The sequence below is a fragment of the Camelus bactrianus genome, chromosome 16 (assembly GCF_048773025.1).
Source record: "Camelus bactrianus isolate YW-2024 breed Bactrian camel chromosome 16, ASM4877302v1, whole genome shotgun sequence".
In the NCBI taxonomy this organism is placed as follows: domain Eukaryota; kingdom Metazoa; phylum Chordata; class Mammalia; order Artiodactyla; family Camelidae; genus Camelus; species Camelus bactrianus.
In genome coordinates, this window is record NC_133554.1 from 3,926,246 (window position 1) to 4,468,385 (window position 542,140).

At 45.2% G+C, this 542,140-nt stretch overlaps 3 protein-coding genes and 1 long non-coding RNA gene across 13 annotated transcripts; 2 read left to right on the forward strand and 2 right to left on the reverse strand.

The window, feature by feature from the left end:
- The first annotated feature begins 9,970 nt into the window (after positions 1–9,970).
- ELAC2 (elaC ribonuclease Z 2) lies at positions 9,971–36,504 on the forward strand. The gene is made up of 24 exons (XM_074342138.1): positions 9,971–10,280; positions 10,837–10,887; positions 11,009–11,079; positions 11,812–11,876; positions 13,928–13,985; positions 15,084–15,152; positions 16,010–16,087; positions 17,249–17,307; positions 26,046–26,104; positions 26,191–26,263; positions 26,865–26,977; positions 28,388–28,483; positions 29,299–29,437; positions 29,522–29,607; positions 30,656–30,774; positions 31,752–31,848; positions 33,054–33,192; positions 33,439–33,477; positions 33,610–33,719; positions 34,167–34,266; positions 34,343–34,463; positions 34,563–34,641; positions 35,131–35,275; positions 35,646–36,504. The coding sequence occupies exons 1-24, from the start codon at positions 10,048–10,050 to the stop codon at positions 35,865–35,867; spliced, it is 2,421 nt and encodes an 806-aa protein (XP_074198239.1). The 5' UTR covers positions 9,971–10,047; the 3' UTR covers positions 35,868–36,504.
- ARHGAP44 (Rho GTPase activating protein 44) lies at positions 36,473–138,895 on the reverse strand. Of its 3 annotated transcripts, XM_074342136.1 has the most exons (21): positions 138,474–138,895; positions 86,435–86,474; positions 85,976–86,080; positions 78,403–78,479; positions 74,053–74,164; positions 72,227–72,303; positions 69,117–69,234; positions 64,792–64,860; positions 62,635–62,716; positions 62,089–62,216; positions 59,168–59,279; positions 58,703–58,784; positions 56,914–56,994; positions 54,037–54,150; positions 53,333–53,424; positions 51,731–51,911; positions 44,558–44,779; positions 43,208–43,365; positions 41,426–41,806; positions 39,937–39,986; positions 37,678–37,816 (listed from the first exon to the last, which is right to left on the reverse strand). In XM_074342136.1, the coding sequence occupies exons 1-20, from the start codon at positions 138,524–138,526 to the stop codon at positions 39,979–39,981; spliced, it is 2,292 nt and encodes a 763-aa protein (XP_074198237.1). In that variant the 5' UTR covers positions 138,527–138,895; the 3' UTR covers positions 37,678–37,816; positions 39,937–39,978. The 3 variants fall into 3 exon arrangements, with proteins under 3 accessions (XP_074198236.1, XP_074198238.1, XP_074198237.1); XM_074342135.1 differs by lacking the exon at positions 39,937–39,986 and having other exon boundaries at positions 36,473–37,816; XM_074342137.1 differs by lacking the exons at positions 39,937–39,986; positions 69,117–69,234; positions 74,053–74,164; ... (2 more) ...; positions 86,435–86,474; positions 138,474–138,895 and having other exon boundaries at positions 36,473–37,816.
- Positions 138,896–152,154: 13,259 nt separating this feature from the next.
- Positions 152,155–316,738, reverse strand: MYOCD (myocardin). Of its 8 annotated transcripts, XM_045524802.2 has the most exons (15): positions 239,437–239,633; positions 203,917–203,982; positions 199,271–199,314; positions 194,617–194,672; positions 193,392–193,467; positions 190,208–190,369; positions 181,251–181,426; positions 178,125–178,250; positions 174,138–174,382; positions 172,209–172,362; positions 165,100–166,041; positions 163,156–163,299; positions 162,017–162,145; positions 159,847–159,904; positions 152,155–157,793 (listed from the first exon to the last, which is right to left on the reverse strand). In XM_045524802.2, exons 5-15 carry the CDS (start codon positions 193,405–193,407, stop codon positions 157,225–157,227), a joined length of 2,721 nt encoding a protein of 906 aa, XP_045380758.2. In that variant the 5' UTR covers positions 193,408–193,467; positions 194,617–194,672; positions 199,271–199,314; positions 203,917–203,982; positions 239,437–239,633; the 3' UTR covers positions 152,155–157,224. The 8 variants fall into 8 exon arrangements, with proteins under 8 accessions (XP_045380758.2, XP_074198242.1, XP_045380756.2 ...); XM_074342141.1 differs by lacking the exons at positions 199,271–199,314; positions 239,437–239,633 and adding an exon at positions 316,721–316,738; XM_045524800.2 differs by lacking the exon at positions 199,271–199,314 and having other exon boundaries at positions 159,847–159,901; positions 239,437–239,794.
- LOC141573552 (uncharacterized) lies at positions 239,910–240,719 on the forward strand. Its single transcript, XR_012499358.1, has 2 exons — positions 239,910–240,051; positions 240,277–240,719. It is a non-coding gene; the product is annotated as an uncharacterized LOC141573552 (long non-coding RNA).
- Positions 316,739–542,140: the final 225,402 nt, after the last annotated feature.

Genomic DNA, 542,140 nt, shown 5'->3' on the forward strand with positions numbered 1-542,140 from the left:
GTCTGCCACCCCTAGGCCCCCAAACCACCTAAGAGGGTGTCTGGTGAGGTACATGGAGTTTTTTAGACAGTCACTGATTCAGAGCAGCAGGATGGAAGTTGGGGACTGCCTGCAGACACTCTCCTGCTCTCACATTTTACTCCTTACTCCGGTCTTACTGTCTTACCCCCGTCACTTCTCCCGCCCAGGCTGGGTGGGGTGCCTCTAAGACATGCCCCACGGCGCACACTGGCTTCCTCATCAGAGAGCTTACCGTGGTATCACACACTCAGATTTTTACTGTCTCTCCATTAATTTGTGAATTCTCTGAGGGCAGGGACCAAGAGAACCATGTACCTGGGTTCTGATTCCGGAGGTCTGGGTGGGGCCTGAGATTCTGCATTTGTCACAAGCTCTTGGACGATGCTGATGCTACTGGTCCGGGGTCCTCATTTCGAGAACTTCCGCTCTTGGTGACTCTTTCTTAAAAGACTAGCTTCTGTAAATAGTTTCTAGATTTTTAATAATTCTCTCACCTTGCCTTTTTATTTTGGAATTTAGCTGGTACTCAGTCAGCAGTGGTTACATGACACATGCATGCATGACTTTTGCTCCCTGCAGTGCTCCGGAGGAAAAGGGCTGACAGTGATTTCCTCCCACCGGAAGCAGAAGAGAGGCTTCCTGTGTGCAGCGAGGAAGACCCACTGCCCTTCTGCCTCGAGCAGCAACTTTCTGGACACAAAAATTATCAAAAATGAGGGAGGAAAGGAGTAGAAACTGTTCTTCAGGGATCCAGATCAGAGTAGGCTGACATCCTGTATCAGGCGTCTCCCACTGCGCTCCCCAGATCACACGGTGGAGTGACGGTGGGGCAAAAAGCAGACCGCGCCCACCAAGCATGACATTCCGAGACCTCAGAGTCCTTCTTAACCCAGCACTCTGCGCAGCTGCGCTCAACCGGTCTGCGTTGGCACAGCAGATGCGACTGCTTTCCGCCTGACATCTTGGGAAGAAGCTGCTTGAGAAGAGATTCCAGTAAAGAAACCACTGCCCTTCTTGAATCCTGGACCCAAACGTACCAGGGGAGACAGAAATCCACGGTGCGCTGGCGGGAACCAACTCTTCAGCAAACAGAGCCCCATGTCACCAACAGCCTGGATTAACTTCAGGTGATTGTGGAGTTGCAAAGGTATTTTGTGGGGAACTAAGTAATGGATGTCAAGTGAAGCTCCCTGAGAACAAAGTCCAGACTGGTAGGAACTCTTCCCTTCCCGGGTGGCTCAGCTGCAAACCAGATGGAGGAGGATGGGTCCAGCATTTTTCCTCCCCAACCTCAGCCCGTGGGGAAACCGTGTGTACGCTGCCCCCAAGTGGTCACAGCTGGTAACACGCCAGGGCTGAGGAAGTCACGAAAACCAACAAACGTCTGAAGAATGGATGCCTGAGAGGATAAAAACTATACTTTTAGTCTTTCTCAGTGAGCTGAAACACACATTCCCACTTTTTCATATAAAACACTGGGAGAAAGTAGAATCCAAGGAGGAGAGTCAAACTCTTTAAAGACCCCAGACCAGGTATAGCTGACCGAGAAAGAACGGATGGATTTAGAATTCAGTTCAGGCCCCTTGGGTCCCATCCAGATGTCCAACCAGCTGGTCACGCCGAGTCCCCTCCAGTCAATTACTTTTCTTGATGTTTCCAATCAGCAGTATTATATATGTGATGCTATAAACTTTTATATTTAATATTAGCTCATAACTCAGGATCCGAAACCAGATGTTTGGGGTGAGAAAGAAATTGATGACTTATCAGTAGATTGAACCCAGGCCCCTGGCTGCTCTCCAAGCGTTTCACCAGCTGAGCCACAAAGCGGAGTGGTGGCTACCAGCTCCCATCAAGTTATGGGGAGAGAAAAAAAGAGAGAGACAGAGAATGAAAATGGATGTGAACATAAAGCAGCATTCAAGAAGATCTTTTATGATGTCTTTTTCTCTTATAAAATAGGAGCTTGTGGTGTTAGGTCAGTCATAGGTACTTGCAATCCTGGGAACACATCCTCCTCCCCTTTATAACTCTGTGAAGACTGGGTGCTGGGGATGGGGGAGAGGAAAGTAAAGCACGTGGCCAAGAGAGGGGGACACCACTGACTGTCGTGAGCCAGGTGGGGCAATGCCTTTAAATTTTTGTTCACTGTTCCTCTCAGGGAGTCCCGTCTGCCTTTCCCCTGTCCAAACAGCCAGACCACTCACGGGAGGAATCAGGCAGAATGGAGAGCCGAGAATCAAGAAGCCTTCTGGGCTGTGGTTTCAGGCCGCTGAAGGAGAGGAGGGGGTCCTGCCCCTCCGTCCCTCTTGGAAAGTACCCCCCAGTCTGTGGAGCAAGGAGCAGAGTTCCTGGTGGGCATCAGGAAGAGAGCTCCTGTGGCTGACTTCCTGGGTGAGAGTCCCGGCGGCTTCGCAGACCCCAGCCAGGGCGTGGCTGCGTGCGGCATCTGGCCAGACGGGGCCAGAGGGATTCCAAAAGAGATAATCCATGAAAAGCTCTTGGCAGGGGGCCTGGGGCAGAGCATGTGCTCAGCAAACTGCAGCTGTACAGCTTTTATGAGGGTGCTCAAGCTTCAGGTGCCTTAAAACCAACAAGGCTAGTTCCCTGGGGGATGCTTCCCCAGCGAGGGACAGCCAGCATAGGCCCCCCTCCCCCTCTCCACCTTTCCCCCTAACCTCAGACAAGGCTGCTTTTAACTCAGTTTCCCAAAGGAGCGCATCAAAGTCAATATGCGGCGGTTAATTTTAGGTGTCAACGCAGCTAGGCCATGGTACCCAGATATGTGGTCAAACAACATCTTAGATGTTTCTGTGTATTTTTCAGATGAGATGAACACTTAAATCAGTAGACTTTGAGTAAAGTAGGTTACCCCCAATCATGTGGGTGGGCCTCATATAATCAGTTGAAGGCACAGAAGACTGACCATCCCAGAGGAAGGAGGACTTCTGCCAGCAGACGGCCTTTGGACTTGACTACAACTTTCCTGGGTCTCCAGCCTGCTGACTCACTCTGCAGACTTTGAACTTGCCAGTTTCCACAACCACGTGAGCCAATTCCTTAAATCCTTTTCACACACACACACACACACACACACACACAGTCGACTGAAAAAAAAAAGTTCAACCTAAAAGTTGAGAATTATGTTTTATTTGATAGACTTGCTGAGGACTTAAGCCTGGGACACAGCCTCTCAGGTCGCTCTGAGGGACTGCTCCAAAGACACAGGGGAGGAGGCAGGATATATAGGAGTGTTTGCAACAAAAACCTGGTAGTCGGAACATCAGAAGATTACTGTTAATAAGAGAAAACCAGATATCTCAAGTTAATGGATTTAGCCCTTTTCTATGTATGGGAAGATTGAAGTCATACTTTTGATGCGCACCTAGCTGTCCAGGGCCAGTATCCTGCTCTTTCCCATCCTGAGTTCCTTCAGGCTTCAACCAACTGGGCAGCCATCCTGTCTTGATGGCTGCAGCATTCTTTGTTTACTGATATGGCAGGCAACATTTTTCACTCATCACACGCACATGGACACACACACATCCTATTGGTTCTCTGGAGAATGCTGACTAATAATAGCCAGTGATTCCACAAAAAAATAGAATCTGCATAAATCTGGCCCCACCACCACACTGGTGGACTGGAAGGCAAAATATTGGATGCCTACTGGTGAAAAATTGGGAGAGTCAGTCTCTCCATTACTTATGAGCTTTGTAATCTTGGGCAAATGAATCCCTTTCTGCTTCAGTTTTCTCATCTATGAAATGGGATAATAATAGGCTATGTTTGGCAGGACTGTCGTGAGGCCTGGGTGCTTTACAGATTTAAATTCATGGAAGTGCGCCCATCATGGGGTTGGCACTCAGTGAACTACTGCGTGTAGTTCTTTGTTGTTGTTGTCGTTTGAAGAGGGTAATTAGGCTTACCTATGTGTTTTTTAACGGAGGTACTGGGGATTGAACCCAGGACTTAATGCATGCTAGGCATACACTGCACCACTGAGTTACACCCACCCACCTTACTGCGTGTGGTTCTTTGGAAAGACCCCCATCTTTTGACTCTCCTTGCTGTTCCCTCTGGCTAGAATAACTTTCCTCATCTTGCCATTCTAGAAACTGATTAAGTTTTCAAAATCCCAAGCACACCTTACGTTCCAGGAGAAGGATTTTCTGATACCATTCTCTGTACCCAGAAAATAACCATCACTAAAACACATACTCATAGCAGTTGTGTGGGGTGATACGACTCTCAACAACAACAAAATCAGCTGTGCAAAAAAACATGTATTTCTTATATCTTCACATATTTATATTCTACGTCGTTATGCTGGGTTGGCAGAAAACTCAGACCTCAGGGTTTCTGAGCCCCCGGCCTCCAGGGGCCATGTCAGCTTCCTGCAGGTGGAGCATATCCACTTGCTGGGCTGTCATACCAAATGCCACAGACCAGGGGGCTGAGACAACAGAAGCTTATTTTCTCACTGCTCTGGAGGCTGGAAGAGTGAGATCGAGGTTTGGTCCCTTGAGAAGCCTCCCTCCTTGGCTTGCGGACAGTCCTGGGGCACCCCTGGTGTTTCCTTTGTGTCCCAGTCTCCTCTTCCTACGAGGACACCAGTCAGATTGGATCAGGGCACACCCTAATGGCTCGTTTTGATTTAATTACCGGTTTCAAGACCCTATCTTGGAATACGATCACATTCTGTGGTCCTGGGAGTTAAGGCTTCAACACATTAATTTTGGATGGACCCAGGTATGTCCATGACGTGGGGTTGAGAGGAAGCCCACACACTGTCAAGGAGAACAGGGGCGCCCATCTGGCTCTCAGTCATCAGCATGCAGGGCTCTGTGACGCTCATCATCTTGGTCAAGATGCCCAGAGGCCGCCCCCTGGCTGTCCCGCGGCCTTCAGGGGCTCTGCCCAGGGAACGGAGCACATTTGCCTTTGCTCTCAGCCCAAGAGACTCCCCCTAATTCACAGAGAATCCTTTGTGCCTTCACCTTTTTGCCAGAGACATCGTGTCTCCCCAGCAAATCCTCTCTTCCCGGAAGCAAGGAAGACCCCGGGCTGCTGTTTCCTGCATCCTGGCCACACCCCTCCGCCGGGGCCTTAAAGGTAGCTGCCTGAAGTGGGGAAGGGGCGACCCCCCCCCCGCAAAAGAAAATTAGTCAAAAGAACATGGCTCGCTGCGTTTAAATGCGTAAGAAACAGCACAGACCGTTGGTGGCTGGAGGGCTGGACAGACGATAGCCGTGCCCATGACGCATGCACAGCGAACGTGACGGGTAGGCTCGAGGCCGGGAGTGTTTAATGAGCGTTGGACGTTTTCAAGGTAAATTGATGCGTGAGGGGGAAAGCAGGACGGTTCACATTTGCCAGCCTCCCGCCAGTCTGGAAGCGCCTTGGTGAAATATGGTGCCTTTTTCTTTTTGGCGACAGAGTGCTTAGCACTTGGCAGTGCTAGAAACACGCTCTCAACAGCGGGCACTGAAGGCGGGGCCGCTCCTTCGCGGCCCGCGCTCCCCTCTTGACTGCGGCGCCTCGGGGCCCTCTAGTGGCGAAGGCGCGCATCGCCCTCCGCGGGGACGTTTCCCGCTGAGCCGACCCTGCGCGGGGACCAGTCTGGGAGGGACCAGTCCCCACTCTGCCCCAGGGACCTGGAGGGAGGGCCGCAGGGCAGACAGGTTGTAGGAGCCATCCAGAAAATGCTTGACGGAGGATATGGGATGGATCTAAACGTGCGCTGAGAAGCTAGAAGACTTAACGCTCCGGCCTGGTGTCCCATGAGAGCACCTGCGGGATGAGGGAGGGGCTGGTCCCCCTGCATCTGAGAATATTCCAATCAGGTGGAGAGGTAGTTGCCTCACAGCCTCTCCGTCTCTGGGCAAAAGTCTCTGAGGAAACCAACGCCCTCATTCCAGACTCTCTGGTTCAGAGTTACTTGCTGGGAGTATAGAAAAAGAGGAACAAAGTTCTCCCTTTGAGGGTGGAGGGCACCAGACAGGGAAAGCTGAGGGTGTCCTGATGTGCAGAGAAACAGCAGGGATCCACAGAGGAGAAGGTACGTGAGGACACAGGGAGAAGGTGGCCAAGGAGAGACCTCAGAAGAAACCAGCCCCGCTGACCCCGAGATCCCGGCCTTCCAGTCTGCAGAAGTGTGAGGAAATGAATTTCTGTTGTTTAAGCCTCCAGTCCGTGGTGTTACGTTTCGACAGCATGAGCAGACTGACGCTAGGTGGTCCTCTATGCCATCAGCAAACACTTACCGAGCCGCCACCAAGCCTCCGGGCGTGTGGACCTAAAGGTGAGTAAAGCTGGGAGGCGTTAACTGTAGCAGAGTTGCAGCCTCTCAGAGTCTGAGACAGTCTTACCCACTTAAGAAAATTTTTTTTACACTCCTGGTATCTGAAAAAATAAACCAGAGTTGTTTTTTTTTTTTAACTATAGTATCTGGGTAGGTGTTGACGGTGCCTTGCATTGACTTCCAAGCCTAACCCCTCAGAAGCACTGAGTTGCACTTAATTGCCACCTTGGAAGCTGGCCACCACGGAAGGAGGCTCTGCCCGAGTGAGACCAGTGGAGGGAGAGGCCTCGTGGACCCAGCCCACAGCCCAAATGCGCAAGTGAGGCCCTTCTGGGTACCCCACCCACCACAGAGCGGCCCAGCGGCCACTGTGAGGAAGGGATGAGCCGTCCCCAGGGAGCAAAACTGTGGCCAGTACGATGATTGAAATGGTTTTCAAGCCACTGGGTTTGGGGGTAGTTTGTATCCACAGCAATCGAGCAGGAGGAAGTGGCTGGAGTCTATTAATTGCTGGTGTCCCTGATCTCTGGAACCCACTGCTGCCACCACCGCTTTCCCTGCTGTCCTGGTGTCAGCTCCCTCTGCTCCAAGTCTGGAGTCACTTTTCTGCCTCTGACTCTCCGACCTACCCTTTTAAAGGTACCACTCAGACCCCTCCCTCTGACAACACCTTCATTGGCATCTTGATTGAATTTGGCACCTGTTTAATTGCAAGGCCACAATCTCATATGAGCTGCTGAGTTCTTCCTAATTTCCTAATATAATCGCCAGGCCCTTTCCTGGGAGCTAATGATATGGGAGAGAACCTGACCAACAAAGCCCTGCACTCATGGAACTTAGATTCCAGTAATGACCTCAGAATGGGGAAGCCCCAGCTGCTGTCTTCATACACCAGGTGTGAAATGTGACCCAGAGCATCAGTGCAGAAAGGCCCACTGTGCCCTGGAAACACCCTGATGACCACCCAGGCCTTCCCTAATTTCTTCACCCAGCTCTCAGAGTTGAGTATATGACCAAAAGTGATTCTTCCTGTATTTAAAGGTATAAACCGTTGGGATTATCTGACAGATATGAGCCTAGGGAACCAGTGAAATAGAAGAATGAAAATTTATTTTCTGCATGGAATTTAATATTTTTTTAAAAGGATCAAAGTAGTCACCAAGGGGGGGGGGGAATCAATATTTTATTGCACTTCTGAACTTCTTTTAAAGTTTATGATTATTTTTGGTTTCTTCCCCAGCTTTATTGAGATATAACTGATATATAACATTGTGTAAGGTTACAGTTTACAATGTAGTGATTTAATGTAAGTATATATTGTAAACTGATCACCACCACAAGGTTAATGTATCTATCACCACACATAGCTACCCTTTTTTGTGTTTGTGTGTGTGTGTGTGTGGTGAGAACTTTTAAAGTCTACTCTCTTAGTAACTTTCAAGTACACAATACAGTATTATTAACTATAGTCACCATACTGTACGTTACAGCCCCAGAGCTTAGCTATAACTGAAAGTTTGTTCAATTCGACCACCTTTACCTATTTCTCCTACCCCCAGCCCCTGGTAATCACTAATTTACTCTGTTTTTATGAGGTTTTTTTTTTTTAGAATCTCTATATAAGTGAGATCGTGTGTCTTTCTCTGACTCATTTCACTTAGCATAATGCCATCAGGTTTCATCCATGATGTTGCAAATCTTTATTTGTTATGGCTGAGTAATATTGCATTTTGTGTGTGTGTGTGTGTGTGTGTGTGTGTGTGTGTGTGTGTGTGTGTATACGTATATATAAAACATGTTCTTTATCCATTCATCCATTAATAGACACTTGGGTCGTTTCCATGTCTTGACTATTGTAAATAATGCAGGGGTGCAGATATCTTTTTGACATAGTGATTTAATTTCCTTTGGCTATATACCCAGAAGTGGAATTTCTGGATCATATGGTAGTTCTGTTTTTAAATTTTTTTTTTTTTTGAGGAAACTCTATAGTATTTTCCATGATGGCTGCATCAATTCACATTCCCACCAATAGTACACTAGGGCTCTCTTTTCTCCACATCCTGGCCAACATTTGTTCTCTCTTCTCTTTTTGATAAAAACCATGCTGACAGGTGTGAAGTGATATCATATTGTGGTTCTGATTTGTATTTCCCTAACCATCAGTGATGGTGAGCATCTTTTCAAATAGCTGTTGGCCATTTGTATACCTTCTTTTGAAATATGTCTATTCAGGTCTGTCACATTTTTTAAAATTTATTTATCTTTCCTTTAATATATTTTTATTGCAGTGTAGTCAGTTTACAATGTTATGACAATTTCTGGTGTACAGCACAATGCTTCAGTCGTATATTCATTTTCATACTCTTTTTCACCATAAGTTACTACAAGATATTGACTATGGTTCCCTGTCACTCGTTTTTAAATCAGATCTTTTTTTTTTTTTTTTTTTTGCTATTAAGTTGTATGAGTCCTTACGTATACTGGATATTAACCCCTTATCAGATGATTTGCACATGTCTTCTCCCATTCTGTAGACTGCCCTTTCATTGTATCCAATAATTATTTTGAATACTCATGGGAATGGTAATGTCATCATCTTCTCAGGGTTTAAGCCCTGGAAAGGAAAGGTGTAAGCAGATCTGCAGTTCTTCTGATCCTTTTGGGGACGGCTACTTCAAGGACAAAATGTGTTTACCCAGTTGAGTGGTAATCTTCGACAGAACCAGCTTCAGATTTGACTGGAACTTTCAGGTGAAGGATCCTGCCCATTTAAAGAAGCTCCTTGTATTTCTAGTGGATTAACTGAGCTCTCTCTCAGGGACAGTTCGTCATTAGCTTTGTCAGGGGGCAGTAGGTCATTTTTTGCTTTTCAAAAGGCCTGTATTGAGCCACATACCCCATGACGTCCCTGCTCAACATTTCTTTAACCAACATAATTTAAATATACTTTATGCAGATTAGAACATTTTATTTCCCTCTTAATTTGCTACCGTTTATTGAATGCCTGTCAGTGCCACGCAAAGCGCTGTCAATAGTTAACTGATTTAATTCTAAAAACCTTATGACGTAATACTGTTACTGTCCCCACTTTACAGGCTCAGAGGGGCCAAGGTCACTCAACTAATAAAAGACCCAAGACTCTCTTGCCCCAGAGCTTGTTCTCTTAGTCCCTGATTATTGCTTTTCTTTCAAAAAGCACTAAAAACATTCGAAACGCGTATTCATACGAATTACAATGGAAATAAAATAAGCAAAACTCCTGTGCTAACGCTCTTATATAGTTTATCTCCTCCCATTTAATACTAACAGCACCCACAAGAGAGGCTCAGAATCGGTGGGGAGAGGTTTCGGAACCCTAAGCCACACTCCACTCCCGACACCAGCTCCTTGGCTAGTATCGCCTTTTCCGGGTCTGCACTCCCGGAAGTCCCGCCCAGGTGAGGGACGGTTTCCGGAAAGAGTTGACCCGCGGAAAGCCGGAAAAAGACCCGGGACTGGGCCGCTCTAGCGTTCCTCCTCTCCATGGTCGCGCCAATTGACCAGTCGGGAGCGGCAAGGGTCCTCCCCATTGGACGCGCGGCCTCGCTTAGGCGGGCGGCTCGGCTCGCGGCGCGCTGATTGGCCGCGGCCGCCACGCGGGCGGAGGGGCGGAGGGGCGGTGCACGCGGCGCACACAGACGGAGGCGGCCGGCTGCGCTCGGGCCGCGAGGAGGCGGCGCATGTGGGCTCTCCGCTCGTTGCTGCTGCTGCGGGCCGCGGCCGGGCGCACCATGTCGCAGGGGCCCGCCCGCCGCCCGCGGCCGCCCAAGGACCCGCTGCGGCACCTGCGCACGCGGGAGAAACGCGGCCCGTCGTGGGAGCCCGGGGGCCCGAACACCGTGTACCTGCAGGTGGTGGCGGCCGGCGGCCGGGACGCGGGCGCCGCGCTCTACGTTTTCTCCGAGTACAACCGGTCAGTGCGCCGCGCCGGGGGCGGCCGGCCCCGCGGGTCCCCTTGCCGAGCCGGGCCCCGCCGGCCTGCGTGCAGCACCGGGGCGCCTCCCTGCGCCTCGTTCCCCCGCTTCACGGTGTGGGTGCCGGGTCCTCGACTCCCTGCATCCTGCGTCTGTGTGGTTCTCGGAGGCCCCGGGGCACTCCACACTTGTGTATGAGCGTTCCCTCCCCAGCCCGGGGCCGAGTGCCCACCTGGAGCTCTCTAGCCGCACCCCGTCCCGTGCTTCCCGACACTCGGGCCCCATAGTTGGCGTGCGGGTTGGGCAGGTCCGCTGGGGCGGTGATGGGGACAGGACCCACCTCGCCCCAGCACTAGCTGTACAGGCCCCAGCTCCCTCCCCGCCTCTGCTGAGGAGGGTTCAGACCCAGCGTCCCGGTAGCAGAGATGCAGCCGGTAGCCCAACATGGGTATTTGGTGGTTTCCCCCCTCGGCGTGCGACAAGGCATCTAGACGGTGGCAGAGGTTTTACAGACTCGAATCTCCTGACTGTCTCCTCCAATGCTCGTTCTCCCAGGTATCTGTTCAACTGTGGGGAAGGCGTCCAGCGACTGATGCAGGAGCACAAGTGAGTCAACATTTTCTTGTGGGGTGGACGTGATTATGCGGCTTGAGGCAGGAGGGTTTTTAGAGAGGAAGAGAAGGTCCCTGGTCTGTTCCGTCCTCCTTAAATGTTTTCTTTTTCTTAGGCTGAAGGTGTCACGTTTGGACAACATATTCCTGACCCGAATGCACTGGTATAATGTTGGCGGGTTGTGTGGTGAGTGTATTCTTTTTGAGGTCAGAGGTTGGAGGGGAATCTCTAGGATTTTAACCTGCCTCCCCCCCCCCCCATTCTTTTATTTGCCAGTCTTTGGAGTCCAGGGGGAGCTGGAGTCATTTATACCAGCCCAGTCCTCTGGGGCAGGGAGCATTGAAAGTGTGACTCAGAGGAGTAGACTTTTAACGGGGACGCTGCTTTTAGGCGGTACCAGCCGCCTCCTTTACTGAGTCGCTGGACCCGCTCTGGGACGTCACCTGGAGAGTGTAGTGGTAGTGATTACAGGAAGTATAATTACCATTGGGACCATCAGCTGCACACAGATGCCCACTCTCCAGGTCACCCCATTTATGCCCATCAGTTAGGAAGGTCAAGATTGTTTTGCCATCATATTCTGTACGATGTGTGCAGTGGGTAGGAACCAGTCTCACTCATGGAGCTGAGAGGTGAGCAAGGAGGCGCCCAGAGTGCAGAATTTTTCTGGCCTTCCTTTGACTTGCTGTGGTTGTGCAGCCTCCGTCCCTCACCTTGGTATCAAGTCCTGCCCGTTTCAGGGGCATTTGAGTGGTGGTTGGTGTCCCTCCAGCCTCTGGCCAGCACCACTTTGCTCTGCACGTGGTCCCTAATGACTAGAAGCTGGAATGAGGAGAAAAAGAGCCTGTTAAGTCAGGAGCATGCTTTCTGGCGGCAGTGGCAGGTGATGAGAGATTTGATTTTATTCGTCCTTTTTAGGAATGATTCTGACTCTAAAGGAAACCGGGCTTCCAAAGTGTGTGCTCTCTGGGCCTCCACAACTGGTGAGTCTCTCCTGACTCAGCTGTCAAAGCTGACCCCCCCCCCCTGTTTTAATGTGAATAGCAAGCATTTCCATCTTTCCACATCAGTCCTCTGCCCTCCAGAGATAACTGGTGGTGGAGTAAACATTTCACCTTTTTTTTTTTTTAAACATTTTTTATTGATTTATAATCATTTTACAATGTTGTGTCAAATTCCAGTGTTAAGCACAATTTTTCAGTCATTCATGGACATATACACACTCATTGTCACATTTTTTTCTCTGTGAGTTATCATAACATTTTGTGTATATTTCCTGTGCTATACAGTGTAATCTTGTTTATCTGTTCTACAATTTTGAAATCCCAATCTATCCCTTCCCGCCCTCCACCCCCCTGGCAACCACAAGTCTGTATTCTCTGTGAGTCTATTTCTGTCCTGTATTTACGCTTTGTTTTTGTTCGTTTGTTTGTTTTTGTTTTTTAGATTCCACATATGAGCGATCTCATATGGTATTTTTCTTTCTCTTTCTGGCTTTCTTCACTTAGAATCATTGCACCTTTCAAGTGAAAGACGCCTGAGTCCAAAACCTCATTAACCATGTGATGTTGAACAAATTCCTTCCCTTGCTCTCAGAGCTGCTTCACCTGTGAAATGGCTCACAGGTGTTAAGGCTCAAATGAGTGCCCGCTCGAGGGAGGGTATAGCTCAAGTGGTAGAGCGCATGCTCAGCACACAAGGGGTCCTGGGTTCAATCCCCAGTACCGCCTCCAAACAAATAAATGAATAAACCTGTTTAAAAAGATATCAGCTGCAAAGCACCGAATCACTTTAGGTATTTCACACCAGGTGGACACAGTATGTGTTAGCTTTTATTTATTTTTTTTACTTGAAGTACAGTGTGTCCATTTCTGATGTACAACACAGTGTCCCAGTCTTGCATATACATACATATATTTTCATATTTTTTCCATTAAAGGTTATTACAAGATATTGAGTGTAGTTCCCCGTGCTATACAAAGGAAATTTTTTTAAAACTATTTTCATGTATAGTGGTTAATATTTGTAAATCTCAAACTCCCAAATTTATCCCCTCCCACCCTCTTTCCCTGGTAACCGTAAGATTGTTTTCTAAGTCTGAGAGTCTGTTTCTGTTTTATAGATGAGTTCATAGTGTCTTATTATTTATTTATTAAGCTTCAGACATCTTCCCACCTTCCAAACCTGCTTACTGCACTATTGAGAAGTTGTGTGCACATTGTTAAAACCACTAAATGTAAGGGTTCATTTCCCAGTTCCTGAGATAAAAGGCACCCAGTCTCCAAGCCCTGTAAATTCTGTTTCCAGAGTAATGCCTCACACCCCTCCCCGTGTCTCCTCCTCCTGCGATCGCTTCTCACGCCCGCGCTGGCCTCCCTGGGATCATCCACCAGAGTGGCCAAGTGGCCTTGGTCAAGCATAACTGCAGGCAGGTCCCTTCCATCCTAAAACCCTTGAGGGTCTCCACTGCAGTACAGTCCAGACACCTCAGTGTGGCCCCCAGCTCCTGCGGGCCTGGCCCCCGCCTCCCAGGCGTATGTGTCCCCATCACCCCGCGGGCTGCATGGCTGACTCAGCTCTTCCTGAAGGCCCTTCCCATATTAGGGCTTCGTCCATACGCCTCCCCCCTCTCACCCGGCCTGTGTCCTTCTGAACTCAGGGCTCGGCTAACAGGTGTCTGCTCAGGAGCCGCCCCAACTCCCTAGACAGGCTGGAGCCCAGCCTGGTGACCAGTGACTGTCCGTTTGCAGCACACGGGGTGAGGCTGCTGCTAGTTGCCGTTTGTCACCCCTTGTTTGATCTTTGTCTCCTGCCCTGGATTCCAAGTTTCATGAGGGCAGGGACCCCATGCACTGCTGACTCCTTGGCGTCTGACGTGGTGGACACCCCTGAGATACTTGTACGGAGGATGTTCAGGACACCTTCTGAGCTGTGTTTGATGTTGGTGCCTTTGCTTCCTCTCATGTTCTTGAATGTGTGGCTGTGGCCTCCATTTGTAACCCTGACTGCTCACTTTTTTATTTCTCTTTCGTAGGAGAAGTATCTAGAAGCTATCAAAACATTCTCGGGGCCATTGAAAGGAATAGACCTGGGTATGTGCTTGATTATGCTGAATCGTCTGCTGTTTTTTTATGTGTCCCAGTCTCTTACATTAGAATCCGTAAGGGGAGGGCACAGCTCAGTGGTGAAATGCATGCTTGGCATGCACAAGGTCCTGGGTTTGAACCTCCATTTAAAAAAAAAAACCTAATTGCACCCCCCCCCAAAAGTTAAAAAAAAGTCCATATCCATAAAAGTAACTAAACCTTAGAATCAAGTGCTTCATCCATTTGTTTCCACACGCACACCAGCTCTGAGGCTTGAGGGGATGGGCTCGCCGGCCTCCCAGTGCTGCATGTGAGCTTGTGTCTCTTTAAGTATCAGTTTCTTTTTCAGCGGGGAGTCACCAGCGATCAGAGCAGGTCTTCTCATTTGGCTGTCGTGAATTTTTTTTTATTATATTTTTATTGAAGTATAGTTAGTTTACAATGTGTCAGTTTCTGGTGTGCAGCACAGTACTTCAGTTCTGTAGAAACATACATATATTCGTTTTCATGTTCTTTTTAACCATAAGTTACTACAACGTATTGAGTATAGTTCCCTGTGCTCTACAGTATGAACTTGTTGTGTATCTATTTTATATACAGTAGTTAGTATCTGCAAATCTTGAACTCCCAATTTATCCCTTCCCACCTGCTCCCCCCCCACCTCGTAACCATAAGATTGTTTTCTTTGTGACTCTGTTTCTGTTTAAGTTTGTTTTTGTTTTTGTTTTTAGATTCCATATATAAGTGATACCATATGCTACTTTTCTTTCTCTTTCTGGCTTACTTCACTTGGAATGATGATCTCCAGGGCCATTCATGTTGCTGCAAATGGCATTATTATTTTTTATGGCTGAGTAGTATTTCATTGTATAAATATACCACAGCTTCTTTAGCCAGTCGTCTGTCGATGGACTGTCTTAAATATTAATGGCTGATGAAAAACACATTTTTTCTTCTTTTCTAAATCTTTTAATTTACTCAGAACTTCTGATTTTCAGTGCAGATTCCCATCAAAGTTCCAGAGCATTTCAGTTGCTTGTGGGTGGTGATCTGGAGGGTGGATTGTCACACAGCACAGTCACTGTCCTGTGGTCTCTCCTGCAGCCGTGCGGCCCCACTCTGCACCAGAGTACAAGGACGACACAATGACCGTGTTCCAGATCCCCATTCACAGTGAGTGTGAGCTGTGGGCCCAGGGCAGGAGGGGCGTGGGTGGAAAGAGAAGCTGCACTAGCACTGGCCCTGTGCGCCTGATCCTGTGTTCTGAGCAGGATGAGTCCATTTAGCTGGGGAATTAAGCATGGTCCCTGCCCTTGAGGCCCTGGTAACAGTGGGAATGGCCACGTTGAACATGCAGGTGGTGACTGAGTGCACTACAGCCGGCTCTCAGGTCTGCCGGTTTCTGCTGGGGTTTATTTGCCTCTGATGCTAGGGCTTGGGAGAGGTTTGCACAGATAAACCATGTTATAAATACCAATGGCAGCCTCGTGGAAGCATTGTTAGGGGGTCAGAAGGGCTCACGAACCTTCTCAGATCCCAGGGCCAGGTGGTGTGGTCTGGACTTGGAGATGCAGTCTGCAAAGAGGTGACTGCCGTGGCTGTGAGAGGCCATGGATTGTCCTCTGGTCTGGGTTTTCCCCACTGAGAGAGGAGGGTTGGGTGGTCAGGATGTTTCCTGGGCAGCTCACTGGTCTGATGCTTGCCACGTGCAGGAGGGGTGCAGGTGGGGGCCCCCAACCAAGGCCAGAGGGGCCCGGGACCAGGTGTCTTCCACCAGGCCCCTTGTGTGACAGGTCTGTGTGTGGCGGGTGATGTTAGCCAGTAAGCCGGCCAGCCCCACACTCCCTGTCCACACGCACGGTCAGTCCCTGCCAGTCAGGCTGGGGGCTGAGTGGGGCTTGCAGACGGGGATGATCGAGGCCAGGTGGGGCAGTGACTAGGGCCTTGGCTCCCCCCCCCCCCAGAGCTCGGGCTGTGGCTGTGACTGTCCTGGTGTGGACTGTAACTCGCTTGTTTACCCTGCCACCCAGGTGAACGGATCAGTGGGACGCACCAGAGCCCAGAGCGGCTGAGCCCAGAGCGCTCTCCGGACGCTGGATCTGCTAAAGGTGGGTGGCCCGTCCAGGGGTCGTGGTGCCAGGAGTCTCGCCCTGCCTCCTGCTGCTCTGCGTTCCTGTCTTCACCACAGGAAAGCTCTGCTTGCAGGACAGACACTCTTTTCTTGTCCGTTAGGACTCGGCTGTGGGGCGGGTGAGGCTGGTTGTTGTGAAGGTGGCTGGCCCGGGGCTTTAGGGGCCACCTGCAGCCCTGGGTGGCCCCAGACTTTGGGCTCAGTTTACCCAGAGGAGGGCGTGGCCTGCAGATTGGTTGCCGCAGAGGCTTCTGTGTTTCTCTCTCTATTTGGTACAAAATTACTGTTTCTTTCATTGTGAGATACAAACCGTTAGATCTTTACAATTAATTAGAGTCTTTGGATTTTTTTTTGCGCTCCCATTTCACGTGTAGCAAGTCAGTATCATCCCCAAGTCAAGATCACTTCTTTGTATGTGAACCCACCCAGTTTACGGAACTGCACACCCAGAGAGGAAGCTCCCTCGCAGTTAGCGTCAGCACCCCAAGGAAGGTGCGGTAAATTTTTTTGGTTTCTCATGAAGGCAACAGGAATGCAAGTTAATTTTTCATTAGTGCAGAAACTAACTGCCAAGCTGATGAGTCACCTCAGTGAATGGATTTGCCCCTTCCCTTCAAGGACAGCCTACTAGGAATCTGAACTGAGGTTCCAAGAGGAGCTGTATCCGCACAGCTTGAGGCTGCAGGGGTCAGGGCTGAGCACGGCTGATAAGTTCCTCTCTGTGCCCCAGGGCCGTGTCCACCTGATGGCTGAGAAGGGGCCGGCCCTGTGGGCCCCCCCCCACCACGTCGCCTCTGCAGCCCTGTAGTTTTTGTGTTTTTCCCACATTATGCTTGTTTGTAAAGCACACCGCAGCATTCTTTTTTCCCCCTCTCTTCTCCACTTCTAGATAAAATGTGTCATTTTTTAAATGTTTCACTTGCCGTTCTGAAGTTTTTCTGGTTGGAGTTGTGCAGTTATGTTTACTCAGATCTCGACAGGAGCAGGAAAGAGAGCAGCCCTGCCTGAGGAGGAACAGGGGCGCGCCTCCGGCCTCGCCCCAGGGCGCTTGTGTCCAGCTGTGTGCAGTCAGCCGAGGTGTCAGACACCTGGGCACCTGCGCCTTCCCCGTGTCATGACTTGCTTTGTTTTTCCTCAGGTGTTGGCCAGAGGACACTTGGCAGGGACCCCTCCTTGGTGGTAGCCTTCGTCTGCAAGGTAAGTGCCTGGCGGTGGCCCCGTGTGTGACGTGACTGGCTTCCGGTGAGTTGAAGGCGGCAGCTCCGAGTCACGTGTGCTCGGAAGAGGTAGATGCCCTGTTTCCCAGGAACCACCTGTGCTTGAGCCTTCCAGCCAGAGCTGCTCTGGCGACACGGCTTTGATGTTTGGCTATAATCCTCCGTCTGGGACTTGAGAAGTCATTAAAGGCTATTTTTCTGACCTCTTCAGCTCTGTTTTAGTTTATATCATCTCACTGTAGTTGCTAAGCTGCTAACATTGGACTAATTTTAATATTGGCTAGCATTCACAAAGGCCTAGATTGGTAAATTTGAAGTTGGTCAAATTCTATGTAAATGTTATTATTACAGTAAGATATTTTTCAGATCTAATGGTCTGGTTTTAGTGGGGCTTCCTGTTTAAATTTTGTTACAACAGAATCTCCAACAAACACTTTTGATAAGTCTTGGGTAAGTTTGGTAGGACTACATTGGGTTTTTTTGTGGGTGTTAATTTTTTTTAAAGAAATATATTTTATTTAAAACTGACGTGATAAAGTTGATTTTTAAATATATGTGTAATTTTTATTCAAATTTTAACACCAAGTGAAAACAATTACAAAGGTCAGTAGTAATATTAGTTATTAGTTGCAAGATCATTGCCAGTATCACTCCCAACAACTTAATTAGATCATAAGGTTTATAAAAATTAAGCACTGTTAAAAAAAAAAATGTTAAACACCGTTGCCAATAGACTTGTTACTTTGTGGGTCTGAATTTTTAGGCAGCAAAATAATCTCTTAAAGCCGTTTCCGTGGTGATCTTGAGTCGCAGTAGGTCCTTGCTCAGTCGAGGGCGCAGCCTGACTGGACCCGCGGTGCCACCACTATCCTGGGAGCCGCAGGCCGTGTCCCCTCCCTGCTGTTGCTGCTGGCACTGCGGCCCCTTTCCCGCTTCTGTGAATCTGCTGCTCCTCAGCTGAGGGCTGGGAAGGCGGGAGAACGAAGCTGGCTCGAGCTCTGGGAGGTGTGGAACGTCGGCTCCTCGCGCGGGCCTGGGCTTCGGGGCCTCCTGCCCGCCGCATCCCCGGAGCAGCCCCCTCCAGGGGCTGAGCTCGGCCCGTGGTGCGGGTGCTGCCTGCCTTGGGCCCGGAGGTGCTGTTCCACGGTGGAGACGATCCGCTCTCCCCCAACCCCCGTTTCACGGCGTGGGTCTGTGGGCACCGCCGTTCGTCAGTGTTGCCGTCGAAAGGCGTCGTCTCGGTTCTGCCACCTGGCGTCAGGGGCACACGCTTAAGCTCTTATTGTTCCTCGAGGATAGAGTTTTCCAAGACGGGAAATTCTAGAATCGTAATAAGGCTTTAGGACCCAAACTGGAGACTTCACCCTGAGAGCAGTTCTGTTTTTAAGTGCAGAATGACAACTGTGAGGTTTTGTGATATGGCTGTTGTTTTCCCTTTTGGCATAGCGAGAGGACACTGGACGTTTTCAGTTGTAACTTTTCTCTGGTATAAAAGCAACAGCACAGCTTTGCGAAATCTGTGAGAAGTAGAGGAGAAAGGGCATCTGCACTCACCGCCCTGGCCCTGGAATGCCGTGTGGCTTCTGGGATCTTTTTGTGTGTGTGTGCCCTTATTTTTAAAACATTTTTTTACATTCCACCTATAAGTGATACAGCATTTTTCTTTCTCTTTCTGGCTCACTTCACTTAGAATGACCATCTCCAGGTCCATCCATGTTGCTGCAGATGGCATTATTTTATTCTTTTTTATGGCTGAGTAGTGTTCCATTGTATATATGTACCACATCATTATCCAGTCATCTGTTGATGGACATTTGGGTTGTTTCTATGTCTTGGCTATTGTAAATAGTGCTGCTGTGAACATTGGGGTGTATGTGTCTCTTTGAATTTTATTATTCTCTGGGTATATGCCCAGAAGTGGGATTGCTGGATCACATGGTAAGTCTGTTTTTAGTTTTTTAAGGAACCTCCATACTGTCCTCCATAGTGGCTGCATCAGTCTACACTCCCACCAACAGTGTAGGAGGGTTCCCTTTCTCCACACCCTCTCTAGCATTTATCGTTTGTAGACTTTTTAACGATGGCCATTCTGGCTGGTGTGAGGTGATAACCTCATTGTAGTTTTGATCTGCATTTCTCTGACAATTAGCGATGCTGAGCACTTTTTCATGTGCCTTTTGGCCATTTGTATGTCTTCATTGGAGAATTGCTTGTTTTGGTCTTCTGCCCGTTTTTGGGTTGGGTTGCTTGTTTTTTTGATATTAAGGTATATGAGCTGTTTGTATATTTTGGAAATTAGACCCCTGTCAGTCGCGTCAATTGCAAATATTTTCTTCCATTCTGTAGGTTGTCTTTTTGTTTTGTTGATGGTATCCTTAGCTGTGCAAAAGCTTTTAAGTTTAATTTGGTCCCATTTGTTTATTTTTGCTTTTACTTCTGTTACTCTAGGAGCTGGTTCAAAGAAAAACATTGGTGTGATTTATGTCAGAGTGTTCTGCCTGTGTTTTCCTCTAGAAGTTTTATAGTATCTCATCTTACGTTTAGGTCTTTAATCCATTCTGAGTTTATTTTTGTATGTAGCGTGAGGGAATGTTCTAATCTCATTGTTTTACAAGCAGCTGTCCAGCTTTCCCAGCACTATTTATTGAAGAGACTGTCTTTTCTCCATTGTGTGTATTCTTGCCTCCTTTGTCATAGATTAATTGACCATAAGTGTGGGTTTATTTCTGGACTTTCTATCCTGTTCCATTGATCTATGTGTCTATTTTTGTGCCAGTACCATCCTGTTTTGATTACTGTAGCTTTGTAGTATAATCTGAAGTCAGGGAGCATGATTCTCCAGCTTCATTCTTCTTTTTCAAGATTGTTTTGGCTGTTTGGGGTCGGTCTTTTGTGTTTCCATACGAATTTTAACATTTTTTGTCCCAGCTCTGTGAAGAATGTATTGGTAATTTGATAGGGACTGCACTGAATCTGTAAATTTTAACAATATTGATTCTTCCAATCAAAAAACACAGTGTATCTTTCCGTTTGTTTATGTTGTCTTCAGTTCCCTTCATCAGTGTCTTACAATTTTCGGCACCCAGGTCTTTTGCCTCCTTGGGTAGGTGTATTCCGAGGTGTTCTGTTCTTTTTGGTGCAGTGGTAAATGGTGGTGTTTGCTTAATCTCCCTTTCTGCCATTTTGTTGGTTAGTGTATAGAAATGCAACTGATTTCTGTATATTAATTTTGTACCCTGCAACTTTGCCAAATTCATTGATGAGTCCTAGTAGTTTTCTGGTCACTTCTTTAGTGTTTTCTGTGTATAGTATCATGTCATCTGCAAACAGTGAGTTTTACTTCTTCGTTTCCAATTGAGATTCCTTTTATTTCTTACTCTTCTCTGAGTGCTGTGGCTAGGGCTTCCAAAACTATGTTGAATAAAAATGGTGAGAGTGGGCATCCTTGTCTTGTTCCTGATCTCAGAGAGGATGCTTTCAGCCTTTCCCCATTAAGTACGACGTTAGCTGCAGGTTTGTCACATGTGGCCTTTATTATGTTGAGGTATGTCAGTCTGTGCCCTCTTTCTGGAGAGTTTTGATCATAAATGGATGTTGAATTTTATCAGAAGCTTTTTCTGCATCTATTGAGATGATCATATGGTTTTTATTCAGTTTACTAATGTGGTGGATCATGCTGATTGATATGCGTATATTGAAAACTCCCTGCTTCCCGGGGACAAATCCCACTTGATCAGGGTGTATGATCCTTTTAACGCATTGTTGGAGTCGATTCGCTAGTATTTTGTTGAGGATTTTTGCATCTATATTCATAAGTGATACTGGGCTGTAATTTTCCCTTTTTGTGATATCTTTGGTTTTGGTATCAGAGTGAAGGTGGCCTTATAGAATGAGTTTGGAGGTGTTCCTTCCTCTGCAGTTCTTTTGAATAGTTTCAGAAGGATAGGTGTTAACTCTTCTCTAAATATTTGGTAGAATTCACCTGTGAAGCCATCTGATCCTGGACTTGGGTTTGTTGGGAGGTTTTCAGTCACTGATTCAGTTTCAGTGCTGGTGATTGGTCTGTTCACATTGTCTTCCTGGTTCAGTCTTGGCAAATTGTACCTTTCTAAGAAATTGTCCATTTCTTCAATGTTGTTCTTTTTGTTGGCATATAGTTGCTCATCCTCTTGTGATCCCTTGTATGTCTGTGGTGTCGACTGTAACTTCTTTCACTTCTGATTTTATTAATTTGGGCCCTCCCTCTTTTTTTCTTGAAAAGTCTGACTAAAGGTTTATCAATTTTGTTTATCTTTTCAGAGTTATCTTTTAGTTTCATTGATCTCTTCTGGTTTTTTAGTCTCTATTTCAGTTGTTTCTGCTCTGCTCTCTATGATTTCTTTTCTTGTACTAACTTCGGGGTTTGTTCTTTCTCCAGCTGCTTTGGGTGTAAGGTTAGGCTGTTTATTTGGCATTTTTCTTGTTTCCTGAGGTAGGCTTGTACCGCTATAGACTTCCCTCAGAACTGCCTTTCATGTGTCCCAGAGGTTTTGGATTGTTGTGTTTTCATCTCAGTATTTTTTGATTTCCTCTTTGATTTCTTCTGAGATCCATTGGTGGTTTAGTGGCGTATTGTTTAGCTTCCACGTGTTTGCAGTTTTTGCAGTTTTTTCTCATAGGTGATTTCTAACCTTATAGCATTGTGATTGGAAAAGATGCCTGGTATGATTTCAATTTTCTTAAATTTGCTGGGGCTGGCTTTGTGGGCCAGCATGTGGTTGATTCTCGAGAGTGTTCCATGTGCACCTGAGAAGAACGTGTATTCTGTTGTTTTTGGGTTGAATGCTCTAGAGATACGTTAGATCCATCTGGTCTAATGTGTTATTTAGGGCCTGTATTTCCTTATTGGTCTTCTGTCTGGATGATTGATGCAGGAAAAATGGACATGGGGCATGGGGAGGGCCATGTCCCAGGCCTCGGTTGAGTCCCTGGGATGCCCCTTGCCAGGTGTGGGTCCTTGGCTTCACGCAGGAAAGAATTCAAGAGCGAGCCACAGTTGAGTAAAGGTTGATTTACTTAGAGAGTCACATACTGCATAGGGTGTAGGCTGTTTGAAAAGGCAAGACAAAGGCCATGAGGTGTGGGGTTAGGTGCTAAGGTTAAAGTAAAAGTAGATACACACTCCATAGACAGTGCCAGAGGAGGGAGCGAGAGAGCGGCGTGGTGGTGCCAGCTCTTATGGGCTTGGTAGCTTCGCACCCTGCGAGTGGGAGGACTATTCCAACTGCCCTGGGGAGGGGGCTGCGGTTCCCCTCTTTGACCTCTTGTGGTCAACCTTGGGACTGGCAGGTGCCTGTGGGCGTCTTACTTATCATGCTAATGTGTTATGAGCATATAATGAAGCCCAAGGTCTACTGGACGTCAAACCTCCTACCATCTTAATCTTCAAGGCCACCTGGGAATTGAATCTTCCACCATTTTGGTGCTAATGCTGTCATTCCTTGAACGGCTGTGCCTGCCCCCTCCCCTCCTGTCCCATGTCCGTTGGTGTAAGTGGGGTGTTGAGGTCCCCCACTGTTACGGTGCTGCTGTCAATTTCTCTTTCACGTCTGTTAACAGTTGTCTTGCACGGAGGTGCTGCTGTGTTGGGTGCGTGTGTGTTTGCAGTTGGTGTGGGGCACTACTCAGTGTCCTTCTTTGTCTCTTGTAACAGTCTTTATTTTAAAATCTGTTTTGTCTGATACAAGTATTGCTCCTCCAGCTTTCTTCTGGTTTCCGTTTGCATGGAATATCTTTCTCCATCCCCGTACTTGCAGCCCTTACGTGTCTCTAGCTCTGAAGTGGGTCTCTTGTAGACAGCATATATGTGGGTCTTGTTTTTGTATCCATTCAGCCAGGCTGTGTCTTTTGGTTGGAGCATTTAATCCATTTACGTTTAAGGTAATTATTGATAGATGTGTTCTTACTGCCATTTTGTTCATTGTTTTGACTTTGTTTTTGTAGGACTTTTTTTTTTTTTTTCCTTTCTTTTCTCTTTTCTTGTGCTTTGATGACTATACAAGTTCCTTTAGCATTTGTTGTAATGCTGGTCTGGTGGTGCAGAATTCATTTAGCTTTTGTTTATCTGTGAAGCTTTTGATTTCTCTGTCAAATCTGAATGCGAGCCTTGCTGGAGAGAGGATTCTTGGTTGTAAGTTTTTCCCTTTCATCACTTTAAATATATCGTGCCACTCCCTTCTGGCCTGAAGGGTTTCTGCTGAAAAATCAGCTTATAGCCTTATGGAAGCTCCCTTGTGTGTTATTTGTTGCTTTTCTCTTGCTGATTTTAATATTTTCTCCATATCGTTAATCTCTGTCAGTTTGATGACTGTGTGCCTTGCTGTGCTCCTCTTTGGGTTGATCCCGCGTGGAACTCTCTGCGCTTCCTGGACTTGGGTGACTTTTTCTTTCCCAAGTTAGGGAAGTTTTCAGTTATTCTCTTTCCAAAAATTTTCTCAGGTTCTCTCTCTCTTCTCTTTCTGGGACCCATATAATGTGAGCATTAGTGCACTTCACATTGTCCCAGAGTTCTCTTAAACTATCCTCATTTCTTTTCATTCTTTTTTCTGTTCTGCAGTAGTGATTTCCACTAATCTTCTAGCTCACTGATCCATTCTTCTGTCTCATTTAGTCTATTCTTGGTTCCTTCTAGTGTGCTACTCATTTCAGTGATTTTATTCTTCAACTCTGTTTGGCTGTTCTTTTTATTTTCCAACTCTTTGCTACAGAGTTCATTCTGTGCACCTACACTTCTCTTGAGTTCTCTGAGCATCTTCACCATCATCATTCTAAACTCTTTTCTCAGGTAAATTACCTATCATCTCATCATTTACTTCTTCTGAGATTTTACCTTATACCTTGTCCTAGAAGATAATCCTCTGCCACCTCAACTTGTCTGTCTTTCTGTTTGTATTTTTAGGTAGGTTAGTTATGTTTCTCAACCTTGGAGAAGTGGCCTTCTGTGGGAGGCGTCCTATGTGTCCCAGCAGTACAGTCCTCTTGTCACCCAGGAGCCAGGGGCCAGCCGGTCCTGGTCCCAGTGCCTGTGTTTGTGGACTCCTTCCACAGGCTTTGGGATTGTTGTTTTCTTATTTCTGGTATCTGCCCACTCATGGATGAGGCTGGACTAGAGGCTTACGTAGGTTTCTGGCAGGAGGAAGCTGGTGCCTGCCCACTGCTGGGTGAAGCTCGGTCCTGGACCTCTGGTGGGTAGGGTCCTGTCTAGAGGCCTTTGTGGCTCAGGAAGTCTGCTGATGGGTGGGGCTATGTTCCCACCCTGTATGTTGTTGGGCCTGAGGCTTCCCTGCAGGCTGTTGGGCGGGGCTGGGTCTTGGTGCTAATGATTCGATCAAGATGTCAGCCTCCGGGAAAGCCCCTGTCGATGAACACTCCCGGAATGTCTGCCACCGATTTTTTTTGTCCCCTGGGTGAGCCACAGCCGTCCCCTACCTCCCCATGAGACCTTTCAAGACCAGCAGGCAGGTCTGGCCCAGGTTCCTGTGAAATCACTGCCTCTTTTCCCTTGGACCTGGCACACATGAGATTCTGTGTACGCTTCCTAAGAGAAGGACGTCTCTGTCTCCCCCCATCCCTGGGGCTCCTGGAGTTAAGCCCCCCTGTCCTTCACAGCCAGATGTCCTGGGCTCTCCTCCCAACGCCGGGACCCGGGCTGGGGAGCCTGACGTGGGGCTCAGGGCTCTCACTCCTATGGGAGGGCCTCTGTGACTTAATTATTCTTCAGCTTGTGGGTTGCCCACCAGAGGGATGGGGCCCAATTATATCGTGAGCCCACCCCTCCTACTGTCCTGCTGTGGTTCCCCCTCTGTATTTCCAGTTGAAGCAGATCCTTTTTGCCAGGCTCTAGGCTTTTTTCTTGATGGCTGTTTAGCGATCGGTTGTGGTTCTGTTGTGGCGAGGAGAGGCGAGCTTTTCTTTTAGACCGCGTGTTCTGGTGAGGTTCCTCGAGCGGTTACCCCACCAGTGCAGGATGATAAAACAATAGTTTGTCTCCTCCAGGTGCCTGAAGGCTACTTTTTATTTGTTATGGAAATGGATTACGTTTTATTAAACGTGTATGGAGTTAATGTTGGGAAATAAAACAGCATGATTTGAAATCATTCAGCTTTTAGCACTAAACTAATTTCAAAACTAATGATTAAAACCAAGCTTTGTGCTCCTTTCACATTGAAGAAGGACGAGTTATTCAAACAAGCGAGCATCAGACTAATCCTGAGGATTTCCTGTACTGTTAATAACTTTGGTTACTAAGCTATGTAGGTAATTGGATCTTCAAGCTCCTCCAAAAGACACTTGATTGAATGTTTATTTTAAATCATTTAAAAACATTGTTGGTTGGATATAACGTAAGAGAAGAAATTCTTAGCGTTGCTTGTAGGGTTATTCCTGTCATTAGAGTCTACTTTACATTTCGTAATGTTAAAAGGGATGTGTTTTCCATACATGTTTTCAAAGAACTGCTGAGTTGTGGGCCCGAAAAGGTTATAGTGTAAGAGAAATATTTTAATACCTTTAATAAAATGTGCTCTGAAGAATTTTTTATTAAATTGTAAGGTAAAGAAGAATGTATTCTTAAAAACCTGTGAGAAATTAAAATAGGTTACTCTGCAGAAAACCAAAACAGAACAAAAACAAAGTTTTGTCATTAGTCCCTAAAGTAACATTTAGTTCTCCTTGTTGCAGCTCCACTTGAGGAAGGGAAGCTTCTTGGTCCTCAGAGCAAAGGAGCTGGGCCTCCCAGTGTGAGTGGTGGGACAAGTGGGGCCTCGCTGGGCACGCCCTGTTCACAGAGCCCCGCCCCTCACCGAGGCCCCGCCTCTTGTTTCAGCGGAACAGCTGCCATCGCGCCCATCATCGCTGCTGTCAAGGATGGGAAGAGTGTCACTTACGAAGGAAGAGAGGTGAGCTGCCCTGCTGTCATTGTGTCCGCAGTGCCAGGCGGGGCCTGGCCACTTGGACAGAGTCACTGTTGGCTTTGGGCCCTGCAGACAGCGCTCCTGAGAGCCGTGCACAGCTTGGACTTCATCCCTTAGCTCAGTGATAAAATAGGGTCTCTTGTCTAGACTTGTCCTGCATCAGCACTGATGTGGTGGGGCATTTCTGTAAGTTGTCTCTTCAGGATTTGGGGGCCTCCTAATAGAATGGATGCTTTGCCTTGTCCTGGAGCTCAGGGTAGACCCTGCAAGGATGGACTGGAGGTGCATGGCCCAAAGAAATGACACCACATTGTTTCCAAGATGTAAGGATGTTCAGACCAGTGGCTGCAGGCCTGGGAGAGCCATGCACGCCCACAGGGCTGTCGGCTGCTCCAGGTGTGAGATGCTCCCTGCAGGTTAGCCGCCTGCGTGGGGAGCAGAGAGAGCGGGGGAGCGGGAGGTGATCGTCACGCTGGTGCTTCTCAGGAGACTTACGCAGTGTTGACAGTGGACTGGAGGGCCTTGCCCTGTGTCCTCTGAGCTGTGACTGCTCTGGGAGCACACAGCGACCCCAGTGGTTTCACAGATCTTGCCTGAAGAGATCTGCACGCCTCCGGATCCCGGGATCGCTTTTGTCGTGGTGGAGTGTCCAGACGAGGGGTTCATTCAGCCCCTCTGTGAGAATGCCACCTTCAGGAGGTAAGAGGGTCTCCGGGCTGAGAGGTGGGCGCCAGCACTGCCCAGGAGCCCAGCCCGCACCGACTCGGTCCCTCGCCTGGTCTGCGGCCACCTGGGCTGGGGAGCCCACCGGGCGGGCCGTGCCGAGGACAGCTCCGTCCTGCCAGCAGGACGTCCTTAGTGATGGTGGTTGGTGGGCTTCTTGCTGTCCACAGCCATGAAGTGGAATCAGAAGGGATTGAAAACCAGAGAGACTAGAAATTACTGGCCAGTCAGAGTTCTAAGTCCTGGACAAGCTCCAGAATTTTCTTGAGTTCTCACTAATGCCCCAGATCATTATTTGGGTTGTTTTTACCTTTTAAAGGAGTTTCCTCCATTTAAACTGTTTTGCATCTACTGAGGTGGGAGGAGGCGTTTAGGACAGTCTTGGCCGAGGGTGGGGTCAGGGGACACTCTCAGCCTGGGGACATCTCAGGACTGGGTCCTGAGGTCGTTCGTCTTCCCTGAGAGGTGGCCCGACCTGCATCTCGGCTTATGCCTTAGCGGGGTATCTGACCCACACGGTGGAATGTTTTAATTTCTCTCCCACTTTTTTTTTTTTTTTGGGGGGGGGAGGTAATTATCTCTCCCATTCTTAATGGTCTGTTCTGGCCATGTTTTTCCTGTCCCGAGTTTTGTGTATCTGCACTTTTTCGCATTTTGTTTTATTCTACTTAGCGCAACAGTCCCTTTGGGCAGCTACAGCTCTTTTAAGTTAGTGTTAGAAGTTCTTCGCGAGAGCCACCCTGTTCCCTTCTGGGGCGCCTGGTGGCGCAGGCTCTGCACTGTAATCCCGCGTGTGATGGCACGTCATGGCACTGTGACACACGAGCTGATGGCCACGGGCACTGCTGCGTCACCGGCAGGTTCACATCAGGTTTCCATCACAGCCCGCAAACCTGCATACCTGCCCGTGCTCTTGTTGGGGGAGGGGCGGTAAATTTTTTTAAATGGAAAGGAAGGAAACAATGTCAGTAAGGGACTATCTCGAAACAGTTGAAATTACATGTGATTTTAATTTTTGTACTTGTGTCTCGGCCTTCCTCTGGAAGGGGGTCACCAGGGTGGAGTCAGGTACAGGGATTTGTTGGAAGAGAGGCCTTGAAAGACGAGGGAGGGTCAGGGAGAGCGAGTGTCCTGCTGGCAGGTCTGAGCCCTGTGACGGGAGTGGGGATGGGAGGAGCCGACTGTGCTGCAGGGCCCCAAGAGAGGCGGGGCCCGTGGGAAGCCCCAGAGCTGGCCCGGACAGGGGGCGACCTGGACAGCCTGGCGGGGTGGTGGGTGCAGCCGTGGGCTCACACAGTCCTGCCCCTCGCCCCTAGTCCCTGATCTGCATGATGCCCTGAGTTTGTATCACTTCACACAGCAGAGCCCCTGCTTCCTTCCTCCCAGCTACCAAGGAAAGGCTGAAGCCCCCGTGGCCCTGGTGGTTCACATGACTCCGGAGCATGTGCTGCTGGACAGCAGATACCAGCAGTGGATGGAGAGGTAGGGAGCTCGGCCTGAGGACAGAGACCCCTGCACTCCCCCTACTCCGTTCAGCGCTGCCTGCCGCCTCCTCTGCCTGAACTCTTGGGGGCCACACCCTCGTAAAGACAGGCACCACTCAGGGGGCCGTGGACACACGTTCTGCTGGCCTGGTGCTGGCTCCCTGTCAGCTCCCACCCTCCATGCTCCCTGCCTCTGCTGGTGATGCTGTGTGCATCCTAACAGGAGTCGCGAGTGTGGAGCAGAAGCTGCCCATCAGGCGGCTATTAACACTCCTCACTGTCTCCCATCTTCCAGTGACCCACACCAGTGACAGGGAGGGTGGGTCCCACTCCTGGCTTTGTTGGCCAAGGCCAGCCGGGGGTGGGGGAGGGAGTCTCTGGGGTTGGACACAGGGCGCGAGGTGACAGCGAGGGGCGCTCCCTTCACCCCTCCCGTGGCGGCTCCCTTTTACTGACCTCGGTCTCTTCCTTTGGGGTCTGAATCCTCACGTCCGTCACCTGTTTTCGTCTGATTCTGCCTTTCCTTCCATCCGTGCTCCTGTGTCTCCAAGTCCCCACCTGTGGGCTCCTAATACCGAAACTGTCCTTGTCTTTACCCATATTCTTTCCAACAGGCCCCAAGGCGTTTGGGTCTGGAGAGACTCCGGACTTTGAGACGGGGAGTGGGGCTGAGCTTGGCCACGCAGGGCCGTCTCCGGATGGGTCACCTATTCTCTTGAATGCTTCCAGCTGCCTGATGGCCCCGGTCCCGGTGCTGCCCCTTCTGCAGGAGTGCCCCCAGAAGGATGCTATGCTGACTGTCTGTTGTCTTAGATTTGGGCCTGACACCCAGCACCTGGTCCTGAACGAGAACTGCACGTCGGTCCACAACCTCCGCAGCCACCGGATCCAGGCGCAGCTCAACCTCATCCACCCTGACATCTTCCCTGCGCTCGCCAGCTTCCGCCCGCAGGTAGCATCTGCGGCCACGGCTCCGGCCCCACCGGCAGCATTGCCCTCCGCCTCCCACCCACGAGCGTGGCTCTGTCTCTTGCAGGAAGGGAGCACCGCGGCCGGTGTGCCCATGGTCCGGGGCGAGTGTCTGCTCAAGTACCAGCTGCGGCCCCGGCGGGAGTGGCAGAGGTCTGTGTGGTGCGGGCTTTGGGCGAAGGGCCGGGGGTCTGTGTCTTGGGCTCTGCCAGCCTTGTGGTCCCTGTCGCAGCTCCTCAGCTGCATCGGAGCAGTAGAGCCACAGACGATACGTAGTGAACAGAGTGGCCGTGTCGCGGGGGAGACGGTCCCCTGGGCAGGCCGATTCCCGTCTGGGCGGGGGAGATGGGGCAGCTTCTGTCCTTTCTAAAGGAGTTTTCCCTGAGGACGGCCACACGCACTCGTTGTTTTACAACATGGAAAGTAAGTGTAGGATGAGGACCACCCACGGTCCCGTCACCCTGCAGCAAGGGCTGCTGACGTGTGTGCTTTTTAACTTGGAGCACGTGGGGTGTCCCCCCTGCATCGTGTTGAGGTGTCCTCGGCATTCCCGATAGGGGTGTTTGCTCATTTTCAACTTCTTGCTATTAATGAGAAGGTAAGTATCTCACATGTAAACCTGTGAGTAGAATTCTGTTCCCTTGTGCTGATGCTTAGCTGTGGGGGTCCCAGGTCAGAGCGGCACTGCTTCAGGGACCTGATAAACTAAGTTGCTGCTTGGACAGGTGCTTACTGCCTGCATCTTTGGTTTTTTAAATCTGAATAATTACAAGCGTCTTTTCCGCCCCGTAGTGTCTGTGTTACAATAGACCATGTTCTAGACTGTGGCTGGCTGCCTTGTGCTGTTGTGTTTCCCCCTCCCCCGGCCCCAGGGGATGCTGGAGGCTACTGGTGTCCAGTGAGAGGTCAGGGAGGCTGTGTAGGCCCTGCCCCCAGCCCCAGCAGTGCCAGGTCGTCCCACTCTGAGCTGAGAGGTTCCGAGTTGCTGGAACTGTTCTGAACTGGCGCTGAGACCCACTGAGCTGGGGAAGGCTCTGCGAGGTGGGAGAACAGAGCTGCCCCAGGTCAGGCTCCTAGTCTTCAGTCTTGATTTGAAAGCACTTTCTGCAGACGGTCCCCAGGGGTTGATTCTGGAGAACTGAGGTGCTTGCTGGAGGCCACCTGCTCCCTCGCGTCACCTGAGATGCCTTCCTCCCTGCAGGGATGCTGTTATGACGTGCAATCCCGAGGAATTCATAGCCGAGGCCCTGGAGCTGCCCAACTTCCAGGACAGCGTGCGGGAGTACCGGAGGGCGGCGCAGGACGGCCCGGCCCCGGCAGGTGAGCCGGCCAGCACTGCCTCTCCCCTGGCCGGCGTCCTCCCGCAGGCCTGGGCACAGCACTGCGTGGAGTGTTGGCCTGGCCCCCTCCAACGCGCTGTAATTGTTTAAGGGGCTTCTCTGTTCGTTGCTTAATCACCAGGGCTTGCCCCCACCTAGACAGTTAGGTTGGAACATGAGGTGACAGGGCCTAGCTCTCTTATGAGAGACAAGCTGAGCTGAGCGCGGCGGTGCTGGGACCTCCTGCGAGACTCTGGACACAACTCGGGGTGCGGACACTTGGGGTCTAGTCCTGGCTTTGCTGTTAAGGATCCTGGCCACGTCACTCACCTGTGGGGCCTTCACTGCCCCATCAGGAAGAGCAGCTCGGGAACTTCGTGACCTCTTTCCCAGTGTTATTTTCAGCTAACGATTGATGTAGAGGTGGGTTTCAGGTTTAATCCTGTCAGCACCAGGCACCACCTGTGTTCCCGCAAGGTGCCTTCCCTGGCTGTACTTGCCTCGGTTTGCATGTTGAAGGTCCACTTAGGTCATACCTGCACAGTCACACCTTGGGCCGCGGGAGGGGCCTAGGCCTCAGAACCACCACGTCTCCCTGAGTGAATCCCAGCTCTGCCTCTTCCCCTCCGGAGAGCTGACCCTCTGTGCCCGCTTTGTCCCCTGTGAAGTAGGGCGTCTCCTCCCCACGGGGCTGTGTGGGCCTGGGGTTAAGGCCAGTGCAGGGTGGACGCCAGCCTCTGCTCTCCTCCCTGGGCAGCCAGCCACTCTCCCTGGCCCTTAGGCGAGGACCTTGGCCAGGTTGGGCCACCAGCCCCCTGGGAAGCTGCACTTCCTCGTCTCGTGGCCAGATGCTGGCTCCTGGAAGACACGAGCTCTTTGATGTGGCTTTTTATTTTGAGAATAGAGGAGTGTATTAGGCTGCGCTGCTGTAGACAGCTGCGGGCCACAGACATGAGGTGCCCGTGTGTTTTTCCACAGAGGAAAGAAGCCAGTATCCAGAAGTCGTCTTCCTGGGAACAGGGTCCGCGATCCCCATGAAGATCCGGAATGTCAGCTCCACGCTTGTCAACATCAGGTGTGGCTCCTCAGCAGGAGGCCTTCGGCCCAGGAACGGCCAGTTCTCTAAATGCGCCTGGGGCCCCGCGCCACCAGGTTGCCAGCCGGTACCGCAGGCGAGAGCCTGGAGGCTGCTCTTGGCCAGAGCGCCCGGGCGAGGGGGCGGGCGATACGCTGTCTTCTGGCTGAGCTCACTTGGACTTGGGGGAGTTGCTGGAGCTGGTGACCCATTCTGTCTCGTCTCTGCATAAATTAGTGACCTGCTGTGTGCCCCGCCTCTTGCGGAGAAAAGATCTTAGTTCTCACATTAACCCTGTGAGGGAGTGGCTGACCAGCCCCCATCTCCCGCCCGCTGGTGCAATGGGTCCTGGGCCCCCGCAGCCGGGGGGTGGTGAGCTCTGTGTCGCACGGCCCCCTTCACACACGGTACCGCCGTGTGTGAAGCGGCTTCTGGGTTTCTGCACTTGTTCTGTGCTCAGCCCCAGGACTGGACAGTTTTCAGTTGGGTTTGCTGGGTGTCATTTGTCCACGGGAGATGGACCGAGGGTGCTGGGAAACGGGTCTGCAAAGGAAGCCAAGCCACCAAGTTCCAGGCTCGATTTTAAGTTTTGCTTTGTCCCCTTGATGCTGGTGGTGGATGGTAACAACCAAATAATGCACTGAACATGCACAGCAATTACCCCCGCCTGGTAGCAGAAACCATGGGTGTGGGGGGTGTTTCTCTTGTGACGGAGGAATGTGGCTAAAGTGGCTCCAGCCTTTCCTAGAGCGCAGATCTCAGTGAAGACAGCCCCCGGGGGCGGGGTGGCCCTGGGCTGCCCTCCCTGCTCAGGTTCCCTCTCGAGTCGGCTTCTCCCAGGGGAGGGATTGGAAGGCCCGAGGGAGCCGAGCTCTTACCAGCCAGAGCCCCGAGTGGCCTGTGCCCTGGGCGAGTGAACGCGGGGCCGTCCGGCAGCAGCAGAGGTGGCGGCCACGTTCAGTCCAGCGGAACAGTCCTAAGTTCTGAGCGTTCGCGCCCTCTCAAGCATCTTTTAGGCCCCCAGCATCTGTGCAGCTCTGGGCCCTCCCCACGTGCCCCCCAGCGCTGGGGTCCCATGGGCCGGCTGCGGTCGCCCTCAGTTCCTGCACGCTCCTCAGGGAAGAGCCCGAGAGGTCACAGGAGGCGGTGCCCAGCGGCACCCGCTTCCCTGAGGTGAGACCACCTCGCCCCCTCGCCCCCTGCAGCCCCGACACGTCTCTGCTGCTGGACTGCGGCGAAGGCACGTTCGGGCAGCTGTGCCGCCACTACGGGGAGGACGTGGACCGCATCCTGGGCACCCTCGCTGCTGTGTTCGTGTCCCACCTGCATGCGGATCACCACACGGTGAGGACCCCCTGTCCCCACGCCCACCTGAGCCTGGCTGTGCCGCCTGGCCGGGCGCTGGTCTCTTAGAAAGCCCAGGCGAGCGAGTGTCTTGTGGCACAGGGCCCCTCGGGCTGCTCCAAGCAGACCCCACCCCGAGGGGCCACTGGGTGGTTGGTGTTGGAGGGATGGTGGTCGATCGAGAGCCGGGGACCCAGCGCAGGAGTCGGGTGGGGACGTGGCTGACCGTGCCCCGCTCCTTCCCAGGGCTTGTTAAACATCTTGCTGCAGAGGGAGCGAGCTTTGGTGAGTCGGGCCTTGATTTTATTGCCGTCTTGAGTTTCCTCGGGTGACACACAGCCACATGCTTCTCGCTCCAAACTGTGTCCTTACGGAGCTTCCTGCCGTGGACTCGGCCCTCTGACTTCACCGTTTCAGACATCCCTGGGAAAGCCGCTCTGCCCTCTGCTTGTGGTCGCCCCCACCCAGCTCAGGGCCTGGCTCCAGCAGTACCACAGCCAGTGCCAGGAGTTCCTGCATCATGTCAGGTGAGCGTCTGTGTGGCCCGACCTGCAGGGCTGCAGTCCTCCGCGGGCGCCAGCTCCAGGCAGGTGCCTGGGCGGCTCGTGACGCCCCCTGGAGACCTTTCCCTCAGCGTGGCCACGGATGGTAGAGGAGCCTCGGGTCAAAACCTGTCAGACGGTTCCTGCTTTTAAGTGTTCCTTTTCTTTGACACACTTCTCAGCCCCCTTTTCAGTTCCATTCCTGAACGGTGGCTGCTCAAGGACCATCCACACCATGAGCCGGCTGCCGGGTCCTCCCTGTGGCTTTGGGTTTCGGTTTGGCTCTTAGCAGACTACTCTTTGCTGTCTCAGTGACTGATTTAAATTGCGTTTTTTAATAACGATGATTTTCAGTCTCTCCAGCTAGACTTGAACTTCAAATTTAAACATTTGGGGTTTTTCTTTTTTTAACTTCTGAATGTTTTTTCTTAGTGTTATTCCTGCCAAATGCCTTCAGAAAGGAGCCGAGGTCTCCAGCCCCGAAGTTGAAAGGTTGATTAGCTCGCTGCTGGGAGCATGTGACTTGGCAGAGGTAGGGGTGGACCCAGGGCGGGAGGGCAGGTGGGGCGCGGGGAACAGGCCTCAGAGCCGCGCACCTGCTCCTCCAGTTTCAGACCTGCCTCGTCCGGCACTGCAAGCACGCGTTCGGCTGCGCTCTGGTCCACTCGTCTGGCTGGAAAGTGGTCTACTCAGGGGACACCATGCCCTGTGAGGCTCTGGTCCGGATGGGTGAGTAGGGGCAGCCGCCTCTGGCTGTCACCCTGACATGCAAGTGCGTCATGGGGCCCTGGGTGGGGAGCTCTCTGGACACCTGTGCGTTTTCTCCAGGGAAGGACGCCACCCTCCTGATCCACGAGGCCACGCTGGAAGACGGTCTGGAAGAGGAAGCCGCGGAAAAGACACACAGGTAGCAGAGCCCATGTCACCCGCTCGGTCCCTCTCCATGGTGACACTGAGCAGCCTGAGGCCTCCAGGGACACGGGGCTGGCCTGCTTCTCACCAAAGGCCGTGGGGGCTTCTGTCCCAGGCAGTGCTCTCCTGGGCCTCCGTCTGCTTCTACAGAGCTCTCTGGGCAAGGCTCTGTAGGAGGCAGGCTCCTGAAAGAACGGGAAATCCACCCCAACAAGCTGGGAGCCTGGCGGGGGGCGGGATCCTGGGCTTTTCAAGGAGAGTGTCATCCCAGGTGAAAAGCCCTCACCGGTGGGAGGTCTGATGGCCGGCACTGAGCCTGGGCTTCATGGGGGAGGGTGGGAGGAATCTGGCTCTTAGGTGGGTTTGTGGCAGTGACGTAGACACCTCCAGCCCCCTGGCTGCCCGAGTGGGGTCCGTGCAATGCCCTCCTTGGGGGTCCCGCCCTCTGCTGAGCTTCAGCCTTGGTCTGACCCTTTCTTTGCAGCACGACCTCCCAGGCGATCGGCGTGGGGATGCGCATGAAGGCGGAGTTCATCATGCTGAATCACTTCAGCCAGCGCTACGCCAAGGTCCCGGTCTTCAGCCCCGACTTCAATGAGAAAGTTGGAATTGCCTTTGACCACATGAAGGCAGGTTCCGGCAGGGTGGGGCGGGGACGCCCTCCATCCACATGCAGGCAGCCAGGCTCTGGCCAGCACAGGGCCTTCTGGACAGACGTTGGTGTCTGGCCTCTGGAGATAGTCCACTGAGCGCTTCTGAGGCCCAGTCCGTCCCCACGGTGAGGTCGTCTGAACCCCTCCTCTGCAGTAAAGCTGGTCCCGGCCCCTCAGAATGAAGGAGGGGCAGGTGGGGGAGCCTCAGGAGCCTGGTGGTCTGCCTGGGGTGCATCACCTCTCCTGAGCCCAGGCCTGGGAGGGCATCTCCGCCCCTCTGGTGCGATTGCGCGGTTTCCTCCCTCCAGCCTCTCTGAGGCGTGTCCTCGTCTGTCTTGCCTCGTAGGTCAGCCTGGGAGACTTCCCAACGGTGCCCAAGCTGATGGCACCGCTCAAGGCCCTGTTCGCTGGCGACATCGAGGAGATGGAGGGGCGCAGGGAGAAGCGGGAGCTGCGGCTGGTGCGGGCGGCCCTCCTGGCCCAGCAGCCGGACGGGGGGCCCCGGCAGAAGCGGGCCCCTGTAGAGCAGCCCCAGAGCCCCCTGAGCAAGAAGGTCAAGGTGCAGTAGCGATGCAGGTGGCCTGAAGATGGGCTGAGGCTCCAGGCGGGGACTGATCGGTGGAGAACGGCCACGCTGGCTTTGCAGACGTCGCCTGGAGAACCGGGGAGCACTCACAGCTGCCCAGCCCGCCCCCGGGGGCGCTGGGCCATGGGTGTGAAGGCGCCGAAGTGAAGAGTCCATCTGGAACCTGAGCACTTGGCTTCGTCCTGGTGCCACCGCTGAGCCAGAGTCGCTGCATCACGCTGCCAGGTACCCAGTGTCCCCACAGAGCTGCCACCCCTCAGCAGCGGCTCCGGGAACTTGAGCCTTCCTGTTGCTCGGGGCTGTAACGAGACAAGACTCACTCACCGGCGTCCGGCGTGTCGGGACCGCGTGGGCGGGCTGCTTCGTCCTCCCTGGATTCAACAACAGAGGTGAGGGGCTGAAACTTGAGTTTTCAGAGATGCAGCTCACATTTGCGTAGTCTTCCCTCCTGCCACCCGGAGAATGTAAGCTGTAACATCTCAGGCGGTGAGAGACACGGACCGAGGACGGGACCGGCCGTGACCTCGAGTTTCCTCAAGTCCCGCGTCCCCGAGAGCTTGTTAGTAAAACAGGAAGCTAGGCCACGCTCAGGGATAATAAATCTATTTTAATAACATTACTTTTGACAACTATTTGTACATGTATTTAAAGGTAACTTCCAACCCCCAGGCTCCATGACAAATTGGGTGTGGAACTGCCCTGCCAGGAAGTGAGCACAGCCCTTCACAACAGGTTGCAAATCCCACAGTCGGAGGAGGGTTATTTTTACACTCTGTTGGGAAAAATAACGAAGCATTTAAATTTCTCATTGTACACCTGTACATTGATTGAGATTGAATGGCTCAAATTAAACAAATATAGATTTCATATATACAAATATTATATCACGTATAGGTCTGTCATATCTATGGTAGAGGGTGGGATCGTAAGGTTGGACTCTGCATGCAAGACCCGAATCTGCTTCTCGCTCCCTTAGTCCCCAGGGTGACCAGGCTCCCCAGTGCCCTCTCGGCCCCCCTCTCTGAGAGTGGATGGGACTTCTGGAATGGGGGAGTGAAGCCCTCCACGCCTCAGGGCGCTGGCCTGGTTTCACCTTCCCCGTGCTTTGGGTAACAGAATTATTGCTATTCACTTGTGACCTCCAGAAAGAAGAGGCCACTCCTGGACCCCCTGCACTCAGGGCCCTGGGTGCCTGCCCCTGGGATCTTAGGGTGGGGGTGATTACTGAGTGACAGCTAATGCTCGGGGGAGGCATGGGCGCTACCTTCGGACCCTCCAGACACTCAAGATCATTTTTCAAATTCACAAATATAAAACAATAAGATAGTAAAGGGAGCGCCAACCCAGTGTGGAGAAGCAAGACAAATTTCATTTTAGCCATTTACCGTAGAGCCCACAGGTTAAGGTTCACCCTGGCCGGCCTCCTCGCTCTACACCACCAGGCTGACCACGCGGGACTCAACCCTGGCCATCAGTGCAGGTGGCAGGCAGCCCCCGGTCTGGACCCTCCACACCCCACCCTGCAGAGGACGTCACTGACCAGCAAAGCCTTGGACAGAGAAGGTGGTCGCTTGGCGTGGAGGCCGAAAGTGGATCAAAAGAGGCACAAAGTCAAAGGCAAAGATCAAACAAAAGGCCAGTTACCACCCAGAGGGAACGAGGAGGACCTGCACCAGCGACACGTGCCACACGGGTTTCTGCAGAAGTCCGACCTCGCGCTGGCAGTGACGGCGAGGAGCCAACGGAGGCGGGGCGGGCGGGCGGCCGGGCTGTATGTACACGCGCGTCGGGTCAGAGGGCTGTGCTCTCAGACTCCTCCTCCGAGTCCCTCTTCTCGGCCGCCGAGTGTCGCCGCACGTGCTCCAGGGGACTCAGGTGCAGTGTCGAGCCCAGCTCTACGTGGATGGAGGGGACGTCAAAGTGGACGAGATCTGGAAGGTGGCAGAGAGGTGGCTGAAAGGGGTTCCGGCCTGGGGTGGCATGGTCACTGAAGGGCCAGCCGTGTGGGGGCCTACTGCAGGGGCAGCGTAGCGCCGTCCACTGGGCTTCTGCCTTCCAAGCCTTGGACCCAGCCTGGTGGGTGGTTCAAGCCAGGGGCCAGCTCCCCCAGCCACGCCGCGTGATACTCTCAATTCCATAAAAAGGATGCCTTCCAGGCAGGGCTCAGTGACATCTCTTGAAGGCTGCATTTAGTTCCTCTCGTCTGCAGGGACAGGGTTCCAAGACTGGGAAAACACTGATTCAAGTCCGAGAATGAAGGGACGGGGGTCCTGAGACGGTGGCCTCACTCCAGGACCACAAATGGTACACGTGGGGTGGCTGGTGAAGGCAGGATGGGGTGGGGGGGTCTCCCTCAGGACCCCAATGATGATGGGAGCAGACTGTTGGCTCCCTGACTGGGGGAACCCCCCACCCCAGCACTAGGGAAGCCGTCTCCTCCAGTTACACCCCTCCTGGGGGCCCCAAAGGGTCACTTCCTGGGAGATAGCAGGAAGAAGGGACCTGAGGTCACAGGGCTCTGCTCCGTGCAGGCAAGGCCAAGGCAGGCACTGGACTGCAGCCCCCTGACTCCTTGGGGCTGAGCGGGCCCTGGTGCCCTTCACTCAGTCACACACCCTCCTGGGCCTGCTGGGTCACTGCCTCCACTGAGCCTCGCTGCCCCAGGCCCGGAGCAGCACTGGGGAGGATGTGCAGCAGCCCTGGGCCAGGTCAGGGTGGGGGCCTCCCTTGTCCTTGTAAAACAGACATTTGCCCAAAAGATACCATAGCAAGTGGACGGACAGAGACATTTGGACACCGTCCTAAAAGACAAACAAACATAGACGCTCTGGGACAAAGGTCCTTCTCTCTCACCCTCTCCTCTACCTGCAAACAGCCCTCAAGATGCTGATCCTGCCTGTCTTGGTTCCCCTGCTTGACCGAGCAGAGCTGGGGGGCTGAGGGGCCTTGCTCCTGTCTCAGAGGACGTCTGCCAGCCCAGCCCGTCCCCGCCTGGCCCCGTGCGCCTGGGCCCTGCCAGCCACCGTGGGGCATCCTGCAGCTTGGATTCAAAGTCCCATCTCGCTGGGAGGACAGTAACCTTGGGCAGTTTCTTACCTTCCCGGGGCCTCAGCAGTCATGGGGGACAATGCAGGTGGGAGCATGTCTGCAGGTGTTGGAGGAAAAGGATGCACAGCCAGGAGGGGAGCTGCTCAGCTGTCATCCTGGCTGCACCCGTAGACCCCGATCAAGGGAGAAGCCCCTCTGACACTGCTAGGGGACGGGGGTCTCCCTGTTTCAGATGCTCCAGGAGAGCCTCAGATGGGGCCCGTGCTGGATGTCCTGGGCCTGTGCCCGGCTTGAGTCTGCAGGACCACGGCTCAGCAGCATTCACGGGAGCACAGGAGGGACCCCCCAAGGACACCCCCCCCCACCCCGCCTCACTCTGGCCGCCCCGTCTCACTGAGGGAGGAACACCTGATTCCTGGCTTCCTTCAGGCTCTTGCCTCTGTTTTACTTTTGAGCACCTACTCTTTACAGGAGGCGGAGCCCAGGCAGAAAGAGGAGTAAATGCTCCAGGGACCTGGCCGGCCCTGTCCACTGGGGAAAATTACCTCACGATGGAATTCTAGTATCAACACTATGGATTCTTCAGTGTCTGCCAGCCGCGTGGGCCCAGAGGAAGGCAGATGAGGATTTACGCCTTAAAGTGGAGCCCCCCTAGAGCCATGAGACGAGGATGGGACAGGGACCACGCCCGGTATCACAGTCAGATGGCCAGGGTCACTGCTGGGGGTGGAGGGTGTGCCCATGACCCTGGCCAGGGCCGCTCCTGGGGCCCTTCCCTAAACCGGGGGTGCGGGAGCACACTGAGAGAAGGTGAGCGGGGCCCACTGCACCCCTGTCTCCTAAAAAAAGAAAGGCAGCGGCCAGTGATTCCCAAAGCCAGCGAGCTCAGGGGTCCAGTCACCCGCCGGGGCTGCGGGCGGCAGCCGTGCAGGTCCCAGGCACATGCAGAGCGCAGAGCGGCGGCCTGGCTGCGAGCGGAGGGGGCGAGGCCGGGGCCGCTTACCCTGAACTCCCCCTCACACGTATCCAAAACCGCGTCACCGCGTCACACAGCTGCCAGAACACAGCGACAGGATTCGGAGAAAGGAAGAAACACATGAGACGAGGACGGGACAGGGACCACGCCCGGCATCACAGTCAGACGGGCCACAGCGACAACGCTGCCCGGAGCCCTGTCCAGAGGGGCCACAGGCCGGGCTGCTGCAGCCAGAGGACATCAGGACCAGACAGGGCGGGGCAAGAGGACCACGCAAGGGCAGCAGCCCTGAAACCTCCCCCGCCACCCCCCCCCAGGGGGTGCGGGAGGAGCGGCCCCTCTAGAGATCACCAGCCCAAGGGCAGCAGCCTGGGCCTCCTCCCATCAAGGGCTCTTCCAGAAACACAGCGTCACCCCCAGAACTATCCGCGGGGAGGAATTTCCTTCGTTTTCATAAACCTCCGGGTGGCCGAGGCAGTGGTGCCTTCATTAATCACATCCAGAGATACAGCAGCCAGACCACCGGCCACTCCCAGCCGTATGTACCACTCCTGCCCCACCACACGCACACACGCACACACAAACTGGACTAGCCTGTTCACAAGCAGAGAGGCGTACTGGAGCCCCCAGGCTCACCTTCCACCGAATCAAGGGGAAAACTGCACTCCTGGAGAGGGATGTCAGGGTAAGAGGTCCCAGGGCACCTGGGACCAGGCCAACCTGCTCTCTGCAGTGTCTGTGTGTCTGTGTGTGGCTCGGAGGCAGCTTGTACGTGTATGTGTGTGTACATGTTTGTGATGTGAGTGTGGGGATGTGGGTGCTGCATGCATGGTGTGTGTATCTGGTATTCATGTGTAGTATCTGTGCATGGTGTGCATCTATCTGTGTGTGCACGCACAGAGATCTGTGTGGTGTGTGTCATGCTTACATATTTTCCTGGAGAAAAACAGCTCTGTCTTTGGTTTTAAGTTTAAAGCAAAACTAAATTTCATAGCTGTGGATTTGTACAGTCAGCTCCTCAAAGAACCAGGGGAACATGCAGCCTTCCTGATACTGGCTGCTTTCTCAATGTATATTGCTAGAAAAACATTTTTCTAATAAGGCTTCTTAAATAAACAGGGAAAAATGTCTTTGGTTCTTAGCCTCTGTTCTCAAGACGAGGACTGGCGTGAATGCCTGGGCTGCAGGCCACACCCCTGACCTGTGCGTTGATGCCGTCAGCACCCAGCCTCTCTGGATGCACCCTCTCCCAGGGACTCAGGTGCTCACCCCCCAAATTTAGAGCAGAATCAGAATCCCAGGCCGGGGGACACTCAATGGGGAGACATTCCCTAGGGAGCCCCTGCCCTCCCCCTGCAGGACCACTGGCCCCCAGGGCTTCCCACAACCTCACGGAACTTCTAAGGAGACCACCCCGGATGCCATGTGTGGCTCCAGCAGGCACCCCTGGCACACGGGGGTCCCTCCGCAGGGCCACTGCTAAGGATCAGGAGATGCTGCAGCGCGGCTCACTTACCTGTAGACATGCTCTCCCCAGGGGACACGCCGTCCAGCACGGGATGCTCGGCGGATTGTGGGCTGGAGGCCGCGAGGCTGACGGTGGGAGGCTGCGGCGGCGGCAGGGTGGGCCTCTGCCGGGGCTTCGGCGTGGGCCGCGATTTACTTAAAGTGCTCGTGAAGCCAGATGGGGAGGCCAGAGGAGGGGCCGCGGCTGCCGGGGAAAGCTGGCCCGAGGCCAGGGCGTACCCTGGGGGGTAGCTCAGTCCGTAGGGGGACGGGGTGCTGGGAGGCGTGGGAGACAGGCTGAGTGGGGACGGCTGGCCGGCGGGCGGCTCAGGCACGGGCCCCGGCTGGCCGAAGGGGACCTTGGGTGGGATTGGTGCCAGCTTCTTGGAAACTGGAGGAGGAAACACGATACAACACACAGGGCTGTGAAAGGATGCCCGGCGTCCATGTGGTTGTCAGCACACCCCTCCCTGCTGCCTACCCCTTCCTCCACCCCCGACTCTGAGAGCAGCCAACACTGCTTTCAAAAATCCACCTAGACATGCAAAGTTTCATATCTGCCCATCTGTTCACTAATTTCTCCTCCTCTTCTCTGGATTCCTGCCACGATCAGCACACACACTACACACCCGGCCAAACAGGAGAACAAATTTCCCATCCCCAGGCAGAGGCTGAGTTCCCAGGGTCCTCTCATCACTTCAGTGTGCAGAAAGTGTCAGCGGCCACTCCGAGGAAGGGTGAGTCAGGGCTGCAGTGTCCAGGAAGGGACCACGAGAGGTCAGCTGTGACAGTGGACCCCCTGGACAGGGCGGCCGTCCTCAGGGCAGAAAGCTCTGACTCGGCTGAAGTGCGCAGTGGCTCTGGGAGCCCCTAACAGCGACCTAGGACCAAGTCCTCTGGCCACAGAAGCCCAGTGCCTGTTAGCGCCTACCACCCCGCACGTGGCAGGGGCTCAGCAGACACCTGGAGGGCACGTAAGGAATGCATGGGGACGGACTGGACGGGAGGGGACCTGCGTGGACGAGGTGAGCCTGCCTGTTCCCAAATGCTGGAGCCAAAGCCACATCCAGAAGCCGGAAAGGCCTGAATTGAGAACAGATTCAAACAAGGTGCTGTTTCAAGCACCTCAAAGACTGTGTGAAGAGATGACAAACGATGGAAACCGACCCAGGTGGTTCTGATGAGCACACGTTCTGTGCGGCCCCCATCTGTGAAACCACCATGGAGTGTGCCTCCGCTTTTGGGAATCATTTCGGGGAGAATAAGGAGGCCTTCGGCAGTGGGTTCTGGCAGTAGCAAAAATCTGGGGAGGGCGGCTCACAGGCCAGTGGAGAAATTCTCCGGCCCCCACAAGAGAAACATCATCGCGGGGCAGGTCTGCCTCCTGCAGAAACAAGACTGGATCCCACCTCTGTGTCCCCTTCTGCAGACGGTCCCGGGGAAGGCAGCCATGCTGGGCCCTGCTGGGGCAGGGGCTCCCGCCGAAGGCGCCACACAGAGTTTTAAAGGACGGTGGATGGCCTGGCAGGGTCCATGAAGACACTTGTCATCCCGGGGGATGTCTGCACAATGGTCTCAGGGAATGGGAAAGAGGGCCCCGCGGAGCCCCTGCGGAGGCCCAGTGAGTAGACTGAGAGATGATAATGAAACTGTCCCTTGTGGGGTTGGTTACTTTCCAAAAGCTCTCATGCCCAGACCAGGAATGTTTCAATAAACCAGTTTCTAAGCATCTGTGCAGGTGGAGGGAGAGGAGCTTCCAGGCCGCAGGACGTGGTGGGTAGCGGCGACCTACCTTTCCGAAGAGTGTGAGGGCTCTGGTCAGCGGACGGCTGGCTGGGGCTGGTGCCCAGCTGTGGCCCTGGTTGCGTCCCTGGACAGGGTGTCCCCTGGCTGGAACCTGGACTTCCTTTCTGCCCAGATCCTGGAGAAGGTTCCTTGCTTTTGGAAGTGCTGAAACACAGGACAAAAGGGAGTCCCTGACCTCAGGCAGCTTCTGCACCAGCATGAAGTACGTGCTCTTCTGGGCAGGTGTGTGTGGTTGTCTCAGCCCTCCTTAAAGCCTCCACCGAGGCCCTGTGAGGTGGCCATCCCCTCTGGGGCCCTGAGGGCCTGGGTTCCACTCCCATCTCCGTGTGGCGCCCGCCGCCAGCTCCCTCTCCTCACCTCCACCCTCTCTCCGCCAGGGGACCACAAGCAAAGGAGATGCGGGGCCCCAAGCATCCCCACAGTGCCCTGTGACCGAAACGGGATCCTCGGACACCCTGACAGGGGGACACCCTCCTATATCCTCAGCACCAGAGCCCAGAGGACTTCTGAGGGTCAGAGTGCCGAGAGACAGATGACCTGGGCTCACACGGCGAAGCCTTACGGCCATGGCTCTCTGGATGCTTTCCCTGAGCCTCCACCATTCCCCCAACCAGGGGAGGAATTCTGAGACCCTCAAACTCAGCGATAGATCCAGCAAGTGGTAGGGCTGACACAGACGTTGGCTGTGAATGACCGCGGGCGTGGTTCCTCCCTGGAAGGCGGACCTGTGATGCTCAGACCACACTTTCCGTCTTTAGATGGACAGGGGCCCCCACTGCGAGTGTTCCCCGGGCTGGTGATGGGAGGAGCCGCTTCCCCCTCTCTTTTCTTCCTCTACAAGAGTGTAATGCAGTCGTGCCGCTGGCTGCAAAGGTCAGCAGGCCGGCACGACCACTCACCTCTACTCTTTCCCTGAGCTGCACCCGCGTTAGTAGTAAAAATGGGCCCCTACAAATCTCAAGGGAGAGGAGAGGGAGAAATACTGAAATTCTAAATTTCAAAAGAAGCAATCTGTCACAGGACGGCAGGGAGGGGAAAAGGGCACCTGGGAACTTAGACTCCTCGTGACTTCAGCAAGGGGGCGCTTTGCACAGGTGCCCGGGATGCTATTCTTGGAAAACCCGGGCTTCATCTGAGAATCTGGGGAGCTGTGGGGTGACGTACTGGGCGCCAGCAGGACCCAGAGAGCGAAACAGAGATCCAGGCTCTGAGTGGGCGTGGCAAACCCAGCCACCCCCTCCCACCCCTCCCCCTCCCCCAGCCACCCCCTTCACCACCCCGTCCCCGCCTCGCGGGACCGCAGGCCAGCCCGCCCCCGGGGCAGCGCCCCGCTTACCTGGTCCGCTCAGCCCCGGGCTGGAGGCCCAAGCCGGACGGGGAGAGCGCGGGCGGCGCGGGGCCGTCGGGGGGCTGCTCCGGGAGCGGCGACGGCAGCGGGGCGGCGAGCTCGGCGGGCGGGGCGGGGGGCTGCGTGGGCGGCGGGGCGCAGGACGCCTTCCGGCCGGCCGAGGAGCCTCTTCGGGCCACCCACGACGTGTCCATGACCCTCACGCCCATGCTGGCGAGGGACACAAAGACACCCGGGTGACCCCCGCGTGCCGGGCGGCGGGCTCCCTCCCCCGCGAAGCGGCCCAGCAGCGAAGCCTGAGCAACGTCCCCGCCGGGCCGGGGAAGCAGGCAGCGGCCCCGAGGTGCTGGAGCATCCCTGGCAGGTCCGCGCAGGCCAGGCACGGCTGACCTTAGGACAGCAGCCCGCCCGCCAAGCTTCCCTCCGAGCAGAGTGCGGCCTCCCTGGGGCGCCCACTCCTCCCCAGTGGGAGATGGAGGGGGCAGCACAGCGAGGGGCAGCATCAGACTAGAACGGGGCACCGACCAGCAGGAGCCATCTATACATCCACCCTTCTTCTCGTCACTTGCGGGGGGGCCCGGGACCGGACTCGCGGTTCCCGTGCCAGCCCCAGGACGCTGGCTGCACCACGACCCTGCAGGGTCTACACAGCAGGGGAGGAGCCCGTCAGGCCCCGGCTCCGGGGACGGGGACCACAGTCAGCTCCCAGTAAGTCGACCAAGCAGCCACACACAGCCAGCCCCTCGCACAGCTCCCTAAGGCCCGGCTTGCTTAGTTTTCAGAGACTGAACGTGGCCTCGTGGCCACCCGAGGATACTGTACCTTTGGATTTTCCTAAGGCTGCAGGGACAGAAACATACAGACATTAGTGTCAGTGAAACTGCCTTCCTCTGGACAGTCAGGTTGTCTCCGTCAACGTCAGTGTCTAATTACTGCGCCATGAAGTTATTTCAATTTAGTTGGTCCCTCTAGTTAAAGTGACTTTTCTCTTTGTATGAGTGAAAAATCACCCGCCAAAGCTCACAGGTGAGTAAGGAGAGGGGAGGGAAAAGGGTGTGGGAAGGTGAGATGTACAAAAGCCCCCACGCTGCAGGAAAGGCAGGGGCGGTCCTGTTTCCAAGTTGGTAACCCGGCAGGCCACACAGGGAAAGGATAAGATCCAGATCTTAAAAATTAGAAGGCAAAAAGCCTTGCCCCTGGGAAATTAAAAAGCCAAAATTCCAGTTCCAAGAGCAGGTACGTAGAGAGAGGGCACAGCAGTCACTGAGAACAGAGGTTCGCTGAGGACCATTCTCAGTGCTAAGTTGTCAGGGGTTAGCGGTTCTTTTTGTTTTCCTTTTGCCCCTCTTGAGTAGACATCTGTCTGTCATACTGTTGTTTTTTTTCTCCCAGAGCCTTTTAACGGAGGCACTGGGTACCCAGGGGCTCATGCACGCCGAGCACGCACTCTGCCACTGAGCAACCCCCCCCCCACCTGCTGTCGCGCTGTTTTTGAATCCTGGCCAGGGACAGTCTGAGCCAGAGACGGCAGCCAGTGTCTGGCTGTGAGGTACTCACGTCTATACTGATCTGGAACGTTGTAATTTTCATTCTAGAGCTCAGTTACGTTTCGCAAAGTCCTCCCCCCAAGAGAAAAGAAACAAGAGAACCTGGCAGCACCCCCAAAGACCCACAGAAGCTGTGGGGGTCCCGGGACCATTTAAGATGAACTCGGAGGCCAGGCGGCCGTGGCAGGGGCCCGTGGGTGTCAAGGTAAACGGTGAATAAGGAGCTTAGCAATCGTGGCTCAGCCTTGAGTGTGCTCCCCAAGGGAGGCCGGGGTCAGGTATTTCCAGCTCCTCTGGGAATCACTCCTCTCTTAAAGACCTAACAATAAAGTTTCTTAAGCTCCCCAGTACAAATAAAGCCTGGAATCCGGCAACATTTCAGAGACTTGATCTCAGCATCCACAAATGTGTGAATCCTGGAAATGTGGAAGTGGAGGCAGGGCCTGGGCCAAGAATACACCCCTCAAAGATCCAGTTGACCAATCCAAACCCAAAACAGGAGTCCAAGCTCCCGTCGGTACCCAGAATGACTCTGGAGGTAAGCTTGTCTTATCCCAGGTCAGGCTGTAACCAAAGCAAAACTCCTGCACCATCCACTCGTGACGTAGTCCCTTTCAGGGTGGCCGCCTTATGTGGGCTGTCCTCCCACTGCAGCCCCGCGGAGCACCCACAATCCCAAACACAAGTCCCCTGGAAGCCGAGTTCTGACTGTCTCGTGACAACAGGCTTTGGGACCTAATACATTAAGGAAAGGATGCCACCGCCCCCTCGTGGAGATGCACGGTGCGTAACAGTGTGGAAAAGATCCTAAGAAGTGAGACACTCAAAGTGGTTTCAACGTGCTGAGTCATGGGGTTCAGGAATTCACAAGACCCCAGATTTCCATCTCCTCCCCTCCAACCCCGACATAACCAACAATCGGTGGAACCGCGTTCCCCAGAGCACCGTTCAGACTGCTCTCAAACTTCTCAATTAAACGTGCTTGTTCCAAATTATAGAACGTCCAGGGCTAAGGTCCGGGTGGGGGTGGAGGGGTGGAACCAGACACTCCTGCAGAGCGGCTTCCAGCGGGGCCGAGTCAGAGTCATGCGCTAAACTGAGCTCCAAGGAAGACTGCTAGCCCCAGTGTAGACACCCTCGTGGGTTTAGGGGCTGCTGTCACCTGGCTCTGGTGGAGACCCCCTGGGGATCTGAACACTGGAGCAAGTGAAATGACCACAGGCACGTCAGGTTTCAAGACTTAAAGAGGGGCTGCACGTTGGACTTCTGCGTATAAAAGGCCAAGGTCACTGGGATTTCTGTGGACACACCACCTCCCCGCTGGGATCCCAGGGTCCACGGGCTGCTTCACAGAGGCTGCTGGGGTCTTGCCACCAGTGGGTTTAGGGGTCCAGAGAACAGAACTATGCAGGGGCAGTGGGACAGCCCTGTGCCAGCCGGCAGGACGAGTGGGGACCACAGGCAGGAGGCGGCGGACAAGCCACAGGGACACTGAAGCTATGAAGGAGGCTTCGTGACTGAGGCCAGTTTCTTCTTGCCTCTGGGCTTCTCTGTGGTCCCTCAACAACCCTCTGCTGACTGCGTTCAGACTCTGCTGGGAACATGACCGACACCTGCTCACGGTCCCTGGCTTCGTCCTGACACACAGGCCACACAGTGCAGACCCTGGCCAACTCCTGCAGGCAGCAGGTCTCACGTAAAAGATATCTGATGTGACCAGAGACAACCCTTATGATGCCACCGTCAGAAAAACAGGGATTTACACGATTCCTTTATCATCTGGGACAAATGATCCAGGAGACAAGCGTCACCTTTCTATAGCACACACACAACCAACACGAGCCAGGCGTGACGGTTACATCACAGGCCGTATCCTAAAACTTCCAGGTGGGAGCTCTGCAAGGGGCAGAGAGCAGCAGCGTGGCCTTCTCTGCTCTCTGTCACTCAGAGCATCAGCAAAGCTGGGGTGGCCCCTATGTCGCACCAGCATTATGGCTGAAGTAGGAAAGTTGTGATAAATTTTTTTTAATGGCATCATTGCCAAATTCTTTACTCAGAGTGGCAAAATGTTCCTCTGACTCCATTCTCGGCCCAAAATGCACATCAAAATATTCTGGAACACTTCGGAACCAGACCAACGCCTGATCCCAGCCCAGACCGATGAAATCAGATTGCAGGAAGAAGATTGGGGGGCAGACAGGACATCAGTATTCCCCCCCCCCTTTTTAAGCTTGTTCTGATTATCTTTTGTTGCAAAAACCATCCTCAAAATGTAGTAGCTTATTTATCCAGGCCAGAAATCCACAGTTTTGGGGCAGTTGGCCAGGGACCATCTGACTGTGTACACAGCCCTGGCTGAGGTGTCTGACTTGGCCTGGACGGCTCAGGATGACTCACTCACTAAGCTGCTAAGTTGGTGCTTGGCTGGGGAGCAAGGCTGGGGTTTCAATTTCTCCCCTGGGGGCTGCTCGGACCCCCACACATCATGGCAGCTGGGTTCCAAGAGCGAGTGTTCCCAGAGACCCAGGCATCATCTATAAGGCATTTTGCGACCCAGCTTCAGGAGACCCAGAACATCACTTCTGCCACATTCTGTGAGCTCAGTAAGTCACCAAGGCGAACTTGGAGTCAAAGGAAAGACCGTGAGATTTCAGCGTCCGTCAGTGGGAGGAGAATCAAGGCACCTGCTGCCACGTTCGCCGCAGAGCTCCTGGCGTGCCCCGAGGTGCAGGTTTCCCACAGCTGCGGCAATGAGGGCCACCAAGTAGGTACACACAGAAATTCATTCTCTTCCGGTTCTGGAGGCCAGAAGTCCAAAATCAGTATCACTGGACCGAAATCAAGGCCACCGAGCTGTGCTCCCTCCAGAGGCCCCGGGGAGAATCTGTCCCTGCGTCTTCCAGCTTCTGGAGGCTGCTGACTTTCCTTGGCTCTCGGCCACATCTTCAAATGTCCCTCTGCTCTGTCTTCACATTTCTCCCTCTCTGTGTGCCTATGTTGAAGCTGCCTCTGCATTTTACGATACACGCAGCTGCATGGAGGGCCCACCCTGATCGACCAGAATAATCTATTTCAAGATCCCTCTTTCAGTCACACCTGCGAAGTCCCTTTGCCGAAGCCAGGTAACATTTACAAGGTTCTAGGGCTTAGTTCCCGCTGTCTTCAGAGGACCATTATCCTGCCTGCACAAGAAAATGTATCTGTGAGTTCTGAAATCCAACCAGGACTTGCTAAAGAAATTCGGTTTCCTGGGTCACCGTGAACTGGGAAGGTAGGGGCTGGGAGGGGAGCGAACCACTCTGTATAATGTCCAGGACACCGCAGCCCTCGGCCCAGCAAAATGACACGGGCACTGATGGGGAACTTACCATTTCTTTCAAATGTTATCCAATTTTTCTGTTTTAAAAAGTAACAAGACATTTCAATAAAGTGAGCTCTGTCAGTGTTTTAAGGGGGGCAGTTTGAAAGCTTTGAGATGCATCTCATCTTGATTTTAAAAGGTCAGAAATTTCCCCTCCTATTGCTGACATAACAGACACTCAGCTGGGGCAGACCCCTTTCCTCTCCCCACAGACACCCAGCACTTCTGGTTTCTGTTTCCCTTAGAACCAGTTAAGACTTGATCACCTTCAAGCTCACTGCACTTCAAAACATAGACACCAACACCCCAGACACCTCAGAGAGGGTCACCCCAAGCCAGTAAGCCCTCCACTTAGTGTAACGTTTAGTTCACATTTTAAAGCACCTTCATTTCGTGTGCACCAGTAATGGACGACATATATCTCGCAAGCCCTTGAAGTATCTGGTGGCAGTTTCAGCTTTAAAGTCAGAACAGGACGGAGAATGGCCGTGACATTTACAGAGCTCTTGAGCGAGAGAATGGTGTCAGAGAGGAGGCAACGGCTTGAAATACCATCCTTCATGCTTCGGTATCTGCCTGCATCCTTTGGGGCCAGCAGACTTTGAATGCCTGGAGGTTCCACAGTGATGACTTTCTCACAGAGGTCACTAGGATTGCTTTCCAGAGGGGACTGGGAACCAGACGAGGTCTGGCAGGGAGGGCAGGGGACACCACTTCTAACACAGGAACACTTGGGACCAAAGGACCAGAACACACCCTCCAGGGCATCCTCTTGGCCAGAGACACTTCACAAAGGAACCAAGTCCCTTAAACTGAGTTTTAAAAACAAATTCCAATGCATTTGTAGCACGTGCTCTCTGTCTCTCTCACGATGCAAAGATCAGATTCTAAGCACACTCTTTTCTCGAGGTTTAAGAAATCTCACCCTACTCCCTTCAAATTGTAAGAATTTCCAGTTTTTCTTCCCCCACCAGATAGAGAACAAGGAACAGCACAGAGCAGATAAACACCCCCGCCTGCCTCTCAGGGGAAGGGTCTCTGGCGGGTAAGGCGACGAGCAGGGACGCTGGCCCTTCTGAGCCCTCCCCATCACCCCAGGACATACAGGGCTCCAGTGCCGCCTCCCACCCGGAGGAGAAGAGGGTGGAAAGAGGGGCTCGCACATCTACGTTCTTGGTTTTCCACCTTCCCTCTGAAGCCCTTTAGACCGCATGCCTTTCAAACAAACAGATCTTTCTGGTGGCCTCGCGGTCTGACAGGAAGCAGAAGGCTGTAGCTGCTGCCCTTCCTTGGTCTGAATTTCTCACGTTCCCATTGGTGCCTGTGCTCCTATTTCAAAGGAGTTGTTACATCTTATTTTAGAGAGTAATTTTTCACTCCTAACCAACGTGTACTCAACTGACTTGCCTGACCAAGGAATGTAACCATGCCTCCGTGGGACACACCAGCCGATGCCTCAGCTTGCGGAACACACGTGCAAGCCCACGTTTTTGGGTGCGATGGCTGAGCGGACACTTACCATGAATCAGCTGTGCTCCTTACGAAGCCTGTTTATGCCCATTATACTTGTTACGGGAATCACATTACGCAAGTACCTATTATGTAAACTGATCTAATGTGAGTGCCAGAGGGTCATTCCTGTGCAAGTTAAGTTGGATACATTTATGAGTCTCGTCACAACTGCATCAAACAAGGTGGGGGTGTTGCTCATAAAAGATGAGAAAGCAAAATCTTAAAAACTTACAAGGATTTTACACTCAGATTGTTCTAAGGTTTCGGTTTCTCTCTGTTTTAAAGAGAACTGGGGATGGAAAACTATGCAGAATAGGTGTTACTGATGGAAGAGTGTTGTTGGGGGTGCAAATGAGCAGACCCACCTTCGAAGTAAAACCACTGAGGATTTGAGAATTGACTGACATACATTTGTAAATTTGGAGTCAAAATAAAGTGTTTAAATATGTTTTTTTTTTTAATTTCCCTGTTGACCGATTTTTTTTTTTCTTTTGATGAGAAGTAATCGACGCTGATCACAACTGTCAGCTCAGAAGGCTGCACTTACCTCTGGCCCAGAGGGTGGGAAGCAAGCCTAGAGACTCATGCAGAATAGCACAGAGGGCAGCATCAAGAACAAGGTGACAAGCTTACTGCCACAAGTCACTTAAACCGCTGCTGGTAAGTGCAGCCTTCCTGTCAATCCATCTGAACTCCTCCCTCCCCAACCCCCAATGCTGAGAAAGGGACACTAGTTCATACCCATCCTTTTTGTAAAACTCCAGCATCATGTTATCCGTGGCAACGCTGAGGGGCCGGCGGGCCTGCTCGGGCTGGCGCCGGTCGGCGGGGTCCATGTCTGGGGAGGGCATTGAGCTGTAGTTGGCGTTGTGGTTCACGTGCACTGGACTCCCGTAATTCCCCGTGATGTTGAACTCTATCTCTGCGGGGAGGAAAGAATGGGTGTGCATGGTCTGTTGGTCTGGGCAGGGGAGAGATGAGCAGAGATGGCCACTCCTGTAGGGGGTCACCTCAGGAAATCTTGTTTCACGGTTCAGTGTGAGATCATCTATTAATACTAATTCATCTTAATATAATTCATCCTATTAACAGGCAGACCCATGTGCTCACCTAACCTATAATATCATGGGCATTTGATAAAGCATTTCTCACTTGTGATTAACAAATTCAGTCAAACAGGAACAGATGGGTACTTTCCGAAAAAGGCAACATCATCTCTCTGACGCCTCATGTTTAAGAGTGAAACACCAGGGCAGTCTAAATCAGATCAGGGATGAGAGCAACGTTCACTTTCAACACTTATTTGACGCTCCCGAGGAAGTGCTAGCCAATGGAATTAGTTAAGAAAATAAAATTAGTTAAGAAAATAAAATAACAGGCAACATTATCATCTGTAGATGATGATACTGTCCCTGGAAAACCTAAGAGAATTATGCCTTCACCTCCTACCTCCATTACTTCTTTATCCTGACTTCCTACCCTCACCTGACTTTGTGTCACGAATTGAACTCTTATTTCACAGCTGTCACCGTCAAAACACAGGAGGCAAAAAGACAACCAAAATTCTTTGATGTTAGATCAGCATGAGTTAATTACCTCTGATGGACAGAGCACAGAATGATTAATATTTTACCCTCACAGGAGTTAACAATTTCCTGCACCACTGCTGAAAGCACACCCGTAATATTCACTAAACATAAAGGCCCAGGACCGCTGCTTTAAAGAGCAAACGCTGAATTTAGCGTAACGACGGCGATCTCTTCAAAGCTGTCACCACCGAGTCTTACCCTTATCCCATGGGGCTTCCGTGGCTAAGAACATTTATGAAGCTCCACCTTGGGGACGTGCCTTTACTGACTAATTTGGAACCAGGTATGAAAAAGAATCTCCTCGCCTCTGAGCCCCACCTTTACACACTGAGGGCAACTCGAAGGACACACAGTAACAGAAGGATGGCAGCCAAGTGAACCCTGAGCACCAAATAAAAGTCCGCGCTCATCTCCAGTCCAGGTTCATCCTCTGCCTCTTTCCCTTCTACTCCAGCATTTCATGATTCATAAAGAAGCCACGGTGAGGACCAGTAAAATCCACGCTCACGGTCAGTACAGGCAGTGCACAGGTTCAAGCCGGAACTCTCCTCAGACAGAAATTAGGAAGTAAGAAGTTGCCAGGACTCTTCGTGTGTGTGTGTGTGTCCGTGTGTGTGCGTGTGTATTCCAAACAACCAACCAAAACACCAAACACACACCTGTGGCCAGCAGTACCTGGTCTCAAAGGGTCAGGACTCAGTGACGCTGGCGCCCGTCCCCAGAAGCCCGCCCAGCCCGGGACGCCTCCACGTACCGCCGGGGAAGAACCAGTCCGCGTGCTGGATGATGGGCTCGACGATCCCCACGATCTGCAGTGAGACCGTGGTCATCATCTCCGTGATGTTCCTGCGGACACAGGGCAGAGGAGGGCAGGCCGGGTCAGCGGCCGTGGCAGCTCCCGGAGCCTGTGGGCCCGGGGCTGGGAGGTCGCTATCTCAGGAAGGACACTGCAGCTCTCTGAAACTCTCTCCCCACCCACAGAATGGAGGTGCCCAGAAGCCCTCCTCACGGGGGACGAGTCACTGAGCAACAGACAAAATCGCCAAGGCCGAGGTGCCCGGCACTGCGCGGTGTGATTCTCAAAACTGCCAGACTCTTCCTTTTCCCACCTCTGTTCTCTTTGGGGACAGCCTTCTGTCCGTCCGGCTCCAGAGGCTGGGATGTGTGCCCTTCAGAGGTGGCAGGCAGGCCTGGAGGGGCTCGCCTCGCCCGTGCTGACTTAGGTGAGCTCGGGGAAGGCCCTCTGCGCAGGCCTGGGGCTCCAAGACGACCCTGACGACGAGCTGCGAGGCTCCAGGCCTCCGGGCCTCCCCCTGAGCCCACAACGGAGCAGGCCGGGCCGAAATGCAGCCTGGCCAACGAAGAGGCCGGCGCTTGTCGGGGGCCCTGGCCGGCCGGCCCACCCAGGCCCTGACGGCCCCACACGTGACCCCCACACACCCTCCTCCCTGTGCTCACCCTTCCGCTTGTGGCCAAAGCAAGTTGGGTCCTAACACAATTGCCATGTTAGTGGGAGTCATCTTGTTCACATCTTGATATTCTGAGAGCTTGGATAAAAACTTGATCAAGTATCTGAAAGGAAGGCAGAAGGGCCAGGTTTAACTAGGGCTCAATCCCAGCCACGCTCCCCCAGCACCGGGCAGAAACTTCTCCCCCGGAGCACATCTTACTGACAAGACGACTCACATGTCCTGCAATGCACTCAAGACGTGCTGTGTGTCAGACACAAGAACGCTCCAAAGACACACCGACTCAGCTCTCACTCAGCTGGGATCAACATCTGCTCCAGTTAACCCTGGCCAGAAACATTCTCCACCCGCCCTTCTGACTCAGGAATGCAACGCCCTCCTTCTCACACCTGTCGCCCGCCATCCTCCCCGTGTGCAGAGGTGAGAGGTGGTGTGCAGGAGTCATCGGCGGGGACATCCACAGCACGGGGGGTGGTGTCCCCAGGGGTTAACCTCGGTGGGGCTCTGAGAGCCAGTGAAGAAGGTAAACCCAGACTCAGCGCCTGGCCCAGCACTACAGAGACACCTGGAGAAGTGTGTCCACACACGAAGGTGCACACCAGCGTTCACGGCAGCACGATTCATCCCAGCCGGAGGAGGGAGACCACACAAACGTCCATTCAGGGATGAATAGATGAGTAAAATGGGGTCCAGCCAACACTGGAGTACGACTCAGCCATCAAAAGGAACGAACTACTGACATGTGCTACCACATGGGTGACCCTCTTAAACACGATGCAAAGTGAAGGAAGCCAGACCCAGGGACGCTGTGTTGTCCGATTCCATCGTATGAAATGCCTGGCGGAGGCAAGTCACCCGAGGCTGAACGCAGAGGCGTGTCTGCCAGGGCCGGGGGTGGGGCAGAAACGGGGAGTGACTGCCAGTGGGAGCAGGATTTCTTTCTGGGGGGTGACAAAAATGTTCTAAAGGTAGACAGTGGTGACAGCTGCACAACTGTGCAAATACTCCAAACTCCACTCAACCGCGCACTTCAAAAGGGACAATGATGTATGAGTTGTATCTTAATAAAGCTATTATTTAAAAAATAGACAATGCGTGAGCTATGCCCAAATAAAGCTCAAAAAGAGCTCCCCCACAGCACCCCAAAACCCACCAGGCTCGGCAGAGGCCCGGACCCTCAGTCACACAGGCGGTGGGTTTAGCTCCGTTCTGGCCGGATCACAGTCCAGCGGCTCCTTCAGGACCACATGGTCCCTACGCTGTCACTGCGCCACCTCCACCCGCAGCCTCTTGGACCAGGTCACACTGTCTGTCCGAGAGGCCACACCCGCCTGGACCGGGACATGGGGCCTGAGCTGAGACGCCCAATCCAGGGCTGGCCAGGGGCCGAGGGCTGCAGTCAGCAACACGGGACAAGCTGTGCTGGTCTGGCTTTCACCCTTGGGATTTTTTTTTTAAGCTGTGGTTTTTAAATATAGATATATATAATTTGCCATTCTAACCATTTTTAAGTGTGAAGTTCAGTAGCATTAAGTACTTTCACACTTAGGCAACCATCACCACTGTCTGTCTCCTGAATTTTGTCGTCACTCCAAACCCAACTCTGTCCTGGCTGATGACCCCACCCCCAGCACCACTACCCTCCCCCAGCCGCGGGCCGCCATCACTCCGCTTCCCGTCTCTGGGGGCTGGACCCCTCCCAGGAGCTCATGCACATGGAATCACACAGGGTTTCTCCTTCTGTGTTTGGCTCCCTTCACTTAGCGTAACGTCTTCAAGGTTCACCCACACTGAGGCAAGGCTCAGATGTCCTTCCATTTCAAGGCTGAATATTGCAACTTATGTGTGTTTTCTCCACCCTTGAAATTGCTGGACATCTGGGCTGTTTCCAGCTCTTGGCTACTGTGAATAATGCTGCCACGAGTGTAGGTGTAGAAAACCCAGCCCCTACTTTCAAATCTTGTGGGTGTGCGTCCATAAGTGGGATTTCTGGATCTACAGTAATTCTATGTTTACGTTTTTGAGGCCTTTGGGATTTTTTTTTTTTTTATGATTTCTTTTTCTGTGGAGGGTCAGGTAATTAGGTTTATTTATTTTTGTTTTTTTTTTTAATGGAGGTGCTGGAATTGAACCCAGGACCTCATGCATGCTAAGCTGGCACTCTACCACTGAGCTCTACCCTCCCTCCACTCCTGGGATTTTTCAACAGGAAAACAAAGAATCAGGCAGACAGCCAGAGGAGCTGATGCTGAAAATCTGCATCTAAAGAAGCTCCAAGGAGGTGGGGGCGGGGAGAGGCAGGGCCAGGAGCAGCTCAGGCTGGACAAAGTGATGAGGAGGCAGGAAGTGGGAAGGAGAGGAACCTGGGAAGGCGGAAGATCCCCAGAGCAGCAGCAAGCGATGAGACGGGCACGCAGAAAACCGCCGGTGATGAGGGGAGCCCCAGACGCCTGTCCCGGGCCCTCTCCGTGCAGACCAGCTCCAGGACACACCTGCCAAGTCCCGCTCGGGGCTAGCTCAGCCTCTCCCAGGCGCCCACGAGCTCCTATCTTTACAACAAACCCCTGATATCTGAAAAGACCTTGCGTTCATCTTTGCTCCTCAAAAACCCAAGACCTGAACTGCATCAGCCACGCAGGTCGGGTGGCCTGTGAAGTCGCACAGCCCCTTTCTGTCTGTTTCCTCATCTGTGAAGCGGTCATTCACGACCTCCCGGGGTGGCTTGAGGTGGACAGGAGACCGCGCGTGGTAACAACGCTTCGGGCACCGCAAAATGCCACGCCTGCCACTCACCCACGCCCTCGGGCCTGGACCGTGTGTCTGAGGCTTAAATGCCCCTGCCCCCGAGCGTCCAGTGTCCACTCACCGGATGTTGCTATGATTGGCCGTGGGCAACTTCTCGCACGCGTTCCACAGAGCCTGCAGCCTCTTGTCCTGCTCCGGGATGCTGGGAAGTTAACAGGAAAAGCCACCGGGTGAGTGTGAACCAGTGGCGTCTCCCCGTCTTTCACACCAACCAGCCCTCGTGACATTCACGAAAAGGGAGTCAGCCGTCATCAGTGGCCACACCAGCAAGCGGTGACAGTTCAAATGTCTGGTTATTACTAATCGTCCTGCTACGTTCTCTTTCTGTCTTGCCTGTGCTATTTTAACAAAACTCCCCGCACCCGCTCCAGGTCCCGGGTGAATGTGTGCCAGCCCCGCAGGTGAGGCCAGGAGGGCAATTCTGTCCAGAAACAAGACACGGGACGCCAGTCAGGAGTTCAACCCCGCGTCCGCACCACGGCGGCAGCTGATCGCCCAGCTCCACAGGCATATTTAATGCACATTAAGTTTCTTGGCATCTAGCACATAACAGAAGCTCAATAAACACCTTCTAAGTAAACATATGAACTCATAGAGAAATAAGGAAATCTGACCCTTCAAGACATCACTCAGAGACGGAGAATTTCCACGACCAAAAGATTCTCTAATCTACAAAAAACAAACAAAAAAGCAGTGGATGTGAACAGCTAAAAAAAATTTTGCTCTAAGGAGTTCTTTATTTATAAACTGTCTAAGAATTAAAAGAAATTACTCATAGAACAATACTTTTTAATACACTTCTCATGAAAATCTACACCAAGGCTTACATGGTAGGAAGGCCTTAAGCTCAAAAGAACCTTTTTCTGGAGAAAAACTGAAAAGCACATGCCAGCAGGAGAGGCCCAGCTCTGATCGCTTGATCCGGGGCCCAAGGCGGGGCAGTGGTCACTGCCGGGTGCCCCGAAGTCCTTCCTCCAATCCTGGCCCAGGCGAGAAAAACTCCCTTTTCCCTGGGTTCTGCCTGGAGGAAGAGGTGAGCATCCTGCAACACACGCGTTTACCGGGACCCTGAACTGAGCACCCAAGGTCTCATGTAGAAACAGAAGGTGACAAATCTTATTCAATCGTCATCTGGCCAAAGCTTGACAAAAAGGGTTTGTCTTGGGAGAACCAGCTCCAACCTGCCTGTGGCCTTGGGTCAGCTACTGAGTCTCCAGGTACCTCTTCCCTTACCTGTAAAAGGGCGTTAATAAAAGGGCTTCCCTCGTGGCGTCGGCACAAGCTGTTTACAGGAGGGTCTGTACAAAGCACCAGTTATATTTCTAACTATTACAGACGAGGGTCAAGACCTCTGTGACCACTCCCTTGTCCTGCTCTTTCCTCCAGAAGGAACTGCTGCCATCTGCCTGCGGGGGCCCTTCCAGAACCTTCTTTCATGCGTTCACACAGGTATAGAGGCCTCTTATAATTGTATTGTTTAGAGCGTGCTGGGTGTTTTCCTTTTAAAACAAGAGACTCTCCTGGGTGTCCCCGTTCGCTTGTTTTATTTCACTCAAAAATAAATCTACCTTTGCATGTTAGCATGAAGAGCGGTGCCAATTTTTTGAACATGTCACGATGTGGATACACCGCATTTTATTTAACCACTCTTCCCTCTGCCATTCAAAGTAACAGCGCAGCCAACATCCATGCACAAGGACGTCTCTCTGGGCACATGGACAAGCGGGTCCCACGACAAGTACCAAGCAAGGGACTTGCTGCGTCACAGGCTGCATGCTGCATAATCTCAGTGAATACTTCCGAGCAGACCCCACCCCACGAGGTGCTCCCCAAAAGGCGGTGTGACTCACTTGGAAGCCTGAATCCACTCGTCATAGAGTTCAAAGGTCATCAGAGGCTCTGGCAACTCCCGGAGGTAAGATTTCAAAGCCCCTGGGCGGGAAACACCACGCGAGCCGTGAGCCACTCTGACGTGGCAGAGACAGGCTCTCGCAGCCAGCGTCCCCTGTGGGGACGGTTCTCCAAACCACGTGACAAGGCCAATTGGCGGCTCCCATGCGTGGATCGGGAGCTCTGGCGTGGTGGTGGGACCAGGGCTGGCAATCGCCCTGCCCTCCCCCCACAATGTATCTCCCAACATCAACCCTTTGTCCTTCCAGGGCCAGAGTGACCAGGTCGAAAAAGGGGCCCCGAGTGGACACATCTGGAGCTTGGAGAGGGGCCCCCTCTTAAGTGTCCCTGACATATGGCCGCACACCCTCCACGCTCGCCCCTTCCCCGGGAGCCCCCCACCAGCACAAGGGCCATGGGCGCACCTGCGATGGCATGGGGGTCGGCCGAGTACTCCTGCACATCCACCACGCAGCAGTCCAGGGCGGCTTTCAGCTTCTTCAGCTTGGAGGCCGACGGGGCCACTCGGAAGAGGCCCTGCGACAGAGCAGAGGGTCCCTGGACGACGGCCTGCAGCTCAGAGGCGCAGAAGCAAACCTGACCAACCAACCGTCTGCCCAGCCCTGTCTTCCGAGGCCTCCAGCTGCGCCCTCCCCATCGCCCTGTGTCGGTGCCGCAGCTGCTGGTTTCTGCACGTCTCCTCCTTCAGACGCGAGCAACCGGACGGCAGGGCCGGGCCTAGCCCGCCACTGCGCCCCCTGTGCCCTGAAGGGGTGGCTCGTCCTTCCGGCTCAGTATGTATTTGTCAGATAATGAACCCTGGACACTTCGACTTCCTGTCCTCTTGTATTTAAGATACATTGTGGAAAAACAAAAACACTAATTCGGAAAGATACATGCACCCCAGTGTTCACAGCAGCGTTATTTACAACAGCCAAGATATGGAAGCAACCTAAGTGTCCATTGACAGATGGATAAAGATGTGGTATCTGTATACAATGGAATACTACTCAGCCACAAAAAAGAATGAATTTTCACCATTTGTAGCAACACAGGTGGACTTGGAGAGCATTATAATAAGTGAAGTAAGTCAGACAGAGGAAAACAAATACCACATGGTATCACTTGTATGTGAAATCTAACAAATACAACAAACTAGTGAAGGTAACGAAAAGAAGCGGACTCACAGAGCAAACCAGCGGCTCCCGGCGGGGAGAGGAGATGGGGGCTGGGGAGTAAGAAGCTAGGTATAAAATAAGCTACAAGGAGGAACTGCACATCACGGGGAAAGAGCCAGTATTTTATAAAAAACTACAAATGGACTATAACCTTTAAAAATTGTGAATCGCAATACTGCACACCTGTAATATATAATATTGCAGAGAAATTATACTTCAATAAAAAAGGATTTCAGAGAAGAATCTGACAAGACTTGGACAGATGTGGAGGTCTAGGAGTGGATGCACGCAGGCACGTCTACAAGGCGTGTGTGTGTGTGTGTGTGTGTGCACGCGCGTGCCTGCGTGCGCTCATGGCTATGTGTGTGTGTGCGTGTTTGTGCGTGTGTCTGTGTGTGTCAGGAGGCAAGGAAGACTTTGTTAGTAACTCCACTGGCAGCGACAGCCGAGGAGGCTGGACTCAGCCGTGGGAGTTGGCGGTGGGGGTCCCCAGGGACCACAGAGGGCAGCTTCAGCCCGGTGAGGGGTCGGGCAGGAGGGACCGAAGCAACAGGAGGAGGAACGGCGGTGAGGAGGCAGAAGCCGCTAATGAGAGTCATGCTAAGACAGCGGGGAGCACAAAACACAAACACAGAGCGAGGGGCAGGGTGAGGCCTTGGTTGGGTTGAAAGATACTTTTCTAGACTTGGAGCAACCTGAGTTTATATATTATTAAAGAAGACAGGACGCAAAGCAGGGAAAACGCAGGTAAGAGTGAGGTCTGGGGAGAGGTGGACGCCCAGAAAGGGCCTGGAAAGAGTGAAGACACAAGACGGGAGAAGCCGGAGAATCTGTTCTCCAAGATCTGCTCCTGCCGATCAGACATCTGCAGACGCAAGACGCTGTTTTCACTTTTTTGTATAATAACACTGTAGTTACATTTAGAAACATTATCTTTCAGAGACACACACGGAAGCAGTCCAGGTGAAGTGACAGAATCTCTGGGATTGGCTTCAAAATATCGGAGGCAGGGTTGGGGGGGCCGTGGAGGCAGAGGTGGCACAGACGGACCACAAGCCAGAGAGGAGGCTCGTTACCTTTACGTCTTTCAGCGTTTGCACGATTACAAACAAGTGACGGGGAAAGAAACGGCCCAGTTCACCTCCCTCCACGAAACTGTCCCTCAGGGACTGGAAAGACCCTCTTTTCTTTTAATTGATAGTATACATGAAAAGGCCTGGCACTTAAAACATGGTTCGAAAAAAGCATTTATTCCCATTCCTTCTGCATCTAAAACAGGCCTGGCTGATGGGGGGTGGCCGACAGACAGGTGAAGGTTCACCGTCTTCCTCCTCTGCTGCACCCCTCCAACCACGTCCCCCACGACCTAGTGAGACTCGACCTGCTGGGAGACTGGTTTGAATCAGGTTTATCTGACATATGCCAGGCTCACCTCCCTCCCCAATAAGTTCCTAAGTCCCCATCTCACTCTTTTGTACTTTGCTCAGTAATAAAGGCCTTAATAAATACCGACTGGCTGATCAGATCACAGGAAGGTAGAGTAGAGATTTGTATATGGCCTCTTCACTTTTTTTTTTTTTAATGCAGGTACTGGGGATTGAACCCAGGACCTCGTGCATGCTAGGCATGTGCTCAACCACTGAGCTATACCCTCCCCTTTCACATTGCCTCTGTAGGAACCCAAAGAGGAAGTCTGTCTCCCAGGAAACAGTTTGCACAGCAGTAAAAACAAGCCGCCAATTTCTCATAGACATTTTTCACATGCGGCCCTCAAGACTTTCTAATGTCTGCCTCAATCATATTTTCAGGATCTCAATAGAAAAGTTATGATCAGAAAGGTTAAAAGGCGTATTTTTTAAATCAAGGAAGGAAGAGGAGGAGAGGAGTGCCGCGATCGTGTTAAATACGCAGAAAGCACGGCCGGAGTGGGGCTGTGAGGTCCTCAGGGCCAGCGGTACCCGTGTCCCAGTCCTCCGCTCTCCCTGCAGCATGAAGGCTCACGGGAGGGAGCGGGACTGGTCCGAGCTCTGGGAGACAGGGGGCTGTTCCGTGTCCTCACCGTCTGGATTTGTGGGGCTGGGCGGGGACGGTAACAGAGGAGGAGGCCTGCAGGCTACATCGCATGGGTGACGAGACCTGCTCGAGGCTGCGCTTGCGCCCAGACCTACCTCCTCCTGCATCCCACATTCCAGGAGCATCGTCACACAGGCCTCGATGGGGAAGGCGATCTCCCGGCCACTGATCATCAGGTGCTCCTCCAGGGGCTTCCCGAAGGAGGGCTTCTCCACCCAGGCCTCTGCGGGGCAGAGCGAGAGAGGGGTCAGCGGGGCTCACTCCTGCGGGATCTCTCTCCCCCTGGTCACGCTGACTCTCTTAAATCACCCAAAGACATGGAAGGCCAGTGGAGTCTCCATCCTTGTGGTTCTGGGGGACGACAGGGAGGAGCAGGTTGTGGGGGACGGCCAGCCCGCTGCAGGCGGAGCTGCGGCGCTTCACGTCACACACGCACCTCCACGCACACCCGACTCATCCCCCACGGGGCGGCGTGTGTGCACGTGCTTTGCCGCCACTGGCTCGAGGCACCAGCTGCAGAAGGTCCAGCAGCTCATCTAAATGTGACCCTAGTCCAGCGGAAGGCGGACAAGGCACGGGGCACGGGACTCCCCTGGGAAGCAGGCTCCCCGCTGCCCGCCCCAAGCCAGGTGGACACTCACCCTGCTGTGCTTTGATCAGTGGCAGCACAGCCTGCAGGAGGGTCAGCGACTTCCTGTGGTACTCGGCCTGCACTTCTATGAGCTGAGGGAACACAAGGACGAGTGTGACCCTCGGCCAGGGCTGGCGAGCAGGGCTGCCGGGCCATCGGGGTCCCCCCACAACCTCGGCAGCCGAGAAGTGACCACCGCGGAAGTTTGGGCGGCAGGAGGATCAGGGAGGGAGGGGGGGCACCCCAGAGCTGAGCCTGCCTGCCCTGCCACCCACCGGGCGAGCACCCAGCCCGCAGTTCTCACAGCAAAAGGGGCCGGAGAGAGACGCAGCGATAAAAGACTCGCAGTGGAGAACGCATTCAGAAAACCACCTGTTACAAAGCTAAAGGTCTGAACTGTTCTTACAAACGATGAACAGTACAGGTATGTCAATTAAAAAAAATATGTGCAGTATACTGTGTATATGTATTTACATGCAATACATTGCATATGTGCAGTCAAACTGTAACAGTTCTACCTAACAAAACTGAAAAGTGAAGGAAAAAAAACCATTTGCCTATGAGATAGAGCTGATGCCATGAGCATCTGTATCTTGATTTCTGCAAGATGATCTCAAGATGTAACTGGTCGGAAAACATGTGACTTGACCCACAATCCTTTTCAAGGACCTTGGGAGGCAAAACTGCTTTGGCTGGAGTGATGCAGTCCCAAGAACAAACTCCTTCCAGATGTTCAGTTTTGACCACCCCACTACTAAAAACGGCTGCTGAAATGCTGGTAAGAGCAGAGGAGAACTAGTGAACGACAGTAACTTCATTTGTTTCCTGGATCTCTAACCCCTCCCATAACAAAACACACCAAACTGGGCACACGTGAGGGAAGAAGGAGGGGGTCACTCTGCTGAGACGTCTGGTGAGGTGAGCAGGTACGATGACCCCCGAGCAAAACTAAAAGGGAATTCTGAAACCCAGGGTGCTGAAACACATGGTACCCAAGCGGTGGCGAGGCAGCCTCGTACGGATGCCAATGACATCACCCGTTTCAGAAACTCTAAAAGTGAGTATTATCTTCACAAATAGAACCAGTGGAATATACCTGAAAAAAAATACTACTTTTTTAAAATAAACTTTCTAAGTTGGAAGGAACGCACATCAGCTCTCCCTCGGGGCGGAAGGAACCCTGGGCTTCTCGGCCTCTGGTGCACATGCAGGCAGAGTGCCGGCAGCCCCGGCTCTGCGCCCGCTTCTCCGAGCAGCCAAACTTCTCAGGGTTCCTCCTCCTCTTTCCTCCCTTCACCACCCTTCCTTATCATCCTGTCACTGCCTTGACCATCAAGAAGAGTTTTTAGATTTGAATTTAGCCCCAACTTTAAAAGCAGGTGAACCTAACTGGATTTTTAATTTGTATTTTTTCTCGCACGGGCTCCTCCCCCGCCCCCCCGCTTGGTATTTTCCCTGGTAAACAGCCCGGGTCCTAATTATTGGACCAGATCATTCCAGTATGGATGACTCAGGTCCTGTTTTTCTGCTCTCTAAATCTACTCTCTAAGCTGAGAGACAGGCAGACAGGCTACTTCATTCCTCGTTCACCTACTTGTCATTGTCTTGGGCAAAAATCTAGATTTAAAGCAAATAACATGCTGGGCTAGGGTTATCTTCTTGGTCCCAAGCTCCTTACTGATCACAGGCTAAGGTTCCTCAGCCTTGGCCCTACTGACATTTTGGGCTGGATGACCCTCTGTTGTGGGAGGCGTCCTGTGCACTGTAGGATATTTAGCAGCAAACTTGACCGCCATCCCCCAGAGGCCTGAAGCATCTCCCCACAGTGATGACAGTCAAAAATGTCTCCAGACACAGCCAAACGTCTCCTGGAAGAGGAGACAGAATGCCCCCTGGTTGAGAACCACTGCCAGAGATCACTGAGTTGCAATCATCTTTGCACATGAGGCTGAATTTTATTCTGAGGGTTCTGGAGAAATCCTTACAAGGAGAAACAGAAGGCAGGAATTATTCACAGGTGGATATTCACAGGTGGAACAGCCAAAGCCCCGCCCACTTTGGGGATGTGCCCAACAGAGAGGTGCTCGGTTCCAGGCCCGTTCCTTCCTGTCCACACCCAGACAGCTGCAGACAGACTGCAAGCAGCCCCACCTCCCTGGACCCTTACCGTTTGAAAGTAGTTTGCATAGTCGATTTCTTTGGCCACAAAACTGTACATGTCAGCCGAGAGCTGGTCCTGCGGGGGTAAAACACAGCAAGGTAGAGAGCAGCTAACGCAGGAGTCTAGACATCACAGAATAAACAGCCTGTACCATGGTTTCATCTCATTTTCCAGAATGCTCGACAGATCACAAACGTTGCCCATGGACATGCCCACGCTTCCCAACCACGGCTCTAGAGGATGAATGAGCATAAGGAGGATCTATGCCAGCATCGTCTCAGGGCTTTTAACACGTGGACCATGAGCAGAGCTGGGAAAGCAGGTGTGGGGGAGTCGTGTGCAAATTCCTTCCCTCCGTCTCTGCGGCGGGCGCGCCGTCTGCAGCAGCCCCGCCAGGTACAAGCTGCTTCTGCTCTCCTCATTCTGCTACCTCTTCCCTTTGATGATTCTAAGGCTTTGCTCTCCTTCACTCTCAGTACTGACTGGCTCATCACCAGCACATGGGAGAGACGGAAACACACCAAGCCGGGAGAAGCTGGGTAACACAGGTGGGCAGGGGAAGGATGGCTGATTTGAAGCTCTTTCAAACAACCTGGCCTCCCCCAGCATCACATATGAATCTCACAGTGTGAACAGCCCTTCACCACTCAGCTCTTCACGGGACTGGGGGCAACGGCTGAACGCTACATCTGAATCTGGAAAGCGTTTCCCCCCCTTGAGGACAGATTCCAGTTTCGCAGAAACACCCCAGCAAGGTACGAGAAAAGAGCACTTTGAGTGGCTGTAGACTGTGTCCCTAACCCCACCTTTGAGCATGTTGACTTTGCACAAATCACGTGATCTCTCACATTGCTCCCAGTGTGGTAGCTTTAAGGTAGATCTTCAGACGAGATGCTTAGTTGAGGAGAGAAGAGTCTATAATGTTTGGGGTTGAGGTAAATATAAAAACAGCCTCCCAGTGTTCTTTGCAGCACTATTTACAATAGCCAAGATGTGGAAGCAACCCAAGTGTCCAACGCTAGACGAATGCATAAAGAAGATGTGGTTTATATACGCAAAGGAATACTACTCAGCCATAAAAAGAATGAAATCTTGCCACTTGTAACAACATGGATGGACCCAGACGGTATTATGCTAAGTGAAGTAGGTCAGAAAGAGGAAAACAAATACCACATGATCTCTTATGTGGAATTAAAACAAAAACAGAGTCATAGATACAGAGAACAAACCATGGTTGCCAGAAAGGAAGGGGATAGGTAGGTGGGCGAAATTGGTGGGGGGGATTAAGAGGTACAAACCTCCAGTCATATAATAAATAAGCCCTGGGGGTGTAACATACAGCATAAAGCAGACGGTCAGTAATACCGTAGTAACTTTGTGTGGGGAGGGATGGTCACTAAATTTGGGGTGATCATTTCATAACGTATGCAAATGTCAAATCATTACGTAGCATGCCTGAAACTAACATGATATTGTATGTCAACTACTTTTCAATAAAAAAGGGAAAAGAAGAAACCAAAACAGCACAAGAAAGCTGACCCAGACGCTGAAGGAATTAAAGCAGGCAACGATATGATTCAGGAAGAGGCTGCTTCAGGGGCCCTCGAGCATCCTGCACCAACCCCAACACCCTCAGCAGCCCCACCGGCTGGTGATTAAGCTGCTCTCAGTGAGCAAGGGTAGGAGGGGTCATCTGTTTCCTTTTCCGGGATCCTTGACAGGCAAACATCCTTAAAGAGTTCTTGCACACGAGGCAACAGAACCAAGACACCGAGTCACAGGGGAAATCTGCTCTCTGGAGAGCGTCAAGCACAGATTAGTCAATGCTGCGGCGGGTTCTGCTTCCGAAAGTGAAGAAAAGGAAACATGAACGAACATTCGCTGAGCACGGGTTGGGTGCCAGACACAACATCACACGGAATTGGCATCTAACTCTCTTAGGTAAGTGTTGAATTTCCAATCCTGGTCCAATCACTAATACAAATAGACAATTTGACAAACTGAGAATGCCTATAAATATATGAAGGATGTCCAACAAGTACACACGGATACACTTAGGACCACTGATATCCTGGGAAGTTAAAGTCACAACAGCACAAGAAGAAGGGCAGGGCAGACGTAGAGCTCAGTGGCAGAGTGTGTGCTAAGCATGCACGAGGTCCTGGGTTCAACCCCCCGCCCCTCCACCAAAAAAACAAACAAAAACCCATAAAAAACAACACACTCACGTAAGAATAGCTTTCTTCCCCTCGCCAGACTGGCAAAAGCTGAAAACAGGAGCAACATACACAACAGGGAAAGATGAGGTGAAGTGTACAGTTCTGTGTAGTACCGGCGAGAATGTGAACTGCGGCTTCCTTCTTAGAGAAGTAAACTGTCAGTACGTACTGAAAAGCACACGTAGCCTTCCACCTAAAACTATCACTTTTGGGAACCTACCCTACAGGGACAAAAATTACCTGCGTGTAAGAATATACATGTAACGATGCTGAGCGAATCATTTTTGTGATGGCAAAGAACAAGACAAAGAAACCGAACACGTGAGTTTGAAGATCACTAGGAAAACAGCTAAATAAGTCACGGTAGGTACACCCCTCCTATGAATACCATGCACATTATTAAGGAGACTAAGTTAGGTCTGTCGCTACTAACCTGGACAGGCGTCCAGGATGCGCCGTAACTGAATAGTGACAGATCAGTATAAGGAACGCGCCGGTCCTATCAGCACACGCACACGCGCACACACACAGAAGCAGTCACTAGGACAGTGCCATGTATGCGTGCGCGTCTGTGTGGTTACAAACAAGTGGGGGGAGGCTATGTAACAGCCCCAACACCGACGCCCTTCTTCGTATAACTTCCATAGACACACAGCCTGTCACCAAGTGCACTGCTCACAGCACATCTTTATAAATATTGCTGAGAAAGGTCAACTGGTCACCTTCTTTGCAAACAGAGGCAGGAAAGAAAAAAAAAATCATTGTTTTCTTAATACACTTTCACATTTTTTCACTGGATATGATGAACATGTAATACTTGTGAAATCTCTGAAGAGGAATTTAATATATATTTTTGATAAAAACAGCAAATGCAGGAAGCCACCGGAGGTTGAAGCTGTTAAGTTTTCACTCTGATGCACTTGGATACTCACTCAGCAGTGCTTCCTGACACCGCGCTCCTGGGTGTAGAGTGGAAGTAATTTTGTAAGAAACAAGATTCAACTGAAGGACACACCCCCACGGTAAGTGGGTAGAGCAGACACAGAGTAAAAGGGAAATCGGCACGAGAGAGGAGTGGTTCTTTACGAACAGAAAACAACTAGATGTTTGCCACCAACACGGGAGTCAAACGACCAGTCAGCCTTGCTCCTGAAGAGTCGTGGGTCTGAAGCAGGGGTCTTATTTTGCTTGGCTCCGTGGTACTGGAGGCTGAGAGGTAATGAATCCCTTCAAGATTTTTCGATGTTTCTCATTCCAGAGAGAAAATCTGACCCTGGAATGCAAGGTCAGAGTCCCCTGCCCGGGGTGCTTGTAAAAGCAGAAGCCGAGGACAAGGTAAGACGCAACAGAGCCTCCAAGAACAGCAACGCCTGCGTGCAAAGAGGCTGCTCTCTGGTAAACCTGTACATTAGTAAGAACAGGTACCAGCAGAGTTCTAGAAACAGGCTACTTAGAGCCTTGGCTCCAAACCCAAACCGGCACATCTGCACGCATACAGACAGACGGATACACAGAGAACCACGGATGGCGTGTTTCTAACAAAGCCCCCGAAACCTCTGTGGGGAAAGCAGATGAGAGACGTTTGAACAAGGATGACGAAGGGCATCTGTCACTCCCGAAGGCAGAGGACGCGCCGGGGAACGACGCCCTCCTCTCTGAACAAGCGGGAGCTTTTCTTTCCTGTGACCCTCTCCTTGGCTAGCACTTCAGCGTCAGGGCTCTGCGTCTCCCAGGAAGCAAAGGATCCATAAAGTGACTCAGGAAATGGTAAAAGGCAAATGAGAAAGTAATACCAACGGTGAGCCGAGGTTCAGCAACGGTCTAGACTCTCAGCCGTTCCGCGCGGCCGGCACCTACGACCCGGGGCGCAGACGACACACAGAGCTTCACGCAGAAGCCGAGCTCACAGGTAACCCGCCGCTGTCCCCCGTCCAGGTCACTGGCAAGGCCCCAGCTCCCAGGGCTTTTTGGAGAGGCCAGCCAGCAAGCTCGGGGCACTGATTCAACCAGAGGCTCAGTATTCGGGTTTTAACAGACCCTCAGTGAACAAAAAGGGACCCCCATTCGGGCCTCCCTGTCTTTCCTGGTTGAGAGGAGTAAAGAGAGGGGTACCCTGCAAATCTCCACTCTGTTGGCAGCCTCCTCCATCTCTTCCCTGAGGGCATCAGCTTTGGCGCCTGCAGGCTGTGAGCTGCTGGACAAACCCAAAGACTTGGAAGTCTGCTGCCACCTGACAGGAAACAGGAGAAAAAGGGGAGAGGTGTGAGACAGGTAGAGAGCACCCCGGGGACCCTGCGGGAGGCAGAGAAACAGCTGGTTACGGGGATCACCCAGGAACCACACGCCCTCACTCCGAAGGAGAGGTGCCCGGTGCTAGGCCAGGGGAAAGGGGGCCCGAGTGTCCATGCGGCAGGACAGGTGGGGGCTGAGGACAGCGGCCCCACAGCACACAGCAAGTGGTCCTCAGTTTGCCAGCGTCTTCCCTGCTGTCTTCTGAATGCCAAATGACCTGATCTTCACTTTCTCTGAAGCATGGCTACTTCCATTCCTTTACTTCCCTGTCTATCCTGTGGGCATCTGAGGATGCCATTCACCTACTTGGCTAAAGCCAATCACAGATGCCTAGTGGGTGAGATTAAAACCAATCTGAAAGCAAAAGTCTCCACTGGTGAGCACACAGCAGCCTCAGATCAACATGTAGATACCTCGTTTATATTTTCTGAAACATTTATCTTTGTGCAGAGAATATTGGCCCCTGGGGAAAGGAAGCCCCTTGGGGAACATTTATGGGGAGGCACAAATATTTCTGGCTGCAAAGTCATTATCAGGGAATTACCAAACGCAGGCCCTGAAAGAAGGTTCTAATTCCACTGAGAGGCTAGTAGCTTTCATAGGAAACAGCAGTGGGATCCTCTCCCACTGAGTCTGTAAACTCAACAGCTTATGGGGCCCAGCAAGGAAGAAGAATAAGTCAAATGGGTCAGTATCTTAAAAACTAGTCTGCCCAATCCTTTATTTCATACCTGTAATAGGGACAGGAGATAGAAAATGATTTCCCACCTCTACGAAAAACAGCCGTGTCATCAGGACGACAAAGGCAGCTGATGCCTGGCTACGGTCTCAGGAAATCAGGGGGCGCAGAGAAGGGAGGGGGACCTGGTGGGGGTTCACTGGGGCGGTCGGAGCCGATAAGCTCCAGGCAGGAGTGAGGGCCATGCGTTGCCAGATGTTTCAGTGGACAAGCTGGAAACTGTCAAGTGAACTCATCAAATGAAATGTGGCAACAGATTGAATAGTGTCCTCTAAACACTACGCAGGCCAGCAGCGTTCTGACCAAACCAGACAGCTCTGCGGGCTCCAGCTGGTTCTTGGACCAGCCAACTTGTAAAGGCATAAAGGGTGATGTTATCCTCATTTTGAGAAACAAGAATCAAATGACTGTTTTCTCTGAATAATTCTTCCGTTCTCTTTTGTTATGTGCAGGAGAAACATAAGAGGATGGGGCATTGTAATACCAAAAATGGAGAAATTAAAGTTCTCTTTGCTATTAGCAAAAAGCAGTAGCATAATGAAGGTTTAGCTGTCACTTAAAAAGTGCACCCATGGGAAAACTAATTAAAAAGACTTCAGAACCTCAAGGTGGCTTAAAGCTCTAGAGACGGACACATGTCTGACTGAGGCTCCTCATCCAAGGTGAGAATTCAGCGCAAACTAGAAAGGAAATATTCTGTCCCAAGATGTAAAAAGTCTAAGCTAACAGGTAAGGATTAGTTAAAAAAAAAAAAAAATCCCTGGGCAATTCTTTTTTATAATGGTTTGCCCTACACAAATGATACATTTAATTAATACCTCCCAGGCTTAGTCAAATAAGATACGAAATGCCACAGCTGTAATTTAGATCTCAGATAATGAACACACTCCCATGGTAGATTATGGAATGGAGTTGTCACCACCATCTGACTCAGGCTATCTGAAGAAAAAAAAAAAAAACTAACCAATATATAAGTGTAAAAAATAAAGGTGACTTTTAGGGTTTTACAGATCTGGATTAGACTTAAAAAAACCCCACAAAAACCCAAATTACCCTTAATATGTATATTAAAACGAAGACATCTTCCAAAGTTTTCTCTTTCTTTTCTCCCTATCCCCCTTAATTTTTTCCCCTAAATTCTGTCCTTTAATCAATACCCTGGTAGTCTAAAACATACACCTTTCATCTCTCTTTATAAGGAATTTTACTTGTAATGGATAAGGGATCTAGTTTTATATTGTAAAATGGTGATAAAATGACCCCAAATTGCCCCTTTGTGGAAACTGAACAGCAAAATATCAAGAGAAACCTGGAAACATTTGTGTAGGTGGGAATCTGTTGGGAAAAGTGACATTAATCATGAATTTTGAGGTTTGAAGGTCTTCTCAGCCAGATGTACCACATGTAAACTCAACAACTGTCCTGCTCTGTTAAGAGAAGAAATAAGGCTTCTTGTCTAAGAGCCTGACCTTTGACGTCTAAAGAGGAGAAAGTTCATTTTTTCCCACTAAGATACCTGATAATGACCCCATCATTCTCTGGGAAAAATGCTATCACTCTAGGATTTGGGGGAGATGAAGGCAGAATACGAGCTTTAAGGAAGGCTGGTGGAAAGAAAAAGACTGGAAATAAGGGTAAGACATTTCAGAGAAGACGCACACACCATCCAACCTGCCTCTCTGCTCCTCCTCTCTCTCCTTTGCTCCTTCCACCCCCGCCACACTGGCCTTCATTCTGTATCCTGAATACGTCAACCTTATTCGCGCCACAGGGCCTTTGCACCTGCTGTTCCCACCTTTGTGGACAGTTTTGCACCAGATATTTGCATGGCTGCCTCCTTCTCACCACTTATGTCTCAGATCAAGTGTCACCTCCTCAAAAAAAGCCTTCTCTTTCGCTCTGTCTAATCCTGCTGCCCCCTTCTCCACATCCCCTCTCCAAAATCCATACGACTTATAGCTGCTGAAGTGGCCTCATGCGTTTGTTCTCTTGCCTAGCATCTCACCCCCAAAACAGCCTCCCTGAGAGCGGGGCCCTGTACCCCCAGCCACTCTCCTGACCTTCAGCACTTGGAACAAATGGGCGTAAGAAACCCTGATGAATGAAAACGTTCACACACAAACCTCTACCCACCCAATACGATCACCACCCCCTCAAAGCAGCAGAAATGCAAACAGCCGCCCGCCCGCACCTTGTCCGTGAAGCGTCCATGTCCAGCACCAGCTTTGCGAGGTGCTTCCTCTGCTTCTGGATGTTGGGGATTTCCACCTGCAGGCACAGGGGAAAAGACGCAGCTGAATTGAAGCCCAAGACAGATTCCTAAAGAACTGCTGATGGCGCCCCAGTGAGTCTGCTGGAGTTCCCCCAAGCCTCATTTTCAGAGGAAATTCTTGGTTCCTTTGCCTGAGCTGCACCCTGGTCCTTCCTCGCTGGACATCCGCCAGGCCCTGCCTGCCTTATCCTCACTCTCACCCGGCCGGCAAAAGCAGGGACTCGGTCACCTGGCTCAGCTGCGTGAGGGCCCAAGGTGGGGAGAAGGCAGGCAGAGCGAACATGCAGACCTAGTTCAACACGGACAGCAGGATGGGGAACTGGCCTCAGGAGACCTGAGGTGCTGAGGGGAATGCAATTAGGGCATATTCTTACAGAAAGAGGTTTTTTCTTTTCCCCCTAAAGAATGAATACACATCGTCATGGCATCTCTCAGCAATAGGAAGTTCTTCCACAGTGGTTGTACGTGGATGCTCTGAGTCCTAAAAATGGCTTTAGTGAACATTCCAGTGTAGGATTTTGGTTCCAGATTCCAGCAAAAGTGGGGCAGGACGTGAGAACTTAAAAGGAGAAAATGTGAGGGAGTTGCCCTGCTGTAGGAAGCGCTCTGTGGACACTCTCCCAGGTGGGGATGCTTTGGGCACTGAGCGCACTGACTTCCGACAGAAGACGGATGTGTCACAGAGCCCAGGGGCAGGGCCTGGGGTGCGCGCACGTCTCAGCCCTGGGCCGGACCTGCCCGAGGGCTTGGGCTGAGACCCCAGAGCTCGTCTCTAAGGAGCAAGGGTCTCTAGGGGACGTTCCAGGCTGGGGGAAGACCTGTGCCAGGCTGGCATCCGAGAGCTGGTCCGTATCAAAGCAGCATACCTAGAATGTTCTCCCTGAATCCTTCTAAACCCTTCAGTAACTAATCACCCACTCGTCTATCCCAGAAATTGCCTCAGGGCACACAGAGGGGCTGGGGGCAGTCCAGAAAGGCAGCCAGACAGGGTCTAGGGCAGGGCTGTCCCCTACCGCCGCCTTCGGCCACCTGCGACAATGCCGCTGTGAATTCAAATGAACCAAAACTCAACAGAATTTAGAAGTTTAGTTCCTCAGCTGCACTGGGCACATTTCAAGAGCTCAAGAGTCCCAGGTGGGCGGAGCACCTCTGTCAGCGCAGGCGGCCCTGGGGGCCACGCCCCATGGGTCTGCCCAAGTTACAGGGGACTGACTGGGAGGTGGCCCGGGTTCAGGGCAGATAGAGACCCCCAAGGATTTTCCTTCTTACTTGAAAAAATTTCACTGGTTGAAGCTACCAGAGCTGTCACATTAAGGCTTCTTTTTAAGAAAACAGTTTTCTTTGGAGTCCTTTAAAGTACCAAGAGAAGGGCCCTATATAAACAGAAGCTGGGAGAGGGCCTCCCAGAGTCTCCTGGACACGGGTCCCCAGCACGAGCTGGTTTCACGAAGATCTGAGACGCGTGGAGGGCAGGGGTGGTGATGGTGGCAGAGACCCCGGGGGGAAGCGGTGACACTGACAGTTTTGCACCTTCACCCACAGAAAGGCCAGCAGAGGAGAGCGTGGGTGGGCAAAGGAGGGGTGCACACAGCTCCAAGGGCTCCCACGCTGGGGAGTCCTGTCCATGCGGTCAGCGGTAACAATCCCCGGTGAAAAATGGCGCCACAGGGTAGGGTGAGGGGTAGAAACTACAATTCGGCCAGAGGAGGAGGGCCCAAGGGCCCAGGCTCGCTCCCGCTCCTGACCTCGGCCAGCAGAAACAGGGGCTCGATCACATCTCTCTCGACTTGCAATTCAAAATGGATCAGCTCCTGAGCCAGCTTGTCCTCCGTCTCGCCACAGAGCTTCAGCATCTTCCTGCAACAGAAGGGAGAAAAAAACCGTCCTGAGCACCTACAGGGTGAGAGGGGACCTGTGTCATTACGCCATCACCTCCCGGCCAGGCAAACGTCCACGAGACAGGGCGAAGGAAGTAGCTGATGTCCACGCCATCCACTCACGGACTTGCTGCATTCGTGTTCTCTTCTCAAGTGAGCTGTTTCCACACGAGGCTGAGAGCCGACTCCACTCAGCCTCCCCCCGACCCGTGTCCCTCTGGACTGACGCTGCCTTCTCCCCCGGGGCACGGCTGCCTCCCCGCAACCTCCCGTCTCCGCTTCCTGATTCTCTCTCTCCGTCCTGGGTTGGACACCCTGTTTGTTTCCTAAACCCCTATTCCCACCTGTCTTGGTCACTGCCTCATTATGTGGCCCATCACACTGAGCTTTCTAAGAAACAGGGTGTGGGGGAGGCGATTTTTTGACCCCCTGGGTGCCCCAGTGTTCCCCTGCACCCTTGTGTTGACGGGAGGCTGGACGGGAAGTTATTTCCTACTGTTCACCTTCCTCCAGGGCTTTGGAGGCACTGTTCCATCACCTTTCAGCTTCCTTTATCGCTCTTGGTAAGGCTGCGAGAACTCAGACTTCTGATCCCTCAGATGTGACCATTTCTTCTCTAGAAGGTGTAGAAGCTTTTATCCGTCACATCACTCACGAGTGCTGAGCCTGGCACAGGTTTAATTTCTCCTGCTGCTTTAGGAGCTCAAGGGGCCCTTTCCACATAGAAACTCACAGCCTTCAGCCTGGGGAGCACTTCTGGATCATCATTTCAACTGTGACCATGATTTCTTCCTCTCTCGTTTTCTCAGAACCCCTGTTATTCAGCCCTAACACTCCCTGGGGTGGTCCTCTAATTTTCCAACTTTCCTATTTCCTGTGTCCGTGTCTTTCACTCTCTTTTTGGGATGACTTCTTCCCCTTCTGCTACTGAGAATGCTGTGTTTTTCATTTCTGTGAGTTCGCTTTTGATCTCTGAATATTTCTTCCCTGTATTTAATTAACATCCTTTTTTTTTAATTATTATGAATGCATGATTTTCTCTTATCTTCTGAAGATGCAATACCTTAATGACTGGTACCCCTACACCCCACTGTGGCCAGTGCTCCAGTCGAGAAACGCTGTTTCACCCTCTCCTGAGGATACAGCTCCAGGCTTCTGCTGGGGATTGGGGCACAGGGATGACCGTGTCTCCGGGGCGCAGATAAGGGCTGGGTCTGAGTTTTCCAAATGGCACCTGAGTAGCTTCCCACCCATGTTCATGATTTTAATCGCCACCCCATCCCCGAACACCCCCCAATCCTGAGATCCCTGGTGCAGCCAGTTCCCCAGCCTGGTCAGCATTTCACGGTCGAAGCGTCTCAGCTCTCTGCAAATCCTGCTTCTGGCCTGGGAGTCAGCCTTCCGGGACTCGCTAAGTCAGTTCCCAGTCATGCACTTTACAGCGCACGTAAGGTTCCTGCTCTCGTCTTTTCCCGTTTTTCCTGCCTTGTGGGTTTCTGTCTTTTAAGAGAAAAAAAAAAATCCCTTGACTGTAGTGGGTTTGGGAGGTAACAAAATTAGATGTGCGTTCAGTCTGTGTCCTCCATCCTTCACTCTCCACCTCACTCCATCACTACGTTTCAAGCACATCTCTTACAAAGAACGTACAGCGGGATTCCACGTTTCTCCACCCGAGAGTCTCTGTACTACAGACACCGGAATGTATTCCATTTACTCGTGCACGGCTACAGACACACATGCGGCAATTACGGTCACCTTCACTTCCTGTTTTCTATTTATTACACTTTTCTTTGCTTACTTTATTCTCTTTTAGTCCCTTCTCTGGGTTTTTTTCCTTTCCATTTCCCCTTCCATCCCTTCACTAACTTTGAAGTTACATATTCTATTTCTATTCTCTTCTTGGTTACTCTTACTGTTCTAACACGCACACTTCACTTTAACTTTAAATGTGATTTCTTTTTCCTCCTTTCATACAAGAGCTTGAAACACTCATGCCCTTTCCAAAGCTTTGTATTATTATTTTCTAGTATTTTAGTTTCACGATACTTTAACCTCCCCCCCAAATTAATGATTATCATATTGCTATTTCTTAATTCAATGTTTAATTATATTTCTTTACACTGAAGGGTAGCAGAACACACCTCTTGGCATAAGATTATTTTGAGTTGAAGGCAACTGAGAAGAAGCAGATACCAACAAAGCTCTCTGCCTTCCCACTATTTGCCTAAAAGCAAGACATCAGTTTGTGAAGGTGTCCCCTCCCTCTCCACCAGGGAAGATGGACAGTAATCACTAGGAACAGCTCGAGACCCTGATCAGCCTGGAGACAGCACCAGAGGGCTCTGCAGACCTTACCAACTCACCCTTATCTTCCATTAGTTCCTCTGTGTATTTGCCTCCCCACACTGTGTTGCCTTGGAAACACACATCTTTTGCTCTGTTGTGTCACTTCTCTAAAAATTATTGTTCTTCAGCCCAAGTTCCAGCCACCCCTTCAAGTTACTCATCACTGAGCACTCCCATGGGTTTGCGCTGCACGTGAATTAAATGTGTATGCTTGTTAATCTGTCTATGGTCAATTTAATTTGCAGGGCCCTGGCACAGAACCTAAGATGGGAAGAGGGGGAAAAAGAATATTTTCACCCCCTACACCACCTTCATTATTATTATTTTTTTTAATGCTATCTTGCTACTGCATTTCATTCTTTTCTTCTGGACATAACCTATTTCATGTAACCTTACCGAGTTTTTCAGTGTGAACATGCAAGTAGCAATTTCTCTAAATCTTTGCCTGAAAATATTTTTATATTCCTTTTTTTGTTCTTTTTAGGGTGGAGAGGTATTTGGTTTATTTTTAGTGGAGGTACTGGGGATTGAACCCAGGACCCTGTGCATGCTAAGCACGTGCTCTACCATTGAGCTATGTACCCTCCCTACTTCTTTTTTTAATTGAAGTATAGTTTCTATTTCCTTTTATGCTATCCTATTAGCTTAGGTTTACAATGTTGTGTTAGTTTCTGGTGTACAGCAGAGTGATTCAGTTATACACATACATGTTCATTTTCACATTCTTTTCCATCATAGGCTATTAAAAGGTACTCCCCCCACTTCAGCTTATCACTGAAACCAGATATCTGATATTTTCCCTCACCACTTGAAGATATTCCTCCAGTATTATCTCCTGGCATTCATTTTGGCTCACAAATCGTCTGTTTTCAGTCTAACCGCTCTTTTATAAGTAATTATCATTTTCTCTGGTCGACTTTAAATTTTCTCCTTCTTGTTAATAATGTGTAATTTTATGGCAATGTGTCCAGGTTTCTTTTTGCTGGTCTCAATCAGGACTTAAATCTTAAGACTCACACTTTTCCTCAAATCTAGAAAAGGCAAATTCACCCACAACCCTCCCCTACATCCTTCTTCAGGAGCGGCTACCGCGCGCAACACCGCATCCCCGCGTCCCGCCGTCCGGATCTCCACCTCATGCTGCCGACACCCGCACCTCTTCTACTGTGTTCTGTTCTCTCCAGTGGCGACTCCAGGTCTGTTTTCACGTTCACCAATTTCCACATTTGTGTACCACTTCCAGTGTCTCTCAATTAACTTTTTAAATGATAATAAATACAATCTGAATTTTTAAAAGCTCTATTTGGTTTCTCTTCAATTGTGCCTCTTCTTTATTCCCCCTAATATTGTTTGATTCTTTTATGAAGAACTTTTTGTCTTTATTAAATCTTTAAATTTCATTTTCTTTATAGTTATTCTCTGTTTCCTTTCATGTTGTCCTATTATTTTTCGTTCTCAGGGTCTGATTCTCCCACTGACTCTGCCTGCTGGTTCCCTCTCAGGATGGTTCTATTTTTAATTTGTTTTTATTGGGAGCTCAAAAATCAGCAAGGGTTGTTCCTCTGGGAACCCCGTAAGTTCTGACATGTGACACTGAGAGACTTCTTAGCCGCTTCTGCTGGAGCCCGAGGGATTTCAACTGTCCCTCAGCAGGTCCATGTACATTTCTCCCTCTGGGAGCCGCCTCCTCACAGACAATAGGACTCCGGGACCTGGGGGCTCAAGTTCTCACTGGCAACCTTTCCTTCTTCCCCATCCAGTACCAGCCAGACTGCAGGTGTCCTCACTGCTTCCCTGAGGTGTTCTAGTCCCCTCTTTACGGAAGGGGACTTACCTAGACTCGGCACAAACCCATGCATGGTATCACCTTACCCAAGAAGTGTGTCATCTCCCAGGATAGCTGACCCTTCCATCAAACACTGAGCCAGTGTTGTCAAAGGCAACTTTTTCTGAAAAGGAAAAAAAAATGTGGTCATGAAAACTACTTTAACAGTCACCCACTGACTCTACAAATAGCAAAAAGTCAATTACTTGCCTAGATGTCATATTAGCTAAGAAACAAATTGACTTTAAAAGATGTATAAAACCTAAAAATTCATAAGACACAAAGTTTGACTCAGATGTCAAAATTCAGAAAATTAAAACAATTAAATTTGCCAATTTGAAAAACAACCCTAAGGGATGCATGCTGCATTTTAAAATAAACTGGGACAGGGGCAAGGAAAAAAAGATTTCAAAATTATATTAACAAAGATTTGAGCAATTATTTAATATCTAAAAATCAATCTCTCTCCTGAGAAGCGTATTAGCTCCATCTTATAAACAAGGCAACTTATGGTCAAGAAAGAGAGAGAAACGTTCACAAAGAATTACAGTGCAAGAAAAGCAAGCATTCAAATAAAGTCATACTGCAAAGGAGATGTGCAACGGCCAATAAGCCCAAGAAAAGGTGCTTCATCAGGGAAACCCAAACCAAAGCTGCAGCGAGAGACCACCTCACACCCACTGTAATAAAATCAGCAATATATTTTACAAATACGGAAAATAAGTATTGGTGAGCACGTGGAGAAGCCTGAATTTTCATGCTTTGCAGGTATAAATGTAAAATGCTGCAGCATCATGGAAAAGTTTGTCAGTATTTCAGTAAGTTAAACAAAATTACTATATGGCCCAGCAATTCCACTCTTGGGTGGGCACTCAGAATAATTTAAAACAGATGGTCAAACAGAAACACGTGTGTGATGTGAACAGCAGCACAATTCACAATAGCCAAAAGGCGGAAATAGCTCAAATGTCCGTCAGTGGGTGAGTGAGCAAACTGTGGTCTAGCCACACAATGGAACATTATGCAGCCATCAAAACAGAATGAAGTCCTGACCCCCGCGACAGCATGGGTGAACCCTGAAAGCAGCAGGCTAAGTGAAGTAAGCCAAGCACAGATGGGCATATATCGTATGATTCTATTTATAAACAACATCCAGGGTGAACAAATCCAGAGACACAGAAAGCAGGTTCGTGGCTGCCAAGGGCTGGGGGCAGGGGGTGAGGGGAAAGACCGTTTAACGAGTGGGGGGTTCTTTCTCGGGTGACGGAAATGTTCTGGAACTAGACAGTGGTGGTCGTTGCACAGCACTGTCAGTGTGCTAAATGTCACCGAATTGTACACTTTAAAATAGTTAAAATGGTAAGTTTCATGTTACGTGGGGAGGGAGGGAGGGAGAGGGGCCAGAAGACAGAAGCAGGCTGCCCCCAGGACTGCAGCACGATCCATTTTCCCTCCTAAGTGTCGACAAGCTCTCTCCTCTCTGAGCCGAATCCGTCCAGCACACACTGGAAACAACAAGATAGGGACAGCTAGCCATGCTCCAGTCTTCCGGTCCACACTGCCTCGCATACAGGTCTTCAAACAGGGGGCGACTGAACTCCTCCCAGCCCAGAGCAGAGCCTCCTGCCTTGTGACCCAGACAGCTGTGGCTGTAACCGGCTTACCACCCACAGCGAGTGAGGGGAAGGGCGGGAGATGGTGGAGGCGAGGCTGTGCAGGGCCTCTTCCGGCAGGGGCAGGCGCTGGGGGACCACCGGAGGGCTTGTTTAAGAGCAGCATGATCAGATTATAATGACTCTGTCCCAGGGGAGGGTTTAGCTCAGTGATAGAGCATGTGCTTAGCATGCACAGGGTCCTGGGTTCAATCCCCAGTACCTCCACTAAAAGATAAAGTAAAAAACTAATTAAAAAATACATAAAGAAACCTAATCCCCCCCCCCCGCCAGCAAAAGCAATAAAGTAACTCAGTCCTGAGAGAGAGGCAACTGGATGGCCTGAGAGAGGGACCAAGCTGGAGATGGATGTTTACAGCTCTAGTCTGAACATCCCCAGGAGACCTCAGGCTCTGGGTGTCTCCAGGGAAGACCACGGCGGTAACCCCAGAGTAATATGGAAGGCCCTGGGGCCCCTGGGGCAAGGCCAGGTGGAAGGAGCCCAGGACACCTGCTGGGTAAGGCCCTCGACGGGTCTAAACTAGACCCCCCTCCCTGCTCTGAGACACGTCCACTTCACAGCCGTCAGATGCCTGCACTCGAGGGATAATTTTATTTCCCCATCATTTCACATGAACTAGGACACTCTTCTTGGTAAAAAACTAGACCAGGCAACTAAGTATTAAATGTATCCAATTTCAACACCACTTTCTAGCTGTCCTACAAAGCCATTAGGTCCAAGTTTCCAAAGACTTAATTAAAGGCACAGGAGCCGTATCTTAGGAGAGCAACTACCTCCATCCTCACCTTTAAAAAAAAAAAAGTTACCTAAAGTACATGTTAGAACACTGTCTAAAATGGTTGAAGAAGAAAAGACAGAAAGAGTTAAGCAGGTATTTGCTATGCTCAGAGAGAAAGCACAGATTAAGGTATTAGAGTTCTTAACCAGGAGTAATTTTTGTCCCCCTGGGACGTGTGACAGTGTCTAGAGACATACATGATTGTCACACAATGTGGGGAAGGTCACCGGCGTCTGGTGGGGGGAGGTCAGGGGGCTGCTACACAGCGTACAATACATAGGACAGTGCCCCGAAATAAACAATTACCTGGCCCCAAAACATCAAGAGTGCCAAGGTTTTGGTTTAACAGATCTCTTCAATGTGCAAGTTCCTAAAATATCTCAGTAACCAGCCAGTGAAGATGCTCCTCCCAGAACGTCAGCCACAGAGTTGGTCAGCTCACACGGGAGGACCACTTCGGTCTACGCCGAGCACTCAGGATCCCACGACCCTCCTGCCTCCAGGGCAGGACTGAAGCCTTTCTGAGTCCTTGAGAATTTGACCAGGAAGCAAGGCGAGAGAGGAGATTGCCCAGAGCGGACTACGGGCAACTTCTTTTGGAGAAATATATCTACCCGTAAGTGGAGTTCTTCCAAATGCAGGACAAAATTAGTCTAATCAGTCCTGTCAGACCTAACAGACTGAAGGTCAAGATGGACAGACCAAGAGCGGCACTGAGGACATGAGCCAGCAGTCTGGAGGGAGGTGCTGACGGGCAGCCAGGCGTCTGTGCTCCAACATTCACGCCGAAAAAACCAGCTTGAAGTGGTCTGCCCGGAGGAGCCCTGCTTCTGAGCTGGGGTGGGGGTACTTTGTTTTCCAGTCATTTCTAGTCACTTAACACTCACTGATGATTTTGAGACACTTTAAGGTGGACAAGAGAGTAGGTTAATTGAGAAATGAGAGAAACACGAGACAGCTATTCCTGTTTCAGTTGCCTGTTAATTTTAAGATTGTAACATAGAGAATAATCATTCTCTGTCTCCAATGGGAAGCAAATATATGCATATGGCACAAAATACAGAAGGTGCTGGAGGGTTTACAGCAAAAAGTCTCCTCCCATCCTTAACCCCCAGCCACCCGGTTCCCCTCACCAGAAACCATGACAGTGACCAGCTTTCTGTGTATCTTTCTGTAAATATTCCAGGAAGGTCCAATTATGTGTGTGTGGGTTCTTAATGGATATGTTTTCCCTCACAACTGTCAGCACACGAACCACCCCACTCTGCTCTCTGCCTTCCTCCACGCAGAGATACTGTTCGTGCCATTTCCTACCAAGACATACAGAGCTGCCTCGTCCTTTCTTCTAAAGGCTACGAAGACCACTGAATGAAGATGACGTTTACTGAAGCAAGTCCTGCACTGACAGTGTAACTGTCGCAAGCCAGGCCCTGTCCCTGTGGCTCCGAAACAAGAACTCACTCCGGGAGGGACACTGAGGGCAATGTCTGTGCCCGGGTGCCCAGGGGCACAGGCGTTAACCGGGTGACCCCTCCACTAGGGATGCGTTTTGACTCACGCAGATGCTTTAAGAATTCAGAAATTTGAAGGAAGCCACCGGGAGACAAGGGGAAGGAAGAAATGGACCTTAAGGTGACACACCTTCATGTCCACACAGGGGCAGTGACAGTCAAAGGCGGGAAACACGGAAGATGCTGGACTGTAACCCATGACACTACCAATTACGTCTATTTCCAAAGAAATTCTCTGAGACGCGAGGAAAGCTCAGGGCTCGCGAGACGTGGGCCGGTTGCTGATCTTACTGAAGCGAACGCCCAGCTGTAGCCGAGATGCTGTTTGCTCCCTTCCCGAACTCCGCTCACCCCGACTCCACGCGTGAGGGTACTGTCTCTGAAGCATTAAACTGCCCACAGGCCCAGAAAAGCTGCCACGATGTGTTTCTTTCTCTGACAAGGACCGGGGCTGAGAGTCACCTGACACCCAGGGGCTGTCAGCGCCCAGGGAGAGAGAGCTCCGCCCTGACCCCTGGTTTTCCAGGTCCCTGAGGAGCTCCTGGAATACACCCTCCCCTGGTTCTGGAGGGCCGACAGACCCTGAGGAGCTCAGGGAAGGGAAGACAGAACGTTCCAGGGTTTGGAAGTAGTCGATCTGACTCGTCTGAGATGACTGTTCTAAAATTATCTGAGGCATCGGCAGCAGAGTTTGTAGGATGACTCAGAGACAACATTTTTATTCTAATATCCACTCTGTTTCCCAAATACACACACACACACACACTCCACGCCCTCCATCTCTGAGAACTGCCGTCTGCCATCCTCTAATCCAGGCGGACTTGCTGCTCCCGGCTCAGCGGTTCTCGGCGGCGGTTTTGGGCTGGCGGGGCGGTGGGGGCGAGGGGGACAGACCCTCAGCAGCAGGATGCACTCCTTTACCGTGCGCACATGTCAAGCACTGTGTAGTTTGCATGCGTTACCTCGCTGAACTCTCAAACAAACCCCTAGGTAAGAATTCATCGTTCTTATTACCATTTTCCAAATGAAGAAACCAAGGCATGCGGAGGTAAATGCCTTGTCCAAGGTCAGGCAAAATTAAAAGCCGGAGAGCTGGGATTTACCCTTGGAGAGTCAGATCCCAGCACTGAACCTCAGCACCATCATGCTAGACTGCTTCTGTGAAGAACGGGGAAGATTCAGACTGGCCTGGTGTTTTGGGCAGTCTGTGCCTAAAATACTCATGGGCCATCCCAGAGTGACCCATCTGTTTTTAGCACTGCCTACATGTGGCAGGCCCTACTGCAGCACGAAGAGTGTAGCCACAATGGAGAGACAAGATCTCTGCTCCCAGGAAGCTCACAAAACAATGATGAGGAACAGACACGGGGCAAACGATGCACATGATGAGTTTAGAGAATGACACGTGCTATGATGAAAATGAAATGGGGGGAGGCGACCGAGGGAAGGAGGGAGCAAACGCATTAGGTGGTAAAAGAAACTGTCCTAGCAGGTGAATCCTGGCCAGTCATGGCAAACCCATTTCTCTCTGACACACATTCACCTCAACCTCCTTTTGCAGCTAAGGAGACGTTAAAAAAAATCTGGACAAGACTTTTTTCCCTGCCTGGTAAAAACAAAAAGAGCATGCAAGGATAGTTCATCCTCTCACCACATTCACACTTCTTGCCTTTGATGTGGCTATGTGAAGATGTGATGCCTGGAGCTGCAGCAGCCACATTATGACTATAAAGAGAGGACTGAGCGTTGCAAAAATTCTGAACAAAAGGTGATGAATAAATCTTGGGACCAACTACTTCAGACATCTTGTTAGGTGAGGCAGCTAGTGCCTTTTTTGCTGAAGTCACGATTAATCAGTGTATCAATTATGTCTTTTTTTTCTGAATTCTGAGTCTTTGTTTGTCATCTGAGGCCTTGCTGATCCCAGAAGGTCTGCCCCTCCCAGGATTAGCCAGTTCCAGGGGACAGTATACAACTCACTCAGGAGTCTGCCTCTCAAATGTAACCAGCCAATCCAGAGCCCACACCCCAACCACCTCCTGTACCAAGATCTCACATTCCAGGCACTGTTCGCCTGCCCTAATCACCCCGGAGCCAGGCACAAACAACTAGAGACAGCCCTTACGCCCCAGACCCTGAGGAAATGAATGAAACCAGCCAATCCTAAGCCTGATTACCCTGCTTCCTCCTTCACTTCCCGTGGACGCCATATAAAGGCTCTGGATCCACATTTTCCTCCCTCCGCCTCCTGACGGACCCTGGTGCTTCCCCTGGTGGCCCTGCACGGCCCACGTGCCCCCTCCTCTGGGGAACACTGGGTAACCAACTGCCTTTTCAACACCAGTCATCCCCTGCCCGATTCCAAATTTTGTATTAATTCATGATGCTTCAGGAGACCCGAATGCTTCCGAACTGATACAATTTGCAAGACCCTCGCTCCAATTAAAGTCTTGTGACTTGAGGTAACTCTCCCTTATCCCAGAAGGGTAACACAAGCAGTAATCAGCCTACCGACCCCAAAGGTCAGCTTCTCGGCTCCGCACCAACAAGCAGGTGCCACCCAGGGCACCAAAACACACTGGACTGTTGACCAGTTCTTTTTCTAAAACTGCTTTTTGGAACAAAAGGAAGAAACTGGGTCAGAAGCTGGCCTGGCTGCAGGCCCCCACCCAGAACAGCTTCTGGAGTCCCACATACATGAGGTTTCATGGCAAACCCTGCCTTTAGACTGCCAGGGTCCCCTTGCTGAAATCCCTAGTACACAGCAAATTATCTCCACAGACGCGTTCCAAAGCTCTAAACGTTTTATTTCTACCACACATATGTGATTCCTGCTGGAATGTTTAAGAAGAAACCAGGACTGGGAAGAGAAGGTGGGGTGACTGATAAAGCTGGTCCTGCAGCATGAGATGGGATGAAGCATCGGGGTGCGCTCTGGGGCCCCCAGGGGAAGTGAGGCCAACAGAAGCTGGGAGGCTCGGGGCGCACACCAGGGAGCAGAAGTCAACCAGCTTGGGTCAGAGAAAATGGAACAGACACCGAACACGTCGATCAGCAACGCAACGAGGAGAGAAACCTCCTGGATTGCACCTCCCCTGTAGCAGCACCAAGAGAACATCTAAGAATATCTTCCCGTCTCTCGCGGAGTTGAGGGGGGTGCGAGTCAAGAGGGAAGGGCGCCTGCACGACTGCTCACCCCAGGACCGTGCGACGCAGTCACACGATGTGACTAACGCCCGCGCCTGCGAACGCAGGTTATGTACAAGGACATCGGGGCACATCCACCGGGTTCCCTCCACTGCTTCGTTATAGCGAAAACAACTGACAGGTGACTGTAACCCCCAAAACCACAGCATGATTCCCCCCCAACACGCTCTGAAGATGCTCCGGAGGCAAACGGAATCTGTGAGTGAACCGCAGTAAGGGTAAGAGACGGAAGGCTTGCCTGACGGCAGGATCTCAGCGGCGGCGGGGGGGGGGGGGGTGCCCCCACCTGGGGAGGGCAGGGACAGGGGCAGTGACCACATCCGCCTTGGTGGGGGGGGGGGGGCTTCAGGCAGGGAGGAAGGGCAGGGAGAGCAGGAGGGGCTGCCACGCCGCAGGACAGTCCTCGCACATCTGCCCGGTCGGGGACAGGCAAGGTTCAGCCACACTTACGGAGCGCTTGTCGGCCTCCGCGCCTTGCTGGCCCTGCAGACATGCCGTGAGCTTCTTGTGTGTGCTGTGGGAAACCTGCTTCACCAGCTCCAGGCGCTTCTCCACCTGCGGACAGAGTGGTGGGCAGTGCCCCGCGTGAGACGAGCTCCGGAGTGGGGTCGCGGGTCTGGACGGTCACCGCAAAAGACTGACTCTTGTTTCTGCAGAGACCACATCCAGTGCTGGAGAACCGGGGTGGGGGCGGTGTCATCACAGACTCAGGGACCCTCTGCTAACCGTCCGCCGAAATGCCTCCTGAAAAATCTTACCCAAACCGGTGTTTACAATACAAGGAACTATTGCACAGGATAAAAAGTTGTGTCTCTAAACTGACTGGATGGAAGAGCGCTGGGAACGGCCTGGTTGCAAAAGGGAAAATGCCTCTGGCATCTCTGAGTTATAGGCCAGTGACAGCCTTACCTGGAGAAGATCTTCGCTCAGAACTTCAGTCTTTTCTGCCCTAGAAAGAAAAATCAAGAGACATATCAGACTCAAAACAAAAAACCAAAAACCAAATCCTAGGACTATAATCCCCACTCTCTCCACTTACAGAAAAATTAGAAAAACAGAGACATTAATAGCAGATATTTCTAACAAGAGAAAATACAGACAGCACTGGAATGTACTGGGAGCCTTAAGTAACCAGCATCTCAGAAAAAACACAGTAAACAAGATATTCGGAAGAGCCTCCTGCTACAGACTGGAACCTGGACGAAGCACACGAAACACACGCCTTCTGCCTCCAGATGTTTTTTTCAAGTAGTGGACTTAAGTAGGTTTCCCCCCACCCACCTTGGTCTTCCCCAAACAAACAAGCGAAAGGAGTGGAAATCTGAGCTGCGACCAGTAAACAGCAAACATGGAGGCAGCACGGAGTCCTGGCGACCAACACCCACGCCACGGCCGAGGGCCGCTCCCAGCGCGAGGCCCACCGGAAAGCGGGGGCTCGCACTGGGGATCAGCACACTCAGGGCGAGAACCCAGACGCCAGCTGAAGTGTCCCCTCCTGTTAGCAGCCCAGCTCACGTGGGCGGAGAGTGCAAATCTTCTTGGAGCAAAGCAGCCCCAGCTCACTGCCTCCGGTTCTCAGGGGTGAGGCTCAGTCGATTTTTCTCACACACACACACACACACGTGCGCACGCGCAAATTCACATGAAAACAAATCATCTGGGCTAAGAGTACACAGAAAGGAGAAACAACGCAGAGAGAGCCTGAAGGACTTCAATGTAACACACACACGAAATATTGAAGAAAAGTGATACATTAAAAAAATACACAAGAGGACTTCTGCTTCTGGGAAGATGGAGTGAACACATCCTACCTATTCCTCTAAGTACAAACAAAACCCTAGGACACGATGCTTCAAACAAGAAAACTCAGCAAGGTGGAGAGAAGACGGACTGGCCAGGTACCTCCAGACCTAAGAAATGACAGGTGGAGATTTTTTGTTCCATACAGTCCAGACTTGCAGTTTAAGAAGCTGGTGACCTGAAATGCCCATAGGTCCAGACACAGCAAGCCCAACAATAGCCCGGTCTCTGTAAAAAGGACCAAGAAAGGGACAACCTAGAAAGACAGAAAATTTGTGGACAGTAACTGCTCACTCCAAACACCACAGAAAAACTGAGGCTCCCACCCACACACGCCAGCAAAGGCTGAGTACGGTGCCTAGACCCCCGCCCCTGCCAGCCTTGACACGGCGCCCAGCCCACCCCCACTGTCCTCGGCCAGCACGGGAGCTTCAGAGCAGGGTGAGTGTGGAGCTGGGACATGTATCACTCCTGGGCAGTGCCAGTGGAAACCACATGGGCAGCCCGGACATCCACCCTCACCTGGTGGCAACAACGCATCCTTCTGCTTCCCCATGGAGAGGGCGCCACAGGTGGCCCAGCGGAGAGTCCAGACTTCCACCACCACCAAGTGGTAGCAAGCCCACCATCTGCCAGGGTAATCAACAGAAGCCAAGTGAGGAGCAACAGGGAGGCACTCCTAGCCCTCCCAGCCGTGGAGGTGCCAGGGAAGACCTGACGGGGAGCCAGAGTCCCCACTGCCACCCAGGACTAATGAGGAACACCCCTCCTTGGTGGGGGAGGGGCACGGAGGTCAAGCGGGGAAGCGGGACTTCTACCCACAATTGGGAATAGCAAAGCAGAATTTTACCTTTCCTGGCTGGCTTTAGAGAAAGCCAGCTGCAGAAGAAGCTTAAAGAAGATCTGGAGCCTCATAAAAATACTCTCAGCATCTAGGTTTCAATAAAAAATTACTCATATCATGAACCAGAAAAATCTCAAGGTGAATGAGAAAAGACAATCAACAGATGTCAGTCCCGGGATGTTTGAATTATGTGACAAAAGATTTTAAAGCATTCCTTATGAAAATGCTTCAATAAGCAGTTATGAATATGCCTGAAATAAAAGAAAAAAAGATCAAGTCTCATAAAAGAAACAGAAGATAGAAAGAACCAAATGAAAATCTTAGAGCTGAAAAATGCAATAATTTAAATTAAAAAATCTCAGTGGATGGCTTCAACTGCAGAATGGAGGGGGCAGAGGAAAGACTCAGAAGAACTGGCAGAAAACACAAGAGAAATTCCCCAGTCCGAACAGCAGAGCTAAAGCAGACCAAATAAACAAAAACAAGGTCTCAGGTACGTGTGGGGCTATAACAAAAGTTTAAATATTTATGTCATCAGAGTCCCAAAAGAAGAGGATAAAAAGGTAGGGCTAAAAAAAAAAAAAACAAAAAAACAAAAAACTCAAAGAAATAATGACTGAAAACTCTCCAAATATGGCAAAAGACATAAACCTACACATTGAAGAAGCTGAGAAAAATCCCAAACAGGATAAACACCAAGAAATCCTCACCAAGGCTCACAGTCAAACTTCTGAAAACTAAAGACAAAGTCTTGACAGCAGCAAGAGAGAAATGATACCTTACTAATAGGAGAAAACAAGTGTAATGACAGCAGATTTCCTATGAGGAACCACGGAGATTAGGGGGAAGTGACACCTTTCTCAAGTACTGAAAAGAACCGTCAACCTAGCATCCTATGTTCAGGGAAAGCATCCTTCTGGGGTGACGGAGGAGGTCAAGATATTCTCAGAAAGAGGAAAACTAACCAAACGTGTCTTCAGCAGGTTCTACCTTAAAGAACTGCTCAAAGAAGTCTCTAAATAAGAAAAAAAGAAAAAAGATGAAAGAAAGAACCTGGAGCTATTAGGAAGAAAGGAAGGAAAAGGTGAGCAAAATCGGTAAATATGATAGACTTTCTTCTCCTCTTGAGTTTTCTAAATCATGTTTGATGTTTGAAGCAAAATGTATAACACTGTGTGATGTGGTTCTTGATGTATGTCAATTAAATATTTAATACAATTATATTAAAAATAGGGAAGAGTAAGGGGACATAAAGAGAAGTGAAATTTGGAGATTTCATTCAAACTGGTAAAACAGTAACAACTAGAACACAGGAAAGACTTCAGGAAATAAACTCTGTTAGAAGTTCCTGGGGGGGGGGGGTGGCGGGAAGATGGAGAAAACAGAGTGGGGAAATTATTTCGAGAGAGAGAGAGAGAGGGAAATTTTCCAAAAGCTGAAAAGATACGAGTCTTCAGGCCGGTAGGGCCTGCGAGAAACACAGTGAAAGTAAAGAAACCCTAAAAGGCTGTCAGAAAGGAGGAGGCTATCAGGCTGCAACAATCAGACCAGCAGCGAATTTATCAGCAACAACTGATGCTAGAACGTAACAGAGCAATTCCAAAGTTCCAAGCGAAAATTCATTTCAATCTAAAAAAAAAAAAAAATTTATTATGGTAACTTATCAGTCAAGTACGGAGGCAAAATCAAAACATGTTTAGAAACAAAAAAGGAGGTTACTGCTCTTTCTGAGAAAACCCCTCAAGGATGCACTCCAGAAAAAATAAGGATGAAACTTTAGCCCAGTAAGAAATGACAGAACCAAACCTGAGACCAGCAAGAGGAAATTCCAGGATGTCAGACCCGCAGGAAGCTCAGAGAGCAGTAAATCCAAATCAGAACTCAGGGGCCTCTGAGATGAAGAGTAAACAAAATAGATGAAATGAGTAAGCTGGTAGATATGAAGGCATACGATTCTCCCAATAGGGAAAAAGATGAGAAAATCCCAAAAATTCTAGAGAAGTGCCCAAGAAAGATACAATTCAAATATGAATCCAAGTAAAGTAATGCATGGTTGAACAACCCACAGAATTTAAGAAAAGAGAATCCACTTAGCCTTGGCACTAGGCAAAGTGCCAAGTCTCCTTCATCTGAGCAAGTATCTTTATGTTGGAACCACAGAGAAAAAAGCATTAGTGACCTATTACTTGGCGGTGCAATGAACAACATTTAAGTAGCTATAAAAGAAGTACTCAGTTGATTTTTGAACTTTTACAATCAACCTGTGAACAAAGCACAGAAGGCATAATTATGTTAATCACAGGAGAGAATGAATGCAAATTTCATCAGTCTTCAAGATGTGAAAAAGAGAAAGAAAGAAAGAGGAAGGGAAGGAGGGAAAGAAACAAAGAGGGAGAAGAAAAGAAAACAGTTGACAGAGAGAGGTGAATAATGCTCACGGAAGCCATCCAGGAGAAACTGCACCATCTGTGGCAACTGCGGAGAGGTTTACACGTAAGTAAACTGCTGTTTGTTACAACAACTGAAAAAAATGGGTATTGGGTGGGAGGGAAGGCAGGTGGTGTAATAGAATCAAAACCCCATCTCCCCAACAGGAAGTAAATTGTATGTTTGCGTGTGTACAACAGAGAACTAACAGGATAAGCATGTTATTTAGAAATGTGGAGGCAAACCACGGAGGAATCACATACAGAAGCCATGAAAAGTAACTGTCTGCAGGGAGCAGGACTGTGAGCTGGATCAGGGTGAGAGAACTGTGATCTTGTCTTTTCTCTTTTTTAAACTTTTTTCCTTTTTTTTTAATTTTTAGTGGAGGTACTGGGGATTGAAGCCAGGACCCTGTGTGTGCTAAGCACACACTCTACCACTTAGCTATACCCTGCCCACCCCCATACCTTTTCATTCTAAGTCCTTCTTTACAACTTGATTTTTAAAAACCACATCCACCTATTATTTTGATTTTTTTAAAGGGAAAACAGGTGTATTCATCATCGTTGTTGGGAGTATTCAATGGTACAATCTTCCTTGAAGGCAATTAGACAATATATTTTAAAAGCCTGAAAATACAGAAAACCTTTCTCAAAGTAACTTACAAGTTTTTGGAGGAACTCATCCTGAAGGTGTAGACAAAGATTTAACTGTAAGAAAGGTCATCAGAGCACTGCCCTACGGAAGTCTACATTTGTACTTAATCTTTTGTCTCCAGCCTTTCAGTATAAGGATATACTGGGGAAAAAAATCCAAAGATTTCCCCCAGATCCACAGGGGATTGTTTATATGGATGGACATTCACATAAGTATTAAAATGACAACCTATTTGAATGCAAAGGTACTGAAGATATACTAAGTAAGAAGGGGCAAGCTATGAACCAGGATGTTCAGTTAAAAAGTTACATTTATAGACACTCAGAGGCAAAAAAAATACATTAAAGTCTATGTCAAAGTGTCACTAGTCAGCCCTCTGTTCTTCCCTGTTGTGCTAAATGTTCTAATTCTTCTACAACGGACACTAAGTATTGTGAAATGTATTGCTAAGGTGGTTGCCAGGGGCTGGGGCCAGTTACTGTATCACAAGGACAGAGTTTCAGTTTTGCAGGATGAGGAATTCCGTGCATGGATGGTGATGGTTGCACAAAAATGTGAATGTGATTAATGCCACTGAATTGCACACTTAAAAATGGCTAAGGTGGGAAATTTATATTGTGTGTATTTTACTACGTTTAACAAATAAAAAAAAAATATTTAAGGTGGTGAAATAAGTTGTGTGATACTACAATGATGGATACGTTCATATGAACATTTGTCCAAATCCATAGACTGTCCAGAGCCAAGGTGAACCCGAGGTAAACTGTGGACTTTGGGTGATGATTATGAGTCAGTGCAGGTTCATTCTTGGTAACAAACGTACCATCTGGTGGGAGGTGTTGATAACTGGGGAGGGTATGCATGTGTGGAGCTGGGGTACCTGGGAAATCTCTGTACCTTCCTCTCAATTTTGTTGTAAATCTAAAACCGTTCTAAAAAATAAAGTCTTTAAAAAAAAAAATAAAATAATATTACAAAAAATGTAAATTAGAGTATTTTATGTCACGTGTGATAAATGTATGAATACAGCAAGTTATAAATAACATTTCAATATTGCTGAGGCTAACCAAATGAGTCCATCTGTAAGAGGAGTATTGTAGAATCTCTCCATATGTTTTCCCTCATCCCAAGACAGGAATTTCCCTGCTGGTTCCAAAATATCCAGGCATTATTTCTTAATCTCTAATCCAAATCCTACTAATTCCTCATTGCTTCCTTTGAGTCTTTCCAATAATACCAATCTTTTTCAAGGGCGTTTTCAAGCTCCAAGGTTAATATTTTCTTCTCAAAACTAAGATGTTTAAATCTCAAATGTCTTGCTATTATAATAAATCTTTAAATATGTATTTCTTGCATCCTCTAAATTTTATGCTGGTTTAGGGTAAGATTATATACTTTTAAAATAATACATATATATGCAGAGGAGTAGACATAATATTAATGTGATTAATATGATAAAACAATTCATATTATTAAATTAATAATATTAATTATATACTATATTGTTGTGCATTTTTGTGTATTATTTTAAAAGTCTTTTTTTTTTTTTTTTTTTTGATTTCTCACAGCTTACCGTACATGGACCAGGGTTGTAATGAGCAGCTTTCCCCACGATTTTGGAAGTGGTTTTAGGATGCAAACACAATGGTCCTGGTGATGTCTGATCTCTGGAGTTGTCATGGGATAAACCTGTGCCCCCCCCACCCCCAATTCATACACTGAAGTCCTAACGTCCCTTACCTCGGAATGTGACCGTGCTTACAGACAGAGCTGTTACAGAGGCAGCAAAGTTAAAATGAGGTCATCACTAGGGTGGGCCCCTGGCCAGCATGCCTGACGTCCCAGGAAGAGACCAGGACACACACACACACACACACACACACACAGAGGGGAGACCGTGTGAAGACACAGGGAGAAGACGGCTGTCTGCAAGCCAGAGAGAGACCTCAGAAGGAACCAACCCTGTAGGCTCCCTGACCTCGGACTTCTGGCCTCTGAGATTGCAAGAAAGTCAGTTTCCATCCTTAAGTCCCCGGCTGTGGCACTTTGTGGTGGCGGCCCCGGCACACACACGGAAGCACGTTCTTACATCTCAACCTGCTCTCGACCACCACGAATTCTGAGCGCTAAGGGACCTTTGTGGTTTCAAGGGTGGATTATAACATGATCTCGGCGCCACGGAACAGGGCAAGAGGCACTGCCTGGCGACCACACTCCCCCTCTGTTCGTGGTTTGGTTTGGGCTCTGTGTTTATCAGAGACCACGGTCTGGCGGCTGATAGAACAGGGCCTGCTGTGTTTCCTAAGAGTGAAGGGAGTGAACGTCTCAGGATGAACAGGTTCCAAGCCGTCCTGTGCGGCAGTTTTCATGATCCCTGTCATTGCAGGAAGGTCCTCTGGGGTGGAGTTTAAGTGCGATTCTCTCTGAAGTTAAGGATGTACTCAATGACTTGCCAAGGTCTTTTTCTGGTCTATGGTTCTGGGTACAGTTTTAAAAATAAACCTGTAATCGCGTCCAACGGAAAGTGGCTTGTAAGTATAGGTCTCCGAGGTGCACGCCTGATGCTGAAATGACAGAGCACTCTAGACAGCTCTGGTATGACTTGCAGATTTTACAGGGGAGGCCAGCCCCAGGGTCCCACAATCAGGACTTTGGACACATCCGCTAAGGGGAGAGGACCAGGGCCACAAACATGGGCTGACTCGTCACTGGCCTCCTGCCCTTGGCATTTCTGGCAGGGCTCAGAGAGACCAAGAAATGCCATTTTGCTAAGAAGGATGCTGTTCCCTGAAGACCTCCGTCCCCATCAAGGAGAAGCGTCCCCATTCAGACAAAACGTTGCTGATGTCACTGCTTGTGGCGTCTCTTTGGGGAAACTTCCCTTCCCCCAGACACCCCCTGACAACTGCTCCATCAGTTTTCTCTTAGAACCGTTACCCGTCACGTTCCCTAGCCGGCGACAGGAGCACATTCTGGACCACTCGCCCCACATTCTTTTGTCCAAGTGGGACTCAGTCTCCCGGCCGCACCATGAGGGCTTCTGGTTGGAGGTGTGGCCTCAAGTGAAGCTAGGCAGACTGTGGTCCAGGCAGGTGCTGTGGGGTACTCTCAAGGGTAGGGTTTCAGGGGGAAACTTCTCCAAGCAAAGCAATCCAAACCTTGGTTTGTCTGGGGTCAGAAACAGCATGGCAGACAATGACACGTAGGTGAACAAGACACGTGCTAAAAATCTGCTTTCTCCCGACGGTAGGGCAGTCGCCCAGGAGAGGAGAACCCCAGCTGGATTCATAAAGGAACTCCCTCCCCCGAAACCATAAAGGAACCTATTCTCCCCGACTAACCTGTCAGTAGAAGCTAATTATGTGCCACCCACCCCCACCAAACGAACTTTTACTTCCTCACTCTTCTCCCTGAGAACAAGTAATATCGGTGTCATGAGGACAAATGGGGTAGGGGGCAGCTACCCCCGACCCGCCAGCAGCGGCCACTGCGTCCCGCTCACAGGACCCTGGACCCCAGAGGAGACCAGCCCCAAATCAGACACACTCTTCCCGGCTGGAAGGACCACCAGCAGCCAAGGCTTCCGCACCGTGTCTGGCTTTTTGCCAAAATACTCCTTTCTAACTTTCTAATCTGAATATTAATAATATTTAATCTGTCCTGAACATGGCAGGTTCTCCAAATCCTTCTCAAGCCGTCAGCAGTTAATGAACCCAAGGGGTCTGTTTCGGGTCTGACCAATGCAAAATCTAGTAAAAGGATAAACCTCCCCTTTCAGCTGGGGCTGGATTCACACTGAATGAAGGTCCTGAGTCCCACGTGGGGTGACTGCTCGTAGCTCAAGGCGGTTCATTCCCTTCATCTTCCAAATGCCGGGGAGCGATGCCTGCGACACCACAGTGAAAGCTCAGATCCCCTGGGGACTCGAGACACTGCCCTCTGGGAGGCGCCATCAGTCCCCGAAGGTCTCCTCAGGGAGGATCGAAGCCTGCGCTTGCACAGAACGAGCTCCCCAGGAAGGAGCAGGGGGCGAGGACAGAGGTCCGCCTAGGGCTCAGCTGTCTCTGCCGCCAGGTAGTACCACGGCCGTGAGGCCCGGAGCAGCGAGGCACCTTTTTTTTTTTTTTAAACAAAGTCCAGCAAGATGTGGGGGGGAGGAGATTTTGGGGGAAAAGTACTGTCATTATACTAGTGATATGTTATTTTCAGAATACAAATTACAGAAAGTAAATCTCCCAATCTAGGGAGGCCACAGGGGCATGCAGACAAGGCAGAGAGAACGCGCCGCCACGGCAGTGTCTGTAGTCACTAAAAACCACCCAAACAAACGCACAGCTGTAAAGCCCGCCCCGGCACCCTGCAGTGTCCGAAACCTGACATTCCTTTAACTTTCCCAACAACCCCGAGGTCGCGACTATTAATAACATCATTTTATTGATGGGGAAATTGAGGTTTAGCGAGTTTACAGAACCTGCCCAAGGTCACCAAGCTTGGAGGAGCAGACTATGAACCAGGCCCACTTTTCGTAGCCTCTGTATTATCACAGCTTCCTAAAAAGTCGAGAAATCCTGGCCATCCCTAGAGTCCCTTCCAAATACAAACCTCTATCATGGAAGGGAGGGGAAAAATAAGCTTCACCTACTTCCCAAGTGCTTAGGGCGAGTTTTCGATTTGGTTCTATACACAACCTTACAGATTTTAAAACACAGCAGAAAAGCATCGCTCTCAGGCCACCTACAGGGAAGCAGAGAGGAAGGACACTTCCCTGCCAGGCCCAGACTTCCAGTTTCACCTGCCCCAACACATCCAGACGCAGCCATCCCGCAGACAGCATGACAACTCCCACCCCTGCAGCCGAAACTGACTGGGGGAGGAGGGGGGACGATTACAGCAAATTAGTCTCTTGGGATTTTAACAGGAGCGGACAGTCAGCTGAGGCTGGACCTGTCAGGGCCAGCGGCTCCGGCGGGCTGTCTGAAGGGAAACTGGCAGGAACAAAGTGCTGAGGGCAGAGAAAGACAAGACAGCCTGCGGGAGGTGGCCCCTTGGCTCCCAGCGCAGATCATCTCTCACTGCCGTGACACCAGGTACCCCAGGGGTCAGCATCCCCGAGTGTGTCCGCTACTGGGTGTTTACAATCAAGTGCCCCTTTCTTAATGCAGCTTGGGTTTTCGTTTTTGTCTTTTTCTGCTGCAGTTTACAATCCAGAGCTTTGCCGGAGCTCAAACAAAAATCAGTAGGGCTTTTTCACACCCTCAGCCCCACCCCAGGCATCTCAGAGCCCTACGGCCACGCTCTTCCTGTCACCACGCTTCTGCACTCAGTGCCAGGGCCCCACTGGATGCCCCCCCGTCACCTGGGGTCTCCCAAGTCTTCGACACCAATGGACCACTTAACTTTTGTAGACAAAGAGCCCTCCGATTTTAGACAAATTTTAGTAAGCAGTCCAAGCATGTGTGGGAATTTACAAGACACAAAATCAGATCAGCTGGTTGCACAATAAATAGTGTGAGGGCGGGGGGAGGGTATAGCTCAAGCAGTAGAGCGCATGCTTAGCAAGCACGAGGTCCTAGGTTCAATCCCCAGTACCTCCTCTGAAAAGAAAAATAAATAAAACCTAATTACCTCCTCCCACCAAAAAAAAAAAAGATTAAAATAATAATAATAATTAATAATAATAATAAGGCAATGGTCTTGGATCTTGAAAAAAGAATTCACAGACAGGTACAGACACATAATAAAGCATTTCAATAAAATATCAAGTATTAAAATAGTGTGTGGGAAACTGGAGACGCATTTGGACATGTTCAATTCCATGGACCACCCAGAAAAGCACACAGAAAAATGGATTCCATCGTTAGATGTCAAAAAGCAAGATGATGAAAAAAACCAAGGGAGGGGTGGAATGAAGACACTGTATAATCTTAAGGTGAGAAAGGTCTTCCTAGGCAGGATTCCAGAGTTAGAAATCACAGTGTAAAAGATTCTGTGACACAAGTTCCTGAAACCACTACAGGAGAAAAGACATAATAACAAAAGACAAATGACAGCCTAGAAGGAAACTCCTGCAATAAACGTTAACAGAGGACCAATGGCTCTTTGCAGACCCTCCGGGGCATTTAGAAAGCCTGGGGTGACACGTGAAGCCTTTCTCCATCTACCTGCAGCCCGAACCTCTCCCCCAGAGGAACCCCTGAAATATGCCCTTCCTGCTCTTTTCCTGTACAGTCAGCATTCCACACTGTGGATTCAAAATAATCGGGAAAAATAAATTCCAGAACGTTTCAGAAAGTAAACTTGAACTGGCTATTTACGTAACGTTTATACTGTATTTACGTAGCATTTGCACTGTATTAGGTATTACAAGCAATCTAGAGGTGATTTAAAGTATACTGAGTGTGTGAGTAGCTTATACGCAAATACCACGCCACTTTATAAAAAGGAGGTTGAGCATCTTGGAGTCCGGTATACGCAGGGGTCCAGGAACCAATCCCCCCCGGAAACCGAGGGACAATTGTACATCTATATACATACACACACATGTAAATCCACAGACGCACTTGTTTTCTTTTTTACATAATTGGGTTCATGTTGTCTGCACTGTGTGCGATTTGATGTTTTCCACATAACACGTCTTAGACACCTTTCTAAGTACCTGCATAGAGGCCACCTAACTTTACCAGCTGTGTTAGGGACCACTGATCACATCGTCATTTACTTAAACCTTCTCTAACGGAGATATTTTGTTATAAACGATGTGCCAGTCAACATTTTGTACATCCATCTCCGTGTATGTGTGTCATAATACTGTCAAATGGAAAAAGGTTTACGAAACTATATACAATATTATCCTAACTTGTTTTTTTTTAAAAAACAACTACACACACATGTACAGAGAAGACAAATTAGGACGAACGCACCACAAGTGTCACTAGCGGATATGACTTGACAACTGGACTGAGTGACACATTTTGGTGAGACTCTCCCGTGGCTGGTAATTTTTCTACAGCGAACACAGAACTTTAGTCAAGGCTTCACTCTCAGTTTCTAACAAGGATTTCAATCACTCAGACGCCTTTCCCCACTCCTGGGTTTTCAGCTGTGCTCTGGAGGGTGGCTGTTCATTCCCTTACGCATGTTCTAAATGACATTATTGCGTTAGCTGTGCGTAATGGGAAGAGGGTCCTGAATAAGTCATTTAAGTGAAGCCATCAGGTTTTTCCTTAAAGCACTTTTCTCTCCACTTAAAAACTAAACAGACTCAGGAAACAGCATGTGAAACTGTTTTCTTATGCTCTCAAATAGTGGTATTGGGAGGGAACAGGCTGGCTTCAAATATATCAGAAAGGCTATGTTTAAAAACAATAGAATCGCTTTGATTATAGGTTAATCAATTTAGGTTTTCAATTCAAACCTGTCTTATAAGAAATAAAATTAAAACAAGGCATTTAAATATATTGTAATGCAAGTAACAGCCTACCTAGCGGTATTGTCAATAATGGTAAATATAATATAGTGTCAGTAATTACAGATAAGACAATACACACTCTTCTAAAGCCAGACTTCGGTGTACAATATGTTTGTGATGGTACATTTCTGGAGGTCTACAAAAATCATTTGGAAGGAATAAATTCAAAATAATGAAAACTTTGTGGTGCATGCAATACAAATATCATTTATTCCTAACACTACAAGATTTCTAGACTTGCAAATTTAAAATTGTATGATTCAATAAAGGTATCCATATTAAAACCAAAACCAAAAACGGTCGCTGGGTGAGAAAAGAATTCTTGTGAACATTTGCACATCTCGTGAAAGTGAAGAACAGAAGAGCTCTGTCGGCTCGCCCTGCGTTAGGGCATCTGTTCTCACGGGAAGTCCAAACACAGAACACAGGAAGCGAGGCTGCTTTTTCAAGAGGGGATGAGGAGGCCGTGGTCTCTGGGTAAAGTCAGTGATGGAAGCTGAGGGCCCCGGGGGGCCAGAATGGAGGTCCACGAGTTAGCCTGCAATTCCTGCAGAGGGGGTGAGTGACTCTGTGCGGCCGCTTCAGCACAGAAGCCAGACAGCTGAGAGGGGCCCTACAGGTTGCCACATCCAACCCCCTCACTTTACTGATGAGCAGAGTGGAATGACTCACAAAAGCTGATACACTGAAACAATTCTGATTCCACTCCCACCTGTGTGGGGGCTCCCCCCACCCCAGGACATCTTCTGCTGCGCCAGCTGGGCTTCCTACAGTTCAGCTCAATTCTGACACTACCTGGAGATGTCATCAGACCCCACAGGTTAAGGGCTCAGTCCTACAAGGCTGCACCACCTACCCCAGCCACCCCGCTTCAGATGCTAGTCACAAGTCCAGGTTGCCACCCGTGCTTCTGACCGACCTGCAACAGATTTGAGATTCCCATGCTCCCCTCCCCAGGTCTGATTAATCGGCTAGAGTGGCTCGCAGAATCCAGAGAACCATTTGACAGCTGGCCCTTGGACAATGCACAGGACTGGTTCCAGGACCTGTTGCCATACCACCACCTGAGGATGCTCAAGTCCCACAGGTGGCACCTGCCGATCCAACCAATCACAGACGCCGATCGTGTGGCACTACGGCAGCTACTGAAAAATGGCCACATGTAAGTGGACCCACATAGTTCAAATTTGTGTTGTTCAAAGGGTCAACTGTACTTACTAGGTTACTGGTTTAAAGTATATAACTCGGGAACAGCAGAATGGAAGAGGTGCTTGGGGAAAGTGTGGGGAAAGGGCCATGATCTCTCCAAGGGCACCATGTTCCCAGCACCTCCATGTGTTCACCAACCTAGAAGCCTCCAGACCTAGTCTTTCTGGGGTTTTGTGGTGACTTCATTACACAGTCATGACTGATTAAATCGCTGGCCATAGGCAAATGATTCAACCTCCAGCCCCTCTCCCCTCCCTGGAGGTCAACGGGATGGGACTGAAAGTTCTAACCTGCCAGTCACATGACTGGTTCCGCTGCCAACCAGCCCCCATCCTCTGGGGCTTCCCAGAAGTCTTCTCACTGACATAAGCTCAGAGTGGTTGAAAGGGGTCTGCTAGGAGTATCAAGACACCTTTACTGCTCTCATCACTGGGGGAATTCCAGGGCTCTTAGGAGCTCTGTGCTAGCAATGGGGACAAAGACTAAATGCGTATTTCCTATTACAAATCAAAACATCACAACTGTTCAAAGAGCACGTGGGAAGCCAAGTCCAGATCTTCTGATTTTCATGCAGGTCCCAGGCGGTCTGTCTGTTATACGCATGATTCTCAATGGTCAGAAGAAGCTTCTATCTTTAGCCAAATATTCATTCACGCACCAAATACTCATTGAGCAAATGCTATGTACCGGGAACTGGCTTAAGCCCTAGGTCTCCAGGCAGACACCAGGTGGAGGTGAGGCCGGGTGTGCTAATGCGATTAAGGCAGGTAAATGAGGGGAGACATTCTAGAATCCCCAGGCCCTCTGGCCACTCGCAGCTATGGCGATGTGGGAGCCAGCAGAGGGGTGACCTTCAGTGCGCAAGAAAGCCCCTCATGTTCTTGGACCCCTGCCCACAGACGTGTGGGCTCAGAGAAAGGTGGTCTTACCCACCACACAAGAGACGGCAAAGGACCCCTAACAGGTCAATGAAACCGAGCAAGGCAACTGCAATTTCCAACAAATGGGACGCTACTCCTTGTCCCTGGCTTATTTTAAAGTCAGACCCACATGTTACACAGGCAGTGAAAAGCAACAGGGTGCATATGATTCTGTCACCATGAAAGCCCCACTCGGGCCAGGCTCCTTATCCACCGGCTCAGGGTGGGGTCTTGGGCAACCCACTTCACCCACCTAAGCCTTCATGTCCCTGACCGCTAAACGAAGCTGGCTGGAACATGCTCTGTTAACTTCTCTTGCCTCCGAAACTGGATCATCTTATATCTATATTTGACTTATCCCTTGACAAGTCTTCATTTGTCAGTGACATTCCACTTTGGCAATGCTCACCAACTTCTACCCCAGCAGGCAGAAGTGAATCTGGTGACTTCATGCAGCATACGGACAATCTGAATGCTCTTTTATGGGCAATTTTTTTTTTTTTTTTTGGTCTTGGATAAAACAAACATTTCAGTGGCAGACAAACTGCGTCATCACAGAGTCATTTACTCGCACCAACACTTGGTGGACAAGCATGTCATTCTCGGGCGAGAAGCATCAGAGGGATCAGTGAGAAAATGCTACCTATCTTTAATACTAAGTGCCCCCATGTTGTTGGACAGCGCAGGAACCCGTATTTTGGAAAGCCAATAATTAGCAAACACTGTTCAACATGATCAGATCTTTTTAGGGTCCCAGTTTGAGCAACTTTTAATTATCAAACGCAGGGTTAAGTGGGGTCAGACTCATCCAAGGTGAAACCAAAGAGCCTAAAAACAAAAAAAGAACAAAAAGCAGGAAGAATGACTAGGTTACTTGACTAAACTCTGAAGCCAGAGAGATCAGGTTCCAGGAAGCAAGCATGATCCATACCAGAAACAGAAAATCAGACTCAGGCTAACAAGCCAAGCCCGATTAGAAACCGTAGAGAGTGTCAAGGATCATGAACACCGAGCACAGACCCACAGACTGCTGCGGGGTCGGGCTGGGAAGGCAGGTGACGGCGGGGCAGAGAGGAAGGCGCTGGGCGGAGCAACTGCCCGGTGACACGGCTCTGTCCACCCAGGTGCTGCTGAACGGACGCCGAGGGCGCGTCAGACAGACTGTGAAAAGTCCACACAGAAACCTCAGGGAAAGCTCTCGGGCATGTGGTGCTAACGAGCACCCTAGAAACAACTCACTCTCATGACAACATAAAAGATACAATTTTGGGGGTGGGGAGGGTAGAGCTCAGTGGCAGAGCACATGCTTAGCAGGCACGAGGTTCTGGGTTCAATCTCCAGCATCTCCACTAAAAATTAAAAGATCTATTTTTAATGTTCTCTGTACCTAGACTCTGAATGTTCTTTTATGGGCTAGAATCTGAATGCCGGAATCTGGTCAACATTTATTTTGATAAACAAACATGCATTTTGTGTTCCAAGAACACAGACACTGCCCAGCGAGAACGGCCTCAGCCCCCCTGGACCGGAGAATCCGGCCAAGGTGAGGAAGCAAAGCAGGGGCTTCAGGGGCGTCTCAGCGCCCTGCTCTAGGCTTAACGAACATTCCCGGAGATCCTGCAGTCAATTTCCAGAAGTAGCTTCTTCTGACTTGAAAAGAAAACAACAACAACAACAACAAAAAAATGACAGGCTTTGGCATGAATCACAGGAAAAAATGTATTAGCAAGAATACTCGACGGATACTCGTGTTTCATACCCAATCAACAGATTTAATAAAAAGTGAGAAATGAGTGGGTTGATGCCGGCAACGCGACTGAAGCAGCACACAGCGTTTCCATGCAGAAATAACAAATCATCTCAAAGGCTAGAAGTCTGCAGGAAAAAAGGGGGCAGTACAGGAAGTCTCAGGGAAGATGGTAAGTTGAAAAATGGCATGTCTACCCTGTGATTCAGAGTTATTATTAACACAATATTTAACAGAAAGATTCTAGGCTATACTTTGTAAGAACATAAATGAGTTCCTCCACTTTTCGTTCTATTCTCACTGCAAACAGCAGGTAACCAGAAGCAGGCTGCTAGTTGACTTTATTCCAGATCATCTTCTAAGTGATATCCAGATGGTTGTGTTTGATCACCTCAATGTTATTCACAGCTGTATGATAAAAAACATTTGCATCTTATTGCGATGTATTTTCCTGAAAACTACGCAGTATACAACGCAGCCCGCTCAAAGGCAAAACACGCTTATAAGAAAAGTAGGGCTGGGGCAAGCCTGTCACCAGAGCATTGACACAAGCAACAGAAACCCTCATAAAGACACCAGTGCAGCTGCAAAGCCATATTAAACCCAAATTATTTTTTCGAAAAATATAGTTAAATTAGGTCTTCACTTTAAAAAGAAAAGAAAAGATAACTCATGTACCAGAAATGGGGAGCGAAAGACTTGGGCAGCTGAGAGATGAAGAGCAAAACGCACAAAGATCAAGGAGAAACCAGCCCTCCCCCACTCCTCCCGCCCACGCGCTTCCGGGACAGCGCGCTTGGCCAAGCTCAGTCACAAGAAAGAACGGGCATCGTGAACGGCTGCTCATCCCTCCGCACCCAGACGTGTTCAGCTGTCTCAGTGTCTTTTGGGTTCAGCTCCCACGGCTTGGTACAAGAAAATGTTCACAATTGGGAAAATTACCTTTGAAACAGGGTAACTTCCACTTTCCACTGACGCCATTCCTCCACTCACCACGTGTGATCTAATTCACATTCTCTCTCAAGTGGGTCCAAACTCCAAACATTCTTTGGAGCAAGTCAGTCTGTCCTGTCATCCCTCAGTATTATTTTCAAGAACTTTATGTATCCAGGGAGATAGATCAAGCTGTGCTAAAGCCAGGTCAGACGTAACTCAGAACGGGTCAAAGCCCAGGGGACACAGCGCGCCTTCAGCCCGGTGTTACTGAGTGGGCTGACCTGCAACCACCTAAAGGCCAGGACAGAGCAGCCTCAGCCTCACGGTAACACCGTAACGGTTTCCCCCGCGGGACAGAAGACCGTGTAACTACTCAGCAGCGTGAGCAACGCTGATGGTTGCCTTTCACCCGCCTAGCTAAAGGAACCAAGGAAGCCAACCACGCAAGTGCTCCCCAGCTGAAGTCATCTAAAGCAGCCTACTCTCCAGTCTTCTCACTAATTCCAACTGTCTCTTTTACTCACATATTTACCTCCAGGAATGGCACTAGGAGAGATGCCACGGCATTTGAAGGTGTCTCAGGTTGTCAAGGTAACCAGAAACACTGCAAAAACAGGAATTGTCATTACTATGTCTTTGATAGGCCTTTTCTAGTCTCAAATTATTTTGTTTTCAGTATAAAATGTTCTTCCACAGGAGACTGAATAAATGCACTATTATGTATCCGTGTAAGAAAATACTACACCGTCATAAAAAGCACAATGCATTGATTTGGGCTGATGTATGTAAGCATGTACAGACATAAATGTGTACAGCATGTATCCATATGGTTCCCAAAAAACTGGTGGGGACACATACATACATGTGGCAAACTGAGCACCATTAAGGGTTGTTGCCTCTGGCAAGGAGCCATAGAGTTGAGAAAATGTTTACTTTTTTTTTGCATTGTTAAAAAAAAAGTTATGTTTATGTGTATTTCCCAGTTTAAAAATACTGAGTAAAAAAGAAGTCAAGATTTTCATGCCTAGCTAGGTGGATCTAAGTTTGCATGCTTTTAATTAAGCCTCCACGTGTCCTAAAATTCATCCATCCTCTTGGCTGAAGGTTTTCCCTAGAAATAACCCTTCTCCCTCCATTATGACTCTGAAAATAGAGTTTGGAAACAAGGTCAAAAGTGTTCACTCATCTATTTTTAGGTATGTTTTTGTAAATAGACTTTTAATCTAGGAACCTTGTCTTCATTTATTTTCTGCCATCCTCTGAACCTCAGATCTTGCACACTATCCAGGGACTGGCTTTCTCCCTTGCACAGAGTAAACACTCCACACACCTCTGCTGCACTGAAAGGAGAGGAGGGTCCATGGAATTGAGTTAAATTGTGTGTATGTGTCTGGCAATGGCAGCTGTTAATACACTTAAAATAGGAATAAAGGCATCACAAATGGAGTGATAACCAATTCCAGCCTTCCCAGGGATGGAGAAATACCCTGTAACTCAGTAGGACAGTTCTATGAAGCACTAACCAACTTAATTCATCAACACTTGTGAAGTCAATCATATCTCAATAAACTGAGAAAAATACTTCTTGAGAGCCTATAATGTGCAAAGATTAAGAGGTACAGAGCACAAAGGGAGGAACAGGATAAACCCCTGAGAAGGAGGACACTGGTTACGTTCTGGCAAGGAGAGAAAGAAGACAGAAAAGCAAATACACGGCATGCCATGAAGTGACAAGTGCCGTGAGGGTGCGACCACCGGGTAATGGAATAAACTCAGGAAGGGAGGGGTTGTTAGGGAGGATTTTTTTTTAAGCTGACAATCTTCCATAGACCCTACAAGATTCAGAGCTGAACAGAAGCTCTCAGTTCTGAGGACAGAGGGAACTCAGATTAGAATGAAGAACTGAATCTGAGTCCAGCTCGCAGCAAAGATGGCATTCAACTTAGTTTTGTTTGATTCTTGAAAAATCTTACAGAAGTACTTGTCAGTCCTGCTTCTGGTAACGGCGGAGTATCTCCTGTTGGACCCACCCTCCCACAGATAACTATAAACTCTGAACAAAGCAAGCAGACAGACACAAAAGACTACTTGAAGACACTGGAGGGTAACTGAAACTGCAGAAACTGCAGGAAAGTTCAACATTTGAAAGAAAAGAAATTGAACTGCATGAGCTTCTCATTGTTTAACTTTTTGCCTAAGGACAGGTCTCAATTCACACCATGAAGGGGAAGCTGAAATTTTATACAAATTGTCAGTGTTACCGTCTTGAAGAATCAGAGGACAGAGTTCAAGGGCTACTCCAGAGGCTGAAAGGTGAGGGAGAAAACGGGCGACACAGCAGAGCAGCCCCAAATCTGTATATAAACTGTCCAAATTTCTGGCTGACTCAAGCTATGAGCGCAAAGAGCAGACGCCAAAGAGCCCAACTAAGACTAAATAAGCTAAAAAGAAATTTCAGCTGCTACCCACTGAGGGAAGACAGAGTTTTGATTTTGAGCTTAGTCAAGATTGCCTACAAAAATAAAGAGTAACCAACACTCTCTGGAAGACCATAATGGCGGACACAGTTCCTAGAATGTGTCATTCACAGCATCCAGGATATAAGTCAAAATTACTAGACACAAGGAAACAGGAAAACAGGACTCAACTCAAGAGAAAAGTTAAACGCTTGAGATCAGCTCAGAGATGAACTAGATGCTGGAATTAGCAGGCTCGGATTTTAAGCGGCTATTACAGCCATGCTGAAAGATGCGAAAGGAAAAATGCTTATAATGACTGAACAGATAGCAAATCTCAATAGAAAACCAAGAGCTATGGCAGATGACATAGGTCTGAAGAGAAGCAGTGAAAAGATGTGATACTGTGATTTATAGTAAGAAATATAAGAATGTATAATAAGAAATATATATTCGGCCTTTATCCTAAAATCCTTGGAATTTCCTAAGTGGTAAGAGTTACAAAGGTGTCTTTGTTATGTTAATGAGGTAACTTTTGGACCCACCCCAGGTTGGAGGCTGGTTGCCAGGGAAACCACCCATGTGATTAGAGGATTGGAACTTTCAGTCCCAATTCCCCAACCTCTAGGAAGGGGAGAGGGGCTGAAAGCTGAATCGGTCACCAATGGTCAATGATTTCATCAACTATGCTAAGGTAATGAAGCATCCATAAAAATCCAAAAGTACAGAGTTCAGAGAGATCTGGGTTGGTGAACACGTGGAGATTTGAGGAGAACGGTGTCCCCAGAGAGCACAGAAGCGCTCCGCCCTTTCCCATATACTTTGCCTTATGTATCTCTTCCACCTGGCTGTTCCTGAGATATACCTTTTTATAATAAACTGGTAATCTAGCAAGTAAAATATGTCCTGAGTTCTGCGAGCTGCTCAAGAAATTAATGGAACCTGAGGAGGGGTCATGAGAACATCCAATCTTTAGCCAGTCGTCCAGAAACATAGGTAAAAATCTGGACTTGGGATTGGCGTCAGGGTCAGGGAGGAGGAGTCTTGTGTGACGGAGCCCTTAACCTGTGGGATCTGTAACTAACTCCAGAGGGACAGTGTCAGAACTGAGCTGTAGGACACCCAGCTGGTGTCAGGTGTGTTGTGAGTGTGACAAGGAGAAATGGGAGCAAAGGAGAAATACGCATCAGAGAAGCCCAGGGAGATGAACCAAGGCAGCAAGGAGCAAACAGCTCCCTGAGATCGGGGGCTCCCAGCGAGGCACAGGGAGCGGAAGAGGTCAGGAGACCGCAAAGCCAGCCACGCGCAGTACAGCCTCCCTTACCCAGTAGCAATGACTGGGCAGAAGGCACATTCGGATGTTCTCTGTCGCAGACACAGCAGTTACTCACACAAGTAGTTAAACTCACAGAGACGGAAAGCAGAATGGTGGTTACCAAGGGCTGGGGGACAGGGGAACGCAGAGGGGTTTAATAGTCACAGAGCTTCAGTTCTGCAAGATCTCTTGCACAATCATGTAAATATACTTCACACTATTGAACTGTACGCTCAAAAACGGTTGAGATGATATATTGTTTTGTTCTTTTTTTAACAATTTAAAAAGTTTACCAGTCAGTTTGGCAACTGGACGAGGCCAGGTGGCAATAATAAAAAAAGAAGTCATGTTCTCTTGCACTATCTGAGGCTCTGACTCCCAATCTCTCAGGCTCATTTTACCCTTTTAAATCAAGAGTATCACTCTTTTCAGCAGACAGAAGACAAAAAGTAATTGAGAAGTCTAGTTTTCTCCTTTTTATTCACCAACTTATATTATCAAGTCCAAAGAGTTGCCTTATCGTTTCTGTTCTTTATTATAAAGCCCAGAAACTCTTATTTCTTATTCTTCATCTTGTTTAAATGACCAAAAATATCCCATGCATGCATACACCTCCCTTCTTATTCTTAAAGGTTTTGGTAAGCCTCTACTCCACTGGGCCTTTTTTTTTCCGTTCCAGTTTTATTTAGATATAATTGACATACAGTATGGTATAAGTTCAAGGTGTACAACATAATGATTTGACTGAGTTATATCATGAAATGACCACAACAAGTAACTATTACTCATACAGATACAAAATAAAAGATGTTTTCCTTATGATGAGAACTCTTAGGATTCACTCTCTTGACAATTTTCACATGCAACATACAGCAGTGTTACTTGTATTTATCATTTGCTACATATCCCTAGTAATCGTGTATCTTATAACTGGAAGTTTGTACCTTTTGACCATCTTCATCCAATTCCTCCTCCCTCCACGCCCCTACCTCTGGTAACCACAAATCTGATCTCTTTTTCTATAAATCTGTTTGTTTGTTTTTGAAGTTAAATGACCTACAGCCTACAACCTGACCTACGTTAGTTCCTGCAGCACAACATAGTGACGCGGTATTTCTATGCATTACAAAGCGATCACCCCTCAATTGGGCTTTTCCAATTTTTTCACGTTGATTGACACTATTTGGTCATCTACACATTAGCTGAAAACCTTTTCCCTGCTTTGGTAAGTCCTTTCTAAATTAAACTTGTCAAAAGACTTGACCCTGAAGCCACAAGGGTTTCTATGGGACATTCTCTATTCTCTGGATCACAATGAGTCTCTCTCTCTCTCACACAGGATTATCTGGGAGGAAGAAAAAAACATTTAATTTTTCAGACCTCTCCAACCCTCTTAGCAAGCATGTCTTTCAGTCTCCTTAGCAACTAAAAACTTGAAATAATTAAAGGGCAATAAAACCTTCAACAATTAGAATAAACTATACTTATAAAACCTAATATACTAAATATTATGATAGGAAAAAACAAAACTGTACATCATGTATTTATGATTATTAAGAAAGAATACTAGCATGATAAAAGAAACTAACAAAGACTGTATTTGAAGTTCCCCCAAACGTCTCTCTCCCATTGATTCCACCTTGTTCTCCAACACCCAAATATTATACCTCTTCTGAGAAAAATCACTTTTACTAGAAAATAAACTCCATGAGGGAAAAGACAATATTTATATTGTATCCTCAACGCCAACCCAGCACTGGAGGCAGCAGACATTTCACTAGCTGAATAAGTGAAACTCACAATCCGGGGCAGAATTTTAGTTTCACACGACTGGCCCTCCAGTGCTGCAGAATTCCACGGCAGCTCCATTCCTCGTGCAGAGAATGTGAACCTCGTCCCTACGTTTGGTATGGTTTGCAGGAGCGTCCTGTCAGACATTTGGAAGAACAGGGAAGGGAGAGATGAAGGTCAAGAAGCGGGTGTCCGGGCAGCTGGAGCGGGAAGAGCAGGCAGTGGGGAGGGGCTGTTCAGCAAGTGCTTCAAAATTTTAAAAAGGAGGTTGGGAGGATGAGAATGTGAAGAAGACGATCAACAGAACCAGGTGATGACGCGAGGGCCCTGGGGTGGGACCTGGCCCGCGCTTTGCAAAAATAACCCTCTTCAAGGTGACCAGGTCTGCAACACCATCCAAGGAAAACGTCTCTCCTGTAAGGTGGAAAAGGAGAAAATGAGAATAAAACATGCAGAAAAGAGTCAAGCTGGGTGGGCATCAGCTTCCCAAAGGTAAAACGGGAGCTGTTATTAAGCCCGCATATCATCACGTGCCCAGATTACGAAGAATATACATGCAGACTTTTTTTTTTTCTTAATGGAGGTGCTGGGGACTGAACCCAGGACCTCGTGCATGCTAAGCACGCGCTCTACCACTGAGCTACACCCTCCCCCCTCGGTTCTTTTTTTCCTCCCCTATCCTTGTTCAAATGGCAATTCTTAAGATCTCCGAATAAAGCCCTCTGTTCTCTGCAACCTCAATACTGATTATTGTTTGACTTTACATTACTGATTAAAATCTGTCCTTGCCGCTTTCCTTTGGTGAAACTAAGGAATATATGGCAGCAGGAGTGAACAGGCAGCCCAGGCTGACCGCTGGGCTTGGTCACTGACTGGCTGTGACCTCAAGATGTTTTCCTGAATCTGTGAAACAAGACACCAGCCCCTACCTCTCAAGAGTTGTTGAAGAGCGAAATAAACATGGCATGAGTTTAGGACCATGTCTGGAATGTTAGAAGTGCTGAAGAAATAATTCCTAAGGAAGCAAACAGAATGAAACCTCTGGAGGGATTCATTAAAACCGTACAAAGGGGCAGGAAACCAAAGATGGGACTGTAACACATTTAAAGAAAAAAAAACTGCAAAGTCAGAAGATGTTTCGCTGCAGGAAAGCAACCTCATCCTCACTTCTCTATTGCTCTGCTGTCTGGGATAATGTCCCTTTAAACAATCGGACCAAGCCACTTGCCTGAAGCAGGCGGTTGCTAAGTGTTGCCAAGGGAGGCAGGCTAAGCTTGTGTGTAACTTAATCATTGTGTGTAAATTAAGCAAAACACCAGATGAGAGCTGTCTGGAATAGCTCCCTATCCAAGGGGGAGAAAACATATTTCATAGATTTTTGTTGTTGTTGTTTAGCTGCATTGGGGTGGGGGGAGGGAATTCACAGGGCATCTTATCCGATTCCTGCATTTTCCAGGAGGAGGGAAGTCTTAAGCCTCCTGAGATGAAATAACTTGCCCAAGGACCCAAGGCAATTAGTAACTAGACTGGACCTAGAAGCTAATCTAACCATACCTTATGGATTCCTCATAGTAACAGTATACAGGGAAACACAACATAGACCCAGGAAATAGACCCTATAAGGACAACGAGTTACAAGACATTAAATTTATGGAAAATATGAAAAGTGAAGATTTTTAAGAATCCGTGTGAGAAATCAATCCTCTCGCACCCGCCCCAGCCCCCAGCGGAATCTAAGAGGCACACAGCTAGGCTGAGCCCCGCGCCGTCGGGGAACAGGGGAATTAGCACCAGACAGCACATACGATGATCTTCTCAGCAGAACATCAAGAAAGAAAATGAGTTCCTTGCCCTAAGAGAATTTAGCAATCAAAGCAAAAAGATTCATAGGTCTTTCAAGCAAAGAAAGCAAGTACTGGAATAAATACTTCAGAAGAAACTTTAAGCCCCTTGAAATCCCAAAACCCCAGAGTTTACACAACCAGTGTGTCTTTGCTGCCACATAGTGGCCGGAAGCCTAAATTGCAGGGCAAATTCTTAATCAAAGGCTGGCATATTTGATGTTATTCATTTACTCTAGTATTTACTGAGTGCAAACTCTGTTACAGGAACTCTTCCAGACACCCAGATAATCAGTGAACAAGCAGACCAAAATCTCTCCCTTTAAAGACCTTTCATCACAGAAGAAGGAGAAAGGAAATAAATCTATATGCAGAATAAGCAGGTGATTAAGTGCTGCGGGAAGGGTCACGAATGCCAAGGCAGCGGGAATGCAATTTCAAGCGCAGTGGTCAAGAGAGGCTCTATCAAGGAAGTGGCATTTGGGCAAAGAGTGACTAAAGGTAAGGGACATGCTTGCAGGGTGCAAAAGAACATTCCAGGGAGAGGAAAGTACAGTGCAAAAGCCTTAAGGTGAGGATGCATTGGGTGTGATTATAACATGAAAAGGCCAGTTGGACCAAAGGTTGAGCGTGACATAATCAATGGTCACCATCACAATTAGAGTTTATAATAAAAATCTAGGCACTACGTCTGAGGCTTAAAATCCAGGTTTGGGAGAGGTGACATGGAGGGGTCCCAGACACACGTATCTGCGTGCGGAGAAATAGTTACACAGTGGAACTTGTGCTAAGGGTCAAGTGAGTGAGACAGATAATACATGCTATAGAAAGCCAGAAGCAGGAGCGGGGCCGGGCGGCCGGAGCATCAGAAAGGATCTGGGGAGCGATGTGGCGTGTACTGCGGGCCTTGGAGGACGAGGCTTAGACACACAGAGGGAGAGAAATCGGTAGGTCAGGAAGCACAGGAGGAAACATGCCAAGAGGCTAACAGGAACAAGGGGCCGAACACAGTCAAGGCAGCTTGGACCCCAGGAACCAACGGTTTTCACGTGAGTTCTGCCTTTCAAGGAGCAGTGAACACCTACCCTATACAAACTGCCCCAGGAAATAGGTATGGAAGTTGCCTAACATATTTAATGAGACTAAATGTTGCCAACTGAATCCCTAAGCCACATAGGAACTCCAAGAAAACAGAGCTATAGGCCAATTTCCTTAGGAATATGATACAAAAATCCAAAATAAAAAAATAAAAGTTCAAAATAAAATCCTAGCTAAACAAATTCAACTGTGTATTTTGAAAATACATAATTAAGTGGTGCTGATCCCGGTAATGCCAAGAGGACTCAACATAATTTACTGATTTCATGTACTGCTTTTGTATAAGTAAGGGAGAAAATTTATGATTACCTCAATGCACGCAGAAAGAGCCTTTGATACAATTCAACTTCTATTTGTGATTAAAAAAAATAAAAATGCCTCATTGCAAACTAGGATAAAAAGGAACCTGATTTAAGCATCTATACCTGAACCAAAAACCTAGGACAAAATGACAGGTAAACAGGAAAACTGTATGATACTCACTGTTGGCGCTGTCTAACATGATCGGGAATTTCTGAACAGCCAGGGAAAGAAAAAATACGAAGTACAAAAAAAACTGTCATTATTTGTAGATAATATGATCATCTATTAAGTTGAACTGTTTGAGATTAGTTATTATAGCAAAAGTGGTCCAGCATCAGCAATGTCATGGGGTTTGACTAAAGTTTAGTAACTTGGTCCAAAGTAAGGTTGGTGGGCAACCAACTGCAAGAATTAATTTCATCGAGGTTGCTGATATAGGATAAATTGCCAAAAAATAAAAGAATCAATCTTATTACTCGACAGCAGCAAAACCCAACTATAAAATACAGCGTAATAATATATCAATCACAAGAGCAATCTAAACCATGAACTACATAGAAATTAACCAAAACATCCTTGACAGTGAAAAGCATTAAACTTTCATAAATACAGGTTCTCATGTGATTAACAGATAAACAGTGCTTAGAAGCCATCGCCTACATGTTCACAATGCATCAGCATCAAGATGAAAAGTGGTGATACATACAGAACAAAATAAAACGAGATCTACATTACAATTCATGTAAATTAAAATACCCGAAATTACAATACATTTTATGAGCATGTGCACAGATGAAAGACAACATGGTCAAGTTGTTTCCACGGGGAAAGAGAAAAAGAAGGTTAAAAGGAAAACAGGCTTACACAGACCAGAGAGGATGCGTGCCGTCATGTGAGAACCAAGGCTGACTCAGCCCTCCACACAGAAGGGCCAACGGAGGAAGGAAATAAAGTCTGGATTATGCAGCACGCGAGGAGCACTCTCAAACAAGGTTCAAGGGAGTGACTGGGTGCTGACAGTTGGGAGGAGAGAGTGTGGCACTCAAGGTAACACTTAGCAAGGCTCGTCTGGCATTGCTGGTTACAATGGGTTGAAACTGGGGGAGAACAGTGGTAGAAACACCAATGATAAATCTACCACCATGGCACGAGTCCCGGCAGGGAGAAATGGAAAAACAGAAGGGCCAATGTTGAGGGACCATATCAAGGAAGAATCAAGAGAATCCTGTAACGAAATGGGGATGGTGGGGGTGGAAAAGACAAGGATGGCTCCAAGTCTTCTCGTCTCGGTGTCCGGCACCAATGACAGAACCAGAAAACTCTGGAGACGGGGCCAGGATGAGAAGTCTGATTTTAGAAATAGAAAACTTCAGCACAGTGTCCTGCTATTGCCAAAATGGCCAATAAAATTAAAAAGCACTGGGAAATGTACATGCAATTACCTCCTTAAATAAAGTCATGGTCCAATTACACTGGGAGCAAGGCTGGCTCTGGTCACTGTACCCAGGAAAACAGCAAAAAGACACAAAGAGGGAGACCAGAGAAGAGGAAATCAAATGATCAAGCCCAATGCTTAAGGCTGAGACGGCTTCCTTAGGAGGCTCCGGAGAAGAGCTGGTGAAGAAACAATCTAGCAGGGATCATAAATGAATTAGAAAGAAGCAAGTCTGTCAAACGTAAGCAAGAGTGGCTGCACCAAAAGAGTGTTTATCAATAATCCACTTCGGGGTGCACACTAGGATCGATGCTACAGAGCAGTGCACTCCTCCCAAGGGCATCGGCTGCAGGCAGAAAATCAAGAACTCTAACTCTCCCAAAGCCACACGGTCAGCATTTGTGGAGGGTCTTCTCCGCGTCATGTGCCATGGCAGGCAATGAGATACAGTCCTGGGCTCAGACAGGCATGGTCCCTGTGATGGTTAACTTCATGTGTCAACTTCACTAGGCTATGTGTCCAGTTTGGGGGGGGTCAGACATCAGTTGAGATGTCGCTGTGAAGGCATTTAGGTGTGAATTACACTTAAATCAGTAGACCTGAAGTAAAGCAAATCACACCCTTTGTCCACTTGGGCTGCTGTAACAGAACACCGTAGACTGGGCGCCTTGCAAACACTTATTTCTCACAGTTTTGGACACTGGGAAGTCCAAGATCCAGGGGCTGGTACAGTCCGTGTCTGGGGAGGGCCCACTTCCTGGTTGTGAGACAGCTGTCTTTTTGCTGTGGCCTCACACGGCAGAAGGGAAGAGGGGGCTCTCTGGGTCTCTTTTACAAGGGCATTTACCCCATTCCTGAGGGTGCCACCCTCAAGACCCAATCACCTCAAGAGGCCCCCATTTCAAATACCACCACAACAAGGAATAGGTTTCAACACACAGGTCTTGGGGAGGCCACAAACATTAGGTCTACAGCACCGTCCGTAATGTGAGCGGGCCACCTCAGATCAGTTGAAGCCTTTACAGAAAAGGTCCTCTGAAGAGGAGGGAAGCCTGCCCCCAGACTGTCTTCAGACTCCAGGCTGCAACACCTACTTTTCCCTGGGTCTCCAGCCTCTGGATTTCAGACTGACCAGATCCCACCATCACATGAGTCAATTATTTAAAACAAATCTCTCTCATCTACATACACACATTCTATTGATTTTGGTTTTGCTTCCTTGGAGAATTCTGATGAACGCAGTCCCTCATGTCACACACACACACACACACACACAATAATCAGATTACTCTATAAATGTATATTTGGACAGCAAGATTTACCTACAAAAAGGAAAGAAACCCAATAATACAGGAGCATAAAATAAGAGAATCTGGCCTAAACTGGGGGCAAGTGTTCCGGGAAATCTTCACAAGCGATACTTTCAGCCAAGATTCTGGAAGAAGAGAAGATGCCACCGTAGGCAGTGGGGGTCAGGGTGGCAGAGAGTGACTCAAACAGAAGGCAGAGCAGCGCAGAAGCCAAAGGAGGGAGGGAGGGAGGGCGGGACAAAGGCTGGAGAGGTGCATCAAGGCCAGACGGCTTAGCAGCTGATGCGGACGTGCCAGGGGCTTCAGTCACCGTCCTCGGGGCGCTGGGCAAGGACGGGAAGGAGCCAGCCTGGGGCTGACGTCAGCCTCGCACCTGAGGCTCACCCCGGCTACGGTGCAGGAGCAGAGCGCAGGGCCGAGGGCGCGGTGGTGGGCTGGCAGGGGGGGAGGCTGCCGCGGGCTGCAGGCCGAGTCGCCGCACGTTCTGCGGTGACACCCTGACCGTCAAAGCCTCCGCTGCTGGGAGGCGGAGCCTCTGGAAGGACACGCGGTCACAGGGGCAGAGCCTCCATGAACGAGACAAATGTTCTTATGAAAGGGGCTCCTGGGAGCCCCCGGCCCACTCCAGCAGCTCCTCCCCGCGCGAGGGCAGAGGGGGTGCCCGCTCCGAACCGGGACGGGGGGCCGCCAGCAGGACGGACCACGCCGCTCCCCTGGCCGTGGGCTTCCGGCCTCCCGAACTGGGGGGCACGAGTGTCTCTGCTGGCAAGACCCGCCACGACGGGCGCGGGCGGCGCGGGCGGCGGACGCGACCGCAGGGAGGCCGGCGCGCGAGGCCGCGAACCGGGCCTCGGCGACGCCGCGTGTGACGTGCGTCCGGACACCCGACCAGAGGCGTCCGCTACACGCAGCCCCCCGACCTCTCCGGAAGTCAGCCTCCTGAGAGGCCCCCCCTGCGTCTGCCGCGGCCTCTGCACCCTGAATTCCGCACGCAGCTGCAAGAGTCCTCTTTTCAGAACGTCAGCAAAACCACATTCGTCCTTCGCAGAAAACTCAGACTCTTCTCCATGGTGTATAGAGGACGTGCGGATCGACCGTCTGCAGCTCAGAGAGGACGCACGAGAAGTAAGTGTGTGAGTCATCTGCACAGAGTGGGCACTGAAGCCAAGAGAATGAAGGACATCGCACAGGGAGAGACTGTAGAGTGATCCATGAGGAAACCCATTATTTCCTGCAATGGAGACAGATAAGGAACGGCCAGGAAAACAGGAAGAGTCCCAGCAGAGTCTAGTATCGTTGAAGCCAAAGGAAAGGGGAGAAAAAACAAAAACTTCCAAAAAAAAAAGGTGGTCAGCCAATGCTGCTGAAAGGTTAGCTAGCAAAGACTCAAAGATGTCCCCTGGATTTAGCAATATGGAGTTCAGTACCTCTTTGGTGACCTCCTGAGTTCAGGCAGAGAGGTTTGGGTAAGGAATAGGGCCAGGAGCCAGATGGGGTGGGGTGGGGGGGATACAGAGTGAATAGGAGGCACAGAAACAGAGACAGTGAATACAGACATCTTTCCAAAAAATCTGACTGTAAAAGAGGAGAGGTGAGTCAGGGTTGGGAAGTGCCAAGGGAGGTTTTGTTGTAGAGATGGAAGAGATTGAGTGTATTCAAATGCTAATGGAACGAACTATCTGAAAGAGTCCGAAGAAAGAATGGGTGCCTGATAACACAATAAGGTTGAGGAGATAAGACCCAGATGGAAGGATAGAAAGAAGAGAAAAAGGATCCCTGCTCTACTGGGACAGGCGGGAAGTTAGAGAGACACGGTTATGGACAGAGGTGGAAAGTTAAGGCCACCCCATCCACCTGGTGGAGCTTCAGTTGTCTACAGGGTTAGAAGGTGAGGTTAGAAGGTGGGAGAAAGGGCTGGCAGGTGGAAGTTTGAGGAAAGTAGAAAAGAGAAGCGCTGTTGTTTCGGAGAAGGAAAGCACAGCTGATCTGATAAACAGGACTCAGAGCCAACAGTGGGGGCCCATGTGAGCCGGGTGGTAAACACTTCATATGGGTGCCAACCTGCCTCACTGAGTCACTGCCTGCAGTGGGTTTACCTCCCTGGACACAGGCACAAAGCTCACGGGAAGTACTTCAAGATAGTTCACTGGTTTGCAAGTTGACTAGAAGTATTAAGGGAACCTGGGATTCTGAAGATTCATATTGTCATAAAGACAATCCTGCTCTCCCAAGACACCAGCTACTGGCGATCTTCACCTTGGAACGAGAATGCCAGGCAGAATATTACATCACAGAGTCTACACTAAGTTGGGTATTTAACCACAGCAGATTTCTGAGTTGTGAGACGATGTGGATGAAAGAAGCTAGAAGGCAGAATCTATGTGCGCAGCATAGCAGAAGAAAGGTCTACCCAGTACCGCCACCATCTTGATACTTTAAGAAAACGCGACCCAGCCAACACTTCTTGTTGGCTCTGACATCCATCAGCTTGTGCAGAACAGCCGCCTCTTTCAAAGACTTAACATGTAATCACCCAAGTCTAGCCTCAGAGTCAGGCATGTGCCTTGGGAAGAGGACAACGGGGGAGTCACCAGACAAGGAGGGCGGCCAGCGGAACCAGTATTTCATTATTCAAGGTCTCTTCTTCCTGGCTCTATTGCTGTGCGCAGTGGTCTCTGTTCAGCTCTCATCACTCCCACTCAGGGCCTAAGGTGATGAGAGGATTCTATCCTAGTCTGCACGTGGCTGGCATTCTAGACTTTGGTTTCTTCCCATGAATAATTAACAGTAGTAGTTTACTAAATAGAGAATGGCCTTATTTGTGCTCCATAGACCTGCTGGCACTTAACTCCCTGGGGCACAGAAGTTTTAACGCAGGCCCCTGAAGGAATGCCACCACTCTCGCTCCCAAGCCAAGGCAAGGCAGTGACAATGTACTGCAGGGTCAGCAAACTATGGCCAACAGGCCAATCCAGCTCATCGCCTGTTTTTGTACAGCCCACAATCTAAGAATGTTTTTTAAGTTTTAAATGGATTTTCGAAAAAAATTTTTTTTAAATATATTTCACAAATGGTGAAAATTACATGAAATTTAAATGTCAGTGTCCACAATTAATTTTACTCCAACACCACCATGCTCACTCATTTACGTGTTGTCTACAACCGTTTTCATAAAACAGCAGCAGAGCTGAGGAGTTTCCCATGGAGCCTGAGATATTTGCTACCTGGCCTTACACTCCTTTGGCCCTCCTTGACCAAATCCGACTCTCAATCCTTTGAGAGGCAGTGCCCAGCAAACTAGCGATCAATTGGAACTGGCACCAACAGTGAATGAAATCCTGGGCCATCCGGCACCGAGACCCCAGTTAAGATGGGCGTGTAATTTATCAAGCTACTGGCACTGGCAGCGTGATTCTGGAAGCTGACAAGCAAAAGAAAAGCAAAAACTAGACTGAATTCACCTTTTCCTAACTCAAGTCAGCTGATGCATAAAACAGTCAAAGTGGAGAATTTGTCTTTGTTGTGTGTGTGTGTGTGTGGTTTTTTTTTTTTACCATGTAACACTGAAAGTGAAATAAAAAAAGTGGTGATTCATTTTGCTCAGAAAACATCCTAAAGGAAAGAGAAATAACACTTTGCTTCCTATCTTTTGTTTTCTGTCTTCTCTGGGTGGTGCTGGGCTCAGTTTGAGATCAGTCGCCAGGTCGCCATGCAATGGCCCTCAACTTCATGGGAAGCCGGGGAAAGCCATTTGCCCACCTGTCTGTAGCTCATTACACAGTAAGGAGACTGGTTTTCTAACAATGGATAATAGACAATGAAATGAATTTCGTTGGCCTTGAGGATATTGAAACTAAGATGGCTGCACGTATGTAGCCGTGAACATTTCTAGGATCAAGGTACATTTGGAGCTCTCTGCAAACAGCCCTTTGATTTTGTGAGCAAGAACCATCCAACCAGAAGAATCCAAACAGCTCATACACCTTAATATATATATATATATATATATAAAAAGGCAGCCCAATCAAAAAATGGGGAGAAGACGTAAATAGACATCTCTCCAAAGACGACACACAGATAGCCAACAAGCACATGAATAGATGCTTCAAATTGTTCGAGAAATGCAAGTCAAAACTACGAGGTATCACCTCACACCAGTCAGAATGGCCATCGTTAAGAAGTCTACAGACAAGAAATGCTAGAGAGGGTGTGGAGAAAAGGGAGCCCTTCTACACTGTTGGTGGGAGTGCAGACTGGTGCAGCCACTATGGAGGACAGTATGGAGGTTCCTTAAAAAACTAAGAACAGACTTACCATGTGATCCAGCAATCCTACTCCTGGGCATATATCTGGAGAACAACAGAATTCAAAGATACATACACCCCAGTGTTCACAGCAGCACTAGTCACAACAGCCAAGACAGGGAAACAACCCAAATGTCCATCGACATATGACTGGATAAAGAAGATGTGGTGTATATATATATATAATGGAACACTACTAAGCCATAAAAAATAAAATAATGCCATTTGCAGCAACATGGATGGACCTGGAGATCATCATTCTAAGTGAAATAAGCCAGAAAGGGAAAGAAAAATGCCATATGATATTGTTCATATGTGGAATCCAAAAAAATAAGGACACATATGAACTTGTCTACAAAACAGAAACAGACTCACAGACACAGAGAACAAACTTATGGTTACCAGGGGGTAAAGAGGAGGGGAAGGGATAAACTGAATTTGAAAATTGCACCTCTTGAGGGGTGATGGAAATGTCAGCTTGATTGTGGTGGTGGTTTCATGGGTGTATACCTCTATCAAAATTCATCAAATTATACACCTGAAATGTGTAGTTTACTGTACAGGAACCATATCACAAAAAAAGTTGTTTAAAAAAAAAATCCAGTCTCAGAATCTCAGTGGCACTGTGGATGGTGTCCTTTATCACAGACACCCAGGTAAATGGAAACACCTGAAGGCATCGCAGCCCTACTCATCACCGCGCCTATATTTTTGTTTCTTGCTTTTAATCCTTGTTGAGTTGCATTACTTTCCTGTTTTGATTTGGGTCAGATTTGACCAGTGTCGTCTTCTATTAGTCCACAATGTTACTGCTTCTAACTTGTCTGTCTGTTCACCTACATCCCCAGTTCTCCCAATCGGTGAAATTGTTGCCAAGGCCAAACATCTTCCCAACTAAAATATAATGGGTACATGTGGAAAGTGCACAAAGATGAGGACAGTGAACCACACGGACACAAAAGAGCACACACTATGAGATTTATGTGAAGCCCAGTCATTCCAAGGCCATTTGTTGAAAAGGCAACCCTGTCTTCACTGAACTCTCTCTGCATCTTATGCTCAATTGACCATATTTGTGTGAGTCTTTTTCTGGACTCTCTATTCTGTCAAAGTGACTTAAGTACATGTGTCTTTGTCATTACCATTCTGTCTTGATCACAGATGATTTATAATAATTAACAGTAGGTAGTGTGGTCCCACCCACAGTAGCCTTCTTTTTCAAAATTGTTTTTGATACTCTAGTTCCTTTGCCCTTCCACGTAAAGTTTAGTGTCAGCGTGTCTGGAAGTACAAAAATATCTTGCTGAAATTTTTACTGGAATTGCATTAAACCTATAGATTAACATAAGGAGAACTGACATCATAATTAGAGTGAGTCTTGCAGTCGTGAATATGATCTATCTCCCACTTATTTAGGTCTTCTTTATTTCATCATCATTTTGTGGTTTTCAGCATACTGATCCTGCACATCTTTTGTTAGATTTATTCTTATTTCTTAACTTTATTACCAGTTGTTCACTCCAAGTTCTTAAAAACACAATTGACTTTGTAAATGTCCATTTTGCATCTTGAGCCTTTGATAAGTTCATTTGTTAGTTCTAGTAGCTTTTTCATGGACTCCTTAGTATTCTATCCACAGGCAATTGTATTATCTACATATAGAGCAGTTTTATTTATTCATTTCCAATCTGTATATCTTTTATGTATTTGTCTTGCCTGACTACACTGATGACTCTCCAGCACAAGGCTGAAGAGAAGTAAAGACTATTCCTGCCTTGGTTCTAGTCTTAAGGGAAAAGTATCCAGTCTTTCACCGTTAAATGTGATGTTAGCTGTAGAGTCTTCTTAGATACCTTCATCAAAGTTCCTAATTTTTCTAGTTTGATATTTTATCATGAATAGACTTTAAATTCTGTCATATGGTTTTGCTACACCAGTTAATATGAGCATTTGGTTTTTCTTCTTCAGTCATTTAATATGGGAGTTACATTGATTGATTTGTGAATGTTGAACCAACCATACGTTCCTGGGATAAACCCCACTTGGTCATAGTGCATTATTCTTTTTATATATTGCTATATTTGATTTGCTGATATTTTGAGGATTTTTGCATATATGTTCATGAAGGCTGTTGGTCTGCAGTTTCCTTCTCTTGGAATGTCTATGCTGGCTTTGTTACCAGGGTAAGGCTGGTCTCACAGACTAGGTGGGAAGTGTTCTCTTTCCTTTTCTGAAAGAAATGGTATAGAATTGCTGTTATTTCTTTAAATGTTTTGTAGAATTTGCCAGTGAAACCATCTGGACCTGGAGTTTTGTTTTTGGAAAGAACTCAGTTTTTTTTTATAGATATAAAACTACTCCAGTTATCTGTCTCTCCTTTGGTAAGTTTTGGTAATTGTGGCTTTCAAGGAATTGGTACATTTTATCTAAGTGGTCCATTTTATGTGCATAGTTGTTTGTAGTATTTTTTAATCTTTTTAATAACTTGTCAGGGCTGTAGTGATAGCCTCTCTTATTCCTGATTTTAGTCCTCTGTCTTTTTTCCTTGGTCAGTGTGGCTAGATCAACTTTCTGCATCTTTTCAGAACATCAGCTTTTGGCTTCATTTATCCTTCGTTTTGCTGTTTTGTTTTCAATGATTCCCACTCATCTCTTTAGTACTTCTTTTTGTTTGATTTGGGTTTATTTTATCTATTTTCTTAAGGTGAGAGCTTAGATCATTGACTTGAGGTTGTTCTTTTCTAATGAAGCACTTAATACTATTACTGTCCGTCTAAGCTTTAGCTGCATCTCACAAATTTCAGTGTTGTATTTTCATTGTCATTAAAAATATTCTTAATTCCCCATGATATTTCCATTTTGGCCTATGGATAACATACAAGTATATTGTTTAACACTGGGATTTTCTGCTTACCTTTCTGTTACTGGCTTCCAGTTGAATTCCATTATGGTCAGAGAACACACTTTGCATGATTTCAAATTTTTTAAGATTTATGACCCAGGATATGGTCAACTTTGGTAAATGTTTCAAGGGCACTAGAAAAGAATATGTGTCCTCTTGCTGCTGGGGGCAGTGTTCTGCAAGTGCCAATCAGACAGTTTACACTGTTACTGACCTCTTCTACATTCTTGTTGATTTTCTGTCTACTAATTCTATCAATACCAGACAAGAACATTTAAGTCCCCACCTGTAACTGTAGATTTGTCTATTTCTTCCTTTGATCTATCACTTTTTAAACCCCTGTTCCCAGGCACATACACATTTAGGATTGTTGTCGTTCTGATTAATTAAACTTATTATGTAATGTCTTTCTTTTGAGGGGATTAGGTTCATTTATTTATTTAAATTTTTTTTTTATTGTTTGGGGGGAGAATTAGGTTTATCTATTTATTTATTTTAATGGAGGTACTGGGGATTGAACCCAGGACTTCATGCATGCTAGGCACATGCTCTACCACCCTCCCCAGAATGTCTGTCTTTATCTTTGTTAATTTTCCTTGATCTAAAGTTTACTGTATTTGATATTAGTATGTTCATCCCTTCCTTTTGAATGGAGCAAACTTGACAAATTCTAATTCTAATGATTTATTTGGGTGTTTTTGTTTTTACATAGACAGTCATATCTGAAAATGACCGGTTAGAGCTTCTTTCCAATTTTCATACATTTTTATCGCATTCACAACTTCTTCTGACTTATTCTCCTGACGATGGCAGGGGTGGGCCTGTGCCTTTGCTACCCTGACATACAATCCCTCATCACTTTCTACTGAAATTAATTTAAAACCTCCTTCTATTTCAGTCTAAAAGCTTATGCGGCAGTTTTGGCAAAGGGCAGAGCAGTGACTGTCATGCCTCCTCCATTAGGGAAGGCTGTCTTGCTTTGTTTATGCAGTAAGTTTCCATGCCGTACACACGCCTCTTAGCAGACAGGACTACGCAATGACATGGGTACGGCTTGTGGACGGAGAATCACACTTCCGAATTAAACACTATATACTTGGGACTAATTCTAAAGCCCAATGTCATACCTTTTTTGCTCGCAAAGTAAAATCTGGGCGATCGTGAAGGCATGATCATAAGCCTACAGCTAACTATTCCGTGTGGAAAACCTCAATTTAGTGGTGATTTAAAAAACTCACTCTGACCCCTGTTACCTACGGCCTCATTTCCACCTGGCTGACGAGGACCTGCTCCTGCTGTCTGCACAGCACTGCGGACAACTCAGACAGGACACGGAGGAGGAAGCCCTGATCCCTGCAAACACACATAGCTCCCAGTCTAGCACGGAAAACAGAACCAGCAGCAACTGGAAATCAAAGCAGGATGAAATAAGTGGTATCAGAGACCCAGCAGAGAGCTGTGGGAGCCCAAAGGAAGAAGCGCTTGATCACGGGGAGGTGGGGAGAGACAGGATCGGGTGGCACCTGGATTGAGCTCGGAGAATGGATCTGACAACAGTTCCTGAGCCCCTTCCACATTCCAGACGCTGCGCTGGGGACCCGCAGACACCAAGCAGAACTAGAATGACAGTGCAACACACCGTGTTTTACACGTCAGTGTGAGCCAGGGCTCTGGAAGGCAGGGGAGTGGTTCTCGCAAGCAGGAAGGAGAGACAGCGACTTGCTCAAAGGTGGAGACACCGCCAAAGTAAGACGTGAACTCCGCCGACTGGCACCCCCCCGGATACAGTCTGAAAGCTCTTAGTCTGAAGAATGGGGGGCCCTTGAGAAACGGTTTTCACGCTCGAGATGCTGGGCTCAAGCAAGCGGCAGTGGACACTGCGGGCTGTGTCCCAGAGGCATGCTCCTCTGCCCTTCCGAGCACAGCTCTGGTTTTGCCCAGGTAGCCGTCCCTCCCCCGCGGAGGTGTCAGGACTTAGAAGCAGCTTCCCCACCTCAATCCAGAGGGGTTCCGACTGGGACTTGCCGTCAGAATCCCGCCTCCCGTGCCCGGTTCCCCGGGTCGAAGGTGCGGGCTCGAGCCCCGCAGCCCTGCACCTGCCCGCTCTGGCCCATGTTACTGGTGGACAGTACACATGGAAACAAGCTGCCCGAGACTAGAGGGAAGGACTCTTGCCCGTGACTGGGACCCTCTGGGCTGTAACAGAACACCTTGGGTACTCAAGTGGCTTCTAATCAGCCGGAATGTCTCCCAGGTCCAGAACCTGGGAAGTCCAAGAGCAAGGTGGCAGCGGATCTGGTTTAGGACACAGCGCCTTTCCGCTGCATCCTCAGGCGGTGCGTGAGGCAGGGGGCCTTTCCAGGGGAGCTTTTACAAGGGCCCCACTCCCACGCGGGAGGAGTCTGCCCTCGTGACGTGAGTAACTCCTGAAGGCTCGCCCTCCCAACGCCAGCCACTGCGGGGGTTCGGACTTCAGCACGAAGTGGCTGAGTGCGCTCACTCAAACCGCCTCTCCCCCTTGTCCTCCCCGGGGCTTATGAGCATGGAAGCAAGCTACTTGGGGTCTGCTAGCAGCTGCACTGTGACCATGAAAAAAGCCAGTCTGAGGAAAAGGCCAAAACACAGAGGAAGGCCAAGCAAGAGAAACGGGAAGGAAGATAGCAGGGGCCCTCATCACAGGGCATCTGGACTCTCCCTACCTCTGGTGGCCCTGTCACTCGAAACAACGTTCCCCTGCTGTTTAAGCCTCTAAACACCGACATCTGTCACTGTAGCTAAAAGCATACGAGGTGATACAAATGATCAACAGTTTGCTGCAGAACTTCTTGGAGCCTGAAGTAGAAAGACACGTTGTAAGTTTTGAGAAGGATGTCCAGTGTGCCACATTCCCCACAGTCCTAGGATTTTTTTCCCACAGAGCAAAACTTGATAAAGAAGGAAAAAGACATTCTTCTGTCTGTGTTTTCAAAGCTATCATCTGCCCTGTGCTGCAGGAAGCCAGAGAGAAGAGATCCAAGGCATGAGTACAAATAAAGAGGGCACTTACAGCCAAGGGTGGGGACAGGCGACAACTGGGAATCAGGAATGAAATGGATGCATCATAATTCAGAGACAGAGTCGTAGGAACTGACTAGGTATGACAGGGTGAGGACGGACCTCTGAACACCAGGGACCATGCTCGCCAGGTCCACTGCTAAGGTCACAGATCCCTGGCAGAATGACCAAGGTAGAGGCTTTGAGGTCACTGATTAGGGTCTAGTCAACATCAGAGCGGACTGAACAGCCACCATCCCTTCTTGGTCCTTTGGGCAAAAGCCTCTGTTTTTCCCTTTTGGGAACCGCTTCTCCCCACTGCAGTCTGCGTGGACATGCAATCGGTCGGTCAGGTCACGTGACCCAAACTAATTCAATCAGACTCTGATGCAACGGAATCATCCAAGTGGCCCAATGACAGAAAACTGGGGAGCAACTTTTTTTTTTTTTAAAGTCTAGTTGATTCACAATGTTGTGTTAGTTCCAGGTGCACAGCAAAGTGATTCAGTTAGACACAAATATATATTCTTTTTTAGTTTCTTTTCCATTATAGTTTATTATAAGATATTGAATATAGTTCCCTGTGCTGTACAGTAGGACCTTGTTGTTAATCTATTTGGGGGTGGGCGGGCTTAGGTTTTATTTATTTATTTTAAATGGGGGTCCTGGGGCTAGAACCCAGGACCCTGCATGTTAGGCACGCGCTCTACCACTGCGCTATACTCTCCCCCTGCTGTTTATCTATTTTATATGTAGTAGTTTGTATCTGTTAATTGCAAACTCCTAGTTCGTCTCTCTCCCCCTCCCCCTTTGGAAAACATGTTTGTTTTCTGCCTGTGAGTCTGTTTCTGTTTTGTAAGTAAGTTCATTTGTAGGGAAGTAACCCTTCTGAAGATGGCCTCAGAGGGGCTGTCCCGTCGCCCTGCAGGAGGGGCACCACCTGGTCACTCCTTTGCTTTTATGAGCCACCCCCATGGTTCCCAAATCTCTTTTTTGGCTTAAATTAGCCATTTCTACTGCTGCAACCAGAGATCCCTAACAGGTCACGGCGAACAGCTAGTCCTCAGCTCCAAGTCACGCAGACCAACTTTCAAAATGTTATGTGTCTTTAAGATTAGCCACCCCCAAAGGCTATCAGCATACCACTTCCTAAGGGCAGATGATTTTATTCTGCAAAATGAGTTCTGACATTACGCCCTTTCCAGAGCACGAAGATAACAAGCTTCCCGTGTTTGAGACCAGGGCTCGGGGGAGCTCTGAACATATTTCCACTTAGACCTTTCAGGGCCCCAGACGTAAAGCATGATTATGAGACATTCCAGCTATGCTTTACACGTGCCCGCTTTGTTCTGAGTCCTGGAGGGGTTTGCTTTTACTTATTTATTTATTAATTTTTATTTTCAAGAATCTGCAAATTTTTAGAAAAGTATCAGCAGCAAGAAACAAATCACTCATGATCCTCCTCCAAGACAAACACCACACATGGGACCTTCCCGTCCTTCCTGCTCTCCTTCCAATCTGTTCTATGTGAGGTTTTAAAAACACTGTGCAAATCTCAATTCTGTGTGCACCTCTGTATCCTGTTTCCTTATCTTAAACATTTCTCCCCAGCCCTTAAATTTCTGTAAATGTTAGGAAAACACTAAGATTGTTACAACTGCACAGATGTGCCAGAATTTACTTAATCGCCCCCCTAACGTTAGACATTTAAAGTTTTCCACTGTCCCCTCCCACAGACCCAGGGCAGTAGAGCAACAAAGAACATGAGCATTCCAGCCAGCGGATCCGGGAGCAAATCTCAACCACGGCACTTCCGTTTATCGATGCACCGGCAGCAACTCGCACTCACCTGCTCTGAGATTTGCGCAGACAGTGGGGGACAAATCAGAACCTACTCTGAAGAGTCACTGTGAGGATGAAACAGGGACGTCTGTGAGGTACGCACAGGTGTCACAGGACACGTTCAAGAGAGCGCAGCTATGAAGACGATGCTGTGTCTGCAATCCCAAAGGTGCACACAAGGAAACAGCTGAAAGCTCTGTCCGCCTTTCACAGGCTTTACTTTGCAAAAGCTCCCTGTTCAGTTTAACGGCCCCCATTCGTCATGCAGGAGTCTGCAGGGGCTTTAGTACATATAGAAACTGCTTTTCTTTTAGCATAGAGCACAGAGCTAAAATTAAAAAGAAAGTACTTTCAAAGGGCACCTTCTTACCCTTTCTGGTGAGGCTGCAGTCAGGAAACAAAGTGGAGAACTTCCTATCGACACAAATTTCATTGGATGCTCTTTGTGGTCACAGCTACAGACAAGATGTTCAGTTACCTTAAATGACTGTGACATTTTTATTTTTATTCACGTCAATAGCAGTTAATTAGAATTTAGAGCCACCTAAACTGAAGCAACACGGGGGGCCCCGAGGCTGGTGAGACCCAGCCTCAGGGGAGAGCGGCCAGGGGAAGCGCGGCCGGGTCTGACCCAGTTAGGATGCGGCCCCTTCCTCAGGCTGCTCCTCCCACACCCTCTCTTCCCCGCCCGTGAAGAGGAGCTACAAAGGGCACCCAACTCCTGTCCACGTCTCCATGAGTCAACAAAAATAATGCCCACAAAGGACACAGCCCAGCTCGCAGCTGCAGGAGGCAGAGCTGTGGCTTTTGTGGTTCTCCTCTTCCCTGGTCCACGATGGACTGACGGCCTTTCCCTGTCCCCAGCTGAAGCGGGGTGTGGCCAGGGACTTGCTCTGGCCAATGAAATGTGAGCAGAAGTGACTGATGTGTGTCACTTGCAGGAGGCGGCTTAGGAGCCAGTGTACGACCCACCACATTCTCACTGGCTGCTTCTAACATCACAGAGGTGCACGTGGAACAGAGCCAAGGTCCCTGAAGGGCTACCCCCAGTCCCCACGGCCAGTGCCGTAAGCCACCGAGATCTTGAGGGGTTCTGTACAGCAGCACAACCTGGACCATCCCAAGGAATACAGTAACTATCAGTCACAATGAGCTTTAAGTGAGCGAGGCCATCAGTATTATCAATATCTCAAGATGTTTCATGCTTGTGACTAACCACAGAAAAACTCGGTTTGGTTTGGGAAAACAACACAAATGGGTATCCGTTTCAAGCTGTAACTTTCAGGTACTTAAGAATAGAAACTAGGCCCCCAAATGCACATCATGTCAGGGACTTTCAGCACAGCAAGGGACAGTGGTGACAACTGTATTTTACTGAGTGTTTCTTATTTCCCAAAGGTTATGTTAAGGATATTCTATTTATCATCTTATTTGATCCTGGCAATAAGTCCATATAGCAGGTGCCATTCCAGGGGGACAGGATGAGAATTTGTTCTCATTATTCCTCTCCCCAGTGTAGAAAGGGCTTTAAAAATTTACACACACACACACACACACACACACACACTCATTTGGACATGAGAGAGCAGCTGTCAGCAAGAGGAGTCTGTCATCCTAGAGATGCTCTTCTCTGCAGGACCTGACAGGTTCTGGACACTGAGAATCCACAGACACCACCCCCCCATGATGGGGACACAGAATGACCTTTCTCATAGCTGAACACTGGAGGAGAGGGCAGCCAGAGGGGACCAGAGTGAGCAGGGGTACGAGAAGGATTTCGAAGACAGGCAGCCGGAGAGGAGAAAGAATGCTCTTGGTTTTTCAGCAGTGGCAGAGGCTCCTTATATCCAGTCATCTCCAAGGGAGCTTTGTGGTTTGAGCCAATGAGCTATGAACAAAGGTGACATCTGTAAATGCCAGTTCAAGGCATGTAAAAGTTAGTATGCTATTTCTCCATCCTCTCTTCATCTTTAGTAGTGACTGAAAGCCACATATTGAAGTGGGGAGAGAAGGGGGATGCAGACTGGATCGCTGGACCATGCATGGAGAACTGTCCTTGGGAGTCTCCTGACTCCCATCACATTTCACATGAGCTTAAAATAACTTTTGCTATGTTAAGCCACGGAGGTTCCAAAGCTCATGTGTTACCATGGCAGGGCTGAATTTATCCTAATACAACATGGAAGACCAAAGACTAGAAAAAGAACAAAATGAACCCAAGGAAACCAGGAGGAAGGAATCTAAATTTTTTTTTAAGTAGAATTTACTACAAATAGGAAAAAAAAAAAAAGCACAGATAATAGCTAATGAGAAAGAAATTTGGGGAAAAAAATAGACTCTAAGAGCTGATTCTACTGGGCTGTGAGAAGGAAACTCCAGCAAAGCTAGTCTAGATGAAAGACAGAAATGCAAATTGGGCTGATAAAGGAGACACAACTATATACTCAAAAAAAGAGTCTATTACATTTTAAAATCATAACAAAATGAATGCTTTTTCTATAAAATAATTTACTAAAAGTGACCCAGGAAAAGATAGAAAACATAACTAGTCCAATGACCAGTGAGGAAACTGGGAAAGGTGTCAAAGAACTGCCTCCAAACAAATGTCCTAGAAAGGTCGTTTTGAATCTTCAAAGAACAAATAATTCCTTCTTCACCATTGCAAAGAAAAAGAAAGTGGACAGTTTGTTTTACAATGTTACCAAAATCCAATAGGTTTAGCCAAAAAAAAAAAAAAAAAAAAAAAAAAATCAGGTGCTCTCATATATGAAGACTGAAAGCCAAAATCCTAAAAAAACAATTAAATCTAGCATTATATAAAAATAATTAGCAAACCATTGTCAAATAAGGTCGACTGCAGGAAGGCAAGGACAGCTCAACGTTAGAAAACCTACCGAGGTTCCAGAACATAAAACACAAGGTCATGAGTAGGAATGGCAGGAACTCTTTATCACTGTTGAATCCCCAGCATAGAAAACAATGCTTCGAACATAGTGAGAGCATAATAAATATTTATGGTATAAATTATTGAGTGAATTATAGTAATAAATTAAAGGAAAAAAACATGATTAGCTTTAAAGACTATGATAATATAGTTAATCAAATTTAATTTTAGTGCCAAAGAAAAACTCAAAATAAAATAATAAGTTGATGCAACATGTAACATGATTAAAAAAACAAAAGCTCTCAGATCAATTATCATGCATTTCCACAGAGGATTAAGACAGGGAAGCCCACGTTTATCCACACATCCACCAATATTGTAACACTTTCCATAAGTCCTAGACAATGCAGTTAGACAAGAAAACAAGAATAATACTGGAGAGGAAGAAACAAAATTACCATTTGTGGAAAATAAGCTTGCGACCTGGAAAACTCAATAGACTCAATTTTTTTTTTTAAAGTTCTAAAAAGTAATGAGACAGTTTAGGAAGGTGGTTAAGATAATTATACAAAAATCAGTAACTTTCTTACATTCCAGTAATAAAAAGTAAGAAAACATCACAAATGATTTCAATCAGTAAGGCCACAGCAATCATGATGACAGACTACCTAAACACAAAAGCAAAATCATGCAGGACCTAGATGGACAAAAACAACTTTCTAGGATCTTAAACAGACTGGAATGAACATACCCTCTTCCCAGATGGGAAGACTTCTCATCATACTAAATGCTGCAAAATTGTCAATTTTCCCCAACTTAATAGATACATTTTTTTCAGGTGCTGAGGTAGAATAAACCAATGAGCAAAGCCAAAAGAATATAATCCATGCTCTTTTAGAAGGAAGTGGCGTGTGGATTAGCTGTGATTAAGGCACAAGATCTTTAGGCAAAGCTGTTGAGTTCTAACTGCCAAGCCAAGGAGTTGCCCCGGACGAAGCCGTGATGAGAGGTCCAGGCTAACTCCACCGCACCTCCCGCCCAGAAAAGCACAGGATGCAGCAACCCACCACTGCTCACCTCGGCAGCTGAGCCCACCTCAAATCCCTGCCAACTGACAGGTCAAGAGAACAAACTAGAAATCCTAGCATAACAGTCAAAGCCCAAACCATAAATTGATAGACTTGAGATCACAAAATCTTATAAAAGACATAAAACAAAATATAAAAGGCAGGAAAACTATAGAGGTGGTCAGAGCATAAGACAAGGCATATATATGCTTAATATATTAACAACTACGTAAAAATCAATAAGAAAACAGTTATGAACATGAGTTTGGAGAAATGGGGCAGAGGCATATACAGGCAATTCAGAAAAGTCCACACATGTCCAGTAGACATAAAAAATGCTCAACTTCACTAGAAACTGGAGAGGAGAAAAGAGGAGTTTTTGGTTTTATTCATGTAATTAACAAAGTTGTAAGATTAGTTGCTGACAGAGCTGGGGAGAAGAAATTAACAACCGTATTGAGGATGGAAATAGAAAATGTGTGTGTTCATATAAACAAAATATACCCTCACATAGTCTTAAAAACACATATATTCTTTGTTCCAGCAATTCTAAGACTTCATCCTAGGAAAGCAAACCCATTAAAAAAAATTTGCTACATGAATAACAAAAGGAAATCGGTGGACTCTGATGGAATATTACGTAGCTCTGAAAAATTATGCTGTAGATATAGTTACTGCAATGGGATGATATTCAAAATATACCATGAAGGGGAAAAAAAAACCAAGTTGCAAAATAGCACACACTGAATGGTCTCCATCTCTTTTTCGAGAACAGATACACTCCTATTAAAAGCTTAGAAGACTATATCCAAAATATTAACTGCGGTCTCCAGGTAGTGAGATTATTGATGATTTTTTTTTTTTGCCTTTTTGCCCACCCGTAAGTTTAGAACTTTTCTACAATAAACATCACTTATGTAACCAAAAAGAAAGTTAAAAAAAGTAAATTGAATTCTGTGGGAAAATAAACATTTATCCTAAAAATAAACTCCAAGTTGGAAAACGAAAGCAAAAACATCTGCTTCCTGGACAGAAAGGATGGCTTTAAATTGCTAGACGGTCACACACTTCCCAAAGGCAGTGGCGCGCCCGGTGCCGGCTCGCTGGGATCCCTGCGACCAACGGGAGAGCCTGAACTCTCCCGTGCTCTCCCCTCAACCTCTCCTCCAACCTACAGCTCATTCCACACAGAGCTGAAGCCTAATTGTATTATGTGTTGTCATTATCAATATAGCATTTGAAATAACCTGTTCTTCATTATTCATAAGAGATCCTTCCTTCCTAATCCTCTCTAAAAGGAACAAGCATAAATTACTGTTTTACTTACATGGCTACTAATTCACTTTTTCTAGGGAAAAAAAGATCGCCCTTACCACCCATCATGAAAAGTACTAATGAAATGAATATGGGTAGAGCTCTCCGCTGGACGGACAACGGGAGGGGAAGTCATTCATTGCTGTTGAAAAGAACGGCTCCCTCACCATGACTTGCAGGTCTGGGAACAGGATTCTGCAGGAAATCCTGCTCACCGCGAGCAGCCCAGCCAAAGGCTGCAAGCCTGCAGGTCTGCACAGCAACCAGCTCAGAAGACACGGACAAAGAACACGCTCTCCGACGTTCATCCATTCGCGGGTACACTCTGTCCTCTCTCACATACACACACCGCAGCAGGTGGCAAGACATGGTCCTCCATAACACTAATGAAAACTTCGCTCTGAGACCTCATGAACATGCACGCTGCTCCCTGGAGGAGAGGGCTGGGTCCGCCCAGCCCTGCCAGGCTAAGAGGAAGATACAGCAGGGCTTGTGTTGGTCTGAAAGGTCCAACTCACAGGGAAAAATAGGTGGGCAACAAGGCAGCCTGATAACATTTTGGGAACTGGATCTGACTTTGCTATGATGTCCTATCGATTGGGTCATGGCTCTTAGGAGGCCCGCTGATGGGCAAGACAGTGCCTCAGAGAACCTTCAAGGAAAAGCTCCTGGCTGATGTGGTCTGAGCAAAAATGCCCGCAGCCCCAGCGCTCCGAGAGGCTGCTGCACCCTCAGCCTGTGTCTCATGCCGCCCGAGGCCGCGGCCACGTCCTGAGAGCTGCACAGCCGCAAAGACGCCCAAGCCCGCTTTGCACCAGCAACCGCGCGCGTGCACGGCGGGGGGGTGAGCAGCCTAGGAGTGGGAAACCGGGCTGTGCAGACAAAACTCCACCTTCCGCTCCCCAGTTCACAGCCTCCAAAAGCAGAGAAGCCAGCCCGGTCAGCCTCACCACCGCCCTGCTTCCACGCCTCCCTCCCACACTTCTGGGACTCCTTGCCGACTCGCAGTCCCTTTGAACCTCATCTGTTTTTGCCAAGGAGATAGTTTAGGAAGGTGGTTAACATAATTATACAAAAATCAGTAACTTTCTTACATTCCAGCAATAAAAAGTAAGAAAACATCACAAATGATTTCAATCAGTAAGGCCACAGCAATCACGACGACAGACTACCTAAACACAAAAGCAAAATCATGCAGGACCTAGATGGACAAAAACAACTTTCTAGGATCTTAAACAGACTGGAATGAACATACCCTCTTCCCAGATGGGAAGACTTCTCATCATACTAAATGCTGCAAAATTGTCAATTTTCCCCAACTTAATAGACACATTTTTTTCAGGTGCTGAGGTAGAATAAACCAATGAGCAAAGCTAAAAGAATATAATCCACGCTCTTTTAGAAGGAAGTGGCGTGTGGATTAGCTGTGATTAAGGCACAAGATCTTTAGGCAAAGCTGTTGAGTTCTAACTGCCAAGCCAAGGAGTTGCCCCGGACGAAGCCGTGATGAGAGGTCCAGGCTAACTCCACCGCACCTCCCGCCCCCCCACCCCCAAGAAACACAGGATGCACCTTGAACAGTCCTTGAAGGCGGCGGTCGCTGTGACCCCGACTGCGCAGACTGCAAAGATATCGTCCTCACCAGGGCAAGGTGCCAGATTTACTTCCATTTGCTCATTGACTTCGCAGGTTTCTGAATTTCAGCTCAGGTCTATCCCACCCAACACAAGCCAAACGCTACTTCGAAGAAAAACACTCTATGCTTTTCAGGCTGCCTCTCACCCCAGCAACCAACAGATTCTCCTGAATTAAAAAAAAAAAGTCATCACAAGTCAGGCATGAACTAATTCCTGCCGTAAATCTCACTCTGTCCTTCCAAAGCCCAGCAGTGCGGCCCCTGTGTACCCATGCACCCATTTCCATCACAAAATGAAAGAGGCGAGTGGCAGGAGCCCCCCTCATCTTTGAACAACTTTGCACAACTTCCCGGTCTATGGTACAAGGATCTCTTGCTCACTTATGCATTCAGTTGCCAAAGAACTTCAGAGAACCTACTCTACGCCTGCCCACAAGGGACTTCAAGTCTAGTGGGAAAGATAAACGAGCCAAGACAAAGTTCCGATACAGTATAACCTAGCACGCCTTCAGAACACAGATTCCAAGAGAACAGGGATTTCGTTTACTCTGCACTGCAACAGCCCCTGAACCAGCGCGGAGCCTGGCACACAGCAGGCATCCAATGAGCATTTACCGAATGAATGAAAGAATGAATGAGCACCATGTGCATACAATCCAGTAACAGAGCATTCACCTCAAGATACTTGTAGCATGTCCCAGTGCTGAGCACAGTATTAGGCACTTTTCAGGAGTAGTTGCATGTCCTCATTGTCACGATTACCACGTGACCACAGTGACCGTTGTACAGCCTTTATTATGCCCATTTTGCAGATGAGGAAACTAGTGTGCAGAGCTCAGCTCAAGATCCCATAGTCGGTAACCAACAAACCAGATCAGTCCCATTTGAAAGCTGTTGCTACCTAGAACCATTAGGCACACAATGGTGCACTTCCTTTTTCTTATTCTGTTCTTTTTTATTTGATTTGATTTTTTAATTTTTAATTTTGTAATGGAGAAACTGAGGATTAAACCCAGGACCCTGTGCATGTTAAGCACGCGCTCTACCACTGAGCTACACCCACACTCCCCCACTTCTGTGGTCCTCTTCAGGGGCCAGGGATGCTTCCCAAAGGATGGGCTACAGTGAAAGGGCAGAGCGGAGAGAGTCCAAAGAAGATGGAATGCGTGCAAAGATGGGAGAAGCAGACGAAGGAGAGGAGGAGACTTTTCCCAGTTAAGTGCAGTGGGTTTAAAACTCTTCTCCCAGTCGCCGACACCCTCTCTATGCTGAGGTGAGCACTTCAAGAGAAAATACTGCTAACTCCACAGATTACATGTAAGCTCGACAATTCCTGCATCGTTAAACGGACTAGATCTGACCCCTGGCAGATTCCCGTTCAGAAGAACTCCAGCACCTGCACATTACGGAAGGCGAGCTAGGTGAGCGTCTGTGAGGACGGGCAACCCTCCAGCCCATCTCAGTCTTCCTTCAAAGACAGGAAAGTCATCCCTTCAAAGGCATGCAAGGACAAGAAGCCAGTGGCCTGCCAAAGCAATTAATCCCACCCCTGAATTCCCAGAGTCCCATCCTATTGTTTCTAGATTTAAGAAGTCATGAAGCAACGCTGAGCTCATGCCTCGCTACATCCTGCACAAGAGAAAGTAAATGCTGCCCCTTTCATTTACCAGCATGGACCCCACAGTAAACTGTTTTAACCTTGTCGATAAACGTGAAACATGAGCATCAACTGCCTACAAGGCGCTGCGCTACACACACTGAGCACGCAACAGCGATCCTGACAGTCTGTGGTATTGTATCTGTAAGACGTCAAACATGAAAACTACGAGCATTTCAAAGAGTGATGAGCGCTGGGACAAAAGTGAACAGGATGATGGACCAGACAGCGAAGCAGGGAGGGAGGCCTCTTGAAGGTCTTTGAGCTCAGGCCCAGATGAGGGATGGCGAGGAAGAGGGCATACAGGAAGAGCAGACCCTCGGCCAGGCAGGGAAGGTGGGAAACAGCTTAAACAAGGCCCCCAGGTAGGAGAGAGCTTGGTGTGTTTGGGGCAAGGAAGGCCAACGTGGCTGGAGCAGCGTGGGGAAGGGTGGGTGGGTGGAACAGAATGAGTAAGGAAAGACAAAGGCAGGGTCAAGTCAGGCATGGTCTTCCGGGGCCACTGGACAGATTTGGGACACTGAGTGCAGTGAGATGCCACTGGAGACTTCTGAGCAGCAAAGTAACATGAACTGATTTTTGCTCTAAAAGGTTCACTCCAAATGTCATCAAAATGGATACATATCAGTGACGCACAATAGCAAACTGGCCCTCACTCTACCTGGTGCATGACACAGCCGATGCATCTGACAGGCAGGATCCGGCCACACACCAGCGTCTCAACAGAACAGGTGGAAAGCACCTCTTGGTGACCAGCTGCTCGGACTTCCCAGAATGTGCTTTCAAATGAGTAAGACCACCTACTATCTATTCTGAAACCCAACTTGACTTCCCCATTTGTCATCCCATCCACGGATGAGGCTGAAAATAAGGTTTTATGCCCAAGGCTCTTACCACTTCAAAACAAGTCCTGGAAAGAGACAGAGTGGTGCTCCTGGGACGCCAGGGAGGAAACATTGACACCTTGCTGACGTTTCAATTTGGGCACTGAAGTAGAACCCCAAGACCAAGCGAGAAGAGCGATCCAAGTCTACCGTCAGGGGCCTCCCGGTCCCTTGGTCAGTCTGCTGTGATGGCTGATGCCAGCCTACAGGGCGAAGCAGAAGTCAAGATACTGGGGGATGGGGTACAGAGCGCATGCTTAGCAAGCACGAGGTCCTGGATTCAATCCCGAGTATGCCCATTTAAACAAACAAAAAAGTCAAGACATTAAAGATAGGTCAACTTGACTGTCATCTGCTCAATAACCAATACAGGAAAACACCATCTCTGCATCCAGCATATCAAAAGGCAGCCCACGTGAAGCTATATCTGTGGCAATTCCATGCCAGAAATCTGGGCTAATCTGACTCTGCTATTCATAAGTTCTCCCTCATGTGAAAGCACATGTGTTCGGGAAAGGAAAATGCTTCCAAGTCAATTTTAGACACTGCTACTTGGAAACCATCTGGAGTCCCTGGGAGCACAAGAAGCCACTGCATCCCCTGCCCCCAAATGCCCACGGCAATTAGGGCAGTGTGCTTGCAGGGGAGTTTCGTGTCACCAGGGAGGCCCCCACCCCCGCCCTACCAGATGCCAGTTCAGGCTCCATTTCCCACCCAAGAAAGGTATTTGGTTTCTAGGTAAACCTAGTGGAGGGCCCTCCATGTCTGGAGCTCACATTTGAACTGCATCCAACGCTGGGTTCTCTGCTCTCCGCCTGCCTGAGAACTGCACACCTGAATTCCTTGGCCACTGCAGCCACGGAAGTCCCTTCCCAGGGACAGAAGTTCCATGCACAATCCCCTCTACCGACCCGGCCTGCGTTCAGAGCGCCTCGAGCTCTGGAAGAGACCCACCGGAACCCTTATGTAACACTGATAGATGTTGGCACCCCGCAGAGCCGCTCCTGGAGACACCAGCCCAGATGTAGCCCATTTTCCCTGTGATGACAGCGGGCTGAGTCTTGCAGCTTCCAAGGGCCTGGCTCCTCCTGACTGTGGGCCCTCGTCCCCCTCCCCTACCTGGCTGTGATCTTTTGCTTATCTCATCTTCCAGGGGGAATTGGGCCTCCCTTTCTGCGGCCTCCCGCCCTCCCTCCACTGAAATCAGTCTCAGGACCAAGCCGACAGCAGCGCCATTCCACCAGCACCTTCCCTGCCCCCGCTCCCCCCACCCCGACAGAGCCGCTCTCCACCAAACGCCTCAACAAACCGGGCCAGGCAAGAGACCCAGAATCTCGTACAGTCATAGCCCCAGAAAACAAACACGGCAGGAGGGGCAGCCTCAACTCTGCCAAGCCGACCAGGCCCAGTACTTCCCCCGGACCCCCGAGGAGCCCTGAACTCGGCGCAGGGGAGGGCATCTTCGGAGAGCGACTGCGGCTCGGCTGCCTCCAGCACAACCAGAGCGAACACCTGTTTCCAGGAAGCTACGGGGCCAGAGGGAGAAGGGAGTCCCGGGGAAAGGCAGGGAGGACGAGGTGAAGGGGCAGCTGGGGACGCAGGTAAAGGATGCGTCACACTTCGCGCTTGGCAACCGGAGCCCCGGAGCGGCCGGCGGGGCGTCAGAAGGGGCTCCGGGGTCCGGGAAGTTCAGCGAGGAGGGGTCGCGCCCGCGAGCGGCGCCCCGAGGAGGTCCGCGCAGGGGAGGGCCGGCGGGGAGCGAAGGGAGGGGAGGACGGGAGGCCGGCGCGCTCGCTCCATCACCTGCGCGCCCCGGCGGATGCAGCCCGCGGCGCGCACCGGCCCGCGGCGGCCCGCGGGTGACCTACCTGCCCACCGTCTGGTTGGCCAGCTGGCGCATGCGGTTGAACTGCTTCTTCATCGTGGCCCCGCTGCCGCGCTAGCCCGGGGGCTGGGGAAGGACGGAGCAGCGCGGAGCCCGCCGCAGGGTTACATGGCTCCCGCGCGGAGCCTCCCGGGCGACGGCGGCGGCACTGCGGAGCCTCCGGGAGCCGTCTGGCCCGCGCGCGGCTCCCTCCCGGGGGCTCCACCGCCTACTCCTCCTCCCGCCGCGGCGCCGGCTGCCGCATCCTCCTCACGCGCGCCGCGGCGCCTTCATCGTTACGCCCGGGCCGCCCTGGGCGCCGGCCGGGTCCGCCCCGGCTGCCTGCCCCCAGCCCCGCTCCGGCGCGGGACGCGGGTCTCCGCAGGCTGGCTGGCCGGCTGGCCGGGGGTCCCCGCTGCGCCTGTGCGGAGGGCGCCGTGCATTCTGGGACTTGTAGTTTCGGCCCCGCGCCCACCTTTTCTCTGTCCAAAGTTTGCAAGTGCGGCGGGAGCCGAGGGGGAGAAGGCGGAGTCGCCTCCGGCTTTGCACTTCAGCATTCTAGCAAGGGAAAGGGTTTCCTGCTTTAAAAATAACAAGGTGGAACCAAGAATAAAACAGCAAATAAAGAAGGTGCGCATCTGACTTCCATTGTACCGTTTTTAAATGAGACACAGATGATGTACATTAACATGTTAGCTCCAGGTGTACTACATAATGATCTGATATTTGCATACATTACAAAATGATCACCACCGTAAGTCTACTAACCACAGGTCCCCATACAAAGTTATTGCAATACTACTGCCCATATTCCTTTTGCAGTATATCACATGCCCTTGACTTATGATATAACTGGGGTTTGTACCTCTCAATCTCCATCTATTCCGTCCACTGCCTGCCACCCTCCTCCTTTCTGGCAACCACCTGTTTGTATTTTAAGTGAATGTGCGGCATCGCTGCCTTGAATCCACAGGAGGAAGATGCGTGCCAGTAGGAACATGGTTCACAACGTTGCATAAGGCCCCCTGATTAACGTGGAGGGGCGGGGTTAAGCTTGGGGCACGGGGTTAAGAGGCATATTTTGACCCATGCATAGCGTGCATTCCAGACACCTGATCCTCAATCATCCCCAAACTTAGTGGATAACCAGAAGCCAATATAATGATATTGGCACCGGGATCACGGGCCCAATTTGCCTAGGACAACTTTCTTGGGTGGTTAGATTCCAGCCTCACAGCTGTTCTCATTCCTCTTCCACCCAGGAGACTAAGGGGCATCAGCTGTGGCAGGTCGGCAGCGTGTAACCCAGCTGCAGCCCTGTGGCATTAGCTGGCTCTTGAAAAGGGGTTGTGAAAAGGGGTTGAAAAGGTGACTGAAGTTAGGTTTCATCATCATCTACCAAGTAAGAGCCACGTTGTTGGGTGGTCGGGTCTTTCGATCAAACTGATAGGAGTTTAGATTAGAATTCCAAATACCAATTACATAGCCTTAGGGAAAAAGCACATAGTCTTTCTAAGCCGTCAGCTTTCTCATCTCTAATAGAGAATTAATACTGCCTGATAGACAGCAAAGTTAGGGAACTATTTGTTAAATTACCAACAGTCCAACAACACACAAACTTCTCTGTAGTAGCTGATGTCACATCCGTGTGCCACAAATGGGATTACAGTTAGTGTAACAGCAAAAATGCTATTCCTACAACAGCATTACCAATCTGATAAAGGAAAGAACTTCTTTGAAATGGGATATCCTGCATATGTTGACAACAGTTGCAAGATGGCCTAAATACGGTTCTAAGACTCTGGCTGGCCAGCTGAACAAAAGATGGTTTGAGGCATGTCTTGGCTGAATGAACATGAAATCTTTAATTAATTGTGAATTTAGCCTCAGCTTTATTAAGTCAGCAGCTCTAGCCAATTAATAAGTGAAGGCATTATTTGCTTTTAACCGACAGTGTTATGCCTACAATATCAAAATAATTTTTATAGAAACTGAAATTATTTCCATTTTGAAATTTTTTTAAACTGAGATACAGCACATTTATATGTGTGTATATATATATATACATATATATATGTAATACTGAGACATTAAGGGCACTGTATGACTTTTGGTAACATCTAGAACTTCACTGCCAATTTAGTAGCCACCACATGTGGCTATTGAAATTCAAATTAACTTAAATTAAAAATTTAGTTTCTCAGTCACCCTAGCCACATTCCAAAGGCTTCATATTCACAGCCCCTTGAAGTCAGGGGCCACTGTGCTGGACAGCACAGACACAGATCATCCCTCTATCTCAGAAAGCTCTATTAGACGGCACTAGTCTTTCAGAACTCTGGAAGACAACCCCAATATCACGTCAGCCTCCAGTCCTGAGATGTTTTAGTTCTGCTTCTCCGCAAAAGGCAGCCTGCCCTGCTGGAGTGTGGTCCAGTACTGTTCTTACTAACTGATAGGTTCTTCACAAATTTCCTGTTTTCCTATGATCTTTTCTTCCATCCAGGAAGCAGCCAGTGCATTTTCGCTTCCTACCCCAGGGAAGGGATGACAGTACAGAAAAAAGTGAAAGGAGTGTCCCGTTTACTCTTCTGATCTTTCAAAGCAGGCTTCAGAAGCACATGTGGGAGAATAGAGGTTTTTTTAAAGAAAGGGGTTTTGAGTTCTAAGACGATGGGCTTTGGAGCGTTAATAGTCTATGCCATGAATGGTAGAATCTGAAGAATATCCTGTCCTGCCTATTCTAGATAAAGAACCCACAGGCTGTGGGCTGTGGAAGATGATGACAGGGGGTGGGAGGGGAGTGAGGGAGAGGAAAAGTGCACAATGAATGTGCAGGTTTTATTATTGTTCAAAAATGTCACTGTCTACTTCTATAGGGATGGGTTATGCTTCCTGTCTTCTCATTGGGGTCAAGACCAGTCGTGATTTTCTTTGGCCGTAGACTATGTACAGAAGTGATTTATGCCACTTTGGAGCAGAAATTTTAGGAATTATTTTGTGACCCTACCCCTTTCTTTCTCCACTCTGCCATGAGACCAGGAATGAGTCAGAGGATCAGAGTCACAGCAACTCATCCGGAGTGAAAAATAATACCTCTGTGGTCGTAAGTCAGGTGTGTGTGGGGACTGTTTGTTACCACAGCATTGTTGAGTCTCAGCTGACTACTCCAGAGGGAAGCTCCGAGAAAGGGACTTCCTCCTGCCCCTCCCCAGGGTCAGAACTTGAGTTGGGTACAGGGAGGTTGGAGGCAGATCTATCATGTAACTTTGGGTCATATAGCAAAGGTCACAGAAACCCTGTGTCTTCTAGGGCACAGGAGAAGTAAAGATGTCCACATGGAAGGCTGGAAGTGCCCCCTAGTTCAGTCCTGTGGTGGCTCCAGACTTCCCTGCACCAAGCCACGTGCAGTGAACATGTGTCTACCTTGAGGGTTTATGAGAGTACCATGAAGAACTGCCCATGATGCTGCTGGCATCAAAGATGAGAAAGCAGCAATGGCTGAGGTGCGGAATGAAGCAGCCCCAAGTTACCTGAAATTTCATTTCTACAACCAGAAGAATGGACTGGAAGTTCCAGTTAAGTACATTTGAAGAAGATGATGAAAAGGAGGAAGAGAGAGGAGGCAGAGAAGGAGGAGAAGGAAAGGGGAGAGGGAGGCAGGGGAGGGGAAGAGGTGGGAGGGGGCAGGAAGGAAGAAAGGAAGACAATATTCCACTCCGGAGCCCCTGAATTGGAGCAGTTTTAGCATCTTCATTCTGCGTCCCAGCATGGGCTGGAGCTGCCCTGCACAACTCAGGAGTCACTAGAGACATGCCCAACCCAGGAGTCACTAGAGACATTTTAAATTAAGTCAAATAAAAGGAGAACTTTAGTTCAACTAGACTAGCCACATTTCAAGTACCCCCAAACCACACGTAGCTGGTGGCTGCCATGTTAGACAGTGTAAAACAGGACATCTGTGCCATCACAGAGAGCTCTCTTGGACAGTGCTGGTCTGCAGAACGGACTTCAGGATGCAGGGTCCAGCAGAAGAGAGAGAACTGGACAGGAGGTGACAAGCTCAGTGTAACTACAGGTGGTCACTGTACGTGACCTCTCCAGGCTACACTTTACTTATCTGGGGCTTACCCCTCATATGGGGGTTTACAGTACAAGATCTCTAAGTCTTAAGTTTTGCAGCCAACAGATTGAGTAGTCTATTTGCTCAATAAATTGCTGTTGGCCTGGGAGGGCAGGGGCATAGCTGACTGGTAGAGTGCATGCCTAGCACGCACAAGGTCCTGGGTTTAATCCCCAGTATCTCCATCAAAATAAATAAATAAACCTAATTACTCCTTCAAAACAAAAAACAACCCAACATTGAATTTAAACTATTTCTTTCAAAGATTCAAAAATGGGTCATTCGCCTGCTATTTAAAGTGTTCCAGAGCACAGAAATAAAATAAAAGCCACTCAGTTCATTCCATAAAACTGGCCTAACCATGCTACTAAACGTGATGAAGATACCATAGACACGAAACAACAAACCAGAAGCTCAAAAATAGATACAAAAATCATGCATCAAATAAATTCACTAATAAAAGGTTAGTGAATAAAATCTAACAGTATATATATTTACATATAAATGCACATACATTTTAATAGTATTTATTGAAGAATGAATAGTTCAGATAAATTAAAAAATAAAAACCACATGTATTCTTACTAACCAGACAACATTATGAGTTTATAAATATATTTCAAACATAGGATCACACTTGTTAGGTCACTATGTCATTTCTCATCTTCTGTTATTCAGAATTTCTCTGTGATCAACATGTTGGTGGCTGAAACATTACATATAAACTTATTCCCTGAAGATCAAAATTAAAGAATTAGATTTTCTGCATCAAGGTACAAACCACTATAAATAAAACAGGTAAACAACAAGAATGTACTGTACAGCACAGGGAATTATATTCAGTATCTTGCAGTAACCTATAATGGAAAAGAATCTATATTATATATCTATAATATATATGTGTTATATATATCACATACATAACAATCTATCATATATATATAACCACTTTGCTGTACCACTGAAACTAGCACAGTATTGTCAATCAACTATAGTTCAACTTAAAAAAAAGAATTTCTGCATCAAAGTGTGTCCATTTTTCGAGCCTCTTATGGCATCACCAAATTATCCTCTAGAAAAAAAAAATGGAAACATTTTGCAGGTCCACCTACCATGCACAAATGCTCTATTTTCCCCACGCCCTGACCTACACGGAATATTACCACTTTTAATAATCTTGCCAGATGAATAGCTGAGAAATAGCACTGTAGTGCTGTTTTATTTTGTGGGTATTTTTAAAATCTCGTTAAATGTTTTTTGCACGTGTTTCGTGGTTGTTAGTATTTCTTCCGTGGTTAATTGCTTGCTTGTTTATATCCTTAGCCTGGTTTTGTCTATGGGGTCCCATACGCCCTCACTGATTTTAAAAAGCTCTTTAGTTATATTAAATATACTAATGCTATTGTATCTTTTGGCAAATGTTTCCTCTAGTTTGGTCTTTCCCTTTAAAAATCTCTAATGTTGATTTTTGTCTTCCAGGAATTTTACATTTTTAATGTGGTCAAATCCATCAATCTTTATGTTTTATGCCTTTAGTTTAATGCTCAGAAAGCCTACTCTATCCCCGAAGGGTGGAAATATTCAATTGTATTTTTCGTCTAAGCCCTTTTCTGTGTTAATTCTCTTTATTTAGAGTAAATTTTAAATTCAGCTTTAGGGACCAAAAAGTTAACTAGAGCCAGTCGTTTTAACTCTTTTCCTCCTCCAATATCATTTTGAAATAACTCAAATATATATACATAGATACACATATGCATACATATATATAATAGAGAAATTCTGTGTCACTCATGGAAATTAGAGAAAGATCCTACATGCAATCTTGGCAGAAAATGGTACCGGTGATTTCTGAGCGAGGGGAGCACTGGCCAGGCAACTCTGTGTGGGAACCTTTTGGGGGAAGTTAAGTGGAGACCTACACCATCTCTGGTAGACCACTGCCCCCACCATCTCAGCCACCAAATGCTGAGTAACCAGATCTCTCTATGTGAGAATGGACAAATAGAAAAAAAAAGACTCAGCAGTTCAATATAATAGTAAAGATGATGAGGATTGTGGTGGCAAGTGATGATGAAGGTAATTAACAATAAACCATAGAGCTAAGCACTACTGTAAGTATTACATTATTTAATCCTTAGAAGAACCCTGGTTGGGGCAGGGTGTAGCTCAAGTGGCAGAGCGCATGCTTAGCATGCATGAGATCCTGGGTTCAATCCCCAGTATCTTCTCCAAGAATAAATAAATAAACCTAATTACCTCCCCCTACTAAAAATCCTGGAAAGAGGGTTTTATTACACCCGTCAAATATATCAAAGCTCAGAAGGTTCAAGCGTCACAACTGAGATTCAAACCCAGGTTTTCCTAGTTCAGATGCCTGTGCTTTTATTACAGGCTGTTACTTCCATAAAACAGGGAAGCTAATCTGAGAATTCAGAGAAATGTCCTCCCATGAAAAAGTTAAGCAGGACGTCAGGGAAATATATTTTTACAGTCTAATTTGTATTCTTGGTGAGAGCGGAGAGAACATTGCTTTAATATGACAGGAGCTGGTTGCCATAAGAAAGAGCCACATTGAACAAGAAAGAGCTCTTGGATAAGAAACATATGACTCCTAAACTAATGAAACTCAATAGGAGCAGGAAATAGCAGATTTGGCACTGCCCAAAGCGAAATCGGCACATTCAAAGACGGGCTGGAAGAAAGCTCCCGAAATTCAGAGGAAAAAAGTAGGTAATTCAATGAAATGAAGGGAGAAGGAAGAGAGACATGGAATCTTTTGCAGAACATTAAATATATATATAAATAAATATAATAGAATATTATTGTAATAGAATCGAATATATATGTAATAGAATTTCCAGAGCAGACGATGAAGAAAATAGCATAAAAATTCTTGAAAAATATCTTGCCCAGCTGAAGAAAGCCCCAAATCAAAATCTAAATAATTCATCGTGTCAGAAAATATTACCACGGAGGGTAGGCGTGGGGGCCCTAGATGTATCTTGGTAAAATTTCTAAATTTCAAAGATAGGTACACACTGTATCACACGTTTGAAAGTTGCTAACAGCGTAGATCTTAAAATTTCTCAGCCTAGGAAAAACGTTTGTCATTTGTGTGGCATGGATGTTCACTAGACTTATACTGTGATCATTTTGCAATATATAGAATCATTACGTCGCACACCTGAAGCTAATATAGTGTCATCTGTCAATTATACTTCAATTGAAAACAAGCACCATAACAACCCAAAAAACACAGACAGATACATATGCATGTAAGTGCTACTCAGAGAATAGAGGTTTGTCGCTGAAGAAAAGAAAAGCTGATTCCTTCATGCTTCCTACTTGCAACACTCAATGCCAATAAAATTTGGAGCCATGTTTACAAAGCTCCAGCGGAAACAGGTTGTAACTCAAGTGCAACTCAAAAATCCTACATCTGGTCTCACATTCACAACCAAGGGCAAAAGAAAAACCACTTTTAAACGTGCAAAAAAAACGTGGAAAGGTTTATCAGCTACCCACTCGCTAAAAATATTACTGAAAAATTATTCTTCCCGCAAGAACTAAAACTCAAAATACAGAACAAGAAAAAACATTTTCCGCATGACCTCAGGGTAGAGAATGATTTCTTTCTTTGGCGGCAGGGAAGAGGTAATTACGTTTATTTCTCTACTTTAACTTTTTTTAATAGAGGTACTGGGACTTGAACCCAGGACCTCATGCATGCTAAGCAGGTACTCTACCACTGAGCTACATATACCCTCCCCCTGGAGAATCATTTCTTAAACACGACACCCAAAATTCTCACCCTAAAGGAAATATTGATAAATTAGGTTACTTAACAATGAAAGACTTGGTTTATCAGATAATATCATTAAGGAAATGAAAAAGCAATCCTCAGAGTGGGAGAAGTTACTTGCAATATGTATAACAAAGGACTCAATCCAGAATATAGAAAGAATTTCACAATACAATAGGAAAAGGGCCGAAAACCTAAAAGAAAAATGGATGAGAGACTTGAACATTTACCTTACCACGGAGATGAATTCAAAAGGCCAAAGGACATAGGGAAAGTGGCTTACCCTCATTAGTCATCCAATATCTGTCAATTGATTTTACAACGGGTACCTCCACACGCACACAGAATGGCTAAAATTGAAAAAGGCTGGCAAAACCAATGCTGCTGACACTGTAGATTAGCTGAAACTCATATATTTTGATGATCTGGAAATCAGGGAAAGCACCTCAAAAAGCTCTTCTGCATTATCAGCGGAGGCTTAGCAGTAAGCAAACCCCATGACCCAACAAGGTCACGTGTTCAACAAAAAACATGTCTATATCTCTGCCAAAAGACATGTGCTGGACTATTTGTATCAGCAACATTTTCAATAGTCAAAAACTGGAATCAATTAAAGTCCACCAACAGCAGACTGGATAAATAAAAGGTGACACTTGCATGCAATGGAATACTATACAGCAAGAAAAAATGAATTACTGCTGCATCCAGCAACAGGTGAAAACACGGATAAATCTCACAAACAAGGCTGAGCAGAAAAAGCCAGACTCAGAAACACTGGATGATTTCATTTATGTAAAGTTCAAAAACAGGTGAAACCAAGTGAATGGGGTGAATGAAAGCAGATGGGGGTTCTAGGCTCCTCGGGTGGCTTACATTTAGGGTGACCATAGTCCTGGTTTGTCTCGGATTGTTCTGGATGTTGTCTTGGCTTCCTATTGGAGTCAGCATTCATCCTGAAAAACAGTGTTCTGATCTAGAGAACAAATCATATGGTCACCCCCACTGGCCCCTGTCCTTGCCAGATCTGCTCCCCCGGGAAAGGGGCAGTGTGAACCCTTGCCAATTGGCTGCAGCAGAAACATCAAGGGCTTGAATCTTACCTTGGGCTTGGGAGAGTAGCAAGAATGCAGGACTCCACATGCCTTCTAGGCATCCACATGGCCCAAAGAGTGACAGTTCCCCATCCCACAGCAGTCCGCGCTGACTCTGGCCTGGAGGTCCCTGGCTGGACCATAATACCAATGGAGTGAGATCACGCCTTCTAAGGAGCCCCTTCAGCTGGAAGTGGTAATAAGTGGGAAGTCCAGGGACTTCCCTCTCATCAGCTGTGGCATCAGCTTCCTGCCCTGTAGGCTAGGAGGCACCTGGGCCCATCTCAAGACAACCCATCTTAGGTGATAGCAAATTCTCAAGTCTCCAATAATATACATTTGTGTTCCAATTTTACAACCAAAGGCAGGAACAGTGCACCCTTCTTTCCATACTTGACACTTGGAGGTGATCCGGACTTTGGAGTAATAAAGTGGACTTCCAATTTCCACTTTGAGCCCTTCCTGGGGGACCATTATTCATCTCCACTAAACAGTAAACACAGATATTTATTTACATTATTCTGATGACAATATAATTACATTATTAGTAATATTTGTGATAGTTAACGTGACGTGCCCACAGAGCTGGCAAAACGTTACCTCTGGGCATGTGTGTGTGGGTGCTTCCAGGAGAGGCTGCTTTAGAATCAGTAGACTGAGTAGAGAAGGTCCCTCCTCGCCAGTGTGTGTGGGCACCACCCAATCCATTAAGTGACTGGAGAGGACAAAAAGGCGGAGGAAGGGAGAATTCTGTCTTCTTCAGCTGGGACATCTATCTTCTTTTGCCCTCCTGGGTCAAAGTTCCTGGTTCTAGAACTTCTAAACTCCAGGATTTCCACCACTGGCTTTGCTGGTTCTCCAGCTCGCGGACGGCAGACTGGGGTCTGTCTCACCCTCCATAATCATATGAGCCATTTTCCATAATAAATTTCTGTATTTCTGCATCTATATAGACTCCACAGAGAGAGACACACGGATGGCATCTTTGTATCTTTACATGTCTCCTTATGTACATCTTCATAGATTTACCTACATATAGAGATGTAGGTATCACTACAGATACCTCATTCTGTACGTCCCTGTATCTTAATCTTTACCTATTAGTATGTACATGTATCAATACTCAGTCCCCTTCCAGCCTCTTGATGCCACTGCTCTATGTCTCCAATTGTCACGTATTTTCCTAGAACAATACATTGCCCACCACATCGTTCACTATGTCACCTCCTCTTTAGTTACAGCCTCAATGACCTGGTTCTGTTTACTTACTTCCATACCTGTTCCTGCAGCAGCCTCAACTTGGCTCAACCTGCCTCTCTGGCTTCTCTGCCTCTCCCGTGTTAACGGCAAGTCCCACCACGGTGCGGAGGGGGTGTCTCCAGCCAAGCCATCAGCTTGGCCTAGGCATCCTACTGATTCCTGATCCGCTCTTGCTTCTATTTTCCGGCTGCTCTTAAGTCAACCTTCCTCCATTTTTATTAAAACTCCTACCCGACTCTTCTTCTCCCCAGTAGGTGAAGGTCATCTCTCCCTCTTGTTTCAAGTATAAAGTGGAAGCCACCATATGACAACGTCCTCAGTCTCCTCCCACCACACCTGTTAACGTATCCACATCTCCCCCAACCCTCCTCTTCCCGAAGGCAACTCAACCTCAGTACCATTCCCTCTCCCCTCCTCTCTTGTGCGTACTACCTAATTCTCATTCGCCTTTAAGTTAGCTCCACTATCTCTCCTCTTGAAAAATCAGCCCTTTAAATTTGTGACTCTCTGCTCCGCCCTTGTGTGTCATCTTCCTCACACAGCCGTACTTCTTGGAAGGCATGCCTGGACTCACTGTCTCCATTTCCTCCCCTCCCTTCAATTTCTTGGTCCACACCCACCCAAGACGCTCTCATGGTTACCAGCCGCCTCCTTGTCATCAAATTAAACAACACTCTTCACTCCTTACCTTACGGAGCTCAGCAGCACTAAGCAGGACTAAGGGCGCCCTCTTGCTTGACATTTTCTCCCATCTCAGTGCCTGGGTACCATCTCCTCCTGATCTTCCTCCTGGCTTTGTAGCCACACCCTCTCTTCTCCTTCACCAGCATCTCATGTGTTGGTTTCTTCAGCATCCTTTTTTCTTGCTCAACACTGTTGTGTGGATCATAGCCATTCCATGATTTCAGTTATCTTCTGTACGCTGACTTCTCCCATCTCTAAATCTCTCCGCAAGGTGGTCTGACCTCCCCAGTGAATGCTTCTGACTTGCGTGTCCTACAGGCAATGGACACTCAAAAATCAAATTCACAGTTTTTCCTATCAAGTCACCCATTCTGGCCTTTTGCCCCTGTGAATGGAGCTAACACACACTGGACGTCCCACTGTCCTTCCCAGATTCAAGTCCTCTCTCTCCTCTGTCACCCGCATCCAGCGATCAAGTCCCATACATTCCATGCTATTCACACGTTTCAAATCGACCTTAGCCTCTCTCTTCCTACCACCGTGTTCTTGGTCGAGTTACACCTGCTTGTTTGCTGGTTTAATCCAGGATCTTAAGCCACTACCATCACTCTTCCCCCCACCCTCACCCCATCATTCCTTGGGGACTAAATTCAGCGTGTGGAGTTTCCCTTTAAGTTCTCCTGCCTGTGGAGCAAGGAGGGCACCAGTCATTTTCACAAACTAGTTCACAACCTACTGGGCTGCCCTCCCGTACCCTTGTCCCTCCAGTCCATCTCCACGTCTGAGCCAGTTGTCTTCCCAAGATGTAAAGCTCATTATAGCCCCTCCTCGCTTAAACCCTTCAACGAGGCCCTCTCGTTTTAAAGGTAAGCTCCCTCCCTCAGTGTGTCTTATGAAGCCCTTCATGACCCGGCCCCTGCTTGCTTTCTATTATGGGCTGCCCTGTGTCCCCCCCGACCCCCAAATTCATGTGTTGAAGTCCTTATCCCCCCAGTACCTCAGAATGTGACTTTATCTGGAGATAGGATCTTTACAGAGGTGGTCAAGTGAAAACGAGGTCATTAGAGTGGACCCCAATCCAGAACGACCAAGGTCCTTATGAAAAGGGCAAGTGTGCTCACAGACGCAGACCTACAGAGAGGGAACTCACGTGAAGGTACAGGGAGGGCGCCGTGGGGACGTGAAGATGGCCATCCACAAGCCAAGGAGAGAGGTTCAGAATAAATCCTTCCATCACAGCCCTCAGAAGAGCTCCTGCCAACACCTCGACTCTGCACTTCTACCCCAAGACAACACATTTCTACCACCCAGGCTGCGGCACTTTGCTTCCGCAGCTCCAGCGAGCAGGTGCAGCTCCCCGTTTTTCTCTCCCTCTTCCTACACCCCCACCCCCACTCCCCTGCCTGCTCGCTCCAGTCTCTAGCCATCCTGAGTTTCCTGCATCCCCACAACGTGGGAGACTCTCATGTCTCGCCAGACCTTGGCACAGGCGGCTCCCTCTGCTTGCAAGGCCCTCCTCCCGGGCTTCTCCCTGGCCACCTCCACTGTCACCACTAGCGTGGCTTGGTGGTCTCCTGGGGAGGGTCTTTCTTGACCATCCTCCCCGCCCAAGATTCCGTGCCAAGCCCTTTCCCTGGCACACAGCACAGGGGAGGGACTGGAATGTACTTACTGCCACGCAAGCACTTGTCGGACTAGGCTGTCACTCCTTCGTTGTCTGTCTCCTCTTCTAGGTGACCGACTCCTCTCGAGCAGGGGTTGCGTAAAGCCGTCGACAGTTTGCTGCCTCTTGGTAACAGCACCCCAGCCTTCTCGTAGAAGATCTCACTCACCTTCAGCACTGTCTTCCATGAGATGCAGCTGATCCTGTGTCACAGCCAACGGCTGCACAGGGGACCCCAGCTCCGGGAATGAAGGTGTAGCTCATCCTCATGACACAGAGGCGGGTTCAGGGATGAGACCACTGAGAGACAGCTGTCAGATTTCTGCTGTGACTCTCAGGAAAGAGAAACTCTGTTTGCTGGAATTGCTAATCTGGCAGGATGGACACCTGGGGCTTCCGGTAACCTGTGACCTTCTGGCTTCCACGTGGGGAGAGCCCCCCAGAAAGTACAGCCAGAGCAAGGGAGGCAGGGCCCCGGCGTGGACTAGAGCTGACGCCCCCCATTCGGGGGCTCTCGTGGTATCTCAGCCCCTCCACGTGGTTTACACATTCACTGGTGAGCTAATGACGGGCAGGAATTAATTTAGGAGAGAAGAGGAGATAAAACCACAGGCTTCCTCGGGCAGTCTGTGCATATCTGATAGCTCACCTTGATGCCCGATTTATTTTACATCACCGTTCAGTTGGCTCAGTTGCTAAACCACTGAAAACACTGGGGTGGCTAAGTTGTGCGTGCACGTATTTTAATAGCATATTTGTAACTACAGAATTGATTTTTCACCAAAGTCCTCATTTCTGAGTGTCACTGGTGGGGGCTGCAGGCGACAGGTGCAGCATGTGGGGTCAGGGACACTGGAGGTGAGTAAAGTGTGACTCCTGGTGATGCCAATTTTTAGGTGTGCCACCTCAAGCAATTTACTGAGCCTCCCAGAGCTCGGTCTGGCCACACGTACACTGGGGATAATGGCAGTTGGCTTCACGGTGCCTTTGGGAGGGTCCAGTGAAATAACACACAGCACGATGCCTGGTACATCATGTAGTCAAGAAAAAAGCTTCCACCTCTTTCTAAAATAAACCTTTTATTTAAAAATATATATATATTTAAAAAAGAACACATGCCAACTTTGGTACTTAGCCATTGCTTCTCGTCTTTTCCTGGTAACCCCCATTTCTCTTCAGTATGTACAGTTGAGCAAAGGAGACCACCCCAAGGGGTCCCTGCAGAGAACGGCGCTGGCTATTTTGATGTGTTTGCAAAGTGCCTCTTTGTGTTTCACTAGGGGAGGGTTTCAAGAACCCAGCAATGCATTGCCCCCTTCCTCACTGCAGGTGCACTGGAGAGGAACCCTGGGGAACCCCTTCCTTTGGAAAACATCAGGACAGCCTCCAGGACACACAGTTACCATGAGACATTCAGGAGTCTGTCTTAACCCGGAGAATTCTAGAACCCTAGAATCTACCGACTCCCACAATCAGAAGGGAATGTATTCCTGTGTTATCAAACCCCATGAGTCCTGTTACAATTTCCCTGGAAGGTGAAAAAGGAATCTTTCTCAGATCTCTTCCTGTCTTAAAACCATCTCCTCACATGTAGTCTCAACCTGGCCAGGGCTCCTCTGAAAATGTGGATCCGAGAATCAAACCCAGCTCCTTAACCCACACTGAGCGGCTCTCAGAACCAAAGGGCTGCCTCGTTCTAGGCCCTGGACTCCGTGCGTCTAGTAACACCGTCTAATAAAGCATTGGCACTCTCAGCATCTGAACCATCGGCTGGTTCCTACCGGATTTACAGGAAAACGAGGACCCAAATTCTTTCACTCCGAGTTCTCTCACAGCTGGCAGCAGACTGTGCACTTGTGGGCTTCCCCCGGGAGGACGGCAGCGGAGCCCTGAACGAGGGCCAAGCTGCCCTCACAACCCTGGGCCTCTTCTCCTAAAAGATGGGGACTCCCCAGCGACATGCCACCCTTCCCTCCCATAAGTGCCCCTTTTGTCTGGAGAGCTTGCAGTGAAGGTCGAAACTTAGGGGCGGGGCAAAAGATGTTTTCTCTGCCCCTCCCTGATTTTCAAGAGGCTTTTGTCTGGCAATGAAAACCACCCTAGAGCTCTCACAAAGGTTCCCAGTGCTATGGGAAGACCTCTAAGTGATAATTTGCTATTGTTTGATCATAGAGAGAAGGTAAAAAAAAAAAAAATGTCAGCCTGGGTGCAGCTTTTTGCTAAAAAGGGGCCCTCCCCCTCCCTTAGGGGAACACGAAGACCCTTTTGTCTTCAGAGGCAATGGGTTTTTGACTCAAAAAACTGGGAGATTCCCAGTGTTCCTGCTTATAGGAACTGCAACTGCCCCGCCCCTCAAATTCTGAACCATCTGCAGAAGCAGTGTGGTTTTGGCCATTTGGGGAGTTGTGGGCTTTGCACAGGTGAGGAATCACCCACTGGATGGGTAAATATGATGCAACTTTCAGCCTGGCCAGCACTGCTCTCTAGAAGAGCTGATGGAGTTTAAATATGTTTTTGAAAAGGACTATCTTGAATGCTGGCGGTAGGTTTTTGATTTTTTTTTTCCAGATTGGAAATAAATATTTCTGAATGGCAAAGGCCACCACTTCCTAGGCCCTCGACTATCCAGGTGGAGACTCTCTTGCCTTCCTCATTTACTGGTGCAATCATTTCATAGGAAAGCATGGCGTCTTATCTAAAATTCTGTGATTTGCTTTTCATAATGCAATGTCTTGGTCAAACATAGAACCTTCCCTCCCTCCCTTCCCCCTCCCCTCTCTCCATTTGTAACAGAACATGTCATCCCAGTAACACTGCTAGAAGCGGGGCTGCTGATGAGCACTGGCTTAATGGAAGCATCCACGCAAAGGTACTTTCTGACTCCACTGGGTACAGGTGAGCCCACGCACTGCACCCCCGCTGGGAGCGGCCACCGGTGTCTGCGGGTCTGCTTTGCCACGGGGGACTTGCAGGGCTCCTGAGACAACTACGTGTGGTCAGTTTCAGGCTCTAAGAACATTAAGAAACTTGACCACGGCCATCTCATAAGTCTCTGTACATCTTTTAGTCATGCCCAATTTGTCACCAGAGAGAAGACAAAACCAAGAGTTTAAAAGAACTTAAAAAAAAAAAAAGGCCCCTATAGGAGATGGATAAATTAACATGGATGATCTGATCCACCAGGGGCAGCCAACTTTGTCCACCTTCTCCCAAGCATCCTCAGCTTTAGCTCACAAATCTCACATCGGATGCAGGAGGAGAGAGCGCGTGGCGGGTGCAGGCTGAAAGCCCCGTTCCAGGAGCCAGCTCTGGGGTGGGCGTTCCCTGGGAGGCGTGTGTGCTGGTGCCGGCTAATAGCCTAAAAACACCCCAAAGACGACGCGCAGTCTCACAGGTACAGAGGCCCCCCACCCAAGTCTAGCCCTTCTGGCAGAAATGCCTGGAGGAGGAATAACTGACACTCAGACCAGAGTCTCAGAGACTGCTGTGAGGCTGTTTTCCAAAGGAAGGCAAGGGGGGCAAAAATCACATAAAAAAAAAAATCGCACAACGTGGCACAGGGGCGACGTCCTGACCAGCGAGCTGTGTCAAGACTCGAGGGAAATGCCAGCATCCGAGGAAGACACGAGCGTGAGGAACGCGTCCCGGGGGCTTTCTTCCCCATCGCTTCGTCGTCGAAGGAACGACCGGCGATGTTCCTTCCCAGATTTTTGGTTCTGATGACGGACATTAAAGCCAAGTGACAGAATCACCGAGTGGATCTTCTAAAGCACAATGCGGATCAAGGAATGTGAATGGCCTGTCGTGTTCCTCTGGGGCTCTCCCGTGAGAGGCTGTGCCACCCTTTGCAGCTGCCGGCGCTGGCGCTGTTCTGTCTCTGCACATAACACTCATGGCCAAGATGAGCTTGGTCATGGTGAGCGACGGGTGGGCTGCGAGTCATCGGGCTGGAGCCGTGAGTCATACACAGAGGCAACATGTAGCCCGGGTGATTAATCAGGAAGTCGCAGCGAGAAAGGCCAAGATCATTTCACAGCAGATTGAGGCTTAAAGGCTTTTGGTGTAGAACTCTGCAACACTGCCTTTAAGACACACACACAGCCCCCTCTGTGTATGTATGTGCACACGTGTATGTGTCTGCACATGCAAGCACACACATACACACACACCCACATGCACACATACATATACATATGTATGTCTCTACACACATACGCACGTGGTGTGTGCATGTTTTAATATATATATATCTCTCTCTCTCTATACCCCCTCCCCTCCCCACCCCCCAGTAAGATCTGGCAGCTTTCAGAGTAGCAGACACCAAAAACACTCTGTGTTCACACACGTTTACAAGTGAACAATGGAATGACTTCAAATCTTTGGGTTTTTTTTTTCCAAAATGAGAACTGCTAAGATCACAACATTTTTGGTTATTTTCTCCATAAGTGCACAGTGAACATTTTTTTTTTTACAAAAGAAAAAAACAGTGCCTTGGTGATTTAAATTAAAAAAACCAGCAACAGCTACTTTCTACAGCATGCAACACTACAAAACAGGGATGGGAGCCAGTGAGCCTCAGAGAGACGGTCCTGCAATCTGAGCTCTTCAGCTCCCAGCGGAAGGGCGAGAGGCGGCGGGAACCGCACGAGGCCGGGGTCTTCCCTTCTTCCATCCTTTTCAACGTGCAATTCTGTTTTCTTTCAGAAACCCTGACCTAACGTACTCTCTCCTTGTAAACAGAACTCAGATTTATCTTTACACCATCCATATTTCCAATTTCCCCAGAGCAACCCAAATCGGTGATGGCTGTAAATCAAACGAGGGTAGAAAGAGCTTTGTGACTGAGGGGCCGAGTCACCAGTTTCTTCGCGAGGGCGCTCTTTTGACTTCCTTTGCGGCGAATTACGCGTAGGGAGAAAGAGTTCTCCAGGAGAACCTGGGTTTTTAGCTTTTTAAACTATGGCTTGATGAGGAGTATGGCAGCTGGTAAGATCTGAGAAGTCCTCTTCTCCCAATGTTGGGGCAGAAAGAAAAATTTCAAAAGAGGAGCAAGAAAGGACGGGTACCTTGAAAGAAAAGTAGAATGGGACAAAGATAAACTGAGGAGGACCCCCCCCCCTCCGCCCACCAACAAGGAAACAAAGAAAGAAGTCGGATTTCCATCCCGTGGTAGTAACCCATGGCACTGAGTCCCACGACACGCAGAGCCGTTTTCTCTAGTCCTGTCTGAACTGTCCCTGGCGGGGCTTCCTGAGGCTAGAGAGACCCTCTGATCTGCCTACACGGTCCTGTCTAGTCCGCACATCTCCAGGGGGCTGTGCTGGGAACCTCCGAGGGCAGGAGGTACGGTTTCTCCCTCTTGCTTGAAGGCTCCTGCCTGTTCCACACGTATCGTCACAGACACAGTGGCGGTGATTCAGTACCTGGCTGAGAAAGAGGGACATTCTCGGTGGGTCCTTGCGACCAAATGTAGGTCAGCTGTCCTCAGAGACCACACAGAGTCCTGGGGGTGGGAGAGGGGCCACTCCGATGGGCAGGTTTGTGGCTGAGGGACCCTGAGTTCACTTCACTTCCCCGGGAACGGACTGGTCCTGTCCCTCTCTTCTGCCTGAAGAACTTGGCTGACGCTGGCCCGACCTCTATGTTGAGAGACAGGTAACGGACAGACAGAGGCAGCCCCCATCACGGGTCCGTCTTCCCTAACCTTTGATGAACTGGCTTCCCTGGGTCCCCCAAAGCGTTAACATTTTTCTCTCCACGTATTTGTAATAAATTCATGAGAAAAGCTTACGATGTAATGCCTGAGAAACAGTACGGGCTAGAAAAAATACTGGTGTTTGAAAAGGCAGGAAAAGAATTTTTTGGTGGGGGGGCATTCTTGATCTGAAAAAGCACAATTTTGAATGCATCGCTGAAATCGTGACCAGTTACCGACTGTTGGTGACCATTACATTTTATACGTATACGAGACTCCTGTGTGTCCCTGCTGGTTGTCACAAAAGTCCCCGTTGCTTCTTTTTAAATCTCTCCTCCTCCTCCTCCTCCTCCTTTTGGGCCGTGTGAGGATTCACGGTTTTGTACTCCCCCCGTGGAGTTCCTACTGGTCTTTCTGGGCACGTCCGGCCAGGCGTTCTACCACTGCTGCAAGTGGAGGTCCATGGGGGAATTCAAATTGAGATCGGTGACATCCAGGAAATCGATGTTGAAGATGCTGGGGCCGCCGGCGAGGGAGCTGAAGCTCGGGGTGGAGCTGGGCGGCGTGAGGTCCAGCCACTCCATGCTCTCCCAAGGGGACTCCGTGAAGCTTAACGGCAGCCCACTGCTGTCCACGGACGAGGGTGAGAACTGAGTCTGCATCGGGGAGAGGGGGCCCGGCAGGATCTCGTGTGCGCTGAAGAGCTCCTCCGCAGCCTTCCCGGAGAAGCCGTCCATCAGCCCGTCGAAAGGAGGCTCCTCGCCCCCAGTTTTCAGAAGGGCGACGTCGCTCACCTTCCCCAGGGGGCTCTGGGAATTGAGTAAGACTTCAAGATGCTCGTCGCTGTCTGCGCCGTAGTGATCGAAGGAGAGCTGGCCCCCCGAAGACACTTGTTCAAAGGAAGCCGAGGGCTTGGGGAGGGCAGCCGTGGGGCTTCGAGAAGACCCGGGTATCTTGGGGACTTTCCGGAGACAGGAATGATCCTCCCGGGCATCAGCTGGCATTTCTGTTGGAAAACACAATGGGAATTGTTCAATCGCTTCCGACGGAGCTTGACACAGTATGGATCTTTGGAATGAATGACTTACATGCAGACACGGGAGGTGGTCATGCTTCTCCGGTCACTGCTCATCCCCCAGGCTCGTCCCTAAACCGCGCTGGATGTTGCCAATTCTTCTCCCCTCCGGTCTCTCCCCAAGCCTTCACTTTCTGGAAGTTCCACTCTGATTATCAAACGCTCAGAGCAAATTCTTCTGCCTGCTCCTTCCCTGACACCTGGCTGTCCCCTGAGGACACTGCAGCCTCCGTTATTACCCTCTCCGGGGCTCATTTACTTCGGAGCCAGATGAGTCACCAGTGCTGTCCCACTGCTGCATTCTGACTGTCACTCCCCCTCCTTCTTATCACTCCTCAGTGGTTTTGAGAGTCACACCGCTCTCCTCAGCCCCCAGTCTCCTGGCCCCCCCTCCCCCCACTGAAAACTCTACTCCCCAGGTCACTGCTTCTTCCCCACTTCAACTCCTGTCCTGCGACTTCAGCATCCCCAGAAGTGACCTGCTGTCCATCTGGCCTCTCAGTTCCTTGACAGCCCATCACCCAAGTCATTCCTCCACCCCACCCTGTTGGACACACGCTGGACCTTGCTGTCCCCCTAAACTGCATCCGTCTGAAAGCACGATTCCAACCAACGCCTCCGGTCTCTGTCCACCTCCTCCCGTTCCTCTACTCACTCCCTAAGGTCCTCACGACAACAGCATCTCAGCCCCTTGGAGTCTCTCCAATCCACCGACGCTGCTACTTTGTCCCCACCCATCAGCCCCTTTGGTCTTCACCTTGCTCCTCGCCCAGCCTCTGCTCTCAGCTCCACCACCACAGCTCCCCTCTCGCGCTTCCTCCATCCCTTGCTCTCTTCTCCTGTCTTCATACTCCCTTGGCAAGACCCACATCTGGATGAGTCTTATCACTGGTCTTCTCCGAGCCGGCCCTGGATCAGCTGGGCTTCCAACAGAAAAGTTACGCAACGAAGCTGACTGGCTCTCCTTGAAATTCATGATGTCCGACCTACAGCTGGCACTTAACACTGCGGAGCGATTCTCCCGTGCTTCTCCAGGAAACTCAGCGCACCTTCGATCGCGTCATCACCGTTCTTCCTTCCTCAAATCTTCTGTGCTCCCCGCTCCAGCTCCCTCACTCTTTTCTGACCTTGCCATACACTTCATTAAAAATACGAGGGTGTCGGATAGGAACCCGCTCATCCTTCCATCATGAAACTGACAACGATACATACACCTGCGCCCATCCTTTCCTTCTTCTTTCTTGTTACAATGGAGTTGCCTGTTCACTGCTCGTTGCCCTCCTCCCTACCGGACCGCAGACCCCACAACGGTGGGGACTCCGCCCGAGGCAGCACTGAGCCGGCCGTGACGCCCAGTCACTTTCTCTCTGAAACTTTAAACGTTGTTACATGAGGGCTCAGATCTCTTCTATCCACACGTGCTCCTGACACGATCTTATTCATTTGTGTGGTTTCAAATTGGAGGCACTTACTAGGGATTTTTTTTAAATAAATAAATGAATGACTTGAAAGGAGGCAAAAAAAGGACAGGTTGATCATTTTTTATTGGTAGCCTGAACGACATTTAAATATGAGTGGGCTGTCAGTGGGAGATGACTAATTAAATTTCCCTTTGAGTAGAGAGCACAAAACTTGCTTTATCTACTTTCTTCGTCTTCTTATAATTAAGAAAACAGGGACACTGGGATGAGTATGGTAGGGAGAAGCGGTGTCACAAGAGAAAAATGGGGAAACAGCGACTGAGCTGAAAGATGAACAGTTTGAAATTATTGGGGGAAAACGTCCCTAGGACAACGGGACAAAGGCAGGGGGAGTCGTCAACCCTGCCTTCCTGTACTGGCTCCACGTGTGGACAGGAAGCTCAGAAGAAGTGCCACTCTACCCAGGGATGGCTTTTTGGTCCAACTTACAGTGAGCATGTGACCTTGGTCCTAAGGGCTCATGCCCAGAGTGCATGCAGGTGCAGAGCGTCTCGCCGCCTTACCTCCGCTTTCAATGAGGACGTCCAGGAGCTCGTCCATCTGCTGACTCCGAGTCATCTGCTGTGGCACGTTAACCAAAAGAGAACAGAGACGTTAAAAGGTGGCTACCGCTTCCACAAGAAATCATCAGAAGCAGCATGGCAGGGTTTTGAACTTGGTTTGGTTAGGGCTTTATTTTTAAATTGTGGTAAAATACATACAACATAAAATTTACTGTCTTCACCATTTGAGAGTGTACAGTTCAAATGCATTAAGTTCATTCACACTGTTGTGCAACCATCACCACGGTCCATCTCCAGAATTTTTGCCACCCTGCAAAACTGAAACTGTCCCTACTAAACACTAACTCCCCGCTCTGCCTCCTGCCCTCAGCCCCTGGCAAGCACCATTCTGTCTTCTGTCCCCATGACTCTGATGACGCCAGGCACCTCATGTAAGTGGATTCAAACGGTACTTTTCCCTTTGCGACTGGCTTATTTCACTTAGCATAATGCCTTCAAGGTTCGCCCATGCTGTAGCAGGTGCCAGAATCTCCTTCCTTGTTAAGGCTGAGTAACACTCGTTACAGGTACAGACCGCGTCTTGTTCCTCCACCCAGCCAGGGACGGGCACTTGGGCTGCTTCCGCCTGCCGGGCTTCGTGAACAGCACTGCTGTGAATATGGGGGTCACGGGCTAAGGCGTCTTGAACCACGTGCAATGCAAGCTCAGTATTAACTGTGGACAGGAAACCACTGAGGAAAACAATCTGCTGCAACAAGGGAAGGGGAAGGAGGCAGAAGGCTTCTGCCCCGAGCCTTCCAGAGCGAGCTCAGCTGACAGGGAGGTTCCCCTCCTGGGAGCAGGGAGCCCTGATCCCTAGGTGACACAGCCGTTTTTCTCATGTTGAAGTGACTTGGCTCTGCCTCCCGCTCGGGTCTGTGGATGCAGCCCAAGAACGTGGCTCATGTTTCCCTGGTCCCTCATTGTAACAGCCCGCGGAGCCTGGTGACACTTGTGGGGCTCGTAGGGAATCCACCTTCCCCTCTGCTCATCTGAGTTGTTTAGTAGACTCAGTGGTGGAAGTCCACTTTGCCTGGTCCTTTTCTTTAAAACCAAGAAGGATAAGCTGATGTTTACAGATACCAGGGGACGGGGATGGGGAAAAGAGGGGCACAGACTGATCTCACTCTTCGGGGAGCCCAGTCCCCAGAATGCAGGCATCAGCAATCCACAGGGATGAGCACACTGCTTAGAGAATGGGTCATCTGCGTGAGACGCCTACAAGGTCCGGCAGGAGCCACACACAGGACAGGGAGGAAGAGCTGCGTGCAGAGGGATGCGCTCCTCCCAGGACGGAGAGGGCGCTTTGTTTCAGGCAACGGTTGTCTCGCAGAAACGTGCCTCCGGGGCTGCCAGATCTCTGATTTCTCAGAAATGAAAAAGCCTACCTTTTGCATAAAAATATCCTGATATTGAAAACACCCTCTCAGCCAAATGAAACCCGACTGTGGGCTGGGAGGTGGGTACCACGATGCAGTAACTGAGGAAGACCTTCTTCTCCGGGCTGAGTACATGCAAAGGGCCAACTGATGCTTTATCCAAGTTCAGACCATTTGAGATATGGGATCATGCTTTTTTTTTTTTTTTTTAACTTTTTATTTGAAAAATTTCCAAACATAAATGGACGTGGAGGAGACAATGAACTTCTATTATTACCCCATCAAGAACCATTAACATTTTGCTAGGATCACTGAATTCTGAAGCTCAGAAGAACCTTCAAAACTATGACGCCAACAATTACTCTCAGATATTTGGGAGCCCATCCTGGGCTTGGACAACGTGGTGAGCGCTACGTCATCTAGAATCCTTGCAGAGTAGACACTGCCCCCATTTTATGTAAGAGAGGTCAAGGATTTGCCCAGCCTTCTGGTAGTGGCAGCTGGCTGGTGGCTGAGCTCTGGCATGAAGTCCAGGCATCTGGGTGCCCAGCCAACCTCCTCTCTCTGCCTCGCACAGCGTCTGCACACACACAACGCCCTCCACAAGCAGCATCCAGACACTCTGCTCATTCCGGTGGGGAGAAGGCAGACGCACTCAGTGACGGCATCTACCCGCGTGCAGCCGAACCACGTGGGACAGCGCCCGCTCAGTCAGTTGACTCCTATAAAGGCTGCATCGCGTGTAAGCTTACCTGCTTCACTGCATCTTCATAGGACGGAGGCTGTGTTATGTCTGGAACTGCTGAAGGGGACTTAGAAAAAGTCGGGGATGGAAGTGGAAACTTTGGCCCTGTCTTATCAGAAGCATGTAAACCGGCGATCTGTGTGGGTAAAACGCAGAAGAAGACCATCAGTCCGTGCATCAGAAACGGTACAGCTTCGGCTTTAGAAATGACGGGATCAATTTTGGAAAAGTTGATTTAAGGGGAAAAAAGAGCCAGGGCTTAAATACATATTACATGTGGATTATAAATATATATTAACAATAGCACATATCACTAGGGACTCATCGCTGGGGGCATCTCTGGATGGGAACCTCAACAATTCACTCCCCCCCCCCAAGGTGTACCCTGGCTGTTAGGAGAAAGAAAATAAAGCAAAGGGTCCAGTCCAACACAAAGAGGTCCATCAACCCAGGGATCTCCAGAGCCATTTCCCTCTCAGCCCGTTTCATTCCTAAGTGGGTGCAGGTGCAGACAGCTGGAGCATGCCCGGGGTGTCTCTTCACGAGCCAGCCTCGTGTATCGTGGGTGCGTTCTGCGGAGGGTCCAGGCCATGTCAGGTCTCCATCCTCGGAGGACGCCCTGCCCAGTGGCAGGCAGCACCTCTGCGTCACGGCCGTCCGCTGTTCCCTTCCTTCTTCCCCCACTCCCGTGCTCCCTGCACCCTGATGTCCTGCGTCCTTCACATCCCTGATTCTCCCACCTGCGGAGATGGCTCTTTGCTTCCTTCTCGCACTGTGACTCCAGCCCTCTGCCCTCTCTAGTCCTTTCCAGGGATCCAGTACTTCCCGCTTTCTCCACATTATTTTCCCACGTCCCCTGACACCCATCTTCCACTTCACTGAAACTGGTTTGTCCACCATCCTGTTTTTGCAAACATACCCTGGTCATTTCAGTCACCCTGATTTCTGGGATGAACCCAGGAAATGAGTCCGTGGAACACTCTGACTCACATCTGGACCTCTGTTTCTGTCCTTTGCAAGTGGACTTGTTTCTATCGAAAATGTCATTTGTTTCTGCCTTGGGACCTCAACGTTTGGAGGACAGGGGACACAGAGAGAGAAGAGGCAAAGTCAACCCCCAGTTTAAACCTTTTCCCAGCTGCCTACCTTGTGCTGGACGCCCGGGCTTTTGGGACAAGGGTTGCCCCCAGCACCATGACCACTGTCTGGCTGGGTTCCGGAGAAGGAGGGGTGGAGGCTGGAAGGCTGGGGAGAGAAGCTTGGAGGGTGGCCCTCATGTGCCCCCGAGTTCTGCAGAAAGGAAAGAGTGACCAATTAAACAGCCACCAGCAGCACACTTGAGAGCAGTCTTGGCTGAGACCACTGGTCCCTGCCCTGGGGTCTTATCTTTCCAACCCCCTCAATTCCATGACAAAGGAGATCATCACCAAGTCAGATCTGGCTTTGGATATACCTGTTCAAAAATTTTCCACGCCTTCTGCACATCCTCAACAGAGGGTGTCCACATCTCAGTGGGTTAAGTCTTCAAGACACTCCCCAGTCCAGCACTATCTCCTTTTGCAAGCTTCATTCTACGAATCCCTCCGAGAGCTTCCCTCAGCACTCTGTGCTGTCTCCCTCCCTGTGTTTTTTCATGTGGAACGAACTTTTCCTGACCCTCCTTTTTCAGCTCCACACTTCTCAAGTCCAACTCCTTTGCAAAGCTGTCCAGACCTTTCAGGTCCTTCACGATCAATACCCACCCCGTGCCAATGCTTTGTGCAGCATTTAATGTCGTAAGTGTAGACCAGCAGTTATCTCACGTTGCTCTGTATCTTTTTCGTTTTTTATCACGTCATCATTTATGGCTTCAAAGACCGCTTTGGAAACCATCGATTACTGTACAAATGGTAGTTCTTCTTGAGAGTAGAGATACCATTAAATCGAGCATCTTCTGGTCCAAAGCTATGTATTTCAAGAGCTATTTTTACCTTTGTTTCCTAGGACACTATGCACTCAGTACCTGCTGTCAGCGATGATGATAATCCAGTGAGTCCCACTCCTCCCAGAGCGCTGACTCAGGAGTGAACATCGTCTGTGTGAATGTGTTCTGGCAGGTTCATAGAAGTGTATTCTCACTACCTATGGCCACACTTCATACGCCAGGGTAGAGAATATTCAGAGTAAAAAGGGCACGCACTTTAGAATCAGATAATCCCATGCTCCTGTGGCCCTAAGCAACTGGCTTAACCTCCCTAGGCCTTATTTTCCTCAATAGCAAAGAAAAACAAATTGGAACTTATGATGCATGCTGCTACCACAGGGCCTTTGCACTTGTTCTTTCTTTGCCTGCAATGCCTTCACCCTACCTATTCACGTGGCTTTCTCCTTTACCTCCTTCAAATGTCCCTGGCCTTTCTATTTAAAGTTGCAATTTTCCAACCTCCTCATCTCCCTTTTCTTTTTTTTTTTCCTGTAAGATGTTTCATTTTTCTAATATAAACACTTTACTTATATGTTTTGTTTACTGTCTGTCTCCCCAGGAGAACAGGGATTTTTGCTTGGCTAGTTTGACACTAACCCCCAGACACTAGAACAGGGCCTGGCACACAGTAGGTACATACTTACACGGTGAGAACAGGAAGGTCTGGTAACTTCCCCATTGGCCCTCTTGCTGAGCCAGTTTGGTCTTTGGTAAAACTTGATACCAAGGGGTCCTAGGAACAGCCCTATAAGCCAAATCTGGCCCCTTGCTTGCTTTTGTAAATAAACATTTATTGGAACACAGCCACGTGCATTCAATTACAAGTTGTCTGTGGCTGCTTTTCTGATATGAAGGTAGAGTTGAGTAGTTGTGACAGGGATCGTGTGGCCTGCAAAGCCAGAACTATTTATTACCTGGCCCTTTACAGAACAAGCTTGCCACCCTGGTCTCAGAAGTGAGTTTGTTCTGCCATAAAGGCTTGTGGCTCACGGCATCTGGGAGTTGATGCTGGACTTCTGGTAAACCCTCCCCATGAAAAGTTCCAACCTCAGCTCTGCAGCAGCTGCAAAGCCACACCCCACTTCCAGGAAGAGGGGCGCACCGGGCATGGGGCCGGGAGTCCTCACCTGTGCCGGACACAGCTGGCCGCTGACAGGGGAGGAGGCCCTGCGCTCTTCTCCTGGGGCGCCTGAAGAGGAAGGCAGGAAGTAATGGTTGTTGGGTGACGGGGGCAAACTGATGTGCTGCGGGCTTTTCACTGCCCCGAGCGGCGAATGCTGGGGCGAGCACTGCGGGCTGAGAAACGTGGACGATAGGACGCTGGTCTGACCCGAGGGCTCGGCGCAGGGAGCGTTCCCAAGGGGCAGGAGCTGAGTGGCTTCGCAGGCTGGCGGCAGGCCCTCCAAGCTGCTGCTCTGTCTTTTCACAGACAGCGGTGGGGATGCGAAAGGACAGCTGGAGACAGCGTCCTCCTGCTTGATGGGGGTGGCGGCCAGGAAAGGCAGCGGCTTCTTCTCAGAGCCATGGCTCCTCTTCTGCTTCTGCAGCTGCATCCTCAGCTCCTCCACCTGCCGCTGCTCCTGCTGGAGTTTCCAGGTCAGCTCGTTGATCACCTTCTGCTTCTCCACCAGCATCTTGTCCTTCTCGGAGTCCAGCCCGTCCAGCTCGGGAGGGATGGAGCCCCCGTTCAGGCTGCTCATGAGGCTTTCCTCGGCACACGCGTGAACCGGGGACGGGTGGAGGCCGAAGGATGGGGACGCATCGTTGAAGGTATCGGGCAGGGACCCCGCCACCGACAGGTCGGACGAGGCAGGTGAGATCGGGGGGCTGGAGCTGGTGCTGCCGAAGTGGTAGAAGCCGTTGGATAAGGCGCTGGTGGACGGGGAGGACTGGTACCCGGGCAGTGCACTGGTGGGCGTCACGGGAAAGGTGACAGTCGTTATATCCCCGAAGTTGGGCACCGTGTTCCCGGAACAGTCCTGGAAGGGCCGTAGCCGGTCCATGAGGGCCGTCTTGGTGCCGGACACGGGCAGACCTCGTATTCGAAGCTGTTGTCTTAATTCAGAGACCTAAAGAAACCAGGCGGGGTTAGTGTTCGGGCTGCTTCCTGACAATCTTTTTAAAAATGTATTTTTATTGCAGTAGCTTTTTGTGTTAACACATTACAGACTGAATTTTATAATGTCCACTTACTTGTTTCTGATTTCCTCCTTGACACCCGAAATACACTGGCTTTGCACAATTTTAATGATCTCAACAAATTGTCCTACATCATGTTTTCATGGTCCCAGATCACAGGAATGTCCAGCTCGAAGGAAGCACAGGGGCTGGCTAGTCTACTGTCCTCCAGCCCCCATCCCGGTCTGCATCCCTCTCTTTACAGCTGAGAAAACTGCCTCTAAATTCTTAGTGCAGTGTCAGGGTTTGCTGTTATTATTACGCTGATTCACATGTAATTATTTCAATCCTGCATTTTTTTGTGTATTCATAAATGATAAATTAAAGATATCTAAAAATATGAGAGACATGATGGGACACTATAGATCCATTAAAACTGATGCTATAAATATCTGTGGACATAAAATAATGAATAATTGCTTATGGTATGTGATTAAGGGGGGGAAGTTTGAACTGTCTGATTCTATTTCTCTAAGAATTATATAAATATGTCTATATATATATGTTTAAACCCATGCTTGCAGATGGAAATACCTGCATAAAGACATGCTAAAATGTTAAGAATGGTTCTCCTGATCTGTTTCTGAAATAGCCCATATTAGCACGTTCCTTTTGTAATTAAAACAGGAAAGCTGTTAAATACCTAGATGTCAATAATCCCACAGAACAGCTAGAAATCTATAGGGAAATATTCTACTGATATTTTGTAGAGAAAGATCTTTTGAGCATCAAAGCAAAGAAAGTAATCATAAAAATATTGACCACAAAAATGGAAAACGCCTATAAGACAAAAATTTATTTTTGACTATCTTTATTTTTAGAATCTGCTCTGGCACTGGAAGAAAATGCAAGTGCAAACAGCAATCTCATTAAAAAGACAATTGCAGGGCAAATGATACAGTGTTAGTAAGCTCAGTGTATCAAGTTGAACAACCCTAAAGAAAAAGATCGACACCCAGTATAAAGCCAGGTCAGGACATGATCCAACTCCTCACAAACACAAGATAAAATTAGAACAGAAAAGTGGCTGGCAGGGAAGGCGTAGCTCAGTGGTAGAGCATGTGCTTAGCATGCATGAGGTCCTGGGTTCAATCCCCAGCACCTCCATTAACAAATAAATAAATAAACCTAATTACTTCATCTTCAACAAAATTAAAAAAAAAAATTTAATTTAGAAAAATGGCCAATAACATAGTGTACCATCATTAGTATTCTAAGAAGTGCAAATAAAATAAATATGTACATAGTTTAATATTCATTAAATTGACAAAGAAATGAATAATAAGACTTTGTGTTAGTGAAGTAGCAGCAAAAATAAGTGAATAAAAAATTAAAAAAGAAAAAAAAAGCTCTTTAATACCTCGTTAGTCCAAGCGTGGCCTTCAGGCCAGCAGCACGGGACAGCAACTGGGAGCTAAAGTTAGAAAAGCAGGCTCTCAGGCCCCTCCCACACCTACTGAATCAGAAGCTGCATTTCAGCAAGAGCCCCGGGCACATCTGGGCTTGGGGAGAGCTGCCCTAGCACACTGCTTCCGGGGAACAGATCAGCCCGGACGTTCAGGGCGGAATGTGGTAAAACAGATGAAGAGCTTTTAAAAATATTCATGTGTTTTGGTTCAGGAGTTCCACTCCCATATATTTAGCCTGGGAAGACAATAAGAGATGATAATAAACGTGTGTGCAAGTTCTATTTTCAATAGCAAAAATTCAGAAGCAAGTTAAAAGTCCAATAGATGGATGCTAACTGGGTGGTGAAATGACAGGCCAGTATGACAACTGAAAATGCCACTGAATATTAAACATGAAAAAAGTTCATGACACATAAAATAGAAAAGCATGCTGGAAATGACTGCTCATGTAATTATTTTAAAACAATTATTATTACTATTTTTAAATTGAAGTGTACTCGGTCCATAATGTGTTAGTTCCTGGTGTGGAGCACAGTGATTCAGTTACATATATGTATGTATTCCTTGTCATCTCCTTTTCCATTACAGGCTCTTGCGGGGTATTGAGTACAGTTCCCTGCGCTCTACAGCACGACCCTGCTGTTTATCTATTGCACATAGAGTAGTTATCTGCAAACCCCGGGCTCCTCATTTATCCCCCCGCCCCTCGGCAACCATGAGTTTGTCTTCTACGTCAGTGAGTCTGTAGAACAATTATTTCAAAAGAAAGCATGCCGATATGTATTTTAAGTCTGGAAGGAAATACAGTCTGCAATGCTCGCCGTGAGTCAGCTGTCCTTTAGAATACCTTCTACGTTTCTCTCTGCTGTCATATTTCAACAGTGAATACACGCTACCTTATGAGTTATTTAACAAGCCATCTTAGAAGGACTGCAACAACGTACTGCACCGCCAGCAACAACACATGCTCCCTCCCCCGAGACCAGCGAGCCTTGTTTCACCCTTTTCTCTTAGATTTGCTGGTTTGAAAAAGTGCAAAATGGCAACTCATTATTGTTTTAATTTTGAATTACTTAAAATTAATGAGTTCTACATCTATTTTTAGAATCTGCTCTGGCACTGAATAATTTAAACTACATTATTAAATAATACAGTTCATAGTCTAAAATAAAATGTTGAGTCCAGTTTAAATTTCAGAATATTACGCTGTGGAGGCTTGCTTGGGACACAGATTTGTATACAGCTCTTTCCTACAGTGACCGGTGTTTTCATCATTGATACATTTTAAGCCATTTATTATGAAAAATTTCAAACATACACAAAAGTAGATAGAAAAGTACAGTGACCCCATAAACCCATTAACCAGCTTCAGCAATTCTCAGCTCATGCTTGTTTCATTTATACCCTGATCTTGTTTGATTTATACCCCAAACTACTTCTTCCCTTACATTTCCTGAATTATGTAGAAGGAAATTGCATATTTAAATCTGTAAATATTTTGGTATCTTTCTCTAAAAGGCAAGTACTTAAAAAAAACATAGATACAAGATCATTATCACACCTAAAAATATGAACAATTATTTCTGAATATCCATCAAATATTTCCCCAGCTTTAATCGTCTCATTTACTCCCCCACCCCAACCCCTCTCTTTCTCTGTCTCTGTCTGTCTGTCCGCCTCTCTCATGCTTTCTCTATCAGTATCTCTCTGGCTCTCTGACTCTCCAGATTCTTAGAAACAGGGTACAAAACAATCCGTCTACTGCAAAATTACCACTTAAAACTTTTAAATGAGGAATCAAGCTTTTTTCTCAGTGCTTTCCCCCGTTCACCTCTATGTAGCAAAGCATGAGCATTTCTGGAAAACGTCATCTTTGCTCCCTTTTTCTGATTACTTCTTTTGAGGGTCACCTTCATTAGTTTCTCTTACCTCTTCCTTTTCCCCGAATGTGGTTTCATCATTCACTTCCTTCATTCCGTCTTCTCCCCCCACCCCACCCTGACCCTTTCCATTTCGACCGCCTCCTATCTCCTTCACTTCTCCAGGCCCAGCCCCCCCCCCCCCCACTATGCAAAGGATTCGGAGATTCCTGTTTATCTCCCTGATGACGCAGGTGAGCGGAACGAGGCTGGTGTATTTCTAGCTGGTGGAAACTGGCAGGACTTTTTCTCTTGATCATCCTGCTGGTCCCTGCGACTCGACTTTCCTAAGCTGAATGAACGTGCCAACATCCTTCCAATCAGCTCCTCTCTCTGCCCTCCCAGTTTCTGCCCCTGCAGAGACTCTCCCAGGTGACACCTCTCCCTGCACACCCAGTGGTCAAACCCAGTCAAAGGTCCGCCTTCTCCACTCTCATCTCAAGAACAATAGCAAAGCTTTCCACATCTGTCACTTGAGTTCAAGCCCCAGGTTCATCATTTAGAAGCTGTTTAACTTGCATATCATTTAACCCCTATCCGATTTTTTATGTTCACATTTAAAACTTATCTTCAAACAACAAGGTCCTACTGTACGGCACAGGGAACTATAGTCAATAACTTGTAATATCTATAATGAAAAAGAATATGAAAAAGAATATATATATATATATGCATGCATAACTGAACCACTGTGTTGTACACCTGAAACTAATGCAGTATTATAAATCCACTAAGCTTCAGTAAGAACAAAACAAAAACAAATGATCTTACAGGGTAAAAATTAAAGCACACTTATGTAGGGTGTGGACTGATGGTTTATACTCAAAAAATGGTAGCAGCCACTGTCATCACCATCATCTCCTCAGACCCGTGCTAATTATGAGAACCATAACCAGCCAGTGATTCTGAGCACGTGTGGGTCAGGGAAGCCACCTCTGGGGGCTCTCACAGGTGGCACAGCACATGTGGACAATGTTTTCTTTGGGGCCAAGACATCTCCAGTTCTGTGTGACCTGGGCTCCCATCCAGAGATAGACTGCTTAAAAAAAAAAAAACTTTTCAAAAGGCATGTAACATAAAATGTACCATTTAATAATTTTGAAGTGTACAGTTCAGCGGCATTAAGGGCAATCACAATGCTGTGCAAATATCACCACTATCCATCTCCAGAAAGTTTTCGTCATCTCAGATTGAACCTCTGTCCCCATTAAACACTCAGTCTCCATTCTCCTGTCCCCTGGCAGTAACCAAAATTCTGCTTTCTGCCTCTGTGAACTTGAAGGCTCCAGGTACCTCCAGGTATGAATGCAGTATTTGTCCCTTTGTGTCTGGTTTACTTCACTTGGCACACAGTTTTCAAGGTAACAGCGCCTACTTTTATCTCTATAGACTTACGATCTGGGGAGTGAAGGGCAGTGACCACCGCTCTGGAGAGTGTCATCGTGATCCTGGCTTCCTCTTCTGCGTGTACAGTTGCCAAATTGAAACAAGCTCAACGAAACCCAAACGTTTTTATTCCAAGTGTAAGGAATAGAGACACCTTTGATATCAGGGCCCGCGATACATTTTATTTACCGGTATTGGCACTTGGTAGGCATAGAATTTCCTCTGACTTCAAAGAGTCCCAGGCCTGCCTTTCTGGCAAAGAAGATAATAACTGAAGACTGAGCACGGGAAGGCAGGTGACCAATGAGGACTGAGGACTGGGGGAGGTCATAAGGTCGGCCCAGGGAAGACCACGGGGACCTTAAGAAATTTAGTCTTTTGGGGAAAATGATACAGTCCCCTTGAGGGGGAAGAGTAATTGGTGGGGTGGAAACCAGGTAAACGGGGTGATCACTGAAGACGGAGCAGGCACTAGGGGAAGGTGTGCTCCGGCATTAGCGGCACAGAAGGGCACCGCCCTCCCCCTTCTGTCCTTTTGTAATCACTGGAAGGACGAGTCTGCCAGCCCCGAGGACTGCTCTGAAACACCCCAGGTTCAACTCAAAGCTCAGCATCCTTTCAGTGAACTGTGGTTCACGTGGCCTGCGGTCGGAGGGAACTGTCAGCACCGACAGGGCCGCTAACGAGCTGTTGCTACGCTTCAGGTCAGGGATTCCCAGGCTGGGGGATTTCACAGAACAGCACCTTGTTTAAAGCTGTGTGATGGACGTAGGGTTACCAACACTTTACCTGGTTAAGTAAGGGCTGTGCATCTTATTGAATGATACCCTGGTTTAATAAAAAGAAACAAAACTCCACCAGAAACTCTCAATTTCCATCCACCCCAGTCATTCCCTGATGGAAGGAAGGGACCTTTTAACGTTCAAAACATTGGTGGGAAATAAATACTTTGGATGAAGATTAGTCAGATATGTTGAATGCACTCAGATTTAGGAAAAGGTTTTTACATGGTTCTTGTTTTTTTATTTCGAGAGACCGGTAAAAGTTCATCGTGCAGTCGGCCACTGGGAGCTTGATCAATCTCACAGCTGCTCCCAGTGCTAAGCCCTCTCAAGTCTATGACTCGATTTGATATTTACAATAACTCATTCATGCAAAGGAGGAATCTGAGATGCAGAAACACTACGAAACTGACTTAAGGTTGCATGGCGAGTGGAAGAGCTGAGCTGGGAGCCAAGTCTTTTGTTCTATCCGGTCGTCCAACCACGGCGGATAGAACATTTTTTGTAAAAAAAATGTATTTGTTAAAAAAAGAAAGAAAGAAAATCATGCCAAACCCCCTACCTTCAGATCATCTAGGTTTGATGGGAGTGGGCCCGGTTTGAGAGAAGAGACACCAGTTTGTCCAGAAAAACTGTTTTTGGCAGGAGACAAGGGGGTGTTGCTCAGTGGTGTTGAAGAAGAGTTTGGATTCCTGACCATCTGTTCATTTGGTTCTCTGGAAAACAAACAGAAGCGGGGCACTTAAACCACAGTGAGACACACACATGGGGTGTGATATTGAGGTTTATAATAAGAAACACACATTCAGTCTTCATCCCGGTTTCTGGCACAGCTCCTAAAACCCTGGGATTTCCTGAGTCACGAGAGCACGAAACTCTTTTGTCATCCTAATGAGGTGGCTTTTGGGAGGGACCTAAGGATGGTGGCTGGTGGCCCGGAGAACCAGCCCTGGGATTAGAGGATTGGACCTTTCAGTCCTACCTTGACCTCTGAGGAGGAGAAAGTGCTGGAAGTTGAACTGACTGTCAACAGTTAATGATCTAATGAATCACGCCTATGTAATGAAGCCTCTATACAAACTGAAAAGGATGGGGTTTCGAGAGCTTCCAGGTTGGTGAACACATGGCGATTTGGGGACAGTGGTGTACCTGGAGGGGGCGTAGAAGCCCTGCCTGCCTCCCGCATACTTGCCCTAAGCATCTCTTCCATCAGGCTGTTCCTAAGGCGAGTTATGCCCTTTTTATAATAAACCAGTCATCTAGTAAATAAAATGTTTCTCTGAGTTCTGTGAACCACTCTAGCAAATTAATCAAACCCAAGGAGGGGGCTGCCGGAACCTCCAATCTACAGTCAGCCGGTCAGAAGCACGGGTGACAACTTGGACCTGTGGCTGGTGTCTAAAGGGGGAGGGGGCAGTCTTGTAGGACTGAGTCCTTAACCTGTGGGATCTGACACTACCTCTGGGTAGACAGCTTGAGAACGGAACTGAATCATAGGATACCCAGCTGGTGTCACCGAGACTTGCTTATTGGTGGGGAAAACCCAGAGACCAGAACCCTGAGGGGAAGACTTGCATTTGGATCAGATCACAAGCTAATTGCCTTGAAAGATCAGGATGTGATAGTAATTAATCAGTAATAATAAGAACAAATGCAATGTAATCCACGTAACAATAGATCCACAGAAGTGGCAGGGCGGGGAGCAGCGCAGGCCAGGTGGCAACTGGCAAGGGACCCTCAAGCTAGTCTGGGGAGACGGGAGGGAGCGGTGGAGACGGAGGCATTTGGGAGAATGCACGCCCATCTGTGATTTTGCACGTGTGCGTCCTGCAGAGGAAGGAGCAGGCGTGTGAAGCCTGATCGTGTTCAGCACTGGCTGTAACTGCCAGCACAACCCGAGGCTGAACAGAGACAGGGGAGGGGACCCACATTCAACATCACGGTCGAGGAGACAGACCGTTTAAAAGGTGACCTAACTCTGAGGTCACACATGGGGCTCAGGAGTCCAACTTCAAGGCTGTCACTCAGTCACTCACCTCTGTTGCTTCCTAAAGAGTAAACTGGGGAGGCAGCTCATGAAACACAGCAGGTACTGGCTCTCTTGGACGGCTTCTCCTCTGTCGCACCCATGTCTGAATCGGAAAGTACTACTGCTTCTCCCACAGAGCCCTCCTCCTCTCAGGAGCCCTGATTCACCTGCTTCCTCCCAGCCGCATGTTCCCGAAAAAGTGCGCCTGGTTTCTGAACAGTCACATGCCTGCTCCTTCCTCTGCAGGACAGCACCCCTGTGAAGTCATGGATGGACGTGCACTCTACCACATGCCACAGTCTCCACCGCTCCCTCCTGTCTCCCCGAAACTAGTTTGAGGGCTAAACAGACTGGAAGAAGGCGTGGTTCAGTGCAGGACTCGCTGGGTCCCGAGGTGGTGCTCAGACAGAGGAGCCACCCCAGCTTCCGCCCTGGCCGGCACCCCAGCCTTGCCTGACGTACTTGAGCGGAGCCGGGTGGAGCCCGGGGTGGCTGAAGCGGTGCTGCTGCTGCTGGCTGAGGATCTGGAGCTGCAGGAACAGCTGCTGCTGCTGGAGCAGCCGCGCGTACGCCGAGTCCATGGGCGGAGGGGACCTCTCTGCCTTCTGGTCCGGGGGGATGTACTGGTGATACTTGAGCTTCTTCACCTTTGGCTTGGGGTCCTTGGGCTTTTTGTGGCGGTTCTTACTGTCACTCAAGGACTTGGACTGCAAAGAGGAAGAAGAAACAGCACGTGCTTTAGGTGATGGATGGGAGTGGCTTGGTGTCACGGACACACCGCAAGGACATCTTGTCTGAAGGAGTTTCGCGAATCCCGGACGCACAGTACAGCGGAGGCAGGAGGCACAAAGAGATCCTGGGATGTTAAGGCGCCCGGTGAACAAACCCACCGCAAATGCGTCACAACGGAAGGACACCCCCAGGCAGGAGGCTCTGGGAGATTCTCCCTCCCGGAGTACAGTCAGATGCAAGCCTGTGCTTCACCGAGGACACTTCCTTAACCTAAACCCAACTGCCGGCCAAATGAAGGAGACCTTCTGCTCTTGTGATGGGTTCCTAAGAAAGCTCTTCCATCTGTATACATGCAATCACCTTTAGTTAAGCCCCTAGTAAGCTGATTTATTAATGACATAAACTCAGACGAAATTAGCATGTCTTTGAAAATCCAGAATGTGGATTTTTGTTGCTTCAAAAGCGAGATCAATTCGTCTTCCCATGAAATCCTGATATAAGATCTGGAAGTGATACCCTCTGAACTAAAGATACTTTACTTACTCCGGGAAGGGTCAGCCACCAACTCGGACCTTCCCAGAAGTTACCCGTCATGAAGCACGATTTGGAGCCTTGAAAAAAGTGAAGGGTACAGGCTCGGAAGTGGAGACACATTTCTGAATGTGGTGCCACTGTTCAACTTTATGACATCTCAACTATCTCACCTGCAAGTTGGGGGAAATATTCTCCACTTGTTATCTCAGTCATCAATTGAAGGATGATAAAAGCTACTGTTGAAATAATAACAAATTTCAAATGACACTATGATTATATTTATAACCTGCTCCTAAAATCAAAAGGTTTCTATATATCGGAAAGTAATATGTCCATATTGCAATTAGTTAAAAAACAGACATTTCCAAACTCTTACTTTATTACTGAAGATTGAAAGGAACATACTTATCATGACGTTAGAGTTCTGATCTTAAGGATCTGGAGAAGTTGGAGGGAAGGTGTGGTACCAGCAGTGTCCAGAAGAGGGGGCTCCTGAACAGCTGGCAGCTACGTTGTGATCCGGCAGCTTCCCCACTGTAACCACAAACACACATCTGACCTATTTGACTCGCTTTTCTCTGACTCAGCACGTCCCACCAGCGAAGGCTCTTTGGTGTTTTCTCAAGGAGGCTCTTCCTGGAGGCCAATGAACAGGGAGCTCAAGTGTCCCCGTGGGCTTGGTGGCTCTCCTTCCCCCTGCTCATTCACTGACGAGCACTCCAGTTAATTAACTGGCCTTCTGCACTGGGGGGACTTCCTGCAGGAAGCTCTGCTCTGGCTCAGTCTCTGCTCCCACTCATCCTAGGACCTGCCTTCCCTGCGGGAGCGGCAGCCCTGGGTCTAGCAGCCAACTCAGGGGCTGAGGAATTTTCTCTGTGTGCTGTCTGAACACCAGAACTTCTAGGAGGTACTAAAATGGGACCATTTTCTCAGGATAGTGAGAGGCAAAGGCCGCTGAGCCCACGGATCTCTGAGTCCACAGAACTGTAAAGTCCCATCCTCTTTTTGACACCAGAGGAGACGAAAGTTGTGGGTTTGTTTTGGTTTGCTCTCTAGAACATGCCTGGTCAATTGAAGGGAAGCACATGCATCTTTCTAAAGCAGATCTGGATCCCAAATCCAGTGGTTTAAGATCCTGGCATGAAGGTGTGAAGCAAGTTAGTGAGCTGCAGGAGGGAACGGTGCCGCCTGCGGCGAGAGGAATGACGTCCTGATTCCGATTCGCTCGCACACTGGGCCAGCCGCACAGCGCGCCACCCCGGCAGCCAGTACACCGTCTGTCCATCCTGCCCTGCAAGCTGAAGTCCAAACTCCAGTCTGCAAGGGAGGCCACCACCAAGCTGCTTAAACATCCCCTCTCCGAGGGCTCACCCCGCTCCTGCCTCTTTCCCCTGTGTCTCCTGTCATCTGTGACTCCCTCCTCTGCCCGCTGTCTGGCTCTGGCTCAGCCTTTGAGGTTGGCTCATCTGGCAGGCCTTTCCTAACCCACAGGGATGTCTCTTGTATCTGCATGTCCCCTGTGGTCCTTGAGGCCGCCCCACAGTGGTCACACCGTGGCAGACCCTGCCGAGGGGTTGAGGGAAGCTGACGCCCAGCCCCCCCACCCCCCCAATCCTGCTTCCGAGGCTACTGGCCCTTATGGGGGTGTTGTGGCCGCCGGGGGAAAGGGACCTTCTTTTTGTATTTCGGTAAAATACAAGGAACATAAAAATCCCCATAGTAACCATTTCCAAGTCTACAATTCAGTGGTGCTTAGATTTTCCTTCCTTGCTCAAAACACCATATAGACTGATGGTAGCTACGGTATCAAACTAGACTGCAGCCTCCTTGAGGGCAGGAGTCGTGTTTTATTCGACTTGGCAAGCACCTCTCAGAGCCTACACTGCAAGCACCTTCCCCTTACCGTTTCGACAGAGTATTCTTAGGCATTCTCTCAACAGCCTCAGATAAATCTTACACAGTCAACAGGGCAGAGATACTCTTCCCTAGCTCAGCTGCCTCCTCCTCTGAGAAGTCCGCCAGTATCCCCTGGGCTTAGAGACGATGAATATTCACCAACTGAGAATTCACAGGCGCTGACCAATCAGAAGGACTGCTGGCTCTCACTTAAACCATCAGCCCAGCTGCATCAGCTGGGTGCCAACCCTGCTCCTCTTTGAAACTGACTGTCCTTCCTCGGGGCAACTCTCACACTCCCTGAATATAGGGCTTTGCTCATTTGCATGAGGCAAAACTTAAATACTTCGAAAGAAATATTAATAACATCTCTCTTTGCTCACAACATCAGAAATCATTGAGTTATCCCCTCCTCGCTCCACCGACGATGAACAAAATTCATCAACAGTCACATAATCTCAAAGCTGTTGAGCTGAGTGAATTGTCTGCTGCGTTTAAGCCACTGCAGTTTGGGGACTTTTACTGGGAAAATGAAACACACCTTTGTGCAGATGCGTTGGAGGAGGCAATGGGGCTGTTACTTTAACATTGATTCTTACTTAATTTACAGTCTTTTAAAAACATATTTCTTAAGAGCCACCTCAGTATTAAGTGGGGGCCCTAGAGCAGAGAAAACATGCCCCAAATCAACGAGCTGTTATTTGGGATAAAATGTCACGAAGAAGTCAAACGAAGGCCAGGCAGTCAATTAAGGAGGAGGCGTGAACCACGACGAGATGCGACACCAAGGAAGTTAACCCCGGACGCGCCATCCTGCCTGTAGCTTTGTTGCGGTGGCTGTAACCATGCCCTTCATCTTTCTTTCTACAGGGAGACTGGCTTGAATGAGAAAGGTTTGACCTTCGCGTTTGCTTCCCTTGCATAAAAGCCAACCGGCCTACACCTGCTTTGCGGCACGTACAAATCCTGCGTGCCTGCAGCCAGCAAGCTGAGCCCAAGAGCTCTGAGTCAGGGCTGTGCTGGTGGAGCTGTGACCCCAAGGAAGTACCCGGCACAGGAGCTCCTCCTCTGCAGGGGGGACCCCCGTGGTGCCGTGCGGACAACAGAGTCCTGGTCCGCAACCAGGGACGGCCCGCATCTCAACTCCTGTCTTGCGATGTTCCTGCGGATGGAACTCATCCGCGCGGCCGCGGGGCTCTTCCGTCGTCAGACCTGACCCAGAACGCCCCGCCCCGCGCTGGCCCTGGGAGCTGGGCGCCCAGACAGGCGCGTGCAGGCCGGCCCTACCTTCACAGCGGCGTGCGCAGGGAGGGGTGGGCTCAGGGAGCCGAGCCCCTGCTTCCCCGTGTCTGACTGGTTGCCGGGCTGTGGGGCCGAGTCATGCCTCTCGTTTTCTGAGCCAGAAGTAAGATCCTAAAAATCAAAATTTTAGCATTATTAGGAAACAGGAGTAAAAACTGTGGGACATGGAAATGTTAGAGCAGAGCTCCCCCACCCACCACAGCTCCACTGTGTTCCTCCAGCTTCTTACCCGACCAGTATCAGACCACGTCTCCCAGGGGAAGGGGCCACGTATATAATTTTTCCGCCAATGGAGGACACTTTTGAGAGGGAGAAAGCAGGCATTGTGAATAATTATTCCAGCAGACAGGTACAGAACCAGCCCTTTCTAGGTGAACCAGGACATCTGGTCACCTGCGGGAGGGGTTCCCTCCATCTGAAGCCAGGCCTACCTGCTGGACAGTGAGATTGAAAAAGAAAGGAGGAGGGAGGAGAGGGTGGGGAGCTTGGGGGAAAGCAGGACAACAAAAAAGTTAGATACAAGGGGGGTTAGCAGATGGAGGGGACGTGCGTGCTGATGTGTGTCCCTGTGAATACGAGTGGATGTCTCTGTGCGTCTGTGTGTGTGTAGTGCACATGCGCATACATGTACGTGCATCTCTGTTTGTGTACTGTGTGTATGTGTGGGTCTGTGGCCTATGTCTGCCTGTGTATGTCTGTGTATATGCGTGTGCATGTGTGTATATGTAAGTCTGTGTGTGTGTGCAGCCTCAGGGGAAACCTCTGTAAGAGGCATGTTTCCATGTGCAGAGGACTCTGTAAAGGATCGACCACCCGCTCTGTGTCCTACATCCCTGTGCTGTGACTCTGAAGAAAGGGGCAGGGCTGCTCACGATCTCCCCCTGAGCTGCTCATCCTTCCCGGAGCCCTGGCACCTGTCACGGGTCTGTAGGGTCCTTTTCTCGCAGAGCCTCAGCGTCCTCACCTGTCACACGGGCTTGCCGGATGAACCGACATACAACGACCCTGGCGTGCGGCCTGGCGCTGCTCAGCGCCCGTTCCCTTCTTCCCTGCTCCGAGGGTTAAGGAGAGAAGGACGTGTCTTCTCCCCAAGCCATCTTTAAATCCGGAGCTGAGGAATTTACTGTCAGAGTAATAAGGCACAAATGGTCTGATGTACTGTTTGATGTTATCAAAGAAGCTGGGCTGCCAAGACCAGCTGCGGCACGCCGGGGAAGGAAAAATGCTTTGATTATGAACTCTTGCACAATAAACAGACGACTGCTTCGGCTCTGCGTTCTCTGTCTCCCGTCTGCCTCCCTCCCGTCCCACATTTCATCCTCGGCAGCCTTGGGTTTGATCCAGTGGAGGGAAGAAGGGCCTGACAATGACCCAATGGTAGATAATTCTCAAGACTGTCCCTGATCCCTGTGCACTTTACATGGTAAAAACGTTTTCAAATACAACATCTGATGGGTGTTAAATTGTACACATGTCCAGCGATAAAGTAAGTAAGGCCTGGGGGTGCTGTGTAGAGCATGGTGACCGGGGTTAACGCTACTGCATTATCGATCTGAAAGTTCCTGAAACAGTAGATCGCAAAGGCTCTCATCGTAAGAAAACAAATTTGTAACTGTGTGGAGACACATGTGAACTAGACTTATCGTGGTGAGCATTTCACAATATATACAACCATACACAATGACTGTAATAGACGCAAGGTTTAACGGTGTATGTACACAACAGATACAAAATGTAATTGTGTATTTATAGAATATATTCAATGTATCATCATATATATTGTGCAATGATCAGCACAGTGAGTCTAGTTAACATTTGTCACCATACAGTTACAATTTTTTTTGCATCTATATATGCAATGTGTGACAGACACAGTGTATACAGCAGACAGAATATCAATGATGCTGTACACCTGATATTGTAACGGTTGTATACTTCGCGTATTTCACAATCCATACAACTGAACGGTTACCTTGTACGCCTGCAACTAACATAATGTTATGTCAATTATGCCTCAATTAAAAAAGTAAAACGTATATGAAGATATTAAATATCCACATATAATAAAAATATATAATATATACTAGCAAACAATATAAAATATATATAAAATATCTGATTTCAGTTCATCAAACGATTCCTCGGAGGCCAAGAGGAGTAGACTCTTCCTGAAGGGAAGGGGCTGAAGGCTGGAGGGGTCTCTCCAGAGCCGGACGTGGTGGAAGATTGATGCTTCGCTGCCAACGAGTGCGACCCTCTCCCCACCATGTGTAGACGCCCACACTCATCTTCTCTGGGGGCCCCGGGAAGACCACCCTGCCAGGCTGAGAAGGGCTCCCATGAAGACTGGGTGTGGCTTCCGAGGGGGCGCTCCGGGGTGGGGGGGGATCTGCGGTGCTCCTGGGACCACACAGCTACTCAGCCTCATGGGGTCTTAGCTGCTTCTCCGTAACATCTAAGACAAAATGCCTGGAAGGTGCCTGGCCCTGGCCCTGGTAGCTATCATGGCAGTAGCTATGGTTAACCATCACCACTGCTCCTTATAAATGTCTTTCAACAGTATTTGCCATACACATTTCTCATGTCTCAACAGTTCATGAGTTTGTCCAGAAAGAGGGGAGTGCTGTGCACGGGTCGGGGCTAGAGGAGGCCCCTGCAGTGGCTCGGCAGCTAGAAGCCAGCGACAGAACCATCCCAGGGCTCCTGCTGTGCAGCCAGTCAGCGCCTCCTGCTCCCCACGCCCCGGGGTCCTACAGTGACGACTCAGTGCCTGGAAAGACTGCGGGCTCTGAAACCAGTCCTGCTCTGGCCTTTTCTCTTCAGGAGACTGCCGGCTGGTCACCTAATCTTGGGGAGCCTCATGTCTACCTTCTCAGTAAAAATGGAGATAAAAGGGATCTGCATGGCAGACTGGATGCTGAAAACCTAAGTCAAAGGGCGTATTCCTGGGGACTCTCTTCCGGTGCTCTCTGGGGGCCTTCGGCCCTGAGCACAGAACCCTGGGCTGAGTAGGCTGAGAGGAGAGACATCTCTGGGGTCTCCAAGCAAAACCAGCTGTGGCCACGCTGATGTCAACGAGAGAGGTGACAGGCAGAGACGTGGTTTGTTTACCTGGATTGTGCCCAGAGGACCTGCCAAAGGGGTCTCCACAGCTTTCGTGTCTGGAGGGGAGCCTGCTGAGCCCTGGAGGTCTTCACTTCGCGTCTGATCAGGGGAGAGGCCATCGCTGCTGCTGTCCTCCTCAAAGGCAAATGCGTCTGTCGACTTGGAGAAGCTCACCTGGCTGCCTGTGGAGTGAAACCCGAGCACTGGGTCAGTGGCCGAGGCATATCTTTCTGGAAATGCTTCAAGTGTCATCCCTGTAAGGAGCACTTGTCTGCCTCCTTGGATGTTTTCAATTCAAGGTAAGAGTGAAGATGCACTTAAAATTAAATTTACTCCATATAAAGGAACGAAGACTGAGTAACATATTAAAGGTCCGTCCTCATTTGTTAAATTTTATTTTCAGGTTGATTGATGCCTGCACATTTAGTATGTGGACCCCTATCTTTCTGAAATGAACTCAGAGAAGACGAAGGAAAGAAAAGGGGTCATCAGATGAGGGAAGAGAAAAACCCTGTCTCCTTTGGGCTTTATGGCAAGAGAGGCAGCTGAGGTGACAGCGTGCCGTTCACATCACGTTCAGGTACCGATCAGGGCGCCCAGCACAAAATGTTTCGCAAACTTTGCTCTTACGGATAAGCCAGGAGAGCAACTGGGTTTAAATGCCAATGTCAGAATAGCTAAGGTCACTAGAGTGTCCCAAAGCCCCACTCAAATAAGGCATATCTGTTTATAAAAGCCATAAATGTGTCTCAGAAACTGAAGCGTGATCTTTGCTTTTTTATTATTTGGATTTTGCCGTTATTCCTCCCATCTCTGTGTCTCTGCTGGAGACCCCCACCGATGCACACGTGGTCCAGCTCTCCCTCGGTGGCCTACATGGTCTCCGGGGGGAAACCGAGACATCGGCTTGGGGACGGGGTTATCCGACCAGGTGGGGCCCCCACCACAGTCTTCTATGTCCCCTCTGTTTTTTTAATCACCAAACTCCTTCTGGGTTCTCATCCAACTGCACAGTACACGATGTACTGAGGCCACATAGCTCTCCTGACCCTATTCCAGGCACAGCTCTTGTAAAGGAATTTAGGTACTATCAGCGAGTTTTCCAGCCCGGGGCTCTGCAATCGCCCTGACAAGAACGTTTGACTCAGGCTCTGTGCAGATAAGAGAGAGGCGCTCTCACCGTAGGGACGAGAACAGGCAACGAGGAGCTGGAAGTAATGGAACAAACGTGGTTTGCGGCTCGTCATCACCGCCGCCACTGGCATCTGTCACAGACCCTCACTCAGACACGCAAGTGTCAGGTCAGGAGAGAGGCCGGACCCTGGGCAGCCTGCTGACTGGCAAAGGCTTGGGAACCAGCACTGCTGGCCCACGGCTTCAGGAGTGTTTATAAAAGTCACGATGTCTTTTCTATGATTATAAAAGTAATACCTACTTGTAAAACTTCATACCACGTGAGGTGTCCGTGATAAGGCACGCAGTCACCCCACATCCGTGCGTGGCTGATTTCCTCCTCTAGATTGAATTCTGTACGTACAGCGAGATCCACACATACTTAAAAAGCATTTCACACAGGCCTGGGTGAAATCTACGGCTCTGAAACTTGCTTTTTTTCACTCAACAGTGTTTCTTGAAGAGCTTCACATGTGAGCACACAGAGATCCTCCTCAATCTTTCGGTAACAGCTACACAGTATTCCACTGTATTAATGGGAACTTTTGTTTTTCAACTTTTCTTTTCCAAGGGGCCCTTATTTTTAACTCTACGGATTTTGAAATCATAGAAAAGTACAGAGAATAATATTAAACATCAGTTTACGTATCACCTGAAGTGAATATATGCCAACATTTCCTTGTATCTGCATCAGAAACCTATTTGTTTTCTAACAGGAGGGTTTCACTGGGTATTTGACAAATGTCAGCTTTTTCTCTGAGGTCAGTGGCCACCCTTTCCTCCCATCTGGTCTCAGATACCACCCCCTATTTTTAGAATCCATAGCTAGCTCGCACCTTCCCTTCTTCTCTTACAGCAAACGCTGGGCTCTGCACATAAGCCTTTATTTGCCATTTTCATGCAACATGAAAGAAATTATATACCCTGTTCCCTGTCCCCAGGGGATCATGTGCCTGAGATCTTTCTGGGAAGGTCCTTCTAGGTTCCGCCATGAATATGCCTCCATCGTAAACTCAACTCATTAACTTCTCTGCTTTAGAAACTACATTTTCATTGAAATTTCGAGTCCTACTTCCATTTGTGGAATTAAAGGCTTTGTGCCTGATTAAAAGACGATGTGTTATTATTCAGGACAAGGGGGGCTGGGAATTGGGGGTGCAGGGGTGTTAAGCCTTCCCCACCCCAGACATCACGCACTTTGTTGGGATTTACTTGGCACAGACTCTGAGGCACCACCATCCTGGTGCTCAGAGAGCCCTACCTGTGACCGATCCAGTCCCCGGGGGCAGCCAGCCTTCTCTGCCCCACAGGACCCTCCCGCGACAGCGTCACCATCTTCTGATTCCCTCCCCGCTCCCTGCAGTCTGAACAGCTCTGGGCCTCCTCCGTGTGGTCTGACACATCATGTGACAAAGAACACACCCCACCCCCTGCCACCTGCCACCTCCACCTACACAGGGTATCACATCCCAAGTGTGTACAAATGAGAGGGAACTGACCCAGCTGCAAAGCTGTCTGAGTGTTCTGTCATGTGGGCAGAAACGTGACAGGAAGGGCGGGGTGGGAGGGAGAATGGATTCTCTTATCCCCCCGACCACCCCACTGCAACGGTTTCCAGCAGGGAAGGCGAATGAAACAGACAGTCGTTTGTACCAGCAGTTCACTTAGTAGTGGTGGCGATAACACAAATGATCACTGTGTCAGGCCTCATAACGACCTAGCAAATCCGACTGCCCGGTTCTCGCGCCTCTGCGGCCGATAGGGCATCACAAGGTCCAGGCTCCCCAGTTCTTTAGAGATGGAGCCAAGACTACAGGTCCAGCCTTTGGATGCTGAAAACCACCAGCGGGGGGGAGGCAAAATCAAGTTCCCTCCTGGGAGGTCATCAGATGACGCGTTGTTTAGGGAACATTGTCAGACCTGCTGGGGTGGGTGCGGGTGGGGGTGGAGGCGGGTAGCAGAGAAACTGGGCAACGTCCCCCCCTTTTCTGCACACATGTACTCAGGACAGCTCCATCCTGCACGTCTTTTACTTGAGCTTCTGAGATTTGAGGGGCCGAATGTGTCGTCTTGACAGTGAGAACAAAGGAGGCAGGAAGTCACCATGGTCTCATCCGTATCATCTCAGAAAAGCGTGGGGAGGATGGTGAAGCCTTGCTGCTGTGGCCGTAAACCGCCATGCCCTTTTCACTTTGACACCTGGCATTTAGTGACCTCAGATCGAGGCACTGGAACGATATGGAAAAGTCTAGAAGCAGCGTGTCTGGAATAAAGGAGTCAGTCACCAGTCCCATTCTCCCCAGTCCTGGATGGAACATTCCTCAACCCTTTTGCTCACTTCCAAACTTTCCCAGTTAGAGTGAGGTAGGGAGGAGCAGAAGCATAACGAGACGCAAGGCGGGGAAGACGTGGAAACCACAGGAAGGAGGCGCGGTCTGTCTGCAACGGGCAGAGTGCGAGAGCCTGGCAGGGACTGGGCTGCAGGGTGAGCCCCGCAGGGGGTCAGATAAAGGAGGCGGTGACGTGGAGCCGTCCAGGCAGACTCAGTCCTGGAGGAGGCAGGATGGAGCTGAGCCTGAAAGGCCAGTCAGCGGTGGACAAGAGACAGGAGGATGGGGGGCCTTGGCAGCAGGTCGGGGGTAGAGGGAAGTCACAGAAGGTGATCAGCAGAGCTGGGTGGGAGGGGCGGAGAAGAAGCTCTCCTGGCCAGGGGACAGGACTATTTTAGGAGCCAGTCCTGGAGAGACAGCGTCTAGGAGTCGACTTTATCAAGTGACATCAATCATTGAAAGAGGCCCCTCTGCTTAAGTCCATGAAGAAGCCACAAGTACATGCAACTGTGCAGACAGAAGTCTGAGCACATGTAACCACGTGCACAAAGAAGCCGTGAGTACATACAACCCCATACAGGGGGCTGTTTACACCCAAAGGAACAAACACAGTGACGGCCAAAGCCCCAAATAAATGACTCCTGTCCGGTATCCAGCAAGCATGTTGCACCAGGCCAGAGTAACCAACAGACACACAGAAGACCATGCAGAAGCTGTCCAGGCCCAAAGAGCTGGCGTGGGGGCCCTGCCAGTCACTCACCACTCCCTCTGCCCCACAAGGGGTTTGGATCTGTGTCTACGAGGGCGGAGGGTGAGGGAAGCTCAGCCCCTGCTCACAAGACCAGTAACATGTGTGGCCAGTGGCTTCCTGCCGAGATGCTGTGTTCAGCGCGGTCAGTAAGAATCGGACAGACTTGGTTTGTTCCTTGGTTCTACCCCTTTGGCGGCAGAGTGACTGCTGGCAAGTTATTTCGCTTCTTGGAGCCCGTTCCCGTCTATAAAACGGAAGTAACGCTCGCAGTTACGGCTCCGGGGTTGGAGGGTTAAACCCGCGCTGCTCGCACAGGCCCCGCTGCAGACGCTCGGTCACCTCCGGCCGCTGCTGCGGTTCTGTCGTTCTATCAGGAGTGTCTGCTTGTCTCAAGCTCACCACGATCAAGAATTTAAAAAGACCACCCGGGAGGCGGCTTACCCTGTGGCCAGCTCTGCGACGGTCAGCGCAATTCCCAAGCCGGGAAGACGGGTCCGTCCTGAGAGGTTCACTCTGGGAAAGCAAAGCCCGACTCCCCCAGAGCAGCAGTGCTGTCGCAGGAGGGCTGTGTGTCCGCCCTCTCCGGCCCGGTTCAGGCCGGCTCCGCGGAGTGGAGGGGGACAAAGGTCATCTTATCTGGCTGCCTCCGGAACAACCAAAGTCTATCAGCTCCCGGCGCTGTGACCGGGGCCTCCGCTCCAATCTCGTGGGGCTCGGGCCTCCCGGGAGCTGTCGGAGTGCAGGCCGCTGGCTATTGTCCCCGTAGACACGGCGGGCGGTGTGATGACAAGGACCTGCTTCGGGAAGCCCTGACATCATCCCCCGGCTATGCCCGCGGGCTGTCTCTGGGCACTGGCCCCTGGGAGCTCGGCCTGGTGACCCCGGGCTTGTGCCCTCCCTCTGGGGAGTGATTAGCTGAATGAGTCAGTTGGACTGTCCTCTGCAAACACACGTAAAATTCCAAGACTGAAGTGAGATCACTGAGGTCCTAGCTACCTTCCTGCTATGACCCACACAAGGGGCTGGAAGCCACCAAGTGGAACATGAAAATGACCCTCACTTGCTTATTTATTTGCGAGCTGGAGCAGCCCAAGCCTGGTGGCTACTTTAGTTCACGGTCAGACCACCTTCTGACATCCTCCTGGAAGAGGCTGAAGCAAGATCCATTTCCTGAGGGAGGAGGTGGCCATGTAAAGGAGCTCTAGTTGAAATGTGGCTCTTGCCTAAAGAGACTGCAGTATACCAGAGATACCGTAGTCTGTAGAAGACGGATTATTTTGTCCAACAGAGACCAAGCCCACTGCTCTGGAAGGGGGTCATATAACTTTATGATGGAAATAGATGTCAGTGGAATTTCAGAGGAACAAGGATTCCTTTTCCCCAGATCCCTGGCACCTTAGAAATTTCAAGTCTCTAGATGTACCCTTATTACAGCATTGGGAGGTGAGCTGGGAGACTCAGCTCAGCACGTAAATACCCGTCCTGCATCAGCTCTCGAGGCTCATCTTCCAGGAACAAAGAAGATCACTAGGTGCGTAAAGACAGCTTAGCACTGTCTCCCTCAGGGCTGCCTAACTTTCCTTCTTGGCACTCCCATGGCCCCCCACAGTTGGAAAAGTGGGGAAAGCCAGCTGGGGTTCTCATTTACTCAAGCAGAAGCCAGGCTCTGGACAATAAACAGCTTCCTCCTTCCTTGGGAAGGGATGTTCCTGACAAGTGAAGAGGACACGCGCATGACCAGAGAGAGAACTCACAAGCTTGGGGCAGGGCTCTCAAAACTGAGGGCCGCGAAGGGACAGCGCCTCAAGCACAAGCAGGGCAAAGCCATGCTCAGCTCCAGTGTGTACTTTCTGTTCTCACAAACCATCACTCCCACAGAATGTCACCTTTGTTGTATTCAGTGTTCTGGCCTGAGAGAACGTGGCTGGTAGCGGTTTTCTAAGCAGGAGAAATGGGGAGACAGGTGCACGCTCTGAGATGTGGCCGCAGTGCCCCCCACCTCCTCCTCGGGAGGTCAGGTCAGAAGGCCTCCTCTTGCCCCACATCGGCTCACCCTAGTCATACAAGTCCACGTTTCCTCTAGCTGCAATCGGTAATACTCCACCTGAGCCAGGAACTGAACTTGCAGGTTGGGAGAGGGATTGCTCGCTGGCACTGTGAAGGAGAGGACACTCTGGGGGAAATGATTTGCTACAGTCATTCAGCTGAGGGCAAGAGAGGGGATGTCTGGGGATGAGGAGAAAAATGCCATTGTGGGGCTGGTTCTCTGCCAGCAGCATCCTTCCCCGTGCTGGGTGAGGGTCTAGATTATTTCACCCTAGGGTTGGAGAAGAGCTGGTCTTTAATCAGACCTGCAGGGTGGAAGACAATGAGCATCTCGCTCCGAGCTTGGCAGAAACATAGAAACACAACTGCAGAGAGAGCCATAAAAGGTAAACACATCTGGAAAGGCCCGTGGACGGAGGAGGGAAGCACACAGAGGCCAGGGGAGTGATACACAGCAGAGCACAGCCCTGAGTCACCACTTCTCAGAGTGGGGGACGGTCTGATCACAAGTGATAGATGAGGGGGGTGGTTTGGAAAAACTGTAAACTGAGAAACTATTGGAACTATTAAGAAAAACCTTCAAAGATGTCCACTTACAAATGTGCAAAATTAACCAGTTTCCTACATGTCAGCAATAACTAATGTGAATTCACTTAAAAAAAAAAAACCTTACCGAGGGAAATAAAAGACTTGTGTAGGTGAAAGAGATACTATATTTCTACCTCAGAAGAATGAATATATTTTATGCATATAAATTCATCATAAATTAACCTATAAATTCACTACAATCATTTACTGCAATCCCAAACAAAATTCTAACAGTATTGAAGTTGGTAACAATAAAAAGATTCTAAATTTCACCCACCATTTACTTGTGAGAATAACGAAAAAACGCTAGAAAAATCAGAGCACTGTAAAGAGACTTGTGAAGACAGATATTAAGACAAGTTGTAAAGTACATCAATAAAATTGTAGAAAAAACAAAATGAGACCTTTCTCTTCAACTCAAATAATTTCATATGTACTAAGAATTGAAATGCAAGAATGATGTATATACATGTTCAAACACGTATAGGTGAATAACTATTCTTGAGGTGGGAAATGTTTTCAATAAATGATAACAAGTTCAGAAACCACAAAGAAAAAGATTAAAAAACTGAACTACATAGAAATTTAAAAGTGCTACAGGTGAAACACACTACCCACAAACCCAAAAGGCACAGGACGTGTTGGTAAAAGGATGTGCAACACTTGTGACAGATGGAGGACTAGCCTTTTTCCCTCTATATAAGTAGCTTTTACAAGGCAGTTAGGAGGGAAAATGCCCCATAGAAAAGTGGAATGGCCACCAATTGCCAATGACACAAAATCCACATTGAAAAATATAATCTCACCATAAACCAAAGAATGCAAATTAAACAAGATTGTTTGCCTATCATACGAAAACCAAAAATAAATGTGTATGCATGGAAGAGAATGTGTTAAGAAATGATAAGAGATACCTGACAGAGACAGTTTCTATCCTAGACCTTAGAGTAGAGATGCGGACAGCACACTGTTGAGGGGGTGAGCCCAAGTTCAAAGGCACAGGGTAGTCAGTGTGGAGAGAGGGAGTGAGGGAGAGGGAATATCACGCTGGGATGTTCAGTGGGTGCTGATGAGGACACTGCATCTCCTAGAGCCAATATTTTCACGTTTATAGGTCCCAGGTACAAAATTCACGCAGCCTCTGACGGGCTGGGTGTGGGCAAGATTTTACAATGTGGGTAAGTTTAATCATGAACCTAGCGTTTCATAAAACATCTTTAGCTGTCATTTTTGACAATGTATCAAAAACATTTAAATGTGCTTTGCTCATTATGTAGCAATAATTCTGAGAGCTTTTGTAGGCGGAATGGGAAGAGCACAAGTTTGCCAGCGGGAATGACAGGCCTCCCTTTCCTCCGTCTACCACAGTCTTCCCAGGCTCCACCTCGGTGGACGCCTCTATGGACGAATTCAGCATCCTCATGCTGCTGGGATCCACGTCGTCTAAACTGTGCAAAAGGTCTACGACATGATTTTACACAGCTGATGACAGAGTGAACATTTGTGTCTCCTCCTTAAGTATTTGCACTGCAACCCTGCAGCACGCAGGCCTGTTGTCAAAGGGTTTTCACACGCTTACACAACTGGACCTCACCCTCCAGAGCCTGTGGGTTGTACCAGGTGGGTCTTATCTCCCTCCTGGAGAAGTGAAAGGACTTGGGGAGGCCCCAGCCCAGCACCTCAACTGGGCTTAGAGTCCAGGTCTTCTCATTCTGGTCCAGCAATTTTTCCACTCTACCCATCTACTCCCCTTTAGAAGAGGAAGATCAAAGAGGCGATGGCTCTGAAGCGATGGAACCCTGTAGGGGAGATGTTCTGAGGTTTACATCAAGTCAGGTTCCCACCCTGCTCGACCAGAACCAAACTGGCCAAGGCCAACCTGACCCTGGAGGGTGGGTGGATGGAGTTCCTTCCTCACTCGCAAGACATCTGCTTATGGGGAACCTTCTGGAACAGTGACCCACGGATTGACTCTTGTCTTGTGAGAAGCCCTCGCCCCCAGGGCCCCAGCCCCTCAGAGCCGTGGCTGCCCTCAGATCCCAGCACAGAGGGACGCATGCCATTTGTGCGAATACCTTTTATAGCCTCTTTCACAGCAGAATCGACGGGGAGTATGTTCTTCTCCACCAGCTCCAGTGGCCCCGGCCGGAGAGCAATTTTTTCATTGAGATCATCAGCAAGTCGGGCTCTTTTCAGTTTCATCTGAGCAGTTGGAACGGATCTCTCTGCAGTGGACGCTAAGGGGTTGAAATCAGAAGGGTCAGCTCTAGAAGTTGATGTCATTTCTGTTTGGTTTTTTTTTTTGGTTTTGTAACCAAAACACTGTGACCCATTGTGCTCCACCATCCTGATAATTTTTCAATGCAATCATCTTCATTTCACATGGATTAGCAGCAAAGACCAGGCACTTCCAAATAAAGGCAAACAGAGATGCACAAAAGAGTTAGAGAAACTTGCTTTGCAAGGATTTTGGGGAAACAAATGTGCAATTTGGTGATTCTGTAAGTAAGTGGTCCACAGGACCCATGATGCTTACTGACCCTGAGCTGTAGCATTTGGGTGCACATCCTGTCTGTGTGCCGCTTAGCCCAGGCTGAGCCTGCAGTAAATATTATCTGTTATTACAATTAGTTGCATTAGCATGACTTCTTAAGAGTTTTAGACTTGTTCAGGTTGTTGATACTAATGTCCAGGTTAGTTATAAAAGAAAAAAACAATCTTGGGGGAAACAGTTATTTAATTACACAGGGATTTTAAAAACTGAATTTATCCAACAGGCAGCTCCTCATCATTTGGAGAGTGGAAAAGGTCACTAATAAGCCCTGAACCGTCCCTCCCCTCCTCTTCGGGTGAGACCCTGACTTACTTCTGCACGAAGACTGAGAGGAGGATGTGGGGAACCAGTTGCTGCTAAGATGCAGAACCATAAGTGAGGATTCCGCAGGAGTCTGCAGCATCGCTCTCAACTTTGTGAATTTAGGTGAGACATTTACAGACCTCCTAGCCCATCTGTTCTATTATTATCAACCTGCTAGCCCAGGCTTAGCACCTAGCAATACCCACACCGGAGAGGTCTAGGGAAGTCTAATTTTTTGCAACAGGTTAGACTTGTGTAGAAGCTGCATCTGTAAAGCACTCAGTGTGAGATGGAGAAAATGTCAGTGTTCCAAACCAAAGGACGGGAGTGCCCAAGCCCACAGCCTCTCCCGATCGCCCCTCAGGCCAGTGCAAGGGCGCCCCCTGCACCCCCCGCCTCAGGGAGCTTTCTCATCTGTCCTGCTCACCAGCACAGGACTCAGCTTCAGAAGATGCTCCTTTCTTGTGCCCCTTGGCAGCTGTCCCTCTCTGTCATTAGTCTGGTTTTGCAAGCTCGTCACAAACTGAATCCATGCCCTTCATGACCTCACCACTCCAGGGAGCCTGGCATTCTTCCTCCTGCCCCACGTCTTACTGAGTTCACCTGTGTACCTCTGCTTACTGTGCTTCTCCAGCCTAATAAAGTCTTCCTAACGCCAGTCCCTATAGACTCCCCCTGCTCTGACTACTGCTGGAAGGTACAAGCCCTGGCTCTTCATCTATATTGCTGCCTCCAAAATTAGACAATTTACACCCAGTATAGGAGCACCTAAATACATAAACCAAATGCCAACAGACACAAAGGGAGAAGTTGACGGGAATACAGTAATAGTGGGAGACTTTAAGACCCCACTAATATCAATGGACAGATCTTTCAGACAGAAAATCGATAAGGCAACAGAGATCCCAAATGTCACAATGGAACACTTAGACTTAATTGACATTTTCAGGACATTACATCCAAAAGAACCCCAGAATATCCTTTTTTTTTTCAAGTGTACATAGAAGACTCCCTAGGATAGATTGCATACTCAGACACAAAGCAAGCCTCAACAAATTTAAGAGGATAGAAATTATTTCAAGCATCTTTCTGACCACAATAGCATGAAACAAGAAATCAACCACAGAAATAGAAATGAGAAAAAAAAAAAACGATTGCATGGAAACTAAACATGCTGCTAAAAAACCAACAGGTCAAACAGGAAATCAAAGAGGAAATTAAAAAAACACCTTGAGACAAATAACAATGAAAACACAGCCACACAAAATCTACGGGATGCAGAAAAAGCGGTCCTGAGAGGGATGTTCATAGTGATACAGGCCTTCCTCAAAAAAGAGGAAAAATCTAAAGTAAACAACCTAATCAAAATTAGATGATGAAAATCCGGAAGGTAGGGCTCACTGTGAGCCCAGCAGATCCTTAGTGTTCTAGAGGACTCATGCCGATTTCTGCTGGGGAGAAGAGAGGACTGCACAGGAACAGCCGGAGACTGAACTGGGGGCTGCTGCGGTTCACAGCCCAATATTTTAATTTGAGACTGTAATGATATGACAGATAACATTTCTTATGCTTTTTTTTTTGATTATAGGATTACTACATACTCATTGCTGTAAGTGTGAAAAATGCTATAAAAAAAGTATAAAAAAGAAAATGAAAGCATTGGGAAACTCCCCAGTTACAGCCAACTGTTTATAACAGTTGGGCATCTTTCTTAATTACTTGTACAATATTCATTGTTAGGTCTATATTTTTTCATCACAGAATCTGACTGTAAATAAAGTTAATGTATACGCTTTTTCTTTCTTGAATTTGACTGTAAGTATGGTTTTTACACATCTTGCCTTCTCGTGAAACATCATTTTGTAAGCTTGTTCTCATTAAATCACAATTCTTTTAAAGCCTTATTAGTACTGGCTGCGAAGTATTCAATTACACGGATGGTGCATAATTCATTCGGCCAGCCACCGGTTGTTGGACATTCCACTGATTTCAATGTTTCACTATCTAAGGAGATTACATGATAAACATCATTGTACATAAGTCTTTGTATGTCTGATTTTCTTTGATAAGATACTAGAAATTTATTACTGATATAAAGGATGGACATTTTGAAGGAGTGCGATATATGCTGGACATTCCATATACGCTCAGAGAAAGCTGGGAAGCGGCACAGCTCAAACTGGATGCCAGGTCTGGTACTTTCTTAGCCATTTCCTAGCTTCCCAACTGGACCATCCCCATGGCCTCGGATGACTAGATGACAGCTCAAAGCCACCACTCTGTAATGACGGGGGCCACCTTTAAGAGTACCTAGCAACTGCTCAAAGACCAAGAACACTGGAAAATGGCCTATTTCCCATTTCCACCGACCGGCATCAGTTTCTGATTTCGGGCAGCCTTACCCTGGAGTATGTGCATTTTAACCACGTCTGCACGGTCGGACCTGTTTCTGACCTTACGCTTCAGGGTGTCTTCAGCCTGTAGAACACAAACACAGAATAAATTCTGCTATCAATCTCGTTATACTTGAATTCTCTAGTTTTAACTTTAAAAGAAACCTTATTTCTCTCAAAGGAGAAAAGTGTTTTATGACAAATCAAATGTGCAAATATCCCTGCTCGCCTACGTTTTGATGAAGGGGGACTCACAAAAGACCTCTCTAGTAATTTTGGGATGGAAAAATAAGACAAAGAGGTAAAAAGCTCAGGTCCACATTAGACCTCCAAACTTAAAGGCCAGGCAGGTAACTCTTTGTAAAATATTAATAAAACTGGTGATACAAGCTGCTTGTATTATAGTCAATTCTATTCCATTGTCCCTTAGGACAGTCACAAATTAACTAGAGTCAGAGATGAGACGTAACCTAAACCCATCCAGTATAACGTGATAATATATGCCCTCTGCCTGCTTTTCCCTTGATTTTTCTCTTAGGACGTGTGAAAATAAAACTCCAGAGTCACAGACATCTGGTCCTTTCTCTCCCTGCTCACTAGCTGCCAGGCTAGGACTCTGGCAGAGAGACCCCAGGAGAAGGACACCTCCTGCCTTCCCTTCTCACGCACAGCGCCGATGCTTGTTAAGTAGGACTTACGAAATCGATCAATTCAGGTTGCAGGGACTTGCTATGAAGGTACAGAATGTTTACGCCTATTTCCCCCCTCAAAGGCTACAAGAGAAATAAGTATGACTCCTCTTGCCTTTAAATAGCAGCAAGTAAGTTCCACAACCACAGGCCCTACCCTACCACTGAAGTGGATTTAAAATGATCTGACTGTTGCTGAGAAAAGACTGTCATGAAAGATAAGGCAGCTGTCAACCCACCTCACCTCCCTCGTTTCATGCCTCTTTGGCCCCATTCTTAGTGATTTCCCCCCTGACAGTCAGAAAGACTGGGGACTTCTTTTTTTTTTAAGTTTACAAATAGCAGTTTCAAAGCTAACAGAATTGATCTCATTTCCACAGTTTTCAGTTCACAGGAGTAAGAACCCAGGTGGTGTGGGGGCAGGGATCCGGCCAATTGGTTGAGTTTGGAAGAGAAATTCTACCTGCTTTCACCCAAGCTTACGCATCTGGAGATCCCTAGCCTGGAGTCTAAGTTCAGGATGAGGGCAGTTTGCAGGGCGTTACCTTGTCACTATCCAAACGTTTTCTTTGCTCATGGAATTCAGGTGGGCTTTTCAGGGCTGAAACGGAAAGATACAGACGTGAGCAGAGGGGGCCTGGGGCACGGAGCAGCGCCGTGGTGCTGGCCTGTGTGCTTGCAGAGCGGTGCACAGTACAGATGTGATCGCCTTCATCAGGCCACAAGCAATGGAAGAGGGAAGGCCCAGAGGACACCACAGGAGACAAAGGAAGGTGGTCGTGAAGCCTGAAATAGGAGGCGCATCAGAGGCAGAATACGCGACAGGGAGAGAGGTGGCAGAGACAGGGCATTCCAAGATCTGGAGGAGGTACAGGCCGGGGGCAGGGGGCCGAGGCAAGGCTCTAGTTTTAGGGAGAGGGGGAGACTGGGGTGCCTGACGCCCCCTTTGGCTTTGCTCTGCCCTTGGGTGCAAAAGTCTGGGCGGAAGGCTGCGGTCCGTGTCCCATATGCAGGAGGGAGCTCGTACTTTGGATCAGGTAGGTGGCTGGCCGGTCAGGAACATGCAGCAGAAGAGTGCTGAGTGATTAGCACAGAATCAGACTTTGAGGGCTGGATGAGACCTTGGAGAGGATGGGCGCCAGCTCCAACCCTGAGCAGAAGGGGGAAACGAGACCCACAGAACGGGACTGACTTGCCCAGGCAGGGTCACATAGGTAGGGCTAGGAGCCTAGGGCCTCTGGCAACCTAACTTCTTTCAAAGTGTGACGTTCAAAATACGAACAACCGGCAGACACCAGCACTGGTCAGTCGTGGCCACAGCCGCCGTGCACACCCTGGACTGCACGCCAGCCTCCCTTCTCTCCACGATGCTCTGCTCCTCCTCTTCCTGTCTCAGCAACCACTCACGATGACACAGTCAACTTGTGCCTTAGCAGAGCGGTAGAACGTCATCCTGTACAAGTCCACTTTTTTATTGGTTTTCCTGATCCCCTGGGACAATCACAACCCGGAACCATCAACAATTGCTTTTCATTAGAAGTGATGAGGTTGATCAGAGGTGACAGAATCACATCAAATACTTTTCCGGACTGTAGGTCTGGACAAGCTGGTGAATCACGTGATCCAGAATTATAATATTACTCTAACAGATATCTACTCTCAAGCGGCAGGCAAGGAAATAGTCTTCCAAATTTTGGCTGGTAGAAAAACAAACAAAAACTGGGTTTCTAGCCAGACAGGCACTTGGGGCTGTACGTGTGAATGTGAGTGTGTGCATGTGTGTGAGGGTGTGTCTCCCTCATTCAGCCCTTGGGATCACGCTAAACCTGAGCCCAGCTTTCAGATGGGCTTACTGCATATGGGACAGACGCCACTGTAGTCCTGGCATCTCGTTGACCACATTATCCTCTACTGAGGATGCTGCTGGGGAAACCGCTAAGGCATCTCTCTAAATCTCCCTCCCTCGCTCCTACATTTGCAAAGCTGACCATAGGAATGTGCAGAAGAGGCTGTCTTGTGCCAAGGATAGTCACCAGCCCTGTCCTCCTCAATCTGACCACAGACTAAGAGGCTTCCTTTCCCATAGAAAAAAAAAAAGAATTGATCATGTTGCTAGAATATCACATTTCCCATCAACCTAACACCACCAGTTTCTCTTTGTTGCTTTTCACTCTTAAAATGAACCTCTCTGCAAACCTGCAAGGCCTTCTAAATGGCCTCCTCCCCCATCCATTTCTCCCCACTCAGCGGCTCTGAATCGTCTGGAGAAACGTGCAGGTCTATGGCATCACTTGTGCATTTTCTCTGACTTGGGCCTGGCCACCTTCCTGAGGAAGGAGCTTGCCTTCTGCTGCATTTGATCACAGCTGCAATTTATACTGACGCAGTTTTGAAACCACCTCCCATTTCCCCAGGCAACCAGATCCCACAAATTTGCCTGAAGTCCCGTGGGCTCTGGTGAATCTATACAATCTGAACCCCGAGGTCTTCGCTTCTGTCCGACAGTCTGGCGGTCACCTAAGGAGGTGTTACATACTGGGGAGGCTTAATGACTTTGGTAATCCAGGAAAGCACTGATTTTAGCGTGGCCTTCTTCGGTGGGTCAAAAGAGTAAGGCATCCTTCCCCTTAAGAAGCAACCTTGGCAGTGCAGCAAGAATCCATCCTAAGAAAGTGCTTATATTCCAGACTCAACTGGTTTTAACTGGGCTTCGGACTTAGGAGGAATTTGTCTGGTTCTCTTGTCCCAGACACTCTTCAATTCCTATCAGCAGGCTTATTAAGTTTTCTAAGAAATGCTGCACTTCCTGTATCTCAGCTTGTAGAGCCGTAATTCGTCAGTTCTCGGTGTTAGCAAGTCCCTTGGGACGAGATCGTCCAGCCTAGTTCTCTGACGCCAGGGGCACAAAGGTCTTCTGGGACGGGTGGGAGAGGCTCTGCCCATCTAACAAGGACTTGGGAAGGACGCCGAGAAGGGCCACATGCTGCCTTTTACCAAACGCTCTTCTTTTTGGGGCGTTATTAGGGCTTGGGCTTGGCCTGCCACAGCCCCCGTGACTGGCATTTGCCTTTTCTGTGACTCCAGAGAATGTGGGTTGGTCACCTCCCCTGAGGGGCAGCCAAGGCCGTAACGCATCACCCCTCCCCTCCCTCCTCTGAAGTTGACTTTCTGGAAAATACACGCAGGCCCTCCTCTGCGGCCAGCCCTGGGAAGATAAAGGACAAAATACTGTACTTAAGAGACACTGACATTTAGGATCGAAAAGAAATGTGGATTTCCAAATTAAAAAAAAAAGCCAATGTGACTTCAAGTAAAAATACGGTTGTAAATTCAGCCAGCCACACATCGAACTCCTTCTCCCTGGAGGAAGATAACTTACTTCTCATGAGGGAATTTGTGTTTAGATACAGGCTAGTCCTATTTCTGTCCCCGCAGGCCCAGCTAATTTGGGGTCAGCTGTGTGTATAAACATTTGCTTACTTAGAGCTCAAAAAAGATTCCAAGATAAGGACAGACCTGCTGTCCCCTGCTTCTAAACTCTTGCTTCCAGCAGGAGCCCAGGAAAAGGAGAAGACAGGTGGTGGGGCCGCCATCCATCGGTTAAGGAGAAGGGCTGACTCTCCAGCACGGGGGAGGGGCCCTGGGGCTGGTGGCAGCTCTCATGGAAGAGGCAGGCCTGTGCCAGAGCCAACCTTCTCTCATGGAGTCGCTTACCACCAAGCCTGGACGGGGAGAACCTGACCCCTCTGGGATATGGACAAGGACCAAGAGGGAGCATCAAAGAGCCAGTGTCCTGGGGCAGCGGCTGGAGCAGTGTTCCTCAAAGTGCGGGCTCCTGGACCAGCATCTTCAGCATCAGCTGGAAAATTATCAAAAATACCAACTCTTGGGCCTCACCCCAGACCAACAGAATCCCAAACTCTGGGAGGGAGTGGGGGCACCCAGGGGAGCCTGTGTTTTCACAAGCCTTCCAGGCGATTCTGATGCCCAAGTTTGAGGAGCGCGGCTCTGGTGTTTCCCAGGCCAGCAGGTCCTGATCTGGAGTCTTGGGGAACCTGGGAGTCCAAAAAGGGAGCAATGATGTCTAGCATTGATTTCTCAGTATTTCAGAAAGCTGAAGAAGGGGGTGTTTGCCCAGAGAAAGGCTGCTTGGGCTAATGGAACTGTCACTTTGCACGGTTGCTGCCTAGAATCATAACAACTTGGTTGAGAACTGCTTGTTCCCATCAAAAAGCATTGGCTGGTAAGGTTATAAGCCATGAATTAATCAAAGACAGATAGATGGATTAATAATTCACGTATGGAAGGCTGTTTGGGAGGAAAACAAAATTAATTCAAACATAAGCTCTAGGGCAGTGATGGGTATAATTAAAGAAGTTTTGGGTGACTAAAATTTTGGGATCCGTCCCTTTGGCCTCTGTCCTTGCTTTGCCATCTATTTTTGGCACAGCCTTGCACAAGTCTGAGAGTCTTCCTGCGCTCTCAGGTTCCCACTTATAGAATGGGTTTAGTCTGCTTTCTCTCTGCCTCGCTTGTAAAGACAAACTGGATCATGGGTATTTTTCTTCAAAGCAAACAGGACCCATGAAGGCTTTGGAAATTGTTTGATCTCTTTGGGTTGGAAATAGGTTGCCTACTCAGTACCCAAATGATAGTCTTCGGGGTCTAAAAAGAGAGTATTTTCCCAGTGGAGTCTTGTAATGTTTAGAACCTGGCTTGCACCCTTGGAGAATTTAAGGCATCGTACATGAATACTTTGGAATTTCTCAGAAGGGTCCAAAGACAAATTCAAAGGATCAGCGTAATTACTGATTTACCAGTTTCTAAAGAACAAGGAACTAGAAAATCAAAGGAAAGAGGAGGTGGGGGTAGGGGAGAAGGAAGTGAAGGATTTTTTGACCCAAATGGGCTTGGCGTGAAAATCCAGGGCGCCTTTTCCTATCTCTGAATTGGAGACGTTAGAAGGAAGGGCAGAGGACAGATTGATCCCTTGTGCCGTGTTCTGCTCAAACAGCCAAGAGTGTGTGGTAGGTGCTGGGGGGAGAAGCCAAGTCAGACGGATGCACTGAGGAGAGGAAGGCAGGCTTTGCCCAGTCAACGTCCCAGAGCTATCAGGAAGCTGCGTGTGGTGTGGGGACAGAGCAGCCCCACCATTCCTCTTGCTATTCAGGAGAAGGATCACAGAGTTCAGGGGTTTACCAAGGCTTTGCAGTAAGTATGTGGCTGCTGAGGCTTGGATTAGTCTGCAAAACAAATAAAGGCAGCACCATTCATAGACAGCTCATCGCATCCTGCAATTCATTGACATCGATCAGGTCAGGGAACCCGGCTGCCCAGACATTTCACTCTGGCCCGCGGTGCGCTCTCTGAGGCTCTGCGGAGAAGTCCCAGCCTCTCGGGGGCCCTGGTCCTCTGTAATCCACTTCGGTTCTCTCATCTCGTTTTCTCCACTCCAGGAGAACAAACTGGACGTTCCCTCCTCTCTCCCCTGGGCGCATACAGATCAGCCCCGCTGCTCCAGCAGAGGGAGAGCGAGGGAAAGTCAGTTCTTTCCTTCAGTCCTGCCATATACTCACTCCAGTGTGGTAACTAAGCAGGGGCGATCTGGGGGACCCTTCTAGACTGCAGGCTCTTTGAAACAGAGTTCACACCTGACTCCTCTGGGTTCCACAGGGCTTTCCTCACAGCAGATGGTCAACGTATTTAGGCTCAGAATGGCTCAATGACTTTTTTTTTAAGGAGAGTGATGCCCAAAGAAAAGAAAGTAGAGGAGGAAATTTGCATGAGAATGACCAACAGATTTGAGCCCCACAGGTCTACAGGGGAGGAGGCTGGACAATGAGAAAACAAAGAACCCTAACATCCTCTTGCAGTCTTGAGCATGGCAGGGAGGAGCGGGAGCAGGCGGTGAAGCCATCCCTCTGAATTCTACTTGATGGTGACAAAGGAAGCAACTCGAAATCTGCATTTTGAGATGCAGAGGTAGGATTTTGGAGAGGAGTCTAAACAATACATTCTTAAAGGAATATGTCAAGAGGCTATTTCACCGAGCTTTCATGACTATTTTGAAAAGGTGACCACCACAACTCACCCTATAAACATGAAAACAACCTTAGAACCCACCCTTGGGCCCATGCTTCTGGCTGGAGAATCCTTTCCCATTGTTTAAAGTTGTCTGAGAGGCTCTGTGCTGGCCTCAGGACCCTGCCCTCCTTGACTAAATTCAAGGAATGATGCCTTTAAATGCATTCAAAGCACCGGAAGGGGAAAATCCTAAACCTATAATGTGTACAAGTAAGAAGTGAGTAAATGATTCAGAGGGGTGAGTCTGGGGGTTTGTAAAAGAGAACTTGATTCTCTGATGGCTGCGACTGCTGGCTGCTCACTAGCAACTTGGAAACCTGCAGGATGCATGCCCAAGGAGGAGGGAGACAGGACATTCAGTCCATGTGGACTGGTCTCACTGGTCACTGAAAACCACACCTGGTTCTGCCCATTGGAATAAGTGGGGCAGAAACCTCATACTGAATTATCAGTTTGGTGTGCAGTTGAAGTAAGATGGGGTCACACGGCTAACTCAATGGGATTTTTCATTCACTCTTGGTCATAGGGAGGTGCAGATTATCATGTAGAACCCGAAGTTATTCCATTAAAACCATTTGGCATGTTTATATATATACATATATATCCCCCCACCCCCCCAAATTCCAACTGAATGTTTTTGACCACAAAATACTTGATGACAGAAACTTCTAAGAATGTACTTTTAAAGTTTAAGTGATTCCTGTTGAATATTTGAGACAAGAGCCCTATGTCAGGATCAGGAGACCTATGGTCTGGCCTCAATTCTACTGCAACAGGAGGGGGCTGCATTTTTTTTTTTTTTTTTTGCAATGGACAATGCCCTTGGGATTGAACCTAATGCACAACTCAAGACTCATCCTGCCCAAAGAGAGCAGGCGTTTCTGTCGACCAGCTAAGAACAGCAGCGCGGTACAATAATAACATAAGGACAGTGAACAATTCACTTGGCCATCAGCTTTCAATGTACGCAACTGATGACAAGTTTGAAAATTCAAGGGGAAGAGCAGGGTGATTTCAGACTTTATGGGTAACAGGAGACGGTGTTAATAATTTTACCGCACGTGCATTTCAATTCTCACAGTGCAAGTTTGTACGGAGGATCACACTGAGCCCTAGCTTTGGGATGTTTGAAAAGTCTCCTAGGCCTTGCCAATCTCAGTTCTATGAGCATTAAAGATAATGGGTCTTGGACTTTGGACCAGGGGTTTTCAAACTCTGTTTGAAGAGGACCAGCACCCTGGGGAGGACAATGAGGGGTGTCAAGGAGGGATGAGGGGGGCCGAGTGAGTGGGGGAGAGGCTCCCAACACGTGTGTGTGTGTATATATACTTATACACACAGATACAACATAGAGTATCTTTAACTATTAAAAAATTGAAAATCATGAAATTAGATGATCTCTCCTGACTATTTATTGGCTTGCTTCCTTCCATTTCACCCCCTGCCTTTCTCCTTTCCTCTTTCCTTCTGCTTCAAAATTCAAATAATAGAATGAAGAAATCAAAAGCCCTCTTGCGGAACGTGAGTTTATACTACGTGTTTCTTCTCACCCTTTCCTCTCAAATCTCGTCTCTCCAAAGGACTGTCTTGCTCATTGTTGTCCCTACACACTATCCTGCATATATGGTCTGGTTCACAACGAAACATGTTGAATTTGATTGAATTGAAAGGGCCCTGAGACCATGGTCACCTTTACAGAGGTACCCGCGGGGGGGCTGACCAAACAGACTGCAGGGTAATTAATCTCCAATTGGGCTGAGAGGCTAACCTTCTCCGCCCTAATCTCTCAGCAGGTGCTGAGGCTCGCAGAGTCCGGCTTCCCCAAAAGAGCTAAGTCATCAGCCAGGGCTGGGGCTGCAGTGGGCACCTGCTGTGACTCTGACATCTTTCCACAGCAGAATGACACCTTTGGGAAGCCTCGTTGAGAGGAAGTGGCTGACGACTACAGAAAACTGGTGATGCTTAATTAACCACTCTCGTTTTGCTGAATTAAAAAGAAAACATTATTGCTTTTCTCAGAGGACTTTTCTCCTAGCAATGATCTTCATGATACAATGGACTATGGATGCAAAATTTCTCTCAAGCAGTACTTCATTAATATGTACATTATTTGAGTCTGAAAATTCTGGAAAACAAAATATTATATCTTTGTTGGTCCCTACTCCACAAATGGACGTTTCATTTGCAGTTTATATTGGGGTGTTATTTAAAAACATATCATAGGGTTCATTTCTATCTTTATGAGGTGTTTTTACTGATTCCCTGAGATTTAACCCCAGAAGCCTCAAAAAGAGGTTTATTCTCATCCAAATGCCAGCTGCAAGGCAAGACCCAGGCTCAGAGATTCACAGTCCAGCACACGGGCTGAACTTTAGATGAGGCGCGAACAGCTTGAGCAGACTGAAGGGCACTGGGTCTCTCTACTCCAGTTTCCTTTCCAGAACCAAAGGAAAGAAACGCCCACGAGGGAATCGATTATTTTAACCCACTGAAGTTGACGTGCGTATCCCATATTCCAGGGCGTGTGGTAGTCTGCGATCTGTTGTGAGGATCCCAGTGGGTGGAGCTACACTGGTCTACAATCCACTCTCAGCGAACCATTCTTTCAGGCAGTAGTTAAACAAGTTAGCATCCACACACCTGCAGCAGGGCTCAGAGAAAGGCTGGCCCGGTCAGCCTGGAGTGAACACGTACTCAGCGGCCCTGAAGTCTGCAGCCCCTCTCGTGTTTCAGCGCCTGCCCTGCTGGGCTAAGATGGAACAGGCCGCACAGACTTGCTCTGTTGGTTTCTCATCTTACTTGTACATACTTCTGCAACAGCCTCTCAGTTGCAGGGGTGAGCTGTTTCTTCTGTGCTAAGCAAACCTCTAAAAAATTTTTTCTGCTATAAGGGGCACCTGCCGTTTAGTGGCTATAGGGCTCAGCCATGAACGAAGAGCTACATGGGAATTACCAAAGGAAAGGGGCTGAAAAATTCTTAGTTCTGTTCTGGCTCTGAAGCGCAGGCTGTATTTAAAGTGTTTAGACCTTGGGTCACTAGGCACCAAGGTTACGAATTGCAGGACACTTCTCAAGGGCAAATGCTTGCTGCCTACTTAACGCTGATGGAACCCAGGTTTCTGCAAGAGTCATTACGGATCTTGACTTTTAAACTGACCTATGACTTAAGGAGCTTCAACTGACTTCATTCATATGCAGTGTTTCCCCTATTTCTATGGATAACCAAAAGTTAGCCTCGATTGCTCAGTTGGTAGGAAATTTCAAACGTATCTTCTAAAAGACATGATACTGCCTCTTCTTTGACCCAAATTATGGCCAGGAATTCAACGTTATACCATTTGTGCTTGAATGGCATCGCTGCTCACTACTCTATAAAGGAAGCACTTGACAAATATTCAGTTAGTTGTGGACTCAAGTACCCAAACAGAAGTGAAACGGAGGGGGTGAGGAAAAGATGATGTGATTAATGCTTCCAGAAAGAATAGTGACCGTATCCAATTCTAAAAGAAGGAGAGGGGGAAGGGATGTCCATAGTGAATTGTGTTCACTGTATAAACACACCCACCATTTTGGGATTTTAGGTACAACCGATATGATTAAAGGGGAGTAGCATTTGGGGAAAAGCCTCCAAGATCTGGGATTTCTCAGACACAGTCTGAGGATCTTAGGAGACCAATCTTTGGAATTAGACTGTGCTTTCCAGTTCCCCAACTGCACGGTCCCACAGCCGGTATCAGTCAACGAGAGACGCAGGTACTCACGTGGTATTATGCCTTGGTTAGCCAGCTGCTCCTGGGTCCTTCTCTGTTGAAGTCGTAACTGTAAAACTTAGAAAAGCAAGTGTTAGGTTGTGAGTTGGGCTAACACTGACTACAGTCACTCACATCTGCTTCGTACGTTTTTGGCATCACGCTTCTCACTTTATTTCTAGAAGAGTTCTGGAAATTTGTGTGGGGGACATTGGCGTTTTTGTCATAGACCTGGAGAAAGGAGGATGGGAGAAGCTGAGGGGGTCGTAGGGCTTTGTAGCAAGTGGGTAACAACCAGAAATCAGAAGACTTGTCTCCTCTTTGGAGAGAATGCTATTCTCTCAGCACCAGGCTTCTGCTCTCCCCACTAGCCCTCCTGGGAGCTGAACCCCATCAAATAATGCAGAGACTCTGGCCATGATTTCAAAGGAAGAGATGCAGTAGAGAAAGCTTGGTCTCTCCAGTCTCACCTGGGTTCAAATCCCATCTCTAGCCCCTTCAAAGGTGGGTCAATCTGGGCAAGTTGCCCAACCTCTATGACCCCCAGTCATGTGTAAATGGGGACACCTTGCAGGATTGCTATGAAGTCTGGTGAGACAAGGCAAGCAGGTTGCTTAGCAGAGCGCCTGGCACGGAAGTCATCAGTAAGTGGTAGTACTATGAGAATCTGCAATCCACCTGGAAATTCAGAGAAGGGCTACTGGAGTCATGCTTTGCTCAGAAAAACATTGTAAAACGTCCAAACTGTCAGTTATAAAACTTCATGTTACTACCCCTATGCACAAATAGATAATATACCGTATATACATTTATATGTCTAAGTAATTATATACATGATACACACATTACGAGTGCAGTGCTTATGATTTTCTCCTCCTCACTCCTCTCCCCTTAAAACATCCATCTTTGGACATGTACATTTTGTCAGGGAGATTCTGAGTTTGCCATCTTGGTTCCTGGGTTTACGCTACCCAGGATAAGGAAAGAGAGAGCAGAAATTTTCAAAGAGAGGGATTGGCTTAATCACTTCATAATGAAAAGAGAGAACAAAAATTGCTTTTATGAAGATAAAATTAGAATGGAGGTAAGAGAAGCAAAAATGAAAAGGATATGTAGCCTGGCTTTTAAGTTGATCATTTCAGAGTGAGGCTTCAGAGCACATGCAACCCTAAGATACACTGAAAGAACAATGGAGGAATAATTTTAAAAAGCATCTCTATGGGTTTTGAATTGGACTCTCACCAACCTTCTTTGGGAGAGACCAATGTTGCTGAATTGCTTGTAATTACTTTTGGGGGCTAGACTGTGCTTTATTGGAGAGCCTCATATAACTCCATCTGGGGACCGGATAACAAAGAGGGCTAAATCATTTCACTTTGTGGACAGAGGAAAATGACAGGAGAGCCACAATTTACGCCCTCCTTCAGACCGACCCTCTCACTAACAAAAACTGTAAAATGTGAAAAACAACTACCCGAGGAGTCTGAATAATAACAAAATCAGGCAGATTGTGGGGAGGAGTTGAAACCTGGAGAAGTGACTTACGTGGGGGTGAGTTTCCCATTTTGGGGTGGGGGCTTTGCCTTGAGGGTGGCCTGGAGTCATGAAGTGGCAAGTCATAGGTAGTTAAAACTTCACTAGAAAACCTGCTCATCTTTCCAGCCAGAGGAACCAGGGAAAGGGGCCCAGGCAACTGGGGTAACCTGCAGGGGAGGGAGCTGGAGAAGGAGGGGATTCCCTGGCTCCGCGTCTGAATCTCTCCGCAAGTTTCCGGTTGATCCCTTGATGATGTTTCCATGGGGCAGATTCAAAGCAGCACAGCAAAGGTTTAAAACTAAACTGAAATCTGAACCTCTGTGCACATAGGTACGAGAGAGCTAAAAGTGTGACTCTCCCTGGGTTCGCTGAGGGCTAAAACAAAAACACCAGCATTCTCCTGAGGATTATAAAAGAACTCAGAGTCTATGTAACGTAAGACTCACAATGTCCAGGATGCAATCCACAATCACTCGACACACAAAGAATTGGGAAAATGCGACCCATTTCAAGTGGGGAAGACAGTAACAGATGCAACTTAAAATGACCCAGATATTACAATTGTCAGACAAGGACTTTAGATACTTTCAACTACGCTCAATGAAGTAAATCGAAACGTATTTGAAATGAATGTGAAGATAGGAAATGACACCAGCAAACTAGAATACGTAAAAAGAAATCAAATGGAAACATTAAACTTAACAGTCGAATATCTGAAAAAATTCACTGAAAGGGGTGAAAAGAAGAATGAGTATCAGAGGAATGAATCAGTACCTTTGCACATAGGTCAAAGTGAGAAAGAACGGGAAGAATAATGGAAAACGTGGACAGTCTCAGGTATCTGTGTCACAGTATCAGAAAATCTAATATTAGACAATTAGAATCCCAGAAAAAGAGCAGAAAAATAAGTAATGGCCAAAACATCCCAAATTTGGTGAAAAACAGAAATGTACAGATTTAGAAAGTTCAACAAGCCCCAAACTAGACATATTCACAAAAAATCACACTTAGAAGCATCATAATCCAATGGCCGAAAACCAAAGAGGAGAAAAGTCTCAAAAGCAGCCAGGAAAAACAACACATGGCCAAAATGGAAACCTTGATTTAAACTACTACAGACTTCTTATCAGAAATCATGTAGTCTAGAAAACAAAACAAAATGAAAACAAAATTAAAAACTGCCAACCTAGAATAGAAAATGTCCTTGAGGAATGAAGACAAAACTAAGGTATGTTCAGGTAAAGGAGAAGTAGGGTAATTTGCTGCCAGCAGACTTTTACTACAATACATGCTTAAGGAAATGCTTCAGGCTGAAGGGAAATGATCTCAGAAGGAAACCTAGATATTCAAGAATGACTAAAGCACCATCAGAAATGGTAAACAGCTTGGTAAATTTTAAAGACTTTTTTCTCTCTAAGTTTACACATATATAGATATATAACTATGTAGAGAAAAATTATATCATTGTCTTGTGATGTTCTTAAGGCAGGTAGACGTAAGACAGGTAATAACTAGAACATAGAGGGCCCTTCATTACAGCAAGGTTTCTACACTTTGCATGCAGCGGTATAATATTAACAATAAGTAGACTGTGAAAGATTAATTATGTATATTGTAACCCCTAGAGCAACTAATAAATGAAAACAGAAATCATTTAAAAAATCAATAAATTAAAACAGAATGTTAAAAAATATTCAGGTAATCCAAAATAAGGCAAGAAATGGGGAATATAGAAACAAAAAGTAGAGGGACAAGCAGAAGACAAGTAAAATGGTAAACCTAAATCCAAAAACATCAACAATTACATTAAATATGAATGGTCTAATCCACACTCAAAAGGCAGATTATCAGAAGGGATAAAAAAGAGCAACATTCAATTATATGTTGTTTACAAGAGACACATTTTACACATAAAGACTTAGATTGGTTAAAAATAAATAGATGGAAAAAAGATACACCATATGAACAGTAATCACAAGTTGGAATGCCTACATCTGTATCAGTTAAAATAAACTTCAAGTCAAAGAGTATTATCAGAGATAAAGAAGGGACATTTCATAATTATAAGAAAGATCATTCATCAGGAAGATCTAGCAATTATAAATTGATAGGTATTTAATAAGAGCCTCAAAATACATGAAGCAAAATCTGACAGAATTAAAGAGGTAAACTGACAATTTCAAAATCATAGTAGGAGACTTTAAGGTCTCTCTCAATGTTAGATAGAACTAGATAAACATGACATAGAGGATTTGAACAACAATATCAACCATCTTGATTTAACTGGTATTTTTAGAGCTCCACACCCAATAACTACAGAATTAATATTCTTCTCAAGTTCTCATAGTAATTTGCCAAGATATAGTAGGCCATAAACCAAGTTTCAACAAACTCACAGAAAACTGAAGTTATATAAAGTCTTTCTCTGATCACATTGGAATTAATTAGAAATCAGAAACAATACGCTATTTAGAAAAATACTAGACAACAACTTCTAAATAATGCATAGGTCAAAAAAGAAATCATGAGGGAAAGTAGAGATATTTTGAACTAAATGATAATGAATACACAACATATTACAGTTTATGGGATACAGCTAAAGCAATGTTTAGAGGGAAACAGAGTTTTAAGGAGAATGATTTAAATAACCAATGACCTAAGTTTCTACCTTAATAAGCTGAAGAAGAAATATACCCAAAGTAAGTAGAAGGAAGAGAATAATAAAGATTAAGGGCAGAAATCTTCAAAATAGAAAGCAGACCAGTACCAGCAAAAATGAACAAAACCAAAGGCTGGTTCTCTGCAAAGACCAACAGAGCTGAAAACCCCCCAGCTAAAGTGATCCAGAAAAACAAAAAACTTAAAACAAAGAAAAAGAGAAAGAATAATTTTACCAATATCAAGAATTTAAAAATGAATTATTACTATGATCCCTAGACATTAAAAAGGATAACAGAAAAATATCATTAACAAATTTGAGCCAATACATTTGACAATTTAGATAAAATTTCTTGAAAATTACAATTTACCAAAATTAATACAAGAAACATAAATCTGAATAGTGCTATATTTAATAAATTACACTGATTACCAAAAACTTGCCCCTCCCCTCAAAAAACCCTCCAAGCCCAGATGGTTTTACTAGTGAATTCTGTTAAAATATTGTGATTAAGATATTACTTTCCAAGTTCTCCATCAAATAGCTTCCATATTCTACATATTATACCAACAGTAAGAATCCTCAATTATTTTATATTTCAAAATCATAGATCTTAATTTAATAAAGGGAAGAGTTTAGAGCTATCCCATTATTAGAGTCAATCATTTTGAAGCCTGTTTCAGTTCTCTAGATATTAAGCTATTTTGACTTAGACTGAGTGTATTAAGGTAACAAAAGTACAAATGGAAGAGAAAAATATAAAAACATTTTTGAACAAAAAATTGGAAGAACTTGGTGACATGAGGGAAGAGAGAAATAAATATCCTCATATGTGGAATCAGATGTATGGTTTGAGGCTAGACTATAACTTTAACTTATCCCAAATAGTTGGCAAACTACATATACCTCTGCCATTTACTAAGGAATTTTCCTTTGCTCACTGATTTGTAATGTCACCTTCATCATTTAGTAAAGTTCTAATATAAGCCATGATTTGTTTCTAGGTGCCAAGTTCTAATTTATACCTCTTATCCTTTTCTCTCTTCTTAGCAGCAAAAGAAGTAAATGTTTTCTGTTTTAAGATAGGAGACAGAGTACACAACTGATTCCTATAACAGAAATGAGAGTTTAAAAAATCTGTACCTTCACAGGAAAACGGGATTTCTTAGTGGATTGGAATTGTATGTAATCTCTGAGACACAACATGCGTATGGAATTGACTGGATTGGAAAACCACATCCCAAGACATATGCAAGTGAGTGACTGAAAGCCATGCCAAGAATCCTCCTTGCCTTGGAGCAGCAGACAGTACAAGGTTCAATGTATCAGGACTGTTAGTTGGGGTAACAAAGCAAGAGGTCAGCCTTTATCATGTCCTGCACCTCTCCACGCATTGGACTAGGCATTGATTACATGGGATGGGACTGTCCCCAAGTAAGAGCAGTAAACATGGCATCTTGGGAGACAGATGGGTGGGCTCCAGGATGTTGGTAATAACCAAGGGGGTCAAGAATTCTTCACTCTGTGACTAGCTACTGGTCATCCTGTGCCTCTCTTCCAATCCCTGAAATCAGATCAAAGCACACATGTCAGCAACACGTCTTTTCCCCACAGACTGCGCTCACCTGCGCATCAGACAGTCTAACAGGTATCCACAGGGGACGTGTGAGGGTGCGATCGAGAATCACCTAACCCGGGAGGAATGTCAGCACCACGAAAGAAAGACTCCAAACTTACAACAAAACAGTGTGAACAAATGGAGCAGGTCTTTCTCAGAGACAAGCAAGAGAATTTTCATTAATTACCAATATAATAAAACAACCACCCCCTACACATTAGGATGGCTACTTTAAAAAAAAAAGGAAAATACACAAGTGTTGACAAAGATGTGGAGAAACTGGAACTCAGTGCACCGCTGGTGGAATGTAGAACAGTTCAGCTGCTATGGAAACCAGTATAGTGGCTCCTCCAAAACGTAAAATATGGAGTAGCATATGATCTAGTAATCCCACTTCTGAGTACACAGCCAAAAGAAAAGAAAGCGGAGAGACACTCATACACCCATGTTCAAAGCTGCATTATTCACCTTAACCAAAAGGTGGAAATAACCCAGGTGTCCATCAATGGATGAATGGACAAACAAAATGTTGTATAGACATACAGTAGGATATTATTCAGCCTTAACAAGGAAAGAAATTTGGACACATGCTACAGCATGGATGAACTTTGAGGACATTATGCTCAGTGAAATAAAGTAGTCACTAAAGGACAAATATTGTATGATTCCACCTACATGAGGTATCCAGAGCCATCAGTCATAGGGACAAAGAACGGTGATCGCCAGGGGATGACAAGAAGCGGGGGCGGGGAGTTACTGCTTTACTGAGCATCAAGTTTCAGTTCTGCACGATGAGGAAGATCTGAAGATGGATGGTGGTGATGGTGGTACAACCGTGTGAATGTGTTCAATGTCCCTGACCGTACACTTAAAAATGATTAAAATGGTCAATTCTACGTGTGTTTTAAAACACATAAAAAAATAAAATGGAAAAAAATACACCAAAAGTCAAAGCAAAACCTAATTCACCAAAATAAACAAACTCAAGTGGATGGCTGAATATGAGAATGAAGACAGTTAAAGATGAATTAGTAAGCTGGAAGGCCGGGCTGAGTCAGTCTCTCAGAACGTAACATGAAGCGGTAAAGGGTAGTAAGCGAAAGCAATACGAAGTCAATGTGGAAACACTGCAAGATACAGAAAAGCTTCCGGGAAAAAAAAATACTCATCCCTGAACTAGAGGTAACTCTCAACAACATTAATTCAGGGACTTGAGGTCCTTTTTCTTTGTGTTCATGTGGCCTCACATTTAAGTTTTCCTTCGTTAGCTGCTTTGTAAAGGAACAGATCACAGATACATTCCGATGCCATTGAATATCCTTCAAAAGATGCGATTTTAGAAGCTGCATGGTATCTCATTTTTTGGTTATCCCACAAATGATTGAATATGCCTATTACTAAATAATTCATTTGTTTCCATTATTTTACCATGAAAACCCACAGTGGACATTCCTGGTAGTTGATGTGACTTTAGGACACGCTCTTAGAAGTGGGCTTGTCTGAAGGCTTTCGGTCCATAAAGCAAATGGCTGTCCTGAAAGGCCATTCTGCTCTCCTCACTAGCGAAGTGTGGCTGGGTTGCCCAGCGCCCTTGGCCTTGCTGCTCGCGTCTCTAGGAAGCTGCTGCAATCCTTCCCTGCAGAGAAGGTGGTGGCCTGGCTGCCAGTTCAGTGCTCCAAGCCTACAGGGAGAGGCCGGAGAGCCAAGGACAGGATGACCTTGGCAGTGGCACATGACCCTGGGAGGCGGAAACCCTACCTATGCGGCTCTGGCGAAGCAGCCTTTCCCTCTGGGCACAGCTGCCCTCGGCAGCTGCCCTCGGCTACTGCCCGGCCTCCGTCCCCGAGTGTCCCTTCCTGCTTTACTGCGCAGTACCGCCCTCTCTGCTTTTAGCTTGCTGTGGCCATGTGTGTCCCCAGAGCTCTTGGCAAACTTCCACTGATCCACCGTAGCTAAAAATACTCTGAGCAGAGGACTGCTTTTTGGCCCAAGTCTCCCCCTAACCCCCAGTTCCAACCACCTCCAAACTACAGGCGTCCGTGGAGTCTTCTCCTCCCTTCCTTTGAGACCATATGGTTATCTTCGGGAGGCAGGTGGGTTCTTGGTGTCTCTTCCATGTCATCCCAACACATTCTCATGGTCTGGCATTTGGGTGTCAGTCTTTTTTAGCTTTCAGAAAGAAATCAATTTTTTCCTCTATTTTTGCATTCCTTTTGTCATTGCCTTCAGAACTGGGAGTCATGTTTGCATTCAAGTTGCTTCTTGACACAGAAGTTCTGGGCTCTCAACTCAGATTTTCTCATCTGTCTGGCTTCTTGTCCCAGGATTACACTATCTGAATTATTCTGGATTTATGATAGATTTTCATGCCTGGTAGGGAGAATCTTATATCACCCTTCTTGACTACTCAAGCCTCCTCACCCCCACCCCACCAAATGAATTTCAGGATGTGAGTAGCGAGTTCCACCATCACCCAGGAACTTACCTCTCCAGAAGCAGAGGGCATATGTCCCTTTAATATTCTATCATTGTAAGTGTGGACACTATCCAGCCAGGGAGGCATCACCCTGTTTAATTATTATTAAAGAATATATGGAAACCTCTGGATCAAGTATAGTGCAGGACCAGGAACAGGTTCCCTGCACGCGACTGGGGCTGAGACTGGGTCCCCAACTCAAGAATGGGAACTAGAATATCTCTACGCGACCAGACCCTGTCCCTTGCCTGTGCCCAGCAGAGGAACCAAAGCCATCCAGGATGGAAAGGACCAGGTGCAACTGTGAATGTCTCTTCAGAGTTTCAGGCTGAAGAGGAGGGAAATGCCAGGATTGATGGACATCACGATACTTCTCTTCTCACACAGGCAACCACCTCTGCCACATGCCCAGAGCTGGTCGGTAGATGTTTCCCAATGCAGAAGGCAGACAGCATGATGGAGCAGGGTGTGAAGGGAAAACAGAGACTCAACTCTGTCTCCACCAAGTTGTGTGGCCTTGGGCAAGTCACTGTGTCCATGTGTCCTGGCCTTCTCAGCTACTGTCAACAATAAATCATAGTAACTCATTGCACAGGATTATTGGGATGGAGTTAATGAGTTAACCACTTTCTAAACAAGGCTCTCTGGACGAGGCTGCCAAGCGCCCTTCTGCTTTGTATCGCTAATGGGCGCTTCCAGAGAAAGCCTGCCTGTTTGGTTCCGGTTACAGAATTACACGAAAAGGCAGCTTTAAGGTGTACAAGGAGAACTAATGTACAAGTTAAAGAGTGTCGTTGCTGCCTTTAAGTATTGGCCATGCCCAGGGCTGCCAGCTGCTGAGGGGAGGTGATGAAAACTGGGAAGAAAGGATCTGTCAGAATCTTGTAGGAAGAGGGGACTGCAGACACAGGAGTCACTCAGCACACAGAGCGACGTGGGAAAGGCAGAGGGCAGAAAAAGGAGAGGAGAAAAGCAGCTCAGTATGGTGCTCAGTAACTCACCACGGAGCAATTCTTCCTGTTCGCTTAGTCCTTCTCCCTGGCGCTCTGGCACTGGCTGAACTGAAAAGTACCAGTCTCTGAGACAGAAGTTCTTACATAAATCATCTCATTGAAACCTGTCCCACTAATCCCACAGCTGTATGAATTCTGATATCTCTGTCACAACTCACGAGGCCCAGAGGGTGTAAACAGCTCATCCACGGCCATGGAGTTACAAAGTGAGGAAAGTGAATTTCCATCCCATGTTTTTGGACTCTAAGGTTTTGCATCCCGGGTGCAAATTCCAAATGAAGTCCTATTTGGATGATAAAATTGTCACTTCTACCATGTGAAATCTTATGTTTTAATGTATTTCTTCCATTTGAGGGGTTCCTTTCAAATGAAGAATCAGGAGCCACTAGAACATGAGGCATGTTTCACGCTTCCTGCCTCCTCGGTAACTCAGCATAAGGAACCCTCAGCTCAGCATCACTAGCCATGGTGTCTCCATAGCAACAGTCATGTAGGGTACCATTCTCTTTCTGGAGCCAAAAGGCAGCTATTCTAACTGATGTAGGTGATGGGCTCCCCAAGACTCAGGTTAGGATAAGGCTCTGAATGATCCCAGGCTCTGACGGCATCACACAGAGTTGTTGCCATGGTTTTGGTGAGAAGTATTGCTTTTCTGAGTATTGCAAAACACTTTATGTTCCAACCCCGTGTTCGCTCATTCCTGACAGAGTGGAAAATGTGTCTCCTTGGCTGAAATGTTCCTCTTGAGTCCAGCCCAAAGATGACATTTTTAGGAAAGTTTGAGAAGAATCTCGTGGCTGTTACTGAGTCACGATAGAGTAGAAATGGATCTTTTCTATTTAAAGAGTTTTGTGCTACTGTTTGAAAATGTCACATTGCTAGGGAACGGGGGAAACGGAAAACTTTCCGTTTACCATCAACAAAGAAAGATCGTTAGAGAATGTGAAGCAGCAGAGTTTAAGGGAAGCTCTGTTACCTGTCGGACTGAAATGGAAGGAGGCTGATGGAAGTTTGAGTTAATAGCGTTGGTCTGAATAAACTTGCTGCTCTAGAAAGGATCACGCATCTGGAATATAGCACATAGAATTCTAGACCCTCCTCTGCTCCTACACAGAATCTCTCTGGATCTCAGCTGCACTATGAACCAACGGAAGACATTAGCTTAGATCAGGATTTCCCCAATTTACCTGATATTAAAAGTAATTTGAAAAAACCCACATTTCTTTGGGATCTTTCCTGGAGACCATAGTCCAATAGTTCTGGGGTTTATTGGAAATATATTTTAACAAACATTCTAGGAAATTCTAAGGGGAAAAGTAGGTTTGAGAAATAGACATAAGAAATTCTATTAAGTGCAAAAATGAGACCATGTTTTTATACTATTTTGTGTATTGCCTTTTCACTGGCAATATATTGTTACTTTTTGTGTATGTGTGTATATGTAGACCCTCATTTCTAGTGACTGCATAGTATTTTGTCATGTTTTAATATCTGTTAAACAAATTCCCTTTTATCATTTTTACTGCACACAATTTTTTTCCTCCAGAAATGACGTATCACTTTGCGCTCCTACTGGGACTACTGGAGGGTTCCCATTTCACTACGAACTTATTAACAATGGTTGTTGCTATTTTAAAAAAAATAAGCTTTGCTAATTTAGTAAGTAATAATAGTTTCTCAATGTCCTTTCTAATTAGCCAGACATGTTTTCATGGGTTTGTTGATTATTCATATCTTTTCTTTTGTGAATAGCCTGATAACGTGCTTCACAGATTTTTCCATTGGGATTATATTTTCTAATAGGTTTGGGAGAGCTACTTATAACTGAGGCACACTAAACACAGTCATACATGTTGTAAATGTCCCCTGGTTTTTAGTTTCCATTCAATTTTGTTTGTGGTGATTTTTGGCATTTAACATTTCTATATGCAATCCTTTAAAAAAAAAAAAACTCTTGTGATTTCCATCTTTGGTATATATTTAGAAAAATCTTCATCTCCAGATTATATACTCTAATGTTCTTAGATTTTTATGGTTTTGATTCTTGCATCTGACTTTGCAATGCATCTGGAATTAATTTTAGAAATTAAGAATAAAATTAGAATAGGCCTTAATTATTTTTTCAAATTGTTAACTAATTATCCTAACAATTAATTTCTAATCAAATGAATTTTAGGTGTCAGTTTTGTCACATAATAGATACTTCTATACCCTTGAATCAGATTTTGCTCTTTCTTTATATTCTGACCTTGATATTTTGTTTTGTAGGCTGGGTTTATCCTTGACTTAAATATTCATTTTGTATGGTGTGGGAGTCTAATTTGGGATGCCCTCAGCTCCTCAGTTATAAAATCCTTGTTTAGATTACTCAAATCAAGCCTTTAGAATGATTTCCAAGTAATCACAAGGTTTCAAGAGACCACATAGTAGAAAGTAATGTCTATGCACGGCAGCAATGGAGGTGACACAGCAAATTAAGACAGAGCTATGTATTCATGGAAATGCTTCCATACAACAGGTAGGGAAAGTTTAATCCCATAACATCGGAGCCTGAATCAGTTCTGAATGCGCTGAGTTTAGGGAAAAGGGAACAGACAAAAAAAAAAGAGAAAGCAAGGATGGGGGAAAGGTAGAAAGAAGAAGTAAAAAAGAGAATGAGTAGAAAAAAGGCTTAATATTTTTTGTATTGTAAGAAGAATACTTGTGTGTGTACAAATATCTATTCCAATGGGAGCTATGAATTCATACGTATTTAGTAGAGAATAAAAGATACATTAAATCAGGGCCATACGAGGTCCTGCCTTGGGAAGGAAATGAGAGGTAGGCCAAGGGTCTTGGCAAAACTCTGGATTTTTAAGGCTGTGCTTTCCCCCACATCATGAGCTGGTCTCCCTGGGCCCAATATGGAGGTGATTTTAATTCTGAAGGAGGGAAAGGGGGAGGCAGAAGGGAAGACAAGAGGAAAGAAGGAAGGAAGGAAGGAAGAAAAAAAAGAAACCTACTTTTATCCTTACACATTGTAACAATTTCACAGTTAATCTGGCTATTTGCTCAACTGCTTAGATAATTTGGAAGCAGCAAAATGGTGGCCAGAATTATTCATTCGAGCCATCCATCCCGCTCCAATGAACTAGGTAATCAGCCAACCATACTTGAGTCTGCACTATCCTGACAAAGCCAGTAGGTCCAACTGAAACCCAGAAGTCTCTCCTACTGCCACTGAAAGTGGAGAAGAGAGGCCTTTTCCTTGGTTTGGTATAGGAGACTTCTCAGTGCTTCCTGCAATATTATTGTCCCCAAACAGTAACACTAGGTGTCTTCGTGTTTCCCAACTCTTCAGCCATTGTTAATTCTTGTTTATTATTTTCTATCTAGAGTATTTCATGGGCCTGTGAAGCTGAATCACCCAAAGAATCACAAAGAAGTTGCTGGGATCTGTGTGTTAAGTTTCTATTTGGTCCATCTAAATAAACCACCACTGTGAACAGCATCCTCCTTCCCCACCACTTCTCCCATGTTGCCATGGATACACTGCCTTCCTAAGACCATCATATTATTCACATGTGACTGATTTTCTGTCCTACCCTTCTACCACTCAACTGTTTTTCCTTTTCCTACAAAATCCTCCATTTTTTTTGTAAGCAAATTTCTCTTAAGCCTCGCTTTGCCTGTGGTCTCTGGGCAGCCTACTTGGCCACAACCTTTACAGCCTCTAAGAATGGTCTCATTTTCTAAAGGAACACCAGAACGCATGGTCTAACAAGATTTTTTTTTCTGAATTACAATTTGTATGTAAATGTTACCAAAACCACAACATAATTTGTATTTATTTTACATTTAGTAAGTCATCTTTTGGGGGGAGAAATAAATGAAAAAAATACCCCCCAAAAGGTGAATGATAATAGAAGACATGTCCTCACTGAATCAACTATATACTCATCATTCAGAGAGAATCATCTTCCTCTCCTTCTAATGCTCCAAAATTCCAGTCCAACAACAGCTCTGCCTTGATTATGAGGGAAGGTGAAAATAACACCAATTCTGTGACATGAACTGAAAAGTCTTCTTCCAACAGCACCTCGAAGTAATAATACAAAGCAGTCATCCCTCTGGGCTCCAGCCTCCTCACCAATGAAGGACAGGATGGACTAAGTTAAAAATCAGATACTCTCAAACTTCACAAAACACTGGAAACATTTTTTAAGCTGAAATTCTACATGCAAGGGAAAAAAATAGCACTAGGGTGCACAGCAAACGCAGAACCTCCCATGAAATGTGAGAGCTCCGTGGAGCAGAGTTTGAAAAATCGTTGGGTTAGATTGTCCCTAAACCCCTTCCAACTTAGATACGTTATTTTTGTGATTTCGATCTAAAAAATCTCAAACTTCCTCCGAGACGTTACTTAGGAACAGATGGAGGGTTTTCATCCAGGAGCGAGGGGGGAGGGGTGGGTGACGGTGTCGTCGCACCAACAGAACCCTGTTTCCCCAGCCCATCTTGGTCCTTTACACTCTCCTTGCTGGAGACCGAAGCCTCGGGACGTGCAGGAAAGCTCCCGTTTTCCGTGGAGGACCACGCCCAGGTCTCTTAGCAACAGCAGAGAGGGAAGCAGCTGCCGTCAACAGATGGCGGTGGGCTCTCAGTGCTTCTGCAGCACCTTCTCGCAACGGGCTCTTGGCTCCTCATAGAATCCTCTGTATCCTGCCTAGCAACCATCACCCCTTGGCAACCACAAGAGCAATCATTCCATCAAACCCATAATGCTGCTTGGAGTCTCACTGCTCTGTACTTTCTCCATGTCCTGCATTTACAGTTTGCCCTATGTCTAAACGTGAAGTCTTTTAATCATTTGACGATTGGATGACAGATGCTAATCCCCGGAATCTCATAGAAAACCAAAGTGAATTATATTAAAAAAAAAAAAAAGTTGTGGTATATTTATACAATGGAATAATACTCGGCCATAAAAAATAATAAAATAATTTGCAGCAACATGGATGGACCTGAAGACTGTCACTCTAAGTGAAGTAAGCCAGAAAGAGAAAGAGGAATACCGTACGGTATCACTTACACGTGGATTCTAAAAAAAAAAAAGACACACTTATTTACAAAAGAGAAATGGACTCACAGACGTAGAAAACAAATTTATGGTTACTGGTGGGGGAAGCTGGGGGGGGAGGGATAAATTGGCAGTTCTAGATTTGCAGATACTAACTACTACACATAAAATAGATAAGCAGCAAGTTTACACTGTATAGCACAGGGAACTATATTCCATACCTTGCAGTAACTTATGGTTAAAAAAAAATGAAAATGAATGTATGTATGTTCCTATATGACTGTGTATTGTGCTGTACACCAGAAACTGACACAACATTGTAAACTGGCTATACTTCAATAAAAATATATTTTAAAAAGTAACTTGCGTCTATACTTAATTTCTGCTTTGCGCACAGGCAAAATACCGAGGAGAAGTGGTTAAAAGATCACCCAAAACTCTGCCTGCTGAAATACATCAGCAGATGTCCCCTGCAAGTCACACAAGAGTTCAGGGGACCAGGACCTGTTCTTCTCACAAAACAGCTGTGTCAAAAAGATCTCTCTCCAGGCCTCAGCTTCCTCCTATTAAAACAAGAAAGATGAGTTGATGATCCTGGAGGCCCCTCAGAGGGCTAACATTTCACAACCCCTGACTTCATCTTTGACCAGGGGCTTTCTTTGTCTGTAAATTCAAACCTCCGAGATGTTTCTTCATCTCAAGAGTGTTCCCCATGAGATCACAATGTGTCTTGTAATAGTTCTCAGCATGGTGTTCAAAGTGCAGGAAAAGGGCAGGAAAACAGCAGAGCAGCGCTCCACCAAATGGTCTAAGAAGCCAGATGTGAGATGCAGGGTCTTAAAGTGGACCCCTAGAGGGAGATGTAATCCAAAATAGCTATGACTTTTATAAACGCCCCAGAAATCTTCAGGCTCCCCAGGCTGATCTGGTGATCACGCTCTTATGCATTTATCCACCCATTCAATCTCTCAAAAAGCATTTTAACAGTTCCTTGCCATGTTCTGGGGCATCTGGAGAGACTGAGGATGACACCAAGTAATTTAAGGCATGAATAATCTCATGGGGAAGAGAGGACAGACACACACGAGTTAGACAGGTAAGCGTCAGGCAACATGTGATTACAGTGCATCCTCGTGGATGGTTACCAAGGGAAGGAGGACGGGACCTTTACATCTTCCAGGGGGAATCTTACGGGTAAGATGGTTGATAAAAGGAATTCTTGATCAAGGAAGAGTGGCGTACACACAGGAACGTGGAATAGGTGTGGTACATCCTGGCCAGGGCCAACTCCACAAGCACGTGACCTGGGCCATCAGCATCCCACGCTCGGAAGGGCCTGGTGTGGTTTGATCCTGTGCTGTTACCATTTGAAATGTTCATGATTTTGAACAAAGGGCCCCACATTATAATTGTGCATTGGGCTCCCCAAAATATATAGCATACCCCAGATTATCACTTTGTTCAAGGAGAGGGATCCTATTGGGGAGATAATACTGGAAAAGGAAGCAGGGGTTCAGGATAGAGGGCCTTGAATGCCACACTGAGGTGCATCAGACTTTATCCTGTAGAAAGAGGGCGGTGCCGGCATCTTTTTGAGCAGCAGAGTTTCACGGGAATATTGAGATTTTAGGATCTCTCATCTCGTGGGAACACGAACTGGGGAGACAGGGCTGGTGTGAAGACTCTTTTTGTGATCCAAGGGTAAAGCAATAAAGTCTCCTCAGACAGGCTGAGAACAGAGAAGAAAGATTCGTGAAACAAGAGGAAAAGAAGAATCACTGTCTCGGTAATAAATTAAAGATGGAGAGAGAGAGAGAAAGGGGGAGAGACAGAGAGTCGGAGACAGGTGAAACAAACTTACATGACAATTTCTTTAATCAGACTTTTTGCAAAAAAAATTAAAAAAAGACAACGCCAAAACCACAAAAACTAAACCAACTATAATTATTGGTGACAAAACTGGTTGGGCCACCAGGAGCCTTGGAGGCAAATGACTTTATCGTGGCAGAATTCACCCTTCATCTCATTCATTCAATATTTATTGATGTCCTGTGGAACGTCTAGATACCATTTTAGACACTAAAGATCTAGCTGCAAATAAGATCCAGCCGGTCACAGGCCCTGCCTATGAAGATTTTACAGCCTAGGAGGGAAAAGATGTTAAACAAATAATTACAATTGTGGGAACGCTGTGCCCGTAGTTTGGGAATGAGAGAGGATTTCCTGGTCTTTACTCCCAGGAAACTTCAACAAATAAATAAATGGAGTTGTTAAGCCCCCGACACTTAATTTGCTTCCTCTCAGTTGTACTCAACTACAGTCCATGTGTGTGCGTGCGCGTGCGTCTGTGTGTGCGTGCGGGGTAATTTCCACTTTTGAAAGACTCGGCTTGCCTGACCGCGGGGGTGGGGCGGGTACTGACAATAAAGTTACTGGCAGAGGGAGCAATCAAAGAGAAAAAATGAGAAGCCATTCTCATTTGAAAGGTTTTCCACTGGACTTGAAAAGAAATGCCTTTTTTATCTGCTATGGACTTGGTTGTCGTGTAGCTAAGATGTTCCCGCTGGACGGTCTCCCTCCCTAATCTTAGCTCTTCCCCAAGGACCAAGGACGGGCATCCACTCAGACGGGGCTTCTCCCTAGGAAGTCTGGAAATGGGACTGGGAGAGAGTTCACTGGGGAGCTGCTGGGAATGGTCATTCCAACCACGAGAACTGGGAAAATGGGAACGGCAGCTGATTGAGAGAGAAGGACAGAGCTTGAATGAGAGCCAGGGAGAACGGCCTGAAGGTGTTCAGCTCTCCAGTTCGGCTTACTCCTGTCGCAGAGCCCCAGGAGACACCCCATTGTCTTCATAAGAAGTGCTCTTTCTTTGCTTACATGTGTTCCAGATTTCTATTTAATTCTCTGCTATTTGCAAACAGAGAGGCTCCCTACTGACGAGTGGTGGAGGAAAGCCATCGGCACAACCAAGCAAGGCTTGGGGATCTATATCTAAGTCCTGGCCTACTGGTTAATGCTCCTAGGGGCATGGACCTGGAGCCCGGAAAAGTGGCCAAAATGCACACACCGGAGCATGACGCTGGCAGACCCAGGAAGCCGGGTGAAGCACTCCGTGGGAAGCATCTCCGGATGGCTGTCACTGTTGCATCCTCTCCATATGTGCAGACCACACGCCCTGGACACAATGGATGGTCAGAAAGTGCAGTAGCACTTGGCCATGATTTGGGCCTAACACTGCTTTTTGTTGACTCCCACCCTGAGTTTAACTGGATTGACCTTCACGAACCACCCTTGACTATGACATTGTTGCCTTCAAGGACACTGTCAGGCACAGGCCGGTGGATGATTCCCCGGAGGGCGACAAGCAGGACCACCGGGGGTGTCAGAGGCTTCCAGAGCTGGAAGCGGGTGCCGTCAGACACAGGTTGCAGAGAGAACTCTCCTTGCCCGGTGGGTGCCCCGTTCCCAGAATCCTTTCCTCTACCTGGCATTATCCGGCTTCAGGACAAACCCCCTGCCCGTGAGCAGCTCTGACATCCTCTTCCCCAGGGTACGCAAGCATCGACCTGCCTGGTGGAGAGGAGACAGGGTGATGGGAGCTGAGAGAGCCAGGCCTTTCCAACCAGGTTGTCCACACTGTTCCTGCCCCACTCCCGGCCACGTTGCCCAAACAAGGCTGAAAGCCAGGAATTATCTTTGTGTGTCATGCTGACGCCTGAGCACATTCTGCTCCTCGCCTTCTGAGTCCAGGTACCAACAATAACCGTTCCCTGGCCAAGCATCGCCCTGTGTGCTGAGGTGCGGCCAAGTGGTCGCAGTGACCAAGAACAACGGAAGCTGACTGTCTACCCATCTGTGGAGGGGGACATCCAGAGAAGAGGTGGAGAAAAGGATGATCAGGTGATGGATGTAGCCCTCAGTGGCTGGAGGGAGATGGGGAACCTGGGCGGCGGATGTTGGACTGGCCTTACTGGCCCCACAGATAAGCAGGCCTACAGGGAAGAGCCGGGACCAGGCACCACTGTTCTTTCTCGATCTTACAAGACGTCCTGACTCTGCTTCCTTAGAGGAGACTGAGAGACATGAATTCAGGCCAGCTTCTAGCATTGCGCATTCGTTGGGTAAAAACCACAGAATATTCCAGTCCAAAGAGCCCAAACTCAGGCTGACCAGGCACTTCCTTCAGTGACCAAGACTCACGCAGTTTAAAGTCGTTTTAGAAAGATGTCTGGTCACACAAACACCGCGAAGCTATTCTTTCCCTAAGCACCCCACTCTCGGTTTGTCAAAACATTTGAAGAAGACTAATTCATGCCTCAAAAGGAATTCTCTCTCACTCCCTCAGCTGCCAGGTTTGTGAGACTAAGGCTTTAATGTTACAATATCTGAAGACACCAGAGGCTGGAGGAACACAGGCCTCAAGTGGACGTGCCGGGGTAGGGGGATGTTAAAGCAGGCAGGACGCACAGTCCGTGTGCCCTCTGGGAGGGCTGGATGAGAAAGCCTGCTCTGGCCGGTCTCGGTGTCTGTGAGCAGCAGTACAGGGTAGGAGCTGAATACATGGACTCTGATTTGTAGCAACACGGATGGACCTGGAGATCGTCATTCTAAGTGAAGTAAGCCAGAAAGAGAAAGACAAATGCCATATGATATCACTTATATGTGAACTCTAAAAAAAAAAAAAAAAATGACACAAATGAACTTATTTACAAAACAGAAGCAGGCTCACATAGAAAACAAAATTATGGTTAAGGGGAAGGGGAAGTGGGGTGGGGATAAATTCAGAGTTTGGGATTAACATATATATACTACTATATATAAAACAGATAAACAACAAGGACCTACAGTACAGCACAGGGAACTATATTCAATTTCTTGTAATAGCCTATTATGAAAAAGAAGATGAAAAGGAATACATATGTATGTATATGTATAACTGAATGCTGTACACCAGAAGTTAACTACAACATTGCAAATCAACTAGACTTCAATTTTAAAAAGACAAAAGAAGGAAAGAAAACAGGGGCTCTGAAGCCAGGGGTATGTGAGTTCACATCCCAGCTTTCCCATTAACGAGTTGTAGAGTCTTATGAAATGTCCTTAAAGGCTGGGCCCTTCAGTTTCTTCGCCCGTGAATTTGGGGGGTGGAGGGGCCCACAGCACCTCCCTATGGGACTGTTGTGAGGAGTCAGTCAGTTGGTATAGTGATGTGCTGGGAGTGGGGCCCAGCACACAGCGAGCACCCGACAATCCTGGGGCGCTCTACTGGGGCCGCAGTGCATCTCCCCCAAGTCCCCCCTCTGTCAGGGGGAGGAGCCAGCCTCAGGCCACGCTGTCACCAGTACTGCCGATGAGGACAGCCGCTGAGCTGTGGGGAATTTTTTTCTTCCATCCCAAACAGGTCCCCAAAGTTCAGAACAGAAACTCGTGGCAACTGACATAAACAATTTCAAACAATAATTTCAGAAGACAAATGGCTCCATTTGGACATGAAGACTCCTCTCAGAGGCTTTCCCCGCTTGTTTATGTATTCCATGGCCCAGAGCCACGAGTGAATTAGGCAGACCGCGCGCACACGCCCGGGGCGCAGGAGGGCCTGCGGGGAGCAGCACCTGCTGCGTGACCTGCTTTCCTTGAAAGCTGCTGCTGGGGGAGGTCCTTGAGGAAAGGGACTCTGATTTACACCTCCCAGTCTCCACTGGCTCATGGACAGAGGTCACACTGTTGAGCAGGTCATTAATTAACCCTTTTGAACCTCGGTTTCCCACCCCCATAAAGTTGGTGTCATTATACCCATTTCAGGGTCACAGCAGTGATAGAAGTCAGACTCCGTCAGCCGGGACAAACTACTACACAAATATTCACGAGGTTAACGCAGGCACCCAGGGAACAACTGGGGAAAACCTGGTAATTAAGGCGAATGAGAACCTGGAGCATAGGGTGTGCTTTATGAGGGCAGGGAAAAGGAATTCTCTCCAAACTAAGAGGAAAGTTTCCGTTCAACGTTGCTGTAGTCCTTGAATATAGATTTAAGTTCTTCTGAGATCCTAAGCGAAGCCTGTGGTACACGGTGCTGGCATTTCAAGCATATGTTTCTTTTCTGATTATAAAACAAGTGCATGTTTATGATAGAAAATTCAGAAACTGTACAGTATCTCAGGATGCAAAGTGAAACTAACGGTAATTCAGGTTTGTAGGGATAACTAATACCTGCTAAGACTTTGCCTTCTTTCTTCCAACTCATATGTATATGCATATAAAAAAATCTACTGTTTCTAAAGAATCAGGATGGTCACTCCTGGGCATATAATCAAAGAAAACTAATTTGAAAAGACATGTGCACCGCAATGCTCACAGCAGCACTATTTGCAATAGCCAAGACACAGAAGCAACCTAAATGTCCATCGGCAGATGACTGGATAAAGATGTGGTATATTTATACAATGGAATACTACTCAGCCATTAAAAAAGAATGAAATAATGCCATTTGCAGCAATATGGATGGAACTAGAGATCATCATACTAAGTCCAGTAAGACAGAGAAAGACAAATATTATATCACTTATATATAGAATCTTAAAAAAATGACACAATGAACTTATTTACAAAACAGAAACAGATGCACAGACACAGAAAACAAACTTTTGGTTACCAAAGGGGAAAGAGCAGGGGAGATAAATTAGGAGTTTGGGATTAGCAGATACACACTACTATACATATACTACTATCCTACCGTATAGCACAAGGAACTATATTAAATTGTTTGTAATAATCTATAATAAAAAATATAAAAAGCAATATATATGTGTATAACTGGATCACTATGCTGTACCTCAGAAACTAACACAATATTGTAAATCAACTATACTTCAATTACAGAAAGAATTGGGATTGTATAACGTGTGCAATTTTGAAACCTCCTGGCATTATAAACATATTTCCATTTCATTAGATATTCTTTGAAAGTACCCCACTTAACATGTACATTATATTCCATTTCAAAGGATTCAAACATTCTCCTTTTGTTGAGAATTTCAAGTTTTCCCTTCACTTTTTCTGTAACACATATAATACTACAAAGACCATAAATCTTGACCCTTCATATGATATATATAGCATACACATAATACACAATAGACATACATAAGTATATTTATTATACACTCACACTATTGTATGTAAAATCATGATATATATAATCACTATTATATATAAAATCATTACACATATAATAGTGTATTACTTTTGGGAAAGTAGCAAAGGTAGGTAGAGTAAAAATTTTTTAAACTTTAGAAAATAATCTTGGCTCTACTGTTTTCCCAAGGTTTTGAAGCAACCAAACATTTAAGAACATTTTCTGGTTTGTAAATAAGTTCCTTTGTATCATTTTTTCCCTAGATTCCACATATAAGTGATATCATATGATATTTGTCTTTTTCCGTCTGACTTACTTCACTTAACATGATAATATCTAGGTCCATCCATACATTAGGAGTTTGGGACTGACATAAACACACTATTGTGTATAAAATAAACAACAAGGACCTACAGTATAGCACAGGAAACCGTATTCAATAGCTTGTAATACCCTATAATGGAGAAGAATCTGAAAAAGAACATATATATGTACAACTGAATCACTGTGCTGTACACCTGAAACTAACACAACATTGTAAATCAACTATACTTCAATTAAAAAAAAAAAAAGAACATTTTCTCTCTCTGGGACATTCCATGGTGTCAGTTTCTAGTCTGTGTGTTAAGACCAGAACCTTCTGCAGAGGCTGGTGTTCTGCTAAATCTAAAGGCTCCTTTGCAAGTTCTATGTCTCATTCTGTTCTCTCCCTGATCATTTTGTGTTGAACTCACTGGATTTCACCTCTCCCTCTAAACTAGTTCTCACAGTCTTGAAGCCAGGGGACATGGCTGCTAGGTGCAAAGAAGGCTTTAAGCAGAGGGACCAATGACCTTGCTGAGGGAGTCACTGGTTTCGAAGTCAGGTGTCTGCCAACCTTTGGACCATCGGGGTTTCCCCTGGATTCTCGTTTCTCAGAGGATCATGTGATGAACTTGGTTCTGGGAGCCCAGAGTTTCGGCTCTAAGTCTCCTGAGTGACCTCAGGCAAATGTCTTAACATCCCTGACTCTCAATCCGCTCACCTGCAAAATCAGTTTTGTAATTACACAGAGTTGTCATGAAAATATAAGCATATCGACTGATGTGATTTCGCTGTTGTTGTCGGGAAGAGCTGAACACACATAAAAATAAAAGGTATTACAGTTTAGCAGACTGCTGTCTGATTCCCCAAACACTGTTTCCTCTGGAGAGAGCTCTTCGCCTCGGTTTCAGTTTTAGATGGAACAACATTTTCAATTACCAGGGTGTAGGATTTGGGCTCTCAGTCGAGCCTGAAGAATAGCTGTGAACCATGTTAACCCTTATAGCCAACCAGTAACATCGAAAAGGTCCCAGACAAGACCTGGGGCTCTCGTCGGAAACACATAAAGACCTGAGTCTGCAGAATTAAAATGCTAATAATGCCTTCCTCAAAAAAATGTTTGAGAGGGAGGGAGTAAGTAATAATAGGTATATACATCACTTTACAGAATACAGTGTAACCTCCATAATGACAATGACTATCTTCACCACTCAGACACAAGCTGGCATAATAAGAAACCAAAAGAACCAGCAGCAAATCTTACAAGGTAATCACAAGAGGCTGGCTGTTATAAATTTAGAGACAGCATGATATTTTGTAATAATATTTAAGTCATTTAAAAATATTGTAAATAACATCCTACAGTATATTGATATAAATGATGATATAATAATTAATATTAACCTGTGAATAAAATTGCTACCACTGACAGAGGACATCAGCACGTCCCTGCACTAGGTCAAATACTTTTTATTTGCCCTTTCACTAAAGCCTCACAAAATCTCCACAGGGCAGGCATTTTTGTCTCCACATTTACAGATGGAGAAGTGGAGGCCGGAGAGCTTGCAGGACATGCTCAAGTTCATATGACCAGGAAAGGGGGAAACAGGACTTGACCCCAGGTCATCGAGACGGTACAGCCCAGGTCACAATATACACATTCAGATTTTCCAGCATAAAGGAATCTGAGAGGTTGCCGGGGTTCAGCCTCATCTGGGGACCACGTTTTCTCGGTTGTCGTTTGAATGTGAGCATGCTCTCGGACTGGTGGATATTTAGAACAACGGAAACCTCTCGGGCGAGGGGGGGTCAGCTCACTCCTGGTTCATGGCTCCTCAGACCAGGAATCTTTACTCTCCCACTGACTCCATGGCTTACAGATAAACAAGCAAGCAAAGCCCACCACTACTTCATCTATTACAAAAGTTATTCCTGTTTCCTATAGAAGCTATGGGAGACACTGAGTAGATTATCAAAATAAGGAATACAGGAGCACAAGAAATAGTTTAAGAAAAATTAAAAATCACTCACTTTCTCACCACCCAGAGATACCACTTTGAGAATGGGTCTTCCTGGGCTTCTGTCTACACTCTTCTAATGCTTTTGGTATGTTTGTAGTGTCCTTTGATCCACAACTTGTTGAGCTTAAAATATGTCAGCTTTAAAAGTTTTTTCTTTTTTTTCCCACTCCCTTTAGATGAACAAACAAGCATGATATTTAGAATCTGATATTTCTGTGTGTGTGTGTGTACACTTTTGTGTGTTTGGGGAGAGCCCTAAATTAAAAATTGTCTCCTAATATTTTATGTCATGTAACTTATAACTGAAATTTTGTGCCCTCTTACCAACCTATCCTTATTTCCCCCACCTTCCAGCCTTTGGCAACCACCATTCTACTTTCTGTTACTAGAAATTTCTTAGATGTTTAGTGTCTTAGGGCACATCTATTCCTGTTGCTGGTTTTCAAATATTTCTTGAATTATTTTTTTCTTAGCTAAACTGAGATTTTAAATACTCAAGTTTCATGAAAAGTCCTCGGATCTGGGAGAGACAGCATGTACCATCTGTAGGTTAATTCAAACTAGAAACCAGTGGCTTAATAAATCACTGTTTGGGAAATCCAGGACAATGATGGCAACACGGTATATGTCTGGAGCTGTAGTCCAGAACTCCACTGGGATTGAGAACTGAACCCACTGGGCCAGGTTTGTGTGTATCTGCGATGGGGGCCGGAGGGGGGGCAGGAGGAGCGAAGTTTAGGTTGTAATAGAGACAGTTATCATGGCACAGTGGGATCAGACCTGCCCTCTGCCATTTATGTTATATGACTCTGGCCAATTTGTTTAACATCTTGAGCCTCAGCTTCTTCATCTATAAAATGGGAATAATCATACCCATCTCATAGCATTTTTGTAAAGATTAAACAAGATAATGAAAGTACCACAGAGAACAGGTTCTCAGTAACTCTTAGTCCTCTTCTCCTTTGATGAAACACCCACTGCATTTGGTAATATGGTCACATTTGATCCCCGAACAGCAGATCACACAAGTGCATCTAAAAGTTTCCAAAAGTATCAGGGACTTGTGGCTCCTTTTTTTTTTTTTTTTTTTTAATTCCTGACTGACAAGATGCAAAAAGCTCACTGAAGCCCAGGCACTACTGGATAAGTACTCAAGATGACTGAGTTAGTTCTATCACAGGAAGGGTTCACTGTCATATGGAAAAAAGACTAAGGTTGAGTTTGGAACATGGTAAGTGCCAGAAACACCAGCTACCACAGTGGACCAAAGAGATTCACACCCATGATTCCCATACTTGGATTTTACTCTAAAGGCTGAGTATCCTAAAAACAACCCAGAGGAAGAGAAAGTCTCTGTGCACAAAGATTTTCATAGTAGTGCTGTATACACTATAAAAATGATAACTGGCTTAATTTTCCAATACATGTGGGGATGGTTTAGTAAATTATCAGGTACTCACTTGGTGGAATATGATACAGTCTTTAAAACAAAAATTATGCTGCTATATAGGAGCCTGAAAAACTACTTATGATATTATACTGACGGATAAAAAGGCTGAGTGTAACTCAGGCATACTCTGTGACTATAACTTTGTAAAATCCTTTACGTATCTGGACAAGAACAGGAAGGGAACAAGAGACAGTAAAGACGTTTAAAGTACTGAGGAAATAAATTATTGTTCAATGAATGTTGAATAGCATTTCCTGGATCTAGCCTGCTTTGGAGTCTCAATGCCTTGTCTGGAGTTTGAGTATCCAAAAGTTCCACATGGAACTTTACCTCCGACCAAGAAACCAGCCCAGCCAGTCACAAGGAGAACAAAGCCGAACAGCTTCCTGAAGGGAGAGCCTTTCCGGAAACAGGAAAGTCAAAACAGCGTACGGGGTATTTTCCAGGCATTGACTGTGAAATTGGGATATTCCCTGGGGCTATGTGACCATGTTTTACGACAAACAACTGATGCCTCTGTACCACTGAAGAGTCCGAGGGGAAAGAGATGAAGATTGAAGGATGGATAACTTACTTAAGTGGTACTTCAAATAGTTCAAACTGAGGTGTTAGGCAAGACATACTAAGGATTTGAGAGGCTGTGTATTCGCTGATCACTGCTACAGACACCAAGTGATGGTTCAGGTCCCATACATGAGGGAACCCAAGAAAAACGTTCGACAATATGACAGTGGCTCAATCCACTACTTTTACTGCTGGAATTCTACTGCTTCTCTAAAGATCTCAGGTGGCTGAATACAATAAATGTCAACTGGAGTGACTGAAACGTAAGAGAACCACCCTACTAGTGTCTATAGGCAAACAGGAGAATCAATCTTCCCTCAACAAAGAGGAGAAAGTTGTATGAGTCTTATTGAGTACATACGACTTAATAAGAAGAAAATAACCCAATCCAAAAATGGGCAAAAGACCTAAACAAGCAATTCTCCAAGGAAGATATACAAATGATCAATAGACACATGAAAAAATGCTCAATATCACTAATTATCAGAGAAACGCAAATCAAAACTACAATGAGGTATCATCTCACACCAGTCAGAATGGGCATCATTCAAAAGTCCACAAATGACAAATGCTGGAGAGGCTGTGGAGAAAAGGGAACCCTCCTACACTGCTGGTGGGAATGCAGTTTGGTACAGCCACTGTGGAAAACAGTATGGAGATTCCTCAAAAGACTAGGAATAAATTTACCATACGACACAGGAATCCTGCTCCTGGGCTTATATCCAGAAGGAACTCTACTTCAGGATGACACCTGCACCCCAGTGTTCATAGCAGCACTATTTACAATAGCCAAGACATGGAAACAGCCTAAATGTCCATCAACAGGTGACTGGATAAAGAAGATGTGGTATATTTATACAATGGAATACTACTCAGCCATAAAAACCGACAACATAATGCCATTTGCAGCAATATGGATGCTCCTGGAGAATGTCATTCTAGTGAAGTAAGCCAGAAAGAGAAATAAAAAAGAAAGATCACTCATATGTGGAATCTAAAAAATAAACCAGAAAAAACAAACAAACAAAGCATAAATACAGAACAGAAATAGACTCATAGACACAGAATACAGACTTGTGGTTGCCAAGGGGGTGGGGGGTGGGAAGAGATAGACTGGGATTTCAAAATTGTAGAATAGATAAACAAGATTATACTGTATAGCACAGGGAAATATATACAAGATCTTATGGTAGCTCACAGAGAAAGGAATGTGACAATGAATATATATATGTTCATGTATAATTGAAAAAACTGTGCTCTACAGTGGAATTTGACACATTGTAAAATGATTATAAATTAATAAAAAAAGTTAAAAAAAAAAAAAAGAGGAGAAAGGAAAGAAATTTCCTCCTCCAGTGGTTCCAGAGGGCACTTTGCTGCGCTCTGTGAAAATAAAAGTCAGGGATCCACTTCACTGATTCTAAATTTCTGGGAAAATGATACATCTTATTTTAACAATCTGGAGACCCTGTATCTAAAAATACTAATTCAAATCTGGTTAAGTAAAGCTTGACTTACCAGCTATTCTGGATAATATGAGAATAAAAATTAGTAAAGATGACTGACTTAAAACAAACACTTCCTGATGAATAAAGTTGAAATCCTAAGTACAAAAATCATAAGGCTGCAAAAAATGATTATTTGGCTAACGGTGGTGGTGGTTGTTTTTAAATCCTACCGATGCCACTAAAACCACCCCTGTGTGCTTCTCTCCTGTGCAATCCACATACCACCAGGTTAAGTAACCCCTTCCTTCCCACATGGGGATGAGGGACTGACTTCCGCTGAAGAAAGCCTCAGTAATTCTACCAAAGTCTTTCCATCACAAATGGCCTGACTCATTTAACCAATGTGGAAACAGATGCCCAGGGAGCTGCACTGATGTTCCCAAGTTCAAGGAGTCACAGGACCGGTGTGATGGGCTGTTCCCCATAGTTCTGACCACAAGAGAGCAGGCATGAGACTGGACAGGCTGAGACCTGGGAAATGCACCTGCTGCCTTCTCCTTCCTGGTCTGTGCAGAGACACAAGATAGCTGGTCATCATCTGCTAGACAACCAGTGAGTTCATGCTAAGAAGATGGAAATATCTCCAACATCTCCCATTTAGGCCTGGCTTTTTTGAAATATCTAAAATCCTAACCCGGTAGCCGAGCATTTTAACTTCCATCGGGCATTTCCGTTAGTCTCCAGTGGAACCCAGTTAGATCAGAATCCATTCAATTTGGTTCAACCCAATGTGATAAAATCTTACTGATATGTCTGTTGTGTACTGTTGCAGATAAAAGTTGAATGCCATTATTTATGGTCTTAAAAAGCCTGTGTTTTCATTTCTTTAAAGACACAAAATGGGATTAATCATAATCCTTGGTCCATGTCACATGACCATCATCGGCCCATGAATGAAGATCATTTAATTTGCTCAGTAATAAACATGCCTACCACTGCTACCCACCTAAGAACATGGCCAACAACCTTTCTTCCACCTTGGGCTACATCCCTATTTCCTCACCTTGCCTCTCCTACCCCAGAGGTGACTACTACTTTGAATTTTGTATTTATAGTCATTCATTCTCTTTGCTCTAGTTTTAAGCCCCACTCCCCACACAAATATGCCTAAAGTATATAAAAATATACATTATTTTCTTTTATTGTTTCCGAATCAGCTTTGGGGGAAAAATAAAATGTATTCATTCAATGCATTTTTAATGGTGCCCGCTCTACACCAATCACTATTCTAGATACCAGGGAATAAATAAATCAGTGAAAATAAAAAAACAATAAGTCTTGCCCCTGCAGACAAATAAACAAATAATCAAGTAAAAGGGGGGAGGGTACAGCTCAGTGGTAGAGTGCTTACCTAGCATGCAAGAGGTCTTGAGTTCAATCCCCAGTACCTCCATTAAATAAATAAATGAACCTAATTACCTCCCCTACAAATAAATAATTTAAAAAAATCAAAATGTCTAGTGTTCTCAACAGCGATGAGAGCTGCACGTAATAATGGGGCAGGTTAGATGCAAGGGGAAGGTTGGGGCTCTTGCCGTGGTAATTCAGATGGTTGGGGAAAGCCACCTGATAAATGAGAAAATCGAATCCAGTCGGGTCTGAGGGGAGAGCAAGGTCTCAGGCAGGTGGACTGAGCCAAAACCAGAATGTTCCTTCGGCTTTTAAAAGAGATTTTTGGTTCCCACTTAGGACTGAGAATACCCTCATCTTCTAAGATCCAGCCAACTGTGTTGTCATGTGGACTTCCGAAGGCACAGGTCACGGGAACCAGACACAGGGCATCAGAGGGTCGGACCTCATATCCCGCATAGGGCGTGGGATGGATCTTTTCGGGTCTCCAATCAGATCCCCAGTTCCTAAGTCTCCATCACAATGGAAACATGCAAGAAACATTAACTCGCATGTGTTGAATGAATGAATAAATATGTAACTCTCATACAGCGTCTTTTCAGCATTTCTCAGGTTGCCCCTGAGCTCCTTGAGGACAGGGACTGTGTATAACCCTCCAGTGGATATTCCTGGGGTGGAGCCCCGGGGCCTGACACCAATAAAGGACAGAGGTTTGAGGAGTCAAAGGCTGAGGCAGCCTATGAGGAAGCAGCCAGGAAGGAAAACCACCAGGTTCTCATCTGGCTGGGCGGGGAGGGCTCGCAGCAACCTGATTAACCCCATTAGAGAGGTCACTGTTGGAAACGGCGAGCTTCTCTGACCAGAAAGAAATTTCCACAATATGCTTGTTCAGGCAAACGTTCCCTTTGAGATGCTATGTAAATAAAGGTGAAAGACATCTGGGAATCACTGCCTTTGAGAAGTTCATAATATATATGAGAAATAGCAAAGTCTTCAGAAATCCTACAATTAAAAATCCAATTCAATTTCTCAGGATACTCTGCCTCCCTCTTTTTTTTCATTTCCTACTGAACAACTTTAACATCTATGGAATCAGTTTTCTGTGGACCGCCCTGGGGAAGACACTGGGATGATGGCTGGATGATACATATTAAGGGAAAAGTGCTATAGAACAAAGTCTGCAGGACAGAGGCATGTGGAGGGGTGGCGGGTAGGAATGCCACATTGAAAGATGCTGTCAGGATCATGCCCCCTCCCCAAAGACGTCCACATCCTAATCCCTGGAACCTATGAAATGCTACCTTACAGGGTCCTACAGACTGAACCGTGCCCCTCCCCCAGCACACACACACCAGATTCTTATGTTGAATCCCTAAACCTCAATGGGATGGTATTTGGGGATGGGGCCTTTGGAAAATAGTTAGATTTAGATGAGGTCTCAATGGTGGGGCCCTCATGATGGTATTGGTGCCCTTGTGAGGAGAGATAACAGGCAGTGCTGTGTGTGTGTGTGTGTGTATGCCTTGTGAGGACACAGTGAGAAGGTGGCTGTCTGCACGCCAGGAAGAGAGCTCTCCCCAGAACCTCACCATGCTGGCACCCTGATCCTGGACTTCTAGCCTCCAGAACTGTGAGAAAATAAACTTCTACTGCTTTTCTACCCAGTCTACAGTATTTTGTGATAGCAGCCCACACTAAGACACATGGCACAGCTGAGTTAAGGATGCCAATCAACCGACCTTTTAAAATAGGGGGGTTAACCTGGATGAACTCAATGGAATCCCAAGATTCCTCACACGTGGAAGACAGAAGGAGAAGAGCTGAAGTCAGAGGGAGTTTGGGAGATGCTACCTGGCTGCCTTTTGAAGATGGTGGAAGGGGCCAAGGGCAGCAGGAAGGACGAGGGGACAGGTTCTCCTACAGAGACTCCAGAAGGAATGCAGCCTTGCCAACAGCTGGGTTTTCGCCCAGTGGCCCCTTTTCAGACTTCCAACCTCTGTAACTCTGAGACAATAAATCTGTGCTGTTTTAAGACACTAAGTTTGTGGGAATTCTCTCTGGCATCAATAAGAAATGAACTCTGTGGCTGAGGAAGGGATTAGTGGCTGTCAGCAAAGGAAGGAAGAATAAATTCAGCTAGGAACACCTTGTACTGATGCCCAGAGTGAGACTGAGCCCTTTGCTGCCTCCTATTCTGATTACACCCGGGAGAAATTCCCGAGAAGATTTTGATGGAACAAGTTTCCCCACCTTTTAAAACAGTCTACAGAGTCTTTCAATAGCAACATGGAATTAGGGAATAGTTAAGATATTTGTGCTCTAGTAAACGTCACACCCAAAGGTTGTCTAAGTTTTGAAAAGAAGGTTGAACCTATGAAGCCACTGAAATCTTAGAACAGACTCTGTTAATTATGAAGACGGTAGGTGTGAATTATGCATCCAGCCACACAAGAAAAATGTATTGAGCTTCTTCTGTATGTCCAGCTCCCTGTGAATACAACGGTCAAAAGATGTCACAGTAATGTTTTTATGAAGCTTATAGCCTTCAAAACTTTATGAAAGTGCTCAGGGCTATTCCTTTGGGAAAATATCAAATCTTAGGGCTGGAAGCCACTGCAGAGGTGAACCAGTCAGATCCTCTATTGTGTAGATGACAAAAATGATGTATCAAGAGGTCAATTAAATGAGGAAAACAGATAGTTTTATAGCCCAGGACAAAGAGTTTAACCTAGAACTTCTCCCATCATACGTAATAAGGCACTCTTCTAGCTTTAATCATTTGTCCTAGGTTGTAAAATGAATTAATAGTGAAGGTGGGGCCAGAGCCCAGGCTTCTCTTGAGCTCATGGTGGAAATTTCTTTGACAATGTCCATTTTGGTAAAAATCTTTGGGACCAACCTCTTAGTCCAATCTCCCCAATTCACAAGAGAGAAAAATCCAGTCTCAGAGGAGTCAAGGATCTGCTTCGAGAAGGAAGCGGTGGCCCCTTTACGTTACCTGAAGGGTGGGGAAGAGAGAAAGTACAGAGGGCTGACCTGCAGAGTCCTGCCGAGATGCCCCTCGCTTTCTCCGGGAGGACAAGCAGCCAAAGGCAGACACTGGAGGCCAGTCCCGGGATGCCCCTGGGGGTGGGGAACGAGGGGCAGGTGCATCGGCTACCCAGCAGGCAGCTGAGTTCAGCCACTGCCTCTCCAGTGCCTGCTCTGCCCGTGGCCTGGCTCCTTCCAGCCGCGGCCCCCAGTCCTGGAGCCCCACTGCCCAAGCACCAGCCCCTGTGCTGGGTGATCCACCTCCCCTCCCCCACATGATGGGAGAGAGGCTCCCACGTTCTTTCTCCACTGATGCCTTGACTCTACCCCAGGGGACCCAGAGTTCATGCTCCCGGTACCCTCTCCTCACTCTGAGTCTCCTGCTTTCATGTCTAAAATGCGAGTTTTGCATTTGGGGGCATCTTTGGGCCCCAGACTCTCAAAAGTCTGGTGGGATTCTGGACCAGGCAGCAGAGAGTGCTGATCAAAGACCGCTCAGATTGTAGGTAGGGTGGCCACCTAAAAGGCAGCATGCCTAGTTTGGGTGAAAGTAGGTTCTCACTATGGCAACAGGCTAAAAATCAAATCACTGCTTATCTGAAATTCAAGTGTAACTGGGTGCCCTGTATTTTAACTTGCTAAATCTGATCACCCTACATTTCTGGCAGATGGAGGCAAGGCTAAGGCAGGAATCAGAGTCTGCCTTTGTAGGAGCTGTTTGGAAAGAAGAGAAAATAAGAAGCAAGGGAAACACACTAATCCTTTAGAAGAGAAAACTCTTTTTGATCCTTTGTGCATGGCGTGTGCGTGTGCGTACACACATGGTTCTTTGTGTTCTACTGACACAAGGATTATGGTTTTGAGGAAAATTGTTGACAGTGATACTGATCACAGATATTGACATAACAACAGTGGGAAGACTAAAAAAAAAACGTGGTTAGTTTAAAAGTAACACTAATTACTGCATTTAAGTGACCATACTGCCTGTGATTTACGCCCCAATGCCACACAGCCCAATCACAATTTTGCTTGTTGCCAGTCTTTGTGTTTTCTGAGAAACACAAAAGGTTTCCAAAGGGGCCGAGAAATCACCGAGTCCAACCTTGACATTAACAGATTAAGTAACCGAGACTCAGAGAGGGGACCAGGCTGCCTAAGAAAATAAATAATATAACAGTATTTTTTGACGGTTTATTAAGTACCAGGCATTTTTCTAAGTGCCCTACTGGTATTATCACAATAATTTCCACCACAACCTTATAATCATTCTCATTCTTCAAATGAAGCAAAGTGAGGCAGAGAAAATTATGTAATTTATCTAAGGTTTAAGATTATACAGCTGATAGGTAAAGGTACCTGTTAGAACCACAGCGAGTTTCCCACTAGACCCACATGCTCAATGGTGAAACTATGCAGCCACGTAAGTCAGCTGAGTTTATACCACGAAACACATTTGTCCATGCAAACGTTCATGTTTACTGCTCCTGCAGCAGGACTTGATAGTGAATAGCACGGTCACGCAGATACAGCTGATACAAAGTCCCTTGTAAGCTGCTGCCACCCATGTCAGTTTCAGAGCTGAAGCAGTTATCTGCTCCCGATAAACCAGCCCTATCACAAGGGAGTCTTGCCACCATCAGATAACAACTTATTTCTTATTTGAAATATTTTAAATGAAATGCACGAGTGTCTATCTCACAGCAGACATTAGCAGTGAGACAGTTTTATGAGTTTACATTTTGAGTAGCTTGTGAAAGAAAAAAAGAAGAAAACGAAAGAGAGAAATCAAAGGCGAGAAGAGGCCTTCCTTATCCATGGCTAGCCACCAAATAAATCGAGGACTCTTGGGAAGGAGCCCCCTCATCCACATGCTGCCAGCTGGGCCCCTGTGCTGCTGCAGGCATAGCTGTAACCGCGTCCAGGAGGAATGCTCACCGCCTCACCATGACTTCTACATAGTTTCACCTTCAGCTTGTTTTTGTCTCTGTCTTTCAGGAGTTTATCAGCCCCTTGCATCTCAGATAACCAAATCGCTTTGTCCATTTCCAGACCACAGCTTCCTTCCGTTTTATCAAAGGTAGAGGATTAAGCCTGCCTACATCTGCTTTGATACCATGTTTTCCCAAAGCAACCCTTCCTGGGACACAGAAATCTGTTCAAATTTTAAAATAAAAAACAAAAGTGAGGCTGCAATTGGAATTCTCTGAAGCTCCAGGGTCCAGGTCTGCAGGATGTACGGGAGACACAAGGACTCCGCCAACCCACTAAAACAGGAATTGGGAGCAGTGTCAACACTGGCTTCCCCTCCTCTGCACTGCAGACCAAGAAAACATTCGTTTGATAAGCCTGTTTCACAATTCTGCTATCAAGAACATCACCAAATCCTTCTAGAGACGAACCAGCCCCTTCCCTGCCCCTACAGGAAACTGGCCAAGTGTGCATTTGAAATGAGTGTGGCTTCTTGCAAAACAAATCTACATCCTCTCTCCTTCAGAAAGGTGGCAGTGTTGCCCTGCAGTTTTGACCAAATTACAAAGCAGTGGCAATGTCTCTAGTGGATTAACAGACCAACCACCTCACCTCACCACGGAAAGGAAAGGAAGGATTAATCCACTGCAAAACCTAGTGCCTGGCAGACTTGCCTCAGGTTTTCAGGGTGCTGAGTCTTGTGGCTGCCTAAGTTCTCAAGCTTTCACCTCATTTCAACAGCACAGAGCCTAAGGAAATCTCCAGTGGACTCCAAAGAGATCTAAAAGCCCAGAGCATCTCTCCTTAGAGATGGTGTCCCAGATGACCCTACTTTCCAGCATCCACTCTTCTCATTTTTTGTAACATCCGCCCAAGTGAAACACGGAGTGGTCCCATTTGGAAGGACTCTGGAAAACTCCGCAAACTTGGCAGGCATCCTTCTAACACCTGTCATGGGAAACGTTCACAACAGAGTTCACATAATGTAACCCATCTTCTAAGCAGAAGTACCATTCACTGAGTGGTCTGCTACCACTTTTACAAAAACCAACATACACAGAGCTACTGAGAAAGAACTGAAGACATCTATCTCCCTGTCTAAATGTGGAGACCCACATATCAACACCTTCCAGGCGCCAGGATACCAACCCTACGTGCGGGGCAGTTAAAGCCCCATCTTCTCTCCGCTCACCTTCACTCAGTGTCCTCTGAGAAGTTTCCCTATGCACCACTAACACAGAAATTTGGGGGGAAAGTCTCCATTTATAAACATTAGATGGTTTGGGAAAAAATACTTGTGGCACTGGACATTTTTTTTCCCTATAGTGATGTCATTTTAAATACTTGGTGTGCTCCAAATTTGCTATTTTTACTTCCCCCAAGTGACTTTTTTGGGAAATATATTTGTTTGGAGTAGCTACATTTTAAGTGACCCCTGTATCTAACACATGACATCAGGTTCATCCTCTCAGCAATTATAGCTGATAACCACGCAGCTCTCAGACTAGAAATCCCCTCCGTGTTCATGTTCAAGGTTGTTCCTTTTTGATGTATCCCTCCAAAATGTCTATTCACAGATACAAGAGACAAAAAATAAAAGAAAGGGTTAGCCTTCTCACAAACAGAAACCACATTCTACAACTCAAAGCGTTTACTGCACAAGACGTGAACGGCCCTCCCTCAAGGCAAATAAAATTCTTCACTTCCAAAATTTGCTTTTGGGGAACAGAGTTGAAGTAGCCATGGAAGGCTGTGAAACATTTACTGGAAAGCAGTCTGGAGTCCAGAAGCGCAGAAGAGGAAGAGTTGAAGAAGTAATGCTAAGCGCCTTCGCCCTACCTGATCTGAACTTGCTCCTAATCAGCAAAGAGTGCTCGGACCCCAGGAGTGTCATGTTGAGTCTCAGCGAGCCGCTGGTCCCTTGGCCGGATGCCCCCTGATTTCCACCAGGAACAGGCTCCTGGGAGCCCAGGTGACCGCAGTTAACAACCCAGAATTCATCCAACTCTCCGCGAGCTCCCCCAGGTAGGAGCACAGTGGTAGCAAGTGACTGCAAACAGTGTCCCCAGAAAAGTGGCGGCTCCCCCCTCGCCGTGCGGGGCTACTCCAGTCTCAGCCGGCGGGACCCTGCGCGTCCTCCGAGTCTGGCCGGTCGCCGCGGCATCCCAGGCGTGCTCGGCTGATGTCATAGGCTGCCCGCGCTCGTCCAGCATCACCACCACGCCTTTAAGAAGGTCCCAAGTTTGCTATCTGATCCTTTTTTACTACTGACAGGAGCTCAGCCAATCAGGAGCGGCGAACGGGGCCCGGGACTCGGAGCCGCCGGAGGAGTCCCGAGGGCCGGTCTTAACTCTTTGCGGCGGGGGCGGAAGCGGGGACGCGGCGTGCGCCCGCGCGGGGGAGAGTCGGGCGCCGCGGGAAGGGGAGGAGCGCCGCGCCGCGCCCGGCGTGCAGGTGGGCGTGCAGGTGGGTGGGGCCAGGTGGGTGGGGACCCCAGAGGGACTGGGCTCCCTTCCCTGCAGCCCGGGAGGCAGGCGGTGGGCGTCGGGCGTCTCCCACGCCGGGAAGGGACTCGGGGCGCGCCGCGCTCTGCAGGCAGACTGGACCCCCTAGAAAATAAACAAGGCTTCCAATCCACCAGTGTCCTCACATTCTCTGTCCGTTTCCACCATCTCGCAGCTCCGGTATCAAACCTGGCTACACGTCCTCGGAGAAAACGGAACGCCTTTCTCTTTTTCCAGGATAGGCGCTTTTTCGGACCGACCTGACTCAGGGTGTCTGAAGATCCAGCCAGGACACAGTGCTCTCCCTCCGAGGGAAGATACAAGAGTTGGAAGCCCTTTGGGGCCCTCAGTAGGGTGGGACTCAAGGAGGGAGGGGTCTCTGGAGCAGAGGGATGTCAGAGCTGGTGTTGGGCTCAGCACGGAAAGGCTTAAAGGCTTTTTCCACGAGTGAGTCCCTTCTTACTTAGAGGAGAATCCATTCTGAAACCAACACTGAGTGATTGCGCATCCGGCACGTGCCAGGTGTTATGGTCTCATCGACAAATGAAACAGACCTGCTCTCAAGAAGCTTGCTCAATCTTTGGCGGCACAGAAAATTAAAACCAAACTATATAGGTACATTGTGTTGGGCTGAATTTATTTGCAACCATCTATGCACGCGGGCCTCCAGGCATCATCTCTCACATCCATGCCTGCTTAGGTCTGAGAGTGCTAAACCCTTAAAAGATCAGTCTGTGACAGATGAAGACCTGATATGACAATAGCTCATGGGACTAACTTCTAATGCTCTGAGTTCCGGCCTGGCACAAATCCTGCAATCCTTGTGTTCTCTCTGGATCTGACGTGTCATTCATGTAAACGAGGTCTTCCAGGACAGACTGTTTGACTCCTGATGTGTCAGAAGGGAGGCAAAGCAATTCCACCCATGTTCCTCTTGGGGATGGAGTCCTGTCCCTGGATGTCTGTTCACAAGAGGGTGAGATGTACATTATCTCAGTCATTACATAACCTGCTCCTGTAGAAGGCATTTCTCTCCTAGTCCTGCTGGAGTAAATGACCACAACTTCAATGGTTTGGAACAACACAAATGTATTGCCTTGCAGCTCTGGAGGTTGGAGGTCTGAAGTGGGTCTCACTCGGCTAACATCACTGTATTATCAAGGCTGCCTTCCCTTGGGGAGGATTTAGGGGAGGGTGGTTCCTTGCTTCTTGAGGGGGCCCACATTTTTGGTTTCATGGCCCCTTCCTTTCAAAGCCAGCATGACGGGGCAAATTCTTATCATGTGACATAGCTCTGCCCTCTCCCCTCTGTCTCCCTCTCCCACATTTAAGGGCCCTTGTGATGATACTGGGTCCACCTGGATAAACCCTGTTGCAAGGTCAGCTGATTTTCAACATTAATTCCACCTGCATCTTTACCTCCTCTTTGCCATGTAACACACAGATTCCTGGGGTAAAATGTGAATGAACATAGGGAGAAGGGGCATCATGTTACCTGTGACACAGAGGGACCCCTTTTTCTACCAGCATGTTTTTGTCCTCTGCCCAGCCCCAGGCTCCTGACCTTCGATGACAAGAGGTCATGTGAAGGGAGGTTTCGGAATAGAGATGCCCAGGATGCTGGAAGAGCCCAGCCGAGCGTTAAAATGCCTGCGGCAGGGAGGTACTCTGCAGGCAAGAGACTGGTGGGATAAGAAATATTGCTCAATTATCTGAGTAGAGAAAAAATGATTCTGATCCACATTAGCAAAAAAAAAAAAAGAAAAAAAGAAAGCCAAACAGATTTTTATCCTGAGGGCTGTGGAGCTGAGAAGTGTTACAGGGCAACTTGCCGGAGGATTCTTTCAGTGAAAGTTGTGATGAGAACAGCTGAAGCCAGCATTGACCGTAAGGGTCTGCATGACCCAGATGAGTTGGAAGAGAGTGGATTGTTTTCCCTCTGCGGGCCTGCAAGCTTGTGCGTGTGCGTGTGCATGTGTGTGTGTGTGTGTGTAGGAGCATAGTTTCCTTTTTGAGTGAGTTTGGGAAATGCTGGTAACCATAAGCCCGCCTCAGTTTTCCCATGGGAGAGTGACTACCCTTGGGGACGTATACCCCCTATGGAGTGGAATATCTATGGATAGAAGTATGTTCCTATAGAAGCTCATCCTTTTCACTCTCTATGCAAGCATTTGTTGTGAAAAAAAAATTTTTTTTGTTGGTGGAATTTGGAGAGGATGTTCCCGAGGGAAACAGATCTCCCAAGCGGCTGTACTTTGGAAGCAGTCTGCTAACGGAGCAACGGCTGGCCACCAGGCTCTGTCCTGCAATTCGATCACGTGGGCAGCACTTCTAGGCCTCCCTACCCTATGACCTTCTCTCCCGAGTCGAGAGTGAGCCCAGGATACGACGTGATGCAGGGGAGAGACATGGGCTTCCAGCATCAGGAAATCTTCCTTTGAATCTAAGCTACCCCTGTGACCGGGAGTGAGTGATTACAGCCCTTGGAGACACTCAGCATCTTCATGTAAAATGGAGTTGGAACTGCTCACTTTCCAGACGTGCTGGAGTGTTTAAGCGAAATAATACACTTGGAGTGCCCAGAAACAAAACAAGTCTTCCTGTGTGTTTTAGGTCCCTCTTTACCCTCCCCCAGCCTCCAGCGATCCTTTTTTTTTTTTTTTTTTTTTTTTTTTCGGAAGTATAGTTGATGTACAATGTTAGTTTCTGGCGTGTAGCACAGTGAATCAGTTATACATGTATATATTTTCTTTTTCATTGTAGACTATTACAAGGTACTGAATACAGTTCCCTGTGCTCTACAGTAGGACCTTGTTGTTTATCTATTTTATATACAGTAGTGTGTATCTGCTAATCCCAAACTCCTGATTTATCCCTCCCCCACCTTCCCCTTTGGTAACCAGAAGTTTGTTTTCTATGTCTGTGATGTTTCTGTTTTGTAAATAAGTTCATTTGTATGATTTTTTAAACTCCACATAGAAGTGATATCATATAATATTTGACCACCCCGTTTTGCAACCTCCCACCATGAAATCTGTGCTCTGACCTCAAGGGGGCTCCATCCCAGGAGGGAGGTGCAACCTGGACCACTCAGTTACCTGTTTAAGGAACGCAGCCTCAACCTATCCAGTGGTTACAATTCCAGAAATATTTATCAAGCACGAATTGTGTTCTAGCACCGTAGGGTTTATAGAGATAAAGCAGATATCCTGGACCTCTAGGGGACAGGAATACAGTGGCAGGGCAGCCACAAACTCCCAATAAACCAGCAATCCAGTGACCCTATTACACTAGTGATGTAATGAAATCTCAGATGGAACGCATGTGAGACACCCTATTAATATAGCCTGTTTTCTTTCATGAAAGCGAGCACGAAAGGACTTTGCCTCACGTAAACAAAGACTTTCAGTTAAACAAATGTAAAGAAAGGCGTTTCAGTTGAAAGGATCTGTCCCAGCTCCTGCTTCCCCTGTTTGCCAGCAGTGCTTTGCACCTGTCTCCTCCTTCTCTCTTTTCCCTCCCTATCCTAGCTCCTGCCCAGGAAAAGGAATCCGATTGGATGATTCAGATGTAGCGCCACTGGGCTGGGCCACGTTTCCTGGGGGACAGGGACACTGTGTTAAGAAGTCAGGCATCTGCACAGTGCCACTTTTTCCTTGCTGCTCTAGCTTTAAGAGGGTGGGGAGGGAGTGTGTTTCCCCCAAAAAGATGAGCAATCTGACAGTGTTTGAATCAATCTACACCAGTCGCCCCAGCTCCATGATAAGTATTGCTTAAGCTGGTTTGCACTGAATTTATGCAATGATGGTGACTTTGGGGCCCAGGGTGTATCCAAGAGCCTGTCACACTGCTGTGACTTGCTTGCCATGGAGAACACGGAGGATGGAGGTGCGTGTCACACACAGCTGGACTCATGGTTGGCACTGAGTATTGGATTGGTGCCGTGTGCAAGGCAAAAATTCTTCAACCCTTCTTTGTTTCTTCTGTTCTGTGAGGGAACCAAGATGACAAATAATTACTTCCTTGTCCAAGAGACACTTGTCAGTGTTTGCCTTCCAGATCCTCTCCAGGATTGGGTATCGTTAGTCCTTTCTCATATATCCAAACGCCTTCTCCCCTAGGGCTTCCCCAAAGCTCTTCGAAAACAGCAGGTACGAAACCTAACTCACACGTCCTCCCGCTGTTTCCCTACAAACCTACTCCTTTCCCTGCAGCTCCTGCTGAGTTAGTGGGAAGGCATCCCCCATGTTTCTGGCATGGGAGATGGCCCACCACCTGCACCCCTGCATTCTCCCACCCCCAGCCTGGCGCCACACCTTCTCCGTTCTCCTCCTAAACACCTCTTGAGCCTACCCCCTAATCTGCTCGTAATGCCTCTTCCTTATTTCAAGTCCCACCTTGGTTTTTTCCTGGTTTATTACAAGTGTCTCTTGAACGATCTCGCTCCTCCTAGTCTTTCCCTGCCCCAATCCATGTTGCCATTGAAGGGATAGTTCTAAATCAAAGCAGGATCTTTCTGCTTCCTGCCTACAACCTTCTTTGGCTCCCTAGTGCCGAAGGATAAAGTCCACACTCCTAAGTTTGACACAGAAAGCCCTGTGTAGTTCAGTCCCATTTACTCCTACTTTATTCCCTGCTTGTCTTCCCCATTCATTCTCTGTGTGCTAGCAATAACAAAGGGTCTTTAAAAACACTACAGTTTCTCTTTCTTCCTATGCTGGTTCTTTTACCTAGAATGCCTTCTTCCTTTCTCTGTCTAGAGACTTCCTACTTATATGTCAAAGCCCAATTCAGACTTTACCTTCTTCAGAAAACCTTCTTTGACAGCCCCAGGCAGAGTTAATTACACCCTCCTTGCCTTGCTGCTTTCATATCTTGCATAGGCTTCTGTTTTTGCATTGTCAAGGAATATTATCAATTACTTTTTAACGAGAAAGTCCTTCCACTACTTTCTAGGCTACTAGGGGACAGAAATGCCATTTTCATTTATCTGTAACTCAGGATCTATTTTTCCTTTAGTTCTTTTTCACGAATTTCCTTTATTAACTCATCTCATAATAAACTGCCCTTTGGCATAATTTGTATTTGAATTATGGTATACAAAATAGTGGTTCTGGTTTTTGATCTCTTCTGCAAATACATTCTAAATTTCTTGATGACTTTGACTACATCCTATATTCTTTATATCTACCAAGGCATCTTAAATGGTGGTTTTGTAAACAGTGGGTTGGTTGGATGACACCTGGGGTGTAGGGACGATTTTGTTCTGGTTCACTCCATTCAGGGCCCTATACAACTTTATACACTTTCCAGAGATGATGAAACCACTTCTGGTTCATAAAGTGTGATCTGATGTGGGAGTTTGCTTTTTCTTCCAAAACTTTTTTTTTTTTTTTTTTTTTTTTTACAACTGGTCACATTCTGTTTCCTAACTCTTCCCTTTGCTTCACTCATTGGCTACCTCCCCCGCTCTCCCCAGAAAACAGAATGGAGGCCCATAAATCCCTGACCTGCCTCAGGTGACCTTACAAATCATGCATGCCTAGTCTCATTAACCCAGGACATCTATTATGACTAAGGAATGGTGGAGCGCCGCCCCAGGAGGGAGGGGTGGGGGAGAGCCAGCAGAGCTACTCTGTGGACCACAATCCAAACCCCATCTTTATCTCTCCCCGAGTTTCCAGGGCTGTGAGTCAGGGAGGACAGCGTTCAGTTCTAGGGCACATGGTCTAGGAAGGCTACACCTCTCCCCTTGGAAACACCATGGCCCACTCAAGGAGTTAGAAGAGGTTAACTAAAACTGACATCTGACTATTATGTTGGTACATTCCAAGTGGGAATGTCTGAAAAGGGAAAATTCCAAGTGCTGTTAAAACCAGCTATGATAACAGTAAAGAAAATTCACGGCAGGAGGCTTGTTAACCAACAATAACCTCACCTCGTCTCAGGAATCCAGTTAAATGAAACTTAAAAAAAAAAAAATCACTCAATTCAGCAAATAGCCAAGGGACATTCAAATCCATTAAATTCTTCTACAGCAAAATTCCTCTTTGTGAATATGATTTGAACAGATATGCTAGCTTTGTAGAAATGGACTCCTGCAAACTCTCCAACTGAAGCCTACATGATCAGGCAGGGGTTGCAACCCTTAGTCTACCTGTTTTTGTAAGATTTGTTTTTACTAAGACTTCATTTTTTTAAGAGTAGTTTTAGGTTGAGAATCGAGAGGAAGGCACAGAGGTTTCCCATACACCCCCTGCCCTCACGCGTGCACAGCCTCCCATATTAGCAGCATCCCACCGGAGTGCTAAGTTTGATGAACCTGTACTAACACATCACAATCACCCAAGGTCCACAGTTCACATTACAGCTCACTCTTGGTGTTCTACATTCTATGGGTTTGAAAAAAATGTATCATGACATGGGTCCACCATTACCATATTATACAGAGTAGTCTCATTGCCCTAAAAAAATCCTCCATGGGCCACCTCCTCACCCCTCCTCTAAGATTTTCTGGCCTTATAATTGCAGTTTTCATGCTGCTTTTCCCCAGCATCACATGCACTTTTAACTTTTTAAAACCCTTGAATGTGTATTCTCCCTTGTAGCAGTTCTGTGTGTTGAGACCCTTTTTGACAGCTGAAGTAATTGACGCAGGAGAGAGGACCCCTGACTCATCGGAAGTTGTCCCTCTAGGTAGAGACAAGACCAGGTCTTGGGTCTCAAGGCTTCTATGGGGCTATTCTTTTCAGGAGCTCAAGCAGCCTCTAATTTGACAGGTGACTCAGAAGCCTGATCCAGTTTCCCTCTCTGGGTATATTTGTGCCCAGCCTCCAACAGGTGTTTTCTTTAGTCCCTGGGTGGTCAGTATTCGTGTCAGGGAAAATTTAAACATCTCTTCGTTGCTTCCTGGCTCATGCAGTGTTTTCTTATGGTGTGTTGCCAATTTCTGTTTTTCTTCTGGAAAATTCTTTATTACGAACTGACCTTGGTACTGACCCATTCCACAAAATAAAAAAAAAAAAAAACCATAAAACCCAGGATTTTGTTACATTATCGTTGAAAGCTAAACGGTAACTGTGTGTCGAAGCCTTTCAAGACATGAAGCTGGGGTATCTTCCAGTGTGTTTGAAAGAAAAGTTATTAAAAATGACCAAAGAAGAATCCTAGAAAATCCAGTACAATTTTCATGTCTGCAGAGGGTTGGGTTTGGAGTGGTTACTGAGACACGGAGCCGTTGGTGGTGTAACTCCTCCTCCTGTTTTCAGGGGTGTTAGTGGCAGGGGGGCTAGTTATGGCAAAAGATGTGGGTTCTGAAGCCAGATGCCTGAGTGTAATTTTTTGACCCCATCTTTTACTACCTGTGTGACCTTGGGCAAATTCCTTAAGCTCTTTGTTCTCTGTGCCTTGGTTTCCTCATCTCTAAGATGGGGAGATCTAGTCCAAAAAAGTCATGGAGAGGATCCAGTAGGTAAGTAGATACATATAAAGCACTCAGGACAGAGCCTGGCACATGAGAAATCCCCCAGAAAGGAGAGCCAAGATGATGGCTATGATGAGGTGGTGATGCTGACAATCACATCGATCCCTGGACCAACCTATTTACAGGCAAAACTAAGTTGCAGAGAAGCACCTCATATGCTTTCAAGTGCTCTACAAATGCTACATTTTGGAGTCTGTGAATGATGATCATTTGGGAAGTAACTGTTTTCAATGGTGGAAATAGCCAGAGCCATTCCAAAGCAGGGAGAAAGTTAGCATCCTTTAAACATCCTCCAGGTTCCTCAGGCCAGGCTGTCCCTGCATGAAGTCAGTGCCTCGTGGCTGGATGTGGCCCTACAGGTCACTGGGGACAGGTGGGCCATTGCCAGGGACGCCGCAGTCAGACCTCTGAGTTGCAGGTTTCTATTGGCTGGCATCTGAGGTTTTCCTAAAGATTCCACTGGAAATATAAACATGGAATGATCTATGCTTAAATGAATTATAATAATAAAAACAATATTCAGTTTTGAGGCATTTAGACTGTGGGAGTTTTATTCTTGTTTTATTTGAAAAGATAAAACCCGTGCAAAGTAATATCTGCTTGAGTAGAAATCCGTGAAGCTAAAACTAATAATTCTGAAGGTTTCATGTCCTTTTTTGTTGTTGCTGTTGCTCTATCTGGGTTTGCTGATTTGTAATTTGAAGCAAGACCCACCACTACACCTGCCAGAGAACAGAGCCAAGTATTCAATGCCGACAGACATCTGTCATCAAAAATCATTTTGAGTCTGGGCTACAACATACTTATGTGTAAGTACACGCTTATATGTCCATACACACGTATGCAGCATCAGCCAATATGCAGTCAATGCTTATTCTGTGCTAGGGATCCGAATGGCTTCAGTATCTTAATACTCACAATAGCCTTAGGAAGTAGGTACATTTTAATTCCCATCTTACTGATAGGCAAATTGGGGTTCAGTGGGAGTACCATCCTTCAACCAGGGGCTTTACCCCAGATGCCACATCTCAGGGATGTCCCTGTGCTTTGGATTGCCTCCCTTGAAATTTTCTAAGTCTTCCGGAAAGTGTGGAGGCCAGCAGTGCCATCTGGGCTAGGTCCTCTGAACTCAAGTCAGACAGGGTGGGCCCCACTCCCTGTATCTGTTTCTACCCTTTGGAGTATTCTCTAACCCTCTAGCCTGGGGTAGGGTTGACCAGGTGCCTAGTGACCCCAGCATGGCAGCCTAATGGGTTATCCCAGAGCCTGCTGACCAGCACTGGTCCCCGGAGGGCAGCCTGGTGAGCCGACAACGTCCTCTAACTTATGTGTTATTAGGCAGCCGGAATGGTGCTGACATGCTGATTTTGAGTTACTCAAATTGTTTATATAGACAGGAGCCCTGCAAACAATATTTTCCCCAAGGCCCCCACTCTAAGCAGCCTTGCTTAGAGAAGTGAAGTAATTTGACCAAGGTCGCCCAGCTGGTTAGCGGCAGGGCTGTGACTTGGCCTCAAGTATGTCTGAAGTGCTCACCTATTTGTTCTTTATTTTTAATGATACTGGGAGTTGTGATCCTTCTACATAAATTTTGCAAAAAAGATGAATTCCCTCAACTATACTAAGTCATTTATTTGCAGAATGATCGGGAAAAAAAAAAAAACAAAACCTGTCCATAGTTTTCTTTGATCTGTGACCACCTTCCGGGCTAGGCCTACCTTATGAATTTAATAGCCTACCCAGGTTCATTTATGAGACATCAGAACTTCCCAACAGTGAATAATGGTTTGGAATTGATATTATGACACCAGCCTTAAAGCTGCTCATCACTAGTGTACCCTGATCCTTGAAGAGATGTTGATGGGTTTTTAGAAACAGCCTTACAAGTCTTTAGTTGGAAATGACACTACATCTGGGAACACAGCAAAAGCATTTCTGATATCTGACAGAAGTATCACCAAAGAGAGAGAGAGAGAGAGAAAACCCTACAAACATTCATGACTCTGGAATTTAAAAATTACTGACGTTATTTGTTTGGTAAAGATTATAACTCACTTCAGCATCACAGAGAATGGAACCCCTTTAACCGGTTAATAAGCACAGCCTGTTCTTCATGATAATGCCAACGATAAAACTAGCAGACTTTACTGTTTGTTATTTATCGGGCCAACTGGACAAATCATTTTTCTACGTGCCAGGCTGGAAAAATTCTTATTTTCTCTCTCCTTTTTATAAGTAAAGATAGCGTTGAGCTGACGAATTTATCCCAACGCACGCTGCACGGTGATAGCAGCCTTAGCTGGCACAGGGGTCCCAGAGTCTGCAGCTCTGAGGGTGGACAGATGTTCTTATTCCCCACTGGGCTTGGAGAGGGTCTCTTAGCTCATGACAAGGGCAGAATGTGCTTTTTAGAATTTTTTCCAGCATATTTCCTAAATCCATTTATTTTTCTTTATTTGCAGCCACCGTGCTAGACCACCCCAACATGCACTTTTTATTTAGATGGTGTAATAACCTCCTAAATATTCTCCTGCCTTCCAGTCTTGGCCCCCAAAAGCCCATTCTCTACGCAGAAGCCAGACGGATCTTTTTAACGTAAATCACGTTAAAGAACCCCTTTTGCTTAAATCCCCCAGCGGCTTCCCAACACCCTCAGAGTTAAACCACCCACCTACCACGGCCAATCTGGGTATCTTCTGATAGCTATTTCTTTTTATCTCTGGGTCTTCCTCCGTCTCCCTCCATCCTACCCTCCACTCTGGGGTGGGGGCAGTGACGGGGAGGTTGACCAATATGGCCAGCATAAGTAGCCCCCTTTGCCCTCTGACTTCAAGGTGTGTACAGCCAATGGGGAGCTCTGGTGTGGATGAGAGAGTGAGGTCAGGGCGTTTGTTTCCCAGGGTCCCCGGCCCTCTGCAACATCCTTGTGCAGACCGCAGCTCTCACCAGGCAGTCTCATCCACTCAGCTGCCTCCCTGCGGGCTGTGCTGACTTGCCCTCCTCCTCCATCAGCAGTGGGAGTGGCAAGGTGTCCTGCAGTCCCTAGCCCTGGGGGTACTGTACTGCGCATCTCACCCACATATTTGTAAAGATTCCTTTTATTAAAATCTCCTCAATTGGCCCAATTTTCATGCCTTAAGAGTTTGGATACTTGGAAAAAGCCACACCAGTCCCGGAGAGGAACTGGGGAAAATCAAGACCTGAGAGACCTTGGAGGCAGTCAGCCTGTCGGCACCACACACAGCGATGATAATAGTTATCATACGAATAGTTACTGACAGCTACGCAATTGATAAGCACTCACTCTGGACCAAACATAGTATAAGGCACTTTACATAGCATCCATATAAGTTCTTATATAATCCTCGTAGCAATCCAACGACCCACGTATCATCTTCTTATTTTAGGGATAGGAGCTGAAGTTCAAGGAGGTTAGGAGACAGCCTAAGGCTACTGGGAGGGCAGCATCAACGCCAACACAAGTCGTGCTCACCCTAAATCCTGCCCACTACCTCCTCCAAAGCTAATGAGACTCCTGGGAAGTCAGTCCAAGGAGCTGCACGTGCCCCAGCCTTTGAAGAGAGGGGTGAGACAGAAGGAAGGCCTTGATTGGAAGTTCAGCCAGAGCTCGGGAAAATCAGACATGATGGAGGAAGGAGGCCCAAGGAGTGGAGAGCACACGGAGAAGACGTAAGGCTAGGCGCAGAAATTAGATCTCGAGCTCTAAGTTAGAGACTGGAGTCCAAGGCTCATCAGAGAGATGGTGCTTTCTGGGCCTTTGACATTCTGATGACTTTTTTGCCTCTTGAAGGGTATTCTTTGGAAAAGACACGGGGTAAAAAAACCCACTGATGTTCAAAAGGAGGGTCCTTTTTGCTGACTCAGCAGTAAGATGAGACAGTGGCTGGACTCTCTCTGGGGTGGAGACAAGCTGCCCCTGAAACATGGCGACTAGCTTTGAGGCCTCATAAAGCAGCAACAAGGACAGAGTTAGGGAGAAGTATTCAGAAGTTGGGAGCGTCTGACAAAAAAGGAGGAGGTCTGGCTGAAGGCAGCGTGGCCTTCCACTGCCAAACAGAAGACTTCAGACCGCCAAGTGTTGACTCTTACTTGCAGCCCAAGGTCCAGTATTAAATGTATCTCCTTGGTAGCAGTCACCTGCAAATGCCCACTCTCTACCCGAGAAGAGTTTCTCTCCATTTCAAAACAGGAGTGAATGGACAGAAAGAATGGTGAGGCTGTTCTACCAAAGAGGCCAAAGGGAGTTAGAGGCAGTGTCTTACCATGAACTAGACATCTCTATGCTCCAAGCATGCCAAAGAAATTTCCTAATTTATTACCATGCAAGGGCTGTTGTGCAATTGACACTAACAAAAAATACTTCTGCACTTTCCTAAGTCGACTTTTCAGCTGCCTAATGTTTTCATCCTAATATTTACTTCTGGGTAAATATGCTAAATTCTCCAATTCTGATACAAAACAGAAAGATCAGAGAATGAAAATAAATAGATGACATAGCTGTTTAAAGATAACGTAAAATGTTTTCTAGCAGCATAAATATTTGATTGTAAAACTTTCAATATGTTGTGTCTATTAACTAGTAATGTACAATATTTAAATAATTCAGCCAGCCAAAGTAGGCTGGGGTCACGCAGGAGGACAGAGTGGAAGCCCCAACATGGCAAGATGCCAACTAGCAGTCATAACACAGCCCCAGGACTGGCCCTGGACACTATCCATCCCATCTGGAGCAATCTGGTCAGGACGGTCAGGACCAAGCCACCGACAAGAGCAGAGGGTTGAATGAAACACTCAGGGACACTGACAATTTCCCTGTCACTTTCCATTGCTAATTCGGTTTGCACAGAAGCTTCTGTGTGTCATTTATATTTGGGCCTTCGAGGGTTCAATTCAGTTAGTACTCTTTGGCATGATCCTTTGATTTTTGTGCTTGGAGGTCCAGGACGGGGGTGATGTTTCTAGAACACCAGAAATACCTCATTGTATGTGCTTCACCCTCTAACACTGAACTAGCACACTGTCAGTCTCTTTACACGTCTGTAGATGGAGTGAGTGAGCACTGTGGGCAGCCGCCGTCGTCCTCTCCTCGCTCAGTTCTGCAAGGAGTGTCCTCAGTCAGAGAGCATGAACTTCCAAGAATGAGGAGCCCCAGCCTATCAAGATTACATGGGCCCTTGGTGTTCTCAAGGGATACATCCTACGATCTTGAGAATCCTCAGATTCCTGAGTAGAGTTGAAGAGGAGAGGACAAAGCTGCTGTGAGATGCTGAGATGCTGGGTGGCCGCCTGCGCTCACTCCTGTCTGGGCAACTCTCTGATGCATATCAACCTCCCAGGTGATTGAATTCCCAGAAAAAAGGCAAAGTTCTAGACATCATGGACTCTAGGGTGGCTCACAAATGGTAAAACCCGGAAATCTCAAATCAACAAATGACAAAGATCTGCTGATTTGTTATTTTAAAGAATTAGGAAGAAAGTAATTTCCTAAAGCAATGTGAATATGGCATCAGTTCTAAATCTCTGTGTCCTTTGCTTCCGTCAGAGAATCCCTGAGTGGGCCTTCGGGCACATCAACATAACAGGACTTCTTTGTCCGTCCCACACACCTCAAAACTTTCCCCCTGACTTATGAAGTCATGTAAAGGCCACATTGAGAGGCCTATAATGCAACTAGTTTAGCAGTATCTTGTGTGTGAATTTAAAACAGACTTTATTATACTGTGCATACTTTTTTATTCATTACCTCACACTAAATATTTAGAGTGCCAACTATGTGCCAAGCCATGTGAAGCACTACCTGCTGGGGAAGTGAAGTACAAGATGTTAATTTCTACCTTTGAAGACCTTACTGTCCTACCGGGGGGGGGGGGGGGGACAGTAAAATGCGTGTGTACAACAGAGTCTAAGCTTGAATGTGGGTGTCTGTCGACACGTTCTCTATGTAGCCCTCAGCATTTGGTAGGTAATCAGTAAATATTTATTGAATAAGTGAATGTACCTGTGTATGAATCACCTGCTATATTTTACTGAATCCAAGATGCAAGTTTTTCTCTTTTCCTATCATCAAGAAGTAATGCCTCTTAAAAATCAATTTGTCACACTGTACTTGCAAGTTTTTTCTCTTCTTTAGTAGTACATACAATATTTTATCTTACAATCAACACTTTCAAATTTGATGCTCTAGGGTAAATAATGGTACAAGGGAGGAGTTCTTTAATTATAGAATACAGCACCCAATTCCTTGGACATCATAAGAGGAAAGTTTCTTTGTAGTAGAACTAGACTATATTTAAAGAGGAGAAAGGAAGATATAATTGGGGCTGGGGTAGGACCAGGGCAGGCTGATGAGGAAGATTGCAAGTGTAAACAAAGAAAGACACACAGAGAGAAGTGATTAAAATATGTTTCAGGGCTACGGAGAAGGTAGACATTCCTGGAACAGAGAGTTCATGCAGAGACGTGGGACAGCATAAGCTTGTAAATAAAGGTAGGATCATGGCAGATTTTAAAGGGCTTTGAAAAACAAGCTGGAAAGTTTGGATTTTTATCTTGTATATAAATTTTGAGCCAAAGAGTGATATACTAAAAATAGTGTTCTAACAGGATTAATCTGTGCAGGGTGGATTGAAGTTTGTAAAATTGGAGGCAGGGAGAGCAGTTAGGGGATTATCTTAGTAATTCAGCAGAAATGTACAGAGAGACTTGCTAGGGTCATAGAAATGAGAATGGAGAACAAAGGTGAGAGATGAGAGAAACTTCAAAGGAATTGGTCAATGATGTCTCCTAAGGTTTACATAATCATCTTTTATTTAATTCTGTGTGCCAGGCAGCATTGTGCTAAGTACTTTTCAGCATCATCTCACTTAATATGCAACCAGAACTTATTACTTTCTCCATTATTTTCTTATTATCACTTACTATTTTCTCTATTTTTATAGCAGAGGAAACTGTAACTGGTGCATAGCTTTGTGTCATGAAATGCTTCTTGCCTTGAATTCTTTGTTTAATGGTAGTATTACTACGTCTGCATTTTTTCTTTTCCTCTGCAATTTACATTCTTCCACATATTTTTATTTTAATTTTTAAATGTCATTTTAGTTTAGGCATTTCTTAATAAAGAAAGCACAATCTGAATTTTCAGTGTGATTCAGTTTCAGAGTCTCTGTCTTTCAATAGGGGAGAGGTTTAATCCATTAACATTTATTGTGAAAAATTATTTATTAACATTACTTCTTTCATCTTGTTTTATGTTTTCTGCTTGCCATGTTTCCATCACAGTTCTTAATTTTCTCTTTCTATTTTTCTTTACTATAGTGATTTTCAAGTTCTATATCTTATTCTTAGTCTCTTATTATTAACTTATCTCTTTAAAAAACATTTGAACGTATGTTTTTCTATGAATGCCCTGTGCTTTTATTTACATGTTCCCTCTGTTAGCAAGCATATTTCCTTTCTTATCACCTAGGCATTCTCCAGACATTAGTTAAGTGGCACTTCATCTGGGAACCCCTCTGATTCTTTCAAACTAGAGTATAATTTAACCACTGTTACTTTCAGTAATAACTCTCAATAAATAATCAACAATATTAAATCTAGAGGAAAACAATCAGACTTCAATAATTTTTTCCATTATACAATATTTTTGGCAAGAATTGGTCTTACTTTTGAATACAGTTTCAAAATCACTTAAACAAAAAAATGTAAAATTTAACTCCAATCTAAATATTACTGTTCTTATTACTTTCCACCATTTATTTGTACTTCTCTGTCTTCAATCTAGCATTATAACACTGGACTTTATTTACTTACTTGTTTTTGTCAAATCACTTTCTCTGATTTATTTTACAGGAGTGGGTGTACTGGTATAGTTTTAAGATGTGCACGTCAAAGAATATTTCCCTTTGTCACAATATTTTCTGAAATCTGTAGGGTGGACTTCGGATTTTTAATGTTGCAAAGGAGAAGCTTTATGCAAAGATACTGACCTCTCCCTTCCCCTCTGCCTTCCTACACTTGCCCCTAGAGTTTCTGTCTACCTAGAGAGTCAGCCAGGGAGTGAACAGAACAGAGAGAAGCATCACATGCGGGTGAGGATGCAATCAAAGGTCAAGGGTGATGGGTTCAAAGATGCTGAAGGACAGAGTTATCTCAACGTAAGAAACAAAGAACTTAAAAATTTTTTTTCTTTCAAAATACACTGTCTTAGAGAACTACGAACTGGTGGACTTAGGACTATTCATAGTTGAAATCCTGAAATTGGCATCTTTAATTCCACTGATGTGCCCAGTTGACTCAGCTCCTTATCTTATTTCCCCCTAAATTTGTGTCACTCAGCAAAAAAGACCTTTGGGTAATGCTATTTCAATGTCTCATAAAGAATTACAATTCAGGCCTCTTGCTTATATTTAGAAAGTGGGAAAACAATTGAATTTTTAAATGATTGATGAGTTATGATTATATAAAAACATTTACAGTAAAAGACTCTTTGACATGGCTAAATGAATATTTGTTTCATTAACTTAGATTTGGTTCACTTTGTGATCTCGGGGATTTTCTGGAGTCACATAATGTTTGGGCTGGCAAGGCATGGTGATTCCTAACCCTGAACTTCTTCAAATATATGCATAGTAGCATAATATGTAGGAAAGTCATATTTTCAATAAATCCTTACCAAAGAAGCTCTGTTGTCTGCTAGGCACCAAGGACATAAAGGTGAATGAGATACAGCTTCTGTCCTCAGGTAGTTACAAGGCATATGAACACACCCTCTAAATACAATAGGTTGGAATAGAAGCACTATTCTTACATGCTATGTGTGCTTGGAAAAACCATATAATTTCCCTGAGTCCCAATTTTCTTATCTATAAAATGGGGTTATTGAATCCTGTTTGACCATTCCTGAGTTATTCTTGAGTATCAGCTAAGATCAAGTAAGTGAGAATTAAAGACTGTGTTAATGGTAAACTCCAGGCCTTGTCAGGTCTCATCTTAAAGACAGAAACATGGGTGCCCATTGGTTTGGCTCCTCCAGCCAGAATGGTCCTCCTGTGTGCACTGGACAATTTCAGTTAACCTTGGTCTGCTGGAGCCTGTTCTCTCAGAAGTGGATGGTCTAGGGTTGCTTCATTTTCTGTCTCTTACCCTTCCTATGTTCCCTGCCCAGCTATGTCATAACTTCTGCCCTTAACGTCTAACTGTGGGACAGAAGAGCGTGGGTTTTGAGTCCTAAGGGCAGGGAAGATAGATCTTGCTTGCTTTGCACGGTGATTTATTAATTTCTCTTTCATCAACAGATATGCTATCGGAAGAAAGAAAAGAGACCCACCAGTAAATCACAAGATCAATAACTTTAACAATAAACCATCCAACAGAAGCCAGAGTCACGCATAAGGACTACAGCAGGAGGATCCTTCACCCTCAACAAGATCACTCATTGGCTTTAATCAAGTCTTTTCCATATGCAGGGTGCCCCTGTGTGTTTCTACCATAATTGAACTTTTCACTTAAGGAAAAGCCAAGAGAGGTTCAATAAGATGCTTCAAATCATACGGATCTGCCTGACTCCAAGCTTCAGCTCCATCCACTTGACTCAAATTGCCTCAAATTGCCATAAGCTCCTCATGAATTTTCAGAAATAGAGGAAGCCCAGGTTCTGGATCTAAATAGAACACTGCTCACCCATCATTTTCTGTCCCTCATATTTGGGGTCCATTCTTTGAGTCATATGCAAATATCTCTTTATCTCAATTCCTGGCTATTCCTGACTCTGGAGTCCAAACTTGGAATCAGCCAGGGGAGGGTTACTGTTGAAAAGAGATGACGACTGATTCCAGTTCTCTGCCGACTTGCCTTGGGACCGTGACTAAGATACTTCCTAATCAGATCTTACTTTCCTAAGAAATGTGTCTGTGAAATGAGAAAGGTTGAATTGGGTTTCAAGTTCAGAAGTGGCAGAGACTCAGCCTGAGCCCAGATGACCCACCACCACCCTGTACCCTTTCGCTGACAGCCCTGTATTCTGTACACAGTCCTTCTGCTGGTGGGCAGGAGAAAGGTCAGGCTGGCACACTTCTTAGTTCCCTTCTGCCCGTCAGCTGGCAAATCCTCATAGAATAAAAACGCCTTTTCGTGTAACTCTAATCAAAACACACTTTGAAAGGGGTGTCCATTGCCAAAAATTTATATTTATCCCAAGAAAAGTTAGAAACTATTTTTGGATTATCTGCACATGACTCGCCTGCCTTACTGCAGATAAACAGGAATTACTTGCATGCAAACCCCTGTGCTGCTCAGAACATGTGTCACACTCCTTCCCAGGATTCTGCCCTTGGAAACGGAGTTTCTGGGCTCCTGCTCCTCCCGGGCAGCTCCAAGCTGCAATACAAGGAAGGGTGTGGGGCACACAGACTTAGGTCTGAATTCTGGCCTGGATACTTCCCCACTCTGTAGCTTCGGACAAGTTATTTAACCTTTCTGGGCCTTTAGTTTGCTCATATATAAAATGGAGATCAGTAACACCTACTTTCAAGGTGGTTGTGGGGATTAAATGTAATAAAACCTTGATCTATGGTGGGTACTTAGTAATGATTTTGTCCCTTTGAGTCAGGAGGAAAGGGGACAGGATATAACCATTAAAAGAAAGACACAGCAATTGAGGATAAGACATAAACTGGCTGGAATCAACTCAGCCCAAGATGGCAGAAGACTTGACTTCCAATAGATCCTCATTATACACTGATTGTAATACATTAGCTGCTAAACGACACACCCCCAGGTGCCATGACAGTTCCCAGGCTGACTATAAAAGGCCAAAAGGTGGATGGGGCCCAATTTCTGGAAATTCCCACCCCTTCCCCCCAAATAGAGTATTCCTCCCACTTGTTAGCATATGAAATTACCCAGCCCATAAAAACTAACAACCCTCACACCCCAGGGCCTCTAGCCTTTTGAGAATACCCGCATTCTGCCTATGGAGTGTGTATCTAGAATTCTTTCCTGCATCAAGCCAAGGACCCTCACTTGGCAGGGCGTGTCCCAGGGACTCACCCGAGACCTGGGACACGACCATCCTCTAGTGCCCCATTTTCCTGCAATACCTCCTCTTCCCAGATCTGAATTTAGTCTTGAAAGAAGAGATCTTAACCTACATCTAAGGAGATGGCTGAGAAACTAGGGAAGATACACATTTACCTTAATTCTCCCTGTGTTTTGGCCAGGAAGACCTAACTCTAGAGAGAGAAGCAACTAGGGACAGGCTGCTTCAGAGCAGGAGACAAACTCCTATGGCCTTAGGAGGCAGGCATGTACCATGGATGCAGAGAGCAGAGAGGAAGTGATGGAAAATGCAGCTCAGCCGGGATGCACACGCAAACCACAGGCGTTCAGAATGCACAATTTCACAACGCGACGCCAGCTCTGGAAACACGTGGGTGGGCTGAATGTGGCCCTTTGAGCCCCAGTGTCTGACTCCTACTCCAGAGGAACACGTTGTTCCATTCCTTCAAAATCTGTTGTACAACCACTCCCGCCCCCTCTGAAGCCTGCTCTCCCTTGAATTGTGGCTCTTGGCCTTTTCTAGCACAGCCATGCACTTGTTAGCATTTACTGGGCACCTGTTTTGCACAAAATGTTGTAGAAGAGATCAAAAAAAAAAAAAAAAACAAAAACCCACAACAGTGGATACAATCATCCAAATTTAGAGCAAAGCATCTAAAGTGAGAATTGTATTTCACATGCTATTACATGTATGCTACTGTGTAAGTTAACATGCTACGGTAATAGCACTGCAATATGCCATGAAAACAGAGAGTAAAGAAACCGCTTCTGTCCTGGGTGGGTGAGGGGACCGGCGCAGGAGAGAGGAACGCTTAATGGTGGAGGTGTCACGTGAACCCTAATGGGTTTTGACAGCATGCAGGGAGGTGGCACTTCCATCATAAGTCCGTGGTCATGGGTTTTGCTTGTCTCCCACGGGCATGTTTATTCCCTCTTCCCTGTTGGAATGTTGGAAGCTCCTTCAAGGAGGGGATTGTATCCCCTATGTGGTTTCCCCAATTTCCTTGAAATCCTATAATCCCTATCTTAGTGTCTTGCTATTGAAGAATCTTACTGAAGAGTCACTGAGAAAAGGAGATGCTGGATTCCTCTATCAGGGAAGCAAATAGCCTGAGGCATCCGGAGGGCACAGATAAAGCTGGCGAGACTGGTGCTGGGTCTGAACGAGCCTCGGATTCCTGAGCCTGGGGCTGACAGACGATGTCTCACCCCTGATAATGACGCATCAGGGCTTCCTCCTCAGCTGAAGGGAGAAGAAAGGCAGGCACACTAGTCCCTAACTGTCCCCACTCACAGACGTTTAGAGACAACCAAGAGGGAAGACCTCCCACATTTCTGATCTGACCCGGAAGCGGTGGGTCGTGCTATCAGCAGCCAAAGGACAGAGTGCTGATTTGGCTGCAGGGGGATGGACCAGGCTGACCCGGCAAAACCAGTGACACAGGGCCTCAGCCCTCTGTCCGAGGCACCCAGTCTTGTGACACACACCACTTCAGCCTCTTTCAGGGCTTCAGGAAGGACGGAGACGAAACAGGGAGGAATAAGAACATCCCCAACACCTGTGTTTCGCTAGACTGCACTCTTTCCCCACGTTAGCTCATCTACCCTTCACAGTGACCCACGATTAAATCAGTGATGGGCTTGTGGCTCTTACTTCACTCTGGAGGAAAACGGAGCTGCAGGGGGACTTGACTTTCCCAGGATCACGCTTTGAGAGAGTTACGGGGTTGAGCTTCGGTCTCAAGTTTGCCCACCGTGTAAGCTTTCTGTGCTGCCCAGCTGTCCCTGTGTCCTGGGTCAGGATCCCCAGGAAACAGACTCCGACAGCGTTAGGTTTGGGCATAAGAGGCTTACTGGGACTAATTTCTACAGGAGAGTGAGGAAAGCAGGCAGCCTGAGCAAGGGAAAAATTAAAAACTGTGATGGAAGCCTCCATAGGACCCTGTAGAGTGGGGACCAGGGCGAAGCAAGCCTTGCCTTGGGGCAGAATTCAAGGGGTGCTGAGAAACGCAGTAGTCATGATACATAACGTTTTAATTCAACATTAAAAAAATTAAAGTTAAAAAACATCCATCATGAACATAATATCCAAATTTTAAATAAAGTCAAAATCCAACCCTGCTCTTGTGTGACTTACATTACTCTCCTCACCCCTGTTAAGGTCAGTCTTTGTTTAAAAATTGGATATTTCTCCTGTCTTGTTTACTGAGACTTGGGGTGTCCCTCACATTTTGCACCTGAGCTGAGCGCCTCCTCACCCCATCCCCATCCCCATCCCGGCTCTGAATCCCGGGAGCTCTGGGGCTGGGATGGTCATTCAGAGTCTTTCTGTCTGGAGGCAATGAGGCTGGGCTCCCATCCCCATCTCTGTGGACCAGTCATTGGGTGTATGTGCTTCCAGGAAAGGATATAACCTCGGGTAAGAGCAGCTCCCTAAGTGGGATTCAGCAGAGAGCCATCATCCCCCAACACTCCGTGCAGCTGGGGACTCTGGGTATCCCATCACTGTATCCACCACACCCTCAGAGCAACTTATCTCAAATCCAGGGCTTTCCCTACGGTGTTCTCTGAACTAGAGGCAAAGCTTGTGATTAGAACTCATAGGGAAGGAAAGTTATTTGGAGTGCATTGTCTACAAAATAAAATTTTCCAATATAGGATGGTCTTGTCAAAGAAGATGTTCAGGGTTGGAAATATTTACACATCTATTCAAGGAGTTCTTGTGTGCTGCTGTTGCCAACTGCAAAGATCACCACTGCTGAGGCTAGAACACCCCACAGTTTACTGGCTTAACTGAAGCTTCTTCAGCGGTGATGAGATCAGGAGTATCTGACGCTATTTGGCATCCACCTTCAACCCCACCATACACATCCCCACTGATAACTAACCCAGTTTCACTAGATTTTCTCCACATTCTCTCTCAAAGGTAGGTTTCTGTTGGACTCCTGGGTGTTGAACTCAAAGTTCAGACACGCTCATTTTGCTACACCCTTTCTGGGACTCCATCAGCTTAGAACAAACATGTGGAGATAAGCTGGTCAGTAACCGGTCAGGTGTGCTCAGAGCAGGAGGCGTGGTCAGTAGAATGGAGAACTCCTTGGCTGGGTCACAGAGATTGTCTCATCACGGAGTCAGACCCCGTGGGGACAGGACGCAAGGTCACAGAGGTCAGGGGTTTCAGGCAGGGCTCCTGGCTGGGTGAGCGGTGACTGGCTGAGCTGGGCATTCAGAAATGCTTTATCAATAGCCCACGGTGTGAGCAGAGGTGTGGAAAGTACAGATCAGGGATGCGGGCACCTGGACTCTGAACAGAATGTGGGACAGGAGTTGTTGCATGGTGTCTGTTCATGCGCACGGCTGTAACAGGATGCCACAGGCTGGGTGGCTTATAAGCAACAGAAATGTATTTCTCCCAGTTCTGGAGACTGGGAGGTCCAAGAGGAAGTTGCCAGCAGATCTGATGTTTGGCCCTCTTTCTGGTTCATGAACAACTGTCCTCACATGGGGGATGGGGTGAAGGAGCTCCCTGGGGTCTCTTTTATAAGGGCACTAACCCCGTTCCTGAGGGCCCCGTCCTCACAGCCTAATCTCCTCCCCAAGGCCCGGCCTCCAAATAGCATCGCACTGGGGGAGAGGTGTCCACACATGAATTTCAAGGGAACATAAACAGTCAGCCTATAGCAAGGGGTCAGGAGAGCTCAGCTTCCCAACTCTGCCGCTGCACTTACAGTCACATTGTCCTGCAGGCGCAGACCCTGCCCTCTGACTCCTCTGGTTCAAGTCCCACTTCCTCTACCTTCCAGCTGTGTTGACTGAGCAAGTTCCTCAACCTCTCTGCGCATCGCTTCTGCAGAGAGGATAACAACACGGGCCTTGTGGGTTTACAATGCTTAAGACACTCGCTATGAGTGAGGCAGGTAAAGCAGGACCTGGCACAGAAGAAGTGCTGATTAGTTTTCCCCAGACACCTGTTCTCTCTCCTTCATTCTCACTCCTCTGTTTACCGCCTTCCCTTTCTGTCTTTCCTTCCTTCTCTTTCCCTTACCTGATTCTCATGTGAAGCTGACATAAATGTGTTTTGACTTATTATTCAAAACATGGTATTCTTCATGCTCAGTTTAAAATCAGGTAAGGGAAAGATCCCATGTTCTTCTCCTCTCATTGTTTCTTTTTGGTCCTCAGTTGAGATTTTCCCATGGCCATGTGGCTCCAAATAGAAAACCTGTTTGCCACCCTTGACCTCTGTCCTCATTCCCTCATCATTAAGCCTCTATTAGCTTTTCCTGGACCCCAACATTGCTTAGATTAGACTTAGTGTGGCACAGCCAAGTACACATGGAGCCACTCGGGCCATGATAAAGGTTTCTCCGTTTCATGAGAAATCCTGAGTTCATTTTGAGATGACTTCAGGAGGGGACAGAGATGTTCTTTTTATAAAAAGTTATTTTTGCCTATGGGACACACCATTTCCGCAAATAAGGAGCCTCATCGAGACACCACGCTGGACAGGCAGACTCACAGCCTGTGAGACGGTAACTCTTTCCTCTCCCAGTCCTGCACCCTGTCACGGCTTACTGACATGGGAGAGAACGCCCATCAGCTCTTGGGAGTAAGCTTACAGATAAGCACGGCTAAAACATGCAAGCCAGCATCTCAAAGTCTAAAAATGAATAAAACTTCAGGAAGGAGCCAAGCGGGCAGTTTTAAACATCTGGTTACTGTTGAGAGTGGGGATTGGCAATTGACAGAGAGCCGAGTAAGGTCACTGAGGCAAAAATAACGTGTGAAAAATGGTGTTAGGTTCAGATAAGCCTGAGGCTGGAAGTTGTTTTCTTTCTCCAAAAAGGCAGAAGCATGAAACAGCCCCCATCAACGGGAAGACACCATCTTGTTGTTCAGGAACCGAATGAGGCCCATTTACAGAACATAGCGGCAGCTCTAGAATTCGTCCAGAACAAACAGAAATGAATGGATCAAAGTTCGTTTCATCAGGATTGTACATTTGAAAGCCTAAATGTTCAGCAGTGTTAGGCACCACAGTTAGTATTAGCCCTGGGTTAAGGAAATGACGAATCTGTTAGGGAACAGCAGTGGATCTGTGGATAATGCAAAATAGACAGTGAAAGGAGAAGCCCCATCCATCCATCCGTCCATCCGTCCATCTGCCCTCCCATTCATCCAGCCAGCCAGCCACCCACCTACCCAGCCACTAGGAACTCACCGGAACACGCTCGTTGTGGTATTAGCTTATACATACGTGAAAAGTCAATCCAAGCCTCAGAGAATTCACAGACAAGTGAAAGAAAAACAGACAAAAACAATTATAACCAGATATGATGAAGTCAGGTGCCGGCAGCACAACATGGGCAAAGAAAGCCTGCGTCTGCGTAGAGGCCTCAGAAAGTTTCACAGAGAAGACAGGTTTTGTTCTGGAATATCGAGGCTGAGCAAATGCTTGCCAGGCAGTCGATGCGGCTCCCTCTAGCTGGGGCGCCTCTCTCCTTGCCCCCCGCACACTGCAAGGCAGGAGCAGCCTTGTGTGTGTGGCCTTGGGGGGGTCTGCATTGCTGAAGTATAAAATATGCTAAGTGAAGCAAGTCAGGCAGAGAAAGACCTATACTGTATGATACTTCTGATATGTGGAATCTACAAAATACAATAAACTAATGAATATAACAAAATAGAAGCAGATTTACAGATAGAGACAACAGACTAGTGGTTACCAGTGGGAAGGCGGGGGGGGGGCACGCAGGGGTAGGGGAGTGAGAGGCACACACACTACTGGGTGTGAGGTAGGCTACAAGGACAGATTGTGCAACACGGGAATATAGCCAATATTTTGTAATGACTGTAAGTGGAGTTACACTATATACATTAAAATATACATTAAATATACATTAAAATTGTATAAAAATTAAAAAAATAAAATTATAATAAAAATAGGACCAGAGACCTCTTTGAGAATCTGATGTGTATCCTGCTCCCAATGCAAATACCCAAATACACGCAACTGGACATGCACTTTTGGGGGTACCTGAGCCTATCTGCGTGTATCAGGCTGTGGGCCTCTAGGCACAGGGGTGAAGAGAAGGCAGAAAGGGCAAGATGGAGACACTTTCCTGTCAATTACATCAATAATTTGCCTACTGAAGTGAGTGTGGTATTTGTGGACCCTAAAAACAAACATAAAACAAAAAACTTGAACTCCGAAACAGAGAATAGAAAAGTGGTTGCCAGGGGCTGGCGGGTGGGGAAACAGGAGAGGCTGGTAAAAAGGAACAAATTTTCAGTTATAAGATGAATAAGGTCTGAGGATCTAATGTATTACATGGTGACTACAGTTGATAGCACTGTACTGTATAATTGAAATTTGCTAGGAGACTAAAACTGCAATGTATTCCACCCTCCACAAAAAAAGATAAATATGTAAGATGAGGGATGTGTTAATTAATTCAGTGCCGGTGAGGGTGGGGGAAGGGGGTGGTTCCGCTCACAATATACACGAATATTAAATTACCACATTGTACACGTTGAGGTGTTTTGTCAGTTACACCTCAACAAAGCTGGGAAACTACCTTTTAAAAATCCCGTGTCATTGGAGTTTGTTGTAGACAATGGTTTCAGTCAATGGTTTCATGACCAACACGTTTTTTTTTTCCATCGTGTAAAAATAATGGACACAGTTATTCTCAAATAAGTCCTTAATTTTCGTCATTATGTATTTTGATGTGTAGGAACCCTTGCAAGTATCATGTGTTAAAAAGGAAAGGAATAGTTAAAGCCAAAAGACCCACTGAGTATTTTCAGTCAAGGTCTGAGAACCCAGAGCAGGTATCCAGGGAAGCAGTCCCCATGGAAAGGTGTCTGAATACAACCTGAACATGCCTGCTGTGTAGACATCTGTTGTGTAGGAACACTGAGAAAGCTTCCAACACAGGACTGCCTCCCGTGGCAAAGTTGCCTCATCCTGGGAGTGGGGATGACAAAACTTGCAATTGACAGATTTTGAACAAATTATGGGCATCATGCTTGCTATGGAAATGCACCTTCAAGATGAGTTTTACCACCTCCATGTCCCTCTTAACTGCCACCCTTCTGACTAGAAGGCACCACTTAAGCCCTCCTGAGTAGAATTATGGAGACCCGGGGACCTGGGTGTGAACACTACCAACACGGGAGGGTAGGTTCTCTAGAAGCTAATGGTCTTGTTTTCCTTCAAGAGCAAATCTAGGACATCTTTATTAGACTAAACCATGGGCCATCTTTTCATATTTATTTCTGGAGAAAGCCCAGGAGATACTCTTATCTACTATTTAAAGGATTAAACATTTACCATTTATCATAGATCATGGAAAACAGCATTCTTTTCAAATTTCTGGAATATTTTTTATGTCCAATGATAAACCAACATTCATAAAGGCTTTTGTACTCTAAAATGCTGAGTGTAGGCAAGTTGGTGCCTCTGGAAGACATGAAAAGATTCACTGCAGTCTCTGTTTGTGGAAGAGACTTCTGGGTACCGTTCCAAGATAGAAACTCTCAGGTTGCTTTGTGCCTAGTAATCACCATCTGACCAAACTGGCCAATGAGATATAATGGAAGGGTCATGCGGGATTCCTGGGATATCTCCTAAAAGAGGGGCCCGCGCTTTTCCCCCTTTCCTCTCTTCTCCTACTTGGAATGCAGTCAAGATGGATAGGGACTTGGCAGCTATCTGGAACCATGAGGTAACCTGGAGAATAGAAGCCATGTGTTCAAGGTGGCAGAGGAAACAGTAAAGAGCCTGGGACCCTGATGACACTGTGGTCTCACCATATTAGCCCTAAACCTCCTCTACGACTCTTTTTATGATTAGGCTACTATTATGAAGGTTTTTTAGTTTTGGCAGCAAAACCCAATTTTCACCGATATGCCATTCATCTCGCTCTGCCAGCAGAGGTCTGCTTCCACACTGAAGAGAACAATCATCTCAACTCTGTTTTGTTGAAGTAATCATCCACGGCTTATCTGCCTGATTGGCAGCTGCCCAAGCGTATCAAGCATTCCATCAGGCCACAGCATCAGAAGATCGTGGGTCATCAGCCTGATGGAAAGTTACAGTTGGCATAGATCTGTGATGGTTCTGACGCCGTTCCTGTAAGATCTAAGAGAATCTCCAAAGCTCTGCCTTTGATCCACCATTTGTCAAAATCTTCTCTTTCTACCTGGCCTATTGATTAATGGGCCCAGATGGGCTTGACTCCTCCCTCTGTTGTAAATATTCTAGACACGAGAAGAACAACCATTTTTCTTTCAATTATTATCTGACTCATAAGACTATTCAACTTTTCTGCATCAAAAACCAAACACAGAACATTAGAATGAAGCCAGGTCTGCCACAGATGCAAGGAAAGAAAAAATCCTTCTCTTACCCTGAATGTTTTCCTAGTGACTCTTTTTGGAATGTTATTTTGAACTTACAAAGGTTCCTTTAAAAAAAAAAAAAAACTTTGTATATTTCTTTTAAGCATCCCTTGAGAAAGTCAGATTTAAACTTAGCCAACGCGTTGGCTTTTTAAAAGCACTTTCTTAAAATAGTCCATGTAAATCTTGGTGGGAAATCTTTAGGTGCCCCAAATGGACGGAAATAGAAATGTTAATGGAAATGCCATTTGTGAAGACACTGGTGACGGCTCCATTCAGATGGACCCAATCAGAACAGACTGGAGTTTTGCGAACTATTCCAGTGTGAGTTGGAGTCTGACTTTTGGAGCCCAGGGAGGGAGTGTGGGGGGGATAGGAAGACAGGGGAAGAAATAAGGGCGGGGGCCGTTATAAAACTGTTTGCACGGGAGGGACTCGACATGGTTATTTTCTAACTCTCTTATGAAGCAATCGCATCTTTCAAAGATTACAAATATTATTAAATGAATCACCTTGGTAGGTCTGCAGGGCTCGCATGACATCAGCTATTTTGCTATAGGTCCAGAGGAGAGTGAAGTCACAGAGGGCCAAGCCAGATGGAAACGGGGGGCAAAGACCTCTGTGCTGGGCTTCACAGATGCGGACCTGAGGTTGGGATGTTTACATTCTACACTGCCTGGAACCTCCTTCCTATTCTAATCCCAGAAGTGCCTTCAGGGTCTCATTTTCTAAAACCTTATGCTCCTCCCTGAGACACACGTTTCCTGTTTTCTGTATTTTTTCTCCTGTCCTGTAGTTTGGGCAATGACTTCTCACATGATACTGGCCCTTCAATATTCAACACATATTTTCTGAGTGTCCCTTCTGTGTGAGGTTTTGTGGCTACTTGGTGAACCAGACAGACACACTCCCACCCTCATGGGGTTTTAATTCAGGGGAGGGGCTGGAGTTGAGCCTGGGTAAATCATCTTTTGGTCCATCCTCATCACCGCTGACAGAGCTGAAGGACCGGACAGGACTAACCTTAAATAAAAAATAACAAGATTTTTTGTTTTGCAACTTTTCCCCCCAAGCTTACTGAGATATAACTGATGAGGAACATTGTGTTAGTTTAAGGTATACAATGTATCAATTTGATAGTTACATGTTGCAAAATGATTACCCATGGAGCATTACCTAACACCTCCCTTGTGTCATGTGGTTGCCATTGCTTTTTTGTGGTGAGAACATTTAAGATCTACTCTCTCAGCAACTTTCAAGTATGTAACACAGAATTATTTACTATATTCATCATGCTGCACATTAGATCCCCAGAACTTACTACTCTTGTAACAGAAGTTTGCACCTTTTATCCAGCATCTCTTTTCCCCATCTTCCTCAGCCCCAGGCAACCACCACTTTACTCTCTGTTTCTACAAGTTTGTTTTTTTTTTACCTGATTCTATGTATAAGAGACATCATACAGTATTTGTCTTTTTCAGTCTAACTTATTTTACTTAGCAGAATACTCTCCAGGTCCATCCGTGTTGTTGCAAATGGCAGGATTTCCTTCTTCTTATGGCTGAACAATATTTCACTGTGTGTAGTGTACCACTTTTTCTTTATCCGCTTATCCATTAATAGACACTTAGGTTGTTTCCATGTCTTGGCTATTGTGAATAACATTGCAATAAACATGGGACTGCAGATATCTCTTTGAGATAGTGACTTTATCTCCTTTGGATATATGCCCAGAGGTGGGATTGGGGATCATATCTCATTTGGTTTTGATTTTCAGTTCCCTGATGATTAGTGGCATTGAGCATGTTTTCACTGGTTTTCAACTTTTAATTAATGCTAATTGTTAAAGACAATTTTGATAAAAGAAAAAAAAAAGCTTTCAACCAATCACCCTAACAAAATCTGTTTGGTATCTTGAACCCTTCCATCTTTCCAGTTCATTTCAGCAATACTGTGCATACACTTAAATATTTTGCTTTTTGCACAGGGAAAGCAAAGTGTGCACAGAGAAAAAAATGTGGTCCCCAACTTCTCTCCTACATTCCATGTGCTCCCTGCCCTGGAGCTCAGGGGCCACTTGAGAGGTCTTTCAGCTCTTGGTTTTTTGGTTCCTCTAGACTTTTTGTCCCTGGTTGAGATTATTCAGCAGCTTACACACCTCTGTCTAACTTGCCAGAGAAAAAGCAAAGATAAGGAGAGCTTTAATCCATTCGCTGCGATCTGAGTGGACTGTGGATAGTGCTGTTTGGAAACCTACTTCTGATATCGCTGTCAAAGGTGTCAGCTGTCCAGAAAACTGCCGAGAGAAAATAACACTGAGATTAGCTAAATGCAGGCGGCCGCCATGAACCCTTCTCAAGGACAGAGGTGAGCTGAGAGCAAGCAGCCCCTCGTTGCCAGGTGTGATCCAGAAATATTGTTCTTTGAATTTCTCTCTCGTTTTGCACTCCACAAAGCCAGAGGGAGACATCTGACTCGGTCCTGAGACCAGACCCAGAGCCTCAAACACCTTTCACTTCTTTCTCATGATGCAGGCGAAGCTCATGTTTTGTTCTAATGAACAGCAGAAAGGGGGAAGCAACGCATATGTGAGGCACTTTGTGCTCTCAACCCCAAAGAGATATTGTACCATGACAGCATCCTTAGAACAAGTAGATAGACTCCCAAGGTCATGTCTTTGGAGGTTATACTTGCATTCGGATTTACAATCTCATTTTCAATTTCAATTTTTACTTGTCTCTTCCTGGAATGCTGTTCTCTCTCATCTTGGCAGACTCCATCTCTCCTTCCGTTCATCTCTCTGCTCGAGTGTCATCTCCGCACAAGATCTTCCTGATTTCTTTGTCTGAAATGGCCCCCACGTCCACCCCATAACTCCTTCTGCTTTCCTGTCTCACGTGTTAGTCACCAGCCACACATGGCCACTGAGCACTTGGTATGCGGCTAGTGAAACTGAATTCTGATTTGTCTTGAACTTACTTCTAAAAACTGATGGAGTGTGAAAGACTTTTCTGTTAAACTACTTTATTGTTTGATAGGACTAATTTCACTTTAACCATTGGAATTTTAGGATCCAAACTGACACGTGCTGAAAGAGAAGCATATACTTGAGTTCTGAAGACTTTTTAAGATGGATTTTAGAGATTTAGTATAAAAAACAATAATGTAAAATATCTCAGTGTTTATTACCTGCGGACCATATTTTGGGTATATTTGGTTTTATAAAATATATTATTAAAATTAATTTCACCACTTTCTTTTTACTTTTTAAGGGTGGCTAGTAGAGATGAAAAACTTCTGTTGGACAGCACTGCTTTGTATCTTTACCTTTTTAATACCTGACATTATATATTTTAATAAATTTAATAAAATTAATCAACAATAACAACTCTATTATATAACATGTATTAGGCATTATTTGTTTACTGTCTGTTTTCTTTCCTAGAAGCCTTACTAGGGTCTTATATCTTCTTAAGTACCAACATTGGAATGCCTTCCTGAGACGATGTAGGAGAAAGACAGTGCTTCTTAGAAGCCCAAATGGGTAACACTGGATTTGGTCCCAAGTAGTGAACAAACGATGACGGGAATTGGGCATCAGTGTGGGTGAGTGATAGGTAATAAGAAGTTTAGAAGGAACCAGAAAATTCCGTGAACATTTTGTCCAAATCTTTCATTTTATGTAGGGCGATCTGAGGTCAAGTATTTGACTTTCTTCAGAACCCAACCCTTGGGAGGATGTTTCTTTCCCAAATTAAAATTACAGAAGCACAGTGAAATTCCTGGTAGGTTGTAATGGAGAGGAATTGCTCCTAAAAGAAATGGCAGTGGCCCTGCAGTTACCCAAAGTCAAGCGCAGCTGTGTGTGTGCAAACCTGACCTTGTATTTCATAGGAAATGGTCTGGTCTTGTTTTATCTCTAGACTGATACATATCATGTTTTAAAAATATTTGGAATGATCACTTAGCTAAAAGTGAGAGCAAAGATACCATAATCTATCAATGGAGGCTGTTCTGAAGACTGGCTGGAGAGAGGCTGTGCGGTCCACTTGCTCAGTGCTCACCATGATATACTGCACCCTGGGAACGGCCAGTGTCTTGGGTATGAGCACAGTTACAGGACGCACAAAAATCCGTGCCACACTTTCATCCCACCCATTTGTTTAGTAGTTGTATTCTGAGTGCCTTCCATCACAAGGCAGTGTTCCATCCACTGGGAATACTACAGTGACAAAGCAAGAGCGTCATCCACTGACCCCCCACCCCCACCCCGTGACTACAAGCCAAAGTAAAGACAGACACCGAGGGAGAGTAGGTGACAGCCATCCTTTTAGCATCAGAGCCCTGGATTTTGGTCCTTCCAGAGACAGACTCTGCCCAGAAGTCCTTGCACCTGGCTTCCACGAGCCTCGGTGGATTAGGGTCTGAGTGTCTGTTACTTGCCTATAAAAGAGTGTTGACAAATACATGAGGAAGGATCACCTATCTTACAAGTTTATGGAAAGGATTAAATAAAAGAATGAATTTGAAGCAACTAGCACAAGGACATCCCAACAAAGGCTCTCCAGAAATGGTAATGCGCACGATGGCTCAAACATCTCTCTGGATTCTCCAAATCTTTCTCAGTCTAAAGACCCTAAAACACACAGCTCTGTGCAAAAATATATGGCTGGTGCTAAGCACCTCAGAGGAACCCATGTTGATTTGGGCTGCAAAAGAGCCTGGTTTCTCTAAGAAAACAGAATGAAACATTCTGAGGAAGTGTGAGTCTCCCACCTGAAGGTAGCCAGGTTCATAAGAACAACAACCGTCAGGTCTGTCCATCAGGCCCGTCCATCAGGCCCGCCTGTGCCTGCATCATAAAATGTGTCCCAGAAGCTTGGTTTGTTCAGTTTTTTTTCCTAAGAAGCAGATTTTTTTTTTTTTTAACCATTGCAAAATCTTTGGCAAAACTTCAGTTGTAAAGCAGATAAAAGAGGTGTGGCTCCATGCTGTGGGGTCTTTCGGTTTTCCCTGCCCCTCCCATTCCTGGGAAGTCTCACAGGAGCTCTAGGACCACTCAGGATGCTTTTGGAGACCTCTGACAGGAGAGACTGACACAGAGGCTTTAGCTTGGCCACAGTGACCTGAATTAGCATCAGAGGGCTGGAGGGCAGGCGGAGGCATCGCGGTGGAGACTGGTGGGGACGCAGTAGGACATTAGCCCCTGCACTTGACCTGCTCTGAACTCTCAGAGACTAAGCTGGGGTGGAGGCGGTAGAGCCCTTCCAAGCTAGTTTATTAATGGGATAAACAAGAGTGAAGGTTAGACACTGAGCTTTATTATACTGAAACGGCAGAACGTAGTCTTGTATTTAGATGTCTCTTGTCTTCCCCTTTTCACTTCCTAAAATGACGTGGAAGTTTCTAGATTACCTTACAATTTATAAAGCCCACACTCACTCACTACCTTTCGCTTTTGCAGATTTGTATATATTAACTTTACTTGGCCCTGGATCATTTATACTTAACGTGAAATTCAATTCATTCTACTTCTAAATAATTATATTTCTTTATGTAATACACTCAATGATTTTTTAATGCCCAGAGAAAAGCTACACTTGGGTCTCTGCTTTGCTATCCTCTCTCTTGCTCTTTCTTTTAAAAATAAAACCTTTTGGTTATGGGAAATTTCAAATATATACAAAAGCTGAGAGCATACTGCAATGAACCCTAATATTCCCATCACACACCTTCTGCAAGTTACTCACGGCCAACCCATTTCATTTAAATTCCTACTTCCAGTCCTCTAGATGGTTTGGGGGCAAATTTCAGACACACATCACTTCATCTGTGTTGACAGCTGATTCTTGTTATTCATGCTAGGGATGGTCTTTAAAGTCTCATGAACACTGAAATAGCAAATACTGAAACATCACTCTTGGAAATCTACAGGGTTAGGTTCCCGAGAGCCTCTGGTCACAAATTTTTGTCAACCAGTTAATACATACCCTTGTTTTATGTGTATGTGTGTTTAAAGACACCTTTTTAATATATATTGTGGATTCATTAACATTGAACTCATGGCCAACAGTGCTGTAACTCATGCCTGAACGAAGTTGTCTAACATACACTGCACCTAGGCTGGGGCAGGGACAATGGACCACTTTTCTTGGAGTGACACTCTGGTCTCACCAGTGGGGTGCTGGGTAGAGGAGGTACCCTTTGGTCTTACCAGCTTGTCTCTTCCTGCATGGAAACTCTACCCTATAAGTGAGCTGGGCAAGAAAATTGGTGCCCATGGATTCTTGGATGGTCATACTCAGCACAGAAATTCTGCCCTAGTCGGGGACTGCATGGGGAAAGAGGTCCCCATGCCTCTCAACTCCACCATCTTGGAATTTAGTCTTTGATACATGAAACAGCACTTTTTTTTTTTTTTTTTCTGTAAGGCACATCATAGACTCCCTGTGCTTCGGAGCATCAGCATATGCTTGGGGACCCCTTTTAAACAATAAAGTCACCAGCAAAAGGCATGCAAATGCAAAACCTGTGGCACTATATGAACTGCGAAAAGGACACCTGTTTGCAGTATGAGCTGAGACAAAAGGACAGGGTGTCCGTTGCCTTGTTGACCTCAGGTGGGAACATGCGTGTTGAGTGACTCAGTTTTCACCCCTCTGCATGTGTCCTTCGATAATAGCAAAAGCACCAAAATACTGATTTAAAGGACACAAATACATTTCAGCCAGCAGGTGAATTTGCAAAGATGGAATCCACAGACCATGTGGATCAACTCTATTTCAGGATGTGTCTCTGAAAAATATAAACTCTTTCTGAAAAGCAAAGTCACATTATTATACCTAAATATTTTAACAGGAATTGCTTGAAATCATTCACTATCCAGTCTGTGTTCAAATTTCCCTGACTGTCTCATAATTTTTTTTTTCTCATGGAGAGTGCATTTATTTGAACTGCCTTTTAAAGACACTGTCAGCTTTGTCACCTGGCCTCAACCTACCCACTTATCCCAGCATTTACTGCCCTTCACACACTGGTTCACTGAACCCTTGACCCTGGGTGTGGGTCATCTCAGGGATGCTTTTCCCATTACTGCTCAGGTGGGGGCTGAACTGAAGGTCTGAAATGGTGGGTGGGTCCACTGAACTTCTTCTATCTGCACCACAGAAATCCCCCAGAGTTTTCTTTCCATGCAGATTATGTCCTTTCCTATTTTGCAAAGCAGGTGCAGATTTTTTGCTAATTTTCCTTTGTGGGAGAATGGCTATTCTATGCAGTTCTATGGACAGTTGGAGGGGGGGATTAAAAACACATGCTTAACCAGTTATCCTAACTGAAAATATTTTGTTTTAAAAGACCTACAGTGCTCTTCATTTTACAACCAGTAAATAGGCTCATACATTAAAAACACACAGAAGATGCAGCCACCGTACAGAGGACTGTTCAGTTCCCTCATTTCCCAGATGCAACTGAGAATTCATTCATTAAAAAAATTTTTTTTTCTATAAAGATTTCTTGAGCATCTACCATGTGCCAGGCTCTATGATAGATGCCAGAATTATAAAAAGGAATAGGCATAGTCCCTGTCCTCGGGCTCCTCACTGTCCTCACAGCAGGAGAGCCACACCCATGGCTTGTGAGGGACAGTGAGGTCCAGGCTGGGCCAACCACGGGAGCAGAGCATTCTGGGACCAGAGGAAGGGGATTCTTTCTGCCCGGGGCTCCTGTGTTTGGAAAACCTCACAAACAAGTGTGTATTGAGGGTAAATGAATGGACGGTAGGAAGAAGGTAAATGATGTGCTTGGCCATTAGTGGGTAACCTGGTGCTTCTGGATCATAAAGACATGAGACTGAAAAGTAAGATGGTGAGAGGCAATGAAAGTCTTTAATGTGAAGAGTTTGGGCTTTCTCTCTTAGGCAGCAGAAATCTGTGGATATTCCTTTAAAAAAACTAAAAACAGTAACCATAAGGTCCAGCAATCCTACTCCTGGGCATATATCCAGAGGAAACTCTAATTCAGGAAGATACATGAACCCCAATGTTAACAGCAGCTCTATGTACAATAGCCAAGACATGGAAGCAACCTGAGTGCCCATCGACAGATAAATGCATAAAGAAGATGTGGTGTACACACACACACTGGAATATTACTCAGCCATAAAAAAGAATGAATTAATGCCATTTGCTGCAACATGGATGGACCTAGAGATTTTCATACTAAGTGAAGTAAATCAGAGACTGACTTACAAATATCATATGATGTCACTTATATGTGGAATCTAAGGAAAATGATACAAATGAACTTATTTACAAACCAGAAACAGACTCACAGACATAGAGAACAAACTCATGGTTACAAAGGGGAAAGAGGGAAGGGATAAATTGGGAGTTTGGAATTAGCAGATACAAACTACTATATATAAAATAGATAAACAGCAAGGTCCTACTGTACAGCACAGGGAACTATATTTAATATCTTGTAATAGCCTATAACAAAAAAGAGGATGAAAAAGAATATATATATTCACTCTACCCCTGAGCTACACCCTTCCCCCTCTGTACTTTAAATAAGGTCATTATCTGTAAGGCTCATCCATCCTGGGAAGGCGGCCTGGAATTAAAGCCATGCTTAACACAGGAAACAGGGAAAATGGTTGCTCTGTAGCTGATGATTTTGTCCGCAGTTCTAGGAGGAAAGGGTATTGAGGTGTCGCTCCATCTTTGGGGTGTTATAGGAAAAGTCAACTTGCTAATGTGTGGCTTGGGCCAACAGCATCACCTGGAAGTATAAAATCGGGGGCCCACTTCAGACCTTCTGAATCAGAATCTGCATGTTAACAACGCCCTCCCTGCCGACAGCCTGTGTGCACGTTGCAGTTGAGAAGCACAAGCCTGCCGGCTGAAGAGTTGTAGAAGAATCTTGCTATGAACGGGCTTCTGATGGTCAGCCTTGCCCCAGCTCCACAGCTGATTCGTAGGAACTGCATGCAGAATCTTGGTTCGCTCAATAAAGTCTCCTGGCTGCTTTTCAGACAGCTTATCTGCACGTGACAGTGTGGTGAGAAAAGAGAGCAGGTGCATGCTGAGTGTTGCACATCCATCTACGTAGACTGTGTTTTTGAGCATTAATTTTACCTTGTGGATTTTTCGTCTCCCTGTAGACTGGGTAGAGTTGTGCCATCTCTCACATCACCAAAGACTTCTGTGCCTGAGCTAATTTCTCATTTGTGCTGAAACTGTACTGAACACAAACAAAACAGTAAAAGGACTTGAAATGGCCCCTCTGGCTTTATAATCAAATCTGATCAGAGCTGGGAGAAATCACTTCCAACCTCTTCTCCCATTCGAGTCCAGCCTCTCCTTTGGTGTCACCTTCCCTTCACCAGGACATGGTTGGATGACTAATTATGGATTTCCCCCTGCTTCCAGACTGGATTTTACAACTTGCTTAAGGATTGCTGACTTCTTGGTCATGGCTGACTAGTTCCCTTTCCTTCTGCCAAAGGACTAAAGCTTCCTGCTTTCCTATAATCTCTTGCATATGAATTTTTTGCTCTTGATGGAATTACTAAGCTGAACAAACTGTCATCTTAAGTCAAACATCAACATAAATGATTATTTCGTGATACAAGTATTCTTTTCCAAAAAGCAGACAATCTTACCCCAGGTTCCCAGAAGGATTTGAATACATGTTTACTTATCTCTTGTTGCCCAAATGTTTCTGGACCTCACCCGCCTGGGGTTGGGAATACGGTTTCCTTTCTATCTGGGCCCAAATTCTGATACTTTGAGCTTAAGCAAGAACAAAGCTTCCTCTTCTTTGTCCATCAGTTACTTTCAGGTGGTCCCAAAGAGGTCCCACCCCGGCATGTCCAAACCAGGCAGTCAGCTGTGGTTGCCATGTGGCCTCTCTGTCCTAGCCTGTCCTGTTGCAAAGCTTAATTACTGACCCCATCTTCCCTGACAACTAGACAAAAGAATTCAAGCTGATTAATAAATTAAAGAAAGATATTTGGGGAACATGTGGTAGCTAGCACTACTTCAGCTCAGATAATGCCAAATGTAGAGCATCATCCTTGGTGACATTACGGTCAGTACTCGATTTTGTGTGACAGCTGGGGGGAGGGGCAGTGCATCTTTTCCAGATCCACTTGTATTCTTTCTTCCCCTCTTACTTTTTTTTAATTGAAGTATCATCGAGTGACAACGTTGTGTAAGTTTCTGGTGTACAGTGTAGTGATTCAGTTATACATATTTATTGGGGGGGGTAGGTAATTAGGGTTATTTATTTATGTATGTTTTTAATGGAGCTACTGGGGATTGAATCGAGGACCTCGTGCATGCTGACCTAAGCATGTGCTCTACCATTGAGCTGTACCCTCCCCCCTCCAGTTATACATATTTATATATATCTATTCTTTTCCAGATTCTTTTCCATTACAGTTTATTACAAGATACTGAATACAGTTCCCTCTGCTGCACAGTAGGACCTTGCTGTCTATCAGTCTTCATGTATTCTTGAAGCGAGTTCAGCCATGCATTCAGCAAAGGCAGCCTCGCTCTTCTGTGCTGTCACTGGAAGGACAAGTCCAGGGGCCCCTGCAACTGGCCAAGCAGCCAGATTGTTCTGAGAATGGGGAGCAATATGACGGAGTCTGCTGACCCCGGAAGCTTAGGCACGCAGTGTTTGCTGAGGGAGTAAGGAAATCCACGCGCGTGCTCTCTGGACCCAGGGCGCCCTGGAGCCTCAAGGAGATGCAGGCAAGGAGGTGAGTGGCTGCGCCTGGAACCGGGGGTGGCAGAAGAGGGGGAGGAAATGAGTGCCACCGCTCCTCTCACTTTGCTGCCTCCTTCCTGTAATGAGCCTCCGACTTAGGAGTTTGGATGATCAAAACCGTGCTTATTTTTACTTCTCTTGGGCTGTTTTCTTTCTTTGCACATCATTCCTTTTGTTCTTTCCAACCACCGTGGTTTAAAAGAGTGGGCTTTCTGTCTGCTGTGAGAGTCCATATCTTCATACGTCTGATTCCCTATTGAAAATCTCCACTTGCACAACCTTCGTTTCATTCCTCAAACTGGAAGCGAAAACAGACTGAACCATCCTCTCCTACCCAGCTCGTCCTCCTCGGTTTCTTATGTTGTTGGCAGCACCCTCTGGTGTCCCCCGCCCCGTTTCCCGAGATGGGAAACAGCTTTATCCTTTTCTTCATCTCTTTCACTAGGGGCATCCAACCAATCTTCAAAAATCACTGAGTCTAGTTTCTAAGTCTGTCTCAAATCTGCCCACTTCTTTCCAATTCCTTTACCTGTTCACTGTCATCCTCCTCGTAGAGGTGTGTGGTTGCGAAGCGTGATCCTACAACCTGTGGACACATGCTGTCAGCTGTTTAAAGGTGCCCCTCCTGGTGGGCTAAGCTCAGCTGGCACCGACGCAGCAGTGCCTCCATTCATCCCTTCCGTCCATCAGTCAGAGTGACTTTTCAGAAACATGGGTCTAAGCATCCCCCTCCGCCCTGCTTAAAACACTTCATCGCCGTGAGTGTGAGTTTCCTTGGCTGTCACAACCAAGCACCACAGAGCAGGGGGCTTCAAAAACAGAAATCCACTTTCTCACAGTTCTGGAGGCTGGAAGTCCAAGGTCAAGGTGTCAGCGGGTTCAGTTTCCCCTGAGAAATCTCTCTTTGGCTGGTGGATGGCTGTCTTCATCTGTGTCTTCACGTGGTCTTCCTGCTGTGTGCCTTCATCTCCTTTTATAAGGATGGTGGACATACTGGATTAGGGTCCACCCTAACAACTTCAATTTAACTTAAGTACCTCTTTAGGGACCCTATCTCTCCTTAGAAACTAAAAACAGACTTATCCTATGATCCATCAATCCCACTTCTGGGCATGTATCTGGAGGAAACTCTAATTTGAAAAGACATATGCACCCAGTGTTCATAACAGCATTATTTACAACAGCCAAGACATGGAAGCAACCTAAACGTCCATCGACAGATGACTGGTTAAAGAAGATGTAAGATAGATAGATAGATAAATCAATCAATCAATCTATCTATCAATCTATCTATCTATCTATCTATCTGTAATGGAATACTACTCAGCCATAAAAAGAATAAGATAATGCCATTCGCGGCCTCTTAATGGACCTGAAGATTATCATACTAAGTGAATTAAGCCAGAAAGAGAAAGAAAAGACCATATGATATCACTTAAATGTGGAATTTAAAAAAATAATTTACACAAATGAACTTATTTATAAAACAGAAACAGATTCACAGACATAGAAAACAAACTAAGGGTAACTAGGGGGAAAAGGGGTGAGAAGGAGTAAATTGGGAGTCTGAAGTTTGCAGATACTAATTACTATACATAAAATAGATAAATGACAAGGTCCTACTGTAGAGCACAGGGAACTATATTCAATACCTTGTAATAGCCTATAATGAAAAAGAATAGGAAAAGGAATGTGTGTATGTGTGTATATATATATATATATATATTATATATATATGTAAAATATATATATATATATAAAACTGAATCACTATACTGTACCCCAGAAATTAACACATTGTAAACCAACTATACTGCAATAAAAAAAACATAAAAAAGAAATGAAATTAAAACATAACAAAATGGAAAAATAAAAACACCCTGTCTCCAAACGCAGCCACAATTTGAGGTACTGGAGATTAGGGCTTCAATATATGAATTTGGGGGAGGCGGGCAGGGACACAGCTCAGCCCCAAACACCCCTGGGATAAAATCCAATCTCTTCAATGTTGTTTTCAAGGCCCCTCATGACAGGACCACTCCTCCCTGGCTGGCCCCAGCTCTCACCCCTCCCTCTAGCCCCCTCTTCTCCGGTGCTCTGTGCCCACCGCCCGCGGGTCCCCGTGCCCTCCCCCATCTCCTGCCTGGCTTGTACAGGTGCAGCTACCTCTGCCGGGGACACTGATCTCCCCATTCCCTGAGAAATAGCTAGTCATCCTTCAAGCCTTAGATGCAGCACTTACGTTGGCAAGCCTCATGTGCCCAGGTATCTAGGTTCCAAGGTGCCGCCTCTTTGACTTCCTGTGAAATCTTGTATTTTCACCAATTACAGCACAGTATGCACTCTTCTATAACTACCAGTTGACTTGTCTGTGAGCAGGCACAAGTCATGGTGTTTGTGAGGAAGGCCCTCAAAAGCCGTAAAATCTCTGAGACTCACAGAAATGAATTTTGAAATACGGCCCATGAGAGTGGGAGGCCCGTGGGGGTAGGGATGTGGGGAGATGGCTCTCCAGGGCTTCTGAACACACTTTCATCTGCTGTTGCTTGATTTCCTTGAGCTTAAAAGCTACTGGGAACTCAATTATCGTGTGGTATTTACATTCTTATAAATCCAAATTACAGCTTGGAAATCATCCAGCAAATTCATTTCTTGGTAAGACAAGCATATGAAGATTGCATTATGCGGATACATGTCCAAAATACTATAATAAATATCAGTCACATTTGCATTCAAATGTGAGGCTATTTATTCCAAATAAGGCAGTGCTGTGATTATGTGATAAACACGAAATAGGCAAAATGGTTATTTACATTTTGTCTTCAGTTTTCCAATAACACTGTTTAAGTTTAGTGACCTTGTTTTTTATTCTCTCATTCAGCCGGCTGTCATTTTCTCTGAAAATCAGATAAATAACCAACCCAGCAGGAAATAATGTCTAATGCTGTTAAATTATTCTCTCTCTCCTTTTTTTAACTGAAGTATAGTCAGTTACAATGTGTCAATTTCTGGTATACAGCATAATGTCCCAGTCATGCATATATATATACATACATATATTCATTAAAGGTTATTGCAAGATATTGTATATAGTTCCCTGTGCTATGCAGAAGAAATTTGTTTTTTATTTATTTTTATATATAGTGGTTAACTTTTGCAAATTTCAAACTCCCAAATTTATCCCTTCCTGCCCTCTTTCCCCCAGTTACTATGTCTGCGAGTCAGTTTTGGTTTTGTAGATGAGTTCAATTAATGTCCTCTTTTTTCCTTTTTTTTTTTTCCATATATGAGTGATATCATATAGTATTTTTTTTTAATCTTTCTGGCTTACTACACTTAGAATGACTATCTCTGGGTCCATCCACATTGCTGCGAGTGGCGTTATTTTATCCTTTTTATGGCTGAGTAGTATTCCATTGAATAAATATACCACAACTTCTTTACCCAGTCATCTGTTGATGAACGTTTAGGTTGTTTCCACGTCTTGGCCACTGTATATAGTGGTGCAATGAAAACTGGGGTGTGAGTATCTTTTCGAATTAGAGTTCCCCCCCAATTTATGCCAAGGAGTGGGATTGCTGGATCATATGGTAAGTCTATTTTTAATTGTTTGAGGAATCGCCATACTATTTTCCATAATGGCTGCACCAAACTACATTCCTACCAGCAGTGTAGGAAGGTATCCTTTTCTTCACACCCTTTCCAGCATTTATCATTTGTGGACTTTTTAATGATGGTCATTCTAACTGGTGTGACGTGATTCCTCATTATAGTTTTGATTTGCATTTCTCTGATAACTAGTGATATTGAGCATTTTTTCATGTACCTATTGGCTGTTTGTATGTATTCGCTGGAGAATTGCTTGTTTAGGTCTTCTGCCCATTGTTGGACTGGCTTTTGTTTTGTTTTGTTTTGTTTTGTTATTAAGTTATATGAGCTGTTTACATATTCTGGAAATTAAGCCTTTGTCAGTTGCATCATTTGCAAATATTTTCTCCCATTCTGTATGTTGTCTTTCTTTTTATTTATATCAAGACTCTCATCTTTACCTTTCTGTCTTGAAGGGACTGACTTAAGCAAAGACAGGATATGTTGGCTCACAATTAGAGTAAAGGAATATATATTTAAATCTATCACAGAAGAAAGGGACAAACTTTCTGTGGCCCCAGAGTTTCAAAGGTGAGGCACAAGACCAGGAAACTCCTGATTCCAACTCATGAGACCAGAGATTTGAGAACTGCTCCTACCCCATGATCATCTTCAAATTCATTGATTTATCTGAAGAATTAAATCTACCTCGCTGATAATAACTATCTAGAGACCAGTCATTGTACTAAAAACTTTTAAATTTCACCCAATTCTAAGGAGTGGGTGCCATTATTGTCTGCCATTTTACAGGTGAGAAATGGAGGCACAGAGAGGTTAAGTACCTTGCTGAATGTCACACAGCTATAAGTGGTGGAGGAAGAATTCCAACTTCATCACAGCCTATGCTGACAGCCATCACCTTCATCCAAACCTGAAGGTTGATAAGTTCCCATGGTAGCAACGTAGGGTTCCCTGTATGGCCTCTGATTCCCAGACTGAGAGATTTTAGTAACTACCAGGGACAACTTCCTGATCATTGTGATTTGTTTCAATTTGGGGGATATGTGTGTGTGTGTTTTTTTTTTTTCTTTAGTTTGTGAAATGAAAACTGCAAGGACTCCAAGTCTAAAGTTGGAGTGTGGGCTTAATATTGCATCGCTCAGCCATTTCTTCAATCACACAGAAATAAGTCGATGGAGTTTTATTCTTCTGAAGCTTTATGTCTGCTCTGTTTCCCCAGTGGATTGTACCATGGACCGTGAATAGTGGCAACCAACCCAGAGCCAACGACTCCTCACATCTCTGTTTCTCCAGATCTCTCTGCGTCCCCTCCTGTCCACTCAGAGTGAGAGGTTTAGTGTGATTCATTACCTTTGTGGTTATTCATTTTCAGAAGACATCAGTTATAACAGGATATAGCCATCTTGTGCTCAAAGTGCTTAAGCGGCCTCTTCTGTACACCCCCTGATCTTACAGACTGGGAGACTGAAGTTGCTCAGAGTAACTCATGTGTACAAGGGCCCACAGCTGTTTAGTAGCTGAGTGTGATGGAACCCCCGGATCTCCTGACCCCCAGACTTTACTCTTTGTCCAACAGCTTGCTGCCTTCAGTTGAATGACCAATCTGGCTTTTTGATGGGTTTTTCTTTCTTTTTTTTGCAGTAACTGGATGGTTGACTCAGGTTTCATGTAACCAAACCCAGCTTGAAAGCCCTCTTCCCTGTCGCATACAACAAAGTGCCCATGGAAGAGTTTATGAGGGAGATACGTCTGCCCGACATTAACCTTCTAATCTTTTCCTAGCATAAAGACATGCAATATATAGTGTCACACACTTGCCACGGAGGGATCAGAGCCTAGAGAGGTTGTTAGTACATCTCCTCACTCCTTTTAATGGTCAGATGTCACAAATGCTCTCTCCAGGGCCTGCAAAACACAGTCCTTGCATTTTTGGTTGTCACTACGTGCAATCAGTGCACTCCACAAAATATGCTTTTAATTTTCTACATAAAAATACTATGTGAAAACTGGTTCACTTGGCACCCACTCCTAGCCCTGTCTTTCTTGCCATCCTTTGCTCTGGAGTCTGGAAAATTGAATGCTTATTGAATACTCGGCTCCCTTTGTTGGCCATGTGAGATGTAAGCAAGTCTGTTCAAGGGGTTTCTGGGAAACAGTTCTGATGAGAAGGAGGCAGAGACACAGATGGTAGGTCCTCTTCCTTCTTCTTTCTATTGGGAGTGTTAGCGTGATGTCCGTAGGTACCACTGCCATCTTGTAACTATGAAGCAACAAGCATAAAAATAAAAGCCAAAATGTTAAGGAAGGCAGAGTGAACAGCTAAAAAGGGCTTGCATCTCAGATGACATCACTAAGCATCTCAAAGAAACAGAGATCCCTAACCTACATTTATTATTTTATTTTAAATATAAACGTATGCTTTTAAACCTGTATTTCTATATACCTAATGTTGAAGTGCAGATTTTTTCTTAATATGCCATTTCTCTGAACATTTTTAACCTATTAAAATAGCATTAGCGTCTAAACTGCTTTGTAACCTGCTGTTTTGAGTTTTATTTAGTGGTGAATTATGAGCATTTCCCCATAGTATTAAATATTCTTATACAATATGGTTTGTAATAGCCCCTGGTATTCTAGTCTGTGAAATGCCAGTATTTATTTAACCAATCCTTCATCATTGGGCTCTTTAGTTTTTTAACTACTTTTAGTTTTTTTTTTTTAATTTTTAAATTTTGTTTTTGATGGGGGGGTGGGTAGTAATTAGGTTTATTTGTTTGTCTGTCTGTTTTAATGGAGGTACTGGGGATTGAACCCAGGATGTTGTGAATGCTAAGCCCACACTCTACGACTGAGCTATACCTTCCCCCTTTACTACTTTTTTCCATTATTAACATTTACATTACAAGCGCTCTTGTCCATGAATCTTTGTGTTAATCTTCTTTTCCTTAGGATCAATTCCCCAAATTGGAATCATTTGGTCAAATCATTTGACACCTATAGGGAAAATTTATGCCAAAACGTGTATTAATGTGGTTCCTACCACAACTATAAGTTAGAACATAGCTCAGAACACACTAACATCTCAAGTTTTGTCACTTTTCTTTTATTTAAAGGGCTAATTACTAGGGTTCCCATTTCTCCACATCCTCTCCAACATTTGTTATTTGTATACTTTTTGATGCTAGCCATTCTGACCAGTGTGAGGTGATGCCTCATTGTGGTTTTGATTTGCATTTCTCTAATAGTTAGCAATGCTGAACATATTTTCATGTGCCTGTTGGTCATCTGTATGTCTTTTTTGGAAAAATGTCTATTCATGTCTTCTGCCCAGTTTTTGACTGGGTTGTTTGTGGTTTTTTTGATATTGTGTTATACTAACTATTTGTGTATTTTGGATATCAGCTCCTTGTTGGTTGCGTCATTTGCAAATATTTTCTCCCATTCAGTAGGCTGTCTTTTTGTTTTGTTGACAGTTTCTTTTGCTGTGCAAAACTTTTAAGTTTAATTCAGTCACATTTGTTTATTTTTACTTTTATTTCTTTTGGCTTAGGCAACTGATCCAAGAAAACTTGCTGCAATTTATATCAAAGAGTATTCCACCTGTGTTCTCTTCAAGGAGTTTTAAGCTTTCAGGTCTTACACTTGTATCATTAATCCATTTGGAGTTTATTTTTATATATGGTGTGAGGGAAAGGTCTCATCTCATTGATGTACAAGTAGCCGCCCAGCGTTCCCAGCACCACTTATTGAAGAGACTGTCTTTTCTCCATTGTATGTTCTTGCCTCCTTTGTCATAGATTAATTGACCATAGGTGCCTGCATTTATTTCTAAGCCTTTTATTCTGTTCCATTGATCTGTGTGTCTGTTTTCATGCCAGTATCATTCTGTTTTGATTACTGTAGCTTTGTAGTATAGTATGAAGATGAGGAAGGTTATACCTCCAGTTTTGTTCTCTTTTCTCAGGAGTGCTTTGGCAATTTTGAGTCTTTTGTGGTTCCATATAAATGTTAGGATTATTTGTTCTAGTTCTGTGAAAAATGTAGTTGGTATTTTGATAGGGATTGCATTAAATCTGCAGATTGCTTTGGGTAGTATGGCCATTTTAATAATATTAATTCTTCCAAACCTAGAGAATGGGATATCTGGTGGGAATATAAATTGGTGCAGTCACTATGGAAAACAGTATGGAGGATACTCAAAAAACTAAAAATAGAGCTACTATATGATCCAGCAATCCTACTCCTAGGTATATGTCCAGAAAAAACAAAAGCATTAATTCAAAAGACACATGCAGCCCATATTCATAGCAGCACTATTTACAATAGCCAAGACATGGAAGCAACTCATCTGTCCACCAACAGGTGATTGGATTAAGAAGATGTGGTATATATAGACAATGGAATAATATTCAGCAATAAAAAAGAATGAAATATTGCCATTTGCAGCAATGTGGATGGATCTAGACAATATTATATTTAGCAAAGTAAGTCAGAAAAAGACAAATACTATATGATATCACTTATATGTGGATCTAAAAAATAATACAAATGAATATATATGCAAAATAGAAAGAGATTCAAGGATATAGAAAACAAGCTTTAGGTTCTCAAAGGGGAGAGGGAAGAAGAGAGGGACAAATTAAGGGTATGGGATTAACAGATACAAACTACTATACATAAAAGAGATAAGCAAAAAGGATATACTGTACAGCACAGAGAATTATAGCACTACCTTGTAATAACCTAAAGTAGAATATAATCTACAAAAACACTGAGTCACTATGCTCTACACCTGAAACTAACAAAATATTATAAATCAACTATACTTCAATTAAAAAATATTTTAAAAACATACCTAGAGATTTGAAGAGTTTGAATTCCAAATCCTTCTTTGATTTTGGGAATGTTGCCAATAAGAAAAATCAATGATAAAACAACAAAAAAAAAGTAAAGGGCTAATTAATAGGCCAAAAAGGAAACAATTCAAACCAAAACCCAAAAGAATGATTTGTCTAATTTTCATTTCCCTTATTACTTGAAGGGAAGCATTTTTTCCTATTTGTTAGCTACTTGTATTCTTTATGCAAATAACCTCCTTGGGTCCTCTCCTATTTATTTTTCACTTATACTACTCATATTTCTCTTAATGATCTATAATAACTCCTTATATTTTTTAAGACAGCCACCATTTGTGTATAGAATATTACAAGCTTATTCCTATTCTGATTATATATATCACATACTTACTCTCTTTTATATATACATGGTTTTGCTTTTTAAATTAATTAATTAATTATATAATCAATCTATCTGGAGTTAGTCTTGGAGTATTCCACGAGCAGAGGGCTAATTCTGCTTTTTCCAATTAGCTAAGTAATTTCTCAACATTTGTTGAAGAATCCTTGCTGATTTCTTAAGGTGGCTTTTCTTTATTTGACTGTCCGTTCCTATCGCAACATTTAACACTTCACATTTTACACTTTTAAATGGTTAAAGCCTGACATCTGTTTTCCGGAAGATGAAGTTGACATGCATTTTCCTGTTCTTCCTGCTGAGTACAACTAAAAGTCCTGGATATTCTATACAAAAGAAACATAAGAAGACTCTCAAAGATGGACAGAAAGTGGACTGGCTAGTGACCTCAAGGCTCAAAGAAGGACATGGTGGTGAATCCTCTGGGTTTTCTTTTTCCCTCATATATCCCACACTTGGAACTGAAAAAAACCAGTCAGCCAGAAACACCAACAGCTACAGACCAAAAAGACCCCAACAGAAGCCTGTTCTCTCCAGCCAAGGACCAGGAAAGAGGCCATCTTGCAAGGCAGAAAACTTTCAGACCAAAATGGCTCAATCTAGCCAAACACCACAGAAAAAACTGTGGCTACTTCTGGTACTTTCCAGTAAAGACCAAGTGGAGAGGCCAGACTTCCATCATTACCAGGTTATAACAAGATGCCCTGATACCCCTGCCAGGTGGAGTCAGAAGAGGCCTGGTGAAGAGTCAGGACTTTATCACCACTTGGTGGTAACAAGCCACCCACCCCCTCCCACGGCATCAGCCATATGGGGAGCAGTCATGAAGCACTCTAGCCCCTTTTTGCTGGGATAGTGTTGGGAGGTCTAATAAGAGCCTTATCTCCCACCTCCACTGAGAGGTAACAAGAAGTCCCTCCCGTGCCCACCCCTACCAGGTGTCCACAGAGGCTGCGTGGAGAAGCCACTTCTAAGCCCACCATCCGGAAGAAATGAGGTGCCTCCTTCACTCACCAGGATGGTGTCGCAGAAGGGTTTAAGTAAGACCCAGTGGTACAGCCTGATACTCAGAATGTCCTGGTTTCAATTAAAAACTCACTCATCATATCAACAACATAGAAAGTTCCAACAAACAATAGGCTACTTCAGCAAATAAATATAAGATATAAAGGAGAACCAAATGGAAATTTTAGAACTAAAATATGCAACAGCCGAAACAGAAACTAAACAGATGGGCTGGACAGCAGAACTGAGAGGAAAGAAGAAAGAACTGGAGAACCTGAAGAAGAAAATAGAACTTATCCAGTCTGAATAGGGAGAAAATAGACTCTGAAAAAAGACACAGCCTCAGGGACATACAGGACTATAATAATAGATGTAAGTCTCAGGAGGAGAGGACGAAGGTGGAGCTGAAAAGTGTCTGAAGATATAATGGCTGAAAATGTCCCTAATCAGTAAACAAAACAAACAAACAAAAAGAATAAATGTGTAGATGTAAGAAATCTATAAGACAAATCATAGTCAAACTTCTGGAAACTAAAGACAAAGAAAACTTCTTAAAAGCAGCCAGAAAGAAATGACACATTAGCTATAGGGGAAAAACAATTTGGATGGCAATAGATTTCTCATCAGAAACCACTGTGGTCAGAAGGAAGTGCCACGTATTTCTGAAGTCTTGAAAGAAAAAGGGAAAAAAACCTGTCAACCCAGAATTCTACATCCAGAAAAAATATCCTTCAGGAATAAACAAACAAACAAACAAAAAATCAAGATATTACGAGATGAAGGAGAACTAAGATTTTTCACCAGCCGATTTATCCTAAAATACTGACTCAAGAAAGTTGTCTAAACAGAAAGGAATAAATAAAAGGACTCTGAGCACATTAGAAAGGAAGAAAGAATACAAGGGCAAGAATAAAGGTAAGGTTCTCCTCTTAAGTCTTCTAAATTATGTTTGACAGTGGAAGCCAAAAGCTATAACACTGTTTAAAGTGGTTCTCCATGTATGTAGAGGAAATATTCAAGATAATTATATTATAAATGGTGGAGAATAAAGGGCGGTAGAGAGAGGTAAAGTTTCCACACTTCACTAGAACTGGTAAAGACAATACAGTAAGCTACATAAGTTATCTATATCTTATTTAATATCCAGAGAAACCACTATAAAAGCAGTATTAAAAGATACATTTAAAAATGCTATAGATAGCACAGGGAAATATATACAAGATCTTATGGTAGCTCACAGAGAAAAAAATGTGACAATGAATATACGTATGTTCAGGTATAACTGAAAAATTGTGCTCTACACTGGAATTTGATACAACATTGTAAAATGATTATAAATCAATAAAAAATGTTAAAAAAATAATAAAGAGAAAAAAATGCTATAGATAAATCAAGATGAAATTCTGAAAAAATTGTTCAAGTACCCCATAGGAAAGCAGGAAAAAGAAAACAAAAAAATGAAAAAAACATAAGCAGAAGACAAAATAAAAATAAAATAGGTTTATTTTATTTACTTTATTACTGAAGCCTTAATGTATTTATAATTAAATTTACATTAAATATAAATGATCTAAATACACAATTAAAGGCAGAGCAGATTAGAAACAAAACAAAAACCAAAACAAAAAACACGACCCAACTCTATGCTGTCTACAAGAAACTCATTTCAAATCTAGTGATATGTACAGGTTGAAAGTAAAAGGATGGGAAAAGATGCCTCATGCAACATTAATCTTAAAAAGCAAGAGTAGCTTTGTTAATATCAGATGAAGTAGATTTCAGAGCGAGCAAAATTTACAGAAAGGACAGAATTATATAACGATAAAAGGGGCAATCTAGGAAGAAGGTAGAGCAATCCTAAATGTGGAGGCGGCAAACACTAGAAACGGAAAATAAGTGAAGCAAAAACAGAAATGAAAGAAGAAAGAAATGAACACACATACACACTTTAATATCTTTCTACCAAAAATTGAACAATAGGCAGAATATCAACAAGGATATGGAAGAACTTAACTACACTATCTACCAGCAGGATCTAGCTAAGTTTACAGAACACTTAACAACAGCAGAAAACACATTCTTTCCAAGTGCCCACAGAACATATAACAAGGCAGCCTATTTCCTGGGCAATAATACAAATCTCAACAAGTTGAAAACTGAAAATTGAAATTATTCAGAATCTCTTCACCAACTACAATGAGTTCAAATTAGAAGCCAATGATAGAAAGAGAACAGGAGAACCTCCAAACCCTTGGAGCCTAACCAACACATTTCTAACTAATCCTTGGGTCAAAGAAGTCGTCTCAGGGACAACAAAAAACTGCACTGAACTAAACCAAAATACATTATATCAGAATTGTGGGACACAGCTCACGCAGTGCCAAGAGAGAAACTTACAGCACTAAATGCACAGAAAAGAGGAAAAGTCTCAAATCAGTAACAGACACTTGCATTTAAAGAACCTAGAAAAAGAAAAGCAAAATAAACCCGAGGTTAGCAGAAAGAAGAAAATAAAAGAGCGAAAGTTAGTGGTTTTGAAAACAGAAAAACAATAGAGAAACAAAAACTAGTTCTTCGAAAAGATCAATAAAATTGAAAAACTTCTACGAAGACTGAAAAAAGAAAAAAACAGAGAAGACACAAATTACTGGTATCAGGAATGAAAGGGGATATTGCCACAGAGGCAGACGTGAGAAGGATAACCAGGTACCACTATGAACAACTCTGCACACCTAAATGAAATGCACCAATTCCTTGAAAAATACAAGCTACCACAACTCACCCAACATAAAAACAGATAATTTAAAAAGCCCTGTAACTATTAAGGAAATTGAATTTGTAATTTAAAACTTCCTGAAAAATAAATCTCCAGTCAGAAGGCTCAGTTGAAAATTCTACCATTTAAAGAAGAATTAACACAGATTCTACCCAATCTTTTTCAGAGAAGAGAACAGAAGGGAACCCTTCCCAACTCATTATATAAAGTCAGTATTACTGTGATACCAAAACCAAAACCAGTACAAAAAAAAAAATGCACATGAATATCCCTCATAAGTATAGATATAAACGTTCTCAATGAAATAGTAAAAATAGAATTCAGCAATATGTGAAAACAACTGTACACAATGACCAAGTAGAGACTGTCCCATGGATGCAAGGCTGACTCATACTCAAAAACCAGTCAAGGAGACCCACCATATTAATAGTCTGAAGAAGCAATATGACAACATCCATTAATACAGTAAAAACATTTGACAAAATCCAAGCCCATTCATGACAAAAACTCTCAGAAAATTAGTAATATAGAGGAACTTTCTCAATATGAAAATTAATATCAATTTTTAAAAAACCCTATACCTAACATCAAACTTTGTGATTTAAGGCTGAATACCTCCCCCTGAGACTGTGAACAAGACAAGGATGTCTACTCTCACTGCTGCTGCTGAATAGAGCAAAAAATGGAAATTTCTGCCAATCTAACAAGTCAAGAAAATAAAAGACATACAGATTGGAAAGGAATAAAATATGGCTGTACCTATTTTTAGATGTCACAATGATCTATGTAGAAAATTCTAAGAAATTTTAAAAAAAACCTCTTAGAACTAACGAGTTCAACAAGGTTAAATGACAGAAGGCCAACATACTAAATATAGAGTTATTATATATAAATATATAATACATATAAATAATATATATACATAAATAATACATAGATATATAAACATACATTAATAGAAATATATAAACAAAAAATATATATATATATAAAATAAAGGCATAGAAACTAAAACTAAAAATACAATTTGTAATAATAAAAACTACTTGGTGGTAAACCTAGTAAAACACACACAGGACTTGTATGCTGAGAACAACAAAACGCTGATAAAATAACTTTTAAAACCTCTAAACCAACGAAGGGATCGTTTGTGTTCACAGATTGGAAGACTCAACATAGCAAAGATGGCAATTTTCCCCAAATTTATATACAGTTCTAATGTAATTCCTATCAAAATCCCAGTAAATATCTGCACAGATAGAGAAAAATATTCTAAAATTTATATGTAAAGGCAAAGGATTTAGAGTGCTAAAATAATTCTGAAAAAGGTTAAACGAGGAGAAGTCACATCAGCCACTTAAATTTTGGAGGCTTTTTCTTTTTTCTTGCATCTTTCAGTAGCTACGCTATACCAATAGTGCTTACACTAAAATTTTAAACTTGCTACTGAAAATCTAGCATCTTTATTCTTCACCTTTTTTACATAATCAGGATTTTCTTACATGTTATTTGAGAACAATCAGATGTTTATTAAAACTGTTTTAATAGCTCATCTTTGTTTATGTTTAGGAACTTAGACCCCACCTTGGCTATTTTCTATTTCTCTTTGAATGAGTTTCATCTGTATCTTGCAGTTGTATAATTAGAGAGGAGTTTTTGTTTGTTTGTTTGTTTTTTACTCCTCTTGTATGTTAAATAGATTCTTTTTGAATTCTGCAATTCAGGAGCCTGAGGCGGTGTGGAGGGGGCTGTAGGTCAAGAGCCTTGATCTGCCCCATTTCTCATCTGCTGTGTGAGCAGCTGTCATGGTCCTCGCTCACTCCTTCCCGAAACCCTTTCTTCCCTTGGTTTCTGGACTCACACTCCCCTGATTGCCTTCTATCTTCATGCCTATTTTTCTCGATGTTGCTTTTCCTCTATCCAAGTTGTCTTCCTCAAGAATCTCTCGTAGTGTTCCTTTTATTCACATGCTCGCTCTCATCAGGGGACCAGCTGTCACAGTTTGTCCAGACCTGAGGAGGTTCCCACGACATGGGACTTTCGGCGCTAAAATTGAGAATATCCCAATGTGGGATCAGTTGCTGACTCTGCTCTGCAAATCTTGTCTGTTCCTCTAGTTACAGGTACCATCTAGACGTCAATGACATCTCTGGCTGTTTCCTCCTCCTCCAATCAGTATCTTCCATGTTCATAGCTTGGGATGTGTCACCACCATCTACCCGTCACCCTTTCCATTATACAGGATTGATACCTGATATTTTTCCCTCTCTCTCAGCCCCCACATCCAGTTAACCGACACGTTTTAGTAAATCTAATTTAAAATACATTTTTAACTGCTCATCCATTTGTTGTTGCATCAAGGTTGTTGTTGCATCTTTTCTGTTGTTGTTGAAGTATAGCTGATTTACATTGTTGCATTAGTTTCTGGTGTACAGCGTAGTGATTCAGTTATACATATATATATTCTTTTTCATTATAGGTTATTACAAGCTACTGAATAAAATCCCTGTGCTATACAATAGGACCTTGGCATTTATCTATTTTGTATATAGTAGTTTGTCTCTGCTAATCTCAAACTCCTAATTTATCTTTCCTCCCCACCCCTTTGGTACATAAGTTCATTTTCTATGTCTGTGAGTCTGTTTCCGTCTTGTAAGTAAGTTCATTTGTATCATTTTTCTAGATTCCATGGATAAGTGATGTCATATGATATTGTCTTTCTCTGTCTGACTTACTTCACTAAATGTGATCATCTCTAGTTCCATCTATGTTGCTGCAAATGGCATCATTTCATTCTTTTTTATGGCCAAGTAATATTCCAGTGTGTGTGTGTGTGTGTGTGTGTGTGTGTGTGTGTGTGTCCAGTCATCTGTTGATGGACATTTAGGTTGTTTCCATGTCTTGGCTACTGTAAATAGTGCTGCTATGAACTGTTGCATCTTCTTTTTTTAATTTATTTTTTATATTTATATTTTTATATAATTTATTATGTTAATATTTATATTATTTTTATATTATATTCAGTTTACATTGTATCAATTTCTGGTATAAAGCATAATGTTTCAGTCATCTACATACATTCATATATTCCTTTTCATATACTTTTTCATCAAAGCTGTTTTTATAAAACAATGATCTGTCATCAAAACATGTGTATACACATGCTCATTTATGAGGTTTTCATAAACAGATCTTTGGATGTAAGCTTTCTCTGAAATGCTACAAAATACGCCCCTAAAAACAGACAAGTCTACCTGGCACAGCAATCTGTGTGCCTTATTGATTCTGAATACAAACTAGAATCTTTGTGCATTTTTTTTTTGCCAGAGTTAAAGTTAATATTATTTATAAACTTACTTCCATCTACTTATATAGCTAAAGACTTAATTTTTAAAAATAAGAAATATGTCATATTCTGTTCAAAGGGCTCTGGTTTCTGGAACACTTTCCCACCAGGAAAAACAAGGATGCCCCCAACCCACCAATTTGAGACTGGAAGCACACAAAGGAGGATCAGGGCAAGCAAAAAGAAGGTGGAGTCATCATCCATAAATTCGATGTCTGATCTGGAGCTGTGATATTTATAATCTACAGGATTAACCTCCTGGAGACTTCTGAAATTCCCAACCTGTCCCTGTGTGGTCAGCATCAATGGCCTTCACCAGACAGAGAGGCCCCATCTCTCCGGCAGGCAGCCAGACAGGGGGAGATGCCGATCATGGCTGGTGATGATGCTGAGGTCCTCATCTTCCTCAACACATCCACAGGCTTCAAGGACCCGGGCCATGTCCGAAGGAGATGGGACAAAGCACAGCCATAGCCACCAGCCTGCCCAGCTCGCAGTCATGGGGCAGCTGCAGGGTCCTGAGGATGAGGAATGTGAGAGCCTTGGGAGAACAGGGCTCTCCGTTTGCTGGTGGAGAGTCTGGGTGCTTGGGTCACTTCCTCCTGGCAGGATATGCCTGTGCTTAAAGCTCTCCTTCTTGCTTTTTCCCCTCTTTCTTCATTTAACTCATTGGTTCTTCCACCAAACCTGGTGCCTGGGCTGCCACATCTGCCCCACTAGTCACCCATTTCTTTGTAGGGGTGCCATCTGCCTCCTGTGTTCTCTGGAGAAGACGATTCCCACTGCGGTGCCTGAAGGGTTCAGTGGAGACCAGTGGGCTGATGGGGTGGCTGCATCTTGGATCCCCAGAGCCTGGGAAGTCCCGGTACCAGATATTAGAACAGGTCCCACAGTGTGGTCCATCCATCCTCCTGTGTCAAAGCAGCCGTGATCAGCACTGAAGAAGGCTTGAAATCCTGACACAGGGAGAATCCCTGGCTGCCTCTACTTGGGCTCTGAGGTACCCCTGTGCATCTATTTTTGGTGCATCTAATTTTGTAGGGATCTAAGGCAGATTTAGACCTTACACAGGGATGCAAACAGTTCTAAGTTAGGAAGGAGGAAAAGAGGGAAAAGGATCATCACAGGGCTCAGAAGAGAGGAGAGGGAAAGGCAAGAGGGAGAGAGAAGGAGGGAGAGAGAGATACGAAGGAAACGGAAGTGGGTCAGAGTCAGAGGTGGGGAAGAGGGGAGACGGCGGGGGTAGAGGTGAGCATGGGGGGAGCCGTGGAGCAAAGGCAGGAGGGAAAGAACGCAGGGACCGCTCAGTGGTCGGGAGCAGCTGCTCCCGTGTGGTGAAGAAGTTGTCAGGTTTCATCGTGGCTCTGGGAAAGCTATCACCTCCGGAGCCATTTTGAACAATTTTCTGTTTTGAGAAACAGTAAGTGTGCTTTTCCAACCTTGGAGTAGAAATTTTGAAGTGCCAGTTTATTTTCTCAAGAAAGTTCGAAGGTCTGACCATCCAAGGAAGAACAGAGAGGGTTTTTTGTTTTGTTTTGTTTTCTGTTTTTTGGGTTTTGTGGGGGGACCTCAATGTTGACAGTTATTATACAAACTGCGGTCAAAAAAAATTCCCTTGACTCTCAAGAGCTGTCAAGGTGCCTCACATTTATTCTTTGCGAGGGGGGGTCTGACTCATCCTGTAATGCCTGCAGGCTACCTTCATAATTTAGCATTTTATTTTAGGTGTTCAAGCCCTTTAGATACAAATTACATTCAAAATTTGGGAAACAACTAGGTCTCCATTGCATGAAAACATTGGAGGTGGGCAGAGCAGTAAGGAGACTTTGGGGCATAAACCTGTTGATAGCACATGCCCTTAATTCTCAGAAGCCCCCTGAGCGGCGCAGGGGCTACTAGGAGCCCAGAGGTGCCACCTGTCCCACGGGTGGGGGCATGAATTCTCACAGTGAACCGCCAAGTCAGCCTTTTCAAATCATGTACAGAATTATCGCTCAGAAAGAAAGAAATCCTAGCACTTGAGAGCACTTTTTCCTCTATGCAAGAAATGCAGGTGCTGGGGTGGAAACTCGTGGAGTTGGGAAAATCTGCTTTGTTTTTCTCTCAGGTTGTAGGGCATCTCCGTGTGCAAAACAGGAATAAATATAGCAGAGAACGCTTTCTGCTAATTCCATTCAACTCTTGGAAGTATCTTGACAACACTGACATTTGTCAAACGTGAGGATAGTTTTTGGTTTTAGAAGCCAATGCTCAGTTTTAATTAAATCTTTCCTTTCTAGATATGCAATGATGTAATTGCCATAAATAACATCATATTTCTTCTCAAATGCAATTGTTGGTTTTGGTTTTTTTATTTGAAGAGAGTCTGCCTGTTTTTAAAAATAAAACAAATGGGGGCTTGGCATCTGTAGCCCAGCCTTGGTAAAGTACAACTGATAACACTGATGTGGGTCAGGTACTAGTTAGCATTTACTGTTTCTGTATGTATTGTTAAAACACAACTGTATTCCTAAGGTTGGAAAGAAACATGGAAACAAAGCAAAAGAATCTGCAAGAGCCTGAAATCAAATTGAAAAGACTGGATAAAGCAGTAATTAATGAATTGGTTAATGAATCAATTCTTTTATTTATTCTTCACATGTTTACTGCCAGACCCTGTTTTAAACAAGGCAGATATTAGAAGGAGTCTACTGTCTCAAAGAATTGGCTAATCCTGGGAGCAGCAGTCCATCCAGTTAGCAAGACCCCAGATGTCAAAGCATCAAAACTACAGAAAATAAAAGGAGATGTTTTTGGTTGTTACACCTGGAATACTATTCAGCCATGAAAAGGAATGAAATAATGCCATTGGCAGCAACATGGATGGACCTAGAGATGATCAAACTAAGTGAAGTAAGTCTTAAAAGACAACATGTCTCAACTGAAATTACTCAGGATGGCTAAAAGTAAAGTCAATAGTTGAAAATTTAATCATAACTGACAAAGAAAGATGAGTGCAAATATTTATATTGAAGTAAAATGAAAGATGTAATATTCACACACAAAAAAGGGAATCCATGTATTATGTCATATAATGTTTCAAAAGATACACTCCACCATGACAAACACAACTGAAAACATCACATCAAAGTACACAAAGAATACTAACTAAAAATACCAGGAGAAAGGAACAGAAATAAGATAATATACTTTAATATATGATTCTTGGTTGTTGATAGATATAGGAAGTCACAATTAAGGTTATAATGAATTTAAGTATGAAAGCTAAAAATATAATATACATATGCCAAATCTGAGCCCTGAAAATGGAATCCTCTTTATTTTAAAATGTCCATGACACATTAATCCAAAGCAATCAAATGTTTATTTACAAAGTCAACCTCAATATGTCTATTCTCTAAAGCAGAAATTTTACAACAGCATAATCCGAACATACTATGGTATAAAAAAAAAAAGCCCTATAAATTACTAATGCCAGTTTAAATAAAACAAACTCAATCTCACAAAATTAAGATAAAATACTACATAAATAGCTTTTGTACCTTTGAGGGGAAAAACTATAATTCTCAACTACAATCAGAACTACAGTTTACAGAGCATATGAACTCCTACTTCATCCCTTGGTATCCATGGGGGACTGGATCCAAGGTCCTCTGTGGATACCAAAATCCACAGATGCTCAGGTCCCCTAATCAGCCCTTGGTATCTGAATCCATTGTTCACAGCCCTGGATTCAGCCAACTGTGGACCATGTAGAACTGCAGTATTTATTGACTGTGTAAGTGGAATCATGCAGCTCACACTTGGGTTTGTTCAACGGTCAACTGTACTCTGAAAATATTGACGGGGAGGCTGCCAAGGAAGAACTACGAAATGCTGCCCCAGTTACATTCGGGGAACAACTGCACAGTGGAATATTTTCAGTGTTATCAAGAAAAGATGAAAACAAAACAATGAGGCATTCAACAACGTACGTAAAAGGAACAGCTTTAGGAAATAAGCTCTAGGAAAGCAGAAAGGAGAAAACAATGAGGAAAGAAGCAGACATTCATTAGGAAAGAGGACAAAATTAGAATTTATTTTATTTTTGCAGGGGAGGAAATTAGGTTTATTTATTTATTTAATTAATCAATGGAGGTGCTAGGGATTGAACTCAGGACCTCATGCATGCTGGGCATTCACTCTACCACTGAGCTATACCCTCCCTACTAGAATTTATTTTGAAAGCCTGATATTTAGACCTTATTAGTATTGTAACTGAATGATAATATAAACAAACTCTACGCATCGAATTAAAAAAAAGAGAGAAAACGTGAATGTACAAAATTAGTTACAAAGGAATGATGCTGTGGACAAGAGAGAGTTGAAAAGCATCATAAGAGAATACTATGTACTGCTCTATGCTAATCGGTTTGAAAATCTCAATGAAATGGATGACTTTTCTAGGAAAATACAAATGACCATAGTGGACTGAGGATGAAACAGACAACCTAAATATACAAAATAACGAAGGAAGAAATTAAAAGTGTTGTCAAAGGCTTACCTCCAAAAAAAGGCTCCAACTCAAATGTTTTTATGAACAATTTTTTCCATCTTTTAAGAACAGATAATTCTTGTGCTCTGTAAACTGTTTGAAAGGACAGAAGAAGATCCAAAGATTCCTAATGAGTTTTATAAAGCTATCTTCACCCTGGTTCTAAAACTTGACAACTGCAGCACAAGAGAAGAATAAAAACTAGGTTCCCATTGTACAGAGAGAAAATATTAGGAATTTGAATCTGATATTACATCAAAAACATTATGTTTCGTGGCCAAGTTGCATTTTTTCTAAAGAATGAAAGGATGTGTTAATATTAGGAAAGATACTATTAAAAATATATTACGTAAGTAAGCCAGAGGGGTAAAAACTCATCTGAGCATCTTAAGAAAAAAATGTATTAGATAAAATCAAATACCGATATTAGCAAATAAAAAAAAAGATAACTTTTGACATAAGAGAAAAGGACATATTTTAAGCCAGTGATGATGACATGCAGTGATGAAACACCAGAGGAGTTTTCACTGGAATCTGGAACACATCTACTGTCACCACAATTATACAATATTTTTTTGAAGTTCTATCCAAAGCAATAAAACAAATGACTGAAACAAGAGAGACAGCTAATAGCAGTGAGGCCAAATTGTCACTTTCAGGTGATGAGTGATTTTTCTTCTCAGAAAATCAAGAGAACCTACTAAAAATCTATTCAAATTATTAAGTTCCAAAGAACATCAGCTAAGACAAAATGAATAATTACTGACTACCACTATAGCAAAAGCCCCAACGACTCTTTTGGGCATTTCAAAAAGCCAAAAAGCGTTTAAAATAAAATAGATTTATTCAAACAAATAAAAAAATCAGAGTCTATGTAAAAAAACTGAAAATTTTATCAAGATGTATTAAAAAAAGGAAAAAAGTGAAATAAATGTTATTCCTAGAATGAAAGATATTATTTTATAAATGTAGTTCTTCCCCCAATAATGGGTAAGTTTAAAGTATTTCCAATAAAGGTCACAATGGTATTATTTTGTAACATGAAAAATTAATTCTGAAGATTATCCAAAAACATAAAGGAATGGGGACAATTTTTTTTTAAAGAGGAGCAACACAGAGACATTGCTAACTGTTTATAAAAGTACAATAATCAGAACAACATGGTAATGTCATAGCACAGATAAAGAGAGCTGTGGAAGAGAACAGAATGTAACAAAATCATGTATGATACATGCGTGACTGGGACATGATGCTACACACCAGAAATTGACACATTATAACTGACTCTACTTCAACAACAACAACAAAAACAAAGCCCTGTATGATAGAAGTAACTTTTCAAGTAACCGGAGAAATGATGAGTTAACTAGTAAACATTACTGGGAAACGTGGTTATTAGTTTTCAAAATCAGTTATGTCTCTAATAGCAAAATAACGCTAATCAAAAATTCCAGATGGATCAGATATTTGAATAAAAAGTAAAGTCCTAACAGAGCTAAAAGCAAATGTGAATATTTAAGACAGAAGCAATTCTTAAGGAAAAATATTGAAAGTAAGGAACAATAAAAAAATTAATTTAGGTATATAAAAATTAAAGACATCCAAACCACTATAAAAGTAAATGGCAACACTACACTGGGAATACAATATTTACAACAGGCAAAGGGTTAATAGTCTTAACATATACATCCCTCCTCTCTCCATATATATATACACACACCCCTCTATATATATATATTCCTGTGGAGGAAGGGAGAGAGAGAGAAATACATACATACACACACATATATGGGTACTTATATATATATATAGGCATATAAGGAGGGAGGGAAAGAGAAAGAAACATATATACACACACATATTTATACACACTTACATACAGCAAACAGTAAAAGACAATCACCCTAAACACAAAAATTATCAGTTCACTAAAGAGAAAAAAGTACATCTTTAATAAATATGGAAAATTTTTATTATGAAAAATTTCAATAAATATGAAAAATATTCAGCCTACATAGCAATCAAAAGTACAAATGAAACAACCTGTCAGTTATCACAATATCAAAGATAAACATGTAACATTTCTCTGTGTCTCCCAACATGAGAGATGAGAATTTCAAAGCTACCAGTGGAAAACTGGTGGAACAGCCGTGAGGAGCAGTTAGACAGCTGGGCTGGAGACCGTCCAGGTTGTCACAAATCCCCTCTCCTTCCCTTTCTAGGTGTGAAGCCTTGCCCTGTAGCTTTTCTGTGCTACAGTGTCCTCCTCTGAAACACGAGGGAAACGACTGCAGTGACCTTTCATACTATGGGGATAAAATATTTAGCACATCTTAAGTGCTTAGAGTAGTTAGGACGTATCATAAGTACTGAATAAACAGAAATACTTTAAAAGATAACTTCTTTATGTGTATAATTTTACTCCAATGCCCTGAGGAAATAATCAGAGATGTGTATATAGGTTTGAATGATGGAATGATTGTAACAGCTTTATTTATAATACCAAAGAAGTAAAAAAAAAAACAAAAAACTTAAATTTTGAACGTTTAGAGACTAAAGTAATACATTATGGCCCATTCAAAGGTTGGTAAATTGGAATTATGCACTCAAAGGATGTTTAAGGACATGAGATAATGCTCACAATAAAATAATTTCATAAAGCTGGATAAAGTATTATATATGAAGTATAATACAGGTTTTATTGTCTCCATATACATACATACTTGTATATGTATATGCTTATCAGAAAAACTATGAGTGTAGAATCAAATACTAAGAGTGGTTGTCTCTGGGTTGTGAGGTTATGAATGAATTCAAACAATATTTTTCAGTATTTTTTTCAATTTTCAAATGCCCATAAACGATTTTTACAATCTGGGGAAAACACCCCATCAGTAATGTTGTCACACTGTCACTTAACCACGGAGTCTATCACGGGCTTCCCCCCACACCTCTGCTCTGACAACTCGCAGATTCCACTTTGCTGCTGTTACTGATTTCTTTCCAACCCGGGAGGCCTCGCTGAGAACAGCCAGGAGCAGCCCCCTTGGGCTGCATTTGCTGCAGATTCTTTGTAGTCTTTTTTTAGCCACCTTTCCCATCAGTTACTTTACTAAAAATGCCACCTATCATTTAATCATTGAACCCAACTCAGTGTATACTGTTCAGGTACTACTGTCCATCTGCTGGGCACGGGGGACCGTGGAGTCACAATTCAGCAAGACACAGCTGCTGCCTCCAGTCATGGAAAACACGTGGGAAGGACTGGCTAAAGTTCTGCTCAACCTTACATCACTGTTTACAAAGCTCACCCATATCATCTACCTCTGAACTGATACCCTCAAAGTCCACAGCACCAGGGTGGCCAGATTTAGCAACTGAAAAAATACCACAGGAGACACATTGTTGCATGGGGGCACACTTAAACAATTATTCACATTTATTTGAAATTCAAGTTGAACTGGGCGTCCTGCATTTTTATCTGGCAACTTGCTCTCTTCTCCTATCTAATCAGCAGAGTCTAAATTCGAACCTAATCTCTTGCTTTCAGTCTAATGGCCCTCAGACACAGCCTCCTATGGGGAAGTCTCCTTTGCTTTTGCATTTGCGTGTGTCTGAATATTTTAACGAGCTTGATGTGGTTGAGTTCTTGTTTTGCTTCTGGAGTGGTGCCAGGTGTCACCTCCGGTTAATGGTCCTCCAGGAACTGGTTGAGTAACAGTAGAGGCTGAGAGCTTTCAGATGTGGATGCAGGTCAGAGGGAGCTCTGCGCAGACTTGGGTCCCAGGTAGATGGAGCCCGCCTTCCTGCTTCTCCTGCAAGAACTCTTCCCCCTCTGTGGCCACACTGTGAGCCCCATGGAATGCTGTGCATCACCTGCAAAGACGCCTTTCAGTCTACGTCCAACTCAACCGTGGGCTGCCTGGAGAGACGCTCGGGGCTGCCACGAGCCGCACCGCCCCACCGTGTGCACACCACCTGCTCCAGAGCTTGTGGGTGGAATGAATAAATAATGCTTCCCACTGAGTCAGTGACTGGTTCCTGCAACAGGAATCCTGCAGCGCTCCTGGTTGGCCTGTGGCAGAGGGGAGACCCTTCTCCCTGTGTTCTAGGACGAACCGCTTTGGGATGGAAGGGCCTGAGATGCCGTGGGGGTACCCATCTTCCAGGAAGCCCCCATTGGAGCTGCATATTCAATTCTAAGGACTGGCAATTCAGGCCTTGGTTGAGTTCACACTGCTTGGTAGATACCAGTCCAGCTTGCCGGGATGCAGAGTAAGACACACACACACAGCTCTGCCCTCACTCAGCCTATGGCCAGCAGGAACGTCATCGAGAACAATTAGATTTAACTGGTCCCAGGGTATTGGCAGAAATTACCCTTCCTTCACATTGTTCAGGGAGCATGAGGTCCCTTACGCAGCAGAAGACCTCAATATTCATAGAGGTCTGGAGATAGTGGAGGAAAAGCCACACCTCTTGCATCACTTTGGCTCTGTGCCTAGAACATGGATACGCAGGGCACTGAGGTGGCGGGAGCCATTTCATCACTCCTTGCGTGTTTCTCATCATCCGTCCTGTACACTGAAATCTGCCAGAGAGGAGATGTCACCTCCTGCCCTACTCTTCTCCACAATCCTGGGGTTGGGCACAGACACACGGATACAGGTGTGTCTGATCCAGGTGGGAGGCGGATGGTCTTTGTTGCACCTTTTCAGGTCCTCTGCCAGTGACAGCCTTGGTATCTGTTTGCCAGCCAGGAAAGCTGCATTTCAGGGTCACCCGAGGGGGCTGTGGGTAGAGGTGGTGGACTGGTGCCAAGCTGGCGTGTGGGTTCAGTGCCTGGCCACCCGCCCTCCAGTCTCCCCGGCCCTGCCCACTCCTTCCTGCAGGGGAGGGCGTGTTCAAGTGTCCACTGCACTTTGGGAGATGGGGGATGGGGGTCTCCAGGCTCTGTTCTGCCTCAGCTGCTGTCATCACCTCTGCATTCAAGTCCTATCAGGCAGGGACTGTGCCTTTGAGACTTGCGTGTTATTTCCAGGGAGCGGGCGCTGGTCCAGGACACCTCTGCTGCTGGAATACAAAGCAAGTGAGGCTCCTGGTCAGCACAGTCCCACCTGTCTGTCTGTCTGTCTGTCTGTCTGTCTGAGGTAGGCACTGGCGAGCAGCAAGATGAAGGGGTGTCCAGGCTGAGGAGGGCGGTAGATGGAGTCTTGCTAAATTTCATAATATGAGCTTTGAGAGATTCAGAAAACAGCTGAGTACAACCCCTGAATCTGTGGAGCACTCTGTGTTCATTAAAAGAGGGTTGATCTGCTCCTACAAAAACAAACAGCTCCTCCAAGTTGGGGCTCTTTTGGGTTACTGTTAAGCGCCAGGATACCGTGACTCTTTCTGGGAGAAGAATTATTTTAAGACCAGCCCAAGGAGGTGTGGCTGACTTCAGCTGCAGGCATAAATTTAAAATGACAGAGACCTTAGAAGATTTATTGTTTGGCTTTTTACAGTTCTTTCAGCTGCTGCGTGTAACAAGTAATAGGGTCAGATCAGAGGTGTATGTACCTCAAAGCTAAGTTCACTGACCTGACTTGATCTCATAGGAAACAAACAGTAACACCTTTTCATTCGTGTGGCTCAAAAAAAAAAGTTCATGTCTTGGAGGTTAACACCTATTAAGTCATTGCTCTCACTCTCTCACTCATTCTACGATTTTATGAGCATCTTCCGTGCATTGTATTAGGCACTGGGATACAAAGAGAAAGAACTCATGCTACCCATCAGTCCCAGCGAAGCTTGAGAAGGGAGACTCACAAACTACTGTGAGGAGGGAAGAATTAAAACTCCGAGGCTGAACCACATCTGGGGAACAGTGGCACCTCTCGTGACTTAGTGCTCCAGACAGATATGAAGGCCTTTTAATATAAGCAATAGAATGATGCATAAAATATTTTTTAAATGTTAATACATAGAAAAACTGATAAGAAAGAAAAAGAAAACAAAGAAAAAAATTAAAATCCAAGTGGTAATAGTAACCGGAAATCCCAGGTCCACATGGAGACCTTAGGGGCCAGGGACTGAATGCCCAGCTGGGAAAAGGGGACACAGCTGCCCACACAGAGGCGGCCAGAGAGGCAGAACTGGAGCCCTGAAGGAAGTGCAGAGCCTCTGGGCGCTCCCTGTGGGACAGGTTGTGCTCGCCAGCCCAGGCCGGCGGGGAGTGGGCTTGCCTTCTGTGGGATGCCCTGGTTGGAAAAACTAGTTTCTCCTCTAAGAAACTGGATGCCCTGCCCCACACACTAGTATAGGTGCCATGCTCAAATTTACAAAACGTGTGCAGAAAATAAAAAAGATAAAACCTGCAACCTGAAAACTGAATGCAGAAACTGCTTCAGTACCCGTGAATGACTTAGGAGCTGTTGCCTGAGGAGGGAAATGAGGGCAAAGGGTTAGTAATAAGATGATTTAGTCATTAGGAAGGTTCCTCTGGGTGGAGTGAGGAAGCATGGAGAGAGGAATTAGGGAGACTGTTAAGGAGTCTGAAGTAAAGGCAGGCGATAGCTCAGCTGGACACTTGAAAGGACCAGCACGGTCTCCTGCTCTTGGCTTCCATCTTCTCTTGAGCATCAGACATCCTCACGTCTACTCGCAAACTGCTGCAGTTCAGATAAATATGACTGGGGGATTACACTGCTGCCAGCAATTGAAGCCAGACCTGGGCAGGTACTTTGTGTAGACTCATGTATACGTACATGTATATACATGATATGTACTTTGTATATAATGTCTGTGTATCAGTTTCCTGTGGCTGCTATAACAAATTGCCACAAATGTGGTGGCTTAAAACAGAAATTTATTCTCTTCCAGTTCTGGAAGCCCAAAGTCTGAAGTTAGTATCACTGATCTGAAATGAAGGTGTCAGCCGGGCCACTGTCCCTCCAGAGGCTCCCAAGATGACTGTTCCTTGCCCCTCCTAGAGTCTAGCAGCTGCCGATACTCCTTGGCTTGTGGCTGCATCCTTCCAGCATCTGCCTGTCTTCACATTGCCATCTCATCTGCTGTGGTGTAGACCTCCCTCTGCCCTCCACTCATAGGGACACACGTGAAGACGTGTAGGGTCCAACTAGAAAATCCAGGATCCCTTCCCATCTGAAAATCCTTAAGTCAATCACAACTTCAGAGTCCTTTTTTTGCCACATAAGGAAACATTCTCAGATTCCAGGGATTAGGACGTGGAAATCTTTGGCAGGAGCCATTATTCAGCCTACTGCTCCCTATCATAGGAAATATTTCAAGATACTGAAACCAAAGTCCACTTAAACATAGGTAACTTGTCCCAAGTCATACAAACTACTCTTAGCACAATAGGATTCCAAAACCTAACTCCATTTTCTACACACACAAAAGCATCAAGTCACAAGGAAAAACTTAAATAATGGAATAAATGCTGCTGTTGTTTTTATTTTGCCATCACTCTTTATGTTTATTACAAATATTTCAGTTGCCTTGAAAAATAAATGAAGGGTTTCATGTGAGGCACATTCAGAAATGCCTTCAGCAGCCTGCACACACAGGCCTGGCCCTCTTGTCAAACGAAGTGGCCACTCCCCAGATGAGTTATAGTAAATCTGAATTATCAAAGGAAACATCAAATTGCTGGAAGTACTTACACCATAAAATTTCCCTTTAAGGTTTAATAAATTATGAGATCAATGTCATGCAGACTTAAAAAGATGGGAAGAAGAGGGAAGAATTTCATTTTTCCTGGTAGGAAGGTTTTTAGCATACACTACAATTATCAAAGTGAAGTACTTTTGTTTCTCTCGTCTTTAAAATTACCAGGTAGGAGTATCAATTTTGTAAGTGATTTCTGCCTCCCACTCGGTGGACATGTGTCTCTGTAGTTGTTAATGAACTGCAGCTACGGGGGTCTTCAGAAGCCTCTACTGGAAACATATAAGCAAACTGTGCTCTGATGATGACGATGATACAGCTTATTTGAATGCTCAGTATGTACCACGGATTGTTCCACGTGTTTTATAACCATTTAACCATGAGTAGCTATCATTATTTCCATTTTGTGATTAAGAAAACCGATGAGAGGTCAAGTAACTCACCCAAGGTCACACAACTGGCAAGTGACAGAGTTGATTTTTCATTCAAGACTGTCTGACTCCAGGGAACTCTCTGTTCACTATACACTATCGAATGTAGCATACAACACAGCATACTATAAAGCATGATGCGTACATTGTGACAGGTAATTATTAGTCTCATTTGTCCAAGAGTCTGATGGCTACAGCTGTCCATATGCCAGCAGGTCTACACAGGTAGAAAGCTTCCAACTTCTTTGATGAAGTTAGGTGAGGAAAAGGAAACGACACCCGACCACATCTTTACAGATCATGAGCTCTCTTTCACCCCATTTTCCTTTTCTCACTTCCTAAGCCGTGATACTCAGCTGTGCAGTAGATGCGTCACAGCTTACTGGGGTCTCCATTCCTCCGTCAGTGACTCCCTTCAGACAGCTGTGTCTATGTCTTCCCACACTCGTGTAGCTCAAAGCACCCCTCACCCGAGACCTTGGCAGACTTCGGTGGAGAAACTGGCCTCAGAAGGTGGCACAGCTTTATAATAAGAACTATTTTTGTTGGAAGGCCCTTGACTAGTACTCAGATCTCTTGCTTAGATGCTTAATCCAAGTTGTTAGGCATTTTGGCTGGGGTTCCAATCTGACCTTCCGGGCTTTGCCCTCTAGACTGGAAGTCACTTCCAACACCAGCCTCCTCTTGGGGTAACCAGCTTCAGTTTGTCTCCCCCCTCTTCATGAACAACTCTACTGATTGTCCGTGTTCAATATTCGATACTTGTTGATTATAACAATTTTCTCTACAAGGGGAATTCTAACGTGATACAGAATCTAAATCCAAATGCCTTGGTTTCAAGCTGGCGTTTCTCTGTTGGCTACGGATGCTAAACATCTTTTCATGTGCTTATTTCTCTTATTATATCCACTTTGGTGAAGTGTCTATTCAAATATTTTGACCATTTTTTTACTTGGCTTGTAGGTTTTCTTACTACAGAGTACTGAGTGTTCTTTACATAGTGGGACACAAATTTTGTCAGAATATGTTTTAAAATCCCAGCCTATAGTGCATTTTTAAAATTCTTTTCAACAGTTTCTTTCTCAGAGCAAAAGTTTAAATTTTGATATATTTTAATATATATTTTTTGTTTGTTTTATGGATTATGATTTTGGTGTCACATCTAAGAGCTCTTCGCCTAACCAAAGGTCATAAAGATTTTTAATACATTTTCATCTAAAATTGTAATAGTTTTACATTTAAATTTAGCATACATTTCAGTTAATTTTTTCTAAGGTGTGAATTTAGAAAGGAGTTTATAGTCTTGTATGTGAGTGCCAAATTATTTCAATACCATTTGTTGAAAAGACCATAAATCACCCGAAATCACTCAAAATGTAATAGAAAACTTGAATAGCCTCCTAACTTTTACGGAAATCAAATTTGTATTTAAAAAATTTTTTTCTAAGAAAATTCTCCTGGCCCAGATGATTTCACTGGAAAATTTTATCAAACATGTTTAAAAGGAATAACAGCAATTCTACAATATCTATTCCCAAAGCAGCAGAGGAAGAAGCACTTTCTGACTCAATTATGAGGCCATCATTACTGATTCTAACACCAGACAGAAAAAGCACAAAAAGAAAGAAGGAAAAAACTGGAGACTAAAATTCCTCATGAACATAGATGCAAAATTCTAAATACATTTTTTTAAAAGCACATTGTATCCAATAATGTATAAAAAGAAGAATGTATCACAACTGTGTGGAGTTTATCTTGGGAATGCATATGTCTAGTTCAATATTCAAAAATCAATCAGCACAATCCACCAAATTAGCAGTCTACAGTAGCGATCACATCAATTCACGCAGGAAAAACTTCCAACATAACTCAATGTCCATTCATGAGCTACACTCCCAGCAAACCAGGAATAGAAGAAAATTTCCTCAATCTGGTAAAGAGCATGTAAACAAAACCCCTGCAACTACAATCATAATTAATGATGAAACACTGGGTGCTTTCTCCCAGATTTGGAGGAATGCAAGTGATGTCTTTGTCACTGCGATTTAACATCACACTGCAGGTCTCAGCCAGTGCAAGAAAAAACAGCAAATAGGAAACACGGAAGCTTTACATCTCAAATGACATAGACATATGATGAAAGTCAAAGTAACTGGCACTTTGGAGGAAATGATTCCAAATGGAAAGGACAAATAACAAGGATTCCTAAGGCATACCAATGTGCTCTGGTTATCTTTTTCTTGTGAAAGGAAACAGTATCCCATATTTAAGAGGATATTGATGGAAATGAAGGAAGTAAATCATTTTCTGAGATTTTCAGAAATGCAACATGGTAAGTTTCCACACGGGAAAAGGAAGTCTGAAGCTCAAAGGGATTAAAAAGTATCACTGGAAAAAAAAGTTTCATTGATGAGAATGCGAATACACGGTTCTTGTTTCCAATTAGTGCGAAGTTCAGAAGGGAAGGGTTAAGATCTCTCGTCGTTCAGATGAATGGAAAAGGTGCTCATTTGTATCTAACAACTTGTATTTTTATATCTTTGCTTTAAATCTTTTAAAATGTGATGCCATGGTAACAGTAGTGTCGTGTTTTGCTGTTTAAATAAACTGAAAAGTTCTATTTTTGATAGAAAAAAACAACTATTGAGTACAAAACCATGCGCATCTGCACTTCTCACTCAAAGACCCTTCGGGGATGTGCAGCTCTTGGCCCCAGAGCTGTTGGCCATGGTGGTTAACACTGTGCTTGTCTTGGTGGGAATTCTGGCTCCAGTCGCAGTTGGGCAAACTTGGCCAAGCTACCTAACCTCTTTGTTTCAGTTTCCAAAACTGTAAAATGCAGAAAATAATAATAAGACATGCTGCACAAGTTGTTGGAGGACCTAAGAGGTGACAGTCGTAAGATGCTTAGAGCGGTGCTGGACACGGAGTAAGGAGAGATGTCAGGTGTCACTCACTTCCACCCTTATCTACCACCTGGTGGTAAATTATCTGAATCGAAGACACTCTCCCCGGCGGAGAAACAGTAACAAAATTAAAATTCATACCTTGAAAACCCATCTTTTTCATGTGACAGTAAATATGCCATGGGTAATATATTTTTTTCTGCTTCTAGGAACTGTGCCTGAGGAGCTCAGGGGAGACAGATTTAGAAATAGGGAGAAATTTGGATGAGAATACAGAGTTTGAGGGACACAGGCATTGTCTGCTAGTTGAATTCAGAACTTTCCCTGCCTCATACCCACAACCTCCAAGTTCTGTTTCTCTTCTTCTCAGTTGGAAACCTGAGCTAAGAATGCAGACCCAGGACACCGATGGACCACCTTTCCTGGGAACTAGCAGCCCAGGGCTTTCCTGAAATAGCCTTCTTTGCCCCCACCCACCTTTTCTTCCCACTGTCCTTGGCTGCCTAAAGGGGTTAGACCAGCTAAGCCGCGAGGTTTTGAGGACAGGTGCTTGCTCTCTGTATGGAGACTGACTAGGGGTTTACCTTTTCTCTCTCCTGGGCACACAGCTAGCTGACTTGCTCATAATTAAGGATTGCCCAGTGGCTAGGTATTTGAACGTGGGCCCAAGGGATCTATACTCTTCTTAAAACTAAAAACTGCCCCATGATATCTCTTCTCATCCATCAAGGGGAGAACTCAGGAGCCCTGGAAGAGGGAGAAGCCATCAGATGGGAGAATTCTAGGTCCCTGAGCACCTGTGCGGAGCAAACCAGCCCTCCCCAGTCAACTTACTTCATTTTAGCTGTGTTCAGCCACTGAGATAGCAAAGGTCTTTTTAGAGAGTTGCTCTATCCTGTCTAACAGATACTCTTCTTCTCTGCCTTTCTGAGCACGTTAGTGCCACAGAATGTAATTTTCTAGAGTATGAGTCCTGACACCCAGGATTGTGTTCTGGGGACAAGAGGTATGGGAACTGAGGATGGGTAAGCCTTCTAGAAGGTCCAGCTCAACTTCTGGAAACTATACACTGACCCTTTGGGCCAGAGATCCAGCTAAAAACAGTGACTTGGGTTTTCCTTGCCACTCTTACCTACACATCCTTTCCCTCTGAGAGATGCACCTCTGGGATTTAGTTATTTCAAGGACCCCTGGAGTAGGTGCCATCTTAAAGGACTAGGTGCCCTTAGAGCAATTTTTTTAATTATTATTAATTATTATTATTATATTATTATTAATAATATTTTAACAATGAGCATGTAGAGAAGTAGACAAGGAATAGTCAAATGACTAGACAGGTATCTTCAAAAGAGAGGACTTTAAATTAAGACACTTTGCAACTAAATACAACTGGTTTATCAATCTTCTCACAGATACATTAGTAAGAAGTGTTTCTATGTTAGACACTGAAGTAGGTACAATGAATGATGTGATTTGATTTCCTTGCCCTAAGGGTTAATTGTAGGGATTGGGAAAAGTCACAAAAATTACACAGGAAACAGGAAATACATAAATCATAAACAGGAAATAATTAAAATATGTGTTACTGACTGTAAGGAGTTTGAGAACCATTAAAATAATCAAACACAGAGAAGAGCTGATGAAAGGCTATGCCGTTGGACGTCCAAGAATGGAAAAATGGTGGTGCGAAGCGTTAGCAGGACACAAGTCCCTACTGGACAATGAGATTCGTTTCCACTGTCCCTTTAATGTCACAACCCCCTGACTCTTTCCTTCTTTGGGGTGCCCCAGTCAGAACGTGGTGATTAGCATTTCGTAGAAGCTTTCTTGTTTCTCATCCCCAGGGGAATCACAGAAATGACTCATGGGTTAGATTTACAGCCACTGAGTTTATTGAGTGAAATTCAAGTGCTTGTTCTAAGTTAAAGTCTTTTCCCACCTAAAAGAGTGTAAAATGGAAATAATGGCTACAAGCTGGGAGTGGTTTGGATTTGGTCACAAGCCTACCAGTCCCACAAACAGTGATACCATCTCCTTGTCAGATCACAGACCAGACACCTAGCCTCAGCTCTACCACAGAGTCCGCTGACTCGGCCCCCTGACATTATCTTCAAGCAGAATGCTCCGTTGTGTGAATTCATTTTGGACAGCGTAAGTTGCTTCTCCTATGTGAGACATCTCCATATTCTATAAAAGATACGCTTTATAAACTCAAGAAATCGTAACGTTAAAGGTCAGTTAACATTTCTGTTATTTAAGACAGAGATTTTGTTTTTGTTTTTGTTTTTTCAAACATTGAACAGAGCTTGGTGGAAGCCATTCAAGGGCCAACAGGCGAGTTTGGTGGGAAGAAGAAGATACGCAGCTGATCATGGGCCAAAACAGCTTTTTCATCTGTTGACACAGTGGTCCTCTACGTGAGGTCAAATTGGGGAGAAGAGCTTAGGTAATTATTTTTCCAAGTCTTTTTTTTTTTTCTAATGTATTTGAACCATTGCTTAAAAGGAAGGAAAATCTTCCAAGATTAAGGACCAGCTGTGTGGCAGCTACTTTATACCCCTTATTTTAGATAACCATTACCACACCCCTTACCAGTGGCAACGACCTGTTCTACAGATGAGGAAACTGAGGCTTGGCGATGAAATATTTTGCCGAACAGAACGCTTTTATCAGGCAGAGCCTGAATCAGAATCCGTGATTTATGTATTCTTGACTCCAAAACCACTGAGGGTTAAGTTTATTAATGCTTTTGTGTATGTTTAATAAAGCTAAGCTTGTTTGTTTAAAAGAATTCGCCATGATTATGATGATAAAAATGGTGTAATACAAATAACTACTCTTTGTTGAACTTTTAGTAGTGTTTCCTGAATCTCCCTGGAAGTAAGAAATTCTGTGCTTGGTAAATACATAGATTCTCAGGCACCCATATTGCATGTCCATGCTGTCAAAATTCTCAGGGGATAAATGTGGGGAGTTTGGGAACCAGGGCTATTATTTAGCCCGTCATGCAGATGAGATGCCTAAGACAAGGAGACGTTAAGAGAATTGCTCGTGCTGAGAGCTGGGAACGGGGTTATCTCAGGTGCATCCACTAGAATTCCAGGTCTGGTGTTGTACCCCAAATAGAACGGGCTATCTGGTTTCCGAGGAGGCTGAGATGAAATTCCCCACTGCACAGTGTCTGGTGCAGAAGAGACCACTCCCACTTGGCCCTCTTCCCAGTCCTTCCTGGTTCCTGAAGGATCCCCTCTCAGTCTCTCCTCCCTCGCTAGCATCTCAAGTTGCCCTCTTTCCACTGGCTTCTTCCTCTCCATCTTGAGTTGTAAGGCCAAGACTTCAAAGAGCTCGCCCTTGAGGAGGGGAGAAAGGACTTGTAAATATGGAAGACTGTCATGGGTGGCACGGAATGCTGGGAGAGAGACATAAGGGTGAGGCCTGCTGTGGAATATTCGAGAAGGGGTGACATGGGCTCATTCCCACAGGCTGGTTGTGGGAGTCTGCTAGGTTTTCCACTGGCAGGGGTTGGGTGAGGTCACCAAGGAAACATTTTGCCCCTTCTCTCTACTCTGAAGACTGGGTTTGTGTAACTTAGACCAAGTAGGGGAAAATAAATCTTTGCCCTAGTGATGGGTTAGCCGTCTATGTCATCTGTTTCAAAATAGGACAGAATTACAACCAGCTGGTGGTGAGTCTCAAATCCTGACCTCTGCAGAAGGGGGTGAAAATTTATCCAAAAGTCCATTGCTTGTCCAGGGCACCAGCCTGCATGTCCCTCTTGGGGGGACGTGGCTGCTATGGGCTTTTTGCCTTTATTTTTAATTTCATTAGTAACCACAAGCCTCATTGTTCCGGTATTTTGAATCCAGCATTTCTAAGTTGAAAATAGAAGGAGAGTACAGAATGTGCAACATTTTCTAGTTCACTGTTCCATGTCCATAAAAAAAACCACTCTAAAAAGGAAGATTCTGTGTTCTCCAAGGTAGCAGCTGTAACAGTACTGTTCTCTCTGATTTGCAATACAGGGTGAAAATTAAGCTTCTTAGGCACCTTGTCTCTGACACACCCCAGGGCAGCCCTGACTGTACTCACCATGGCTAACATTTCACAGTTCTTAGATATGAATGGGCCACCATGTGCTGTCTGCCACCTGTTGTGCAGTGATATGTGTCCCCCCAAAAGATATGTTGAACTCCTAACCCCTGGTACCCAAGAACATGAGCTTCTTTGGAAAGAGGGTCTTTGCAGATCTGATCAAGTGAAGATGAGGTTATTCAAGTAAGCCCTAATCCAACAGGAAAACAGCTGTGTGAAGACCAGGACACAGGAGAATGCCATGTGGAGATGGAGGCAGAGATGAAAGTCATGTATCTACAAGTCAAAGAGAACCAAGGATTACCAGCCATCACCAGAAGCCAGGAGAAAGGCCTGGACCAGATTCTTCCCCAAGACCCCTCAAAAGGAATCAGCGTGGCCAACATTCTAATTTTGGACTACTGGCCCCCAGAACTCTGAGAGAATAAATTTCTATTGTTTAAGCCACCCACCCTAGGGAAGGAACACACCATCTCTATGAGACCCGCTCACAAAAGAACTCTGTGTAATATAACACTTAAAATTTAACAAGAACACTGAATGTGACAACTGTTATCAATAAGAAAAAGATTACCACCTAAAAGGTAGTATGAGATCTTACAGGGTGGGTGGCTCAGCTACCTTGATGGAGAAAATTAAGGTTTATCAGAGAGAAGTTTGGTTCATCTTCAGAAGAAATGTAAGAGACGGTCTCATCCACGGAGAGGATGCTATGGCCCTCGGGCCAAAACCAGCCCACGGCCTATCACTGTACAGAATGGTTTGCATATTTTTAAATCGCTCTGGAATGTGGGCTCATCTCTCTTTCCCTTCCATCCAGAGGAGGCCTCCAGATGGTCGGAAAAGCCACCAGATGGAAGGATTCTTGGTCCCTAAAAGACTTTCTGGTGTAGACTTCCCAACCCCCAACTCACATTTTACTGAGATGTGAGAAATAAATCTTACCTGTGATCAGCCACTGAGATGTTATGGTTAACAGTTCTGTGTTGTGACTGTTACCCCATCGCAACAAATGCTCTTATTCTCCATCTGAGCCTGACCCTAGTTCTAACCCTAACCCTAACTCTAATAAAAGAATATGCAATGGAGGTCACACAGATGGCCTGCAAAGTTTCAGACACTTACTGTCTGGCCCTTTCCAGAAAAAGTCTGCCAACCCTTGGTCTAGTACAGTGATTTATAACATTATTTTTTAGGGTGGATCATTTATATTTATTAAAAAAGAACATAAAACAGATAGAAAAACAAAGATGCTATGGACGAGGCAAGACTGGATTCTCCCACCCCTGAGCTGACGGGCTCCACTCCCCAGGGCTCCAGGGAATAATCCCTGGAGTGCTGGGAGCAACAATTAACCAAATCTTCGCAGCGTTTCAGCAGCACGGAACCTGACATTCCACGTACCCTCTTGAATTTAATCCTCAAAATAATCACAGAAGAAGTGTTCTATTAGTAGCTCCATTTTTATACAGGAGGGAAATGGAGCTTAGAAAGATTAAACAAGTGAACTGCCCTATATTTACATCTAGTAAACAGTGAAGTCGGGGGTTACAGGGATGTCTCTCTGGCTCCAGAACGCACACTTCTAACTATGCCCCATCGTTCTTCCCAAATGAAGCTGCCTTTATTTGCTCTCACCTCCTCATGGGAGGCTGAGGTCCAGGGAGGTGAAGGGGTGTGTCCGAGGCCACAGGCTAACTGGTCATATGATTGGATCTCGAGTCCAGGTCTCCTGACTCCTGATGGGATGTTCTCTCCACCAGCCCTGCAGGCTTCTTGTCCTGCCTGAGTGTGGGTTGACAGCGACCTTGATAAGACTGGCTCTGGGACAGAAGGGGTGGGCAGGTGGAAGGGTCGAGGTCCCCACATTCTCATTGTCACACGCAGCAATGGGATGCACTGCAGAATGAGATTTGCATAGATGGTGACTGGTGGACCACTGTCTCTCCCTCAGTCTCCCCATCTGGTCCCTGCTCACAGAAGCAGCACCTCCTTCAGCAAAAGCCCATGGGATGTACTGGGTGTGTTGATGGCATTGACACACGATCACCAGTGTCTTTAGAGACAGAAGTTTGTCGTCGTCGTAATAACAATAAGAACGTAATTAAATCACTGAGCACGTTACATACACAGGATCCTGGGAGGCAGGTACTATTATAATCTCCGTTTTGTAGGTGTGGAGACTGAGGCGCAGAAAGGTTCGGTAACTTGTTCACGGACACAGAGCCAGGAAGCCGTAGAGTCAGACACTGAACTTCTGCAGCCTGGCTACCGAGCCTGTGTTCGTAATCACTTCTCCAATCTACCTCCAATCTAGAGATGGTGGTCATCTTTGCTGACTGCCTGCTGTATGCCAGGTCTTCCTCTTGGTGCTTTACAACTAGGGTGGGAAATTACTGGGAGATACTTGCCCACAGGTGGTCCATGGTACTCCCTGCATTTTCTCCCCATTCGGCAGCTGGGCTGTCTCTCTTTAGTGCTTTGGGAAAGGGAAACCCAGCACCATGGAGGTAACACAGGAGTCATATTTTTCACACTTTTGAGGTTCACATCCCAGGCTCCAGGCATCAACCAAAGATTTGGGAGATTAGATGTAAAGCTGGGAAACTCTTTCTCCAGACCTGATAAGACTATTCACAACTGGGGAGGAGGGGAGCTGGGAAATCCGAGAAAGCTGATCTGATGGCAGCGTTCCTGGGAAGGAGCCCTGAGCACTTCCCACCTGCCCTGCAGCCGCAAGTCCCCCTGGAATGGGGGGGGGGGGCAATGATGCAGCCACCAGACGCCTGGAGATGGAAGATCCCTCAGATGCAGAAGAAGGCAGCCTGATCTGACTGAGACTATGTCTCCATAACTAAGAAGTATCAGGGCTCAGAAGAGAAATTAAGCAGATTTGTAGAAAAATAAGGACAACTGCACTTCTTACACAGCCGAACCTGGGTCCACAGGGACCACCGCACATTCATGATCTCGCTCTGCTCAGTGATAATACAGAGTCCCTTTGTATAATCCCCAGAGTAAAGCACTTGTTTCCAGAGTAGAAAAGTTACTTCTCAGGAGACACAGCTAACAAACGGAGGAAAAAGTACAGCAGGGGAAAAGTGGAAAACAAACACCGAAGGAAAAAGAAAATCAAAGAAACAGTGAGGGGCAGGTAGAGTCCGCCTAGCAGAGCCCTTGAGTTACAACCCTCCCGGAAAGAACACTTCCCTTTCCCCCCCAGTCAAAGCGAGCATTTTGTCAAGATACACTTACATTGTATTTGGCGGACTTGCCATTTCCTTGATCCTTTTTCCCCGAAGCTCTAGCTTGGGGCCGGACATTGTGAAAATGCAAGCCAGCCTCCATGAAGGGGTTATTTCAAATGTGTCGTGGCTGGGAAAAAGTTGCATATGGATCAGAGCTCTATCTTGGAAATTATGCTTCATGACAAATACGTTATGAATGACTACTCATAAAGCCGTGCCAGTGTGTATGCTATCACCACGTTCAATTATTTTAACCTGCTGTGAACTCGCCTGTGATAAATCATGGGAAACTAAAGAGAACTATCTTCAGTCACTGCGCTGTTTCACTCGCTCAAGTCATTCACGGCTCTAAAAATACAATTTATATCATCGGATTCCTAAAATTCCTTCAGTGCTTACATTCTGATTTAAGTGGCATTAGAACAAGGGCGATTAAGCTGAGAAGTCCAAGGCTACCCACCAGTGTCCCCTGACTGGGGTATTAGCCGTCTATCGGATTGAGCACAGTGTTTAGCTGACTTGCAGCAAAGTGTGCAGTCAGAGCGTGGCCTCAGGGTTTGGGAAAAGGTTTGGGACTCTCAGCCTGAAAAATGATCTTTCAGTGAAAGCATGGACAGGACTTTGGGGAGACTCATCTAGAATAGGGTGATCAGATCATGTAATGTCTAATTTGGAATATTTTTTAAAGTGATGGGGGGGTGGCTATTAATATTTATGCCCAGACTCAGGCATAATCGATGGCTGCTTTCTTCAAACAGGCAAGGATTCTAATAACAACTAATAATGGAGAATGAGGTTGCATCTACACCATGTTTAAGACTCCCTTCTCCACGCATCATCTAGAGAAGTAAGTGGGTCCTTTTTTCCTGTGGTCCTGACACTCCCACCCTGATTCTGTGGCCCCACTGTCCCTTGCAGAATTCTGGGGCACATGTGAGTGCCTGCTGCTGATTTAATTTACAGCACATCTATTTGTGTGTAAGGAAAGAGGGGAGTGGGATAGGTTTGGCAGCATTACTTTCATAAATGAAGGGTTATGAAATGTGGAGCATGAAGTTCAGTACTGCTGTAGTGAGTGAATGCCTTGCTGGAAAAGAACCGCCAAGGTACTGTGAATCCCTTGGTTTGGAGAGTAACCTCTCTGGGCTCAATTTCCTCGACCAGTAAAATTAGGTAGCTGGATTAGATCTGCAGTTCTCAACCCAAACTACATATTAGAATCACCTGGAGAACTTTAAAAGCATATCAATGTCCTTGTCCACCCCAAGATTTTATTTCATTAGTCTGGGGTGGGGGTCCCCAAGAGAGTCTCATGAGCCTGAACTGAGAGCTGTGGTACTAGAACAGGTCTGAGGTCTCCACCAACTTTTACACAGCAGTCTCTGTGATGACCTGAGCTTTGGGGGAAAAGGAACAAGAGTAAATCATGACCCTTGGCACTGGCCTATGACAGTTGGGTTTCTGATACAGTGTTTCCTAGGATGCTTTGTGGACGTTTTCTACCCTCTTGACACAAGGCTTGGGGCAAACCTAGTAAAATACATGATTTTGACTCATTCCTTTCTGGGAGTAGAGTGTATGGCTCAGGATAAGGCAGGGGTTGAGTCTTGGGCACTCATCTGCCTAGCTGATGTCCCCAGTGCTGTGATGTGGTTATTTTACACATCTATTTTGTTCTATACATACATACATAGAAAGCGCTTCCTAGGGCTCCACTTTAATGCCCTGCATTGACCATGGCCAGATCGTGAAGTGGGTATGAGCCTTTCTGGGTCAAAAACTCACTCCACTATGGTTCCACATCTCACATGATGCTTTGGGGTACTGTCTGCGGCAGAAGTGTCTTGAGAAACAACTGCGGATATAAAAACACTATTAATGAGAAAAATCCTTCCCACCAGCCATGCTCCAGGGATTTTTGGATTTGATTGCCCACTTTTCAAAGCTTGACAATTTGACTGGTATTTAACGTTTTCTCATTTTTCCTGATAGGGGCCGCTAAGCACGTTATGTTCTTTCTCCCAGTTGGCAACACCACAAAGGCCAGCAATAAAAACCCCCACTTGTGTAATAAACTGTTGTACAACCTACTGCTCATGAGCAAGGTCCCTGAGAGTGTCCAACCTTTCTGCACGTTAAACACAAAACAGATCGAGGGTTCAAAATAACTTTCCTCTTCAGGGGAGGGGAAAGTCGAAGAAGAGAGGGCAATACTCAGAGTCAGAGACCTAAGTTACTAAACCGGAGGCTGAACTCTCTGTTCCAGGCTGTCAGGGGTAGGTGCATTCTTTCTGTGATGCTGCAGACCTCGGGGACCTGCCAGCTGGGGGAGGGGGTGCTCGGGCTCCAGGGAAATGGTGTGTTTGGAGGTGGCGAGGCAAGCAGGCCCACCGGCCACTTGCTAGCCGGGCAACCTAGGCAAGTCACTGATTCTTCAGAGCTTGTTTTATAAACCTCACGGCTAAAGTGATGACCTTGAACCCTATTCCCTAAGCACACCAGAAAATGGAGTAGCTGGAAATAGAAATACTCTTGTTTTGTTGTTATGGCTGTTTTTAATTGGCTTTTATTTGTTGGTTTTGTATGTGTCTCTATACACACAATGATAATAATTAATATACATTTATATGTATTATATGAAATTTGTGAGAGAGAAGTGATGAGTCAAGAACTTATAAATGACTTATGTACATATGCATCATGTTTGTATTAGTCTGTATTCATTTTCCTTTACTCTGCCATGTTTTAGGGGTAAGAGTGGCAGTTTATAATACACAGTTATCACCTACTGCTTCATAGTGTATGATTTTATTTGTGGAAGAGACTGAGATTGGGTTATAAGTAGAGCTGAAACTTCACTTCAGAGTAATAAAATAGCCACCTTCCATTTGTACCCTGCCCCCCCCCCCCGGAGGCAGAAAACACGCTTACCCTGTGGGAAAGTGTGGGGTCCAAATATAAGGCATTTAAAGTGTTTTATAAAATGAACTGAAATTCAAAGGTTTTCCTTAGAAGATAGACTCCTTCGAAGTGCTGATGAGGCATCTTCTAAAGGAATGAGATTTGCGGGAGAGTGGACTTATAACCAGTTTTATCGGTCAGGACCCGGCCAGTAAAAGAGAGACCAGGCTAGGAATTGCACGCAGGTGGGACTGAATACAGAAATCGATAACTCAGGTGAAGAGGCAGCCGTGACACCTGAGCTGAGGCAACCACAGGAAAAGAAGCAAAAGGCCGAGGAAAAGATGCTCAGGTCTCTGGGGAAGGGGCACAGCCCAGGCTGACAGACTGTGAAGAGGCAGAGGGTGGTTCTGCCCAAGCCACGCTGACCAGGGAAAGCCGGAAGCTCCCGTCTCTCCTTCTGCAACCTTCCTCTCTCTAGCGCCACCTGTCGGCAGCATCGGCAAGAGGCCCGTTCCCCAGGAAAGTGGATCGAGGGAGGAGAGGTTTGGAGGTTAGTTAGGGACTCCCATGAAAGGTGGGCAAAATCTACGAAAAATGACTGACAGGAGGAAAAAGGGAGAGAATTCAGCTCTGTGGCCAGATGCCCCCAGCAGGGAGAAAAGAGCCAGCAAGAAGCCAGACTGAATCCAGAAAATCAGATCATGTCCATTCCCAGGGAGATCTCATTCTCGTCCGATTCTTGACAGTCCTTCAGTAAGTGGGAGAGAATTTTTCTTCTCTGCTGCTCTTAGCTGCCCCACATGGAGCCGTCAGAGTCCCAGAGCCAGCAAGCGGACTTCGTATGTGTATTAAACATGTGCTATTTCCCCCATGAAGTTATCAGTTTTATTTAATCCTCCTGGAACCCAATGGGGGAAAACCAGACCATTTTTATTTGTTTGTTGATTTATCTTATTGAAGTATAGTTGCTGTACGATATTCTGTAAGTTGCAGGTGTACAATATAGTGACTCACAATTTTAAAGGTTATGCTCCATTTGTAGTTATGTTTTATAAAATATGGTTCTCTTCCCTGTGTTGTACAATATATCCTTGCAGCTTACTTTATACTTAGTAGTTTGTACCTCTTACTTCCCGACCCCTATATTTCCCTTCCTTCCTTCCTTCCTTCCCCAAAGCCCACAATCCCTGTCTAACTGTGGAAAAAGAAAAACCAGACAAGCCCAAGTAGGGGAAGATCTTACAAATTACCTGACCGATACTCCTTAAAACTATCTCGGTCACTGAAAAAAACAAGAAAAGACTAAGAAACTTTCAGAGGCAAGAGGACATCGAGGCGACACCATGACTAAATGAAATGTGGCATCTTAGAGCAGAAAAAGGCATTAATGGAAAATGAATGAAATCTAGATAAAGTCTGGAGTTCAGTTCCCAGTAATGTCCCAATATTGGTTTCTTGGTTGTCACAAATGTACACTGGCGATGTAAGATGTTAACAATAAGGAAAACCAGGTGAGGGGTACATGGGAACTCTCTGCATCCTCCTTATGACTTTCCTGTAAATCTAAGACCATCCTGAGTAAAAGAATGTATTAGACTATTTACAAAATATCCCAACACGTAGAATGTCTAGAGATAAATTTAACAAAAGATGCGTTAGATCTCCACCTGGAAAACTATAAAAGATTGCTAAGAGGTTTTAAAAATAATCTAAATAACCAGAAAGATATTATGTGCTTAGATTGAAAGCTTCAATATTGTTAACATGGAAATCTCCCCAAACCTGATTGATAGATCTGAAAAGGCTTTTTTTTTTTTTTTTTGGAGGAGGCTAGAAATTGAGGAGATAATTCTAAAATGTATATGGGCACAGGTAGACCCACAAATACAGTCAAATAATTTTTTACAAAAATGCTAAAGCAATTCAATGAGAAAAAGAAAGTCTCTTCAACAAATGGGGCTGGAACAACTACAATTTTATAGGGTGAAAAAGAACCTCAATCCCTACCTTACATCACAAATTAACAGGAGATTAATCAGAGATCTAAATGTAAAAACTGAAACTCGAGAGCTTCTAGAAAGAAAAAAAAACAAGGAAAAACAATCTTTTCAACCTAGAGATAGAAAGATTTCTTAGAGGGAACACAGAAAACACTAACCATTAAAAAAATGATGAATTGGACTTCATCAAAATTTAAAGCTTCAACTCATCAAAGAAACCATTAAGAAAATTAACGAACAAGCCACAGATTGCAAAAAACATATTCACAACACATATATTTCATGAAGGGCCTGTGTCCACAATATATAAAAACTTTTACAACTCAAATAATAAAAGACAAATGACCTAATAAAAATGGGAAAAATATCTGAGCAGATACTGAACAAAAGAAGACATCGCATGGAAAAAAAGTACACGAAAAAGTTCTCTCATTACCTTTAGCGATCTGGAAAAGGCAAATTAAAACCACAGCAAGATAATACTACACACCCACTAGAATGACTAACATGAAAATGATCACACCACACACTGGGGAGGATGTGGAGCAACTGGAATTCTCATACGTTGCTGGTGGGAGAGTAAAATTGTACAATCACTGAAAACCGTTCAGAAGTTTTGTAAAAAACATACCTCCATCTTAGGACCTGGAAATCTCATTTCTAGATATTTACCATAAGAAATGAAAAGATACATCCATGAAAAGGCTTGTACAAGGATATTCAAAGCAACTTTATTCATAGGAGCCCGAGACTAAAGATGCGTCTCCATCATCAGCCAAAGAATGGCTGCATCATTACTCACTAGTTACTCACCAGTTACTCACTAGTTACTCAGCAGTAAGGAACAAACCATTGACAATATGTGTGACAATCTGTATGAATCTTAGAAACATTACGCTGAGTGAAAAGCCAGTTAAGTCATTGTTTCCTGGGAAGAATGACTGGGAAGCAGTACTAGGGATTTTCTGGAATAAAATAAACAAACAATACCTTGATAAGAGAAACGGTCACTCAGCTGTATACATTTGTCAAAAGAGATTGAACTTATATGCCCTTTCCTGTATGTGAATTATACTTCATTTTTTAAAAAAATTGACACAAATTATAGGCGCCCTAGAAGAATGCAAGGAGAACATAAATTTGATGACATAACATAAAAGAGGACAGAGTGAAAAAAAAGAATAAAATGAAAAAGGGAATTTCTGGGGATACACTGAGTGCCAAAACAGCACAAATACAAAAACAACACATTCAGTAGAAAGAGCTGAAATTGACACATCCAAATATTTAATCACTAACACAGAGGAAAGGACTGAAATAATGACTATGAAAGCAGAGAGGGGAAAGGCAAAGATAATAAAGCAATTAGCAAGATAATGATATGTATGAATTCACATACCCCAGCAGCCCATAAACTAGACTTTGTCACCAATAACTACAAACCTTCCTTACTCCAATCTGTCTTTTCAGGGCAACTGATATCCTGACCTCTACAATTTTTCAGCCTCACGAGGACCTCCACTTCATGTTTCTCATCCCTTTGATGTTCTGCTTCCTTCTTGCCCAGCTGAAATTCTGTGGTGAATAATTATCATTATCCCTTTGTACACACCTTCCATTCCCTTGCCCTTCTTTATCTACCATTCTCATTTAGCAAAAGCAGAACCTTAGTGAAATTCAGCATTCTCTCCTGCTGCTGCACACCAGCTGAATACAGGTGGGAAGACGGATACCAACACGCTGGCCTCAGTTTAAATTCATGATCATTGCAGACCTCAATGCTGCCTGCAGTCACATACACCTCCCTAGACGATTCTCGTCTGGCGTTCTGGATGACGTTCACACCTTATCCTCTCTACTCTGGCCTTCAGCACCTCCTGACCCATCCTTATTCTTGGCAAGTTAGAGCCCTTGCTTCATACTTCAGTGAGATCATCAAAGAGATTGAAAGAGAACCCCCGTCGGTCCCCACCACAACTTCTACTCACCTACCAGTGCCTGCACCCACAGGCCCTGCTTTCGCATCTGGTCCTGCACGACATCCCTGCGCGCTCCCATCTAAAGCCAATGGCTGTACTTAGGCACTCGGGTCACATTCCCTCTTGCCCATCAGGGAACCTCATTCCAGCAGTTCACGCTTCTCTTGTCTTCAGCCCTGTGCTCCACCGTTGCTATCAGTGTGTGAATATGCTGCTATTTCTTAAAAAGAAAAAACAAAACCAGAAAAGCATTTTCCCTTGACCCCACTTCACCCATCAGCTGCGGCCCAATTTTCTTGTTCCCACGTGCAGCAAACTCTTAAAAAGCTGTATATTCCCTGGGTCTGCAGTGTGTCTCCTCCTGTTTGCTCCGAACCCATTCTCGTCAGACTTTGCTCCATCAAGGTCACCCAGGAGCTCCCACTGCGAAAACCAACGGTCGATGATCAGCTTTCGCATTTTTGCCAATATTTTCAACTATTGGCTGCTCCCTCCTTCTTTGACACATTTTCTTCACTTGGTTGCCAAGACACTACACCAAGTTTTCCTTTCATCTCACTGATCGTTTGTCCTCAGTGTCCCTTGAAGCTCTAACTCTTCTGCCTCCCCTTTAAATTTCAGCACATCCCTGGGCTCAATTCATGCTCCTCTTCTCTACTTGATGACCAGGTCTTGATCTGCAGGCAGATCACTTTCTCGAAGGGCACACTTGCCTATCCAGCTATCTATTCACTGACTTCATGGGAATGCCTGATAAACAGCTCACATCTGATACGTCCAAAATTCCTATTCGCTCCACTCTCCTGGTTGCTCAAGCTGAAAGCCTCTCATCATCCTTGACTCTCCTGTTTCTCTCCAATTCTGTGTACAGTCCAGTGCTACCTCTACTTTCAAAATATGTTCAGAAGCTGGCTCACCATATTCCTGGCTGTCATCCTTGTCTGAACACCAGCTTTTGCCTGGAATACTTTAATAGCCTCCTAACAGATTTTTATCTTCAACCTTGGCCTTGTACCCTCCCTTGCCCTCAAATGTATTCAAAAAACAATAGCCAACATGAATTGTCTACAATTAAAGCTCAGATCTGGTTTCTCTTCTGTGCAATCCCAGCAGTGGCTTCCCACTTCAGAGTAAAAGCCAAAGTCTGAAAAAAAGCCTTCAAAGCCCCACATGTTCGGGCCCCTTTCACTTCTCTGATCCCACCCCCTCATGCTCTCTCCCTTCCTCACTCTGGTCCAGCCACTACAGCATCTGTGCTGTTTCTGGAACACACTGGCGCATTCTGCATGAACACCTTGCTCTGTGCCTTCCCTCTGCCTGTGTGTCTCCTGCCTCCACATTCACCTGGCTGCGTCCTGCACGTTTTTAGGGGTCTGTGTTCCAGTTCTCTGTTCACTGTGAAGCAGGCGGTGAGTCTGACCTCACCAGAAACGACCACTGCACATGTGCCTACGATCAGGGGAGGAGCCAGGCAAAGGGAGACGAGACCCCAGAAGCATCGGCTACATTCCCAAAACTTTTCATTTGAGGATCTGTAGTTCTTTTAACTTCTATTGCCATCACTCTATTAAAACAAAGGGCATGTAGAAGTCATAATATAATACCATTTACAATTTCATACCAATACATTTTGAAAACTTAGGAGAAACTCAAAATTTTCAAATATAAATGATCAAAATCAGCCCAAGAATGAGTAAAAAAAAAAAAAATTAAATAGGCCAAACTCACAGATAAGGAAAAAATATACAAATATAGTAAAAAACAAAATCTATCCTTTAAATAGGTCTTGGGCTTAGGTAATCTTGTAGGGAGGTTTTACCAAAACTTCAAGGGCCAGATAATCCCAATGTTACATAAACCATTCTTGAACAACAACAAAATGTTGAAAAGTGACTTAGCTTATTTTACAAAGCTGACATAACTAAAAGTAGGCATGGAAACTACAAGAAAAACATAGACTAATATCTCTTATGAACATGGTTGTAAAAATCCTAAAGAAATGAGAGCAAGTAGACACCAACAGAATATTGAAAATAATATAGCATGGCCAAGTAATATTCTTCCCCGGAATGCAGGAGCATTCCCACAAGGAAAATCTAGTCATATAACTAAGAATATTAACTGATAAAAGGAGAAAAATCATTTGATTATCTCAAAAGATGCTTAAAAAAAGAATGTGATAAAATTTGACACCAATTCACAGTTTTATAAAAACTCTTAGAAAAATAAAGAAAAAAGAAAATTTTCTTGATTAGATTATGAATTTACTAAAAATCTATAGCAACATATTTCTTATGGTGCAAAATTGAAGCCAAGTTAGAATTCATTAGCTTACACATGTTGTTATTATTTAGAATTTTATTGAAGACCCTAGTTGATGCAATAAGAAAAGAAAAATAAATCAGAACTATAAATATTGGAATGAAAGACACAAGCAGTTTTAATTGGAGATCACTTCCTCCCAAAAGTCGTAATTTCAGAACAAATGAAAGTCTTCAGCAAGTTTACAAGATACAAGATCAACATTCAAAAAGCAACAGGCTTTCTAAACCCTGGGATTAACTCATTAGAAGATGTAATAGAAAGTAAACAAAAATAAAAGTGTGAAAACCATATGCAAAAAGCTCTCACAGTTCCCTAATTAAGCTGTGTGTGAGGGCTCTATTTAGTCATCCTGCTCAAAGTTGAGCTTAATTCTCTGCCCACGAGGGCAAGGTAGCTGGGCTAGTGGACAGTGTGAAGACTTTAGAAAAATTAAAACAAAACAAAACAAAACAGTTTCTAACAGGCTCTATCACAAGTCTAATGTCTGACTTCAGACAATTCATTTATACTCATTTTGTCTGTATTTCTGTATTTTAAAGTGCTAACGAAGAATTTGTTCCCTAACCACAGTGCTTATAGTCTTAAAAATTTGGTGGTAACAGAATTCAGAGTTTTCTTATGGCAAAAAAAAAAAAGTGTATCAAGGATTGAAGTGATTCTCTGTAAACCCATATAGATATTTTTTTATACTGATGAACAAACAAATAAAGCAAATGTTAAATAAGAGAATAACTGACATTTCACAGATTTCAAGTTAATGACAATGATGATTATAAACTGAGTTGTTCATCCTTTGCTTCATACTACAAAAAATTTCCACCCACACAATTTTAACAAAACCATATGAATAATTTTTCTCCTTTGTTTCAGATGACATAGCTACCTAAAGGCATTTTATTGTCTCCTTCGAGACCTCTATCTAAATGTTCTGTATCTTTGTGGTTTCATGATTCATTAATGGCTCCGTCCTGATTCTCAACCCCATGTTTGTCCCACAGCAAAACAAACTGGCCGCCGTGAAGGTAAATTGTAGGTGACCTCTGTGTACGCACCTCAGCGGGCTACAGCCGAGTATGTTTCTTTCAAAGTATCTCCTTCTCCTGCCCTGTTCCACCTCCGGCTCCACTCCCAGGCTACACAGCTTTAGAGCTGAAGAATTTTAGGGTATGACAAACCTTTTGCAGCTTTAGAAATAGATGAGTGAAAGTTCAAATGATTTGACTCCAAAGTTGTTGCTGCTGCCACATGTACCAGACCCAGGGTGCGGTCTCAGAGTCCTGTTTCTTTTTCTCCGTCTCCTTCCTCTCCCTCATGGCTACAAATGCGATCCAGCTTTCATATCCGCTTCACCTCCCTGCTCTCTTCCCTGACTCTCTCCCCTTCTTCCTGTATTATCCTCAGCGAATGAGACTTAACATTCAGGTCCACGCGCACCAAGACTGACAGGGTGGGAAGCTAGACGGATGAAAGCAGGGGTTCAGGGGAAGGAGTGACTGTGAGTACAGAGTGATGGGGGCAATGCCAACAGGGGAGATGAGTCTTGGAAGTGAAGTCGAATTTCAAAAGGTCGAGAGAAGGTGGCATTTCAGGAAGAGGAAACGGCTTGAACCCAGGGAGTAGGAACCCAGCAATAAAAAGTACGAGATGTGGGGGGAGGGATAAATTAGGAGGTTGGGATTAACATATACACACTGATGTATATAAAATAAGCAGCAAGGATCTACTGTAGAGGACAGGGAACTATATTCAATATCCTGTAATAACCTATAATGGAAAAGAATCTGAGAAAGACTGTATGTATACGTACAATTGACTCACTTTGCTGCACACCTGAAACTAATGCAACATTGTAAATCAACTATACTTCAACTTAAAAAAAAAAAGGACAAGATGTATTACAGACAAAGCAAGTAGACTGATCCAGCAACCACCGTTGCACTTAGTAATAATAATCCTCCTAATCACGACTGCAACCGATTAAACGCTCGTAGTCCACCCGGCACAGTGTCCAACGTCGCTTTCCACATGGCTCGCCAGCTACTCTCTCTCCTCCTCCCTCCCTTTCTCTCTCTCTCTTTCACTCTGATCTCAGACATCTAGCCTCCAGCACTGGGAGAAATCTCTGTTGTGTCTGTAAGGTACCTGGTCTGGGGTATGCTGTTACAGCAGCCTGAATGGACTGAGACACTTGGACGAGCCATTGCATCTTTCACCTTCAGTGGAGGACGGCTTGCTTGCACATCTCACAGGGTTGTATTGGGTATCAACTGAGATAGTGGCTGTAAACACTCATTAGAACTAGTAAAAGTTCTACTCAAGTATAATTCAACAAATCTCCACAGCCAGTTTACCTTGGCGAATAAACACTCTTCATCCTAGCCTGGTAAAATTTCTTTGCGGCATGCTTGAGTCTTAACAAATGCTTAAGGAGGGAGAGACCATAAATTAATGTATTAACCCCATGTGGAGAAACAGAAAGTGGCATTGCTCTGCCTCTGCCCTGTCACACCAAAAGGGGGTTTAATTTCTTGCTCAATTTCTTCCCTCTTACTAACATACTTTAACAATGCATTAGTTATTGGTTTTTTTTTTATTGAAGTATAGTCAGTTTACAATGTTGTATCAATTTCTAGTGTACAGCACAATATTTCTGTCATACAGGTATGTACATATATTACTTTTCATACTCTTTTTCATTATAGTTACTATAAGATATTGAATATACTTCCCTGTGCTCCAAAGAAGAAACTTGTGGTTTATCTATTTTATCTAGTATTTAGTATCTGCAAATCCTGAACTCCCAATGTATCACTTTCTACCCTCTTTCCCCCCTGGTAACCATAAGTTTGTTTTCTGTGTCTGTGAGTCTGTTTCTGTTTTGTAAATAAGTTTATTTGTTTCTTTCTTTTTTAGATTCCACATATGAGTGATACCATATGATATCTGTCTTTCTCTGTCTGACTTACTTCACTTAGTATGATCATCTCTAAGTTCATCTATGTTGCTGCAAATGGCATTATTTTATTCCTTTTTATGGCTGAGTAGTATTCCATTGTATAAATATACCACAACTTCTTTATCCAGTCATCTGTCAGTGGACATTTAGGTTGCTTTCATGCCTTGACTATTGTAAATAGTGCTGCTGTGAACATTGGGGTGCATGTATCTTTTCAAATTAGAATTCCCTCCAGATATATGCCCAGGAGTAGGACTGGATCATATGGTAAATCTGTTTTTAGTTTTTTGGGGAATCTCTGTAACACTGCATTAGTTTTTCTTTGCTGCAAAGCACATCGCCACTCAGGGGCTTCAAATAACACATGTTTATTTCATGGTGTCTGTGCAGCATGAATCTGGGCACAGTCTCGCTATGCCCTTGGCTCAGGTGCACAAGGCAGTAATCAGAGTGTTGGTTGGGCTAATTCTCATCTCATCTCATCTTGTCTACCAGCTTAACTAGGGAAGAATCTGTTTCCAAACTCACTGTAGATGTGGCAGATTTCATTTTCTGTGACCGTACGACTGAGGACCACGGCTTTTTGCTGGCTGGTGACTGGAGGTGTTACTTTTAGGTTCTCGAGGCTGAATGCAGTTCCTAGAGTCTTACCTACATTTTCCAGCCAAAAAAGGTCTCTCTAATTTGGCCACTGACTTCCTGAAGTCTTCAAGGAGAGGCTTTAGTTTCAACCCGTAAAGACAGAGTTTTCTAGAAAGTAATGCAAATGCAGCGATGGCCACGATGACATCTTAGCACTTTTGTCATCTAATACAACCTAATCATGAGCACGGCATCCCATGACCTTTGTTGTGTTGGTCGGAAGCAAGTCACAGGTCTTGCCTGCACTCAAGGGGAGAGGATTGTATAGGGGTCTGGACACTGAGAGGCAGGGATCAGACGGTTATGCTGAAGTTCATCCATCACAAGCAGCAACCATATATTTTACAGAAAATCAAGGACTTGATGAGTCAGAGTGAAGGGCTGGACTTCTATGTACTTCATATAAGAATGGTGGTTTTCCCAAAAGAAAGGTTTTCCTGGGTCACACTCCCTTCTTCCCATGTATTTATAAAGGTATCTTTTTTCCTATAAGAGTAGCTTTTGAATTAGGCCAGCAAATTGAGGTACTTTAACCTTAAACAAGGTAGAAACGAGAGGTAGCCAATGAACAGTCCTTTACAAATCAAAATGACTATGACCTACTGTCCAGGCATAACCACATCTTTTTTGGGAAGTAAAAATTGGCAAAACAAAACAAAAAAGTCTACTGGATGTTGAGGGGGTGACCACTCATCTTTAAGATCTTTAATACATCTTTAATGTATTAAATGGAATACGTTCCATTTATTGAAAAATCTACATAGCTTTTCTTCTTTATCCATTTCTTCTTATAATCCCCATTTTAAAATTGGGGAAACTGGACCTTAAAAAAAGTAACTGACAGACTTGCAGATGTAGTAAACAATCTTACGGTTATCGGGGGAAAGGGGGTGGGAAGGGATAAATTTGGGAACTCAAGATTTGCAAATATTTACTATATATAAAAATAGATTAAAAAACAAATTTCTTCTGTATACCACAGAGAACTATATTCATTCAATATCTTATTGAATATAGATATTGATATAGATATTTCATATCCTTTAAGGAAAAAGGATACGAAAACGAATATATGTACATATATGTATGACGGGGATATTATGCTGCACACCAGAAATTGACACATTGTAACTGACTATACTTCAATTAAAAAAAAATGTAATTGGCCTAAGGTTACATAGGATGGTAAAGCTGGAGTTTGTCTCAAATGATAAATCACCTCCCAGCTTTTTCTACTCCGTGTGTTCCATATACAGTAAGTACTTAACTGAAATGGATTAAATGGTGAAACAAATGTCTCCCCTCTTCCTCAAGACTCCAATCTTTCCTGGGTGTGAAGGAGAGAATTAAGCCACTATCTCTCTTCTTTTCCTCCCAACTACTCTTCCACCTCTACAGACAATAGTGTTAAGGGCCAGAAGATGGAGTGAAAACGTGTCGAGACTCTGGGAAATCCATTAAGAGCAAGTACTTGCTTATTAAGGAGAAGCATTTGCGTAAGACATCCAACGGAATGAGCAGGAGCACGAGCACCACACAACAGGATTTGGGGGAGAAATTTTACACTTATATTAGCATTTTGCAGCTATTTCTTCCCACATGTGCACCTCTGTCCTCTTTTTTTGTTTGTTTATTTGTTTTTCTTCTGATTTAATTACGTGAGCATCTGCCTCAGCCTTAGGTGTAAACAATTCCACTGGGAGAGCCCAGCTACCAGTTAGGATGCCCTGCACTGGGGATAGATGATTAAAAATGATGGGTCTGGTCCCAGAGATATGCAGGTATGCAGACAAGGACCCAACCCCCATCGTTTGTAACTTCCAGGAATCCCCTCCCTTCTTCCGGCAGGGCCCCAGAGCAGGCCAGTGAGCTGTTCTAAGGATTGCACCAAATCCCACGGCTGGAAAGGAAACCACAAATATCAGAGCTGCACTCTTCAAATAGATGCCTCTCCATCACATTTTGATCCCGGGATCCTGACACTGCCGGCCTTCCTGCCAGAGCCCCGGCGTCTGGCCTTAGGAACACTCCCCTCCTCCCCCCGGGGCCTCTGAATGACAACATTTTTGTTACAGTACTTTCATGCTCCAACAAATTCCTTAGTTGCGGTTAGTACCCCAGACTATTTAGACATAGTCCACAAACTGTTTGGACTGCAGGGGGAGGTGCTGGCGTTCGCCTTTTCAACTGGCTTCAGATGGTTTCAGACGGGAGGGGACCTGACGTCCGCAGGAAGATCTGGAAATGGGCTTCACTGATAAAACATCACCCACAAAGGGGACTGCAAAACTGAGACACTCACACTGCACGGACGGCGCTAGCCCACTGGGTGGTTTTCAAGTAAAATTATATTGTCTGATTTTGCCACGGGGTGGGGGTCGGCGCGGTGGACTGACTCGTGGGAGATTTGCTGTGGCAGCAAAGGGATTGAGGAATTGATATGAAAAGTTGCAGGGAATCAGTACACTCTGTTGATCCCAGGCCCTAGGGGGACATCACTGTTCATACATTTGTTTTATTTGGTTAAGAGGATTTTGGAAGATGCTTCAAAGACTGTCCAGGCCTGTATGAGGCTATTCGAGTACTTGAAATGTGGCTGGTAGAGAATGAAGAGTTTAATTTAAAAATTTAATTCAATGTTGATTAATTTAAATGTAAAAAACTATACTCAATTCAGCTCCTGGAAAACTCTTAAGTCTGTTTTGATATAACGTGGGTATGCGCGTCTAGTTTTCCAACTGCGAATTTTGTGAAGTACAAGTCAGTTATTTCTAGTGAAATCTAGCAGTCAGGATGAGATATGTGATAAATGTATGATACACACTGGATTTTGAAGACAGTAGGAAAAATGTCAAATATTTCATCAAAATGTCTCTATATTAACTCCAGGTTGAAATGACAATATTTTGGATAAACTGAGTTGAATGAAATATGTAATTAAAATTGACTCTAATCATCTGTCAATGATTAGATAAAGAAGTTGTGGAATATACATACACACACACACACATACATATACACACAACGGAATACTACTGAGCCATAAAAAAGGATGGAGTAATGCCATTTGCAGCAACATGGATGAACCTGGAGATCATCATACTAAGTGAAGTATGATATTACTTATATGTGGAATCTAAAAGAATGACACAAATGAACTTATTTACAAAACAAAAACAGATTTGCAGACATAGAAAACAAACTTGTGGTTACCAGCTGGGAGAAAGAGGATGGAAGAATAAATTGGGAGTTTGGGATTTGCAGATACTACTATATATAAAACAGATAAACAACAAAGTCCTAAGGTACAGCACAGGGAACTATATTCAATACCTTGTAATAGCCTATAATGAAGAATAATATAAAAAGGAATATATATATAATATATATATATATAATTGAATCACTATGCTGTACACCAGAAACTAACACAGCATTTTAAACTGACTAGACTTCAATAAAAAATTTTGATTCCATTTCTTTTTCACTTTTAAATGCGGCTACTAGAAAATTTTAAATTCTATATAAGGCTCACATTATATTTTGTCCGACCACACCGAGCTAAGCCACGTGGCTACTTCCACTGGATTAAAGGGACAGGCAATGTGTACAGCACCATTTCTGGAGTCAGATACCTAGAGGTATCTTAGATCCTTTAAGCTGGGTCCTCTCATACTCTTGACAACTTCAGGCCTGCTGTCTAGAGTGATATGAAGGAGCTCATGGCAAACTGAATTAAACTGACATTAACTCTGTTATACTAAAAGTTCAGCCCTGAATCAGGTACTCTAAGGGACTAGAGGTAATTCCCAAGAGTTCACAGTCTTGTAAAGCAAGACATATGGCATACAACGGAGAGTGAGGAATTTAAAGGCAGTGCAATAAGACACCAAAATAAAGTGTGGTGTGGTTACTAGATAAAATACAGGAAGCCCAGTTAAGTGTGAATTTCAGATACATGACAAATAGTGTTTTAGTATAAGTATGCTCTATACAGTAAAAGGGTGTTCTGTGCTTTTATCTGCTAACCCTGGCAATTCTAAGCAGCAACGCTGTAGAGTATCAGAGAGGAGAGAAATACCTTCTCTCGGAAGAATGCAGCGCAGTCCCACAAGAATCTGAGGATGTGCACAGAACTGTCTATTTTCCCCAGTAGATAAACAATACGTGTCTTGCCTTTGTACTGCTGTCTCTACTCCTGGATAAGATCTGAGTTCTGCTCAGTCCCTGTGCAGTTTGGAGATGAAAGGGAATCGAGGAGGCAGTCCAGCTTCTACCTCCGCAATTCTGACTCTCCTCTTAGACCCCAGGCTGTCCTGGATAGATGGCATGTCTCACCAAGCAAATGAGTTTTTAGTAGCGGCCAGTCTGTAGGATCTGGTGGATCATACCCACAGGCAGACCCAAACTCTCAAAGAACCTATTCTGAAACGAGGAGGAAAAGAAATTCACAAGTACTGAAAAATACCCTGCTCCTCTCCTGACCAAGGCCAGCAGATCTGGACCGACCCACCCCCACCCTGTGCTCTGGGCAGCCCTCAACTTCAGTGATGCCTGGGAAGGAGACGGGTGTGAAATCCAGAACTGAGTGATTTATACTGAAAGGGGTTTTTCTGAGAATTGACTAAGTTCTGTTTCCTGCCAGCAAAAGAGATGGAGTATTGAGATGGAAGCTACGTTAAATTACAGAAAAAATTAAGTTGCACATCTCCAGTTGAGTTTCGGGAATGTGCAGTTTTTTCCCAGCTTCAGAGCAGCTCAGGATGGAAGGGACTTCGCATGTCACCAAGTTCCACTCCACCATCACAAAGACTAGAAATCTAAGGCATGTGGACTCCGCGAGAAGCACTGATGGACCAGTCCAAGGTCACTGCTGTGTTAGGATAAGGACCCTCCTTTGAGAAACACACTCTGGGGTCGTGGTTCTGTAAGTGTGGCTTCAGAACTGTGCTCCTTGAAGACTCAAGCCTTCCCTCCACGTCTTTGTTGACTTTGCCCTGATTTCTGCTCAGGAAATACTTGTTAAGTTTTCCTCCATAATTGTCATTGTGCCTTTCTAATTACTTTTTCAGTTCACAATTTTCATAGCTACTTTCTCATTTTCTTCCCAAAGAAATTTAGGTTCCCCCTAAATCTCATTCCTTTTTTTTTTTTTTTTGAAACTGCATTGAATTTATAGGTTATTGAAGAAAGAACTGATGTCTTCCCACTTTTAGGACCTACTGTCCTCCAAGTGGGATCTGCTTCTCCATGTACTTAAATCTCGTTCTAAACTCTTCCATGAACTTTTATGATTTTTCTTCATCTGCACTTTTATTTTGAGGCCTATTCCCAGGCAGTTTATATTTGCAGACTGTTTTCGTGATTAGGATCTTTTCCCACTGTATTTTCTAAATGCTTCTTGGTGGTAAATTGGGAAAGCTGTTGCCCTTTTTTTTTCTGTATTTATTTTATTTCTGTGTTTTGAAACTTGAGATTTTATTTGTGGCTTAATATAAAATACATTTAAAAAGCTCCCTGTACCCTGGAAAAGGGCATACTCTCTGTAGGATTTGGATCTCGAAATGTACCCTTGAAATACAACTTTTTTATTAATATTTTTTCTAAATCATTGCTCATTCTTTAGTAACTTTGAGATAGGCATGTTTCTACGAATTTCTCCTTGTATTTTTAAGAGGGTCAGCTTTACATATATTTCACCAACTGATTTTGGAACATAAAGGTTAATTGGTGCTCTCTCACCTTTTGGCTTTTACAATAAACATGGTGGTCTTTGTCTCACAGTCTCATTTGATACTATCTTAAATTCTAAAGAGCTTGCTATTAATACCACAACTCATTTTGTTCTTTTTGCTTTCATGTGCCTGGTGTACTTTTTATATGGATTAGTTTTAGGTATGTCTTTAGGCAACAGAAACTCACTGGACTTTGCTTCATTACGCATCAGCCTGAGGACATCTTCTTTAGGAAGTGGGCTGATCTCATTTACAGTCACTCTTACAAGCGCTGTACTTGGTCTACATCTACATTCCTCTGTTTTCACTTCGTGAATTCTCCTTTTCCTCTCTTTTCCTCCTAACCAGACCACTCTTTTCTTTTTTCCACTTTGCTTTTCTCTGGTGGATTACCTTTGAGTTTTTCAAATATTTTCTTTAACCTACATTTTGAAATGACTAGAATTGAAAAACATGTAACTTTTCAGTCACTCCAATTTAAAAAAATGTTTAACACATTTGCGTTTCCTTTCCCCTATTCAGATTATGGCCTTTGCTACTGAACATGGCTTGATAGATCTACATTATTCATATCACTTTGCATTAAGATATTTTGTGCAGGGCAATTCTCGTGACACTTTCACCACAGGTTTACAGTTATTCGGGTCCCTCTTAATTTTGTTCCTGTGCACATTCTCAATGTTTTTAAAAATTACTTTCCCAGCTTCAGACATTTAATTTTGACTCTTCATTGGTTGTAACACTTCAAGGAACATTTTCCATGAAGCAGACGTGGCTAGTATTTCCTAAGGCCTTCCATTAGAGGATGCATTTGCGTTACCTTCACACATATAAGGCAGCCTGGCAAGGCAGAAAATTCCTAGATCTCAACCTTTTCTCTCAAAATTGCTTTGAGGTCTTCATTGCTGTCTGGCATTTAGGGTTAAAGGAAGTTAGACGCTGATCTAATTCTTCTTTATTCAAGGATTACTTTGTACCTATTATTTCCTTAGACAGAAGCTGGTACATTCTCTTCATCTGTGGAGTTGAAGAGTTTTCTAGACTATGTCTCAATGTGAATTTGAGTGAAATACAGTAAGAGCCTTAGTCTGTACAGACAACTCTTTCTCGGACTTAAGAAATGTCCTTCTATAATAGTTTTAATTTGAACTTTCATACCATTTTCTGTGTCTTTTGGCTGCAGAATAGATAATGACAAACACAAAAAGCAACATCTTTGTTTTCCTGGAGCGAGTTATTAGTCTTGTGAAGAAGGCAGTTATTTCAGGAGGAAACATCTACCAGTCCAGTCCCAGGGCGATGGCCACCTCATGTGTATGGTACACTTACTACCTACTGGGATCTGTGTTAAGCTCTTCAGATTTAATTCTCATATAATTTGCATGACAGCAATGGAAAGAAGATGCTGTTATTAATCAGATTTACAGATGAGGAGACCGAGTCTCTAAGAGGCCCAGTCAATTGCCTGGGATCTGAAGATGGCCAAGTGATGAGTAGGGAAGGATGCCGTCTGGCCAGAAGAAACAGCTGGCTCTGGGAAAGGGAGGAGGTAGGTGGATTTGAGGAAAACCTGTGACCAAAGAAGTGAGGGATGAGTGGTAAAAAGTAGGCATAAAGAGAAAGGTAGGCATCCAAGCACGTCCTTTCTGGGAAATTCACAAACTTGGCTGCCCTGTCCTTGTTTTGCTCTTGACTGCCTTTGAGGCTAATTTTAATTCCACCACTACGTCTTTAATTTCTTGCAGACCTTCTGTATCCCAGCTTCTACATCTTGAAAGCAATTCCATCTTCTCTTTCTTGAATTTCATGGCTCAAGCTCAAGTCCCCTTTTATCTCAGCCTCTCCTCTCTTTATGATACTTTGTAGAGATTATGGCATCTTTAAGCAAGTTAAGAAATCCAAACAGTTGTCGGCATTTTTCACATGGATTCTACATGAGCTAATTTTCAGACTTCTCCCCCGAGTCATCCGAACGCTGTCCTTGTATACTGTCCCGGAGTATTTTGTAAATCCACCCTATTTTCAGACTTCTGGAGGAGGTATTTCTCCCTTCATATCCTTGAACGAGATGACACCTGTCCAGACTCAATTCTCACCTGAAGATGAGGGGAGCGTACGGAGCTAGGTCTCCTCTCACTGTGTAATGGGAAACCCACTTCCAAGCCCTGGAGCGTGCAGTGTATTTTGATGCTCTAGTCTCATCCTACTTCCAGAAGTGTTCACCCATTTTTTTTTTTTCCTGTCCTTCACAAGGGGCGTCGTTTTCCATTCCTGATGGTTCTGGGATTTTTTAAACTGATGCAGGACTTGCAAACAACGGCTCCCCAAAAGTGCAGTCCTTGAGCTTCCTTCTGGTTTCACTCCGACTTGGAACCCTTTCCTTTACAAGATGGCACCTCTCTACAGGCCACAACGTACAGCGTGGATGAACAACACAGCCCTACTGTATAGCACGGGGAACTGTATTCACTATCTTGTAATGACCTATAATGAAAAGGAATATATGCATATGTATAACTGAATCACTGTAAATCAAACAGATTTCAATTAAAATTAAAAAGATCGTACCCAAGTGTTTTGGAGGGTCATGCATAACTTCTAATTCTTTGTATTATTAAAAGGAGAGACGAAGGAAGCAAGCAAGAAAGGAAGGGAGGGAGGGAGGGAGGAGCCTTTACAGTGCAAGTTAAACTCTCATCAGTGCAACCTGGCGTGGCAGCCTGTCTTGACTGTTACCTGGTCAAAGGCAGCATCAACAGAGTATTCTGTCAGCCTAAATTTGTCAATTGGTGGAGAAAATGTAGACATATGATTTCTTAATTTTTACAAATGTGATTTATTCCTCCATTTGTTAGTGCTTATCTTCCTGATTCAAGTAGTCAATTTGGGGTGACCCCCTCACCCTAACTCTCTGTGGCCAGTGGTGATCTCTAATGATGTCTGAATCTCTTATTTTATGTGTAACATTTCATAACATTTTGTAGGTAAACTGCTTTTCCTGTACCTGCAGTTTTCTGCCTTAACTTTCCTTTTTTACCCACCCCACCCTGGCTCCCTGGTGTAGTTGCTTTCTCGATCCTGAACGTCCATTTTGCAACTCCCAACTTTCTCCAAGACTTTTCAGTTGAAATCTGAAAGACTTAAGCAAGTGAGTCAGAAATCACTTCTTGTCAAACAGACTGCCAGAAAATAAGCAGTTTTGTGCTCAGTGGGAAAGCATTTACCCTTTCTTCACTTTTCGCAACTTGAAAGGAAATCCATCTCTCTCTCCTCTTTGAATTTAATTCCCCAATCTCCATTCCAAAACAGAAAAAGATCGGGAAGAACATACAAATGTTGGCCCTCCAACCTCAGCAACATATCATATTTATCACCTTTAATGTCCCTTCATGTCTTGGTGTCTTGTCTTTCTGACTGAGCTATGACTCCACTAGTAAAAATTACATGACTCATGTCCAGTTCCACATTTAGCAAAATTTCTAAAGCTTTGTGAGTGTGCAAAGCAATGAATATGAAATGAGGTCTGCATTCTTTATTTGGATTAAGTTTAAAGCTTTTCAAATAACACCATCCGAAAATGTCATAGCATGACAGAGCCGCCATCCTTTACGGGAGGGAACAAACCCAGGGAGCTCAGGACCGAGGGGAGAGATACACTGTTTACCCAGCTATCCTGGAACCCTTGTCCACCCCCAGGAACATGCATCTGTCCCCTGCACTTTTATATGTGAATAAGGCTAAAAAAATAAAGATCCAGGGGAATTTTCAGGTGGAAAACAATCTAGAAAAGGCTAAAATGTGGTGATAAATGTGAGATAGTGTGGGTCAAGTTCAAGAAACTACTGCCCAAGGGACAAATCTAGCCTCTTTGTGTAAATAAAGTTTTATTGGAACACAGCCACACCCATTCATTTACATCCTGTCTACGGCTGCCTTCCTATTACAATGGCAGGGTTGAGAAGCCATGTCAGAGACCTTACACCCCAGGGAGTTTCAAGTATTTACTCTCTGTCTCTTTACAGAAAGTTTGCCAACTCCTGAGTAGGTGGTTGTTGGCTTCTACCCAGAATCCATTCCTCTCTTTCTCCTTCCTAACAGGCTTTTGATTTGCCTACATTCCTACCCCTCCCCCCAACAGCTCAGGCATTCCAAGGGATGCTCACTGCCCCCCATCTCTGACCGGTCTAAAGGTGGCCACATCCAGCTCGCCACAACCATGGGTACAGGAGCCCAGGTCTATGCCAGTCAGTACGTGGAACTCCCTAAGCACAGAGATTGTTTCAAAAGCGGGTATAGAATCCAGTTGGAACCACCTGAGGAAAAGTCAGTGTTGTCCTGGATGGTATGTGGTACTGCAGCCATTTTGCCACCAGGAGGAAAGCCAGGAGGAAACAGAGCCAGTACAGAGAAAGGGGGTGGGGGGGCAGCTAAGAGAAATGCAGAGAAATAGAGCTGGCATCCACAGACAGACAGATAATTTTAGAGACTGCCTTATTTCTGGGCTTCCAGTTACTTGAGCCAATTAATTTAATTATTTTTAAGTCAATCTGAGTACTATGTTTTCTGTTATCTGCAACATGGAGACTTCTAACCAGTAGAAATATTCCATTTATCTGTAAAGAGTGTCATAGGATTTCATGCTAATCTTATTTCTTTGCAGGCCTAAAAATGTCTCTCCATCCGGACAGGACCTCCTCCACCTCTTTCTATCAGTATTTCTTGGGAGCTGCCTCTGAGTCACTGCCCAGCAACTTGTTTAAAGAAGACTACCCTGCCCCAGCCCTTCGAACCTCAGGGCCTAAGGTGGTCACACTCTTTGGGACACCCTTGGTATCACAGTTTTTGTCATGACGGCTCCTTGACTAGAGATCAGGAGATCTGTGCGTGAGCTCCACTGGTTTCCTAGTCTTTGCCTCAGAAAAGTCCAATATTCTCAATATGGTTTACAAGTTCCCCTGTGTTCTGTTCTCCGTCCACCTCCCCAGCCTCCCTGAACCATTTCCCGAACCCACTCTACTTTCTAGTCACGCTCTTTTTCTGTTACTTCCTCTAAGGAGCCACACTCTTGGGTCTCCAAACATTTCAGTAATACTGTTCTATTTGCTTGAGTTCCTCTTTCCAGTTTTCACCCACACCACTCCTGTTCATCCTTCAAATTTCAGCCCAGTGGTTGCTTCCTTCAAGATGACTTACCTGACCCCATGACCAGTTATAACAGGCTCCCATCCACCTCTTCCTTTTCCATAGCATTTCTCTTACCTGTAGCTACTAACTCAAACCCTACATTCCCAAGGACACCGGAAGCTCCAGGAAGGCTCAGTCCCAGTCTCTTTTGCTCACTCCCAGATCTCTAGTCTACAGCACAGTTTCAGGCACAGAGCTGGCCCTCAATGTGTGTGGCTCATGACTATATTAGTAGTTTCGGCAGTTTTTAAAATTGAAGTTATGGATGCTACCCATGTTTAAATGCAGAGTACATTTTCAATGACTCACATCTAGTGACTTACAGTGAATGCTGTGTAAACACTGCTAAATTCTTATTCTCTGACTCTGTTTTTCTAGAAAACAAGCAGAACATCAGACCACGACAACCATTTATATCTTATATCAGGCGCCCAATGAGGCCCGCAGCACGCACTGTCTCCAACTTCTCAAGTTCTTCAAAGTGCATTTTATTAATCTCACTCTTAACTTGCTAGATAGGTGTGAGTTGGTCCACCCCCAACAGACTGCCATGTTGATTTTTAAACCTAGAAAACAACTTCCCTTGAGTCGACAAGAGTGAAGAGTCTGTGGTTACCTGGATTACCCTGACTCCAGATCTGGACTCGTGTGTGTGTGTGTGTGTGTGTGGACTGAATCGTGCCCTTTCACAATTCCTATAGGGAAACCCTGCATCTCAGTGTGATGGCATGTGGAGGTGGGGCTTTGTGAGGTAATAAGGTTTAGATGAGGTCACGAAGATCGGACCCTCATGATAGGATTAATGTCCTTATGAGAAGAAACCAGAGAGCTTGTCTGCCTGCCTGCCTGCCTGTCTCTGCCGCGTGAGGACACAGGGAGAAAGTAGCCATCTGTAAGCCAGGCAGAGAGCTCTTCCCGGAGCTCTGACCACACTGCCACCCTGATTTTGGAACTTCCGGTCTCCAGAACTATGAGAAGACAAATGCCAGTTCTTGAAGCCACCCAGTCTACGGCACTCTGTGCTGGCAGCTGAACTAAGACACGTGCACACAGGAAGTCTACTTCAAGTCACCAGAATAGCTCTGAAATTTCTTAGGTCTTTCCTCCACTTCCACTGTCACCACTCTTGCCAAGCTTTCGTCACCGGTCTCAGACAACAGCAGATGCCTTCTAACTGACCACTCCCCACCCTCCCTGCCCTTCACCTGTCTCCTCTCCTGTCTCACACAGCAGCTAGAGAGATCATTACAAATTATCAATCTGATATTGTCAACCCCATGCCTAAAACATTTCAAAGACTTCCTACCACTTTCAGGAAAAAAAAAATCCTGAGATCTCACCCAATAAAATGATCAAATATCTATACTAAAATTCTGGAATGAACTTAAATCCTCAAACTTTAAAAAATGGTTCAATGCATTCAGAAAATAGAAAATCATTCACCTTTATGTCAGCATAATTTCATAATATGTTTGAATTGAAAATTCACAGAGTTTAAAAGTTTCATTGATCCAATGGTCCAGCGACTGCCTCAGCTTCAGCCTCAGCTTTATGGACTCCCAAGGTTCACATGTGTTAGAACATTCTCTCATGGGTCAACCAGATGTCAATTTGCCTGAGGAAAAAGAGGAGCCCCTTCAGTGAGGGTTTATTCTAAGGAAAAGAAAATCTAGAGAAATGGGTTCCTTTGAATAAGTCTGGTAAATGTCCAAGTCATTCTTGGAGAAGGACCATTCTGAGTCTGGCAGAATCTCTTATTCTGTCAAACCAAAGGTACCATTAGTCCCATGTCTGAGTCCTTTGTTAAAGAGAAAACAATAAATGAAAACAGAATCAACCAGTCCAATAAAACCTTTTAAGAGAATGGGGCGCACATGGTACTAGGTCGGGTCTTTTCCAGCAGACTACGATACATAGTCTACTTCATTACACACCCTGGGAGGTGCTGGCACCTGGAAGACGGAGAAAGTGTTGCTTGGCAGGAGATGCCTGTGCATGGTGCTAGGGCGGGGACTGGTTGTACTCAGCAGACAGCGACACTCAGCAGATGACAGGCCATAAGATGGTGGAACCCAACAGGAGACAGAAGTACCTGGTAGCCGGGACAGGCAGAGATGGGGCTGGGAAGGAGAATGAGAGGGAAAGGCAAGCTGCAGTGGTGCCTAGCAAGATGGTTGGCTAATTGATGAAAACATGTGAGAGACACCACCGTAACATACTTGGGCTGGGTTTTCTGGGATCTGTAGTCTGTGTGGATAAAAGGATGGCAGTAAGGAAGAGCTGAATAGGAGTTAGCCCTAAAAGTCCATCAGCAGATGAATGGATAAAGATGTGAGATATATATGTAATACATACAACAGAATGCTACTCAGCCATGAAAAAAAATAAAATAATGCCATTTGCAGCAATGTGGATGGACACAGAGGTGATCATACTAAGTGAAGTAAGTCAGACAAAGAAAGACAAACTTCATATGGTATCACTTATATGTGGCATCTAAAAAATGATACAAATGAACTTCTTTATAGAGCAGAGATTCACAGACATAGAAAAAAAAACACTTATGGTTACCACAGAGGAAAGGGGGAGAGATAAATTAGGAGTTAAGGTTTAGCAGATACACACTACTATGTATAAAATAGATAAAAAACACGGTCCTACTGTATAGCAGGGAGCTATATTCAATATCTTGTAACAGCCTATAATGAAAAAGAATGTGAAAAACAGTATTTATCTATATGTACAACTGAATCACTATGCTATACAACAGACACTAACACAACATTATAAATCAACTACAGTTAAAAACAAAAACAAGAGAGGGACTCAAAGAAAGAAAAAGAAAGGTCCTTCCTGCTAGTCAGGACGCTGAAGGAGTGGTTGGGGGGGAGGGGTCATGGGTAGAGGTCCAAAAAAGGTAGAGCCGGAGCACTGGAAAACTTCTTAACTGCCTTTAAATTAGAATACTGCCACCCTTATTGTGCAGTGTCTTAGTAAAATAATTTTAATGATATAATTGATTTTTAAATAAAATAGCTCAGAGAATCCAGGGACTTGGGACTGGTAATTGGAGCAAGGGGAGAGGGAAATCAGTACAGTCAGAAGGATGGACCTGAGGCGATCTCACCACATCCCGAGGGAAGCAGGGAGAATCTGGGTTTCCAGGGAGAAGCCCGGGAGAGCAGCCCACAAACGGAAGTAGAGGGGTGGATGGCGCCTGCTCTGGACTGAAACTCAAGATATCAAATGCAACCAACGTGGAACAGGTCCACCCTCCTTTCGGAGGGTTTGTGAGAAAGGAGTTTTTACAGCGACGTCCAATATTGTCCGGTGGCCTACACAGTCTACGAAGTATTAGTCACGCTGAACTCTGTTCAACATTCCTGGACAATTTTCATTCACATAATAAAAAGACAAGCTGCCACACGGGAGATATGACAACCCAGGGAAGCCCATTGGCTCGGGGAGCCTAGACCTCCTTCGGGCAGAGTATAATCTTTGAAAAATGAGTCAGGGATTTGGTGATGCACAAATTCAACCCAAGTGACAGATTTATGTGGCTTATAATGATTCTGGTTTTGAAACGTAGCATGAAATGCCAGACAGTGAGTGTGCAGAGACCACCAGCATCGGGGAAGCCACTCGACCAGGCGGCCGCCTTATTTATGTTCAGCCCGCTTTGCACACTGAGCCGTTTTAGTTTTCAGAGTGAAGACCAGGGTCCTGGATTCCTCAACAGGGATGCTACGCTGACCTCAGAGACATTTGCTTTCCCGACACACCCGGCCGTCAGTGTTTCTGTGGTTGAATTTGGGCAGGAGACACACCACACACTGTTTGCTTGTAATTGTTTGACTCTGTTTTATTTACAAATCATAAGCACTGTTGGGCCGCTGAGCACATCTCTCACTAAGGCTCTTGCCAGCCCAGAGCAGATGGAGACATAAATCAGGCCCCAATTCTCCCCTCCTCTGCACAGTCACATGAGAGGGTTTTGTGTCCTGTAGAGTGACTCTCTCCCCATCTGTCCACAGGGCCTCCCCAGCATCCTCCGACTTTGGGGCTGGAAACAGTGCAAGTCATGGCCACAAAGGAATTTATGCCAGACGTACCGCAGGTTACCTTCCTCTCAGCTCCTTAACGACTTCCAGAACAGCAGGTCATTTTTGTTTTCGGGTCATTTCCAGTTGTACCCCTTGATATTTGTCCTCACTTTTCTTGGGAGGTTTAAGTATATTTTCCTCTTCGTGGAGATGCCAGGACTTTGAGTTGTTTTAACTACATCATCCAGAATAGAAAATCTTACATGGTGGCTTTTACTTATGTCTTATTTTTTTAACATCTACTCAATCAGGGTGCCATTTACATGCAAGAAAATGTACACATTGATAGTTAACAGTCTGATGAATTTTGACCAATGTATGTACCCATGAGACTGCTACCACAATCAATATAAGGAACATTTCCATCACCCCCAGAAAGTTCCCTTTATCTCTTTGTGGGTAACCACTGGTCTCTTTGTTGTCACTTACAGAGGACATTTATTTTTCTAGAGTGTCTTATAGACAGAATTTACCACGTTTAATCCTTATGTCTAGCTTCTTTCACTGAACATAGTGTTTTTGAGATTATCCCATGTTGGTGTATTTGTGACTAATTCTTTTTTATCACTAAGTAGTATTCCATTGGATAAATACTGCATCATTTGTTTTTTTTAACCAGTGGATGGATGTTCAGATTACTTCCAGTTTTTGATGATTATGGGCAAAGCTGTTAAGGATATCCATGTGCAAGTTTTTAAATGGACCTTTTCCGTCCTTCAGGTAAACTCCTAGGAGTGGAACTGCTGGGTCATAAGGTGATTGTATATTTAACTTGTAAGAAACTGCCAAGCAGAGCTCCAAAGCGTTCATGTCGTTCTGCACTCCCTCCAGCCAGACACGCATTTTAGTTGCTCCATGTGCTCACCAACATCTCCTGTTTAGTAGGTTTGAGGCAAGATACTTGGAGATGCCAAAACTAGGATATCAATTAATGCCCCCTCTTTCATGTCTAATTGCCATCCATTTCTCCCCCTACATTTGCTCGTAATAAATATTGTGGCTACATTTAAAAAGGTAAGTGCCTTGGTAACCGTGTTTGGTACATCCTCAATCTTCTCCTGTTACTGGAAGATCCCTAAAGTACACATGCACACTCGTCTCGGAAACTTCTAGCTGTGGTCTGCTGAGGGCCTTGGAGCAGCCTCACTTGTTCTCTGGTGCAGCCACATGCCTGGGGAACAGTGGCTGGAACGTGGTAGGCTCTCAGTAATATTTTGTTAAACAAGTAAATGACTGAATCTTCTGTAGATTTAGACTTTGAACTGTGTCACACTGTTGTCATGCACAAGAATGATATAACAGTTATCTGAAATGCCCTGTCTGATGAGTTCAACTATTTGGAACATAGCTAAGAACAAGTATAAATAAACAGACAAAAAAAGACCCAGAAATTTTTTAAAAAGTTGAAAACAGCATCAGACACAGGGAGGAGGGGAGGGGGAGGAGGAAGAAGGAAGGGGGGAGGAGGAGAAATGGAAGGAGGGGTTGGGGGAAAAATACATATGTTGACATAAAGGTGATTATAAGATGGTTTAGCCGCTTTGGCAGTTTGTCAGTTCCTTCGAAACTGAAATATAGAACTGCCATATGACCTAGCAACTCCACTCCTAGGTACATGTAGCCCCAAACTAAAAACAGGCCCTCAAAAAAATATATACATATGTACTATTCACAATATCTGAAATGTGGCAACAACTCAAATGTTCAGCAGTGGATGAATGGATACCTTTTGGTGCACAAATAGAAAGGAGTATTATTCACTCATAAAAAAGGAATTAAGTACTGACACCTGGTACAATGTGGAAGAACCCTGAAAACACACTAAGGAAAAGAAGCCAGTCACAAAAAGAAGCCAGCCATTTTATGATACTATTTATAGGAAATATTCAGAATAGCTATATTCATGGAAACAAAAAGCCAGTTAGTGGTGGCTGGAGACTCTGAGGAGGGGGAATTGGGAGAAACTGTTTAATGGATACCAGGTTTGATTTTAAACTTTTCTTAAAAATTGAAGTATAGTTAGTTTACAATGTTGTGTTCCAAGGTTTGATTTTGATGATGTAATGTTTTGGAATAAGAAAGAAGTGGTGGTTGCAAGACACTGGACATGTGCTAAATGTCACTTATTCATTTTTAAATAGTAAATTTTATGTTATGTGAACTTCATCTCAAAAATTTTTTTTAAATCATTGAGATTGCCAACACTGCAGATGGAGGAAAATCTGTCCATAACTATAGCCTGTATCTGCTTTTCTGTGTCCTGTAGTGAAAGACAAAAAAAGCAAAATGCTTCACAGGACACTGAACTGTTCTCCTTCAACTGGAGAGAGGAGGAGAGAGGCAGGGAAAGAGGGAAGGAGGACCAGGGGAGGGAGGGTTGGGCAGGAGGAGGGGGGGAGATGGCTCACGTCAGCAAGTGTTCATTTCAAGGTGGTTAAAGTTACACAGATGGCTCTAATTTAAATAAAATTACACCTTTCTTAATGAGTACTCAGAAACAGGTGTGCGTAACTATGGTGATGTGGTCGAACAGAGCTAGAACTCTTGTCGCTAGAACGCATGTAGTCTGAGATTTTAGCTCAGCATTTCTCCTGCACCACAGGATTTCCCAAACTCAGCCAAAGTGAAGTCTGGAACCTTCATTGAAGTTCCCAGTTACATGACCTGTTCTTTTTCAGATATTTAAAGCACAGAAGTGAAACACTCACTCGTTATTTGACGTCTGTCCCGATCTGCCAAGATACATGGCATCTATTTTTAAAAAGACTGGGCAAGTTTGCTGGGGAGCCCTTGATGGTTTGTGATGGAGAGCCAAAAGATTAAATATTTATCTTCCAAAAGGTTCCGACTTCAGGTATTGGTTAAACAATGAGATTCCTGAACTGGAAAGCTGGTGACGAGGTTTTGCATTATGGAAAATCCATTCACTTCCACCTGGTAAAAGCTGCCAGGCTGGTGGTGGCATCTGTGTGAATAGGTCCAGATACTGGTTTCCAATAAACAGGGACACCGTCCATAGAACACTAGGCACACAGCCATAGCAGAGGGGCTATGAGGGACGGTCTGGGGCTGTGCCTCCCCGCCAGGGGCTTAGAGGAAACTTTCACATAAATTCTGTGTATTGGGTCTATGGGGGATGTTTATTAAAAGAAGCTGCATGTTGTCAACCACTTGGAAAAGTGATTTCTGAAGATGCCATGAGGATGAGGACTGAGACTAATATTTCATAATTTCTCAAGCTTTAAACTGAAATGTGAATAAAACTGTGATTTAACCAGCCTTGTTTCTTGAATCTGAACACACTGTGAAACAGAATTAATGAATTTATTACAGTATCTCTAATCATGGGATTATCAAATTACCAGGGTAATTTCAAATTATTGACACAGAAACCCGGGTTTACTCATAAAGGCAGTTACAGAAAGGACTGTCGCACAGCGCAGGTGTATACGCCGTGTTGGTGAGAAGCGACGCTCAGATGAGCCTGAACCCCCGCCGACCACACTGACCAGTGAGGATGTTACAGTGCTTGGCTGAGAAGCGCAGTGACTGCCCTGAGCCTTTATTTCATGCTGTGCCCCAAGGAATCCTCACTTGGGACACTTTAGCTGCCTAACCTTTCTGATGTAACTGGGACAGCTTCACACGTAACACAATTCACTGTAAACAGTTTTAGAGAAGCACAGTGCTTCATTTTATTCTCATTTTTCTTCGGTGACCTCTTCTCCATCATTTTTCACAGAATCACCCAAGAGTCCTATTGCTGGATTGCCCAGTAAATGCACGTTAGATTTTTAGAAATGGCGAACTGATTTTCAGATTGGTTGGGCCATGTTGCATTCCTACCAGCAACGTGCTGTTAATGATTGTACTGTGATCGTCAGCGCCACCCGCGATACTCGCTTTACTCCACGTGACACACGGCATAGTCTGCGATACCATTTCCAGGTGGTAGAGCTGCACTTGGCCCTGCTGATCAAGCTGCTGTTTTTCTTCTTTTTAATATTTTTTGTCATGTAAGCATTTTCTGAAAGTTGAATCCACAGATATGTCAAAGCGCGGTTTTGTATTCCTTCTTTCTCAGATACTTAGGTCTTACAGTCAGATTGCAGCAGGACCCACCCTAAGGGCCTCATTTTAACTTAACTACCTATTTAAAGACCCTTCCTCCAATTACAGTCACATTCGGAGGTGCTAGGGGTCAGAGCTTCAATTTTTCAGTTTTGTAGAGGGACACAATTCAACCCAAACAATGCCTTTATCTTATTTTCTAATTCAATTGTTTGTTTTACTGTTGAGTTCTTTATCTATTTGAGGTAAAAGTCCTTTCTTGGCCTGAGTGTGCAAATATCTTCTCCTAGCCTTTCACTTACCTACTCACTTTCTTATCAGGGTCTTTCTCAGAGCAAAAAGTTTTAATTTTGATAAAGTCCAGTTTATCAAATTTTTCCTTTAAGAATTGCGCTTTTGGTGTGATGTCTAAGAACTCTTTGACTTAGGGTTAGCTTTATTATTACATACTTTATTATTCCAAAAACTGCTACAAGAAATAGATATAATTCAGTTATTTTCTATATTTGTTGTTAAAAAAAATCCGGTAGCTGCATTGCCTGCTGTATCACTCAGGATCTCTTATATGAAATCCCAAGTGAAGGATGTCTTTTAGAACAAGGCTCCTCAAATTTTAATGTACACACGAATCGCCTGGGATCTTGTTAGAATGTAAATTCTGCTCTAGTAGGTCCGGAGGTGATTTGATTTTTCTATTTCTAGCAATCTTCCCTTTGACGCTATTGCTGGTGGTCCAAGGATCACATTTTGAGCAACAGAGTTTTAAGATTTAATGTTTTTCTGATATCCAATAATAGAAACTAGGTAACAAATTGTGTTTTTTAAAAAAAAGAAACAGGGAAAAGAATACCTAAATTCTAAATGTACCTATAACACATGGGTTAACTTACGTTTGGTATTTTTGTGTCCCTATTTCCATGGTTCTAATTTTCTATTTTTATTTCTCATCTTTATTTCCGTACATGTATTCTTGTAAATTTTCTCAAAACCTTTCTAGAACAAGGTGAACTATAAATAAAAATAAATGAGTAAATGTTAAAGAGAGATTTTCCTTGCACTGTGTACCCAGGAATGAATTCTGTCCATTTCCCCCCTCTTTTGAAATCAAACGTTCCCTACGATATATGGTAAATGAAGAAATGCAATATTTTGTACAACATTAGGACTTTTGACTACAAATGGTCTCTTTTTCCTAAATTAACTGTGACTTTCATACTGAGAATTACTTTCTCCTTGTTAAAAATTGGGTTCTGTCAACTAGTGGTTACCAGTGGGGGAAAAGGGAAGGGGAGAGGGGCAACATAGGGGTAGCGGGTAAAAAAAAAGGGTTATTATGAGATTATATGAAATCATGTATGTGAAGCTTCTGAAAATTGTAAAGCACTAAAGAATGTAAAGAATCTTGCATTCAATAAAAATAAATAGGTTCTGGGTGCTAGGCTATACTTAGGACAGATTCTGAAATGTGATATTGTTTAATAAAGATTTATTTACTGAATTACTTTTTATGAATTTCATATCCTTATTGTCAGCTACACAGTTCGAAATGTACTAGGTTGGAGCCCTTGTGCACGGTTGCGAGAAATATAAAACGGCACAGCCACTGTGGAAAACATTGTGCAGGTTTCTCAAATAATTAAAAATAGATTCACCATATGACCCAGAAATTCCACTTCTAGATATACACTCAAAAGAACTGAAAGCAGGTTCTCAAAGAGACATTTACACACCCATGTTCACAGCAGCATCATTCATAGTAGCTAAAACATGGAAACCACCCAAGTGTCCATTGACAGATAAATGGATAAACAGATGTGGTTTATACATGCAATGGAGTATTATTCAGCCTCAAAAAGGAAAGACATTCTGACACAGGCTACCACATGGATGAACCCTGAGGACATTATGCTACGTGAAATAAGCCAGCCACAAAAAGGAAAATACTGTATTATTCCACTTGTATACGAAACAGACTGTTCAAATTCATAGAGAACATAGAATGGTGGATCCCCAGAGTTTGGGGAGTGGGGAAGGAATGGAATTACTGTTTAACGGGTTCAGAATTTCAGTTTTGCAAGATGAAAGGCATTCTGGAGCTGGATGGTAGTGATGGCTGCACAAAAATAGAAATCTATTTAATACCACTGAAGTGTACACTTGAAAATGGCTAAGATGGTAAATTTTATGTTCTGCATTCTTTACCACAATAAAAAAAAAGGGAAAAATGTATTAGGTATTCAGCTTTTTGACTAAATACAATGTTCATCAGTTGCGCAGAGGTGCCTCCCTCGTGATGATACTCTGTGCCCATTTTGCAAATTGTGTTTCCATCGCCTTGATCTGGCCACACAATTCGCGGTATATTTCAACAATGATTTTATTGCTCTCTTTATTCTTTTGCCATATGACTTCCCATTAGAAAGCTCAACTTATGTGAATCTCTTCCATTTGATTTTGAGTTGTTTAGGGGCAAAAGCCAATGTTTTCTCGTATGTTAATCCCAGCATTTGGCAGAGTGAGAAGATCTTGGTTGCTGCTTAGTATTTTTTTTAAAGAAGCAAAGGAATGAGGATGCCTTTTAAAACCATAGAATGTAGCTCATTTTGCCCTTCTGTTTGATCTGATTCTTATAAAAAGCATTATACTTTTTTCAGTATTTTTTTAATTATTTATTTTTTATTGTAGTCAGTTCATAATGTTGTGTTAATTTCTGGTGTACAGCACAATGTTTCAGTCATACATATAAATATATATATATTCCTTTTCATAATCTTTTTCATTATGGGTTACTACAGGATATTGAACGTAGTTCCCTGTGCTATACAGTAGGACCTTGTTGTTTATTTATTTTATATATATTAGTTTGTATCTGCAAGTCTCGAACTCCCGATTAACCCCTTCCCATCCTCTTTACTCACTGGTAACCATAAGTTTGTTTTCTATGTCTGTGAGTCGGTTTCTGTTTTGTAAATAAGTTCATTTGTGTCTTTTTAAAAAATGTCCACAAATAAGTGATATCATATGGTATTTTTATTTCTCTTACTGGCTTACTTCATGTGGCCTTAAATTTTTTAATTTATTCTTTTAAATTGAAGTATAGTCTGTTTACAATTTTTTTTCCCAAATAAATTTTATTACAAGTTTATACACACACACATACACAAAAGCCATGAGGATTCCAGCTTTGATATTAATTTCCAATTGGTTGTATTGAGAAAGGCAGATATTTATTTTTTTTTATTGAAGTATAACCAGTTTACAATGTGTCAGTTTCTGGTGTACAGCATAATGCTTCAGTCATACATACACATACGTATATTTGTTTTCAGATTCTTTTTCATTATAGGTTACTACAAGATATTGAATATAGTTCTCTGTGCTATACAGAAGAAACCTGTTGTTTATCTATTTTATATATAGTAGGTAGTATCTGCAAATCTCAACTCCCAATTTATCCCTTCCCACCCCCTTTTCCCACTGGTAACCATAAGTTTGTTTTCTATGTTTATGAGTCTGTTTCTATTTTATAAGTAAGTTCATTTGTCTTTTTTTTTTTTTTTAGATTCATATGGTATTCTTTCTCTTTCTGGCTTACTTTACTTACAGTGACGATCTCCAGGTCCATCCATGTTGCTGCAAATAGCATTATTTTATTACTTTTAATGGCTGAGTAGTATTCCATTATATATATATATATATATATATATATATATATATATATATATATATATATATATATATATACACACTACAACTTCTTTATCAAGTCATCTGTCAACGGACATTTAGGTTGTTTCTATATCTTGGCTATTGTAAACAGTGCTGCTGTAAACATTGGGGTGCATATATCTTTTTGAATTAAAGTTCCCTTTGGATATATGCCCAGGAGTGGGATTGCTGGATTATATGGTAAGTCTAAATTTTTAATAGCCCTTTTTTTTTTTAACATTTTTTATTGATTTATAATCATTTTACAATGTTGTGTCAAATTCCAGTGTTCAGCACAATTTTTCAGTCATTCATGGACATATACACACTCATTGTCACATTTTTTTCTCTGTGAGTTATCATAACATTTTGTGTATATTTCCCTGTGCTATACAGTGTAATCTTGTTTATCTATTCTACAATTTTGAAATCCCAGTCTATCCCTTCCCACCCTCCACCCCCCTGGTAACCACAAGTCTGTATTCTCTGTCTGTGAGTCTATTTCTGTCCTATATTTACGCTTTGTTTTTGTTTGTTTGTTTTTGTTTTTGTTTTTTAGATTCCACATATGAGCGATCTCATATGGTATTTTTCTTTCTCTTTCTGGCTTACTTCACTTAGAATGACATTCTCCAGGAGCATCCATGTTGCTGCAAATGGCATTATGTTGTCGGTTTTTATGGCTGAGTAGTATTCCATTGTATAAATATACCACCTCTTCTTTATCCAGTCACCTGTTGATGGACATTTAGGCTGTTTCCATGTTTTGGCTATTGTAAACAGTGCTGCTATGAACACTGGGGTGCAGGTGTCATCCTGAAGTAGATTTCCTTCTGGATACAAGCCCAGGAGTGGGATTCCTGGGTCATATGGTAAGTCTATTCCTAGTCTTTTGAGGAATCTCCACACTGTTTTCCATAGTGGCTGCACCAAACTGCATTCCCACCAGCAGTGTAGGAGGGTTCCCCTTTCCCCACAGCCTCTCCAGCATTTGTCATTTGTGGATTTTTGAATGACGGCCATTCTGACTGGTGTGAGGTGATACCTCATTGTAGTTTTGATTTGCATTTCTCTGATAATTAGTGATATTGAGCATTTTTTCATGTGCTTTTTGATCATTTGTATGTCTTCCTTGGAGAATTGCTTGTTTAGGTCTTCTGCCCATTTTTGGATTGGGTTGTTTATTTTTTTCTTATTGAGTCGTATGAGCTGCTTATATATTCTGGAGATCAAGCCTTTGTTGGTTTCACTTGCAAAAATTTTCTCCCATTCCGTAGGTTTTCTTCTTGTTTTACTTCTGGTTTCCTTTGCTGTGCAGAAGCTTGTAAGTTTCATTAGGTCCCATTTGTTTATTCTTGCTTTTATTTCTTCTAGGAGAAAATTTTTGAAATGTATGTCAGATAATGTTTTGCCTATGTTTTCCTCTAGGAGGTTTATTGTATCTTGTCTTATGTTTAAGTCTTTAATCCATTTTGAGTTGATTTTTGTATATGGTGTAAGGGAGTGTTCTAGCTTCACTGATTTACATGCAGCTGTCCAGTTTTCCCAACACCATTTGCTGAAGAGACTGTCTTTATTCCATTGTATATTCTTGCCTCCTTTGTCAAAGATGAGTTGACCAAAAGTTTGTGGGTTCATTTCTGGGCTCTCTATTCTGTTCCATTGGTCTATATGTCTGTTTTGGTACCAATACCATGCTGTCTTGATGACTGTGGCTCTATAGTATTGTCTGAATTCTGGGAGAGTTATTCCTCCAGCCTCTTTCTTTCTCTTCAGTAATGCTTTGGCAATTCTAGGTCTTTGATGGTTCCATATAAATTTTATTATGATTTGTTCTAGTTCTGTGAAATATGCCCTGGGTAATTGGATAGGGATTGCATTAAATCTGTAGATTGCCTTGGGCAGTGTGACCATTTTAACAATATTGATTCTTCCAATCCAAGAGCATGGAATATCTTTCCATTTTTTAAAGTCTTCTTTAATTTCCTTCATCAGTGGTTTATAGTCTTCTGTGTATAATTCTTTCACCTCCTTGGTTAGATTTATTCCCAGATATTTTATTACTTTGGGTGCTATTTTAAAGGGGATTGTTTCTTTACTTTCTTTTTCTGTTGATTTATCATTAGTGTAAAGAAATGCAACTGATTTTTGAACGTTAATTTTGTAACCTGCTACCTTGCTGAATTCTTCAATCAGCTCTAGTAGCTTTTGTGTGGACCTTTTAGGGTTTTCTATATATAGTAACATGTCATCAGCATATAATGACATATAGTAACATGTCATCAGCATATAATGACACTTCTTCTTTTCCAATTTGGATCCCTTTTATTTCTTTCTCTTGCCTGACTGTTTACAATTTTTTTAACTGAAGTATAGTCAGTTTACAATGCATTATACTTTTAAATGAAATGAATCTTACCATGTATTTTTAAATGTCTTTCGGATTGCAAATATATGCCTGTGACATACTTCTGAGTCTGCTGCAATTATGGTGCTTTCACACGCTGGACGCCTTAAGAGAGAGAGAGATGGGAGCCCACAGGTACCACCCCCGGTACACTGACATGCGGCACGCTGTGCACACTGCCACCCTAAGTTACTGACTCCATGTTTTTACAGAAGCGCTTTTACTTCTTTTTTTATAAGAAAGCTCAGTCTTGAGTGATTTAGAAAGTGGTCTGTGAATAAGCCTTTTGAGATACTGTGAATGTTGGCAAAGACTGATCTTTGCTTTTACTTAGACTACTTTACAGCTTCTAAATATCCAAGGCCTTTAGTGGCAAGTCACTTCTTCGTATTGGAAGTGTCACCTGTGCACAGATGACCTTTCATTCTTCTACCTTGAGGTTCATCATAACAAGAAACATCTTTCAGGTTCCTTTTAGACATGGCATTGGTTCATTTACCTCCGACTCTGCAGCTGCAACCAAGGGACAGGTGAGTCCTGGAATGTGCCGTTCTTCTTGCCGGCTGAGAGATACGGGCCCCTTCTCACCCTGCCCAGAGGGTTCATACACAGCTCTCTCTCAACAGGAGTCTGATCCACCACAACTGTTCCCTCAGGTACTGGACCAAGGTTCCATTTTTCTGCATGTGACCCAGAGAGCATGCAGTGCTATCTGGCCATCACAGGTCCTGGAGCTGCAGAGAATAGCAAAGTCCTTGATGTATCGCATAGCTTCAAGGACGTGGAGTTCCTTTTCACATGTCCCAAGCCAGCTTCTGTAGATTCGTGCCCTTGCATGAATGCAGGTACATTTCTTTTATTCCAGGTACTTTCACTTTCATAGCAAGTAGGTGGCATCTAACTCTGCCGATCTTCAGTGATTATGACAAAAAGTACTTCCTCACAATAGCTGCCACATTTCCCCAGAGTCCCACTTACCTTGAAGCTCTAAATGGGCAATAGATTTTATGACACTCCCCTCTTCTGATAGCCCTAAACTGAATTAACTGAGGTCTCTTGGTAGCAAAGGGCACTGAGAGTCTCACTGATGACCAAGGGTGTCTCATTCTATTCTAGCATGAAGCTCCTATGGAACCAGACACCTTGGTAATGACATCAGGGCATTGGGAACAAAGACTGGATTGTACACAATAAATTAAAAGAAACTATAACCTTGGGAACTTACACAAGGGGGGGGGAAACATTTCAGCTGGCATAGGAATATAAACCAGTAAGCTATCATTCCAAAGGGGACAGAGATCCTTCAAATTATGCAGAACCAGTTTCCAATGTAGTTTCCCTAGTAGGATGAAAAGCAATTATAGACAACAATTGTCAGGAAGTTCTAGAATTCTCTACTCTTCTTGTTTGGGAGCAGAAGTTACTCCTTTGAATGGAGGCTCTCGGACACTTCAAACATAAAGGAGAAGCCTCAAAGGGGATTCTCAGGAATGGGTGAAATTCTTAAGTTCAGGTTGTCATGCATTAATTTTGTCTCAGCACCCTGTTCAAATGGATTACAAAAGACTGAAATTTCAAGCTCCCCCAAAAATGCACTTGTACATATGGATCAAGTTGATGAGTTAATCATACAGGTAATGGTGAATATTGTAAATTTTATATTAAGACAGTTTACAAACAGTGTTCTATAAATAACATTCATGCTAAGTAAGCATCAGTATAATAAGAAAAACCCTCAACGGTTTTCAGTTCCAGGGTAGTTTCTTTGTGAGGAGCTCAGTCCAAGGTCGCGGTACCAGGAAGGTCAAAATCAATGTAGGTGATTCTAGACGGATTCCAACTACCCACACTTATCTCTAAGCACTGACTCAACTGGAAAAAAGAAAAAACTTATGTATGGAAGTAAATTATACTAAAGTGGCAATTCTTGAATACAGGTTGGTAGAGCAGAGGGCAGAGGGCATATGAGAAGTGGCCAAGGGTATTTCTTCCAAAAGAGACACATATTTCAGAATGTTCTGGTATAGTTTTCAGGTAGTTGTAACAGAAACAACTCAAAGCAACCTCAGAAATAAAAACAGATGAAGATAAAGAAAGAGAGAGAAAGATATAGACGGCACAAGTACGGATATAATCTCTTGTGCCTGGGAAGGGATTTCTCATTATTCATAAATCAGAGGAAAGTCTGAGGGACCAGCGACTGGATACTGCAACTCTGGGCTCTAAACAGGCAGAAAAGAGAAGCACTGATAAAGTGTACAGATCCTGGGGCCAGAGTAGCTGGTCCTGTTACTTATTAACTGTGACCTCGGGCAGTGACCTCACCTTCCTGTGCCCAGTTTCCTCACCTTTAAAATGAAGATGAGTAACAAGAGGAGTTACCTCAAGGGCTATTAAGAGAACTAACTGTATGCCCGACATGGAATTGTCATATTATTAACAGCATCTCTGCTTCTCACTTCTGCTTTGTTTTTGCTGCAGGTTGACCTCGTTCTCTCCTGCAGACATGGCTTCTCCACGTGGCAGATTCCTGAGGAGCTCCAGTTCAGAATTTCCAAAAGGGAAAGGTCATCTTTCACTCACAGTTAATATGTAGGTCCAAGAGGGCGCGGATTGGCTCTGCTTGAGTCATGTGCTCACCTCTTGAGCCAATCATGGCCACGAGAAGGATGGGATATGGACTAGGTCACATGGCACAGGTCGGGAGAGACTATGATTAGAAGGAAAGCGATGGCAAAGCTTCCTGGACACACAAAGCAATAGCTACCCCACGTCTTTGAAGGTCCCTTCAGGGACGTGCACTCCTCCCCACCCCTAAGCGAGAATGACCACTGTGTGGCCAATTACCCAATGCAATGGGCTATTTACCAGATGCTTACAGCATCACTGGGAAGGAAATAGTCACACTTAACTCATGCAAAAGCCAAAGCATGAAGAGTTTAAAAACTGTATGAGTTTCTATTTAACGGCCCACCTTCCCTATAGAATTTCAGATCTACAGTAAGCAGGGACTTTGTTTTGCACACCTCTGAATCTGCAGCGGCTAGGACAGAGACTCAGATTTAGTTCACACTCAGAAATCCGCTGCAGAGTCAATGAACGGCCAGATGCAGCTGCCCAGGGTCCCAGAGCTGGTGAGGGGTGGAGGCACTGGAGTGGCACCTGCAGTCCTCAGTCCCTGGGTCAGGCCTTAAACCATGATTCAACGTTGGACTGCTCAGGGGAACTGAGATCAATAAATGATTCCGTTTGTTTTCTATGGAAAGTCACTGTTAGCAGACACACCTCCCCAGGACGGTGGCGCCCTGAGAACCTCAACAAGCCACTGTCCTCTCCGCACAGCACAAGCCCATCTCTGAATGAAGATCATCCCAGTGAAGAGACAGGACACAGAACAGAGAGGCTGAGATGGGGAGGTTGGGGGTGGTGTATCAGGGTGGGAAGGGTTCTTAGAAAAGACTGGTAAATTCTTCAACACAGAGAGGAGTCTGCTGAGAGGTCAGGAGAGGGGAGGGAGGACAGGAGGAGGAAGGACCCTGAAAAGCTGGAAGGAAGGGTGAAGGTGGGAAGCGGGGAAAGGCAGGTACCCCCAGCTCAGCGGTCACTCCTCACACAGCCGGGGCCCCAGCACCTCCCTCTCCGCCTGTAACAGTGCTGAAAGGACTAGATGATCTTGTTGGGCGGCACATTTTGAGGGCAGTTTAGCTGGAAGGAGGCATCTGTTTTATGCCAAGTAACACATTCTCTTGGCTTAGAGGAGTCGTTATTGTCAGGGTGCCTCGGGGGAGGGGTGCGTGCGTCTTCCTGGCAGCTTCTCTGTGGTGGGTTAAGGGTCCTGGGAGGAGGGTGCAGAGACACAGGCAGATGGTAAGGTAGAAAGCAGGTGGACTGTCCCCCAGAGAACCACCCTAACCTTTCTCACCCATGCAAGAAATATGAATCCTGGAGTCACAACCAAAGTTGTGATGAAGTCGAGCTGGGTTTAAATGAACAGATATATACATTTCCCCTTAATCAGAGGAAAAATGTATATATCTCTCATTATATACAATAAGAATGTATATATTCTTTTTTTTTTAGTTATCAATCTCTACTTTGTTTTATTCACAGAGCCAAAAAAGAAATATTGCCTTTTCTGCACAGTTATTCAGCTTAGAATGGATTAGTCTAAGGGGCGGGAGATCGTATGCCAAAGGGAAGAACTACAGAAGAGGTAAAATTCAAATGATAACTGACTTAGGGCAGTTCACAGGGGTGAATCGTTAGCACGTCGTTCCTGAGTGGTTGACCGTTACCTCTGTATTACTGTGTCCGTGTACACACACACGCACGCTATGTCTACCTGTTCTCCTGCATACACACGTGTTCTCTCTGTATATACACATATGCGTGCATATTAGAATGTACATACCTATTTTCATTATAGATAATGAAAATGTATATATATTCCTCCTACATGAGGTTTCTAATAATAAATAATACATCCCTCATTTATAAATACTGTATCATACTACATAATAGTTCATGATACATTTAATATTTATTATTTATTAAATCAGTGTATCTGTGCATTTATTCTATTATCTAAACACTGTATCTAGACACACAAACACACACGCACACAGATTCATCTCTGGACTCTCTCCGAGTCACTCCCAGGAGACCTTTCTGCCGCTCCTTGAACATTCCAGATGTGTTCTTCCTTCTGCTTTGTGCTGGAGGTTCCCTCTACCTGGAGCCCTTCTTCCCGAGGTCAATCCATGGCTTGTTGCCTTAATTGATGGTGATCTCGATTCTCAGGCCTCCTCAAGAAGATTCCCTTTCTGCTCCATCTAAAACACCCGTGGCCTTCATCCCCCTCACTACGGCTCTCCATTGTCAGACTCTTCTTTCCTTTGCTTTATGGCAGCTGTCACCACCTGACATCTTACTACCAAATGTCATTAGCTCCAAAACATCATTAAATGGGAGGCACCATTAATTTACATACCACTAATAAACATTTTTAAAATCCACAGGCAGTAAAATGATGGCTTTTCCTCTCTCTGTGGGAGTCACGAAGTACATAAGACTCCATTATACCAGCCTCACATTGCCTGTAAATTGTTCATCTGTATTGGAGGATTTGGCAATTTCTCCTGCATTCAGTTGCATTGTTTGGCTTACGACAGGCATCCTCTACTTGTGGACGTGTTCTTTCCTTAGTTTCCTTAAGGCCTGACTGTTGTCTTGCAAGAAAAGACGGAATCCATTTCTCCAACAACAAATGTTTGCTTCTCTCATACCAAACTTGTGCCCTGCCACCATGCCTTTGGGTCTATAAAATAATTTTCAGTTTCAAAGCCAGATCATAGTGTAGTCTTTCTAAAGATGTTTTAAAAGATAATTACATTTGACGTGCAGAGCATTGGCAAACACTTACTGATAACTCGTAACTCAACTGAACAGTTGACAGCATAGTAGTTTTGGCCAAGTTGGTGCACATGTAGGCTGTGAGGGCTGCATTGTGACTGCCGCCTGCCTGACAACAGTTATATGATGTCATCTATGGTAAAGTACATTCCAATTTCAGAGATGCTATAAAATGTGAAGATATCTTAGAATGAACAAATACAATAAACACTTATTGCTTATCTGTTGTCTCTTTCCTCCATGTGTGAAAGGCAATGACTTGTATTTTCCCTCTATTTTATATCTGCATCCTGAGCATCTTAATTTACCTAGGCCAGAGGCTGGTGCATAGTAGGTGCTCAATTAAAGCTTGTCCGATGAATGAAGAACGAGTCAGTGAATGAGCATGGGAATCCAAGGAAATTTCAATGCATGCCAGAAACTTGGAGGAAGTGCCATCAGAAGGTTGAGGAGTCTCTCTTGAAACAAAAGCCAATCTGACATATAAACTCCAGCTGCATTTGTGAAGGAAAAGGGGAGAGACCATAGTAGAGCTGCTGAAAGCATCATGTCTCGGAGGGAGCGTGCTGAAGGTGAGGGTACCTGGGGTAAACCAAGGGCACATCCAGGATACATCGCCGGGTCCTTGCGGCTGAAGATGGCCCTGAATGGGAATGATGCTACTTGTTCTCTCCTTACTCTTAACCCCACTGACATGCAGGAAAGACAAAGAGGACCCCTGCACCGTCAGGCTCCCCGTGAGAGACTCTGCCTAGCAAAGATGAGGGTCTATCCTTGGTGACTGCTAACGCCCGCAGCAAACACAGCACAGCAACTCCTTGGATGAGAGCTGAAGTTTCCTGGGAAGCTTCCTCCAGCGTCAGCAACCTTCATTTTCTTCTCCGGGTTTCTAGGTCTCTGAATTTGTCAACTCAAATCTATTGTAACCCCAAACTGTCATAAACTTAAACTCTTCCTTTCTTTTTCTAGCTGGACCACAACTGTTTCACCGGAATTCACACCCATCTCTGGAAGGATCCATTTTGAAGTCCAATATGGGATAAACATGCATTCCTTTCCAGCTCTGAGGCTTCAACAGGTGGACAAGAAAGAAATCCACCAGACATAGGAAAAGGATACCAACATCAAATTAAAAGAACAAATCTATCAGAACACATGTCTTCCTATGAGCCACTGTTACAGCCAGACACAGGACACAATGTTGGAAGATGTCTGTACATGTTCCATCTAAGGGTTGAGCTTGTTGAAACTTCCGGTTTCAAAGGTATCTAAGTCACATCCTCCTGTGAGTTATTTATCAGCCTCTTGCATTAAAATTGCAGCAAGACTCAAACAAGAGAAAACTTCACAGTACTACTGACAAATAAAACAACTAGGGAATTTAATGCCAAGATACAGGAAGAACTGGGTTTATTGTAAGACAGATGGAACTAGTTTGAGAAAAACTGGTGCAGGCTGTACTGGATGGTATAGCTTAGCTTTGCTTTAGAAAGTTAAGTCTACTCAAACAGGATATCAGACTCTCGGACATCCCATAAAATATGGCCCCTGACTCAGAGATGGAAGAACTCAACTGGCTAGACAGGAGCGGGGCTAGATTTTCTCGGGACTGGAACTTGTATAATGTTCGGAGCCTCTTTGGGTAAAATAAGACAAAGCCAGATACAAACAGGATTTTGTTTAGAATGAGAAAATAAATCACAAGTTCCAAAACTTAAAAACCAAGACACACAATAAACATCACAAAAATCCAAAGTTGGCATGGTATGCTAACAATTAATGGCCTAATGTGATTCTGTAGTACTGTCTATATTTTCTTTGATCACCTCTCCAAATAATGACAGTTGGAAGTTCCTTTTAGCTTCCTGGGGACATTTGGGAATTTCATGTAAACTGTTAGGTTTATTGTGAATGTGGAAAATCTATGTGTTTTTCCCCCCACATTGTAAGACTTAGAACTACCATAGACCAAGCTTTGGTTCTAAACGTTAAAATCTTCAGGTTCTAGGTGACATGTCGAGGTATGAAGTGATCTCTGGCACTGAGCCCCACTGTCTGAATCAAGGGCAGGTTGGCCCAGGGGCCAACAGGAGTTTCCCTAGAAGCCACTCTGACACCTGGACCCTAGCAGTGACTTAACTCACAGAGAGGCACCCAACACATAAATACATGCTGTGAAGTTAAAATTACATGAACTCCGTTTAGAACTATATTCAGTATCTCATAGGAACCTATAATGACAAAGAACATGAAAAAGAATGTATGTATGTATATGTATGAATGAAACATGCTGTCCACCAGAAAGTGACACACCGCAATTGACTATACTTCAATTAAAAAAAAAAAAAACCTCCCTTTAGCCAGATCTCCAGAGTCCTGTGGCTACACCTTGTCACCCTACATGAGGTGACGTATGATGGAAAAGTCAGAGTGGAAAGAGATACTGAGTCTTAGCTACTGTCATCAAAATACCATACTCATGCGAATTTTATAAAAACATGTGAGAATGGGAAACATTATTCCAGGGTGGCAGGAAGGGCCCCCACAAGTGAGGGCCTGGGAGCCTAAGCTCCCTAAGGTAAATCTGTCTCTGCGGCTGGAAAACTGGACAGCCTTTCTGCAGCCCCAGGTCAGGAGGCCAGTGAGGCAGGAAGAAGGTTGATCCGTCCACCACCAACATTCCAACCCCCCAGCTCAACAGACAACAAGGAAAACTGGCTTCTACGTAGGGGTCAAGGTCAACAGTCAGAAGGAGAAAATAGAGTGAGGTGAAAATATAAAAACAAGAGACGAGAAACGATATGCATAATTAAAGAGGGGCTGTACAAAAAGCAGACAGAAGAAGAAAAAAAGACACAACCAAGAAGACCAAATTAAAATCCATCCGCTCAACTACACCCTCCCATTTTCAGCTGAGGCCCTGAGCAGGAAACGCAGGAAAGCACAGATGGGTCTAGTGATCAGCGTGTGAGGGGATTTAATCATGACCAGGTCACCCACAGGTATCAAGGAAGCAGGCAAGTCAAAGAAGCATGTCTCATCTCTGAAGCCGTCCAAGTGGCCTTTTCTGTTCCAAGGCTGAGGACAGGCTTGATGTCTCTGATTTGTATTTCTCACTCCCATTCACTGCTTGATATCTGATAGTCAAGACCCCCGGGCCAGACAGCAGGCCCCCTGGGCAGTGGACCTGGGTGGCGGGGAGATGGCCTCGGAGCAGAAACCCCGCCTCCCACGTTCACACCTCACCTTCCTGACTTGGAAAACACCTCCAGTTAATGAGCAAATCTGGCGTCTGTCAGCTTTTTGTAAGCAAGCATTTCACAAGGTTTACAGAAAAGTAAAGTAAACAGAGTTCTGAGTAACAAAAGAGTGGCGTTTATGCATTCTTTGATTCACTTTAAAGGATGGTATAAACTGACTTTTTAACCAAGCATTAGGCAAGACCTGGGCCCAAGCCATTCTATAATAAACAGTGACATGGCTATATTAAAATATTTACTTAGTGTGTTAAAGTGACTTATAGGAAGAGAGGCTACTACATAGAAGTCCTGAGTATTAAGGCGTCAGGTGCCACGGGCGGCATAAATATTCCATGTGCACTTGTTTATAGGAAAACCCCATCTGGATTTGGCTAAAACAGCAGGCACCCTGGTGACCCCAGTTTTGCTATTGGAAAATATAACACAAGTGTTCACTCATCTAGAGTAACTACAGTGCTAAGTGCCAAATGACAGATGGGAGGGGATTGGCTTTTCTCAATAAAATCCAGGCACTCCATTGTGAAGGGCTTCATTGTGAGGGCTCCCCGGCATTTATAGGCTCTCAGAGCAGATAACGTGGCAGCTCGACGAGGCAAGGTGCTGGGTCAGATTGACCACAGCCTGCCTGTCCGGGATCGCGGCGCCTGCGGACATCCGTGCAAGCTGGACGGGCTTCAGAAGACTTGGCCTGGGATAGTCCGTGAGCATCAATGTCACCAGTCCCTGCCCCACTCCCACTCTCCCTTCAACTCAGCCATGTTGAGTAGTGCTCAGGCATACTGGGTACCAAGCCTGAGGGGATGAAAAGAACACAGTAAAGAGAGAAAATCTGGATTCGGCCCACTGCTCTTCCACTTACTGGAGAATAATCCTTTGGGCGAAAATGGGGGAGAGAGAATGCAATGCACATTGACAGGTGTCATACTGGATGGTGTCTCTGTCATCTCACTGATGTCCTCATGTTCATACTATGGCGCATGGATTTCTTTCCCATTTTACAGATTCACTTAAAGCTGAGAATGATTTCAGAGGATGAAGGATCTGCCTGGGCCAGGCCTTGGTCATCCCTTCAGATGAACACATCAACCCTTCCCTGAAGGTTGACTCAAGGGTAGTGGGAGTGATAAAAACAGTAAGAGTAGAGCTATCCTCTGGGATGGATAATATGATGGGGGAGAAAATGCCTCTGTCCGACAGTATGCCTGTCCAACAGCACAGAGCTCAAAAATACAACCTCTCAAATGGAAACTAAACTGCTACCTGAAAACTGAACTCTCTACATGACCAGATGAAGCAGCCCCCTTCTCCTGCCCTTCCATGCTACTGCAAGCCTCCCCCAGCTGAGTCTGACTAACAGATTTCTTTCACTTATCTGCTCAGTCAGCAGCCTTGCGATGGGTACCTATCACGCCCAGAGGCCTTTCTACACAGTGAAGACACAGTGACAAGCAAACTCCCTGCTTCTGTGGAGCTGGCCTCCTAGCGGAAGAACAGATAAATGTACGATTGCATAAACATTTAATATAATTTCACGTAGTGATAAGGAAAGAAACATTAAGTAGGACACAGAAACAAGGAATGACCAGGATTGCCATTTTATGTAGGGTGATCAGGTTAACCAAAGGTATTAGTTTAAAAGGTGTAGGAATTGTGGGGGGAAGATCAATCTAATTAACCATCTTTGGCGTCACAGCTCAAAGTTTAAACTATTTAATCACATGTAACGTGTAGGAAACCACACTGAGAATTACTTAAGGCTCTTCCAAGCTTTAACGCTAACTTGTTTTGTAGTCCTAAGAAAGCTGTATCATTTCACAGATAGGGAAACCAAGACCCAGAGAGGTAATATAACACGCTCAAGGCAGCACAGTTGGTGTGAGCCTCTACAGTTCCTTTCACTCCATATTTCGAGAATTGCGCTGTCCAATATGGAAGCCACTAGCCACAGATGAGTATTTACGTTCAAACAAATTCAACTTAACCAACAATTCAAGTTCAGTTCCTCAGCCACACTAGCCAAACTTTGAGTGCTCAGTCACTGCAAGAGGCTGGTGGCTGCCACGCTGGACAGAGCAGACAATAAACCTTTCCTCCACTCTAGAAAGTTCTACTGGGGATCCCTGCCCTGGAGTTCTATGGATTCTGTTAGCTCTTGAGGAGAAAAAAAAAAGCAACTGTTTGCTTAATACGTTTTCTATTCCTACCAGATGATTTGGCAACTAAGAGACCAATTATGTTGGGTAGTTCTAACCCAAGACTTTGATGCCCAGTCAAGGTGTCTTTTATGCGTGGAAACAAGAAAATGCTTAAGAAACAATACCAGTTATAAAATCTTCTTGGGAAAAAAAGAATCGAAGACATCATCTAACTGCTTAAATGACAAAGACATTAAAGAACCCAAGAGTGGTAAATCATAAATCAGAGTTCAAAAAATTGTATGGCATGCACCAAAAGCAATTAATTCAAAGATTCATCTAAAGAAATGTGATTGCAAATTAAATACAACCTCCTCTAGAAAACTCAAAACATATAAAAATGATTTAACATAGAGTCTGGATTTTAAAATAAAACAAATTAATGAAGGTGTCTGATGGTACTCTAGGTTGACCTTGACAGTGAAGGGATTCCACTAACACAGTCACGGTGAGGGTGGAAATAGGTGCAACTCTTCAATATGTATTAGTAACCTCGAAATTATTAAACTCCTCCCACCTGTTATTTCACTTATAGGAAGCAACCCTAAGAACCTCATAAACAGTATCACCAAAGAAATATTTGTCTATTAAGATTTTCATTGTGGCATAAATTACAGAACTCAAAACACTGAAAATATATTCAATAAGAGCAGAATAATCAAATGCTACTATATCCATAAAATACAAGTTCATGCAGCCATTAAAATCACGAATGCGAAAAAATGTACTACCATGGACAAGTGTTCATGATGTGAGGGAGACAGCTAATGAGAGCTAGCAGTTATTCAGTGTTTAGTAAGCATCGGGCGCTTCTCTCAAGGTCTTAGGTCTTTGTATCATTTACCCCTCAAAGTACCTAAAAACAGTCAGTGCGAATACTGTCCCCAATGTACTAATGAGAAAACAGAGCCTTATAGCTCATTTGCCCTATGCCCCACCAATTGCGAAGTGACAAGGCCAGGTCGTGACTGCAAGCCCAGCTGACGCAAAGTCTGTGCTCCTGACAGCTTCCTCCCCAAGAGACTCTCCAAGCTGCATGCTCTTAGTGGTGTTAAAAACAAGTATAAGTATATTTAGAAAAAAAATCCTGGCTAGAAATACGCCAAAACCTTAACAGTGATTGCCTCTGAATGATGGGGTTATAGACCACTTTCATTTTCTTCTTCAAATCAGTCTTTATTTTTAAATCACGCTGGCAAGTGAACATTATTCAAGAATCAAGAAGAAAAATTTTAATGAAAAAGAGAGGCCATCTCCCTGCACAGATTTGTACACCCAAGGGAAAAAAATAATAATTCAAGAGGCAAAGCTAAAAATGGAATTCCAAAGTGTTGCCTGGAAATTAGTGGGAGTTCAAAGGAGTTAAATGAAAGATGGAAAATTGGAGAAGGGCCATTGCTAAATCTTTAAGCTCTTCCAAAAGGTTTCTGTTTGCGGTTGTTGGTTTCTATCGCTCAGCCCTCAACTTAACTGATGGGCGTTTACACAGTTCCTGAGAAGTTAGAACCACTCAGAGGCTCCAGACTTATGAGCCTGCTCGTTGCTGTTGTTAGTTTGTTTTAATGGATTTGTTTATTGGCCTGACTAATTTACTATCAGCAGGCTCTTTTTCCCTCTTTCAGTTTTATTATTATAATTTTTTTTTTAATCAGGCAACACTTTGTTGAGCAAACCTGAACTTGAAGAATGCTTGCTGGCACACTGTCCAAGAAGTCTAGCAGAAGTGGGTATGATTATCTTTATGAGTGAGGACAGTTTAGTCTAGTTCCTTTTTGTGTTGAATAACACCGTCACACACAGTCCCCCAACAAATAGGAGAGTTGGTCTTACCTTTGACTGGGTGTTCACCAGCGCTCACGGTGCAGAGAGGTCACAGACAATAACTTACCACAGCGCAGCAAAGCCACCGTCAAGTTACATGCGTATTTGTCAAGCTCATTATCATACTTCAGGTTTGCCAGTAGTTTCTCCGCAGTATCTGGAGGTCTGTTCCACCACTGTCATCCATGCTTGGCATTCAGTCCCAGGGAGGCAAATTCTAGTATCACAACAGTGCCCTGGCAAGTGAATATTAATTATTCAAATGTTAAGGAATTAATTTCTCTGGGGCCTAAGATCTAAATTTCCATTTCAGGCTCTTCACTTCTTAGACCTGACCCAACAACTCGTGGGGGAGGAGGGATGGGATAACGCAAAAAGTTCAGGAATCAGAGTCGCCCAGACTTGGGTTTGAATCCTGCTCCATCATTTAGTAGATAAAACCTTTAACAAGGGTTTAAACGCTTTGAGGCTCATTTTCCTACGAGTTGGAGCACTAGGATTAAGATTCAAGAGCTAACACATATACATATATACACACGCATCCATGCACGTGTGTGTGTGTGTGTGTGTGTGTGTGTGTGTGTGTGTATAAATGCCTAGTATGATGCCTGCCATAGAACAAGTGCTTAATAAATCTGCTCTCTTCCCATCCTCATTACTCTCAGAAATGCACCTGCCCAACAATGAACTTCTTGGCACCTGAAGCACAGGAAGGGTGGTTTCAGGCCACTCTCTGTTTTTACTTAATCAGGCTTGAGAGAGCCTCTCTGAGATGAAAAACATTCCATTCTAAAGATGGAAGAAAGTAGAACTTCCACTAACCTTTCTTCTCGGCTCGTTCATTTCCATGCTATGTCATGCCCTCAACAATTAGACTGTCAACCTCACATGGAAATAAGCGTTATCCATATCCTGAGACGGCGCACCACCACTGCCCGGAGACAGTACCCCCAGAGGACGCTGGTCCCACTCCTCTCCCTTTTGCTCCTCATCCTGTGTCAAGAGTGGGAGATGCTGCAGATCCTCAGTCTTGTTGGTCAGGCCAAGATGGGCCACCTTGGGAACTCAGTCTCACTCCCTCCTTTCACAGTATGTGATGTGTTCTGAAGTTATCATCATACCTTTCTGATCTTTGTAGCTGACTGGTTGGTTGGGTCATGCTGCGGTAACAAACATCCTGAAATTCTCAGTGGCCTAAAGTAACAAAAGTTGACTTCTTGGTCATGTGATGTATCCACTGAACATGAGCCAGAGTCTCTGTTCCAAGATCTTGCTCACTCCAGGACCCAGGCTAATGCAGCACCCACTCTACCAACAATGCCAGCACCTGTAACAAAGAGAAAATAGAATTCAGGTTGGTCCTGGACAGTTATACCTGGAAGGCAACACATTCTATTTTAGTAACTAAAATAAGACATATAGTCATGGTAGAATTTGAGAGGGCAGAAACACCAACCACTACCACATGCCTTAAAGAAGACGACACTTTTCTTTTTTATACCCATCGCACACCTACAAGACACATGGATCAGTAACACTAGCCCCAACTTAAAAAAATAAATATATGTCCCTGAAAGAAAGAATTGGTAAGCTGGACTTCATTAAAATTAAAAATTTCAGCTCTGCAAAAGACACTGTCAAGAGGATGAAAAGACAAACCACAGACTAAGAGATAATATTTGCAAAAGACATCTGTACCACAGTTGTTTATCCATTCACCTACTGAAGGACATCATAGTTGATGTCTATGGGCTGTGACCCAAAATATAAAAAGAACTCTTAAAACTCACCAATAAGAAAACAAACATGATTTAAAAATGGGCCAAAGACCTTCAAAGACATCTCACCAAAGAAGATATACAGATGGCAAAAAAGCATATGAAAAGATGCTCGTCGTCAAGTGTCATTAGGGAAATGCAAGTTAAAGCATGCAATGCCACTGCACACCTATTAGAATGGCCAAAATCCAAAACGCTGACAACACCAAATGCTGATGAGGGTGTGGAGCAACAGGAACTCTCATTCCTTGCTACTGGGAACACAAAATGAAACCGCTGCTTTGGAAGACAGTTTCGCAGCTTTTTAAAATAAAACTAAACATACTCTTAATATACAATCCAGCAGTCACACTCCTTGGTGTCTACCCAAATGAGCTGAAAACATGTTGACACAAAAACCGGCACGTGGATGTTTATAGCAGCTTTACTGATATTTTCCAAAACTTGGAAGCAACTATGATGTCCTTCAGTGGGTGAATGGATAAACAAACTGTGGTCCATCCAGACACTGGAATGTTATTCAGCATTAAAAAGAAATGAACTATCAAGCCATGAAAAGATATGAAGGAACCTTAAGTATCTATTACTAAGTGAAAGAAGTCAGTATGAAAAGGTTCATATTGTACGATTCCAACTATATGACATCCTAGAAAGATAAGACGGAGCATAGAGAATTTTTAGGGCAGTGAAACTATTCTGTGTGACACTATAATGATGGACACATGTCATTATAAATTCTTCCAAAGCCATAGAATGTATAACACGATGAGTGAACCCTAAGGTACACTATAGGCTTTGGGTGATAATGGCGTATCAGTGTCGGTTCATCAACTGTAACAAATACATCACTCTGAAGGGGGACACTGATAAGGGGGGGGGGGGTCTGTGCATGTGTGAGGGCAATGGGTGTATGGAAAATCTCTGTCTTCCACTGATTTTTGCTTTGGAAGATGCTGTGAACCGAAAACTGCTCTAAGAAACCAAGTCTATTTTTAAAAAAGTGAATGCACGTCATAAAGGTTAAGTGGCTTGAGTAAGGTCGTGCAAAAGAGTGCCTCGCACACGGTAGATAATAAATATTTGTTGAACGAGTGAGTGAAGGCATATGTGAACTAATAAAAAAGTAAAATGATGGAAGCCAGGGTGCAGATACGGGTGACCTGGTTCTTGATACACGGTTCTTTCTGTTTACAGCTTACTACCACCCGCCTCCTCTCCCACCTCCCGCCCCACTCAGGCCATTGGCAATTAAGTTCCACCTCAGGAAGCTTTCTGGGTTTGACTTTTCTGTGTTTGTATAATAACTGGGATTCCTGAGTTCGAGAATGGCAAATAGTAAACAATGACCATCGTAATAAAACACGAGCATGTGGACATACACTCACAGACACACAAAAACACTCCGCTTATAATTAGAACAGCCAGGGCACAGAATAAAGGAAATATTAATCCACACAATTCAGACTAAAACCTGCTACCCACTAGCAATGTCTGAGTCTACAGACTCATTATTTCTAATTTCGCTCCACTTTGGCAGTGACACCAAGTTTCCAGAGGTGGTACTCTCCTGGAGAGATAACTGTAGTGTCAGGGTTAAACTTAGGAACCTGAAGACTAAAGAAATGAGAAAAGAGACAGAGTATTTAAGTGAAAACGCCTCTAGGATCAGGCGGGACAGAGAGAATAAAAAATTCCTCATCCATGAGAATCAAGAGCTGCACGTGAGCCAAATACATCTGCTGAATGTTGAAAGTGACGAAACGCAGCTCAGAGAGAGAATGTACTGAATCATTAAAAAAAATTCCTAAGAAACTTCATGAGTACATCGAGACACTGCTGAAGTATGCGCTTTGATGGCTCATGGAAATATCCCGGGGAAATGACTCAAACGGTTTGGAAGACGCAGCCTCCTCGCTTGGGTGATTCACGAATCGAGGTGACAAGAGAAAGTCAACGTAACCGTAATTGGGAGTTTCATGGGATCAGGTAGAATCCTGTGAGTGGTGCCTCACAAAGGCATCCAGACATTTAGGAATGGTGTGCAACGGGGATGGATGGAAGAAGAAAAGGTGGATTATTTCCTTCTAGGCTTTTTATTTTGGATAGATAAAACAGTTATGATTCAAACATTTCAGAGTACAAAGCAGGACACAGTGAAAAGTCCCCCCACCCCAACTCCCCTCCCAGCCACTCAATTCTCCTGCTCAGAATCAATGACCATTTCCTAGTATCTTCTTCCACACACATTATTATGCAAATCCAGACAAATCAATGTTCTAAATTGTCCTTTTCATTCAAATACTAACCTATTGTTCAAACTATCAGGCACCTAAAATAGAGCTTAGAGGCAAATCTTAAAGTTAAACACATAGAGAGAGAAAGAAAAAAAAGAAGGAATTCACGAACATATGAACCCAGTATAGTCTGACTCTACACCCTTAGGGAGATGTATTTTAAGAATAAAAGGAATTCTGAAGAAATCTGAATGTTACTTATTTATTTGTTGTTTGGTAGTGATGTAGGGGAGTTATTCTGAAACTATTTTGAGCATATGGTAGAAAAGAGAAAAACAAACAAATTGATGTAATTGGGGAGGGTGGGTTCTCACATGAGAGAGGGAGATAGAAATATGAAAAAAGACCCCTGTGTGGCTAGATTAAAATGATCTCATGAACTGTGTCTCCCCTACCCCCAAAATTATATATTGAAGCCCTGACACTCAATGAGATGGTATTTGGGGATGGGGTCTTTGGGAGGTAACTGGGTTTAAATGAGGTCACGAGAGTGGGGCCTTCATGATGAGGTTAGTGTCCTCATAAGAAGAGGAAGAAAGAACAGAGCTTTCTCTTCCTCCACCCAGTGAAGACGCATGAGAAGATGGAACCCTTGCTGGGGTGCTGGGGAACTGAACGGGCCAGCACCTTGATCTTGGACTTTCCACCCTTCAGAACTGTGCAAAATAAACGTCTGCAGTTTAAGCCAGCAGGCTATGGTATTTTGTTATGGCAGCCTGGGCAGACTCAGACAGATGAGAACTATTAATACCAACTAGTTCCAATCACTGAAAAGGTCTAAAACCGTGGTCATTCCACAAGCAAGGAGTACATCTTGTAAGTGCCCAGATCTCAGTTTCTAAATTCTGTTTCCCATTAGGAAACAAAACAGAACAAAACAAAACCTCAGGGAGTCTTGGGAAGTGGCTCTTTCTGGGTCAAAAGCAAAGAAAATACAAAGTGGCCCTGGAATATTTTACCACTGTGTCAGAAAGTGAGGAATTGCTCAAAGACTGATCCAGACATGTCAACGAACCAGGAGCCGGTGCGAGGGGGCTTCCAATGGTCAGGTTTGGAGTAGTTTGAGCATTAAAAAAAAATAATGATAGTGGATGATAACACTGAATTTAAAAAAATCAGTTAATGTACAATATAGTAAAAAGGAGAAGGAGGAGGGGAAGTGGGGGGAAGAGGAGGGTGAGGGGGGAAGAGGAGGGGAAGTGGGGGGAAGAGGAGGGTGAGGGGGGAAGAGGAGGGTGAGGGGGGAAGAGGAGGGACCCTTCTTTTCAAAGAACACAGACAATAAAATAAGATCAGTGGATTCAGAAAATAACTGTTTTGCCACCTCCAATGTACTAATTGGTTCAGACAAGACTCCACAGAGACTGGAGCCAATAAAGTCTAAAGGCTTGTCCAAATCTAAGATTATATAACTCAAGTAAGTTTGACAAGTCTCCGTGAAGGAGTCATCAGACTACGTGGAGTGAAGTTCTGTCCGCACACCCACGGGATCTCACAGCACCGCCCCTCGGACGCTGAACCGGTCTGCTCTGTGGCCGTAACTGGGTACCACAGGCTGGGCGGCTTTAACAACTCAAATGTATTTTCTCATAGTTCCGGGGGCTGGAATTCCACGATCCAGGTGCCAGCAGATTCGGTTTTTCGTGAAGCCTCTCTCCCTGGCTTGCAGATAGCGGCCCCTCCTGCTGCCCCTTCACGTGGGCTCCCCTGTGTGCCCATAGGCCCCCGATGTCTCTGAATGTGTTCAGATTTCCTCTTCTTACCAGGATACCAGTCATGTTGGATTAGAGGTCTCCAGACAACCTCATTTAACTTTAGTCACCTTTTAAAACCCTATCCATAAATACACTCACATTCTCAGGTGCTGGGGTTTAGGGCTTCAGCATACGAATTTGAGGAGAACACAGTTCAGCCCATCTCAGACATGCTGTGGACAACATACCATGTGCGACAGGAGTTACCGTGGAGCAATCAGGCAGCCGCCACCTTCACCCAATGAGCAAACTCCACATCATCAAGAGCATTGCTCTAATATTCTTGGCAAAAATGTTTTGCTCGAACCTCATTGTGAGGAAACAACCAGATAAATCCAGATTATGAAAATTTTTACCAGACAGCTGGCTGGTTTTCTCCAAAAAGATCGTCATGAATTACAGAAAGTAGGTAGATGAGAGGAACAGAAGCTGGAGAGACCTGACAACCAAATTCTAAACACTAGACCTTCAAAAACAAAATCTATAAAATCTTTTTGTGATAACCAAGAAGATGTGAATAGTGTGTTAGATGACACTGTTGTCTCAGTGCTAAATTTCTTAGGAGTGTGGGGGTGTGACTTTGTACTTAGGTATGAATGTTATGGTTTCTACAGTTTATTTTCAAATGGTTTCCCCCAAAATACCTGCAATTAACAATTAGCGAGTTTACCTGAAAATCACATATTTATCCTAATATTCTTACAACTCTTCTATAAAAATTTTCAAGATGTAAAGTTAGAGGGAGTAAGAGATGGACAGATAATATCTACATCTTTTGGAGTTAACTCCCTATCACAGATAAAGAATATACTGGTTCTGTGTCACATCCATATATTTTCCACATGTATCATTATTTAACCAGTTCTCTATTACTGAATATTATCTTTAATATTTTTAAATTAAAAACAATAGTGCAAAAATAATCCTGTGCATACATGTTTTTGGACATGTGCAAGTGTATCTTTAGGATAAACTCCTAGAAGAGGAACTGCTAGCTTCAAGTTTTTTCTTGATGACCATAAGCAGGCACTGAATTTCCAGGCAAACAGTTATTTTGTTCAGGTCGCTGGATTTCTGAACCAAAGTACAACCAGCCAGTCTCAAAAGCAAGCCTCTTCAATTCATGGTGAAGAACTGATTTCTTTACCTTAATGGTTTAATTTAAGGCTTGAATTATTCAACTTTAAATGCAAAACATCTAACACAGTGTGTTGTACATGGGCATTCATCAAATGTGTTTGAATGAATGAGTGAATGAATGAATGGAAGCTTCTAGACACCAGAAGCATTAACTGTGGAATTATAAAATAAACACGTCCTCCCTCCCCACATTCCAAAGAGGCTGGGAGAATCTTAATGGCATCTCACTGTAACACACTCACAAATTAGATGTCAAGGCACATCTCCTATGGACGTCATCCAAGTCACCAAAATGACTTCCTTATAATGGCCTCCCAAGACAGAATTACAGTGTAGCCGCTGGGAATTTAAAGTTTATAAAACACTGTGAATTCTCTAGGTCCTTGCGCACTCCCTGCGGCTGCTGTTTTTATCTCTGCTGGTCTGGTTCCTCCATCGCTTTGCTCCATATCAGGGCTATTTAGATCTCACCAGGGCCCAAGCCCATGGAGGAGACAGGATTAAGGGACCTCGAGCCAAGTCACTTTATCCCTCAAGGGTTCTATTTTATCATGTATAAAATAAAGGTGTTGAAGCACTAAGATTTCTTCCCACATTCTACAGTTCTTTGAAGAAATCATGGTTATCAATCCACAACATGAGTGGTAATAATATCAACCACATATGACAAGGGAACAAAATTTGCATTAAAATATCGACCAGCACAGTGTAGCAGGATTATTCTACACATCAGAGGAAGAAGGTTTTCATAAATCGGTTTCCCAAATGAGCTTCTCCTTGGCCAGCTTTATTCATTTGGGTTCTTGGAGGTAAGTAAGTAGCATCAAAGTCTTGAGTATAAACCTGCTTCCACACTCAGAGGTCCAGTATCTATCGCAACATGCCACCAATAGCTTGTACAAATCATTCACTGCTGAGGACATGCTATCTACAGAGTACTCGAAGTGCAGATGCAGACTAGAAAACTTTCTGAGTTCCACCTCCAACCATTAGCACATGATCCTCTCCCAGTGAGCCAGCTATAAAATAAAAGCTAATGATGCTTTGCCCACATGTTCCTCAAAGTTCATTCCCTTCGTAAGAACCATTTACTATCCAGCAACTCGTAGACAGGTATTCCTAACTCTGAAGTTACCCTCTCAGGCCAAGACAGGTTCTCTCAAGGAATCACACGATTGCTTTCCTATTTTAAAAGAAAAGTTACATATGGTTTCTAGCACAGAAGAACCAACATGATAAAGAGGATGGAAAGCCATCTCTTCGCAGGAATATTTCAAGGTAATGGCACCCTCTGGAGAGCAAAATTTCAAGAGGTGGAATTTTCAGAGTGGCAGATCTTGGCTCAGTTTGACGGAGACCTCAAAAAGTAGAGGTATCCAATAATGGAATACATTTTCTGTGACTTTTTGAGTTCTGAAGAATGTGAAGAATTCAAGAAAATGTAATTCTCAGGTATGGCATGGGGTGAGCTATAGAAGCCAGTCAATTATAAGGACTGGCCCATACATAAAATCCTATAATACAAGTAATATTACAAGACAAAGCTCTTTCATGAAATAATAATCAGACTTCAGTAATATTTTCCATCTTCACAAAAGGGAGAATAAGAAATAGAATTTATTATAAGATTGTTCAGATTATGAAAAAAGAAAGCAGAAGGCAGTGATCCAAGTAGAGAATTAAAAGTAATAAAATATGACTACAAAATTTATGGCCATACAGAAGCATAAAACTGAAGACAAAGTGGAAGGGTACATCAAAGACTACAAAGATCCAGTGCTTGCAAAAACTATATATAAATCTTGCATGGTCAACTGCAAAATTATGACTCACTGAAAACTGAAGGGTAGTTTTTCCATGAATTAGAAGTACAAATTTTACTATAAAAGAATTAAAATGAATGCAAATCACAAAACAACATAAACAAAATTAAAAGGAAAGTATTAATGCAATAAGATAAGGAAATAAGATGTACACAGATTGGAAAGGAAGAAACAAAACTGTCTTTGTTCACTGATAACATAATTTGCTATGCAGAAAATCCAAAAGAACTGACAAAAAGCCTTCTGGAACTAACAAGTAACTATAGCGAAGTTGTAGAATCAAGTTTAATATATAAAAGTCAATCACTTTTCTGTATACCAGCAATAAATACATGGAATTTGAAATTCAAAACACAATACCATTTACATTAGCACCCTCCAAAGTGAAATACTCAGTTATAAATCTAACGATATGTATATAAGATCTGTATGAGGAACACTACAAATCTCAGATGAAAAAAATCAAAGAAGAAATGAACAAATGGACAAATGTCCCATGTTCATGGATAGGACAGTTATGTTAATATGACAGTTCTGCACAACTTGATCTATTGATTCAACACAACCTCAATTAAAACCCAGAAAGTTATTTTGTGGATATCAACAAGCTAATTCTAAAATGTACATGGAGACACAAAAGACCCAGAATAACCAACACAGCATGGAAGGAAAAGAACAAAGTCAGAGGACTAACATCAATCTGATTTCAAGACTTACTATGGAGCAACGTATTGAGGACAGATGAGTACTGGCAAGAGTAGCGACAAATAGATCAATGGAACATAATAGGGAGCCTAGAAATAGACCCATATAAATACAATTGACAGATCTTTGACAAAGAAATAAAGGCAATACAATGATGAAAAGATAATCTTTTCAACAAATTGTGCTGAAACAACTAGACATATACAGGCAAAAATATATGTGTCTAGATACAGACCTTATACCTTTCATAAAAATAAATTCAAAATGGAGCACAGACTTAAATGTAAAATGCAAAACTATAAAACTCCCAGAAGATAACACAGGGCAAAATCTAGATGAGCTTGAGTTTGGTGATGACTTTTTAGATACGACACCAAAGGGACCCATGAGACAAACAATTGATTAGCTGGATTTAATTAAAATTAAAAATTTGTACTCTGTGGCAATGTCAAGAGAATGAAAAGTCAAGTCTCAGACTGGAAGGAAATATTTGCAAAAGACATATCTGAAATAGGACTATTTATACAAAATATACAAACACCTGTTGAATATAAAGCTCAACAATAAGAAAATGAGCAACATGACTAGAAAATGGTGCAAAGAAGATACACAGATGGAAAACTGGTACGTGAAAAAATAGACAGCAATACAGTAATAGTAAAGGGCTTTAATACTCCACTTACATCAACGGATAGATCATCCAGACAGAAAATCAATAAGGAAACAGTGGCCCTAAATCACATGTTAGAGCAGATAGACTTAACACTTGTATATAGAACATTCTACCCAAAAGCAACAGAAAGTACATTCTTCTCAAGTGAACATGGAACATTCTCCAAAAAAGATCATATATCAGGCCACAAAACAAGATGCAATAAATTTTAAAAGATTGAAATTATATCCAACATCTTTTCTAACCACAATGGTACGACACTAGAAATAAATTACAGGAAGAAAACTGGAAAAGTCACAAATATGTAGAGATTAAACAACATGCTACTGAACAACCAATGGGTCAAAACACCTTGAGACAAATGAAAATGTTAATATATCACATCAAAAGTTATGGGATGCGGCAAATGCAGTTCTAAGAGAAAAGTTCACAGTTGAGAATGCCTACATCAAGAAACAAAACAAGACAAAATCTCAAATCAGCAATCCAACTTTACACCTCAAGCCAACCAGAAAAGGCAGAACAATAGGAGCCCAAAGATAGAAGAAAGGAAATAATTAAGAACAGAGTGGAAATGAATGGGAGACTAAAATGAAAACAACATGGCTAGACCGAGAGAATATTATGCTTAGTGAAATGTCAGACAGAGAAAGTTTCACAAATACTGTATGATATCACTTATATGTGTAATCTAAAAACAACACAAGCAAATGTATGTGCAAAACAGAAACAGACTCACATATATAGAAAACAAACTTGTGGTTATTAAAGTGGAGAAGGGAGGAGGGAAGAACAAATTAGGGGTATGGGATTAACAGATACAGACTACTATACATGAAATAGGTAAGCAACAACAATACACTGTATAGCACAGGGAATTAAATAATTCTCTTGTAATAACCTATACTGAAGTATAATCTGCCAAAATACTGAATCACTATGCTGTACATCTGAAACTAACATAACTTTAATTAGGAAAAAATTTTAAATAAGTAAATAAATAACAATTAAAAATTTTAAGACAATAGAAAAGATCAATGAAACTAAGAGCTGCTTCTTCGAAAAGATTAACAAAATTGATAAACCTCCAGCTAGACTTACCAAGAAAAAAGAGAGGACCCAAATAAATAAAATCAGAAAAGAAAGAGGAAATATTGCAACTAATATCACAGAAATACAAAAAATCATGAGAATATTATAAAACAATTACACACAAAAAAATTGAGCAGCCTAGAAGAAATGGATAAATTTCTAGAAACATATATCCCACCAAGGTTGAATCATGAAGAAACAGAAAATCTGGACAGACAGATTACTAGTAAGGAGATTGAATCTGTAACAACTAAAAAAAAAAAAAAACTCTCAACAAACGAAAGTCCAGGATGAGAGAGCTTCACTGGTGAATTCTACCAAACATTAAAAAAAAATTTTTTTTGAAGTACAGTCAGTTTACAATGTTGTGTCAGTTTCTAGTGTACAGCATAATGTTTCAGTCATACATGAACATACACATGTAACAACTTGCTCTTATTTCCTCTCCCTGGTTATGGGAATGTCCCACGTCCACCAGTGATACCCTTATGTCTGGGAATTTTGCTCCAATTTGGAAATTGCCCTCAAGCCTTCACCTCTGATAGAAAAAGTTCTAACCACATCCTCTCCCAGTCCACCACCTCTTCTCAAAACCAAAGCCACTTCCACTCCCCTGCCAGCTCAATGGCAGAGAATATGGGTGAATTGTTCTGATGCTGACCTGTACCATCAATCAACAGTTTAACTCACAGGAGACTGTATGTCTTTTCCCACATACACCCACTCTTTTTGTGATGCTTGAATTTTCTCTTGTCTTTCCATTCTTGTAACCAAGCAGGACCCTATGGGGTCTTCCCAGGACAGACCCACCCTTCCCCATATCCTCTGCTATAGGCTTCTCTCTGGAGTACTCAGATAATAGTATCTGATGCGCATTTCCTGAGTTCTTCTACAGATGCTAAAACCCCCACCAAAGGCAAGAAATGAACTCCTTGATGATCATGAGCACTTCTGGTGCTAAAATTGATAATGTTAACCCCTGTGACACCTTCCTGTTACCTCATTATCAACCAATCGGAGAATTGTGCATGAGCTGATCACAGACCCTGCAACATCACTCCCTTACCCAGCCTTCAAAAACGCTTTGCTGAAACCCTTCAGAGAGTTTGGAGTTCTAGAGCATAAGCCACCAGTTCTCCGGACATTGGCACCTTTACAGTAAACGTTGCACTTTCTTTCACCACAACCCAGCGTCAGTAGATTGGCTGTACTGTGCGTGGGTGAGCTGACCCAAGTCTGCTTCCATAACATTCTGATAGATTTCAGTTTATTGCTAGAGATCATTAGCTCTTGGGAAATTTGCTTGCTCTGCTCCCATCCAGGTACACACAGCTCAGTAAATTCTAGCAGTTTGATTTCTTTCATCTCTCTTGAGTCACAGTTTAGCCATACTGGTTGGGAAGAACTTCCATTCTGAAGAGACTTCTGTTTTTGCTGTTTTGTGTTAAGTTAACCGAATTATTTTTTTTCACCTAGATCACCTCTTCACTCTTCCTCCTCCACTTCCCCTGGTTTTGGGTAGAACAGTGAGATGTTTCTGTAATTTTTTCTATTATTTTCTCTCCTCTGTGTGGCTTCTGCTGTGGTTAAGGTACTTATGTCATGTGTTAATTTCTATAGTAATCCATTTTTCTGTTTCTAGATGACACGTTCCAAGATTATGGATATGAGACTGTATCCATGCTTTGATTTGAATGCTATTGGGATATTTAAAAAAATATTTTCAAAAATTGGGGGTTCAAAATTTGCACCTCTTGGGGAGTGATAGACTTGTTAGGTATCTTCATTGTGGTGGTGGTTTCCTAGGTGTACACACCTATCAAAATCCATTAAATTGTACATCTGAAATATGTGTAGTTTACTGTACAGAAATTACGACACAATAAAGTTGTTTTAAAAATGTACATTTTGCTTTCTGTTGGATTGGAAAAATTTGCAAACACTTTATAAGCAGCCACCTTTTCCAAGTAGTTCTCAGAATTCGTTTAAATAAAGCAGCTTAAAGGACTTTTACCCACTGACTTACATCATTTCCAATAAATAGATGACTTCTTAGAAACTCACTCAATCAGACTAAGTAATGTGATGAATATGTGTTAACTAATTTAATGGTGAAAAAATAGTTTCATGGAGAAGTATTGTGAGACTCAAGGACCATTGAAAAAATTAAACCAGAAGCTTCCAAAGAAAGCCACCCTTGGTGAATCACTGATAGGAAAGAAAATAGTGTTTAAGAGAGCAAAAATGAAGGCCAGGAAAATTTGCTGGCCTCAAAGATGATATGCAAATTAGTACTTCAATGATTCCAACCCTGTGTGATGCTGGGAAAGTCCCTTACCATCACTAAGCCTCAGCTTTCTCATCTAAAGGGTGGAGATTTAAAAAAAAAAGCCTGCCTACATCATAGCCTTTTTCAGGGTCGAATGAGATAGTATACGCAGGTTTACCATGGTGCCCGGCACAGACAGAGCCCAACAGAGGTCAGCTAATTAGCACTGTCATTCCAATTACGGTTTTGAAAAATCAAAAGGAAGAGACCAGAGCCACCAACTGTGACACCTCTGTTCTTCTATCCTGCAATATTTGCTCAGGCTCTCCAGTTGTGTACAGTATTCCTGTGTCAATCGGATTTTAAGTTTGTACCTTAACCCTCTGGTTTGGCTAATACACAAAGGACACACCTTGATTTCACCTACTGAGTCAATAAACAAATGGGTTTAGGATCACAAGACACAGAAGAGGAGACATTTATCCAGGACTTAATGGAGAAAACTGATTTGACACCCTGATTTCTGCATTAATTCTGAGACCAGAGAGAAATGACCCTTCCCTTGGGCTCTAAGAGGAGAGAGATTTAGGGCACTTGAAATAGTTCAACAATTTAGATGTGAACAGCAGCCCCGATGTCAGACCTCCCTCGGGGCAAATGGACTGCTGAGACCCACATGCAGAAGTTTACAAACAGTCCCCATAAAACGGGGAGTCCTAATACCATGTCCAGACTTGGCATTCAAGATATACAGACACTAACTACTAGATAAATAGGTAAACAATAAGGTCCTCCTGTGTAGCATAGTATCTTATAGTAACCTACAATGAAAAAGAAGATGAAAAGAAATATACGCATATATATGTATAACTGAAACATTATGCTGCACACTAGAAATTGACACAACATTGCAAACTGACTATACGTCAATTTTTTAAAACAAACTGAAAAAAATAAGTTAGTCTGGAAGCAGGAAAAAGAAAAAAATGATAAAATACTGTTTCCTTTCCCCATCAACAGGTAATAAGAAACAATATGCAAAAAAAAAATGCTTAAAAGATGGAAAGAAATTATCTTATTCTTTTTGTTCCTAATGATATGAGCTTACCTCATTCACCCTCCACACAGTCAATATAGTATTATGCAGCAAATTAAGATGAGACACAGAAGCTCTGGACCAGGAGCTAAAGGGTAAGAGGCCACAGTGCATAGACCCAGGGTCCCTACAGGAAACAGTGGGGTCCACTGGCAGGATTAAGGGAATGAGAGGGTGAGTTACCCAGTGGTCAGTGACAGAGGGAAGCTGTTAGCCTTTACATTGGCCAAAAAAGGACAGGAGGAGGGAGCTGTGTGGGAGCGCCTGGAGGGAGCTGGAGGCGTGGAAGGGGAGCCGCTCTGGGGATTAGTACCTGACCTCTCTCTCCCCCTGCCCTCCCATCTCCTGCGTTGGCTCCCATTGGCCAAATCCACCTGAGAGTCAAAGGTAAGAGGAGCCCAGGTAACAGAGTCCACTGGGGTCAGTCTTCAAGGGCGCAGAGCAAAGCAGAGTAGGACCGAGAATGAACTGGGGGCAGAGGTCAGGGGTGAGTGGGAAGCAGTCAGCACAGCCTGACACATAGACCCAGAAGACGTGGCTGACGTCCTAAGCCGAGTCTCGTTACTCTTCTCAAACCAGGTAAGAACAGCAGCCCAAGGGCTGCACTTGGGTGGCCAATCGGATACCTGAAAAGAACGTGTGTTTTTTTTTTCAATTTTCCAAAGAAATTAAGCTATTTCCATCATCTTCCCCAAGGCTGTGATGTCAGACTGTTTTCGTCTCAGCTAAGCTACTTCAAACACTGTCATGTATTTCTATAAACTTGAGCTATGGGGTTCTGCTTTCACGGTTTCAATATACAATCTAGAGGCAAAGACTCTGTCGCTGTGTCAGGGATGTTCTGGTCACAAGACACATGGCCCCACAGCACGGAAGACAAGCCAACTGGCCCTGCTAGACCCAGCCGACCTCTGTCTGCAATGCTGGCTTGGGGGATTTTATTTTAAAACCTGAGTATTTGTACAGTTTGCATTCTTGGGGAGGTGATAGAGTCTATTAACCTCCAAGCACTCTCATTTGCTTTATCTTTTTGCTAAGAGAAGCCAGGCGGCCTGGCTGAGAGGACCTATCTGCCTTGGCTTAGTTGAGACCTACCTGTTGTTATTAAACACAGAGCAGAATTATTTTTAAGTTCCATTTTTACATTAAACATAATAATTTTGCTGTGTTTGGATTCCCGAGGGCTCTCTGGACACTGTAATTTACTTCATTGTTCTGACGCTGCCCCTTCTCCCACTCCTGTGAATTCCACACTCTACGTGAAGGGAGTGGTGGGGAAGGGGTGAGGGAGGGGACAGGATGAGAAGAAGACATGAGAACAGTCACCAAGACTCCTGGCCCTCCCTGGAGGGGCTGGAGTTGCAGGGGATTGGCCTGACCAGTTTGTAGAATCCAGAGAGTCAGATTCAGGAAAATGAGAGGTTATCCTTCTTTCCAGTCTCCTTCCATGGATAATTCATTGGACATCCAGTAGCTTTGGCATAATTCCTTTCACAGCCTTTTTTCCAGTTTCTGTAGGTGAACCAGAGGTGCTGGAGTTATCCTGACCTGAAGGAGACTTTGAGATTTGACTGGCTGTGTGACCACAGGCAGGTTGCTTACCTCCTCTGACCATCGTGCACACAGCTTCTTGCTCAAAGGAGAGTGCAGAATGAAGAAACCCCTGGTCTTCCCCTGGAGAAAGTCTGAGAAGTGAGGGCCAGCAGGGTGAGATCTCCACCTCTCAGACACTGTACAGGATACAAGGCTGCAGAGCCCAGCGTCTGGTAGGGGCTCACGAAATAGCAGTTCCTTCCATTCTTCTGTCCTGAAGAAGACTTACAGGACCTTACAGTCAATCCTTGAGACCCACGAACCCTGACCTCGCTCCAAGAGAAAACACAGGGCAGAGTGTTGCCAGAATGCCGTGTTAGAAGACTTTGTTGGGGAGGAAAGATGTGCTTGTGAATCCTTGTCCCCAAACTTAACTGAGAACACAGTGGGGTCCAGAGAAGCAGCTCTCTCACCTCTCCATCCAGGAGGAGCCCCCCCACGGGAGCTACAGACAACATTAGTTTCAAATCAAGCTTCAGTTTATATGACGTGGTCATTTCCAAGGGGCTGAGAATTTTTCCCAACTGACTCCTGGATTCTCACTGTAGGTAGTTCATTCATTCACCTTGAAGAAGCCCTTCCAGGCCGTCTTTAAAAAAGGGACTGCCTAGCAGAGAGGAAACAAGGGCTCAGAGGGGCCACCGAAGCCCTCTTACCACAACAGTGGCCCTCGCATGTATTTTTTTTTTAAGATTTTACTTTTTTAGAGCAATTGTAGGTGCACAGCAAAATTGTGTGGAAGGTACAGAGATATCCTGTAACCCCCAAGCCACACACATGCATAGAATCATACAGAGCTTTGGGATTTTCTTACCTTGGGCTCCGACATAGCTCCGTTTCAAGATGTCAGAGCTACAGGCAAATGGCCTATCTAATGCAGCACAAAGTATCCCCCAGATCGTGCCTAACCCTGTGCAGAGAATAAAACATTTAAATCCTATGACAAATCTTCTGGTGAAGGGTAAGCTCGTTTTCTTTTTTAAACATTTTTTTATTGAGTTATAGTCATTTTACTAATGTTGTATCAACTTCCAGTGTAGAGCACAATTTTTCAGTTATACATGAACATACATATATTCATTGTCACATTTTTTTCTCTGTGAGCTACCACAAGATCTTGTATATATTTCCCTGTGCTATACAGTATAATCTTGTTTATCTAGTCTACATTTTGAAATCTTGAACGTGTTGGGTTCGCTGGTGTATCAGAACTGCCTCACACATACGGCACAGCAAGCATTAAGACAGAAAGGACCTGTCCTGTACAGCACAGGGAACTATATTCAGTACTCTGTAATAGCCTATCATGAAAAAGAATATGAAAAGGAACATATATATATATATATATATATATATATATATATATATACATACACATATATAACTGAATCACTATGCTCTACACCAGAAATTGACACCACATTGTAAATCAGCTCTACTTCAATAAAAAAATAAAAATAGGAAAGTTAGTATTGGACTAAACAATAAGATGATTAAAAAAAAAGATATTATAGGGACCATTGTCAAAACCTGAATGGAGGCTGAGGCTTAGATGGTAGTAATGCAACAATTTTAATTTCCTGATTTGGATGGCTGTCCCATGACAATCCAGGAGACGCCCCTATGGACAGGAAATACGAAAGCATTTGGAAGTGATCAGACATCAAGTCTGCAACTTCTTCTCAAATGGTTCAGAAAATAAATAGTTCTTTATACAATTAAAAAAAAAAAAAGACAGAAAGGACCTGGAAATTTTTGGAAAGCTGTAAAGTTCATGAGGCCCTGGCCAGTGTATTTGTTAAAGCTGCTTTCCAATGACTGCTTGTGTACACCACTTCAGAGGGGAATAAATGAGCATGAAATTGAATTATACAGGCACCCGCTTAACCCTCTCAACCAGAATTGTGTCCCTAATCTTTGATTTTGAAGATAAAGTGAAAATCTAAAGCTACCCTCCCGAGCGTGGCATTTTATTCCCTTTGTGACTCAGCCAAGAGAATCCCCTCCAATCTACAGCTCTCGACTTCAAAGTCAGCGTTCCCTGTAGCTGCTGTCCTGCTTTTGAACCTTAATTTATGTTTTCTGTACACAGAGAGAAGTGGGCCCGGGCTAACCCACCCATAGGATCTCGGGGGCACGGCCCCAGGGAGGGATGAGCTGCTGGCAGACGCCAGGCTGAGACTTGCAGAGGGGATGCACCTTGTGCTCTGAGTGGGCATCCACCAGGCTGGGAAGAGCAGTGATCATCTCATGTCCTCGGCTCTGGGAGGCCCTGGCCCTTGGCCTTGACATACGCTAGCCAACGCTGAGCGTTGTGGTCCAGAGCATCCTGGAAAGGCACTGCTCCCAGGACCCTGGGTGGCCTCCTTTCAAAGCCTTCTGTCCCACCGCTGCCACGTGCCATTCTACACACCAAAGTACCTCCATGGGACTCACATTTCACATCACCTGCCCTGCATGGGACCATGTCTCATTTGGTCAGCACCAAGCTTGAGGTCTGGCCCCAGAGCAACGCCGTTAAAGGTTTGCACAGCAAAGCTTCTAGAACAGCACCTGTGCTGTTAGGACTCAGGTTCTGAAGCTTTAAAACACAGTATCTAGGGAAGTGATGTTTGCTCAAAAAAGCCTCTTTTTTTGTCCTCCTTTTCCCACCATTTCCCACTGAGATGAGAACCCCGAGAAGCTTCCCTAACCCAAACCCAAACCCAAACCTAGAGCCACCCACGTGCCTAAAGCAGAACCCTTCACTCCTTCCCCAGGATTTCTTAGCATGCTTCAATGAAAACATGATATCAAAAACAGAAGCATCACTGTTTTTCACTCGCATAGTCTTTTTCCAGATGGAAAGATGTATAAAGGATGATGAGAAAAGTTTACAGCGAGCGTCTCTGCTGAATGGCGGGTAAAGCTGGGCTGAAGCTGACAGCTGAGCCTTCAGGTCAGATGTCAGGAATCTCCTGATGGCTGGAGGTCACCCAAGAGCCCCCTCCAGAGAAGTTTATGAGTTCATTCAAAAAAAGGTTAAGTCCAAATGTGGTCTTTCCAGAGCCAAAGGGATGGAGGACCTTCCTTCCTCACCCCATGTGTCCATCTGTCAAAACCCTTCCCACCCTATGGGGCAGTCTCAGCCGCCCATAGAATATTATTCTCCCCCGTCTCCACCTTGTGTGGTACATCGGATTCATCAACACTTACTCGCTGACACCTACTTTGTCTAGATACTGTCCCAGGTTTCTGGGAGTGGGAGTGGGGACGGGTAACACAGAAATGGTCTTGAAAGACCAGGTCCCGGCTGTCACAAAGCCCAGATTGCTGGTGGGTGGGAGGAGTATCAGATAATAAACAAGGGTAAGATACACAAAGCACTTTGGACTAGTTTTTGGTGGCACAGAAAAGTAACACCAGTTCAGTAACTGAGAGTCGCTGGGAGTCTTCCTAGAGAGGACTTTCCACAGGGAAGTGGGAGAGGCACCTGGGAGCTGAGAAAGCCAGCAAGTCTAGACGTGGGTGGCCGGGTGACCCTAGGAGTGGGGAAGAGCAGGGGCACCTTTTCCAGAGGCGGACACAAGTCATGCGAGTGGCTCTGAAGTGGAAGGAGGTGCCTGCTGCCAGCGGTCTCTCCCAGGGAACCGTGTGGTTCTCTTCCCCTTGTGTACGGAAGGGTCTTGAGGGACCAGGCTCTCCCCACAGGCTCGTGTTATGGACGAAATGTCTGTGCTCCAAACATCGTATACTGAAACCATAACCCTCACTACGGTAGAATTTGGAGATGGACCTTTGGGAGGTAATTAGGGTTAGATGAGGTCATGAGGGTGGGGCCCTGGCCTGATGGGATCAGTGCCCTTGTAAGAAGAGACACCAGAGGGCTTGCTTGCTCTAACTCTCCCCACCCCACCCCCAACATGCACAAGAGGTCGTGTGAACACACAGTAAGATGACAGCTGCCTACAGACAAGAGAAGAGGTCTCAGGATGAAACCTACTGTGCCGGCACCCGGAGCTTGGACCTCCCAGCCTTCCAAAGTGTGAGAAGTAAATTTGTGACCGTTGTCACAGTATCGTGTGTGGCAGCCTAAGCCAAGACAGGTCCACTGGCATGCATGGCACTCGATGAAGAGTCAGGAAATATCTCTGATCAATGAGTAACAGGGTCATCACCCAGGCCCCCTCAGTCCTCACGCCCGACCCTGCAGAAGAGGGGCCGACAATCCTCTACTCAAGCTTAACCAGGTATTTCAGGAGATCCCAAGGGAGTCTCAGAGCGACCCAAAACATGTCATCACATATCTTCCATCCCAGACTCCCCGCCTGGCCAGTCAAGTCCCTTTCAAAGCTGTGCCTCACCACTGTCCCCGTAGCTAGGACACAGGTGTTCATGCTTAGGGTGACAGTCACTCTCTTTTCCCAAAGCTACAAGCCCCCAAGTACCAATACGAAGAGGCTGTGCTCCCTGCAGCCTCCACTGAGGTGTGGGGCAGGGCCGAGGAACAACACGTGTTCTGTGCCTTTCTCACCCAGGGCCTCATGAACTTCTCTGTGGGCCTCAGTGCTCCCTGAGTCCTCTAGGGAAACAGGTGTTTCAGCTTCTGCCTGCAGCCTGGTCTCCACTGACATCTCCAGACCACATCTGCTGTATCCTCTGGCCCATGGGATGTGTCTCGGGTAAGCAGACATCTGTAGGTAGCTAGTCACCCCAATGCCAACTTCACATCCATGTTCCGTGTGACCAAGTCCCAAGATCAAACGATAGGTTGAATAAAAGACCCAACAGCCCTGGATTCTTGGACTCTGTTCACATCGAGCATGAACTACAGGCGGCTTTCTGGTATCTGGAAAGAGTAAGCTGAAAGGGAAGAGCTAACCATCTCTTATTGCAGAGTAAGGTGTGTGTGTGTGTATGTGTGCTGTAGCTCTCCAGGACTAGACTCAAGATATACATCCTCATTGTGTTCTTGCCAGTAGACGTTTGACTCGCACCCTATGCATGACATTTGTTTGTTCAAATGTCACACAATTCATGGTCCGAGGGGGAGCGCGGCGGTGCTGTGACACTGAGCAGCTGAGGACTCTCGCGCTTGGCAGCCTCCTGGGCGTGCTGCACTGTGGCCGGCAGGCAGGGCTTGCACAGCCAAGTGCATGGATCTTGTATGTGCATACACACATATGTGCTCTGCACACGTGCAGGTGCACATATGCGCAGGGTGAGAGCACACTGTCCCCTGGGGATGCTTCGTTTCTCTTATGCAGTTTATACCCCCCAAACTGTGCCCTGCAGTCTTGTCCAGGGGACTTGATTTCTTTCATGTGGTTCTCTGTGCTAACAAGATTAAATCAGTTCCAATAGGTACTGGTTTAATGGCGATGATAAACTTTTATTGAACTTGAGCGCATTAAAATGAAATGTAAGCAGTAGGTGATTTTGGCATTCTCCTGGGGTCTCTTCCAATTCGACTGAAGCCAGCATGCTTCTCTGGAAAATAACAGCTCCTAGCCTAGCTCACTTTATATGCTTAATTAAAAAGCTACTTTTTGTGGTATAAAAAGGAGCTAAGCAATGTTATGTCCCTTCTCTTCCGTGCAAGTCTAAAGAAACCATGTTTCCAACGGTGGAAAAAGAGGCGGACGAGACCTTTCTTAAAAACAGCTCTTTATACATTTCACACCAAGAGCAGGTAACGGCACTGTTTTACAGCGGCCTGTCTGCTAATCTGTGATCTGTTTTGTCTGTGAATGGGATTATCGTGGTGGTTTATTGAAAAAGAGCCAAAAACGATGTTAAGTAAACTGTTTACACAAAGCCACCAGGCTGGAAAATCCAAACTCAGACTCATTGTAGGTTTTAACCAAAATAAACTGTATTGTACGTTTCAGCCGGGCAGTTAAAGCTTTCGGGGTCTGTGCTGCACGTGCAGAGCCCGAGAGCCCGGCTCCCCGCAGAAATGATCAAACTGCAAATTGCGTGGTTAACCTCTGAAGGCTGCCTTTCCTTGCGGCGCTCCGCTAGGCTCTCCCTTGGGCTGGGATTTCAGCCGGGCTCCTCAGCCAGGCTCCTGTCATGGTCTCTGCCAGTCCCGTAAGTCAAGAGATGGAGGGCTGGCGCTCCGGCACTGCAGCGGGGAGAGGTGGAGCTGTCAGTAATCCTTAGCCGGACTCCTCACGGGAGACAACTTTATGTCTCGGGGGGGGGGGGGGGGCTGGCAGAGATACCCCTGGCCTTTTGTGACCCTCGTGGTGGCCCCCCCAGTTCAAAAGGGTCAAAATGATTGTTTTCTTTTTTTATTAATGTCCACTCTTGACCTTAGTGCATCTTAAATTCTAATCCAGGGCCAAAACATTTCATGAGACATGCTTTGATCTGCTTGCAAACAGACAAAAGACCCAAAAAGAAGAGAAACATCCCCGAACGAAGCTCAGGTTCAACACGCTGCTGTGTCTCCCCACAGGGTGTGCCACAGGAAGCCAGACTGAGCCCCTGTCCACGGGCACCAGACCCACGGAAGTAACGTGACAGGCCACGTCTCCAGGTCTTTTAGCTTACTGTTCAGGAAACTAGGGCTCACGAGAATGTTCCCAGACCATTATGTATTTTTTGTCCTGAGCCTAAGTTTTTCCCAAAATTGTCTTCCAGAGCCCCCTGGACTACGAAGAGGCTGTGTCCCTTTGACTTCGCGCCAATCAACTCCTAACCTCATTCATTCATTCATTTGAAGGATCCAGTGTTTGCCAGACACTGAGTTAGAAGTGGGTGATACAAAGTAAGATGTGGCCGCTGACCGCAGGAGCTCCCAGGCCCGCTGAGTGACAGGTGGACCTACAGGTCGTTGTGATAAGGAACGGTACACTGTTAAACAAAGGGACTAAGTGTTGCAGGAAGACAGGTGTGGCTTGGTCCCCACCTTGGCTCCTTCTCTTCCCCTGACCTCTAAAGCCCTTCAGAGTCAGTCCCAAGATTTCTTCCCTCTTTATCTACACTCTTGCCCTAGGTGGGCTCATCCAATTTCAGAGCTTTGAGGACATTCCATGTTGATGAATATTTTCTGTCTCCAGCCCTGACCTCTCCCTGGAGCTCTGCATTCTTGCTGTCCTCTGCTGGTTTGACCAGCTTCCCCTGAATGACTGAAGAGGCGTCTGAAGCTTGTGTACAAGGAGCAACCCTTGACCTCTGCCTTCCCTTAACCCTGCCATGGCTTTCCCTGTCTGCAGTTGTTCCCAGAAAAAACTCAGGAGGCAGCCTTGACTCTACCTTTTCCTCTCTGCTCCATATCCAAGTCCTGTGGATCCCACCTCCAAAGGCAGCTGGACCGTTCCCTGTCTCCAGGTTCCCTGCGGAAGTCTACCTTCACCTGCCATCACACCTTGCCAGCTTTCCCGCCGTAGCTCATCTGCTCTCCCACTTCCCATCTGCATCCCACACTGCAGCCTGTATAACGCTTTTAAACTTCAGCTGATAAAATACCACGCCTCTTCTTAAAATCCTTCAAAGGAATTAGACTTCTGGTTCTGGTAGAGATGGAGTAACAGGGACCAGACTTATCCTCCCACGTGAGATAACTAAAAAATAATACAAAATACGTGAAACAAGGGTTTTCAAAACATTAGATGTCAGGCAACAAAGGAGAGTGATTGTTGAGAGACAGGAAGCAAAGTGAAGCCTTCTGACTGCCCCAGTTTACTGCCTGGTGAGAACTTCCAGGTCATGGAGCAAGGACAGGGAAGCAAAAGGCCTGGTGATCTTGCAGGGTTGAGGAGACAGAACTAGGAGGCCAAGAGGCCAAGGAAGGTAGAGTTCTTGGGAGGGCGCTGGAGAACAGAGTTAGAGAGAGAGAGGTGAAGAGGGTCCTCCTTGAGCCGAGTACTGCTCCCTGCGTATCTGTAAGAGAACTAACTCCCCTAAGGCAGGGGAGTCCAAGTGAAAGGATTAGAGAGAACAATTCTCCAGTGGTCACACAAGACTGGGAATAACTTCTCTCCCCAGCAGCCAGAGAGAAGAACACCTGAAGGTGGGTCTCCTGTCACTGACGTAGCCTCCTTAAAAACAACCAACCCCTGCCCTACAAAACAAACCTTAGGAAAAATAAAGTTAAACTAAAAAAAATAGAATAAAGAAATACTAAAATAAGAGCAAAAAGCAATTAACTATAAAATGGAAAACACAGGACAAAAAATGGATGAGTTCAAAAGCTGGTGATTTGGGAACATCAATAAACTTGGTAAACCAGACTCACAGCAGGTGGGGTGATATTAACAACATCAGGGATGAAGGTGAGACATTACTACAGAGTCTACAGATATTAAAAGGATTGTATCTTATGGACAACTTTATGCTGATACATTTGACAACTTGGAAGAAATGAATATATTCCTTAAAAAGCTTAAGACCAACACTTGCTCAAAAAGAAACAGATAACTCTGTATTTTTTTAACTGAAGTAGTTTAAAACCTTCTAACAAAGGAAACTCCAGGTACAGATCCTGGTACGTATCTACTGGTACTACTGGAACAGAATACGCTAGTAAATTCTACCAAACATTAGGAAGAAACAACTCTGACTCTAACAAACTCAAAGAAAGCTGAAGAGAGGCAATACTTCCCAAAGCATTCTCTAAGGCCAGCATTGCTCTAATACCAAATCCAAAAAAAGACATTACAAGAAAAGAAAATTACGTAGGTGCAAATTTCCTAAACACCATCTTAGCAAATGTAATCCAACAATATGCAAAAAGGATAATAAATCATGGTAAAGTAGGGATTATTCCAGGAATGAAACTTTGGCTTAACATGTAAAACAATCAATTAACAGTGTTAAAAAACAAAAAAGATCGTCTCAAAAGATTGAGAATAAACATTTGACAAAATGCAGCACCCAATTCCTGATAAAAACTCTCAGAAAAACTCTCAGTAAAGTAGGAAGAGACTTTCTTAACCTGATAAAAGACACCTGTGAAAACCTACAAGCCACCCACACAGAAGTACATACCTTAGAGCCCCAAGTAATTGATCCTATTTACATAAAATACTAGAAATGCAAACTAATTTATAGTAACAAAAAGGAAATCAGTAGGTTGTCTGAGGTGGTGGTCAGGGAAGGTTCTGAGTGGGGGATTACAAAGGACCATAAGGAAATGTTGGGAGATGATGGATGTGTTTATTGTCTTGAGCATGACAATAATGTTGGGGGGGTATATGTGTGTCAAAACTTATATAATAGTGCACTTCATATATGTTCGGTTTATTGCATGTTACTTGTGCCTCAATGAAGCCATTTTAAAAATCTTTCAACAGTTTTACATTGTTTTTAGAATAAAAGCCAAAGTGACCTCGCAGTTTGACATGATCTGTACCAATCCATCTTTTCAACTTTATCTTTTACCACTTTGACAGAAGTACCCCCCAAGCAATTTCCAGCCCCAGGACCTTTGCACTTACGTCTCCCTGTGTTTGGAGTGCTCATTCTCTAGCACTTTCCTTATTCAGCTCCGAGTCATAGTTCAAATATCGCCTCCTCATGGAGGCCTTTCCTAATACTCTGTATTTTAAGTAGGCTCCTCCCAGATACTGTCACCTGCTAGTACCTTGTTTATCACTTCTACAGTGCTTACCACACTGTTTAATTGTGTATTATCCATCTCCCCATGAGAATGTCAGCTCCTTGAGGGCAAGAATATGTTCATCTTATTCCTGACCCTGGACCTCTCATAGGGACTGGCAGAAAGTACATTCTCAATAAATACTCATAAATAAAAATGCACATGAATAAGGGAATGAGAGCAATGAACTATGAAAATAGTCAAAGATTTCATGAAAAAGTGACATGTGAGCTCAGCTGTGGAGAACTGATTCTTATTACATGATTTCAGACAAGATTATTTAAACCATCTATCTTCTTATATATAAAATAAGGTTGCAAATAAGTATTTTAAGGACTATTGAGAGATATGAATGATACACACACACACGCATGCATGCACGCAAGCAAGCACACACACACACAGGCATTTAGCATAGTGCCCAGAAGACAGCAGCAGCTCAACAAATGAGTTCCTTTCCCCTTCCTAATTCCAGCCATGGGAAGGGAACTGCATGGAGGAAAAATATGTTCCCATGAAGGGAAATAGCATATCTGGGAGATGATGACAAAATGGAAAATTTTAGGAGCATCATAGGGAGAAATGAAAGTCCAAACTGGAAATGACTTTGGCAACAGGCTGTACAGGAACTTAGTGATACACCCATTGTGGACTTCCATCTGTGAGTAACAGGGAGCTGCAAAGGCACTAGGGGTGGGGTGGGGGAAATCAGGCTGGGGACATTTGGAATTGACAAGAGTGACTCCAGTAACTGTGTGAACAGAGAAGTAAAAGAAGGTAAAGTCTAGGGAAGATGGGAAGCAGAGAGAAGGATTAGAATTCTTTTTCAATTGTGTAGATTTCAGAAGAAGAGAGTTATAAATTCTAACTAATATCCCAGATCTTCACCTCCAAATATGTGTTCTGTCTCCACCATCACCACCTATCTCTCTTAGGAGATCCTCAGAAAAAACTCACAGCATCAAAGCTGAAGACCATGAATTAGAACAAAGGGAGCTCTTTACCATTGGCTGAAGACAAAATCCTAGTAGGAGATCAGAAAGACATTTGAATGGTCATGAACTTTTGACATCATTTTTCAAACCAGAGGTTACTGACGAGAACCATGGAGAACTTCAATTCTTTGATTAAGGAGAAAGAGAAAGGGGTGAAATGTTTAAAATCCCCAAGGCTACCAAGACACAAAACAAGAGAATTGGCAGCAGAGACCCAAGAAGTCAAGCCTAGTAAAGAACAAGTGGATAAACTGAGTAATAAGGGACTTAGCGTTGGAACAGTGAAACTGTGGGGTTGAAGGTTATGACTCAGGCTTTCCTAGCAACACTGGGACGTTCCATAACAACAGACTCAACAGCGAGCCAACTGGTAAACCTGGAGGTGGTTTCCCTCTTTGGGAGCAGAAAAAACTAACGTAAGAGAAACTCTCGTGAAAAATAAATAAAAATAACATTTTGCTGGGATTTATTCCCAATGGAACTGCAGGGGAGATGATGCTTTCTAAGTTTGAATTTACAAGATGTGCACACCAAGGGCTGTTTACATCCTTGGAGGTAGCACTGGCGTCTCTGGCTACTACCAGGAGCCCTGGGAACCTAGTTACGCAAGAGAATTGCAGGTGAAGCTTGATAAAAATGCTGATGGCCTGCAGACTCTGACTTAGTACATCTGGCATAGATCCTGACGTTGGAATTTTAAATAAGACCCTCAGGTTATACTGACGTGCCACCGGGTTTGAGAATCACTAATCTGGGTCACAGTCTCATCCAGAGAGACTTTGCACAGGCGTCGCAAACTCAATGTTAGGAAGTGTAGCCTGCGTTTCCTTTACAACACGTTGGTAAGAAGAAACAATACCCATCTAGTCTGCATACATAATTCTAAATTTATATAGTAATGTAATTTAAAGGAAGATCATTAAAATTATACGTAAATTAAAAGCATTGAGGAATTCTCACTTTTCTCTGTGATGTGAGAATGGAAGTTTCGATTACGAGATTTGGAGGGATAAAGGGTTCAGAGGAAAGTTTGAGAGAGAGCCTTCCCAAAGCTCCGTTCCAGAGAGAAGGGAGAAGGTTTCCAGGGAGAGAGAGGCTACTGGGTTGAATTCCACTGCCCACTCATGGGGCAGGGGCAGGTGGTGCTTCTCTTAAATCCAAGCCTGGAGAGAGGGACTGAAATGAGCCCATTCAGGGCACTGGAGATGCGTTCCCCACAGTCGGGAAGAACAATGTGGACAGGTAAGCAGCCCGTACGTCTGGGAAGCGCCTGTGCTCCTCTCCAATGGAAGGGGATCAGATAAAAGTCTTAAAAAGGAATGGTGTCTTCAAGCTACTCTAAATCATGCCCAAAAGGACGGCTTGAAAGTGCAATGGAATCCAAACGAGAAAGTTCTGGTTAGACATCTTGGGGCCGAGAGTGGAGAAATAGCCAAAAGAGAGGCCCAGGATCTGAAGTCAGAGGGCCCGCAGCAGCAGGGACTCTGGAGAGCTCACAGAGCACCTTCTGGGGGAAGAGACAGCTTTCATCTTTGTCAAGTACAAAAAGAGCAAAGCCATCCTGCGACGACATCAGTCAAAGGAGAAATGGAGTATTCATTTTCTCCTTCTCTCTTCCTGTGCTCCAGCCCAGCAAGGTATGTCTGCTGAAGGTAGTCAGATGAGGGTTGAGATGAACCAGAAATAAAGAAACAAGCTGACTGCACCTCTCTCTCCTGGGCAGCAGGCAGCTTGTCCTAGCAGGGGGAGCAAAAAAGATACAACACTAAGTCACGGCTGGAATGTGGGCTACCGCACGGAATGGGTCCTTTCACTAACAGTGCTCAGACTGACATGAGTTCAAGTGCCCAACCTTGGGTCTTGCCACTCTTATCCAATGGTAAGGACAATTTTAAAGGGACTGAGGGAGATAAAACAAAGATGCTTTTTATCTTATCTCACAGGTTGAGCATTTGAGGGACGTCAGGGCATCAGCAGAAGATAAAAAGGTATGGTCAGTACAACTGAAAACAACGTATAACAGCAGCAACTACTGCGACAAGTCAAGGAAGCTGAGTCCCACAAAACAGGCACTGATTTTCCAGCCGAGCAGCCGCTGTGAAGACTCTTAGGAAGCGGTGTGGGCAGGGCGGTCAGGGCAAAGGGACAAAGGAGAGAGCTGTCAGTCAAGAAACAGCCTCAGCTAGTGCAGTGTGCTCTGCACACACAGACACAGAAAGGAAAGCAAGCAAGCAGCAGGGCTGCAGTAAGATGGGAGATAAGAGAAGAGCTAGCGTGTTTTGTTAATTTGTTTTTGTTTTAGTGGACAGGAGATATAAATATGCTTGTAGGCAGGAGAGGAGAAACCAGGACGGAAAGAGACAGCTCCAGGAGGCTGGCCTGAATTTCTGAGGGACTTGGACCAGCCTTGATTTCTAACAGTGTGGAAGTGGACATCGGGGCTGCCGGTGAGAGATGTGCTCACCCACCCCCACGCTGCTGTCAGCTGTGCGAGTGGAGACTGGAGTCAGCTGGCCCGGAGGCCAGGCAGTGACACCGCATAAAGCACAGCAGGCTTCCTCGAGGGCTCTTATCAGGGGACTGTCCTCCTCGTCAGTGTCTGGTCTCCTACATTCCGGGTACAGAAGACGCAATAGATTAGACGAAAGAGCTAGATGTTCCTCTGATGTGGGAAGGGTGCCTTGGTGCCTTGATCCATTTGTTCCATGTTGAGAGTCTGTTTATGGAGGTCAAGCCTTTAGAAACCACACAAAAATCCATCAGCCTTTGTGTAGAGGAATGATGGCATACTGGCAAGACCACACTGGTTTCATTAGGGGAGACTTCTTCAAGAATACCAGCTCTAACAGCCTGACATCTCAGGTGGCAGGGCCTAACATTTGTCCTCGTAGCCACCTCGTGATTGATACGTACACCCTGCCTCCCCACCAGAGTATTTCCACTCTAGTATACCTTGTTACGAAAATATAAAATCACCACTCAACAGATAGAGTAATTCATCAGTTACAGGTGAAATGAAGTGTTACCTGCTTGTTCAATCACCCATCCTATAAAGATCACTGTCTCCCTTTCATCAAGAAACCACACCAACCTGGCAGAGAAAGATAATAAGAAATTTTCTTTTGAATATGGGTTTTTTATGGACGGGGGCAAGAAATAGCAACTTTACTCAGAAAGCCAGAAACAGAAGATGGTGAACTAGTGTCCCAAAGAACCATCTTCTGAATGTTTTTAAAATTCACTGATCCATCTCCAGTAGTATGTGACTTAAGACTCTGTGAGCATGCCAACTCCAGGACCTCTAGAGGAGAAGTCTGTGATGCTGAGTTCTGTGTGATTTGTAAGAAGGACTGGAACACAGATGAACGTGAGGGTAAACTTGGGATTCAGGTACTGACGGAACTGGACGGGGAAATCAGGCCAGAGACACCCTCCCTGGGGGGCTTCCTGAGAGACAGGGAAGTGTGGGAAGCAATGTGGCAAATGGGCTTTATGAGCTTAACTTCTAAGGCTGAGTTCCCCACCACCCCCGGCTGGGGCATGCCTCTGGGGCTGGCGTACCCGGAGTGGGAGAGGAGAGGATGGCCGGAGGGGGCCCAGACAGCCCGCAGAGGGGTTTCTCTATTTGCCACTAGTAACTGGTGACAGCCTGGCCTCATGTCCCATTAGCCCCCTGCCTGTCTGGCATGTGGGGGACAAGAATGCAGAGAGAGAGAGGCCCACACTTACTGCCTACTGCTTACTGCTGCAGCTGCCTGGGAGGAGGAAGTAACACACACACACACAGGCCTACACACACATGGATGGAAACACACATACCCATGCACACACACACATATGCGTATGCACACACAAACACAGGTGCACATGTACGCACACCGTCACCTGCAAATGGAGCCTTTTCACACACGGCTCACCAGTCAACGTGGCCCCTAACACCTGCACCCTGACGTAGCCGGCTTCAGACCGCCCTCCCCTCGGAGGAGCCAGAAGGAAGGAGTGTTTCCCTCCTTCACTCCATCAGAACCGGGACCACAAGCCAGAACCTCTGACTCAGATCCTGGACTTTTTCCCCAAGGAAGACAAAAACAAGTACAAGGCAGGACCTCTGCCATCATCTTAATGATCCAGAGAGGAAACAATCCAATCCAAAGGGAGCCTGGCAGAAGAGGTGTAACACAAACACATGGTTTAGGCGGAGGAACGTGCACGGGGGCTGGGTCTCGGCAGGAGGCCCCCCTGGAAGAGGTGGGGCTCAGCTCAGCCTCAAACCCTTGGTTTCCACTGACCTGTAAGGACCCCATCTTCATCAAGAGCGGGAGCGGCCGCCAAGGCTGGGGTCACGTTCTGCCCATTGCCTCCTGGCCAGAGCCTTTCTCAGGGAGCCCGAGTGTGCACAGCAAGAAAATCTGAAGCTGGAAGGAACTCTCCTCCTGGCGAACACTAACCATGACAGAGTCTGGCACAGAGAGGGGCTGGCGCTCCAGACAGCCACTGCCCGCATCATCGGCAGGCTTTTCGGGAGCCGGTCCTGGGCCCTGGACGGGTCTCAGGAAATAAACAGGGAGAGAATCGCTCTCCGCCCCCGGGCCCCCTCAGCTGCCTTCAATCTGCCCTGACTGATCGTATTAGTGGGTGTTGGGTCAGGGTCAGCAAGGGGGCTGACTCAGGTCACTTAACTTGCTTTGCTTACACTGCTAATTTTATCACTGCTTGGAAGGCTAATGGTATTATTTATACTTTAACTATGAGAAATGTCCAGTTACAGCAGGGTTGGGGCAAGTGAAAAAACCAAGGCAACAAGTCCAGAACTTCTTAATACAGGAAATAGGAATATTTCTGAGCTCCCCGAGCTTCCCGGAATCTTGTACTGGAGGTAGGGAAGTGGTGCTTCAAGCCCAGTGCTCTTCATGGCCCTTCTGTTGCCAAACGCAGGTTCATGTGCTGACGCACAGAGAGGCCAACCAAACCGAAACGACTGAGTTCAGAGCAGAGAAAGGTTTACTGCTGGGCTGAGCAAGAAGAACGGGTGGCTGATGCCCAAAAAGCCCCCCAAACTCCTTGAAGTGTTTCAGCTGAGCCTTTTAAAGGCCAGCTGAGGGAGGGACACCCCAGGGTCTGTGATAAGCTGTGCACAGTTCTCTGATGGGTTAATGGTGAGCAATCCTAGGCACCAAAGGTCCAGGGGCTATGTGCTCATGATCATCAAGTCGTTCATTTCTTCCATTTGAAGGTGGTTTTTAGCATCTGAGAAACTCAGGGCATATGCATGAGGTACTCTTACCTGGGTGCTACCGCAGAGGATACGGGAAAGATGGCCTAGAGGGTCCAGCTGGGTTACACCTCCACCTGTTTCCTCCCCAGCTTGCTTCCGCTGGCCCTCAGGGACCATTCCCTTTGTCATCCATGGCCTCACCCAGCCCTTGGCCAATCCTGCTTTTCTTGGATATTGTTTATAAAGCAGGATGGCACAACAAAGACTGCAAACCCCTCAGGAACAGAAACCACATCTTAAGAGTTTTGTACTATCAGCTCCTAGTCCCGTTGAGTAAATTGGGCAGTAATGAAGAAGGCGTCGCTGAAGGATCTGGAGAACTATCTCCAGCACTCTAACAGTGAGTGTGGTGTCACATGAACTGAGAAAAGACAAAGAACAAAAATCCACCTCTGAAACAGGAGAAGATGAATCAAAGTGGGAGGAGACGATGTAGTGGTGGAGGGGGTGCGTGAAATTCACCGGAGCCTGTTCCTAAGGGTGCATTGCCCTCTGCACCCACACTCACATGGATTGGCAGGTACTGCTCTGGCCTTGGGGTAGTTATACTAAAAATTCCACCCTTCTTTCTGGACTAACGAGCTCTGGAACCCCTGGTACAGGACCAAACTCTGGGGTAGAATAGTGTTTCCAGTTTCCGCTAGAGGAGGAAGAAGTGGCCGAATGAGGATTCCCAGGAAGCAGCTGCCATCTGGCAGTGGCTCATGTCACGGGTTTTTTTAGAACACAGATCCCTCGGAACTGACATCCATCCCAGGCTTTCTCGGAGATGTGTTGTGTCTAATTGCATGTCCTTCTGCTGCTGCCCTGAATGCCAGACTAGTGGTGGAGAAGGCTGTTTGCTCTGGCCTCTTGGGAGGTCCCTCATGCCTCCTTGGTGACCTAATCACGAGAATCCTCACGGACTTAATTTATATGAGTCACCATTTGGGCAGAAGAAGAGGTCTCTCCAAAATATAGAAGCAAACCCACTAACAATACAAATTAAACATGGCAAACGGATTTGTTCATTCGTGTTCAGTAGGAAACGAAATGTATTACAAACAAGAGAACTCTTTGAGAGCAGATACTCCCCTTGGTTGAAAATCATGGGAAATATTTTGAGCAAGTTCTTTTGTAGAACTCAAAGTGCAGAAGTAAATCCCACAGAAAAATTATAAAGGCAGCATCGGACTGCCACATCCTTCATATCTACCATAATCAGATTATGCCAACCCTACTCTAATCTGAAATCTCCATCTTTCTATTTATTCAAGTATTTTTTTCTGTCCCTCAGGACATCAGGGCACCTTGTAACCCTTTTGCTTTTTGGTGACTCGTGTGAATGAGATCTTTTATCCCTGTTACATTTTTCAAATATGACTGTTAATAATGGTGCTGCAATTTAATATTTTTATTTTATCATCAACCATATTACTACAGTTTCTTATCAAGTATAGTTTTTTTCTAAGTGTATCTATGATTCCTTACATTTTTATAGTCAGGTATATTTACTGTTATTACTTTAATTTTATTTCAAATTGAGGCTCAGAGAGATTATTTTTCCAATATACAACTAGAAAGTGACAGATTGTGGAACAGATTCTACATTATGAGGTTATCTGTCCCTTGGAAGTTTGCAAGAATTCACCTGTAAAAGTGCCTGGAACTGACACATTTATTGTTGGTAATATCTTGACTTTTAAAAATTTCTCTGTTGATTAAATATTTATTTCAGATTTCTACTTCAGTAAACTTTTCTAATTTATACATTTCTAAAGTTTCCAAGTTCATTAGCTTTGGACTATTAGTATTTACTCTCATAGTATTTTATCTACTTGATGTCTGGTTATGTATATTTTCTCATGCTTAAAGTTATGTTTTGGATTGTCTCTTACTTGTTATTAGACAAACTGAATTTTTTGACCATTTATTGTATTGTGTATAAATTCTAACTCACTGATTTGTTTCTATGTTATATATTTTAATTTTCCGTTTCATTTTCCCTATATTTCCTGTTTATTTTTTCTCCTTTCTGTTTCTTGTTTATTTCTCTTTTCCTAAGCCCTAATGAGTAGTTCATTCTGTTTTCATTTCAGGAACTAACGTATTTATGATTATGAATTTTTATTTGAACAGCGATCTGCTGGCCATTTCCCGTAAGTTTTAATTTGAAGTGTTCACATTGTCACTGCTTTCTAAATATACTTTAACTGAAGACTGACGTTTTCCCCTTTCTTCCAAGAGCTACTTAGGGGAGTGTCTTAAAATAATCTCAGTCATCTGGAAATTTTATTATTGTGCTTTGGTTATTTATTTCTGGTTTTATAGATTCATAATCATAATGCATGGTCCATACAATTTCTGTTGACTAGATAGCATGCCTATTAAAACCACCTTTTTAATTGTATTGTTTAAATTCTCTCTCCATTTCTCCTATTTGATTTAACAATGACCAAAAGAGGTATGCTGATGCCCTAAAAGTTGCTGCGTTTCTGACAGTGGTTCTACAACTTAAAATGGTCTTTACGTATCTATTTTAATGGTGTTTGGGAGGCACAAATATTCATGATTTTATATTTTCCTGGTGGACTGTGAGCTTCAATAAAAAAAAAAATTTGTCCCATATGATAATTTTTTTCCTTAAATTCTACTTTTATATTAACACCATGATGCTTTTACTTGGCTTCTATTTGCATGATTTATTTTACTGTCTTGTTCATTTTTAGAGGCTTAAACAAAATATTCTATTCCAATAATTTAAAAAGTCAAATGGTGCTAAAAGGGGGAGGAGCGTATAGCTCAGTTGGTAGAGTGCGTGCTTAGCATGCACGAGGTCCTGAGTTCAATTCCCAGTACCTCCATTACAATAAATAAATAAATAAGCCTAGTTACCTCCCCAACCCCCGCCAAAATAGTGCTAAAAGGCTTACAGCCAAAAAAAAAAAAAAAAAAGCAGATACGGAAGAATTGCATACCCAGAGGGCTAAGTTATACACAGATTTCATTGTATACCTGCAATTTCTCTAATCTTACATACATCAACTATACTTCAATTAAAAAAGAGGTTATACTCAGATTTCCAACTGCATGGAGGGTTGGCACCCCTCACCCCCGCATTGGTCAAGGGTCAGCTGTGCATATGTGTGTGTGTATGCATATATACATACACACACACACACACACACACACACACACACACACACAGTATGTGGTACTAAAGTATGTGTGTGTGTGTGTGTATGTAAAAGTAGAGAGTTGTGGACTGGATATGCAGCAAATTCCTGACAATGTTCCTCTGAGGAAGAAGGAAAGATGAACATTGCTATTTAGTAATTCAGGCATGACGAGGGCCACTAATTAGCCTGAGCAGGAATAAAGAGGTGTATATATGTGTATGGACTATTTGGAAGGACTCATAGGACATGATCATGCTTCATACAAGAAATAAAAAAAGCAGCATTTCTAGCCCAGAGATTGAGAGAGGTTATCACGATGCCTTTTACTGATACGAGAAATTTGGGAACGGGACCCAATTTTAGGAAAATGATCAAATGTTTAAATTTGAATTACACAACTCAGTCCATCAACAAGTCTTCACTGAGCACTAATGTATACTCAGGGCATAGCACAGTGCCATGCCCACATAAACTTTTCAGAAATTATTAACTAATGGTCAAGGGTACAAGGTCCTGGGCTGGTGGCGGAGTGAAGAGAAGTGAACCAGGCAGTGTGGGGCTGTCCTCACAGAACTTTGGAGACAGAGGATAAAACTAAATAGTTTTTAAAATAATGGATCTTCAAGGTTGCTGTAGAGGCCAGTAACAGGGGGAGGTGACCTAGCCTGGAGAGGTGCAAGGAAGGCTTCGGTTTGGAAGAATCCTTTAAGGAGGGGTGAAGGAGACAGTCCTCCCCACCTCGGGCAGAGGCTCTGTGGGAGAGATTGAGATCACAGAGCAGCTGAAGCAGGTGGAGAAATGGCCACCAGATAGAAGGAACACCTCCAGGGAGACCCTGAGGCCAAGACAGCAGGCGGCTTCTGGGACCTGAGAAGTGAGGGTAGGGCTGGAATGGACAAGAGGCTGAGCACGGGGACAGAACGAGCTTTCTCTTCCTTCTTGACCAAGGCTTTGCCCTGCATGCACCAGACGGGGCTGAGCGGAGGGTCCTTGCCAAATGCAGCAGCACTTGAACGTCTGGGTGATGATATATGGAGGAGAACTCTGCCTCCTGAGGTCAGAGTCCCCGTGAGTAACACACTGTTTGTCCCGCTGTGCGAACACCGCCCTTGACGTGTTCTGATGCTGTCAGCGCCTCGTCAAGAAGATGGGAGACGGAGGGGCCGAGGAGGAGAAACAGCTGGGTTCAGTTACACTTAAGATACATATAGTTTAGAAATAAATTATCTGTCAAAGCCTGTTTTGTTTCTTGCTTATTCCAACATGTTTGAAAAGGTTTGAATTGTTTGGTTGAGGCCAGAATTCTCTAAGGATCAGGCTTCCCCTTTGCGTTGTGGGCCTCTTAACCCTTAGGGTCCTTTTCTGCTTAGCCTCACATTATCTGAATCAAATAAAGTGACTAACCTAACAGGTAACTTGATGAAGCCCTACATCTCCAAGATAAACTGTCACAAAACTGTCATGTATCCAACAGCAAATACTGGCGGCTCTACCTTCAGAGATAATCCGGAATCCTACACTTTCACATCGCTTTCCTGCTACCAGTAGGGTCCAGGCCACACCATTAACTCTTGTTTGGGTTATTACAACATCTTCCTAAGTTGTCTTCTTGCTCTCGCCTTTGACCCTTCTGTGGTCTAAACTCAGTACAGCAACCAGAGATTTATTTAAAGAGTGAATCAGACTTATCCTTTCTCTGCTTCTTCTCCTATATTAGGGTTCTTTGGAGAAACTGAACCAATAGGGCATGCACAGAAAGAAAGATTTAAGGGACTGGCCCATGAGTTTACAGAGGCTGACAAGGCCAAAATCTGCAGGGTGGGCCAGCAGGCTAGAGACTCGGGGAGAGAGAGGGTTGCAGTTAAAAGTCCAAAAGTCATCTGCCAACAGAATCCCCTCTTGCTTCAGAGAGAGATCAGTTTTTTGGTCTTTGCAGGCCTTCAACTGATTGGGCCAGGCCCACCAACATTATGGAGAGCAATCTGCTTTACTCAAAGTCCACCCATTTAAATGTAAACCTCACTCCCCCAAAACATTCACAGAAACATCCAGAACAATGTGCAGCCACATATCTGGGCACTGTGGTCCAGCCAAGCAGACAGGCATAATTAACCATCACATCTCCAAACAATGAATGGTCCACAGGCTCCTCATTGCTGGTGCTCAGCCATGGTTGCACAATGAAATCACCTGGAGGACTTTAGAAACCACTGACCATGGGGTCTCAACCCCAAAGAATCAGATCTGGAGCACGAGCTGGGCATTATGATTTTTAAAAAGCTCTCAGGTGGCTTTAATGTACAGCAGAGTTTGAGAACAACTGCCCTACATAACTGGTCCCTCCCACCACTATGACCTCCCACTCTCTTCCTCATTGGATGCTCTGTAGCCAGGCCGGGCATTCTTCCAACCTTCAAAATACACACATCCATACGAACACCTACCACACGCACTGCGCCAGGGGTGCAGGTGCTCCTTCAGAGCCCTCCTCCAATGCCATCTCACCTGTGAAACCTTTCTTCACCACCCCATACAACTTCCTACACTGGCTTATTTTGCTCCATTACACCATCACCCGCTGAAACACTATTATGTTTACTTATTCATTGTTCTTGTCTCTTTCTTCCACTAGAATATAAGTTCCTTGAGGGTACCACCTATGTTTGCTCTCTCACTGCTGGATCCCCATGGCTCAGAACAATGCCTGGTATCCAACAGGGGCTTAGTAAATATTTGTTGAATGAACAAATGAGTGATGGATGATGTGATTTTTTTTTCCCTCCAACAATTCAACTTTCATACACCCTGGAATACCTCACTGTTATGCGTTTGAGCCCATTTCTGCCATCCCACAGCTAGGGGTTCTCACACAGGGTCAGATTCGAACATGGAGGTGCTTTGGACAAGCCAACTCTTTGGTGCTATAGCCAGGCAAGAAGATGCCATGTCTTCACAGAGAGGTCAACAGAGACAAGATGGAGTGGGGAAGAGGGAGGAGTTTTCCTAAGTGTAGAAAGTCTCAGTTATGCAAGAAGTAGTCGTTCTGGAGATCTAACACGCAGCATGGTGACCACAGTTAACAATACTGCACTGGATACCTGACATTTGCTAAGAGGGTAGATCTTAAGTGTTCTTACCACGAAAGAAAGAGAAAAAGGAAAGGAGGGAGGGAGGGAGGAAGGGAGGGGTATTATGTTAAGATGATGGTGTTTATTAGATTCCTTGTAGTGATCATTTCATGATGTATACGTATATCAAAACATTGAGCTGTGCACCTCAACTGCATACAAGTCCTACTTGTCAACTGTACCTCGATAAAACGGAAAAAAGAAAAGAAAAAGAGAAAAAAAGATGCGTGCTTTCAAACTGGAATCTTGGGGCTATTTTGCCGACACTTACTTTAGCAGAGGCCGGGGCTGGATCAGGGAGAAGTGAATTTTTTATTTCTGTTCTAGAGTGCTGTCTTCTTCAGCCCAACAGGGACACATTTCCATGATGTAAAACCATCACACGTGAAAACCTGAATAACTAGCAATGTATTTCCATTTAACTCCAGTGATGGCTGGCACCCCGATCGGCTGGGCGGGGCTGCTGCGCTGACTCGAGAATCCAGCTTGTATCAGAGATGGGGCATCTCCCAGAAGGAGGATCCTCTGGTTCTGCATCTTTATCTCCCTGCTGTTAGCCTGGAAGGCTCTCACTGGGCATCAGTTAAATTTATATGTTATACTATTTACTTCTTTCAAATGCCTTTAGGAATGCTTTTGAAGGAACTAATCTAAGGCCACTAGTAGTTAAAGCCAAAACGAGACCCTGGACAGAAGGCTCCTGACTCTGTCAGGTTCTCTCTTTGCTTCTTCACAACACAAAGGAAACTTCTGAGCTCAGAGAATCCCAGAATCCTCCCCCTTCACATTTCAGTTTATCCTGGGTGCATGTTCTTAATAAAAGACTTGTACAGAATCTTTGACTCAGGTCTTCCAGGGAACCAAACCTAAGACATCTACTGCCAAACACAAAACAGTTACTCGGAAAAAACATTCTATATGAATGAACAGATGAACTGATGATTCTTTTTCCTTAAAATGAATCTCAGTGTCACCTTGTAATAAAATTCCTCTATTGGAACAAGTGGAATATGTGATAACACACATGTAATTGAGGAGGGGATACTTTTTTCACAAGCTGCACATGATTAGATGCAATTTTCTTGGACATTAAGCTTCTCTTTCTACCCTTGTTCTTTCTTTTGATTCATTGGTCAGGTCCTGCTAGGGCTAGCAAATTGCCTATTTGCATGAGAGAATTATCCATTTCGAACACAAGAAACATAGTATCTTCTGGAAAGCCGGATCCAGGGGAAGGGATAGGATGCTGTGCATTGAAGATACCTGCTTTCACATGCTTGCCCCACACCCCTGCTTCTCTGATCCCACTTGGTTCTAAGCCTTAAGGGAACCATCTGGTACCTCTCTCCCACTCTTGACTCAATGTCTTTAGCAGTAGCACCCTGGCTCATCAAGTCAGACAAACCTAGGAAGGATCCTGCGTCTATCCCTGTGTGAATGTGTGTCCATGTAGGGGCGACACAAAGGTGTTAATAGCGCACAGGGGAAGACAGCTGAACTTTCAGAGTCCATGTGATGGAAGAGTAGGGAGAAAGAGAAGTGAGTTTAGGACTGGAGTCTTGAAAAGGAAAATGTGGATAAATACAAAAATGAGAGGGAGATGATTCTCAAAGCTAGCAGCCATCTGAGCAAGGATTTGGGGTGTGTAAGTGTGACAGGGAATTCTGGCTGGCGTAGAAGATGAAACAGCCAGAATTATCCCACAGGTTCATTTCTCCTCCAGCATTTCCCTATGCCCCTTCCCCGTATCCACATCAACTCCGCAGCTCCATCTTCCATTTTTACCTCCCTACCTCCAATTAAGGTAATGTGTATTGATACACATTTTAGAAATCACATGAGGCGGCCCAGATCACACTTGCCTAATCCTGGGTACAAACCAGGGACAAGATACAGGACCAAACCCTCACAGTGAGAGGAGACAGGGGAGTCTCATGAAGGGAAGGAGGGACCAACCAGAAGTCTGTAGGGCCAGACATCCAGCAGAGAGCTAGGAAAGTGAGGCAGGAAGTGAAAATGTTGGCACCCGAGAATGTCCAAGATCTTGCAGTTATGAGGAATAATCATCTGGGGAAAGGACAAGATGATGTGACCCCCCCCCAATGCAAACTTGCTTAGGATGGGGAAGATTAGGAGGGACTGCAAGGGAGAGAGAAGTGGGATTGCTGCATTCACCTGTCCGGAGGCAGGAACTGTCCAGAGAGAAACAGTGACAGGGAGGAAGCAGTACAGCCCATGGCAGGAGACGGCCATGCCTCTGAAGTGAGGGCATCAAATGCCTGGACCTTGGAGCCGGATCTGCTGCAGGACAGAGTGATGCAAAACTCGGTGGCTACAAACTACAATCTGTCTGTTTATTCGCTAGTGATTCTGCAACGAGAGCACAGCTCAATGTGGACGGTCTGTAATGGACTTACTGTGCCCCTCTCAAAAGATGGGGTGAAGCCCTAACACCCAGTACCAATGAATGCAACTTCATTTGGAAATTGGGTCTTTGCAGATGCAACAAAGTTAAGATGAACTCATTAGGGTGGGCTCAAATCCAATGACTAGTTACCTTAGAAGACGACAGAACTCTGGGCACAGATGCAGAGGGAAGATGGCCCCATGAAGATGGAGGCAGAGATTGGGGGGATCCTGCCAAAAACCAAGGAATCCTCAGGCTACCAGAAGCTGGACGAGGCAGAGAAGGCTCCTCCCCCAGGGACCTCAGAGGGAACACAGCCCCCTTGATTTCAGACTTCCAGTCTCCAGAACTACCAGAGAATAAGTTTCTGTTGTTTTAAGTCACTTAGTTTGTGGTTCCTTGTTCCAGCTATCCTAGGAAACTAACATACAGGTCATCTTCGCTCCACGTGGCATCAGCTAAGGATACTTAAGTGGGGCGGCAGGGTCCACATCCAAAATGACACTACTCACACAGCTGAGTAGCTGGCGCCGGCTACCAGCTGTCAAAGCACTGAATCTGCTGATGGGAGGCTCAATTCTCCTCCATGAACACTCTTGGTGTGGAAGGCATGGGCTCCCACAGCATTCCAGTCTTAGGGCATGAGGACTTCTTACATGGTGAATGGTGTCCCCAGACACAAAAGTAGAAGCTTCTGGGCTTTTTGAAGATACAGGTGGAGAACTGGATCAACACCACCTCCACCACCTGCTGTAGAAAGAAGCAGGTCGCAGGGCAGCCCAATTCAACTAGAACTTGAATGCCAGGAGCAGAGTCCACTGGGGCCCACCAAAGTCACATTCCAGGATGCTCAGGATTCAAAATCTTAGAGGGATAAGTGGTAGAAATAGAGGATGTAGTAAGAAATAACTGAAGGAGGGAAGAGGATGCAGCCAATGGGGCAGATAGATCATTATTATTCCTCCTGTGCGTGTTGTATTTTCACAGCTTACAAAAAAGATCATCTGAGTAAATTCAAGCCCTCCACCCCAAGTTCTCCCACCTCGCTCACAGGTAAATACAGTGAGTAGGTGGGCTGTTAGTGACCATTTTTCAACTGACTTGACTTTGAAGGCACCTGCCCGGAATGTCCTCCCTTCCATCTTCCTCCTTCTACGCCACATGGACTCAAGTTTACTCCAGCACACCATGCACAAGTCTGCCTGTGCCCGCCTCCCACACTCCTCCACAGATGGAGGTGCCTTTAATAATCCTGCCCTTCCTCTTCAACTTCCGAGAGAGCCTCCCCATCACTTTCCGGTCACAGTCCACTTCTGAACCCCTCCTAACATCCTGAGAGTGTGTAACCCATGCTAAGCCCCAAGATGATGGCAGCTTCGATGTGTATAGACTCTCAGAGCGCGGGCCTCCCAAATTTGAGCAAGCAGGAAGGGAGTGTTTCTCTCCTGCTGGGGGTCAAGCTGTTACTCACAGCTCTAGTTTACACTGATTCAGCAACACAGTAGGTTCACTACAGACATACTCACGGACAAGAGTAACACAGGCAGCCACGAGCCCCCAGTGGAAGACGACAATGATGCTGACTACTGATGTCTAGGGGCCCCTTCACTTCATCACTTAGGGGGCTAACTCCACTGCTCAAAGGCACGGGGCCAGAGACGAGTGGTGCCAAGATGGGGGCCCTGGTCTGTCTGACTCCGAAGCTCATGTTTTTGACATCCTGATGCCTCTTCGTAAACGGAAGCCCACCCCCATCAAATATGATGATGTTTGCCTTTAGTACATTATTGCTGGTCCTCACGATAGTTTCCACGTGAGAAAGCTCAGAGATCTCAGGTACTTCAAGTTAAACCAGATGAGCGTGCCCAAGCCTTGAAACGAAGTGATCAATATTCTCTTGGCTAAGCATCCTTGCCTTTGGAGGACAGGATTCTATCCCCTCCAACTTGATAATTACACTAGATTAATGGAGTCTAGAAAAGACCCCAAGAATTTCTTCCAAGTCAGAACTGTGGATGGTTTTTTGAACTATGTTCACACTCCCCCCTCCACCCCCACCCCACCGTGAATCTACATCATACAAACTACACCACTGAGGGAAGACTTCTCTCAACTTCAGCTTTCTCTTCTGTTAATGAAGTGACATCTACCTTAGAGGCATCATTAAGTGACTTAAAAGCTTTGAAAATAGCCACGCACACTTTTTGGATGATTGTGGTATTTCCAGAACGTTTGTTTATTTGTGGTCTCAGGGTAAAACCATTTGTTTTGCGTCTCCCTCAGCACTTTGAGGAGAAGTGCATGTTCGAGCAGGTATAAAAGAATTCACATGTGTAATATGAATGCAAACTATCATTATTATTACTTTCCTAGATTATAAATGGAAAAATGGACTCGGGTTGGTGTATTGTGTCAGGATAAAGTCTGTGAAAATGGAGATAAATTAGCTTCATTTCTTTATTCAAGTTCCAATGAGAAAGAAGGCCAACCAGAGATGTTTCATTTAGCCAATGAAGAGGAAAAGAAGTCTCTCCCGTGCTGAGAGTTTTTGAAAAGATGCCAAGTGACACAGTTTGGAACAGGGGACGAGAATCCATGGGACGTTTATCAGATACTGGGCCCTGTATCTCCAGTGAAGAATTCCAGTGCTTGGTGTAGTACCTCATTCGTTGTGCTGAGGCAACAGTTCCCCAACAGAGATGAGGCATCCTCTCAACAGCCCCTCCCTGCACCCTACACTACAGCCCAAGCAAACTGTCCCCGTCCCTTACACAGACGCTCCCTGTCCCTTGTTCCAGCATGGCTTCTGAATCCCTTTCAATTTCAAATGGGCAACAGTCTCTTTCTGAAATTCCCAGAATGCCAAAGGAAAAGTTTTAAAAGGTTTCAGTCCATTAAATTCAAGAAACATCTGCGACCACTGACTTGGTGTCGGACACTGGTACATTACCCTTGGCCAAAATAAATACCTAAGTTGCGTCCGTCGTAGCACCCAGCAGCCACAGAGAGAAAAAGTCCATAAAACACACTCTTTCCTACAGGGCAAGCGCCTTCCTCCACGTGCCCATAAAAAACCATTTAACATATTATATGTTAATGTTCCACACGGCTCACTTACAAGTAAATGTTTGGCAGAAGTCAGGGTTTGCCTGTGCTAAGAAGAGGTCGAGCCAGGCATCTCAGAGGGCCCCCGCCTCTCCTTCCAGCTCAGCAGAACGGCCAGAAGTCCCAGAAACGTCTGTTCTTTCAGATTCTGACAACCAAGTGCAGTGTGTTCCCAAAACACAGTACAAACCCAGGAGACGGTTTTTCAGAGGCACACGGACAAACGTTTTCTATTCTGGTGGTGATGTACTTATTTTAATATGTATCTAAAAATTATCACCAGTAAATTAAGTCCATTTTATCTTCCACATTACTACTTAGAATCAGGAAAAGAAAGAGTTTATGTTTCTCCAAAGAGTCTATTTAAGGGAAAAACAATGGAGGAAGTAATTGAACAGATTGGCCCAGATGTAAAAAAAATCACGAAGGTGGCACATCGATGCTGGAAGTTCCATCCATGTGATAATTTTGTCAGAAGTTGCAGCATCCTGTCAGCCTCTCTCAAGTGGTCTCTTGAGCCATAGGAAATATCAACATTTATGGTGGTTGTATACATCACAGTTTTTAATGTCTTGATTTCAAATATTCTGTGTAATATCCCCATAAATCACTGAAGTGTCTTGGAAATGTAGACATTTCAGCATCTAAACTTCAGTTCTGAGACAGGCCAAACAGAACGTGCCTCCTTAAAAGACCCTGTGCCTTGAGTCTTGGAAATGTAAACACGTCCAGTGAAGTCTTGAAATATTTGCTGGAATGAGGAGTGGAGTTCAAGCTCATTTGAGCTGGGATCATGGCAAAGCTCCACCTCCCCACGGGGGTTTCCCATTCCTCTTATGCTGAAGATTAAAGACGTTTTAATACACTTTTCTTCAAATTAAAATCATTGTCTGCTTTATCCCATTACAGAAGCCAACTATGCTCAGTATATAAAAATTTGATAACTGATATGAACAGAAAGAAAAAAATTTAAACCACCTCTAATTCTCATTACCAGTGAATGACTTTAAAGATCTCAGTGATTATTCTTTAAGATTTCTTACGACACATGTGTTTCATACACACATATTCAGATAGATCATTTGAATATGGTCCTCCTGAACCTACTTTGTAACCAGCATTTTTCACTCAGCAAAATATTGTGAAAATCTTTCCATGGCTTCAAATTACATCGATGGCAGATTGATGCCTCTACCTACGGATAAGACCGTTTTTAATTTGCACAATCTTTCCTATTGATGTCATTTCAATTTCACCATATTATAAACAATATATCAGCACAATCTTTGCACACTTATTTCCTCTGGATAAATTCCTATTGATATAATTTCTGAATCAAAGGGCTCCTAGGTTGGATTCCCTGGGAAATAAATAAGCAAAGAGTGTGACTGAGTGTAGGAAGATTGTTGGGATGGGTGTTGAGGAGAGAAGGCCGTAGGAATGGAAAGAGGGAGTTGTTGGGCTGTGATGCAGCCACAAAGGCCTCAGCAGATCTTTCAAGGGAGCTCTGGACCTACAACAGTCCTTCAGAATTATCCCACCTTGAGGCAAGGAGGGTGAGTCTTTATACTGACTCCACATGGACCAGTCAGTGGATGCAGGCTGTTCCCAACTGGGTGGCTCTCCAGATGAGGGCAGTTCCCAAAGAGCATCTCAGCTGAGAGGCAGCACACCGAGAATCTGGGGCCAGGAGTGCCTGAGTCCTGCAGAGGGTCCCAGGGGAGGGTGCTGAGCTGTGCACCACGGTATTATGGGATGTAGAGATGTAGGTATTTTACATTCTGATGCTATCAGACTGCCCACCCAGATGGTTTTATCAATTCTCATTGCCATTAATTCAGGTATGAGAATGTCCTTTCCCCTGCTCTTATAAAATTTGGTGGGTGAGGACAGAAACATCCCCTGGGAGCAGGGGGCTGGAGTCCTACCCTACCAGCAGCATGGAACTCACTCCTCTGTTATTCTTCAGTGGCTGTTTTGTGGGTCTCTGTTGCTAAAATGAATATACGACAATGAACCTGAAATGGACACTTAACGCTGGTTCCAGGCAATCATACAGTACTTCACGAGTTCTATATTCTCTCCCTCACTCTCTTCGGTAAATACTTTACACTCCTCTCTCTTCCCAGCTTCCAATGCCATGACCATGTGTCCTACTTCCCTGAGAAATCTGAAGCATCCAGGAAAAACTCCCAAAAACTCCACCAAAGTATCTCCACACCTACAGAATATAGAACCTATGTCTCTTTGGTTAAAAATGATGAACTGTATCTGTTCTTATCTGAGGATGAAATGCCCCTGGAGATCAATGCCCTTTCCCTCTTGATCGCCGTGGGCAGGGCACTGGCGTAGCAACTCTCTCTCCCAGATCTTCCATTTACCCTCCCTATCAGCTCATTCCCATCAGCAGACACACTGCTGTTATTCCTCCCAAGGGAAGGAAAAAGACACCCCTTTCTTACTCCACTTCCCACCTATTACCCCATTTGTCAACTCTCCTTTGCAGCAAAATGGCTCAAAGGAGTTGTTTCTACTCCTTGTCCCCAGTGACTCACCTCCAATTCCCTCTTAAGCCCAATCCAATCTGACTTTGCAGACATGACTTTCTCTTGGCTTTCCTCCTGCTATGGCTAGATTTTCTCCCTCCCACCTGTTGGCTTCCTCTTCTCCCAGACTTATAAATGTTCGCAGGCCCCCAGGCTCAGCCCTTGGAGCGATTCTCTTCCCTTTGCACCCCTCCTCTAGGGCTCTCACTCAGTTCTCATAGCTATCAAGCAAATCCGTGTGCTGAAAATTCCCTCAGTTACACCCCCAACTCCAGGCTTAGGTCCCACTTCCTATGTAGCATCTCTTATTTTACATCTCACGTTCACATTAAACTATAAACATCCGAACCTGAACCCCTGATCATCCTCATCAGATGGGTCCCTTCTACTGCCCTGCCCTCTTACTTCATGGCAGCGCTTCTATTCTAGTTGCTGAGGCCGGAACACTCACAACCCTCACCATCTCTTACTCTCCGTATGCACCTCAGTCTTCCAGGAAATCCTCTGGGCTCCATCTCCAAAGCATATCCAGAAGCTATCCACGTCACACGAACACTTCCACTGTCATCGCTCAGGTGCCAACCATCCTTGTCATCCCTCTTACTCAGCTGACTCTCAACTCAGCAACCACAGTGATGTGTTTAGGTCTAAGTTACATCGCTCTTCCGCTTAACACCCTCCAGGGGTTCACCGTTTCTCATGCAAGAGCAAAAGCCCTTACAGTAATCCACCAGCCCTGTGGGATCTGCTCCCCTGCTCCCCTGGACCTCATCCTTCCTTGCTCTCACCTATGCTCACCCTGCTCCAGGTGTCCTCAGTAACCTTGGCCCAGGCCAGATATCTTCCATCCTCCCCCGCAAGACCTTGGATGCCCTTTCTCTCTAGATCACCACTCAACCTCCTTCGAGTCTCTGTTGAAACATCACTTACACAACGCGGCCCACGGTGACCTCCCACTTTAAGCGGCAGCCCTACAGCGGACACTTAGGACGCACTACGCCAATGCTTGCAGCCCACTTGAACTCAGCATACTTTGGAAACATTTCCAGTGTCCTGCGCCAAGCACGTGCACTGGCACCCCTCTGTGTGTCTGCCCTAAAGCCACAGAAGGCCTCTCCTTCTCTATGGGCACAACCTGAAAGTTCTGAGGAGCCGAGTTTCCCGGGAGCAGCCCTTCATCCAAGCAGGATCAGGCCCCAAGCTCCCCTCATGTTGCCGCAGGATAGGGCTGGGTCTGTTCCACAGGGCTCCTTTACTTCTGGTCCAGAGACTCAGCTGGGTGAACCAGTCCTTTCACGTGTCCTGCACTGGCCTTTCCTCTGACCGTTGGTGACTTTCCCCACTCTCTCATTTTGATTCCTGGGATCACCACCCCCCTCCCCTCAAAAAACTACCCACTTCCAAGCCCTTGCCTCAGGCTCTGCTCGGGGGATCCCAAACTGAAATAAATCCTCCCACAACGTTCCTGAATTCCACGTCCAGCCCTGCGTCCTCCCCACAGCACTCATCAACTCCCCCCACCACACAACTTCGGCATCTGTTCTTCACCGTCATTCCCCGGCACTAGAACGGCAGCTCCGCAAGGACAGGGAATTCCGTCTGCTTCGTCCACCGGTCTCTCCTCAGCACCTGGAACACCTCCCAGCACACGGCAGGTCCTCTGTACATGTTTGCTGCCTAGTAAACTGTCTTACCTGCCCTTAAAGAGCAAAGACACCACCTTCTAACACAGCGTTCGACAGACGTCAATCTAAATCTAAGATCTACCACTCAGCGGCTTGGGTGACCTTAAGCAAACTAACTTCTCTGAGACAGTTTCTTGGTTAGTAAAGGGGTGGGGGGCCAATGTTTATTTTGCCTTCATCCGAAGGAAGCATCCAGGAAAGTTCCGGCCCAGTGATGCAAAATCCTTCTCCTCCTCCCATACCTCCTCCCTGTGATCATTGAATTGTGGCTTAAGGGAGCTAAACCTGTGACTCAGCACCTTCTCTGTCTGGGAACCTTGACTCTGGGAAGATTCTTCCAGAACCTCTTCTTAACGCCCAGCGGAGGTCAGGAAGCCAGGCTTCCTTCAATCCCCCAGTGAAATGCCAATTAGAAGGACATTACCAGCAGGAAGAGCTACTGGAGAAAACCACACACTTGTTCCAAAACAGAGATCACTGTGCATGTCATAAAAGCTCAGAAATGTCTTCCAGATGTTGCACACTGGGTCTGCACAGATGTTTCCGATGTCAAGCCATCAGTGCTGGAAACATAAAACACTTGTGCCCCACAGATGTAGAGATTTAATTATACAGGGCGTGTGATAAATCTCTGGGTAATAAAAAAGATCACAAACTTTTTTTTTAATCTGATCTTCCCCCCCATGTTGGAGTTTTACTGGGATAATTCAAGGATTCTGTTTGTGTATTTCAATGTGACTGGGCAATTCACAGGGAAAAGTTGGATTCACATGAAAATACATATTAACAACAGTTCTAGATCCTTCTGGTTTGATGTCTTCACAGCCTTGAACAGCTAGGAAATGACATCATGACTGACACTGGGTTGCCTCATGGCTTCCCCACTTCAGTCAAGGTCCCTCTGTGGGAGTGAGGCGTTCTGTCCAATGACTGTCTAACTGGACTCTCTTGGTGCACTGGGGAAAGATTCCACCACAAACTCAACACTGCCATTCACAATTCCATGTCAAAGCAACTCTGTTCCTGACACCTGAAATATCAGACCTTTCATCACTTCCAAGTACACAAATATGTGTGTGTACCTTGAAGAAATAAAGCACAGAAATGCCTATGTGGGGGTCTGCATGTACACACACACATACACACTTACTTCACACAGAGACAAAATAGCTAGAGAAATACTACCCAACAGATACACAGGCGGGTAAGGTAGGAAGGTAACAGTTGTTACCATGAGATCTACCGTATTTCCTCACTTCCCTTCCTTTATTCCAACACACTCTTCTCCCTTGACAAATTAACATGGCTAAAACATTGAAATTATTCTTCCCTAATTTTTGTTCAAAAATATGTATTATATTAGTAGTAGAAAAAGATACCAACATTTATAAGACCCTCATCTGCCCTCACAAAGATTAAACTATTGAGCTTAATAACTAAAATATACAAGAACTCATACAATTCAATGAACAACAACAACAAAAAAACCAACCTGATTGATGGGCAGAAGATCTGAATAGACATGATTCCAAAGAAGACAAACAGATGGCCAACAGACACATGAAAAGATGCTCAGCATCATAATCATCAGGGAAATGCAAATCAAAACCACAGTGAGACATCACCTCACACCTGTCAGAATGGCTGTTGTCAAAAAGATGACAAATAACAAGTGTTGATGAGGATGTGGAGAAAAGAGAACCCTCCTACACTGTTGGTGGGAATATAAACTGGTGCAGCCACTATGGGAAACAGTATGGAGATTCCTTCAAAAATTAAAAATAGAACTACCATATGATCAGCAGTTCCACTCCTGACTATTTATTCAAAGAAAACAAAAACACTAATTAGAAAAAAATATATGTACCATTATGTTCATTGTAGCATTATTTACAATAGCCAAGATATGGAAGGAACTTAAGTGCTTATCAATAGATGAATGGATAAAGAAGATGTGATACACACACACACATATACACACAATGGAATATTACTCAGCCATAAAAAAGAATGCAATCTTGCCATCTATGAAAAAATGGATGGATCTCAAGGGCATTATGCTAAGTGAAATAAGTCTGTCAGAGATATGTGATTTCACTTATATGTGGAATCTGAAAAAAACAAGTGAACAAACATAACAAAATAGAATCAGAGTCATAGATACAGAGAACCAATAGGTAGTTCCCAGGAGGGAAGGGGGTGGGAGGAGGAAAGAAATAAGTGAGGGAGATTAAGAGGTACAGACTTACAGCTGCAAAATAAATGAGTCACCAGTACGAAATGTTCAGCATGGGGAATAGAGTCAGTAATAATGCAGTGTCTTCGTATGGTGATGTATTGTAACTAGACTGAAATATCGAGTCACTATGTTGTGTAACAGGAACTAACATGGTGTTATAGGTCAATTATACTTCAAAAACAAACAACTCAGACTCACAGACATAAAAAACAAACTTTTGGTTACCGGTGGGGGAAGGAGGTGGGGAGGGATAAACTGGGAGTTCAAGATTTGCAGATACTAACTAATACATATAAAATAGATAAACAACAAGTTCATACTGTATAGTACACAGAACTATATTCAACATCTGGCAGTAACTTACGGTGAAAAAGAATATGAAAACGAATATATGTATGTTCATGTATGACTGAGGCATTACGCTGTACACCAGAAACTGACCCAACGTTGTAAACTGACTAGACTTCAATAAAAATACATATATACAAACAAACAAACTCAGAAAAAGAGACTGGATTTGTGGTTATCAGAGGTGGGGGGAGGGGGGAGTTGGATAAAGGTGGTCAAAACGTACAAGCTTCCAGTTGTAAGATAAAGAAGTACTAGGGATGTCATGTACAAAAGGGTAAATATAATTAGCACTGCTGTGTGTTACATATGAAAGTTGGTAAGAGTTCTGACCACACACACAGTTTTTTTCCTGTTTCTTTAATTTTGTATCTATAGGAGACAAGGGATGTTCACTAAACTCTGAGTGACATTCCTGAGAAAATTCCTTAGCATTTCTTAACCATCAGTGTCATGAAAGTATCACATTCCCCTGGGACTGTGACTTTCACCAAGGTCCTTACTGTCTCTCATTCCCGCTGCCAACAATAACCTCCCGCCCACTATTCGCCGCACGTATTAGTCACTTAGTAAATATTTACTGAGCAAATAAAATACTATCTGTTAACCTCTTCTGACATCCCTTTCGGTAGTTGTTGAACAGATTCTGCCAACTCCTCCTTCACTGTGCCTCAGCTTGGATCCTTTCTTATGTTTCCCAAGTAACGGCATCCCTGTTTCAGTAAGACGCAGTCTAAGCAGAAAGCACTTACAAGCTGTCAAAATGGTAAGCCCCCAGGGGCTCTCTGTTAGCCAGTAATCCAAAGAACACAATTTGGCAACAATAAAATTCTTGACCTAGTAGTCATTGTTTCCTTCTTGGTTTGGTTGTGGCTGGGAAAGATCAACCAAACACATCTCAATAAAACAAAACCCGGCACAGATACAATCATTTAATGGGACTGTCAGCTAGACAGAACATTCCCTGTATTCCTGAACCACTGCCTCTTCCCAGCACCAGTCCACACACCTCATGTTAACCATTCACAGCCTTAAATATACACATCAGAAAACAATAAAGGCTAAAAATAAATTAGCGATTCATCACAAAAAGCTAGAAAAAGAATAACTGAATTCAAAGAAAATGGAAGACTAGAAGTAGTTGAGATAAAAGTAGAAGATGATAAAGAGGTTAAAAATATGACACAAAAATGATATGAAAACTTTATGCCAATACATATGAAATTTTAGATAAAAGGATGGTGATTGGAAGGGCTAAATAAGGCTTCTCTGGTGCTGGGGATAGTCTGTTTCTTGATCTGGGAGACAGGGAGGTAGGCATTTTTCACTTTGTGACAATTCATTAAGCTGCACATTGAGAATGGGTGTATTTTTCTGAATGTATGGTGCACTATAATTCATATGTTCATCAGAAAAACTAAGTGCAACATGAGTCCTATCAATGTTAGTTTCTATTCTGCATGAAGGCACTTTTTGAGATGAGGTTTCCCGTGTTTCTATCTCCTGTTGAAACACAGATGGCTAGCCATCAACCAGACCTATGTTTCCCCTCTATGGTACACCAATAAAGCAAAGACATGACTGCCAGCTAGAGACCACGTTTCTCTAGCCTCTCTTGCAGATCTTACTGACCACAGCTGGTTTTCACCAGTAATTCCAGAAATGGCTATATAATGATTCTTGAAAAAGAAGAGACAGTCGGAGAAAATCTAATACTGATGTGAAATTAAAGTTCAGAACTCTGTCTTAAACACAGGAGTTGGACACCCTGGGGGAGGAGGTGGGTATAGATATTCTAATTAGTGTTGGGGAGGATGTTCAGTAATAGAATATCTCATCTGGGCCCATTCAAGCTGCTATAACAAAGTAGCAAACACCGGGGGGCTCAAACAACAAACACTTATTTCTTGTAGTTCTGGAGACCAGGAAACCCAAGATCAAGGAACCAGCAGATGCGGGGCCTGGTGAAAGCCCTCTTCCCAGCTCACAGGCGGCCAGCTCCTCCTTGTGGCCTCGCGTGGCGGAAGTGGCTGAGGTCTTGGGGGCAAGTCTTTTAGAAGGGCGCTAACCCCATTCCTGAGGGCTCCACCCTCATGACCCAATTAATTCTCAAAGATTTCACCTGTTAATCCCATCACATTAGGGGTCAGGAGTTCAAAATATGAATTTGGGTAGGGGGGAAAACACAGGTATTTCATCGTTTGCATTCTACCTTGGGCCCCGCAAGATTCATATCCTTCTCAGATGCAAAACACACTCACTTCATCCCAATAGTCTCCAAAGTCTTAACTCATTTCAGCATCTGCCCTACAGACCAAAGTCTCATCCAAACAATACTAACTAAATCAGATATTGGTGAGACTGAAGGTGTATTTCACCCAGAGGCAAAATTCCTCTGCAGCTGTGAGCCTGTGAAACCAAAAAAGTTACGTGCTTCCAAAATATAATGGGACAGCCACAGGATAGACCTTCTTATTCTGAAAGAAGAAAGGGGAGACAGGTCTGAAGGAAATCCAAAATCTAGCCAGGCAAGCCCCATGAGACCTTAAACTCAAGACTAAACCTCTTTGGTTTGACATTCTGCCTTCCAAAAGCACTGGCGTGGCAACATCACTCCCACAGCTCGGTGGGGTGCTGCCCTGACTCCAGGTCTCTTCGGGAGCCCCACCCATGCCAAGGCACTCAGTGGTGGCCTTGTCCCTGCTGTGGTCTCTGTCAGGGTGAAGGCTGTGTCCCCTGGGCTCCACCAGATGGCCCTCAGCCCAGGGCTCCTCAGGGTGTTGGTCTCACCCTTCGAAATTGAGGTGGTGGAAGGGACCATCTGTGTCCCCAGGGTCCGTGCCCTCTGAGACTCTGGTGAGAGTGGAAGCTCTCATGAGCTCTGAATCTTTGAATCTCTGGGGTTCTTCTTCCCTTGACTTGAAGAATAGCACATATTCACAGCCAAACAGTTCTATGGTCCAGTCTTGTAGGATCTAAGAAGTCCCACAAGTCTTCCTTCATTTTGTCTTGTTTTTTTCTCTGTTTCCTCTGGTCTCAGCTGGCAGTGTTTCTGCTGGTATGATTCCATCTCTATTCCTGGCTGGCTTTGAGATGGTTGATTAAGTCAATGGTTCACAGCCACACTAATCTCTTTATCAAATGGTCAGTCGGCCACAGCCCAAGTGATCTCTTCCAAATATACTTTCTCATGTTTTTGTAATACGGACAGACTGAGAGTTTTCCTAAATCTTTAAGTTCTGCTTGCTTTCTGCTTAGTAATTCTACCTTTAAGCCAATTCTCTCTTTTCACAGTTGTCTATACACAGTCAGGAGGAGTCAATCTGAATCTTTCTAAGACGTAACTTAGAAATCTCTTCGCTGAATATCCAATTTGATGTTCACAAGTTCTGTCTTCCACAAAACACTCCACATGAACACAGTTCAGCCACGTTCTGTGCCACCTTGTAATAAGGGTGGTCTTTTCTCTGTCGTCCAGTTGCATGTCCCTCATCTCCCTCCGGGACCAAATCAGAAATGTCTTCACCACCCACACTCCTGCCTGCTCTGCTCATGATGATTCCTGTCCTGGGAGGATGGGAGCTTCCGTTCACAGCTCTCCTCTCTTCTCTCCAGGTTATCACCAGACTTGCCTTTAATGCTCCATTCACAGCCACGTAAGCTGTTTCTAGCAGGTTTCTCAAAGCTCGTCTAGCCTCTACCGACATTCCCAGTTCCAAAACTACGTCCACACTCTTAGGTATTTGTTACAACGACATGCTCCACCTCAGGACCAATTTTCTGTCTTGGTTCAAACTGTTATTTCTAAGTATCATAGACTAGGCTGTTTAGACAACAAGTATTTATTTCTCATAGTTCTGGAGGCTGGTAAATCCAAGATCAAGGCACCAGCATATTTGGTGTTTGCTGAGAGCCTACATCCTGGTTCATCCTATATCACGGTTCATATATGGCCAGCTTCTCATTTTATCCTCATGTGGCAGAAAGATGGCAAGAGAGCTCTCTGGGTCCCTTCTATTAGGGCATTAATCCCATTCATGAGGGCTCCATGCTCATGACCTAATTATTTTCCTATGGCCCCATCTTCTAATACTACCCCATCAGGGGTTAGGATTTCAACATGTGAAATTTAGGTATTTTTTCTTTGGAGTGGGGAGGTAATTCGATTTATTTATTTATTTTTACAGGAGGCACTGGGGATTGAACCCAGGACCCTGTGCATGCTAAGCATTCACTCTACCACTTGAGCTATACCCTCCACCATCAACATGTGGAATTTAGATGGGCACAGTCAATCCACTGTCCATCTTAACAGGGAAAAAAATCAGAATTTCTTAGGTCCCCAAATAGTGGAAAATGTACGTTTGCATATGAGAGTCAAAAGATGGAAGTTAATCACTAGCAGGATGGTAAAATACAGTAGAAATTTTAAAGGGATAAGAAAAAACTGAATGCAAGGTAAATAAAATCAGCTACAAAATCCAAATAAAGGAGAATCACAAAGTAAAATAAATAATCAACGTAAAGATGGGTTTAATGAAATTAAGTACCACATGTTGAACTGACTGTGAACAGGATGAATTATCCCATTAAATGGATGAGATGTCATATTGGGGTGAAAAACAAAACCCAGATATATGCTGTTTATAAGGAATACTTTTAAAAATGGAAAAGAAACGTTGAAAATCAAGGGATAAGCAAAGAGATGTCAAGCAAACGCAAACAAAAAGAAAGCAGGGATGGCAATATTAATATCAGACGGGGTGGAACTCGAGGTTAAAAGCATCAAACAAATCAAGGAGGAACACTGTGTAATACTAAAAGACAATTTAAGAAAAGGAAATAATGCTCATAAACCTGCATGTTCTATAAAAACACAGCACCTAAATATATAATATTAATGATCGGGGATTCCAAGAAACTTTGATTAAAAGAAAAAAACAACTACTATCCTAGAAATGTTTAATGTGTATCTTCAAAAATCAGACAGTTCTAGAGTATAGAAAACAAGATTTTTTGACACAAAATAATTGAATAATACATAACTATATATATATATACACATACATATACATATATATGTGTGTGTGTGTGTGTGTGTGTGTGTATATATATATATATATATTTCCCTTATAGGCATGGACCCTTTACAGAAATCAATTACATACTTGGCCACAAAGAAAGCATAACAAATTCAAAGAAGCAGAAAGTTTTCAGGCTGCAGTCTCTGATCAGAATCCAATAAAATTAGAAATAAAAAATATGACTGAAAAACCTTTACTACTTGGAAATGAAGAAACATACTCCTGAATAACTCTTGGATCAAAGAAATAGGAAGTCAAAATTGCAATTACAAGCTAACTAGAGAAAAGAGAAAACACATCATAGCAAAATATGTACAGCAGTGGAAGCTATAATCAAAGGAAAATGAATACCCTTACCCTTAAATGTTTTTGTTACTGCAGATAAACATTAAAATTTATTTTAAAGTAGAAATAGAAGAAAAGTAATAAATAAATCAACAAGTTTAAGCTTGGAGGAATATAAACACTAAAATAGGCAAATTTCCAACAAGTTTAACCAGGAAAAAGGACGAAAGACTAAAGAAAATGAAATTAGAAGCAAGAAATGGAACACAGTAAGAAATACAGAGTGTAGGTAAATACCATATTCCAATCAATCTGTTAGATTTCTAAATCTGATGAAACTTGTAATAAAATGGAAAAAGTAAAATTAGTAAAGGACCCCCACCCCAAACTCTGAAAATCTAAAGACTGAAAGGAATTGAAAAAGTTCTCAAGATTTACCCTCTAACAATCCCCCAGGCTGAAAATGTGCCAAGGTTTTAAGAGTCAACGTATCAAGGACCCAAAACTTGCAAGACTGTATAAATTCTTTGAGGTCCTGATCCATTGTCTGGGGAAAAATACTGTAGCAGGAAAAAGAAAAAGTATAGGCCAATATTATGTATAAGACAAAATTATAAATGAAACAAAAAATTCAATAAAATACTCAGAGAAAGAATTCTCCAGAATATTAAAACAGCCTTCCTCAACTAAGCCGATTTAGCTACCAGAGGCAAAATAATTGAGTGAGAAGAAATCTAACAATTAAAAAGCACCTTTTCCAGCAATAGTAAGACCATTGTTGAAATTAACATTCACAACTAACAAGAATAGGGGAAAAATATGAAAGAAAAGGATTCTTTCTTCATGTGACAAACAGCAAAAGAGCTCTACAAGGATGACTGCCTTCACGTTACTTAGCAGAATTCTCTGCATATGTGGTGGGGACCCAGTAAATTTTCACTCAAGGGACTGAATGCTTAACACCAAATGATGGTCCAGCAGTCAGCAGGGCACGGTTGCAGAGGAGGGAGGCTCACAAAAGTCGGCACTGCTTAGGGGTGAGGGAGTTGTCAGGTCGAAGACATTTACAAAGGAAAGAGGAGGGCATTTCACAAAGAGGAATGTTAAGAGCTCAGAATTCAGGGGAGCTGGATGCAGGAACAGTTAGGAGAATGTTCTTTCTCCTGCGGGCGCCAAGAGCCATTGAAAGACATCGGTCAGGGGTGTGAGATGTACAGCATTACAAGTTTGGGACATTCATCTGGAAGGAGAAGAGACTGGAAACACAGAACCTGCAACTAGATGAGCAAATAACAGTCTGTATTTATTAGCCCAGGTGGAGGGCCACAGTCTGAAGGATACGGATTAGGAGGGGTGGGGCAGGGCGGGGCGGGGGGAGGCAAGAGCAGACCTGAGTAGGTCCTGCTCTGCGGACCGGCTGCAGCCTTGCCTTCACACCTTCCCCGAGGTCAGTTCAGACATGTCCCTCACCCCAGTTCTGAGAGCCCATCCATCACCAAGGCTTCCGGATTTTACATCCGAAACCTCTCCAATTGTGGGCCACTTCTCTTTGACGCCATCACCTACACCCTCTCCACCTGGATAACTTCCCAAATGCTTTTCCACATCTGCTCCAGCCCCTACAAAATCAGTTCTTCAAGTCCAGCTTGCACCCCCTTTAACTGAACAGATAAGGTTTTCTCTGTCCCATTGTCTGTCTGTCTCTGCCTCTGTCTCTCTCTCTCTCACTCATACACAAACACACACGCTTCACAAATACTTATTGAGTTCCTCATCTGTTCCAGGCACATCTCTACACACGGGAAAGAGCAATTTCCATTTTTCTTTCCTCACAGAGGTTACAGCTAGTATAGCAGGCAACAAATAAATCACCAGAAGCTCCGTCAGCAATACTTAACTAGAAAGTGGGGCCAGCAAGCGGGACAGGGGCCAGAGTGGGATGAAGGTCATTATTTCTAACTGGGGAGCCAGCAGGGGAGGCTTCCATGAGGAGGTGTCCCTGACCATGTGCCAGTTAAACACTTCCTGACACTGTAGGCAGAGATGGAAAGAAAAGGGAGACAGAAGTCTATGGAACCTCCATCTTCTGAGAACCTGTGGTTTCTCAAGGGATTTACCTGATTTTTGGAAAAATTTTTAAACCTGTGGCTTGATCTCAGTCACTAACTCCATTTATGCTCAAAGCCCTGGGAAGATCATAAAATTCTTCTTGGGATCAAGTGATCAGGTTTGCCTTGCTAAGTTTAGAATGTTCAAAAATGTTGGACCACAAGAAAAGGAACTATATTGGAAACTACGTTCTCAAGTGGACCCTTTTTTAGGTAAATAAAAGTCACTTGGCTCTTACTGACTGTATTACACATAGTTTCCTCAGATTTTTCTAGCACTGAACCCTTGGAAATATATATATATAACTGGCTTAGAAAAATAAAATGTGGCCCTCTTTCTGTCTATCCCTTTGTTGTTGTTGGTTTTTCCACTTCTGGAAGCTTTTATCAACAATTCTCAAGGCAATTTAAATTAGGTGGAAAGAGACTCCAGCCTTTAGACTGACCTCAGCTGCCAGCTTAAGTCTAGGAAACTTGTCACCATCTGGAGGAGAAAATTAACCACAGGGATTCCTTGTTCTCCATTAAAACCAATTTTTGCCTAAAGGTGTATAAAGGAAATACGAACATTTAATGTGTGAATGTCTTTGGAGCTTTCAAAAAAATTAATCTATTGTACAAAAGGGGGGGCTTTTCTCTGAGTTGGCATTCTGAAGTGTAGATAACTTTGCCATAATATTCAATGTCCTATTTTTACAGGCTAGCCCCAAAAAGATCCTTCATGAAGGTTGTTCAAGGTCAAAGAGAGAAACTATAGTAAAATGAGGGGTTTGATAAGAAAAATGGGATGGCTGTGTTAAAACTCATTAATATCAATGAATATAAAGAAATCTGGAGGCTGCTGCAATCTATTGTCATGAAACAAACACTAAAAATGCCAACAACTTGAATTAACCACTGAAACGAAGTCTAAAGGAAAAAGATGTTTAGCAAATGAAAATGCAAACACTGACAACAGGAAAGGCTCCTGCGGTGGTTTCTCATAAATCTGCAGCCTTGCATAGAATGAATTTTGCTTAAAAATCATGTGTGTGTTTCTCATGGTGTGTGGAGAAGAGTGGCAATTTTTTTGTTTTAGAAGCAGGTCATTTTCCTGACTTAAATTTAGATTTTTCTATTCGTGTGTTATCAGTAGAACAGTTACGCCAAAAATAATTTGAAGAATTCATCGTAAAAGACTCCAGAGCCAAGACGAAATGGCTGTTTTGGGGTGGTTCTATTTTTTTTTTTTTTTTTTTTTTAGGATATCAAATAAGCCTGCTTTGGGGGGGGGTGATGAATGTGTTCTAAAATTGAATGTGGTGATGGTTGCACAGTTCTGGAAATATTGTAAAAGCAATTGAATTATACGCTTTAAGTGGGTAAATTGTAGGGAGTGTGATTTGTATTTAAATAAAGCTGATATATACATCTATCTATCTATCTATCTCTCTCTCTATCTAGAGAGAGAGAGAGAGAGAGAGAGAGAGATGGAGAGAGAGAGACAGACAGACAGACAGACAGATTGATTGAATTTTTTTTCCCAACTTAAGGGTCAAAAGCAAAGGCCTGGCTGGGAAAGTTTCAAAGAAGCCAGGGATGGATGCTGGGCAAGCCTCTGGGTAGAGCAGATGTTAAGACCAGCCAAGTGGGATACACGAGCTGAATGGGCCTCTGTGTCTCACACACTTTCTCTGCATCTTGTCTGCTTCTTCCCTGAGTGTCTCTTCTCCACAGCCCACCATTCCTTTCTGCAATTTCTCTCCCTAAGATGCCAGTGTTGTCCCGATTGATCGTCTATCTCTTACTTGTTCACCATATGGAATTATGGATGCACTCCCTATTACGTATTTTTTAAATTATTGATTCCCTAGCTAAACTTGAAAATCTTTAATGAATTTGCTTTTTGTTATTGTAATTTTAAAACAAAAACAAACTATGTGGGCTTTTTTCTTCTGGGCAACAGGACACCTAGAGACAGAGAGACAGAGAGAGAGTATGTGTGTGTTCCAGGAAACCTCAATTCAGAATGATGCCATATGAAACATCTCAGAGTTTGATTTTTTTTTTTTTTAAATCCACAAGCAGGTTTTGTCATTTGGGGAGTTCAATGAGGAAAACTGAAACAGACAGGTCATTTTCTTGATTTAAAAGATGTCAGAATTATTTCAGAGTCTCAGATACTTGTAAGGAACCATGAATATTTGAGCTTGGGCCACATGAAACTCACTTCACATCATACTCAACTCCTCAGACACTATTCCTCCTTAAATAGGACTATTCTTTCAAAACCCAGAGTGCAAACTTAGAAAACAATTTCCATCAGAGGGAGAATACTTGCAAGGTCAAAGGACTCAGTGTCATAGACATCTATGGTAGTGAACTTGGGTCATAAATCTTGCCCATGTCAATGAAGTCACTGAGCTTACTGGAAAATGTAGCTTAAACTCCCTATTTTATAAGATTGTGGTAGGTTTGTTGGAAGGGGAATGAGAGGCTGTCCCCTTTCTCCCCTCCCCCTCGCATCCACAACAAACTGGCTGAGGCCCTCCCCAAAGGTCCATCATTTCATTAAGACCTTTTTTTTTTCTCTTTTTCAGGCATGAGCTCATCGCTTTCAGTTAAATAGTAATAAATGATTTGTAAGGAGCAACTTACATCAGTGCCTTATAAATAACCACCATCTGACTTCCTTGAAATGTTGACTCAGACCCTGGATGCGCACACGGGGACCAGCTCTGCAACCTCTCAGTCCCTTAATGCCAGACACGTTGGACTAAGCCCACGGAGCCTGCCAGTGGGGCGGGTGGCACGGCGTTTCACAGACGCAGAGCCACTTCAGGCAGTGTCACTCTGCCCCAGTAGGAACCACAGAAGCAGAAAGCAGAGTGGACTGTGTTTCTGGGATCATGCAGTCCCCGTAGATTTTTCCTAGTGACTCTGCTGTGAACAAGGGAACGAGAAACCCCTTTCCTACAAGCAGAGCCCTTTTCATATGGTGGCCGTCACAGGCTACTCTCCAGAGTCCCCAAGAAAGGGCAGAGTTTGCCACTGTCAATTGCGCAGGTGACAGTGCTTAGCCCTCCCACACTGAGCAGGGAAGAGTGCCTCTCCCCTCTGCTGCCTGTGTGTGAGGAAGAGTGGTTGCACTCCTTTGAACGCAGGTCTAGAGTGGAAGGTATGGGAGGGCAGAATATGGCTTCTCCACTTAATCCTTTCATCCAACAACTCCCAAACTTTCATCAAAAAGAATTATTTTTTAGGGAACATAAAAGATGGAGGCTTCGAGTCAAAAGACCTGAGCTTGAGGACTGTCTACTCTTCATTAGCCAAGGCTCAGAGCAGGGTTGACTCCAATTTGGTCAAGACGTGCAAACTCTTGACAGTTTCCTCAGCTGTCACCCGGGATTGCCTGATGCACTCTGACTCCCCTCGCAGGCTCGTTGTAGGAAAGAAATGAGGGTGCAAGCATGCTTTGAAAACATAATGCGCTGTGCGAATGTTAGGTAGACAGACCACAAACCCACCTAGAGCCTGAAGCCACCCCAACACATGGGTATAGCATCCCTGGTCCTGGAATTCTGTCTTCTAGCCTGTGGGAAGGCAAGTGGCTGAATTCCTAAAAAGCAACTTCCTCCAGGTTCTCTGATCCATAGCAAGCCCACAGCTAATGATCATGGTTATGTAACTGTTGAAATCATGCCTTGAATGTCTAGGACATAACTTGAAGTGTTCGTGACCTATGCAGAGAAACAGTAGGTTACCAGACAACATGACCCCATCTGGGGGAACTGTCTGCATCTGCACACACAGCAGAGACACAGGACCATCGAGAGTGGTTATGACGCAGAGCTCTAAAAGCACGTCTCATTTGGTTTCTTCTTTGCACGTCATCCAATTTTTCAATTTCAACAAAAATTAGGTATTTCTACTATTGAGGGGAAAATTAAGGGGAAAACAAGGCATCTTAAAGAGTCACAGCTTAATTTTTTGCTCTTTTCTTCCCCAAGAGCCCCCAGAGGCAGGACGCTTCCTGTTCATCTGCTGGACCAGGTCTCCTTCAACCTCAGGGCTCCACTTTCCTCAACCTCCCCTGAGTGCTTCCTGTGCTCTTGAGCTACAGCCAGGCAGGGCTCAGAGTCGAGGCTCCCTTGCTGGGATTTTGAGGGGATCGCTTACAGGAGGGGAAGGACTACAAAGATGGGGCAGATGGGGTGTGCTCAAGGAATGGAGAAGCCATTGTCAAGGGATGAAGCCAGAACCTTTGTATTCTAAGGGGCGTGTGTGTGCAGAGGATTAGTTCAGAGTCACAGAAAATTGTCAACATCGGCTTTGTTTCTGGGTTACTGGACCCCAAACAAAGAGGAGAAAAATCTGTAAAGGCTCAGCTTCACCGTGTAAAGCAACACAAACTGCAGGCATTTATGGGACCTGGTCACCGTTCACCCCTGAAGCTTCCCAGTGCCGCAACAGTTCTCCATATTGCTAACGAGGCAGATGTTGCCAGATTAACTCTGCTGCAAATTTTAATTAACTGCAAAACAGAACCATTGGCAGGGGCTCAGTCATCACAGGCGGGCCGTCGCTGAAGCACTATCATCTGCTCCCAACTTTGAGAAACTTTCAAGGACGCTGGCCATGATGGCAGGACGGGTCCAAGTACTTAAGCATGCTTAATTGCTTCTTGTGTGATTATCACCATGGTATGAATCTAATAAATTTCCCCAAGTTTAAATAACAAAGTTGTATTGATTCTTAAAAAAGGCTAAAACGCAATTTCTTACTGTTTTTGACATGTCTCTCAATTCCTTATTGTTCACCAGTTTGCGCCCACATACCAACCAGATGGCTTATATTCATCTTATTTACACTATTTTTTTTTCAGGCAAACAGTATTAATCCAATCGTATAAACTGATCCATGTAAACTTCTTGCTGCCCCAGACCTACAGCAGCCTCTTCTCTCCCTCCTCGCCCTGGCTGGGTCACCTTGTGGTCCTCCACCCATCTGTCCACACTCTCCATCCTCTGAACGTTTCATCCCTCTCCAGTGCCTCCGCTCCTTTCCCTTGGAGCCTCACTGGGTGGTCTTCAGAGTCTGGGCTTGGCACCATCCTTCAGAACATTTCCTTGTCCTGATGTGGCTGTGTTTGCTGAAATTACCATCACCCACAAGTAGAGATGTCCTGACCCAGCAGATGGAGAGTACCGGAATGTAAAAGGTTTCGCGGTCCTTCTTTATGCGTTTACTACCCCAGTACTGTCTGGCTTAATCAGTGAATCAGTGCATATTGACTGAGAGGCCTGGGGATGCCTAGTATTTTGCTTGGGCTCTAGGGAGTCCTAAAAAGCCCAGCCCCCACACTAGAGAACCAGAGATCCACGTATTTAGTGGGGAAAGGGGAAGTGGGGGTGGGGTGGAGATTAACCCACAAGAAACAAGGAGAAAAGAATCACACACACACACACACACCCTCAGTCAGGCTGACTGTGTGAGATGCAGAGAAGTAAGATAAGGTGATGGCAGAGAAGCAGAGAGAGAAAGATGGATCTGACTGGACCCTGAAAGGTGGGTAAGATGTAGATGTGAACCTGAAAGGAGCTGGATCTTGGGAAAGGTGGGAAAGCCCACTACAGGATCTCTGGTGGAGGAGAGCCGTGTGGCACGCGGAAGTTCCATCCCAGGGAGATTCTCTGGCAGTTCTCCGCACATAACAGTGAAAGTAGGGGTCGTGGGGGAAACGCACCCACGAGAAAACCTCCAAGAGCCTCTCACTGCCCACCTAGTCCAACTCTGTCTCCAAGCATTCAAGTCTGATAGAAAGGGTGCTTGGTTTTTACAACTGAGATTAAAGCAATTAGATCTGGGTTTTTACAAAACCTCATTAGACCACAGAGCTTTGACGTTTAAAAAGACTATGACCAACTAACTTATTCTTCTCATTTTACAGGTGAAAATAGTGATACGCAAAGTTAAGAAATAAGCCCAAAGCATCTTGAGGCCTCGGGGCCCCGTACTCTGCATCCTCAATGTTCCCGAAGTTAACATGTGAATGAGCCTCGGGTTCGGAAGGGAAATACATTTGCAAGGAAGGTTCCTTATGTGACTTTTCCTTATATGAATTCTTTTGTGAATTTTCTTAATCAAAGAAATATCAAGAATTCCCCAGTGAAATTATCAGAAATGCAAACCAAAACTACAATGAGGTATCACCTCACACCAGTTAGAAAGGCCATCATTAAGAAGTCCACAAATGACAAATGCTAGAGAGGGTGTGGAGGAAAGGAAACCCTCCTGCACTGATGATGGGAATGCAGTTTGGTGCAGCCGTTATGGAAAACAGTATGGAGATTCCTCAAAAGACTAAAAATAGACTTACCGTATGATCCAGCAGTCCCACTCCTGGGCATATATTCAGAGGGAACCTTAATTCAAAAAGACACATGCACCCCAATGTTCATAGCAGCACTATTTACAGTAGCCAAGACATAGAAACAACCTAAATGTCTGTCAACAGATGAATGGATAAAGAAGTTGCAGTATATTTATACAACGGAATACTACTCAGCCATATAAAAAGAATAAAATGATGCCATTTGCAACAACATGGATGCACCTAGAGACTGTCATTCTAAGTGAAGTAAGCCAGAAAGAGAAAGAAAAATACCATATGATATCACTTATATGTGGAATCTTAAAAAAAGACAAACAAACTCACAAAACAGAAACAGACTCACAGACAGAAAACAAACTTATGGTTACCGCGGTGGAGAGGGGGTGAAAAGGGATAAATTGAGAGTTCAAGATTTGCAGATACTAACTAATATATATAAATTAGATAAACAACAAGTTCATACTGTACAACACAGGGAACTATATTCAATACTTTATAGTAACTTACAGTGAAAATAGAATATGAAAACAAATATATGAACATTCATGTATGACTGAAGCATTATTCTGTATACCAGAAATTGACACAACATTGTAAACTGCCTATAGTTCAATAAAAATATATATATACAAGATAGCTGTCCACTCTAGAACGCCCTAGAGTCTAGGCCCAAGTCCAGCCTTCTCAGGAAGTTATCCCAGTCTGCCGCCCCAGCCAGCGCTGGTTAAAGTCATCCTGCAATTCTGTGTTCTTCCTTGGGCTATACGTGCCCATCTTTCCAGCTCAGCTTATAAGCTCTTTTGAGGCAGGAAGAGCAAAGAACACGTTTTCCAGATACCTCCGTGTGAGCCTTCTAATTCACGTCAGTGCCAGGCCTGGCACTCAAGGCATCACCTAGTAGGTACTCTGTAAACAGAAAGAAGTGAAACTTGAACAGTCTTTAACTTGTTGATTTTCCAAATCTTGCGCCCAGCCTATTGCAAAACAAATAATTCAACTAGCCCCTTGGTTAAACCTGCTTTCAATCTATGTAACTACATTTAGCTCCTTGTTTTGGACTCACAGAGAAGTAGCCAAATTATGATGTTCTCTCTTCCCTCTGCAAGAAAGGCAGCTGCAGATGGTACTTATTGAGGGCTGAGAGGAAACCCCTTTCCCTAAATATCTACTCCGGCGGTGAGTAGGAAGGATGACAGAGAACTTGACAACAAGTGGAGGAACACATGGCCGTGAGACATCCCGAGACTCGGGGCGCTGCAAGGACACTAAGACTGACCGCTCAGAGGTCGCCTAGAGAACGCGTGGGAAGTGGATCAGACACCAAGCACTTGCCCAGCCTGTTTGCCAGGGCCTAGAGAGGCTTGATAAAAAAGGGCGAGTCAAGAGGGAGAGGAGCCTTATGTCAATATTTAGACTACCCCAGAGAGACAGAGGAAACCTGGAAGGGGGGCAGATTTGTGGTCCAGAAGGAACGAGCTAAGCCACCCAGCAGGGCCCAGCAGGAGAGGAAGGGAGCTCACGGGTCCGGGGCTGACACAAGGCCGGAGCATGGGAGCTCCACACGAATGGATGCCCTAAGCTGCCCTAAGTGGGTTCAAGGACTAAGACTGCGGGGTGAGTCTGTCCCTCGCAGGTGTCCCCCAACTCCACCTCTGTCTTTGGCCTCATATACCATTCAGCTCCATCTCCCTGAAGAAGACTCTTGGATGCACAACTGAAGATACTGCATCTGGGGTTTCCCTGAAGCTGTTTTCCCCTCAGGGGAGCAGGTCGCAGAAGCTGTCTGTCCACGCTCATGCGGTGCGCTCAGAATCATTCTGGATGATGGCGTTAGCAGCAGGCAGGGCTGGGGCTGCTCAGCGCAGCACTGCTGGGGCGTCCTGGGCCAGGCTGGCGGCTGTCCGAGGAGGGCCAGGCCTGAGGGCCGGCCACACGGCAGGCCTTGGCAGCTCCGGCTGGCCACCCGGGGCAGAGTCCTGCCGGGATGCGCCTGTGATGAAACCCCCATCCATCTCTGTTTAAAAATCCTTGTTCGCTTTTGTGTTTTGTTTTGTTTTGTTTAAATGTTGTTTAAACATCTTGGTTCTGGAAGGGAGGCGAGCTCTGAGTTCCCCAGTTCTAAGCAACTCCTTGCCTGAGGCCGAGCGTGTCTGATGAAGTATTAGAATCTTGATAAGGAAAACATTAAACAGAAACTAAGTGTTTAACGTAAAAACCTGGCAGCTGTGCGTTCGTTTTACTTGGTATCTACCTGTCGAGAGATGGAGGTTTTCCTTTTGTTTTGGTTGGAAAATTCCTCTCTTTTGATTGGAAAAACACTGTCACTGGGGTTCTCTCTTTTTTTCTTTTTTCCAGTAGAGAGATACAGCTCCCTGAATGTTGTGGGTCCTATTTGTACAGCTCAGGGAAAATGCACAGGCCACCTCGAGGAACACAGGAGCATAACTGAAGGCCAGTGAATACCTGCTCTGACTTATTTTTAACAGTCTAATGGGGAAATGGCCCCCTGGTTAAGGGGAAGACAAATACAGAGGCAGCTATCAGGATAAAATCAAACAGTGCAAAACTCTTGATGCCAACTTGACCTTGAAGGCCAAGAGTCACAAGTCAGCGCCTAAAACAGTGTCTGGTATACAGCAGGTGCTCAGTGGATGCTTGTTGAATAAAGGACAGGTTGCAGCCTGAGAGTAAAATATGTGATGTTATATATATTAAGCCACGACTGATGCCAGGAAAGGATACAGAGAATTGTTATCTAATCATGAGATTAGAAATGTGCGAGGTTTTCTTCAGTGAAGTCAGCCAGAAAAAGAAAGAAAAATACCATATGCTATCACTTACATGGGGAATCTAAAAACATGACACAAATGAACTTGTTTACCAAGCAGAAACAAACTCATAGACATAGAAAACAAACTTACAGTTACCAGAGGGGAAAAGAGGGTGGGAAGGGATAGATTAGGAGTTTGAGATTTACAGATACTAGCAACTATATATATCATAGATAAACAAAAGGTCCTACTGTGTAGTGCAGGGAACTATATTTAATACTCTGTAATAGGCTATAATGAAAAAGAATATGAAAAGGAATATATGCATGTTCATGTATGACTGAAACACTATGCTGTACACAAGAAATGGACACATTGTAAATCGACTCTACTTCAATAAAAACAAACACAACAAAAACCAGAAAGAAAAAAGAAAGAAATGTGCCAGGTTTTTAGAAAGAACTATAGGGTTATCTTCACATAAAGAAACTCTTCCCAGGTAACTGCACACTGGGTTCGGGCAGATCTAATTCACGCGGACAAAGGCACCTCCTCCAGGAGCTGCCGCCAACACTGGGCCCCACCTATCCCTCCACAATACCCTGGCCAGCATCTGTCACCTCTTTGGGGGACACCACTGTGGGCTTCCACGTCTCTGCTTTTAATGTTTGCAGTGGTTCTTTTTTAAGGATGTGAATTCTGGTATCCCAGTGCCTGGAGCCTCACCACCACATAACGAGGGCTTCTCCTAATGGCAGGCAGTGTATCTCAGAGGAAATGAACTCTCTGGACACTAAATCTAAAAAGGGAATCTCCCCAGAATTATTTTAAAATTCCCCTCCACCCCATTTACTGCCCGTAACATTTTTACTGAGAAGAACCTGACGCTGTTTCTGCCTGTGACTTTCGAAATCATCTGAGTCTGAGTTTCGGGGTTGGGGGCTCAGGCCATGATCTGTTCATGCCCAGGTCAGCATCAGCTGTGAGCGAGATGCTGACCAGGCACCAGTTTCTCCTCCTCCCCCAGGCACACAGCCAGTGCTCATCTCCCTGCAGTTTTCCTGCAGTTAATGCGGCCCTGAGACGGGGTTCTCACCAATGCAAAGGGGCTGATAACATGTGATTTGCCTTAGTGTCAAAAATATTTAAGAAGTAGATGCCCCCCACTCTGGGCTCCTTCCCTTACGGAGGGCTGGACCAACATGGCAGGAGGGAAAGAGCCTGGGGCCCTGAATCACCACCTGGAGGAAAGCTGCCCACCAACGAGGAGCAGGCACCGTGAATTATCATGGGAGGGAAAAATGAACTTCTACTGTCTTTGAGCCATGGAACAACTTGGGGTCTGTGGATTATAGTGGCTAGTATTCCCCTAATACAGCTCCAGGGGTCTGCATAAAATACAAAGCCATGAGTCTGCAGAGAGCCCCAGTCTCAAGCCACTTTAAGTAACTCACAGCTCCCAAGGTCTCTCACATAATAACACTTCAGCTATTTCACAGCATGTCCTGGACCCAAGAGCCTACTGACCAGACCGGCCCCAAAGGCTGAACGCCACAGCTGCCCCTCAGTTACCTGGACCAGAGCAGAACTCCCAGCTTCTGGGTCCAGGGACTGAAAGCTCTACACCAGGCCCATTCAAATGAGTGGAATCTCCCATCTGCTTTATTGGCTGACACCATAAAATGTCCTGACCTCAAATGAATTTTATGTATTTCTACAAACATAACATTTCTTGCCATTGTTTAATTTGAGATGTCTTGGGGATTTATTAATAGTTTCATAAAGATATTTTCTGTTTTATCTGACTGAAGTATTTGCCTAGGATAAAAAATATTCTTTTTTCCATGCATTTTTTATACTCTCTTTGCTCTGGGCATAGATGAGACATTAACCCCACACACGACAGGAGCCCCAGGTAGAACTCTTGTTCCTAGGGAGGAAACGCAAGCAGCTCAGACCTCCCAGAAGAAAGGAAATGAACATGGAGAGACTGTTGTTTTTCATGGAATCATGGTGAAAATGATAATCATTTAAAACCAACCTGAAAAGAGGTGTCAGAATTGTCTAAACTCCCTCTATTCAAAGCAGGCGGACATCACACAGGATGCTAGTTAGAAATGTAGGCTCTCAGGCCTTACCCCAGACCTCCTGAGTCAGAATCCACATTTTAACAAAGTCCCCACGTGATGTGTGTGGACATTCTAGTGTGAGAAGCACTGGGTCAAGTGTCACGAAGATCTGGTGCTGTAATTCTGCCCTTGAAATCCTTTCTTGTCTGGTGTCTTTCATCTGCCTTTTTTGAAAACATCAAGGCCAGCTCTCTATGTTAATTTGACTAGTTTTACTGAAGGCTGACTATTTTCTGGATGCTCAGAACCTAATCAACTTCCCAAAAGTATCTTCGATCCTGCATCTGTGCCTTAAAATTACTTTCACTTAAAAACTCAAAACAACTGCGTAAAAGCTGGAGGAATCACTGATTTCCCATCTTTCTGTTGTCCATATGAGCTTGAGGATCAGAGTTGGTGGCTGGGGGGGTGGCGACAGAAACTACTCTTGGGGGCAGGAGAGGAGAGGGGGAAGGAAGGAAACATTGTAAGCATGGCATGGTGGTATACGTCTTTTCAGTATTTTTTTTCATATGTATTCTTTAATGGCAAGAGTTGTACATAGTGTTTAAATTATTTTTTTCCTTAACAGTATAAAACTAAAAATTCCCCAAATAAGCAAATACAACATTTTTTAAGGGCTGTTAAAATTAAAAAAAATTAAAAGGGCAGATTTTCTATGATCTCTTAATCCACATCATGAGACTGGAGCTAGGTGCTAATTTTTCATTCAATCTAAAAATGCCCCACGGACCATCCTTGCAGATAAATTTTGGTCCACATTTCTGATTTCTTCTAAGATAAATGCTTGGAATTGTTTACACTGAAACTTTAAGTCCTCGAGAAATTTACCTTGTTTTGATATGAAATATTAATCAAATTATTTTTAATAGTTGCTCTAAAACCTTTATTAGACAATTATGACACAATTACATACTAAAGCTCTAATTCTCTTCCTACTAACCCCAAGCCATTTCCATTAAGTTTTACTCACTATAAATCTGTTATACATTTTCATTTCTGATAGCAAAGTTTCATTTTTTTAGGAAGGTTCATTTCAAATAGGATTAAGACACTTTTCTTTCTCTCTTTTTTTTCTTTTTCTTTTCTTATTTTGTCTTTTACATTTTGCCATCCTTGATTTTGGTTTAAAAAATATGGTTAATAAATGGGATAGGGCATGGGTTAGTTATTGTGTTTGTTTCTCAAATTTCGGTATTAGGATTTGGGGTAGGGAAGAGAGCCATTTTTTTATAAGCTTTGGAGCCACCGCATTCATGGGGAAATTTTTCACTCAGACTACTTGAAAGAACTTGTTCAAATGTCACTGGTTCAGACCTTTGACCACGTGTTAAAATTTCATTAACGGCTTTAGCCCAGTTACTTCCAACCTCAACTTAAACTGATACAAGTAGATTCTAATTTTCAAATCTGAACAACCTCTGTTTTCCATTTCTCACTGTAAGCACATGCACTTTCATTTCCCCCACCTGTAGTTTCCTCCCTTCCATTGCGGTATCCTGTCTGTTGTTTTTCTCTCCCTTTCCCCTTCTCTTAATTCTCTGCTCCTTCCCTTCCCAGGCGACTTCTCCAGCTCTTTCCTTTTTCCTTAGCTGACCGTCCGTTTGTGACATTTAGCAAGGAGTTTTATGTCTTCTATTGAAAACAGACCCTGGTCACTAATTCCAAAGTGAAGGTCGGGGTACAGGGGGACTCCTACACCACCAAGCAATTCTCAGACACCAGCTGGGTGTCGTACAATCCAACTCAGTTCTGACACTACCCACCTGGAGAGAGTGTCACATTCCGCAGGTGAGGGGCTCAGTCCCACAGGACTGTCCCTGCTTCAGAGGCCAGTCACAAGTCCAGGGTGTCCTGGTCCCCAGAAAGCAGTCCCTGGGCATGTGCATCATGCTCCCTAACATCCTTTGTGGCATTTAAATAACTGCCTCTGCTCTAACTGTTCAGCTCAGAGCAGCCTTCCTGTATCTCAAAGTCAACAGGTCCAAAACATCTCAGCAGAGGCTCTTCTCAGTCGATACGTTTCCGCAGCAAGACAAAGCCCACCTCGAGAACATCAGCAGAGGGAATGGACCATAGAGAATAGGCTGAAAGGTGACGGAGGTGAACCAACCAGGAGATCAGCCATGGGGGAGGCGGAGAGGCTGGGGCCACCTGAGCTAGAGGGACAAAGAAGGTGGTGAGGGGTCCAGGGGCAGAGGGACCTGAGGCAGCCGGACCCTGGAGGGCCTGCCTGTCCAGTGAGAGCACGAGCCTGGAGCCAAGGAGGAGGTGCAGCCCGAGGGGTCAGCCACTCCGTGGGGCGGAGAGAGCGGGCCAAGGACTAGGAGTGGATCCAAGGGCAGGCAGACCTCGTCCTGGCACAGGGCCTTCGTGGCAACAGACTGCTTTGTGCTTTTGGCTTTCAAGACTTAAGGAAGGGATACACTGGATACTAAATCAATTTCCAGTCTGTGGTGCCTTCAAGTCAATCTTGCAGTTAAGTACTCAGTTCCAGATTGCATTGTCCCAGATCAAAATAGATTCTCCCGGAAGCCCAAGTTTAGGGAGCATCACCTGCATAGGTGCCTTCCACATCCTCGCAGGACTTGAACCATGTGTGGACGCAGTCACTGTTTTGTAAAAAGGTGAACTCAGTTGGCTGTGACTACTATCTTTTCACTCCAACTTCCCTGCTATCATACTGACTCCGGTGTTGGGTCACACGGGGGTGACATCTTATAAATTAGACTGAAAGAAGTTTCATTAGGGATACACTTCATTTTTATTTAGTGGGCCATCTTCACAGGGTCCACAGTCACTTCCATAAATGGCTAAATCATCACCTGCCACTCCGGCAAAGGGAAGAAGAGCTTTCAGGAGGGGTACTCCTACCATCTGCTGTGTTGACTCACCCAGCATCATGAAATCAAAGTGAGGGGCCAGAGGCTGTATCACAGTCTGTGTGTCCCCCAACATTTGACACTAGAGATACACAAGTCGAGAAGGAAAATAAGAACTGAAAGGCCAGCGCACCATCCCTGCCAACCGTCCTCCGGGCAAGATTGTGAGGACGCATGTATGTTGGACACTTGGTCCCAGATGAAGTCCTCCCTCATCAGAAATACATTTAATATATTAACTTATTTGATGGGAACAGTGTCAAGTATCACTTGTCAGGATTCCTGTGTGGACAGGCGACAGGCTTGTAGAAGAACATAGTGCAAGCAGTCAAGACAGGAGAGTGCTCGAGTAATTTTACCAGCTGGGGACAAAGACGTCGCAGTAAGTGACAGAGGTGGCAACTCAGCTACCGGGAGTCGAGGAGCAGTTGGGAGATACAGGCTGTTAAGAAACTGTAGGCATCAAGAGAAGGTGAGAAACCCTGTGGCGATTAGAAATTGAAGTGGGTGTAGGGTCAAGGGGTAAGTGTTTTTTTAATAGGGTAAGAGTGACTTAAGCGTATCTGCGTATGGTAGTTAAGAGCAAGCAGAGATGGAAAGGTTGGGGAAACAGGTGAGAAATGAGATCTCAGTGGGACTGGGAGGTCACCTCTCTCTCTGAGCAGATCTGTAAACAGGGGCCATGTTAGCAGTCTCATCATCTTCTCAACATTGTAGTGAAAATAAATGGTGTATTTTAAGAGTACACGCATTGTAAGTGACAAAATACCTTCTGATTGCTAGCAGATGTGGGTTGGGTGAGACCTCCTCAGCTGATGGTTCTCAGAGTTCAACCCTAAACACTAAGGCATCAAACCATCTCCCAGACCATAGCTCTCATGACCTGGTTGAGTTGAGCAGAAAATCAGGATAGGAGAGTGTCAAATTTTGGCAGTCCCCACCCCAAACTTATCTTCTTGAAAGGATGCCCTGACTCAGGAACTCAACTTAAGCCAGAATTTTGGACAAGAATTTCTCTCTCATACAGATAGACTCATCACAGCTGCCTTATCTTGCTTTCATTAAATTCTCAAGTAACTGCCCACACTCAAGGAAGCCACTGGCTGTAATCTCGCTTCCCCTGAAATTCCACATAAGAAGAAAGCACATGCTAATAACCACGTCAATATGAGATGTTCTCATCCATGGACAGTCATCACCCGCTATGACCTGCCATCACCATGCACTGTTGTACGCACTAGTTCAGCAAACACTGTACAACTCTGGGGGCATCAGTTGTAACACATAATCCGCTGGAACACAACTACAACGGCAGGAAATGCTGACCATAATCAAAGTTTGAATCTTCTTTGTTGCACATACTCAGAATACATTTTCAAGCCTCCTTTGCGATTAGGTGTGAGTTCTAACTAGGAGAGTGCAAGTGAAGTGCTGACTTTTCAGGTTTCGCTCATGGTACTTTCTTCACTTCTCATCCTCTGGATGAGGACAATTTTCAAGAGGACCTTGAACACCACGTCTGAAGTTAAAAGCACCATTGTTTTCCTGCATCTCTGAATGACTCCATGGAGCAGAGTAGCAGAGTCTTTGCCTGCCCCTCATTTGTTGCATGAGCAAAAATAAATCTCTACTGTCTTTTGGGCCGTTAATGCCCTATATCCTCATAGAAATAGCATCTTGAGCAGTTAAGCCAAGACCTAAGTGATGAGAAGGAACCCACTGTGCAAAAAGTCCTGGGCAGGAGGGAGCATGGGCCAGTGTGTCTGGCAGACATCTCTGCATATGGCCAAAGTGAGGGTGACCTACTGTCTCTCATTGAAATCTACGGATGCCACCCTAGTTTCATCTGTTGATTTCAAAAAGTTCTATTAATATGAGTCACCCTCTAAGTAAGATCATGAAGTATATGGACCAAAAGAGGATTCTGAGGCCAGATTCTAGAGCATGATGTGTCAATCACTTAGATAAATCCAACTTTGTGAGGCCATTGGCTAGACTGCCAGCATCTCACTGGGTCCTGTATTTGATCCTCTGTTGTCATGTTACTGCACTAAAGCTGTCAGGATCAGGAATGCAGACATGCTCTGGGCTGCACTGATGCCTACAAACTCCTCTGGGTCTCCTGAGCTCTCCTCCCTCGATGGGAATTGGTGAGTCATCTTTTTTTGTTGTTGTTCTCAACCAGGTTTCACTGAGTCTCTATGCTCTCACCCAGGTTGTTGCAAGCCTCCATCGATTTCACATGGTCTGACGATCTCAGAGCCATAGTTCATTTGCGTGTGTGTGTGTGTCTATGTGTAATAGGTATTAAATTGTTTTAATAATGGAGAAGTTAACATATGATTGAACAAATACAAATAACTTTTACATTGCAATATATAAGTGGATCTCAGTAATGGTCCTATAAATCTGAAATATATAGGGGTAAATTTTGTTAGGAATTTAATAATTCTAATTTCCTAAAATATAAATTTATATGGATTTGTAAAAGGGAAATTACCACTTTATCTGCCACTTTGGAATCTTGTCTGTGCCTTTGATCAAAGGTTAATTACTCCTTGAAAATGAAATATTCTTTGTATTCTCTAGAATGAGATACTTCCCTGTTGCATATATATATATACACTTTATTACTCTCTGCTTTTTCTCTTTTTTCACGTTTTTATTGAGTTACAGTCATTTTACAATGTTGTGTCAAATTCCAGTGTAGAGCACAATTTTTCAGTTATACATGAACATACATACATTCATTGTCACATTTTTTTTGCTGTGAGCTACCACAAGATCTTATATATATTTCCCTGTGCTACACAGTACAATCTTGTTTATCTATTCTGCATATGCCTGTCAGTGTCTACAAATTTTGAAATCTCAGTCTGTCCCTTCCCACCCCCAACCCCGCTTGGCAACCACAAGTTTGTATTCTATGTCTATGAGTCTGTTTCTGTTTTGTACTTATGTTCTTCTCCTTCTCCTCCTCCTTTTTTTTTTTTTTTTTTTTTAGATTCCACATATGAGTGATCTCATATGGTATTTTTCTTTCTCTTTCTGGCTTACTTCACTTAGAATGACATTCTCCAGGGACATCCATGTTGCTGCAAATGGCATTATGTTGTCTTTTTTATGGCTGAATAGTATTCCATTGTATAAATATACCACATCTTCTTTATCCAGTCATCTGTCAATGGACATTTAGGCTGTTTTCATGTCTTGGCTATTGTAAATAGTGCTGCTATGAACATTGGGGCACAGGTGTCTTTTTGAAGTAGGGTTCCTTATGGATATATGCCCAGGAGCAGGATTACTGGGTCATATGGTAAGTCCAATCCTAGTCTTTTGAGGAATCTCCATACTGTTTTTCACAGTGGCTGCACCAAACTGCATTCCCACCAGAAGTGTAGGAGGGTTCCCTTTTCTCCACAGCCTCTCCAGCATTTGAATGATGGCCATTCTGACTGGTAAGGCTTGATCTCCAGAATATGTAAGTAGCTCATACAACATAATAACAACAACAACAAAAAGACCCAATCCAAAAATGGGCAGAAGACCTAAACAAGCAATTCTCCAAGGAAGAAATACAAATGATCAATAGGCACATGAAAAAGTGCTCAATGTCACTAATTATCAGAGAAATGCAAATCAAAACTATGATGAGGTATCACCTCACACCAGAGCCATAGTTCTTAATCCAAAAAGGCATGGCCATGCAAGAGGAGCACACGCTGATACAATTTTTCCCATGTGGCCATAATCAGCCTTTTCTACTGCACCAGAAAGTCCATGCGCACATGAGGGCCCATAGGCAAAGCCAAGATTTTTGCATATAATCTCTTTGGAGATCTCATCGGGCTCATCATTTGAAGCATTTCAAGGAGAATTTTCCCAGTTTTGTATCTCCCTTGTCCTTGCCTCTTTGCAAAGATAAATCTGATGGAAATCACACCCAGACCACAAGCTGTGCTCCCAGGAATGACAGCACAGAGCCAACCACACTCAGACCGCAGGCAAGTTGTTTGGGCCAATGCTCCCTGGAGAAGAGGGGGCTCCCGGGGAGTGGGCAGATCGCCAAGCCCATAAGGGTGGCCTGAGCCAGGGTTCAGAGCTGCCCATCACACAGTCTCCTCTTTTAAGTTTTTACTATAAAATATAAGCCAGCGTGGACAGACCACCAGCCTTATGGTCTCCTGGGATCCTGCTGTTCAACAAAGCTAAATTCAAATATTTCCTCCATGAGGCTTTCCTGAATTCTGTCTGTTGGAATCAACCTCTTCTTCTCTTTTGATTTTCTACCTATTATTTAGGTTTACAGCATTTAATGGTCTTACATATGTCATCAGTGGCTGTTTTCCTACACTGGCTCAGGAGTTTCTTGAGGATAGGAACTGTATTCTGTAGCTCCTAGGCCTGGTAGAGCTCATTTTTTATAGTGGGCATTCTAAAAAAATTTATTCAATGAAATTGCAATAATTTTTAAAAAATTGGTCCTAGGGAACTATTTAGTCCATTCAAAGTTAGCAATTCTTAACCAACTTAAATACCAAAACAAAGTCACATCCTAATTACTGGTCAAAATCTCCTGTAATTTGGATATCTCTGTTCTCAAATTTTTGCTTTTGTATACAGTGCCACAAAGAGTAACCATGTAGTTTTATCTCTGTGAACAAACTTAATTATTTCTACAATTGAAATACCAGGATTAAAGGGTATTCAAAATGCCTAGGCTTTAAATTTATGTAGCCACATTGCCTCCAGGAAAGTTGTAGTAATATACAGCACCATTAAAAATTATTAAGATTATGTGTTTTCTGGCAATGACACTGAATTATTACTTTTGGTCAAGACTTTGTCAATTTCACAGGCAAGAAAATAGTATCCTTTGGTTTAATTTGCACTTCTCGATTAACAATGAGGTTAGTTTTTCTTTCTTGTGTACTAGCTTTCTGTACCACTTCTTTTGGGAACTTCTCGGCCATGCCCTTTGCCTATATCTCTACTGCTACATGAAGTGGCTGGCAGCTGTCTGACTTGAGGTTACTAGGAGAATCAGAAGACTTCTAATTCATCTAACTATCTGGCTTTGGTTGTATCCTAAAATGTCCAGTAGTAAAGAATGAAGAACTATCAGTTACAATTATTTTGATAGCAAAAGTCAGAAAACCAATTCAAACTACTCAGAACAGAAAGCACAAAAAGGGAATTCACTGGTCTTATGACAGATATGCCCAGGAGTTCTTCTAGCTTCAGTCATGGGTTGATCAAGAGTCTCAAACAGTATCCTAAGACTCCATAGTTCTCTCGCCTTGGCTCTGCCTTCTGCAGACTCCATATGAGAAGTCATGACAACATCCACTCTAAAGAGCTGCGAATCTCCCCCAATAGTCCAATTATAGTTCTCATTGCATCTCATTGTCTCTGATTTACTTGTACCCATCTCTGGGCCAACCACTGTGACCAGGGGACTGTGATATTTTGTGTGGTTATGTTTAAGTGTGATGTCCACCCCTACAGCTGAGATGGAGTCAACTCCACTGCATAGCACGCTGGCCTGAGAGTTTCCCAAACCAAAGTACAGTGAATGAGTGCCGGGCCTTCAAACCCCAGCAAATGTCCATTACAGAGGCTGCTGCAAGTGAGCTGTGGAGGCTCCAGCTCAGGGATTAGTAAAGAAGAAGTAAAAAGTGATATTAAGGGAAAGAAATTCAACACACCAGCAGAAAGAGCATTATACACTGACTTACCAAGGAAAGAAAGCATATTAATCCAGACAGGGTGTGTTGAACTAAGAACATCAGGCAAAACTGGGGGACAAGGGCAAAAATTATCATGAGAAGAGTGAGCAGTTTACTTGGCTTCAACAGGGGGATGAGGCTGTGGTGATCAGAAAAATTATGAACAGTGTCTACATTTTCACACCTAGAAGTTCTATATCAAGAATAATGACCAACATAGTATCAGAAGTTCCCGAAAAAGATGGTACAAAAGAAGACTAAGTCAGGGCTTGAACTCAGTGAGGAAAGTTACTCTGACTTTAGAGGAAGCACCACAAAGGATGCTAATGGAGTCACTTGAATGTATGACAGATTTCCAAAGAGCCAGAACTTTGAGGAGTTATGGTAGCACATTGTTTTGAAAAACATCAGGAGCAAAATTTAAGAAGACAGCTTTTCTCTCTGCCCCAGGAATGGAATCTATGGAATGGAATGGAATGATGAGCTGGAATTCACAAGAAAAATGAAGAGAACTAGAAACTGTAAATAAAGTTAATAAAACAAATACAATCTTGCTCTTTTTTCCTCCACTTCTTTTAAAAGACATGAAGTTTTATAAAGTAACAATTACAATGATGTATTGATGGGTTTGCAACACAGATATCATCAATGAAGACACTAAAAAGGAGAGGAGGAAGAAATGGAGATTATATAGTAGTAAAGTTTCTGTGTCTCACTAGAATTAAGCTAGTGTAAATCTCAAGTAGATTCTGATGACTTAAGATGTATACTGGGAACCCTAGAGAAGCCATTAAGAAAATAACTCAAAATATAGAGTTGAAAAAGCATTAAAGGAATTAGAATGCTACACTGGAAAACAGCAACTAGAGGACAGCCAGAGTGGCTGCACTACTGTCAGACAGAAGAGAGCTTAAAATAAAAAATGGTACTAGAGAGAAGGAGGGATATTTTGCAGTCATCAAAGAGTTAATCTGTTAGGCAAATGCAACAGTTATAAGCATATATGTACCACACAATAGAACCAAAAAAGAAAAACTACAGTAAGCAAAAACTGACTGAATTGTAGGGAGAAATATACAATGTAACAATAATAGTTGGAGACTTCAATATTCCCCTTACAACAGTACATAGAACAACTAGACAAGGGATCAAGAAGCATATAGACAAATTGAACTCTATAAACCAACGAGACCTAACAGACAACCATAGGACACCCCACACATCAGCAGCAGGAAACAGTATATTCTCAAGAGTACATGGAACATCCTCCTGGATAGACCATATGCTAGACCATAAAACAAACCTCAATACATTTGAAAGGGTTGAAATTACATAAGTATGTTTTCTGACCACAGTGGAATTAGGAGGGAAATGGAACTCAGTTCAATTCAGGGTTCCCGTAAAAGAGGACTGCATGAGGAGTGGTGTGGGCCACAAAGAAAAAAAGCAATTCAGTCAAACGAGGGGATGGAAGCAGCTCTGGTGTAAGAGGTAAAGCACATGTAGCAGGGTCCCCTCAGCTGTGATCCTTGGGTGAGTTCCAGGAGTATTAACCTAAAATTGCATATGTTCACAGTACAGGTCCCACTCCAGAGGTTTTTCAAACGGACCTATTACCCAAAAAAGGTTAAAAATCTTTGATGTGCTTCCACAAGACCCAACAGAAGCCCCTAGACTGGGAGGGAGATGGGAGACTAAGCTGGATAAGGAATCAGCCTCAGGGTGGGGAGCAGAGGGAGGCTGTGCTAGAGGCGGGGTGTAAATCACAGGATCGGGGGCAGCAGGGAAGGGAGAGCGAAACACAGGAAGATTTTTGAGTGAGAAAAATCCTCACACCACTAAATCCTATGACCACCGAACAAACATTCATACGCATCTTTGTTGTGAGCTTTGGAAAACACTGCTGTCTCCCGTGCCCAGGGACCGCCACTTACTGTCTTCAGTGGGTCATCAGGTCCAGTCAAGGAAGAGGCACTGCCTACAACCCAAGCTATTATCTACAACGTCCTTCTTTTATCTTGACATATAGAAGGTGAAGAAAGGTTTAAAATATTTACAAAATGTCAGTAGTAATATCTGAAGCACAGAAATGAGGACATAGAAATTATTTCCAGCCCTTTCATCTTTGAGCCAAATTTATTTTTTAAACATTCAAATATATAAAACTTGGAAGTCCGTTAACATCTTGGAGTCGTGAAATCTGTAGGACTGTGCAGGCCCTCCATGTAAACATGTGTCCAACAAATCACAGAGCCCAATTTTCCAACCCTTCGATCCAAGAAAAGGCTTACAGCAGCTTGGGGCCTGTAGCTCTCTGAAGGGTGCTGGGCTCTGGGGAGAGAAGCATTGTCAAGGCGTCTCCCAAAACTATGGCCCAAAATTTTGGCTCTTTCTTTATCAGGAGGGTTTCTCAATCAGTAGCTAACTGGGAAACAGAACCACATGAATAGTGAAAACAGAGGGGCTTTCATGCAGGAAATGGTTTCCCAGGTGACTGATGAGCTGAGGGGATAGTATGGTTGGTGATGTAATTCCAGGATTAGCAAAAGCAAGAAATTCCTGCTGCCTTGAGCTGGAGGGTCTGGGGAGGCAGCCACTAGGGTTACCTACAGAAGCCAGAAGCACGGTGGGCCTGTCTGATGGCAAATGGAGCCACGGGAAATGTTCAGAAACAGTGAGAAGGGGAGGCATAGCCCAGCCTATCCCTCCTTCCCTCGCCCTTAGCCTCCCCGGGGGAGGCAGTCACTGAATGACCCTGGCCAGAAGTCAGCCCAGCTGGGAGCCTGGAAGCACTAAGGACGAGACTAGCTCTCATGACAAGGAAGGGGCCTGAGGTTGGACAGAGGGTTTTGGCAACACACGCAGCTTTAGGGCCCAGATGTAGTGACTCTGAGTTCAAATCATTCTCCCCTTTGTCAGGCCCCACGCTGCCAGGCTTCCGGTTTGGATGGAGGGGTTAGAACATCTGCTCACTCTGGCCATCCTGTCCCGGAACTGTCTCCTCTCCGCCTCAGGAAGCTCACATGAGACTATGAAGCTCTTCATTTCCGGTCACATGCATTCCCTAAAGAACAAACCTGCACCCCATCCCCCTTTTTATCTACTGAGCTTCTTAAAGCTTGGATGAACTGAATGGAGACCTACAGGTCCGAGTCAGCCGGCTGGGCTGTGGTCAGGGAGTAGTGATGGTCGGGAGGCACCCATCGTCCCTCCCATGTCCCTGGAGGGACAAGCTGAGCATCTATATAAGGCAGACTCTGAAGCGCCCTCAAGGCTGTGGCTCTCCTGAAAAAGCAGATGGTCCCACCGCTTGTGCCAGCCAAGCTCCTCAGAGGCTGCGCCCCGGTTATCCCTCATTATCCCTCGAAAGACGGCTGTCCTCCACCAGCCCTTTGTCATTTTGATTTGAGGTGTTGCTGCTCTTCCTTCCCTTAATTCCTCCATTAAGATCTCCTTGTAAAAGGTCTGCCTTCTCTGCGACTGCAAGACAATGATGCAAATGAATGGACTGCACCAACTGCCGGATCCACACAAAGACAAGGCGTCCTTTTTATAGTCACTGGTGTTATTCTCTGAGCTGAATTCAAGGGAACGCACCGGACTCTGGTTCTCCGCACAGCCCTGGGAGTAAGGGGCGGGGCTGGGCAACTGGAAAGCCCAGAGAGGAGGGAAGACGGGAGGGAGGAAACCAGCTGAGGATGCAGACCCCTGCACCTGGGCTTCTCCTCCATCCCCCCTTCTTTGCGAGAATATTCGGTTCACGTTAAAGGTGTGAACCCCCTTTGCACCCCCTTGGTGTGAATCTTCCAGATCCTACCCCCTCCCTGACCACAGCCCAACCAGGCTGACGCCAAACTGCAGGGCTCCTCACATCAGAGCCCGCCCAAGCCTTAAGAGGGCCGGGTCCCTTACACATGTCCAGTTTAAGCTATATCCTATTGCCAGCCTTGAGGGAGAAACAGCCCAAGGTAGCAGCTACAGGCCCTGTGATGGGCGCAAGGGAGGCAAGCTCAGGGTGTGAGGAGGAGTCGGGGCCGAGAGAGGATGGGGAGGCCCAGCCCCCCACTGGCCCAGCACCCCAACTCAGGCCCCCCGCTCCCACTGCTTCTCCCACAGCCCCAGCTCCCATCCACACATTCAAGGATTTGACGGCGTCCATATCTCAGAGATTGCAAGCTGGCCTCCCTGGATGGACCGGAGATCATGCAGGAACTGCTCCTCGGAAGGAGGAAGTCAGTCAATTCCAAGAAGGCAAAGAACACAATCCCTGACCTGGAGGAGATTCTAAGTGAGAGGCGGCAACACAGCAGTTGCCCCCAAACCTGAGACCCCTCCATATAAGATGCAGAACCTTCTGCTTGTGATTCTAGATACGAGAAGAAACTCAGAGTAAGGGGCAGATGACTGTGGGGTCGAACTGAGCACAGAGGACAGGAAATCCAAAGTGAGCCTTGTAAGGGGCCGAACTGTGTCCCCCTCAGCACAAAGGCATATTGGGGTCCTCACCCCAAGTGCCTCTGAGTGGTACCCTAGGGAGACTGGGTCTTCACAGAGGCAAGAAAGTTAAAATCAGGTAATTTCGTGGGCCCTCATCCAGTACGGCAGGTGTCCTCATGAAAAGCGGAAATCTGGATTCAGAGACAGACATGCTCAGAGGGGAGATGATGTGAAGACACAGGGAGACCACATCAGGAGGGAGGATGGTCCAGGTCTTATGCCAATGAGGCTGGCCCTGTGTGAAGGACAGGTCCACCAGCCCTAGATCAGATTCTCTCATGCTCTGCAAATCTTTTGTGATTTTATTTGGCATTAATGCCTTTCTCAGTCTGGAGTTTCTTTGGTATGTGCTTTGAGATGTAGACCAATTTTTTTTTTTCCTGAAAGGGTAAGTGTTCTGACATTCCTCCCTACAGATGTGAAATGCCCCGCTGACCACTCTTCTTCTTGTCCGGCAATTCCTGGACCAGTCCCATGACTATTTTTATTGTACCTCTAGAAACTACTTTAAAGTTTGGCAAGGTATGTGCCCCATCATTTTTTTTTTTCCTGCATTTTCTTGGTCAGGCTTGCCTTTTATTGTCCCTGTCAAACTTTAAAACCACTTTGTCAGGTTAGAAAAAATAAATCCTTTCTCTTTTAACTAGCATTGCATTAACTCTGACAATTAATCCAGGAAGAATAAACATCTTTACAGTTGTCTGAGGGTCATTTACTTTCAAAGAACACTCATTAAAATTGCCTTAAGGGGTGGGAAGGGATAAATTGGGAATCTGAGATTTGCAAATATTAAATAGTATGTATAAAATAGATAAACAAGTTTCTTCTGTACAGCACAGGGAACTATATTCAGTATCTTATAAAAACCTACAATGAAAGAGAATATGAAAAGGAATATATGTATGTATATGGATGACAGAAACATGGTGCTGCACACCAGAAACTGACACGTTGTAACTGACTATACTTAAACTGAAAAAAAAAAAAAAGCCTTAAGCAATAGTCTATCAAGAGTAAGTTTACAAATAGAAATAAAGAAATAAAAATTTATCTGGAACCCAGACAGCACTCATGCCAGACTCCATGGAAAGTGAAATGTCATTTGGGCTTCAGAAGAGGCTTCCGGACCCAGAGAGATTCCGTGAGTTGTCATCCATCGTGTATGCCCTGCTGTTGAGGTGACTCCATTCCTATAAAATTCTGCTTCTACCACGCCCGCCAGGCATTCTGTACCAATGACCTCACTGAGCATGCACAGCCCATGAGGGTCTTCACTTCTCCGGGTTTCTCATTCCCCATCTTCTCTGCTCAGTTTTTGCTTCTGCTCACTCTTGGCTCATTCCTGGCCCTTGCAGTTTTATGGCTCAGAATTTAATAACACTTTTATATCCATGATACTTCTTCTTAAGGTGACCTTCTATTTATGGCCAGTGATAATACGAGTCTTCCATTTATGGCAATAAAGTTTCCTTTGAAATCAGCATATTTCAGTTTAAAACATGATGGATTTAAACAGAAATACTACATAAACCAAAGCATGGGTTTACACAGTTTTTTTAAAAAGAATTATGAAAGTAGATAATGAATGACTGTAGTTTGGAAATCACTGTCTAATCTAGTAGAAATCTAGGGAATGAGAATTAAGAAATTTCTAGAAGCTTTCCTGACTTTACTGCCAACAAGCTATGCAACTCCCCACAAATCATTTAAGCTTTTCTTCTACCTTCTTTTCCCTCACCATCCAGCCAAGGTGGGTTGATTATACTGCCTGGCCTACCTTCCTGCTGGAGAGGATTCAATGAGCTAGAAACGACGGGGAGCACTTTGGAAAGCCCAGAACACCAGGGGGGAACGGCGGGGTGGGAGGAGGGTGTTGGCATGGCAATGGAATGGCTCCTTATCCAGGAAGCTCAAAGGCTGCATGTAGCATTGGGCCTGTCCCCTCCCTGCCCTCCACAGGCAGAAAAATTATCCCCAGGAGAGTAGTTTTTTTTTTTAAATGAAAACAATGCAGAGCCATATAACGTCCTTTATAAATTAGTAAAGTGAAATCGAGAATTTGCATAATTATCTCTGGGAAATGACTGTGGAATAAGGTTAAGCTGAAAAGTACCAGTTGATCCTGCACTGGACTCGACGCAGCCTGTCTAACAGGTCAGCCGCGTGACCCCTGCTCTAAGGGGGGGTCTAAATCAGTAAAGAAGAGAAAGTATGCATTTTACACTGTCCTGTAGGAAAAACGCGGCATGACATGATGAAGGAACAGGTGAAGAGCTGGAGGAAGTTAGGAGAGGAAGACGATGTTTCTGGATGAGGAGAGTACCATTGCAGCTACATCATGAAGGCTGAGGAGCTTTTATTCTAAAGAGAATAGGGAAAAGTATTTTTGTGAGTGCTACTAAAGGCAAGTTCCTGTGCCCGACGCATAGTGAGGCCAAACAATCCCAAAATGTCAGGAGTCTGGAGCAGAGAAAGGTTTATTGCTGGGCCGAGCAAGGAGGACGATTGGTTCACGCCCCCTAACTCCCCAGCTCTTTGAAGGGTGTCAGCTGAGCGTCTTTAAAGGCCGGCTGAGGGAGGGGCAGCCCAGGGTCTGTGATCAGCTGTGCACAGTCCTCTGATGCGTTAATGGTGAGCAATCCTAGGCACCAGAAGGTCTGGGGGCCACATGCTAATAATGATCATCAAGTCGTTCATTTCTTCCATTTGGAGGTGGTTTTTTAGCATCTGAAAAACTCAGGAAATCTGCATGAGATACTATCATACGGGAACTTCAAAGAGGAGCTACAGCAGAGGACATGGGGGAGGGGTCTGCCCCAGGAAGACCCCAGAGGGTCCTGCTGGGTTACATGAAGGGGAGCACTGAGCACAAGGGTACAGAGAAAAGGAACCCCTGAGCATAAACGGCAGAGTTCAGTCCCTCAGTGGTACCGTGCACTGAAGCCAGAGAGGAAGTGGACCCCCACTGAAAAAGGCCTTGGACACAGGCTGCAAAGATACTGATCACCCAGCTTGAAGTGTTTGATTTGAATGGTATCATGATCCAATCATTTGCTACAGAAAGATGAATGGTACCAGAACATAGGATGAACGATGGCGTGAAGGTATAAATTAATCCAAGCGTTAATGAGACAGTTTCGGAAGTGATGCTGGTGATGACAGTGATTAGGATGATAACAATGGTGATGGTTGGCAGATGGGAGAGGGAAGGAGAAACTCGGTATCGTAGGGTTATTTACTTTTCAAAGTTAATTTTCATGACTTTTGGAGTAGGCCCTCTCCTACCTGTGTTTTGCATCAAAGGAAAAAGCAACTCTATCACAAAGAGGGTTAAACTTCTGCAAAAATCACGCCACCACTTGGTGGTAGGACTGAAAACTAGTTTCTACTGACTACAGCTTACCCCCATGTCTAATTTATCATCTCGCTTTCCAAAATTGAGCCAAAACATCATCGAAGGAGCCGTAGTTTTATGTTGTTTACCCCAGAGACAGTGTATCTGCATTCCCATTGCTGCCATATACATTATCAAAACCATAAGGCAAACTTCTCCACAAGGATATCCATCGTCCAAATCCCCCTCCTTTACTAAGGTGGTGATGCGATTTGCACAACAGCAATTGGTTCTACGCAAGTGCACCAGCAACCACCCTGAACCCTCCCGGAGGGAGCCTGGCTTTGATTATTTGGGGACAAAAATAATCTCAGCTTGAAGAGAGATCCCAATCACAACTTTCTAAATAACAGACGCCAAAATATCCAATACTTGAAATAAATGGACTCAACCCCTTCTCCTCCTGCAAGGGGCGATGGATGAACGTCAGAGTGAGTTGTGGTGCCAAGAACGAGTTATGCTTCCCAGATGCACAGATTGACACACTAAGCAAGCTATTTATGAAACCTCTCTGGAAGAGTCAAGGAAAACAACAGCCTGCCCCCTCCCTGCCCCCACCATCACCACCGAAGTTAATTGGAGCAGTTCTGCTCGGAGTGACGGGGATGCCTGACTCCAGGGCTATGGGCAAGTTTGGTGCAATGGGATTTGCTGTTTTTTATCTGTGATTTCTCTCCCCAGAACTCCAAGTTTTTCCCTTTATTCCAATTCGTCTTAAATAGGTGGCTATGTCATTGCTTCAAACTGGATGCAAGATCCCCTCTGACCTCCTCCTCTACCACCACCACCAACAGCCACAAGGAGCTGTTATTCTGTGCAAGACCTAAATCTGGGGTCATACCTCCCCCAGCCTACACACACACACACACACACACACACACACACACACACACCACACCACACCAATGATAAGCATTTAGTAACTCACAGAGGTTGTGATCTCACAAGAAAGAGAAGACTTACTCAAATAGTATTTTAATAGAGACTGACTGATTACCTAAGTAAGGAACCACTATGTCTCTTGCCCCCAGGCTGACTCATGATAACTTTTTTTCCTCCAATTGCTGCTCTTGAGTAAGGGAATGAGCGTGATGTGGTGTGATTTGTCCTTGAAACTCATCCTCTGGGGGCAGGTTTGTCTGGTCTCAGGGTATCCCAAGATCATCCTAAGCCCCACAATGGGAAACCAAGCTATCAGGTGAATTCAAGATAGGAGGGTATCTCTTATCAAGTAAAGGGATTTCCAGGGGGGCTGCTGCCAACGCTGCCTTCTTTCCATCACCTACACTTAACTCCCTTGGGAAGGGAGGAGCTTCAAGCATCCTGTTTGGCCAGTTGCTTAGTTTTTATAGAAACTTTCTTGCCAAGGGCTTAAAGTCCGTACCCAAAATCTCCCTGCGCAAACAAGAAGCATGTCTTACCATGACAACAGTGAAAATGCACATGAGAGAAAAGAAAAGGAATTTAGCATCTCATCTGGGGCTGTCTCAGCACTTCCTCACGCCCACTCTCCCAAACAGCACCATCAACACTGTGACTTAGGAAAAAAAATTTTAAGTGTAAATTTTCTTTGAACCTAGTAAGAAAGTTAAGGATAGACAGAGTTCGGATTCATTTGAGAAATGCTGCCTTCTAATAATCACTCTGTCCTGTCTTGGAGAATCACAATGTCTATTATACAGACACAAACTTCTCTGAGAAGTAACCCAGTAAATAAACGTGGTTAGCGCTGTCACTTCCTCCAGGAAGCCTTCCCTCCCCTAGCGCCCCACGCTCCGCAGCCCTGCTATTTAACACACTGCGCATGTTAACCATACAGAGAGCATCTATGAAATACTTTGGGAAACAAGGCTCTAATCATTTTGAACTAATGATCCAAAGTTCATCACTATTTAGAGAACTTCAATCTTAATCCTCATTCTGCATAAAAACAGCAGGTCCCTTTTAGCCACCAGGATGGTGAGACGTGCATAGGGTTAGCTCTGAAGAGCCTACAGAAGTGTTATCTTTAACTTCTAAACTTGTCAACTAATGATTACAACCCTATACGAAGAGAATTCATTTTTATAGACAGACTCATGTAAAGATTGTGGAATCTAATATAGTCCACATACACGCACAACAAACCAAACTCAAGTTCAAACCCAAACAGGACATGACCAAGTTTCAGTCCAAGGTCCAGTTTCAGAAACACCTTCTCTCTTCTCCACTAACCTGTCATTTCCCCCTTCATGGAGTGCTGAGGAAGCGGTTACTTGTCTCCATTAACCCACAAGATTCACATCTATAATATAAAACGTTAAAACTACAGAGAAGTTTGCTAAATGTAGATAATTCTTTGCTATTGTGGAAGATTGGAAAGCATATTCCTTAAAGAATTCAGTGTTTGGAGAATTTTCCAGCAGGAGTATTTCAAAAATTATTTCTGAGACATCCCCCGGCCCCAAAAGATGACCAATGCACTGCTCAAGAAAAGGGAGTAAGTGTGCTCTTATCTCCTGTAGGTAACCTTCAGAGTCTTCTAGCGCAAGGGAAGAGGCCTAATTGCACTAGGCTCATGGTTCCTGGAACCTAAAATGTTCAGAAAAAGTGTTTGAAAACTCAAGGATGAAAACTTGAGAAATATTGATGCTTCTGGCTATGACAAGTTAGCTTGTGTCTTCCATTGACAATTAGAACAGCTAAGTTTAAAAAAACATAGGCCATCTGCTTAAAGGAATCTAATAGCTAACGAGGTAGCCAGGAAATGAGGCAAGATCACAGAGAGAGGAGAGGAGACACTTGCTACTTTTTAAGCATCACTGGGCTCTAAAGCTTAAGAAGCTAGCTGGTCGAGGAAAAGGTCCTAGATTCTATATAATTCCTAAGATCCTATATAATTTTTCATACACAGTGTCCATCCATAAGTCAAAAAGTATCGAGCATACAAGGACATAGGACCAAAGACCAAAAACCAAGAGCAAAAAAAGAGAACATGTGATACTAGAATGATTAGCTATCACTTCTACAATAACAATATATTCAGTAAAATATATGGAAGATGGAGAATTTCAGTAGAAAACTGAAACCTGTGAGAGAGAATCAAATGTGAAATCAAGAATTGAAAACATCAGCACCCAAAGTTAATAATTCAATAAGTGGGCTTAACAAAAAGTTAAGCACAGTTGAGGAATGGACACAGCTGTGTTTCCGCATGGAAACACAAGAAAAACCAACAGAAAGTGCAGAGAGGAGTCTGAGAGACACTTGGGTCATGGTGGAAAATGCACATGTGGAGTTGATATCCCAGAAAGAAAGAGGAGAGAAAATGGAGCAGAAATATTATTTTAAAAGTTAATAAAAGAAAATGTTCCCAAACTGAAAAGAGGTATCAAGCCACAATTCAAGAAATACCCTCATATCCAAGTAGAATTATAACAAAGAAAGTCACACCCTGCTATATGTGGCCAAAACCGACAAGAGGAAAGAGGCAACCTGTCCTTCAAAGGCTCAATAAAACCTACAAATGACTCTTTAAACAATATTTTATTTACTTATTATTGTATTAGTTATCTTACTTTGGCGGGAGGTGGGAAGGTAATTAGCTTTATTTTTAGAGGAGGTACTGAGGACTGAACCCAGGACCTCGTGCATGCTAAGCACATGCTCTATCACTGAGCTATACCCTTCCCCAACAAATAACTTTTCCACAGAAAAGACAGAAGTCAGAAGACAATGGACTCTTGTGGTACAGAGTCAGTGTACCAGTTATCAATCCCAAGGGAATGGAGCACCCGGCACCAGTTGCCAAGAGAAGGTTCCAAACACTTCTGCCCACTGCATCTTGGTATCAGAGTCTCCAAGGAGAAACAATGCAGTCAAGTACTGGACTGAATAGCACTTTTCTTATGGAGAAAGGACAAAGAGCAAGATCAGCTTCAGTAGTGGGCACTGACTCCCCATGGCCAGCAGGTCTCTCCCAACAGGTAACACAGGACAATTTGCCTACATGCCCACCTCTCCTGCCACAGTGGAAGGAACCCTGTCCCCTCCCGAGAGAGAACAGATATACAGTAGGATTGGCCAGGTGCCATACGACACACGTTTTAAGCAGGGCTAAGAGAGCATTCACTGAGCATGAAACAGGGAAAAATATTCCCACACAAGGTGATAAGCCCAGCGCAGGCTGGGTGGGCTCCTGACCTCGGGGTTAGGAAGGGTTCCAAACTCAAGGCCCATTCTTATACAGCTCATTGGAGGAAGAAAGACTGCATTCACAAGACCACCTTTCCCAACAAATATCATCCTTTAAATCCCGAAAGAAAATCATTGTCAACCCAACTGTCTACCCTATGAAAATATTCTTTAACCAAAATACAAAGGTGAGATGAATGCTGAAATAATCTGTCATCAACAGAACTGTTTAACAAAAAAAGGACGTTATTCAGAAAAATAGGGAAATAATCTCAGAGGAAAGACCTGAACGCAGGAAGGAATGAAGACCGATAAAAAGTATATGTATGTAAGTAAATCTAAATGAATGTTTGCAGTAAAAACAATGCCTCATGGAGTTTAAAATATGTGTAAATTAAAATACATAAAAGTAACACAAAAAAGGAGAAGAACCTTGTAAAGAAAACAGTAAGTACCAATTTCTTTATACACTTACATAAGTCAAGGAAGTATGCTTGTGCCACTAAAAGAAAACACTGAAGAGTAAAAAAATGCATAATTAACAATTGATAAAGGAGAAAAATGGAATACAAAATGCTGATACACCACAGAAAGCAAGAAAATAAAAGAAAGAAAACAAATCTAAAATCAAAATGGGATGTTTAGATACACTTCTTTCAGTAACTGATAAAACAGACAAAAATAGTTAAAATGTAGAAAATCTGAACTTGACCTGACTGACATATATTAAATACTGAACTCAGCAACTGCAGAATACATATTTCAAGTTCACGTGGAGCATTATAAAGTTAATCCATATACTATACATACTAACTTATAAAGTAAGTTTCAAAATTCTAAAAATCCAAAGCCATGCAGAATATGTTCTCTGAGTTCAGACAAATTACACTAGAAATCAATATACAAGATCCAAAATCTCCTCAAATGTTTGGAAATTAAGCAACACTCTTATAACTAACTAATGGGTCCAAAAAGAAACAGGAATGGAAATTACAAAATAAGTTTAATAGATAATTGTGAAAATATGGCATATCAAAACTTAGGCTACTACTAAAGCAGGACTCACAGGGAAATTATAGCTTTAGATACATGCACTAGAAGAGAAAAAGACTGAAAACCAGTGATGTAGGTGTCCATCTCAAGAGCATAGGGATACAAAGCATATTAAACCCAAGAAAGTAGAAAGAAAAACATTATGATTAGAAAGCAAATGTAAAATCAGCAAAGTCAAAAGTTGTTCCCTTTAAAAGGCTGAAACACCAAACAAAAAAGTAATGTAACAAATAAAATTGATCAAGAAGAGAGAAGATACAAATTTCCAATATCGGACCTCAAAAGGGAGGTATTACTACAGATCCTACAGATAATCAAGAAACTTACAGTAAGAGTGTATTTTTTGAACAACTTTATGCAAATAATTTGAAATTTCAGACAAAATACATTCCTAAAAAAATGCAATTTATAAACTGGCACAATCTAAATAATCCTGTATCTATTGAAGAAACTGAATCCATAATTTAAAACCTCTCCACAAGGAAAACCCCCATCTACACTGTCAAGGTCCACTGAATCTGTAAGGGAGAAACCACAAGTTTAAACAAAACTTCTAGGGAGTAGAAAAAAGAAAAGGGAACACTTCCCAACTGATTTTACGAGGCCAATATAATCTTATTACCAAAACTTGGCAAGGAAATTACAAGTAAGGAAATTATAGGCCAAGAACTCTCATGAGCAAAACTGCAAAAGTTCTAAACAAAGGGTAGCAAGTCAAATTCAGCAATACAAAAATAATACGTCCCAGTGAAGTTGGGCTCATTCCAGTAACACAGAGTTGCTTTAACATTTTCAAAATTCAATCAACAGAATTTTCAGAATCATTTGATCACCCAAAGAGATACAAAAAAAGCATGTAATAAACCTCAATATGATAAAATGCAGTAAACTAGGAATAGAGGTAATTTTCATAGTCTGCCAAAGGTATCTACAGAAGGATCTACACTGAACATAATACTTCGTAACAAAATATTTAAAGCTTTTCCCCTTGTATTTGGAACAAAACAGTGATGTCCACACTCACCATTTCTAGTCAACATTATACTAAAGATCCTAGTCAGTAAAATAAAACAAAACAAAAGAAATAAATTATCAAGAATGAGTGGAAAGAAATCTTGTCAGTGTTCACAGACTGCAGGATCATGTGTATAGAAAACCCAAAAGAATCCATCGCTGTGTCATTAGAATCCGTGAGTGAACTTAGCAAAGTCACTAGATACAAACTCAATATACAAAATTACACTGTATTTCTATTCATTTGCAGTAAAAATGAGAAAATTAAATTTGAAAAATGTTAACCCGACAGCACCGAAAATAAAGCAAACATCTGGGAATAAATCAAATAAAAGCTGTAAAAAGCTAAATTATTAATTTAGAAAATTATAAAACATTGAGAGAAATTAAAGGCAGTCTATATAGTAAAACAGCTACCCCATGATTTAAAGGCTCAATATTGTTTATTAAATATGTATATTCTCTCCAGACTAAGCTAGAGATTCAACAGTCTCTTCTTTGTGTGGAAATGAAGAAGGCGGTTCTAAGGGTAAAGGCCATGACGGTCTTGAAGAAGAACAGGGCTGGAGGAGTCACACTCCCAGAGGTCATGTGTGTTACGGCATTGGCCCAAAGACAGACAATACAACGGAATGAAAGAAATATACACCTCACTCACAGACAAAGCCTCTTGATTTATGACAAAAGTATCATGTCACTTCACAGCAGTGGGGAAAGACTGATCTTTTCACAAAACGAGTATCGGGGTCAACGGGATATCAGTATGGGGGAAAAACAAGTCATTAATCTCTCTCTCTTATCATGCACAAAAATATGTCCAAGGCAGAGATAGGTCCAAATAGGAACAGCATAACAATAACTGTTAGAAATTTAAACCAGAAATAAAAAGCCACTAATTCAAAGGGAAAACAATGATAAAGTGGATTACATTAAGGATTTCTGTTTATGGTTAGATACTGTAAGAGACTAAAAAGGCACCCAGAGAGTAGGAGAAGGTATTTGTATGCATTTATTCCATAAAAGATTTGTGTCCAGAACATGTACTTTTAAAAAGCCTTCAAATCAATAAGAAAAACAAACTCCAAAAATGGGCAAAAGATTTAAACAGGTATTTAACAAAGCAGGGTACTTAAATGGCCAATAAACATCTGAAAAGGCCCACAATTCACTCATCATCAGAGAAAATCAAAGTGCATCACAGAGAGGAATCACAACACACCATTAGAGCAGTGAAATTTAAAGAGACTGACATCGCGGAGCCAACGGAAGTCTCCTATGCTGCTGATGCAAGTAGAAGTTCACGCAAGCACTGAGGAAAACTGTTTTGCATTATCTTCTGAAGTTGGATACATGCAAATCCTCTTACCCAGCAATTCTGCTCCTGGGATACAGGTGCTTATGTGCAAAAGAAGAATAAAATGTATTAAAAAGTTCATAGTAGCACCATCAGTCAGTGTTAAAACCTGAGAGGAAAATGTCCCTCTATAGTAAGCGATATAAATAAACCATGAATTATGGTCTATTCATACAGTAGACAAACAGCACTGAAAATGAAAGAAACACAACCATGTGGAGCAAAGTGGGTGACACCTATAAATGTCATGTAGGTAAAAGCAGTAGACATTAAATACATGCATAAATATATGCCATATAAACTTCAAAAATAGGCAAAAACTAATCAATGGTGACAGAAGTCAGGATAATGGTTTGCTGTCTTTTGGGTAGGAAATGGTAAGAGGGATAGAAAACGAAGCCAAAGAGAGGAAAGCAGGGTCAACAGGTGGAGAAAGGCTGGGTCCTGATGATCCAGTAGGAGCCCTTTCTTCAAGCGCATCTGAAATGAACTTCCCTCAGCCCCTCACCTTGTCATTTCCAGGAGTCTCTAGTGTCAAATGAATTTTCTGACATTTGCATCAAAGTCCTGACCTTTGCTTGGAAGCTACTTCCTATTGACAAATGAATCCTGATAAGATGATTTCTCTCCATTTATAAAGGAGAGAATAGAGTGAACTACAAGTCACTCGTACGTGGCAGTTTTAAAAGTCCAGCTGTATAAAGTCTGTTTCCCAGGCCTGAATTTCCACATCTCTGAAAGCGGGAGTTTGGATAAGGATGAATCTCATGTGTGATGTGGACTGGATTCTGTATGACTGTGGCGAGTTAATTTTTTCTCCATCAATGCCTCCAAACCTGCTCCATTGTATCTCCCCTCCTTTGCCTTGAATAGCAAACTTAGGCACAACCAACAGTTTCTCCCAGTCTCTTTCAGGTACTACAGAAAAGTCTCATTTTTTAGTAAACAGTCCAATCCAAACTATTTTATCAAGATGTCTACCATGCAGCGACATCAAAGCATCTCTCCTTGTGTAACGTACTGAATTGTGTTCCCCCAAAAAGAGGTACATTGAAGTCCTAACCCTCAAAATGTCAGAATGTGACATTATCTGGGAATAGGGTCACTGTAGATGTGATCAGTTAAGATGACGTCACACTGGAGTAGGGTGGGCCCTTAATCCGATGTGCCTGGCATCCTTATAAGATGATGCTGTGAAGACATGGGGAGAGAAGGCCATGTGAAAACAGAGGCAGAGATTGAAGGGAAGCACCTACAAGCCACAGATGCTGGCAACACCAGAAACCAAGAGAACGGCAGGGAACAGATCCTCCCCAGGGCCTTTGAGAGAGCACCGCCCTGCTGACATCTTGACTTCAGACTTCGGATCTCCAGAACTGTGAAAAGATACATTTTTGTTATTTTAAGCAACCCATTTCCTGGCACCTGTTAAGGCCGTCAGAGGAAATCAAAGCACCTTCCCACTGCTTGGGCCCAGGTGGAGGGGAACGGACATTTAGAAATGACAGTGGTAACCTCTGATGCCCAAGTTTTTGCCGTTGAGTCTTCACAGTCCACTGCGTGTGTGTCTGTTTACTCCCGCCTCCTGCTCAGAGAGCCAGACCCCTGGGTGCCCCACCAGGAACAGCTGGGCAAAGAGCCCAGAGACCTCGACCAGAATCACAGAGTAGCTGGCAGACCTTGGTGGGGGTCGGGGAGCGAGGAGGGGGTGCTGGCGGTCAGGGAAGGGGGAGGGGGCGGGGGGTGGTCACACACTATCTTCGTTCTCCTGGCAGTTCTCTGGCTACTGAATGAAAAGGTAAGTCCCAAAGCACAGCCAGCATCAGAGGGTCATAAAAAGAGACAAGAGGGTGACTGTCCCACCTCCATGGCATGACACGAACTCAAAAGCTCTTCTTCCAATCCCCACCCTTTTATCCAGGGCTTGACATGTCACCACTGGCCACTCCTCTAGGTTAAAAAGCTACAGGCCCTGGATATAACAGGGGGAAAGCAGGTCATCAGATGATCCAAGTGAGAGCCTGCCTGGTCAGTGCCTCATTTCTCAGTGGGTGGGACTCCTACCCCAGAAGACAGAGGAGAAGGGACAGCTGTGAGTGGTGGGCAGCACTGGGGGTGAGAAGAATGATTTGCAAAAGGAATGTAGAGAATCAAAATCCTGGCAGGGGTCTAGCAGCAGATGAAGCTGGAGAACTTGACTTCTAGGTGAAAGAAAGGAGCACTGAGGCTTGTTTTTCTGGAATTTGCCAAATATGCTCAGGGTGGGAGGGAAAGGGGCTTCAGTTTAACTCAAAACACATTTCTCAAGCTCCTATTAAGCCCAGGATGCTATCCTGAGGTTTAGCTACTCAAGGACGATATTAATGGATGAGCAGAGAGAGCCCCTGCCCTTGAGATGACCCTCTCCAGCTAGTCAAGAGCATAAGTCACGTTTCTAACTCAGGATAGGAGGCACAGTGAGAGGCACTACCGCAGAGGGACAGACAAGAGCTGCTTAGAATGAGTGCTCACCACGTACCAGGCGTGAGCCCAAGCAGTGTATGTCTATTCATTCCTTTGCTGCTTACTGCAGTTGTGACCCTCATTTTACAACTGAGACCAGAGAAGTCACGTTACCTGGCCAAAGAGCACAGCCAGCAGGTGGCCTGGCAGAGATCTGAGCATCTGTAGCCTGTCTCCTGAGCTGACGTGCTAAACCTTGAGCAAATGCTTGCAGAATATTGCTTCTGGCTGGCAGGGGTGGGGGAGACGGGACAGTTCCAATGGCAGAGAACATCCTTTGAGAGGCACTTTGAGGAAAAGGTAGGTAACACAGGCACCCCCTCCCCACAAACCACGCATGAGGGAGGGACCCCTCTCTATGGCTGGGATCCTATGTAGTCACGTGGCATCGGAACACAGAGTTTGCCTTAAGGGAAATCATGGATGAATGATCAGTTTCCAAAGTTCCTTCTATCTCCAGGATGATGCATCTGGACAAGGACCTCCAGTAGAGCACAGGGAACTATAAGCAATTTCTTGTAATGACATATAATGGAAAAGAACATATATACGTGTATGTATATGAATAACTGAATTGCCCTGCTATACAGCTGAAACTAACATTGTAAATCAACTACACTTCAATAAAAAATAAAATTAAAAAAATAAAGACCATGCATCTGTGAAGCCTGGAATGCAAAAGCCATCGGGCCATAGGGAGTCTGTGGTTCCCTCTTCCAAGAGGCAGACAGTTGAGAGGTTAACATGCACACTGCGGATTCTGGGCTGGTGAAGTCTGCTGTATGGATGAGTTTGAAGAACAAGTCATCCAAGCTGTCAAACTGACACTGACTTCAAGCACCCCCGTCAGTGTCAGAAAATGCCCCTTTCTATCCACTCCGGCCATTTGTTCAATGTTTTCCTTTCCAGGTAAGTGTCCTATCGATAAATTTTTTATCTCCCAGGATCCTGTTGGGCGTGTGACAGAAACAAACACAACGCCTGATCTTAAAAGCAAGGGTCTGACTTGGTGACCAAATGCATCAGTTGGTACCATCTGAGGATAAACAGCTTACCAGGAGGAAACAGGAAACCAGAGGGTGTGAGTCCCCTCCAGCGCCATTTAGTCTAAGACCAACGCTGGTTTGGGGAGGGGCAGGGAACCGTGAGTTCCTAATTCTCCTCCTGGGTAGAGGGCCCAGCACCACCGCGGGGGTGACATTCGCTCTAGTTCTTTATTTAGTAAAACGAAAACTCCACGAACATTCTGGCACGAGGAGGCATGAGCTGGCTCCTTCGAATGAGACCTCTGCTATTTAGGGACTCCACAAAACAGAAAAATGTGTATTACCAAATAACTATTTAGAGAAAATATTGAAAAAAAAGATCTAGAGAGAACTGTTTGTTTTAATATGGTCTGTTTACAATGCATTATTACTGGACTGCAGAGTGTGCGCTAAGGAAAGAAAAATGCATTTGCATTTTTTCAGGGTCAAAATAGCCATGTTCAGACAGCACACAGCCATCTCTCTTACAGTTATTTTTCTTCTCTCTCTTTTTCTGGCATTTGATAGATTCTCGAAGTTCGTCTGACTTTGACCTTTGGCTAAACTGCCGTGATTGCTATGAAAATATATTCTCCCTCTAACCAGGCCTCTTTCTCATAAGGAGTCAGTTTCTCTAAGCCAGTGGTTCTCAAACTTTAATCTGCACCAAAACTCCCAGAGGGTTTGTGAAAAGGACACGCGGGGCCCCAGCGCTAGGTTTTCGGCTTTAGTAGGACTGGGGTGGGGGGCCCAGGATTCTTCTTCCCTACAAGTTCCCAGATGATGCTGATGGGTCCAGGACCACACTTGGAGACCTGCCATTCTACGCACAGGGCAGGAAGCATGTAGCCATGGATACGCCGAGATGGTTTGGAGAGAAGACAGTAAGAGGGCCACCTGAGGATCCTGGGGCTTGGATAGACACTGACTGATCTGAACTGACCAGGGTGCCGTGCCTCTGGAGCCAGTGGGATTGGTGAGGAGAGGCGACGTGACCCTACTCAGTTCCATGAAACGGGCTCTAAGCTTTTGCTTCACTGTTGGGAGAGAAAGCTCTTTCTTTGCCTCCCAGATATCAAGCTCCAAGACTGTGCTAACAGGATAGGAGACAACTCTCTTGCTCTCTTGTGCCCGTGAAAGGAAAACCTGGGGGGAAACGAACCACTAAAACAAAGGAAAATGGACCAAGTTAGAGACAAAGAGACTCTGGTTCTCCTGGCAACATTAGCACCTCTGCATTGGCCTCTTCAATTATGTGAGTCAATGAACCAGCTTTACTGCTCAAGTAGTTTGGGTTGGGTTATCTGTCATTTGCAAGAGAAGAATCCTGGCTCAGTCACCTGCTCTGAACTTTCATAGCACAGGGTCCTTCTGCTTCCTTAGTTCTCCTGTCACTCATTGCCGAGGGAGGACCCCAGAGCACTTGCCCAGAATCCATCGTGAATAACTCACACTCCCCAGTCTACCATCTGCTTACCTTCTTTTTTCAGCAATTAACCCAGCTCGGGAACTTCCACCACACACGCTCACGCTACCCAATTCTGAACTTCACTTTTCTGGCTCTAGGGATAGACACAATTGTATATGCATCTGCTTCATGCCCTGGGATCCTCACACTCCAAAGAACACCATCACGCAAACACCAAAACAAGAACACTGCACATCACCCTATTCCAATCAAGCGGAAGGGTTCTGGCCACTATACTTTGAATTCTTGATTCAACTGACTTGGTCAAAAGCACTAGAAAAGTTAGCTTTTCAGTATCCCTGAGGTTTCTATAACAGCAAGGTTTCAGGATTGATCCAGAGACTCCAGGACATCTTGCACATTTTAGGGTTGGGATGATTGTCCTAGTGAGCATGCCACATGAGGAGTTGTCCACGCAGGGGCTATGCTGCGTCCTGGAGAGACTCAATACATGTGGAAGTTGATTGACTTACATTTAATCATTACTACCAAGGCACGTCATTAGTGACCACAAAATACATGGAATTCCAAATCCACAGTAGCACAAAAAATATCGTCCTTATCTTAAGGACAAATGCAAGTTAATAAGAAAGGTAAGAACAAAAGAGTAACTAAACCTTTGGAAAGTGAATAAAAGCCACTATTACTATTTCTTTAACAAAGTGCCAGGGCACATAGGACCAAATCAACACATTCTTCAAATACTCTGAAGAGGCTGCCACTGTTAACCCTGCCATTCTCTGCTGGAACTGTCTTCACAGACAGCCTCCCACCACTCGTATTTGTGGCAGACACAGACGGTGGCCTACCCCTTCCACATTCCATCCCTGCCATCAGAACCTTTGTTTTGTTTTGGAAACCGGTGTGCTCCTAGCCAGGCACGGATCGTGATGGTCTATGCCAATCATGACAAGCCTGCTTTCCCAGGGCTCTTGCTGGTGGATGGCAGTGCCAGTGAGTTCTGACTCATGACATTGGAGCAATTACTGGTTTTACTGAAAAGTGAGGAAGATCCTGGCATGCTCCTTGCTCTCGACCTTTCTTCTGGCCTTGCACATAGAAATAGGGCCTGAAGTCACACCAGCCACCTGGTGACCCTGGAGTCATGAGTGAAAGACCAAAAGAACCACAGCAGTGCCACCCCTGGCATCATGGAACCACTGAAACCCAGGCCGGCAGCCTCAGGCTTCTTCATACATCAGAAACATCAGTTCACTGGTTTCAGCCACCATACTTGCTTTTCATATGACTTGAAGCTAAACACAACATTGTTCAAGTGATACAACATCCTAGTCCCATTTTTTAAAATTAATCCAGCAGATCCAGCAAACATATTCCCCAAATTTTAATCCAAATTTCTTTAAGCTGTTGCCCAAACGTATTCTCTATCCTCAAAGTACGCTGAGATCCTATAAAAGGAATATATTGTCAGCCTTGAGGATAATTTCACAAGACAACTTGAGAGATATTTTAAACTATGGTAATTTTATGACAGTAAGTGGCAGTGTTAAATGAAACAACCCTCATTTGGCTGTAATATTTGGACAAAAAAAGACTCACTGACTTTGGGTCCATCTTATTTCTAAGTAAAACCAAATGCTGATTAAAGCCATAGTAGAAAGATCTGTGAGTATATTCAAGTATAATCACTAATTAGTTTATCAGTTTTAGTTCAGTTGTCAAGAAAAATATTTTAATTAGCTTAAAACCATATGTGAGGGTTGCTGGGCTGAATCTGGACTCTCGTTTATTTTCATTCTATCTCACAGCAAGTGTTGAAAATAATTTTTGGGTGAATTTCCAAAATATAACCTGTGTTTTAAATTTTCAGCAGGGAATTTTGAAATTCCATCAGATGAATCTAGTTTAATGTTTTCTTTCATTTGTCCTACAGTTTTGTCCTAACCTGGTGGTTCTTTATTTTTATTAGTGCAGAAATAGAATTGTTTAGTCATAGATGGTTTGGAAAATACAAAATAAGGAAAAATCAAGGCTATCTCAGCTCCACATTTCCCATCAGAGCTACCACCAAGAAATCATTTTTCAAATACCAAAACATAATAGAAAATTAAGAGCTCTAATGACAAAGAGCACCCTTAAATAAATTCCAGAAGAGGTAGAATCATATGTCAACCTTAAAATAATCAGAAAAAATATCAGCATATTCATCTGATCTCAAGTAGGGGAAGACTGGGCACAAAATTAAAGGAAGAAACTTTGCTGGAAATTAATAAACATGACATCATTACAAAACTATTTACACTTCATGTTATCACAAATTACAAAAAATAAAAGTAACAAACTAGGAAAATAATTTGTAACAGATAGATGGGAAAAAAACAGGGTATTGTTTTATAATCAAAAGAAAGAACTCGGCAAGGCTATTAGTATGAATTTCAGCTGGGAAGAAATACAAGTCACAAACATTTGGTTAACAAATACCACATATTGGGACAAGCCATGAATGTGGAGCTCCACCACTTGTAGGTGACAAAAACAATTAAGGTATAGGAAGCATATTTAAATTGCACAGGAAGCAAAATAAAAAATAAAAGGAATTTTCTTTAAAAAAAGGTGGGGGTAACAATATAGCTCAAGTGGTGGAGCTCATGCTTAGCACACACAGGGTCCTGGGTTCAATCCCCAGCACCTCCAAACAAATAAGCAACAAATAAGTAAAATAAATAAGTAAACCCATTTACTCCCCCCCCCCCCAAATTTTTTTTAAATAAATGAATTAAATTGTACAGGAAGAGCTAAGAAAAATATTATAATCAGCTATGATCGAGTGTGAGAAAAAAAATGAAAGGAAAACAGGATGAAGTGAAAACATTATCACTATTGTGAACAAGAGTCAAAAGTTATCATCTAAAGAAATAATGAAATATATAAAGTTATAGTTCCAAAAACAAGCACTAGAAAAACAGCAAAGAAGTAAATTCAAATTATCAGAAGGAACACATACGAACACATGTGAAAAATTTTATAAGACAAGAAAACTTTCCCCTCTCTTTCTCTGTTATGGAAACTCATCACTGTTCCTCTCCCATTTTACACCTCTTTGTCTATCAATCGACTAGAACATATCAAGTATAATATAATGGCCTCCTGTCCCTTCACTTCATAACCGTAATGTCCACCATCAGGCACAGATCAGCCATCGATCTGAGGTATTAGTACACGCCTGAATCAGACCTTTCAGTTAATGCAAGAAATTGTTTTGGCTGCCTAGCCTGTCAGCTAGGCACATGGAGAAACCTGTGAAAGACCTCCTTCATAGCCCACATATAGTGTTCATTTGCAAAAAGTTTAATTGTGAGCATTGTGGTCCTCTTTCTAGAAAACTGAAGAGGAAAGTTAAAAATTAAATGAAATCAGTTGGGTAAAGACAAATCTTTAAGATCTGCTCCAATCACGTTGGCTACATATGTGTGTATATGAACGTGTGTATGGACGTTTGCTCCTTCAGAACTTATGTTCAATGTAGCCTTAAATGATATACATTCTGTAGTTAAAATACAATAGAGATTTGGGAGAGTTATCCAGATTTGCACTAAAAATTAGTTTTTGAAGGAAACAATATTTTGACTTCAGTTCTCCAATTAAGCAGGAGAAAAAAGCAATAAAAATAAAGCTACAATAATTAAAAACAAGTATCACATAAATAAATGTAAGGAAAAAGTCCACATCAATAAAAAGACAGATTTGAGCAAAGAGTAAATCTCAATCATATTCTCCCCTATATACAAAGGTCAGACCTAAAACAAAGTGATTAAGAATGGTTGAAAATAAAAGGTGGGTAAATGCTATCAAGCAATTATACAAAATAATTCTTAAATCAAGTAAGCTTGAATTCAGGGCAAAAGCTATTAAAAAAGACAAATAAGACCACATTGTATTTATAAAATATAACTCCACAATAAGCTCTTCCCATAATTAACAACTATGCATCAAATAAGAGAGCATCAGAATCCTACGGCAGAACTTACTGAGAATAAAAGGAAAAACACACTGGGAAAAGATTTTAATTTACCTCCTTCAGTTCAGGACGTATTAGGTGGACAAAAAATTACTAAGTATATGGATAATATAACAATAGCAATAAAAAGCTAAGATACATCTAATTTCTATATATCCAATTCCATACCCTGGAAACAGAAACTGTATATTTGGAAGTTCTCACAAAAACTGACCAGAGAAGAGCCCACATCGAAATGAAAGCTGAGTATCTCAAGCCCCTTCACAGAATGGCCGCGTATTTGCATAGAAGTCACACACCTCCTCCCATACTCTTTAAATCATCTCTATGTTACTTACAATACCTAATATAATGTAAATGCTATGCAAACAGTTGCCAGCTTCAGGCAAATGCAAATTTTGCTCTCTGGAACTTTCTGGAATTTTCTTTTTCTGAATATTTTCAATTCCTATGTTGTTAAATCTGCAAATGCAAAACCCAGGAAATGGAGGGCCTACTGTATTACCAAACCCGCCTGTGTTTTGTCTGGGGGTTTCCAGAGTCTCCTCTCAGAGCCTGAGAAGAGGACTTGGATGCTTGTAGTTTATTTGGGAGAAAAATGAGACAAATGTGAGGAAGAAGGGAAGTGCAATGGGGCAGAAAGAAAACCCCCAGAATAGTGTTATTTTGGAGGGAGTTACTGGACTTCAGTCTTGCTGGGGACCCTCTGAATGCACCTCAGAATTCTCCTATTGAGGGAGAAGGAAGATGGAGGATTTATTGACTGACTCTTGTCCCCTATAAGCAGAAGGCAGTTCCAGAGAACATTCTCTCTGGCATTTCCCACTGTCCTTGGTGCTCTAAGGCACTGGAGAAATACCTTAGAGAAGACAAAAGTCATCACAGGCACCAGAGATGAAAAGTTGACAACATGGACAACCATCCCAAGGCAAACTCGGAGGAAGGCTGGGGGAATGTGGGCACACTGGGGGTCCTATGGTGGCCCCCAATGATTCCAGCCCTTGAATAACTCCCTCCCCTTTGAGAGAGTGGAACCAGAGGCCACTTCTAATCAATAGTACATGGCAAAGGGGTGGGATGCCACCTCCATGTCTAGGTGTGATCAGGTTCCACCATATGGAAGAGGGGAAGAAATTTTGCAGATATCATTCAAGTCCCTTTGGGATTTAACAAAATAGTAGATTCTTAGGTGAGCCTGACTTAATAAGGTGAAAAACTCTCAAAAGAGTGACGGGGCCAGAAAAGATATGTGCATCACAATGTTCATGGCAGCACTATTTATAATAGGCAGGACATGGAAACAACCGAAACGTCTGTCGACAGATGACTGGATAAAGAAGTTGTGGTATGTTTATACAATAGAATACCACTCAGCCATAAAAAAAGAATGAAATAACACCACTTGCAGCAACATGGATGGACCTAGAGATCGTCATTCTAAGGGAAGTCAGCCAGAAAGAGAAAGAAAAATATATGATACCACTCACATGTGGAACCTAAAGAGAAAAAAAAGACGACACTAATGAACTCATCTGCAAAACAGAGCTCTCAATGCGCTGGCTGTTTACTGCGCCTGGTTTCGCAGAATGACCAAGGTGGACAGAGAGGCTGCCTGGGGTCCTCATCTACTTCTAAAACCCACAGGTTTGCCTTCTTCCCCCAAGACCAGCCCCTTTTCTACTTCTGAGGCTTCTTTTGGCAATGTCATTAAGACCCTGCCAGTCCTAGCCGTTTCTAAGGAGCCCTTCACAACCATCAGATAAATCACTGTTATGAATTGTGTTTGTATCCCCCCAAACTCATGCTGAGGCTCCAATCCTCAGCATGATGGCATCTGGAGATGGGAATTGGGGAGGTAACTAGAGTTAGGTGGGCCCCTCATGATGAGATTAGTACCCTTTAACCAGAGCTTCCTCTCTCCACCCCCACCCCCTGCACCTCCACAAAGAGGAGGTCATGTGACTCTACCGTGCGATGACAGCACCTTCAAGCCAAGAGAAGAGAACTCAGAATGAAACTGACCTTACTAGTACATGATCTTGGACTTCCCAGCCTCCAGAAGGGTGAGAAATGCATTTCTGTTGTTTAAGCCAGCCAGTCTATGGTACTGTGTTATGTCGGCCCCTGAATGGAGAAATACAATCCTTTCCCCCAATTTGGCCACCTAGATGTCGTAGGGGCCAAGTCATAGTCAACTCTGGAGATGGATGGTGGTGATAATTGCACAATAATGTGAATTAAGTTAATACCACTGAACTGTACTTTTAACAATAGTTAAAATGGTAAATGTTAAGTATTTTCTTTACCACAATTAAAAAAGGAAAGCCAACTCACTTTCTCATTTTAAGCTCAATTACCCTACTCCCTTCCCCATCTGCCCAAAAGACAGAAATGTCTACAGCCAATCCATGGAACAGGATACTATAGGCAAGATGCTCATCACATAGTTATTTAATGTCCAAAAATAGAACCTTGAAAAAAATGTGTAGGCACAGGGGTTGCAGGGTAAATAAACGGTCACACTGTAAGTTAAGAACCCCCGGGAATCCTGGAGGCTATTTTAAAACATTGTACTAAGAAGCTGGAAGAATTTGCGATGGAGATTGAAAATACTAGACTCTCGGAAAACAAAATGCCCAGCTTGCTAGCTATCAAAGGCAGAGAAGTTAGACTAGCAGGCTTCAGAGACGTAAGGAGAGAGAGGCACAGGGAATGGCAGAAACTGGATGAGCAGACAGGGGTGTAAGATGAAGAGCCTTGGGAAACATGTCTCCTGGAGCCTTACAGCACCAGTCAGTGTGATACTAGCTTGCTAGGGTCCACCTGAAATCAACTAGCCTTTGACTAGACGTCTTGGTCTTTCAGGTGAATTACTGCATCAGTTCCTATTTTTACTGTGTGTGTTTTCCTGCATTTTATAGCATTCATATGGCTCCTCTGGGACAGGATGTCAGTAGACCCCAGCTCCTGGTGAACATTTCTGTTCAGCAGTGAATCCTGTTTCAGTCCTTCAGTGAGGTCGAATGGAGAAGCATGGGATTCAGAGATGGAAGCTGGACAAATGCTTGGCCTTTGGTCCCTGGCAGGCTGGGGCCCATGTGTAATTTGCACTGGGGAAAATCATAGTACAAGTAAACACTGGCACTGTTATACCTGGCAGGGCACCCAGCTTCCCCCAAACTCAGCATCCTCAGCTGTGAAAAGTGTCTAATACTGGGTATTGTGGCAGGGAGGAGGTGGGGGGGTCAACTGGAAACAGCTTTGTAAAAATGTACTTTGTTTAAAATGCAGAAAGAAACATTTTGGAATGCAAGTCCTTTAACTTAGCACCAATTAAAATTGGTGCCAAAGGCCGCCAAGTTTGTAGTACCAGAAGACGGAGAAAAGTGGAGCTACCGGAACAAGGCTTTGAAAATCTAACGTACCAAGCCATTTTATCTTGTTACGTGGATGATGGTCGGCTAGAAGACATTTGCGAGACGTTTACCCTGAACTTAACGAAGAATTTAAACATTTGGCCAGTTCCCTGGAAGGTTCTTTTCTTGCCTTCTTTATAGTTATTCTGTGTCTTGTCATCATAAAATTCAGTAGTTTGTTTACAAAAAGCTGTCCTGTGAAACTCGACTTTTAACTGCAGTGGTTACTTGTTACATTTGTATTACCCCTTAATATTTATTTACCTGTTTCAGGATAGAAAAATTACACTGAATCATTCAATGAGTTACAATTAATTCAGCCAGTATTGAGAAAAAGAACTGATCAGATCCTCTGGAGACTGTGGGGGATGAGGATCTACTGCTATAAAATTTATAAAAATCGAAATTCTATTTTAATTATAATGGAAGTATTTTTAAACACAATTAGAATCTTGATATTTTCATCAATACATGGTGTAAATACTATTTATCTTAAAGTCAGTAAATTATCCATAATATATTTAATGAAAATTTCGTGAGTGAAGTCCATCTAGGGTACTTTTCATCAGCATGAGACTTTACTGTTTAGAAAGCACACAGAAAAACGTCATATATGAGCTAAGTTTTGACCCAATACTTAAGGAAGGCGAGGGGTCAAAGAACAGGCTGAGAAAGGAATCAGCAAATTGTGGGCAAAGAATGGAGGAGATGGGTGAAGAAAACCATCTAAGCTAGTCTGGTGTTCAGGTGACATCAGACCCTTGTTATAAAGTCTAGTGTTTGGAGACGGACAAGATGATCTTTCCACTCCCTTGATGAGAACCTCGCTACCAGTTCTAATCAGGTCTTAGACCAGCTTCCAGAAGTTTATTCGCAAGCAGGCGTAAATGGCAGTGCAAACTGGAGCTGGGGACAGGCAGCCGCAGGTGCCTCCACCAGCCCCTTGTAGGACATGCTCCCTCACAGGGGGATGGAGGGATTTCCATATGTACTGTGGGCAGTCGAGGCAGCCAGACCCCCTGGGAAGAGGAGAGGGGAGGCTCAGCACTGACTTCAAGGTTGGTTGGTTTCTTCAACCTTTTTCATGCAAGGTTGGTAGAATGTGACACTATTTCCCATTAATCACGTAGCTTAAACACCACTCATTTCATCAATCTAAAATTACCTCTGACTATTCTTTATATTAATGAGACAAACCTAGTATTGCTTCTGACTAGAATACTGCACAGACTGATTAACTACACCTTGGGGGTTGAATCCAAATAACTTGCTCTTACACATGACAAGAGTCAAGCTCGTCTTTTGGTATGATAATTCTGATAATAAAGCCATTGTTTTAGACTGACTGGAGGGGTAAGGAGCCACAATAATAATTAAAAAGCTAACATTTATTAAACACTACCCATGTGCTAAGTATTATGCTACAGGTCAGCTTTGTCTCATTTAATAACTGCAACGACCCTGTAAACTGTGTAAGATTATGCCCATTTTACAAATGAGAAACCTGAGTCTTAAAGGGATTAAGTTACTCAAAGTCACTTAATTAACTAGTATTAGAGGCACAATTCAAATCTAGGCTTGCTTAACACCAGAACACAAACTATTCAGGAAAGGAAAGGCATTTCAAATGTTAAACTGAGTAATGTGAATTTAGACCCTTGACCAAACTGTCTACAGAAGAAACAAATTTTTCATCCCAAGTAAAGAAATGCACAGAAATCTGCTCCAGCATTTCAGGAACAAAAAGTTGAGAACAATTAAAAGAGTGATTCAAAAATACAAACTTCCAGAGTTAAAAGTTCCCTCAATCTACAGGAAACTGAGGAAATGGAAACACGAACAATGGAGGAGAAACTGGCGAAGCTTCATGACGACCAACCAGATAAACGCATGTGTTTTCAGCCTGCTGTGCTTCCAGCTGCATCTGGCAACACGATGCTGATGACAGCCTAGTATCTGGGTAAACATTCCTCTCCCCTGTCCACTGAGGATGGAGGTGAAGCCTGGTTCTTGGTTCTACGGCCCCAAGACAAACACCAGGAACCAGACAAACCAATAAATGCCGAATAAATGACTGCATTTATTTAATTAAACGCTAAGTAGCATTTAGTGCAGTGAGATGGTGAGGGAATTTACTGTCTACACTGCAGTGTATTAAGTTCCCTGACAGATGCAAGCACCCAGCATGTGGAAGGGCACAGGAGAGGCACTTAGCAGTCTGAGACAGGGCAAGCAGCTGGGGAGAGATGACTCTGGAGTGATCCTTGAAGAAGATGCAGGAATTACACAGGGGGAGAGGGAGGGGGAGCCAGGTGGAGGAAACTCCACCTGTGAATGAAACAGAGTACAAGATCTGGGAGGAGACAGTGGCCAACACACAGACTGGCCCAGATGATGACATGCCTAAGTTCAAATGTAAGGAATCTGTGTAAGCTTCGGGGGTGAGGGAGGGTGGTTTGGGGGTCTGGTCCGCGAGAGACCCTACACTCACAGACTCAGCACTTCTGTAAGCCAAGATCTCTCAGAAGCAACAAGTTCTGCCCTGTGGTTTAAGGGAAACTGGGTGTTGACGATTGACCCCCACTGAGAACCTCTCTCGAGGGTCCTGGAGGAATTGAGGGTATCAGGAAAGGGGGGAGCTTTCGAGTTGTCTGCTGCGTTGATACCTGGACCAAATACTTGTGTGTCTCCAGGGGTATTTAGTTTACAACCTCCTACATAAAGCAGGAATCTTTCAGAGTTGGGTGCTCCTGCCAGGAGAGACCATGGCACTTTTTAATGCACTGAAGTGTTTCTACACGTGGATCATAATCCACGGAGGTCAGGGGTCATTTCTCTGCATCCCGCCCACCCATGCACCTGGCTCCCAGCCCCGTGTAGCCTGCGGTCCGGCACAGACACGCTGTCAAGGATGACTGCCATGCCGTCTGATGGAAGCTCCAAGCTGCCAGTCAGTAAACCTATTTGCATTAAAATCTAAGATTTCTTTTTTGTTTTCTGTCCTCTGACCACTGCCCACAGGAACAGATGCTGCTCTTCTGAGCCTGGCAAGTTATTGGAGTGATTTCATTGCATCTTCCATTGCCAGGTCATTGTGTTTAGGGTTTGAAGGCCCTGCACTGTTTCCTTTTCTTCTTTTGATTTAAACGATGTGCCGCAAACCCCATAGAAATCAGGTCGTGAGCCTTCCAAGACAGTCTTTGCAGGAGCAAAGACGCTTCTCCGAAGAACATGGTTTGCTCTGCTGGGTGCAACTTGGCTCCCAGGGTCTAACTGGCAGTGACGGGGGCTCACAAGAGCCAGGAGGGAGAGGACATCGCTCTGCATCAGACTGGAAGTCCAGACCCCAGCACTGGGACGCCAGGTGTTGTTGGCAGTAGAGCCTCTGTTTGCAGATGGAACAAATATCCCTCACTTGGTGCCTCTCAGTTTAATCTCTGCCATTTTTCTGGAAACATGCAGCTCCCTCAGTCCATCCTTTGCATTCCCGCTTTTGATAAAGATGTAGGCAGTGTATTTTTCTACCAAAATAATAAATAAATAAACTATGCTTGCACAATGATGATTGGCCACTGACACCTCACCTGGATGGGTGACTTTAGGGAGTGGCAGGGACCGTGGTGAATTGGAGAGGGCACTTCCTGTCTGAAGGGGCCACTGCTCCCCTCGCTCTAGCCAATCCTGGCTTCACGGGACTGACAGGTAGACACAATCTGAACAAATCTTTCTATTGCTTTTTGAGAGAAGTTAAAAAATCCAGGTTTTTTGGAAAAATGCTGGTTTTTAAATGTTGTGAAGTGTTTAAATAAGGATGGCTATGGCGTGGATTTCACATGGTGGTCCCCCAGTATTTTAGATATGACCCTAGGTCCACTCACCATTTTGCAGGTGAGAAAACTGAGGTCTTAGGAGGTGAGCTGATCACTCAGAGTCCTAGAGTGAACATGAAGCAAAGGCACGACCAGGACCCTGGTCAGGTCCTGTGTCTCAGTCCCATCTTTCCCCAGCTCCTGCTGTCAAACAGCTTTTCACACACGGCTTGCTTCTCACTGTATTAGAGCCTAAGAATATTCTGACCGTGAATTCTAACACGTGTGTTTGGGAAGGGCACGGGAGGCAGGGTTGAATGCAATTTAACAGAGCAACTGTATACACTACTGTCCATGAACACCATGGAATATTACACAACCGCTGGAAAAAAAATTGAGTAATTCAGTCAACTCGGAGGGAGTTCCGTAAGGCATAAACAAGAGGAAATTCAGGATGGAGAGAAGTGTGTGTAACAGTATCCCAATTTAAATCTCCAACCCCCCAACATATGCACATGTATGTTTATTTGTACATGTGTAATCTGCTTGAATTCCATGTGCACAGAGGAAAGTACAAAACACACACATTAACTAAGTTACAGGCTACCTTGTTGTGGGCAACTCCTGGGGGGAAGGGGTAACCATGCCAAAAAGTAAAAAATGACTTCTTTTTCCAGAAACAGAGGAAGAAAGGGGGCAGGGGCTTCAAAAGTAAAGTAAGACAAGTTGCAAACCATAAAACTTAGCCTGTTCTTGCTGTGCATCTGAATGGGTTGCACACTCTGACTCCGCTCTACTTCGAATTTTCATGTAACAAACAACATCATTCTGCGTCATGTCACAGACTCAGTGAGGCGGTCACGCAGATAAAGGGCCTTGCTGGTAGGATTCTGTTACATACATGTCACTTTTCCAGTCATGCTCTACTGTGTCCAAGAGCTGCAGAATATGCTAGTTGCTTAAAAAAGAAAACAGTTAATTTAACACTTGTTTAGCTCACTCTGTAGGATTACATGGCAAGTTCCATCCACGATATATTTTCATGTCAAGGCATATCAGTCCAGAACCCACTGACCCAGTTTAGATTCCGTGTTATACACATGCCAGCCCCTCCCCTGCCCAGAGTCCCCTCCCCCACCTCGCAGGTACACTTTGCAGCCTGACTGTCCTTTATCTTCACTCCTTCCTCCATCCTTCCCAAGACCGCAGTGCAGAAACTTTACTCTGTCCCATCATTCAACTGTGTCCTTTTCTTTCTACTTCTCAGTCTCCACTCTTTCTTAGGAACGAGTCAGAATCCTCATGTCACTGAAACAGCCCTGACTTCCCCAAACTTGTGGGAAGAATTGAGGTCTCCTTTTATTTACTCAGCTCAACGTCCATGCTCTAGCTCTCCATATGTTCGACTCCATCTTCGCTGGGAGTGAGCCTCCCCCCATATTGCCTGTGCTCCCCAGGGATGCCCAGCTCACTCTGGACAGGAGTCCTGGCTCTCCTTGACTGCCCACCAGGAAGCAGGAATCCCAGGGGCCTCGTTGCTGTGTCTGCAACCTGGAGCATGGAGTTACGCCCAGAGAGCCCCCGACGACAACAGGGCAGCGCATGCTGGTGCTGCAGCACCCACAGGGTCTCTCCAGACGTTCGCTCCTCCCTCTACTCACACTCAGCCAAGGGCCCCCACAGTAAAGGGTCTGCCCCCCAAGGCATCTTGGTCTGCTCACTCTCACAGAGCCATGTCTCCAGATGGGAGAAAACAGCATGGACGTAAAATGAAGCCCTGCCCGCCTGGCCCTCTATCCACGATTCTGATCACCAGCCCCAGGGTGTACGCCAAGCAGCTCCTTCCCCACAGCAAGCAGTTCTTCAGCACCAGATGGGTGTCTTAGTTCAACTCAGTGCTGATACTCTCTACCTGGAGATCACATCAGATCCCACAGACAGAGGGCTCAGTCCCACGAGACCGCCCCCACGTCCGATGCCAACCGCGAGTCCAGGTGGTCACTTGTGCTTCTGATTAGCTGGCTTAAATCAGAGCTTCCTGTGAGCCTTTCCTTGGGTTCAATTAACTTGCTGCTCTAGCTCACAGAACTCAGGAACTGGTTTACTCCCCAGACTACTGGTTTATTATGGGGGGACAGAACTCAGGAACAGCCCGATGGAAGACAGCAGGGTATGGGGAAAGGGCTCAAGAGTCTCCACGCCCTCTGAGAGCCTCATTCTACCCAAAGCACCACCCTGCAAGTTCTCCAGTCCCCCATGGAGGCTTCGTTACACTGGCATGAATAATTAAATCACTGGCTGCCCGTGACTGATTCAACCTCCAGCCCCTCTCCCAGAGGTCAGGGGTGGGACTGAAGCTTCCAACCCTCTAATCACGTGGTTGGCTCCTCTGGCCACCAGCCCTCATCTTCAGACATCCAAAAGTTACCCCATTCACATAACAAAAGACACCTGTGTAGCTCCATCACTTTGGGAATTCCGAGGATTCAGGACCTCCATGCGAGGGAAAGGGACAAAAACCAAAATATCTATTTCTTGTTATAAATCACCATATCACAACTTCTTTGTCTGTCTTTAACATAAAATAGAATGATACCACATGTTACATAAAAACACAGAGCACGGCCAGTACTCCACAGAGGACACACGGTACTAATCGGACATGCAGGAAGAAGGACTCAGCGTCATGCACTGTAATTGCTGTTGTTTTGCTGCATTGGGATGATGAGAGAGGAGAGATTCTGCAGCACTAATGGACCAGCAGTACCTTTTGCTGCCAAGCCTTCTACTTAGATCCCCCTGCCTTCCCATTAGCTGCCTTACAGGGGATCAGGTGTTTTCCCCGGCATTTTGTCTCGTCTGGGCCCAGTTCAGTCTGCCAGAGAGCATTATGCCCACAAGACTCAGTGGGGTCAGTGTCCAGTCCCTGTACTCCCAGGTGAAATCCTCAGTCCCTGTGCAGATCGACAGCCAGCTCAGTTGGATGGAAGGATGGAGAGCCAGGAGGACACACAGGAGACCCACTCCCCTCCCCAGGAGTGTCCTGCCCCCGTTCCCACTCAGCGAAAACACCCCATCACCCACCTCCACTCAAAACTCTCAAGTGTAAGTAAAAGTCCTCCAGAAGTTGATTTTTAGATTTTTAGAAATTTGAGCAAGAAGGCCATGTTTGGGGCAAGTTTTTATATAATCTGTAGAGACCTAATAAGATGAGGGAGGGCAGATTGAGGGAAGATGACACTCAGGATACGAAAAGTCTCAACTTTTACGTGGCAGCATCTTATACGCCCCAGGACGTAATATAAATGCCACCCCATGACGTTCCACGCTCAGACACTTGGCCTGGTGAGCAATTCACACGCTTGGACCTTTGACTTCAAATATTGTGACCCTGCTGTTCACGAAAGGCCCTGACATCATCGTAAATTATGCTGGAATAGAAGAACAAAGAGATTAAAACTAGGCAGTATAGGAGTCCCCAGAGTTATTAATATGCCCAAAGAAGAACATTATACAACAAAAGTAAAGTAAGATCATAAATAAGGAATATTTCTGCAGTGCCGGGCACAGCTGAGCCGGAAGAGTCGCAAGGCACACAACACCCCAGGCCTGTGAAGATTGTTCCTCAGGGATTTCTAATCTACGTTTTTTGGCCCCTCTACTCTTTTGTGCACCCTTCGAACCGCACCTGAGGGTCCAAAGTTCTCAGAGTTTCGAGAGTGCTTCATGAACAACCAGAAAACCCCCTGAGAAGCAACCTGTGTGGTAACTGATCGATAAAACTGGGAAAAGGAAGAACGCACGCTAAACAAGATTCAAATTTCAAGACGCCATATCCACCCCACCCCCACCCCTCGGCTACCCAGGAAGAGGGAGGAAAGTGAAAGGCGAATGGAATTCTCAGTTGTGCCACTTGGGCCAAAGCATCCATTCTATAAACTGTTAACCTCAGAAGATAAGAGAGTTATGAGCAATAAAGAAGGCTGGGGAAACCCCGAGGAAAGCATTTGCTAGGTATCTCAGGGAATCGTAAAATTAGCCCATGTGCAGGATCTAAAGGGGCAATTTAGACATGACCAAGGCTCATGATGTTTGCTGAGAGTGGAAAGTGGCCTCCCTGAATGTGGCCAGGAGAATTCTCGGCCAGCACAAGGATGCCCAGGGAAGTCCCTGGGGTGGGGGGACACTTGAACCTGGGGGACATAGGTAGATTTGTTGTGCCTTACGGCATCAGCCACACCTTCACAATAGCATTTTTAGATTTCCCCATCCCAGTCAGCACAGGTTGGCCAACTTTATCCTTATGGGGAGGCAGATGGTAAATATTTAAGGCTTTCTGGGCCAAGGGACCACACACCCTCTCTGTTGCAGCTGCTCAACTCTGCAGCTGGAGGGTGAAGGCAGCCCCAGACAAGTTGTGGATCTGACCAGTGGGCTGGAGTTTGTGGACCCATGGACTATAGACAGGACCTTAGCTTGGCATTGAAGACTCCCCACTCTCAGGCCCCCACCTGCTTTCACAGTCTTAGAGACCAGCATTCCTTTCGACACAGAGTCACCAAGTCCCTGTTTGTTGCAGACAAGGTGCCCAGCAGTGGGGGTGGCCAGGGAACATGCCAAAATCCCTGCATTTAGAGGCTTCCATTTCTTTCTGGATCAAAAATTAAAAGTTACTCTATGATCCAGCAATCCCACTCCTGGGTGTATATCTGAAAAGATGAAAACTCTAACTTGAAAAGATACATGCACCTAAATGTTCACAGCAGCACTACTCACAACAGCCAAGTCATGGAAGCAACTTAAATGCCCAACAGGATTATGCCAACTGGATAAAGAAGTTGTGATGTATATACAATGGAATACTACTCAGCCATAAAAAAAGAATGAAATGCCATTTGCAGCAATACTGATGGACCTAGAGATTATCATACTAAGTGAAGTAAGTCAGACAAATATCATATGATATGACTTACATGTGGAATCTAAAAAAATGATACAAGTGAATTTATTTACAAAACTGAAAGGGACTCACAGACATAGAAAATGAACTATGGTTACCAAAGGGGAAAAGAGGGAAGGCATAAATTAGGAGTTTGGGATTAGCAGATACAAACTACTGTATATTAAATAGATAAACAACAAGGACCTATATTCAACAGCTTCTAACAACCTGGTGGAAAGACTCTGAGGAATATATGTGTATATATAACTGAATCACTTTGCTGCACACCTGAAACTGACAACATCGTAAATCAACTAGACTTCAATGAAAAAGATTCAGAACACCTTGTATGATACCATAAGAGTGATACATATCACTATGTGTTCGTTTACACTCACAGAATGTGCGACACCAGGGGAGCGAACCCTGATGTGAACAAGGGACCCTGCGTGATGATGTGTAAGGGCAGATTCATCAGCTGTAGCCAACGTACCACCATGGTGGGGATGCTGTTTCACGAGTGGGGCAGGGATGTTGGGGGGAATCGCTGCTCTCTGCTTAGTTTTCCTGCGCACCTAAAACTTCTTTAAAAGTAAAGTCTATTAAGAAATTAAGGATACCGGTTGTTCACGCATTTCCATGATCGCAACTGCTGTGAAGAAGACATGCACTGGGTTACCTCTTCATGTCTGTCTACCTGTTCAAAGCACCACCTCCACTGCTGTGTATTCAGTTCTTACCCCTTCTTCAAATCTCAGCACAAGTCCCATTTCCTACCCCAAGTTCTTCCTCTTTTGTTCCCAAATCCGGCTCAGGCACCTGCATTAAATGCTGCAGACAGCAATAAACAAGACAGACCAGCTCCCTGTCCTCATGGGGCTTCCTGTCCAGGCTGAAGAATTCTTCTCCCTTCACCTGCCTTACCACCTCCTGTATCACTAGGTACTGGGCACACAGCATCAACCAACATCTATTAGATGCCAACGTCCTCTCTTCCCAAATAAATTGTAAAGGACAGTCTCTCCTACATCTGTACCTATTCCTCAGTGCCAGAAAGAGAAAGCAAAATGTCAGGGAACAGTGATCAGGAGCTTTGATTAATCAAAAGCAGTAATCCCAGACCCATGTTAAAAAATTAAAATAGATGACAAAAATCGGTATAGTCAAAACAGATGGAGGGCAAGTGAATTTTAAAAGTGGGTAAAGGGAGATACAGGTATCCAGACCAGGCGCTGGGGAACTTTTCCTGTAAAGGGTTGGATAGTAAACAGTTGAGACAGTAGAGGCCACATGTGGATCTCTTCTTCTTTTTCGCAACCCTTTAAAAATGTAAAAAACCGTTCTTAGACCAGCAAGGGCAGGACGGGAGCAGCATTTTTTCGGCCCCTGGTCTCCCTAGATGGGAAGTCACAGACAGTCAATATAATGGAAAGCTGTTGGTTATTCCCGTATGTTTAATCTAGGAAGGCTCCTGGGAGGAGGCGGTGGTATTTTGAGATCTGGAGAGAGAGCCGAGAGCTGGCCTGACCGCGAGGTAACAGGGGAACAGGATGACCTCATGGAAAGGAGCTGGACGCAGAGTCAGCCGACCTGAACCAGAGCCCTGGCTCTACTGCTATCTGTGTGGCTTTCGCCAAGTCGCCCCTGTGCCTCCAGCAACTTCTGTGAGTTATCGCCATGAAAAATGAGCAGAAAAGTGACCTATTGTGAGAATAAGATGAGATCATATCAGGGCACTTTGGAAACTGACAAGCATCCCAGTAAGACCCCTGATAAAATTAGTAAAAGCCAAAAATGTAAGCTAAACTTGAAGATTCCAAATTTGAAATGTCACTTTACTTCGCCAGCGGGAGAGGAGGCGAAATGTGAGAGTCAAATATGATTATTGTGCGACTTTGGCCAAAAGAGCTGTTTTATAAGCTGCAAGCCTTCAGAAGATAATAGAGCTGTGAGCAGGAGAGACAGCTGGGGATCCCTGAAGAAGCTACACAGAGCCCATCGGTATGATGCCACGTGTGTACAGAAAAGCTCTAAACCCACAGACAGTCTCCCACAAAAGTCTCTGCCTTCGTGCTCCATGTGACTGGTGCTCTCCCTAGCTGTCCTCTGCCTCCTCTAAAGCCCCAAGGCAGAGGCGCTGTCAGAGGTGTGGTCCCCAGTGACCACCTGCTCATCTTTGGATGAGGAAGAAGGACAAGGAATAAAAATAGAACCTGGACACAGCACGGTGTCTAGTTTACAACTTTTGGCTTCTAACTTAGCAGAGTCTGATACAGCCCCTCTCCCCTTTCCAGAAAAATACTGTTAAAAAAAAATACTGAAGCCCCAAATTCCCTCAAAACTTACTAGTAGGAAGAGTAGAAGAGTCCGTCAACAGAATTTGATAAAACAACCAAGACGGCTGATGGAGCGGATGGAGAAAGACCGCTGGGGGCTACCCACTTGTGTCTGTTGCGTGATACAGACAGCCTTCGGACCACAGGACAGCAGGGCAGCCCTCCCGGCTTTATTCCATTGGCAGCCTCACTCAGTGTTATGGGTTGAATTGCTGTTTCCCCAAAAGGACATGCCGACATCCTAACCCCCAGGACCTTGAAATGTGACCTGACTTGGAAATAGAGCCTTTAGAGAGGTCACCAAGTAAAAGTCGGTCGTTAGGATGGGCCCTAGTTCACTGTGACTGGTGTCCCTATACAAGGGGGGAGTTTGGACACAGAGGCAGACTTACAGAAGGAAGAGGAGGTGAAGAGACAAGAGGAGGTCGTGGGAAGTTGGAGGGATGCACCGATGAGCCACAGAAGACGGGCAAATCAACCAAAAGCTAGGACAGAGGCCCGGCCTGGACTCTCCCCTGCAGCCCTGTGGAGGAACCGAGCCTGCCGAAGCCTGCACTTCAGACTTCTGGCCTCCAGAGCCGTGAGACAATCCATTTCTGTTGCTTGAGCCCCCAGTTCACGGTACTTTGTATGGCAGCCCTGGGGAACTAAAACACGCAGGTGCTGAAGGCTGCTACAGTGGCCGTGATCCACTGGGCCACAAACACCTACCTTTTTGAGCCAGAGTCCTCCTGTCCCAGCTCCGCTCATGAACAGCAAGAGAACTATTGAACACATACCAACCTCGGCCAACTGGACTGCTTGCAACTGTCTGTGTCTTTTTGGTGGATATCAGCAAGTTCCAACCACTGAAGCTGTGAGGACCTGAGGTCTGTCCCCAACCAACCTCACTTCCCGACTACATTACAGTGAAAGCAGAAGTCTCAAAGCAAATTCCAGCACATGAGAAAATACGTACCTAAGGAGCAGAAACAAAAAGATACAGGACTGGGTGAAGACCCAGCTCTCTGCCCTCAGACATTTCATCAGGACAGTGAAGATCAATAAAGGAAACCTCAGCTAAAATTGGGGGTCAGAAAGCCTGCAGAGGGAGCACTCAGACTCTTTGTCATTGGTTACCCTAAACAGGAAGGGGGTGCCTTTCTTGCCTCCCTAACAAGCAGGTTCCTCTGAGCTACTATCCTAGCAGGACGAAGGGATGTTTTCCTGCCCAGCAAGTGGGAAACATGGAAGTTCAGTGAATGAGGAGCTGTCACCACCCTGAACTCTTACTTTCCTCCTAGGGACTTCTTTTGGACAGCACCTCACCCTTTCCTCTATAAAAGCAGGCGCCTTTCCTTGGCTGGGTGCTGGTACATCATAGCTTGCATTTCCTGAATTGCAATAACTCTGCTTATTCCCCAGTAAACTCATTTTGCTGGTAAGGTAACTAGCAGTTTTTTTGTTTTTGTTTTTGTTTTACTGTTTTATTTATTTATTTTTTAAACATTTTTTTATTGAGTAACTGGCAGTTTTAAAGTTGACAGTACTTAGCATTAAATTTTCACTCAGAGCAAATTCTACGATTCTGGCAGCAGAATTCAGCCAACAAGCTCGTCTGACCGGGTAACAGAATCATCCATCAAGTGATGGACTCAGATCTGAACCACATCCTTGTCCAAAGGGGCCACTGCAGAGTTGACTTAAGAAGTACAAAACCTGATCTGAAAAATAAGCCCATCAAAGCAATTGAGGAAGTTGCTAACGCATTACCTCCTACAGAGAAGCTCTCCCAGACAGTTTTATTATCAAGTCAGTTCAAACTTTCAAGGAACAGATAATCCCCATGCAATATAAACTGTTCCTGAATAGTAAAAATAAAATAAAATAGAATAAAATAATAAAAATTAAAATGTCTATTACAAGTAAGAATCATCTTGACACCAAAGCTTCATAAAGATAGCACCCATGAAAAACAACTATAAAACAAACCAATTATGAACACTATACAACAAACTAATTATGAACATTCACGTTATTTAACAGCAGCCTTAAATGAAAGTGTATATTAAAAGATCATCCATTGTAATCAACCAGGGTTCTCGAGGAATGCTACAGAATTTTAATATTAGGAAACCAATTAACAGACAACCTCACTAATAGATGTGCAATCAAATCAGTAGACACTAAAATGGCACTTGTGAAAATGCAACATGTATTCAGAATAAAAACCTGAAGAGAAGTAGAAACAAAACCATCTTCTCAACATGGCAAAGATCATTTGATAACGTAAGTCATACCTTAAGAGTCAAATGCTGGACACATTCCTATTAGAAATAAAGGCAAAAATGCTTACTATTATCATTATGACTTAACATTTTTATGAAAATCTGGCCAATTAAAATAAGCTTTTTCTTAAGCATTTTTTATTGAGTTATAGTCATTTTACAATGTTGTGTCAAATTCCAGTGTAGAGCTAAAATAAGCTTTAAAAAAGAAAAGTAGCTATCATCATTGCAAAGAAGCAAAATTATTATTAGATGATTATTATGATTACAGACCTAGAAAATCCAATGAATAACTATATAAGCCTTTGAATGTGAAAGCATAATGAAGTGCTCAGATAAAACATATGGGTACAGAAATCTGTAGATTTCCCCTACACCAGCCACACGTGCTTACTTAATGGAAAAGGTTACAGCCACAATAGCAAAAAATGCAAGACATTTTGGAAAAGCCTCACAAGAAATGTACAGATTCTATTTGCAGAAAACCACAAAATATTAATGAGACCTACATAAACAGTGGTTATCAGCACTTCCTACAGACAACTGCAGCTGTCCAAGAAGTTGAAAAGGAGGAGTGTCCAAGAGAAGGAAGGAGCCTTGCCTGTTTCAGGTCTCAGTTAGACCCTGAAGGGATAAAACTGGGCCTGCATGGTACAAGTACACATTAGTCTGCTGTCACTAATTCTGCTGCATTAACAAATAATGCTGAAGTCTCAGAGGCTCCAAAGGTGTGTCGCCCACTCATGTAACACGTCTTGACAGTTGGCTGGGATACTCCACGGTGACCCCATTCAGGGACTCCGGGTAAGGAGTAGCCCCTATCTGCCCATGCCCTTCAGACAGCAGTGGAAAGAACAAGGTCAGGTTAAGCGGTGACCCTTAAAGTCGAGTCCTTGGATAGGGCATCTGTCACTTCTGAGCACATTCATTGGCCAAAGCAAGTCACGTGGCACCACCTGACTTCTTTGAGGTAGGAAAGAAGAATCCTCTTGCAGGGAGGGGTACATATAGTTTTAAATGGCTTTTCAGTGAATACATTTTCAGTGTTCCATGGAGTTCTAAGGAGGAAGTCTGAGCAGACATATACTAAAGAATTAAATAAAGGAAGAAGCAAAAATACAGGAAAGTAAGAACACTCATGTAACAATGACAACCAGGATTGAACTAGTGTTGGAATAGGGTCTAAATTTCCCCTAACAGAACACCAATCAAACCAGTTAGTAAAGTTAAGCAATGCTTTGTTTTGTAACATACTTGTCCTTTGCAAGATCATAGAGAATACAACTAAAGAAATGTTTGGGGACACTTCACTGATTTCACTGGTGAAATAGAGCAAAACAGCTGGAAACCCAAGAAGAAGCTGACAAAACTGCAGATACAGGGGGAGTCATTAATATATGCCTTCAGACTTTGTCAGTTCAAGTAGACCAGATACATATACACACACGGAGGAAAAGAAGAAACTATGTTACATTCAAATATTTGATTTAATAGTTACACACACACTTCAGAAATATTCAGAAAATATATATTCTTTTCAAATGGCATAGAACTTTAACAAAAATTGATCATACATTAGGCCACAAAGAAAACCCTGCTAGTCTTCAAAAAGTAGAAATAACACAGACCTCATTCTCACATTCTCTAACCACAGTGTAATAAACCCAGAAATTCATAACAGAAGAATTTTTTTAAAAAAAAACACTAGAAATGTTAGACTCTCTTAAATAACTCGAGACAAAGAAAAAACCAAAACTAAAAGTACAGACTATTTTTCAAATGATGACAATAAGAACACAGCATGTAAAATGTCGGGGCTGTGGCCAAAGATATACTAAGGAAAATTAATAGGATTATTATGAAACAAGATCGACTGAGAGAATGTGAACTAAGCATCCAATTCATTAATCTGAAAGAGACCAAGAAAATCAGGTAGAAGAAACAGACAAACATAAAAATTTTTAAATGTATTTAGAAAACTAAAAAGCATTTAAGTTGATAAAGAACCTTGTTTCTTTAAAAAACAAAAAAGACTAGAACCAGTTCTAGACAAGGTTAATGCACAAAGAGAAAATCATCAAAGCCCCCCTACCAAACAGGCACAGATGGCTTCTAGATCAGAAATAAGGAGCAGAGGTTTAAAAAAGAGCAAAAGCACAAATATGAAGCATCAGGAGTATAAAAAGCAATGTAAGCACAGTTATGAAAAAGACATAAGAAACCTTATTAATTGAGTGCATGCTACTAGATTTGAAAAGAGAATTTCTCAAAAAATTTTCCGTATTAAAAATTTCCCAGTAAGACGCTAAAAACTTAGACCAGTAAAGACGAGAGAGTTGTGTGTGTGCACGTGTGTGTGACAACTATCCTCCAAGTGACACCAGGTACAAATAGGTTTTATGGGTGAAGGTTTTCAAACTTTCAAGGATCAAGTGTTCTATACAGGCTACACTTTGCCAAAATAGCAAATAATAAAACATGGTATGCCTCAAATTTCTCTTAGTGGAGTTGGCATAGCCAGGACACCACATCTGAAGAGTTGAAGAAATCACAGATGTGGACACACCCACAGAGTCCTGGGCAGCAGAGAGCAGCATAGCAGTGGGACGGTGTCCTAAACACAGAGGGCGTAGTTTAAAAACAGGACGAGGTCTGTAAAATAACAACAATACACACCATATGACCATAACATACACTGTCAACGGACCTGGCCACATAAACAAACGCACATTTAAAATGTTAAAATAGTTGTGTATGTGGGGAGGGGAGGGGCAGGAATGACAATATGGGGATAAATGGGAATGAATAAACAAACAGATAAATAAGTACATAGTGGTGTCTGGCACAGACCAAGGACCAAAATGTGCTATAAAAATAGAGTCTGAGTAACTCAACCCTTTACACTGGAGATTTTTTTTTTTTTAAGGAGAAAAGAAAATGAAAAACTGAGCAAAGTATACACTAAATCTCTCTTATGAACAAAGATGCAGAATTTTAAACATTGACAAATCTAATACACAAAAGCAAAGTCAAGTTTAAATAGAAATTAAAGTAGGGCTAAATGCTAAAAAAATCACTTTATCAAGAAAAACAGAGAAACCACAGTATGTCATTGATGGGTGCCAATGAAGATTAAATAACTTTTCAATATTTAATCCTGATTAAAACTCTTGGAAAAACGAATGTATTTCCTTAAAATGATAAAACTCGCCAGCCTCTGACCAACATCATATGGAATGGTTAAACACCAGAAGCACTTTTGTTACAGTCAGACAACATTGCTAATGCATTTAGTATCAAATCAGTGCACATGGCAAACTAGGAGGGAAGCAAGTGGATAACTATTAGAATAATAACATCAAAAATCAAGTTATCAAAACATTTAACATTGTACATATGTAAGTTCTTTCAAATTCATTGGAATTTTTTTAAGTTACTTTTTTGGGGGAGGAGGTCATTAGGTTTACTTATTTGTTTATTTTTTTAGAGGAGGTACTGGGGATTGAACCCAGGACCTTGTGTGTACTAAGCATGCGCTCTACCACTTGAGCTATTCCCTTCTCCCTCAAATTTATTGGAATTTAACTACAAATTTAATGCAAGTCTTTGAAGGACATAATGGGATGGGGAGGGAAACTCATTCTGAAAATCACAGAGAAAAACAAATGGACAAGATTAGATTTAAAAAATTAAAAAGTACCAGATACCAAAAGAAATTTTACTGTCAAAATAATGTACACCAAAATAGATCAGTGCAAGAAGACAGAAAGCCCAGAACCAGCTAAGTAAGTTATGACAATTTGGTACCATATTTCTTGATTGAAGTATTTCTGGTATCAGGATGTGACTCAAGAATGTCAAACTGCTATTCTTTCTAAACCAGAGGTGAATCTTACAGCCAATGGCATCTGAGGATCAAGGAAATAAATTATTTGATATTCCAAACCAGTTGAGAAAGAATGGACAGCGAACAAATGATTCTGGTACAATAGGTTAAACTTTTAGGAAAAAAAAAATTTAAGGTTAAATTTCTTCCTCAGACCGTTCATCAAAATCAATTCCATATAGTCCAAGGAAATAAACTGGAAAAGATAAAAAAAAAAAAAAAGGAGACAGACAGAAACAAATGTCCTTATCCTCATGAAACTAAATTACTTACCTGAAGCACCTAAATATTTGGCATTTTTCAGCTACCTAGTTACTAAACACCCCTCCTGTTAGGACACTGCCGTTAGGTGATACTTTAGAAGCAGAGTCCCTCTTCCCACTGCAGACCCCGAAAAGCACCCAGTAATACTGAAATTGTGAAATAAACTCGTGGTGTGCCCATAAAGTGAACTGTTGTACACGATTTCAAATCAGGTTTTAGAAAAAGAGCTAAATATGTAAGAAAATGCTCAAAATTTAACATCTGGCTGAAAAATAAAATAGGATGTGATGAAATTCTTAAAATAGATATTCGCATATGCACACTGTGTATGTGCACCTATCACATAAAAATGACTGAAAGAAAAAATCATGAAAACGTGACCCATGTTTATTACTGAGCAGCAGGATCTGGGGTGATTTTTACCATCTTCAATATGATTTTCTAAATGTTACCTGAAACCCATCATCCCCCCACACACCTGAATAGGTTAGAGAAGGAACTAACCCCACTGTTTAGCAGTTAAAGGCAGAGCCTGTGTGCAAAGCTGGGCTCGCAGAAGGAGAGTTATGAGCTGAATACATCAGTGTCTCTCTCTGAGCAGTCTGAACTGGAAGATGTCACACAAATGGGATGTGGCAAGCGAGGAGATGAGGTAGACGGGGGCCACATGTGAGTCACAGCAAGTCAAAGGGATAAGAATGAGAAGGTACATACGAGAAGAAGCTGGAAGGTAGAGACACTCTTAGGTTGGGAATTAGTTGTGGGAAGAAAAGCAGGAAGACAGGACAGGGGAGAACACGTGGAGAATGAAGATCCCTGAATCTCAGCCCCCAAATCCTACAAATTCTTTGGATGTCCCACCCATCCTGGAGACCTAGCAGAACCATAGCTGTTGGTCTTAGGTGCTAATAAAACATCTTTTTCTCATTTTGACCTTTGCACTTCGAAACTGAAAGAAGCCACGCCCAACAGGTGAAAATCACATATTTTGTACAAAAAAATAATCTAAAAAAAAGACAAGAAATGCACAAATGTTAATGTTAACATTGGTTATCTCTAACTAGTGGAACTATGTGATTTATTTTTTCTTCTTTCTACTTTTGGCATTTTTCAAGTTTTCCACCACAAACGTATAGTACTTTTGTAATCACTTATAAAACAAATAAACGCTATTTTAAATGGCATGTGTGTGAATGTGTTCTGTTGACCTCACACTGATAAAAAACCTTCATAAATTTCACCACTAGTTTCCCTGCTGAACGAAGACCAAGACCTTTGCTGATAGACATCTATTTCCCACATTTTTTACAACTAAACCAAATAACCAAGTGTAATTGTTCTGGGCCAAAGTTTGGATCCAAGGTCAATAGATTTCCCCCTGCAGTGACTGCGTGGGTCCAACATACTTAGAATGGTCATCCATTGACTCATCTAATAAAAATTAGTGTTTTGGAACAGGAAATAAGTATCTATCTGAGCAATGAAGCATCTGTTTACACAGTAATCAGCTCACCCTAAGAATCTTTGTTCACTAAGGTTGCAGAAACAGAGCTTCACATTAGAGAATCCCGCCCTCCCCACATGACACCCTTCTGATGAAAGGCTTCAAAAGCCTGTTCCTTCAGTCCCTCTTCCCAGGAGAAGAGACAACCCCAGACAAATAACCTAAACAAGACAGAAACTCAACATGGAAGTAAGTGCTCAGCCCCTTCATGCACCCTCCAAACACTGCCACCACCAACCCTCCCAGACCCAACCCCAAGTCCCCGTGGTATGACCTGGACTCCCAGCAAATACTCTCCTCCTTGGAGCAAAAGACGTGGTGGAGTCTTGGAGAAGTTCTGGAACTAAAGCATGTGAAATCTTGATGAGATATCGCACCTTTTGGAGCTTCCATTTTATCTTGAAAACGAAGGTGGCTGAACCAGTCAGGAGGTGATCTGGAACGTCCCAGCAGTTCAGGGATCTACGCGTAAGAAGCTATAACAAAGCAGCAAGGCCTACCAGGGAGGACACATGCCGGGATGTTTCCCAGGCCTGCTGTCTCTGCGAATATTTGAGGCAACCCGGATGACACTCCCGTAAACACATATACCCCTCCTCCACCACTCCATCAAGCTGGTCCCTGTGTCATTTCACTGTCCTTGGCATATGGATTTGCTGTTGAAAATACACTCCCAGGAGTTGGGAGTTGGCTACGTTCAGACAACTCTCCAAACTCCGAGTTTTGATCTTATGAAAATTTCTGATACGTGTTTTCAAGACACAGCTAGCAAAATAACTATCTGGTTCTAAAAGTCCTGCACTTTAAAAGGCTTCTCAAGTACCAACTCATGCTCCAAAGATAAATTTGAAAGGAGTGGAGTTGAAATGAATCATAAACATGTGGATTAAATTTCCCACAAGTACCCAACCTTTTGAAAACTGAGAGAAATATGCTTGGGGGGAAAAAATCTTAATTCTACAAAACTCAAAACCATCTCTAAAAGAATGAGACATTTGCCAAATGCTTGAGTTTAAGGGGGCAACACGTCAATTTAATCTCCTTTGATCTGATGTGCAGATAATCCAAATGGCTATCTGCTGTGTTTTGCAGATCCTTGTGAGTGCCTGCCAACATCAGGCACAACCTCGGGGTCCCCAACAATGGGGGGAGCTCAGAACTGGGAGCCCACCCTGAGGCATGGCCTGCCAATCTGCTCGTCAACCCAAGAGCTCCCCCAACTTGGGGCAATTCTCAGCACTGTAACAGTCAGATTAGGTCAAGATTTCTAAGTCCAAAATTCTTAGTGATGACATAAGAAGATGAAATAGCACCTTCAGGTTTTTGGATTTTTAGGAAATGCTTGCCCTACCAGTAATGGGGACCAAAAAAAGAACACCATTCAGACTCGCAGCACCCACACTCAGTCAGGGTTCCAGCCAGCCCCGAATCCTGGCTTCTTCACAATCAAGTCTTTCCTCTTTCCCTAAGATTTTCCCTGCAGACTTTATCCCCCACAAAACTACCTCCACATCTTTATTTTTCCCTCACTAGCAAACTACTCATGAGAACACCCCATAGGCAGCCTCTATGTGCTCATCAACTGCTCACTGGTGAACCCCCGCCAAAATCAAGCTCCTGCCCCAAATTTCTCCATCATTCTCTTTGCCTCTTGGAAGCACTGGACACCGTCAACTACTGGCCATTTTGGCATCTTTTCTCCCTTGCTTCTGGGAGAGGACGGGCTCCTGGTCACCCTCTTGTTCTTCTTTCTGCTCTTGTTTTTCCAATCTCATCCGTCTCCCATCCTGGGAAAAGCCATGGATGGCCAGCCCGGCCTCGAGCCAAGTCCCATTGCTCACTCCATCCTTCAGGGGACTCTGTCATCTTGCCCTAACTCACCCCACTCTGCAACTTTACCTCCCATTCTTTCCCTACTGCCGTTTCTTCTTAGGCTCAACTGGACTTCCTACTGTTTCTTTTTCATGCCAGGGGTCGCCCGTTACAGTAGGTTTATTCTTAACTACCAGGCGAAAATCCCAACCCACCCAGATTGCCCTTAAATGCCAAGGACTTCATGATAATCACCAGTCTGCACTCCCCTCAACCAACAAAGAGCTAATTTCCTTCAGATACCCAAACCCCAGCACAATGCCTTTTGTCTTTTCCTTTCATTTTATGGCTTTTATCATAACACATATTAGTTATTTGTATCCTGGTTTTATCTTCGTTATTATATTTGCTCCCCAAGGACAAGAACACTGCCCCATGTATTTCTGAATCCCACCAAGGGCCAAGCATCGGGTTTTGTTGAAAGAGCGGTCATCTCTGGGCATCGCTGTCCTCATCTGTTGGAAGAGGCAGGTTCAGCAGAACCTGCTTTAAAAGCACTACCAGCACAAGAGTTCTAGGGATCAGATCCATCCCAGCCTCCACCAGAAGCTGGAACACCCAGTGGGAATCTTTAAAAACTTGAAATGGTGCAGTGGGGTAGGAAAAAGGCATGGGGCTTTGAGATCCACTGATAAATATTTCATAAAGTTCCCTTTGTCCTTTCACAGTGGCCCAATAAAGCAGGCCTCCCTGCCTCTTAAGAGTGTGAGAAGCGTAAAATTAATCGTCCTGTTTTGCTGAATGAACTACACACCCCAATGGGCCAGGGCAAGAGGAGGTGAGAAGGATCCCGTTCCCTGCAAAAGCGACTTCTGTAAATAGCCTCAAATCGATTTTCAAAGAATTAACCTATAAAAGTTGTTTTTTAAGCCTTCCAGATAGACCCAGTCTATTTTATAAACACTGCCTCAGATTTATGTCTGGCCTATAAAAACCAGGCTAGGCCTTTGGTTGAGGGCAGGGAGAATCATGTTTGGCTCCGATATCCTGGAACGTGGACTCTTAACGCTATTTGCTAAGCCAACGCTGGGGGCCTTCCTCCTAGGTGAAACTTCCTTATAAGGAGGTCTTTTTTTTATACTTCAGTAACTATCCCCACTTTGGAGAGCATCCAAGAGGGACTGTCTATGTACCTAGCTCTATAGCCAAGAGAGATACAGTGAGGTCCCAGTTTATTTAGACAAAGCTTTGATAACCAGAGTCAACTATTCTTTCCCAGCCCAAGGCTTAACAGTGCAGCCAAAAGTCTGTAAGGAGCAAATGCACTTGTAAAACATCACATGGGCGAGCCCTTAGGGAAACTGTCACCTGTAAAACTGCACAGGCACATCCTGCCTGAGTCATCCGAGTTATAGGAATGAACTTTTGAACAAAGACAGTGGCTCTGGCAGGTGTAAGGATTCCTGATGAGGCCACAGTGAACACATGTAGGTCTTAAGGGAAAAGAAGCCTGTTCCTGCTGGTCTCTGTGGGGACTGAGCGCCGTGGACATTTTAGGGGGAGACGGGATGAGTAATGAAGAGAATGGCAAATGCAGCATCATGGAACTCCTTTCATTTAGTGATCTTTTCTTATATTCTGTTCTGCCTTGTGGTTCATTTTAGAAAGCTTTTATCAATAACTGTGAACCCCAGAAAGACTTGTCTTTCGAAGTAGCTAAGCAGAGAGGAGAACCTGAAATCCATCATCAGTGAAAGATAAAGTCAAAACAGAAACTCTGTCTCTAGATCTGAGTAGCATGCTGGCCTCACACTGCAACCTTTTCCATCTGCCCCTAAGCCTGGAGTCAGCAGAAGAAAATAAAATCATTCATAATTATACTAAAACCAAGAGGTGCCCGCAGTAGACCAGAAATCAGTAGAAAACAGAGAGACACAGAGAGAGAGACATGGATAATTAGATGGCAGAAAAGGACAGGTGCCTCCTGGTCCCCCACCCCTCCCCCATCAGCCCCCTCAGCATCTTAAGTTTTAAGACCATAACTTAAGCTGACTACTCACCAGCTCTCTACAAGACCACACATCAGCAATGATCACTCCATGTCCCCCTTCTCCAAGGGTCACAGTCCCCTCCAGGTGCCCAAGCTAAAATAATCCATTGTCACTGGGCTTCTTTGCCCAGTCCACCACAAACCCCCTTGTTCTGTAACCTTCTCAACATCACCTCTAGAATTCTTGATTTTTGATCCGGAAGCTCTCCAACATCCGCGATCTTTTCTCCGAAAGCCCTTGCCTCTTCCTTACCCAATGGAAATGTCGATGATATTAACATGATCAGAATTCACTCAAGAAGTTGGTTTTTCCCTCCTAAATCCACACGCACCAAGACCCAAAAATAGAGTGGAAGGCTTCCTTTCACCCCACTGCCACTTCTAAGCCATTTTTTCCTGCTTTCAAACCCTGAGCTTTCTGTCTGGAAAGGCACAGCAGTTCTCTCTGGCCATCATTGTCACGGCGCCAGCACCAGTCCCATCTCTCCATATAAAACCTAAAGGATATTCACCAAAATATTAACAGAGAGCATTTCTGCATCATGAGATGTATGGGTGATTTTGATTTTCTTTGTGTTGCTCTGTTTTACTGGAATGCATTGCTTTTGTCCACCTTTATATTTTTTGTTGTGAATTTATTTCTTCTTCATATAATTTCTTCTCTCTTTTGGTTTTCTCTTTTGCTAACTTTATGAGCTGAATGATTAATTCACTCATTTTTCAATCTTTCATTTTTTTCTGTTATATAAATCAGATTCTCTCATGTTTTGGCATACAATTATGAGATTCTGATTATTTCAGGGTTCGCAATACAATTTTGTCTTTAACCACTTCTTGTACATATATTTATTTTGTTTCCAAAGAATGGGGGATTTTTATTTTTACTTTTAAAAAAAAATATGCATTGTGGTCAAGGAATATATTCTTTATGATATCAATTATGTGGTGTTTTTAGTCAGTAAATATAAAGGTTCCATGTGCTCTGAAAAAAGAGTAAGGGGAGGTTATATCCAGGAATAGGTATTTTGACATTAAGTCATCTTTGTTAATCATGACTTAAGCATTGAGTCATCTTTGTTAATCACGTTGTTCATATCTAGGATAGCCTAATATTTTGTCTTCTCTTTCATTAGTTTGATAGAGATATGTTAACATCTCATCATTGGGAATTTAACTTTTCTTTGTAGTTCTGTCCATTTTTCCTTATAGATCTGAGTCCAGGTCATTAGACTAGCATTGCTGTATCTTACCCATGGATTTTTTTCACTTACCACTCAGGATAATCTTCTTTACCTGCATCATTTCATTTTGCCCTCAAATTAATTTTGTCTGATAAGAATAGCACTAATTGAATTTTCTTTGTTTAGTTCTTTCCTGCTACATGTTTTTTCCTTCTCCTCCTCTTAATTTTCAAATTTTTTTCTCTTCTCCTGATTTTATTAAATGGGTTACATTTTGTTCATTCCCCCTTCCCCAGATGGAGTGTTATACATTGTCTTTCATTCCTTCAGATACTTAAAAGGCACACTTGACATTAAAAGAAAAAAACCCATAGAAAACAGTATGGAGATTTCTCAAAAGACTAAAAACAGAGTTACCATAAGATCTAACAATCCCACTCCTGGGCATATATCCAGAGGAAACCTTAATTCAAAAAGATACATGCACCCCAGTGTTCATAGCAGCACTATTTACAATAGCCAAGACATAGAAACAACTTGAATGTCCATTGTCAGATGACTGGATAAAAAAGTTGTGCTATATTTATACAATGGAATACTACTCAGCCATGAAAAAGAATAAAAAGATGCCATTTGCACCAACATGGATGGACCTGGAGATTGTCATTCTAAGTGATGTAAACCAGAAAGAGAAAGAAAAATACCATATGATATCACTTATACGTGGAATCTTAAAAAAAAAAAAAAAGACAAATGAACTTATTTACAAGACAGAAACAGACTCCCAAACAGAAAACAAACTTATGATTACCAGGGTATGAAGGGATAAATTGGGAGTTTGAGATTTGCAGATACTAACTGCTATATATAAAATAAACAACAAATTCATACTGTATAGCACAGGGAACTATGTCAAATATCTTGTAGTAACTTATGGTGAAAAAGAATATGAAACTAAATATATGCATGTTCATGTATGACTGAAGCATTATGCTGTACACCAGAAATTGATACAACATTGTAAACTAACTATATTTCAATAGAAATGTTTATACAAAAATAAATTAAAATTTTCTATTAGAAATATGATTTACCAAAAAAAAAAAAAAGAGAGAGAAAGAAAAGAAAATAACCCCAAGCCAATCAAAATCTCTGTTCTCCAGATCTTAGAACCATCCCATTCTGATGCCCCTCCTCCCTTCTGCCATCTTATTTAGTATTTTAATTTCTCCCTATTTTTAACCAGTTCCTCCAAAGGAGCCCTTTGTTTATCAGTCACTGTTTCAAGTCATCAGAAGTTCACCAATTTGTTTCATAGCACTATAAACCCAACTCCTCTCCAATCCTACCTTCAGTTTTCTCCTTACTGATGTACACACTTGAGTAGTTCTTTCAGCAGAGGTCAGTGAGGGTTCTTTTGAAAATGTTCTTATTTGCCCCACACTCTTGAATAATACTTTGAGCTAGGTATTGAATTCTACGATGATGGTTGTTTCCATTAGCTGACTGAAGGCATAACTACATTGTATCCTGTCACTTTACCTATGAAGGGTCTGCTGTTAGTCTCATAGTTGTTCTTTGGAGAATATTCTTTTACTCTCTTACATGTTTAGGATTTTTCATTTTTCCTTTCCCAATGGTTTACAATTTTACCTCAATAGGTCTAGGCATAATTTTTAATCCTGCTTGGGACTCTGTATTATTTTAATATATAGATTATGTTTTGCTTTGTTTCAAATCTGGAAAATATTTATACTTGCCAAGATATGGAAGCATCCTAAATGCACATCAATGGATGAATGGATAAAGAAGATGCAGCATATATATGTAATGAAATGCAACTTACCCATAAAAAAGGATATTTTGCCATTTGTGGCCCTTCATTCATTTTTTTCCACTTTAAAAACCAGCATTTTATAATTGGCATAAACATTTCTACTGCATCAAAAACAACAAAATACCTAAAAATAAACCTAACCAAGGAGGTTACCTACACTCCGAAAACTGTAAAACAGTGATGAAGGAAACCAAAGATGACAAACAAATGGGAAAATATCTTGTGTTCTTGGGTTGGAAGAATCAACTATAGTATTTACCTTTACCAAAAATACTCAAGTGCCTACAGGCAGACCTCAGAGATATTGTGGGTTCAGTTCCACTGTAATAAAGCAAATATTGCAATAAAGTGAGTCACATGATTTTTTTGGTTTCCCAGTACATATAAAAGTGACATTTACACTGCGTGTGGTCTTTTAAGTGTGCAATAGCATTATATGTGAAAAATGTATGTAACTTAATTTTAAAATATTGCTAAAAATGCTAACCATCATCTTCAGCGAGCCTTAGTGGCAACGTCAATGATCACTGATCACAGATCACCATACAAATATAATGAAAAAGTGTGAAATATTGTGAGAATTACCAAAATGTCACACAGAGACACAAAGTGTGCAAATGCTGTTGAAACAATAGCACCGACAGAGTTGCTCGATGCAACATGGATGGACTTGGAGGGCATCATGCTGAGTGAGGTAAGTTAGACAGAGAAAGATAAAAACTGCAGGATATCACTAATATGTGGAATCTAAAAAATACAAACTCGTGAATATCACATAAAAGAAGGAGACTCACAGATACCGAGAACAAACTAGTGGTTACCAGTGGGGAAGGGGGAGGGGCAAAAAAGGGGTGGAGGACTGGGGGGAACAAACTATTGGGTTCAAGATAGGCTTAGGGATATATTGCACAATATAGGGAATACAGCCAATGTTTTGTAATAATTCTAAATGGAAAGTAACCTTCAAAATTGTATGAAAGTTTTTTTTTATTTTAATTATCTTCTTGTAATCCCTTCCCTTTGCTAGTTTGGAATTAAGCAGTGATTCTCTCTCCAGAGCCATTTTAAAGGGGGGGGGGGGCCTAGAAGAGATATTCCCTTTTCCAACCTTTCTATGGAACAGTCTCTGGTTCTTTTGCTTTTTCTATTCAAGTCACATATGTGTTGAAATTTCTTTCATAAACTATATTTACTTACCCAAAACTCTACCTTTTTTAATTGCTATAAATGGTAAGAACCAAAGCTACTTCTATCAAAGATTTGAAGACAAAACATGATGAATCGCAGTTTAACCTTTTTTCTTTTTTGGCTGAGAAAACATTCTTTTTATCATTAGGGAGAAATGAGATTTTACCTTCAAATCATGACACAAAATTGTGAATCTATTTGGATAATTAGAATCTATTTAAAGAACAAAACAGAAATCTCAGAGCCAGTTTACAGAGAGCACTAACTGAACATCAGTGCCTGCCAGCTACCTCCCCATCTAGCCAACTGTCACCTTTGAACAAACCATCTCATTTTAAACCAACTTCCACAAAGAAGGCTCCCCTCCCCTCGGAGGCTGCGCCATGTCCTGTCTGCAGCGCCCAGGGATGTGCTGGCCACCTCCTTCCATGGCCCTAACGCAGCCAGCAGCAGACAGGAAGGAGGGTCCCAGACTTCAGGCTGTAGCATCACCCCCATTCCAGGCTGCAAAGCACCAGAAGCAGAGTCAAGATGCTTTTTTCTTCTTCTATGCTTCGGTCATCTGCAGACTTCTGGAAGACTCCCCTTCGCTCCTTAGAGATTTAGTTCTTAATTCCACCCAACAATATCCCTGTGCACTTCTTGGCTACGATACTGCCCATGTGGGTGATCCTTCTAGGACCCTGGCCTCTCGTACCCTTATCCTGTTTGCCTCTAATTGTTCTGTCCGCTGTCTCTCCTCAGCCACTCACGTTATGGTTGTGCCCTAGACCCGGTTATCACCTCTGACTGCACCACGACTCCTCCATCCTAAATGTATCTGTCTAATGTCTCTCATCTACCTTCCCTCTCATTCTTCTGAGCTGTCCAGACTCCCACATTCCTGCAACACCACCAGGACCTCAGGCCACTCATCTAGCAAGCTCCCTCCGCCCCTCATCCTTCTCTCACCCTCCCTGCCCCTCTCACCTCGCTGAGACTCCACAGCCCCTCATCTCCCTGCACATCATCTCCCCTCCTCTCCTTCTTCCTTACTGCCCTCTTCCCCTTCTTAGCCCAGACCTGCGCCTCTGACCAGGGCTGGGGAAAAGTACCCCATCTACATGACCAGAGTCATTTTGAATGAATGGCGCCCCATCTCAGGTGGGTGCTTGGTGACCCTAATCCCATCACCATCCCCACCCCGTGCACCCAGGGGACTCTTCCACATCCTCACCGCTGCCTTCAAACCTCAAACACCCTCCTCCATCCTCTGCCAGTTCCCTTGCTTCTATTTCTTCTGACAACATGGAAGCAACAACCACCAAAGTAAATAAACAGAAAACCCTTCCAAGCGTCATTACCACCCCACATACCAAGCTAATGTGTGTGTCTGTGCCAGTAACCCTCCTTCCCCCTGCTGGCCTTCCCGTTTCTATGGATGAGCTGTCTGTCCTCTGGGATTAAACCAGTCCTCCCATCTGACACTGACCCACAGCGTCTCACCTCTCAGAGCCGTCACTTCAACAGCTCCCCCGTCTCTCACCATCATTAGCTTTCCCCCCTCTCCTACGTCGTCTCCATTGGGAATATAAAATGCTGTATTACTTTCCATTTAAAAAAAAGAATCCCTCCCTTGACCCTACATTCACTTTCAGTCACATAATTTTTCTGCTTCCCCTGAAGGTGAGTTCTTGAGGGTGTTGGGGACAATTGCTCCCCCAGAGCCTCCTGTCACCGCTATAAGCTGGTTTTTAACCCATTTACTCTCCCAAAGTGCTCCCATGAAGGCCACCAGCGACTTCCACGATGCCCCACCCTGCAGTCAGTTCCCAGTGCCTGCCACACTTGACGCCGGTTCCCCACCCTGCCCTCACCTCTTCCCGTAACTGCAGGGAATCCACTCTGCTGGTCCCCCGATCCCGCTGGTCATACACCTTTTATCTCTTCTTCTCGTTCTGCTCCACCCCCAACCCCACCCCCAGCTCCTAAATGCAGAAGGACCCAGAGGTCGGTCCTGAAAACTCTTCTCCAGGTCTCTTCATTCCCCAGCTGATTAAATCCCAACCACAGCTTTCTACACGATCCATAGCTGACAATTGCCTGAACTCTGGATTCCTCTCTCTAAACACCTACCATCTCCACTTGGAAGCTGAAATCCTCTCAAACTTATCTGAAATCAAACCTTGTTTCTACCTCAGCAAAACCTATTCCCTCCACTTCAACAAATGGCAAATCCGTCCTTCCAGCTGCAGAAGCCAAAAGCCTGAGCCGCATCCTTCCGTCTCCACTTGCTCTCACACCCCGTATCCAGTCTATCCGCAGTCTCGTTGGCTCTTTCTGAAGTCACATCCCGCATGGGACCACCGCTCACTCCTCCTCCATCACTCAAGCTCTAGTTCAGGCCACCATCAGTTCTCCCCTGCGGTGACCTTCTTGCTTCCAAACTTGCCCTTTTCAGTCTATTAGCAAAGGAGCTGTTGGAAGGATCCTTTCAAGATGCACATCGATTATGACACACTGCTCCTCAAATCCACCCATGGCTATTCATTTTACTTACAGGAAAGACCCCATCATCTCTCAGGCCCCATCTTTGGCATCCGTCTCTCTCTCTCTCTCCCCTGGCTTCCGTCACATGGGCCTCCTCCTGGAACATGAGGAATGTTCTCCGTTTCTGGCCTCTCCCCAGAAAGCAGATATCTGCATGGTTTCCTCCCTCAACTCCATAGTCAAATGTCCCCTAATCAGGCCTCACCTGACCATCCACATAAAACAGTAGCTGACCAACTTCTTAACCTTTGCAATGGGTTGAATCCTATCTCCTCAAGAGATGTTAAAGTCCTTACCGCCTGTGAACATGACCTTATTTGGAAATAGGGTCTTTGCAGATGATGTGGTTAATATGAGGGCACGGGGGTAGGCCCTCATCCAGTAATGTCCATCCTTGTAAAGAGGGGAAGTCTGGCCTCAGAGACAGAGACCCAGGGAGGCTGCCATGTGGCGGCTGGGGTTATGATGCCACAAAGCCAGGGACTAACAGAGCTAGGAGAGAGGCCTGGAGCAGATCCTCCCCCAGCACTGCTCAGGGGAGCATGGCTCTGCCAACCCCTTGATCCTGGACCGCTGGCCTCCAGAACTGTGAGACAATACATTTCTGTTGTTTAAGCCACTCGGTTTGCAGTACTTTGTGACAACGGTCTCAAAGGAAACTCATACAATCCTCCCTCCCAAATTGATTTCTGTCCTCTAGACCACACACAGACCTGATACTTTACTTTATTGTTGTTGTTGTTGTTGTTCATTGACTGCCTTCATCAAGAATTATTTCTTTAAAGAAGAGTCTATAGCCCTTGAAATATACATACATTATATTCACTGCTGTGTCCCCAGAGCCTGGAAAATTGCCTCCTACTTAGGACAGGCTCAATACTATTTGTGGAATGAATAAATAAGAGAATGATTAAATTCCTTCAACAGAGTTTGACTGCCTACCTCATGTGAAGAGCTGAGCTGAGACTGTGACTTCACTGTGAGTAAGACAAGAGAAATGTGGTTGGGGACAGAGACACGTTCTCTCCTGTACTTTGTCACCCACTCCAGCCTTGGCCTTCTTTCTTCTGAACTCCTTGTCATCAACCTGAGACTCTTCCCCATGCAGTCATGCCTCAACTGTTCTGGCTTCCAGACTAGGCCAACCATTTCCTCGTTATACGAAAGTGAACACGGCCCAAGAGTTCTCTTATTCTTCTCTTATTTTAATTTTGTCCCAGGTCATCCTGCGAGCAAACTCCTCTCAGCTGACTTCCTTTCCATTTCCATTCCATCTTTACCTGTCCAGTCCCCAAACTGCCAGCCTTCCCACACACACCGTGTGTGTTTTAAAGTGTTCCTCTCACTCCTGACCTCCTTTTCATAAAAGTTTTGCTTCACTTGAAAACTCTGCAGTTACATCTTCGCTCGAGCACCATCCCATAGTTTCTTAAATTCCCTTCAGATTATAGGATTTAGATTCAAAGATGGGAATCTGGTGAAAAGAAAATACTTTGATATAAACCTGATGAAGAAAAGGAGAAACGTGCAAGCCTTTTTCCATAACTGTTTCTTCTCAACTGTCCTGCAGGTTTGCAACTCTGAAAATTCATGGAAAATCAAACCTTTAAACTAAAAGGACTCAAAGTCTCAAATTTTCAAGTCAAGATAATGAATGTCAACTATCATACCTTGGTTGCACCAAGTTAGTTTGTTCAGTCAAATGCTGTCATTCTTTTCTTTTTCTAGCTGAGAAATCAGAGTCTTTAATGAGGAAATAGACCAGCACAGACTCTGAGAAAGGCATTCTTTGGAATCCAACTGAACAATATCCCCTTCTCCAAGCAGCTCTCCTAGATTGCATCTGAGATAAAGACTTTCCCCTCCACCTTCAACCAAGATCACTGAATTGGACCACCTTGGACTCAACCCCTTCTGCTTTAGTCACCTTTTTCCTCTACAGCCATCACGCACTTTCTAAATAATGGAAGCTGTCAGGTATGAAGTCACCACACTTTTAAATACCCTTCACAATGCCTTTTGCAGGACACAATAGGCTCCCTGTAAAGATCTGATAGGTGAACACAAGGACAGAGAAGTTAAGGCTGAAGGACGCAGATCACCTAACCATCTCAGAAAAGCCAAACACATTCTGAATTTGGAATTCCCCGGGAGAGGGTGTTCTTCCCATGGAGCCACCACCTGTCCTTTCTTCAGAACCCACTCCATTCCTGCTCCACACAGCTCATCACAAAAGTTCAACTCCACCACCACGAATTCCAGAGAATTCTCCACATGGATTGCTTGTAATTTTGTCCCAAATGACTACGTCACTTGGGCTCAGGGCTTGGCTTTGTCACTTAGTTGCCTATTAGTCTCTCTGGGATCCACTGCTTCATCCACCAAGTGAAGATTTACATAAAAACTCGTGATGATCGAATGAGACAGTAAATGGAAAGTGCTTGTATTCAACAATGACTACACATTAGCTCTTAACTTTTATTCTATTGGTGCCTGCACATGGAATAAATGTCATTGTAGACTCTGCCAAGAGAATCTCAAATAGGTAAGTGTCTATGACCCAGGCAGGTAGATTGAATCAAGACACTGATCAATGGAACACCCTCCTGCTCCAGAGTGGTGGACATCATTCTTTACTATGGTTCTGGTGATATCATGTGTAACGTCCAAACATGGGAGCCAACTGAACTCTCCATTACATCAGAAAGCAGTCAAACAGGCCCTCAGTGCTGCCCAGCTCCAGGGGGCAGCATTCTCAGAACAGAGCACGCTCTGCAGGGGGCTATGTGAATGACATCTACTGGACTTGTGCAGTGAGGCGCTGGACTACAAAATCTTTGCTCACTTCATTGTGGCACATTTGTCCTCCAAAGGCTGACTGCCGTAGGGAAATCAAGGTGGATCAGACACCGGGATTTGAGTCCTAGCTCTACAACCGACTAGCTGTCTGAACTTAACAGAGTTATTGAACTTCTGAGCCTTGAATTATTTATCTTTACAACAGAGACTGTCACCATTGTCACATGCAGGTGTTGGAAGGATTAAGTGAAATGACTATGAAATATGACCCCCTATGAGTCTAATAATAACACCAGCGGTTCCCCAAGAGTAGCAGTGTGTGTTGTTTGTTATTTCATTTCTCAATGCAAGATGCATTAGCCAGAAGGCTTCAAACACCAAACAAAGCCAAACTCAAAGCCGGTCTTGTAAGGCAGTGCATCAGTCTTAGTAAGCATTTTCCTTACAAGAGCTCATCTTTCTCCACACGAAGATAGCCTCTTAATTATAAATAAAATAAAAAATATAGCATATATAATATATGTATTTAAACCATAATGTATAAAATTACAAGTAAATCTTACTCATAGATAAAGCTATCCAGAGTGTTTCTTGCAATCAAGTTCTTTCTCTACTAAGCAAAGAAGTAAGGTCCCCGGTAACCTTGTACAACTTAAATAGCCACCACTCCCAGTGCCTCCACTGCTTTCAGACTTCCCACTTACCCTGCCTCAGAAATTAGCTTTGGGTAGGAGGAGTACAGCTCAGTGGTAGAGCGTGTGCTCAGCATGCATGATGTTTTGGGTTCAGTTCCCAGTACCACCATTTTTTTTTAATTAAAAAAAACAGAAATTAACTTTGCAGTTAAAGGTGCCATGAGGCAGCCCTGTGTACCTCTGCAGTAGCAAGTGTCTCCCATGAAAGGGGACACCCAGATTTATGCACTCTACCCAGGGCCCAGCTCATCCTCTCTATCCACTTCAGTCTCCAGTTCCCTGGTCTTGCTGCTGCTCCTCTGAGTATCTTCCAACACTCCCTCCAAAGGCAAGACACAGCTTCATCTTTGCTGATTACAATCCTAGTTACACGACTAAGGGAGTGTGTACAAGGATCAACACACGTGTTTAGAAAATGTGACAAGCTTCCAAAAGCACCTCTTTTTCTCCCACATCCAAGGAAACCAGCCCTGCAGACGACACTCCCAGCTGATGTGTCCTAGGTCTGTGGGTTTAGATTTTCCCGGAGATAGAAGGGCCCCTGGTTCCTTTCAGAATTGTATTTGAATTACTTTCTGAGCAAATAGGGAATTTTATTTTACATAGAACTCTTCCTAATGTACAGATTTTAATAAGTCACAGTGAGGTGTTAAATCTGTCTGGTCATATATGAACACCTTACCTTAACATTAAAACATTCTTAATAAAACGTCTAATTTTTGCAATAAAAAAAAATGCTGCTAGTCAATGTTCTTACTTTTCTACCCATGATATTTGCAGCCCTTTTCTCCAGCCATAAGGAAAATTAAAACACATTCATCAGGGAATAGTGACATACCCACAGAGGGGGACTTTAGAAAGTATTTAAGTATCCAGTACTGTTCTAGGACCTCAGTCACTAAAACAATTTAGATATGGGTTGTAACTGACTGTCGCTTCATAACTTCTGGTTTGTAATTCTTAGCCCTTACAGTCTGGTATTCTCCTCAACAAGGTCTTGTAATTGGGGTACACTGCCACCAAGTGGTGGTAAATGCCACACTCACATTAAAAATAAACCTAGTCTGGGCCTGAGATTAATGGGCCAGCTAGTCAACAAATATATAAACCAGGGATTGTCGGCTTTCAAATGGCAAAAATGCGAGTCTTTATCAAAATAGCTTAAGATTATAAATTTTTTCCAAGATAATATAAAGCAATTTCAGAAAGAGGAGTGTGTGAAAACCACTATCATTTAATTCCAGCAGCCAGACAATAGTCTGAGCTCAAAGCTGCCTCAAGTCGAATTCCTCAGAATTGATTTCTGAAAGATAATAAACCCTGAACACACAATAGCACACTTGAAAGTACTTCTTTAAATGAATTTCAGGACAGGTTTCAGTGGCCACGATTGAAAAATGGCGGCCAATGTGTCATCACAAAGCTGACAGCTTAGAAAAGTGGAGAATGACTGTTCTCACTGGGGTTAGGGTGACCCATGTGCTCCCAGCACAGGCCTGCTGCAGACAAATGGGCCTGCTCCCTGGGCGGAGACGGAATGCCCTCAGCGGCGAGGACGGAGCCTCGGGCGCAAAGACGCCAGCAGTAGGTATCTGGAGGACTCCCATGTGCAGTAGGCCCTACCATCAGAGGCTCTGGCCAAAGCCAGAAAAGTCCCTCTTTTTTCCTGGGAGTCTCCAACAGTTTCAAAGGACCCTTCTCACACCTCCAACTGCATCACCTCACAGTGGGTGAGACCAGCTGAACCCTAGCAGGATGGATCCAGGCCGGAGGCCCAGCCACATGGAGCATCGGTCCTGCGCCATTGTGATTGTGGTCATTGTAACCATGTCCTGTGAACTCAAGGCCTCCCAGCAGAGGAGGAAGCATTAGGAGGCACAGCTCTATGGAGGCGATCCGGGGAGGTGGGGCCCCCGCGAGACAGGACCATCAGGAGTCACTGTCCTGAGCTCGGATCTGCTGGCCCCTGTGAGCTCGGCACGTCCCTTAGCGTCGCTTAGCCACAGCTGCCTCACTGGTGAGGCTGAGGGGATTAGCGGAGCTGCCAAGACCAAAGCCCCCACTGGGGACTAATGACCCTTAAGTGGCACCACTGTGAAGGGGGCTGGGGTCTGGAAGCCTCACTTGCACAGTTTGGCTGCCCTCTGAGGGACAAACTGTGAAGAAACCACCAGGCTGGGGGTGGATTTTTGTTTCACATGATCAATTTTTGCATAAACTATACCCAGCCCTGGTGTGTGTGTCAGGGGGAGGACATGGCAGTGGAATGTGTCACTTGCAGTAACATCTCAGATTCCGCTGCTCTGACCTGCTTCTATCAGGGTCCCACAGGGGGTGTGCAGGGCCTTTGTACCTCACCTTCCCCAAGTACTTCTGGGAGTCCCCCAAGTCCAGTCAGCTGACACCTGCCCGGGCCACCTTCTCTCTCCCCTCCCAGTGAGGGGACGCTGCCTGCAGGGTCCCCATCTCCAACACCCCCACCCCGTGTGGCATGCAGGCCAGCTGCCTCACCAGGGCACTGGCCAAACTAGACAAGCAAGCCACTGCTTTCCCCGGGGCCCCTGAGACACAGGCTACCCTGCTCTCCCCCATTGTGGCAGGTTAAAGATGGCCATAGACCCTGTAGCTCTCCTACCTGGGGGTGGGCCTACCCCCTATCCTCTCGAATCAGGCTGGCCTGTGACTGCTTTGCCCAGGAAACCAGGAGAAAGCAATGCCGCCCCAGCCTGTAACTGACCACAGCCCCTGCCTTGGTCTCCTGGAGCCCCGAGCCGCCAGGGTGAGGTGTGACTACCCTGCTGGAGAGACCACGCATGGGAGCAGAGACCAGGCTGACCCCAATCAGCCAGCCCTCCTGTCAACGTGCCAGGGATGCCCAGAAACCATCCTGGACCAGAGCAGCATCAGATCAACATCCTCAAGTGACCCAAGAAACGCATGCCACTCAGAGCACAACCAAAGCCCAGCCAAGTCCTGCCCGTCTTCTGACCCACAAAACCATAAAAAAACGGTTAAGCCACTCAATGGAGGAACAGACCGTCAGGTGGCAACGGATCACCAACCTCTCTCCCCGCTGCCCTGGCTTCATTGCTCTGTTTCATCCCAGCAGGGAAGCAGTGTCATTCACGTCCTGCCTGAAGACTCTAGGTCACTGACATTTATTTCTCAAGCATAACCTCATTAGAAATCCACAAATCCCAACCACGGAGAGATGGGGTGGGAGATGGGGAGGGAGATGGGGTGGGAGATGGGGGGGAGGTGGAGAGGGAGATGGGGGGAGATGGAGGGGGAGATAGGGGAGATGGGGGAGATGCAGAGGGAGATGGAGGGGGAGATGGAGAGATGCAGAGGGAGATGGGGGAGATGCAGAGGGAGATGGGGAGGGAGATAGGGGAGATGGGGAGGGAGATGGGGGAGATGGGGAGGGAGATGGGGGAGATGGGGAGGGAGATGGGGGAGATGGGGAGGGAGATGGGGGAGATGGGGAGGGAGATGGGGGAGATGGGGAGGGAGATGGGGGAGATGGGGAGGGAGATGGGGGAGATGGGGAGGGAGATGGGGGAGATGGGGAGGGAGATGGGAGAGATGGGGAGGGAGATAGGGGAGATGGGGAGGGAGATAGGGGAGATGGGGAGGGAGATGGGGGAGATGGGGAGGGAGATAGGGGAGATGGGGAGGGAGATGGGGGAGATGGGGAGGGAGATAGGGGAGATGGGGAGGGAGATGGGGGAGATGGGGAGGGAGATAGGGGAGATGGGGAGGGAGATGGGGGAGATGGGGAGGGAGATAGGGGAGATGGGGAGGGAGATGGGGGAGATGGGGAGGGAGATAGGGGAGACGGGGAGGGAGATGGAGGGGGAGATGGAGGGGGAGATGGGGTGGGAGATGGGAGACGGGGTGGGAGATGGGAGACGGGGAGGGAGATGGAGGGGGAGATGGAGAGGGAGATGGTGGGGGAGATTAATGTAAGTCCCGTGCTCTGTCTCAGAACTACCCCCTCCCTCCAACAACTGGGAATCTATTCCAGGCGACAGAGTGCATCTGACCCTTGTACTCTCTCTGAATCAACGTTCTCATCAGGGGCTCTTAGACTCTCATGCAAAGGCTCCCACCAGACAAAATGGCCTCCCCGCTGAGGATGCAGCCTGAGGTGAAGCTGGAAACTCACTAAACATACTCTTCTGTCCGTGGGCAAAGGCAAATGTTCTCAAGGTGCCCAAGGCCGTCTCCAGATCCCGGGAGGGTCCACTCCCCCCACCCCCACGTCTCCTGCAAGACAAACGAGGCAGATCTTTCGCCTCTTTCCTCCCAGGATAGTCCTGGATTTCAAGGACTGGAGAGGGTGTGGCTGGCACGGTCCAGGCCATGGGTCTGCGATAGGTTCTGGCTCATCAGCTGAACGTGCTGGAAACACTGTCAACACAGTTTCTGGAGCAACTCAGCACTGTGCAGGGGGCAACACCAGGTCAGGTGAGATCTGTCTGGCCGGCATTCTGCACGCAGAGAAGCATCAGGTCCTCTTGACTCAATTCCTGTCCATTTCAAGACAAACAGAGGATCTGGGTAAACGAGGTCCTTTACAGTGACGTAGGCTCAGGGATGCAGATACTGACAACCACAGGCATATGTATATGCATATGCATATGTATATGTACACACACACACGCAGATTCACTCCACTTGGGGCTTAGGGCCTCAGCATTTATTAGATTAGAACATGCTGACATGCCCACGCGACTTTTAAAGATTTTATGCTCTACTAGCAAGTCGGTGTGTGTATTCCTAAAGAGGCCCACCCTCAGTACAGTGAGAAAGACGCCCACCATCTACAGGCCAGCGGCGACGGAGGAACAGAAGGAATGACAGAGTTTGCACTAATGCAGTAAGAACGGAACAGTGGTTTGTCATATCTCAACAACACTTTTAGGGACTCACTGCAGCGATGTGTAAGGCGGCTGTCATTACCCGCTCTATTGCAGGTGAAAAAATATGAGCCCACAGAAACTGTGACCAAAATCATAAGGGGCAGAGATGGAGTTCAAATACAGCTTCTTTTGAAGCCAGATCTGCACCTGTCACGTTCACCCGTCTACCTGTAGAGAACACGTTTTGTTTTCACCCACGCAGAAATCACACCCGCTTCTTTTAAAAGCGGCACTCCTGCAAACCCCCCTTTGCTTCCGGCGTGGTCTTCAGGAGATGTCGAAGGCTCCTCACCCCCAACCTCTAGCTGAGGATTCCCTTCGCTGGAATCTGACTCCCGTAGAAAACGCTGGTGCAGATCTGTGCCCTTTCAGAAGCCTGGCAGCAGCTCTTTCTTCCCCATGAGCTACTCTGTTTCCATTCTACAGACTGTTTCTATCAGCGACTCGGTACTATTGCTTGCAACCAAGGAATCCAGACATGGAGCCCCAGTCAAAAGTGGCCAGGTCAGCATACGCTAATGTCCGACCCTTTCCTTTCTAATATGAATGTTAGATAGCATGAAATACTACATTTTTGGCTGATGATTCTATAGCAGGATGTTAGACGGGATATTTCCTGCTGTTGTCTCAGAATCGACAGCCAGGATCCAAAACTGAGGTCCAAGAGGTATGAAGTAACACACATTCTAAAAAGGACCAGAAATAACCAGAACCCTCCCTCAGAGCTTATGATGAGACAGTCACAGGAGCTGTGATAACCATATCCTTTATTTTCTATATCCCGATGCTTTGACGGCCTGGAGCTTTGCTGACCTTGGAGGGTATTCACTGAGGGGCCAGGGAGGGAGGCAGAGGGAGGGGAAGGCAGGAAGGGAGAACAACTCAGCCCTGAGAACACCATTCAAATGCAAACCAACCAATCCAGGGGCCACCCTCCCAACTGCTTCCTCTTTCACCAGCTCACACTCTGGGCCACTGTCCACCTGCCCTCATCATCCCAGGGCTGGGTACCAGACAGCCAGGGACAACCCCCATGCTCCAGGACCCACTGAGAGTATCCAATCCTCAACTTGCTTAGCCTGCCTTTCCTGTTCCCTCCCACAGAAACCACCAAGGAAGGCTCTTGTGCACGGGACCCCTCCCCCCTTCCTCACGCACACCCTGGTGCCCCCCGAGGGGCCCTGGGGCTGTAATCCTGTCTTCCGGATCTGTGAGTATCAGAAACTTTCTTCCTGATTTCTTCCTTCATTTCTGTGTCTGCGTGTCTCACTGTATGTGATTAAAACAAATCCAGGTACCTTTAAAAACCTGGCCTTGCTCCCCAGACACCCCCCAACACTGTGTCCCTTTAAAGGGGAAGTGAGGAGAGGGCAGAGCTGCAGGTACAGGCTGTCATCAGCCTCATGAGAAACAGTGGATCAGTGGGTCTCTTCTCCAAAGTCAAGTGAGGGGAGAGAGTCCAGACGATCCCTCACAGTGAGGATGGGCACCTGCAGGAACGGGGAACTGGCCTGTGTCTACCTGGGCAGGAGAGTGGAGAACTGAAGGCACGTGTAGGAGGGGGGCCGCGGAGCAGCCTTCAGTCCACCACTGGGCACGGCCAGGACGCCTAAGTTTCCCATGGGCCGCGTGGACACTGGAATGCAGCTGGGCTCCAGCCATTTTTCCGGTACCCCACCAGGAGGGCTGCCTGCCAGGCAAGCCGACTTTAATAACGGAGCTGACAGAGAACGGACATCAGTCCAGAGCCAGGACGCCGATGTCAGGGAATTGGGCAGTGGGGAGGCCCCACAGGGTGTTCCAAAGAATTCAAGCAGCACCCCAGAGAGAGCCAGGGTTTGGATATCTGCCACAGCACACGGAGCTCGCAACTGGCTGGTCAGTGTCAACCAGAGAAGCAGCAGCAGCCTACAGAGGGGACTGTAAGTGTGCCCAGCTAAGGCAACTGGGGGTCAAGTGGGGAGGGGCGTTGGAGGGGCTTAATGACTGGGGGCAGCAAAAAAAAAAAAGGGGGGGAACTTCTGGAAGCGTCTATTACTTCTTGATCTGGTTTACTCTAGTGTGATAGTGAAAACTCAATGAACACATTATGATTGGGGCACATGTCTTTATGATGTGATATTCCAATTAAAAATCTACTTTCAGAAACAAACACAGGGAAACCCACTTCCTCTCCAATGTCCTGCTGATGCTCCAGACCCTGGGTCTTTCTGCTCCTCCTTTAGTATCTCTAACCACCACCACCACCCCTGCCAACAGGTCAAACACAGGCACCGTGTCCTCTAATCCTTTGGGGTGGTTCTTTCCCCAGCTTCGGGAGGGATGGACCCTTCTTCACATACGTAAGCTGCTCAGCCCTCACCTAAGACTCAGGGGACCCCCCTGCAGATCTCTGGAAACCTCTCTGTGTAGCTCTGTCCTCTCACGCACATGCCCCATGATACGCAGCTGCCTGGGTGTTCCCACACTCCCATCTCTGACTCCTCAACTCCGGGAGATGGAGACCCTGCCGGGTTCCCCTCCCCGCACTGCAGCCTGCAGACTCCCTCCAGCCACTCATTGGGGCAGTCATAGGGTTCACCTCCTGTTTCCCTTGCATGATCCCTATTCTCTGCTACCTGATTTCCAATGTTCAGAAACCACTGGTTTTTCCTCTTTCATCTTGATTTCAATTTAGTGGTTTCTGGTGGAAGGGTAAACCTAATACTCATTACTCCACTGATCACAGCAGAAGTCCCCCGATTTATGGTTACCTAATTCAACAGTATTTTTAAGTGAACTTATCAAATTCTTTACAGAGATTCTAATATGGGTTTCATGGCATCATAACCCTTCTTGTTCAAAGTTCATTATTTTACATGTTAAGTACCAGTGACATAGGCAAGCATGAGAGTGAGCATCGCTGACCTTTGGGAGCAGCCCCACCGGCACGGGCAGAGGTGTGCAGGGGGCACCTAAGCTCACTGCGTCCTGCTGGCTTTGTCATTGTGACTTCCAGAGATAACAGGGCACACCTGTCCATCCCAGGAGTCTCCTGTAGTGAGATCATCTGGGGGAATATTCTGTTTGAATCACCTGAGGAATGTCTAGAGGGAGATGTCCAGTTTTATATTCAAGAAAGATATCTGGGCTGAAGACATTACCTTGGACAGTCTGAAGCATATAGGAGACAGCTGACACTGAGTATGGGGGCAACAGAGATCGCAGTGAGAGTGGAGCAGAAGGGAAACAGCACCAAGGTAGAGTTCTTGGAGCCTTGACATTTAAAGAGACAGAAAGAGATGGAGCAGAACAATCACTGGTAATGGCCCCTATGTCCGAGTTATCACCACTAAGAGGGTGGGCGAGCCTTGGGGCAGTCAAGGAAAGGTCGGTATTAATCAGCTCCTCTGATGAAACGAGCACGAAGTGGAAACACCCTGACCCCACAATTTACAGTGACCACAAAGAGTCACCGTAATAAAAGCAGGGGGCGCTGTCGAGCTGGCTCCCAATATCAGGACTGAAGGTTTAAACCAGCACTCCACATTTGTTAAAGTCCATCTTCTCTCTTCACTCTGCACTTTGGACAAGCACAAAGTTCCCACCAGCAGAATGAACAAAGAACAATTCCTAAATATAACAAAAATATCTAGCAACTCAAAATAGGGAAAATGATAAGTTAAAAGCATGTGTTATTTCAGGAAAGAAAAGAAAACTCCAGAAAAGTCTCTAGTTGGTCATCAGTGAGATTCAAGAACCCATTGCATGAATGAAACTAGAGGAGAAATGGAAAAATAAAAATCTACAATCAGGAAAAAATACTTGGAGATAAAAAATATAAACCTCAAGTTTTAAAACACAGTGGTAGTAATGAGCAACATGTTACATGATGAAAAAAAATTAATCAAGAAATTAAAACAGCTCAAGAAGCTGTCCTAGGATTTAAAGAAAAGGACAAAGTTCTAGTCAATGTACTAAAAAAAAAAGCATAAATACTGGAAAGAGGAGTAAAAATTACCATGACTGTTTATATAACTGTTTTCCAGAATATCTAAAAGCAACTAAAAAATGATTTAAGTAATAAGATAACTCAATAAGCTGGCTATTTACCAAGTGGTTTAAAAAACTTAAAGACTGTAAAACATAAAAGATAATTTAAAACCCATAAAAGTTAAATTAACAGTAAACATCAAAAAATATGTATCACCATTACTTATCAAAATAATGATACAGTATTTATTATTTAGCAAGTTAGCAAAAAATTAAATAATTTACCCAGTTGTCATCAACTATAAAGGGAAAGTAGCCTCCTCACAGACTGGAGGTGGGAAGGTAAATCCACGAGACTTGTAGACAATTAGGCAACATGGTTATTATGTGTTTTAGAGTTTTTGCTTGTATTTTCATCCAGCAACCCTACTTTCAGGAATTTATCTTAATAATCATAATCATGCACAAATGTATAGTTACAATGACTGTACATCATGGTATTGTGGTACTCCTAGTGACAGTAAATTACTGGAAACAACCTAAGTTTCCAACAATAGGGTTATAAATGTTATAGTTTATCTATATATGGAATGATATTTACCCATTAAGATATTATAGTAACAAAAGAAAAAGTTTATAATAAAGTATGTAAAAGTGACTTTAAAAAGAAAGGCTATTTTAAATTATTCCATTTTTTACACACACAAACACCCAGGAATTGTTACAAGTCCTGAAGTCTATACGGTGGGATCACAGGTGACTTAATGCTTTAACTTCTCGCTTCTGTGTTTTCTACAGAATTCCGAAGTTAATATTAAGTAACTTTTGATCCTTTTTTAAAAAACTATCTTAATACGCTTCTCTGAAGCCTCTCTCACAGGTGCATTTTAAACAGGGATTGCAGCTGCAACAGGATCCTGAACACAGGATAAGGATCTAGTTCACCTCTAATTTGGAAGACTACACACATTTGAATCTTATGCCCAGAGTCATGACAAGATCAAGGAATCTGGAAGACGACAGCATGAAAATCCACATCTCTGGGCAGACTTGGACTTACAGACTTAAGGGAAACACGAAACATGACTGCCGATAAGAGGTTATCAGAGTCAGAAAAAAAAGATGTATCACCTTGAGTTTTTCTTCTGTTTAAAACACTGGTTGAATAAGTAAGCCGCCCCGGGAAAGTCCCCGAGTATGGAAATTTCCCGTACTTTGACAGCAGATGAAAACATCCTCAGAGCTCGGCTGAATCTAGGCACTTTTCTGCCTTTTTCTGTGTTCCCTACCCACCCTGCTCCATCCTCACACTCATTTCTTCTGGAAGCCGCAGAAATCAGATTATCTAGTACACACAGCCACTGGGCATAGGAGGGATGGCATCAGCTTGTCTGGTCCAGCTGGTCTGAACTGCACCAGGGGTCTGCCAGGAGGAGCGTCTGCTTAGCCTTGTACCTTTCCCTGTCCTCACCAGAGCTTGCACACATGTCACTAAAGGACCTGGATATTCTTCATGCGCTACAGCCTCTGCCCAGCATCCCTCGCTCACCTGGGGCTAGGCAGCCCACCTCCTCAGCTGTCTTCCCAGGGTGGAGGGAGGATGAAAGGATGTCATTTCCAGAAGCCAGCAAGGAATCACCGGGAATGGATTTTACAGAGAACATTCTCACAGAGTTGCAACTTTTTACCTTTGCCTGTTTCCTTTGGGTCTGCATCTGCAGTAACTGGATGCTTCCGCTCAAAGGCCGTTAGTTTGTCTACCCTGTGACCAGATGCTTACGATGATTCCACATGGACCATCAGAAATCAAGGCTGTTTGTGCTGGATGGAAAACCCAGATCTGGTTTGGGCTTCATGCCAGGAGCCCAGAATCTGGGGTCTAAAACCTGTCGCCCCAGCACATGATTCCACAAGCCCCTGGGTCCTTGAGGTCGAGAAAAATAGATCATCTTCCCTTCTGTAAATCCTCACCATCCCCTAACAGCTCAGCATAACTTTAATTTGCTTCTGTGTTTCCCATAATAAGTCTTCCTGTGAGGAGTGAATTCACACGGGCATCGCACATACCCACCGGACCCACTGACAGTTTGTACGCACCCTGCACACACTGGAGGAAAGGGACCTTCTGAGCCAGGAGTCAGCCTACTGTACTCCATCAGTGTCTGAGACGGAGCCAAACAGACCCTCAAATGTTTGGCTTCTGCCCCGTTCGAGCCTGTTGTCCAGGAGTGTAGACAGACACAAGCCGCGAGGTCCTGGATCCAAGAGCAGCCCTTTTCCCCGATGTCAAACACGTATCACAGCTGACCTGCCAAGAATGTGGATCCTGCTTCAAGATACACAGTCTGAGACAGCACACAGCAGCCAGAAGAGGGAATCTCCGTGTAGCCTGAATCTGGTCTATCCCCTGCAGATGGACAGTGTGTATACGGATTGGCAAGGATCCCAGCCCTTGGTCCCAAACGGAAAGTTCAGGATTACTTCAGAAGTAGATTGAAGAGATAAGCAACGCCTCCAAATATGCCTTTGTTTTCCACGGGGATTTGTAAAGTGCAGTTGAGAGAGAGTGTCTTCAGTCAATCTATCGATGAGCGGTTTACCAGGATGGGTCCACGACAACCTATGTCCACAGTAAAGAATGCAGACACACCTGGCTGTGTAAACCTCCCTGGATTTAGCCTGGTTCAGCTTTTCTCTATCTGAATGGCCTCTAGGTCCACTTGATCCCAAGCAGGGACAGGGCGGTGTACCAGAGGAGAGCTCCACCAAGGGTGAGGAAACTTGGATTCAAAGTCCCAGGGTCATCATTGATTTTCTGCCTGCTTGGAAATGCATCTTGCCTTGCTTAACCCTGTTTTCACAGCCTTCAAAAATGAGGGGAGGGGGAGGCAGCTTGGGCCCAGAGGTCCCACACAGACTTGACGTTCTGATTCCTCCTGCCCCAAATACCCCAAAAATGCCTACCCCCATCAGTGTCGTAGAGCAAAAAGGCATTAGCCTCAAGCTGATGGGAAGCCTTTTGTGGATGGCATAACCAGATCTTGGGTGATACTCAGCAGAAAACAGTTGGGGTGATGGAAGTGGGGGTGGAAGGTTCTGCTCTCTCCCCACAAGTGTCTGTTCCTTCTCACCCTCAAACTAGAATATCTGCCAAAAAGAGCTTCTAAGAGAAGTGAGGATAAACTTAGTCTTGAGTGCTCATGACTCGCCATCATCTAGACCTGTTCTAAGTATCCAAGGATCTGCCCCTGGGCTCCAATAACGTCTCTAGCTCACTGTTTCAAGAGAGAAATTTTGCTATTTTGCCATTTCTGGCCTTTCATGCAGTAGGCTTTACAAATCTGAAGTGCCCTACTGTTTCCTTCAGACATGAAACAAAAACAGCATGCCTACTCATAAAAAGAAAATGCACATCTGGGTTAGAAATCAGAAAAAAAAAAAGGTATTGAGTATACAAGAATAGAAAATGCTAGACAAAACACTAGTAAATTTCAAGGTCGCAATGAAATGGAACATTTTACTGTTTAATTACCAAAAACTTCTGAAATTAGAAGACGTAAGAGACCAGTAATCAGGGACATCTCTGAAAAAGTGTTTTCTTTAAAATTTATCTCCAAGAAGACTTTAGGCCCAGAAAGTTTTATGAGTGGATTATTTTAGAACTTTCACGGAAAAAAGAAAAAAGAATTGTCAAACCCATTCCAGAGAAGGGAGATAGAAATTACAAATCCCTCAGTGATTTAATTCCAAAGAATGGAGAAGTAAAGGGGAAAGTAGCAACTCAACAGTGGGGGAAACTGTCAAACACACAGGCCAGGGCACCTGTATGGTTTTCTTTCAAAAACTCTGTAAACCCAACCAATCAAATCACGAGAAAACCATCCAGACAAACCCTGACTGGGAGAAATTCTATGGACACTCAGCCAGTACTCATCAAAACTGGCAAGGTCATTAAAAACAAGGAATGGCAAACCAGAACTGTCATTGACCAGAGGAGCCTAACAACTAAATGCAACATGGTACCCTGAATTGGATCCTAGAATAGAAAGAGAACGTTACCAGAAAAATAGCTGAATCCAAATAAAGTCTAGAGTTTAGTTAAGAGTATTATTTCTTAGTTTTAACCAATTTACCATGGTAACACAAGAAACTGGGTGAGGGGCACAGAGAAACCCTCTATACTATCCATACAGCTGATATGCAAATCTAAAATTATTCCAAAATTGAAAGTGTAAATAAAAAGTTAAAGGGGAAGGCATTTACGATTTTATCACTAGACAGGTGAAACTTAGAGCAAAAATGTGTAGGCTGTGGCTTAACTGGTCATGAAATCTCTGAGGTGTGGCTGTGCCCTAAGAAACTCTGATCCAGGACTTACTTAAAAGGTAGCAAGTAAAGATGGAGGTGAAGCTTCAGACGCCTCGTGAGGACTAAGATGATGACAGCGGCATTTAAAGAGTGGAAACGTAGGGAAATCAGACCAAAATCAGGCTCCAATTTAGGAACCCAACACCTAACTATTTCTAAAGAGGGTTTTCTTCTTTGCCTTCTTTGCCTTCCTCTGCAAATTTTCATCAAGACAAATCCTAAATGGTTTGTTCTGTGGAAGTGTCGGATTTCTGGCATTCCCCCATCAAAACTGACACCTCACTTGGCCCCGGGTCCAGGACAACAGCCCTCTTACCCCTCCACTGACCCCAGAAGCACCCCTTACACGATTCCTTAGGTGTAACGGCTAATAACCCCTCTGCCCCCACCCACACAGCTGGTAGCAGAAGCCCTCCTTCACCTGATCCACCTTATCCTCTCTGCTGGCCATCTGAGCTCATTCATTATAGCCGACTCATTTTCCACCACTATCATCAGTCATCAAGAATTACCTGGTTGCTCAGTTTCTGCCTGAAGCTCCCCGTTTGACTCAGCCTACATATTCAGCCATTAGGAAAAATTGTAAAAGGCGTAGAAATAAGACAAAAAAGTTTTCTGAATTTCGTCTTTTCCATCAGACACTAAGTCCGCCCTCCGGGTTACTTGATTCTGCAAGGATCCATGCCTTTCACCTTCACTGAGCCATTTATTTTACCTCTCCACAAGTTGTGGGAAATGGACAGTAATGCAAATGGATTTTGTCTCCTGAAGATACACTTGATTATTGCCCTGTGGATAATACCAGTTTTGTATCTATTAGAAAATTTATCTTAGTATTTCTGATCGCTTACATATGTATATGTTCCTTGAATTCTCCTTTGAACTGATTTTTTCCTCTTACTGGTTACTTCATTAATTAGTTAAATAAAATCTTGGGGTCGGGGGAAGGGCTTCAAGCCAGCAGAATAGGACATGGAGCTCACTTTCTGCCACAAATGCATCAAAAATACATTTACATGTGGAACAATTCTCACAGGAAACCTACTGAACTTTGGCAGAAGATCTTGTACAATTGCAACTACAAGGAAAATCTTCACAAAACCAGGTACACAAGGCCCTGCTATACAGCACAGGGAACTATCTATATTCAGTACTTTGTAATGGCTCATAATGAAAAAGAAAATGCAAAGGAGTGTGTATGTGTATAGCTGAGTCATCATTCTGTACACCAGAAATTAACACAACATTGTAAATCAACTAGACTTCAATAAAAATGAAATCTTTGATACATACTCATTTTATGCTAGTTGTGAATTTTTCCCTTTTTAAAAATGTTTTCTTTTAACACAGCATATTAGCCTCAGACCAGTGATCAGAGGCAGGACACAAGCTGGGTATCTGAAGGGAGCCCACTTTGCTATAAAGTACTGAGTCGTACAGTCTGGGGAACTGAACTGTACACACTAAAGTGTCAGTTTCGGCATTTTCTTAAGCCCAGGAAGCACGTAAAACTATCAAACATCAAGCAGCCAGGTAAGTTTCAATGAGAAGCACCTCAAAAACAGCAAAAGTGGATCGAAGTCCAGAGAGATCTTGCCCACCCTATGCTCTGTGCAAGGCCCCTAGAAGCTCTAGAAAGCCCTGAGGTCACTGTGGCGGAGATGAGGGAGGCAAGGGGACCTCAGTTCTGTCCCAGATGGAATTTCTCGCCAAATTGTCATCTGAGTCCATGGAACAGTCTTCATCTGCTCCACTGGCCCTTGGGAAGAAAATGGAGAAGACTCACGCTACTGGTGACATGTACGGATTTTGAACATGCTCCCCCGTTAAAGGGTTGGGCTCTTTTCAGTCTGACTTTAAGTTGGAAGCCCCAACCCCACCCTGCTCTGTCCTCCTGACCACGGAACTATACTCTGGATAGTCTTTCCATCCAGTTTTTCTTTCTCAAGGGGTAACAACAGAATCTGTACACAGCCTTACGGGTGTCGATTTTAGGTGAAGCTGCTTGTTTTATTAACAGAACTCTTCACAATCTTCTGTTGACTCTGCCCACATTAACAATGGGTCACAAGCTGGGGTCCAGGGAACGCCTTCAGGGTCCATTAAAGGACAGGTCACTTGATCACGTCCTTCCTCGAAGGCGTGTGATTTGTTATTTAACCCTAAAAGAATCACAGTGTGTTCATCCATGTTGAAACTGATGGGTTTTTCTGCTACAATTTATTCTCATTTAGTCTGCACTGATCTACCTGAAAGAGCTGTGCTCTGTATCAGAGCGGATCTCTGCGTTTTCCTGTCACGGAATATCCCAGCGCACCAGAAGCCGCGCATCAGCAGCAAGCCCACAAGGGCCCCGCAAGGAACAGCAGTCACCCCTTCCCTCCGCATCTACAACCCCTTTCTGTATCTCTCGTAGAACAATCCCCTGTTGACTCTAAAGATTTCAAGGATTATTTGAGTGTCAAGTTAGATATTCTTAACAGTACTTTGAGAGGTAATTGACATTCACATGCAAAAAGCTTACGCGTCAACAGAGACCTTCGCAGGCCTTTTTATTGTTTGAGAAATGGCTCCTAAGTGTTGCACAATGTCCCTTTTGGCTTTGTGCCTTCCCCTCAGTTGTTTGTTTAAGGGAAGTTACACGGGTTTTCATTACAGGCTCTTCAGCCTGAGTCTGGCGGGGATGCACTCATCCCACAAGGCCCCCAGGTCACTTCTCATCAAACTCAAAGCTGAAATCCAGCACAGTCCCAGTAATAACAGGAGGAAGAGGATGGACATTCTTCTATGTCGTGTTCCATTTAATCTCTGGGCAACGTCCAGACTTTGAAGTGGCTGTCACATGCCCTGGAGGCTTAGTCAGACTCTTCGGCCATGTCACTTAAAAAATGAGCAGCAGCCCAGTGTGGTGAAGATCCCAGATTCTGTGGCATGGATTCAAATGACACCCTTGCCATTTAACGGCCCTGCAATACTTACCTAACCTGTGATCCCTAACCTCTCTAAGCCTCGGCATCCTCATCTGTAAAATGGGGTAAGACTAGTATCAACCTCAGAGAATTAGATGAGTTAATATACGTAAAGGTCTAAATTGGGGTCTGACACCTACTTAACTCTTTAATAAAGATTTATAGGCTCTCATACTTACTGCTGTACTAAATAATGCCTCTTACCCTTCCATCTGAGCCGATTTTCTCTTAATAGAGACAGGTCAGCTCATTAAGGAGAAATTTTCTCATACATCTTGTCTCTAAGACACGGAAACCACTTCCCGGTTGAGTGAGAAAAGTGAATTGTGTAGCTAAGACCTGATCTGAGGGAGGTTTACACTTTTCTGTCAGTTGCTGCCGGCAGAAACTTGTTGAGTTCTATCAGCAAGGCTGTTAGAAGACAGCAAACCAGAGCCCCAAAATGACCAGTCAGATACCAGTGTCTACAACTCACTCTCAGTGGCCGAAAACTTTTAGAAGATTCTCCTTTTTTTTTCCAGGATTGCAAATCTTGGGACTGTTTTTCTTGATTCTTTAGTCAGTACTACTCCCACACCTGCCAAAAGAACCTTCCACCATCAACCCCTTCTTGCTTCAGAAACTTGGGTGTCTTCCTGATCTACCAGGCACACCAGTTCTGAGCTCTCTGCTCGCCCACAAAGCTGTGGCTCCATCAGCCTCTCCACCCTCTCCTGACTCATCTCCCAGCCTCACCTCCTCCACCCCCTCCAGACTCATCTCCCAACCTTGCCTCTTCCACCCTCTCCAGACTCATCTCCCGTCCTCGCCTCCTCTCCACCAACTTCTTTGCTCACATCTGCCTCTGGGAAGCTTTTCGTGATGTCTTCAACCCTCAGCCTGTCCCCTTCCTCTCTACCAATCGCTTTGTCCTCCATCTTCAACCCAAGTCAACACAGGCAGCTCTCCCAATAGGGACCATGGGCTGGAGGAGGTAAAAGGAAAAGTTGCTAAAACACAGTAACAAAACTGATGTTTTTTCCCTCTTCTCACAACACTGGACAGCAAATGCATGGAGGGGGGCAGTTCCCCACACCAAACCATTCTCTTCCTCTCCAGACACAAAGTGGTCATCCTACAAAATTCAACTCCAACACTAACTACCCAGCGTTAGCACAAGAGCCCACGGGTGAAGAGCTCGGTCCCCCAGGACCGCTCCCACTGCAGATGCCAGTTCAAGTCCCAGGTTGCCATGTGTACTTATGACCAACTAACTAGAAATCAGGGTTCCCATGACCCCTCTCTTAGGTTTGATAATTCATTAGACTAGTTCAGAGAACTTGGGGAAACACTTAGCTTTAAACAGATGTACAGCCAGATGGAAATGTATATAGGGTGAGGTCTGGAAGGGTCCCAAGTGCAGGAGCTTCCATCCCCAGGGAGTTGAGGTGAAGCACATGGATGTGTTCACTAACCCGGAAGCTCTCTGGACCCCATCGTTCAGGGACTTTCTAGGGAGGCTTCATCTTATAGGTGTGATGGATTATTACCTCAATCTCCAGCCCCTCTTCCCTAGCCTGAGGATGAGAGATGGCGCTGCAAGTTCCAAGTTTCTAATCATGACTTGGTCTTTCTGGGGACCATCCCCATCCTGAAGCCATCCCCAGACCCACCAGGAGTTTCCTCATTGGTGGCTCCCAGGAAATTCCAAGGGACTCAGGAGCTCTGTACCAGGAACCAGGGTCAAAGGCAAAATTATTAGGACACAAGATGCTCCTCATCACCTTATCACTCAGGAGGCTACAGGAACTGGGGGAAGAAATCAGTTTAAAGCTCTTGCTGTATCCCAGACTGCTTCAGCCCTGAGCTGGGAAGTACGAAGATTATGGTAGCATTGTCTGCTATCATGGTGGAGACTCTCCTTTCTCTAGAAGGGTGTTCTGAGAACCAGGTGATGCTGACAAGTCCAGGCATTGAGGTCAAGAATCCACCTTACAGAGGCAGAGCTATTGTCATCATCCAATAAGACACCCCCATCAGCCCCTAACTCTTCCTTCTCTGCATACACAAAGCACTTGGCTAGTTCGTTTTGTTGTACGTTGTATTTTCCCCCTTCATTTGACTATGATTTCTTTCAAGAAAGAGATGACATTTTTGTTTATGTGGCTGTATCACAGAAAAATCCATGTAGCTACAAGTCATGGAAAATGTGATTACAGTGGCTTATAAAAAGATGTTAATTTTTCTCATTTAATAGGAAGTACGGAGGCAGGAGATCCACTGGAGTTACTTGAATATGCCCTTAGAGACCTGGGTTCTATCTTTTTCTGTCACCCTTAGCATGTTGGTCTTTGTCTTCCTGCTATAACCTCAGGGTCACAAAATGGCTGCTGTATCTCCAAGCATCATAATCAGATTCCAGGCTGAAAGGTTTTTCGTTTTGGTTTTGCTTTAAACCAGGAAAATAGAAGATTTTCCAGAAGCCTCAGCAAGAAGGTATCCATTTGTATCTCATTGTCGAGAACTCTGGATCGGGGCCATTCCTAGACCAATTGCTAACCAAGAGAAATGAGGCGATCATGACTAGTCTTGAGACCCAGGACAAGGCTCCCTGGTTCTGACTCAGAACCAGTTTTGTGAAACAATTATTCTGAATTTTACCTTTGGGGACAGGAGCCTGCCCTTTCCGAGATCAAAGCTTCCTCACAGTTATGAATTCACCATACTAGCTAACGTTTATTAAGTACTTACTAAGTGTCAGGCATCATTCTTAAGAGGTTGCATGAATTCTCCTTTAATCCTCACAACAACCTTACGTTATTAATCCTCTTCTACAGAAGAAATGGAGGTGCAGAGAAACAAAGGAACTTTCCACAGTTACACAACTAACAAGCAATAGAGCCAAGAACAGGACCCAGAGAGACCGACCACGGAGGTGACGTCTCCAACTTCTGTGCCCCACTGCTGCTCCTCCCACCCCTGTGCCATCCAGAAGCAGTCAAGTTGGTTGAATGAATGAATAATTGAATCAATGAATGCCTTTTCCCAGAAGGAGCCCTAACCTGCAAGGGGCTTGCAGTGCTGTTTGAAATGAGTGTCCTCATCCATCTTCTTAACAGGGTCAGACTGTTGTTACATGTATAGGATTTATGTCAGTTCATTGTGCTCTGAGGGAGAACAACAAAAAAAATCCGATTTTCTTGCTGGGTTTTCTACATAATAGAAGCCAAGTAAAAGAAGCCCGTAGAAGTCTGAGCTTTATCTGCAGGCTGAAATAAAACAACTGTACGCACATGGGAGTCTTGGGCCAAAAAAATGAACGAAATGCAAAGCACGCCCAGACTCCAGCCGAATCCTTGAAGATTCTAGTAGCATGTCCTGGGCCCCACTGGGAGAGGAGGGGAGAAGGGGCACAGGGTCCTCACAGATCAGAGAACTGAGGGGTAGATTCTGTCCCAGCAGGGCCAAGCTCAAAAGCCACGGACGTAAGACACCAGACTTCCAAGGACAGCTGAGCAATTCTGCCAAGCATCTCAATATTTTGTCTACCCGGTACAAACATCTAGACTGAAGGAGTGATTGAATTGTTCTGGTTTCCTATCGAGATTTGGCACCACTACAGATGTAGCGACGGTCCTAAGAAGTCCAGAAAGTACTCAGACTCTGCCTGGAAGTGGAGATCCCAGGACAAGCCTACGCAGCCCTAATTCAGTCTGATTAGTATTTTCAATGTGAATTTCTTTTGTAGGGTGGCCAGACTTAGCCAACGTTGACAGAGGATGTGCAGTCTGATTTGAATTTCAGATAAGCGATAAATGCTTAGCCTGACTATATCCCAAACACATTTGGAATGTATTTATACCAAACGTTTATTCCTCAATTATCTGAAATGCAGATTGATTGGGGCATCCTGCCCTTTATCTGGCAGCCCTAATCTCTGGGACACACAAACCCCAACACGTTTATATCACTGTGCTCTACTTCAGCTGTCAAGGTGGGACAGACACGCCTCTCCCTGTGTTCTCCGCCAAATACGAAAGAAAAGCACTCTGAGTGGCCAGCGAGGTCCAGGGCCTCTGTCCCAGCCCTGTTGTTCTGAGCGTGGACAAGGGGCTCCAGCCCCTTGCTGGTAAAGTGGAGGCTGACATTCTGGAAGCGCACGACTCTTCTTTCCAGTTTCTCTGAGCCATGTTCGGGGCTAACCGTCGACAGCACAGCCCCGGTTAACCATCAGGCCAGCCCCAGCGCTGGCCACACCTTTGACAGGCGAGGGTCCTGAAAGGTCACGGAGCTCTCAGGGTGCAGCCCCTGTTAACAGCAATGCTATCGTTTGCCCTTTTTCCCTCTGGACCCAGAAATCCAGATGCATCCAGCAAAGACAGCTGCACTTCCACATCAGGGCAAGTCATTTTCTACAGGAAGAAGAGACGAAGGCGACAAGGCGAGGGGCCGGTTTCCCTCTTGGAGCCCTGGGAACCCGTCAGGCAGCCCGGCTCTGGGTGGCAAGCTAAGAGGCCAGGGAGGAGCCCCGGGGCTGGGGGCGAGACCACACAGCAGGCCCAGACTGGAGACGCTTGAGGCATCTGCAAGGTCTCTGTCACCCCCTCCCTATCCCCTCTCACCAGCTCAGGCCTGTGCTTCTGCAGGTTCTCCCTTCCCAGCTGCTTGCAGCTGCTAGAACAAAGTGTTAGGAACATTCTCTCACCGGCTCCCTGGTCACCAGAAACACCTAGCATCCAGAGAGCACTTCGAGTCTGCACGACTGAGATTCTTATTCTCCAGGTGGTCTCAGGGCAGTCGGGAGGTTGGCCGGTCCTCTCTCCACGTCCAAGATGCGGGAGGGGTAGAGGCAGAAAGTGGTGACGCCACAACCCCCAGCCAGCTGTTCAGAGCCCACTGCCCAGATCTCTGCCACCTCCCCACGCTCGGAGGTGACCCACTCAGTAAGAAGCCAGCAAACCCAGGTAGCACCTGGACACCTGGAACACACACCAGCAGCAGAGCCAGGGGACAGTGCCCTGGAGGTGGCTGATCAGGACGTCTGAGGAGCGGAGGGGACTGTGGGTTGATTGCTTCCACATTCAAAGTGAGAACCAGCCACAGCGAACTGTTAGGATGACACTTACCAGGGCAACTGCCCTTCTAAAAATCATTCATTTTTTACAGTCCAACTGGAGGCAGGAAAACAATCGATTATCCATTCATGTCCCACAATTTTTGCTGGGACAGAGGGTGTAGTCAGAGTCCCTCACTCCTGGAAGCAGAAGGCAAAACTCAGCAACAGAACCCACTTGTGTGTTAAATGAAAAACGGACACTGGCATCACCCTCCTCAGACTCTCCAGTTCGAAATGTACCTCCTCTTTCAGGGAAGGAGTCACTGGGGTTGGTCAGCAGCGCGGAGAAACGCCCATCCCCTGATCAGGAGGTGCTGAGAGTGGGGCTGGTGGGTCGCAGAGGGTAAGCAGGGAGAAGCTGGCTATTCTGGGAGTCAGACCGTGACAGTGACAGTATTTTCCGTTTTCTTTCAGGATGGGCAGAAGCCGGTCCTTGGGGTTTGAAAGTCACTGTTACACACTGTTTATTGCTCAATTATGTTTTATTAAGACTTTCTTGTTCAAAACCCAGCTGGGGATGGGAGAGCATCTTCTCTCCTGGGGACGAGAGAAACCAGCCTTCACTGAGCAGCTGCTGTGTGTCAGATGCGGGGAGTCAGGCTCGCCTACTTTATATTGTTTCATCCTCACATCCTCCTGAAGGTCAAGGGTAAGGGCTGAAGGACCCAAACTGAAGCACAGTCCTTGCTCCTCTTGAGGGAAAGAGGGGATGTGGGCTTCTCCCAGCACCAGGAAAGGCAAGATAGAGACACTGCTGCATGTCCCACTTGGACCCCTGGACTGTGATCCCAGCAGAGCCGAGAAACGGGAAAGTGTGAGGGGACCAGAGGAACCAGCTTGCATGCCCAACTGTCACAGGATGCAGAGATGTGCTCTTGGCTGGGGGGCAGGATGCCTGCTGTCAACTTAAGCAAGTCACTGCTGTGAAAGCCCCTGGCCTTCTCCCAGACGGCCCGTGCCCTAAAGATATTCTATCCATCTTCTTCCTTCTCCAGCTTAGTTTTCTGCACCTCATTTATTCCTCCAGCCACAGTGGCCTTGTTTTCTGCTTCTGAAATACACCAAATAGGTTGTCTGGAGACAACTGGACTTCTAGTTACCTTGACCTTGAACACTGCCCCAGATAGTTTGTGATGGTTACCTCCAGTCCTTTACACATCAGCTCTATGGCTGCCTCCTCAGTGAGCCTTCCAGAAGCAGCTATACTAAGTCAGCAACACACCCTCAGTCTCTCTCCATCACATCCCCCACTTTTGTCTGCAGCCTGTTTCGCTGTCGGCAATTACTCTATTTTTATTGCTCACTTACTGTCTGTCCTCACCGCTCAATCAGAATGCAGCCTCCACTAGGGCAGGCGATGGGTTTGTCTTTTTCATCACTGTGTCCTCAGCCTGCGAACAGGATAGGACACAAAAATGGTGCTCAAGAAAGAGTCATTAATCAACACTGAATTAACTGAATGCAGATACCCAGCTCCCTCCCTCTTCCCCCCAAAAAGGAGGGAAACTGATTTATTTGTAATGAAATGGAGCCGAGTAGAAATTTTTTAAGTTTTAAAATTTAATTTTTAAGCCAGGGCTGAGAAGCCCTGTTCTGAGGCACATGGAATCAACTTAAGCCTCTCTGTGAAGGAAGGGCTATGGTAGAGTCTCACCCACTTGTGCAAAAGAAATGAAGCCAATTGCTCCCCATTCCTATAAAATCAGGCGTCAACACAAGCACCCATGAGGACAGATGAGTTAGGTCATCTAGCTGTCTTTCTGGGACGCAAAGAGCAGCCTTTCCCCATAAGACCACGATGGTGGACAGGTAAGGGGTGACTGGGGTTACAGGAACCAGACCTCTTTGGAACATGGAGGGCCAACTTGGGAGGCTGGGGCCACCAATGGAATTGGGGTAAAGGAAGAAGACAGCCCGAAAAATAGCAATCATGGGGATTAGGAGGGACACGGGCCCCACGGACTGAAGAGCTGGTTCCTGAGGCACAAGTCCAAGTGGAAAGTAAGAGCAAGAAGGGGCAGGCATGAAGGGAGAGCTGCAGCTTGAAAACTGAAGCCAAGACCCAGATTTGTGCCATGTCCCAGATCTGCCAATGACTCCTCGCTCCCTATTCTCCAACCCCAGCCAAACAGGACCTGCTGCTCTGGGCTCTGAAGAAGCAGGTTAAGTGTGGGTTAAATGCACTTTTCTGTTTTTCATGGAGCAGGAGCCTAGAAACCATTAAAAGGGAAGAGGGCCACTGTGATCAGCAATGCCATTTTTGCTGTATAATTGCATCCTGCCCCAGACAGCACTCTAAGGCTCCCTCTGACCAAGCCCAGTCACTGTTTACCTGATTTATATCCCCACAGCCCATCCAGCACAGAAAACCCCACGAAAACATTACCCCTGGTGGGGTTATTTTTTTTTCAGGGATTCTATCTTTAATTTTATTCCTATTTTTGTCATAAGGGAAAAATTTAAATGTGTTAAAAAGGAAAAAGAAAGTATAGGAAATTGTCAGTGAGGAAAAGTTTTTCAGAACCTCAAAAAGACACCCCACGAGCTAAACTTGGTATTGGTCTGGGTTGCAAGGTGTTGTGCTGCAGGAGCGAATTAAGCTCAAACATCAGTGGTGCCACCCCACAAGGATTTCTTCTGCCTTCATGCTGCACATGCAAAGCTGGCTGATGACAGCCTTGGGTTCACATACTCGCAGGGATGCAGTCAGCAGAGGCTCCGCCACCATCTTGTGATCTGAGGTCTCAATTCCTGGCTTTCAGGGCCACTGCGTCAGGGGAAGAGAAAGCACAGAGACCTCATCCCCACCCACCTGCCTTTCAGCCTCACTTTCACCTCAGCCCACTGGCCAGAATTAGTCACCTGATCCTCACTCCAGCCCACTGGCCAGAATTAGTCACCTGATCTTCACTCCAGCCCACTGGCCAGAATTAGTCACGTGATCCCAAGGAAACTGCAAGGAGACTGGAAGTAGTCTTCCCTGGTACCCAACAAAAGGAAAATAAAAAGCGAACACAGTACTGTCCCTGCTCCAAGATCAGGCTGCTGTGAAATGTGAGAGACTTTAGTCTAGAGCTGCTCTTGAAATTGTGCATAAGAATTTGTCAAATCTGTTTCACCCGCCTTCACTCAAGGTCATTTTAAAACTTGCACATCCTCCAAGCAGCACGTAGCATCAACAGTAAGAGGTTCACCTGAGTCGTTTTCTAGGCACTTGAAGTCAGCTGCATCTAGTCTGAGATGAGCTGGTTAAGACTGGATAGGACCGTCCACCCTCCCCAGTGACCTCTTGCCGTGGGAGGGCTGTCTCCAACCCCAGCACATGCAGGCGTTCTAGCCTTATCACAGCTGCTCAGAAGGATGATTACAGCACCTTTTCCCAATCATGGCACCCCACACCCCTCAGGAGCCCTGACTCTGCTCACCTGGCTAGTTCTCTAGCTCACCAGGAGAATGCAAGTAATACCAACATTTCCCTGCCTACAGATGCTGGTCCTCATACTAATAATGCCAGAAGGACACAGAGGGTTTGGAGCAAGATCTTTATTGCCCTGTAGTTAACGTGCCCACATCCACCAGGGGACGTTCTCGCTCATGGGCATACAGCAAAAAATGCCAAGAGATCACAGGAGCAAAATTAGTGAAAAGACCCTATCCAGAACAAATGTCGCTGAATTGGGAGCAAAAGTCACAATTACAACTCACTCTCCTATCCCTTCCAGATGGTGCCCATCACAGACCATGGAGAATGGTTGTTAAGAGGAAAGGAGTGAGTGGATGAACTGGGATGAAATTATAAGAACACCACCATGAATAGATTAAAAAAACACACACACATTTCTTCTGTACAGTACAGAGAACTACATTCAATACCTTGTAATAACCTTTAATAAAAAAGAATATGAAAACGAATATACGTGTGTGTATGCATGACTGGGACATTGTGCTGTACACCAGAAGCTGACACACTGTAACTGACTGGACTTCAATAAAAAGAAATAAGTAAAAATGCTGTTAGGTTGAATCATTTTAATGGATTCCTCGAAATTTTCTATATAAAACATTATGTCATGCAGAAATAAAGTTTTACTTCTTCTTTTATAAATACATACATACATACATACATACGACCGCCACTGTGGCGAGAAGAGGCAAGGCACACAAACGGGCTCGACGGGTCTGAATTTGAGGCCTCACTAGGAAAATTCCCGTTACGCCGGGGAGCACGTGAGGCCAACAGCTTTCCTTCAAAGCCTGCACCTTGCGCCCTGTTCTCTCAAGTCACATAAGCAGCCCAGGAAGGATACAGCCGGGAGGAGACAGGGCAGGTCCCGCGTTCTGACGATGGCGGGAACACTGAGCAGTTACAACCCCAGACCCCAGCATCAGCACGCTGGCTGCCAACCAAACACCTGGGGAAAACCAGACATTAGAAAAGTTTACTTTGGGGGTCCACCTACCTCCTTGGGTGAACATCTCTTTTTCCTCTGGATTCCTCTCTCGCACTTTGTAGTCTCCTCGTCCCTGTGACCAGTTCAGGGGAGACTTTCCCCTAAATAGCCTTGGTTCTTCACGCAGCACTCAGGTTCTCCGGGCAGACGTCCATCTGACTGTCCAAGGAAAGTCACTGTCACCAACGTGCACTGCCTGTTGGAGGGGCTGCTAGTTAACACAAATGAGTCTCAGGAGCAGAGGAGCGTGCAGAGTCTGTGCACACGCCAGAACCTCTCTGGCCCTCACGGGCCCTCTCGCCCGGCTGCCACCACTGCCCGCCTGCCCTGGTCAGGGCTCTGTGTGGGCGTCATTTTGAAACAGCACCAGCTTCAACGAGTTCTCCTACAGAGACAGCACTGCAGTTGTGCAAGACGGGAACCCACGTCCCCAGGATGACGCCAAACCAAGAATTTTCAGTCTCCAGAGCTGAGAACAGCAATACTGCCCGCAAGCCTTTGACAAACCGAGAAGTCCTTCAGTGAGGCCACTCTAGCTTCCGGTAGCGCTGGGGGCTGATACGGACTGCCTGGAGCCTAGCCCACCGGCTTCTGACACCAAGCCAGGTTCGCAGGCCCGACGCGCAGCCAGCGCAATGCGGGGACACCCCGTCTGCAGTGAGCAGAGCTTATTCGCCAAGCAGCGAAGACTCAGGAGACCGGAGCTCACGTCCGCCTCCGGGAGAACAAGGGGCTCAAAAGACCTCAGCCCTGCCGTCAAGGCGTGGGGGGCGTGGGGGGCGCGAGGGGCGTGAGGGTCGTGGAGAGAGTGGGGAGCGTGAGGGACGTGAGGAGCGTGAGAGACTTGAGGGACTTGAGGGATGTGTGGGACGTGGAGGGCGTGGGGAGCGTAAGGGGCGTGTGGGACGTGGAGGGCGTGGGGAGCGTGAGGGGAGCGTGAGGACGTGAGGAGCATGGGGGAAGGTGATTGGCAAAAGGGGCGGGAATCCACGTTCTGCGCAGCCGTAATGAGCTACCGGTTGCTGCGTGGACACTCGCGCATGCCCAGTTGGAGGATCGGAGGTGCTGTCCAGTCTAAACCAGTTCAGTTCCAACTCCACGCAGCTGACTCCAAGTTACTAGGAAATAGCTGAGGGGCCAGCATCTTACTGTTAGGCCACACGCCGTTGGAGGATGTGTAAGTCTTAAACGACCTAGGTAGTGATGGCAGGTGAGATGGATTTGACCCACGGTTTCAACTTCCAGGTTTGAAATTTCCCCTAAGCCGTAAATTTCATCCCAAACCCAGGATCCAGAGACAGACTTGAGCCCTGCCTCCTGTCTCCTTGCCAGTCGACCTCACGATAAAGCTCTTTCTTTTCTCAGTAGCTGGTGCCATAGTATTGCCTTCTCTATGCCTCGGGCAGCTGGGTACCAACCCCAGTAACACCCCTCAGTTCGTCCCTCACTCTCAGATTCACTGCTTAGGCATGCCCTCTGTCTCAGGCTCTGCTTCCCGGGGAGTGCTGGCTGAGATAACTAGGAGGGAAGTGTTCTGGTTGCCCTTGGGCACGTCACCCTCTCCCTTCCCGCACCGCTCCACCCCACTGTGCCCCTGGGTGTCCAGCACTCAGCAGCCTCCAACACCCACCTCCCCTTCACAAGCCCCGCTCCTTGTTCCCTGTTCCATTTATCTTGCTTCTTTCCTTTAGAGACACCCCCACCCCGCATCCATCTGTTCTGCCTTCTTTGTGTTAGTTTCCTATGGCTGCTATAAAAAATTACTACAAACTTAGTGGCTTAAAACAACCAAAATGTATTATCTCATGGTTCTGGAGTACGGACGTCCAGAATAGGTTTTCCTGAGCTAAAAGAAGGGTGTGGGGTCACGCTGCCTCCAGCAGCTCTAGGAGAGAATGTTTCCTTGCCTTTGCCAGGGTCTCGAGGACGCCTGAATTCCAGCAATCGCATTGCTCCAACTTCTGTTTCCATGGTCACATCTTTTTTGACCCTCCTGCCTCCCTCTTCTGTCTTTTAAGGACCCTTGAGATTACACTGGGTCCATCTGAGTCACCCAGGATAAATTCATCTGAGATTCCTTAACTTACTCACATCTGCAAAATCTCTTTAGCTATGTAAAATATTCACCTGTCTCTGGAATTAGGACTTGGACATCTTGAGGGTCAGTGAATTCCCTACCACACTCTTTAAACTTAGAGCATTGTTTTAATAAAAAAAAAACAAAAACAAAAACCTAATTCCTCAAAATCTTCCTCTCTGCCCATTTCAGCATCCTAAATCCCATTTTCTCAGCTGGGAGGGCACCTCTCCTTTAAGACGGATTCACAGCTACAGCGGTAAACATGCACAGCAAACATGTTTAGAAGTCGTCCTCTCAGACCTCCCTATTAGTATGCAAGGACTTCGGACACGGCAGTTAACATTTTACTATATTAACCCACATATATTTCAAGTTCACATTTTTAGGGAGTGGATTCTTGGGATTATTCCATCCTGGAAACATAATGAAGTATTATTCCCTTTACATATTTACAAGAGTTGGGATTTTATAAACTCCATTGTTTTCTCCTATGGTCAAAACAATTGTCAAGGTCAAGAAATTTCGCCTTAAATCTCATATTTTCTTTTGTTGCAATGGAAAACCACCACCACCTTGTGCATAAATATCTTTAAGGCATGTGAAAATGATGCCCAGAATCACAGAATTTAGGTCTAAAGGAGCTGCATGGAGTTTGTCCACTTCATTTCCCAAATAAGCAAACGGGACCAGAAAGAGATAAGGTCTTCAAATCCAGCTACTATGGGAGTTGTCTTCAGGAGAAATAGTCCCAATTCTTTTCATATTTCTCCCACCATTCTCGCCTTCATCCATCACTTTTTTTCTAGGTTCCCTTGAACTTCTGGCAAGGGCCAAGCCTTCCACATGGTATAACACCAGTTGAGGCCTGGTCATCAGAGCATCACCCCCCGCCCCCCCAAACCCCACACACAGCTGTGGAAATTCATCCATCCAGACCACATTCCTTGGCAAGCCCAGGAGCCAGGGAAACTGGAAGGTGAACGTGTCTTTCTCCCTCTCAGGCACGCAGTCTGAGGGCGAATCAGGAAGCATTTATTTCTTTTGGTCATATGCCCCTCTGTAGTAAACTGCAAAAGCCAAAACATTTGGTCCACGGAAGTGAGCAAGACACTGCACAGGGTCTGTGGTATCTGAGGCCAGGCAGGTCCATGGGTCACAATGCAAGAAACTGACATGTGATGCATCCAATCACATGCATCAGCTGGAACTCTGCTGCAAAGACATATGGGAAATTCCCTCATCGTTGTGAAATGCCTCTGGCTTAGTTCCAAGCCTCTTTGGTGGGCTTGTGACACAGGCTTCCCTGCCTATCCAATCAGAGGTGGGTTCCACCTCTTGGTCCCCACCCATCGCATGACCCTGTTCCATTTCTTTACAGTTGCATGTATTTGTTTATGTTTCCTATCTGCTCCTCCCTATTTCCTCTTTCCCCACAAGATTCCCTGCATTTGCTCATTTTTTTCCTTCATTTTTGTCCATATCAAGTTTATCCTCAGGTGTGGCTGCTGGGAAGCAGATGGGGTTGGCTGTTGTTCTGGATGAACATGGATGTGTATTTCATGTCCATTTCTCTCCTTTAAGCTTCCGAATTTGCAGCCATCTGTTCCTTTGGGAAGCCTCCCACCTGCATCGTGTGGCTGCCCTGGGGCTGAGCCCTGAGTGGAGGAAGCCAGCCCAGAAAATCGCATCTCCCTTGAATCAGCCAATCAGCTCATGTCTTTCCTGTGTCCCCAGGGGCTGGTACTGAGGTCTCAGGAGGCATGAAAATCAGCCCTTCTGTGGGACTTGGCTCTCTGTGTATGTGAATGAGGAAGCCCAAAGCCCCTGTTTCTGCTGCCAGCAGCCACTTTACCATTAAGAGGGAAGCGCCTTTCAAAGTAGAATTTTGTAACAATATTTTCAGTCCATCACAGAAATCTCTCATAAAATCAGTTCTTTGTTTGAAACAAATTGTACTCTGTAAGATACATTACATGTGTGCATAGACTTATAATTTGGCGGGAAACTTGTGGCTGGTGTGAGATTTAGGGGTGAAGTCCTATCCCTATGTACCTACAGTTGTGCAGAATCTTCAGTGAGCTTTTCCCAAATTTTAAACCAGTACTTCATGAGGGCAAATGAGAAGAAAAACCTCATGTCTGAATGGTTTTTTGCAGCATCCATCCAAACACGTTGCTTTCCACTTTGAATTATTAAAAAAAAGTTGGTTTTGATTCAGAGAATTGTTTTATAGGGAGGGAGGAAGACACTTTTGGCTGCATTCCTTCCAGAGAGGGATGGGTCAAGATATATCTGGACAGTGTGTTCAGATGAAAAAAAATTCAAAAGTGGCTCGTGTTTAGGAGGAGAGAAATGAAAATGTGTATTTTGTAAAGTTTGAGGGTTTTAGGTTTTCCAGATTTCCACAGTTTTTAAAAAATGTTTCTGTAACTAACTTGTAGACTTATTTCTCCCCTAGTTTTGGGCAGAGTAAGTATTATTACAGAAATTAAAAAGTCATTGGATTTTTCTCTGGCAACAAAAGTGTTTAAGTATTGAATTGGGATATAGGTTTTTAATAGGTTCAATGTGTTAATGCACTTTAAAAATTTGTTATCAATTTCTTTTTTATTATCAAAATGTTAGGGCTAAACAGATTTTGTTGGCTGGCTCATCTTTTGGTTTTACAGATAACAAAATGGAAATCAAGAAGGGTGATAAGTCTTGTCTCAATTCTCCAACATTTGGCCCCAAACTCTCACTAAACTGTTATATGGTTTTCCTCTTCCCAGAAGCATCTTCTCAGGGAAACACCATCTTACATAAGCTGATCGGTGCTCCTGGCTTCACCTGAGCTAAAAACCTGACACCACCCCCACTCCAGCTGACATTCTAGGCGTATATTTTACTAGTGAATTTGTAGAAACACCAAGAATTTGATCAGGCAGGAAGTTTGAACTCTGGTCCTCAATTGAAGTTTCTTCACTCCACACAGGTTTTCTAACATTAAGTATTTATCCAGCTCTGTCTTCCCCCTTTATAAGCCCCCGAGCCTGCACTCTGATAAATGTATAGCACACCACACTAGCCCTAAAGGGAAAATACTGACTACCGCAAGGTCCAGTGAGGGCTTTCTCACCACAGCTGTTTACTCCAGGTTTCTAAGCTCTGAGACATGGAAACAGTCCTCAAGCAGGTGGCCAGGACTCAGCGTCCAGCAGATGGTTTCATCAGGGAGGGCAGGCAGGAAGGGGACTTGAGGGCAAGCCTTCTGGACTTGTGAGGCTCATCGTGTGCTGAGAACAAAAGGAAAGATATGTGCACAGTCAAGAGTGGAAGGAGGGTCAGGGCTGAGCTAGGAAAGTGAGCAGAACTGGTCAGGGAGACCAGGGGCACGGCATAGAGGTGAGGAAGTGGAAGGCAGTCTTCAGCGATGGGGCACAAAGTCAGGTAGGAGGAGGTTTGAGGAGTTAGGTAGGAGTTTTTGAAGGAGAAAGTTTGTACCAAAACTCTGTTGGGATAGCAGGGACCTAGACCAACCAAGGAGAGCAGAAGTAAGGGGTATAGGAAGCAGCATTTGAGATGAATTTCTCATCCTTTTCACGACTCCACCCCCTTCACTTTTTCTCCCTATGTTATGGGTTGCATTGTGTCCCCCCAAAAAGGTATGTTGAAGCCTTAAACCCCAGCACTGCAGGTGACCTTATGTGGAAATAGGGTTGTTGCCAATGTAATTAGTTAAGATGAGATCACACTGGAGTAGGGTGGGCCCTTAATCCGATGTGACTGGGTTCCTTATAAGAGAAGGGAAATTCGGACACAGACACCCAGAGAGGGGAGAAAGACATGAAGACACAGATACTGGCCCTGTGAAGACAGAGGCGGAGACTGGAGTCACGCTGCTCCAAGCCAAGGAACATCTGGGGCCACAAGAAGATGGAAGAAATGAAGAAAATGAAAGAGGCTTGGAAATAAAAGAAAACAAAAGAAGAGGCTTCAGAGAGACCATGACCCTGCTGACACCTTGAATTTGGACCTCCAGCCTCCAGAACTACGAAACAATGAATTTCTGAGGTTGTAAGGCACCCAGTTTGTTGTACTTTTCTGATGGAAATCCTAGAAAATGAACATAGTACTTTGATGATTTTCAATCTCAGCCAGTTAAAGGAGAGAGAAAGATATTTTAAACTCATATTTGGATTAATTAGCCAAAATCTACCCAGACAGCCACTGTCCCCATGGGCAGGCTGTGGGTGCCCCCCATGGATTTTGATGCAGGACCCTCGTTGGGGTGGAGAGAGGATGCCCTCAATATTGATTTCTTTAAAGAGATCTTTCTCGCCAAAATCTTTTCTCGCCAGCCCTCGTTATCCTTTTATATTCTCAAAGGGGTTGAAAGAATCTAAGTGTGGCAGAGCAAGTCCTCGGAAATTCCTGATGAATATCTGCATGCGGTGATTTGTCACCTCTGTTTGAAAGTTCACATCTGTTGGATCTTGGTGCTTAGACAGGACTTCATTCCAACACATGTTGAAAGATTGTAAGACAACAGAGGCTTGCAAACACGATCAAGGAATGAGAATCTATTTTTTTAAAAAAGGAGAGATTTGAAAAAAGAACCAGATACAATTTCCAGACATGCAATGGGTAAGGCTCGACTGCCACAGGAAGGGACCTGACAATAATTCAGTCGGTTAAAGAAAATGCTGGTTTATTTGTCTTATGTAATAGACTGAGGTGAGCATTCTGGGTTGGCGGGCAGCTCTGCTCCACGTGGTCATTCCGTCTTGTTTCTCAGTCATCCCTTAGGACATTAACCTCATCTGGTCACATGTACTGGTGACAGAACAGTTTTTTTTTTCCCCTGATCCTTTTTGAACTATTACTTTTATAAAATACAAAAAAAAAAAAATTCTTGCAAAATGATTACATGCTTAGGTACAGTGACCATGTTGAATTGCTATAAAGAAGCAATGAAGTCAAAATGGTTTTCTCTCCATTTTTTAACGAATCCCCTTGTAAACCATTATATTGTATGGACCTTTGAGTAGTACTTTTTCATCTCACAAGAGGGAGACAAGGTATGGAAGAGACATACCTAATGCACACACCACTCCCATGCGCGTCAGCTGAAGGCTTCGTCACATGGCCACATCCAACTGCAAAGTTGTCTGGGAAATGCCAGGTAGCTGAGCAGCCTTGTGTCCAACTATAATTGTATTAATACAGAAGAAGGAGAGGATGCATTATTGTGTACAGTTAGTTGTCTCCATCACAGATGGGTTACAGAGCATATTGGGCAGAGTGCATCAGAACATCAATGAAACAAAGGATAGAACCAAAGAGATGATCCAGAAGACCCTCCAGAGGCAAATGGAAATATAAAAGATACGAATCTTGGAAAAGGCACAACAGGATGGGGAAGAGATAATACTTAAAGCAATATAGGCCAAGAATTTTCTAGAACTGTTGGGAGATGCCAACACTCAGATTCACGAAGCACTATGAGTCCCACACTGGGCACTGTTATAAAGGCTTTATGTATTAACACATTTGATGCGCACAGCAACTCCATGGGGAAAGTAGTGTTATCATCACCATTTTACAGAGAAGAAATTCAAGGCTCAGAGAGGTCAAGCGACTTGCCCAATGCCACACAGCTAGCAAGGAATAGAGGTAGGTTTCCACAGTCTCTTACCACAATACTCTATTAACCCTCAAAAGGTCTGTACTGTTTTAATGAATGGGTACAGAAGACGTGGTGTATATATACAATGGAATACTACTCAGCCATGAAAAGAATGAAATAATGCCACTTGCAGTAACATGAATGGACCTAGAGATGATCATACTAAGTGAAGTAAGTCAGAGAAAGACAAATATCATATGATATCACTTACATGTGGAATCTGAAAAAAATGACACAAATGAACTTACTTACAAAGCAGAGAGACTCACAGACATGAAACTTATGGTTCCATGAAAAACAAACATATGGTTACCAAAGGGGAAAGGGGGTGGTGGGGATAAATGAGGAGTTTGGGATTAGCAGATACAAACTACTATATATAAAATAGATAAACAACAAAATTCTACTGTATGGCACAGGAAACTATATTCAATATCTAATAATAATCTATAATGAAAAAGAATATGAAAAGGCATATGTGTGTATAACTGAATCACTTTTCTATACATTGGAAACTAATATAACACAGTAAATCAACTATACTTCAATTAAAAATAATTTTTAAAAATCTGTACTGCTTTAATAAGAACAAAGCTTATGCTTTAAAAATTATACTGAGTATTTTTATTTATGTCTAATTATTCACCTAAAAACTTTCTCTAGGTCAGTAGACCATATATGACTTTACCCTAAATATTAAATTCACACTACTGGGAAATTAGTAAAATTGGTGTACATTTCCATAAGTTCGTCCCAGAAACTCACCTCCCAAAATAAAAATAAACCAAAATCAGAGAAGAGAACCTCATTTACAGTGGAATTCAGAAACGGCTGCAGCCTGGACACCACACCCTGAAGCCTCTGCTGCAGGCACTGCCTGTGCTCATCCAGTTACTAGAGAGACCTTGGAGCCAGGGTCACTGCACCAGTTCTCAGTGACCACACGGAGGTGCCATCTTCTGTGGCCTGAGAGGCAGCTCAAGAGACCGTCTTGCTCTGCCTCCCAGAGGGACAGAAGCATACGGCCCCCTTCCTCCTTCCCAGGGCTCCTCTCTCCACCCCAAGCCATGCAATAGGGAGCGAGCATGCCTCCTAATCGCAGCTCCCTTACTAAGATGCTGTGCAACCCCCTGCAAACCACTCTACCTCTCTGGACTTCTGTGTCCTCACCAAAACTGAGAGGTCTGATTTGTATCAGCTGTTTTCAGATTTTCCCAAAACGCCACTCTTTCTCTCCTCCCAAAACATGAGCCAGAAATTGCATATGTGCAAGGGAAAGAAAATCACACCACGGCAGCTGAATCAGAGAGGGAGGGGTGCAGGCCCTGCCCACCAGGCCTCATCCCATCCCGTGGACTGGGAACAAGAACCCTTCAGACTCCTCAGAGCAGTTCTGTGATTTCTGGACATCCTTTCCAGCTGTAATAGCTGATAATTCTCTCAGGAGCCAGACAACTAAAGATTGGTCTCTGCTCACTTTGGAAAAGAACCATAAAGAGGAGGGGGAGGTAGGGGGAAGGGGAGATGGAAGGGGGGAAGGGGAGAAAGAAAAACTAAAAAGCACATTCAAACAAGAGTTCCAAGTTACAATGTCTCTGCTTAGTGAATAATTAACATGAAGTAACTAAATAAGACATTTACTAACAAGAATTATGTAGCCATATTCCTTTATGCCCCATCCCATTAAAATGTCCTGCAGAGAGAGCACCATTCATAGGCCACGGGTCTCACCTGGGGACCAGGCGGAGGAGGGAAGCCAAGATGCCAGTCCCTGGAGGCCCAGGCAGGTGGCTGGCGACGACTCTGGCTTAAACCAGACAAACATGTCAGCATCTCATTCCTCCACCTGAAAATGACATCGGCCCTCGGTGTAAGCAAGCCTGAAGAACACTAGCAATCTGGAAACAGGGAGCAGGAACAAAAATACTCCTCTGTCTCGAGGGCAACAAAATAAAAAGGGCTTCTTTTTATTCGGGCCGTAAGAAAAGAATTACTCACTTTAAGCGCTCAAGCTGACATTTTCATGAGAAAACAAATTTGGACGATTTCACTCACTGCTCGCAGATGCTGAATGACCTGGAGAGAGAACTCAGCAGCACCCCCACCGCCGTCTCCCCCGCCTCCCGGACACAGCTATTACTGCACACTCGGCTCTTTCTCCTCCCTATAGCTC

Coding starts and splice junctions, on each gene's coding strand:
- ELAC2 (XM_074342138.1), top strand. CDS start 10,048: ATGTGGGCTCTCCGCTCGTTGCTGCTGCTGCGGGCCGCGGCCGGGCGC. Junction 30,775..31,751: donor GGACGGCCCGGCCCCGGCAG/GTGAGCCGGCCA, acceptor GTTTTTCCACAG/AGGAAAGAAGCCAGTATCCA. Junction 34,642..35,130: donor GCCGCGGAAAAGACACACAG/GTAGCAGAGCCC, acceptor CTTTCTTTGCAG/CACGACCTCCCAGGCGATCG.
- ARHGAP44 (XM_074342135.1), bottom strand. CDS start 138,526: ATGAAGAAGCAGTTCAACCGCATGCGCCAGCTGGCCAACCAGACGGTG. Junction 86,475..138,473: donor GCCAACCAGACGGTGGGCAG/GTAGGTCACCCG, acceptor TTTTCTTTCTAG/GGCAGAAAAGACTGAAGTTC. Junction 64,861..69,116: donor ACAGAGTGGAGATTTGCAGG/GTACCCCTCTCT, acceptor TTACCCCCGCAG/GACCAGCTCTCGGCTGACAT.
- MYOCD (XM_010965993.3), bottom strand. CDS start 239,491: ATGACACTCCTGGGGTCCGAGCACTCTTTGCTGATTAGGAGCAAGTTC. Junction 178,251..181,250: donor GTCCTCTGGGCACAATCCAG/GTAAACAAACCA, acceptor TTTGATTTTTAG/GATCTTACTTCTGGCTCAGA. Junction 166,042..172,208: donor CAAACCTAGATGATCTGAAG/GTAGGGGGTTTG, acceptor TGGTTTCTTTAG/GTCTCTGAATTAAGACAACA.